The sequence below is a fragment of the Stegodyphus dumicola genome, chromosome 7 (assembly GCF_044657685.1).
Source record: "Stegodyphus dumicola isolate Sdum_Otavi_A_Nest chromosome 7, ASM4465768v1".
NCBI lineage: Eukaryota > Metazoa > Arthropoda > Arachnida > Araneae > Eresidae > Stegodyphus > Stegodyphus dumicola.
This window is the reverse complement of record NC_140774.1, coordinates 198,656,461-199,182,848: the sequence shown is the minus strand read 5'-3', so window position 1 is coordinate 199,182,848 and position 526,388 is coordinate 198,656,461. Positions and strand designations below refer to the sequence as shown.

Here is a 526,388-nt window from a genome sequence, read left to right as displayed (position 1 = left end):
GCAATTAATATTTGTAGCCCTATATATTTTAAGGTTGATTATGCACATAATTAAGCTAGGTTTAAAATTAATTTCACATAATGATTATAAGTCTTGTTATCTGCTAAAGTCAAATATATCTGTGAGAAAACTGTTACAAATTTATAGAAGTTACTGTTAAAAATATATATATATATATATATTAAAGCACTATTTGTAAAAGGTTCTCCTGTATTTCAAGATAATTACTATATTTATACTCAGACTAATATTTTAAGTAAAGGGAGTAATTTAGGTTATGAAAAAGACAGCATAAATATAACATTTATTTGAAAATATTAGGACCTCTTAATAAAATACTTTTTTGAAGAAGGGAGATTTCAAAAATGCATTTTAAAGGGAAAAACGGGCATAGAAGATAAATACTATCAAATCGCTGCTATATAATGTTATCCTAACATATTTTTTATAGTTGTTTATGATAGTTTAGCTACATGCTGAAAATTACAGAAAAATAATTTTATAAATACCTCAAAATATATTAAGTGGAATTTGTTTTTATCTTGACCTTTCAAGCAGGTTTGATATATAATAATAATGAATAATTAGCTAGAATAAATGGCTTGATATGTTAGTAAAACATTTGAGGAGAAGAAAAAAACTTTAAAAAAATTAATTAAATTCTTTAAATTGAAGCAATTAAATATCTTCACTTTTTTCGAATCAATAAAACCGAAGAAAATATTTCATGTCGGATTTTGCTATGAGTGTTTAAATTTATACAAGAAAAAGAGCATAAAATTTTAAAATGCCCATGTGTTGTTTTTTCTCCCTGTCAGCAGACCGAAGCAAAATGTTACAGCTAACGTCAGTTACAAACGCGCGGCGAAATAGGGGATCAAGGTATTACGGCGCTGATCACTACGAGAAAAAATATAGATCCTCTTTTCAACAGCGCAGAAAATGATTAATGAAATGAATGTAGTTCTGAAAATGATGCAGAAGCATAACACTTCAGAATTTATTTCTATTTAAGAGCTAAAATTATCTAAAACATGAAGGGATTAAAAAATTGCATAAGCCATGCATTTATAGCTTTCGGCTATTCTTCGCGTTCCATGTCCAAAGCGTACGAAAAAGAGTTCTCTGTTAATAAACGATATATACCTATATACAGACATAGATCTGTAACTTTATTTCTATTCATCGAACGATGTGTTTATATACTAAGATTAGCATTGTAATAAAGTTCCGATGCAGAAAAATAAAATATGATAATGCTGCAAAATTTTAGCATATTCGGAATAGCAGCTATACGCTTCGCATTGAATGTTTCGAAATATTGTTAGAAAATATATTCAGAAATCATATTACAGCAGAAACTTATTTATTTCCTTTCTTAACATGTTTAGATAATAAAAAAATATCATATTCTCCTCTTTGAAACTGCCGAGAAATTTCACTAATATTTCAATATTTTTGCATCTCAACATAGTTTATCAAACCATGTGGAAAATCATTTAATGAAAATTTTACTCTATTAATAAAATTCGAAACATCCAGAAAGAAGGAAAAAAAAAAAAAAGTCTTGGGCGTAGCCTTAACTCGTGTACGTTTAGAGAAGTGTGGAAATGCGCCAAACGAGCCTTTAAATGCTTGCTGTATCTTCACAGTTGTTTGCGCATGCGTGACTACCTTTACCACTTTTCGAAGCAGTATTGAAATAAATTTGTTCTAAAAGACATTTACTGAACGCAAATTAGTGAAATAGCACAATCGATAAAAAATATAACAAAATTAATGTAGCATTTTATGAGCTATAATGCACCATGTATATAACACGGATGAACCATATAATTGTTCAAAATCGACATGTAATGCACTCTAGATTCGTTGTAAACTAATCTCCCTTCTATCTTATTTTTATTGCATGGTTGGTTTGAAGTGCCTTGCGAAAGTTTTAAGCAAAACAAATAAGAATATAAAAGAAATTTAGTCATGCCAATATCTAAATTTAAAAGTTACAATGTAATACATAATTTAGGCGATTTTTCGCCAAATAAGGTAACCCGTATTTTCTTTTTGTCCGAAAGCTCACTTCTCCGTTTCTGCGAGCTCTCTATTTTCCCGATGCCTCCTGACGCATTGCGTTCTGATGCTTTATCAGTTGCGTATCGGTTTTAAGCGGTTTCTAAGGTTGTTTTCTGTTTATGATACATAAATATATAATAGAAGCCTAATAATTTCATGTAAAGCATTCCATATACTACTTCAGTTTCTACTGATGATGAGTTTTAAACGAGAAATAACGGAACTCATTTTCAATAATTCTAAGTGCTCTTAGCAGTTTTGCATTTCTCTTATATAAAATAGATATCAAAATGAATTGGATATCTTTTTTCACTTGCCAATAATTAATTATAGATATGATAGTAATTATTTTTCGGATGCAAAAATATGCGCTTTTATTATACATATATCTACAGAATTTAAACATTTCATTCTTATTCTGCAAGTAAATTTCATTTGTAACAATACAGCAATGATATGAGAAATCTAAGAAATATTTTTTATATATATAAAAATTCAAAACTTCATTATTAAAAAAAAATTCTGGAAGTTTTCAGATTTTGCATTACGCCCAAAGGGACTTTTTTTAACGTTTTGTGTGTTACCTTTATTTATTAAATATCATGTTCTTTGCACTTAAACCATAAAATTCAATTCAACAGCAATATCGCAAAATAATTTTTAAATGAGCATATCGTTAGAATTTCCGATACACTGTCTCGTGCGCCAAAACGAAATTAATCGCCCTTCTGGGCTAACGCCCTTTGAGCTAAAAATTATTTTATTGTATTTGATAGTATTCCCAGACCGAGTTAAGGATGCATTTTGATGTATAACACAGGAGATATTATCGTCTCTTGTACATCTACCCGCAATCATTTATAAGAAATGAGATAGTTTTAAGAAAGAATAAACATTTTATTAATCATTAATTAAATGAAATTTCGTCTGCAATCATCTCTTAAAACATCTCATAATTTTTGGAATTCTTAAGGAATTAATTTTGTAGTTATTCACTGTCTCAATTAGAAAAAAAAAAAAAAAGACACAGTTATAATTTATAACAAAATTAATTTTTAATTTCAAATGCACTAAATTAATAATTAAAGACCAACATAGATATTTACAAATGAAATGAATCACTCTTTTCAAATATTTTTACGTGAATTTCCTACAAAATTTACTACCATGAAAAAAATGCGGTTAGATTTTGCCGAGATTCCAAACTTCAAATAATTTTTTAGCCCAGAAGATCTATTAATTTCAAAACGACATTTTGCATCAATTCACTTTTCAAACTGTTGCCACCGAATATTATCGCCATGTATTATTTAAAGAAACTAAATAATGAAGAATCTGCATGAATACATGAATGTTTCTTGCATTGTGAAAAATAAGCGGTACCTAGAGCCATCCAATTGTAAATAACGTAGTCCTCCAACCAAACATGGGCACTTGGTAGCCCGAATTTTGAATTTCGAATTTCTTTTACTAATATTTAAAATTTTGTAAAACTTTAACGAATTTTTTATTAACAAGCTCAACGATGTCGAAGCGAGGAATAGCAACACTACATGGAAAAAAAGAACATTTTTATTTCCAGCGCATGAGACTGTGTATCGGAAATTCTAAAGACATGCTCATTTTAAAATTATTTTGCGATACTGCTGTTGAATTGAATTTTATGGTTTAAGTGCGAAGAACATGATATTTAATAAATAAAGGTAACACACAAAACGTTAAAAAAAAGTTTAACAGTAATATAAAATATTAAAGCTTTCAGATTTCTTTTAAACATATATTTTAACAAAGTCTAACAAAGTATTTAACAAAATATTAACAAAGTCTTTAAAAGTATTTGTCTAAATAAATAATTTAATTAATTTGATAATGCGATAAATTTTTTCATCGCTTCAACACACGAGACGCAGCCTAGAGAGGCGAAGAACAAACGATCTCCTTCCCCAGTAGTTTAAATTTAATCTGTGGGCGGGTAGACTACTATACATTTCTTATTCTATTTTTGTGATCAGCATGAAGACAAAAATACCTAAAATTAGAGAATTTATTTGAAGAGTTTTATTCTGCGCAATTTTCAATTGCAATTTTATTACTAAATGTGTTCTTGGAATCCTAAATACGGCTTTTCGCACTTTTCATAAAACCGGAACAGCCCAGCAGTGGAAGTCGCTGAACACTGGTAGTGTGTCCGAGGTTCAAATCCTGGCGAACGGGATAACTGCATGGGCGTTTTCGTCGTATCCCCCATGTGTAACGTGTATACAAGCCAGTTTCCTTAAAAATTCCACCACGAAGGCATTTCTCGCTTTAGACAGATAGCCCTTCTTTGCTCTGCCATAATTAAATAAACCAAACCTAAATTTGAACAAACAAACTGGATTTTTGGACGCTTCAGAATGTAAAATATCATTTCGTGCCATTTTTTTGCATAAAACTGTATATACTCTGATAAGCTGTAATTTTCAGCATGATTGATAAGTTTGTTGCAGTCAGCATTTACGGTAGGCATTTGCAGTTTGATTTTATGAACTCGTAAGATAGCGGAAAAAAAGTATTCGAAAATGCGAGTAGCACTATAAAATGTTAATTTATACTGAATTTGATTCAGACATTCATTAATTGTTATACTATTTGTTGAAGATTCCGAAAACAATATTAACTTTTATGTGCTTTCTTAATTACACTTCAGCCAATTTCCGTAGAGATCTCATAGAGCTAATTCCCTGCTTTCTGGCAATTTCAGTCTCGGACAAGAAAAAAAAAAAAAAAAAAGCAACCACTTGTTCTCAAAATATGTTTCTTACCAATTACAAACATAATGTGATTTTATTTATTTTTATTTATTTAGTGACATTATAGAGCATATTTGTGAAATTAAAATCTACCAGGCCCACCAGCGGCCGAGCGGTAAAGTCGATGAACACTGGTAGTTCGGTCCGAGGTTCGGCATCCAGCGAACGGGCTGCCTGCATGCGCGTTTTCGTGGTTTTCCTCATGTGTAACGTGTATACGAGTCAGTTTCCCTTAGAAAGTCCTCCACGAAGGCATCCCTCCCCTCAGGCAAATAGTCCTAGTGTGGTTTGCCATAATTAAATAAACCAAACCAAACCAAAATCTACCAGAAGACGAAAGGTTGATTTGTGATTTCAGAGTCGTAGCTAAGGTTCTTTGCGCCCAGGGACAAATAGAGAACTTGCGCCCATTTCTGTGGGCTAAGGTTTGGTTGGTTCCTATGGTTTATATAATTACTGCATTGCATCGAGGTCTATCTGCCTAAGGGAAGGAATGCCTTCGTGGAATACTTTCTAAGAGAAACTGGCTCGTACACACGTTACACATAGAGAAAACCACGAAAACGCCCATGCAACCAGCCCGTTCACGGGATTCGGGCCTTGGATTGAACTACTAGTGTTCACTACTACTACCGCTCGGCCGGTGGTGGGCTGTGGGTCATGAATGGAAGACATTTCATTATAAATTTTGTAACATCAATTTGGCGAGTTCTGGATGCTGCGCCCGGGGACAGATATCCCCTTGCCTTACCCTAGCCATGCCACTGGTTGGTTTGGTTTATTTAACTATGGCAAAGCCTAAAGGGGGGAATGCTTTCGTAGAGGACTTTCTAAAGAACGCTTTACACACGGGGAAAACCCCGAACACATTCATGCAGCTAGCCCGTTCTTCGGGATTCGAACCCCCGGGAGCGAAACAGCAAACGGCACATTGAGTTGATCAATGTTAACGAATTTCGCATCCTGCGCATGCTCAGTGGTTTACCGTTGGCGTGGGAAGAAATACTGGCGACTAAGGGGGGGGGTAAAAACAACCCTACACCACAAGCCTGCGCGTCATGTAGGTCTTAGCAACTGTTTACAATGAGAAACATTCCGATGGTCACGTGACTGATGTATACCTTTTATAAACAAACAATGCAAATGACCTCAGAGATCCCGTGACTCATGTACAGCGAATGCAAACAAGCAAGGCCATTCTTCCTCTTCTCTTGCGGAATGTATCTCATTGCAATACTACCGATATTTGTTTGTGCTTAATGCATTTGCTTCTGTTTTATTTCATTTTGGTTTATTTTGTTCATAAACCTTATGTTTAATATCGGTTATTTATAATAATTTCCTTGACTTTAATTCAGGAATTTAAACTGGATTTATTCTTTAATTTGTTGAAATATATACGAATGGAACGTACGGTAAATACGCAATTGCTTTTATTCCTGAGAAGTATAATCAATAAAGATTCAGCTAATAAATCTCGTAATGTTTCCAATTTTGTAATCATTCTTAAAAAAAAAAAAAAAAAAAAAAAAAAAAAAAAAAAAAAAATTGCGTAATTAGCAACCAATATTTACACTCTAAGTAATGAAGCAACTTAAGTTTTAAAATCCCGAACTGTTTACGCCCAGATAACAGAATATCAACCACACACCGTATTTATCTTCTTTTAAAATTGTACCAAAGTCGTAATTGCACCAAATTCTCTTCTGGGCATGCGCAGTATGAAAAATTCATTTAACATTGATCAACTGAATGTGCAGTTTGCCATTACGCAACCCGGGACCGAAATACTGGTGTTCAGCGACTTTACCGCTCAGCTGCTGTAGGAGATAAAAGGATTAACGCACATTTTAGGAACGTTTTATCACAAATAAACAATTTTAAAGTTCGGATCACTTTGCCGCACAGATGTCAATACATTCTATGCTTATTGGAAGGTCTGCTAAAGTAATCAGTTTTCAGAAGAAAAACAGTTTCTTTCTTCCAACGTTCGGTAACTGTAAACCGTGTGACCAACTTCAACCGTAGCGACAAAGGCTTCTCTCCTTTCCTTATAAATTTGAAATTTTCCCAAACGAAAGTCTCGAAAATGTCATTGTTCATTCAATTCTAAGAAATTTCGTGTCTTCTCGTCTGAGTGTTTGGTGTTTAAAGTGAAGCGATGAAAACGAGAAAGAAGTTCAGCTCGTAAGCATGTGTAATTTCAAGAATAGAACAAGAATGTGCAACTTTAATTCATAAATTGGGCTCGAGATTATCATTGGCTCAGTGGGGCTCTTTTCGGGATCAACACAATGGTTTGCAAAAATGAGCAATTCGTAAATTAGATTTCTTGTAAAAATACGAGTCAAATGTCAAATGTATAAGGTAGTTTGGGTTTATTTATTGATGAAGCTGTCAAGCATAAATACAATTTAAAAATTCCATGGCATAGTTCCTAAACTGAAAGCTTTCAGATTTTATATTAAAGAAGCGTTTTTTTTTAACGTTTTGCATGTTACCTTTTTTTATTAAATATCAAGTTATTCGCACTTAAACTATAAAATTCAGTTCAACTGCAGTATCACAAAATAATTTAAAAAGAGCATATCTTTAGAATTTCCGATACACAGTCTCGTGCGCTGGAGAATTTTTTTTTTTTTTTCTTCTTTCTTTGTGCATTGTTGCCATTGCTCGCTTTGAAATCATTGAGTTTGTTAACCAAAAATTCGCTAAAGTTTTACAAAATATGAAATAGATTCAAAAGTTGGGCTTCCAGATTCAAACAAATTCCAAACAAATTCAAAAGTTGGGCTTCCAGATTCCTATATTCGAATGGAGGACTACGTTATTCAAAATTGGATGTCTCTAGGTACCGTTGTTTTTTCACAGTGCGAGAAACATACATACATACATTCATGCAGATTGTTCATCATTTAATTTCTTTAAATATAATGCGGGGCTCTAATATTTGGTGGCAACACTTTGAAAAGTGCAACGCCACAAAATGCCAAGACGAAATTAATAGCTCATCTGGGCTTACGCTCTTTGGGCTAAAAAGAATTTAAAGCCTTTCTGTGTTGATTACTTTATTGCATATTGTAAACTGAGTTAAATAAAAACTTTTGAGTTCTTCGTCTACTTTTGTATCAGACAGCATCCTAGTGTGCAGCCAAAGGCCACTGTTGGCTCGGGAAGCTATAATATGGAATTGACGAAAGAAAAAGAATAACTGTAATTAAAAACGGAATTTTATGCATAAAAAAATAAACGTCTGACTGATTATCTCCCAGCTTCATCCACCAGTCGGAGAATCTGTTACTTTAAAATAGGTACTTCATGGTCATAGAAAACCTCCCTTGATTTACGATCGTAACGTGTGTCGACATCACCCCACAGAGGATTAGCGGAATCGAAATTTTTTCCGAAGCAGTCGTTACCTGGGTTATGAGGCATGGTTAGGAGAATAAATGTCTTTGAAGCCTAGTAAAAATAATTCACGCATTTAGAGTTCTCAAATTAATATTGAGTGACATATATATGTTACCGTGAAAGACCGAAACTGGAGAATGTCGACTTTCACCGGAAAACGTCAACATTCACCAAATACATCGGTGAAAGATCGAATATTGCATTACATTCTTGTATATTCGAACCCTCTCCGGTGTATGTCGACAATCACAGATATGCTCTGGTGTAGGTCGAAAAGAGAGGAGTATAAAGTGTCATAATAGTTTAAGTTGTTGCAATAAATAAAATTTGAATCACATAATTTAGTAAGTTTTCTATTACTATCATTTTATTTTCTCATTTAGAACGTACTGTATAATTAAGAAAGTTTTAAACTTCTGTTATTTTCCTTTCTCATTTTGAATGTATTGTGTGTTTTAAGTTCTTATATTCTTAAGTTCTTATTTTTAAGTCTCAAGTGCGTTTTTTCGCGACTGAATTACGGAGAAGAAAATATAATATTCTTATATGTTCAACATTCACCATTAGTGCATGGTAAATGTCGACATTTACCGATGTAAGTCAGAAATAAGAGAATTTGGAAAATATTTCGGACGTACACCAAGCAACTATGTGAATGTTGACATTCACCGGTGAAAGTCGACATTCTCCAGATTTCTGTGTTTCACCGTAACATATATGCACAACTATTCACGCTGCCAAACGAAAATGAGAAAATTCATAATAAAAATCCTTTGCCAGATTCTCAAGACTAATTGAAATTCTTAAAATTATTTAGTTAACACATAACGCAAAAAAGGGTGAAACTGCATTTTTAATTTGTGCTTTAAACTTTCACTTCTATGGTTGGAAACTATAATTTCCGGCTCGTCGTCTCCCAAAAAACTGGGAAACCTCCACTTCCATTAAACATATCAAGAAAAGAAAATTTGTTTTTGATAGCTAACAGCGTGGCCTTCATAAATGTGAAATAAAACAAAAATTGAGATTTTTCGGCAAAATCGGCCTTTTAAAGCAGGTCTGTTGGTTACCTTCGAGTTTTAGAGGGAATCGAATTGAAATAAGAAGTTAAAATTTGATTAAGAATTTGGATTTGATTATCCGCCATTTTTTTTTTTTTTTCCTACGCAATATTTTTAATTCTACGCTTCCTTTTATTTTACACGATCATTCATGTAAGTTTTATTTTCCTAGGAACATTTACATATTCACGAGACTCTTAATAATATGTTTAAGGCAACCGACCTCGTTCAAAAGACAAGGATCAGGCAAAGGATTTTTATTATGAATTCTCTCATTTTCGTTTGGCAACGTGAATAGTTGTGTATATATGTCATTCAGTGTTAATCTGAGAACTTTAAATGCGATTTTTGATAAATATTTTTTTTTTTATGACTTATGTTCACAGCAACCATGTTAACTCTAAAAGTTCCTTATAGAATCACTTGAAATTTTGCACACAGATATTCAATATTAGTATGCATGCTTTAGACTAAGAGTTAAAAAATTAGCTTGACAGAATTTAAATTATGTAACATATTCTTCAATAGTGCATGCATTCTTTAAATATTTTTGTGTATTGACTAACATATTTCGACATACATTACTAGTGAATCATTTTCCAATTATTCTACGTCATTGTATGCTTATGGTTAATATGCATAAAATAAAGTCAAAAATATGTTTTTATCATCATTATTTTTTGTGAGTGGCTGACGTTTTTGTTAATTTCTATGTAAAATTTTCAGTTTTTTGCATAAACTTAACAAAATAAATAATTTTTTTATCATTTTTGTAGTTATTATATTTAACCAGTTCACCGTTTGCCCCGAGAGAAATACGTTCACAGAAAAGGCATCGTCATCCGTTAGCGTCGGCAGACTCTCGTCGGGGTGAAATTTGGTCTGAACCGTAACCCCCGAGACACATACGACGCAGCGACGTTTTTCCAATCCCCACAGAATGAGTCGAAAATCAAAAGGGGTGATTGAGGGGTTACTTATCTCTTCTCAGCGGTGTTGCATTAGGATCACAGCGGGGCTGTTTCAGAAAAGTAAAGGATGGGGACACTTTCTTCGACTAGCTACCCCCTCAACATATCTTATGGGATCCACAACAGCTTTCTCCTTTTCTATTAACGGACAAAGGGATTTGAATGCTATCCTTTCAATTCTTAACGATTCAATTCTTCTCTTTTGTTACAGGCCATCAAGAAAATAATAAAACAAAATTCAAGGATATTTCAAATACTAGCTAATGCCCTTATTTTTACGTTATATAAAGCTTTTTCTTGACAATTAAAAATTACATTTACATTGCAATAGATTTGGGGTTAGGTGCAGGAAATGGAAGTGGGGTGGGTGCAAAGGGAAAAATATCTGCTCTAAGGATTACACCAGTCTTTGTGTTTTATGTTGCTCCTTAGGGGGTCGTTATTCACCATCCTTCAGTGTGACAGGTACGCTGTTCAATCTGATTTGAACAGAACTTCTAAATAGGCTTTCACAGGTGGTGAAAGGGGGAAAGAAATATTCTGAACCCAGTTTTAGACACAAAAAGTTTACTATAGCAACAGGGCTAGTATATTTCAAATAGGGACGAACCAAGGGTTGCTTTATTGTTATTTTGTTTTTGGCGACTGTTGGCTTAAGGGAAGTTTATCATTCGTCTTCTCGGCTTCATTCCAGCTGCACGCATCTTTTCTTAAGCCTTATATTATTACTATTAGCTACTTTTATTCTCATTGTTATATCTTTTGTGCTAGCATTTGCTCAAATTCGCTTCTATTTAGCTTGATTTTCGTAGTGCTTTGTTAATCGCCAATTTTTTAAAATGCCCTTCCAGTTTAAGAAAGGTCAACCTTTAAAGTCTCAGTCACGTCAAATCGTGTATAATGTCGCAGAATTTTACGCTTCTGAAGCTTCGGCGAACTCTTTAGTAGTTCCTCTTCCTTAAGTTTTGAAGAGCAAAGTATCAACAATGGGTGAAAATAAACTTCTGAATACACTTGGAAAGAAATGTAAAAGCCCTGCTAATCATAAGTGTGAAATTGACGATTTTGACAAATGCGTTCTACGGCAGACAATACAAGACTTTTACATCAAAGAAAAGAAAGTGCCATCTGTGCGGAAATTACTGCCTGTCTTGAGGCAAAAAATAGACTTCCCGTGGCAAAAAGACTCTTTGTGCAAAGTTTTGTGTTCAATGAATTTTCGTTGGAATGCGTAGGAAAAAAAAAAAAAAATTCTTATCGAAAGACCTCACATTGTATTTTGGAGGAACAATTATTTACGCGAAATGAGAAAACTCAGAGCAAGTGAACGCCACATCGTTTACATCGATGAAACATGGATTGACAGCAATTTAGTTTTTAAGAAATGTTGGCAACATGATACGGTTTTGGGCGCACAGCCAGTTTCCCTTAGCAAGCCCTCCATGAAGGCATCCCTCCTCTTAGGCATTTAGCCCTGGGGGCTTTCCGTAATCATATAAACCAACCCAAACCACTGGTAATTAAGGAAAAAGCAGTTTTGATTTTAATTCACCTTCGCTTCCTTCCGCCATTAAATTAACCAGCTTTTGGTTTAGTTTAAAGGTATGGGAGAAGAAGAAATGTTCGCAAAAAGTATTTATTGAGAGCATGGGTATGTAAAAAAACGCTTTTACTTTCAAGATGATTCCATATACATTTAATGATGAAATTTATAGTCATTATTAAAGCACAAGCAATAAATTAACAGAAAATTTTGAAATAAAAACATAGCAGAACGTCATTTAAAGATAGAAGAAATTGCTTTGAATGTTCACGGTAGATCAGTTAGAGGGGAGAACTATAAAAATTAAATTTATTTTATATTTATGAAGTGCGTCTATACTATATTACAGAGAATGGTGCAATCAAGTAGATTTCTAAGATGTCATCTATGATTTTGCAAGCAAACAAATAAACAAAAAAGAAGCAAAATAATAGCATGATTTTTTTAAATGTCAAAATTAAAATTTTTCTTCAAAAATAAACACGGATTTTTAAATTTATTTCCCTACAAGTTTATTTTTACTCATTGTACATCTAGAGGGATGGCAAATTCAGCGACTTGTACCTCACACCGCAAAATCAAAGACCGTTTCTTGATTGCAAAAGCTTTATCTACGCCATCGAATTTTCATTTTCGGAAACTGGATGTCGGGGTCGACGCAAAAGGTCAATGATAATTTTACTTGAAACTAAAACAAAATGTGAATATCGCCAAATCATCTTTAAATGCGCCAAGGTGGCAAACTCAGAAGTAAGTCTTCAAGACACCCCTATGAAAAATGGGTTAGGGCTCGTTTCTACGGCAACAGACAACTGCAGACAAACTGGCGAGAGCTGTTCTTACCATAGACAGACAGTACCTTTGGATGCGAAAAATGGCACGAAATGTTTACGATTTTCCTAACGGCGAACTGGTTAAGCGCGAGTGCAGTCCAATAAAAAAAAAAACAAATTCAGGAATATAACAAACATTTTGAAAAAAAAAGCTTTGAACGAGGTCGTAACCTGGTAGACAGATAAATAGGATAGCATATATGTCATAATATTCATTTTTTGATATTTCCTTACGTTCACCTGAAACATACATTGTTCAATATTTGATAGTACACTCATGTCCATAAATTAAGGATAATGCAAAATCAGGCAAAGGAAGAGCTAGAAGCAAAACAAATTTGACTTATTTGTAAAGCTTATTTATTAAACAAAAGATAAAGAGCAAAAAAAGATGCTATATGTTTGATATTATTAAAAAAATTAGCGATTTTTTTCTCCCTGGAGCAAATTACGAAAAAAAAAACCTATTTACAAAAAACCAATATTACATGGTTGGTATGATTGTTAATACAGTGTATGTCTCCCAGACGATGCAATATAGTCCGTACAACACCTAGGCATGCCGAGTATCAAATTATCGATCTGATCTTGGATATTACACCACTCAAAAAGCAATGCTCGCCGAAGTTCCGGTAGACATGTAGGAGTAAGTTGACGGGCTGCAACTCGTCGGCCAAGCATATCCCACACGTGCTCTACTGGTTTCAAGTCCGGTGAGAATGCTGGCCAGTCCATACGGGTGATATCCTCCGATTGAAGGCATTCGCTTACGATGTTTGCACGGTGAGGACATGCGTTGTCATCCAAAAACACAAATTGTGCGCCCCGAAACAAACGTACATGTTGTTCCAGAATGACGTCCCGATGGATTTGGCTTGTCATGGTTCCAATTTGAACATGCAGGTCAGTTCTGGAACCCAGAATAATTCCACCCCAAACGAGCACTCCTGCACCACCGTAACGGTGTCGTTCAATGATGTTTTCTTGGCGGTAACGGGTACCTGGAGCTCTCCACATGAAAGTCCGGCGAGAATCAGACTGCAAGCTAAACCTGGACTCGTGGGAAAACATCACACAAGCCCACTGCTGCGGTGTCCACAATGCATGCTCTCTACTCCATGATAACCGCAGGCGACAGTGAGTTGCTGTAAGTGGAACGCATCTGGCAGGTCTACGAGCATATAGACCAATCTGCCCTAAGCGTCTGTACACGATCTGCCTTGAAATTGTCGTACCAGTGGCTGAAGAGAGCTGACGAGACAGGTCTGAGGCTGTGCTCCGCCTGTTTCTTTTGGCAGTAACTGCCAAATACCGGTCCTCATTCGGCGTTGTAACTCTGGGGCGACCTGTGCTGTAACGTCTACTCACATTACCATCATCTTCGAATCGTTGCCAAAGCCTGGAGATGACACTCTGACCAATTCCAAGTTCCTCTGATACTTCCAGTTGGGTACGCCCACATTCCAGACGGCCGATAATTCTACCACGTAAAAAATCATCCAAATGCGTCCTTTGTGTCATAACTATTCGGTTATTGCACTGAAATGCTTATAAAGCGCCTGCGAACAATTTTACTTCTTTGCCTGTATTCCTTATATATCACTCTCTTACACTCTCGTCATTGTGACGTACCATCGGTGTCATCTGGTTACTTCCTGAAATTTGCATATGATTCTTGAAGATGTGTGTAGTGATTTTACAGGTGATATATTTATTTTAGGGTTCGATTTCCGCGTGACTCCGAATTATCCTTAATTTATGGACATGAGTATACATTAGATGCCTAAAATTCGTAATAGTCATATAAAAGTAAACTTAACCTAGACATGATTCAATCAGAATTCTTCCATAAGGATCATAAGGATTATATGTTCTAAAGTAAAGTAGAACGGCTATAACATAGGCAACTACTAAGAAGAAATTATTAGAAATTCCCTCTCTAAGCGTAGCAAAAGCGGTTTCATTATTTAGAAAAGATAGCTACGTGTAGAGATTCATAAATTTGAGCCCAATGTCGTCTGTAATTTGAGGAAATAGTTTCAAGACACTGGATCCTTATCAACAATACCTGAACAAGATCGACTAAAATTTACAACAACGAATGACGATCGTTATTTGGCACTTAAAGTGCGGCGACACAGGACTGCTACAGCTTCACAGATCTCACATGAGCTGCGTACTGCCACGAGTTTCACAGTCTGCAGTTTCCCGAAGGCTTCAAGAGGTATGGCTGTTTTCCAGAAGATCGCTGTTTGCGTTCCAGTCATTGCAGCACACAAGAAAGCACTGTGCAGACAACATGTGCCTTGAACCAGCCTTCAGTGCAGGACCATGCTTTTTACAGACGAGTGAAGATTTAGCCTGGACACTGGTTCTCAGCGCACTTTTGTCTGGAGAAATCCTGGAAAAGGGTACCATCCCTCCCTCATCAGGGAAAAGGATCATTACGGTGGTGGAGGTGTAATGGTTTGGGCAGGCACTATGTTGGACGGCCACACACCCCTGCATATGTTTGACAAAGGCTCCCTAATTGCTGTGATGTACACAGTTTGATGTAGAAATGTCAGTTCAAGATGCTTATGGTGCAGGAAAATATTAAAATGATATTTTTTTATAAATTATTAGTGTTTAAATGGTTTTTTTCGTTTTTCTCAAAATGTGTTTTTCTTAACTTTCGGTACATTTTCTTGAAAAACTATTCGACCTGGAAGGTTCCAATTTTCCATAGTTGTTTATCATTACTATTTCTTTGAAACTATGCAGGATATAAAATTTAAGAGCGTTAGTATTGATGTTGAAAGCTGTAAAAGAAACAGTTGCAGATAACAGTGGAAATGCTGACATTCCAGCTGCATTTGATGGTACCTGGCAGAAGAGGGGTCATTCTTCACTGAATGGTGTTGTGTGTGCCACCTCTGTTTTTAATGGAAAAATTATGGATGTAGAGTGCCTAACGAAGTATTGTCCATTATGAAGAAACAAGCAGCATGCATCCCATGAATATGTGAAGAACTTTGAAGGGTACAGCGGAGGTATGGAAGTTGATGGCGTTTTGAAAATCTTTCAATGTTCAGAATCTAAACGTAGGGTGCGTTTACAGATAGGAGATCTTAGAGTCGAATGCTCAACTTTTCAGGAGCGCAATTGGTTTAGCTGATCAAGCAATCTTAGCTGATCGACGATTGCTTGGAAAATGACAATTCTTACCGCATGGATTGTCCAGCAAGATCTAATGACCTTAATCCTATACAGCGTGTCTGGGACGCTCTTCAGAAGGCAGCTTCATCTTGTCATCATCCTCCGAGAACCTTCCAGGAGTTGAAAACTTCTTTGCTGCAGGAGTGGAATCGACTGCCACATGGACTCCTGAATTGCCTCCTGTCGAGTGTGCCGTCAAGCTGCGCTACCTGTCTGTCTGTTCATTAAAATCTGTCCAATAGGTTTCTGAAATTAGATATACTCAGAAGGCGGGAGAAATGCCTTATAAATTCAAGCCACAGAATTTAACAACTCAACCTGTCTGGCATCCAGCTATGAAAAGAAAAAAATAATCCCAATCTTATTCATCCAGCGTTTCGCTTCAGAAAAATAAAATTCTCCATGTCTGACGAAAATTCAAGTAGTTCATCTCCAGCGGCATACACTGATGGATCAAAAATTGCAGGAAAAGTTGGTTCTTTACGCAAAGTCTCTTAACTTTGCGTAGAGTGTAGTTTACTTATTTCTCCACTGAACATCAGCGACGATTACAAAATAGATATGCTCGACAGGGTTTTCAAATAAACAAATTCGTCACCAGTTCCTCTCTCGCTATTAAAAAAAAGAAACGAAAAAAAGAAAGAAGGAAAGGAGAAAAAACAGGAAAAAATGACTGATATACCCCCGTCTTCATAAAGTTTCGGTTTCTAACCAAAACGCAGTAGGAAAAGATAACTGGTGGAATTTGAGTCCAGTTTTCATGATAATTTTTTAAACTGCATTTTATTTGCTTATTTATGACTCAATAGATTAGTTCAGTTAAGGTGTTTTGGAAAACAACTATTTCATAATCTGTATTTCCAATATTAAGGAGATTACATTGCAATTTTAAAAAATTTCGTGAAACTATCATCAAATGGCACCAGTAATCTTTTCCTACTGCTTTATACTTCGAAATACCTCGAAGTTACTTTCATGCTTACAATTTTGTAGTTTGGCATTAAAGCAAGAAGAGAATTTATGTCGGAAACTAATGGTGAGGAAGGTAAAAGATTCTTAATCACTAAAATAGCCGGTTTGGGAGTCAGATTTTATGGTAAATTTGTTGAGATTTTCTAGAATGGCTATTTCAATCGGAAAATACTAATATTATTATGGAAATAACCTTTCCATTTGATGATATCTGAAGAGGACATTTTAAAATAGACTGCTGAACCAACTTTTCCTTCAATTTTTGATCCATCAGTGTAGGCAGCTGGAGATGAACTACTTGAATTTTTGTCAGACATGGAGAATTTTATTTTGCTGAAGCGAAACGCTGGATGAATAAGATTGGGATTATTTTTTCTTTTCATCGCTGGATGCTAGAGAGGTTTGGTTGTTAAATTCTGTGGCTTGAGTTTATAAGGTATTTCTCTCGCCTTCTGAGTATGCCTTCGTAGAGTAGTGGTCAGCACTGTAGGCGCGTATTCCAAAGGTCCGTGGTTCGATTCCCGGTGAAGGCGTTGCTCATTTCACATCTCCTGCTCCAAAATAATACCTAATTTTTCTACAGTGGCGCCCGAACTAAAAGGGTGGTGGATGATGATTCTCCACACCCAGGATTTGGCGATTGAGACCCCTAAAAATCCCAGTCGCCCTTTAAAAGGGGGAGTATGTAAGGTATTTCTGCCGCCTTCTTAGCATGCCTTCGTAGTGTAGTGGTCAGCACGCTTGGCGCGTATTCCAGAGGTCCGTTGTTCGATTCCCGGAGAAGGCGTCGCTCATTTCACATCTCCTGTTTCCAAAACCTACCTAATAGCTCTACAAGTTGTAGAGATATTAGGTTATTTTGATGCCCTCGCAGGGACTTCAACCTGGGACCTCTCGAATACGCGCCGAGTGTGCTGCTATTACACCACGAAGACATGCAGAAAGAAGGGAGAAAATACCATATACACTCCCCCTTTTAAAGGGCGACTGGAGATTAGGGAACCCAATTGCCAAATCTTGATGGTGAAGAATCATCATCCACCACCTTTTAGTTTTGGCGCCACTATAGAGTCATTAGCATTTTTGAAGTAGGAAACACGAGAAATGAGCAGTACTTCGAGACTCGAACCTGAGACCTCTCGAATACGAGCAGAGTGTGCTACCGTTATACCACGAACACATGCAGGAAGAAAAGAGAAAACACTTAAAGACTTTCATATAGGTGCTTTCCTTTTCTGCACTGACTGATAGTAGATAAGTACCAACTAAAGTATCAAGAGCTATATATGAAGTTGTGGAATACGCTCAAATAATGCAAAGAGTAAAAAGCCTTTGAACTGAATTTAAACATTTAATCTCCCTCACTGTCATTGTGTCCAAATTCCGACTCCGTAATTTACCATTTTTAATACTACTATTTTTAGAAGAACCCTTGTTACTTGTGGATTTAAGCAGCAGTTATATCCATGCGTACGTCGTAAAAAGTATTGATGTTTTGTAAATGAGAAATTCGGGAGAAGTTTGCCTATTGTTAACCCAAGGTACTTGACTGTAATCACAGACTTCATCTTTTGAGTACCAATTTTTAGAGCTAAGGCTTTGGTTACGTTTTGTCTGGTTTATCGACTACTAAGACTTACTTAAACAAGACAAGATTTACTATGTAGTGTAATGTAATATACGAATGTACTGCAACCCTCCTAGCCAACAATAATCGACCTCATGGTTGACGCAGCACACCCAACACAGACAAACAAAAATACAATTAAAAGATTAAAACAGAAATATAATTAAAAACATCAAACTAAAATTTCCAGTATCGTTCTACTGCTGATTTATAAAAGTTCATCAAATCCTTTGAGAATCTAAACTCTTTATTGCGGCAGTAGAATTCCTTTATGCTTCGTGTTCTTCCCTAGCATTTTGCCTGGTAGTTCGGTCCGAGGTTCGAATCCCGCGAACGGGCTGGCTGCATGGGCGTTTTCGTGGTTTTCTCCATGTGTAACGTGTATATGAGCCAGTTTCCCTTAAAAAGTCCTCCACGAAGGCATCCCTTTCCTTAGGAAGATAGCCCTAGTGTGCTTTGCCATAATTAAATACACCAACACCAACACCTAGCATTTTGCAATAATACGCAGTCTTCAACGAAATGTTGTGCATTGCCTTCAACACTACAAAAAACTACAAAGACTATTATTTTGGAAAATAAATCTTATCAGGTACGCCGGGAAACGCCAGTGTCCAGTAGTTATTTGTTTGTAATCAAAACTACATATCATTCTCATATTTTTAGAAACTTTCAACAAATAATCTTTCCTTTTTCCCAGAATGTTCCATTTCTCTTTCCAGCAATCATAACAGAAATCCTTGATTTTACCAAGAACAATTCTTTTTGATGCTTGAATATCGAACGCATTCCCGGCATGACCCATAGCAGCCTCTTCGGCCAGCATGTCGGCCCTCTCATTGCCTGTAACACCAGTATGGGCTTTCACCCAGTTCATTTTCTCTTCATGTATTTTCTCACCTTTTACAAAGAGATCTTGTCTATATGAGACCAAAATATTGCTGTTACGAACATCTGCTTGTGCTTCGAAATCAGATAATTAAGTCTGTACATATTGTTACGTTATTTTCTTCCTTCACGTTCGTACGGGGTTCGTAGATTTGGACTGCACAACGACGATACTGGATGAAGTATCGAAACACACTTTATTTATCAATATTAATCAGGACAGCTCCAAAACAGTTTTACAGTCGTCGAAGATCTACTATAAACACGCTGGAACAATCAGCGACACAGCCTTCACACTGTCAGGCAATAACGGTGGAGACGGCTTCCTGCAAAGCACCAGAGTACAGCTTCCGACTCCGTTTGGTCGTTCTCGGAACTCCACGTACTCTCGAGACTCTCCACGCGATGCACTCGACGATACACAAGAGTATAGCTCTCGACTCAGCACAGTCTAAGACAAAACTCGACGATGCACTAAACGACTCTCTCGATGCACTCGACGACCACCTCGGCGCTAGACTTCGAGACACTCGCTCAATGACTGACTATCAGCTCGCTAGACGAGGCACATACACTGAGACACACTCTACGATGAAGCACACGCTGACTGACTGCGGACCAGCAGGGTTTATATAGCTTTCGGTCTGTGCTCGAGAACATTCTGGCAGAGTCTTAGCTAGGGTTTTCAACTCCCAGGGACGACTGAAGTTTTCGCGCCCCCTACTGCTTGCCAAGGATGGAAAACATTTAATTCTAAAATGTCGTAACATCAGTTTGGCGCCCCTTGGATTCTGCGCCTGGGAACAGATGCCCCCCTTGTCCCCCTCTAGCTACGCCCCTGCATTCTGGGCTAAACCAGTAAGAATTCGTTCCAAAAGGTTCTCTATCCATCCATGGCTTATCGCTAATTTTGTCGCCGAATGGACGATTTCTCGCCAAATGTGGCAGCCATGCCTTCCCTTGCCAACTTATGGCAACCCTAAAACTGCTTTGCGGGAAAGCCATCTTACCGCGCCTCTACATTTCGTAACAATATATTAATACATATTTTTACATTGAGACTTTCATCAATCCATTTAAGAGCAAATACGATAGCAGCCAATTCGGCTTGAAAAACCGAATTGTGTAAGGTTCAGGTCTAATTTTGCCATAGCCTGTTTCAGTACCAAACAAGTAAACCGCATATATTACAGCAATGCCATTGTCATAACCCGAACCGTCATTAAATATGTCCAATTCTCTTACACAAACATTTGTTCTCTGATATTCCACTGTTCTCAGTGCAGGATGTCATGCTTTTCGTAATGATATGTGCATGGATTAATGCAGAAAAACATGTACTATATGCAGCAAAACTTCCGTAAGTAATAAAACAACATTTTGTGAACGTAAATGACTTACTATTCGAGATTTGTAGCTTTTGAATTTTGCAAAGTTCGTTGTGCTTCATTACAGTTACCCTGTAATTTGTCTCCAGTACGCCCACTTGTAATAAATGCAATCGTCTGCAAAAGCGGCAATTTATGAGCGGTTTAGCCATGAATAAGCAATGATGTTGTTAAAACTGATATTTCAGAGATCTGCACTCATACAGGACCCCTTGAGACACCCTCTGAATCGGTTGCGCACAATTTCGAAGATTGTTGTAAAGAATCATACGTTTTCTGTTTATGAAATAATCTGGAATAATTAGAAACTAATTTTGAGGGCACTTAAAGGAGCGCAAAGATTGTAAAACTGTTGGCCACCAAAAAGAATCAAAAGCTGATTTGAAGCAAAGACATATTCTTACAGAATGAAGTAGGTTGGTTGCCTTTATTGTTTTGGACTTGCTGAAGAGCTGAACTAATTCCATGACCTGTAGAAAGCAAGCTTTGAAATTCAAACTGGTAATTACCTACTAAACAGGGCCGCCGCGTGGGGGTGGCAAAACTGTTCACCGCCCAAGGGCGCCTGGGCCAGCGGTGTGCCAAAATTTATTCTTATCCAAGAAATAAAACACAATGCTGGATTTTTCCTCATAGATATGGGTACAATTTCACAATACCACGCAGCAGTTACATTTTAAACTACTAAAACATCAAATAAAACGCGATCCAGACCTCAGAGAAAGCTAATCCGATCTCACTGCTATAATCACTGCTATAATGAAGTCGCTATAATCAACAGAACAGTTATGTTAACAACTGAACTGAGATATTTCTCTCCGGCGTTTTAAAACTTTTTAATCGTGCACCAGAATGTTCTGGTAATTTCCGTTTTCTCGAGATTTCTGTGAAACAAAAGATTAGAATTACGGTCACAGCTAACACAGTACTCAATTACATTTATTCAGTTTAAATATAAATTACCAGGCATCTATTTATTAAATGCGCGTGCTCCAGTATTTTTACTTTTTCCGTGTAGCTTCTCCTAAAACTCGTCATTACACGCTACATTACACGGGCAAATAAAACGATTTTAATTACAATTCTACTAACACTTGCTAACTAAATACAAAATCCGAAACAATATATTCTTTATTCGCTCCAGATTTAGGTGTCATGTATTATTGTGTTGTCTTATTCATCTGTATTCGATAGCTCTTATAAATTGCTGAGGTATTTACTTACTTCTGCAAGCCTCATGACGTATCTGGTGGAACAAGTGAGATTTTGCATTTCCTTTCTTAAATAACAATAATAATGGTTATAAAAAGGTAAAAGTAGTTGTGTCAGGAGGAGTGCGTCCAAGAGCAGGCAGATAAACCGCGAGCTCAGCGGCAACAGGAAAAAAAGCCTTAACAAACTCTCTGATGCGAAGTTACAATCTAAATCCTTTCACACTTTTTCTTTTTTATTTTTTTAATAGTACGTTCTTGTTTTGAGTGTTGTATTATTTTACTTAGCTAAATAAACTTGTCTACAAATTAAATTGTTTCAAAACATAGTTAAAATATTAACTGTCAGTTTTTATTAATTATAACACATTTTATTCTGCTTTCCTGCAATTTTAATTGTAGTCGCGATAACCGTCAATGGACTAAACCACGAGTTTGTTTCGGTAAATCTTCAATTCCTGTAGCTGCTTTTATATTACCAGTTATAATACAGATGCCAAACATTTTTGTTTCGAAAACAGCAGTCAACCTAGCAGGCCATTTTGTTGTTCCAAGGCGAAAATATTTCAAACACGTGACAACAGTTGCAACTAGAAGTCACTCTCATAAATTTCAAGTTGAAAAATATTGAATATAATAAAAATAACCTTAAGAACCCTCTTCTCCTCTTCTCCATATATTTATCATTTAAACGTTACAATATTATTTTTACAACTGCAAAATTACTATTTACAATTACGGAATGGCGAGCGGCACGTGGCAAAATGGCTGGTCTCGAATGGCACACAGGCCAGGAAGCAAAATCATTCTGTCCGCGAATATATCTTTCGTCCTACTGCTCAATCCTGATGCTCCTCCTCATGCTGCTCCTCCTTGTTGCTCCTCCTCGTCCTCCTCCTCCTCTTTTAGCTGCTCATCCTCTTGCTGCTCCTCCTGCTGCCCCTCTTCTTGCTGCTCCTCCTGCTGCCCCTCTTCTTGCTGCTCCTCCTATTGCTCCTCCTTCTGCTGCTCCTCTTGCTTCTGCTCCTCATTTAGCTGCTCCTCCTCTTGCTGCTTCTCATAGCGCTGTTCCTCCTCCTGCCCCTCCTCGCACTGCTCCTCCTACTGCTCCTCTTCATGCTGCTCCTCCTCATGCTGCTCCTCCTCATGCTGCTCCTCCTCATGCTGCTCCTCCTCTTGCTGCTCCTTCTCCTGCTGCTGCTCCTCGTGCTTCTTCTCTTCATGCTGCTCCTCGTGCTTCTTCTCTTCATGCTGCTCCTCACAGCGCTGCTTCTTCTGCTGCCCCTCCTCGCGCTGCTCCTCCTGCTGCCCTCCACCTGCTGCTCCTCCTCCTCGCACTGCTCTTATTGCTGCTGCTCCTATTTTAGCTGCTTCCTCCACGTGCTGCTCTTCTTCATGCTGCTCCTGCTCTTGCTGCTCCTCCTCCTACGAGGAGCAGCAGAAAGAGGAGCAGCTGGAGGAGGAGCAGCATGAGGAGGAGCAACAAGAGGAGGAGCAGCAGGAAGAGGAGCAGGAATAGGAGGAGCAGCAGGAGAAGGAGCAGCAAGAAGAAGGGCAGCAGGAGGAGGAGCAGAAGAAGGAGGAGCAGGAGGTTAAGCAGCAGGGTGAAACATATAGTCGTGGGCAGAATAATTTAGCTTCTGAGCCTCCGTGCCATTAGAGGACCTGCCATTTTGCCAAATAAACTTGTCTACAAATATTATGTTTTACAATTATGATTTACAATTAATTACAATTATGATTTACAATTAACATTATGATTTATGTTGCATCTGCCTTTGGTGAAGAGGGTTCTTAAGGTTATTTTTATTATATTGAGTATTTTTTAACTTTAAATTTATGAGAGAATAATTCTTTGGCAATTGATATCACGTGTTTGAAATATTTCGCCTTGGAACAACAAAATGGCCTGCTAGGTTGACTGCTGTTTTCGAAACAAAAATGTTCGGCATCTATATCATAACTGGTAATATAAAAGCAGCTACAGGAATTGAAGATTTACCGAAACAAACTCGTGGTTTAGTCCATTGACGGTTATCGCGACTGCAATTAAAATTGCAGGAAAGCAGAATAAAATGTGTTATAATTAATAAAAACTGACGGTTAATATTTTAACTATGTTTTAAAACAATTTAATTTGTAGACAAGTTTATATAGCTAAGTAAAATAATACAGCACTCAAAACAAGAACGTACTATTAAAAAAATAAAAAAGAAAAAGTGTGAAAGGATTTAGATTGTAACTTCGCATCAGAGAGTTTGTTAAGCTTTTTTTCTGATGCCGCTGAGCTCGCGGTTTACCTGCCTGCTCTTGGACGCACTCCTCCTGACACAACTACTTTTACCTTTTTATAACCATTATTATTGTTATTTAAGAAAGGAAATGCAAAATCTTACTTGTTCCACCAGATACGTCATGAGGCTTGCAGAAGTAAGTAAATACCTCAGCAATTTATAAGAGCTATCGAGTACAGATGAATAAGACAACACAATAATACATGACACCTAAATCTGGAGCGAATAAAGAATATATTGTTTCGGATTTTGTATTTAGTTAGCAAGTGTTAGTAGAATTGTAATTAAAATCGTTTTATTTGCCCGTGTAATGTAGCGTGTAATGACGAGTTTTAGGAGAAGCTACACGGAAAAAGTAAAAATACTGGAGCACGCGCATTTAATAAATAGATGCCTGGTAATTTATATTTAAACTGAATAAATGTAATTGAGTACTGTGTTAGCTGTGACGGTAATTGTACCCTTTTGCTTTCCAGAAATCTCAAGAAAACGAAAATTACCAGAACCTTCTCGTCTATATATATAAAGAAGAAAAATGTGTGTTCGATTGTCGTCTAATAACTCAGTCAGTACTGTAGCTATCGTCACCAAACTTTCAATAATTCTTTTCTGGGTTCTGGAAAAAATCGACGTCAACTTTTTCCAAAAACAAATAGCTAAAATCAGAGATATTGATTAAATACTCGGAAAAAGGATAATTTTCGCCTTTGTTTTACCGAGCGACATTAAATACAATATTCCCGATTCCGAAAATTACCGGGAAGCCATTTCGACTACACCTGTCTTCGTACGACTTTAATCAGCCGAAATATTAATTAAAATCTCTGAAAGCTATAATATTCACATTCACTTTTCCGAGTGGCAACAGTCTCGCGCGTTGGCAATAAAAATGCTTTATTTTGAGAAGTGTTGCCACTGCTCGCTTTCAAATCGTGGAGTTTGTTAATCAAAAATTTACAAGTTTTATAAAATGTCTCAATATATAAAAATTTGAATGTCTGTTTGTGTGTTTGTTTGTTCGTCTTATTGATTTATAGCCAATTATGATAAATATTTTGTCACATTTAATCAACTAAAATTGAATCTAGATGAAATATTGGATGGAACTTCAGCTTTTACGACCATTTGATTAGAAAGACGAAAATCATTAAAAACTGCGTGCAATTGTTGCTGATATAATGAAAGAAAGAATTAATTTATTTTTCTTATCGAAATTTTTTATGTGGGTGCCATATCGTATCAGACTGAAAAATGTATGTTCTTTTTTTCTTTTTGTTGCATTCCGAATAATAAATATGTTTACTCACCCCGTTCGTGTCTTTTCTTTCTTGACTTTTGTGTTGTCACCACCGCGCCAGGAAAGCGTTTCCCGACCATGCATTACTATGTGATTTCCCATCGTCCAAGAAGTATTCTATCTCTCCTGAAAGTTTGTTACAGCTGTATTGATACACCCTGTACATATATATATATATATATAGAGAGAGAGAGAGTATATAATGATGAAAATTTAAAATTGGTCTGTTCCAGCAAAAGACAACTGAAGCTTATGATTTTTCTGGTGATCATTTTTCTGAAACAAGTAGTCATACGTATTCTTGGATCTATTTTATCTTTTGCGTAATTTATTGAATAAAACATAATAAAGCCATAGACAAGCGTATAAATGGTGTCAAAATTATATAATTACAGTTAATGCTATAATACTATAATAAAGCTCAAATACTATAATAAAGCTAAAACGATGTATGAAAGAAATTAAGCAAACAAAACAGAAAAGAAACAGTTTTTTACAGACGATTGAGTATTTCTCATTCAATTAATTCAGTTCTCACTTCGCGACAAGGCAAAAATACATAAAAATTCAAAATATCTGCATTAAAAATTACGAAGTAAATCTTAAACACTTATTTCCTCGAAAAAATTCCAGAAAGGATTAAGCATGATTTAATTCGCAATAATAATTGAAGGCGTTATCTTTGTTCTTGTAAAGCTTAGATTGGCAACAAATCTACTACTATACTGTTTCAAATGTAAACAAATATGTCCGTAATGTTATTTAAAACTTAACCGCACTTAAACAGCTTTTAAATTGTTGATGATAATTGTACAAATATTGCTTCCAGAATTACGAAAGCATAAAAACCTTAACCGGAAGATAAAAACAACATAATTCAATCATTTTAAAGCAAAAATTGTACCATTTACAAACATATAAGAGTAAAGAAACTGAGATCACTGAGCCAGGTAACAGATTGGATATATATATAAATATATTTATATACGTTTGGTGCGGCCGAATGCAACCAAAATACGAGGTGCACATCTACATGTTATAGCAATCCTATATGCAAAATTTCAACGTTCTGAGGTACTTGTTTTTGAGTTATGCGAGATACATACGTACGCACGTACGTACATACGTTCGTACAGACGCCACGAAAAATTCTCTTCATAATTAATTTTAAAGCAGTTTTATAATTTTTTTGGAGGAAAAGAGTCTTTTATTCTGTCCTTACGTACAGATATCACGCAAAAACATCGTTAAATTGCATTCGATAGCGGTCAAAATGGATATTTTCGTTGAAATATGTTGCCTGAAACTTTTTGCGATTACAATACTTTCTTTTTACTTCGTAAAAGGAAGTAAAAAGGGGAGAGGCAGTAGATGACACTTAACCAGAAACAGAAGCAAGCATGAGAAAAGTGAAGATTACGATATTGATGTTAAATTAAGAATGGTGTAACTCGTTAATTTCTCAACACATGGTCATAATATCTCTGCTTTTAATACTGATTTAGACTTTAGTTACAGTTTCATTTTTTTCCAAGTAAATGAAAGATTTTACTTCCTTCTACGAAGTAAAGGAAATATTGTAACCACGAAAAATTCTGTGTATGATATTTCAATGAAAACATCCATTTTCACCGCTAGCGAATGCAATTTGAGGATATTTTGGCGTGACGTCTGTACGTAAGGACAAAATAAAGGATTGTTTTTCTCAAAACGAATTAATAAAATTTAAAATGGATTTAAAATGGATTCAGAAAAGATTTTTTCGTCACATCTGTACGTAAGTACATATGTATCTCACATAACTCAAAAACGAGTACCCTCAAAAGGTTGAAATTTTGTGTATAGGACTGCTATTACATGTAGATGTGCAGTTCCCCTTTTAGTTGCAATCTGCCACACCAAAAGTATATATATATATATATGTAATAATAAAATTCCATAGTCAAGAATGCACTTAAAATTCTAATTGTATGTTCTTTTAATTTTTAATGGCGACGTTCTCTTATTTGAAAGTACGTGGAATTAAATCCATAGCCCCGTAGTCAAGTTGTTTTCCCCGCCTTTTCTACAAGTACAGTTATAGAATGTTCTGGAAATATTTAAAGCGAACTGGAATGGCTGACGTCATTTCTTGGAAGCTCCGCCTTTCCAGAGGCTATAAAAGGACTCGCAAAGGAATATCGGGGTCTTTTCTTTAATGTAACGATGCAGTAAACTTCATACAAAAAGTTATTAGTAGTTTTTTTTATTTACTCCAGATATCTGATTTTGTAACTGCTATTTTTCCTGACCAATAATAAATGGATCCTGTTTTTTTTTTTTTAAACTTATCGTCTGATATTGAGCTTCGACTACACCTATGATTCTTCACCAATCTATTTATTCCGGACAAAAGCTGGTACATCACACACACACACATATATATATGTATATACCCACTCTATTACTCGTATTTACTCGTATTGTGTATTTTTGCTTTTAAAATTGATTGAATTATGTTGTTAGTTTTTTCCGGTTAAGGTTTTTATGCCTTTAGTTAATTTGCATGCAATAGTTGTAAAATTATCAACAATTTAAGAGTTGTTTAAGTGCGGCTAAACCTATTTTTTTTCCCGTAGCAGCCATATTTGTTCATATTTGAAACTGAGCAGAATAGTGAATGAAGTCAATTTCTTCACCTTCAGTGTCTTTTCGCCGAGGGAGACGAAAAGGAAACTTTCAGTTTTGCCCATCGAAAAATCTGCCTTCTTGCCTACTGGCGGAACTGCTTGTTTTGGGGTAGAAGCTCTAAATTTTAATTGTAAAAATTGTTTTTTTGAATTGTTTTAATGGTGTTTTTTTTTCCTATATTTTTCAATTTTTAATGAAGATATTTTGAGGTGTTATGTATTTTTGCCTTGCCGCGAAGTGAGAACTGAATTAATTGAATATATTTCTGAATATTTTAAATTTAATCTTACTTAAATAAAAGTTGTTAATTATACGCTTGCAATTTTGCATGTTTTATATTTTCTGAGCAATAAAATGAGATTTTATTTTTATTTTAATTTTATTTTACTTTTGTTTTCGTTTCTGAGGGTCGTTTTCGTTTGTGTGAAACAAAATTTGATTGCCGATATGAACAATAAAAGCATGTTCCGTGTGGATTTCGCGCTACCACACGGAACTAAGGTACTTAAAAATCTCAGAATTTGTAACATGTAACAACAGGAATTGGTAATGTTTTGTATTGGCATGTATTTATTCTTTACGTGCTGAGAAGTCGTTGTTTAGTTTGCTTCTTTTTTCGGGGGGGGGCATGACATATGTACGTGCGGACAGAATAAAAGACTATTATACAGAATAATATTATTCAAAACGGATTGTAAAATGGATTCAGAAATGATTTTTTCGTGATGTCTGTACTTACGTTTGTATCTCACATAACTCAAGTACGCGTGTAGAGTCATTAGGTTTTATTGGAAGCAGAAAAGATGAAAAATATGCAACCGCCTTCGCCGGGAATCGAACCACGGACCTCTGGAATACGGGCCCGGCGTGCTACCGTTACACCCCGAAGGCACGCTAGGGAAGTGGGAGAAACACCTTAAATACTTCCCTTTTTAAAGGGCGACTAGGGTTTTAGGAGACCTAGTCGCCAAATCCTGGGTGCGGAGAATCATTATCCACAACCCTTTTAGTTGGGGCGCCACTTGTAGAGTCATTAGGTTAATTGGAAGCAGAAAAGATGAAAAATATGCAACCGCCTTCGCCGGGAATCGAATCACGGACCTCTGGAATACCGGCCCAGCGTGCTACCGTTACACCACGAAGGCACGCTAGGAAAGTGGGAGAAATACCTTACATACTCCCCTTTTTAAAGGGCGACTAGGGTTTTAGGGGACCTAGTTGCCAAATCCTGGGTGCGGAGAATCATCATCCACAACCCTTTCAGTTCGGGCGCCACTGCAGAGACATTAGGTTTTATTGGAAGCAGAAAAGATGAAAAATATGCAACCGCCTTCGCCGGGAATCCAATTACGGACCTCTGGAATACCGGCAAGTGGGAAAAATACCTTATAGGAGTAGAAGGTTAAAATTTTGCATATGGGACTACTATAACATTCAGTTGTGCATCTCCCTTTTTCCCTGCAATCGGCCGCACCAAACACACACACATATATATATATATATATATAATAATTTATTTACTAAAGTAATATTGATTATATGATCTCCTAATAGTATTTTTAAAAATAAACTGAATTTTAATCATGAAAAATAGAAATGGAAACTTTTAAAATGAAAATTAATAAACAAACTAAGTAATTATCGTCACTGATCGGAAACTAGTTGACTTTTCAAGGGGAAGTTTTTTTTTTTCGCACTCTGAATAATAAATATGTTTTCTCTTACTGTTTGTGTCCTTTCTTTCTTGAGTTTTGTCTTGCCACTACCACCCGAGGAAAGTGTTTCCCGCCATGCATTCCTATGTGATTGATTTCCCATCGTCCAGGTGTACTCTGTCTCTCCTGAAAGTTGTCACCGTCCCTGTATGCGCCCTGTATATCAGTTACAAGAACATTCTGCAAGAAGGCGCATTTCAGGTAGATGATATGCGTATTGTATGGCAGTATCTATTGCGTGAATAGAGCGATACAGAGCACGGACTTGTTCGACTGCTAACAAAATAGTTTTTCGAAGTTATAAGTATGTTATACAATTAGCTAAATGGATTATAATCTTCACGTTGCTGTACAAATATCGAGGAAAGATGACGTAAAATTACTCAGTAGACGACATGGTTCAACGTACACTGACAAATAGAGTTATTTAGCCGGTCGGGCCAAACAAAATTCTTTACAGCAGTCATCAAAAAACATACCATCGAACAGAGTTAGGCAAATTGTTACTGCTCTTGAAGTGGTGCAATGGAATACGAGGCAGAACTATAACTTGTTAGAATTCGTATGTCGAATTCCCGAAGGCGAGTATGATGGAAGCGACAATTTGCTACCGGCATTTAAAAAAAGTGGGTCAAAGAAACCTGTATCCTGTCCGAACACACAGTTGTAAGGAAAAGAAAAAAAATCATTCGGATGGATTCGAGAGCCGTCAAAATGAATATTTTAGTTGAAATATGATACCCGAATGTTTACGAGATTACAATACTTTTACTTCGTACAAGGAAGAAAAAATACATACTGCACATAGATTAGATTTGTTTATAACAATTTACTTTAACACATTTAAACCTTCGAGTTCGCTAATTCCATTCTGTTGCACAGCTTTGTGTGTATGTTATGTATAAGTAACTTTTATTTCCTATCACAATTCCTGCAATTTACTCGACCTTGCAGGAATTGTGATAGACACTAGACCTTAAGGATGCCTTACTTCAAAATATAAGCTTATATGTCAATTTAATTTAATTTAATATTAAAGTAAAGTATTCCTAGAAAACTTCTTCTAAATGTATTACAAAATACTGTTAATGCATTACAAAAATAACGTAATGTATTACAAAAATAATGTAATGTATTACAAAATACTGTAAATGCATTACAAAAATAATGTAATGTATTACAATTTTAATGAATGAAAATGAATTAATGAATTATAAAATGAATAATAAAATGAAATTATAAAATGAATTATAAAATGAAATTATAAAATGAATTATAAAATGAAATTATAAAATGAATTATAAAATGAAATGTATTATGTACAAAATGAATAATATGTAAATGCACAAAATGAAATATATTACCTGAAAATGTATTACAAAATACATTTTCACGGTCTAACATTTGTAGAGTTTTACTTAATTTGGTAAAGTTATAAGGTATTTCTCCCGCCTTCCTAGCATGCCTTCGTCGTGTGGTGGTCTGCAAGCTGGGCGCGTATTCCAGAGGTCCCATCGAAGGCGTTGTATATTTTCCACCTTTACTGCTTCCAAAATACCTAACGCCTCTACAGTGGCGCCCGAACTAAAAGAGTGTTGGATGATGATTCTCCACACCCAGGATTTGGCGATTGGGTGCCCTAAAACCCCAGTCGGCTTTTAAAAGGAGGAGTATATAAGGTATTTCTCCCGCCTTCTTGGAATGCCTTCGTGGTGTGGTGGTGTGCACGCTGGGAGCGTATTCCAGAGGTCCGCGGTTCGATTCCCGGCGAAGGCGTTGAATTTTTTTCATCTTGCCTGCTTTCAAAAAATACCTAATGTCTTTACAAAGCTAATTAGTCCAAACCTTAGCAGACGTAAAATGAATTATCTATATGTCTGAAGTAACTACAATGACTTGAAAAGGTTTAAACAAACCTTTTTAATTTAAACAGAAATTAGAACATAAGCGCACGTTCTTGTGCTAATTGAATCAGCACAACGTGCGGGATGCAACTAAAATATAAAGCGTATATTAGTTGTCAAAGAATTTTAAATTTAAATCTAAACTGGCTCAGAACTCTAACTGGCGTATTAAATTTTAAATGTCGGCAGCAATAACGTGAAAACGAATAATTAAAACATATTGGCAGGTTCGGATTTAGACTTGATAAGGCCCTAAGCTTATCGGCAGGGCCGGATTTAGACTTGATAAGGCCCTAAGCTATTTGAAATATGGGGCCTTTTTAAAATTGAAGATATTATATGTCAGCGCCAAATATGATTTTCGAATATCTAGAGGGATTTTGGGGGGAACCCTCCCCCCAAGAAAGCGAAGGCCCTAAGCTATAGCTTGTGTAGCTTATACGTAAATCCGGCACAGCGTAACGGAGCTGGCAGGAACAGGCAGAAACAAGCTCTATCTTGTGATCCAAAAACCTCAAATACTCTCTCCCTCATTTACATTCTGGTGAGGAAACGGAAAGGAGAAGTTATAGAAAAGACCAAAATTATAAAATAACTGCTTAATTTAAATAATAAATCTTATACATTTACTAAACTTTCCAATTTCACATACGCAATACATAAATTTCGAACAATAAGTACCCCGCATTATTTTTTACTGTTTACAGCCTTCTCTACATTAAGAAAACTCATGATCTGCGGCCAGGTTATTCGTAGGATTAAGTACACACATGCACAGGACCGCGCCAAAGCCAGTGCAGCGGGTACAGCCAATACCTCCTTACAGAAGACATCAATTTAAAAGTTGTTTTTAAGCGCGGCTAAGCCTAATTTTTTACTATAGCAGCCATGTTTGTTTACATTTGATACTTAGCAGAATAGTGGATTAGTTGCCAATCTAGAGAAACTAAGCTTCGCATCAACAAAGATAACGTTTTCTTTTATTACTGCGAATTAAATCATGCTTAATCCATTCTGAAATTATCATTTAAGTTATTAAATTATCTTGTATATTGACTGAGCATAGCGTCCACAACAAATTATGTCAGTTTGTACGCTTTCAGTATCGTTCCGCCGAGTGAGACCAAAAGTAAACTTTCAGTTTTGTGCACCGAAAAATCTGCCTTCTTGCCCGCTGGACGAATCGCTTGTTTTTGCAGAGAAACTCTTAATTTTAATTGTAAAAATTGTTTTAATATATGTTTTATATTTTTCAATTTTTAATAAAGGTATTTTGAGGTTTTGTGTATTTTTGCCTTGTCGAGAAGTGAGAACTGAATAAATTGAATGAGAAATTTATCTCTAATGAAATTCGAGGAAAGAAGTTTAAACGAAATGCAGGAAAAAATGCGTATAGTTTAATATTCCGTTCAAGGAAGTCATGTGGTGTACACATCAGATTTTTTTTTTCTAGTAACTTAGAGATAGTAAGTTCTCCTTTCCATCAGTTTTTTAATCAATACCCTTTCCTAGATCAGTGTGATAAAACAAGTCGTCCATATTTTACTAGCACCAGCTTACCATTAAAAAAGTGGCACATTATAATCAACCTGTTTGTCGTACATCTGCAAAATTCTTAAAATGAACTGCTTTCTGTAATGACATATCAAGCTACTGACAACGCGCCAGGCTGAGGGTCGTATTTGCATTCGAGGGCATGAAAGCAATTCATTCTAAATTTCCGACATTTGTGTGTGCACTGTCAATCAAGAGAAGTAGCTTTCACTGTTTGGCCCGAAAGCTGTTTACTTCTCGTTCGTGGCTCATCTTCAAACAGTCCGAACATCACCCATGCTTAACTAATAGCTTTATTGGACACACGGCAAATCTTTCATGATTTTATATTCTTGCTTTCGAAATTTTCCACTCACCAAAATTCTACGAAATTCAGTTCTGTAGTACACGAAAAGAAATTGTGACTCGCTCCCCCCCCCCAGTGCATCTTTTGTCTAAATTTCAAAGTTCGGTTTCTTTTCTTAGGGGGAAAAAAAAAAAAAAACCGACCAGCTTTGTCGGTGTTGAAAACGCCTTTTTTGTTTATTTGTTTATAGTGGCTAATAACATCATCCTAAATATTTTCTCCATTTTTAGATATTAAATTTCGAACCATTTTCTGAGTTACTAAAAGTACTCTGAAGAAATTTTGCTCCCTTTTTCGAACGTATCCGCCCCGCCATTTGAGCACTCAAAGGCAGTTTTTCTAAAGTATACGTTGTAGGAACTACTTGCTTCTGTACGTGTAGTAAGTGCGTGTAGGAACTGCACAGAAGAAGGGTTAAAAGTACCCTTTATTAAACTGTTTCAAATTCACAATGCCTCGATGCTAACACACTACGCCTCACTCGGTCGGTAGCTGAAATAACAAGAACTAAACTAAAAATTCGAAGATATTAACAAGTACTAGAAACTAAGTTACAGGGCTCAGATAATCGTGTTTCTTAAACCCGCGTCGAAAACTAGTGGCAGCAAAGTAAATGCTGTTATGTCACGTTGTAGAGACATTAGGTATATTTTTGGAAGCAGGAAAGATGAAAAATAGCAAGCGCCTTCGGCGGGAATCGAACCAGGGACCTCTGGAATACCGGCCCAGCGTGCAGAAGGCACGCTAGGAAAAAGGGAGTGTAAACCTTATAACGTAAACCAGCAATAACTGCGGAAAATAGAAGCTCACGCTACAGAGGTGACGACAATTGCCAAAACGCTCTAACTTTCCTTCTAAAACTCGGTATTTAAACTTTTTCTCGTCGAGGTAGAATTTGCATTCCTTCACGTGCGCTACCCAATCTAAATACACTCATGTTCATAAATTAAGGATAATTCGGAGTCACGCGGAAATCGAACTCTAAAATAAATATATCACCTGTAAAATCACTACACACATCTTCAAGAATCATATGCAAAGTTCAGGAAATAACCAGATGACACCGATGGTACGTCACAAAGACGAGAGTGTAAGAGAGTGATATATAAGGAATACAGGCAAAGAAGTCAAATTATTCGCAGGCGCTTTATCAGCATTTCAGTGCAATAACCGAATAGTTATGATACAAAGGACGCCTTTGGATGATATTTTACGTGGTAGAATTATCGGCCATCTGGAATGTGTCGCCTGCGGTTAGCCTGGAGTAGAGAGCATGCATTGTGGACACCGCAACAGTGGGCTTGTGTGATCTTTTCCGACGAGTCCAGGTTTAGCTTGCAGTCTGATTCTCGCCGGACTTTCATATGGAGAGTGCAGGTACCCGTTACCACCAAGAAAACATCACTGAACGACATCGTTACGGTGGAAGTGCTCGTTTGGGGTGGAATGATTCTGGGTTCCAGAACTCATCTGCTTGTTCAAATTGAAACCATGACAAGCCAAATATATCGGGACGTCATTCTGGAATAATATGTAAGTTAATAATATGTGGATGACAACGCCCGTCCTCATCGTGCAAACATCGTAAGCGAATGCCTTCAATCGGAGGATATCACCCGTATGATGTGTGTGTGATTATGGTAAAGCCTCGAGGGCTATCTGCCTAAGGGGGGATGCCTTCATGGAGGACTTTCTAAGGGAAACTGGCTCGTATACACGTTACACATGGGGAAAACCACGAAAACGCCCATGCAGCCAGCCCGTTCGCGGGATTCGAACCTCGGATCGAACTACCAGTGTTCAGCGACTTTACCGCTCGGCCGCTGGTGGGCCCCTTCACCCGTATGGACTGGCCAGCATTCTCACCGGACTTGAATCCAGTGGAGCACGTGTGGGATATGCTTGACCGACAAGTTGCAGCCCTTCAACCTCCTCCTACATGTCTACCGGAACTTCGGAGAGGTGTGCGTGCATGTGATTATGGCAAAGCCTCGAGGGCTATCTGCCTAAGAGGAGGGATGCCTTCGTGGAGGACTTTCTAAGGGAAACTGGCTCGTATACACGTTACACATGGGGAAAACCACGAAAACGCCCATGCAGCCAGCCCGTTCGCGGGATTCGAACCTCGGACCGAACTACCAGTGTTCAGCGACTTTACCGCTCGGCCGCTGGTGGGCGGAACTTCGGAGAGCATTGCTTTTTGAGTGGTGTGATATCCCCCAAGATCAGATCGATAATTTGATACTCAGCATGCCTAGGCGTTGTACAGACTGTATTGCATCGTCTGGGAGACATACAATGTATTAACAATCATTCCAACCATGTAATATTGGTTTTTTGTAAATAGTTTTTTTTTTTTTTTTTTTTTTTTGTAATTTGCTCCAGGGAGACAAAATCGCTAATTTTTTTAATAATATCAAACATATACCATCTTTTTTTGCTCTTTACCTTTTGTTTAATAAATAAGCTTTAGAAATAAGTTAAATTTGTTTTGCTTCTAACTCTTCCTTTGCCTGATTTTGCATTAACCTTAATTTATGGACATGAGTGTATTTTGGCATTGACAACTAGCGGAATGGAGGCTTATAGGAAAGAATGTAAAATTAAATAAAATAGGTTATTAAAAATATTTCGATTTTTTTTTCACATGACAGCAACTACAGATTTGGATAAACTATATTCTCGAAAGATACCGACTTGGCTACATCTTTATTTTTCGAATAATGCTCGTTTTTTTTTTTTTTTTTTTTTTTTTTTTTTTTTTTAATCACAACATTTTACGATTACAATAATATGCTATGTAGAAAATTTTATTTTCATCGATACAGAGTGAAGCGAGTTAGATCAAAGAAAAAGTGATGTTACGCTCTCTAGAAAAGTTGTTAAAGGAAAATATTTTCGTCACTAATCTCTCTTATTTAGTGCTCAATGAGAAGCATGCATCATCATCGAGATATGTATGTGTAACCGCAAAGGAAAGGTACTGCAGAGTCCTTAAGTTTTTTTTTTTTTTTTTTTTTTTTTTTTTTTTTTTTTAAACCAAAGGAGGCAATTTGCCTAGCAGGGCTATTAATTTCGTTTTGGCATTTTGCGGAGTTTCACTATAAACGGCGAATCTGTTTTCAAACTGTTGCCACAAAATATTATCGCCCTGCATTATATTTAAGAAATTAAATAATGAAGAATATGCATAAATGTTTCTATGTTTCTCGCACTGTGATAAAACAACGGTATCTAGAGCCATCCAATTATGAATGATGTAATCCTGCTGCGATTTGAAATTTTGAAGTTATTTTATTATCGTTTCATATTTTGTAAAAGTTTAACGAATTTTTGTTTAACAAACTCAAGGATTTCAAAGCGAGCCATGGCAACGCTGTACAGAAAAAAAAAAAAAAAAAAAATTATCTTCAGCGCGCTAGACTGTGTATCGGAAATTCTAAAGACACGCTAAATTTAAAATTATTTTGCGATATTGCTGTTGAACTGAATTTTACGGTTTAAGTGCGAAAAACATGATATTTAATAAATAAAGGTAACACACAAAATGTTGAAAAAACGTCCCTTTCGACTTAATTTAAAATCTGAAACCTTTCAGATTTTCTTTTGTTGTTAAAATTTGTATTTTTTGCGTATAAAATATGGTAGCTTGCCAAAAGATATTTCCTCCGGCTGTTTATTAATATTAGCCGTAACCTGTTTGTTATTCTTCAATGCACGAGTATGATAAAGAACAAATTTTATACAAAATTTGCTCTATTTTCTTTCTTTCTTTCTTTTTAATGAGCAACGGCCTTGCCGGTACTCGAACCTTGACCTCTCGAATGCACGCTTAGTGTGGTAACCATTATCCCACGAAGGCATACAGTAACAGCGACTGGGGATTAGAGGACCCAATCACCAAATCCTGCTGTTGAAGAATCATCATTGAGTACCTTTTAGTTCGGGCGCCACTGTAGAGATATCAGGTTATTTTGAAGCAGGAGACATGAAACATGTGCAATGCAGTGACCGGGACTCGAACCTGAACCTCTCGAATACGCGCCGAGTGTGCTAACCTTTACACCACGAAGGCATGCAGAAACGAGGGAGAAAATTATTCTTAAAAAGAATATTCTTATCTTGCAAAAGACCTAAAGAATACTAAAGAATACCTTGCATTCAGAAACTAGAACTCGTAAAACAGTTTTAAATACTGGAACAAAATAAACTGATAATAAAAAACTGTCCTTTCCCAAGAAGCGAACTGGTATATCTGTAGCGCCAGATTCATAAACAATCCACTCTTTCTTTCTTCTTTCTCAAGGCCCACCAGCGGCCGAGCGGTAAAGTCGTTGAACACTGGTAGTTCGGTCCGAGATTCGAATCTCGCGAACGGGCTGGCTGCATGGGTGTTTTCGTGGTTTTCCCCATGTGTAACGTGTATACGAGCCAGTTTCCCTTAGAAAGTCCTCTACGAAGGCATCTCTCCCCTTAGGCAGATAGCCCTAGTGTGCTTTGCCATAATTAAATACACCATCACACCACTTTCTTCTTTCTCTGATTGACGAAAATTTCAAAATTTCTATCCTAGCATCAGCCTTGAACAGAGTTTTACAGTTGAATTAAGGAACTTGTAAGAACTTGTCAAGTTCTTTGGCCGAATAGTCTCTTCGGACATACACTAAGGAAGACTTATTGTACGTACTGATTTTCCAAGAACCGTGTGGTCCATCTGTCTCGCATGACCTTTATTTAGAACGCAGAGGAATGTGGAGAAGATAAAAGAATAGTTACATAAATGTGTTTTTCTCTTTTCTAACAGCTTAAAATGGATGATTTTAATAGTTAGTAAATTTTACAGTTAAAACTTGTAGAAATTCTTTTTTAAAAAAAAATATGAAAAATGCAAAATCTTTTGTACAATGTTTTCATTTTACAACAGTTTTGATACAATACATTTCGTTACATCCAAATTTCATACCTTTGACGATTTATTGCAGCTGCATAAAATAACGTTAAACATTGGGTCATATAAAAAGTCTCCGCAGTTTTTTGCCACTAGATGGTGTTTCTGCCTATATATCCGGCAACACTCACCCGATTGTCTCAAACGAACATGTTCTTAAAAGTTGACATTCAGCTTCCATTATTTGTGAAGGTAGTTTTCTAATTCGTTGGACATGTAAAAAGTTATATGGGTTTGAAAATGAGTGAAATATCTGAAGAAATACGCTATGTGATGCTGTTTTACAATAAAAAATGTAAAAACGCTGCAAAAACATGCCGAAAAATTTATGAAGTGTACAGTAAGAATGTTGTGAGTGAACGATGGACCTAGGAGTGGTTTGCTCGATTAGCAAGATTGGCACGCAAGCTGTCAGGAAATAGCGGAGGCACTAAGCATTAACTACAATACAGTTTGAAATCATTTGAAAAGTGCAGGCTACAAAAAGAAGGCTACAAATTGTCCATTATGAGCCGCTGCAACTTGGTGAAACCATCAATTCGGTGTTGTGCACAACTCGACCACTTGAACGAAGCAATCCAGCAATTGTGTGGGGGGGGGCACCAGAAAGAGAGTTGTGCTCCGTCATGACAATGCGCGGACACATACACCTTTGATATACACATACAACTTTGATGACTCGGAATAAATTGGCGGAACTTTGTTGGGAAGTTTTGATGCCTCCACCATATATATAGCTTGGACCACAAGTTGACGGAACTTTGTTGGGAAGTTTTGATACCTCCGCCATATATAGCTTGGACCACAAATTGACGGAACATTGTTGGGAAGTTTTGATGCCTCCACCTTATAGCCCGGACCACAAATTGACGGAACTTTGTTGGGAAATTTTGATGCCTCCACCTTATAGCCCGGACCACAAATTGACGGAACTTTGTTGGGAAGTTTTGATGCCTCCACCTTATAGCCCGGACCATAAATTGACGGAACTTTGTTGGGAAGTTTTGATACCTCCATCATATATAGCCCGGACCTTGCACTGTCTGGCTATCATTAGTTTCGGTCTCAGCAAAACTCTCTTGACCGTAAAAAATTGGCCGACAGAAAAGCCGCTGAAAATCACTTGGCCAAGTTTTTCGACGATAAACCACAGAAGTTCTATACCGATGGAATTTTGAAGCTACCCAAAAAATGGCAAAAAGTCATAGATAATAGTAGTCAATATGGACTTGATTAAATTTAATTTTCAATGAAGAAAATGTTTGTTAAAAATGTACCAAAAAGCTAAGGAGACTTTTTATATAAGAAAACTGGTCGGGGACAAAAAAAAAACGCTATTATATCCAGAGGTTCGTTATAACTGGGTTAGTTATAGCTGGGTTCGAAATGAATACGGAAAAAAAATCTAATCTAGTAAGTGTTGCGAAATCAACAAAAACCTAAAAAAATTGTTGGAATATATTCATGGCAGAATTGTAAGACTTAAAAATTCTCTGCGTGATAAAACGACTTCAAGAGGTTCGATGTCGAAAATCAAATAACTCAAATCATTGCTGTCTAAAGATGAAATCGTAACAGTAAAAAGCAAAAAACAAAGTGGACGTAATACAAGTCGAAATCTGCAGAAAATGAGAAAGAAATCCTAGCTAGTTAGAAGTGCAACCAACGAGGATATGTCAGAAAAAGTTTTATGTCGCCGCATAAATTTTCGATTTCCAAAACGTATATCAGTCTGTCATATTTACAGAGAGTGTTCACACATTTTTGTAACAATTTTGCAAAGATTTATATATATAAATAAACCTTAGAATTTTATTTTCTAGTATGATCAGTCTGATAGCCCTTTTGTTGAACTATCATATTACATCTCGAATTCCAAGATAAAAGTCCTTTTCTTAAAACATCGAGGTTAATTTTATTCCACTCCTCCTTTACAATCTTCCAGAGTCCATCCAATGTTTTGGGATGCTACCTATAAAGAGCTTGTTTTAAAAATCCACCTTCATTCGGATCAGCTTCTCTGGATCTGAAGTACAAACGGGCCTCAGGGGACTTGATGGGATATATTTATAGGGAGAAGCTTCTAATCCGGTTTCATTTCGCTCCCCCCCCAATTAAATAGAGCAGTAGGTTTAGAGGTATGGCTTGGGGCCTTATCCTGATGGAACTTACCGCAGAGAAGATTGTTTGGGTAAAGAGATGGAATTTAGTCTTTAAAAATAGGTGTTAAAACATATTTCTGATAGTAATCGGAATTAATTTTGACATTTTTTTTCTACTTTCCTTATTTTTAGTTTTCCGTTATACGAGAATCCAGTAATAACTATAAAACCTTTAGAAGAAACTTTCCTATGTTCGCTGAATCAACATATTAAGTGTTTTACTCATCTTTTTCTATTGCAGTCATATAAATATACCCAAGCCTCATCCATTGTAAATATATATTTTCATTTTTCACCTGCCAAATAATTTTCATACAGCAATCTACACATAGTCTTATGCCAAGAAATATGTTTCGGCGATAGGCGATGAAGATCATGTTTTTTAGTTTTGATTAGCTTTAAATCATATTTTATAATTTTGCTCAAAGTTCCTACGGAGAGATAAAAAATTTTTGCAATAGCTGTTTGGGGGGGGGGCGTTGGATTTTCCTTTAAAACATTGAATGCGACTTTAGATTTAATAACAGCTGTACATACAGTGTCTCAAAAAAGTGATGGGACACTTGTGCTTTACAAAAGGAAACTGCAATAAAATAAATTTAAAAAACATGTAAAATTTTTTGTGGGTGTGTTTCATACTTAAATTTAGTAACAATTATTACATAACATACATTTTCTCAAAATAATAAAATATTAATTTAATAAAAATACAATTGTTTAGAACGGAGCAGAAAATGGCTCACTTAGTGATGGGACACTACGTACTATGCAACAAAAATCGTCTGAAGTAAGCAATAAAAATATCTTTTGGGGTATTTATTTTTACTCAAAAGCAATTGCCAATAATTTATAAAATCGTCTGCAGTATTTCTCTCCAGTTTGTTTTGGAATTTTTGTGTTTTTTAGCTCTGTGCAGCCATGAATGCTAAACGAAAAGAAACTTTGCCTGGAATTCGAAAATTAGTTATTAATTTGCATATTGAACGTGGAAAATCTATTAGAGAAACTACTGAAACAGTTAACTTCAGTCATTCAACAGTTTTCAATATCATTAAACGATATAAAAAGAATCATATGATTCAGGATAAAAGAGACCTGGCCGACCATCAAAGCTATCCAATGGAATAAAGCGAATTATCGTTCGAAATATTAAAAAAAAAAAAAAAATCCAAGAATGAGTGCTCCTAAAGTTGCTGCTGATTTACAAGCATTATATGGAGTAATTGTTAATTCTGAGACTATTAGAAGAGTAACTCGATCTACTGGATATCACGGTAGAGCAACCAGGAAAAAATTCTTCGTAAGTGAAAAGAATAGAAAACTCAGACTGGCTTTCACAAAATCCAACATAAATAAGAATTCTGATTACTGGAATGAAGTTATATTTGCTGATGAGAGTAAATTTAATATATTTGGTTCTGACGGTAGAATCTTGGTGTGGAGAAAACCCAGGGAAGAATTTCGCAAACAGAACTTGGTGCCAACAGTAAAACATGGTGGAGGAGGAGTTATGGTATGGGGGTGTATGTCGTCCGCTGGAGTTGGTAATCTTGTTTTTATTGACAGTATAATAGATCAGTACAAGTATATTGACATTTTAAATCAAAATTTGAAATCTTCAGCACGAAAATTGAACCTTCATAACGATTTTAAATTCTACCAGGACAATGACACCAAGCACAGTGCTTTGAACGTTAGACTCTGGCTGCTGTATAACTGTCCTGAAATAATAAAAACACCCCCACAATCTCCACAATTAAATCCCATAGAGAATATTTGGCAAGAATTGGAATCAAGAATTCGCAAACACACCATTTCTTCAAAACAATTAAAATCGGTGCTTCAAGAAGAATGGAGTAAAATCACTCCAGAAATCACAAAAAAATTAGTCGAATCCATCCCAAGAAGATTAAATCATGTTTTAAAAGTAAAAGGAAATCCAACAAAATATTAAAACCTTTTAAAAAGTAAAATTTTTGGATAAATATTTGATGGAAAAGTAAGTGTCCCATCACTTAAGTGAGCCATTTTCTGCTCCGTTCTAAACAATTGTATTTTTATTAAATTAATATTTTAATATTTTGAGAAAATGTATGTTATGTAATAATTGTTACTAAATTTAAGTATGAAACACACCCACAAAAAATTTTACATGTTTTTTAAATTTATTTTATTGCAGTTTCCTTTTGTAAAGCACAAGTGTCCCATCACTTTTTTGAGACACTGTACCTTTGTTAAATGTGCATTTTTTGTCTTTTTCCCATTCAGATGTAAACTTTGACGTTTCTTTCCTTTGATATTAATTATATCATTTATTTTACGTGTAGCAATATTAAAACCATTCTTTTCATATATGTTTTACTAATCAAATAAGAGTATTTCTCTTCGTACAGAGCAAACACATAGCCTTCCATGCATTCTTTATTTTTCTGCGACATTTTAAAGACAAGAATATTTTTAATTCTGCAGACGATAATTAAACTATATTCCAATTTGATGCCGGTCATGTTTGTATTTTAAAATCGATATTTAAATACATGGAGAAAATCAAAGTCGTTACAAAAATATGTAAACACCTTCTGTGTATTGATATAATATAGGTAAAAAACTTTCTGTTGATGTAATGTATGAGATGATTGTATAAAAGCGATTTAACTTTATATATTGTTTTGCGACTGCACGGCTAAAGTCTTTCATATGCAACTGAAAAGAACTAAAGCATTTCAAAGATGGAAATAACTACAGTAGTCACAGAATTTAAATGAAGACAGACATGAAAGGTCAGAAAATTCTTTTGACAATATTTCCTTTTGCAAGTTTTCGAACCAACGCTAGAGGCAATACTTCGTTTCCAAATAAAGATATTCAGATGGAATGAACCAAATATCTAATTGATAACAGGAAAGTGAAACCGGTTTCATAATGCACACTGAAATATGATGCAGTTCAAAAATCGGCTTGCAGAGGAATATTTTCAAGATTTCTTCAGGAAGTGAAGTGCTATTTCAGCATGTACGAGGCAGAATATTAAAAAGGAATATCTTATCTTAAATAGCATATCAGGAAAAGTCTTAGAGTGGAATGGAGTATTGGAGACACCTAAGGCATTAAGCAGAAAACCATAAAATCTATGAATACAATTTGCTTGAAATATTGTGAAAGTGGTCATTGCAAATAATTTCGATTCTCTGAAAAGGACGGGAGAGAAAGTAAGCAAAATAACAATTATCTCTACAGAGAAGAGCCTCTTCCGATTATAAATGCCCTTTAATATCTGGGAATTATTTTAGACGAGTGATTTTCAACCTTTTCGAAGCCGCCCCCCTAAGGAGCGAAAAATTTTTCAACGCCCCCGTGGTGAAAATCCTGTAATTTGGATATAGGAAAGGGGGTTCCTGAATTATAAAAGGCAAAAATTCTAAGTTTTACAAATTCCTGATTCATAAGAATACATTTTAATGAATTCGCACAATTTCCTTAATTCAAGTTCTAAATTCAAGTTTTCCATATGTTGCTAATATCGCAAACCAAGATCCTAAGGTTTTACAACCATATAAAATATCTAGAACTATTCATTATAATGCTGTGCTTACTAAATTACATGCACTTTTAAATATATAATTCATTCTATGTAACGAAAGTCAATAGCTCTTGTTCAGATTGAATTGAAATATGACAGCTACGAATTCGAATCGCAATGAAGATATACCCATCCCAAGTAGAATTACAAATGAATTCTTTCGTAGTTTCTTGTATGTTCACAAATTTTATAGATTTAGAACTTTAATACTGCAAAATCTGTGAATGTCAATGACGCTTCACAAATCGCATTTTATAATTTAAGTTTATCTTATGCATGGTATTCCTCCCAAGTTTTGATTTTACCTCAAGTTATGATTCATTCCCCAACTTTTGTACCACCTTGCCATATTTTATGTGACATTAAGTGTAGTCGCAAGTTCTCATTTTATTTAGAATGTTTCATCTAAATACAGGTCTTTTGCGATGTTCTACTCGCTCTCATGCTGCGTGAAACTCTATTTGATCTTAAGCGTAGCAAGTATCTATGTCGCCTACTTATCAGTTGGCTCCAGCAGCACTTCTCCCAGCGAATTCTCCTAGCCAGTGCGACGGCTGGCCTCTCACCATTTTCACTTCGTGTTTAACCCTTACAAAACCGAATCCTTCGCTAACCTGTATGCTTAAAATACCGAAACGCTCTTCCCGTCCGTTTCCTCCCCTCCCCGTCCACTTACACACAAACAGGTGTTAAAATCTCAAAATACATCCTTTCTACTTCCTCACAAAGAAGCTTCCATCAGCATTTTAGGATAAGCTGGCTGCAATAAGCTGATACAATGTATTTGGGAAACTGCACCTGGTACTGAATACCTTAATGGAAGGGAAGAAAATAAAACCGCTATCTCGGCAGTTTCGGGCGGTTGTGGTCGTTTGAATGAAAGGCCGACTTGGGCGTTTTGGCCTTCAAAGGGTTTCAAAGAACACAGACTGTTTTAGCATGGAAAATGTTTTTCATGTTTTTCATGCTGCGCATATGCGCCTATTTCTTAATTAACGTCATCGGCCTTTGAGCCATACCATTGGTAGGTTGAAACTCTTAGTGGCTGCAAGCCTAACCACTCACAAAGGATTCACGATCATGATCTTTAGAGAGGAATGTTACAGTGTCAAATTTACGCACTGAGACTCATTTCTGAATCTTATCGCAACAGTTAGGATGTTAAAGAAGACTTCGAAGATTTGCATATCACTGAACAAATATAAAAGAAGCTTTCAAAAGTAAAACTAATCTTGTACTCGTTAATTTGGCAAGCGTAAATTGACGTGGGTACGAAAGAACAGAGAAATTTGAGACTCCCTTTCATATGAACAACATATTGATGTTACACTACCCTAAATTTCATATCTTAAATGCGAAAGCGAAGGTGGAAAGGGATTGCAGCTGAAGTTCCTTTCTCTCGGTTCAGAAGAACCAAATAAGCTGACGTTCAAAAATTATTAAATTTCTTTGAAAGATAGGAAAATGGTTTTATTGCAGCAATGTTTACACTGGTATTGAAAACGTATACAAAAATGCACAGTACGTGTCCCTAAAAAGGAATCAGAAACAAGAATGGAAAAACAAGAATCTTTTATAATGTGATATAGCTGGAATGCTATAAAAAAGAATTTCACTAAACAAGTAGGAACTGTCGATAACGTTAGTGGTAGGAAATCATCACGTGCTCATACTTAATGTTGTTTCAATTAATGAATAGAAACCTATCCACAGTTCGGTCCTAAGTAAACATGAAAGTGGTTGAAGTTCGCTACGTAAACACCATGAAGTTAAACTTCACATTCATTTCTAAAGGGTCGTCCACACTTGTCTTCTAAACTAACGGAAACAACTGTCATAGCCGAACCATCTTCCAAAATCAGTTTTTCCCGATAGCCCAGTGAGTTGAAATAAATGAAATGCACGTATAGCGGAGCTAATCGACACAAGGGGACACCATTTAAAAAATCTGATGTGTACACCACATGACTTCCTTGTACGGAATATTAAATTATACGCACTTTTTTCTTGCATTTCATTTAAACTTATTGGATTGAATTAAATTGACTTCGCCGACAGCGCATAAACCACAACAGAATAAATGCATTCTTTAAAATTCACTCTAGTATTTGTTTACCATAGCGACACTCTGGAGCTAGATTCACTTAACAGTATTATATTTCGTTCCTATTATAACTCATAATGCAAAAAAATTATATCATTTAAAGAATAGAATTATCTAAACGTTGCCACATGTTCTACTCAAATACTATAATAAAGCTAGAATGATGTATAAAAGAAATTAAGCAAATAAACAAAAAAGAAACAGTTTTTCACAGACGATTGAGTATTTCTTATTCAATTAATTCAGTTCTCACTTCGAGAGAAGGCAAAAATACAAAAAACTCAAAATATCTATATTAAAAATTGCGAAGTAAATCTTAAACACTTATTTCCTCGAAAAAATTCCAGAAAGGATTAAGCATGATTTAATTGGCAACAATAAATGAAGGCGTTATCTTGTTGTTTTAAGTTTCTCTAGATTGACAACAAATCCACTAGTCTGCTGTTTCAAATGTAAACAATCAATGGCCGCCATCAAAAAAAATCTTAGCGGCACTTAAACAACTTTAAAATTGTTTATAATTCTAAAAATATTCCATACAGATTTACTAAAGGCATAAAAACCTTAACCGGAAGATAAAAACAACATAATTCAATCATTTTTAAAGCAAAAAATGTACAATTTACAAACATGTAAGAGTAAAGAAATTGAGATCACTCGGATAACAGAGAAGATATATATATAAATATATTTATATACGTTTGGTGCGGCCGATTGCAACCAAAATACGAGGTGCACATCTACATGTAATAGCAGTTCTATATACAAAATTTCAACGTTCTGAGGCTACTCGTTTTTGAGTTATGTGAGATACGTACGTACATACGTTCGTAGAGACGCCACGAAAAATCCTTTTCAGAATTAATTTTAAAGCAGTTTTATAATTTTTTTGGAGGAAACGAGTCTTTTATTCTGTCCTTACGTACAGATATCACGCAAAAACATCGTTAAATTGCATTCGATAGCGGTCAAAATGGATATTTTCGTTGAAATATGCTGCCTGAAACTTTTCGCGATTACGATACTTCCTTTTTACTTCGTACAAGGAAGTAATAATATCTTTTACAACAGTTTGAACATATCAAGTTGCTGTATGAGAAACTATCTTTTTCTTTTGAAATGCATAAATAACTTATATCTGAAGTCGTGCGAGTATGGTAATTTAAATTTAGCGGTGTGTTCAAATTTAGAATAGTAGTATGAGATAAGGAGATACGACGCCCCCCCCTGACTTCTTCCAAACTGATGTTAACGTATTTCTGCAATCTTTAGTATATCAGTGAAGAATTCATTTGCTTATATTTCTTCCTGTAACATAATCATACACTTAAAGTCTTAAGAATTTTTAGAACAATTATTACTATTATTAGTCCAAGGGCGCAATTTTCCCAGAAGGGCTATTATTTTCGTTTTGGCATTTTGCGTTGACTCACTAAGAAAAGACAATAGTTTTTTTTTTTGGGGGGGGGGAACAAGAGACATGAAAAATGAGCAATCCCCTCGCCGGGACTCGAACCCCGGACCTCTCGAATACGTGTCGAGCGTACTGACGAAGGCGGAGGAAATACCTTATAACTATAAATGTCAGTTCACTTTTCAATTTGTTGCCACCAAATATTACAGCCCTGCATTATATTCAAAGAAATTACATAATGAAGAACCTGCATGAATGTATGTATGTTTCTCGCACTGTGAAAAAAAACGACAGTATTCAGAGACATCAAATTTTGAATAACGTAATCTTCCATTCGAATATGGGCATCTGGAAGACCAAATTTGGAATTTGTTTAATTATCTATTTCATATTTTGTCAAACATAAAGAATTTTTGATTAATAAACTCAACGATTTCAGAGCGAGCAAAGGCACCAGTGTGCGGGGGGGGGATTTTTATCTCAAACACGCGAGACTGTGTATCGGAAATTCTTAAGATATGCTCTTTTAAATATTTTGCGATATTGCTGTTGGATTGGATTTTATGGTTTAAGTGCGAAGAACATTATATTTAAGAAGTAAAGGTAACACACAAAACGTTAAAAAACGTCCCTTTGGGCGTAATGTAAAATCTGAAAGCTTTCAGATTTTTTTTAACTGTTTGTTATTTTTGATTTTACAACTCTTTCATAAAATATAAAGCTTTATTTAGTTTGTTATAATATATTTAAGCGTGTAATCATAAGAACGAACGTTAACTGAAACAATTTAGGGTGAAATTCGGTTTAACGAACTTTTTTTAACACCTGAAAGAAGGTCTCATTATTTTCACTGTGCGATTTTTCTTATCCTTTCAAAATACTAGAATCTGTTACCACTTCACTTATCTTGCAGTTTTAATTAATAGACTCGACTCTATAAAAGCAATGTATGCCGCGACTGAAAATAAAACACTTTTATCTTCCATGCGCCAGCCTGTTGCCATTCTGTTAAGCCTAAGATTCTTTTTAAAATTTAATCTAGAAGGTTACTGAGTAATAAATTAAGCGATTTAAAAGCAATATGCACAGTTCTTACGAATAATTTTTCCTTTTTAACGTGATTGATTTAAATATGGATGTATTAAAATCATGAGATGTCTAATTAGAAATATTCAGTATTTTTATGAAATGACACCAGCTGATCTCGTTGAAATTATTATACACATTTTATTTTTTATGATAACTATTTTAAGCGGCTTGCCGCACCAAAATATCTATGGCAACCTTTAACACTCCATCGGAAACTCTAAAGATATGCTGTTTTTAAATATTTAGCATATACTCCTTTTAAAATTTCCGTGATTTTGCTACTGAATTGTATGTGGCGTAAGTGCGACGAAAACGATGCTTGATAATGGGGAGGGGGGGGGGGGTTAAAACAGACGATCGGAAAAAGAATTACAGCCGATGTCTTACATCTCTTTTTAAAATGAGATGAATCTTTTTGAAACTTACCAATGTTAATGACATTAGAAAAAATTCAGGCCGCGCACCATCCAGTGTAAACAGAAATGTCTATTCTTTCTGTTTAGATTTTACTTTGGATGCCATTTTCGACATTTGCATCCTATATAAACTATGCCAGATTTCTAATATAAATATTAAACATTTTTGCATAAATTTCTAGAAAGAAATAAAAGTAATTTCCTTATTGAAGAAATTTTTAACAATCATTTTATTTTTCTTCTCGTTGCAAATATCTCTACGCGTTAACAATTACAATTAAAATATATCCAGAAATAAATTAATTGTATTATTTTACCATATTTAAAGGCAACATATTAATTACAAACTGGTTTTCAGTTTCTTACATTTTGCTGTTTTGTTTTTTGAGTAAAACTTCCTGATATTAAAAAGTCGTTTACGAGCTGAAAGGTTATTTTAGATACTCATTGAGGTGAGGAAGAATGAACTGTTTAGTTAGTGCAATGTAACATTTTTTGAATGCAGCAGTTTAGTAATTCACTGGACAAAAACTCTTTTTACTACACAAATACTATGATTTTGATTAAAAACTCAAAAAGAAACTAACCTAACAGGAAACTTTGGAAAATAATTTTAGCTTGTTCTTAAAAATTTGGACATATTAAAAATAGATAAATTAATAAATGAAGGAAAAAAATCTGAAAGCTTTCAGATTTTACATTACGCCCAAAGGGACACTTTTTTTTAACATTTTGCGTGTTAGCTTTATTTATAAACTATCATGTTCTTCACACTTAAACCATAAAATTAATTTCAACAGCAATATCGCAAAATAGTTTTAAAATGAGCATATCTTTAGAATTTCCGATATACAGTCTCACGCACTGCAGATAATAATGTTGTTTCTTCCATACAGTGTTGCCATTCCTGGCTTTGAAATCGCTGAGTTTGTTAATCAAAATTAATTTAATTGCCTGAAAAAATATGAAATGGATAATGAAACAAATTCCAAATTAGGGCTTTCATATGCTCCTATGCGGTGGAGGATTACGTTATTTGGAATTTGATTGCTCTAGGTTCCGTCGTTTTATCACAATGCGAGAAATATACATACATTTATGCAGATTCTTCTTTATTTAATTTCTTTAAATATGATACAGGTCTGTAATATTTGGTGGCAACAGTTTGAAAAGTGAATCGACGCAAAATGCCAAAAACGAAATGAATAGGCCTTGTGGGCTAAAAAACTGGATAGCCCTTGCAACTTTTGTTTTCCCAATAGTGGATTCTTTCCGTGAGTGGTAGGTAAACTGTAATTAGAAGTTTTCAGATCAGAATTTCTTTTCCTGGTATGATTTCTACGATGTTCTCAAATTAATAATATTACAATGATAAATGACATAAACTACGCTTAAGAACTTGAGTTTCAAATTACAATCTTTAAGATCTTTATTATATTTTTTTGCGTATATTCGAAAAAAAGGGGAAGGGCAGCGAGTGTACTTTTATTTATTTAATTTAGAACCTCAAATTAAGATCTCATTCTCTACCATTTTAGTTTCCTACTCTGCTATTTTTCATTATTTTGTTTTTCCACTTGATTACAAATGATCGAGGATTATTCATGTCATGTTTCCCAACTACAAAGCGAGGATAATCCAAATAATGTGCTAAGATATCAAAAACCAAAAATCCAGTGCCGAAATCTGAGCAAACATTAACTTTTCACTAGACAATATTATATATGCAAAAAGTAAGGCTGAAGTTTTGCAGTATTGCTTTTTGCTAAATAATGCAATATGCTTGCGATAGATGGCACCACAATTGCTCAAAACTTTGACAATTATGAGGATGTAAACGAGTTTTTAATGTTTAATAACAAATAATGTAAATTCGCATTAAGGATACTTAAAGTGATATCGTTGTCAATAAATAATTAATTTTAGTTAATTTTTAGAAATTTAAGTAAGTATACCAACAATAAAACGTAAAACTTTGCGAAAGGAATACCAAAAAAAGTGCTATTAAACATTTTCTGGAAACCGTAAGCCACAGAAATGAAGTGAAAGTTTTAGTTACGAAATTGCCGTCGAAACACTCTGAAGTTTCAATAACCGAATATTTTTTAAAATGAAAATTACCGATTTTTCAGTTACTGTTTATAAAAAGATATAGGATAGAAAATAATATTAAAAAAAAAAAGGAAAGAAAGCTCAACGGAACATCAAGTATGTTTATTTTACTCCTTTTTCAAACACTTTTAATTTAAAATAATATTTCTTATGTGGTTGTTAACGCACCTGCAAGTAATATTTTGTTACAAAATTCTCTAAAAGACAAAAGCAAAACTCTGTTTTTTTAGCTCACAGAAAATATGTAGTCAATACTAGAACAAATACGAATAACAAGCACTTTTTACATATTCATTATACATTACATATTAGCAGTTATAATAAATAATCATAAAAGCAATTAATTACGATATAACAATAACAGCTTAAATTTTCACTATAGTTTGCTCCGGGCATTCCCATTCAGAGATTCGAAACCTAAATTGTGTTTTGTTTCATTACGTCTGCTGTTAATAATCGCAGTAGCAAAGATCCTTTTCGTTAGTATAAGTAAATCATACAAAAATATGAAACTGGTAATATCTAAAGAAGTGTTCAGAAAAAATGTTTCAGCTAAAGTAGAAGAAGAATCGAAAAATAGCAAAAATTAGTACTTAAAATCAGGAGCTAACATTTTGTGTGTTACCTTTATTTATTAAATATCATGCTCTTCGCACTTAAACCATAAAATTCAATTCAACAGCGATATTGTAAAACAATTTTAAAATGAGCATATCTTTAGAATTTCCGATACACAGTCTCGCGCGCTGCAGATAATAATGTTTTTTTTTTTCGTATAGTGTTTCCATTCCTCGCTTTGAAATCTCTGAGCTTATTAATAAAAAATTCTTTAATGTCGGACAAAATATGAAATGGATAATACAGTAAAAAGTCCGTAATCCGGACTCGTTGGGATTTCGGCGATTCCGGATTACGGGTTTTTCAGAATTAGAGATCATCAATTTAAATCTGGTAAGATGGCATGCAGAAATTATACAATTAAAAAGTATGAAACCGTAATTTATGAAATAAAGAGCAATTATGATCTAAAGGGTATCAAATTTTCCCTTCCCCCCCAAAAAAAAGCTTAATATTTATTTGTTTACTTGTTGAATCCAATTATCCGAACATTTCTTTCAACGCGCGCATGCGTAAAGCATACATTACGCATAGCCGAAATTAGAAAATTGCAACCAGAAAACTATTTGATGTGTATTAGTAATATTTATAATGACGAGGAAATTGATTTAAATCATATCAAAGACGGAGTAGATCAAGATGAAATACTACACTTAGTAAGGAATTATAAGCTGAAATAAAATAAAAACATCTGCCCTGAAGATGAGGACAGATCAACTTCCAGTTCATTGCGCAAGGCGACGTCGCCCCCCCCCCCGCAGAGCAGCATGAAATTGATAAACAGATTTCGGAATGGTTAGAGAAACAAATCATTAAGCCAAGCTCTTCGGATTACGCAAGTAATATCGCGCTAAGTAGGAAAAAAATGCGGTTCATTTAGACTATGTCTGGACTTAAACGACACTTAAAACCTGGTGAATCCCTTTCCGAATATTTAATTGCCATGCGTGAAATAGCCAGTCGCGGTTCTGTTGAGATTCATAAATTCTTGATTATGTAATTAATGGGATACCCGATCAGAGTAGTAACAAAATTATTTTGTATGGGTGTAAAACTATTTCTGAATTCAAAGAGAAATTTAAAGTTTATGAGAAAGTCTGCGTTCCAGATACGAAGAATAAGGGTTATTCAAGCACTAACACACAAAATAAAGCACGTGCTATATCTAATAAGAGTAAAGAACCAAGGTGTTATAACTGTGGAAGTATAGGGCGCGTAATGTATGTGCATTCTTTTACGCACATGCGTAAAGCATACAAAAAAGGTTGTGGCTTTAGGGTCGTCCGGATTATAGATCATTCCGGATAATGGACGTCCGGATTACAGACTTTGTACTGTAAAATAAATTCCAAATTAGGGCTTCCAGATTCACATGACTTTTTCTGGAATGAATAGACATCACATGACCTCTGATGTCATCACATATCCAGTCTCCGCAGGTTCCGTAAGTCAGGAATTATAATTCGATTCTTGGTTACTTTACTATGTAAATTAGTTTTGATGAGAATCTTAAAAACATATTGCTAATTTTCTACTATTTTAATTCTATTTCTTCTTTTAATTAATTTTCAGTTAATTTAGCTTTTATTTTTTAATTAATTTGTTCATAGCTTTTGTCAGGGGCTTCCTCACCCTCAAATTGTTAACGCTGTTCAGCTATTACCGAGTTTTAACGAAAGTTTCCAGCCACAGCAAATATCGTCAGCACAAACAGTTCGCGTTGACGTATTTAATCATATTTTGTCAAAAGAATTTTGACATTTAAAAGAAAGAGACTTGCTTTAAGACACTAAGTTGTGAAATTTTTTTGTAAAAAAATGTCGTTATCATTAAGTACAAAGTGTCATAAAATGGAACTATCACGCAACTAGATTAGAACTAGTATTTACTTCCAGTTCTGTTTCCAAACGTCAGCTACAGAATGTCACCAGATCTTGTGTACAGCTTTAGGTACGTAGTAGAATTCCAATTATCCAAATCAATTGGGACTGAACCCTATTTGGATAATAAAAAAATCGGATATTTGGATTTTTTTCCAAAGAAAAGGTCTACACACACTTTAATTAATTACTGTATGTACGGTATGCTGAAAATGGAAGAAAAAAACTATTTTTAAAGAAAAAGTTTCAATTAACTAAAATGAAAAGTCAACACTTTTACGTACATGTTATATAGCGTACTGTACAGTACTTACAAGTGCTGAAAGTCATTGCTTGCTGAACATCTCAGTCAGAGTAAGCTATTTGACTTTTTTCATCCGTTTTCGAGCAGCCAAGTCACACGTCCTCTTGACAATGAGAAGTAGTATAGGGTCACACTTGGACCGACACTCCATCCACTTCAGCACAGTTTCGAGGCAGGCAAACAAACGCTTCACTAGTTGATGCTCCCGTGTCTGCTTCAACTTCGATATTAAGGTCATCTTCTTCCTTGACACTTTTAATAAGCTCATCATTTAGAATTTGAAATCCAGGGTCTGACGAATCACACACCATCCATTCTGTTGTATCCTCAGCACTAACTTTTGGACATCCAAGCATTTCCAAAAGAATGTTTCTTAATTCCTCAAGTGACACGTCTTCCTCATCTTCTCTCTTCCCTTTCCTTTTTCTCCAATTCCTTCTCTTCTTCAGTTGATCCTGAAAAATTCTGAAAGCAATTCGGATAGTGTATGATATGACACTGTGAAGGTTTGGTACCAAAAGTTCAAAACCAAAGACTATGACAATCAAGGCCGGCCTACTGATTTTGATGAGGCCCGCATGCGAGAAGTTGTGGAAAAGTATCAGTATGCAACAACTCGAGAGGTTGCTACCAAAATGTTTGCAGAAAATCATATATTTGAGTGGTGATTACTACCAGCACTAAAGGGTACTGACTGCTTTCATTTTTTTTTCCCCCTAAAAGTTATAAAATACTACAAATTTGTGGCAGGTGTGTTACAGAGGCTAAAAAGTTTAAGCACCATTAAATATAAAATACTATTATGACAAACTATGAAATATTTTATGTGTGTAAAAAGTTAATAGAAAACTCATGTACATCACCAACAGTTTCCTTTCTTCTGAATGACAAATCCTAATGCTGTATTGCACAACATTAATACATTAATTTGCAAAACAACTGTAACCAATGGCTTGAAATAATCTGTTGTATTAAATCAAAAACTTGGATTTTATTAACAAAATTCTCATAACTTTTCTAAGTGGAATTAATACTTTAAAATTTCTAAGTGGATTTAATACTATAAAATAATTGATTAAGCTTATAATTAATGTAATTATACAATAAATGCAAGAATGGTTCATTTTATAATGATCATTCATTATTCAACATTATTTACTCCATATTTAGAGAACAATGATGAGAAAATATCAGAAGCACTTTATGTACTAAAAAAAATTATAAATAACTGAAATGTTTCAGATTTTAAAGGCTGCCCCACGAGGCTCTTTTAAAGCTTAACATGATTCAGCAGTTGAGATTATCAGCAGAGATAGCACAGATGGGATAGTGAAATATTTTACAGGATACTACATGGATATATATTTAGACTAACATGGGAATACACATTTAAACTAACATGGGAATGTTATATATGTTCTGCATATTTGAAAAGTGAAAAAATATATAACTTAATTCTACAAAAATATTTAATATTTTTAAGGACATATTAAATGAATATTTATTTAAATAATTCAAATTAAAATGTAAAAGATAATATTAAGAGCTGCATTTATTGCTTTTAAATAATTTAATTTGTTACACAATTAAATGCTAGGACAGATTTAAATCTGAAAGATAAATATCTTGCATTCTGACAACTGGCAACAGACTTGAATGAAAAGCGAAACAATGCCCTTACAGTGGACAACATTTAATGTGAATCAAAGCAAACTTGTAACTTAAGATTAATAACCCTTCTGAACTCTTAGTTTCTGAGAGTAAAGCATCTTTTGACAACATTTAATGTCAGTCGGAGCAAAATTGTACCTCACAACTAATAAAATTTTTGAACACTGGTTTCTGACAATAAAGCATGTTTTTGACAGCATTTAATGTGAATCAAAGCAAAATTTCACCTCAAGATTAACAACCCTTCCGAACTCTAGTTTCTGATAGTAAACTATATTTTTGACAAAATTTAATGTGAATCAGAGCAAAATTGTACCTCAAGACTCCAAACTATAGTTTCTGACAGTAAAGCATTTTGTTTGACAACATTTAACATGAATCAAAGCAAAATTGCACCTCAAGGCTAATAACCCTTCTGAACTCTAGTTTCTGACAGTAAAGTATTTTCTTAGCTAATAATAAGTATTTTATAAAAGATTTAAAATTTTGCCTCTCCACATTACATTATTATGGAATTTCTTTTTGTTTTGTTTTAGAATGCTGTAATTTATGTCAGAAATTAAATTACATATATATTAAAAAGTTCAAAATAGCATACTTCATTTATTAACAAATCAAAACATGAAAACTAATTTGGATTAAACCTGGTTAAACATTAACAGTTGTACGAATGTCGAGTCAAAATAAATATAAACATGTCTCTCCCGCAAGGAAATGCATATCTCAAAATTTATAACTAGTTATCCATTTGCTTTATTTTGAATGAATTTTCTGTGTACATTCAAATATGAAGTCTGCTGTCTACAAACTATGAATTTCGTAACTTTTTAATGTTTTATAGTAAAAGGTTTATTGGTTGGTAGGAAAACTGATGGGAAAATACGCCTGATTCAATTTCAAAGATGTTCTGAACACAAGAAGTAGAATGTAGTTTCTATAGAACATAAGAAGACAAGATATTTTCCTAGATGGCTTTCAAGTAATTTTGATGCATAAGCTGTTGGGAGAAAGGGAGACGACATTTGGTATTTTTTTTTGATGCATTAAAACGTATTGTTGCAGGAATAAGACACAGGTAATTACAATGGTTTGATGAGGGTTGTTTGAAGCGTTTGGCACATAAATCTATATCAGTGAGCTTGGTATCAAGTGCATAATTTCTTAAATCTGCAGATCAGCAATTACACCAATTGAGTTTTCATACAAAAAAGATACGTGGTTACTGCACACACTATTACAGAGAGCAACAGGGATGGGATGACCGAGATGCAAAACATATTGAAAAAAACTGAAAAACTTTTAAAATTTAAAGATTGAAGATTAAGTATAATTATTTAAAACCCTAACACATACTTCATTACACATATATATAAACTATATGTCTTTTGCTTCAATAAAAGGCATTACTGTGCATTTAAAAATGTAAAAAACAACAACTGTCTATTTAATTATAAAGGTTTTCAGTATTCGTACTGACATGAAATTCTAGAAAACTATTTTTATACATGGAAATAAGATTCCCTCCCAAAATTTAAATAGTTGTATATGAAAACAGAGAAACCTGAAATAAAATTTGTGAGCATTACCATTCTGGCTACTGCTGCAATGAATGCTGTTATTTGCTTTAAATGGGGCATGTATTCTCTTCCCTGATATATTCATTTTTTTTTTTTTTTTCATTCTCTAGTGTTTTTCAATTAGTTAGCAAAAACATTTTTTCTTATCAAAATTTTGTATATAAGATATGGAAAAAGTATCATAAACTATAAGTTTTGTATTTGGAAATAAGTGACACTTTGCAAAATAAGTAAATTAAGAATCTGAAAGGTAGAACCTAAGAATTCAAAATCTGATGAAAAAGATTTCAATCCAAAATAAGAACTAAAAAGATGATCAAATAATGGTAAAATGTTAGGACAAATTTAATATGAGCCAGAAATGTTTTAACACTTTAAGTGGCAAGGCATTACATATACAGCCTAGAATATTTTTTGTGATATCTGTAAGAACGTATATATACGTGCATATTAAAATATGTCAAAGAAAAAGGCAATATATCAAAAGTACACAAATCCAGGTATGAAATACCAGCAGAGTTTTTACATTATAATACAAAAAAATGATTTGTTCTCATAGTAGCTTGGGGAAAATTGCGCTTTCTTAGCGAAAACCTTGGCCGCTCAGATTCGTTAATTCTTAAAAATATATGATTTCTAAGCATCAAAACTGTTTTCTTAATTATTTTCAAAATGCTGTTTTTCAACTTTTGGTATATTTTGTGAAAACATTTTGATCTGTACACACATGTAATTTTATTATAGCATAAAATCTGTGTTTGTGATCCAGTAAATTTACTTGTTTATTCTTCAGTATATATAATACTTTTTATACATCGTGAATTAGGATTTAGAAATACATAAATTAATAATGAAGTTAGCTTATAATTTAAAACATTTTTTTTAGTGGTAATAATAAAAAGTAAAGTAGCTTCACTAAATTAAGGAATGTATTTTCTGTACTCTGGCATAATTTCAAAGGAAGGATTTTGACAGATTTTTGAGAAATGCATACCTATGTAGGTACATGCTTAAAAATTCTGCTCGGGGAAAAAATATTCATATTTACAGTGATACTATAAAATATTTGTAAGTGAAAAGTATTTATTTCATTGTAAAATGTGTATAATGATCTTTTTAAATTGTATAAAAATTTCATAATGACAGATGCATATTTAAAGATATAGTCATTTAAAAAACAGCCCAAATTTACATTTTTTCACTGTCTCTTACGATCCTTAAAGATTTGGTAGTTTTAACTGGATACCAATGATGGAAAGAACAGCTTTCTTCATGGTCTCTCAAAAGAAATATAAAATTAAGATTATTTTCAGTAGTAATGCTTATAGAATATCTTCCTATGAAAATTGTACAGCACTTGCCCACACTTCACATGTCCAGCTGAAAAGATCATAAAGAATTATTCTATAACAAGCTCCTGCTGCACAGGAGGGAAGGCTATAATTTACATCATTTAAAGTGGGCAGACTTCATCTAGTATAATCACACAAAAGTCTCAGTCTGATCAACATAAATAGGAAACATGTTCATCTAAGCAACAATCAGCCATTATGTGGCCATCTGATTCATCAGATTTTGTACACCATGGAGTTCGTGTTTTCTAATATTGAATGTGCATAATTTGTTTTGGCTAGTTCAGTAGGCTTTTAAGAAATTCATCACAACAAAGCATTGAAGGATTACTCAAGTTCATTCATAAAGAAATTTATAAGGGGAATCTGGCTAACATTTATGTTGCACATGACTGCTTCAGATGTAAGGAAAAAAATTATAGCATATTTATTCCACTGCTCTAAGTCAGACTGAGGATGCAACCACCTGCGTTTTGAACTTTCCCTCATATGAGCTCTCACAAGCTAATTTCCTTTTCGGATAACATTCATTGATGAAAAGGAACGGAAGCTCCCATTCACAAAGTTATTTGCAAAAGTCTAAGAATTCTATTTAAAAAGATATTTACCAATTTCATACAAATCATGGAATGCTGCAATCTAAAGCAATGAAACTTATATTTCACTAGATAAAACAACACGCTTTATTAGCATTCTGTAAGTTTCATGTTAATTATTTCTACTACGTTTTTTATAAACTTAATAAAAATACTTTGCAAAAAATATTTCTTCAAGTTCAATGAAATTATATTCACTATTACTATTATAATGTATAGAATGGCCAATGCCAAGAGACTCACAAAAAATAATCTGGGATCATTGACTTAAAAGACGTGTAACCAACTGACCAAAGACATGTAATAAAATGATTAAATGGCTATATTCCGTAAAAAGAAATATAAATAGTATTCTGTTATAAATATTTCAGAAAAAAAAAACTTAGCTATTGCATTATGTTATATATCAATATTGTTAACTGACGTTATGTTACTTATGTTTCCAAAAGCAATTTAAGTTTAATTCTGTATTATTAATTATATGTAGAAAAACTTTTTACTTTAAAGAGACTAAATTTCCATATATGTTAAACAATGTATTGATGCACAGGATAAATGAATGTTACATTCTGTCAATATAATCAAAAATATTTTATAAAATACATGAATTGCAAATAAATCTCCATAAGAATACAATATTTTATTTTCCAATTGATTTTTACAACTCATAAAAAAATTATAAAAAAAGAACAATAACAGCTGAAAGTTTAAGATGCTATATTGAAAAATTTCCTTGTATAACTCAGCAGAAAATTTGATAGCTTTTGCAAAAAAAAAAGAAATATAAATATAAAATTATATTTCTTTTTAAATAAAGAAACATAAATTTTATTACTATTGCAATATTTTTTTTAATTTTTTTATTTTACTAATTTTTTTATGGGAAAAACACAGTATAATTATAATAAAATGAAAAGAGTTTAATGTTAATGTATTTCAATTTGACATTTTCAAGTGCTTCATTTGATAGCACAATAAAAGTGAAAATTAATATTTCATCTTTATATACAAAACTGTTGAAACCTGATACTGTAGGTGATGGCATGCATATATGTAGATAAATGTCTGTTCAATTAACTTTAAGAAACAATACATTGACTGAGTATAGAAAGAATCTTCATGCAAGCCTACTTTCAGCACCATTGTTTTGCAAACAAACACATCCAAAATATTTGGTAAAGAACTATCTTAAAAAAAAAAAAAAAAAAAAAAAAAAAGACATAACCATTTGAACAATTTCTTATCATTAGCACTTTAGTTTCAAGCCTCATGAAATAAGACTAACAAACTGAAAATGTAGAGAAAACTAAGTTACATAATTAGTTTTCACACTGTATAAGCAAACCAACTGAAATATTGGTTGTTTATGAAAGAAATATTCTATCCATTTGTTCAAGTTAAGTTTTATTGTCATTATAATGTTACACAAAGTCATTTTATATCATAAAAATCAGTTTACCTCAGATATCAGTTTGTATATACAAAACATAAAGCATAAAATTATTTAAACCATATTCTTTCCATTTCTGCTAATGTTATATCAACTTAATATACAAAATTATCATGATAGGCTAAGCAGTTAAGAAAAGAAGTATTCATATCGAAAACAGAATGATTGTAAGGAACTTGTAAGAAACAATCTGATTCCATTGAATTCTCTCTCACTACGAAACTACTTCATGATAATAAATAACATTGTTTACATATTTAGAGTAGAAGCATGGTTTAAACTTTGACCATCATACAGCAGTAAACAAGTCTGTAATTTTAAAATTTAAGATACCTTCATCTTAAATATAACAAAGTACAAATATATTTAAAGTCTATATAATCTCACTGTATTGCACTGAAAAATACAGCTGAACAACATCTCAAACTTACACACATGAAATCATATAACCACATTAACACAAACACTAATGTACCAAGTGCAATATACAAGTGCAGTGTAGAATTGAGTTCAGTACCAAAAATAATATATTTTAATAATTCATATTTTTAAAAATCCTTTCACTATTAAAAATTAAAATTGAATATAACCTAATATTTTTAATGAATAAATCATAATTTAATAATGCATAATATTGAAAATAACATACTGAAATTAGCAGATATGACTTTTTGACTTGTGCATGTCTTAATATTATGGCCATTTTAGAATTCTTTTATAGATACACATTCACAAGTATGGTGGCCAAAAAGAAACCACTCAGGAGGAAAGGAAGATTTTACACAAAAAATTCTTATAATAATAATAATTAAAAAAGAATTTCTTTTGGCAATAGAGGAAAGAAAAAAGTAAGAGTTCTAGAGTAAATAAGCTATCTGAATGTCTTTTAAAAACAAAATATTACCTTTAAAGTCATTTTAAACATATAATTCTGGATTTTTTTAAAAAACTTTTTGCATTCCTGGCAAAAGATTCTGTAATCATTATTAAAAGAAAAAAGTCAAATACTGACACATGTATAAAAGAACTATTACCAACTATTTATTAATTAATATGTTTTATTAAATAAGTAAGTAATTGTACATGACATATTTAAAATCTAAATTAGTCTTACTTTTTAATTGCATTAATTCAGTTTTTAAACTAATGGGTACGAAATGCTTAACATAAAAATTTAATGCCTGAAAGCAGCTTATTTACAATTCTATTATATTGAAAATTATTCCTAACATTTAAGCAATATTTCTATCGATTTAAAATTCATCATCAGAAAAAATTTGTTAATTTTCAACATCTTTACAATCTAATAATAATAATAATAATAATAATAATAATAAAAAAAAAAAAAGGGGGGGGGGGAGAGAGAGAGAGAGAAACCTGTTAACATTTTCTCATAACATAATTGGATTGCTTTATTTCTTTATATTGAATAATTTTGGAAAATTAAGAATGGCACTGAACTCTCTAGAAACATTTACAATGGAGCCAATGAAATATTTCAAAACTGAGAAAGTCTACAAAAGTCTACAAGTCCAGTACATAATTATCAAGCCTATAAACTTTTTATACAGGTCTGGAGAGATTTACAAAGATTTTCAAGGTTTGTGGAAGTGGCAGCTGCTGTATCTTCTGCTTCATAAAATAGGTGTATGTAAATGTATCACTATTTTCATTAGAATCTTCTTTATTTTTCACTGAAAAGCAATCTTTTCCTGAATCACTATCAAGATCATCAAATTCATCACTGTCTGCATCACTGAAGGCAACCCGTTTAAATATTACTGCTGTATTTTTGTAGTTTGCAAATTTTCGATCTTCACCCCCATTAGTTCGCGGATCTAAAGCACCATCATCGTCGTCATTTTCTTCGGCACTTCGTTTTAGATATGCCGAATTTCTAGTCATACTTTCCACTGAACTTTGTGAGCTTGATGGATTGGATGATGCTCCATATTTCTCACTGTCTGTGGGACCCTCCTCGAGAAAAGAGTCATCACTTATGTTATCAATTCCACTGTCACCATTGCCTGGTTGGCTTAGTTTTCTCTTGCCATTTTTTGGAGTACTGTTCTCACACTGATCCTTTTTATCATCATCTTCAGTTGTGATTTGAGATTCAGGGTCTTCACTGTCAATTGTAACTTCCATCTTTTGCACAGATTGTCCAGACCTTGGATTATTAATGTTTAACACAATTTTTGTATCTGGAGAAATTCTAGTGTAACCATGTCGTCTACTGCTGGTGTCTGCTTGACTATCCCGTCCACTGTCACTAGCTTCTGCTTGGCTATCTCGTCGATTTTCTACATCTGAGTGACTGCCTCGTCTGCTGTCATCAGCATCAGACTGACTACCTCTTCTACTATCAAAATTTTGTCTTCGCCGATCCTCAAAAATGGGTATCACAATCCTTTTCATTCGTCTTCTGCCTCTCTTGCGTTTAGGATGATGAGGTTTCTTTCGTTCTTTCAAAGAAGGATTTTCGATTTCCACATTTCTTCGTAAAAGTATTCTCACAGTTGAGCGGCAAAGCTCTTGCAAACTTAATGGACACATTTCAGCTAACAGAATATAATTCAAGACAGAAAGTTAATAAAATTAATTGTTAAAAGGTAAAAAATACTGCAAAAATATATGGAAAAATTACTTTTTCTTTTCCTTCCTCATTTAATTTTATGAACTTCAGTTAAAAAAACAAATCAAGTTTTAACTGCACAACAAAGCACGGAAAATGAAACTTTTATTCCTGCAATTTGAAATACTGTATACTCCTGAATATGAGCTAAGCATCTGATTTATTTTTCCTCAAAAATTTACCCAAAATTAAAAACCCTTACATATACCAAAATGGGAGGAGGGAACTTGTAATATTCAAACATGTCGGCATGAGGATAAAAATGTTGCCAAGCAGGTAAAATGAGTGGAATATTTTCGAATCAGATCACTTTAAAATAAAATGCCAGACATCAATAACGATTGTTCAAACTCTGGTAACCCTATATGAAGCTAGCTCGTTTATTGTCTTGTATACAATCTGTGGTGTCTCTGCTGTAAAGTCTTATTTTCAGTGCAAATTTGTGTTTTGTCTGAAAAATGAGCGAGAAGACAAATTCTTACTAGGCGAATTTCAAAATACAGATGATTGTGTTTGCTAAAAATTCTAACAACATTGTATCTGTTCGGCATTTCTACGTAAGTGAAAAAGTAAGTTTCAGAATAGAATGGATGCAAATTTTGCCAATAGATCATTCATTTTAGCAATGATGCAACAAATCAGCATTTAGAAACAATTTTAAAAACACAACTAATTTTCATAAAACGATTACCTCTTTTCACTTTTTTCATAAATTTAAAAAATACGAGCAAAAGAAATAAAAAAAGCATGATATTTAGCAATTTATCACTCCTGCTTAGTTAATGGAAAAAATACCTACATTTCTGCAAGATTAATGGAAATACATATGTCATCCCCATAATTCAGTTTCAGAAAATTTCCCAAAGTTCTTGGCTTATACACAGAAATATACAGTACTTTTATACTTAATTTTTATTTTAAGACATTTTATCAACAAACTATTTTTTATCAAAGAATTTTGAGAACAGGATTTCACAGAGTGCTAAAATTAAACTAAATAAAGAGTGTGAAATTTTAAGAGTGCTAATCAGTGACATTTAATTTACTTTTTCTATTGTGTTAGTTTTTAAAGTTCAACAAATCTCACAGAAAATTTGTATAGTAGAAAACAATATGTGAATCTAATCATTTAGCAATATATTGATTTTCAGAAGAAAGTAAAGATGAATTACACATCTGTGTGCACCTCAAATTTAATAATTATTAAAAAAAAATTTTTTTTAGACCAAACAGAGATCTCCGAGTTTCATCTGTATATAGCATTTCTACAAGACTGTGTACTATTCTAAGTTAGAATTCTGGATAATTCTAATGTATTCATTACATCTGTTAGTTGCTGATGCAACTTAATACTTTGGTAGAATGTTATAATGCAGATAAATTAATACAGATGCAAGTATAGGTACTAATTTTAGAGGAATTTTTTCCACATTTTTAGTGACATTTTTCTTTCTTACAGAGAAGAGTGCATATGTTGTTTTAATTTTCCTTTAGATTATGAAGACTTTACTGTTACACCAAAATGAGCAGGAACTGTGCAATAAGATTTAATGACAATTAATTTATACACATAAAGACATGTACATTCTGGATATCAAGTAAGTTTTTTAATGGAAATTAATACCTTTACCTTTTAAAACAAGACACCATGCACTACAGAAATACTTATTCATCACTTAATTTTTATACACTTAAATTTTTACATCAGAATATACAAATAAATACTTCTTTGGTTTTAGTGCCATTAAAATATAGACTGAAATTTTTATTTATTACAAACTAATGTTAAGTATAAAATGCTTATAAAAAACATAAACCTAAGCAAAGTTTTAACTTTATGACCTTTCACTGTAGAATTTTAAAGTGATTTCTGACAGAGATGCAGAAATGAATTTCTAAAATTTCAAGAAATGACATTTAAAAGATTTAGTCTAAAGAAGGTAGAGGATTAGACACTGAAATTCAATGTACTGAAATAACTGAAACATGCACTGCTGGCTTAATCAAAAAGCATCTTTCATATGTTTATTCTGTTTACTATTCTAAGGCAACTAAAAGATGATTTAATGCAACAAAAAGTAACTAACCAAAAACTTAGGTAAAATATGATTTCCCTCTTACTTCCAAAATTGTTTCAACTGGCAAGTGATCAAATTAAACATTTTTGGTAATTTTGTTTTCAAAACAATGGGTGGTTCTTGGGACCCATAAAAATTATAAAAGTATTGTTTCTCATGACTCTTAAGCATTGTAAACTAGAAAAGGAATGATCCTTTTTTTAAATTTTTCTCAAGGTTAGACCTTCTAATGATGTAAGATTTGTGTTTTGCTTTAATTTCAGACTTTATCATTTGGGGCAAATTCAATTTTATACAACATTTTTGCTAATCCGTTGAAATTACGTCGAAACTGAGATAGATATTGTCCCAGGTTTATATCAAAATTTGAAAACTGTTTCAGAGAAAAGAAATCATAATTTTCATTAATGAGAACTGTCTAAACTGTCTGAAATTGCAATTTTTTTAACACTATCTACTTGTATAACAAACTGCATAAAACAATTATTACAGAAAAGGAAAAATTTGCAACGATTTGTAATGATCTTGCTGGTGTAATTTGTTGGATCCAGTTAGCAATTAATAATAAGAGAAATGAAGAACCATATTATTGCTTTTAAACCAGTTTGTTATTACCACTTCTTCACATTTCTTTAATAATTTCATTAATCAGAAAATTTTGTTTTCTGTTTGCAATATTCGAACATCTTGAAATTTGCAACTACCATAAGAAGGCTTAGTTAGCACCCACTACACATTACTGGTGCCCAAAGACATGTTGTTCCATTAAATTTTGCCTAGCTTCTATCACATACTGCCAGAATTAAGCCTGAATTATAACTGCATTTATTTCACACATTTATTATACTTATGCCTTTCTCTGCCCAAGCCAGCTTAAGACTTATTTTATAAGGTATTTCTCCTACCCTCTTAGCGTGCCTTAGTAGGGTAGTGGTCTGCATGCTGGGCGTGTATTTCAGAGGTCCATGGTTTGATTCCCGGTGAAGGCGTTGCTCATTTTTCATCTTGCTTGCTTCCAAAAAATACCTAATGTCTCTACAGTGGCGTGCCAAAACTAAAAAGGGTGGTGGATGATTCTCCACACCCAGGATTTGGTGATTGGGTTCCCTAATCCCCAGTCGCCCTTTAAAAGGAGGAGTATATAAGGTATTTCTCCCGCCTTTCTAGCATGCCTTCGTGGTGTGGTGGTCTGCACACTGCATGTATATTCCAGAGGGCCGTGGTTTGATTCCCGGCGAAGGCATTGCTCATTTTTCATGACTTCTGCTTCCAAAAGACACTTATGTCTCTAGAATTTCACTCCTAAATAAATAAATTTCCACATATACTTGAGGCCGGTGGTAGACATTTTGTGGCCCTGTCATATCTCTACAGTCTGAAATTATGTTGTCAAGCATCTTGCGAATTTCTAAACTGCATTTATTTCACACATTTATTATACTTATGCCTTTCTCTGCCCAAGCCAGCTTAAGACTTATTTTATAAGGTATTTCTCCTACCCTCTTAGCGTGCCTTCGAGGGTAGTGGTCTGCATGCTGGGCGTGTATTTCAGAGGTCCGTGGTTTGATTCCCGGTGAAGGCGTTGCTCATTTTTCATCTTGCCTGCTTCCAAAAAATACCTAATGTCTCTACAGTGGCGTGCCAAAACTAAAAAGGGTGGTGGATGATGATTCTCCACACCCAGGATTTGGTGATTGGGTTCCCTAATCCCCAGTCGCCCTTTAAAAGGAGGAGTATATAAGGTATTTCTCCCGCCTTTCTAGCATGCCTTCGTGGTGTGGTGGTATGCACACTGCATGTATATTCCAGAGGGCTGTGGTTCGATTTCCGGCGAAGGCATTGCTCATTTTTCATGACTTCTGCTTCCAAAAAACACCTAATGTCTCTAGAATTTCACTCCTAAATAAATAAATTTCCACATATACTTGAGGCCAGTGGCAGACATTTTGTTTCCCTGTCATATCTCTACAGTCTGAAATTATGTTGCCAAGCATCTTCCTAATTTCTAAACATTTTCCCACCACCAAATTTTGCCTCCCAGTGTCTTCCCTAAATTATAAATATCCATTCCATTGCTCGGTTCTCTAAATTTTACAAATTTTGCCTTCCTTAAATTCCGCTGCACGATATGATTGCACCAGCTTTGGCATTGCTCCCGGGCTTATCTGTATAACAAATCAGTTATTCTCAATTCAGACAACACTAAATGTAATCTTCTGGCCTAAATCTTTCACCCCCCCCCCATATATAGAGGAATTTCAGTTAAATTTCTCCTAATCAACACACTCGACACTTCACAGCAGAGTTACCTGAAGTCTGTAATTCTCCCAATACATAATATCAGCATAATAGTTTACCATGCTCTTTGATATTCAATTACTAATACTAAAAAAGTGCTTATACATTGCAGCGTAAGTTTTAGCTGTAGTGCATTGATAATCATGCAGTGATGAAAGCAAAAAAACAATATATCATGATTTGCCAGGTTGCAGTCAAAGTAAAATTAAGAATCATGACTGCCCGGGTGTTTTATTATGGAAAAATATGAAAAGTGCAAGCAGAAAACACGAAAACGAATTTCTTAAAAAAAAAAGGGGGGGGGTTGTTAGTAATCCAGAGGTTCAGATATTAGATCATTCTGCATGTCGAATGTTGATTTTGGGACTTTGTACTGTAATAAAAAAACTTGATGGTACTTTCTGATTATTCACATCCCCATCCCAAAAGTTGCAAACTGGTTGCCACTAAATTTTCGCCAAGCAAATGCACAGAAGGCAGCAGCCATTTTCAAAATCACAGTGCACCTAGAATACCATAGAAGAGTGGTTAATGAAAAAAATTTAAAAAGCAAGAAACTTTGGAACTAAAGCACTTATGTTTAAGAAATATTTCTCTTTTGATAATTTTTCTTTCTCTTTGTTGCTCTCTATGTACATAGCAATCAGTTTTCAGTTTAAAAAAAAAAAAAAAAAATCTGAGAACTCCGCACAAACTTGGCACTGAACAACTCTGGCATTGTGCACTGGCAAAAACAGACATGTTACGCACATTCCTGAGTTGCCACACATACACATTTTGGAGAGAATTTTACCAACATACTGCTTTGCAACATTATTATTATTATTATTATTATATATTTGGTTGGAAGATATTGGATAATCAGAGAGAACCTTTTGATAGTATTCTATTAAACAAGGAAAATATAATTATGTACTTTATCAAAAGTACAGAAGATAGTTTGAAATTGTTCCCAAATTGATAAAATTTGCATAAATTTAATTGGATTTTAATAAATATTAAAATAAATGTAAGAAAACTTACGGAGTTTTACAGACGTAAGAGCTTCGTTGGGTTTCGGTAAAACAAGTGAGGCAAAAGAAACAGGAAGGAGATTTTTTACTTCATAACTAGTTTCACCAGTTCTGGTTACTTGCAATAACTATAATGATAATTACAAAATTTTAAAAAAAATATGTAAGCAAAGAAGTTATTTAAAAATATTTTAATGACAAAAGAAATGGTTAAAAAACTATGTGGTACGCCATCTGCTACTGACATGATGATGATTAAAAATATTTTTCAAGAAGATACCACAGGTTTATGAAGGGCAGCACCTATTTTGCTATTCCATCATTAAAATAAGGAATTCACAACCACATTTTTTACAAGAGTAGCTCCTTCAGTTATCACTTAGATACATTATGTATTAAAAAAAATCTAACTTAGAAACAAATTAGTTTTAAATATTTTTTCACAAGGCTACTTTTCTAAATAATTTTTAATTTTACATTAGCATATTTTTTTTCCATTAAATGAAATGAGTTGGTTAATAATTTTCAATCAGAATATTCACAAAAGAGAAAATTTAGAATAATTTTATAAAAAAAATTCAGAGTTTAGAATCATGAAGACAGGTATCTCTGAGGGTGGCTGCTTGATACTTTTACAGAGAAGCAGAGTAACACACATTTAGGAAGAAAAATATATTCCCATGATGAAAATCCTCGTACATTTTCAAAGGTGGCTAGTTTTTTTTTTTTTTTTTTTTTTTTTTTTTTAAGAATGCAAATAATCCACCAATTCACTCTTAAGAGTTATTTTGTAAATTTACATCAAATATTATCAAATTCTAAACTTAAATTTCTTGCAAACGACAAACATAAGTAGTTTTCCCAAAATACTGTTGTAAGATTGACAATGGAATTTAATAATCTTTTTTATGGATTTTAGCAACGGTTGCTGTCTAGGGTTAATATACAAAAAAATAAACAACTTGGAATATGCTATATATGTTAACAATACATCCTACATGATAACCACTTTAAGCTTAATGTTCTTTCCATAATTATCAGATTAGGATTCCCCTTCATGAGAATGATTTTCTCGGTTGGTTCTGGCCTTTAGTTCCAGAGAAAATTCATTTTTCAAATACATTTTTTGTAATTTAGTTTTAGGACAGCTAGTAATAAGAAATATACACAGATAGGTCTTCTTTTGTGGTGTTGAATCAATAGTTCAATTAAAATTGGTGTTGTTGTATGTTGAATTGATGTGTGTTGAAATCCTATGGTGATTTCATAAAATGAACCCAATATCAGGTAGTTAAAAACAGCCAGATACATTCACCAGTCTAAAAATACATTACTTTGATTTAATTAAATTTATACCATATTTTTACAATTAAAATTAATCCTTTTATATAAACATTTTACATTTAATTTACATCTTTTACATTCTTAATATAAAATAATGAATAGTAATCTAGATATTGTTTATATTTGTACTTGAAAATAAACGGCAGCTTATACAGCATCAGTGAGCTGGTATATTATATTTCAAGATCAAGAACAGCAGTGGTACTAATGGTAAAAAAGGATCTGTTGAAATTTATCCAGACATGAGGATCATTTGGCAATGTGTAAAGAGGGTAATTAAAAGGTTGTATCAGGGTAATTAGAAGATACTGTTGTTTAGGGATATCTGGCTGACTTATTGAAAAAGGAATCATCAAAAAATCATTTTTCTTTTATTAACAATGTGACACTACCAGGCTAAGGTTTTATTGAATTTACCACTAAAATGTCTTTCAATTATTACACTTTTCAATTAGAACATTAGCATGCAGAAAGAAATTTTTATTAATATTTCTCAATTCCTCTGGTTCATCTTAAACCTCTTACATTTTACTCTGCTTCCTTAGATATATGGTTACTTTTTCACTCAAGAAATTAAATATTTTTCATATTATTATTTTTTACTACATTTTTCTCATTTGGGCTTAATTTCTAAACCACTGTATGTCTAAGACTAGGACAGTTTATTTATGCAAGTAGTTTGATAAAATATTACTAGAACAAATACACTTAATTATATAATTTCATTTCTGGTAATGCATTTTATTATTTCTGTTCTTGCATATCCACTGTACATATTATTAGAAAATGAACAACTTAATTTTTTTAGCTACTTTAAGAACATTTTTTGGTTAGAGTAGATTTAAGGGTGCCCCTTGGATTATCGCTAAGTTGTTTTATTTATTGCCAAGTTGTTGTTTCATTTATGGTAACCTGAGTAGTTGAATGCTATAGAAACTCTATTATGACATAATTATTGGTTGCATGATTGCAGTGAATTTGAATGATGGGAAAAGGTTTGGAAAGGCTTGTTTGTTTGTTGGATTTTGAATAAGAAGTATGTTGTTATTGTGTGGTTTACACAGTAAAATGGCTGAATGTGGTAGGATTAATTTGAAGTTTCTGTATGATTTAGAATGAAAGGGAAAAATACATTAACTGACTGGTGTGTAAATGAAGGTTAACTTAGTAGCTAATATAAGTGTCCTGGTTGTAGGAAGGAAATGCATACGGTCAAACGTTGGAGGATACGGGCACTACAAAGGATATTTTTTTTACTCTTATTTTTGTGAGTTTATGTGGGGATGCCAGTATACAGATTCTAGTTCAGATAATTTTAGGAAGTTTTTAGATGCTGTTAATTAATTTTGTTTGACTTGCTAATTCGTAAATAAGGTAAGTGGATATTTCCTTTGTGTAGTGCAAAGATGAATTTCCTTTTTTATGTTATTTCATTGTTTGATTTAAAATGTAGTTTATTGAGATTATATATTTTTCTGTTGGCTGGTCCTTTGACTTTTTAAGTGAATATAGTTCGATGTGTACATGGACAAAGTCAAGGGAGAGCGCAATGCCTAGTTTGTGCAATTCTCTGATGTTTTTTGAAAGTGAAAATAGGTTGATGTGTACATGTATACTGAGTTTGTGCAATTCTTTGACTTGTTATTTTGGATTTATGTAGCGGCGATTTTTGCACAAAGTAACAAGTCAATGAATTGTACAAACTCTGTGTCCCTGTACCACCAATTATCACAGAGGGGCACCCGTAAATATATTTTTACCTATTTTTTTTGTTAAATACTAAACTGTGCTTAATGACATAAATACAGTGAAAACAAAATAAGGAAATTAAAATAAAATTTTTCTTACATGATCCTTCAAAGGCATGACTAAAATTCCACCAATGCGAACTAAATTTTTCATATAGTTTTCATGCTCCAATGGGCAAGAAGCTCCACAGTAGACTCTATCATACTGTTGTACAGAACTGTCTAGTAGTAAACAGTTTCCTACAACAAAACTTGGAGCACAAAACTCATATTTATCCAGAGCTGGGGATGAGTTTTGAAATTCTTCTAGTTTATTTCTGGCATAAATCACAACATCTCGATGCAATTCCACCCCATGATTGACACCGTATGTCCCTAAAATTAAAATTAATATTTTTTTAAAGGGAAGAAAGCAAGCATATGGGAAAATATTATTTAATATACAAGAACTTGATAACATGACTTTTTCAAAAGCTTTGTAGTAAAGTTTTATAAACTAGTTTAAAGTGACATATTAAAAAAATAAATAAACAAAGCAATTTTCTGCAACTAAGAAATGTAATAGCAAATATTACAATAATAGTAAGGAAAGAGTTGTAAAGACATTAGATATCTTTTAAGCAAGAGATGTTTAAAATGTGCAATGCCTCACTCAAACCTCTCAAATACATGCCGAGTGTGCTCACTACACCCTAAGCCATGCCAAGAAGGCGAGAGAAATACCTTATACCCCTCCTTTTAAAGGGTGACTGGGGACCCAATCGGCAAATCTTGGTGGTGGAGAATCATCATCCACCACCTTTTTCAATTCAAGCGCAACTGTAGAGACATCAGGCATTTTTTGAAGCAGGAGATATGAAAAATGAGCAATGCCCTTGCCAGGACTTGAACCTTGGACATCTCGAATACGTACCGAGTGTGCTGACCACTACACCACGAAGGCATGCTAAGAGGGCGGAAGAAATACCTTATACACTAATTGCTAAGTTTGGTTTAATTTATTGTCTCAGCAATTTCGGCAGAGGATTTAAAGTTCTTCATTGAATGGGACAGGAGTTCAAAATATAGGTAGATTGATGGAACAAGTCTCCAAATCTTAGAAAGCCGAAGAGAAGGAAAAATCAGCAAGGTAAAATCTCAGTCGAAGAGATATTTAAGATACCAGTTTTAAACAAGCATTACATTATTATGTCCTCAGTTTTTTCTTTAAAGAATAAAAATAAATAGAGAAAATGCCTGATTTCCTTTGTCTAAAACTTATCTTAGGCACCCCCAAAATTTCATACACATTTTTTAACAGCAACTCTCCTGGTACATATGAAGCAAACAGAAACAAAATCATAGAATTAAATGAGATGAAAATTTCAAAAGTGTACAGAAATTTTATTAAAATATTTAGATTATCACACCAGATAATTCACACCTGTTTGTGTTTCAAATTAGTTCATATTTGTTAAAAAATTTTTGATACTTCTACAAAAATAAAACTACCCATTCCTAGAGCAAAAATTCTAAATTATACGAAATATAAAGTAAAAAAAAAAAAAGCTACTTATTTTTTTCCCTCATTAACAAAATTATCCAAATATGAAGCTCAATTTCAAGGGCAAAATGAAAAGTTACAGATGGAAATTAAGAACAAATACTAAATGAAAAAGTAAACCTTATTTCAAAACATCATGAACAATTTATATATCATTTAATATCTCAAAAAGACAAATATTTCAGAAAATTAAGTTATTAGGGAAAAATGAGGGAAAGGTCTCGAGAAAATGTAGAATTATGCAGGTTTTCATTGTAAGAGGATAAAACTATATTAATTGATTTATTATTAGCATTATTTTATTTTAAGTTTTGTTTACTCTCCCTTAAAATTTAAAAACCAAATTTTTCAACATCTTAAAATACTTCTAAATGCATTCCATTTTAAAAATATGCAATATTAAATTATACTGTTCTGTTCTTGACAGAAAAAAAAAAAGCTTCTCTATTTTTATTGATATTTCTGATCAACAAAAAAAGATGTGCAGTTATGATATAAATATGTAGCTATTTTTAATAAATCCAAAGTTACAATTTTTTTTTTTTTTTTTTTTTAAATGAAACGTTAGCACGGAAGACAGACATTTGAACTGCAAAAGAATTTTCTTTAAAAGATATTTACTAGATATACTGGCATTTTGAAACAGCAACTTAAAGATGTTAAGGTATTTTCTGATTATCTCTAAGTCGGCAATTCATTGATGATTTTTAGATAATCAAAGGTTAATGATGGCAAAAAATATTTTTTATAATTTTTTTGCTCGTAGGTATTATTCTATTCATAAATACAAATAAAAAGAATTTTATAAGAAACAAATTTAAAGAGGAAAAGAAAAATTTGTACACCTATATTTAAACTTTTACAGTCAATGGATAATATTCAGCAAAATGACAGTTAAATATAAAGTTGTGTATATATATACCATGTGCATTATACATGTTTGTGCAGGTTGACAATTCTTAAGTGCTAACTCAAAAATATACCAAAAACATGGCAATTCTGCCAAATATTGAAACCACACACGTGAAAAAGCTACAGGAAATAAGTTAATTCACAAAATTTATCAGTCTGATTAGACCGAGACAATCTAGGACATATTTAATATCCTTAAGTTATTTCTCATTTGAAGACATTTTGGAAGGCGAAGGGAGATAAAGTAACATTTTCATATATTTTAATAGAAGGATCAAAATACAGCAAAATCTCTTGTAACAGGCACCCTAACTGGAATACTAATTAACTGGAAATATTAAAATAACACCTTTGAGGATCTAAATTTAAATTCCATATTTATGTCCATAAGATAAAAATACAGTGGGCTAACAATCTGGCAACACTCTCATATGTAAAGCTACATCTTATATCCATGTAACCCCACAATATGACTTTCTTTCCCACATATATCATAATGTGCAAACTTTGATTTCCATGTTTTTCAAGCATGATTCACAAATGTAAGATGTCATGTTTAATTGTTTCTTGCCTGGGAAGATGTTAAGAACATTACGTCACTGTTGGCATAACATGTAGCCCGTGATCATGTTTATAGATAAGAAGTCGAGTGAAAAAGATTCTCTTTCTTTTAAAACACATCTAGTCGCCATAGCTGATTTTAAGATTCAGTTATACGTTTGGAGTGTTAATAAAGAAAAGGTGCAGGCTTGAGTAGATATACACAGTTCTATTCCCAACACACTTCCTCCAGATGACTATGAAATAATCGAACAAATACTGGGGAAAGAAGAAACATGAGGAGGACGAGAGCGAGGATGAAGATGACATGCAGCACATGGAAGGATTGCAGACACTTATAAGATTTGCTGAACAATATTATAACACATGATATTATGAAACTTGTATACATAGTGAATTTTTAAAACTACAGAGACGAGCAGACAGACATTCAAAGTCATATGTCATCAGGATAAGAAATTCTTAATTTTCATGTGATAATAAATATGGCAATTTTAAAATATTGTTTAATTTTTTTATTTTTAGAAAAGTAAGATCGCAGGGCTTCTTTAATTAACCAGTCATTATTACCTAGACCTTTTAAGTCACTTCTTCCTTCCATTTCCATGCCAGAATACAAATTAGCTTGTGTATTTAAGATGAGGTTTTTTAGATTATAAGACAGAGTTCTGCCTCTCGAGGCAATGTTGCTTAGGTTATTGCTAGCTCAGATAAGATTTGTAGTCTTCGGCCATGCATTATAATTACTGATATTAGAATATCTACATCAGTTAGATTTAAAGCCAACTTCATGTTAAATTGATTTATGTAGCCTTCAGCTACTAGTTTACTTGAATTTCAATTTTTACATTCGACTTGAAGTTCCTTTAAGTTATCATAAGTGCTGCTTGAAGCTTGTAAGCACCAAGTGTGCTTTCTGGTCTTCCTTATTTTAAATAAAGAGTCTTCTACCCCCTTCTCAAAACTCAGTTGTTACTTAGTGATAATTTGCAGTCAGTCTGTCTAAAGTTTGGTTACAGTTTGTGATGGCCAAGAGAAGTACAAAACTTTATAAATGATTAATATACATACTTGTTTTAATCAAAAATAATAAGTATAATTTTTCATATTATTTATTTAATTGTGGGTCAGAGACTGAAAAACATGACCAAGGGACTTTGCAAGCTTCAGTTTTTACAGATGGCATTACAAAATATGAACTGTAAATTCTAGAAATATATAAACATTTATCCAGAAAAATCTTTTATCCAGAATCAACAAGGTGCCGTTAGTGCTAGTTCCGAGAGATTCTTTTCTTTTACTATGAAATACAAAATTCTTATATTAATACACTTGCCTGCTTATAAATCACAATTTATATAAATAGATGGTGAAAAGTGAATCAAATTAATTAATTTGAGGCTAAGAAATTAAAAATAATGCAAAAGCTTTTTTGATAAACAGAATTTGCCAATAATAAATAAGAAGACAAAAAAATTAACATCGTTTTCTCTATAAATCTCCTTTTAATTTTAATAAATGGAAAACAGTTCTTTTACACTTGTATTATGTGAAGAATATGTAACTTTCATAATGATACTATCTTTAAAAAAAAATCAACTGTGACACCAAACTGGGATGTGATTTATAATAACTATAATAAACTGGGATGTGATTTATAAGCAGGCAAGTTAGTGGTAGCGATGCTGACTGCCATATCAAATGGCCCACATTTAGAAGGCATGGATGTTTCTAATTGTATAGTGTCTGTGTGGCATGGAGGCACTTTAAATATGCAGGGAGCCAAACGTCCTCTCAAGAAGTTAGTGTTAGGGGTGACAGACCCTCAGGCTCATCTCTCCCATGGGGCGCTCTCCTTCAAAATTGGGGGGGGGGGGGGCAGAACCGAGATGTATGGTGCTCAAGGCTCTTGCCAACAACAGGTACAATCTTGACCCATTGCCACAATGAATTTTGTGGGCTTGCTCTGACGTCAGAGACCTGATTTGATGTTACTGTCGATCAGGTGGGATAAGTAAAAAAAAAAAATTAGTTGCATTTATACATATATTGATTTTTTCTTACAAGTTTTTTATATGTTTGCTGCAGTGCACACTTTTCCTATGATTACTAGTTTCATTCTAGGATATGTGTATATTCCAATTTCCTATTTGTTCAAGATTTCTATTCAATTTCTTTTAGATGTATTAAAAAAGCTCTACAATGGCCTAATATAATGTAACAGCATTACATTCAATTATATAGTCTTGAATATAACTTGAAATATGAAAATAAATTAATGTGTAAAACAAACAAAAATAACACATCACCTAGCAAAAGTCCTGCCATTGTACTGAGATATCCAGTACCACTACCAAGGTTCAAAAAAGACATTCCAGGACCAAGTTTTAAGGATTCCATAACCTCAGAATAAATACAAGGTGCTGAAAGATGAATATGACCATGTTTCCAAGCCATATCTCTATAGGCATTTTCCTTGCAACCTTCCAGATAATAGTTGGCACGATCAACTTCACGGAATATTTTCTCCACTATGGGAGACTTTATATATTCCGCTTCAGCTAACTTATCAATAAGCTCATCATTGTCTTCACCTGCACTCACAGCTCCCCCCATTTCTACCGGATACCACGGAAGAGCTGAAATATAGGTCATATATTTTAATAACAGAAGGTCTCAAAATCATATGAAAATCATAAAAAGACTGAATTTTATTGCACTTGCTTTCAAACATGGGGGGAAAAAATAAAATAAAAAATACAAATAAAGAAGTTCAAAAAATATTTATGTTTTCTGTATCATAATAATTCAATACATTACAAATAAGCAATTTTATATATAAAAACAGCAAGTATGTCATATCTTATATAGAAAATAGAAACATTCTGAATAAGGTATAAAAAATTCACTGGAACTGTATTAAAATTTTTATGTCTAAAACAAGATAGTCAAAGGTAAAAGAGTTACTCATTTCTTCTAAATTAATACCATACCAATTTGAATCTAGGGCACACTTTTTATTCAAAATTTTCTGATAGAAAAATAAGGTGTGACATAAATTAAAAATTAATAATTTGACTTTTTTCTGCCAATCTTCCACTTTCCAATTTGAATAGATTTTATACTAAACATTAAAGCATAGAATTCAATTTTTTTTTTTTTTTTTTTTTTTTTTGTTTCTCTATTTTAAGCCATGTTTGTTATGAAATAAACGTAATCAAAATATTCTTTGCAATAAAACAATTTATTCCAAAAGTGTTAATTAGTAATTCGCATAATAATTTCGACACTCAAAAGTTTGGCTGAGAATTTTGAAAGACAGATGTTTCTTGTCATTTTTTGTTTAAAAATACATCATTAAGAATTATCATCTGCCTTTCTAAAACACTACTTGTTTTATCTCCCACCTTCTTAGCATGCTTTCATGGTGTGGTGGTCTGCACGCTGGGCCTGTATTCCAGAGGTCCGAGTTTCGATTCTCAGTGAAGGCATTTTCTAATTTTTCATCTTGCCTGCCCCCCCCCCCAAAATCCAGTATGTCTCTACAGTAGCACCCAAACTAAAAGGGTGGGAGATGATGATTTCTCCCCACCCAGGATTTGGCGACTGGGTGCCCTAAAAACCCCAGTCGCCCTTTAAAAGGGGGAGTATATAAGGTATTTCTCTCACCTCCTTAGCGTGTTGTGGTGATCTGCACGCTGGGCCGGTATTCCAGAGATCCGTGGTTCAATTCCCAGCGAAGGCATTTGCTAATTTTTCATCTTGCCGGCGTCCAAAAAAAAAAAAAAAAAAAAAAAAAAAATCCTGATATCTCTACAGTTTAGCAAAATATATTAAAAGTTCCACATCTGAAGTCAACAAGGCAATACAAATTACTGACAAGTTCTCTTCGAAATTTAACTATTTGTGTTTTTAAAGATGATACGAGAAATAAAAAAATCCTTGATGCAAAGCATTCAACTGTCACTGATATACCAAAATCATGAAAATTGCAGGGAAATATGGACTACACTCCAAGCTAACATAAAGAAATTGGGAGATTTATCCTATAAAAAATCAAACAAAACCCAAAAATTAGTGATGTAAAACTTGTGGCAAATGTAAAAGAATAGCTTGCAATAAAGTTAGCCAAGAAACTGTTAGAAGAAAATTCTTCCTCAACAAGGAAATGAAAACATGGCTGGCATTTAAAAAATCTATGGTAAACAAAATTTATTATACTGAAATAATGTTACATTTCTAGATGAGTCAAAATTTAATACCTGCAGGGCCTTTAATGAGGAACTGACATGAGGGAAAAAGCCAATGAAAAATTGAATCTGATTATGACAAAGGACAGATGATTTGGGTATGTTTTGCTGCCTCTGGGATGGGAAATTTACTTTTTATAGAAAATAATATGAATCAGTTTAAATACATAAATATTCTTAATGAAAAGCTGACAGCATTTTCAAGAAAATTTGGAATAGAAAATACATTCAAGTTCTATTAGGATAACAATCCTAACAATTCGCTTGAAGTTATTATGCAACTGTTCTGAACTTATCAAATTTCCTCTATAGTCTTCACACTCAAATCCTATCAAACATAAATTGGAGTGAGTTGGAGAAAAGAATTTAAGTAAACATGATATTTATTCAAAAGCTATATTAAAAACAATTCTTATTCAGGATAAAACATTCTTTCTTGAAAAAATTAATTAAATTTATGCGAAGAAGTGCATGAAGATCATAACTTTAGCAAATGAATTGTTAGATGTTTCACTATTTTCAAGTCTTTATTAAAAATAAATTGCTTGTTTAAAGCTTCACAATACTTATGTGGGTTCATTTTCAGAACATTCTGAATAAACTTTTTTTTAAACAAAAAATTTTTTGAATAACTTTTTTAAAAACAACTAAGTTTTAAAAAAGGTTATCAATAGCGTTGGATGTTTAGCAGAAACTATGTTTCAATGTTTAGCAGAAAAATCTATGCAAATTGGAAAGTAGAAAATTGGCAGGAAAAAAAAATCATTAAATTAATTCATTTTGAATTTACACCATACCCTAATTTTCTATCTTAAAAATTTGAATAAAAAATGTACATCAGTTTTAAATTAGTATGGGATTAATTTAGAAGAAATGAGTAACTCTTTTTACCTTTGACCATCTTGTTTTAGACATAAAAATTTTAATACAGTTATATTGAAATTTTATTTTCTACATACAATATGAAATTAGGAATGTAAACTAGCTCACAAATGATTATATTTTAAGTAATTTTTAAAGCTTTATGAATATGATTATTCTTTCTTTGACTCTCTTAATTTAAGTGAACTGAATTATGTTACAATGTATATTCTTGGTGTTTTAAAAAAAGGTGATCTATAGTATATATGGGGGAGGGGGGATTCATTTTGCTAATATTTGTAAATGATATCTGCAAATAAACTGAATAACATGTGTCTGAAAACAAAGGTGATCCACTGTATTATAAAATCATTTCATTAATTATTTTTTCAGTTTTCCAATTTTAAAATTTTACAGGACTTAAGTCGAGGGCAATTATTTTTCATTATTTTATTTATTATTTATATTTTTTCCAATTCTAAAATTCTATTTTAGCTTAAATTGAAAGTAATATGTTACAGTACAAATTCCGAAATCCGGACTGGTCGGGAATTCAGCGATTCCGGATAATAGATCATCAATTTAAATCTGGTAAGATGGCATGCAGAAATTATACCATTAAAAATATGAAATAAAGAACAATTATGATCTAAAGGGTATCAAAATTTACAAAAAAAACTTTATTTGTTTACTTTATTAAACATTTCTTTCAGTGTAAGTTGTTTAAGATGCTTCCACAAAAATTCAAAAAGTTCCTTTTTTTTTTTTTTTTTCCCCCCTTGTGTCACATAGAGTGGTATTTCCAATACTATACTCCTCGCATAATTTTGAGACGGATATGTCTTTTCCATTTTTTTGCAGCAATTTCATTCTTGGTTTAATGGACATCGAAACATGGTTTCGCTTTGTAGATCCTTTGGCAACTCTTTTCGACATAATCGAAAGTTCAAGTTAGTTTTTATAAAATTGCCGTAATAATAACAGTCTGCAAAAAATAATAAGCTGGATCAAATTAGAAGATCACGGAGCAGCGTAGTCTGCTACATTAATTGAAATGACTTGTAATCAGTAAAGATAATTTTAGCCTAGCTTAATATAAGGTGACCAGATTTTAACATTGGCAATGCGGGACACCATTGACCAGGGAGAGGGTGATTAAACATTTGGTCTATACAGAGCAACACAAATTTTCATAGAATGAAAAACAGTATTGTAATATATTTTTAAAGTTTCAACAAAAGTACAGTTTACAAATAAATTAAAAGAAATTATATATAGTATTATTTTATTCTTTGGCATATTTCTTGTTTGAGTGAATTTTGTTTAGTAGATTGCTGCTGCTGTTTGAAAGGTCATGACATTTTTCACAAGAATTTGTTAAATTATATTTCACACATAAAATGGCTTTCAAAGTCTCATCACTTAATTGTGATTTTTCTGATGTCTGCACTTTATTTACCGTAGAAAAAAAATGCTGTTACAGCATTAGTTCCTGCGGTATTCCATAGTTTTGAGTGCATTATTGTATGGAACAGGGTTTGTTTCAAAATGATGAAATATTTCTAACTATTTTTTCTCTATTGTGATTTTTGCTGATGTCCAAGATTTAACCTTTTCCTTATCAATATATTTTTTAATAATGATGTCTAATTAAAAAGATCATTTTCAGAAATATTACTATATGGGAAAATTTGAGTAATACGATCGAATGATTTTTGCACATCTGGTCACCTTAGCTTAATAGCATCCATTATACATTATTGGCGACGAAAGCCAAGTTGATTCGCTAAATTTTGTCTTGCTCCTATTGCGTACTGAATTAAGCCTGAACTGTATTAGTTTAGTTATTTACTATAACTATGTTTATTTCTTGCACATACTTCAAACTAAACTGAGTCCTGAATAAATATATTCTCACATATACTTTATCTAGGGCCGGCGCTTAATACGCCTGGTGCAGTTCCTACAGGTCCTAAATTCTGCTACAAAGTGCTTTCCTATATTTTAAATTTTCACTGTGCCTAAACTTTGGATCCCAGTGCTTTCCCTAAATCATAAAAAATTATCATCCCTTAATTTTGCCGCTCGGTGCTTCCCCAAATTCCAAAAATTTCATCTTCCCTAAAATCTGTCATCCGGTGCAGACATATTCTGCCGCCGCTTCTGGGTTTATGGTGAATTACATATCAGTTATTCTTAATTAAAATAACATTAAACGTAATCTTTTGGCCTATGAGTTTCATTACCAAATTCTATTTTTAGCGTATGAAAAGAAATTTTTGTTGAATTTTTCCTGGTCAAAATTTCTTAGAGCATTTAAAAATCTAAAATCATCGTCATGCATAATGTTAGCATAAAAGATTACCATACTCTTGTTATTCAATTACTAATATAAAAAAACAGTTTGGACATCACAGCATGAGTTATTACTGAAGCTGTCACATATTGATAAACATGCAGTGATGAAAGCAAAATATAATAAATAATGACTCGGCAGGTCGGCATAAGGGATATAAAATAGGTGAATGTTTCGGTTTGAGATGTATGCCAAGTAGATACTCAGCTACAGAATTATTAATCTCACAAATTTATACTTACATGATTGTTTTTCCACAACGAGGTATTTTATTTAATGCCTAAGTGAAATTAAGAATCGGAATTTTTAAGTGAAAATCTCCACGTTTTATTATGGAAGGAAAAATCAAATGTGCATGCGTAAAGCATTAATAATAATTAAAAAAAAAAAAAAAAAAAAAGTTTGTGGCTTTGAGGTCCAGATTTTAGATCATTTTGGTTAATGGACGTCTGGATTTTGGACTTTGTACAGTATATATTTGTTTTTTATGCTTTATAACGATGAAGATCTCGTTCCAAAAGAGGGCTTTAATTCACCAGGAGCCTAGCTTTTGAGGCGATACTTAATCTTACATAAGATTAAGCTCTAGTATTTTATTGTATTACTGAACATTGTATATTGCAACATTTCTTATATTTACTGATTTAGTCATCTTTTTCAGCAATTAGCAAAACTGATATTGATAACAGGTATTAAATGTACATCTAACTATACCTTACTTTAAACAAAAAAATATGAGGGGAAAACTTTAGCATATGGAAAAGATGTCTGAAATGAAATACAGTACATCTGGGAAAAGAAACACTTATGAGCTGAATCATTTGGTATAAAAAGCTTTATATGGAATAGAAACCAAACCAAAGTGGCAATTTTATCTGAGCAGATGCTGCTTAAAATATTCCTAATAAAATTATAGTAAACCTTCTTATCCGTCCTTGACACCACATCTTAAATTTCATTCATTTTATTATTTTACTTATTTTGTATACTGTAATTTAATATATTATTTACTTAACTAAAATTAATTAATTATTCATTTATCTTTTTAAATTATATTTAACTGCACATTATTTACAGTTTTGTTTGTTTGTTTGCTTAGTGTATTCGAACACATATTATGCATGTACTCATACACACATATAATATGCACATATGTGAGCTAGCTGTTGTTACACGTATACTAAAAAATGCCAGAACATGGCAATTTTATTGAAAGTTGAAACTGAGGCTGTCGATCATGAGAAAGTACCTAATATAAAATGAATATATAATGTACCTTAGGAAAAATTATGGCAAATCCTGAAATTACTCTTTCTTTTAAGTATTACTTTAAAAATATTCAGCACTTTTTAAGCAAAAATACACAGAAGAAATCAACTTATAACATTACAGATATTTTCATCTTTTATTTAAATATACAATACCATGAACAATATTTATTATTTAACACATTACTGACCCTTTCTTCCCCACCCAAATTGCCAAGCATTTGCTGATTAGGCATTTAGTAGAACAGCTGAATCTGCTAATCGCGTTAATAAGAACATTGTTCAAAGTGCACCACAGAGGTAACATACGACTACTGCACTTAAGGATTGGCAGAGACAACCACTAGTCATACGACAGTCATGAATGCTTTCTTCAATATTAGTACAGTAGCCAGACCACCATACAGAAGAGAAAAACTATTAACCCCTTCTAACATTTCACTGATGCATTAATAAATAATGAAATGCAATGTGTCGTTTCTGGTATAAATTAATTCCTAGTACAAATTTAGCTTTGCAGAATGGCCAGTAAAGTGTTACGGATTTATTTTTAAAAAATTTACAAATACAAAACGAGAAATTTACCAAGTATTTTTGTTTGGCCCTGTTATTACAACTAAAACTGCTTTAACAGTATACAAATATATGAAAAAATTTATATCTGAAAGAAAAACAGACAATTATATAATAATATGCATATTAAAATCTATATTTTTAATATTTACTTATCTCAAATGATATTCATTTTAAAGTTAAAGAAAACATGCTGTGTATTATAACCTTTATAAGCAATTGTTATTACAATTATTCAAAACACACGCAGCAAATAGAAGCACAACATAAAATATAGTTTCCACAACATATATAAACACAGAGCTGTATAAATATTAACTACATATATACTTTATTAAGCTAAAATAGGACAGATAAAGGACAACTTTTAATAAAAAAAAATACTGACTTTTTTTTTTTTTTTTTTTAATGGCAAAATAGTGCCATGTAACTTCTACTCTATGTTCTAATACCTACAGAGAAACCCACTCTTTCAATAACAGCTTCTAGACTTAGCTCCAAAGCCTGACTTTTAATTGCGTTTATTTTTTAATTGTGTGGCATTTTGTGTGAATTATATGGGAATCCCTGTCAGGGAAAGTTCATAAAATCCTAAAATAATAATTAAATACGATTCTGTAAAAATTACATTATGCTATATCATTAACTCTTAAGTCCATTTTGCTACTGTAAAAGTTATGCTATCCCAGATCATCCCACTTTTAAGTTAATTTTCCTATTCTTCACCCCCTCTTCCTCTGAAGTGTATCATTCGAAAATTAATCTCCATCATAATAATGTTAATATCATAGGTGACGATGCCTCATGTAGTTATATTATTTACAAATTTTTAGTATAAAACTTAAATTCTACAGTATCTAAACCAAAACTTTGAAATAAGATGTAAGGTAACAATAATAAGATGATACTACGTCCAACTGGCTGAGAATTAAAGTAACTTCAGCATTTTTAATCTATTTTTTATGATTGTCTCTAAATAACCTAGTTCATACTGAATTTATTTTAATATAGAGAGAACTGAGAACTTATGTGTGTTTGCCTCTTAAAACAGTTATAATGCTAAGTGCAGATATACATAGTGGACAAATATAGATCCCAGTTTGCACTTTCTCTTCTGAACTACAATTTCTTTAATTATCTTTATGTTAATTTGTATCACTGAAAAATGTTAGCCTTTTGCTCTTTTTAAATGATGATATTCCAGAATAAAAATATTCTCTAAAAATTTATCTGATCCAACATCATTTAGATGTGGTAGACAGAGCTTAAATTGTGCCAGAGCCTAGTTCTGGTACTTCTCAGTTTTTCAACATTTATTATAATTTCAGCCACAGCACAACAGAGCCAAAAATAAAAGGGCTTTGGCACTTCTTTTATATAATTACAATTTTAGCAGATAAATTTTGTTTTAATAGTAAAACATGCCTTAAAATCAATTCTAACTTCAGAATGCAGGCCTGTCTTTCCCTTGCACTCAAGACTTGCACAGGTTGAGACTTTTAAGAAAAGAAAAGCCCTAATCAAATGTCAAAGGCTTATTCTTCTAGATGTGCAATGAATTCATGACAGTGGGCATATTTTGCATTCCTCAAAGTACTAAAAGTGATATCGGACAACTGCTGCCAATTGTACAGAGAAGTCTTGTGCTTATTCTCACGTTGCTACCAAATTGTATTAAGGGAAAATATCTGCTTCATAGCTAGAATTATATCGACAGGGCATCGACAGCAGAAAGTCCTGAACTCTTCCTTTTTTATTTTCAAAGCTACACTTTTCTGCTAAAATTTCCTTCCATATCTTCATACTGTTTCTAAGATTCTCACTATTCTCCTTGGTGAAGATTTAATTTTTTTTTCCCCCTTGATATGCTAAAAAAAAAAAAAAAAAAAAAAAAAAAAAAAGTGTACCTATCATCCCTTGGAATAGTACATTATACGTATAACCAGGGCTTAAACTCAGATGAAGATCGGCGGAGTTGCTTCTTACCTTCTAAGTGGAATCATAATTCCAGCCGATGCCCCAAAGAAGACAAGGCATTTCTCTTAATTAAAATTTAATTATTTTAATTTTTAGCTATTTTATTTATTTATTTTTTTCTTTCATTCCTCACAGTCTTCCATAGGGCTCCGGCACTTCTAATTTTAGAAATTAAGCCCTGGTGGAAGATATGTCCAAGGTTCAACAAAATACAAATATGCTGCTTTTAATTTTAAATAATATATCTAGATCTGAACACAATGATAACATTACACTATTTTTTCAGAAAATACTTCGATTTTGATTGCACAATTATTTTATCAATAAGTACCAACTGCAATAAAAAAAAGATGAGGTGAAAATCATCCTGAAAAATCCTACATGAGGTGAAGATCTTGAAAAATCATCAATACTGTGAAAATTAATAAACATCTTTAAAAACGTTTCTTCACTAGACCTTCATCCTCCAGCATTTTGCTCACATAAGGTCTCTAAGAACGTCCTTTACTGGCATGCTGTGTTTTCAAGAATGGAAAAACATTTATTCTAGAAGCTGATACTGATTGATCCAAGAAATTGGTTGAACCTATGCCAACATAAACTAAAAGGGAAAGCACTAAGGATACATTTTAATAATAAATAAAGATAGATTCAGATAAATAATTAAAAAATACTATAAAAGGAAAATGAAATAGCATGAGAAAAAAAAAAGTTCATTTAATCTGAAAAAGTAACAAGATGAAAGATTCAGGTGTTTTAAAAATTACCACACAGTCATGATTAGAAAGTTGCCCATAAATCAAAAGAGCTTACTTTTGAGAAAAGCTAGTTTTAACAACAGAAGTATATTCCTATGAACTTTGCTCAATGGAAATAACAGGACGCTTTATAGCTTATGGCCACATATGTTATGATTAATAGAGATGGAAATTATTTTTTTTAAATATTGTTCTTTAATGTAATAAACATGCATTAATAAATAAAAAATATATTTCTTCATTATGAATATTTCATCCTCCACTTAAATTTTGCTTTAAAAAAAAAGCAAGGAGTTGAATACGTCAGAAGTTTTAATTTGATTTCAAAATTTCTCACTGATTGATGATTTTGTGGCCAATGTACTTTTTACTGTGAGGCACAGTTAGAGATACATCAGTTCTGACTTTCTGATACTTTCTTATTACAGAGGCCCTCAAGACTGAATTGCTGATCAACCGAGATATCTTGCTGAAATCTCACCACGTGTTCTTATAACTCGCTACGTGTTGCATCTTGGTTAATTAGTAATTAAATTCTGGGGGCTGCTATAATAAAGAAGTACTATTTTTTTAATTATTAAAAAATGAGAAAATGAATAAGCAATTTTGTTCAATATTTATTTTGCAAAAATATTTATTTTTGAATCTCTCGTTTAAAAGATGAAAAAATGAAATTTAAAAAGCTTTCTATAACTAATTGCTACAAACTAGTTTCATCATTCTGAATACAGATTAAATATCTCATGATTTTAATAAAGCAGTAGCAGTATATGTTTAAAATGAGATGCAATGTAAAACTGGACATGTAAAATAAATCAAATCACTACTACTATATACAACTACTGCATATTTTGAAAATTTTTTATACAGTTTTATGACTTTTTTGCTTTTATATTTTTTATAAACACTTCAATACATATTTATTGAGAAAACATTCAACATATCTTATGTATGGCAGTATTACAATATTCAGCGACATACAATGTGAAAATTAAAACATAGCATGCTGCAAAATGACATGATTTTTTAAATATTAAAATAAAAGTTAATTACTTTTATAGATAAATTTTTTACAATTTATAAACTAGTCTTCAAATATGGAATAAGATTCAAACAATTTTTATAGAAGTTCATAATCAAAAGGAAATTTTAAAGCTTTTGAAAATCCTGATATTTTTAATACTGACAACAATAATTTTAATGCCAACTCCCTGAAAATGAAGGTATTTATTAAATGCATCAATGGTTTCTAAATACTGAAAATAATGAAATCATTAAGCAAGAATAGGAAGTTATACTTTCAATCAATGAAAATTACATTAGAAAATAAAATCACATTAAAAAAACACTTTAAATATGTCATAATTTACATACCAAACTGTTTGTTCAATTATTTCATTTATACACAACCAACTACTTTTTGAAATTTTTTAGAGCTTTCATTAAATGATTCAACCTAAAAAAAAATATTAATATATGACTGTAATGTGAAAGCAATAAAAATTACATAAGTAAATAAAATATTCGGTTTCATTTTTTTACTACATGAAATAAGCATTTTCACACTATCCTGAATAAAACTGCTTATACATAAAACAGAGCTTGCTGCAAAATTAAAACTATCATACAAACTTGGCATTAAAGAGTCCAGATTAAGTTTTAACATAAAAGCGCCTTAGATTTAAAGCATCATATATAACAGCAGATAATTTTTCTTAAGTCCAACTAAGAACAAATACAAGCAATAACATTACAAAAAGGTATCGATATGCGAGAAAGATCAGCATACTTACAGTATGCTATAACTGCAGTAACAGAATTGTAAAACGTTCTAAATGTATAAGCATTCAGAATTATACAAATGTTATAACAACATTATGCGAAAAATACCATTTTAAAAGAAAGACTAAAAATTTCTTAGCAAAAATAATGTAATAAATAAAAATTACTTTCCTCGTAGAACGCTTCCTTAATTATAATTTAGAATAATACAAATGTTAACTTTTTAATGAAAACGTTTCAAGTGCTGATATAAATATGTATACAATAATCATCACATTATTAATATTCAAAATATCAAGAGACTGATACAGGTTGTGAGCGTCTTTTCCGCATATTTTGTATCACTTGGTGAAAAGAAATGATGAAAGCTAGATTCCGATAATTACGCATACACTGGTTTGAAGAAGGTAAAACAAAATCCGAAGTACATAAATCAACATTTAATCAGACAACAAAAACTCGACAGTAAGCAACCTAAATTTTCACCTAATGCGTTCTACGGGATGTTGACGTTCACACATCTGTGTATATACAAAAACTACCAAAACAAAAGTAAAACAAAGACAAAGAAAGGGAATTTAACATAAAATTACAGACAGAAAGACTTACACTCATATGAATCTTCAAATCAAATTGATTATCAACATGAAAAGAATATCAAAACAGTTAAACAAAAAATATTGAGGATACGAAAATATATAAAGCGATATTTATAAATTCGTTGCTCTGTTGCTGTCCGAACCTCGAGCTAGCCTTGCTTGTAAACTGCGTTTGACGTCACACAAAAATATTGCAAGGATTCATGGGTAGCGAAACAGCTGACGAGTAGCAATGTAACGGTGTAGGGTTTTTAAAGCACTTTAAGTATCTGAACAGCCGGATGGAGTTGGAAAGGCTCGATAGAGATGCAAGCGGCAGCAATGGAAAGGGAAGAAGTGAAGCGATCAATTTTTGATTTCGCGAGTGTTTAGAAATAATTATTTTCATCAAAACAAGAACTGAAGCTATCAATTTTTGATCTCGCGAGTGTTTAGAAATAATTATTTTCATCAAAACAAAAACTTATGCGATTAGAACTAAACAGAAATTAATTCTATTTTTATATATCAGTAGTTTTGTGCTCCCATTGCCTTTCCCTTCGATAAACAGGTAGATAATTTACTAAAACTAGAAGGTTGCCTACTGTAAGAAAAACACTTTCTCGAATGTCTTTTAAAGAATACTGGCTCATGTTCGAGAAATTAATGAAGAAAACCATAGAAGTGTACACTTAACAACATATTCGATCAGAAATTGAACTCGATATGAAATGCTGATGTTGAAAGTTTTAAGCTCTCATAATCTGTTTTAAAGCATGGCTTGTTCTTTTTATATTACGTATTGCATGGAAAATTTTAAGTATTAAAAAAAATCTAAAAGCTTTTAGATTTTACATTACACCTAAAAGGCAATTTTTTTAGCGTTTTCTGGGTTACTTTTATTTATTAAATATCATGTTCTTCGCACTTAAACCATAAAATTCAGTTCAACCACTGTTTTATTTCGAATATACGAATTTTCACAACATTTTTGTTTTTATTATTTTGTTTCAATTTCTGTAATTTTTGTTTATTTTACTTTTTAACTACTTTAGAAATTTCTGTACAGAGATACAAAGACCATGCAAGTAAAAATCATGTAACTTATTCACTTAATCGTAATAAATTATTAATAAGCTATTTCAAAACATAAAAATTTCTCTAAAATTTCTTTTTCCTTCTTCCTGTAACTAAAAATTTGTGAAAAATAGACATTCAGAATAGTAGTGCGTAGTAAAAGACAGCGCATATTAATCTTTCAAAAAATTTTAAATTCTGAAAACTTTTTTTGAATTAAAAAAAAATGTGTTGGAAGTGTACGCAAATAGGAAGGACTAATGTGATAAATCAAAAACCTGTTTTTTTTTTTTAATATATTCATAAAAGTTTTTGTAGTTAAAGCAATTTTTAGCCCAGAAGGTCTATTAATTTCGTTTTGACATTCTGCGTTGAAAACTAAAAATGTCGGTTCACTTTTCAAACTGTTGCCACCAAATATTACAGCTCTGTATTATATTTAAAGAAATTAAATAATGAAGAATCTGCATAAATGTATGTAAGCTTCTCGCATTGTGATAAAACGACGGTACTTAGAGCCATCCAATTTTGAGTAAGGTACGTTTCCACCCGAAACTGTGTATCAGAAATTCCAAAGATATACTCATTTTAAATTTATTTTGCGATACTGTGGTTGAACTGAATTTTATGGTTTAAGTGCGAAGAACATGATATTTAATAAATAAAAGTAACCCAGAAAACGCTAAAAAAATTGCCTTTTAGGTGTAATGTAAAATCTAAAAGCTTTTAGATTTTTTTTAATACTTAAAATTTTCCATGCAATACGTAATATAAAAAGAACAAGCCATGCTTTAAATTTGAAAACTAAGACTATATAAACATGAGCAGTGTCAGTAGTTATGTCAACGAGAAAATTTTTAAAATGTTCCCTCCTTTCCGCATGCCTTCGCGGTGGTAACTGGAGGCATGCTCGACGCTAGTAGGAAGTCCGCAGTTCGAATCCCCGCCAGGGCAGTGAATAATTTTCACATTTCCTGCATCGATATAACTTAATGACTCATTATCCCCATTTTCCCATCTTCATAACATAATATTTTTCAGTAAATATAGCTCATCTTTCATTTTATATTTTACAACGAGTACATACAAGTCTTGTCAAACACAAGATCATTTCTTAAAAGCAAAACAGAAAAAGAATTAAAAATAAATAAATAAAAAGAAAATTCTGAAAGGTTTCAGATTTTGAATTAAGTCCAGAGGGATTTTTTTTTTTTTTTTTTTTTTTTTTTTTTTTTAACATTTTGTGCGTTACCTTTATTTATTAAATCTCATGTTCTTCGCACTTAAACCATAAAATTCAGTTCAACAGCAATATCGCAAAATAATTCTTAAGTGAGCCTATCTTTAGAATTTCCGATACACATTCTCGCTGGCTGGAGATAAAAATGTTTTTTCTGTACAACGTTGCCATGGCTCGCTTTGAAATTCTTGAGTTAGTTAATCAAAAATTCGTTAAAGTTTTACAAAATAGGAAATAGATAATAAAACCAATTCTAAATTTCAAAATTGGGCTTCCAGATGCCCATATTCGCAGTAGGATTACGTCATTCAAAACTGGATGGCTCTAGGTACCGTTGTTTCATCACAATGCGAGAAACGTACATACATTTATGCAGATTCTTCATTATTTAATTTTTTCAAATGCTATATAGAGCAATAATATTTAGTGGCAACAGTTTGAAAAGTGAAACGGACATTCAAGGTGATTCGACGCAAAATCCCAAAACGAAAACAATAGTCCCTCAGGGACAAAGCCCCTTTGGACCTCTGTCGATTTTATAAGTAAATAAAGAGTGATGTGTGGTTATCTAAGTAAAGAGCCATGTGGTTCTTTCAAAATTCTGCTGGAATAATTTGTACAAGTTTTGCATGATGTTCTCAACTTTCAAGGTCGACGGGAAAATACGTAGGTACTCAAAAGTATTCAGGCATCAAAGCTCTTATTTCCCACTTGCTTCTCAATGGATCCTTATTTTCCTTTGGTAATGCTCCCCCGCTTCTCAATATCCACCGGTGAACAGTAATGCCCACGTTGGGATAATAATGATAATACATAATAATAATACATATATTTAATTTTTTTAAATAAAATTTCCCTTTTAAAATATATCATCAACTAGAAAAACAGTATTAGAGTGATAAGATTATAAATGTGGTCATGCAGAAAAAAATGGATCTTCCAATAGGTGACTAGGTAAACTAATTGACTTAATACATCATATTTATTTGCATCTTTGATTTAATGTTAATTTAAATTAATACCATACTATGTGCTCGAGTATAAATCGGTCTATAAATCCTAAAAATGGATCATAAAATCAGGCCTGAATTTATACATGTGTTCAAAAATGCGACTTTTTTTTAGTCCAAAGGGATTTGAATCCCGAAGGACTATTAGTTTCGTTTTGGCATTTTGCGTCGGACGGATAAATGTCGGTTCACTTTTCAAACTGTTGCCATAAAATGTTAGAGTCCTGCATTATATTTGAAGAAACTAAATAATGAAAATCTGCGTAAATGTATGTATATTTCTCACATTGTCATAAAATAACGGTACATAGAGTCATCGAATTTTGAATAACGTAATCCTCCAACGAATATGAGCATGTGGAAGACCCAATTTGAAATTTGAAATTTGTTTTATGATCGATTTCCTATTTTTTAAAACTTTGACGAATTTTTGATTAACAAACTCAAGGATTTCAAAGCGAGCAATGGCTACGTTGTGCAGAAAAAACATTTTTATCTCCAGCGCGTGAGTCTCTGTATCGGAAATTCTAAAGATATGCTCGTTTTAAAACTATTTTGCGATATTGCTGTTGCACTGGATCTTATGGTTTAAGTGCGAGGAACATGATATTTAATAAAGAAAGGTAACACACAAAATGTTAAAAAACGCCCCTTTGAACGTAATTTAAAATCTGAAACATTTCAGATTTTTTTTTTTTTTTTTTTTTTTTTTTTTTATGATTTTAAACTTTAGTACCTTATTAATGTAGGTAATTCTTATTCTAATTACTGTAATTTTATAAAAACAAAATGTTAGATTAAAGCGAATGATATATTTATCATATTTATGTTTTAAAAAATTATGAAATAACAACAAAAACAAAAGGGAAAAAAAACTTACGAAATATAAACTAAAAACTTACAAAATATAACCTTAAAAAAAAAAAAAAAAAAAAAAAAAAAAAAAAAAAAAATCTGTTCGCTCCCTTGCTCCCTAATCGAATGGTTAGCGTGATATCCCGCTAATCACCATTAATTTTTCAAGTCACTGTTAACGTTTAATATTACTTCAAAGTCTTTCTTTCTTCTCCTTAACCCTCTCAGCGTACGGCCGGAAAATTCCGCATAGAAGGCTGCCTTCTATATTCATTATACATGAAAATTTCTGCTAGTTTTTAATGTATCTGATTTCGGTTTGGATGTATATTGAAAGAAAGGAATCAAGGTACAAAATGAGAGAGTCATTCCTTAATAAAAATCAAGAAAATACCACTTATTCATGACATTTTGAGGAACTTTGAAATTTCAGGGCTAAACCCTTAACGCTCAGAGGGTTAAACCTGCTGAAGTCATATTGACTTCCTCTTTAATTATTTTTCTTATAAGGTAGTTTCTCACTCCTTTCTGCATGTTTTCGTGGTGTAACGATAGCACACTCGGCGCGTATTCGAAAGGTCCGGCGAGAGCATTGCCTATTTTTCACGTCTCGCTCATCCAAAAAACCCTAATTATTCTAAAGTGGTGCCCGAACTAAAAAGGGTGGTGAATGATGATTCTTCAGCATCAAGATTTGATGACTGGTTCCCCGTCGCCCTTTAATAAAATTAGTATTACTCTTAGAAATTTAATAACAAAAATACGCTAGTATAATTTTAATTTGATTTAACACTTAACTATTGGCGATAGATAAGCAACTGCAATACACAAATATGTATCCTGAAGCTAATTAGTTGTCTCCCCGCTGTTATTTCAGCAAAATATTCCAAGTCCATCATCCGTGTCAGATTTTAGATTCTTTTGCTTGATGACACGTGTTATCATAACCTGGGAATCACGAAAACAACGCAGTGTAGCTCTATCTTCAACGGAGGCGGAATATGTTAAATTTTCTCATGATTTTTATGTAGCTTGGCTTAACCCCTTAACTGCCGCGAGTGTATATATATGCCTTCCTCAGCCGATAGTAGATAGAAAATGACAGTTCTGCATCAGGTGGATCAGTGGATCAGGGGGCGTGGTCAATGACATCACAGAGGGCGGGGCCAAAGGCAACGTCATCACACTAGGAGGCGTGGTTTCGAGTGGAGTTGAGTTGTTCGTAGACTACTGATTGAGTTGTAGACCTCCTGCTTTTCATTTAAAGTTAGTTTTTTTTTAATTTGGCAACGGAGTCATGGCGTCCTCTAGGGATGAAAAATGAAAATAATCTATTTAGGAATTGCTCATGGCGTCCTCTATGGACGAAAAAAGAAAATAATTTATTTTAGAAATTTCTATTTTTAAAAAAAAAAATACTCTATTATTCAAAATATAGAATTGAACTCTGAAACAAAATATCTCACCAGCTGAGTAGTTTGAAGATTTTAACCACTAAGCTGACGGGATACATTCAGATTTAGGTAAACAAGCCTATATAAGAAAATGGAATTTGAATCGACTCATCAATTTATTCTGATACTTTTATCCTTTCTAGTTTTTCATGAAACTTTAACTTATTTCTCAGGTTTTCTGTTTCATAATAACATATTCATGTACTGTCATATTTTTTAATACTTAACGTTTCTAATTTATTTGTAATATTTTATTTAATTTCCACATACTATTTTTTTCATACCTTTCATAAATTTCAGAATACCTGATTTTTAACTTATACGTTATATTTCACAAACGTTCCCGCACGTGCTGTTTATTTGTTACATTACTTAATTTTAGATGCAATTTCACACTTTTTTTAACGTTATAATGTTCAATATATTCTGAATTTTAACTTCATTTACTTTTTTAAACCATTCTAGTATTCTATACACACTTTAACTTAGTGGTATGAAATTGTATTTAAAAAGAAACGTTTATTTTTCATGATCTTAGTTCTTTTACTAAATTTTCTACAGAATTTCTAATTTCTTTCACGTGTTTAACAATATCTTCCTTACATTACCGAATATTTTTTTAAAAAAAACTTAAGTCTATAACTGTTAATTGCTTTTCTTACGTTCATGATTTCCCTTCTGTGTTTATATTTCTTAATTCTAGCTTAACTTATTTATTTTAATGTTTTTATTTCTGTCTCATCACTCGTAATTCCAACATTTTATCCCTTTTTATTCATTTTAACGATATGGATTGTTTTCATTTACTCCATAATCAAATATTTCCTTACAATTTTTATAATACTTGTTTTATTCCTCGATCATAATAGATCATCTACAGGTTTTACTCAGAAATTTCCATTCACAACTTTACAGTTTAATACCATTTATATCTAAATGTATTTCTTTCTCATATAGTTTTATGGTCTTCAAAGTTTCTAACATCATATTTAGTTTTAAATCCCGATTACCTTTAAGTGTGTTGATAATTTTCATTTCTAATTTTACAACCACGTTCAGTGTTTCATCCACACATACCAAAATATTTCTTACATTTTCTGATATTTAGTCTATGTCATATTTCAGTACTTCAAATGAATTTACACTGCTCACACTATTATTTTTTCATGTTTTAGAGACACTAACTATACTAATTTTACTATTTTTCCTGCACTAATTGCATCTATGTCAGCACTCATGATAAACTAGCAATTGTTTTGCATCACATGCATAAAGAAATTCTTAAAACCAACTTTTTCAATATCGTACTCAAATTACTGTTTTCCAGATAGGAATTACCAGTATTCTTTGGTTTTACTCTGTTACATCTTTTTAAATTTTAACATCTTACTTTTAATTCTAACATACATCTTTTGAACAGTTTTTTCTTTTAATGATAGCCTTACCTTATTTGTTCAAATTAATTCTTTCATTCACCTTCTTTACTACCTTTCAGTACCTTCATAATTCACTATGCAAACGCAATGTCTTTCACTGACATTCTGTTTAATAATACCACAAGTTTCCTTAATTGACAAAAAGCGAATTATTTCTCATTTCAAAATAGAACTACTATATTTTTGCACAAACATTACCTTTATCCATTCAAGCCACCCCTTAACCTGTAACTGATGTAGCGATAGGAAAGGAGATTCTTATCATATGCTCTTTCGACATTTGAGGTTTCTAGAACTTCTTTGACAAGTATATCAATACCATCAGAAAATATACTTAACACGTTTACCCAGTTTAAAGGCAACATACATAAGAATGGTTTTAGTTAAATTTATAACACAAATAAACGCATTTTGTGCTAAATAGGCATAAACATTTAGATTCAGAGTATTTCTTTTTAATCCGATGTAAGACTTGAATTTCATTCATGATACGGATTGTATCTTGATTTTCTTTTTGTTTACCTTACACTAATAGAAAATTTTGATTTTACAAGTTCAGCTTTTAATGAAATAGAAATAGAAACTACGATACACCTGCTGATTTTAAGAAAAGGAACTTTGATATATTTCTGGAAATGTAAATGCTTTTAGAGTTTTCTTTCAATAACGTTGATTTTCATTACTTTACTAACTTCAATAATTCTCTTATTAGCTAATATGAATGAAAGAAGATTGTCAAAAATGTGACACAGTATAATTCTTACGAACATATGTACCTTTACCAGCATACAGATATTACTGATTGAAATGAAGAAAGATACAGATATTTTACTCCAATCTACATTAAATTAAAAAAAAAAAAATATTGAAACTTTCATACATTCCAAAGAATAAACGAAAACTCAATAGATATTGTCATGTTTGTATATATGAGATAAAAGTTTTATGAATGGTATTTAAAGTAATGCTTAGAACTTCATAAAAGCGAACATTCACTATGTTAATACACATATCATCAGTTATTTACATTAATCAATGTAATATTAATCATTACATGTACTATATGCATATATATTTAAAGTTTAATTGTCTTACAATTGAATAATTAACTATTGAGAGAAAGAGGTTCATATCTTACACTATTTAATTCACATGGAACAAATTTTTCCATCAACCACATTGAACCAAGTTTATTAAATTCGCCAAAGCTCTTTTATTTCTGCATTTTCACACTCACGACACATTTTAAATGTAACTATTGATTACCATTTCAAACACCGATATCATAACTCAGTGTAAAACTACATCATAACTCATTTTTTCCCTACTAACTACAATTTTATATATTCAAGAAGTACATCTAAGACATGATCATTTTCTATGTTCTAGCAAATCGATTCAATTGCGAACATACTATTAAGACTTGCGATTTTAGAAGACTTGCATGTATTAACGATGTCAACGTTTCTTCGTTTTTGTAAGATTCGTATCAAACCATGTCGCATTCGAATGTGGTGTAAGAGATCACTTTTTCTTGTAAACAATGGATGCAATTTATAAGAAGAGAAGTATCATGCTGTTTCAAAACATCATCATCAGCATATTTCTGTTTCTTTTGACACCAGCAAAATTAAAAAAAAAAAAAAAAAAAAGTTCGTGAGATTTTCTTCAAATTCTGTTTTACTTGAAAAAAATGTCCGAACATTCAATACGATGTAAAGATTCATATTGTTTTAAATTCTTATGCTCACTAAATATTTTTTATCACGATTTACTCTTAAAAGTAACTTTATAAGTTTTCATATCCTTTTTACATGAAAAGAACTTGTGATTATTCACTACAAAATTCTAAGACGAGAAGCTTCGCGACTTTTCAAACTACAAATTTAAATTTCTTAGGACATACACTACATCTGATGTTTCTTTCATGAGACTTCAAATATCTCTTCAGATTACTCGTATTCAAGAAACCTTACAAATATATCACATAAGTTCAGCGAATAATCGCTTCATAAACTCTTAAATTTTCAACACGAGTGAATCACTTGAAGCATATACTGCACTGTAAACATACAATACTTAAAAATTTTTTTATAAAAAATAAAGATACATTCATTTCACCAAGAAGCTTTTCTATTTAAATACATTTATTTATTTCCAAAGAACAAGTTTCTGTATTATACATAAAAAGTGAAGGAAGATCCTTGATAAGCGCTGTAGACTTCACGTTATCATGATAACGTGCAGCACTCATCAAGGGTCTTCCTTCACTTCTGTATGTATTGTCAAACTTGGAATAGCAACAACAACCTTAAGATAATACATTCTTTCGCGTATGATTATCAGAGTTTTAGAAATTTTCCATTACTCTATTATGATAAGTGGATGATGCTTTTAAGATTCTCCTTATGCATATATGTAATATCGAGGTTCAGAATAACAACATTAGGACACTATAACTCTTTCCCACTATCCTATCATGATTATTTTTACACATATGACGCCGGAAAGACTGGCTTCACAAACAAGGCATGACAAGAATGTATTACGATAAGTGTTGATGAAATCATTTCGTTAATGTATGTTTTAGATAATTTTTGCTATTTAAGAATGCTACGTATTTCTATATCATTCAGAATTGTCGTTAGATTCAAAAGCGAATATGAGGAATATATGTGATACAGAGTTAAATGTGGAATTATACGAAGAATTTTATTCACGAAATGAAGCTGATATTTTGCTAGATGAACTATCAAATTATGATTTTAAAAATATTAGTTTTGAAATTAATGGGACTCAGTATGTTCCACGAAGAAAAGTACTCGGTTTTGGTGATGAAGGACTTAGTTACGAATTCTCTGGAACGAGCATTTGTGCAGAACCATGGACTCAAACTCTTCTAAATGTAAAAGATTATGTTGAAACGATAACTGGAAAAAAATATAATTTTGCTTTATTGAACTATTATCCTGACGGAGTGGCGAAAATTTCAACGCATAAAGACAATGAAACTTGTCTCGAACCTGAAAGTGATATACCTATCATCAGTTTAGGTGCAAAACGTCAAATGGTATTTACCAGGCGAAATTTCACATCTCGAAGCGTGGACTTAACTCATGGAACTCTCCTTGTAATGAGACACCCAACGAATCAATTTTGGATGCACGGAATACCCTCTCAACCTGACGTTAAAGATCCTAGAATTAGTATCACATTCCGAAACATAAAAATTTCGAAAATTAAAAAACGACGCTTGGAAGATAATGAGGATGAACTTCCAGAGGATGACTGGTTTGCCCACTATATGAAGTCTGTTTCTGAAAATATCTTCATGCCGAATAATCGAGAACAGAAAAAAGAAAGTTCGAAGTTGATTGCACAGTGGACTCTTGGTTGGGGATATTTTGTGTCCATAAATCAGTTTGAAAACAGAATGAACATTCATCTACGTGAATGTGTGGAACAAAATAAAATATTATACCCTACTACACGCGGTGTTGTTATAACTCCTGCAACATGGCAAGAATTTTCCTCAAAAATATATGAATTTAATCTTGTCTATATGAGTGCCAGCATCATTTGCAATAATGAGTTGGTAGTTTTCAACAAAGAAGGTGAGTGTATTTTTCAACAAGTTTTTAAACAAGATGAAAATTCTTTTAAACTAAAACCTACATACCTAAAAGTAAACTGTGATATTTTAAAAAAAATTGAAAGAAATTATTCCTGATGTATCTAATACTTTATATAAAAGTATTTTTGAAATTATTTTACCGTTGCAAATCAAATGTAAAAACAATTGTTCGGATATGGTAAGTGATGATGATGAACTTTTTAAAGAACTCATAAACTCTATCAAAACTGAATTAAATTCAGTGATAAAAAAGCTATATAAATGCGAAGGTTGCATTGTAAATCATCCTTCACAAACAAGACATGATTGCATTATAATAAGTGTTGAGGACAGAATTAAATATATTGGTGAAGATATATTTTTATGTATTAATTTTAAAAATATAAGAGATTCTTTAAGGCAGAAAAAAATGTTTCATTTATTTTGTAATAGGTTTTTTGAATCGAAATGTTATGAAGATTATAAAAATGCACTAATATAAGTACAGCTATTCTATTTAAATTTCTGTCTTTGGTTGATGTTATGAGTATTTTTTTTTCATTATGTTTTTTTTTAATAGAAATATATTGAAATTTTAGTTTTAATTTTAAAGCAAACATGTATATCAAATATCAGTAAATGGATATTGTTGTTAATTTGATATTAACTAATGAAAGAAAATTCTAAGTATATTTTATGTATAATACAGAAACTTGTTCTTTGGAAATAAATAAATGTATTTAAATAGAAAAGCTTCTTGGTGAAATGAATGTATCTTTATTTTTTATAAAAATTTTTTTAAGTATTGTATGTTTACAGTGCAGTATATGCTTCAAGTGATTCACTCGTGTTGAAAATTTAAGAGTTTATGAAGCGATTATTCGCTGAACTTATGTGATATATTTGTAAGGTTTCTTGAATACGAGTAATCTGAAGAGATATTTGAAGTCTCATGAAAGAAACATCAGATGTAGTGTATGTCCTAAGAAATTTAAATTTGTAGTTTGAAAAGTCGCGAAGCTTCTCGTCTTAGAATTTTGTAGTGAATAATCACAAGTTCTTTTCATGTAAAAAGGATATGAAAACTTATAAAGTTACTTTTAAGAGTAAATCGTGATAAAAAATATTTAGTGAGCATAAGAATTTAAAACAATATGAATCTTTACATCGTATTGAATGTTCGGACATTTTTTTCAAGTAAAACAGAATTTGAAGAAAATCTCACGAACTTTTTTTTTTTTTTTTTTAATTTTGCTGGTGTCAAAAGAAACAGAAATATGCTGATGATGATGTTTTGAAACAGCATGATACTTCTCTTCTTATAAATTGCATCCATTGTTTACAAGAAAAAGTGATCTCTTACACCACATTCGAATGCGACATGGTTTGATACGAATCTTACAAAAACGAAGAAACGTTGACATCGTTAATACATGCAAGTCTTCTAAAATCGCAAGTCTTAATAGTATGTTCGCAATTGAATCGATTTGCTAGAACATAGAAAATGATCATGTCTTAGATGTACTTCTTGAATATATAAAATTGTAGTTAGTAGGGAAAAAATGAGTTATGATGTAGTTTTACACTGAGTTATGATATCGGTGTTTGAAATGGTAATCAATAGTTACATTTAAAATGTGTCGTGAGTGTGAAAATGCAGAAATAAAAGAGCTTTGGCGAATTTAATAAACTTGGTTCAATGTGGTTGATGGAAAAATTTGTTCCATGTGAATTAAATAGTGTAAGATATGAACCTCTTTCTCTCAATAGTTAATTATTCAATTGTAAGACAATTAAACTTTAAATATATATGCATATAGTACATGTAATGATTAATATTACATTGATTAATGTAAATAACTGATGATATGTGTATTAACATAGTGAATGTTCGCTTTTATGAAGTTCTAAGCATTACTTTAAATACCATTCATAAAACTTTTATCTCATATATACAAACATGACAATATCTATTGAGTTTTCGTTTATTCTTTGGAATGTATGAAAGTTTCAATATTTTTTTTTTTTAATTTAATGTAGATTGGAGTAAAATATCTGTATCTTTCTTCATTTCAATCAGTAATATCTGTATGCTGGTAAAGGTACATATGTTCGTAAGAATTATACTGTGTCACATTTTTGACAATCTTCTTTCATTCATATTAGCTAATAAGAGAATTATTGAAGTTAGTAAAGTAATGAAAATCAACGTTATTGAAAGAAAACTCTAAAAGCATTTACATTTCCAGAAATATATCAAAGTTCCTTTTCTTAAAATCAGCAGGTGTATCGTAGTTTCTATTTCTATTTCATTAAAAGCTGAACTTGTAAAATCAAAATTTTCTATTAGTGTAAGGTAAACAAAAAGAAAATCAAGATACAATCCGTATCATGAATGAAATTCAAGTCTTACATCGGATTAAAAAGAAATACTCTGAATCTAAATGTTTATGCCTATTTAGCACAAAATGCGTTTATTTGTGTTATAAATTTAACTAAAACCATTCTTATGTATGTTGCCTTTAAACTGGGTAAACGTGTTAAGTATATTTTCTGATGGTATTGATATACTTGTCAAAGAAGTTCTAGAAACCTCAAATGTCGAAAGAGCATATGATAAGAATCTCCTTTCCTATCGCTACATCAGTTACAGGTTAAGGGGTGGCTTGAATGGATAAAGGTAATGTTTGTGCAAAAATATAGTAGTTCTATTTTGAAATGAGAAATAATTCGCTTTTTGTCAATTAAGGAAACTTGTGGTATTATTAAACAGAATGTCAGTGAAAGACATTGCGTTTGCATAGTGAATTATGAAGGTACTGAAAGGTAGTAAAGAAGGTGAATGAAAGAATTAATTTGAACAAATAAGGTAAGGCTATCATTAAAAGAAAAAACTGTTCAAAAGATGTATGTTAGAATTAAAAGTAAGATGTTAAAATTTAAAAAGATGTAACAGAGTAAAACCAAAGAATACTGGTAATTCCTATCTGGAAAACAGTAATTTGAGTACGATATTGAAAAAGTTGGTTTTAAGAATTTCTTTATGCATGTGATGCAAAACAATTGCTAGTTTATCATGAGTGCTGACATAGATGCAATTAGTGCAGGAAAAATAGTAAAATTAGTATAGTTAGTGTCTCTAAAACATGAAAAAATAATAGTGTGAGCAGTGTAAATTCATTTGAAGTACTGAAATATGACATAGACTAAATATCAGAAAATGTAAGAAATATTTTGGTATGTGTGGATGAAACACTGAACGTGGTTGTAAAATTAGAAATGAAAATTATCAACACACTTAAAGGTAATCGGGATTTAAAACTAAATATGATGTTAGAAACTTTGAAGACCATAAAACTATATGAGAAAGAAATACATTTAGATATAAATGGTATTAAACTGTAAAGTTGTGAATGGAAATTTCTGAGTAAAACCTGTAGATGATCTATTATGATCGAGGAATAAAACAAGTATAAAAATTGTAAGGAAATATTTGATTATGGAGTAAATGAAAACAATCCATATCGTTAAAATGAATAAAAAGGGATAAAATGTTGGAATTACGAGTGATGAGACAGAAATAAAAACATTATAATAAATAAGTTAAGCTAGAATTAAGAAATATAAACACAGAAGGGAAATCATGAACGTAAGAAAAGCAATTAACAGTTATAGACTTAAGTTTTTTTTTAAAAAATATTCGGTAATGTAAGGAAGATATTGTTAAACACGTGAAAGAAATTAGAAATTCTGTAGAAAATTTAGTAAAAGAACTAAGATCATGAAAAATAAACGTTTCTTTTTAAATACAATTTCATACCACTAAGTTAAAGTGTGTATAGAATACTAGAATGGTTTAAAAAAGTAAATGAAGTTAAAATTCAGAATATATTGAACATTATAACGTTAAAAAAAGTGTGAAATTGCATCTAAAATTAAGTAATGTAACAAATAAACAGCACGTGCGGGAACGTTTGTGAAATATAACGTATAAGTTAAAAATCAGGTATTCTGAAATTTATGAAAGGTATGAAAAAAATAGTATGTGGAAATTAAATAAAATATTACAAATAAATTAGAAACGTTAAGTATTAAAAAATATGACAGTAAATGAATATGTTATTATGAAACAGAAAACCTGAGAAATAAGTTAAAGTTTCATGAAAAACTAGAAAGGATAAAAGTATCAGAATAAATTGATGAGTCGATTCAAATTCCATTTTCTTATATAGGCTTGTTTACCTAAATCTGAATGTATCCCGTCAGCTTAGTGGTTAAAATCTTCAAACTACTCAGCTGGTGAGATATTTTGTTTCAGAGTTCAATTCTATATTTTGAATAATAGAGTATTTTTTTTTTTTTAAAATAGAAATTTCTAAAATAAATTATTTTCTTTTTTCGTCCATAGAGGACGCCATGAGCAATTCCTAAATAGATTATTTTCATTTTTCATCCCTAGAGGACGCCATGACTCCGTTGCCAAATTAAAAAAAACTAACTTTAAATGAAAAGCAGGAGGTCTACAACTCAATCAGTAGTCTACGAACAACTCAACTCCACTCGAAACCACGCCTCCTAGTGTGATGACGTTGCCTTTGGCCCCGCCCTCTGTGATGTCATTGACCACGCCCCCTGATCCACTGATGCAGAACTGTCATTTTCTATCTACTGCCGATGCGTTAACTGCCATAGGCGTATATATACACCCTTCCATTCTCCATCTGAACAAATATGTAATCTGATCAGTATTCCAAGTCCAGGATAATTTACATCAATATTTACTCTCCTTAATTTCATTTTTATCATAATTAAGGTTCCTTTTTCACATAAAATTGCACATTCTAATGTGCTGAATACAGTTAAAATATATATGATTATCACCTTGGTAAAACAGCGTCTCGGAGTTCAAGATGTAGGAAAACGCAAGGAAATGCGATGGTATAAGACAAAGCATTGCTTAAGATGTGTTGGCAAAAAAAAATTTTTTTTGGGGGGGGGGAACCCAAATTATGAAAAACAAATGAATAAAATTTTAAGGGAAGTACATACGGTATTTTTCCCTAATTTCTGCGTGCCTTCGTGGTGTAACGGTAGCACACTCGGCGCGTAATCGAGAGGTATCCTTAATGACTATTATGATTTTCTAAGACCTGCTCACTGTTTTTTACGATGTGGAGGTAGAGGTTATTAGACCCTAGGTACTCCGAAATACTTAATCCTTGGATTCTTGGTTATTTATCATAAATGTACCTTATCTTTTAAAACAAATGGAGTGTAAACTTGTCAAAAAAAACCTTGAAAAAAATTTATTTGAGAAATCAAACAAAAAACAGTTTTACTCTAGGAAACAAACGAAAAATAAAACTTTATCCTAAATTTTATCATATTTAACCATCTTCCTCTGTCGTTGAAACCTCATCCTCGTTATTTATCATTTCGTTGATGGAGATTTTAATCGTTCGGTAGAAGTTTGTTAGACATCTTAAATTTCGTAAATGAAGCTTCGACTTATACGCGGAAACCCTGTAGAGACGCTAGGGTACTTCGAAGCAGGAGACAGAAAAATGAGACTTAACCTCGCCGAGACTTAAACCTCGGACCTCTCGAATACGCGCCGAGCGTGCTACGAAGGGAGAAATACCTTACATACTCCCCCTTTTAAAGGGCGATTGGGGATTAGGGGTCCCAATCGCCAAATCCTGGTGGTGGAGAATCATCAGCATCCACCAACGTTTTCTAGTTCAGGCGCCACTGTAGAGACACTAGGTTTATTTTAAAGCAGGAGAAGTGAAAAATGAGCAATGTCCTCCACGGGAATCGAACCTCGTTCCTCTCCAATACGCGCCGAGTGTGCTGATCATTATACCACGAAGGCATGCTGAGAAGGCGTTAGAAAAACCTTATAACATGTACATTTGCATGTACAACATTAATAACATACAAAAAAAAGGAAATCTGAAAGCTTTCAGTCTAAATTCCGGCCAAAGAAGTGGTTTTTTTTCTAATATTTGTGTGTTACCTTTATTTATTAAGTATCATGTTCTTCGCATCTAAACCATAAAATCAATTCAACAGCAATATCGCAAAATATTCAAAACAAAATATCTTTAGAGTTTCCGATACACTGGAGATAAAAGTTTTTTTTTTTTTTTTTTTTTTTTTTTTTTCCCGTACAGTGTTGCCAATGCTCGCTTTGAAATCATTGACTTTCAGAATCAAAAACTCATAAATGCTTTACAAAATATGAAATACTTAAACAACTATACCGTTATTTTTTTTCGCAGAGGGAGAAACATTCATGCTGATTCTTCATTATTTAATTTCTTTAAATATAATACAGCGCTCTAGTGTTTGGTGGCAACAATTTGAAAAGTGTCTCGATATTTATAGTGAATGAATGCAAAATGCCAAAACAAAATTAAAATAATTCTTCTGTGCTAACGGTCTTTGGGTTAAAAAATAATTAAAAAAAAAAAAAAAAAAAAAAACTCTTAAAAAGAAAATTTGAAAGGATTCAAATTAACGTCACTCCAGAGGATATGTTAAAAGTTATTTATGATCTTGTTCGTTGGTGTGGTTTACTAAGATTACGGCAAAACCTACTAGGGTTATTTGCCTGAGGGAAAGTATGCCTTCGTGGAGGACTTCCTAAAAAAACTGGCTGGTATACACGTTATACATGGGCGAAAATTACGAAAACGCCTATGCAGCCAGCCCATTCGCCTGGAATCGAGTGCAAGTCGGAACTACCAGTGTTCAGCGATTTTACCGCTCGGTCGCTGGTGGGCCATATGCTCTCGTTGATTTCGTCGTTTATCTATCTGCTCTTAGACTTATTCCAGCCGATACATCTTTTTTTTTGTTTTTATTATTAAGTATCACTTTCTTCGCACGAACGCCACATAAAATTCAACGGCAAAATCACAAAATGTTTAAAAACAGCATAGCCCTAAAATTCCCAATACAGAATTGAATATTGCCACACACTTTGTAGTCCAAAAGGGCTGTTATTTTCAAACCTCACATTTGCCTCTAATCACTTTTGTTGCCTGTTTCACTTTCTAATAACTATCCGCTAGTGCGACCGGCCAAGTAAAATTATTATTAGAAATATATATAACATATATATGAATAAACCCAGCTAGGGGAATTTCGTTGGTCCAATTGGCAATTAAAAGAAATCAAGAACTTCTTTCCCCCCCTTTCTTATAAGATACTTTCTCTTTCCTTTCTACATGCCTTCGTGGTATAAAGGTAGGACACTCGACGCGTACTTTGAGAGGCACAGGTTCGAGTCCCGGGGGAGGACACACTTTTAAATCGCTTAGTTTATTAATAACATTAGTTTTAAATCGCTTAGTTTATTAGTAACAGGAAAATTAAATGTAGAATAAAATTCAAATATTTTATTCTTCGCTGAATGGCAACAAACTGGTGCGCGGAACTTAACAATATTTTAAGTCAATTTCGGATTGGAATGTTGCAGTCACCAGGATGCCTGTGCACGAGGCACTATCCTTGTTGAATACTTTGTTTTTACGAATTATATCAGTTCAAAGAATGTCCGCCACGGTAAGTCCCCCCCCCCCAAAAAAAAAACATTAGTTTTATTGAGTTTACATTTTGAGAGTAGACATAAAAAAAATAATAATAAATAAAATAAAATAAATCTGAAATGTTTCAGATTTTAAATTACGTCCAAAGGGGCGTTCTTTTTTTAACGTTTTGTGTGTTACCTTTATTTATTAAATATCATGTTCTACGTACTCAAACTATAAAATTCAATTCAGTAGCAATGTCGCAAATTAATTCTCAAATGAGCATATCTTTAGAATTTCCGACGCGCTAGAGATAAAAAGGTTTGTTTTCCCCCGCAGAGTGTTCCCATTGCTCGCTTTAAAATCGTTGAATTTGTTACTCAAAAATTCGTTAATATTTTACAAAATATGAAATCGATAATAAATTAAATTCCAAATTTCAAATTTGGGATTTCAGATGCCCTTATTCGCAGTAGGATTACGTCATTCAAAACTGGATGGCTCTAGATACCGTTGTTTTATCACAATGCGAGAAATCGACGTACATTTATGCAGATTTTTCATTATTTAATTTCTTCAAATATAATGCAGACTCTAACATTTTATGGCAACAGTTTGAAAAGTGAACCGACATTTATGAGTCCGACGCAAAATGCCAAAACGAAACTAATAGTCCTTCGGGATTCAAATCCCTTTGGACTAAAAAATAAATAAATAAATAAATAAAAATAAAAATAAAAAAAAAAAAGTTTCGTATCAACTCCTGCACTAGATTTATGGATTCGGATTTTCATATACTTCCATTTCCCCGACAGAAGAGGAAGTAAATGAATATTGAGAAACGGAAATTGCTTTTGTACTTCCTCATTAAACAGCCGCGAAAAGTCATTTCGCAAATTAATGCCGTTGGAACACGTTTTGAAACATAGGATTGATGGAGAAAATCAAGCATTTTAGCTCTGTAATCAAAACGCAGTGTAGCATAAATAAGATTTCTATATTTTGTTTTATTAAGTTCGTAATTTTTTCCCCCATTCCTATTCCTGCAGGCTCCCTTCTAACTGCCCCAATTGGGATTCAGTTTCGTAAATCGAAGTTAACAGTAAAATAATTTTTGAGGTAACCGTATGAGATATTTTATCCTTTCCTGCCAGCATGCCTTCGTGGTGTAATGGTGAGCAATCTTGGCGCGTATTCGAGAGATCCAGGTTCCAGTTCAGGGGAAGGTATTGCACATTTGTCACGTCTCCAGCATCAAAATAACGTAATGACTTTATACAACCCCTGCAGTAGATTTACGCGTCATAAACTTGAACTTATACATAAAACTTTTTAAATGGGGGGGTTATCATTATAAAGAATACTATATTCTCCGTGCGTGCTCTCATGCTGTACGCCCGATGCTTAATTATGCTCATACGCCCAATTAAGTAGCGATTAAGTTGTCCAGATGATACTGGAACCACCGTGTTTGGCATGGTGGTACGGAAACTGGTTATCATACCGTTTAAAATCCCGGAGATGTAATAGCATATCCGTGTTAGATGTATAGAATCCGTGTTATACGATATAAATAGATGTATAGAATCCGTGTTAATAATAGGTTGACTTCGAAGCAGGAGAGATGACAAATGAACAATGCTTCTCCGGGACTGGAACCACGCACCTCTCGAATAAGCGTCGAGTGTGCTGGCCATTACACCACGAAAGGAAGAAAGAGGGCTAAGAAGGAGGGAGAAATACCTTATACGGAAAGGACAATCTACTAGGGTAAAGAATTCTCTACCGCATACCGTATCTAGACTCGAACGCCATGACTATTTACACTCGGATAACAGAACATTTATTCTATACTGTATGTTTCTACTTTGAAAAGTGAATCAACGAAGAAAGTGAAACGACGCAAAATGGCAAAACGAAATTAATAGCCCTGCTGGGCTAACGCCCTTAGGGCTAATAATAAGTTGAGTTTCTTAATCAAAAACTCATAAATGCTTTACAAAGTACGAAATGGAGAATGAAACAAATCCAAATTTGGGCTTCCATATGCCCATATTCGGGTGGAAACGTACATTATTCAAAATGCTGCAGTCACCAGGGTTGCACGAAGCACTATCCTTGTTGAATACTTTGTTTTTACCAATAATATCAGTTCGAAGAATGTCCCCCACGGTAAGTCCCCCCCCCAAAAAAAAATTAGTAGTTTTACTGAGTTTACACTGTGAGAGTAGACATTAAAAAAAAATCTGAAATTTTTCAGATTTTAAATTACGTTTAAATGCGCGTTTTTTTAACGTTTTGCGTGTTACTTTTATTTATTAAATATCATGTTCTTTGCACTTAAACCATAAAATTTAGTTCAACCACAGTATCGCTAAATAATTTTAAAATGAGCATATCTTTAGAATTTCCGATTTAAACAAATTAAATTTAAATTTTAACAAACACGTATAAAAGTAAAAAAGCCAAAAATAAAAAAAGCAAATTTAAAGCTCCCCCCCCGGAAAAAAAAATGTGTAAACATATAAAAGATTTAATTCTCGAACTAATCTACAATATCATTTAAATTCAGAAGCATAAGCAAATCAAGTGCAAAAACAATATATGAAAATAAATTCACTAATTTAGCAAATTAAAATAATCCAAACAATTTTTTTAAAAAATGCATAAGTGAATGACTGTAGAGCAGGCAGGAGACAGACTTATCAAGGGGAAGTTGCCTCCAAACCTAACACTCCAATCATTCAATTCGTGTTTCGTCATTCAAATGCAGGCAAGGGTAAAAGTCAAAACCAAAGGTAAAAAGAAATACCAATAAAAAAAAGAGGTACCCTTAGAAATTAGCATTTAAGAATTAAAGTTTTAAAAGGAAAATACTAATGAAATCTTTTGAGAAACAAGCAAGTAAAGTCAAGTATTATTAAATTAAACTTAAAAAAAAATAATAATAATTTTTTAGTTCGACGCGCTGTAGATAAAAAAAAAAAAAAAATTTTTTTTTTTTTTTTTTCCTTTACTTGCTTTAAAATTGTTGAGTTTGTTACTCAAAAATTCGTTAAAGCTATACAAAATATGAAATTGATAATAAAACAAATTCCAAATTTCAAATTTGGGATTTCAGATGCCCATATTCGCAGTAGGATTATGTCATTCAAAAAAGGATGGCTCTCGGTACTGTTGTTTTATCACAATGCGAGAAACATACATACATTTATGCAGATTCTTCATTATTTAATTTCTTTAAATATAACACAGAGCGATAATACTTGTTGGCAACAATTTAAAATGATTCAGACTTTTAAATTTTTCGACGCAAAATGCCAAAACGAAATTAATAGCCCTTCTGGGTTAACTCCCTTTGGGCTAACAATAAGTATAATCATAACATTCACAAAATAAGAACAAAAACGGAGCATTTCTGTCAAGAATGTGCCATTTTTATAACTAAATGTTTTGTGTACTAGTGGCCATTAAACTGGCATTTAATGCTCAATATTTATTTTATTTGTTTCCAGCTCACATTTTCTTGAGGATAAATTTTTGGCAACAAAATTTCTTCAGTGACATAACCTCTTAGCCGAGAATTCAGTAATATTTAGAGATTGCTGGAAAACATAAATCGACGCAGCTTTTGGAAGAAGCTATGCTCATAGAACTATAAACCACAAATATAATTTTATTAATCCATATCAAAAACATGTGTTCAGAATATCGTGGACACGAACTGAGCGAAATATCGTATTAATAACGAATGAAGACTTTGCAAGGTAATATTCGGACGCATTATTTATAAATTACGGCAAGTCACACAAGTGCTATCTGGATAAGGGAAGGAACGCCTTCGGGGAGGGCTTTTCTAAGGGAAACTGGCTTGCATACACGTTACACATGGGAAAAACCACGGAAACGCCCATTCAGCCACTCCGTTCCTTGGGATTTGAATCCCGATACGAATTACCAGTGCTCGGCGACTTTACCGCTCGGCCGCTGGTGGGTCGAAAGAAGACTTTTTTCTACTTGAAGGAAGAAAATTCTTTCAATGTACTTATGGTGGTAATAGCATTGTATTTCTGTCGGAAATAATCATTTCATGAAATTATTTTGCAATACTTCATTCTTTGTGTACACTGCGCAAAAAAAAGGGGGAAGGCAGTTCAGTACATCCCGTTCTACTGGGCCAACTGACGAAATTTAAACTGCATTTTCCATGTCTCGAAAGCGCGACTTATGATATATATATATTAGATATATATATAGCATTTTTCTAACACAATTGCTTCAAAAAATAAAGAAATATAATAATAATAATTTTTAGTATTATTTAAGTATAATTTATTATTGTTATAGATAATGTCTAGTTTCTTTTTAATTTATATGCATAATTCGTGTCGTGGAAGTTTCTGTAGGCAAGCGTTTCTAAACTACTTTCGTTTTCTAAAATTTGGTTTCCTACTCTTACGTATTACTAGAAAGCCCGGCGGTCATACGAAAGGACCACTGTTCTAGATATTATAAATTGTAATTTAAAATGATTTGTGCAAAGGTGTCTGCTAATTCAAACTGAAATACCGAGAGCAGGCGGCGAGGACGCCCCTTTGCATATTGTCCCAAGGGCTTTCCTCCTTCTACTTGCTTAATTACTTAAAGTAGAGTGCAATAAAGGAAACCACTGGCGGTACTCTTAAGAGCCACCGCTAGCCCAATAAATAAAGGTGATTTAAATAATAAAATGCTAATTCGCATGTCAAAGATCTCTTTGTACACAACATTCTTGTGTAGATATTTCCATCATTTTTTAGCTCGCCTTGCAGAGGACCATCCATTATTTTTAATTTTACGTGTGTTCTTTCACGAACTCTTGAACAGGCAACATAAAGTTGACCGTGTCCAAATGCAGGCTCAGGTAAAAAAATGCCAACACGCTTCAGCGTTTGGCCCTGAGACTTATTGATGGTCTCAGGGCCGTGACAACTTCCCCCCATTGGCTAATACAGTTATGCAAGCAACCAATAAACTATCGGCGACAAACAGATACTTAAGCCGCATATATATATATATGGGTTGAAGTAACATCATCTCCGAAACGGCTTAGCGAAGCACACCGCAGGTCCGTGGCACGCCATTTTGACCTTTCGCGTCTTCTTGGGACTTTGATTAGCCGAAATATTAATTAAAAACTAATGTTCCCCTATGTTTTCTCTACATTTTCCACTTTCTTTCTTGGGTTTTTCCCTTTTAGAGGGATTTGGCTACGTGCCAAATTCTTTTTTCTCGAATATCTACGGAATGCCGTAGAGTTGAAATTCGAGAAGCGTATCCTCGAATTCCAAAAAATTCTCCGAATCCATCGATACCGTTCTCATCTTCGAACGACTTTAATCGGCCGAGATATTAATTAAAAACTGCGGAAACGTTAACTTGCGCGCTCATTTTTTCGAGTGGCAACAATAAACTATCGGCGACACACACTTTAGCCGCTTATATATATATAAAGATTTTTCTCTGGTCTTTTAACTAATAATTTCTCAAAATTCCATTTGTTTAAATTTCTTTTTAGTAATTCACCACATTTGGTATTACTTTTTGGTTTTGACTTTTTTACCCTTGCCTACATGGATGACGAAACACGAACTGAATAATTGAAGAGTTAGGTTTGGAGGCAACTTCCCCTTGATAAGTCTGTCTCCTGCCTGCTCAATAATCATTCACTTATGCATTTTTATAAATAAATATTTTAGGATTAAATAAATTTTGGAATTTTATATTTATTAATGGATTTTGATACTTGCACTTGATTTACATATGCTCTCAGAATTTAAATTATATTATAGATTAGTTCGCAACAATAATTAGTCATTTATTTGTTTGCATTAAATTTCATTTAAATTTATTAGCTTTAATTTGCTTTTTACGAATAGAGAATGTTTATTAAATTATTCTAACATAGGTATTTTGAAAAATCGGACTTTTTCTGAAATAACATGCCAATTGTTTTCCATGTTTAGATTGTACGAGTTAAATTATGCCAAACTGCCAAGTTTTGTAAAAATCGCAGAAGTCGTTTTTACAATATTAGCTCTCAAAATGTTAGCTCCTCCATGTTAATTAAATTTGATATATATTTATTAATATATAATTTTTATTAAACTTACTTGATTCATTCTTCTAGAATTCGAAATTAAGCTTAATCCAAACATAATTCGCACATTTTTTATGATTTATTTTTAAAATTTGTATTTTTAAATAATTTTTACAAATTTTTCGAAAAACTTTTTGTTTTATAACCTATAAAAGTTTTAACATCGTCTTTAAGTAGATGTATTTCTAGACACACCTGCAAAATATTAGAGTTTTTTTATTCAAAATTTTCTAAGATATATAAGAATTTACATATTGGCGCATTTTGAAATTTGAAATTTGAAATTCCCCACTCCATTTATTAGAAAAATGCTATATATAAATCTAATACATATCCGAAGTCGCGCTTTCGAGATATGCAAAACGCAATTTTAATTTCGTCAATTTGCCCGGTAGAACGGGAGATATCGAATTGTCCTTTTTCTTTTCGCAGTGTACAGTCACATGCAACAGGAAAAAATGGGGTATGAACAGTTTCCCCACTCCATTTTATCTTCGTAACGCATTATTTCTCATGGACCTTATAAGAGATAGACTAACCCAGTGGGCGGGGCACGCGTCACCGACATGTCGGCAAGAAAGAGTAGGGACGATCTGGTTTACTTTAACACTGAAACCTATAGCGTTTGTATCACGTAACTCTTTTTAATTATTAAATGTGCTACGTTGTAAAGTGATGAGATTATGAAAGCCACAGTTTTTTCCAAATAGGATTTAATATATCTTATTAAAGCACTTTTTACTGCATTTCGGGCATTTTTTTCACACGTAATTCTTGTACAAAACTTCTTTACTTTGGTTAAACGGTAAAAACTCAAAGCACGAAATTTATGAACTTAATTTTGCGTACAAATAAAGTAAAATTAAATAGATTGATAGTACGCGATGCTTTGAAATAAATAAGGTAAACTTAATCAAGATCTGATAAATTTGTTTTTTTTTTAATTTAATTAACATTTCCAGGCAGTGATTTACCAAACTATAATAACATTACAAAACGATCATATTTATTTTATTATACGATCATTATATTATTAACAATAAAGTGGATTAGTTATTTTAATAATTCATAAAATTCGGAGCATAAAATTTTCTGAGTGTACTGAAGGGGGAAAAAAATAAAATAAAATCTAAAAGCACTCAGATTTTATATTACGCCCAAAAGGAACCTTTTTTAAAAGTTTTGTGTGTTACCTATATTTATTGAATATCATGTTCTTCGCCCGTAAACCACATACATTTGAAAACAGCATATCTTTAGAATTTCTGCACTGGAGATAAAACTGTTATATTCCGTACAGTGCTGGCTCTGAAGTCGTTGAGTGTGTTAATCAAAAATTCGTTAAAGTTTTACAAATGAAATAGATTGAAATAGATTAAAATAAATAATTCAATTAATATGAAATAGATTAAAATAAATTCGAAATTCGGCCGTCCAGATGCCCATGTTAGAATGGAGGATTACATTATTCAAAATTTGATGGCTCTAGATACTGTCGTTTTTGTCACAGTGCAAGAAACATACATGTATTCATGCAGATTCTTCATTATTTAATTTCTTTACAAATAATACAGGGCGATAATATTTGGCAACAACAGTTTGCAAGGAGACACGGACACTTATAGTAAAACAGCGCAAAATGCTGCTTCGAAACTAACAGCCTTTCCAGGAGACCGCCGCTTTGGGCTAATAAATTAAATTAACAGTAAATAAAAAAAATGTTATGCAGAACTAAAAATAAATTTTAAAAAATAATTACTATAAAATACAAGCAAAATTAATTATTACGGTTAAATACAATTTTAATATTAGAATTAAATGTATAAAAATTTTTAAGGAGTCAAAAGTGTTTATCACTGTGATGTATTATGAAATATAATTGAAATACAATTCCTTTATAGAAATTGTGCTATAATACTCATCTATAATTTTAAAAAAGCAGCACAATTTAGAATTTTAAACAAAACTTTCAAAAATTCGTTTTTAAATATTTTAGTGCTTTTTACTTATTTACACCAATAAAAAGCATAAAAATTGCAAGAGAAAATTGTTTGTTTGAAATTTTCTATTAGTTCAGATTAAAAATATTATTTTCAAAAAGAAGTAGTTACAAATTTCCTTACAGCATAGGAAAAGCTAAAAAAATATCCAGACCTGAAAGCAAGCAATAGCTTTATAATTATTTGGAACGCTATAATTATGCTCGATAAATATGCTAAATTTTTAAAAATCAATCTCAGTTTCAAAAATAAAAATATGGAGAAATTCTAATTTGTGAAATGAGGCGCTACAACCAGCTTTTTCTTGACAATTATATACGCTGCAATAGCCAACCAATGTTAAATTTCTGCAAGTCGTCCCTACTCCTCCGGATGTGATCAAGGTGACAGCCGGCAACGCCTCAGACGAGGGAGAAAACCCGTTTGGGTTAGTCTATTTCTTATAAGGTCCATGTTATTTCTTTATTCATACTGCATAGAAGCAAGTTTTTAAGCAAATTCGAATTTCCTAAGCTACTGTGTTATGCTTAATTTTCATGTTTCGTTTCTGGAAAACAGTAGGAGCCGGAATAACCGATAAATACCATAAAATGTTGTTAAAAATTTCAATATATTTAAAACTTTTAATTTTAAAAAAGTGCTAGTTGGGATGCTTTTATATTACACCAGTTTCTCTTTTCTTTACTGCGATGTCTCCTACAATCACTCCAGCATTGAAAAAGCTTTTATAAATGAAAAGAAAATGATCAAGCTCGCCTCTGATTATCGGCGAAAAGGGGGGGGGGGTCGAAATTCTCGCAGACTTTCAAGCTCATTGTTTTATATGTTCAAATATTTTTAAAATTTGTTTTCTAGATTTGAGCAAAATCTCATAATATCATAGCCTATTTACTTCTGAATACCGAGCATAAAATTTAATCGTAAAAAGAATATAAATAATACCATTTAGAATAAATGTGTATGTATGTGTGTATTTAATTACGGCAAAGCACACTAGGGCTATCTGCCTAAGGGGAGGGATGCCTTTCGTGGAGGACTTTCTAAGGGAAACTGGCTCGTATACACGTTACACATGGGGGAAACCACGAAAACACCCATGCAGCCAGCCCGTTCGCGGGATTCGAACCTCGGACCGAACTACCAGTGTTCAGCGACTTTACCGCTCGGCCGCTGGTGGGCATTTAGAATAAATGAAAGACTGCTTTTATACGGTGGATAGGGACCGCATAAAAGAAAACGCGGAAAAAAAAATCGCAAAAAACTTCACGAGTAGTTATAAAAAGTAGTTTTCGCAACACAATTAAAAACTATTTTTCTTTACGCGGTGAATAGGAACCGCATAAAAAACGTCTCGCGTAGAAAATAACTTAAAACCTTACGAAATAACCAGGAATTGCTTTTTTAAACGAAATCACGAGGCTCGGCAGCTACTTGGAATCTCACCAAACCTTTTAGAATCTGATTTAGAAAATACACATGCGAACATTTTTAAATATTTTATTTGCATATGTACCTATTTTACACATACGAAATTTTTCAAAATGTATAACCATTATCCTTCGTAAATCTTGTGGTAAACTGGTTCAAAATTGCTTTCGTCACTTGAAGATGGATATATAAAATTTTACAGTTGAAAACGTTGAGAACTAATTTTTTTTTTGATATATTAACTAATCACAAAGAAACGTTTTATTTAATTTTGTAATACTTTGTAAAGTTAGTGTATTTAGGCTTGTATGTAGTTACATTACGATGCAAACTGCAATTCTAAAAAGTTATAATAGATTATAGAAATTTAGCCTTCGTGGAGGGCTTTCTAAGACAAACTGGCTCGTATACACGTTACACACGGGGAAAACTACGAAAACATCCATGCAGCCAGCCCGTTCGCGGGATTCGAACTTCGGACAGAACTACCAGTGTTCAGCGACTTTACCGATACGCAGTCGTATGGACCTCCGACCTAAGGTTCTACACCAATCAGAGTTATATGTCCATGCGATGGAAAAGAATCTACAATCCACCGCCAGCGGCATTCACTGTATCAATGATAGTAATATTACAACGCTAAATTGACAGTGTCATCTATACAATAATTGTTACATAATAATCCGTATGAAAATACATATACGATCAATTAATAATTACATTGTCATGGATAGGATCTATGTTGTGGAGAGTGGAACTTATATATTAACCAGTTTTTAATCCTATGTCTTCTTCAATACATCATAACTTCATGTTCTTATCAGTTACACACCTAATGATGTGTGTCCGTATTATTTTTGCAGTTATCCGCAGAGTAAGCCAGTCACATCAGTTCAGGCAATTGATAGTTCCATAGCCCAAAGTATATGATGTTGTGTAGGCTATTCTATGTTCACTTTTGTTAAATTCATCGTTCAAGTAAATACTACTTGTCCACTTTGATACATCATAACTTCGTGTCCTAAACAGTTAGCACACCTCATTATGTGCGTCCATAGCAATCTGCACACTGTGTCGCAATTATCCACAAGACAAACATGAAATTGCAATTGGGAATTTCATTGTAATATGTACACTATTTTACTATTATCCACAGAAGCAAATGTTTTGTAAATAATGACATGGCTCCCAGATGATAAAAAAAAAGGAAACTAATTCTTAAATTTTTCAATACAATTCTAAATTGTGCAAAACTACAGATTTGTTAAACAGTTCCAGTCAATAGCGCTCAGTTCCAGTCAACAGTTTCCAGTCAGCGACTTTACCGCTCGGCCGCTGGTGGGCTGTAAATAAAAAGAATATGTAAAGAAGTATGTATGAAGAAGTATATATAAAGAGGGAAAAACCACGGCCATGTTCCCGGCATTCGAATCTCGGACCGAACTACCAGTGCTCAGTGACTTTACCGCCTTTTCTTTGTCAGGAATGATAAAAAAGGGAAGGAGGCCTTTCAAAACCAGGAATTCTGTGTTCTTAATCAGTACCATGATCGAGGAAATGAATAAGTCTCCGACAGAGTCCGTATTAGCGACAGAGATCCTGGTCGCATCAAAAAGTATAAAAACGACATAATAAAACATTATTTTCATTTTTTTTTTTTTTTTTTTTCGGTGTGCGCGTGTGTGTGTGTGTGGATGCATGGGTCTAAAATCTATAATCATGCATCATAATGTGTCACCTGACTTATCTCAGATCTCCAACTAAGATATCAGACGAATGCAGTGGCCATAAAATTCCTCGGAATTTGAAGTCCTTTTTAGCAGATGTTGAATGCACAACAAAGAAAAATTCTTCTTATTAGCCTGAAGGCCATTTCAGAACTGAAATTTCTCTATTTTAGTAATGGGACCTTTAGTCCACAGAACTGTACGGGAAATATCTCAAAATGCAAGAAAAACGCTTTTACCTACTGCCTAACAGCGTTCTATACCACCTCAAAAGGGCCATTTTAGCACAGAAGCTCAATTACAAAATTTGCTTATTTCGTCGGTGCCCTCTACCATATATTTAGATTTTCGCCAAATATTTTTTAATCAGCATAAAACGAAACAATTTCTTCTTTGCTCCAGTTTGAATTCAAAGATACTGTTTAATTTTTACAATTATATTACAATATACAAGCCAATACAAGCAATTCGGCCAGAGGGCACGAAGACAAAATTTTCGATGCACAAATCTGATAGTTTACTTTTCACCCCATTGGGCAAAAAGACACTGAAGTTAACGCTACAATTGAAACTCTTAAAGTAGAATAGTGAATTAAATCAGTTGGTTGGCACCAATTGACTTAATTCACTGTTCTGCTAAGAGTTTCGAATGTAAACAAATGAAGACCTCGTTAGGCTTTAAACAGTCGATAATTCTACAACACGCAGATTAACTATGGGTATAAAAACCTTAACCGGAACATCAGAAAAACATAATTCAACCACTTTTAAAGCAAAAAATGCACAATTTAACAACATATAAGAATAAAAACTTGAGCTCACGGAGCCGAGTAACAGAGTGGTTATGTATATAAGATATAATAAAATACGATGGCTGCGCTAAAAGATGATTGGTGACCTTAAAATTGACTGTTCTAAATTTGATGTTCTCCCCTCAAGTTCATCCATTCTCCCAAATTCGAGATCTTTCCGTATTACATAATGCTGCTTGAAAAAGTGAACTAAAACTTAAAATTAACCAATCGCAGCTTAGCTATATAAATGCACCTAAATAGTATGAATACTGCTTCGCGAGCAATTATGTCATTCCTTTTCCTAGCTTCTGCCATGGAAACATGCCCGGCTATAGTTTCCTGTCTAAGATGCTTACGTCGTACTTTTAAAACTCGCGTACATAAAAATTATCGTATTTAATTATGAGTGGATAAATACTTTGTCTACCAGAATTATCTGATGTGAATTATCATGGAATAAAATTATGCTTCGAAACGGCCACGTCTGGAAGTTTTTGGTTTATGCATCCATATTTCTAACTACGCATTAAAATATCACCTTTATATACGTTTGGTGCGGCCGACTGCAACGAAAAAAAAAAAGGTGCACAAATATATGTCACAGCGGTCCTATATACATTTATTCTACGGCTATTCGTTTTTGAATTATGCGAGATGAATACATACGTACATAAGTACAAATATCATGGAAAAAAAAATCTCTTCTAAATCCATTTTACAATCCGTTTTGGAAGAAAGAGTACGTACAGATGTCATGCAAAAAATTCATTTAAATGGATAGGAGAGGGTCAAAATGTATATTTTCGTTGAAATATGATACCCAAAATTTTTCGCGATTGCACTACTTCGTACAAGAAAGTAAAAAGATAATCAAAAGTAATACAAAACATTTTTAAAAGGTCTAAAAAATAATATAAATATCTAAACAGTAACATAAATTTATAAAATAACATAAATATAAATAATATACAAAACATATTTTAAAAAAATATTTTTATCATATATATATAATATATTTCACTGTATAAATTTATATCTAGTAAGTGTGCAACATATATTAAATTTAGCATGAGAACACTTATGCATTCCAAAAGTTTTTTTTAAATGTACGAATGCATAAATACGTAAGGTTAAAAAAAAAATCGGAAACCTAAAATTATAACTTAAATTAGCAATAGCCTCGTAATTCCACATTTTAATTTGTGTACCTCTCCTTTCTTATCTAAATTATTTAGAATAATCTTCCTGGGCTGAGACTTTCCGTTTCATGCTTTTTTATGTAATCCTCCTGCAGTGCGGATCGCTCTTATCCAATCGCAGCTGAAAATTTAAACAAAGGATTGCAAAGTGTATAAATACCACTGTTGCTGTTTACGCAGACATTTTTCCCTACTTCACTTGTTCCTTGTCAACGTGCATCTCTTGCGTCTGCAATTTATCGCCATTGTCTGACATCTCAATTCGTTTGAATTACGAAACAATAAACTTTGTTGAATCAACGTCACCCTACGCTAAAGTTTTTTTCTCCGCTATGCCATCTTACATTTCCCCGTCGCTCTTTGCTAATTTCAAGATATTTATAGAACATTTATTGATCTGTGAATTTATGCATTTCAATTATGCCTATCAAGGCTTGATCTTTTACGAAAATAAATCTATGCTGAATCAACAAGTTCTTCTTTTCCGTTATATTATTTATATTATTCACTATTTTGACCATTTGAAGTACAATCCGGGGGGGGGGATAAAGACAGTTCTATATCTCCCGCTCTACTGGGCCGATTGACGAAATTCAACTCGCGTTTTTCATGTCTCGAAAGCGCGACTTAGGATATGTATTAGATTTATATATAGCGTCGTTCTAATATAGGTATTTTGACACAAAATTTGACATTTCTGAAATAACATACCAATTTTTTTCCATATTTCGATTCTAGGTCTCAAATCACGCCAAACTACCAAGTTTTGTAAAAAAAATCACGCGAGTCGTTTTAAAAAATTAGTTCTCAAAATTTTAGCTTCTCATTGTTAATTGAGTTTTGTATATATTTATTAATCTCTCTCTTTTTTTTTTATTAAACTGATTTGATTCTTCATTTCACATTTCGAAATTTAGGTTCAATCCAAATAAAATTCACCCATTTTTTATGATTTACTTTTAAAATTTGTATTTTAAAATAATTTTTATAAATTTTTCAAAAATATTTTTGAATTATAATCTATAAAATTTTTACTATCACCTTAAAGAAGACTATTTCTAAGCATACCTGCAAAAAATTACAGTTTTTTATGCAAAATTTACAAAGATATACTTGAATTTATATATTGGTGTGTTTTGAAATTCGGCATATTTGTTGAAAGCGATAAAACATCAAATGTGGTTTAGACACTTTTCTAAAATTATTTGGAAGTAGAAAGGATGTGTCTTTTTTTTCCGCTCATGCACAATGTAAAAAGGTAGGAACGAGGTGCCTTTTTACTTGCTTGTACGAAGTAAAAAGGAAGTATTGTAATCGCGAAAAGTTTCAGGCAGCATATTTCAACGAAAATATCCCATTTTGACCTCTTTAAAATGCAATTTAACGATGTATTTCCGTGATATCTGTATGTAAGGACAGAATAAAACACTCTTTTCCTCCAAAAAAATTATAAAACTGCTTTAAAATGAATTCTGAAGAGAATTTTTCGTGGCGTCTGTACGAACGTATGTAAGTACATACGTGCGTACGTACGTATCTCGCATAACTCAAAAACGAATAGCCTCCGAACGTTGAAATTTTGTATATAGGACTGCTATAACATGTAGATGTGTACCTTGTATTTTGGTTGCAATCGGCCGCACCAAACGTATATAAATATATTTATATATATATCCATTCTGTTGTCCGCCTCAGTGATCTCAGTTTCTTTACTCTTATATGTTTGTAAATTGTACATTTTCTGCTTTAAAAACGATTGAATTATGTTGTTCTTATCTTCCGGTTAAGGTTTTTATGCCTTTAGTAAATCTGTATGCAATATTTTTTAAAATTATCAACAATTTTAAAATTGTTTAAGTACCGCTTAGCCTAATAATGTTTTTGATGGCGGCCATTGCTCTTATTTACATTTGAAACAGCAGGATAGCGGATTTGCTGCCAATCTAGAGAAACTTAGCTTCACAACAACAAAGATACCGCCTTCATTTATTATTTAAATCATGCTTAATCCTTTCTGGAATTTTTTCGAGGAAATAAGCGTTTAAGATAAACTTCGTAAATTTAATACAGATATTTTGAGTTTTTATGTATTTTTGCTTTGTCGCGAAGTGAAAACTGAATTCATTGAATGAGAAATACTCAATCGTCTGTGAAAAACTCTTTCTTTTTTGTTATGTTTGTTTAATTTCTTTTATACACAGTTCTAGCTTTATTATAGTATTTGAATAGAACATGTGGCAACGATTAGATAATTCTTTAAATGATATAAATTTTGTTCATTCTGAGTTATAATATGAACGAAATATAATACTGTTAAGTAAACCTGGCGCCAGAGTGTCGCTATGGCAAACAAAGTGAATTTTAAAGAATGCATTTATTCTATTGTGGTTTATGCGCTGTCGGCGAAGTAGGTTTAATTCAATCTAATAAGTTTAAATGAAATGCAAGAAAAAATGAGTATAATTTAATATTCCGTACAAGGAAGTCATGTGGTGTACACATCAGATTTTTTTTTTTTTTTTTTTTCGTCTTTTGCATAATGGAAGGGAAAGGAAAATCGGTTTCCACATATTAAGAAGATCGCCAAGTGAATTATTCTTGGCGAAAACTGAAAAAAATTGTATCAAGATAAATTTTTGAATTTCTCTGTAAATTACGAACCGAATTTTTCAAAATTTAATATGTAGGCATAATTTGAGTCGCAGAATCGAAATATGGAACACAATTGATATGTTATTTCAGAAAAAGTCCGATTTTGTGTCAAAATACCTATGTTAGAACAATGCTATATATAAATCTAATATATATCCTAAGTCGCGCTTTCGAGACACGAAAAACGCAATTTGAATTTTGTCAATCGGCCCTGTAGAACGGAAGATATAGAACTGTCCCTCCTTTCAATATTTGCACAGTGTACATTAATTGTTATTGTTGTTGTCGTGGCAAGGAGCGCAAGTTTACTCCTGCCGTTGGCAACAGCGTTGAGCGAACGACTTCATATTTGAGCACCTTACACATGACAGTGCGATTTAGCTCTGTTCCGCCCCCAGTTTTGATGGAGGGCATGCTGGGGGGGACAAGTCCGAGGGTCTTCCACCTCTCTTCCGCTACCCCCAACCTCTCGAGAGGACTTTCGGCTCGCCACATAATTAGAGTGCCCCCCCCATGCCGCACGGACGCTATACATTTACAAACATCCATGATTCTTCGGGATTCGAACCCGGGCCCTTCGGCACGGCAGTCAACTACGCTAACTACTAATACCGGTTGTGTGGCAAGTTCATTAATTACATCATTTTAAACCATTTAGGCATTTCCAAGTTTTTAATGTATGCATATAAATGTTTATTTATTATTTCCGTGAAAGAATTTCTAAACCCGCAAAGACCAAAAAAGCACTATAGTACAGCTATGTGCTATATTAAAAAACTTTAAATCTATTTTTTCCTTCCAAATGTCGAACAACATTTACTAGTTTTTCCGGTTGCAACGAAGTCTTTCTATAGGAATGATACTAATAAAAAAAAAATCATTAAAGAAATATTTAGCTGATCAGAGTGGTTGTTGATAAGAGGTAATGTTAAGATGTAAAAGTAGGTTTTCTTAGACAATTTTCCCATTATTTGAGATATCTTTATTAAAAATATATTTTCGAGTAGTTTAGAAAAATGCTAAAAAAATTTACCAAGTCATAAAATGTTTGTAAAACTCCTCATTTTAAGAAATATTACCTCGGGCCTATAGTGACATTTTAATCAATCGCAAACAATGTAGAGTGAAAAAAGCTTCAAAACTACTGCACTGTAAGAAAAGGACTTAAACATTTGAACAATGGAAAAAGTGCTGGCAACGATGTGTTGCGGAACTTCTTCGGAGGGGAGAAGTGGCCAAACCTAAATTAAGATTTTTTTTTTTCATTTAATGTGACTAGCTACAAAACTTTTAATCCCATGTCCTATAGATATATCGATGGAATATGCGTTTGTGTATGTATAATGATTTCGTTATTATAAATGACCTTCTGAGTAATATAATTCAAAGGCTTATCACAAAATAAAAAGGGAATAGTAACAGAAGTGAAACCAAAAATTATTCGAAACAACTTTAAAAATAATAATAATAATAATAATAATAAATCTGAAAGTTTTCAGATTTTAATTTACGTCCAAAGGGGCGCTTTTTTTAACGTTTTGTGTGTTACTTTTATTTATTAAATATGATGTTCTTGGCACTTAAACCAGTTCAAAAATAGTAATGTTGCAAAATAATTTTAAAATGAGCCCATCTTTAGAATTTTTGATACACAGTTCCGCGCGCTAAAGATAAAAAGTTTTTTTTTTTTTTTTTTTTTTTTTTTCCGTAGACTGTTGCCATTGCTCGCTTTTAAATCGCTACGTTTGTTACTCAGAAATTCGTTAAAGTTTTGCAAAATAATTTTAAAATGAGCCCATCTTTAGAATTTTTGATACACAGTTCCGCGCGCTAAAGATAATTTTTTTTTTTTTTTTTTTTTTTTTTTTTTTTTTTTTTTCCCGTAGACTGTTGCCATTGCTCGCTTTTAAGTCGTTACGTTTGTTACTCAGAAATTCGTTAAAGTTTTGCAAAATATGAAGTCAATAATAAAACAAATTCCAAATTTCAAATTTGGTCTTCCACAGTCGTAGGAGGATTACGTTATTCAAAATTCGATGGCTCTATGTTCCGTTGTTTTATCACAATGCAAGAAATATACGTACATTTATGCAGATTTTTCATCATTTAATTTCTTCAAATATAATGCAGCACTCTAACATTTGGTGGCAACAGTCTGAAAAGTGATTCGCCGTTTATAAAGATTCAACGCAAAATCGGAAACGAAAACAATAGTCCTTCAGGGAGAAAGCCCCTTTGGACTAAAGAAAATCAACAAATCACAATCACATCTCTATTAGATCTACATAGTAAGCTTTTTATCAACGCAGCGAAGGACAAACATCACTTTTTGCTACCTTGCTCGAAGTAAAGGAAGTGTTGTAATAGCGAAAAATTTCGGGTATCACATTTCAAAGAAAATATCCATTTCAACGGCTTTCGAATCAATTTGAACGATGTTTTGGCGTGATATCCGCACATACGGACAGAATATATATGACTTTTTTTTTCCCAAAACGGATTGTAAAATGGATTAAAATGCATTCAGAAGAGATTTTTTTCGTGACGTCTGTATGACATACATACATAAGTATGCATATCTCATATAATTCAAAAACAAGTAGCAGCAGAGCATTGAAACTTCCTATATTGAACGGCTATAACATCTAGTTGTGCACCTCCCTTTTACGTTGCAATTGTCCACTTTAAACGTATATATATATACTATTACGAAATGTACAGGCGCAGTAAGATGGCTTTCCCGCAAAGCAGTTTTAGAGTTGCATAAAATGGCATGGTAAGGCAGGGTTGCCAGGTTTGGCGAGAAATCGCCCATTCGGCGACAAAATTGGCAATATACCATGGACGGATGGAGAACCTTCTGGAACGATTTCTTACCGGTTTAGCCCAGAATGTTCTCGAATACAAGCCGAAAGCTATATAAGCCCTGCTGGTCCGCAGTCAGTTAGTGTGTTTCGATACTTTATAAAGTAGTGGCGTCGTTATTCACTCCAAATCCCCACGAACCCCGTACAAACGTGAAGGATGAAAATAACGTAACAGCTGGTGTTAGAAAAGAAAAGCGCAACAACTGGTGTCAGAAGAAAAAAATGCAATAATACATTTCCACCTGTTACACGGCTCGGTAAACTCTATGTTTTTATTCTTATATGTTGGTAACGTTTGCAATTTTTGCTTTAGAGGTGATTGAATTATGTGGTTCTTATGTTCCGGTTAAAGATTTTATGCCTTTAGTTAATCTGCATGCAATAATTGTAGAATTATCGACAATTTAAAAGTTTAAGTGGTGCAAGGAAAAGAGGCGCTATTTGAAGTTCCTAGTAGAATACTTAATTAAGTCTGTTGGTGCACCAACTTCAGTGTCTTTTTGCTTAGAGGGACCAAAAGTTAAATTTACATGTTGTGCACCGAAATGGTGTCTTTCTGCCCGCCGGCCAAATTGCTTGTTTTGGCGTAGAAACTAATTTTAATTGTAAATTATTTGTTAACTGTTTTAGCTCTATTTGTTGCTGCTACGTTTTTCTATATTTTGCAGTTTTTAATGAAGACCTTTTGAGTTTTTATGCAGTTTTGCCTTGCCACGAAGTGAGAACGGAATTGATAGTATAAGAAATCTATCTCTAATGTAATTCGATAAAATAAGTTTGAATGAAGTGCAGCAAAAAATATGTATAATTAAATAGGCGGTACAAAGAAGTCATGTGATGTCCATATCAAATTTTGCTTTCATGTTCTGTGTACATACAGTGCAGTTTCCTTCAAAGAACCTAATATTTTTATTGTTCAGAAAAATTAAAACAGAAAATAACTGGCCAATGATTTCCGCTTAAACATGACGTGCATTTCCGAAAATCGCTAAAGGAAGTAACAGATATTATTGAGAACTGTAACTGGTAAATAAATGCGTCTAATTATTATTGGTAATCTAACTATTGGTAATTAACGCAGGTGGAAAAGAATCCTAAAACTAAATCTGATGTGTATACCGCATTACCTTTTTTTTTTTGTACGGTTTGTTAAATTATATGCATTTTTTGCAGCGCTTCATTTAAATTTATTTCTTCGAATTATTAACCGATCTCTCGAGGAAAGTTGAAAATTACATGAAAACTAGCAAATTTTGAAATTAAATATCACAGTCAGTTTTCTCGTACAGAATTTAAACTTCTATAATTTTATTTCTTCAAAAGAGTATAAAACTTTCTTTAATAAAAGAAGCGGCAGATCGCATTAAAAGTTATATTTTGTCATTTGTCGAAAATTATTATTATTATTATTTTTAATTTGAAACTGCAAAAGCATGATTATTTTCGTCATTTAAAACACGTCTGTAAATGGAAATAGTGTATGACTACAATCAACCATTGCAATAATAAAGGCCCATACTACACTCAAGTCCATAAATTAAGGATAATGGAAAATCAGGCAAAGGAAGAGTTAGAAGCAAAACAAATTTTACTTACAAATTTAAAGATTATTTATTAAACAAATAGTAAAGAGCAAAAAAGGATGCTATATATTTGATATTATTTAAAAAATGAGCTCCCTGGAGCAAATTACAAAAACATCTATTTACAAAAAACCAATATTACATGGTTAGTATGATTGTTAATACAGTGTATGTCTCCCAGACGATGCAATACAGTCCGTACAACACCTAGGCATGCTGAGTATCAAATTATCGATCTGATCTTGGGGGATATTACACCACTCAAAAAGCAATGCTCTCCGAAGTTCCGGTAGACATGTAGAAGAAGGTTGACGGGCTGCAACTCGTCGGGAAAGCATATCCCACACGTGCTCTACTGGATTCAAGTCCGGTGAGAATGCTGGCCAGTCCATACGGGTGATATCCTCCGATTGAAGGCATTCGCTTACGATGTTTGCACGGTGAGGACGGGCGTTGTCATCCATAAACACAAATTGTGCGCCCATGGCGCCCCGAAACAAACCTACATGTTGTTCCAGAATGACGTCGAGATAGGTTTGGCTTGTCATGGTTCCAATTTGAACATGCAGGTCAGTTCTGGAACCCAGAATAATTCCACCCCAAACGAGCACTCCTGCACCACCGTAACGGTGTCGTTCAATGATGTTTTCTTGGTGGAAACGGGTACCTGGAGCTCTCCATGTGAACGTCCGGCAAAAATCAGACTGCAAGCTAAACCTGGACTCGTCGGAAAACATCACACAAGCCCACTGTTGCGGTGTCCACAATGCATGCTCTCTACTCCAGGCTAACCGCAGGCGACAGTGAGTTGCAGTAAGTGGAACGCATCTGACAGGTCTACGAGCATATAAACCAATCTGCCCTAAGCGTCTGTACACGGTCTGCCTTTTGTCGTACCAGTGGCTGAAGAGAGCTGACGAGACAGTCTGAGGCTGTGCTCCGCCTGTTTCTTTTGGCAGTAACTGCCAAATACTGGTCCTCATTCGGCGTTGTAACTCTGGGGCGACCTGTGCTGTAACATCTACTCACATTACCATCATCTTGGAATCGTTGCTAAAGCCTGGAGATGACATTCTGGGCAATTCCAAGTTCGTCTGATACTTCCAGTTGGGTACGCCCACCTTCCAGACGGCCGATAATTCTACCACGTAAAAAATCATCCAAATGCGTCCTTTGTGTCATAACTGTTCGGTTATTGCACTGAAATGCTTATAAAGCGCCTGCGAACAATTTTCTTCTATGCCTGTATTCCTTATATATCACTCTCTTACACTCTCGCCATTGTGACGTACCATCGGTGTCATCTGGTTACTTCCTGAAATTTGCATATGATTCTTGAAGATGTGTGTAGTGATTTTAAAGGTGATATATTTATTTTAGAGTTCGATTTCCGCGTGACTCCGAATTATCCTTAATTTATGGACATGAGTGTATTATGATACTTCTAATTGCAATAAAAAAGGCAGATGCACAACTAGTTGCCATATATTTCAACATTCGACGGTTAATTGTTTCTGAGTTATACGCGATACCTACTTATATATATACATACGTACGGGGAAAAAAATCCCTTTTGAATCCATTTTAAATCGATTTTGCAATCCGTTTTGGGGAAAAAGTCCTTTATTCTGTCCGTACGTATAGACGTTACGCATAAAAATCGTTTAATTGTATCTGGAAATGGTGAAAATGGTATTTCCTTTAAAATGTGATACCCGAAATATTTCGAGATTACAATACATCCTTTACTTTATAAAAGGAAGTAAAATATGACAAGTTCGGAACAAAAGAGTTAAAAACAATTGATTCAGTTTTTATATTACTTGTACACAACAGAAAGGGGGAAAAGTAGAAAATTACATTTTTTATTTTGCTTTTCTTTTTCTTCTTTTTTTTAATAAACTATAAAAAGTACATTTACGTACGGAAAGGCATATTTACGTAATGTAGAGAATTTTAATATTTTAAAGAACTGATTTTACCAGTATATTAGTAATCAAAACTAATTACCAGCAGATCATATACATGCAAAAGAAGGTTGCTTTAAAGAGTAAACAGCCTTTCTTTTCAGATAATGCGAAATTTTATTTTTAACTGGAAAACTAGCAGCAGAACTGAAAAATAAGATTGACTGATGCATTTTTTAAAAAAGTGTTTTGGCATCACTCACATTACTTAATTCCAGACCAGAAATGACAGCGAGTAGTCACTGAACTCAATATTATTGCTGTGAGGGATTTTTCTGCTATTTTTGAAAATCTAAATGCTCGTAACTTTTTTAGTTGAATTACTAGATTTGTCTTGCCAAATAAAACCCGAAGTATCGTTTAATTAGCAACGAAAATCGTTTTAAGAACACGCATTGGCAAACTATTTAATTCAAACACATGATGGTGTAAATACATGTTAGAAAGTGAAGCAGTAATTTTAATTAGTTCTGAATTAATTTAAAGGATTTTTAAAGTGTTTTCTATCTCTAGCTGGAGGTACAGAATCGGTTTTTAAACGCGGCAGTTAGATGGTTTAATATATTAGAATTCACATCTTTATTTTCGTAAGACATACTGCCGTATATAAAGTTTTAGGGCTAATATTTTTAACAAATTCCAGCAAATCTAGCAGACGATAATTGAAAGCATTTAATACTATGACATCTTAACATGTTCATGAGTAAATTGTTTTATTATCTATTTAAAACTTTGTAAAACTTTAACGAATTTTTGATTAACAAACTCCACGATTTCAAAGCGAGCAATGGCAACACTGTACGGGAAAAAAAGAATAAAAAAAAAAAAAATAAATAAAAAAAAAACCCAGCGCGCGAGTCTGTACATCGGAATTTCTAAAGATATGCTCTTTTAAAATTATTTTGAGATATTGCTGTTGAGCTGAATTTTATGGAAGTGCGAAGAACATGATTAATAAATAAAAGTATAAAATTCGTCCTTCTTAGCATGCCTTCGCGGTGTAGTGGTCAGCACGCTCAGCGCATTTTCGAGAGGTCCGAAGGTCGAGTCCTGGCGAGAGTATTGCTCATTTTTCATGTCTCCTACTTCGAAATAACCTAATATCTCTACAGGGGCGCCCAAGGTGAAAAAGGTTGTGAATGATTATTCTTCACCACCAGGATTTAGCGATTGGGTTCCCTAATCCCCAGTCGCCTTTTAAAAGGGGAAGTATGTAAGGTATTTCTCCCGCCTTCTTAGCATGCCTTCGTGGTGTAATGGTCAGCACGCTAGGCGCATATTCGAGAGGTCCGTGGTTCGAGTCCTGGTGAGAGTATTGCTCATTTTTCCTCTCTCCTACTTCGAAATAACCTAATATATCTACAATATTGTACAAAAAAATTAATATAATAGATTTAAAAATAAAATTAAGTATATTATATTACATATATATATATATATTTTTTATTTTAATCCAATTTCAATTTTAATCCAATTTCACATATAATTTTACTAAAATTATTTACATATGTACAAAATTTGTAACAATAGTTTCCAGTTTTGCGCATTATTTGTAGTTGACCCCTTTAGATACCTAGTAAAGTTAAGTCTGAGAAAATGACATTTTAACCTATAGTGAAAAAGAAGAAATGGGGAAAGAAAAGTTTCAGAACTACTGTTTAGTATAAAACATTATAAAATCTGAATTCTGTTTAGGATATTACATGCAAATAAGAAAAATAATACAATAATCATGTGTTTTATTTCTGCAACAAAATTTTCTAAAAGAAGAGGTCGCAGAATCCCTACACAAAAATATTGACTTTTTTACAGCACGCATCTTGAATTTATCAACTAAGTATTTTCTACATTGGCACATTTTTTTTTTTCAAAAGAAAAACGAGCGACGAAAGATAATAACATGCATCTGAGTAAGGAGTATCTTATTTTTTAGCCTTCTCTCCCTGGCCATTTTTATTTTTTCTTTATTATCCACTCAAAGGAGTAGTCATACACATTATTGCTTTATCTAGGAAACGTCGACAACAGTTATATTTAGACGACGTTGACGACATACCGAAATTGCTCTGTTTTCAAAACAACACTCTTTTTTTTCGCTCCCGGCTATATCGAAGCCCTTCTTTGTATCACAATATTATAACAATATTTTCCATGTCATAGCATGGCATAACAGCAGTGCATGTAGTACTAATCAAATTTGCTTCGATTACAATAGAAACAAAAAATCTAAAAGCTTTCAGATTTTATATTACGCCTCAAAGGAGCTTTTTTTAACGTTTTTTGCATTACCTTTATTTATTAAATACCATGTGCTTCGCACTTAAAACCAAAAAATTCAATTTAGCAACATTGCAAAATAATTTAAAAAGAGCATATCTTTAGAATTTGCGATACGCAGTCTCCTGGCGCGCTGCAGAATTTTTTTTAGTACAAAGAAACTTTGTTCCTGAAGGACAATTGTTTTCCGTTTTGCGATTTTGCGTTGAATCACTATAAATGTCCGCTTCACTTTTCAAACTGTTGCCACCCAATGTTAGAGTCCTGCATTATATTTGAAGAAATTAAATAATAAAAAATCTGCATAAATGTATGTCTATTTCTCGCATTGTGATAAAACAACGGTACGTAGAGCCATCGAATTTTGAATGACATAATCTTCCTACGAATAGGGCCATGTAGAAGACCAAATTTGAAATTTGTTTCATGATCGATTTCATATTTTGTAAAACTTTAACGAATTTTTGATTAACAAATTCAAGGTTTTCAAAGCGAGAAATGGCAACACTCTACGGGGGGGGGAACCTTTTTATCTCTAGCGCGCGGAACTGTGTATCGGAAATTCTAAAGATATGCTCATTTTAAAATTATTTTGCGACATTGCTATTAAACTGAATTTATGGCTTAAGTGGAAAGAACATGATATTTAATAAATAAAAGTAACACACAAAACGTTAATAGACGTAATTTAAAATCTGAAACCTTTCAGACTCCCCCCCCCGTATAGTGCTGCCATTGCTCGCTTTGAAATCGTCGAGTTTGTTAATCAAAAACTCATAAATGCTTTACAAAGTATGAAACAGATAATAAAACGAATTTGGGCTACCAGATGCGCATATTCGGGTGTAAATGTACGTTATTCAAAATTGGATGGCTCTAGGTACCGTTGTTTTATCACAATGCGAGAAGCATACATACATTTATGCAGATTCTTCGTTATTTAATTTCTTTAAATATAACACAGGGCGATAATATTTTCAGGCAACAATTTGAAAAGTGAAATGCCGTTTATAGTGAAACGTCGCAAAAAATGCCAAAACGAAATTAATAGCCCTCCTGGGCTAACGCCATCTGTTCTAAAAAGAAAATATAACATTAATATACAAATTTTGAAGTTCAATTTTTGAATGTTGTTAATTTTGCAGTAAAATCATTCTCAAATAAAGTATTTTCTGTATTTGTGACTAATCAAACGCTGGAAACGCCTTTAGATAACAGATCCATGAAATGAATTGCTACTTCCTTGAAATTTGTATGAAACTCACCACTACGTTACATAACTGGCAGCTGTTCCAGATGAGCTCAACACATTGCTTTTCGTCGTAGTTTTGAAGATGGATGAATCTCTTGCGAGAAAACCGTTATTAGAATCTGGCGAGTGTACGAAAGTGCCTAGGAAATCGTTCCAAAAGACATCAAAACAAAATATAAAGAATTGTGACAATTATACTGTTATTTGTTGAACAGGAGGCAAGCACCATTTGACAGCTGTTAAAATCTTTAAAGTTTTTGAATAGAACTTGAAGTACCCGATGTCAGTTAAGTTAGATTGAAAGTAATGTACGAGTATCTAAACAACGAAGAGAACGATACCTGCTGTAATCCTTCCCTAATAACGATGCAAAAAATACGAGTCATAGTCATACATTTTGCAGTCTTGTGCGATGCGGAACACATATAAAAATTTCGAGTGAAAAATAAACTAATTCGCTCTCATTATATCAGCAACAATAGCACGTAATTTTTTATGATTTTCGTCTTTCTAATCAAATGGTTGTAAAAGCTCGAGTTCCATAAAATATTTCACTTATATATTTCAATTTTAGCCGATTAAATTGGGCAAAAAAGTTATCATAATTGGTCAGAAATCTATAACGCGAACAAATAAACAAACATTCTTTTTTACATACATATATATATATATATATATATATATATATAAATTTTTTAAAACTTACAAATTTTTGATTAACAAACTCTACGATTTGAAAGCGAGCAGCAGGAATATGTACTTTTCGAAAGAAAGCATTTTGATCTCCAACTCGCGAGACTGTTGCCACTCAGAAAAATGAGTGCGAAAAATGAACATTTTCAGAGTTTTTAATTAATATCTCGGCTTATTAAAAGTCGTACGAAGTTGGGAACAGTCGAAATGGCTTCTGACGAATTTTTGGAATCGGCTATAATGTATTTAATGTTTGGCAATGCTATTTTTATTTCGTTGCAAAACTTAGAAATTTTATATTAACAAACTACGATTTGAAAGCCAGCAGTGGCGACACTTCACGCAATAAAGCAGATTTTTATCTCCAGCATGCGAGACTGTTGCCACTCGGAAAAATGAGGGCGAAAATTAACGTTTTCAGAGTTTTTAATTAATATCTCTGATTTTAGCTTTTTTTTGGAGGGGGGAAGTGGATGTTGAACTTTTGCAGGACCCAGTAAAGAACTTTAGAAAATTTGGTGACGATATATATATATATATATATACAGTGGTGGCCAAAATTGTGGACACTTGGAAATTTTTAGGTTTTTGAACTTTGTATGCTTATAGAAAATGTTACGTTTCGCAAAATGCAAACTTGTATATATCATTTTAAAGAGAATTTATTACTGAATTCAATACAAAACACAAAATTCAATTATTTGCAATACAAAAAAAAGTTATATGTAATTTAATATAAATAAAAAACACAGTTATGAAGTCGTTTGTAATGTCTAGCTTTCCTGGCCAATCACTGTTCTTGTTCTGAGAACCAATCAAATGTTAGTAACTGCCAGTAGAAGCTGACATCATGTTTACACTTGAAACAATTCATTATTTTTCTTTGTTCTGCAGAAAGAGGACCTGTTTCTTATACACTGTAATTACAAGTAGGAATTTTTGTAAAAATTTTTATATTTAGTCAAGAAGCAATGACATCAAATAAAAGAGTAGATTGGACACCTAGAAAGAGATGTAATATTATTGTGTTACGAAAAAGTGGTCTTTGCTATGCTGAAATTGAAAGACAGGTGGGTGGTTCAGTGACTACATCTGGAGTCCGAAAGTTTTGTTTACGATATCAGGAGACAAATTCAATAAAAAACAAAGAAGGAAAAGGCCGAAAAAGGTGCACCACATCTATTGATGACAGAAGAATAAAAAAACTATGTCTCCAAGATAGAAAAATGTCATCAGCGGCCATCAGAAGTGATCTGAATGATGCTGGTGTTTCTGTCAGTCCAAGAACAATCAGGAGAAGATTAACAGATGTTGGACTGAGAGGTAGAATTCCACGAAAAAAGCCTTATATTTTCAGCAACGAAAAAAAAAAAAAAAAAAAAAAAAGACTACAGTGGGCAAAGGAACACATTAATTGGACAGATGATCAGTGGTCACAAGTTACATGGAATGATGAAACTAACATATCGTTATTCGGTAGTGATGGGCGAAAATATGTAAGACGTAGAATAGGAGAAGAGCTACATCCTGACTGCATTCAAGCAACTATGAAGAACCCAGTTAGTGTTATGGTCATGCATGTCAGCAGATGGTATTGGTCGCCTTCATGTCATCGATGGGACACTGAATGCCAGAAAATACATTGACACTATTCTAGAACAAAAACTTCTACCTTGCATCAGAGATCTCTTTCCCAGCAATGCTTCGTTTATTTTTCAGCAGAATTCTGCTCCTTGCCACACAGCCAAAATATCGAAAGAATGGTTTCGTACAAAGAGCATTAAATTGTTGTCAATGCCAGGAAACAGTCCTGACCTCAATCCTATCGAAAATTTGTGGCACCGTTTGAAAACTCTTGTCCGAATGAGGAGCCCATCAAAGAAAAGGGAACTAATTGAGGCTATAATTGTTTCCTGGCATCATGTAATAACAAAAGAAGAGCTTAAAACTCTTGTCAGCTCAATGAAACGTCGATGTGAAGCTGTAATCAAAAATAAAGGGTACCCTACTAAGTACTGATAACTCACTGCAATCATCACTATCTAATGTATATCGATAACTATTATCGTTTAACTTTTTTTGTATTGCAAATAATTGAATTTTGTGTTTTGTATTGAATTGAGTAATAAATTCTCTTTAAAATAATATATACAAGTTTGCATTTTGTGAAACGTAACGTTTTCTATAAGCATACAAAGTTCAATAACATAAAAATTTCCAAAAGTGTCCACAATTTTGGCCACCACTGTATATATATATTATAATTGTTTCAAAAGAATAAATTGAATTTAAATAATTCTTTGCGCCATTGCTGCAAGGAATTTTAAAATTTATATATATTATAAGGTATTTCTACCGTCTTCTTAGCAAGCCTTCGTGGTGTAGCGGTCAGCACGCTCGACGCGTATTCGAGAGTTCCGTGGTTCGAGTTCCGACGATGGCATTGCTTATTTTTCATGTCTCCTGCTTGTTTGGCGGAACAGGTAATTAAAGTGACCATATGTCTCCTAGATAATCTGCATAACATTTCTAGTTCAGCATGAGAAATGACGGTTCGCAAAATAAACTAGAAATAACATTCTGCATACGAAAATGTTACGCAAATTTATCTATTATAGCTTTATTGTTTTTTATGTGTAAATCTGTTTTTTCTCCACTTTAAAACACATTTGTCAGTTTAAATTTAGCTGGCAATTCTTTTTCATCCACGATTAAATAAAGCCATTATTAACTCATTGGCAATTCCTTTTCATCCACAGTACAAAGACAAAATTTGGATGTCTTGTCACTCGAATTCTTTAGCTATCTAATCTAAGTCTCTAAAAATGTAAAAGGAAAAGATAAAATAAAATATAAAAGTTTTCGAATGCAGTAAAGAGGAGATTAAAACAAAGAAGATTAATATTTGCGTATGGTAATACGAGGGTTAGAATTTTAATAGGATCACCTATTGATTTAAAGTTTCACAGAAGTATTTCTGTCTGTTTTGCACTTCGCTTTTGTAAAAGACATACTTCTGTGAAATTTGATCTGTTCTTCTGTGTTGTCACACTAAAGTGCGCTATCCCATTCCAGCAAAGTGGAAGAAGTAATGTAGCTGCAGAACTTTTTATACTCGTTCAAAGGGAGCGTCCTGCTACTTGAAGAATCCCTGAATGGTTCCAAAATGAACGCCACAAACTGGTTCTTTCATCTTCGAAAAAAGACTAAGTATCAACTCATAGTAACAAGGGTTTAAAGTTCAGGAGATCTGTGGGTAAATTTTCAACCCCATTGAGAGAAAAAATCAACAAGAAATTGAGCTAAGCGCACTCAAATATTATCCTGCAAAAATGGTGCGAAGATTCTGCAAAATGTATCACTACTTCTTTCACAACGCTGGTCACGGGTTAAATTCTAAAAATATTCAACAATATTGTATATTGATAGTCTGTTCTTGTAGTATAGTATCCAATAGTACAATTCTAATACAGTCGTGCAAGAGAATCTCCATAAACATTTCCACAGCAGCGCTTCTAATGCACAACGCATTTTTGTTGCAGCCAGAACTTAAATTGCGCCAGAGCCTACGAGACTTCTCAGTTTTTGATGCCGCCGGTGGTGGCAGAACTTAAATTGTGCCAAAGCCTACCGGACTTCTCAGTTTTTGATGTCGCCGGTGGTGGCAGAACTCAAATTGCGCCAAAGCCTACCGGACTTCTCAGTTTTTGATGTCGCCGGGGGTGGCAGAACTCAAATTGCGCCAAAGCCTACCGGACTTCTCAGTTTTTGATGTCGCCGGGGGTGGCAGAACTTAAATTGCGCCAGAGCCAACCGGACTTCTCAGTTTTTGATGCCGCCGGTGGTGGCAGAACTTAAATTGCGCCAGAGCTTACCGGACTTCTCAGTTTTTGATGTCGCCGATGGTGGCAGAATTTCAAATGCGCCAGAGCCTACAGACTTCTCAGTTTTGATGCCGCCGGCGGTGGCAGTACTTGTAATGCTCACTGGAGTTACGATTTCCATCACGACTCGAGGCATGATGGCAGAATGTTGTTGGTTTTCTAGTTAGTATGTGGGCTAATACCTACTTACTTAGGGTAAATATTAAGTGGCCCCCTCACTTCTACATAACAAACATAATTCTAACCTAAGTGCGCCGAAGCCTTAAGGGTACCGATGCTTCTTTTATGTAAATGAACCCCAATTTCAGTAGAAAATTTTAATTTTATAACAAATAACCCTTAAAAATCAATTCTAACTTCTGAATGCATGCCTATCCTTTGCTGAGAAACAAACCCTTTGACGGAGTTTAAGACTTTTAAGGAAAGAAAATATCCCCACCTACATATCTAAGGATTATTCTGCAGGAATTGCAACAAATTTATGAGAACGGGTAAAGTTTCTGTTTTCGAAAGTACTAAACGTGATCACCGTAGTCTTGCACATACAACCCTAGTAACTCCATAAGGCAAGATAGGCCTTTTGCAACGATGTAAACATAGGAGAAGAAAATTGTATAGAGCATTACGTTTCTTACGTTGGTATAGGGTCCGATCCAGGGCAAGTTATTTTCCTCGTCACATTCTGCTTAACAGCTAGAATTTTATCAGCAGGGGATCATGCTCAGACAGTGTTGAACTCTTCTCTCTTTCTTTTCGAAATTAACCTCTCCCTTAAAATTTCCTTCCATAGCGTTTTTAATATACTCTCTATTTTCATTAGCGATGCTTCAACACTTTTACTTTTTTTCCATTGGTATGTTGGAAACAGAAGAGTCTTTCCTATCATCCCTTGTTTCTATAATCTGTATGTATGCCATATTGTCTGTTTCTATCATCCCTTGATAGTGCATTATACAATGTATTCCAGGTTAAAATCCCGCCAGTGGCAACATAAGTTATTTCTTAGTTTTTGACTGAAATTGTAACTCCCGTTGCAGCAAATAAGACAAGTTCCGATATTTTTTTTTATTATTTAACTATTTATCATTAATGTAATTAGCAATTTATTAAATTTTTATTTACATTTTACTGAATTTAAACTTTAATTTAAATATTTTAATTATTAGTTATTATCCCGGCTATTAATTTCGTTTTGGCATTTTGAGGCGAAAACTTTAAATGTCCGTTTCACTTTGCTGCCAACAAATATTATTGCCCCGTGTTATATTTAAAGAAATTAAATACCGAAGAATCTGCATAAATATATGCATGTTTCTCGCATTGTGATAAAAAAAACGGTTCCTAGAGCCATCCAATTTTGAATAACGTAATCTTCCACCGAATATGGGCATCTGGAAGCCCTAAATTGGAATTTGTTTTATTACCGATTTCATATTTTGTAAATTTTTGATTAACAAACTCAACGATGTCGGAGCGAGGAATGGCAACACTACACGGATAAAAAGAACATTTTTATCTCCAGCGCATGAGACTGTGTATCAGAAATTCTAGAGATACGCTCATTTTAAAATTATGTTGCGATATTGCTGTTGAATAAATAAAGGTGACAGTCGAAATCTTATCCCGCCTAATAATATGGCATCAGAAAGTTTTTGTGCTTATAGCATTCCCTACAGTATGCTTAAACAGCTTCTTATCGCAGCCATTTCTGCATGTGCAACAATTCCATTCATCACATTTCGAGAATATCGTGGCATCACAAATTCATACGGCCAATTCATGTGTTCTTGTCGCAGCACATGCACATTTAATTGGAGGTTCATCATTGTGAGGTAGATTAGATATCGAATTAACGTATGGTTTAAATGAGAAACGCTAATTCCATTTCATGGCGTATATATAACAGTGTTGCCACTGCTAAAGTTCCAAATAATGTAAAATTTACATGCTGATTTTTAATTCACTTAATTTTATATTAACAGACGAATGCAAGCTTTACTAGCCAGAAAATTAATCTGAACCCTGTTTAAAATTAAAAGTTTATTTATTTTAGGGCCCTTTTTTTCCCTTTATTATATTTAGTCGAAACTGATAAAGCAAAAGCCTATAAGTTATTTCTCCCACCTTCTTAGCGTGCCTTCGTGGTGTAGTGGTCTGCACGCTGGACGCGTATTCCATAGGTCCGTGGTTCGATTCCCGACAAAGGCGTTGCTCATTTTTCATCTTTCCGTCTTCTCAAAAAGATTTTAATATTTCTACAAGCCAAATACTACTATTAAAAATTTTCGATTAGTTTTGCAATTGATATCCTTTTAAGAAGAACATATTTTATTGTACTTATAAGCTTAGATGAATTTTTTTTCACTTTTTCTTAATTTAGCTGCATGAAACATTTTCCTTAACCAGAAAGAAAATTATTACAATACATTGATAGTGTAGTGGAACATAATTTAATGTTCCTATATAATTATTAAGATTTCCTAAGTGGCAACATGATGTAATGTTTTGAATAGTTATTAAGATTCGCCGTGTGGCAACAACGAGTCGAGCTAAAAACGTCGTTACTTGGAGTGTTCCTTGATAAGCGTTGCGTAAGCTTTATTTCTGAAAGGTTTGTTATATTTTATGTAAAAAATAAGTAACATGTTGTAAACAAGAATGGAAACTGTAAAAATAAATATGCTGTTTCTTTTAAGAGCAAAATAAGCATTTATTTCCCTTATGAAATGCTCTGGCTGATCAGTTTCGATTTCGCTTATTCATCAAATCCACAATAGTAATGCACAGAAGAGCAGTATATCATTATTTCACTCGCTTACTAAAACTGCTTACTGTAAATTATATGAAACTTTTACACATTGTAGAGTCTTTAGGTTATTTGGAAGCAGAAGACGTGAAAAATGAGAAATACCCTCGCCGGTACTCGAACCTGGATCTCTCGAATACGCGCCGAGTGTGCTACCGTCACACCACGAAGGCATGCAGAGAGAAGGGAGAAATATCTTATATACTGCCCCTTTTGAAGGCTGACTGGAGATTAGGGGACCCAATCGATAAATCCTGGTGGTGAAGAATCATCATCCACCACCCTGCCACTGTACAGACATTAGGTTATTATTTTTTTCCCCAATGGCAGGCCTACGTCGGCATCAGCCACTTTTAAGGCCAGATGTGGTGGTCTCTTTATTATGCAGACACCTAATAGGTGCGCCACCTTTGCCTCCTATGAAGGGACAGACAATTACATCCATGCCCTCTCCGGGATCTGAACCCGGGCCCTTCGGTATCGCAGGTAGGCTTCCCTAACCACTATACCGTCTGGGTGGCGTCATTAGGTTATTTGGAAGCATGAGACATGAAAAATGAGCAATGCCCTCGCCGGGACTCGAACCTGGACCTCTCGATACGTGCCGAGTGTGCTACCGTTACACTACGAAAGCACGCAGAAAGGAAGGAGAAATACCTTATAATATTAAAAAATAATTGCAAGAATGGGATCATCGTTTAAGATAGAGCTTTAACTTATTTGACTGAAATCAGAATGAAGCTATTGTACAGGAAGATTGTTTTAGCCGTTATTTCTGCAGTTGGTGAACATTATAAAATGTGTCAATCATTCTCGAATTTAGCAAAAAAATAATCGCTTTTCTCATAACAAGTGACTGGACAGCTACTTAACAGCAAATCACTTCTGAATTTAACAAAAGTTCGACAAGTAGTCTATGTCTCAAACTATCATCTATCGCGTAGCAAGATAAAGCAATCAGCATGTATAAACTGTATAACTTCTGTCGACTGCGACACATCCATAACTGCGAATGCAACGGAAGTTGTGCACACGCATATACAGAACATTAGAAGCATTCCGTCCGAGTCCAGGAATCATGTTTTAGATTTATCACGCAACAGGAGTAAGTGTGTGGTTAGCGTAAACAACGAAGTTATACTCTGGTTTCAAGGCGAACTAATGCAGAAAGGTTCAAAAGGTGGTAAAATAGTTATTCCTTTCTTGTATATACTGCAAAATCATACAGAACATCAAACGCTCAGCTCTTTCACCTAATTGCAAGAAAAGAAACAGAACTTCAAAATGGCCGATTTATGTAGTAAATTGTGAGTATCTGATATCACGATTTCTTTATTGCTTTTCCTCCGGTTTCTGATGAAGTCAGACAAAGTCCAAAACACCGTTGACTCTAAGAAAGTAGAGCACAAAGAGGGGATTGGAGTAAATATCCTCCTTGGAGAGGCCCAAGCAGTTTAATATGTGCGCCGCAGATGCCTGATGTTCTCGGCAATTGGTGCATGCGGCAAAGATTTTCATGCCGTCTTTGAAAGACAGGCTCATAATATGACCGCTGGCAATACGTGAAAGCGCAGTTCGGGTGTACCTGTCATACTCAAGGGTTAGAGTCCAACCAGGCTCTGGCCTTTGAACTCCCTCCCTTACCTATCTGGAATTATAATCTCTGAAAGCATCACAATTTATGGTGAAGTGGTTGATGCCCCCACCCATCTCTGGTACCTGGGCAGCAAGCCTATTTCTTTACAACCGACCTACCAAGTACAACATCAAGACCTGTGCTGGGGAAAAAAAAATCAAAATATCAAATTTCTACATACCAGTTATGTACACAGATAGTTCGAAACTCGTTAGTGAAATAAGTAGTTCCATTGTACTATACGACTACAATGTAGTAGTCCACAAATGGAAATATGGTAATTTTCCGTTTCGGAAAATTTGGTGCAAATCTCGCCAAGCAGACTTTGTTGGCGACAACATACAGTATACACATAAAAAATGTTAACAAATGTTAGTTCTAAGAATTTTTTATTTTGAATGTATAAACATTTTAATATGCTTTATAATTCTGTAAAAAGCCAATAAATAACGACAATAAATTTGTAAAAAGACATTAATTTAAGAATTTGCTATGCTATCATGGTTCAATATCCTGATTCACCGGTTCGTATCACGTGACCCCAAGTGATCTCACGTAAACTACGCTACAAAAATGTAATTCTCTCAGTAATTATCTACATTAATTTCAAGTTAAATCTTAATTTTGATTACAAGTTTAAATGCAAGAATTACTTCAATTCGTACGAACAGCTTACTGAGAAATTATGTAAAACCGTAGTGCTTCACTTCGCTAGTGCATTCTCATTAGAATTGATAAATTTAACCCTTGATTTTGCCTTTTCTATATTTTCACCTGAGCGGTGTGATTGCATTCTAATTCACTTAATTACCGCGAATGGTCTTAGGGCATAAAATTTAATTATCTTTGTAAATATTCTATGTAATTGTATGCCAGTATTGAAAGAAACAATCAGTCTGGTAAGAAATGGCTGCGACTTGTTTTGAAAATGAGGTGTAAAAGGTTACCAGAGAAGATATTCCGTTTGGCATCAGTTGTACCATTATTGGCGACTATATCGTCTGCGCCGGCAAAACGGAAAAGTACCGAAAATACTAACTTCGCTTCCCTTCAGGGGATCATCGCCCTGATGAGACGGTGTCACCATCCTGAAAATCCAGTGATATTTTTTACTCTTTACCCTCGTCTTTGCTATAATTTCCCCTTCCCTTCTTCTTGATTTCTTTTAAAGAGGATGGCCTTCACTGTGAGTTACCATGTTGAGAAAATTGCTTACATGTCTGCCATGCGTGGTGACCCGTAAGGCTGATGACAGTAGGTTCCTAGCAATTGAGAAGCGACGTATTGTCTCCAACACGCTACTTTAGCCTCTGCTTCAGGCCAAACGGTAGGCACTTAGCTATTCTCGCTATATCAATCGGCTGGTCACTTAACATTGAGTGACCTTATATCAGGGGTTTGCGGATAAATCTTTTTCTGCTTTTGTGAAAGCTGACTGTGGGGCTTCAGATTGTGTAATAGATCCAGTTAACCCTAGCACCAGGCATTGTTTATATGAAACAAAAGTGAATTCATCCAACCATAGTTACTATTCTAAAAGTCTCAACCCTTTTCAGCTTCAACATACAGTAGCTCCATAGAAAAAATACAAAACAAAAAAGAAATAAAGGATACACATACTGAAAGAAGAAAAAATTAAATCTGTAAAATCTCCCAGAACACAACGCACAGCCAAAGCACTTTTAATAGCGTGAGTCAAGATCTAGATTCTTAGATGAACGTGAAACTGTAGCGGCTTTTTTTAAAAAATCCTTTATCGAAATCTTTCTAAAAATGTGTAAAGACCCAAATATTTGTGCGTAAAATAATTAAATTTCGAATACATTTGTGGCCAAAACACATATTTTCTACAAAACACTATTTCTTCAATTTATGAATATAAGCTTGTTACTTCCTTGTACGAAGTAAAAAGGAAGTATTGTAATCGCGAAAAGTTTCAGGCAGCATATTTCAACGAAAATATCCATTTTGACCGCTATCGAATGTAATTTAACGATGTTTTTGCGTGATATCTGTACGTAAGCACAGATCGTTTCCTCCAAAAAAAATTATAAAACTGCTTTAAAATCAATTCTGAAAAGAATTTTTCGTGGCGTCTGTACGAACGTACATATCTCGCATAACTCAAAAACGAGTAGCTTCAGAACATAGAAATTTTGTATATAGGACTTCTATAACATGTAGATGTGCACCTCGTATTTTGGTTGCAATCGGCCGCAACAAACATATCCACTCTATTACCCGGCTCAGTGATCTCAGTTTTTGTAAATAGTACATTTTTTGCTTTAAAAATGATTGAATTATGTTGTTTTTATCTTCCGGTTAAAGATTTTATGCCTTTAGTAAATCTGTGTGCAATATTTTTAGAATGATCAGCAATTTAAAAGTTGTTTAACTGCCGCTAAGCCTGTTTTTAATGGCGGCCATTGATGTTTACATTTGAAACAGGAGACTAGTGGATTTGTTGCCAATCTAGAGAAACTTAGCTTCGCAACAACAAAGATAACGCATTCATTTATTATTGCCAATTAAATCATGCTTAATCCTTTCTTGAATTTTTTCGAGGAAAAGCGTTTCAGATTTACTTCGCAATTTTTAATACAGATATTTTGAGTTTTTATGTATTTTTGCCTTGTCGCGATGAGAACTGAATTAATTGAATGAGAAATACTCAATCGTCTGTGAAAAACTGTTTCTTTTTTTTGTTTTGTTTGCTTAATTTCTTTTATACATAGTTCTAGCTTTATTATAGTATTTGAATAGAACATGTGGCAACGACTAGATAATTCTTTAAATGATATACATTTTGTGCATTCTGAATTATAATATGAACGAAATATAATACTATTAAATGAACCTAGCGCCAGAGTGTCGCTATGGTAAACAAATAGGGTGAATTTTAAAGAATGCATTTATTCTGTTGTGGTTTATGCGGTGTCGGCGAAGTAGATTTAATTCAATCCAATAAGTTTAAATGAAATGCATGAAAAAATGAGTATAATTTAATATTCCGTACAAGGAAGTCCTGTGGTGTACACATCAGATTTTTTTTTTAATGTAATATCATGAAAATACCAAATTAATATTTTTCATGATTATTTACTTCTATTTTTTTGAAAAATCTACCTAAATTTTTGTTTGCTGCTCGTATCAATAAGTAATACTTTCTCATTAAAGAATTGAAAAACCGTTTATTATTATTAGATTATCAAACAACCAGAACCATAATTTTCTGCTATCCATGTTATTAAATGGCTTTGAAATGTTCAATGAATGGAGTAGATATCTATTTTTATTTGAGAGGGAACGAAGTAATAGATAAACTGGCAACGACCTTGCGCAACATCCACCGCAGACGATTGCGAGAGGAATGATAAGATTTTGCTATTTCGCTGCAGATACATTGGCAACTTATCAACAAACATTGGCGAACTCCCTTGCCCTCTCCCAACGCAGGAGTTTACATTGCGCAAAGAGAATTAGTCCTCCATTTTACGTTTATGTTTTTCAAGGAAAGGAGTTGATTGAACCACGGCTATGGTTAATGTGCTTCGTGCTTTACCAGTTGGAAAATAGACATTGCCATCAAAATTTTTCTTTGTAATGCGAGAAGTTTCTTTACACTGCGCAATTTTTTAAATTTTGTTTTATGGAAATCTCAGCTGTTGATGTCAAAGAGGGGTAAAAAAAAAAAACAAAAAAATAATTTAAAAGAAAAAAAATCTGAAAGCTTTCACATTTTATACTACGCTCAAAAGAGCGCTTTTTTTTTTTTTTTTTTTTTTTTTACGTTTTGTGTGTTACCTCTATTGATTAATTGTTACGTTCTTCGCAATTAAAACACATGAAATTCAATTCAACAGCAATATTACAAACTATTTAAAAACAGCGTATCTTTAGAATTTCCAATACAGTCTCAAGCGCTGGAGATAATTCCCCCCCCCCCCCATACAGTGTTGCCATTGCTCGCTTTGAAATCGTTGAGTTTGTTAATCAAAAATTCGTTAAAATTTTACTAAATTTGAAATAGATAATAAAACAAATTCGAAATTCAAAATTCGGGCTTCCAAGTGCCCACGTTCGGTTGCAGGATTATGTTATTTAACATTGGACGGATCTAGGTACTGTTGTTTCTTCACAATGCGAAAAACATTCGTGCAAATTCTTCATTATTTAGTTTCTTTAAATATGATACAGGACGATAATATTTGGTGGCAACAGTTTGAAAATTGAATGCCGTTTTGGAATTAATAGCCTCTCTGGGCTAAAAATAGTTTGTATATTAAAAGTCTATATATTTAGGAGTTTAGATTTACAAGTAAATAACAATCATGGCAACTATCTGAAGCTTTTAATAAGATTCCAGAAATAGTTAAAAATTGTTAAATGAAATAAACATTATAAAGAATAAGTTTTTATTAAATTTTTTTTAAATATTTCTTTCATTACCAAATTCTTAGGCAAAACTACAACGCCAATGAAAATTTTTATTTTCCCATATTAAAACAACTTAAACAAACAAACTAAAAACAAAATGCATTAGAAGTATCTTATTTTTGAATAAGATTTCGTGTGATTCTTATGCTAATAATGCTGAAGAAAAATTGTGCTTTATAGTTTTATAGAAGTTTTTTTAATATGGGAAAATAAAAATTTTCATTGGCGTTGTAGTTTTGCCTAAGAATTCGTAATGAAAGAAATATTTAAAAAAAAATTTAATAAAAACTTATTCTTTATAATGGTTATTTCATTTAACAATTTTTAACTATTTCTGGAATCTTATTAAAAGCTTCAGATAGTTGCCATGATTGTTATATATATATATTTACTAAATAATATTGATTAATTGATTATATTATCTCCTACTATCTAATTAGTGTGTGTGCGTACGTGAAATAGGAACTGAGATCTGTCTATTGTAAAAGTCATATGTAAAAGTGCAGCTGAAAAATTTGAGTTAGTGATGATTTCATGTAAATAAAAAATCTGATGTGTACACCACATGACTTTCTTGTACGGAATATTAAATTATACTCATTTTTTCATGCACTTCATTTAAACTTATTGGATTGAATTAAATCTACTTCGCCGACACCGCATAAACCACAACAGAATAAATGCATTCTTTAAAATTCACTCTATTTGTTTACCATAGCGACACTCTGGCGCTAGGTTCATTTAATAGTATTATATTTCGTTCATATTATAATTCAGAATGCACAAAATTGATATCATTTAAAGAATTATCTAATCGCTGCCACATGTTCTATTCAAATACTATAATAAAGCTAGAACGATGTATAAAAGAAATTAAACAAACATAACAAAAAAGAAAGAGTTTTTCACAGACGATTGAGTATTTCTCATTCAATTACTTCAGTTCTCACTTCGCGACAAAGCAAAAATACATAAAAACTCAAAATATCTGTATTAAAAATTACGAAATTAATCTTAAACACTTATTTCCTCGAAAAAATTCCGGAAAGGATTAAGCATGATTTAATTCGCAATAATAAATGAAGGCGTTATCTTTGTCGTTGCGAAGCTAAGTTTCTCTAGATTGGCAACAAATCCACTGTCCTGCTGTTTCAAATGTAAACAAGCAATGGCCGCCATAAAAAAAATATTAGGCTTAGCGGCACTTAAACAACTTTAAAATTGTTGATCATTCTAAAAATATTGCATACAAATTTACTAAAGGCATAAAAACCTTAACCGGATGATAAGAACAACATAAGTCAATCATTTTTAAAGCAAAAAATGTACAATTTATGAACATATAAGAGTAAAGAAACTGAGATCACTAAGCCGGGTAACACAGTGGATATATATATAAATATATTTATATACGATTGGTGCGGCCGATTGCAACCAAAATACGAGGTGCACATCTGCATGTTATAGCAGTCCTATATACAAAATTTCAACGTTCTGAGGCTACTCGTTTTTGAGTTATGCGAGATACGTACGTACATATGTTCGTACAGACGCCACGAAAAATTCTCTTCAGAATTCATTTTAAAGCAGTTTTATAATTTTTTTGGAGGAAAAGAGTATTTTATTCTTTCCTTACGTACAGATATCACGCAAAAACATCGTTAAATTGCATTCGATAGAGGTCAAAATGGATATTTTCGTTGAAATATGTTGCCTGAAACTTTTCGCGATTACAGTACTTCCTTTTTACTTCGTACAAGGAAGTAATAAGTAATAAACACAGTAAAATCTTAAACGAATGTTCTAAGCTAGATACGATTACGAAACATCGGAATTACTAAACATCGATTTTTAATTATAGTGTTAACGTTCACAGAAGTAATGATCGGTAAAATCCTAGTATACGGTGCAGCCTTGGCGCGATTTTGAAAATTATCACCAACACCAAAAATTATCCAAAGAACGTCTAAATATACTATGTGTGTATATACATAGTATATACACTATACTATATATCTTGAATGATCCGTTGACTACATTGTATATGTATCGTTTTTACTGCTCATCATAAAGTCGCCAAAAGTAGCCAAATGCCGTGTGCACCGGATGCTAGGATTAAACCGTAATGATCTGATATATTATAAATCATACCAATTGAATGTATTATAAACTCGGCTCTTAATGTATTAAGACAATCAGCCTAGCGCAATTTGACGATTTTTTCCCTAAAAAACATGGATATATCAATCAATACATGTTAGATTTTGTTTCTTTGCTCTGGTCGCAATTTCGTGGAGATTGCTATAAGAATAGATTCAAAAGTTTTATTCTCTGTAGAGATTTTGTTGGAACATACTGCATATTGCTACAGAAATTTTACCGCAATTTGTATAACAGGCAAATTCTACTACTGCATATTGTAAAATTCACGAATTATGGAATAGGAATCACGATAAAAAACGTCATCATTTGTTTATAAAACCGTTGAAACCGGAGTATAAGAAAAAGAACACACGAGAAAATGGAGAATTGCTTGTTAAAACTGAAGAACTAGTATTATGGGCATGGTCTCAAACTTGCCAGCCGAATGGACGACCTGAAAGCAGCTGATGGAATGCAATATTTTTTAACAAAATTAAACTAAATTTCTAATAACTAAATAAATTTGAATTAAATTTTCAAATTTCACTTACTATGTATGTATTAAAATGAACAAAATTAATATAATAATAATGCAAAGGGAAAAATTCAAATTTATAGCATTCATTTTGTACTTGTAAGAAAATACTTATTATAAATTTCGGTACTTACGTATTGCCGTTGACCGTGAAAGTTGGTGAAGATTTTACTGAAGTTGTGTCAATCGTTCCCGCGGAATTGTGATGGTACAGATACCCCTTTATTTTAATAAACAACAACTATTCAAACGGCTTCGTTTTTGCGTTTCCCAAAATCAGTTTCCACTATTTTGTTAGGTCTGCCAATGTTATCAAACGCTCTGTGTAGAACACTGCGAGTACAAACTTCCCGCAGGTAACTGTTCCAGTCTATGACTGCTTTGTCGAATTTTGAAATCAATCCACTGCTTGTTATTCTGTAGAAGTTTTTTTTTTTCCCCCAAAATGGAACAAAAAATAAAGCAATAACAGTTAAATTATATCCTCGTTTACAAACAAAAAGCAAACTTGGCTCATCAAGAAACATCTGGGGTTACATCAAACGAAAGTGCAGATGCAATGAGGGTTTTAAGTCACGTTGGCGATTAATCGCCCCGTTTGGCGAGTTTCGCGATCGACCGAATAATATGTAAGCGTCGAAATGTCTGTTGGCTACACTTTATAATTCCAATATACTAACAGCTATTAAAGTTTAGGACAAACATTTACTTCAAATAATTCTAATATGTTGAATTAACCACTAAATAACTTACTTTTGGCACACACACACACACACCACAAAAAAAAAAAAAAAAAAAAAAAAAAAAAAAAAAATACGGAAGCTTTCTAAGTGGGACGAAAGTTTTTGTTGTTGTTGTTGCATGATGAAGCCTTATTCAAAAAATGCCATGGGCGAAGATGACAGGTTCGATCTCTTAAACAAGACGTCTAATTTTTTAACAATTCAGTAAGGATGGCTGGTCCATCAAAAATGTGTCCAGGTGTCAATTCTGTGTCCGGGGAGTTGTCACAGTTTCTGTTGTTTTCCCTATCCTCTTTGTCAATTTTCAATCCTCTGTGATGGCCAGTTCTAAGCCTGACTATCGTATTAATTATAAGTCGATCTCTATTGATGTTATAGAGCTGGTACTTAATTGGAATTGAATGTTCCTTCAATCTGTATTTGACCATGGCATCTGAGTCCGAGAGGATAATATTTAGCCTATTGCTGAGATTTTGAAACTCTTTTGCCAGTTGATCTGCGTTCTCATTACCTGTGATATTGACATGCGCTAGCAACCATTGAAGTATGCAGACCTTATCTAACTTTTGAATCTCGTTGGTAATCAGGGAGCTTCCATCTAGGACTGCCAGTAGTCGCCTTTGAGTCACAGAAGAGTGGCACAAGTCCTTTCGCTTGCTCAAGAACGGGAAGGAATATATATCAGTTCTTCCACTATTGAAAAGAATTCACAAGTAAAGTTAGAGACTATGGATATATTGCCAATTTCGTATTGATAAGTAGTATCGCCTGGCGTGGTCAGGAACTTCCATTAGTGATTGTCTCATCAGAACTTTCTAACACCAAAATAATATTTTATAAAAAAATGTGATAATTAATAGTATGTTAAGACGATTTTTTCAGGATAATAATTATTGACAGAAAGCTTAAATTTCTACTTAAAAAAAAAAAAAAAAAAAAAAAAAAAAGGTTTAAAAAAATTAGTTAGGCAACAACGTCTAAATTTCAAATAATATGTGGAGCTATGATATAGACCAGTGTTTTGCGAACCTCATTTTGAATCACGAAAATTTATAGTAGGACTGCAAGATGGAAATATGTCCCTCCCCGTACAGTGTTGCCATTGCTCGCTTTGAAATCGTTGAGTTTCTTAATCAAACACTCATAAATGCTTTACAAAACATTAAAATGATAATAAAACAAATTCCAAATTTGGGCTTCCAGATGCCCATATTCGGGTGGAGAAGTACGTTATTCAAAATTGATTGGTTCTAGGTTTGGTTGGCTGTTTTATCACATTGCAAGAAACATACATACATTTATGAGATTCTTCATTATTTAATTTCTTTAAATATAATACAGGACGATAATATTTCGTGGCAGCAATTTGAAAAGTGAAACACCCCAAAATGCCAAAACAAAATTAATACTCCTTCTGAGCTAAAAAACAATTGAGAGAAATTAGTTCTGTATTTTTTTTAATGAGTAAAGCAGTTTTCCTTACATGTTTTTTGTTAATTTACAGTAATTTAATAATGTTATTTAATTTTTCGATGCAGAAAAGAATCTTTTGTTTATAATTGAATATAGAGAATGGATCAGTTTATTGATTTCTCGAATCAAATTTATACTATTACTTTTTGGTAATTTACTCTCTTTCTCGGTAATACTGATTTTAGCTTGAAATTCGATTATTTCGTGGTTGTTCTTTTTTTGTTTGTTATTGTTGCTGTTGAAGAATTCAATGATCGGGGTGATGATTATTATATAGCAGATTCTGAAAATTCCTAAGCTTTCCTGAAAATATCTGCATTCTGCTAAGAGCATTTCCAAGATTTCGTGGAATCCCCCTTTCTATCGATCATCTTCTTCAATTTTTAACTACAGGTATCATACCCCTTATAACATGGTTTCTCTTTTATGAGATTAAAAAAAATATATAGCAAGACAACACGGTCCGAGCACAACTGGAGAACGTCCACATGACAAACACCTGGCAAAAGAAATCCAGTCTTTAGAAGGGGATATGATCACACCTGACTGCGATGCAAAAATTACCACTTCTGGTCACGCTGAGGACAAAGTTGTCAAGAAGCTGTTGAAGCATCATGACCCTTCTTCTTGTAGTGCCAATTTCAGCCGCAAAATCGTTGCTGGTAGCTGGTCACATTCTGCCAAGCATCTCCCGAGAAGGTCCCACACTTGTTGTACGGGATTTAGGTCTGGGGACCTTGCAGGTCAATCCATACCTTGAATATCTTCATGGTCCAAGATCTGTGTGATAGCTACTATACAATGAGATGCAGCATTGTCATCCATAAAGTGGAAGCCCAGACCTCTTTAGGAGATGTGAGGTCCGTACAGTGCCAAGCATAGTACCACCTCAAATGAGAACTCTGGCACCTCCAAAACGGTCCTTTTCGATGACGTTGTGGAGGTGAATTTGTATTCCTTTTTCTCTCCAGATGTATATACCTTCAGAATCGTTAGTCAGATTAAATTGGCTTTCATCTGTAAAAACCATGCCCGTTGTATACAATTCCTGTGTTCTGGCACCATAGAAACAGGCATCTCCAATGACACCAGACTGGTCGTTGTGCATACAGACCACATCTGCGCAGCCTACTGGCCACAGAAAAACATGATGTTGGATATTCGTTAGTCTGTTGCATGTGCCTTGTGATATCTCCTACTGTCTCATCTTGCCAGTAGGACAATATACCGGTCCTCCTCCACTTTCACTGTTGACACCGCCCAGACCGTATTGTGGTTAGAGGAGCCGACTGCAATACCGAAGGGCCCGGGTTCGAGTCCCAGAGAAGAAAATTGTCTATCCCCTCATAGAAGGTAATGGCGGCCGCCTATTAGATGCCTCCACAATAAAATGGCTACCACTTCTTGCCTTAGGAATGGCTAGTGCTGAAAAAAAGGTAAATGCCTGCTATTCGGGAAAAAAAAAAAAAAAAAAAACCCACTTTCATTGTTACTTGTGAATGACTACTTCTGAAAGCTTGAGCAGCTCTCCAGGTTCATGAAATGATGCTGTGAATGATCCTGAACTCCTCTGCTACACTTGTCACTCTTCAACCTTTTTCCAGCTTTCCAATTACATGGCCATGGGCCAGTCATCCAGATGATGTCTCCTGGATTGCCTGTTGGCCATATCACACATTAGTAGCAAATCCGCATCATTGAAATCACCGTGAATAGTTTTCATGGAATTGCTGGGTGTACACTGTCCATGTGCGACACCTTTTCTAGCATTTCTCACCCTCTACCTGCAACACCACAGCTAAACTATAAAATTAATTAGAAACCAGAGCTAAAATATAAAGGTGTTAAAATTAAATATGTTTAAAAACCTTAAATATCTTGTGTTTCCTTTTTAATTATAAACTGAATTTTGAGCACCATTTCAATTCTATTTATAAAAGAATAATCTCCCTTTTGTTGTCCTATAAAAGAAATTTCTCAGCTAAGTCATTACCATTGAAAAACAACATTATTAGATTAATGTATAAAGCAGTTATTGCCATTATATTGTATGGTGTTGGAGCTTGGGGTTCCAAATCCAAGGGCCTGCAGCAAATCAGAAATTAGATACAATACAATGATCCTGGCTGCCACTTCTGACTAGATGTTTTAAAACAGTCTCAACGGAAGCATCCTGCATTAAGAAAAGCAATGGAATTGATATATTTACAGATGGTTTAAGTTTTTAAATGTAATTGGTGCATCATATGTGGTTTATTTATTTGCATGTTACAGACTACAGCAAAATTACACTTGAATCTTACAGTTCAGTTTATCAACCCAAAGTGGTTGCTTTCACATTCACACTTAAATGGATTAATAAAAACCTGACTATAAAAACATATATTAATATATATCACCCTTTTTTTGGTTTAGAATCACAGGAAGATGCTGATAATACTAATATTTTGATTTCAGGTATGAAAGAAGTCCTTGTAGAAGTTAAAAAACCACATGAATTGGAAATGAACTGGCCATATTGGTATAGGCCAATGAGAGGGCTGGTCTGCTGGCCAAAGAAGCTGTTATGAGTAATGCCAGGAATGCATTTGATATTCAGGCATAAAAAAAATCGTTTTTAGTAAAATTAAAGGATATTTTATTATGATTGCTGAAAACAGCAATGGAACATTTTGGGAAAAAAAGGAAGGTTATTTGTTGAACTTGAAAAAGTTTCTAAAAAAATGAGAATGATATGTAATATTCATTACGATCAAATAATTACTGGGTACAGGTGCTTCCCGGCATATCTGAAGAGACTTAATTTGCAAAATAATAACCTTTGTAAAGCTGAAGGTGATGCACAGTATTTTGTCAAAGACTGCATAACTTTGTGGTATGTTAGGGAAAAGCATGGCAACATAAAAAAAAAATTTAAAACAAAAAAATCTATTTCTGCAAAAAAATATTTAAATTTGGAAAGGAGCTGATGAGTTCTATAACTGGTAATAGAACAGTTGTAGAGACATTAGGTATTTTTTAGAAGCAGGCAAGATGAAAAATGAGCAACCTCTCAAATATGAGCCCAGCGTGTAGACCACCACACCACGCAGGCGGGTGTATACCGCCTTCGTGGTGAGGTGGTGTTACACCTTATATACTTCCCCTTTTAAAGGGCAACTGGGGTTTTTAGGAGACCCAATTGCCAAATCCTGGGTGTGGAGATTCATGATCCACCACCTTTTTAATTCAAGCACCACTGTAGAGACATTAGGTATTTTTTTGGAAGCAGGCAGGATGAAAAATGAGCAACCGCCTTCACTGGGAAATGAACATTGGACCTCTAGAATATGCGCCCAGCATGCAGACCACCACAACATGAAGGCATGCCAAGAAGGCGGGAGAAATACCTTATACAGTACTGGAAATTTTAATTTGATGTTTTTAATTGGACTTAAATATCCAATTATGATAATTTCTCCACCTCATCCTTAATTTGCATTTGCCAGTTTTACAACAGAATGGTGAAGTTAAAACAAGACGGGGAAAGAGGAAAAATGTGATACTCGCACCACATACCAGTGAAACATGCTGTGCACGAAATGAGGTACTGCAAAGCTACTTACTAAGTGCTTAATCTGCATTAAGAGGTCGGTTAATAAGTAATTTAAGATGATTTGAGGTTGATTTTTTTCTCTCATATACCATTCTGATAGTCTTTTGAGATTCATTATCATTTTTATTTATAATTTTGTTACATTTGGTATGCCAAAAGAATTTAACACAAGTAATGTGTATAAGTTTTTAAAGTCTAAATTTACATTATTGATATTCTTATGAAGTTTCATTACTTTAGAATTGTAATTTGGAAATTGTAAAAAATTCAATAAAAGTACAAATGTCTTCCATTTTTAATTAATGGAAGAAATATTATGAGGTGGTGTTACACCTTATATACTTCCCCTTTTAAAGGGCAACTGGGGTTTTTAGGAGACCCAATTGCCAAATCCTGGGTGTGGAGATTCATGATCCACCACCTTTTTAATTCAAGCACCACTGTAGAGACATTAGGTATTTTTTTGGAAGCAGGCAGGATGAAAAATGAGCAACCGCCCTCACTGGGAAATGAACATTGGACCTCTAGAATATGCGCCCAGCATGCAGACCACCACAACATGAAGGCATGCCAAGAAGGCGGGAGAAATACCTTATACAGTACTGGGAATTTTAATTTGATGTTTTTAATTGGACTTAAATATCCAATTATGATAATTTCTCCACCTCATCCTTAATTTGCATTTGCCAGTTTTACAACAGAATGGTGAAGTTAAAACAAGACAGGGAAAGAGGAAAAATGTGATACTCGCACCACATACCAGTGAAACATGCTGTGCACGAAATGAGATACTGCAAAGCTACTTACTAAGTGCTTAATCTGCATTAAGAGGTCGGTTAATAAGTAATTTAAGATGATTTGAGGTTGATTTTTTTCTCTCATATACCATTCTGATAGTCTTTTGAGATTTATTATCATTTTTATTTATAATTTTGTTACATTTGGTATGCCAAAAGAATTTAACACAAGTAACGTGTATAAGTTTTTAAAGTCTAAATTTACATTATTGATATTCTTATGAAGTTTCATTACTTTAGAATTGTAATTTGGAAATTGTAAAAAATTCAATAAAAGTACAAATGTCTTCCATTTTTAATTAATGGAAGAAATATTATGAGGTGAATACATGTTAATAATGAAGCCTGATCAGTGAATAAGATCTTTTTTTGGGGGGGGGGGGGCGGAGAGAATTATCGCTCAATATTTTTTACAATAATCCAGATAGAAATGCTCATCATATAATCTCTTAACATTAGAAACTTTTTCCAAATGATATTTTATGTTTAGTTATATACAAATGCAAACATTTCACTCTTCAATTTGCATATCCCCTTGAATATGACTCTCGACCTTGCCGTATGAAAAACTTTTTAAGTTCTTTAAACTTTTAACTTTTAAGTAACTTTAAGTTTTGCATACAACTTCAAAAAACTTATTTACAGTTCAAATTTTATTTTAGTTTTATATTTGTTTGGCTAATTGTATTACTTTTTAATTTTTTTATTATTTTATATTGGTGAAAATTCAAATAGGCAAAACAAGCTTTCATTTATCAATGCACTTTTAAATACAGTCAAAATAAAATTAATAATTAACATGCATATAAAACAGTGGATAATCTTATTAATATATCATTTAAAGATTTAAAGCAAAATTAAATATTAAAATTGATCCATCTAATTTTGTTAAGTCTACATAAAATGTGTTAAAAATCTCTATAATGGATTACGATAAAACAGATCAAATATCACCCGAAAAAATGAATTTACACGTAATTAAATTTCATTAAGAGAAAAAAAAAAAAAAAAAAAGGAACTCTGAGAATTAACTATAAAAAATTCTTTTAAAGCTACATTTGAAAAATATATCTAAATTCAGATAAATTAAAAATTAGTAGTCTCCTGGTTTTAATAGACGAGTGATAGTTCTGTCTTATATAAACTTACACTTGGAAATTCAAGATTTTCTAACTTACCTGAACTTCTAATTCAGAGTTTCTCAACCTTTTTGCCCCATGCACCCTTTTCACCATTACCAGAAGATCATTCTCCCCCTCTTTCCAAAACTTTTAATATATACATTTGATTTTTTATCATGTTTTATAAATTAAACAATAAAAAAAGGAGAAAATGTAGATAAATACCAAAACTTGAATAAACATTGTTTTTATATTTATGAACTAAAACTAAATACTTAACAGCTAAATAAAAGATGACCGCATTAACTCTGCAACCCCCCGAGGAGAGAATTACCTCCTGGTTGAGAACCCCTGTTCTAACTTAACAGTTCACCATGAGTGAAATACAAGAAAACTTTTATAAATTATTTTAATTATGAAATTATCTACATGAACTTAAAATAAATAATTACAATGAGTATGATTAATAAGTTTCTGATACTAGATTACCACTAACAAATTTATAAATTTTCCCTTTGGTAAAAGGGACCTGAGGTGTATCTAAGAGTTCTTTTGTCACAGGCAGGAAACTTGAGTTAAATATGGTTAGCATTTTGTTGTATTCATTAGGTGAAACATTTTTAAGATTTTGAATGTATGCATTAAACATTTCATCCAAAACTTTTCTCCAGGACATCAAAAGTTCTGCTTCCTTTTCTGAGCATAAAAAATTTAATTTGTTGTAGTTTTCAACAGAAATAATCACATTGTTGGAATCTAATGCCTCCTCTGGTGTTACCTGCAAGAAAGTTTACTGAAGTTTGTAACTGAAAATACTAGATGAAAATACAATTATATAACAAACCAAATGCAGAACTTGTTAAATAAAGGATGATTATATAACTTTTTCTAATATAAAATATAAGAAATTCAAAAGTACTATAAATAGAAACTAAGGTATAACCTAAATTAAAATTTATTTAATCAACAAGTAACTAAATAAACTCCATTCATTACAATAAGTTCTGGGGTACTTCTCAGTACAGTAAGTTTTTCTTGAATGTGGAGTTATGTCACTAATGCATTATGCATAGGTTAATTTTCTATTGAGAAATAGGTTAGGATAATTTTGATTAAGAAAGTAGGTATAATAAAACAAATCTCAATACTGTTGTAATAAAAAGACCACCCCCCAAAAAAAATTACAAATATTTTATTTTAAAGCTTAAAGAAAAAAATCTGAAAAGGTTCAGATTTTAACAATCACCCAAAAGGGCTGTTCTAAAGTTTAACTCTTTCGCATTGAGAGAGGGCAAAATCTCAATTCCCCAAACATCGAAAACGCCCGTATCTAAGAATTTCTCCTGGAATACTTTTCCTCCCCCCATGACAAGTTGAATACTACAGCACTAACAATAACTTTACTTAAGTAAAGCGAGAACTTCTTTCTTCGACGCTTTGACACTGTGTGAAGTTCCCCCTTGGGACAGGATTGCAACTTTGGGCATCAAAAGCTAAACACTGACAGTAAACAAAGGAAAGGAAGGAACAAAGGAAACAAGGAAGCTACTTTTAGTAGCTTCAAAAGAATGATTGACATGTGATTTAACAACACCTGAAAGCAAGTAACGTGATGGGGGAAAGCACTGGGTAGGAAATTATTCAGGCGTTTCGGGCATCCAGCCGATGTCTGAATGCTCGGGCGCTTGGGGTGACTTTGATGCGAAAGAGTTAATGTGGTTTATCAATAGAGATTATCAATTGAGATGGTTCAGGTGGAATAGCAAAACATTTTATAGGATGTTAGATGAATATATATTTAGGGGAATGTTATATACATTTAGAAGAATGTTATATATTATATAACATGGGAACATTATACATCTGCATATTTACAAAAGTGGAGAAAATATGAAAGTAATATTGAATTGAATTAAAACAAAACAAACTATTTTGTGCTAATTTAAGAACATTTTGATTTACCTGAAGCAATATTAACACAATTTAATGTCAACAAAATACAATTCGGTACAATGCACTCAATGTTAATCAATGTTAAAAAAATTAACTATGTAAAAAATAGATGTTTACATTCCAAACTTAGTCAAAAACTCAGCGATTTAAAAGCAATTCATTGCCACTGATGAAACCCAGCAATTTAAAAGCAATTCATTGCCACTGATGAAACTCAGCAATTTAAAAGCAATTCATTGCCACTGATTAAACACAGCAATTTAAAAGCAATTCACTGCCACTGATCAAAGTACAAGATATTTTTTAGTCAAATTTAATCAGGCAAAGAGCTCTTTGTAATTGTAAAAAATATGTTTGAGTTCAAAATGCAGTAAGTATTACGCAACCTCATAAATGTACTAATTATTATACAAAATCAGAAGTTCTACCTGATTAACACACCATCAGTGCTACCATCACAACTGATTAGCAAACTAAACAGTTAAAAAGCAGTAAACACATCTCTATTATTTTTATTGCTTAGCTAGACCTGTTAAATTATACATTGCACTAATTAGATTTATTAAAACCATTATTATTACAAATGAGCAATTTACCCAGAAGGACTATTAACTTCGTTTTGGCATTTTGCATTGATTCACAGGGGGGAAATGTAGAAAAATACCAAAACTTGAATAAACATTGTTTTTATATTTATGAACTAAAACTAAATACTTAACAGCTAAATGCACCGCATTCCCTCTGCACCTCTCTCTGTTGTTCCACTTTTAAAATTGTTGCCACCAAATATTAACGCCCTCAATTATATTTAAAGAAATTAAAAAATGAAGAATCTGCATAAATGTATGTATGTTTCTCGCATTGGGATAAACCAAAGGTACCTAGAGCCATCCAATTTTGAATAACGTAATCCTTCACCGAATATGGGCATCTGGAAGGCCAAAGTTGGAATTTGTTTTATTATCGATTTCATATTTTGTAAAACTTTAATGAATTTTTGATTAACGAACTCAAGGATTTCAAAGCGAGCAATGGCAACATGGTACAGAAAAACATTTTTATCTCCAGCATGTGAAACTGTGTATCGAATCTTCTAAAGATGTGTTCATTTAAAAATTATTTTGCAATATTGCTGTTGAACTGAATTTTATGGTTTAAGTCCAAAGAACATGATATTGAAAAAATAAAGTTAACACAAAATGTTAAAAAAATGTCCCTTTAAAATCTGGAACCTTTCAGATTTTTTTAAATATTTTTTTTAATGATGATTACTTTGGGTGGCTGGCCAAACAACTGTCTAGTATAATACTTGAAAAAGCATCACATATACAAAAAATCTCTAAAATGATTTTTGGATTAATAAAAATAAATAACAGGCATATTTCTATCAACGATGTCCCTAGAGCCAGCAGACTTCCTTTCAACTTGAAACCTAACAGTTCTGAAGCATATTTCAACAGATATTATCTCACATTATTTAATTCAGGTTGTAAAAACAGAGCTTATTGTCCTTTCCCATACCATATATTTAAATGCACTGAAATAATTTTAAAAATGCAACATAATCAGCCAGCAGTTCGCATACATGAAGTCATACAAATCAGCCCAAAATACCCTGACATGAACTGCTGATGGTTAAGATTATAAGAGTTTACTAATACACAGCTGAATTTCATTTTTTTCAGTCCAAAGGGGCAACTTGCCCTGCATGGTTATTAATTTCGTTTTGGCACTTTGCATCGAAAACTTTAAAAGGCTGTATCATTTTTCAAATTGTTGCCACCATATATTATTGCCCTGTCTTATATTTAAAGAAATTAAATAATGAAGAATTTGCATAAATGTATGTATATTTCTCGCACTGTGATAAAACAACGGTACCTAGAGCCATGAAAATTTGAATAACATAATCTTCCATAGAATATGGCCATGTGGAAGCCCTAATTTGAATTTAAAATTTGTTTTATTATTGATTTCATATTTTGTAACACTTCAATGAATTTTTGATTAACAACTCAACGATTTCAAAGCGAGCACTGTATGAAGAAAACATTTTTATCTCCAGTGCGCAAGACTCTGTATCAGAAATTCTAAAGATATGCTCATTTGAGAATTAATTTGTGATATTGCTATTGAATTGAATTTTATAGTTTGAGTACGTAGAACATGATATTTAATAAATAAAGGTAACACACAAACATTAAAAAAAAAAACCTTTGGACATAATTTAAAATATAAAACCTTTCAGATTCCCCCCCCTCTTGTAGTTGCTGTTTTTAACAATATCACTTCTCTGTTCACAGGGTTCTTCTTCTTCACTTTTCTTCACAAAGGCCAACAAAGCCCATGACATTCAACATGGCAAGGAGTCAAATGCACTTGTCTTTAGCAAGAAAGAGCCTTGAGCACCAAACTGGTGATAGTATGACTTTGCTCGGTTCTGCCCCTCAATTTTCAAGGAAAGCACCCTAAGGGGAGGGACATGTCTCAGGGTCTGCCACCTCTCTTCCCCTATCACCAGTCTCTCGAAAGCACTTTCGGCTTACCACATATTTAGAATGCTCCCATGCTGCACAGACACTAAAGATTTACATACATTCATGCCTTCTCTGGGCCTTTCAGTATGGCAGTCTGAGTCACTAATCATTATCACAGCTGGCTGGCTTTTTTTGTCATTATAGCTTTTATTCTTTGAACAGTCTTTTCTATAGGTTCTAGTAAAATTGATGCAATGATTTATTTCTCATTTTTCTGCAGCATGTCACACACCTGGCAAGTGGTGATGATCGAGAATGTCTGATGTAAACCGATACTCCAACAAATCCCAAGCATTCAATGACTGGATCTAAAAACACAGTGACTTTAGTGACTAAACTGACTTAAGTGCCACAGTGTGGACAGACATTATTGCATTGTTGTTTAAAATGCAATAATTTGCTTTTCAAACTTTTTGTTTGACTTCATAGATCTAGGTATTAAAACTAAATATATAATTCGAAAAAGGAAAAAACAATCTTAGATTAAACCACCTTTATACACCTTTATATGCACCTAGATCATACGCTGTGACTTAAGGCACCACAGAATATTTTCCCATTGATTTACAAGAGTCAAGGAATGATATATGTACCACTGCTAATACCATCAGGATTGAAAGGTGTTCTCTACTGCTTAGCAGCACTCAGGCCTAGAACTAGTTTTTTTGCTGGCAGATACAAACTATATGATTCCAAAATTCTGCAGCCTGGTTCTAAAAATTCTTTCACCTGTACATTTTGCCATAACTATATCAACTGCACCAGCTCTGGCCTTGGTAGCAATACAGCTGAGGAAAACAACAGCAAGTCATTTCCCAGTAAACAGTACTACCACTAGCCTCTGTGTCTAAAGATGAAATAGAAATTGTTTATACAACTCTCTGGCACAGTGGCATAGCTAGAGGTGAGCCATGGGGCAGTCCAGAGCCTGATTAAGGCAAGGGCACATGAGGCAGTTATCCCGGGACCCCAAATTGAATAAAGTTTATTTTACGTTTCCTTCTTTAATGTACTTTTTTTACACAAAATATCAGTACAGTATAAAATTTGTCAGTTTTATGTTAGCTTCTTCATTAATCTATCGTATGAACACAAAAAAATCTATATTTCGTAAATCCATGGCTTCAGATGAAGGGTAAAATTCAGCTAAATTTTCAGCTTCAGATGAAATCAGATGAAGGGCGGAATTCAGCTAAATTTTCGCAATTACGATGGAGAAATTTGGCCAATCAAAAGCCTGTATCGTGAAATGCTATATGTTTACAAAAATACGGGCTTCTGATTGGTTTAACTGAACCACAGTATTTGAGAAAATTTAACTGAATTCCGAATTCAGAAAAGTAACTCACTGAGTGATTGCACTTGAGATCTTTTATATTCTGTTCAAACAATTTTTTTTCCTCATTGTAACAGCAAAGCAGTTCTATGAGGATTACACAAAGAGGAATTTCAAGCAATTAGGTTACACTTTAATACACTGCTTACACATTTCAGTTCCTTTCAACGAGTTCACTTTTCCCAAATTTTTTTCCACCACAGAAAGTTTTAAAGCTCCTAACATAGATTAGTTTTCAATGAATGCAGGCTTTTTAAGAGCTCTCTTTAACTCTGGGAGTAGAATAAAGTTGCTAAAGTAATGTAAGTGCCCTGTTATTCCTCCCTCCCAAAGCTATCAGATAATAGTTTCTTCAGAAATATGGTCAATGGTTTTAAAAAATGATCTTTAGTAATAACATGTTTTACTTTTCCCATATTTTCTTCATTTCTGCTCATCAGAAGATCTCAATCATCATGCTCATCAGAAGATCAGAGTCATAGCAGTCTTCATTTTGTATGCTGTAATATTTTAATGCAGAAAAACCACTCGTGCATTTATGAATCATTAAAATCATCATCTTTAAAAAAATTGGGGAAGCAACAAGGATGCTGAAGGTTTCCTTATAAGAAAACAAAAGTAACCCGTTTGTTGAGGATATCACAAAAATCACAGGATGCCCTAAGGAAAAACATACACAAATCAGCAACCAGGATGCACTGCTTTATGTACTCAGACTGATACCACAAAGCACATATGTGCAGGAAATCCTATGTTAACTTGTAATTACAAAATGCTTATCTGCAGTGCAGTCATTTTGAATATTTTGAAGTACCTACACATGTAAAGTTAATACATTTGGATTTTCACTTTATAGCTCTTGTCATCTCAGTCTTTAGATCTGATATGGTTGAATTCATTTAGACTTTTGTTTACTAAGCACATACAATACTTAAGATGAAATAAATAAAAATAGTCTATTGAAAATACAAAATATTAAAAAAAATTACTAACCAACAGCATTTTTTCACACACAATGCAAGAATTTACACATAACTCAATTCTCACACATGAGATGAAACATAATACTTACAACAGAAATATTAAATAGATGATGATTGATATTGCTGAAAGGTCTAGTTCATAATTAAGTTTTAAAAATAGTGGGCTTAAAGTGATTTATGATCATAAAATTACCATGCTGTATATAAGCTTTTGCCTGTTAAAAAGTAAGAGGCACAGCCCTGGCACAGATGAAACTGTTGAAGTCATCATCAATCTGCGAGCATCTGATTTTAAGGCAGAGAAATAAATAAGCCATGGTGAGGGAAGTTCATATTCATTTGAAGCTACAGATTCTTTTTGAATATAACCACGCTGGCCTTTCCTTAAAAAAAAAAAAAAAAAAAAAAGAGGACTTATTTTTTAATAACAACTTACAGAACAAGTATACGGCAACAACGACACACAGTACTTTTAGCTCTCTTACATTATAAACTTTAAACTATTTTCTTTATTCATAAAAATATTATAAGCAAAATATCCTTGAAGATTAGACATCAGAAATGAATAAAAGTGTACATGCTACTTTAGTATACAGAAAAATTCCAATAATCTGCAGTTGCTTAATCTGTGAATGCTCATAATCAGCATACAATTTTGAATGTTTGAAAGTAAACAAACAAAATTTTGATTTTCAGAAAATTCAGAAAGAAAAATTTAAAGGCAGTTTTTTCCTTACATGTATCTGAAAATAAACTTTTATACAAAAATATATTATATTTACAACACATTTAGATTGAAAAAGTGAATTTGTTTTATTGCTGAAAGTTTTCTGTGCTTACATAGCACTTTTTTAATAATAAACACAGATTACAGATATCAGCAAATTTTTTTTCTTTAAATAAATTTCTACTTTTGGATGCATATTCTGCTGTCTCTTAATATTATTTCTGAATTTACATGGCTAATTTTAAAATTAGGTTGCACATGTGAAGGATTTATTTGTCCACAACTCTTCAAGCACTGCATTTAAACTTAAATGTACCACCTAGCTGGATTGTTCACATTCAACACAATAAATAAGAAGGGTTTATATCATGGGATAAATTCTTGAAAAAACGTACTTTTAAAGGTTGTTGTGTCATTAAAAACAGAAAATATAGATAAGTTTTTTTAAAAAAAATTTTAATTATAGCAAAGCACTTGAGGGCTATCTGCCCGAGGGAAGGGATGCCTTCATGGAGGATGTTTTAAGGAAAACCAGATCATATACATATCACACTTGGGAAAAACCACGAAAAAGGCCAGACAGCTAGTCCATTTGCTGAGATTCAAAACCCAAGACCAAATGACCAGCATTCAGCAATTTTACTGCTCGGCTGCTGGTGAGCACTCAAGGAAAGGGGGGGGGGATTTCCTTTTAAACCTTTCCCGATTTCCATGGGGATTAATTTTTGCCGTCTATTTAACTGTGCAACCCGCTCTTTCCACGTTCAAAGTTTCCTTTTGGCTTGCCCGTGATGTTTAATTGTTTATTTAGATGTGGGCTAACAGATGGCGTTAGCTGTCCCCATTTCTGCCAAATATACAAGAATATATAATGTAGCATTTTGCGCATGCTTTTCAGAGATCAAAGATGTTTGGCAGGAAGCGTTTTGCGAGTGATATAACCTATGTTCCTGATGATATTTCCAACACTGATAGTAGTTTTGACTCTGATTTCAAGTATATTGAAGACAGTTATAGCGAAACTGATGAGAATTTCTCGGATTCCTTGGCAAATAGTAATGAATCTGAAAATTCAGTTTCTATTGAAAATGTTCGACAGTGGCGCAAAATTGATATGTAAAATATTACATTATGCAAATATTTTCAGTAGTATATATGTTTTACCTTTGTATTTTATAAAATAAATCATAATTTAACCAATATTAATTTTCAAAATTTTCCTTTTGTATCATTATTCTTCAATTTCAGTATTTTGACAAACTTTTTCTATGATCTAATTCTATATCGAGGAAAAAAAAACTGTTTTACAAAAAACTTTTGTATATTTTAACTTTAAAGTATATGTAGATTTGAAATATGTAATAAAAAAATATGCAATTTTTGAACCTAATTTGATAAAAAAAAGTATGCAGTTAGAGGGTTAATAATAAAAAAACTTCTGTTTTTGACACTTTTATGGCATTTGCATTATTAATTCAGTTTTACATGCATGGAATGTGATGGCAGAATTTATAGAAATCATTAACTAATTCAGCTTTGTTAACCATGTATTTGTATTTTTTTTCCTCTCATTTATAGCATAAAAACTTCTCTTAAGTACAACATGAAAATTACATTTAAGTAATTTTTTTTTTTTACTTCACAACAATTTTTCTTACATGAAGTTCTTCAATGTATTTTTATTTCCTCAAAAGATTTCCACTACTTTCCACCTTATACAGACATTATTTCCTTTTCACATAATTATGCATATAAGATTATAATAGTTTTATATTCAATAAATCTTGATTAAATAAAAACTTAAGATAAAATTGTGTTTCAGTTAATTCTTTAAGTGAAAAGAATGTAGATTAAACATAAAGTTAGAAAAGAAAAGTGTAAAGAGAACAAAGAAAGACAAGGCACTTAATCCACAAAAGCTCTAGTTCTGAGATGTGTGGAATATCAAAATTCTATTGTATCCACCCTCCTAATAACAAATCCAATTCTAATCCAAATTCTATTCTTCACTCTTAAAATTTTAATATGTGTATCTATACTTTTATTTATTCAGCGCTCTCACTGTTCAATTGTTACAACTAAATCACTTCAAAAACTGCATACTTTTAACATCATATTTGAAATCTAAATATCGATTCACAATTTTTATGCAAATATATGAAATTTAGCGGACTATCAGCCTCATTTGTTGAATGATCTGTGATTTAAAGTCCAAATACTGCATAAAATTCATTACTAATGGTTAAACTTTGAAACAGCATGATACACTTTTAATAGAGGTAATAAATGCATGCCTGCAGGAAGAAATTTTGCTACATTTATATTGCCTATGAAAATTCCAGGATAAGCAGTCACAGGGATAAAACTCTGCACATTTCATCAAAAAAAGAGAAAAATTCAACAACAAAAAAAAAAAAAAAAAAAAAAAAAAAAAAATTAATTACATTAAAATTTTAAAAATCAAATATTTATGTACACAATTATTTAAATATGACAACTTGTTGCATAAGAGACTATATTTTTAATTTTTTCATTACACTATAAATTAACTACCAATTACAATTTTACATTCAGAATTAAAATGCTTTATTTTGTTATTATTTCAGTACTTTGCATTTCATATTAATTAACTACAGATGAAGCAAGTTCTAGGTTTTAGGAAAACTTTCAAGTCAAAGCAACAACTTGATGGAATTCATCATCAAGTCATTCAACAACTTTCAAGCCAATTTGATATGATGCTTCAAACATCTGACAGAATTTTAATTCAAAATTTACATTTTATAATGCAGCTCCTTTCTGCATTCTGGTAATGCAAATTATGACTAGAGTTTTACATTTAAAACTTTGAATTTAACTTTACTTACAAAAGAGAATAAGTAATGGTATCTCTCTTAAATTTCCCATGAGCTATTTCCCCTTGACTGATTTTCATCACATTAGGAAAAAATGCAGCAGAAAGAGCAGCTAGAATACTTCGAATATGGCTACTATTAGAATTGCATTTATGTAATGGATCACGATATGCTTCTTGCTTGTCTAAAATGCCAGCCGAATAAAGGTCTTCAGAAAACAAACCTTTTAAATCTGCAATTAAAAAAAAAAAAAAAAAAAAAAAAACATATAATTTGAATTTTTATGGCTTTATTTATAGCTGAAATTTTTCACATAAAAATATTTAGAGATATTAAAAACATTTAGACTAAAATATTCATATTTTAGACTTTTATTTTATCTAAAAATATTTAGATATTAAATATTCTTTTACGTAAAAGTATTTAGAGACATGAACTAATAATGACTTAATAACAAAATTACAAAAAAACATATCAATAAAAACTACTTTTATTAATACTATTATTTGTAAATAATTAATTTAATTAAGGATTACTTGTAAGTAATTATTCATAACTCTCAATATGTTAAGGGCATTGATTTTTTTTTTTTTTTTTTTTTGCTGTTATTTCCATGAAGAAATGTAAAACAAACATGAACTTTACACAAAAGGTAGAACATGCAAATTATTAGCATTTCACAACATTACAACCTGCATCTTTCTTTGTCAGGAACTAAATGATTAACAATTACATTAATAATATATGCACTTTGAAAATCTATGGCAATTGATAGGTAAGCTAGGTTCATTTTTGCATTGCATTTGGCACAAACCTCTACTTCTTGTTTCAACAATAATAAAGTTGTTACCCATTAAAAAAAATATCCACTTATACAAAACTGAAAATGAGCATAATTATATCGAACATTAAAACAAAAAACCTACCTCTAATGAAAGCCAAATTATTTTCATCTAATAAATTGTTTGCTGTATAATCAGAGGCATCAGACTTTTCCTTCAGTTCAATCCAAGTATCAATGATTTTGCTGAGTGCTAAATGGTCACTATATAAGAAGTTATCATGTGCTTGCTTCATCTGAAATAACAAATATTAAAATTTTTTAAAAAGAGTTCCTCTCCCCAAAATTTTACATTTTAATAAAGTAATTTACATACTAATAAAAAATAAATAATTAATTTTTAAATTCAAAAAGTCCAGCAGTACATTATAACTACAAATCTATAAAATAATTTTTACAGCATCAACTGACTATATATGCTCATATACAGGTTGCTTTTAAATATATAACATGATTCGGCATGCACTACGGTCGTGGCATTTTGCTATATATTGTATACATTCTAAATAATATTCCACATTAAAGAAGTTTCTTAACAACCATTTATTTACATATGAGATACATAAATTACACATGAGTTACATAAATATGAGATAAAAATTTCTAACCTCAGAAATCCAGTGTTATTAAACACTAGATTTACTTTAAATATTAGTCAGAATTTCAACAACACCAGTTCTTGAAACAAACACCTAACCATCAGCTTTAATCCATTTTATATCCACCCACCATTAGCCAAGTAGTAAAGTAGCTGAATTTGGTAATTCAAATGAGACTGCATTGGGTGTTTTCATGGCTTTCCCCGTGTGTAACGTAAATACGAGCCAGTTCTCCTTAGAAATGAAGGCATCCTTCCCCTTTGACAAACAGCTCTCATATACTTTGCAATAATAAAATAAAACAAACCATTTTATACACAGAAATTTCTTAGATGTTCCAAGATTTAAGAGCTACTAAATAAAGCAACAGTCTAGTTGATTATTACAAAAACTTACTTCTACCAAGGTTCACAATTAGAATAAGCTAGATTTCTAGAATAAGCTTTACAATAACAGAAGTTGGAATGAGATTTCCCAGTAAATACACAATAGAAAAAATCATAAAATTAAATATTCCTCATTTTGAGAACAGTATTAGCTGTGAAATTATCAAATTTGTTCTGTCCATCAATGAGTCTCTGATGAGGCCATTCCATAATTCTCACAAATAAAGGAAAATTACTGTACAAAATCCAAGATTAGGACTCTTCAGAACTTCAGCAAATTTGGATTTCAGAATTTTCCAGATTTTAGATCATCAGTTTAAATCTAGTAAGATGACATATAGAAACTGAAAAATTAAAAATATGAAGCTCTATATTTATTTTGTTTGCTTTACTAAACATTTCTTTCAATGTAAGTTGGTAAAGCTGCTGCTTTTTTTTTTTTTTTTTTTTTTTGTTCCCTTTCTTTTTTTTCTGTTTGTACTAGCATTTTCTCTTTAATTATATAGAGAGACATAACTTCTTGTTTAGTTATAAAAATTCTATTGTTCAAATCCTGCAATTACTGTATAGAGAATTCTCACTAAATTGACAATCAACATTTTTTCATTCTCAGCAAATTCTCACCAACTTACGTTCTTCACTATCAGCAGCGATATTTTCTGGATTTAAAATGATACTACACATTTTGCTGCCCATTAGTTGATTGAGGTCCTGTACCGCAGTCATCACAAAGAAAAACTTCTATTATATTATTTTCATTCATTTCCATTTCTCCACAAATTTCCTTAATTGGAAAATGTTGCTTTTTTTATATTCATGAACCTTTTAATCTGAGACTATCGTCATAAAGTTTAGCTAGCATCTGCTATACACTATTGGGAATGTATCATGAGATTGGGGACAAAACGAATGCTGTTCTGCTAAATTTTGTTTCACTTCTATTGCACGCCAAAAAAGCTAAACCTGAATTTTATTAGTTTTATTATTCATTATACTTACATCTATTTCCTGCATTTGCTTATGGCTTATGTACTGTATAAATAAATTCCCACCTATATTTAAGGTTTAAATGCACTATAAATCAGTTATTCTTAATTCAAACATTGCTGAATTTAATCTTTCGGCATATGAATGTTACTTCACAAAATCTATTTTTTGTGCATGGAAGGAAATTTCTGTTAAATTTCTTCTCGACAACACACTTAACACTTTGCAGAGCAGCTGGGTGAACTCAGTAATCGTCACCAAACGTAAAGTCAACATAAAAGATTACCCTGATATTTGGTAACTAATATTTAAATATCTGATATTAAAAAAAATATTTCAGACATTGTACCATGAGCCATTTCTCAAGCTGCCATGAGTTGATAGCCATATGGTGATGAAAGTAACAAATAAAAAGAAATTATTATTATTTTTAAAGGGTTCAAAATTGAATTATTGTCAAAATGGCTCCTTTACAGTTTAATATGGTTTATCAGTAGATTGTTGATAAAGATGACTCAGTCGAATAGCAAAACATTTTATTTAATGTTAAATAAATATACATTTAAACTAACAATGAGAACTTTATATATCTGTAGATTTAAAAAGTGAAAAAATACATAAATCTACAAAAATATTTAATGCTCTTATTTATATGTATCAAAAATGCATTTTATATAGATCAATCAGGTTAAAAAGTAAAAAATAATATTTTTAAGAAATGCATCTATTGCTTTTAAGTAGTTTAGTTTTTTAGTTAACATCAAACAGATTATATATGAAAGTATACCTTACGTTTTTCCGAATGGCCACTGACTTGAATGAAAAGTGAAACAACACATTAAAGTGAAACAATATAAAATCATGTATTGAGACTAATACTCTTTTCAGGTTAATAAAAAATTATTCACTAATTTGGAGTGAATTTGTGTTGTTTAGTGGAAATTGTTTAAACTAAATAATTTTTAGTGGAAAATCAATTGAAATTTTTTAGATATAAATTTAGCAAATTAATAAAAAGAACCTGTCTTCCACTTCACCTTGAGATTATGTCACCCATAATTAGTTTGTAAATCTGCTTAAAGGGGGTATAAAAAGGGCAGTACATATTTAGTAACATAGATAAACTAGTCAAGCTAAGTTTGACTAGTTTGAATATGCACTGCCCCCTTTAGGCAGATTTACAAACTAATTGTGGGTAAAATAACTTTAAGGTAATGGACTTGACATAAAGTGGAAGAAAAATTATTTTTATTGATTTGCTAAATTTATAACTAAAAAATTTCAATTGATTTTCTTATATTTTAAACTGCAGAAATATATTTATAGTCATCTTTATGCAATGCATAGCTCAAATTATGACTTTTCTTTCTTTTCTTCTTGGGCAGCATATGTACGCAAAATTTGAAAATTGGCCATTTGCGATTTGAAATTATATATTAATTACACAGTATTTCATTAGCAGAGGGGGGAAAATCTAGTTTTAATTCAGGTTATGGAAAGATCAGTTATTTTTAGATCAGTTATAATAAAACATTCCTTTCAGTATTTAAATTATACTTAAATTTTAACATCTTACTTCTTTCATAACACCTGGATCTTTTAACGTATTCATAAACGGCTCTCTTCCAAATGTCAGTGTTGCAGAAATATTTAAAACTGGATTCAAGCACCTAAAAATGGAATGTTAAAATTTCACATGGAATCTGAATAGTTTCAACTAAATAAAGAGCAGAGCATGCAATAAGTTTCAGAAGAAATAAATGTACAGCATTAATTGCAAAACACAAAATCTCTTAGTTTCGCAGTAATTTTTCATAGCTTGGGTAAGGGGATAGAATTGAGGGGAGGGGGAATTAAAAAAAATATGAAAGCTTTTCATGTTAACATTTTGTGTGTTACCTATATTTATTAAATATTGTGTTCCTCACACTTAAAACACATTAAACTCATTTCAACAGCAATATCACAAAATATTTAAAAACAGCATATCTTTAGAATTTCCGATTAACAGTCTCATGCCTGGAGGTAAAAATGATTTTTCTCTACCCAGTTCCCATTGCTCGCTTTGAAATCATCGAATTTGTGAATAAAAAATTCATTAAAGTTTTACAAAATTTTAAATAGATAATAAAACAAATTCAAAATTCAGGCTTCCAAGTGCCCATGTACAGTTGGAGGTCTACGTTATTCAAACTTTGATGGCTCTAAGTACCATTGTTTCTTCACAATACAAAGAAACATTCATGCACATTCTTCATTATTTAGTTTCTTTAAATCTAATACATGGCGATAATGTTTGGTGGCAGCAGTTTGAAAAGTGAACTGACACAAAATGATGTTTTGAAATTAATAGCCTTTCTGGGCTAATGTTCTTTGGAGGCGGAATTTAAAAAAATCACATTATAATGAAACACTGCAATTATCATAGTGCACTGTAACTGTGATAAAACAAGATGTGTGCTTTAAAAAAATCTTTTATGTATTGATATAATTACAAAAACACAAGAGAAAGACACACAATTCATTTAACTTATTCAGAACATTTTATAATTTTAACAGCAAATATTGTATCAAACTTCTAACTTGTGTATCCATAATGACATAGGGAACAAATTTATGAGGGAATAAAACAGCTAGTTCAAAACGTTACCATCGGAGAAATGCAGAGCACAGTGAAAAAGGAATAGAATCAGTTAAATTTGTATAAAAATAAGCACCATAACTGTCTTGAAGCTACAAAGAAAGTTTGTGCACTGCATTAGCATATAGAGAAAAATAAACAAATTCTTTATATATAATCAATATTTTAACAATTCAAAATCATTTATTAGTGATCTGTTGAAAAGTTGAGTGTCTTTCTAGTGTTTTCATAATGTTCAAATCAGCTAAATAATGTTAAATCAGCTTTTCAATGAGTCCCACTAGTATAATTTCACAGGTTCAGCTAATAATGAATAATAATATAAAAGGAAAACTGCATTTATGACTTTTAAATTACTTAGTTTGTTTATCAGTAACAGACAGAATTAATTTTAAAGAGAAATCAAATCATTATGCTTTGCCTAATAACAACAAATTGGCTGTGGGAGATAAAAATATAATATTATAATTCCAGCAGTGGCTATATATTTCTTTTAAACCACTAGTTTGTTAATGAAATTCATAAGACAAATACCTTACATTTTGTCAAGTGTCAAAATATTTCTTTTAAATCCCCAAGTTTTTCAGATTAAATATGAAACATCTTGTGTGGCAACACACTGAATTTATTAGTCAAATATTCATTGAATTTGCACGAACCGTGAAATAAATAAATAAAGCAAATTCAAAATTACCACTTCAAGGTATACATGTTCGGTGGAGGATCATGCATGTTCAAAATTTGGTGAATCTAAATGCCATCATTTTTCCCCAGTGCAAGGAACATATGAATTCTTCATTATTTAATAACAGATGGAACAGCTCACCACACTGCACTGATATTACAGTAGTATTTCAAAACCTCTTCACTGGAGAAAGGGACTATTTTTCTCCTCAGATTATTCCATGGGTTCCGGGCTGTGAAGATAATAGAAAGCCAATTCCTAACATCATAGTATTTCTTATCTGATAGCCTGACTGAATACAAGAGGAATATTCTTCAAGATGTGTTATATTCTGTCATTGAATGCATAATATACTATATGGGAATGGAATTCCACAAAAGGTTGCTGCATCAAGAAGTATCTACTATTTCATCAACAGGTAATTAGTTAATGTTTATGAATTGCATAAGAATTTTTCTCATGTAATTAACCAAAATTTCCTACCCTTAGGGGTCTTATAATACAGTCAAAAGTCGTTAATTCGGGCACCCATAATCCGGAATGATCTATAATCCAGACCTCAAAGATACAAACTTTCTGCGCATGCATCGCCTTGACGCATGCGCATAAGACCTTTACGGCTGCGAATATGCGTGTGTGCGTGCGCAAAATACGTTTACGAATGCGCATTTAATGAATACAGGACGGTATAAGCTAAGCTAAAATTATTTAATTCAGTTTATTGTGTTGTTCCTTAATCTTCGAATTGGATTCGGCTTATTATTTTTTGCAAACTGTTAGAGCAATTTTATAAAAGTAAGCTTGAACTTTCGATTATGTCAAATAGAATTTCTGATATATATTTACTAATATGTAAAGGATCTACAAAGCGAAAGTATGTTTCGAAGTCTATTAAACAAAAAGTGGAATTGCTGCAAAAAAATGGATAAAGGCATATCCTTTGTTTATCTAAACTTTAATGTTTGTTTGTCTAAACTTTGTTTATCTTTAACGCTGCGATGGTGCGCAATGAATTGGAAGTTGATCTATCAGCACTATCCTTATCATCAGGGCAGATGTTTTTATTTTATTTGGCTTATAATTCCGTACTAAATGTAGTATTTCATCTCGATGTACTCCTTTGATATGATTTAAATCAAATTCCTCATCATTATAATTCGCTTCCTATAGCAAAGAAAGTGAGAGGTTATTGAAAACGAAAAAATTTCGATTGACAAATTAGTCAGTATTCTCAACACAGCAATTATAGGACTTGAACAGCGGAACTTTGTAACTGAACAAGAAATTATGTCTGTTTATAGAATTAAAGAGAATGTATTATCACATAAAAAACGAAGCAACTTAAACAACTTACATTGGAAGAAATGTTTAATAAAGTAAACAAATAAATATTAAGCTTTTTTTTTGTTTTGTTTTGTAAATTTTGATACCCTTTAGATCATAATTGTTCTTTATTTCATAAATAACCATTTCATATTTTTAATTTTATAATTTCTGCATGCCGTCTTACCAGATTAACTGATATAAATTACCAGATTAACTGATGATCTATAATCCGGAAAAATCGATAATTCGGAATCGTCAAAGTCCCGACGAGTCCGGATTAACAACTTTTGACTGTACATAAAAAAGGTCTTTAATTATGGCCAATTCTTATTCAGTTCTCTGTGAATTTTAATGCCATTTCTTTTCATGCAACCCTATACATTTCCTTACTTCTGACATTTCGAATATTTTTTTTTTTTTAAATTGTAATACAAATTGTTAACCCAGTGTCTAATTCATGTTCATTCTATTTGTGACATTTAGATAATTCTAAAGATCGCTCTCAGTAAGAACACTTATTTCATAGTAATCCTGTACATTACTTTTTTTTTCCTGACCTTCCCCCCCCCCCAGTTTGCTCAGAATAATGGGAAACAATTACTGGCCATTCCATTATCAAAAACCAAGACTTTTTGTGTGATATAAAATGCTTAAAGAAAGCAGAAAGTGCATCAAAGATGAAGCACATTCTTTTTGACCATCTGTGACATATAGTGGGAAACACATCAATAAAGTCAGAGATTACATGCTTATTGACCACTGTTAATCAATTACAAATATTATAAAATAAGTTCCTATTTGGATTCTGTCATGCAATTTTGAAAAAAACATTTCGCTCGTAACATGCTGCACAAGTTGTTCCAAAAAAGCTGAATTTTTTCCAAAAGCAAAAACGCTTCAGATGGCCAAAGAAAACCACTTTCTCAAAGCAAATCCTCTTTAAAGTCCATTACTGTCAGCGGAAAAACATACAGTGGATGGACAAAAATATGGAAACACCTTGTGAAATGCATGTTTGAAAAGAAAGATTGATTTTAATGAAATATGTAGGTCCCGACGGAATTGAATTTTAATGAAATATGTAGGTGGCACTGGTGTTTTTGACTACTGACACCATCTATACAACTTCGTAAATGTGCTAAACAGTTCAGTTGTTGTCGGAGTACTGTTACGTGAGGTTGTCATTGCATTATGTCAGAGTTAACAGACTTCGAACGTGGGCAAATTGTTGGAGCACGTATGGTAGGTGCTTCCGTAAGCAAGGTAGCCGAGGTGTTTAGTGTTTCAAGAGGTACTGTATCGAAGATTTATTCCGCATATTTGAAAAGCAGAAATACATTATCTGCTAAATCACAGCACGGACGAAAGTGTGTCCTGAGTGATCGTGACAGACGATCATTAAGGGCAATTGTGACGAAAAATAAGAAGACCACAGTTGCAAAAGTTACTGCTGAAATGAATGTTGTGTTACCGAACCCTGTGAGTACCAAAACAATTAGAAGGGAGCTTCATAAATAGGGAATTGTTGGCCGTGCTGCAATTGAGAAGCCACTCATCAGTGATGCTAATGCCCGTAACAGGAAAAGGTGGTGTTTAAGTCATAAAGCCTGGACTATAGAGCAGTGGAAGCGAGTAATATGGTCTGACGAGTCTTCTTTCACATTGTTTCCCACTTCTGGCCGAGTTTACGTCTAGAGAACGCCATCTCAAGCCTATAATAAAGACTGCTTGTTGCCAAGAGTGAAACATGGCGGGGGTTCTCTTATGGTTTGGGAAGCCATATCGTGGTTCTCTGCTAGCTCCATGATAACTGTGTCAGGGCACATGACTGCCAAGACTTATGTGAACATTTTGGCCAATCAAGTTCATCCCATGGTACAAACTTTGTTCCCCGATGGTGATGGTGTCTTCCAAGACGACAAAGCCCCTGTTCACACAGCTCACATTGTCCAGGACTGGTTTTCTGAGCACGAGGATGAGTTGTCCCATCTCCCCTGGCCACCACAGTCACCAGACCTGAATATTATCGAACCTTTGTGGTCTACATTGGAACGGAAAGTGCGTTCTCGTTATCCACCAACCAACATCATTATCTGAACTTGCCACCGTTTTGCAGAAAGAATGGTACAATATTCCCTTGGCAAACATACAGGAACTGTATTTATCCATTCTGAGAAGACTGCAAGCTGTTTTGGATGCCAACGGGTTTCCTACACCATATTAAGCAAAGAAACATGTTTTTTAAAGGTGTTTCCATATTTTTGTCCAACCCCTGTAGATCTGTCCTTTTACTGGAGAAACAGCTTAACAATCAAGTAAACGATATATGAAAAGCTGAGCAAGACCAAAAATAACACGTCACAGTTGATTAAAAATTGAAGGTAACGTTAACTGTTTTCTCAAGTTAAAGTTAGGGCATTATGCATGATGAATTTCTACCAACTGGCCAAACTGTTCATAAACACTATTATGTGAATGTTCTACAATATCCGAGTGAAGGCTTTCATAGAAAACAACTTGATTTATGATGAGAAAACTCGTGAATTTTTCACTACAACAATAATACACTTGCATTCTTGCTGTTTTTTGTAAAAAATTCTATGGTTCCACAGAGTTCGTATTCACCTGATGTAGCGCAGTGTTACATTTTTTCATGATTAAAATACAAGGTGGTTCATAATTCAAGCAAAGGTTGCAATACACAATATTTTCCACGAGAATAAGATTAATGTGCATGTTTCTTGTGATCGCCATAGTAGAAGCATGGAGAAAATGTTCTAATTACCATTTTCCTATTATTTTGCAGACTGCATGAAGTAGACATTACAAGAAATTCAAGATGAAAAAATTTACAGTTGCACAAAGAATGAAAATTATTGAACTATATTTTGAAACCCAGAGGTCAGTTTCTTAACACAGGTAGCATATCACTGCCAGTTTTATGTCACGGATGCACCTTTTGAATTAATAATTAGTCATTTGACTGGATGTTTCAGAGATTGGTAGCTGATTTGCACTGATCAAGCAAACCTGTTTATCAAGAACACATGTAGCAACTGAATGGGTTCAGAGGAGTGTCGAAGGAGTACCTGAGGTTTTCACGAGAAGGGCTGGCCGCATTGAGATCGAGTTGAATGACACTGCACCATATTTTAAAAAATGATTTGCATCTGTCTGCTTAAAAAGTGCGACTGGCACAATAACTGAAACAGACAGATAATAGGCAATGCTCATATTTGTTTTACAGATTCAGAAGTTGTTTTATGAGAATGCAGATTTTCTTGAAAATTTAATTATGATAAATTATTAATTATTCCTCCATAGGTAAACAAAATTATGGGTTTGGAGGTGGCGAGAACCTACACAATTTATGGTCCACCATGTAAATAGATAGTTATGGTCCATCATATATATAAATATATTAATTTCTCTCATAGGAATTCTCTCTGGAAAGTTGTCTGAAAAGAAAATGGAAGAGAAATTTATAGAATGAAAATATAAAATTAACCATGTATATAGGTATATTAATTTACCTCATAGGAATTATATTTTCTGAAAAGAAATTTATGGAATGAAAATATTAAAAAAATTAGCAAAATTTAATTTATGGAAAGAAATATAAAAATTTATGGAAAAAAATAACTGTAAAAATTCAATAAGAATATTCAAATGGAAAATATTTTGTCAAATTATACGAATTTTCAAATGTAATATTAATACCGGGTGGCCATAATTAAACTGACAGTGCTCACAGTGTTCTGTAGCGCGATCTATTTGCGAGAATGATGCCACATTTTGTAGGAAGATTAAACAAGACGGCAGATGAAGGATTCCGCGGAGAAACAAAGTCACCGCTAGGGGAATATTTGGCGCTGTGTAATAGAAAATAGAGTGTTAACAAATGCAAATCAATACAGAAATTACCTTTTATTTTGCATTCAAATGAGGTTCAATGTGGCTGCCGTTGTTGTGGACCACATATTGCATTAGCAGAAAGTAACATGTCTGCAGGAATCTCCTGTACAGTCCGTGATATGTTATCCTTCAACGTAGCCAGGTCCTGGACCACTCCTTGATAGACCTTGGACTTAAGGTAACCCCATAGCCAGAAGTCACATGGGGTAATATCAGGCGACCGAGGTGGCCATGCAGTTGGAACGTAGGGGCTCATGACTCTTTCTGTTGTGAATTTCTGTCGTAGCATCTGTTGCACCCGTACAGCAACGTGTGGAGTGCATGAAAATGATTTACCCCCAGGCATTGTCTCTGCTGAAGTGCCGGAATGACAAAGCTGTTCAAAATGTGGCGATATTTCTCTCCAGTAACAGAACAGGTTTCCGGTCCTGTTGGGGTAATGTTCTCTTAGAGGAATGGACCTACGATAAATCAAGCTGTGAACCCACACCAAACAGTTACCTTTGGTGAATGTAAGGGAATTGCTGTGACTGCATGTGGTGGTTTGTCATCCCAAATTCTGCAGTTCTGGGTATTCACAGTTCCATTCAGGTAAAAGTGGGCCTCGTCTCCCCATAAGATTTTCCATGGCTAAGCATCATCCACCTCCATTCTGGCAAGAAAGGTGAGAGCAAAAGTCATTCGCTTATCATGGTTGGGGTACAGTAACTCCTATACACAGCTGATCTTGTACGGATAGAAGTTGATAATCTTTCGTAAGATTTTCCATACCGTACTGTAAGGCATATCCATATTTTGAGCTACTCCACGAGCGCTAGAGGTGGCAGCAATATTGTCTGGTCCTCTGTCGGCAATCTCCATGGCAACTGCTTTGATTGTATCCTGTGGTACAGGTTTTCGTCCTCTGCCTGACTGAACCTTCAGAGAACCTGTTTTCTCAAACATCACAACCATTGCTTTTAGCCCATTAACTGACACAGGACCGTTACCTTTACGCATTTTTTTGTGCGTTCTAAAAGCACGAAGAGCGGCTGACACGTTGCACTGGCCGAGGTGAAAGAATTTGACCAGTAACGCACGCTCGTCTAAAGAAGGAGACATTGCACATAAACTTTCAATCTGATTGATTCGAAACGTAACACATTGCCTTTTAAAACCCAAGCAGCTGGCACTGTGCGAATGGATATAACGTGAAATTTGAATAAAGAACTTCTTCTTCTTCTCAGCGTACGTGATATTGCAGATCACGAGACTTTATCAGTGTTTATGTAGATTTTACGCTTTTTTAAAAGTGTTGCCATATTGCACTTGAACTAAATCAGAAAATGTGCATAATAAAAGGTAATTTTATTCCGTATTAATTTGCATTTGTTAACTCTCTATTTTCTATTACACAACGCCAAATATTCCCCTAGCGGTGACTTTTGGAACTAATTTGTTTTTTTGCAGAATCCTTTGTCCCCCGTCTTGTTTAATCTTCCTACAAAATGTGGCGTCATTCTCGCAGATAGATCGCGCTACAGAACACTGTGAACACTGTCAGTTTAATTATGGCCACCCGGTACATTTAAAATTTTGCAAATGATTAAACAATCAATAATATGTAAAAATACACTAATAATTACCCTAAAAATGCTGCATAAATAAGAGCAACAGATAGACGAGGATGAGTTCCAAAATTTACAACAATTTTTCCCAAGTCAGTCAGAATTTCTTCTTCATTCAAAATTCCTAATTCCTGAAGCTCATTCACACCATTCTGAATTGCAGTAGTAGTGGGAGGTTGCAAAGCACATGATAACACATCTTCAGCTTTTTCATTTGAGAAATACAGCTGAATTATAAAAAAAGGGGGTAAAAATGTTAAGCATTACATTAAAAAAAAATGGATGAAGATATTTTTTGAAGAAAATTTTGAAATTCTTTACTCAAGTAATTCCTTTATTTTGCTATAAGGAAGCTAACAAATTGGATAATTTTGTATTGTTTGTTTTTTAAAACTGGCTACTAGTTTACAATAAGTGTTAAAAAAATTAAAGATTGAACAAATTTATGGTACCAGTTCTTTTAAACTTCACAATATGAAATAGCATTAAACGAGATCAAACAAATTGTTCAAGCATTTTGTTATTAAAATTCATTAAATATTTTTGTATAACAATACAAAATAAAAACTTATTTCTTACAAATAGTGAAACACAACAAATGAATATATAGAAATAAATAAAATTTTAAGTCACCATTTATATTTTAGATCATTCAGAATCTTCTCCATTTCCAATTTTCTGTTTTTTTTATCAAGAAGGTATCTAATGTCATTAGCGCTCCATAAGAAGTTGTCTATCAGAACAAAGCATCCATGACACCCCTTCTTGCCTTTGAACTCCTTTCAAAATCTGCATCAGTTTCAAATTTTTCAATAAATAATTCAGAATTGCAACTTTTAATATTTTTGTGCTCTTGATTCGCTAATTCCTTGAGCTTATCATTAGAAAGAATTTCTGCCTGTTTCTTGCAAAATTTCTTTAAGATCTTCCACTAAACCTGTGTTTCGCTAATTCCATTATTTTGTTCATATCACCAAAAGAATCTCTAGTGTCATCATCTTGTTTAATTCTGTTTAAATTTTTTTACACTTTCAAAAATTTTTCTGTTACTTTATTCGAAGAGAGATATCAGAAATACTAAAACAATCCATGCATCTAGCAAAACTGTCAAACAATCTTGAAACTCAACACATAAATGCCTCGGACATAAATACGCAAATAATACAAAATATATAGCCAACGATTCAGAAGAACAGGTTTAAAATACGCAAAAAATCCAAGTCCCCAAATTAATTTTAGATATAATGCTCAGATGCTGTATCAATTTAAACTTATATGATGGTACTGCAGGCATTAGCAGATGATACCAGAACCGATGTTCTTCTGAAAACAATACAACTGAGTAAGTTAAAAAAAACTGCATCAAGATGATAGTACCAATGAGTTACTCTGCATGAAAATCAGAGTGCACAATCACACAATGCCATTAACAATGATTCCAAAGCTCCAGATGACTAGAAAATTTATCTGTAGAAGAGGCCAGGCTACTGCTGCTTATCAGGGTTTTTATGCTGGGGTAATTTTGAGGCTCATGCCAATCAAAATTAGAGAAGTGCTTAAAATTATCATCAAACCTTCCTTTCAATCTTCCAAACATCTGCATGACAATTCTGAGAACAGCAACAATGCAGAAACCAATAAAGATGGCAAACATTATGAACCCCCCCCCCATTCAAGCTCCACTTGACATAGTAGACAGGTCATTTCCAGAAGCTCAGGGCTGGCACCAGACCCAGTGCAACTGGTGCAGGGCAGAGAGAATTTAAGGATGGAAGAACGTTTTTAAAAAAAGAAGTAAAAAAGTTAGATTTCCCAATTTTCGTAATTTTTTTTTTTTAATTTAGAAACATAATAAAATGAATTATTTTCGTATTCAAAGCATTTTTTTGTAATTGGAAGTATATACCTACAACCAATGGGTGTAAAAATAAAAGCTGCACATGGACTTTTATGGACACATTCTATATTTTTTAAAAATCTGACATTGTCAAAACATGAACACTTTTGCCCTTTGAATTACTTCTGTAATTGGAAGTATATGACTACAACCAACGATTGCAGAAATAAAAGTCAGGTAAGGACTTTTAAGCCAAATAAGGAGGTGAATATATATATATATGTAAATGTGTGTGTAATATATATATACACTCACACGTTTAGTACTGCCAATTGCAATAAAAAAGGGAGGTGCACAACTAGACGCTATATCAGTCCCATATACAAAATTTTAATGTTCTACGGCTACTTATTATGCGTGATACATACATACGAATACCCTTTTGAATCTATTTTTCAATATGATACCTGAAATTTTTTGTGATTACAATACTTCCTTTACTTTGGAAGTACAAATATTAATAAATAGAAAAACAAAATAAATAAATAAACAGCAGCAGATGCATAGTTATATATGTTTTAAAGTTATACTCTATTCACAAAAATTTTAGAATTTAACAACTGGCATTAAATAAAAAGTAATTAATACACATTAAAAAGCTTTATTCATCAGGCACATATATATCCATAAAACATGGAATTTAGTATCCATGTTGCACCAAAAATAATCTGAAACTTACCTTACACTTTAGAATGACATTTTCAAGAGGTACCCTCAAAAGTTCAGGAATTGGGTATTCAGCCATATCATGGAATTCTTTGAGTTCGTACAAATGGTAGCAAATACCAGACTTGACCCTACCAGCTCGCCCTCTTCGTTGACGCACGTTGGCTTTTGTTATCCACTCCGTTGCTAAAGATGCAATACCTTTTTCACCATCAAATGACGTGCTCTTATGAAGGCCACTATCGACCACATACACAACATCATCAACTGTTATTGAGGTTTCAGCTATATTTGTGGAAAGAATGACTTTTCTAACTCCTTCTGGAGGCTTTTCAAAAATAATCCTTTGTTCACTATGTGGAAGCCTTGAATGAGCAGAACAGATCATTAATTTTGATGAGTCTGGATTAGATTCTAGAAGTTTTCCATGCACAGTTGTTATATCATTCCAACCAGCAAGAAAACATAATATAGCACCAGGCTTCTGAGTAACATTAATATGATTTATAACTTTAACCACAAGATCAGAATCAAGAACTGGGTCTTTTCTATTCAGGTTACTAATATCTGGAATAATAGACTGCAGATCTTCTAAAAAATAATCCTTCACGGGGAAAACATTCCCAGGCACACGAACAGTTGGACAGTTATTAAAATACTGAGAAAAAGCACAGGTATTAAAAGTAGCACTCATCAATATAATCTTAATATGCTTGTTATTTTCTATTAGTTTTTTCAGCAAAATTAGCAAAAAATCTATTTGTATGTTTCTTTCGTGAACTTCATCTACAATAACATGGCTTATACCTTCAAGATTAAGGTTAGAACTTAACTTGCGAAGAAGCATTCCGGTAGAGCAAAACAAGACAGCACCTCGATTTTTCGGCAAGTTCTTGTTCAAGCGAACGTGATAGCCGATGGATTCACCGACCTATGGAAAAAATTAAAAATTGAATCCTATTAAAATCAAACTCAGCTGTTGCTTAAATACAGAACTAACTATTAGACAAACAAAAAAAAAAGTATGGGCACTAATTCAATGTTCGATTTTAATTCAACGATATTTGCACCAAAATTCCACTGGCAGACAACAATACACCATTTAGAGATGAACTGAAAATATGAAGTGTATAATGTAAAAATTCAAAGTTTTCAACTTAAAAGTCCTTTGTGCCAAGAAAATGGATCATGCAAAATATGAAAAAGTGAATCATTTCACATTAATGTTTGGTCATCTTTAGAATTCAGTTAGATCGCATAGAAGGTCACATTAACATTTTAGTAAGTTTGCATTTTTCAACTATCGTTTCAAACAGGTTTTCAGTTTCTAGCTGTTTAAAGCTCAGATTTAACCTTTTTATTTATAGAAATCTCGAAGTACAGTTTTTCATTTTCTTGATATGAAAAGTTTAGTTTAGCATAATCGGGGATCTCCCAATTTTTTAGTTTGTTTAAATAACTATTAGTTCTGCTCTTTATTTATATTTGATTATGAATTTCGGATAAGCATATATTGATTTTAGACCAATTTTTTTTTTAAATTTCACTGTACATAATGTAAAGTTCTATGGGTTTTTTAATTTTCATTTTGACACTATGTAATGTTTTATTCTTTTTTCCAAGTGTTTCAAAAATGTGTAGGGAAAATTCTGGTGCGTTTGCAATTTGAGTTTTTGGTTTCACATAAATTTTACAGTCTTTGATAAAAATTTGATGAAATCTTTTTACGGTTTTTGATTTCAAATTGACCAGGAGAACAAAACGTATTTTCGAAACATAATAATCGACTTTTATGAAGTTTTAATTCAATTTCTCCTGATGAGTTCTGAATTGGAGTTTGAATAAAAGGAGATTAATTTTTGTTTGTATAATTTTGTATATTTTCCCTTTTGCATTTTTATTTTTTGAGATTGTTCTACTATGAATTCTCTCTTTAATTAAACCTCTTATACACAGTTGCAACTATTATATTATAGAGAGATTGCCTTGCTTTTATTCCAATTTACTAATTAATTTAGATATTTTAAGTTTATATATATATATACATGTATTCAAAGGGGCAATAATACTGGCAATATTATTATAATGCTGTAGTAAAATTAAACACAATTTATCCAGCAACTTGAAACCTATTATGAACACAACAGCTTCATGCTTTGCACATCTTTTCCCAAATAATATCACATCTGGCATTATATTTAGGACGACAAAGTTTTAAGGCTATGTTAATGATAATAGATATTGTTCCCTAGATGTTACCTAATGTGGTGATTTATGACTTCTGCATTCAAATTTGAATTATAATATCGATAGTCCATTAAACTTTCTATGAAGCTTATTAATGCTGAATCATCCATCAAGCATTAAACTATTAATTGTTACAAGTGTAATATCAGAAATATTCTATTTCACATGGCGATTTTCTCAGTACTAGACCTAAAAAAATGCCAATATTTTGAAGACTATTTATTAAATTTTAAACATGCATACACAAATCATACCTTGCATCATTAGAAACATGTTCATATTACAAGAGGTGCTGTAAATGCTCAATACCCAGGCATAGCTGAATGCGATACTTAACGTTTGCAAAAGTGGCCTGAAAGACATTACTTATCACTGCAATTTCACTTCGAATGTTGTTGTATGATGTATGACTTGTTAGCATAAGCTTTTAAAACTTCCTCCATGGGGAGTTGGGGAAACCTGATGGGCTGAGTCAAGAAAGTTGTTGGCCGTAAGTCTTTCAAAGCAATCCAGCAATCAAAAGAGCATTTGGTTTTACTTGCCTTGATGACATCAGGACACTTCTCTTTTCCCAATATCCCACTATCTTTTAAAACACAAATTTCATACATAGGTGTTTCATAAACTGCTAAATATTAGCATTTTCTAGTATCTAATATTGAAAGAATCCCACTATTTAATCATTACTATTACTGCATGACAGCATGTATATGAAATTTTCATTACAAAGAAGCTTAAAAACTGCATTCATATTTATACACTTCTAAATTTTTAAAAATAAATAAATAAATGTTAAATTACTCAATTTTTAATAATTAATCAACCAAATGCAATGATGAACTGTTAATTATATACATACTGAAAAGAAAGGGATATTAAAAACAACACAAATATACAATTTTTAATCACCGAGATATTAAAATACTGTATTATTGTTATATATATTTAAAATGTTTTGCAGAAAAATGATAAAAATAAATCAATTTTTAATATAATTAATCAATCCATTATAATTATACACTATTGATTAAATTACATACACATATATATAAAAGAAAAGGGAGACAAAAAAGAAAAATAGTTTATGTAAAAGAGTGTTGACTTGAAGAAGTTTGCAAAATCATTACTTTATATAACTAAAAGTCTGAGATCAATATTATTTAATAAAGCTTTTTCAAGCATATTGCATACATTTTGAAAACACAAAATCAATTAAAAACAAATATTTAAATAATAATTCTTTTAAGACATAGAATTATTTTACCTTTTCACCTCTTTCTGCAGCTACCCTTTCTGCAACAGATATAGCAGATATTCGTCTAGGCTGTGTAACGACAATATTGCAAAGTGCCCCTTTCATATGACTAATATAATCATCAAGAATAAACTGAGGCACTTGAGTAGTCTTTCCACAACCCGTGTCTCCAGATAAAATCACTACTTGATTTTCTTCTAGAGTTCTTAAAATCTCCTCCCTAAATTCAAGTAATACCAAAAATTAATAAATGTAGCACACATATTTTATGCAGAAAGTCTATAAATTTTACATTTTGACCATCAAAAATCAATAATAACAATAAAAATGCTATTTATAAAATTTCTGCTATATACTTGCTTCCTAGAAGAACAGAAGTTTTGATGATCAAGGCTTAGGGTTACTAACAAAGGGTTACTCAAAAATAACTATAATTATTTCTAAGCAACTGTATTATACTTATTTTTGCATATGTTAGTCCCCTTCAATGTATTCTGTAACAGCATCAACACCTTTTCCGCCATGTTTTGCCGACTGCTGAAAAAATGAAAATAGGTCTGGATCTTTTGACACAGAATATTATTCAAGACTAGCAATGTATTCCCTTACACCTCATCCATATCTTGATCAATTTTTAAAATTTTTGAATTGGGTTTTGTGAACTTTCTTTACCAGTGGGGAAAAAAGTCATAATGAAGAAGATTTTATGAGTAGCAAGAGTGAGATACAAGTACCATGTTCCCCCCCCCCCAAGAATTGTTGGACAGAGAGGATTTCTTTAGAAATCTGTCAATAAACTCACACTCCCTCAATGTTTTTTTAAATTTTGCTCATTAAAGTTGTTATAGTCAGAATGCTAATCAGAAAAAAGTTGGTTGTTATAGCCAGAAAAAAGCTAAGCTGACCAGCTAATAATGCCTTAGATAACGTTATTTGAGAATTTGAAAGAAAGAAAAATTTTTATTTGCTCTGTCGGAATGTATTTGGTCAAATATTCTTCTAATTGTAAAAATCTCATGGCTTCATATGAGAAAACTCTTTGGAAAATCAGGCATCATGGTAATGTTTTGTTTGAGCTTGACTGAATAAGACATTTTTTCTTTGAATCCAACATGGGTCTATCTATAAAAATAAACAAAATTAAAAAACATGTGACCACCACAATGTCGTCATATTAAATAAATAAATTTATCATAGCCAAAATAGTAAGAATATGTAACAAAAATACTTTTAATCCAATGGTGGGCCACCTTAGAATTTAACAATGGCCACTCCTAAGTCCAGAACTAGTGGCCATTTTATTGTGGAGGCACCTAATAGGTAGCCACCACTGCCTCCTACGAAGGGACGGACAGTTACAACCATGCCTCTTCTGGAATTTGAACCAGGGTTCCTCAGTACCACAGTAAGCTCCCTTAACTACTATACCATCACTGCAGCAAGTTTTAAAAATATGAAAAATTATTAAGCTGTACCTAAAAGATATAGAATTAAAAGTTGTTCTATTTCTTTTTTTCAAATAATTTCTCAGTTGCAAAATATACATAAAAATGACATCACTTAACTGCCACTTTTAGTTGATATTTTTAATCCAAAGGGGCAATTTGCTGAGATGGACTATTATTTTCATTTTGGCATTTGGCGTTGATTCATGATAAGCGTCGTTTCACTTTTCAAACTGTTCTCACCCAATATTATCACCCTGTATTAAAGAAAATACATAATGAAGAATCTGCATGAATGTTTATATGTTTCTCGCATAGTGATAAAACAACAGTACCTAGAACCATCAAAATTTGAATAACGTAATTTTCCATAGAATATGGGCATGTGGAAGCCCTAATTTGAAATTTGTTTTAATATCTATTTCATATTTTGTAACACTTAAACGAATTTTTGATTAACAAACTAAACAATTTCAAAGCAAGGAATGGCTACATTGTACGGGAGGAGGGAAAAAAAATTGTCTCCAGTGTGCAAGACTCTGTATCAGAAATTCTAAAGATATGCTCATTTTAAAATTACTTTGCGATATTGCTGTTGAACTGAATTTTATAGTTGAAGTGCAAAGAATATGATAATTAATAAATAAAGGTAACACACAATATGTTAAAAAAATGCCCCTTTGGACTTAATTTAAAATCTGAAACCTTTCAGATCCCCCCTTTTTTTTGTGTAGTTTTTTTACTTGGCCCTGTATAAAAGTCATCCACACAGAATATTCTTGCATATACAAGCCAGTAATGCTAAGCCTTTTTGATCATGATATATCTCATGGTAATCTATTTTGAGAATACATATAGTGCTAGAATGATTTTTTCATGGCTCATTCCATAAAGAGAAACCATGAACTTTTCTTTGTATTATTATTAAAGTTAGCTTATCATGTCATTTGATTGGAGTTTGCGTGTACCGTCTTCCAGAGGTCATTTTCCACAGTAATTAAAAATCCATCATTTTCTTTCAGGTCGGATTTCATATGATTTATGTTTATTACAGAAATGTTGGTCCAATCAGCAGTAAAAGGAACAATTTTATTTCTGGATTTATTACGAAAATTCTCCAGCATTTTGACAAAAACATTCACAATGGAGCAGAACTCCATAGTGGTTTTTCCAGCCTCATGAGGTTTTGAAATCACTCACATATGTCAAAGATAAAGTAGAAATCATAAGAACTGCTTTCTTCTCCTCTCAGTCAGTGAATGAACAAATGCTTTAACTGCTTTTCTCATTGAGAGTAGGGTGAAATCTGTATTGCTGGAATTAGCAGTTTTGCTAATAATGCCAAAGATGGGGATTTTTTCAAATTGGCCATCAAATGATTGACATGATATTTTGTAATAAAAAGTTGGATGCAACGTTTCACACATTTTTTTTTATTCTGTTCTCTTGCTCAACAATATTTATATTTCACAGCGTAATTTTTACCATATGGCATATTGAAATGATAGAAGTATATTTTACACTGAACACATAGACTTTCTACTATATCCAGTGTTCTCAACTTAGGTTGACTGGTAGTATAGACACGTCAAAGTGCACAGACCCTTCGCAACAGAATTAGGGCTGTTTTGGAAGATCTTGTGGAAAGCATATAAGAAAGTGTTGCCTGCTCCATTCAGTCAGTCATTTATAATTTTAGTGCTCAGTGCTTCATATAAATAAACAGTGATATAAATGAGTTCATGTAGTATAGTTGGTGTTATATTACTTCTTGTTTGTTTGCATTTGATATGTGATTTTTGCTCTTGCATTGTTGATGATGGACTGATTTTTGCACAATAATAAATGGAAAAGTGCAAATGGAAAAAAGTATGTCTTCAAATGCAAAGTATGTCATGATTGTGAAGAAATAAATATCGTAAATAGGATGAAGGTTATTTAGAGTTTGGTTTTAAGTCAACAGAAATGAATGGTGAAGAGAGACAACATGTTTAGTGCATGAATGTTTTGGCAGTGGCGTGTACGCTTCCAAGTAAATTGAAGCCCCATTTAGAGGATAATCACCACAGCATGGTTGGGGAGCCTCGAGGATGTTTTTGCCAAAAAGTTAAAAGAACTGAAAGAAGGAAAAATGCATTTTAATACCAAACAATGCTTTGTTAGCATCTTACAGAACTTCAAATTGTAATAAGCTTCATACCATCGCAAAAGAACTTATTCTATTGGCTGCTGTATATATGATGAGCATCATGGTTGGTAAGTCTGATGGGAAGTTTCTTTTAAAAGTGCCCTCATACAGTAACACAATTAGTTATGAGAATCCAATATGTGGTGGAGACTATCAACGATAAATTGAAAAAAAAAAAAATTTAAGGAGTAGAATTTGGATTGCAGCTAGATGAGGCAATGGATAATAATAAGGATGCTCATTTGATATGCTATGTACAATTTACAGATGGTATTTATGTTAAAAAGGACCTTTATTTTCTAAAAATATCACTCCAGAAGTGGAAGATTCTTCATACATTCATATCTGAAAATAATTTGAATTAGCCTCTATATGTTGCTCTGTAGCTCACTTCTATATCTGGCTGTTACAGAGGATTACAGGCACTTATTCGAAGCATATCAACAAAAGCACTGTGGACCCACTGCATTATTCATAGAGAAGCACTTGCTTCAAAACATCTGAGACCCGCACTAAATCAGGTGTTAGAATATGTGGTGAACGTGGAAAATTTTATAAAATCTCATCCACTGAAAGCAAAGTTAAAAAAAAATAATTGTGTGAGGACATGGAAGTCAAACACTCGTCTTTTTTCTACTATAACATACATGATGGCTCTTTTGTGGCAATGCTTTATCACATACCTTTGAACTGCAGCAAGAAATCTGTATTTTCTTAAAGAAGAAGGACAGAATGATGCAAAATATTTTACCGATGCTGACTTTTTAATAAAACCAGCCTATTTAAGCAACATTTTTAAAAAGCTCTCTCTCTGCAGGAAAAAAACATTCACCTTTTGAAACCAATGGAAAAAATATCAACTTTTATATATACAAGTAAAACTGGCACTATACAGAAGAAAATCTAATGAAGATGCAGACAAAGATTGTTTTTTTAATATTGCAGCTATTTTTGACATTGAATGAACTTTATCGAGATATTAAACAAGGGAAGATATTAAACAAGAAGGGCACTTATTACAGCTAATTATTCGGTTTGAGAAACACATTCAAAATGAAAATTTTGAAAGTTTTGCATGGATTCGAGATCCATTTAAGCTTCTGCAGAAGAAGAGAATCTTGTGACAACAGTTTGAAAGCAAACTTGGCAGTATGGAATTGACAGAATTTTCAGTTTCGATAAAAGATGAATGTGATGAGGCCCAGCTGATTTTAATTCCATTTTTGATGTCGTATTTGAGTGAAGTTGTTTTCTTTGGGCAATCTCAGTAATAAAACGCTAGTAGAGAAAATCAGCATGGAAAAGGATATGATGGGGGGCTCATCCATACCATTATTTATTTAATTTTAATAAAGTAGGGCAAAAATATTAAATAATGAAGACACCAGAGTTTTATTTATTTTTATCTCTTATTTACAATTAGTCACTCTTTTACTTAGGATATAGCGCAATGTAAAATTTTTAATTGAAAAAAATGTGGTATGACTTGATATACACTAAAACTTTTAAATCAGCTGCAGGGCTGCTAGTGTCCAAGTACATAAAATATTGAATATTTGTTTGCCCTGTAAATGTATACTTCACCCATCTATGAGATAAGAATAAATGTAGATGTACACTGTGAAAATAAATAAATAAATAAAAATAAAATAAATTAAAAAGGGGGACAGTTCTGTATCTTCCATTGTACTGGGCTGATTGATGAAATTCAAATTACCTTTTTCATGGCTCGAAAGCGCGACTTATGACATTTATATATAACATTATTCTAACATACGTATTTTGACACAAAATCGGATGTTTTCTGAAATAACATATAAATTTTTTTCCATATTTTGATTCTACGACTCAAATTATGCCTAGAAATTAAATTTTGTAAGTTTTGGTGAGAAACTTAAAAATTTACCTCGGCTTTTTTTTCCCCCCTCAGTTTGCACCACACTTGGTGGAATTCTTAATTTATATTTTATATTAATTTACTTACTTTTCTTATTCTTCATTCATGCACAAGAGGAAAAAAGGTCCATCGTTCATTCTTTCAAATAATTTTAACAAAGTGCATAAACCACATTTTCGTTATTATCACTTATAATTAATACGACAAATTTCAGAATGTGCCAAAATGCAAATTCACATATATCTTAGGAAATTTTCAATAAAAAAACTCTAATTTTCTGCAGATATCTGCTTAGAAATACATCTACTTTAAGATGAAGTTAAAAATTTTATTAGTTATAATACAAAACGTTTCTTGAAAAATTTATAAAAAATATTTAAAAATACAAATTAAAAAAATAAATCATAAAAAATGGGTGAATTTTATTTGGAATGAACCTAAATTTTGAAATATGAAAGGAAGAATCAAGTAAGTTTAATATAGAAAAAGAGATTAATAAATATATACCAAACTCAATTAACGTTGAGGAGCTACAATTTTGAGAGCTAATTTTTTAAAAACTACTTGTGCGATTTTTACAGAACTTGCCAGTTTGGCTTAATTTGAATCATAGAATCATATGGAAAAAAATTGGCATGTCATTTCATAAAAAGTCTGATTTTGTGTCAAAATAGCTATATTAGAGCAATGCTATATAAAAATCATTTATTTATAAAAGCATTGCTCTGTCACACTTTCGAGTCACACTTTCGAGACATGAAAAACGCAATTTGAATTTCGTCAATCGGCCCAGTATAACGGGAGATATAGAACTGCCTCCTTTTTTTCTTTTTTTTTTGCACAGTGTACATTTTGCTCACCTATGAGAGAAGACCAACTACAATGTAAGGCAAAGCAATATTTTTTAAAAGTTTTAACTCTCTGAGGATTACAGGTTTTGCCCTGAAATTTCGAAGTTCCTCGGAATGTCATGAATAAGTGCTATTTTTCTGATTATAATTAAAAAATGACTCTCTCACTTTGTACTTTGATTGCTTTTCTTTCAATATACATTTTCAGTTCACAATATTTTCAAATCATAACAAATTTATCAGAACATAGCACCAACATAAGCCAACAAATACCTGTATTCCTGATTTTCTTCGGCATAGCAAAATGTTTTACTGACAGTTATGCAATATAACCACAAAACTTGCAAAATTTTAAATAATATGAAATACAAAACTTAAATTCAAAACAATTTTTAAAAAAATCTATCCACAGAAACAAAAAATATTTGATTTAAAATACAGACCTTTTTTCGCTAATAGGTAAAGAAGATCTAACTTTTTTAATTTCTAACAGTTCAGGTTCACTGTTTTCTCCAAACCGAACTCTTTTTTCAAACATTTCACGGCTGCATAAGATAATTTCAGTATTAGATGGTGCATTGTATATATTTTCAGTTATTATATCATACACTTCATCTTGCTTTTCTTCAACTATTAATTCTTTAATGGTTTCACTGTTTTCAAACAGAAGATTCGTTTTCTCTTTCTGTTTGCAAAGAAAATACATATAAGTATGAACAAAAATTATATGCAAATAAAATGTAACAACTATAATTATTTGTGAAATTATAATATCTTAAAATTATACAGCAAAACATTCTGAGAAATATTAACCATACTATTTTTTACATTATAACTGTAAAGTGATTATATAGGTTTCAATACATTACATAAAAAATACTGAATAAATAAAATATGACACATTTAGCTTCATAATAATATAAAAATTGAATAATAATATTAATTGCATTCTAATGTTGAGTTCTAGGTGAAATTACACTTTTTTAAAGAGAAAAACCTACACATATTTGAATGAGAACACATTTTAGATTCATAATGAAGAAAGCACTCTTCCGATTTGAATGATGATATATTTCAAATATATTAAATAACAGAATATATTTTAAAACTATATCAGCTTATTATTAAATATTCAGATAATGGTGACTGAAGCTCTTTCGGCACAAAGGTTTCACAGCATCAGATTTTATATAAGAAAATTAAAGGTTCATGTCCCACTCACTCCATTTTCCGAAAGCGCGTATTTAAATTGATGTTATTTTCAATTTCATTAAAGCCATGCAATGTTTATATGATATAGCCTGAATTGTGATTTTAGATGTGTTTTTATGGGAGCAAGGAACATGACTCATTTTGTTCACGAACAATCTTGTTTCTACGAAAGTCGTTCCATGATTTGGAGTCAAATCATTAAAAATGGGCACAAATGACTGCATATCTTTGATGAAGGTCTAGCGAGGGCATAGATATGAAATGAGAGATCTCGGAACCCTACCTAAAGCTGTTTAGGAATGCTACCGGATCTGATTTTCTACTACAAGATAACAATGTTTGTCTGTATCTAATATATCTGGGGTAAGAATACTAAGAAACAGAATATCACTTGAAAGAATTGGCCAGCAAATTAACCACACTTGAACCCAACTGAGCATGTGTAGGTAGGTTACCTTATGTCACTAAATTGTAGCATGCCAGATGTTTCTCCATATCCTCCAGGATCTGAAAAGTGCACTTTCAGAAGACTGGCATGCAGTTTCACAAAATTTGATCAGCAGTTTGGTAAATTCTATGAAATCAAGATGTGAGGTTTCTATTTCTGTTAGAGATGAAAATGTCCCACACTAAACAAAGATTTGTTGAAAATGTAGGCAAGATCCCTTTTTCTATTATTCCTTTGATTTTGATAAATAGTGTATTTCAAAGATATATTTTGGTTAATTACAAATTTAAGCACATTGGTTATTTCAACACAATAGCCGTAATATATATCCTCCATAACTTATCTCATACCGTTCTTAAAGCTAAGGCCAAGAGTGATTTCAATGTTTCACATTTAGTGGGCAATAAATATGTATAAATTCCAGAATTAAAAAAAAATAATAATAATTTACTACTACTAAAGGCACTGACTTTGCTCTGCAGTATTTTCTTTATGCACAACTTGCCACCAAGAAAGTGAGATTTTGCCAAAATTAATTTAAAATTTAATGGTGCTTTTATCGATAACTTATTTTGAAAGAAATATAAAATAATGTGATAAATAATTATTGGCAGCTCTGAGTAAACAATAAAATTTTAGTCAACTTAACTAAATTTTACTCATACTCTGTGAAACTACACTAGAAAATAATAAAAACATAGCCTTTTGCAATATTTTTCAAGCTTTTAAAAAGATATTAAGCAAGCAGAAATTAATATTCAAATCTGCAAATACTTTAAAGCTCCTTTTTTTTTTTTTTTTCTTTTACATACCATATATTGTTAAGTACAAGCTGAGACTTTTCAGCAGTTCATTTCTTAAGTTTGGAGGTCGGCTTATATAAATTCAAAATGCTTTACAAATTCAATTACAAAAATATTACATGTTAAATAACCAAAAAATCTTTACTTTATTTAATATTTATGCTCGTTAATAAAATTTCTTGAGTACCCAACTTGAAACTTTCTACCAATTTCAGAAAGACTTTCTCAGCAAGAGACAATTCAAGATGACTGTCATCGTTCTCTATTTCACTGCAGACACTATCATCTCCTCGTAACCTTCCTCCTCTGTTATGTTTATAGTATTCCTCAGCAAAAGTAATAATTGTAAACTTAAACTTAATAGGACATGCAGCCCCCTTTTGCCTCATCACCTTTCACTATATAGAAGATATGAGTTGTGTTTAACTTGTAAAAGAGTGGAATATTTTACTTGCACTTTTGGTGATAATGTATATTCCGGCATATAATTCACACTTTTAATACAAAAAATAAGATAAAAATCTACAGGTGTGGTGTTATGTGCTGAATATAAAAATGACAGATTTAATAATAAAAATTAGATTTCTACATGTACCTACATACTGTTTATTTAAAAGAAATGACATACCTTATGAACTTAAATGTTTTCATTATCGGATAATATAAATGTTCGTCATATTTTTCGATATTATTCGTCATATTTCAGCATTTGATAATATATCTTCTCCACTGTAGCTCTGATGCATAAATAAATAATCCTCTTTTGTTCTATCTAGACTTAGATATACTACATTTTTTAAATGACTTTTGAATTATGACAGTTTTAATTTCATTCCATGCTTTTATTATCCACTCAGAAACTATAGGTTGAACTAATGGCGTTATTCTGCCTAGAACGACTGATACGCACTTTCATTAATTTCTTCGCATTATCCATTAGATGGGATCTGAGCATGCCCGAAATAAAAGACTTCCAGAATTGAGTCAACAGGATTTTTTGGCTAACATTTCTTATCCACAATTTTATACTGTTTTTATCTATCCACCCTTTCCTATGAGCATGAATAAAAACATCACTTGGGAAATTACATTTCGGCATCATCTTTTTTTTTTTTTTTTAAATAACAATCGGTTTAAAATTTTGTACATTCTGCCAAGCAGGAAAGCACTATGGTGAGCTAAGATTTTTTGTGACCTGTTGTTTTTATGTGAACCTTTTTTGTTCCTTCCACATCTTGTTTTATTTTCTATGATATCAAACATTACTCGAGTTTCATCCATATTTCCATTATGCGACAGTAAATAATTTTTTGCCTTCATAGGTCAATAACATAATTCTGGAAACCTATGATTTGTTGCCCAAAGCTTTCGAAAACCTTCGCAAAACTTTTATTTTTTCCTGATAGAACTAAATTATTCTATGCCATAAATCAACAACACCAACTCAAAGTTGCTTTAAAGTTTTCACTTTCATTTGTATTCCTTTTTTGTCCACTAAAAAAAAAAAGTTTTTTCTTGTTACAATTAATCCATTCTGGTGATATTCTAGGACCCAGTTTGCAACACTAGTAGATTTCCTAGAAGAATCTAGGATAGGCTATTTCCTTATGCCTTTATGCAAAGTACATTTATTATTTGGCATGCTGTGATTTCATTTTCTTCCACTCATGGAGCTTTCCAACCAACACCAAGCATCTTTATGCAACACGATTTTAATTTTCTTTCCCAAACTGAATGACTTTGCATTTGGAACTAGCACTGTGTTTGTTTCATTTGGCCGGAACAAAAAAACAACACCAGATTAACTGTATTTCTATAAAGCAAATGCGATTTTCCAAAGTTATTGATCTTGTCTTCAAAATCATAACTTTAAATGACTACTGAGAAAATATCACACTTTTAATTCCACAAAATCATTTGGGTAGGATGGAAATGCATTCTTACCTCAAACTGTGCCTCTTTTTTCTCAAAAATCCTAGAATAACATTCTTGCGCCCATTTGCATTCAAAACAATCTCTTTGCAAAATTATTTACTTCACTCACACATATATTGTTCCCCATATCGCTTGTCAATTCAATATACTATTGTTCAATTGGTTTGTTTCATTTCATAATGGCAAAGCACTCGAGGACTATCTACTTTAAGGAAAAAATGCCCTCCTCAAGCACTTTCAAAGGGAAACTGGTTCATATACACATTACACATGGGAAAAACATGAAAATACCTATGTAGCCAGCCCGTTCACTGGAATTTGAACCCCAAACTGAACTGCCAGCACTAAGTGACTTTATCGCTCAGCCACTGATAAGCTCATATCATTGTTCAAAAGCCTGAGAAAAATATTAGAATGAACGATTTAAAAAGATAAAAGCCTCACACGTGTATCTTTCAGGTTTCTTCATAAAGAAAAGATGCACGTTATATTGAAAATATACTTAAAAATTTTAACCTTCCAGCACGTGCGCTTGGCAATTTTACATAAGGACGCGCGCGTCGTATTTTTTATGACAGCCGTTATTTTACCGTTTTGGGCACGAAAAATGGCAGAAATGAGTGAATATTGATAATAAATTTAAGAAATAAAATACAGTCAAAAGTCATTAATTCGGACACCCATAATCCTGACCTCAAAGCTACAAACTTTCTGTGCATGCATCGTGTTTACACATGCACGTAAGATCTTTACGGCTGCGAATATGCAAGTGTGCATGCGCATAATACATTTACGCATGCGCGTTTAATGTATAACGGATGGTATACGCTAAAATTATCTATTTCAGTTAATGTTGCAGATTGCGTTGTTCCTTAATCTGCGAATTGGATCCGGCTTATTAATTTTTGCAGACTGTTAGAGCAATTTTATAAAAGTAAGCTTGAACTTTCGATTATGTCAAATAGAATTTCCGATGCTGGAGCTCCCAAAGGATCTACAAAGTGAAAGTATGTTTCGATGTCCATCAAACAAAAAGTGGAATTGCTGCAAAAAATGGATAAAGGCATATCCTTTGTTTTTCTAACCATTCCAAAATCTGTTTATCAATTTCACTCTGCTCTGAAGTGGCACGCAATGAATTGGAAGTCGATCTGTCAGCACTATCCTTATCTTCAGGGCAGATGTTTTTATTTTATTTGGCTTATAATTCCTTACTAAATGTAGTATTTCATCTCGATGTACTCCATCTTTGATATGATTTAAATCAACTTCCTCGTCATTATAATTTGCTTCCGATAGTGAAGAAAGTGACACAGAGGTTATTGAAAATGAAATTTCGATTGACAAATTAGTCGGCATTCTCGACACAGTAATTATAGGACTTAAACAACGGAACTTTGTAACTGAACAAGAAATTATGTCTGTTTATAGAATTAAAGAGAAAGTATTATCACATAAAACGAAGGAACTTAAACAACTTACATTGAAAGATATGTTTAATAAAGTAAACAAATAAATATTAAGTTTTTTTTTTTGTAAATTTTGATACCCTTTAGATCATAATTGTTCTTTACTTCATAAATTACGGTTTCATATTTTTAATTTTATAATTTCTGCATGCCATCTTACCAGACTTGAACTGATGATCTATAATCCGAAATCGCCGAAGTCCCGACGAGTCCGGATTAACGACTTTTGACTGTATTAATCTTATTATTTCAAAATACAAATAATATCACATTCAAATATAAGTAAAAGTTCTTATGTTAGTGAGATAGAAATGCAATGCGAAGCTGATGTTGTCGTAAATTTTGCACATACGTGAGTGCTGGAAGGTTGAAATGTAGTTTGAAATTATAGGTGCATGTCATATATGAGTGCATGTTATAAGCTGAAATATACATTATATGCATCTAAAATTTGTAGGATGATCTTAAATTTGGTTTAGTACATTGACTTTCAATTTTGGTTGAATTATTTCCACAAAATTTTATCTGTCTTTTATATGGTACTTAACAGCATTTATTTTCCTGCACTTTATAGATTAAATTAAAATCTCAAATAAAATAATATAAAATTGTAAATACAACAATAATTGAAACTACAATGAAATTATTGGTAATATTCACCTCAATGTCACATAAAACTGAAGACATTTTATCTTGCAGTGTTTCAGGAATGTAGACCGAGCATGGGGCAGATTTTACTTTTTCCAATTTAGAGACATCTGTTTTAGAATAAACAACTAATTGTTTCTTTTTATTTATAATTCCTTTTTCATGAAGCCAATGTAATGCTTTAGTTGCAGCTATACTTTCAGCATCTCTTAATCGAGCAGCACAACCTTCAAATGTTTTTGATTCTGGATAAGTAAGCTGTAATTCAGATTTCCAGTAATCTTCTTTGCCAAAAATGCCTAAAAAAATTTTTAACTAAATGTTACATATTTCATTAATAGTTAAAGACAACATTTTATTTTAACATGAATATTATTTTCAGATGGTTCACTCTATAAAATATGCATGAACAATATCCTAAACCTTTTAAATGTGCTCTTTCCCAAAACAGTGAACATGTATTGCTTGAGAACCTAATTAATGCTTTCAGGAACTGCTTAAAAACTGCAAATCAAGAAATATTCAATTTTGTTTCGAAAGTAAGACATATGCAGATTTTAATCATCTTATTATCAATCAATCATCATTATTAATCCTCATTATTAGAGAGCATTTTTCTCAAAATAGGACTAACATAAAGAGATTAATTACAATTAAGTGTTACAATCAGTTCCAATCGCATCTACTATATAACTGTTAAAAAGCAATGCAAAGCTGTTGAAATAAATTACAATTGTAAAAAAAGGTTTATTGAATTGTGTTAATAAAAATACACTAAATGAAACCAAAATTAGATATTTTTTCCTACACAGTGAAAAAAAATTAGGGTGAAAACAGAACTGAGTATATTTCCTCTACATATTAAATTCATAGTCAGTTACAGCTATTATAAACACATGAAAATCTGTATCAGTTAAAAATTTTCATTTCAGCATTTGACATTTAAGTAACAAAAGAAATGTCAATAAAGATGGTCCATTTTAGTTTTAAAAGAATGAGATTTTAAAGAACAAATAATTAACATATTAATATAATGAGCTAATGCGAATACATTCAGTAAAATTATTTTCCCTGAAAATGTCTTCTATTAAACAAAAATGTCATTTGAATTCCTAGATTTTCATATGAATTACAAAAATCATAAAAGCATATTACACACACACACATCCCCCCCCCAAAAACTGTGTACAGTAGAAAATCTATACGGTATAGAATAAAAATGAAACAAAAATATAATTTAGAAATATTATGGCATATTATAATGGATACTGATATATAATAATACTTTTTTTATAATATTTTACCATAATAATATTATAATATTTTTTATTATCTTTTATTTCTGCATTAGACAGAAAATTGAGAGAAATATTAATACATACCTACATACATAATAATACATAAAAAGCAATTTATAGCTTTTTTTTTAACACAGATGCTACATTAACAGAGTAAAGTGTTTTCACGATAAATGTGTCAAACGAAAGTTTAATAACAACATTCAAGCTATAGAGTTTCTCCTTTTTTATCCTGTTAAATGTAATGTCGAGGAACCTAGTGAACTGCTAAGCAAATAATCGCTTAAGTCTTTAGGACATCAACATAAACTCCAGAAGGGTTAATTACCATTTATTCACTCCAAAATATTATTAAGAGCCGGCCCCTTTCTCAGGGCAATACAGCAAAGCGTCCATTCTGGCTTAAACTCAAAATGCAAGAAATAAGAACTAACTGATGACAAACCAAAGAAATTTAGCCATAGCCTAACACAATTATAAACTAGTTGGCTCGTAATATTAACTTAGCTGGTAAACTATCAAAGGGCATGCAATACAGCCGAGCGTGATAACAGCTTAGAGAGACGTACCCAAAGGAAAAATGCGCCCTATTCAGGAATCCTAATTCTCTCTGGCAAAGTCAATTGAACTTGACTCAAATACTATTCGCCTTCTCATTTGCATTTAATACGACTCTAAAAACTCATTTTGGTAGAGGGCTGTAAGCTGAAATAAGGAAAAATAGGAAAGCAGACTTAAATTAAAATAACTGTTATAAAATTAAAATAGATCTTAATAAGTAATAGAGATGTTCCTTAAATGTTTGATGATTAGTTGTAAGTTACATATATAAATATTATTTAATTAACAATAATTTCATTATATTTGCAAAAGAAAAAATGCAACACATTGAAACACATGATTTTAAAAAAAGTTTGGAAAACATTACAACTGAATCTCTCCTCTGAAAGGAACATACTTTCTTAAAATTCATGAAAGTTTCTTTTTATTCTAAAACTGGTTTCACATCTACTACTTACTCTTAACAGTGATCAAATGAAACATTTCTAGGAATTTTTGATTTTATGATAACTGATTGTTGACTTAAGTGAAAACCAGTTCTTTGGGGAAAACCTACGAAGGATAAAGCTTCAAGTGAGATATCTTCATTTCAACTACAAAATGTCCCTCATAGATACCTTCACTAATAATTTCACTGGGACCATCAGTTCCAGTGAAACTATATCAGTTATCCAGTGGTAGGAGGAAGAGAAGCCCTTTCTCGGAAAAGTTCCTCTTATCATTGCACTTCATTTAGATGTGATAACACATAACAATTACTAATTTTAAATAACAGTTCTAATTATTAAAAAAATTATAACTTAAAAATTATTTCAAATTGTTATACACTTCTAAAAGTGGATAAAATCCAAAATAATCAGAACAATTCTAAACAGGAATGATCAATGAATTTGCCAATTTAGTGACCACAACACTTGTCTGCAGAAATTGAAAAGTAACAGGTTTGATTTAAAGCAGCAAACCTTCACATATGCTTCAAATAGAAACTGGTTCATACTATAATACACAGCTTGGTGAACAGAGCTGATATTTCAATAACACTGCTTTCTAAACCCAGACCAAAAGGGTTAAATGAACTGAAAGCAATTTTTAAGAAGTTTGATCTGCACATAATTAATAAACTATATTTTGCAATATTGAAAAAAAAAAAAAATAATGATAACTGTAATAAATCAGTGATAATAAGTTACACAATAGTTCATTAGAGTTGTTGTATTTTATTATGGCCAAGCACACTAGGGCTATCTGCCTAAGGGGAGGGATGCCTTCGTGGAGGACTTTCTAAGGGAAACTGGCTCGTATACACGTTACACATGGGGAAAACCACGAAAACACCCATGCAGCCAGCTCGTTCACGGGATTCGAACCTCAGACCGAACTACCAGTGTTCAGCAACTCTACCGCTCGGCCGCTGGTGGGCTAGTTCATTAGAGAGACAACACAACTTAAGTACAGTTCTTCTCTAGATGCAATGTAAAATAGGAAGGATCATATTAGACAACTAATACAGATACACACATGAAAAAGATCATATTCAAATCTAACAAAAATGTAATATCAATAGAACTAAAATTTATGACAAATGTGTGACACAAAATTATTAACAGTTGCAAATGTATGCAATTTACATCATGATTATAATTTCAAAGAATTTTTGAAAACTGGAAAAAGTCCCACACTGAAGTATGAATCAATGGAAGACTTTTCATTTCTTAACTTCATTAGAAGGTGAAAATATTTTAACCTATTCTGGTGATCTGTATTTATCACACATTTGAATCAGTGCTTTCAAAGATCATCATTTTAGTTTCAAAGATATTTAAGCCTTCATTTAATTTTGAAATTATGATATTCTGTATGCTTAGACTCAAGTTCTTCAAGAATACTTTAGTTCCAAAATTCCAGGAGGCAGTCGAGCACAAATTTCTCATCATGGGAATTTATGAGCTATATAGCATATCCAGCATCTATTTTAAAATTATTTTCATAACAACAACTTATCAATTAAAAGAAATTGAGATTTTCATCATTCCCTACAAATCTTTATCTGACACACACACACACAAAATTCTACAATCTAGGCTAGATAATACAAATTGAAGCACCTCACACATTACTGTTTTCATGGGGGGGGGATCATATAAGAGGGAAATTAAAAAGGCTTAAATATTTGGAGCCTCAATTAAGAAAATAACCAAAAATCTGAGATACCACAAACAAGGTGAAACACTGAATTTTTATGTTGATATTTTTTGGGGTGCAGAACGGATTAACTGGATTTCCATTATTTTCAATGGGGGAAGTTTGTTTCTAGGTATGAGAAATTATGTACAAGTTCAATGCTGGAACGAATTAAACTTGCATCTTGAGGTTCCACTGTATTATACTATTCATTATTATTTCATAGATTAACCAAATAATGAAAAGGAAACTATTTCTTATTCTCAAAGTGCACCTTCCGCAGCGACAGAAACAACCTATACTCGAATTGCCACCAAAGATAACTCTGCACTACAAGCAAAGATCCCCATTAATGACAATGAAAACTGGAACTTTCTTTCTTGCATTGTTGAAATGATTCTATTTCTTATTATTATTAGCTGAATCGGCAAAAAGAAATTTTTAACTCTCGCTTAATACATACAGTTACTTAACAATATATATATGGATTTACTTACATTCATAAAAAGGAGAAAACTTTTAAAATAATAATAGTAATGCGAATTTAGAAAATGTTATTACAACGGAATTATAAATATCTATATTAAATTCATGACATCCTCATAACTACTAATTAAATTAGCATTCACACTCATTCTCACTTCTCATGTTTAAATTTTTATTATAAATAGAAGCCAATAAAAGCCTTCATAACAATTTTGTACACTTCCTCTTAAAAGTTTAATTAATTTTACTTGTAAATCAAAAAACTATAAATATTTTCATCCACTTTAATCTTTGAGCAGCCTAAGAACAGAAACAATGAAACATAATTTTAAATTCAATAGTTAGTTACACATTAATCTATAAAATAGATAGCTTGTAATACCTTTTTTTTACTAGCTTTACTAGTTTTTCCTTTTCTACTTTTATTGGCTTTACTGCTTTTTAATAGTTAATTAAAAGCATCATCTATTTTAGTAATTAATTTTAAACCATGTTATATTTTTTAAAATTGCATTCCTTATAAATCACAATCTAAATTCTTCAGAAATTTCTATGAACAGAAGCATTTTATTAATTAATTTAATTCTCTTGTGACTGCTATCAAAAGCTCAATGTGGTAGAATAATAAAAGTTCACCAAAAATAAATAATACCTTGATAAATTATTGAATGCACCAAGCCATTTTATTTTGTACATTAAATTTAAATATCAAAGTTAATGAAATGAAGAAAATCTCCCTCTCTCTCATTCTGAAACATAACTTTAAAAATATAACTTAAAAAAGTAAAATTGTATGATGCATTAGCCATCTACCATCACTCTACCATCACTTTTAGTACAGTGTCATTGAAAAACACACAGATCTAATTTTAAAAAATTTTATTTAGAAAAATATTTGAGACATGAAATATGAAGAGAAAACAAGAAAGTTAAATTTTTTTTATCATACAATTACTAAACTTCAATATCATTTCCACTGATTTCCTTCTGGATATCAAAACAATATTTTGCTTTCCATCCACATTCCATCATGACTAGTGTGACTGTAGCAATAACAATAAATGCATTTAGCAAAAACTATTTTGAGTAGTTGTAATAGAATTTAACTCTATACGACACACAATATATATCACGTTTTTATTGCATTTATTTTCATACAAACTGACTCGTTAAAGATGGCAATATGTGGCAATATTCTTGTTAAAGATCACTTTTCTACTAGGAATACTGACAACAAAGATGAGAAAATTAACAAAAGTTATTACTGAATTTACTACTAATACTCAATTTACTGAAAACTGTATTGAACAGAAAAAGAATATTAAAAAAAAAAGTTAAGTGAAAATTGCCACCATGCACAGTTTCTAATAGTGCTGTATGAATAAAAATTTAATTATATTTCACTCCCATATCTTTAGCTGTTAAAATCAGTAATAAAAGAAAGTTGCTTAATGTAAAACTTAAATGACAGATGCACAATTGAATGATTACTGTATTTCCTTAAAATATCAACATAGTTTTTCTAACTTGAAAAATACAGAATAACACAAACATGCATATAAAAATCTAACAGTTACCTTTAATGTTAACTGTTTTGTATTTTGGTATAAATTCTTGTTTGCCATAGCGTGTCCAGATTCTCTGATAAATATTCCCTAATTCTCCTTTGGAATACCTAATGTCAATATCTCCAAAAGTCCTAATATTTTTTGGTAACAGAAGCTGGTTATTTTGGTCTATAATGCCATATTCCTACAAAATATATACATATATGTATGTATGTGAGTGCAAACTCTTAATAATCAAATTATCATATGACAGTTAATTATATGAACACACACAATGTATGTTAAAAAAAGTAACATTAGGAATCCAGATATTTCAGTATAAACATTATACAAAGTCATTCACTCAGACTTTAAACAAATTGTGTTATAATTTTGAAAGGAGTAAACATTTCAAGCTGAAATTTCCATGCAAAGTACCATACTTCTTTATAACTAAATCAATATTATAAAAGGTGCAGAAAAGTCTGTCATTAGCATCCAAAGAGAAATTATCTTGTTGCCACATATTTTCAAGTATACACTCCAGCATTTTGGTACATTAGTTTTCTGCAGAAAGTAATTTTAGCTACTGAATAGTCTTAGCTTATTGCTAAATACAGAACCTTTCAAAAAATTCCAAAAAAATAATTGGGTTCAGTAGAATCTGGTTACTTCAGAAAACTCATCACTAAGCAACTTCAAATATTGGCCATGCTGGCAACGTAAGAAGTTGCACCACATTGCTAGAATAACCCATTCTACAGTTTAAATACCATCTAGTCAGATCAAGAACTTCAGAGAGATAATGATATATGCTAGGGCATCCAGAAAGCTCTACATTTTTTTTTTATAACAAGTACAAATTAGGTGGCATGAAAACATAAGCAAAGTTCATTGAATCATACAAGCATCCTTTTATTCTATGGCTTTTGGCATCTCCTAAGCAGCTGAAAAATTTCTTTTTTAATATAAGCCAATGTAAGTCAATATAAGTTAATATAAGTCATTAGAATTATTCATAAAGAAGTTATCGTGGTGCTGTTTGACAGTCTCTGAAGAAATGAACTCCAGCCTATTCAAAGAATTTCGAACTGATTTGAACAGGTGAAATTCCAAAAGGACAAGGTCCAGGGAATATGGTAAGTGACACAAAACATCTCAGCCCAAATTGAATTTGTCTGGCATTCATTGAAATGTTGGGCCAAAGACAACACCTCAAAGATTGGTCAGTTCTGGCTGCTATGCTTTGATTTCTGCATTTAAAACTGCAGTTTGGGAACATAATTTTTCTGAATTTATTGTCCGATTTAATGGCAACAATTCATTCTATACAGTTCTTTTTTAATTCCACCATATATAAACCATTACTTTTTTGAGTTGCAGCTCCCCTCTCCATGTGACTAAAGGATGTTCTTTTTGGCTCATCACATGATCTTTTTCTTGTAACATTATAGTGTGGCATCCACTTTTGCATAGTACAGTATTTCCAGTAATCAGCTATTTAAATATATAAAAAAAAAAAGAGCTTTATTCTTTTTCAGCAAAGGATCACATGCCAAAATTTCAGCAAGTATATTCTCATCAGTTAAAGTATGGGGACACACTAGTCATACCAGCTTATGTATCCGATCTTCTTCAAGTGATCATGTGCTGTTCTTTATAGAACATTTACTCTGTCTGATAATTCCTGAACTGCATAGCTTAGATTTTCAGCAATTAAGTCCTTTGTTTGCAGAAGATATTTGCCCATCACAAAGCTGAAATTTCCACTCTTAAACATCTCAAACCATCTTCGAACTGTGTCATCAGAAAAAGAACTTTTTCCATACACAGAAAACATTTTATGAGAAGTTAGACTAACATTCTCTTCCTTAGTAAAAGAGCTTAATATGACAAAAATGAACTTAATGTAATCTGCATTCTTAGCACCGCACTGAAACAAAATATATGTCACAATATATGCTAGCATTATGCAACTTGAGCAGAAAAAACAGTATTTAAACATCCACTTTGATCTAGGTCACTTTATTTCATGAGTAACAAAATAATTAGAAGAAAATGCGCTTCATTTTGAAAAACCACAGAACCTTTTGGGTGACCCATTATTTCTGCACTGAAAACCTGTTCAAAGAAAATAAAACTGATTATCCAATTCCTGAAATGTTACACCACATGCCAATCTTTATAAATGCATGTTTTCCTTGTGAATGATACAGGGCCTCTCACTTGTTCATAACTTTATATTCTATGACTTCACACTGCATGAAAGGTGGAACCATCCATGAATAATATAGAATCTATTACACATGTATTTTGACTGGTAAATTCCTTAAACACTTACAGTAAAACATTAATTTCAACATGTTAGCCATAATAATTCATGAACAATAAAACACAATTTCGTTTCAGAGGTCTAAACACAATTTAGACCAGAGTTTTCGGGTGAACTATTAAGATTAAAAAATATATTGAAATGGTTCATCAGCTAATTCTGGATACAGAAAAGCAAGTGTTTTGTTTTGGAAGAGGAAATGGCCCATTTTCAAACTTTGCTTACAAATGCTGTCCCAGAAGAAAAGAAAGAAAATTCAAGATAAATTAATATTCAAAGTTTAATTTGAGCAATGCAATGCATAAAATGATTATAAATATATTTCTATACTTTAAAATATAACAAAATCAAATGAAAATTTTTAGATAAAAATTTAGCAAACCACTTCATGTCAGGTCGGATTATTTTACCCTCAATTAGTTTGTAAATCTGCCTAAAGGGGGGCAGGCAGTACATATTGAAAATAGTCAAACTTAGATTGACTAATTTATCTATATTACTGAATATGTACTGCCCCTTTTAGACAGATTTGCAAACTAATTTTGGGCAAAATAATCTCAAGGTAATGGACTTGACATGAAGTGGAAGACAAATTATTTTTTTCTATTGATTTGTTAAAGAAAAAACTTCTGTAATTAATTTTTATCATGAACATAACAGTCCATATTTAAAATAATTAAACTTCTTTACTTAAAAAAATAAATTAGGTTACAAAACAAAGAGGTTGAATAACACGAAACTTGAAAGGAACAGGCATTCTTTGCCTATGATCACACATTTTAAGATTTATATCTAAAAAATTTCGATTGATTTATTTATATTTTGAATTATAGAAATTTATTTAAAGTCATTTTTATACAATGCATTGTTTAAATTAAACTTTAATTTACCTCAATTTTTTTTTTTTTTTCTTTTCTTCTGAGACAGGATATGCAAGCAAAATTTTAAAATAGGCAAATTGTAATTAAATTCAACGTACCTCCTCCTGACAATCTTATTTCGAAGTTGATTGGATTCCTCTTCTTTCTTGCTCCTTTCTGGTTTTTCTTGTAATGGTTTATTTTAATTTTTACATTTTAAAACAAATCTAATTCTACATTTACAGGATTTAAGGATTTAGGAGTTCATTTGAATTTCAATTTTTGGTCTTTGTAAAAAATTGGTTCTAAATTTCTTTTACATAATTATTGATCAGTTTTCAGCAGCATAACGTGCAAAACTTGGAAGGATATTAAATTTTCCTGTGAAAGTTTGCTTTGAAGAAACAAAGCATCCTCTCTATTCTATCCATTGCTTCACAACTATTTTCATTAGAATCTAAGCTGGTTTTCGTTGAATGGCAGTCTTCCTTCACATAATATAACTATCACAACAAAATTTATGGCAAAGAAAAATGTAATTACTTTTAACAATTTCTCTCTTTCAACATATTTAGCACCTGCAAACAATTTAAAACCTCGCTATAAAGGTGACCATTTCAGAAAAATGTAATGAAGAAATTAGAGGATATTCCAACAGGTGATTTCTATAAAGGCTTTATGAATACGTTAAGCCCAGGGAAGAAGGAAGGAACGTAAATGGAATACTGATAATTTTCTCAGCACTTACGTATTATATCATCGATCAAGTTGAAAGTTGGTTACCTTCAAGCCATGAAATTTGACAGATTCTGCCAAAGTTGCACCAACCATTCCTGCAAAAATCTGAAAGAACTGATGCATCTTTATTTGATAAACTATCAGTATTCAACTGGCTTCCTTTTACTCTTCATAAAAAGGCTTTCAGCAATTTCAACTATTTTGTTAGACCCTCAATTTTGATGGAAGTTCTGTTCAATTTTACTGGACTTGTACGAGTAAAAATTTCCTGAAAGTAACTGTTCCAATCTATTACTCTATTGTCAATCATATTCAGCTGACAATATGGTTATCTTATATTATAAGATATATGTATTAATAATTGCATTAATATGCAATTTTTTGGAGGTAGGATCCCATAACTTTAATCTGCAGCTTGCTGTTCTGCAGAAGGAAGCTTCAAATTTATACATTTTTTTTTTTTCCCCAAAATAAAAGAAACAATAAAGCAATAACAGTTTATTTATCCACAGCTGGCGCTATACTGAGCTGATCTGCAACAGTTGCATGGTCAACGGGATAATACATAAATACCTTTTTCTCAAATCTTTTTTTTTTTTTATTTGAACTTTGTAAACAGATTGTATATTTCGATGAACTGTAATTTAGCATCAATTTTTGCAAAATAATGTTCAGTATTTTTCTGTAATTAACATTATAAATTCAAAAAGACAGGGAAAAAGCAAAACATAAAGTTTGAAACTAATAAAGAAACTGCATTAACATGGACTCAACATACTTAGGGACCTTAATCTTAAAAGTGGTACATTCACAAATATTGAACTTAAAAAAAAAAAAAAAAAAAAAAAAAAAATAATTAAGTTTTAATATTTTAAGCAATTTATACATATTACTGAGTAAGGTCATATGAAAACTGTGCACCATCCTTTTACAAGAAAATAAGCAATGATATAATTTACAGAAAAGAAAGGTAAAATCCTAGTATACGGTGCAGCCTTGGCGCGACTTTGAAAATTATCGCCAACACCAAAAATGATCCAAAGAATGTCTATATATATATATATTCTATACACTATATACTATGTGTGTATACATAGTATATATACTATATACATAGTATATACTATGTTTAGCTATATATTTTCTTTGAATGACCCGTTAACTACTCATCGTATATGTCCCGTTTTTACTGCTCATCATAAAGTCGCCAAAAAAAGCCCAATCCAGTGTGCACCGGATGCTAGGATTAAGCCAAAAGAAACATTACAAACAAACAAGAAAAAGCATACCTCAAGATGAAAGCAAAAGTATCAATCTTAAACGTAAATTTATCCAGGTAGCAGCTTTGAGAAATACAAAGTTTGAAGCTTTAATAGATGCAACTACTTATTTACAACTGATACAAATGAGATAACCCTCTGAAACATTTTTTTGTTTTGTTTTTCATTATAATCTTCAGCACTGTATACAACCTACTTCCAGCAATGTAGCAATATACCTGCAACAGTACATGCTCTGTTTATGGTTAGAAGTTCTCTGATACAATGCAGAAAAAAATGCTAGAAAGTATGCCTTTATCTCAGAACTAAATCACAGTAGCAGGGCACCAGTCAAAAAGCTATGTAGATAGAGAACACTTTTAAGCCATCAGGAGCACACAACAAATGAAAGCTACTCAATGCATGCTCAAGCATAACCTGCAAAATGAGAAGAGGATTCTACAGAAAATATTGTCTCTTCTTTCTCAATGCTGGTCAAACATTATGTCCCCAAAACAATAGTAATGCTATGCACTGTCCGTCTACCTTTGGGATGTGGTATGTATTACGATAACGCCATCTCAATCATATGTGACTTAATCATACTCAATTGTCAATATCACACTCAGTTGTCATAATCTTTCTCACACTGCACTAGTTTTTACAAATTTAAGATTTTTGTTCCGAATTGAAATGATGCTATTTGTTGATTAGCATTTCAGTTTTCAAAGTCTTGTTCTTCCTTTCACCAATACTGGGCTATTAAGAACATTGTGCCGCTTTAGACTATTCTTCTTGAAACAGTGCAAATGCATAATACTGGGAGAAGAGTCCATTGATTACAAAATAGTTTAAGTATTAAACTAATGTGCAGCGTAACCAGTAAGCACTGGTTTCATTTCATGTCATATATAAAGCAGCATTGTCAATATCAAAGTTCCAACCCATGGAAATTATTATAGCCTTGATACAAAGAATGAAAAGGCTTAGGCACCAAAAGAGATTAACAAATCCTATTTCTTTAAAACTCGGGAATCTTTAAAAGAGCTTTTCGATCTTTCTGCTTAGCCATTAGTCTAGTTACACTAAATAAAAAAGAATCTTGCAAATTAGCATTTTACTTAGTAAATAAATTATTATATATATATACAAAACAAAAGCTAGCAGTTTAGCACCAGCAGTTAGCACAAAACTCATTTCCCTTTATATTTAGGAATTTTAAATATATGAAAAGATCATTAAAATGAAATTAGAATAAAAATTATTAATTACTTTCAATTTTTGACATGCATTCAGGTAAGCAATAGTTTCAGCTTCTGACTTTTTGCTAGATAAGCCTTCTGCTTCAAATCGTTCTGGCCAAGTCATAGCTAGTTTTATTTGCCACATCATTTTGTTATTTACCCCTAAAAGAAAAAAAAAAAAAAAAAAAAAAAAAAAAAAAAATCATTATTTCCTCATGCAATAAATTGAAAGTTCTGTACCGCTATTGGAAATTCAATATCATTACAGAGGATAAAGGCTATCAAACTGAAAATAATGTGCCATATAGCAGCACATAAGGTATGTCATTAAAAAAAAACAGGATGCAAAAGGACTAAACCTGAGTTTTTAAAATGTATACATTTATGTGTGTATGCGTCTACGCCTTCTGAAACATCTTATGGAAGGGGAGAATGTAGTAAAATTTTAAAAATATTTATTAATATGAATTTCAGTGAAAACTAATACATTAAAATAATTACTAATATTGGGTCATATTAAAAAGTCTTCACTTTTTTTTTGCCACTAGATGGTGTTGATGCCTATATATCCCATAACACTCGCCCAATTGTCTCAAATGAACATGTGCTTAAGAGGTGACATTCAGCTTCTATTGTTTTAATTTCATTGCTTGTGTAAAACGTTACATGGATTTGAAAATGAGTGAAATATCTGAAGAAATATGTTATGTGATGCTTTTTCTACGATAAAAAAGATAAAAATGCTGAAAAAACATGGCAAAAAATTTGTGAAGTATACGGTGAGTGAAAAAAGGACCCAGGAGTGGTTTCTTCGATTCCACCCCAGAAATTTTGATGTCAAAAATGCACCTCGCTCTGGTCGGCCAGTCATTGGAAAAGTTGATGAAATTTTGTAACTGGTGGAGCAAGACCAGCATGCAAACTGTCGGGAAATAGCAGAGGTACCAAACATCAATCAAATGACAGTTTGCAATCATTTGAAAAGAGCAGGCTACAGAAAGAAGCTCGATGTTTGGATACCACATGAACTAGCAAAGAAATTTGATAGACCGAATTACCATCAGTGAAATGCTGCTGAAACGCAATAAAATTGAACCGTTTTTGAAGCAAATCATTACAGGCGATGAAAAATTATTGAAATATGAGAATATCAAATGCAAGTGACCATGGTCAAAGGCCAGTGACCTTCCACAAATGACATCAACGCCTGGACTGTTGCCAAATAAAGTTATGCTGAGTGTTTGGTGGAAGTGGAAAGGAATTGTTTACAATGAGCTGGCCTAACCATCAATTCGGCTCTGTACTGTGCACAACTCGACTGTTTGAACGAAGCAATCCAGAAAGAGTGACCAGAATTGGCCAACAGAAAGGGAGTTGTGTTCCGTCATGACAACACGCAGCCACATACATCTTTGATGACTCAGAACAAATTGACGGAATGACTCAGAACAAATTGATGCACCAATGGATCATTAGTACTAACCTTAAAGTGACTGGTTTTCTCCTTTGTCAGTAAAGCAGATATACAAAATAGAAATATGCCTGTTTTTCTGGGATATGGGATGGCAGAGCTTGTGAAAAGCACTAGGTGCAGTCGGAATGGCCAAGATCTGGACCTGAAACCTGGTGATCCAAACATTCTACATAACCTACTTGTTTACAAAATGAATATTATATTTCCACTTCTGCATCTGGTCTGCAACTGGGTCTTATGAAGCAATTTGCTTAAGCTTTACCAATTGAAAGAGACTGTTTCAAGTATCTCATTTCTGCATTTCCTAGCCTATCATTTGAAATGATAAAGGCCAGTGTGTTTGATGATCCACAGATTAGGCAGCTCCTTAAAGATGAACAGTTTATTGGAACAATGAGAGAACTTCAAAAGAGTGCCTGGTTGGCATTCAAAAACATTGTAAAAGATTTTCCTGAAAATTTTGCACAGAATCACAGATGTCCTGCAACTTCTGGATAGCTTCAAAATGCTTGGTTGCAACATGAGCACCAAATTGCATTTTAGCCATCTTGATAGCTTCCCAAAAAATCTTGGTGCAGTCAGTGATGAGCAGTGAGTGATTCCACCAAGATCTGAAGGTCATGAAGGTACAGTACCAAGGTTGATGGGATGTACATTGGGGAGGAAAAAAAAAGAGAGAGAGAGGACAATTCTATATCTCCCATTCTACTGGGCCGACTGAGGAATTTGCTAAGACATATGAGAATTTACATTTTGGCGTATTTATTAAAAGCGATAATAAAAAAAATCTGGCGTATGCACTGTGGTAAAATTATTATTTGAAAGTATGAACAATGACCTTTTTTCCCCGCTCATGCACAAAGAAGAAAGGCAAAGGGAAATAGGTTGCTATAAATTAAGAAGTTCGCCAAGTGAATTATTCTTGGCGCAACCTGAAAAAAATTTGCCAAGATAAAGTTCTAAATTTCTCACTGAAAATTACAAAATTTAATTTCTAGGCATAATTTGAGTCGTAGAATCGAAATATAGAAAAAATTGGCATGTCATTTTCAGAAAAAGTCCGATTTTGTGTCAAAATACCTATATTAGAGCAATGCTATATATAAATCTAATACATATCGTAAGTCACGCTTTCGAGACATGAAAAACGTAATTTGAATTTCGTCAATAGGCCTAGTAGAACTGGAGATAAAAAACTGCTCCCTTTCTTTTGTGCAGTGTACATATGATGACCGACTATTGTTGGAGCATCAAGCGAGAATGCCCCCAGATTAAACACTTGATAAGAAGCCAAAGCAAATTACCTTAGTATGTATGTTTACCATTTGGGAAAACAAAAAACTTTACTATTTGTGTGAACAAAATTTAACTTCAGGAACTATATATAACCTTTGTATGAATAAAACTATTCTTTGTGAATAGTATATTTGGTAGTTTACTTTTTATTTTCCTTTATATGCATATTTTATATGACTTTTGAAACAAAGAAAGGGAATCTGATAGCTTAAAAAGCTGATATGATAAACAAAAACTGAAGTTATCTTTGGATTCAGAGGCCAAAAGTTAGACAGAAATAAATGACAAATCTAAAACAATGAAACTGTTATGAACCACTGTAGTAAAAAGTACAAGCATAAGAAAAATTTGCTCTATGCAAATCGTTACATTAAACTTCCCCACAGAAACCAAACAGTCTTATAAAAACTTAAAATATGAGCTAAAAAAAGTCTTAGAATCAAAATTCGGCGTGTCCTAGAATTTAGCATGTTATTGTGTCTTAATATGAGCTAGGGTTAACTATTATTTGTAGAATTTTGATTTCACTTGCTTTTGAGAAGTGTAATTTAAATTAAATAATAGTTTTGCACTTTCTGATTATCTGCACCTTTGGCTTCAACATTCAGAACTGGTGTGTTTGGCATATTTTCAAGTATATGTGTAGTGACAGCCAATGCATACAAACACATAGCACACACTATTACAGTATTGTTTCAGTATATGTGAATTTATAGTGCGTACTGTTGGTGAAGAACAGTCACCAGCTATAAAAATGTACATATCAATCATGTAGTTTTCATAAAATGCTTTTTTTCATTAATTTCTGTACACAGAACAGTACCCTATGAACTGTAAAAGTAGCCTTTTTTTTTTTTTTTTTTTTTTTTTTTTTTTTTTTTTTTTACCAAGTCAACAAAGTTGGCAGTCAGAGGAGTGGTGTTAACCAGAAAGCACCTTGTTACCTTGAAAATAGTTTTAATAAATATAGTGAAAGCTTTGCGAGAGAAAAAGGTTTAACTTAAATTTTATGTAATAAAACATTATCAACACATGTTACTATTATACATATTTGGCCAAATACCTACAACATGCTTATCAATATATCATATATTACCCAGAACCTGAACAAAATAAAACATCCTTAAAAACATTAAAAAAAATAATGACAACCTTAAACACTGGTTTGTTAAAATATATAATTTAATATTAAATTAACAGATTATATTAATTGATAATATTAATTGAACTGTACGATTTCAATTATACCAAATAAAAAAATAAATTGAGGAAGGAAGCATTCAAATTTCTTGTATCTGAGAAGTAGACTGTTAAAAAACGAAAGAGATTCAAAAACATGAACCTGTGCTTTTTTCGGCACATCAGTCTTCAAATTTAATCTCTGTTAAATGTATTAGATGACAATTTGAAAAAGATCAGTTTTATTAACACCTAACAGTAGTTTCAAAAGAAATAATGCAACAGTTGTAATTTCAGTAATATCTGGATCATCAACACCACCTCACGGAGACCTTGAAAGCCACACTAGTTCAAAAACAAAGGGTACAAAAAGAGTACAATCTTCAGGACAAGCTGTACTTTCCTGAAACTGATTCTCGAAATCTACAACCAGTAGTGGATGTTTCTAACTACTTTATGTCATGGTAACTGTCAATTGAAATTTTAACTGCTATTAAAATATATTTCGTCAAATTATGTTCAGAATATGAATTCTGAACTTATATACTTCATTAATTAAATTGCATTTGTACTACTAAGCACATAGATGTATTTTTAAAAACTATATTCTTAAACTTGCTTCTCACAAACTGGAGATTTCAAATTTTGTTTTATTAAAAAAATTTTCACATTATATTAATTTTTCTCCTTATTATTTGAAGGATTTGATAAATTCAAAAAATTTTCAGGGTTATGATTTGAGAAAATTTAGAATGTCACCTATCTGATGAGGAGGTACATGGTTTTGAACCATAGGCACTTCATAACTTATAATCATTGGCATTGGCATATCTCTAACCATAAATATTATTGAAAACTAACATCCATATACTTAAAAAAAAAAAAAAAAAAAAAAAAAAAAAAACTTTTCCTTGTTTAACAGAACTCTACAAAACTGAAAATTTAATGCTGGTATTTTCATAAATTTAATTATTTTGAAAATTACATGAAGCAAAAATGTGCTAGTGCTTTTTAATACATTCTGAAATTTACATGCATTTGCATCAGAATTGTTACAGATATCCTTAAAGATTTTCAAAATAATTTGCATATTTTTTATACCAAATTCATTCTTTATTCATATTAACATAGAATTTGATTTTCAGTGTCAAAATCTTGTCATCTAGGTAACTAGAAGCTACATATATGTATATATATATATATATATATATATATAATGTTGTATGAACTTAATTAAACTTAGGAGATAATATAATCAATTAATCAATACTATTTAGGAAATAAATTATATATATATATATATATATATATATAAGTTTTGGTACTTTCTGCATTTGGTACAACAATATTTGCTTATCTAATTCAGAAGTCAAACAACAAAAATCAGCGTTATATTCACAAAATTTGTGAATATAACGCTGATTTTTGTTGTTTGACTTCTGAATTAGTATTTGTTCGGCGTGTTATTGTGTCTTAATTTGCTTATCTGTTAATAACAATAAGTAGAGCAAAATATTTAAAAAAATGTTTAAGTTCTTGAACAGTAATACAGCATACACCAAACAGAAATAACTGTAACACTGTATCATTAATTATTATCAAAACTGATGCATATTTAATAAGCATGAAAATAATAATTTGTTTCCTTTCCAAAAGTTTTTTTCCCAATGCCATGTGAGCAAAATATTTTCCTTTCCTTAAAGTTTCACTTTTAGGATGACACATTCTTGTAACTTCTACACTTCAAGCTAAACAGTAAGGGTAATAAATACAATTATAGTTTAACTATGCTGGTTCAAACATGGGCATAAACATGCATGCAGCATTCAGGCTGATTTATTGATGGAATAGGGTTGATGGACCATGAATCATTTAGTACGGATTTTTTTCTTTCTTATTTTTCCCCCGTTAATTTTCACTACATTCAAAGAACACTGATTTAAGGAGACAGAAAATTACTTGTAAGTAATCTAACATATTACCTTGATCATCATTTGAAATTAATTGTTTGACTACATTGTATTTAATTTTGTGCATTTATATATTTATTTATATATTGATAAAAATAAGAATGTCTTCAAAGCTTAATTTTGCTGCATAAACATAATTTTATGGCAAAATGTAATAAATAACTATTACAGTATAATAATTATTATAATTATTTAATTATTATATAAGTATAATTTTCATTAAAATGACTTCTAATATAATAATTATTATAACTTATAATAATTTTACTATAATAAGTAATTGTTATAATACTACTGTAATTAGTAATTGTTTTATATCTAATCTTTGAACTAAAATTTCTGTACATTAATACATACTGGAAAAAAAACTCTTAATAATTAGTTATAATAATTGTATAAAAATCTAAATGACTTGTAATATAATTATTATAACTTATAATAATTTTACAATAAGTAATTGTTATAATACTACTTTAATCAATAATTGTTTTATATCAAATCTTCAAACTAAAATATCTGTACATTAATATGTACTAAAAAAAGAAATTTCTTAATAATTAGTAATAATAATTATATAATACAAAATTATTATTATAGTTATTTAATTCATTATAATAATTATAATAAATCATTATTATATTTCTTTTTAATTTTTTGAGCTAAAACGTGTATGATACATAGCGAAGTGGGGGGGGGGAACAAATTTCTATTAGGAAAAAGAATAAAAATAATGCTTGCATAAAAGATCACAATATTGGCAATGTCATATTCAATCAGCTATGATCAGAGACCCAGCTCAAATGGGGTTAACATTTTTTTCAACTAAAAAAAGGATATTTCTTCTAAAAACATATAATCCCATTACTTTTAGGGATCTTAGTTGCAACATTTTTGGTTTCCAGTGGTGTACATCAATGTGAATCTTCACATTTATTTCTGTGAATATGAAATATAGGTATGAAAAGTAACTGAGGACAGGATCAATGAGACTTTGCCTCCTTTGACTGTAAATTCTTTCTTTACGGACCACAGGGAACTCTAATGTGAGCTCTTCACCTCTGTGGCATGTAATTAACACCCCTTCTGGATGATCACCAAACTGCCAGTCAAGGTTGTGTCTGGGTTGTTGAACTATATTTTTGATGACGATAATGTGTCCATAAGATGTAAAATTTTACAACTGACTAATTACGAGGCATTATAAACTTAATTTATACAATAGTATACAGTAACTTTTACTGCAAAACAACACTCAGTAGTACACATAAAATTACTGTAAAGATCAGTAGCTTACTTGGTACTTTCTAATTACTTGCACCCAATTTCAACATGCAGTAGGACTGTCATATTTTTGGCATATTTTCATGTATACACATATTAATAGTCAATCAACATGTCTTTAAGTATGTGGATTTATGCTTTACATTTAACAATCATTTTCCTAAACAACAAACACCAACTACAAAAATGTAAATATTGCCTATATTTTCCAGACTTTTAATTTCTCTTGGTTAGAGTTGACTTTCGGGTACCCCTTGTATTATCGCGAAGATTTTGTTTCCTTTATGGTAACCTGAGTACTTAAATGTTATGGAAACCCTATTATGATGTAATCGTTTGCATTATTCCGGAAAATTTTGAATCATGGGATGTTTTGTAAGGGCTTTTATGGTGTGTGCTGTTAAGAAGTACATTGCTTGTTTCATTGTTTAGATGGTAGAATGGCTGAATGTAGTGAGATTAATTTGAAGTATCTGTATGATTTGGAACGAAAAGGAAAAAGTGCATTAATTGGTTGGTGTGTAAATGAAGGTTTACTTAGTAGCCATTTTCCGTACAGTATGGAACTACATATGATATTTTTGACTCTTATTTTTGTGAATTTATGCGGTAACACCGATATACGGATTCGAGTTCAGATTTTAGGAAGTTTTTGGATGCTGGTAAGGAATTTTGTGAGCCACAGACTGAAGACGAAAGAATTTCTAAATAAGGTAATCAATCAACATTTATACATCCCTCCTGCGACCCGTGACGCAACTGGGAGAATCGACCTACTGTGAACCCCCATATCAGGCAGGGGGAGGTCGTGGCAGGTAGGCCACAAAACGAATTCGACTCTATGGGCTGGAGTCGTGGGGCACAAATCCAAAACTTAGCCCAACTTTTACGAAGACCATTTAGGAGTTTTAAACTAATCCTTAATGTCTGAGGAGCCGGATCCCACACCGTATCTTCCCCAGACTGAATAACTCCAAAAATCCTCCGCTTACTGGGCTGGGCCCGAGGGGTCACCACTCCCTGTTCTCGGCTTTTCGACGGAGGCGTGACCTGAAAACCTGATGGACTTGACCGGTCGTTAAATGCTCCCGCCAGTACTACACGGACAGCGCGCCCCATCAGGACATTACCTAGCAAACTCGGTGCCGTCCCACACCGTGGTGCCGTCCAACACCAAGCTACAGAACCATCTGGTATACGTCTTATGCCTTTCTCCCGGGGTCCAGCCATACAAATGACCCAACCCCGGGCTCTGGAACCACCAGGCTCGTGATTTTATACCCCCGTGGCCGAGACTGCCTAGGTACAGATCCTAGCCAGTAGCTTTGCAGAGTTCTCTACGTCGACCCCCGGGGGGATAAATAAGGTAAGTGGATATTTGCTTTGTGCAGTACTTATACGCGTAACAGGTTTTCCCTTTTTTATGTTATTTTATTGTTTGGTTTAAAATGTAGTTTATTGAGATTATGAATTTTTTGTCTGCCTCTACAGTACAATTGGGTGCTCCTTTGACTTTTTAAGTGAAAGTATATCGATGTGTATGTGGACAAACTCAAGCGAGCACACAATGCCATTTTTGTGCAATTCTGGGATTTTTTTGAAGTGAAAATAGGTCGATGTGTACATGGATAAAGGGAAGGGAGTGCGCAATGCCATTTTTGTGCAATTCTGGGATATTTTTTTAAGTAAAAATAGGTCGATGTGTAAATGGATACCGAGTTTGTGCAATTCTTTGTCTTGTTATTTTGGCTTTGGCTAGTGGCGATTTTTGCACTAAAAATTGCCGCTACACAAGTCAAAGAATTGCACAAACTCGGAATCCATGTACCACCAAAAATCGCCAAGGGGTACCCTTAAATATACTTTTACCAATTTCTTGTGGTTTTTTTTTTTTTTTTTTTTTTTTTTAATGAAGCATATGTAAGATAAAAAAATATGTACATGTAATCGAAACTCTAACTTTAATTTGCAATACTTTTCTAATTCTCTATTTTAATTTGAATATTAGTTATTCATCTTAAAAATAGTATCTACTCCTAATAAATCACTCTAAACTGCATCATTTTAAAACTAAGGCATGCTATATGATTCTTACATAACACTAATGATAAGGGTTATTGCATTCAGCTTAGCGAATAATATATTTAGAGAATTATTAATTAGCCAATCAAAATACCAATGAAATCGAAAGTAACTAGTTTTAATGTCAAACACAGCACACTTGCTTCTCTTGCTAGCTAGATCTGCTAGTGCTGGCTGCTCCAAATACATTTCAAAATTATAAATGATACTGATGTAGTTCTTCAAGAACAAGTGTTTACTGCACCCATTACAAAACTGTAACTCATCATAAAATTGTGATTTTCAAGAATAAAATATGTTTAATCAGACATGATGGCATGCATCTGAATCTTCTCTTCCAGATTATTGCAAATACATTTTTAATTTTATTGATAAACAAAACAATAACCAGGCAACTTAAAAGATTGCTACAGAAACATTTCCTGACTGTTCACAAAGTGGCCAATGACATGGTGACATTTAATGATGCAGATTATCAGAGAAATCCCTCATGTGTTTTTAACTCGAGAAGATATTAACACTTTTCAATAACGAGGCACTAACTCTGCAGTGGATAAAAACCACTAAGTGAAAACAAAGCATTCTCAGTTATGTCAAAAAATTACCTCGTGATATTTGCTCTACAGTTACAGATGGTTTAAGAGCTGGATTCTGTTGAATTATATATGCTTCATTAATAATTTTCCACAGAAGTTTTTTAGGGTCTGGGTATTCTTCCAACAATTTTTTTAGACCTATTAAGAAAAAAAAAGAGTAACAGATAAACTAAAATAATAAGAATGACAGACAAACTAAAATAATAAGTAAAGTCCAGCACAGTACAATTGAAATAACACTATATTTTACAAGAAATTAGTGCTGTAAAAAAATATTTTAAAATCACAGAAAATAAAATTACATACAAAAACAATCTCCAACATCTATACTATTAATATTGTTGCGTGCGTACGGGTTCGTTATGAAATGAATGCACAAGTCCGATGAAAAATGAACAAAAATTTATTATTATCACAACAAAAATGCTTAAATTTTCTCAAATTATCATGCAGTATTACAATATCTCACAGTAGTTTTCTTTTAACTACTCAAATGTCAATAGAACGTAATTCAAAACAGCTAAAGAACGCTAATCCGCGAATTCGCTACAATCAACAACAGTAGTTTTCTAAACAACAACAAACTAAGCAACTACAAACTGAGATGTTTTCCTCCTTTTATAAGATTTTAAAATCACGCGCTAGAATTTTCCAGTACTTTCTCGAAATCAAAAAGAGATATTTATTTATTTAATGCACGCGCTCTTGTATGTTAAATTTTCCGGCTTAGCTTTCTTTTAATATTCGTCATGCGCTGCACTGCTCGAGAAATAAAACCATTTAATTTATAACTGAACTAACATTAGCTTTTTAAATACCAAATTCGTAACACTGCCCCCTTCCCAAGGACTGCACGTCCCGGGCAGTACAATCCCTGGACAGGAAGCTAAACTTACAACTGTGGCATAATTGCAACTGAGGCATAAACATTACATTACAATATCAAACAACATAAACAATAAATGCAATAACTAACTTAAACAAATCAAATGCTATCAAATACTAAATACAAAACAAATACTAAATACAAATAAAATACTAAATGCAAATCAAATACTAAATACAAATCAAATCAAATACACATTTAAAAACAAAAAGGACCATGGTCTGATACTATTTACAATTATTTACATTACGTACTATGGCCATAGTAATGAGCTAACCTGTCGTAAGAGTTCGAAGACTCACGGATCCGAACCACGGCGTCATTCGTGTTCAGTACTGTATATGGACCATCCGAAGGTGACTGTAATTTAGGACTCAGTCCTTTTCGTTGAATCGGGTTCCACAACCATACCTTGTCTCCTTTGTTGGATCTATGTCTAGTAGCTCTTGTGTCGCATCTGGTCTTCATTTTCTCCGTCGCCAAGTTGACTCGCTTTCGTGCAGAACGGTGCATCCCCTCAAACCGGGCCTGGGCATCTTGGATGTGTTCCTCAGGCGATGAAGGCGCATCCGTAGGGCGACTAAACAGGCGGTCACAAGGCAGACGAAGGTCTCGACCGAAGAGCTTCTGGGATGGAGAATAGCTGGTAGTCTTGAGTTTCTTTTCGACCCTGGTATGATTTCGGCAGCTTCCCAAGCTCGATCTTTCGGACAAGGCGTCGACATTTCCAGGCGAGGATCCCTTTTGAGGATGGATAGTCATGCCATCAGATGCTGAAAGCAGCTTATTGTTTTTGAAATCTAAGGAAAAATTGTATTTCCTTAAAAAGTCCAATCCGAGTATGCATGGATCTGTAATATCCGCCACATATGCCGTGTGATGGTAGGCGGCACTTCCAAACGTGATGTTTACGTTTAACTTCCCAGTTATGTTGATCTTGTCACCAGACGCAGTCTGAAGGGTAACACAGGATGGCGTCCAAATAAGTTTATCTTTAAACTGTTCAGCTAAATCTTTCCTAATGATGGTAACATTAGCTCCTGTGTCAATGATCATATTGCAATGAACTCCATCGATATTCCCATTGATGGACAGTCCGTTATTGTTGCCACTCACTATAGAGATCTTAAGCGCTTTAAAACAGGGTTTTTCATTATCTGGCAACCTCCGTTCCTTGATATGGTCATTAATTTCTTTCCTGCGTCGTTGCTCAGAAATTGTCTCAATTTTCGTACCCTGGGGTGTTCTGCAATTCTTTCGTACGTGGCCTTCAGCTCCACAGTTCCAGCACTTTGGTTTCTTGTCAGTCCTTTTCGTTCCCGTGGCATTTAATTGTCTGTTTAAATCGTATGCCTTATTTTCCGTGCTCTGGGGAGTTCTGCAGTTCCTTCGTAGGTGGCCTTCAACACCGCAATTCCAGCACTTTAGGGTCGGTTTTGTTTCACCACTATTCCGTCTTAAGCATTCACTGGTCTTGTCAACTCATCCGTTTCATTATCCGTGCCCTGGGGTGTTCTGCAATGCCGTTGTAGGTGACCTTCAGAACCACATCTCCAACATCTTACAGCCACTTTGTTCTCACTGCTACTCCGTATCAAATCTTCGACTTGTCTGGCTAAATCATCTAAACGAGCCATCAGTTGATCCACTGGCTCATGGACTCGCACAGCTCTAACTGGGTAGCGGTCTCGACGAGTGGCTTGCTGGGCTGCCTCAAATTTCATGGCGTACACTAGAGCACTTTTAAATCTTTTACATCCACCATTCGTAGAGCTTTCTGTATTTCAGTATCTCGGATGCCGTCGATAAAGTATTGCAAAGACAGAATTTCCCTCGTTTCTCTCGGGCACTCCGTAAAGGCGAGGTGGGACAGCCTTTCAACATCCGCGGCGAGCTCCTGAAGTGTTTCGGTAGGCTTCTGTTGACGAGATTTTAATTGGAGCCTGCTGTAGTCTTTTAAACACTTCTCCCCAAAGCGCAACTCCAAGGCGCCGGACAGAGCTTTGAAATCTAACCTTTTGTTTTCGGGAAGAGTCTGAAGGATATCCGCTGCGTCGGCTCTTAGAGAAGCGGCGAGATGACAGGCCTTAGCTTGGGAATCCCATCCATTCGCATCCGCCACGATAGAAAATTGTGTCTTATACACCTGCCAGGAGGTCTTCCCATCATATGTGGATAGCTTCAGAGGTGGACGAGCAGGCATTGGTAAGAATTTAAAATCATCACTCCTGCTCCCTGCCGACACTACGAATTTCTTTAAAGTATCCATTTCTTTGGCAACTGCAGAAACTCTCTCATCAATTTGTTCTTTTACAGAAGAAACTCTTTCTTCTATTTCTTCTTTCACCGAAGAAACTCTTTCTTCAATATGTCCAACTTTATTTTCAACTGTGTCAATTCTGCCTTCCATAGCTTCAAATTTATTTTCTATTATGCAAGTAATTTCTCTTTTCATTTCTTCTTGACCAGCTTGAACGGCTTTCATTTCGTCCTTAACGGATTCCTGGCCCAATTTCATTTCTTCCTTAACGGATTCCTGGCCCAATTTCATTTCTTCCTTAAATGATGCTTGGCCAGCTTCCATCTTTTCTTGGAATGCAGCAAAAGCACTAATGAGCTGTCTCAATTGTTCTTCCATCGCTCTTGTTATTGGCATTCAAATCCCACTTCTGACACCAAAAATTGTTGCGTGCGTACGGGTTCGTTATGAAATGAATGCACAAGTCCGATGAAAAATGAACAAAAATTTATTATTATCACAACAAAAATGCTTAAATTTTCTCAAATTATCATGCAGTATTACAATATCTCACAGTAGTTTTCTTTTAACTACTCAAATGTCAATAGAACGTAATTCAAAACAGCTAAAGAACGCTAATCCGCGAATTCGCTACAATCAACAACAGTAGTTTTCTAAACAACAACAAACTAAGCAACTACAAACTGAGATGTTTTCCTCCTTTTATAAGATTTTAAAATCACGCGCTAGAATTTTCCAGTACTTTCTCGAAATCAAAAAGAGATATTTATTTATTTAATGCACGCGCTCTTGTATGTTCAATTTTCCGGCTTAGCTTTCTTTTAATATTCGTCACGCGCTGCACTGCTCGAGAAATAAAACCATTTAATTTATAACTGAACTAACATTAGCTTTTTAAATACCAAATTCGTAACAATATAATATAAAAAGTGATTTATTAGAATATATACACATTCCTAACTGACATCCAATTTTCAATGATTAATTAAATTTTGCATAATAAAAAGCCACAATAATCTTTATTAAAAATTAAATGCACGTGCTGAATTTATTTTAACAATTATTAGCTGAATTATTCAACATGTGCAAACTGGTATTTGACAGAACTAAAGTACTAACATGATCAGATGTTTTCAAATTAAAAATTTGTTTTAACTGTGGCTGATATTTGAAAGAAAAAATCACTCTAAACTGCATCATTATCAAGTAAGATTTTTGGACCAGTGAAGCATAATTAACTGTAGAGAATATTATATAACCATTAAATCTATAGGAAATATAATGAACCTGATATTATTAGACGGCTAGACCATATTTATAGACATGATGATGCATTTCCTACTAAAAAGAAAACCTTCCCAAAAATAGAGGGGAAATAACAAAAAGGAAGACCACACACCAGATGAATGGATAGTGTGGAAAAGAATTTGAAACTGATAAGGTTAAACCAATGGGAAGCAGTGGCGGCAGATAGGGTCAGATGGAGAAAACTTGGAGAGGCAGCCCTGGCCTGTAGCAGGCTGTAAAGCTCAAGAAAAAGAAGAAATTTTTATCAAAATAAAAAAAGAGACTAAGTGTAGCTTGAAAAAAGAGTGGAGTTGGCAACAACTGTTTTAATGACTTTATCCTACACACCTCCCTCTACCCATGTGGCCAGTTTCGACTTAACTGATCACCCCAGTTGGTAGCAATGTGTGATTTAGTGAACATGTGCAACTGTGTTCTGCCAGAAAAAAATTTCTAATGTAAAAACTGAACAGCGAATCAACATCAAGTCTCTTGTGAAACTTAAAAAAATCCCCCACGGAAACATTTCAGATGTTAACTGAGGCTTATGGAGATGAAACTTTGCCTCGTGCACATGTGTTTGGATGGCATAAGTGGTTTTCAGGAGGAAGGGACAAAACATGCATGACAAAATCAAAATTCGAGGCAATGTTAATTGTCTTCTTCGACATTAATGGAACTGTAATGATTGAGTGGGTTTCCAGTGGTCAGATTGTTAATCAAAACTACGACACTGAAGTACTAAAAAGACTTTGTTAAAAAAATTGGGGAAAAAAGGCCGCAGTTATGGAGTGATAAATGGCTGTTGCACCAGGACAATGCACCCGCTCTCATGGCCCTATTTGTCAAGCAATTTCTGACCAGCAAAAACATTACTGTGATAGGGCATCCTCCTTATTATTCACCTGATTTGGCTTTGTGTGACTTTTTTTTTTTTATTTCCTAAAGTTAAATTTTGCTTTAAGAGAAGCCATTTTACCTCAGTTGAAGAGGTTCAGAAAAAAATGGAGAATCTCCTGAAGGGCCATTCAAAAACCTCGTTCCAGAACTGTTACCAGCAATTGCAGTACTGAATGCAGGAGTGTGTGAATGCTGAAGGGAACTACTATGAAGGTGATAATGTCACGGAGAACTGATTCTGTAAATACAATGATTTATTGGACCAGTCTTGCTTTTTTTTTTGTGTCACACCTCGTATATTCTTCATCAGATGCATGTTTTCTAGCATAATCTAGTGTTCCCAGCTTAAGTTGATAACTAGTACTGCCATGTATATCTATGTGCATATACACTGTAATAATAGATGAGCAGTCACGCTCCTGATTTTAGTAGTTTGTGTATGTAGTTGCACAAGGTATCATAAAGAGCGATATTAAGCAATTAAAAGGGCCAAATATCGCTTCTGTGCCAGGTTTTGCTGACCTCTGGAATATAACAACTGACATTTAGGGTTTCATCTACTTCAAACTAACCCCTTACTTTCAAGGCACATTATCTCCTTCTCCTAGCATGACTCAGGTCTACATTTTTTTTAAACCTTTATTTTGATTTTCTTTCTGACATCTGTAATGCAGCGATAGATTTCTGTATGAAACAAGTTATTTTTATATATTAACACATTTCTTTTTTTAAAATGTTGTCAAGAATTTTTTTCAGGATGGTTTTAGTTTGCATATGCATTGGTTACTTTACTTAACCTGTTCCGTCAAACTAAGTTAATGGCACTACAGGGCTAGGAAGTCATCCTAGTCATTGCTAGCAATCTGACGGTTAGGCCGCCTTTCTACATTTTACATTAATCTGTAATTTCTTGGATATAATTATTTTCATTCACTTGCTACATTATCTCTAAGATGCCCTTGTTGCAGTAATAGTCCGTGAACAGTCTATTCACAGGATATGTGATGTAGCCGGAAGGAAAGAACTGCTGTCGAAGGTGCTCTGTCAGAGGGCAGGAGAGCAGGTAATGAAGTGCGTCCGCGTCTTCCCTGCGAAAACCGCAAGAACAGTTGACGTCCCGCCTGAGGAATCGTCTGTAATATGCTGGGAATTTCCCGTGGTTGGTACAGGCTTGGAGGAAGAGTCGGTTGCATTTGAGCCTCTTGAGAGAAGGTATTGGGAAGATGTTGTAAGTAAATCTTGTCTCTTCTTCCTGCCATCGTGATGACCATGTCTCTTGAAATGCTGTCTTGAGGAGCCTTTTTGCAACTTCTGCAGAAAGCGGAACTTCCTTGTCAATTTCTGGTTTGAGAGCTGCAGTCTTAGCTAGTTCATCTGCTCGTTTGTTGCCTTTCTGCCCGGTGTGTCCTTTTATCCAGTTGATCTTTAAAGGTATGGAAGAGCCTAACGTCAAGAAGATCAGAAGTGCTGCCGTGTGCGGATGTTTTGGAGGAAAGAAATTCAGCGCATTCAGAACACTCATGCTATCTGTGAAGAATGAAGTGTGAGCTGCTGGTTGCATACCTAACCATAGTGCTGCTTCTTTGAGTGCTAGGGACTCGGCTTGGAAGACTGAAACATGATTGCTTAGACGGAATAGTGCTCGATAAATTTCTTCATTGTTCGAAAAGACCATGAACGCTGCCCCTACTCGTCTTTTGAACCATCAGAAAAAATCTCTCTTTGTTGTCCTGAGGGTGGCAGTTTGCACCAGTAAAGGATGGGTAGATCTCTTGGGTGTAAGTCAGGGGGACCTTGAAAGCTTTCTATGCTGACATAGGATAGATGTAAATCTTCTTTAGTGTGAAGGTCCTCTTTGTAATGTAGAAGTCGATAGATTGATCTTTCTAATTCTGCTTTTAGGTCGAGTGGGAGCGTGCCAGCTAAAACCTGAAGTGCTGCGGTTGACGTGGTGCTATACGCACTGGTGATTTTTAACAGGATTACTCGCTGTATTTGACGTAGTTTTTGACATATTCTTGCTGTGCCATTCATCCAGACTGGGCAGCTGTAGAGGATCATGCGTTCAATTGCATTAAGGTATAGATGTTTTAACAGGCACCCCTTTTGGCTCCACTTGTTTGTGATTATCTGCATTAGCTAAACAAATTTTGCAATTAAATATGAAATAGTATTTTCATCAAAAATACTAATTTCCTTTTGTTGCTCAACTTTCGAATATTAGCGTATATTGGTGATATTACATACAGAGTTAACTCTAATAAGCTGAAGCAGAAGAAAATTTCAAGAAACAAAAATTCATATTAGCAAGAAGAGTTGCCATCAAATTTTAAAATGATCCATAATTTTAATACCATTTATCAAAATTTTGAATCTAGGCCTAGAGGACAGGTAAAATTTTGTAAAAATTGCACTTACCGTTTCTATTCTGTGGGTGTTCTATGATGTGGATAACTGTGCCGCCAGATATCTTAAAAGTGCGACTAAACATTGCAGTGAAGCACGGAAATGAGTAGAAGCTTATGTATATCATAATTGTTCTTTATTTCATAAATTACGATTTATATTTTTAATTGTATAATTTCTGCATGCCATCTTACCAGATTTAAATTGATGATCTATTCCCCGGAAAAACCCTTAATCCGGAATGTCCGGATTACAGATTTTGTACTGTATATATACATATTTTTTTTTATTTTGGATTTAAATTTGCTTTTTTACTTTATATGTGTTTGTTAAAATATAAATTTAACATATATATATATTAAAATACAGCTAAATACTGAATATTGAGTTTCAATGAACTTGGATTACTTGATTTGGTCCAATCAATAGCCAAGTGGTTAAGTTCACTGAATACTGGGAGTTTCCAACTCCAGGCAAACAGGCTCACTGCACGGTTGGTTTTTGAGGTTTTCCCGATATATAACAGAAATTCAGATCAGCTTTCCTTACTAAGACCCCCTCAAAGGCACCCTACCCCTTAGTCAGATCATCGTTGTGGTGTGTTTTGCCATATTCTAATATGGTAAAATGTATTAGTACCATTTGCTTATAAGGAAGGATACTTTCATGAAGAGCTATTCCAGGGAAATTGGCCCTGATTTAACATCAGACATGAAGAAAAACTTAAGAGCCCCATACAGATAGCATGCTCAATCACAGGTAACAGTCCAGAGAATAACCATCCTCTTTTAGGAAGGACAGCCCTTCTTTTTTCAATTCTGTCCTCCCCTGAAAAGTGTTCTCCAATATGTTCTTTATTAAGATTTGATATTTAAAGATTAATCTGTAAATCACTGCATTTGAACTTTGCATGTGATGTGACGTATTTGTATTTGACAGGATGATTTGTCAAGACTCTGTACAGGGAGGTGAGACACAATTACATGATGTATGCCTTCTGCACAGGAGACCTCGAGAGAGTGTACCACCACAAGTGGCTTTGTACCAAAACTTTGTCTTACTGAAACATGACATAGCACATGTACATGCAGCAGATTCAATTCTTTCTGAGTAAGTATTCAATCATGCTCACGTAAGCTCATTTCATTTATTCATTACCTACTTAAGAATTCCGAAACATATATAATTTTACTTACAAGTACATCCAACTCTTTTTTTACATGATTTTTAAATAACACGGTTCACCAATAACTACAAATACACTTTTTTACATGAATTTTTTGTTCTAGCATGAATCTCCCCTCCCCCCAATTTTATGTATTCTAATTTTGTAATTTTGACACAATGATCAGAAGTCAATTGATTTGTGCTCACCCTTGTTAGTGACCTAGTCTACTATATCAAAATATTTGTAATGTTAAAAACGAAAGCTTCGCAAATGAAGGAGTGACTCCGCCACTCCAAAGGAGGACATCAACCCAGCTTTATGCACATGTGCGAAATAACTGTCAAGCAGGTGACGAAGTTCGAAGGTGAAGTTTATCAAGTTCAAACTTCTTTCACGATTTCCCCCCTCATCAAATTGACATAAAATAAATTACTAATCAAACTGTGATATAGATCAATCAACAGCAAGTGAAAGTAAAACTCCAAATTGCTCATCTCTTCACAAGTACGCTTCAATCCGAGTTCAAATTATCACAAAAACTTTGCCAAACAACGAATCATATTTGTTCTTTGACAAAGAACATACAGGTTGAGAGGAGATAGATAAGATAGAGGTTCTACGGCTTCATGGATTGTTTACTTTGTATTCCAGTGGTTACAGGGAATACCCGAATTTTATTATCCCTTTTTCCTTTATCTCATTGTGATTCAACTTGAACATAGCATTTCATTATTCAGTGTTAAAGTGTTCAGTTTGTAGGATGCAATAATTAATTTCAATAAAGTTCTAAAAGTTGATGTTCAAAGTTTTTTTTGGTTGATCTTTACATTATGGTAACTTGGCGTTTTTTTGGCGAAAATTTGGCGACCAACTCTCCTACAGCAACCCTCTATTTTTTTTTCCCCGCCGCCATTTTGTCTTCACGAAGTAAAGACATGTTTCTTTTCTTTTTATCTACTGAACACTTCTTCCAACAATCTAGTAGCCGAATTACACTTATGCTACAAATTTTATCAAACAAAACTGCTTAATCATGACAAATATTCACTGCAAAATTGGGAAAAAGTGCACAATACCATACTCCTTACGCGTTTTTCAAAATAACACATACACATAAACCATGTACACGGCGACTTATTTTTACTTAAAAAAACATCCCAGAATTGCACAAAAATGGCATTGCGCACACTCTTCACTATATCCATGTACACTGCTTTTTTCTCATAAATTAGAAAAATTTCACGAAAATACATGACAATTTTCTCAATCTTTAAACCTGGTAAAAAGAACATATATGAAATTACCTGATCGCGAAAAAGTATTTACCCTTTACAAATATGAACATTTCCACATATAAAATAAATAAAATATCCAAAAACTTTTACCTTTAAATCATCTATTACATTATACACGTCACCAACGAATTCATACCGCAAGCATTACAAATACTTAATATCAAATATTTAAATTATTTCCATGCACGTTTATTTCAACTTAAACGTATACCAAATTCCTACAAACATAAAATTCACAAAATAACTATCATTTCATTAAAATATAATTAAATTCAAAAACACTACTTAAAATATAAATGAGCACATACATTAAATTAATAAAAATTACCTTACAATCCTAATTACTTTAAACTAAATCATTGCTAATAACAATTTTCCCAATAATACAAAATTCCTTTCCACCTTACATTTAGAACAATGCATAAAAATAATATCCTCAAATAATTAAAAATACTAACTTACCTAATCTTCTTCAGAATCTTGATTACGTGTCCGATAAACTTTTCTTTAGTTACGGCCATGGGATCCAAAAATTCTCGAACACTGTTTCACACAACACAGAATAAACCAAATACAAAATTTCCAGATTTGTTCCCGATTTCCCCCCTTTTCCGATTCAAGAACCGTAATGCGTCCATTAATATCACATGACATATCCCATGATCTCTCATTTCCCTCACACAAAATAATGCGTAATCGGAACTGAGTACTGCTCACATTATTACCAAAGTCCCAGGTAGTAACCTTTATCGCCTCCAAAATGTCGCCAAACTACCAGTTACCATATTGTAAAGATCAACCTTTTTTTTTTTTTTTTTAAATTCGACAGGATCAAATAGTGGCACAGAACTGTTGGCAGTGGCAAAATCTATGAAAAGAACGATGTAGTTGCTTTGCAAAGCAGTATTTATACCGAGTAGATGCATAAGTATACCTAAGATGCTTCAACTTCATGGATTGTTTACTTTGTATTCTGGTGGTTACTGGGAATACCCAAATTTCATTACAGTACAAAGTCTGTAATCCGGACGTCCATAATCCGGAATGATCTATAATCTGGACCTCATGGCTACAAACTTTATGTGCATAAGCTACGCTAAAATTATTTAAGGCATTTCAGTTAATGTTGCAGATTGTGCTGTTCTTTAATCTTCTAATTGGATGTGGCTTATTACTTTTTGCAGACTGTTAGAACAATTTTAGGTTAATCTTTGGATTATGGTAACTTGGCAATTTTTTGGTGAAAATTTGGCGACCAACCCTGCTATAGTAACCTGCTAGTTTTTGTTTGGACGCCATTTTGTTTTCACGAAATAAAGGCATGTTTTTTTTTTCTTTTTTTACTCAACATTTTTTTCCAACAATCTGCTAGCCGAATTACGCTTATGCTAGAACTTTTATGGAACAAAAGTACTTAATCATGACGAAGATTAGGTGCGAAATTGGGAGAAAGTGCAGAATCGCAAACTGCTTGCCGCGTTTTTAAGAATTGCACATACACGGTATCCATGTGCACGTCGACCTACTTTCACATAAAAAAATCCCAGAATTGCACAAAAATGGCATTGCGCACACTCTTGACTTTATCCATGTACACTGCTAAAGTCCTAGCTAGTAACCTTTATCGCCTTACCAAAATGTCGCCAAACTACCTGTTACCATATTCCAAAGATTAGCCCAATTTTATAAAAATTAAGCTTGAGCTGCCAAAGGATCTACAAAGCTAAAGCATGTTTGATGTCCATTAAACAAAAAGGGGAATTGCTGCAAAAAATGGATAAAGGCCAATCCGTCTCAAAATTATGTGAGAAGTATGGCATTGGAAAGTCCACTATACAGTCAAAAGTCGTTAATCCGGACTCGTCGGGACTTCGGCGATTCCGGGTTATCGATTTTTCCGGATTATAGATCATTAGTTTAAATCTGGTAAAATGGCATGCAGAAATTATAAAATTAAAAATATGAAACCGTAATTTACGAAATAAAGAATAATTATGATCTAAAGAGTATCAAAATTTACAAAAAAAAAAAAGCTTAATATTTATTTGTTTACTTTATTAAACATTTCTTTCAATGTAAGTTGTTTAAGTTGCTTCGTTTTTTATGTAATAATACATTCTCTTTAATTCTATAAACAGACATAATTTCTTGTTCAGTTAATAAGTTCCGCTGTTCAAGTCCTATAATTGCTGTGTCGAGAATACCAACTAATTTGTCAATCAAAATTTTTTCGTTTTCAATAACCTTTGTCACTTTCTTCGCTGTCGGAAGCGAATTACAATGACGAGGCATTTGATTTAAATCATATCAAAGACGGAGTACATTGAGATGAAATACTACATTGAGTAAGCAATTATAAGCCAAATAAAATAAAACATCTGCCCTTAAGATAAGGATAGTGCTGACAGATCAACTTCCAATTCATTGCAGGCCGCTGCGGCGTTAAAGATAAACAAAGTTTAGATAAACAAACGTTAAAGTGTAGATAAACAAACGTTAAAGTTTAAATAAGCAAAGGATATGCCTTTATCCATTTTTGGCAGCAATTCCACTTTTTGTTTAATGGATTCCGAAAGATACTTTCGCTTTGTATATCCTTTACATATTAGTAAATATATATCGGCAATTCTATTTGACATAATCGAAAGTTCAAGCTTACTTTTATAAAATTGCTCTAACAGTCTGCAAAAAATAATAATCCGGATCCAATTCGAAGATTAAGGAACAAAGCAATCTGCAACATTAACTGAAATAGATAATTAGATAATTTTAGCTTAGCTTATCCCGTCCGTTATACATTAAATGCGCATTCGTAAACGTATTTTGCGCACGCGCACACGCAAATTCGCAGCGGTAAAGGTCTTACGTGCAAGCGTCAACGCGACGCATGCACAGAAAGTTTGTAGCTTTGAGGTCCGGATTATGGGTGTCCGAATTAACGACTTTTGACTGTATATGACACAAGAAAAAGGAACTTTTTGTGGAAGCATCTTAAACAACTTACATTGAAAGAAATGTTTAATAAAGTAAACAAATAAATATTAAGCTTTTTTTTTTTTTTTTGAAAATTTTGATATCCTTTAGATATTTGTTCTTTATTTCATAAATTATGATTTATATTTTTAATTGTATAGTTTCTGCATGCCATCTTACCAGATTTAAATTCATGATCTATAATTCGGAAAAACCCCTAATCCGGAATCGCTGAAGTCCCGATTACGGACTTTGTACTGTATCACTTTTTCCTTTATCGCATTGTTTTTAACTTGAACATAGCATTTCATTATTCAGTGTTAAAGTGTTCAGTTCATAGAATGCAATAATTAATTTCAATAAAGTTCTAAAAGTTGATGTTCAAAGTTTTTTTTTTAATTCGACAGAAACGTATAGAGGCACAGAACTGTTGGCAATGGCAAAACCTATGAAAAGAATGATGTAGTTGGTTTGCAAAGGAGTATTTATACCGAGTAGATGCATAAGTATACCTAAGATACTATTGGTTAATTTTAGGTTGTTATGTAACATGGAAAGGTCTCGAATTTGGGAGAACAGATGAATTTAGGGGAGAGAACACCAAATTTAGAGTAGTGAATTTTGAGGTCCCCAATCAGTTCTTAAAACAGCCATCGTATTTTATTATATGTATACATATTTATTCAGTACTCATTTAAATATTAATTATTAGAAACATAAGCATAATTACTATATAAAATGTTATAATTTTTTGTATTATGCACTTATCATACCATTGTGTATTCTGTATTACTGTAGCAATTAATATATTTTTTCTTTCTGATATTTCATTTCTTCGATTTACGTGTGCCCTCCTTTACATTGTAAGAAAGAAGTCACATTGATAATAAGTTCAAGGTCGAACTTCTGATGTTTCTCGTATTTAGCTACATGGTTACTATTCAACAGCAGCATCTATGCTTAGCTGATTTATTAGGTAAGATACGGTTCATTTATATGAAAGTATTATTTGTATTACAAGCAGGCCTGGATTAAGACGGACTTAAGATTTGACTTTGACGGACTAAGAATACACAATGGTAAGAACTCTTAAGATTTTGGTGCCCTCAGCCCCCCATACATTTACACCTACTCCTCCCCCTTCTTTTGGTCTTGGTTTAACAGCACAAGGGACCTCTTTAACTGCACCATTCTGTGGTAAAACCGGCAATGGAAGTTTTTCATGGTGCCCGCTTTTCTTCATACCCTAAGCACGTGCTTATTTTCCTTAATGTTAATTCAACCTCTGACTTGAGGTCTCGTCGATATATATATATCGGTTCTTCAGTTTACGTGATTCGAACAGTGCATTTTAAAACTGAAATAATATTATTTATTCAAGAAATGACATAAAAACTTATATTAAAAAATTTACCATTTTCTCCATTATTTTCAAGTGGCAGTAAAGTGGAAAACGAACGAGTCGAAAAAGCAGCAGTGGTTGAACAATTAGGAAAATAATAACATTTTAAAATCTTTGCATATGTACAATAACGCTGTTTTGGATAAGTACGAAGTAAATTACGTAAAGTCAAAATTGGATGTAATTTCTTCATTTTCACTGGTACCTTTGACGAAAGATATTTATAAAGGATATGAAATTTAAGAAGATGATGCTATCACCTTACAACAAAAGACACACATGTTCAAACCAAAACAAATCGACATTGCTGCCAGATTTAGAATTAGTCTATGGATAATTTACGAATAAAAAGTCTCCTGAAAGAAAGAAAATTTGAGGCAGTTACCTTTCAAGAAACTAATATCTTCAATATGAAAAGGAAACAATTGACTGAGGGTCAGACTATTCATGAACATTCTTCTGCAGCGCATCATTTAAGATCCATCCAAATCTAAATGATTGAATAAGGTAATTGAATCATAGCAAAGCTATAATATAGCTAGCTACCTGTAATGTGGGAAAACATCCCACAGACTATTACTCATTGAAAAATTCCAATCAAACTTCTCAATTTTGAACCTATGGATATGATAACAGCTTTCTGCAGTTTTTCGCTTTTCGAGCAGAAAGCTTTAACGGGTGCAAAACAAGACATCCGTTTACGTGTAAACAATAGTGCTTGTCTACTGTTAACCTTTTAAAAAAGCCTTTCTCAGGGCTGAAAAGTACTATTGGTAATATTTTATACGTGTATTTGCTTTATTTTGGTACTGATTTTCTCTTGAATGTGCTGTCATAAGCATGTGATTAGTATATATGTGCATTTTAGAATCGAATTCATAAAACTGATCAAAACCCAATTAAAGTGTATTAAATTGTAAAGGAATGGTGAAATCCTAGTATACGGTGCAGCCTTGGCGCGACTTTGAAAATTATCGCGAACACCAAAAATGATCCAAAGAACGTCTATATATATATACTATACACACATAGTATATGTATATACACACATAGTATATATACTATATACATAGTATATACTATGTTTAACTGTATATTGTCTTTGAATGACCCGTTAACTACTCATCGTATATGTCCCGTTTTTACTGCTCATCATAAAGTCGCCAAAAGTAGCCAAATCCCGTGTGCACCGGATAATAGGATTAAACCGAAAAGTTTATCCAAAATTTAGGTATGTGCAAAAGAAATAATTATTAAAAATTAATACATCATTCAATTCACAAATTAATACTAAGTTCTGTTTGTAATCTAATTTTCAATAAAATTAAAGCACATGTAATGAGAAATTAAATCACATGGAGCATTCTGAAAAACGATAATTTTTTTTATTTTTGTTTATTTTAAGAAAAAGTTAAAACTGATATTACCCCCTCCCACCCCCAAAAAAAAAAAATTGGCTAATCTTTGGAATATGGTAACAGGCAGTTTGGCGACATTTTGGTGAGGCGATAAAGTTTATTAGCTAGGACTTTAGCAGTGTACATGGATAAAGTCAAGAGTGTGCGCAATGCCATTTTTGTGCAATTCTGGGATGTTTTTTTAAGTGAAAATAGGTCGATGTGTACATGGATACCGTGTATGTGCAATTCTTAAAAACGCGGCAAGCAGTTTGCGATTCTGCACTTTCTCCCAATTTCGCACCTAATCTTCGTCATGATTAAGCACTTTTGTTCCATAAAAGTTCTAGCATAAGCATAATTCGGCTAGCAGATTGTTGAAAAAAAAATGCCTTTACTTTGTGTAAACAAAATGGCGTCCAAACAAACTAGCAGGTTGCTGTAGCAGGGTTGGTCGCCAAATTTTCGCCAGAAAAATCCCCAAGTTACCATAATCCAAAGATTAACCAAAAAAATTTTTTTTTCAATATTTGATATACATATGACAAAATATACAGCCATACTTTATGACAATAATTTTAAAAAAGAGTATTTGAATGTCCACTGTCTTTTCAAACTGGAGTTCACATCCTCCAAAGGTATCATGCAGTTGTACTACAACAAGATCCCTTACTGCTGAATAACTTCCAATTTCAGTTCTGGTGCCAAAACCTGGTCAGGGCCATTCCGAAGCACTTGGCAATGGTCCCGCAAACATAGGGGCCTCATGCTAATCCATTTATATTTAATTTTTATGAGTGGGTTCTGTTAGGAGCTCCAAACACTGGTTTGTCCAGGGACTATAATGCAGTATAGACAGCAGTGATCTTTAGGGATGGCAAAAAAATTAGAATTTAGAAAAGCACTGAGCAGGTTCAGATTCAGGTGGAAATGTAGTGGGACACCCAATGTTTACTATAAGTAATGTAGGTATAGTCCCACTACACTTCGGTTTATTTTTAAAGTAATATTCAATATAGTACATAGTATAATATAACACACAGTATAATATAACATAAGAGTATAAATAGTATGTCGATATTTTAATTGATATATCTATTAGATATAATTATAGTAGTTATAATAGCTATAATAATAGTAGGCTAACAGTCATAATTTATAACAGTTCTTAATAGTTCCTTGAGATAAAGTTTATTATATGAATTTGTATCCGCTTCCTCTTCTTTTTCCCTTTTTTACTATATCATTATTATTGCAAGGGTTTGTTTTTAAGATAATTAGATAATAAAAGTTTTAGATGAATTGCAGCTTCAAAAATGAATTTTGACATTAATTACATTAGTGCTCACATAAATTTTTGCCTATTGAAGATAGATATTTGATCTATCTAAGTGTGATTAAGCACTGAGCAGCAAAATTTTGGAATTTGGAAGCAATAAAATATTTAGAATTTAGGGAGGCACTGGATAGCAGATTTTGGACCTGCATAACTCGAGGGTGGTGGCAAAATGCCTAATGCTAACCCTATGCACTATCCAATGTAATATTACTAGTGTGCAAATTGATTGGGGCAAAGCGATATTTAGATAATTTATATACATACCTTCATACACTGAGATAATAATCAAATTGACAAGAACTATGTCTGCCTCCTCTAGCAGAAATGACCTTTACAACACACTTAAGCATTGACTCTATTAGTCTAGTGCAGCATCATCAACCCTTAGAAATTCACGAACCACTACATATATAATTTCATATTTGGAAGAGCACTAATATGAATTAAAGAAACCCTTAAATCAAATCTTAAAAACAACATATTAATACACAAAAACAATATTCAACTTTCCAATACATGTAATTCTAATTTTTGTTTGTTAATATAATTTTCGAAACATTTGGCGTTCAGCAGCATGCCTTTATGGAAATTCAGGCTATGCTCCTGATTATGAGTAACAATTAAAACAATATTAATATCACACTGATACACATATTTTGTTCACATTGAAAAATACAAATATCTTACCTTCTTGTACAGAAAGCTTCACATTTTCCTATCACTGAAAAGGAACTTCATGAAAAGCAAGAACAAACCAGCAAACGCAAAGCAATATCAACAAACTAAAAGTGTTATGCCACCAATTTTTAATTATTGTAAACATAATAATCATTGCTTACTCAGCAATGTTGCATCCATCAACAATTAGACAAAACAAAAACGGAAACTTCCAGTGATGCAATTATAAACAAGAATGCAGATGGTTCTCATAAAAAATCTGTCAAGCTGCCTATTGACACAAAGAAAAACTGTGTTATTAACGACTACAATAGCATATGTTTGTAATTCAAAAGAAAAGAGCAGTTCATGCTATTATTGATAATAGCAGCATATCCATGTATGCCAACTCTCACTTTCAAATGTCAAAATTTCAAAAAAGTAGCTAAATTCAGAAGGAATTTTGCTAAAAGTAGTAGCTAAAATCAAAAAAGTATAGCCATAATAGGTTTTGTTACTCATCAATTTTTAAACTGCATCTTCATAAAAATATTAAAAAAATCCCAATTTTTCTACCGACCATCAAAACGTTTTCACAGACCGCTGGTATACTGTATATATTTTTTACTTCTTTATCATGGAACCACACTTTTATAGCATTCTTAATCATGCACTCTTTTGTCGTACAATTCATTTTGATAAGATATCCCTTGAGAATTTGTCGCAAGTTTTCGATTAGATTTAAATCTGGTGAATTTCCATGTCAATCTAGCACAATTTTATTGTTCGACATGAACCTTCTGATAAATTTTGAATTGTGGCATCGAGCCAAGTCATGTTGAAATGTCTCCACAAAAGTACTGAAGAATGGCACAATTTTACATTTCAAAATTTCTATATACTTCGATGAATTCTTCATACCATGAATTAGATTTCCCGTGATATCTGTGGTGAAAAAACATTAAGGCATTTGTTTTTGAATGACCTTATTCTAATTTATGGTCTAAAATTTGTATTTTTTGGCCCACAATAATAATTTTTGCTTCATTTCATGTATGAAAAGTTGTTTTTTAACTTACTTTCTCGCCTTCTGTGACTAGCAGTGGGAAGTTTACACCATAGATTAATATGAAAATATCAATACCAAGAGACTTCTTTGAGGGCTTTGCAGACTTTTGTTAGATTAATGCTATTTCAGAATAGAAATTTGCTGACTTTTGTTAGATTAATTGCTATTTAAAAATAGAAATCAATCAAATTTTGAAGTTGCTTTCCTTTTGTGTTTGACTTTCTTTTTTAGAGAAAATGATCCAGTTTCACTGTGCCTCCTCAGAAGAAACACTTGATTTTTCAACAGCAGCCACAGAAGCAATATTTTGTACAGTCATTTGAGAATGTTAAGAGTGACAATCTTTGCTTTTTATCTACGAGTTATACTTAATTTTAGTGCACTAAAATGAACGAATGCAAAGCGTATTTCAAACATGCGAAAGTAACTTTGCCTGTCGACAGAAACAAACTTAAGGTATCATAATTCTCTCTTATTGTCTGAACCACCTCTAAGTAGTTGAGAGCAGACATCCAGACAATGTTAGGGACTGCTTTGAGGGACCTACTGGCAACCAAATTAAAATTCCGTGACAAGAAATCGCTTTGTCCCAATTAAGCTCCGCACCCCGTTTTTTAGACTCCTAATCCTATTGCTTCTTCTCAAATATCTAAAAGAATCACCTTATATTATATGCCTAATAGATAATAGTATACACCAAGAAAGTGCAAATCCAGCATTCCTCTTGACATGGTTATGGGATGGCTGCTATTAGGCCATTGAGGTGGTAAGTACTTTAAGTGCAAGTTTGAATTTTGGAGAAGGTGCGGATACTTGTAAGTGTATAGTGTATCTTGCAGCATGAAGATACTTAAAATTTGTCAATCCCAAAGTCTTTCTAGAGGGTACTGGCAGAGAAAGAGGGATTGGAAACTTTGGTCCATCTTCATCAATACTGGGACACAGCTTCCTCTTTCTCAAGGAGCATAGTCGTCCTTTATAGATAGACGACTAACTGAGTCATAGATTCTGTCCTTTCAGACAAGTAAATGATTATCAAAATGTCTGGTCATTGGGAAAAAAGTGTAAATCCATGTTTACAGGAAACCTTGCCATCCTAAAAAATGTTTGGAAATTGATTGTGGTTTGAAAGGAAACCATAATGATTAGTGTGCAAAATCTCTTTTGGATTCCATAATCATCTAATTAACTGCCTTATTAATTATATTTTTTGAGTAATGTAGATGATAGATAAGCGAAATAGCATATGGCAGCATTTATCCAACTTTTTTCAAGTGGAGAACACTTTTATAAATTGCAACATTCTGTAGACCATTTTACTCTAGCTCCCTTTGAAAGCAATTTTAGTATATATTGCTACCAGAAGATGTATATTTTTAAAATACAATAAATTAAAACTCATTTAATTTTACTTTAGTATTAATCAAATTAAAAGAGAAGTTTTATTTGTTTTTAATAATTCAAGGCTATTAGAGTTATTAGTATTCCTATTAACTAAAAATGAAATAACTATTTGTATTCACTTTAATGAGTTGGCTGAGCCTACCGATTCTTTCACAGTTGTTCAGTGTTTGTATGTATGCAAGTTTAAACTTAATATCAGCACATCTCAAATCGATTTCCAGTGGCGTAGCTAGCGTGGGGCAAGGGAAGGACAACTGTCCCCAGGCGCAGCATCCAGGGGGCACCAAATTGATAGTAGTACGAAATTTTAGAATAAAGTGTTTTCCATTCATGGCATACAGAAAGGGGCGCAAAATCTCCAGTTGTCCACGGCACTGAAAACCCTAGCTACGACTCTGTCGATACTTTTTTTTTTATTTGATGCAGTGGTAAAATCCCCTTTTTGCACAGATATGTGGAAGCAAACTTAGTTGTAATTTTAAAACATGTTTGTACACTGTTTCTACTAGTAATGAAGTCCAACAATTAATATCTTTTGCTTGGAGTTTCATTTTACCATTTCATCCTCGGAGTTTCTGAAACCACTTAAAAGACATGTTGGTTTTCCAGTCTTATAAATAGACAGAATCAAAGAAAGTTTTCACAAGTTCAGAATCTTTCCTTATGATATTTAAATTTTAAAAAGCAATATTATGGAGATTCTGTCTTTTCTTGCAACTGTACAGCTGGTTTTTGTTGAAACTACAGCTTCTTTATACTAAACCCATCACTTTTGATTTACCACTAATTCATAAATGATGGAGGAATATATGTGTACTAGACCATAAAAATTTCCGGTCTTCAATCATAATTTATCATTAACTGATGATTCTCTGAAACCAGCAAGAGTCCTTGGTACACTTAGTCTTTCTTTTTTTTAATGTACTTTTTAGGCGAAGTATTGAGTCCAAATTAATCTTTTCTTTGCATGTTATTCCAAAAATTTCTTGAGTAATTTTTAGCCCAAAAAGGCAATTTGCCCTGAAGGACTATTATTTTTGTTTTGACATTTTGTGTTGGTTCACTATAAATGTCCGATTCACTTTTCAAATTGCTGCCTCCAAATATTATCACCCTGTATTATATTTAAAGAAATTAAATAATGAAGAATCTGCATAAATATATATGCATTGTGATAAAACAACGGTACATAGAGCCATCCAGTTTTGAATAATGTACATTTCCACCCGAATAAAGGCATCTGGAAGCTCGAATTTGTAAACGATTTAAAAGCGAGCAATGGCAACACTCTACCCCCTTTCTTTTTTATCTCCAGCATGTGGGACTGGGTATCAGAAATTCTAAAGATATGCTCATTTTAAAATTATTTTGTGATATTGTTGTTGAACTGAATTTTATGGTTTAAGTGCGAAGAACATGATATTTAATAAATAAAGGTAACATGCAAAACGTTAAAAAAAATCCCCATTGGATATAATTTAAAATCTGAAACCTTTAAGATTTTATTTATTTATTAAGATCTACCATATCGGATTCCTTTCCTCATTTATATTAATGTTAAATTGACTTGACAATATGCTATAATTCATGCCACAAACCAAGCATTGGCTTTTTGTTAGGACAATAAGAAGTCTTATGATGTTCAGTTCAGAATTCTTTACTGTATGAAGTAAATAGATACAAGAATTCACTTGTAAACAAGTTTATTTTCATAAATTACATAAAATGACAAACATATGTACAAAACCTTCAGATGACCAAAAAGAAAACAAAATAACTACCATCGAGAAGCATGTGAATATGGAATAGAACTAAAAAATTAAGCTTCATAATTAAATTTTTAGAAAATTATAACTCTGAAATCAACTGTATCATTTTATAAAAAATTAAGATGGCATATCTGATCTGTTTTAATTTCAAAATTCTTCTTAAATACAACAGTTAGATGCTAATACACTTAATATATTATGAGCATTTATGTAACAACAGAAAGTGTAACAAATGTTTCACATTATGAAAGGAAATAATTTTCAACTAATAATTAGCTTTACAAACACTCACAAACATAATTTCTCATCAGATAGAAAACATACAATGTTCACACACTTCACATTTTACCTTAAAAATATCTACAATTGATTTTACAGTTTTATTTTCTTGTAACCATGATCCTTAATGCTGTCTATCACCAAAATTTTATTAATTTGTACAAATCCTTCAATTTAAAAATTTTTTTCATTGCACATGCATCAATGCTTAACAGAAAATTATCTCTCTGTTAGTAAATTTTTAAAAAATTCACTCACGTCACCACGGTTCAGACTGTATTTTTTATCTTTATAATAAAACTGATTGTTAACAGACATAAAACGACCCAGTATTCAAGGGAGAATACTAATTACATAAATTCTGGAATCTAATAAAGATCTCCTTTCTAGAGCATACATCAAATTACAGGTAAAGAACACCTAATTTTATATTGAAAAAGACCAATTTGCGTGTGTGAACAAGGTAGGAAAAATACCAGTAAAAAATGTGCTAAAATGAGCTAATTTAAAAAATATACATATTTAACAGTAAACACTAGTATAATAAATACTGAAGGTAAATCCAAAACAAATATTTCCAAATATTACAGTAGTGATAAAAATATTTCATATGAGCAATATATCAACTTTTTTTCGTATTAGGGAAGGACAAAATGCAACTAAAGTATGAATTACTTGAAGACGACCTGATTTATGATATTAACAGTCTAATGAAAGTCCATTTCACTCAATTCCAACTTGAAGATGCCAACAAGATGCATCATTTTAAGCCTGGGGACTGCCTATACATGCACATTTAAAATAACTTGCAAAGACAAACATACTTTAAAACGATTTCAGATTACTTAACGAAAAAAACATTACTGTCCAAAAATAATCCTCTAATGCTTCATTATCTCAGAAAAATATTAAATTTTACACACAAAACTGGTTAAATTTTATATGCATGTGAATATTTATGAACGAGTCATTAGAAAAGATATGTTATTTTATGGATTTCACCGATATTCATCCAACCAAGAGTAATACTTTGAGAATAGCTGATAACTTAAAACAAGAAGAGTACGAGAAATAAGAAAAAAGTAAAACTAAGAGTATTCTATTTCTTAAATTTTAATCAGAAAGGGACAGACAAAAAAGTAAAATACATCTTTGGGAAAAAAATATATATTAAAATGAAAATATAAACTAAACTGAAGCACACAGAACTATGAAGTGAACATATGAAAGCATATATACATTTTATTTTTATTAAATTAAAAGTATTTCCATTATAATTTTCCTAACAATATTTTCAATAGTAATAAAAATTAATTTTATTTATTAAATACAAATATTTCTCAATAATACACTTTACATGACCTTTTTAAAGTTAGAAATTTTTTAATAGGCCTTCCTCTACACCAACATTTTAATCCATCTTTTTTTATTTTTGTTGCCACATGCTTACTCTGCACACTTAGAGGCATTCTTCCCTCTTTCTATTATATCACATTAAGTCAAAAAAAGGAAAAAACGCTTTGCACTGTTTTGCTTACTCACTCAATTAAATTTTCCTTTTTCTAAATTTGTCTAATTTTAAAAACATGCAGTGTAATCATGACTTTTCATTCAAAGTGATGTAAATTTCAAGTCAAATAAATAACATAATAAATAAATACAACAAATTAAAAAGCATAATTAAAAAAGGTCAACCTTGAAATTAGAGGATTATTATTATTTCAAATTTCTAATTGCTTGATTATTTATATTAAATACTAAATTGTAATAAATGATATGTTTACGGAATATTGTGGAGTAATAAAGATTTTAAAATTCCCTACTTCAATACAGCATAATTTATGTGTCAAAATACTTATAGAGAAATTTTCTTAATGTCACTCGTGACAATTATTCCTAAAACGATAAAACATAATTTATAATTGCACATAAAAGTGTTGATGCTCAAAATCTAGTAACATCTAAAATTAGAAGCCCACAAACCTATTAATTGCAGTACATATGCATCAATAAAAAAACAAAATTTCACCTAACAGAAATTGAAAGCATATGCGAGGCAGAAATAGTACTTTTTTAGAGAAGTTTTTTTTTATATAATATTAGCCCTTAATTATTTCCAAACTTTTAAGATTTAGAATAACTCCAGAAGTTATATTAAGCAAGGAAATCAGAAAAGTAGAAATAATTTGTAATTAATGATAGCATAATCAACACAAATTGCAATTAATAACTCCATACATACTGTATATTCTTCCCTGCATATTTTCTTTCTCTGTGTCCCAGTCTATTCTATATATTACCAATCTATACTGAAGAAAACTAAATTATTTTTTTCATGTATAAAAGAAATTCCAGACTTTCATGGTTGACCATAATTCTTACTGATTATCTCCTGGGTTATATCACATTTATTATAAACAAGAAGATTTTGCATAATATTTACATTCCTGCATTATCTTTGGAATTATGAATATTATTTAAAAAATAAATTGCATTCAAAGCAAATTTATACCATTCATCAAAAGAAGTAACTGACATTTAACATATATTATCTACATTCAAATGCTGATTATTAAGAAGTCATTTAGTGTCCACTGAAAAATTACCTGAATATTAAATCAGCAGCAACATAATAACATTCAGATCATGGACATGTAAACAAATTAATTGAGCTATTATTTTTAAGTCCAATTTTTTTCCCTACTTGGATTCCAATTTTTTTATTTTTGAAGTTAATCTAAATAACAGATAAAACCAAGGTATATGAATTTGAAATTTAATAATTTACATAAAATTCAGTTTTAGAACAATATTGCCTTTATAAAAGAACTACACATTTCAAAATAGAACAGCATCAAATCCTGGGGAAAAAAAAAAAAAAAAAAAAAAAAAAAAAAAAACATGTCTTTTCTATGAAATTAATGTCAATCCAAATTAAAATTTTACACGTTTTTCAATCAAGCTGTAATTTATAAACAACTATTTAGATTCTAAAGAAAGCTATTACATACTTTTATTCTTAAAATTGATTTTAAAAATAACAGCACAATTTTTTAGTCTTTTCTAGCAAGCAATTTTTTATAGATTTATTCATTCCATTACACTAACATTTACACTTGAGGACTAAAATTCAAGAATCAAAATTTATCATTAAAAAAAAAAAGACATTTTATAATGATAATGGTACAACAACAAAAATGACTTTTGAATGAATTCAAAATTCAACACAAAGATGACTACAGAAATACAGTGAAACCTCTCACAGAAACCAGTATTTCAGAAAACATTATCAGCAGCCATATTCTCCAAGGCAACTCCATCGAATGGAACCATATACCTAAGAAGAGAGTGGTCTTCTTATGGAAGTTTAACTGTATTTCATCGTTCAAAATTTCACAGTAAGTTCCATTTTTTATTTCTGAAACAAAAACCAACGGAAAACAAATATACCCTTACAAGACCATTCGAGGCAACCTCCCACATTCACACAATAAATTAAACACTGCACACGATAGATACATTACTGGAATCTGAAAAAAAAGGCAAAATGCTATTCAGAGTACCACAACTGAAAGCCAATAAGAATTTTAAATGCCTTCATATCTTAAAAACAATGCAAGAAAAAGGCATAAAATAACAATAAATATATAAAAAATGAAAGTTATCTTTATACAAAATCAGATCTATAAAAATACAGCTAGCAACAAACTAATTTAATAACTAAATTTATAGAACTTATTTTGATTCCAATTTTGCCCCCCTTACATAATTTTCACCAGTATTAAATCACATTAAATTACTACCAGAAAGTCAAGAATTGAGTTTTCAAAATCAAATATGAAAAATTCAGATGAAGTTTTATCCTTCGAGGACATTAAAAAAAAAAAAAAGTAGTCTGCAAAAGACATTTCCTAGTTTCTTTTTACCAACAACAAAAGAAATGTCACACATGTTTTTTTTTTTTTTTTTTGGAATGTACACATTTCGTGAGTATATGTATGCAACTTTTTATGATGCACAATTTCAAATCTGAAGCTCAATACACTCTTCGACATTGCCAAATGCTATACATTTTGATATATGGGAAAAAACTTTTAAAGCCCTATGTGCAATATGTATCAGAATATGCAATGTGTTGCTCCGATATGGGCTTTTTTTCCTCTGCAGTCCTTCTCATCATGAAATTATTTCATGTCATTTGCATACTTTTTGCAATGACATGCAACAAGAATTACGCCAATAATTGGTACATAGCTTCTATTACACCCATGAAGCATTTTCTACAGTCAGGCCTTTTTGTTTTAAGAGTAGGCGTAAGAAGTCCATTATCAACAGTAAACATTTCTGAATGCAAATAAATGTCTTTCACCTGTAAAGTAGAGAAGAAAAAAAAAACTAATATATTACACATGTGGTTCTCAGACAGTATAATAACTGAAAAAATTATTCAGAATAATAATTATATACAGAATAATAATTATATTACTCAGAACAATAAGCAATACAAGCTTAAAAAACAGTGTAATAAGTTCAAACAAATAAACTACAAAGTTGTAGGAATCTGGATTTACCACATGAGCATAATTCAGATATTTGTTGCTAGATATAATCAAGTAAATTAACCCTTTGGGTACATTTGACGTCTGAGACACATCATTCACTTTTTTCTCCCTAGGAACAGATGACGTGTCCAAGACGTCAAAAACCAAATATTAAACTCTTGGGTACATTTGACGTCTGAGAGACGTCATTCACTTGTTTTCCCTAGGAGCGGATGATTCACATACTTAGCACGAAACATTCAAATGCTGATTTGATAAACACAGGCAAAAGGAGAAAAAATGAAAGTGGCAATAGCGAAAATATTATAAAACCGGCATCTGTGCTTGAGCATAATAAAGGCATGGGAGGCGTTGATAAACAAGACCAATTGCTAGCGTGCTTCTCAGTTATGACAAAATTTGTAAAGGGTTATAAGAAATTATTTTTTATCTAATAGATATGGCCTTTTATAATGCTCATGTTTTATATTCTAAAATCAACTGCACAACCAAGGCAGGCATTACTTCCTTTCGTTTAGCTATTGACGAAGAATTGCTGAAGCAATTGTCATTGCCAAATTATAAACGTCGTGGACGCCCATCAAGTAGCAATACACCATTTCGTTTGGCAGCGAAAAATTGGGCACACTTTTCCGAGAATATTCCGTCAACCAAGTCCAAGCAACACCCTGGAAAAAGGTGCCGTGTTTGTTATAAGCGTAATATTAGGAAAGAGACTATGTGGCAGTGCAAACAATGCAAAGTAACACTGTATTTACTTACTTGCTTTGAAAAATATCACACTCTGCATAATTATTAGTAATTGGTTTTTTGTTATAGCTTCAATTTATTTCATTAGTTTGTTGTCATTAATTTATTTTTGTTTTGCAATTGTAATTACTTGAAGATATCTTAATACTACATATGTCACCAATATTTTAGAAATAAATAAATTCTTACGTAAAATGTACTGCTTTTACATTCTACTCCAAGCAACCAAAAATTATATCCGTTCCACATGCAAAGATTTTCTCAAATAAATCTGTAACCAGGGGGTTAAGACTTCCAAAATGTAGAATTTATAACTTTTCAGCCCCCCCCCCAAAAAAAACATGATGCAAGAAAATTTGGCATTTTCTGCTCAAATCTCTAATAATTTCAAGAATTAGCAGGTACCTATATATATATATAGGTAATATAGTGCAAAGATGGGGGGAAAAGGGGCAATGAAATTCGATACATACATTTTCAAGACAATAAACCTTGAAGCTGATTTTCTCAGAACTTGATTTAGAGGGTTTATTTATTTATTTAAAGTTGAATTGTTTTGTCTTTATGAATTTTTAACATCTTTATTTAATTATTTAACTAATCACAGTATTAGTTAAATAATTAAATTAAGATGTTAAACTTATTATGCATTTATTATAAAGAAAAAAAAAAAGGTTTAAAAGATTTTGCAGTAAAATCCTAGTATACAGTAAAGGCATTGGCACGATTTTGAAAATTGTCGTCAAGACCAAATTGACCCGCTTACTGCTCATCATAATGTCGCCAAATCCCATGTGTACCGTACATGGAGGTTATTCTAACCAAAGAACGTCAATGTGAAAAAGAAAAGGTTCCATAGATGTAATGTTGTTACGCCGCTAAAAAGCGGAGGGAAAATTTGCCAAGGCATTTGGCGACGGAACCTGGCAGCCAGAATTTCCCTCTCCGCGATGTGTACAGGAAATTGAGAAACACGTGTTAAGAAGAAACATTATTTAACAAAAAAGAAAACTACAAAAAACCTGTTTTTAAATTATAGCAAAAAATCCAAGAAGAAACATTTTGTCAAAGAATGTTTCTTCTTGGATTTTTCGTAATAACTTAAAAACGGATTTTCGTAGTTTTTTTTTTAACTCAGTTGATCCATGAATCAATTTAATTGAGCCAAAAATATTTTCTTTTCCTTTAAAGTTTAAAGAAATTTTAAACGATATTTATTTTTTGAACTCTAGATAACGTTCAAACTTCGACACCGGTTTCGAGCATTGGCAACAGATATTTCGTGTATGCACAGCTGTTTTCCTCTATGTTGGAACAGAGCCACGTCTGTTGCAGAGAGGTTTACCTTCTTTACAATACATATTCTTTGATTCTAACCTCCATAGTACCATATATTAGGATTAAACCCATTTTGTTTTATACGAGAATAAGTACTTTCTTTAGTTCAACATGAGATTCTCGAGGTTACTGGAAACTTGCTTTACTTTTCTAAAAGACAATCAAATTGGAGCTGCGAAAATTAGCTCTATGCCAGCTGTCCGAATGATGCTCACGCATTACACAATTCGCCAAAAAAGTGATCTCTTCCAACATTGGCTCAAAATTCGCTTTTTTTGGCGGGATTGTTGTATGAAATTCCAACTTTCTCAGATTTTGACTAAAATATTTAAATTCCCTGACTTCTCCCTTGAATTTTTTCGTCAATTTTCGAATTCTCTGACTTTTTCCGGTTTTCCACGTAGCGTGGCAACTCTGATGTGGGTTATTCCTCTTTCATGTACTTTTTTCCTACTCTGTTATGGCAAGAGAATATATTAACAGTGATTTTTAAATGTTATTTTAATGAAAATGCTTATAAAGTTCAAACACACTGGTTTTCATTATTTATATTACTCTATAGTGATGTTTCTCCAACACTCTTTTTTAGAATCGGTTTTCTTTTTCCCCATGTGAAGAGCATGTGCATTTCTATATAATTCAAACCCTCTAGTGAAATATTACAAATTACAATACTTAACTATTTTTAAAGCTTATATATAGAGAGAGATAACCATATATGCATACACATGTAAGTTTGTAAATATTTTTAAGTATGCGAAAAGTCTATGACAGTTGACTATGATCAGTCTGACATCATGAATGCCTAGAGAAAGAATACATTAATGTTAAAAGGAATAAATTAGTACCTGTTCAAAAGATTTAAGGCCAGCCTTTTTTCCTAGCCTAGTTATGTCATCTAAAATCATTTGCTTGACATCCTAAAAACAAACATAAAATGTATGATAATTTAAACAAAAGCATTCTTAAATAATAATTGATATGAAATAATACCCATACACAAACTATATGGTGAATCATATCCACCAACTTTTGTAGATATTTCATAATATACATGAAAAAATGTTTAGTTTAATGCATGGAAAATTAATTTTTTACTAATTTTGAAATTTTTTTAATAGACCAAAATTGTAACAGCTTCAGAGATATCCTCAAATCTGGATTTTAAATAAGTTCTCCATGTACACTTTGGGTTACTGTTTAAATGTGTTCTTTTTATTGCAGTGTTAGATCTGGTATATTTATCATGTTTTTAGTAATTTATCATCTAGTATTTTTCAAAGTACTTGGGTTACAAAAATTTTGATTCAATGATTTGCAAATTTCACACCTTTTTTCATTTAACATAAAATTGTTATAATAATATCATCATCATAAAAATAACATATTGATGTTACATAATTTTAGAGAAATAAATATTCAATAAATAAAAATTCTTATTTTTTATTTCTTGGGTTTTAAAACGAGAATTAAGGAAATAAATTTATGTTTGGTAATTTTTTGCAAAATGTAATCAAATTCTGATGCATGAAATTTGATTCATCATATTCTGATGCATGAAAAAACGTGTGAAGGTTCATGCACCAGAATAATCATATTCTGATGCATGAAATTTTATTGCAAAATTTAATCAAATTCTGATGCATGAAATATGTTGATGCAAAATTTCTGAATTTTAATTTAAAGCTAAAAAGGCTAAAGTAAGTAAACACATTAAAATAAATCTAATATGTTTAACATCCTTCTTCTTTTGGGTATATATATGCCTCTTCTTCTCTCAAAAATTTCAGATATGAGTCAGTTTTTGGTTTTAAGCTTTCTTTATTTATTTGAAGGTTTTCAAAATCTTCTGAATTTTACTCTCTTAGAGTTGGCAAGAATGGTGAATATTCTGAATGAGTAAAATTAATTAAAGGTATTTCAATTGCATATTCAAGAATTCTAATTTCATTTTTTACAATACAAGTTTAAACCCGCACTTTGAAAACACTAACTTCTGCACACTTTCGATCTTTCTTATCCCTCATTTAATATTTAGTTCAATTATTCAAGTGAACTATATATTACATAAGATCATCAAATAAGAAATAGTATTAAGAATTTTGAGGGCAAAATAAGTCAAAATTTCCTTCTTTCAGAAAATGAATAATTTTCTTACTTTTTTTTAAATATGGCATCAAAGAAAAGTTAATATATATTATAAAACATTCAAAAATTTAAGCACTGCATATTATTTTTAAAATTATGTAAGCTACAATAATGAGAGTATGCAAAGTACACAAGAGTAATGTAAGCTACAATAATTTAATCCTAATTTCAATTCAGAATATCACTGAGAAATAATGTTATGAATTTTATAACATATCATTATGTCTTCAAGATATATGAAACTTTTCTGGAAAAGTAAGATCACTAGGATCACTATCATCTTCTGAACTGGAAAAGTAAGATCACTATTAAATGAGTAAAAGTTTGTTTAATAATGAGTAAATGGCTATCTCGCTAAACTGAAGAGCTATCGTCAAGCTGGCAATGGTTTGTGACTAACTTCTGTGGCCAAATTTGGCAAGAAATTAGCAAACCTGGCAACCATTTGGTGAAATTTTGTCCAGTCACTCTATAACTGTAATTGATCCTTATATACAACTGTAACCATGTCCAACCCTCATATGCAACTTTAACTGCATATGCCTTCCAGAAATTTTAAAAAAATGGAAGGTACTGGAAATTCTTTGGTGGCCAGGGGGGACTATTCTGATAGTTCCCAGGAGAAGACTGGCCCCTCCATTATTATTTTAGATAATAATGGAAAGGGGCCAGTCTTCCCCTGGAAAGGCTCAGGTGCGAAGCACATTAAATCAGGCTCCTGGGCTACAAGCCACATCCTGCGTATAGCATCGCATGGAATGGCATAACTTGGCAATGGATCTGAAACCAGTGGCCAGGGAAAGACTATGTGAGAATATTCTTACATAGTTTCTCCCTGGCCACTGGACTCAGACTGAAGAGAGCATTAGTTCTTAGTTTTTAGTTCAGACTTGTGTGTGTGTATTTTAATTATGACAAAGCACACTAGGGCTATCTGCCTAAGGGGAGGGATGCCTTCGTGGAGGACTTTTTAAGGGAAACTGGCTCGTATACACGTTACACATGGGGAAAACCACGAAAACACCCATGCAGCCAGCCCGTTCGCGGGATTCGAACCTCGGACCAAACTACCAGTGTTCAGCGAATTTACCGCTCGGCCGCTGGTGGGCAGTTCAGACTTGACTTCCGAATACTGAGAGATCTTCGTGGGGGCTTCCCTCTTTAGATGCGCTTTTCATTGCATTGTTTTTAATGTTCGCAGTAGTTTGAAGTGGTAACTACTGATTGTGCTCTGTCATACTACAGAATGGTGCACGAGTACTTTTGTGGCAAGCTTCAGAACTGTAAAGTGTTTCTTTTGGTAAAACAAATTTTATCATGCTATTATCAAGTCAATGTGCATTCAATCCATTACTAACACATATGCACATATTATTTTGAAATTAATTAATTAAGCATAAAAAATTATGAACATTATATGATTGCATCACTTTCACTGAAGTGACTAGGCTACAAAAAATATTAAATAACTAAGAATAAAATTACCTTATGTTTACAAATTTCATCCCAAGTACCTCCAATTCCTTTTTCTTTACACCAAGATAAAACAACTTCTCTGTCAGGAACAATAATTGCAACCAAACAGCTCTAGACAAAAAAATCAAAAATTAAATGTAATTATAGACTTATCACTACACAATTTATCAATTACAACAAGTTTAACTATATTCTTTTAGTTACTTCTTACTTTAGTTTCTTCTCTAAGCCTCTTAAATTTTATATTCTACAAAAGTACCCAAAGTGTACTGTATTATTTTCTTATATTATAGTTTACACAATAACGATCTTACTTATTTATTTATTTATTTTGTTCTTAATCCTAATGTACATTAATCAGATTTTTTTTTTAATACTGCTGTCTGATTCAGGTCTAGTTTAATTTAGCAATTCTTGGAATACTCTCTCTGCTAGAAACAAGTCTGAATAAATGCCTTTGTTCTAAAAACCACCATTACTGTCGTAATGGTAGACCTCACAGATCCGAAGTAATATTTGCCACAATATAGCCAAAGCACGAAATGACGTGCAAGCCAAAAGTTGGGAGAGTAAAGAATGAATAAATATTAGAATTAAAAGCATCTTTCACTCTGAAAAGCTGTCAACTCTATTTTTTGAATGGAAGATAAAAGTGAAACAACATTTACTTTCAGTTCATCTCACAGGTATATCAGAGTTAGACAATTATTTACATATTTAGGGATTTAGCCAGGTGATTCTAAATTGGGCTTATACACAGGTTTCAATTTGAGTAAAATCTGATCTCTTGGATCATACATGGATCAATTTACATTCAGAAACAAACTTTAGAAAAATACTTTTTAATTTTATGCAATATTCATGACCTGTTACAACTGTCAGAATTATTGCTACCTCACAGCTTATCAAACTAGACCAACTTTTTGAAAACAATTATTTACAGGAACAAAATAGAATTTGTCAAAAATTCCATAACTAAAATGCAGAAACAATGAAGGAACTTTATTCCACGATTTCAAAAGTACTTCTCCCCACTATATTTCAAAAAACATTATTAAAAAAAAAAAAAGTCGAGCACAAGTAGGGGATTGCTTAGCAGCTTATTATGTGCTCAGACTTGGTGCACATGGCAAAGATTTTCGTACCCTCCTTGAAAGAGAGGCTCATAATATGACCACTGGCAATAAGTGAGAGTGCAGTTCAGGAGCACCTGTCACACTCATTACTATTAAAAATACACACTCAAGGGTTAGAGTCCAACCACGCTTGCTGCTCAGGTAGGTGGGGGGGGGGGCACCAACTACTCCACCATGATATGTGATGTTTTCAGAGAATATAATGTCGGAAGAGGAGGGAGTGAAAAGGCACAGCCCTTCTTCGCTGGTTTGCTCCAGCAACATACTGGTGGATATTTAACATACACTTACATAAAAGTCACCGACTTATAATATAAAATATTTTTCTAAACATCCTCAGAAATAAACATTATTTTTAATATCATAATATTTAAAAAAAAATCAAAGAATTTCTAGAGCTGAAACAAATAAACTTCTAAACATCCCACACTTCTTACTTGGAACTAATAATTATGCTTTTGCATATTTGTAGATAACTACAATCGAAGCTGCTGCACTTTTCGGCTCCTAGATGATCCATCCAATTATTACCTCATATAAATTAAGCACAATTCAATTCAAAGTGAAATACATCTTTGTTGATTCTTAGCTTTGAGAGTAACTTGGCCTCTAGGCAGCCACCAATACTGCCTATGCTTGTATCACAGCCTGGATAACTACCCAAAATTCCAGTAAGATAAACAAGCATTATGTAATGAGAAAGTTCCTGTTTAACTCGACTATCTGCTGGGATCTAAAACCAGGTCAAATTATCAGTATTCATCGATTTTACTGCTCAGGTACTAGCAGAACTTTAAATAGAGAGAATGTACAGAATCATTTGTTACTCCTTAAAACTAAAATACATACAAAAACGATTCCACCATAACTATTTAAGGAAGCAATACTTAGAAATTAGGCAAAATTTATGTTTAACAATTTAAATGGTTTTAATTTAATAACAATGCCTTAGTAGAATACATATACCTCATTGCTATTGTAAAACAGTGTTCTAATGCCAAAAACTTTAAAAATAAAAATTTCTGGAATAGTCTTACCTGTAAGCTTTCACCGTGAACAAATATTTGCGATACATATGTACTAGACAAGTAAATATTTTCTATTTTCTCTGGAGCAATATACTCTCCTTGCGCAAGTTTGAAAATATGCTTCTTCCTGTCCACAATTTTCAGGGTTCCATTCTATTAAAAATACACACATTTAAAATGTAGAGAAAGTATTAAAAACTTCAACACAAATTTAAAAAGATTACTCAATCGGGAAATTCCCTAAAAAAAGTCATAATGCTATATTAATTAAGAATCCAAAGCCTCTGTAAGGAAATAATAATAAACAGAGAGGTTGCAGACAAAATAAAAAAATTACCATAATTTCTGGAAGAAATGCCGCGGCATTTACGTGTTTAAAACTTAAATTTTCAGCGGGTGCTGCATGTAGGTGCACTATAAATATTTCCTATGATGGTCATTGCACATAGTTTGGATGGCCTTGTCATTGTACATAGACTGGTGCTGTTTCCACACAAAAGACCACTCAGTTGCTTTTTGCGAACGTTATTTTGTTTACATTCTTTCCCTTGAACGGACCTACATGCCTTATTCACCCTAAACAGGATCTCAGAACAATAACATTCTTCCCCCTTTCAAATCAGCATTCTCATCATTTTGAGTAGTCTCTCCCTTCTGCCATTCAATGAATCTTTCAGGACCCATCCTCTCCCCACCCCTGCCTTTTCTGCAATTTTTTTCTAAGGCGGACACGACTCCACCTGCCTCGCAATAAGGAACTGATGACGTATTTCCCCTTCAGCATCAATCGATTTTTCTTGGCATTCTGCCAGACAGAGATCCCATCAGTTTGGGCACAAGTACTTTTTGGATAGTTTTTAAGTAAGAAGGGAGTGGAAAATTTTTTTAAATGGCACCTAAACGGCACAGAAGCTATACTGCTGGTTTTAAGCTTAATGTAATTTCATGTGCTGAACAAATTGGAAATAGAGCAGCAGCTCAAGAGTTTGTATTCGACGTTGGAGAACTGAAAAAGAACTTCTTAAAAATATGCCACAACAGAAATGAGCCAAAAGAAGTGGTACTGTAAGGTGGCCGAATCTAGAGGATGACTTTGCAAACTGGATAAAGGAGCAAAGAGGAAAGGGAATGGCAATTTCGACTGTAAAAATTCACTTACAAGCAAAATTTATAGCAAAACAAATGAACATAAATGATTTCAAAGGAGGGCCTTGCTGGTGCAGCAGATTTATGAAAAGAAAAAACATTTCTGTGCGTACTAGAACAACAGTCGGGCAACAATTACCAATGGACTGGCAGGATAAAAAGGCATCTTTTCTAAATGTGAACCATTAAACAATTAAAATATGTGACAGATATTACTGACAAAAAAAAAAACTTCTTTGGTCACAGATAATAAATATGGATGAAACGCCGTTAGCTTTCTCCTGCAAACAGAACTGTTGATGAAACTGGTGCAAAAATTGTATCTGTGCTTAAGCTGTGGCATGAAAGAACGTCATTTACATGTGTGTTAGCTTGTGCCGCAAACAGTGACTAGCTAAAGCCGATGATCATTTTTAAACAAAAGACTATTCTGAAGGGAGATTTTTCTGATTATTTGTGCTAATTATTTGTGCAAATGAGAATGGCAGGATGTGCAAAACAATCATGCACGAGTGGCTACAAAAAGTTTGGCAGTGTAGTAAGATATCTTTTTTCCACCCAAAAGGGTTATTGAGAATGGATTCCATGCGTGCTCGTTTACTTGAGTCAGTGAAAACCAGATGTCTAAAAATGTCTACGACCGTAGCAATAATTCCTGGTGGTTTGACAAAAATCTTACAACCATTAGATTTGTCAGGTAATAAATCCTTCAAAGCTGAAGTCCGAAAACGGTGGGAGTGTTGGATGAGTAAAGGATTGCATACGTATACCAAAAGCGGTAAAATGCGTAGAGCATGTTATGAAGAAGTTGCAAAGTGGGTAGGAAGTGCGTGGAAATCGGTAAAAACATCGTCAATAATAGCAGGGTTCAAAGAAGCTGAAATTATATCCTTAGATAAAGAGACTGTAAACCAAGAGGATGAATGTGATAATCTGGAAGACTTGGACTTAGATCAGGATTTACTAAATCTTTTTAATTCAGATAGTGAACAATTGGATTTTGATGGCTTCATATGATGTATGGTTTGCTGTAATTCCTTTTGTAAGTAAAAATTTCTTTTGTCATCCAAATTTAATATTTCATTGTTGTAACATTTTTTATAATATAGTCAGAGTATTACAAATATGGACTTCTTTAGTGGGTAAATTAAGTATATACGTGAACATAAATATATTTTCAACATTTCGTACCTTTAATTTATTTTTGAGTTACGGTTTCATTTTATGCATTTTCCTTAACTGATATGTCATATATCAGGACTTAGGTTGAGATTTTGCATCTATACGGCCCACAGCGATGTCACGCGCAATTTAATCTATTGTGGCGTTTACGCTGATACGGCCTTTCTTCCGGAAATTACGGTAAATGGTTTTTATATGAACTAAAATGAACCAAAATATCATCAGATAATCTGATAATTTGCTATATTAATTTAAAAATTTTTAATATACAGTACAGCATCTAACAATATAAGTGCTCGAATAAGAATTAGCTAAAATGTAAAAAATTCCTTCTAATAATTTTGAATCTTTAATTTCTAAAATTTTCATTACACATTTTTCTTAAGAATTTTTTTACTATTTATGCAAAGTTAAAAAATTTAATAGAGCAGAATTTTAATAATTTATGTTTTCTTAAGTTGCGAAGGTGCATAATGCCGGCTCAAATTTGAATGTAAATGAATAAAATTTTGATTTTCAGAAAATCCAACTTGATAAATTTAACAGCACTTCTCTCTTTATATGCAAGTACATTTTTAAAAAGTACAATATATTTATAACATATTTTGACTTGAAAAAAATTTTGACTTTGAAAAATTATTTTATTATTGGAGTCATTTAAATACTTTCTGTGCCAGTATCAGCGATCTCTTTGTAGTAAATACAAATTGTGAATCTCTAATTTTTTTTCTTTATGAATTAAGCTTAACTTACACTTAAAAATGGGAGGAACGTTTACAAAATTCTCAAAGGATTCAATAACTATATTTGGATACAGATGTATTCATTTTTATTTAGCTGTGTTGAACACACAGATTCCAGAAGCAAATTTTAGTTTCAAATGAAATATTTCCTTCCATAGGTTTTATTAATACATGTTATTTTATTTTATAATTTGTTTTAAAGATTTAGATCTCCACTTTTAAGCTCTGTATTCAATAATAGTTAAACGATTACACAGAATGACAGAAGAAAATGTTTTACAATATAAGATCAGAAATATGAAGAAGAGTTTAAAAGCTAATTTTCTACAGGTTTCCATAATGCAATTTTTATTACTTACAAATGCATTTATTCAGGGTACAGTTTGTTATTTTGTTTATTGATAAACATGTCTGTGCTTAGTAAATATACAAGTCTGGGCTACCAAGAATAAGCATTACACACACTTACAGTATAATAATTATATGCAAAAATTAAATTTAGTGAGAAAAATTTTGATCAGATTTAAAAACATGAAATTCATAGGTAGTTAGTAATGTTAATATTCCACAAGCATAAATTTTACTTCTGAAAGGCACTCAACAAAAATGTTCAATGAAACACTGGAAGCTCCAAATTTTACACAAAGAAATAAATAAAAATTTGAATTCAAATGCTGTTATTAGACATGTACATCATAAATAAACAACCAAATGAAATGCATTAGTCTTTTTTTTTTTTTTTTTAAATAATACATTACTGAACTCTACATCACATTTTGGAAATTCTTTAAATACTAGATAAAAAAACTTCATATATGATTAATGCAAAGAAACATACTGGGAGCCACATTCCAATGTCTCCTGTGTGCAACCATCCATCGGCATCAACAGTTTCGGCAGTTTTTTCAGGATCTTGAAAATAACCTTTAAAAACATTCAGACCCTTTATGCAAACCTGAAAAATAGCAAACCATCAAATGTCACTTTCCCAGCAAGTAAAAAGAAATAGGTTGGTAACAAATTTTTCTAACTACTTCATACAAGTATGATATTTTTTAAAACACCTTGAAATGCTATGATAGGTTAAACTTTGTATTACACACACTGAATCAAACACACAGCAGATGAAAAATGACAATATAATCTCAATATATATCAGGCAAATGACAGTAAATGTCAGAAAGAAATAAACCTCACCTCTCCTTGACCATCTTTAGAAAAGTACTCCATCTCAGGAACATCAACTAATTTGATATGGCAACATGGAATAGGTGGGCCTACTTGACCTATTTAAATGACATATTATGGATTAAGAGAAAAAATAATTTTTTAATTTATAACCAATGAAATGAATAACATCCAACATAAAAAAAGAAAGAAAACAATACTGATATTCATGACTAAAAAGTTCATAGCACACGGGAGGGGGGGGGATCTTTTCTACTATTATTCTGATCATCAATAATGATTAGTTCTAGCTGTATTTGGTTAATGATTACATTCTGAATAATCCAATTCATAAATTAATTCCTCTGAGTTACTCTCTATCTTAAGTGAAGCTTCTTGATATTCAAACATTCTAGCTAAAACTGATACAAATTGAAACTTTACATCAACATCATTAACACATGCTCCAAATAAAGATAAAAAGTACCATCAGTTAACAACATTTAAACAAGAAACATCTTTTACAAATTTGATTCTTATTGGACAACAATACCCTACTTTTCAGCTGGAAGCCAAACTATGTACATCTTTTACAAATTTGATTCTTATTGGACAACAATACCCTACTTTTCAGCTGGAAGCCAAACTATGTCCAGAGTTTTTCTATTATGGCATACTGAAGATTTAAACCTCCCCTAGTTGCTTCGCCCCTTTTTTGAAAAAAAGCAGTCAAGAATAATCCTTTATTTATAAGATCATCGCGAATATTTTTTTATTTGAAAACAAATATGTAAGCTTGATTTTTCTAGAGCAAAGGTTTAGCAGTCTTGATAAGTTTATGAAAATATTTATTATGTGTCCGAACAGCTCACGTGAATATATATTTTAGAAGCACAAATTTCATCTAAGTATTACTCATCAATGAGCATTAAAGGATGTTAACTTACATGTGCTCATCAAATAAAAATGCCGAAAAATTTTACCAACAGAATAGTTTATAAAACAAACTATAAATGTAACATTATGGAAGGGTAATGAACTTTTGAATAATATTTTGAACAAATAATGTGTTTATTGCTTCCCCTCCCAGAATTGTTGTTTATATTTTTTCAATATTACATTTCAAAATTTGAATCTGCAACCTGTCAGTTGTCAGTTCCAAATGCTTTTTCTTCATGCAATGTTTTTTTCTAGAAAGTGGTGGGTTTTTTGGAAATTTCACAACCAGATCCTTAAAGCTATTTTCGGTATAATTATTATTTTAAAATACGCACATTCTCTGTTCCCCCCCCCAAAAAAATAATAATAGTAAATTAAATTATATGCAGCATGAATATTACAGTTTAAGGCTAGTTAATCAGTAAAACATAAATATCACCTCCTTTACATATCGGACAAAGAACACAATATTCATCATAACAAAAATTTTCATCCCACATTTAAATTAAACATTTTTTTAAAGGAATCAGTACTTTGAAGAACACCATAAATATATTTGAAGAATAAAGAAGGACTTTAGAATAAGAAGATTTTCAATTTTTCATTACTGTAAAATTTGGACTACTGCACATTATTACTTACCCACAGAATAGTCTCCTTGGATATTTAGTGTGCAAGGAGCAACACATTCAGTCTGACCATATCCTTCTACAACCTACATTATAAATGTAAAAATTACTAACAAGGAAGACTTCATATTGATAAAATAAGAAATAACATTTTATACTTTCACATTCAATACCACATAATTACACAAATATAACATAATAACTTTTTTAACATATAGTTGCATATTCTAAATTTGAAAATAAGTCAGTGCAATAAAATTTTAATACTAAAATCTGATGTTGACATCATACTTCCTTCTATGGATTATTAAACTATACACACTTTTTGTTGCAACTATAAACTGATATTAAATATTCTTAATATTTATTGCAAGACTAACTACATATATAAAATGTTACAATACATGTAGTTAAATTTTACTATTTGTTGAATTTTCTTTTTAAATTTCATAGCTAAAACATGAATATTTTCTTCATTTAAAACACTTACATAACTGGAAGTACATGACTAATGATTGCAAAAGTAAGAAAGACCAGGTAAATGGATATATATATATATATATATATATATATATACACACACACAAAGGAGGTGCAGAAGAAGTCATGCAAAAAATAGTCCAAATGGATTCAGGAATGGTCAAAATGAATGTTTCCATTGAAAAACAATAACCAAAATTTTTCACAATTACAATACTTCCTTTACTTTGTACGAAGAAATAAAAACATAAAATTCAGACTTTTTTTTTAAAAATAATTGCAGTCTTTACTTAAGTACCGATTTCATTACCACCTGTTCACAATAGACCAAAGTCACAACACCATGCATTTCTGTTCGAGCAAAGATTAATTTCATGTTTTATGAATTTAGGATAGCTTAGCTCCTAAATTCATATAAATGAATTTGAATGCCATTTTGCTTTTTATGAGGATAAATAAAACCCATAATTCATTTATTTATTACTTGAAGCATTTAAGACAGTACTACACATCACTAGACATGGTTTCTGAAACATTTTCAATAACTATATTCCATTATGCTCAACATATTCACTTTAAAACAAAAATATACTTACAAGAAGGGTCAATTAAGTGCTTAAGAGAATAGATACACATAATTCAAAGGGTAAAATAAAAGTATTTTGAACAGAACATTATGCAATAACATCTATATACGCGGTATTCAAATCATCATTACAAAGTGCCATGTTATTAATGGAAAATCATGGTTCTAGAGTTTTAGTTTAACAGGTTCTAGAGTTTAAGTTTAATAAACTACTGTTTGCTAATTTTCAATTTAACAATTTCAATAATTTAGCAAATTATACTGTCATATCTATGCATTCTATTAAAAATAATTAATTCAAAAGTTTTATGCTTGCCCTCTTGAAAATCCTACATTCCCCTCCATTTAAAATGAATAAAATACAAAGCAGTACTTACCACACAACCCATAGCACAACGTATGAATGTAAGGACATTGCCAGCCAAAGGTGCAGAACCACAAACAAGTAATCTAATTCTTCCTCCCATTCCTTCACGGACAGGCTTAAATACAAGGCGGTCCCAAAGACTGTTATTTCTTATAACAAACCTATAGAATAAAAAAAAACATATATTTTCCAAATTGCCAAATTAGACAGGCTGTTTCAATGAAAGATCTTGCTTTTTAATTATAACTTTGCTGCAGTGTGCAAAAACTGGAATGTCTCAAATAGCAAACCAAATAACTGATGTGGCTTCAAACAACTATTCTCATGCTACCAAATCAGTTCCTGATTGGGAAGGGGAGATATCAAATAGAATGAGGGTTTTTTTTTTTTTTTTTTTCTTTTTTTAAATCAAAAGACTGGTTTACCAGTTTAATTACTAACATATACAGGGAATTACTACAAATGTTTACGATATTAAACCATTTACCACTCGATATAGCTACACCTTTTTTTAATTAACTCCACATATGACCTATGGTGGAACAAAGAAATGCTTAAATTTATAGAGAATACTGAATGTAGAAAATCAGCATCTGATGAAACTACCATGCATTACAAAAAAGCTCTAACTCGTCCTGGTATTAATCAAACAGATTTTGAACATGTACCTAAGGAATAATATTTCACATTGCTACTAGCCAAGCCAGGTATCGGACTTTGGGATGAATGGGCATGTCATGGAAGAAGGGATATTTGACATGCTGAGAAGTCTTAAAACGTTTCTAACTAAGAATCGATGGGCGCCGTACTGTTGAAATACACATCCAATAATTCAATGAATGAAGGATGATTTCAGTTTCAGTAACCTTCTTAATGTAGTGTCACTGGTGAAAGTACCTTCAGTTCTCAGAACCCATCATACTAACGACACCTCAAACGAATACACTCGGTGACCATCCAGTACAATAATGCCCTCTGAGAGATGGTGTTCATTCCTTTAACATGTAATGTGTACAACTGTTGGCTGCACACAAACTGAAGAAGGATTCAGTAAAAACAAGATATCTGTTCCAAGTATGCATGCCAGTATTGTGTTGACAAGCCCATTGTACCTGAGGGCATCAAGAGAGATGACGGGCGTAAAGGAATGCATTTACACAATCCATGGCAGAGCAGATCCTAGCAAACTGTTAAAGCTGCAAGACATACTTGCAGCAGTTCTTCATTATGGTACCAAATGTCAAAATGAAGCAGCACAATTTATTACAGTCATGTGGACGAAGTGTCAGTCATCCCATGCTTATGTAATATCTCATGGTCCACTACTATATTTGTTATTTATCTGAGCCCACTTCTTCCATACATGCATCACTTGATGAGGCATTATGCCTTGTGCAAGGTGTGATTTCAGGATATGAAAATCTCCCCCCCCCTTGCAGGTCAATTATTCTTTCCCATTGAAATTGTGTAATTTGCCTATCTATACAGAGGCCTTCTCACAATTTCTCATGAATTGTTACAAGTGACTTCTCTTGAAACACTTGGCACACACTTGGAACAAAACACTAGTTTTAATGCTCCACTACAACCCTTCATTTATATGGCTAACATGGCAGTTCAGACAAAGCTGCCGAGTTCATGCATGTGTTATCAGACCAATCATTTGCATGGCATACCCTGCTTTGCATTTCCCCCAAGTTTCAGTTTATTTATATGATTCCATTATGGTGTTACAGTTTTCACACACATGAATATATAACTGTACACAAGAAAACTGACACAGACTTGCTAAAGCAATATCAGGAAACGTGATAAAATACAGGAAGTACGCATTTCCAGAATGAATATGGACATCTTCAACTTTGTTGTAAAAATAAATTACCCTCTACACAAATTCTACTAATTCTAGATTCTGGGGTTAGGATGAAAGAATGGCATATTTTAAAAAGTGATACATCCAACTAAAGCATTCATCTGTATATATAAAGAAAAAAGTATGTTTGTCCTCTAACTCAGTTACTACTATAGCTACTGTCACCAAACTTTCTACAATTCTTTTCTGGGTTCTGAAAAAAGTCGACAACCACTTTTTTTCAATAAAAAATAGCTCAAATCAGAGATATTAAAAACACGGAAAAAACTATAATTTTCATCCTCATTTTTCCAAGTGACAACACTCTCGCAAGTTGGAGATGAAAATCTACTTTTATTTCAAAAGTTATTGCCACTGATCGCCTTCAAATCCTAGAGTTTATTAAATAAGAAATTTCTAAGTTTTACAATGAAATAAAAATAGCATCACCAAAGATTAAATACATTATTCCCATTTCCAAAAATTTATGGGAAGCCATTTTGACTATTTCCATTTTTGTACGACTTTAATCAGCCAAGATATTAATTAAAAACTCTGTAAATGTTAATTTTTGCACTCATTTTTCAGAAAGGCAATCGCGTTATTGATTTCTGATTAACCACTTGCGCTACGATTAAACTTCATGGTTGCGGTGCCGTGCGCTACAATAAAACAAGCGATAAAGTGTCTCATTTACGGCACTCCGCGTCTGCGTGTGTGTGATTATGGCAAAGCCTCGAGGGGCCATCTGCCTAAGGGGTGGGATGCCTAGGTGGAGGACTTTCTAAGGGAAACTGGCTTGTATACACATTACACATGGGGAAAACCATGAAAACGCCCATGCAGCCAACCCATTCGCAGGATTCAAACCTCAGACCGAACTACCAGTGTTCAGCGACTTTACCGCTCGGGGGCCCGTGTCTGTGAGTGCAATCCAGAGCTGTAACTCGAGAAATAAACAATTTCGTTGTTAGGCAACGTGTGCACCCCATTATTTTCATTTCTGCACGCGGTTTGAGACAAAAGCATCTCGACGTGTGTGGCACGTCTTTTTAGCACAAGTGGTTAACTATGATAAATTTTTTGCCACATTTAACCGACTAAAATTGTATATAGATGAAATATTAGAAGAAACTTGAGCTTTTATGATCATTTGATTAGAAAGATGAAAATCGTTAAAAACTGCAAGCCATTGTTGCTGATATAATAAGAGAGAATAAGCTTATCTTTCTAGCGAAACTTTTTATGTGGGTTCCATATCGCATCAGAGTGAAAAATAAATGACTATGAATCTTACTTTTTTGCACCGCTATTAGAGAAGGATTACAGCGGTATTGTTCTCTCTGTTGTTAGATGCATTACTCTGAATCTAACTTAACTGCCATCAGGTACTTCCGCTAGTATTAATTGTACTCTAAATTCTCTTTTAATTTCAAATCTTTGTTAGCACAATCAATTCAATTTCACAGTTTTGAAACTGTTTCACTACTTTATTAAAATGAATCACAATTAAAATATGTAACTAGTAACATAATAATATACCTCTGGAGTTCTGACTGCTTCATTCGGAGTGCTAATTGAAACAGAAGTTTCTTTAATTTGCTACTGCTCACAGTTGCTTGAACCTACAAGTAAATAAAAGTATGATTAAGTACACTTGTTACTAATATAAAGTAACACACACGCATTGCATTTAAAAATTCAATTATTTTTCGTTATGGTGCCAGTTGCAACTGCATGCCAATTATGATAGGCAATTTTATTTAATTGATAGTCAGTTTATTTAATCGCACAAGTAGCTACGTGATGATGTCAATGGAAATAAATGAGAAGAATGAATATCGATCTAGCAATTTTCCACTCAGATTTTCAGCCAATTTTTTTTTACTGAAGGGCTGACTGAAGTTTTCTGCCTTTTGAAGCTGAACAGTCACAAGCAAATTCTTTCGAGACAAAGGTACAATCCATTTCGAAATACTACTTGAAAATTACAAAATGTAACTTTTACTATTACTGAAACACACAAATGAGACTGCAGTGAACCACAAAATGAAAGACTTACAAAGCAGGCACTGGTTTGAAAGTTCGTGCATTTTTTTACGACAATTCATCTATTCAGCGCTGGTGGCAACAACTTTCATTTGGAAGAATTATCGCCAATGCGACTAGGAATGAATGGATGCACAACTGTCGCCTGGAGTAATTAATATTCATGCTTGTTTAAAAATGTCTGTTTTTGTATTTATTTTGGATTTAATGATAGCAATCAGCATTAATGATATATAGTTAAGATTGCATTTTATATTTCTAATTGGATTTTGCACCAACATCTTAACCATATATGCAACACATGATGGCCCCAAAATCAAAAAGTACCAAATATTGTATATGCAAACACATCCACAAGTTACAGAAAGCACAAATTAAATTAATAAATATGAAATAGCATGAATTCCATATCACCAAGTAATATAATATAAAAATGTATATTTACTTTATCATATATCCTATTCAATAGCCGAGGAACGGCAGGCGTAATTGTAGGTTTCAAAGCTTTCATATCATCCATAAGTAGCCTAATATCACCACGATAAAATCCTAAACGTCCACCATTTATGTAAACTGTTACCTGTAATATTAAAATTAAAGTGATTAAAAACTTTTAAAATAATTATGAATAAGCAGTCAATGACATGATAATCTTGATGCACACAAAATTTAATTTTGCTAGTTTAATAATCTGATGCTATTATAAGCTTGATTACAAATTTGCAATTTCATTTTGAGATGAGGTGATAATTCTCATAAGAATTCATTTTGATCAGTTAAGCTTATATTCTATCTACACAATCACATTTTTTAGTTAATTTAAGATGAGGCTTTAATCAAAACAGCTTTCCACACCACTCGTTAGGGTACATTTCACAATCTGTTTTTTTACTACCAGCTAAATTCTTTTTTACTCATAACCAACCATAGGTGAAGCCAAAGTAAATGAGGCAGAGAACTGCATGTAAAAACATAATTTGCAGGAAACAAAATTAACCATGAAGACTTTTACTAAAAAAGTATTTAAGTTTAAAATTTTCATCCTTTAACAGTATGTTTGCTACACGCACACATACAAATAATATAAAGAAATACTCTAACCATTTTATGCAAAAGCTTTAATCTAAAAGAAACAATGCAATTTAATTTTAAAGTGCTAAAAATATAATTAGAATATTCAGTGATAAATTCATCTGTATCATTATTACCATACTAATCTTAACACATTATAAATAGTTAAAATTTTTTAATTTACTTTTTGGTTTTATGAAAGTCAAATATTATGACTATCAAATAAATCAATGTAATTTAGATTTTGCCAACTGTCTCTCATTTTATAATTAATTACATATTTACTGGATTAGTTTTCATATTTAAATCATTTTAATTATTAGTATTTGCATGAAAAATAGGCCATAATACAATCCTCCTCTAAAATGACAACCAGAACTTTGACCTCTAAATTACCTACAAGATTCCAATTCACATGCATTCAAATGCATATACGATCCTTTGTTTATTCTCACATTCTTCCTTCAAATATCATGCTTTTTGCACTTATACTCTACAAAATTCAACAACAACAACAATATTAAATAAATATATATATATCCTTAGAATTCCCAATACAGCTTTAGACGTTTTTATATTTACTATACTATTTCTTTAAAAACTAGCAGCTCACATGGCCAGCCCCTTAAAATAGTTAGGATAAAAAAGTAAAGTATATAATGATTTTAATGAGTCCAGCTAAAATAATTTCATAAAAATGTTTAATATTTCTGATCACTTTCAGACTAAATTAATAAGCATGATACTCAACAGCATTCAACAATTTGTTCAAGAATGTAAGTAAAGATACAGACACTGACAAATGCTATTTACAAAAACAAACATAAAATTTAAGCCTAACAGAAAACTTAATACAAGGAGTAAAAGCCAATTTTTTAATTAATTGTAAAACCACAGTATAACTAAAATTGACTGCTACTCATTGCTTTGGGAGGGAAATTGTTTTAAAAATCTATGGCTAAATAAAACATTTTGCATCCTTTATTAATGAATTATGTGAAACTGCAAAAGTTTTGTAAAAATAATGTTTACATAACTATATGTGGCAAACAGATTCACACGTTGAGCGCCACATCATCCATAGTTTTTTTATTAATGAATTATGTGAAACTGCAAAAGTTTTGTAAAAATAACATTTACATAAATATATGTGGCAAACAGATCCACACGTTAAGCGCCACATCAGCCATCTATGGCTGACACTAGACTTTCCGTTTAGACCGCGTCCACCGCCGCTGGCTGTTACAGAAAATTTATTTAAAATTTACTTAATCCTGTAATGAATGGAGATAACCATTCATTACAGGACTAATGGATTTCATTGAAACACAAATACGTAATGTGTTGAATGAATGCCTATAGGAATCTCGCTCCAAACGTACACCCTCTTCTACTGTGATAAGAATCACTGGCCCTACAATACCAGTGCTTTAAAGCGGCGCATGTGGCCTGAACGAGATTGCCTAAGAAATACATGTGGTGCTCAACGTGTTAAATATATTCTTCAATGCATAATTCAATCCCAGAAAGAGCTTACCTCACAAAGCCTTTCCAGCATATGTGCAAGAGGTAAAAATGACATCATCGTATCATCTTTGTTAGGTGCATATTCACCCTGCAAAAATATTTGTTTTAAAAAATACATTTGTTTAGACAGAAAAACACAGTCTATAAAAATATAAATTGAAAATGCATTATCTTTAAAAAACTATTAAGAAATATACAAGTTTTACTTACTAATTGCAATATAACAGCAGAAGCATCAATAATTATATTAGCATGTGTTAACATAACACCTTTGGGATCTCCAGTTGTACCACTTGTATAACATACTGTTGCAATATCTGATGGATTTGGTGGCTATAACATAAATATAATCAGTGTAATAATATATAACCAGTAACTCCAAAAAATGTCATTACAATAAACATAAATTTTGCCGAACTCGGAAGTCAGGCACTGTTTAAAACATGCACTACAAGTGAAATTGTATGCTACTTTGACAATTTTAATCCATACAAATTACCACTACTTTGCTGTCATAGTTTCACAACATTGGCATTATTGCCTAATGTACTAAAGAGATTTAGGGATGTGTTACTCATCTGAGTAAAAGTAGGTGGGCACTGGAAAACCAGCTGCCAATAAGAGCATGTTAGAAAAATTTGCCTGCCTAATGTTTTTGAAATAAATATTTGACATTTCGCTTGATTATGCAAATATTAGACATGCAGGTTCAGCTCCAGCACTTTCGGCATCACATATAAATTAAACATATTAAATTAAAAGCTAAATATACCTTTATTTATATGCGATTTAGTGGAAAAATTAAGATGATGCTCTTCAAAAATCAGCACCATGAGCAGCCTATACCTACAGCTGGACCTGCAGTCATGCATCTTTAGAAGAATCATACTAACACAAGTTCATTTTTCTTTTCTAAGGAAAATAAATTACAGGGTAGCAATCTAATATTCTAAAAACATGACCGCAAATGTGATAAGTAGATTGCTTTTTGAATATATACATAATTCCTACAAATCAGCACATGATTATTCAAATAAATGCTTTGTGAAGTCTAATCATTATCGCATTTTCCTACTAACTGAATGATGAGTGATGAATTTTAATTAAAAACTTTATGCAAATGCAATAAATACCCAAAAATCTACCAGCATCTTCAGTCAGTACCTACAAATTACATTCATAAGGCAGATAAAAATCTGCCAGCATCTTCAGTCAGTACCTACAAATTACATTCAGATGGCAGATAGCACAGTGCAGTGAATTAAAAATGCTTGTGAAATTTTGCTTTACGTGAATGTTTTAAGCACATCCTCTATAATATAACTTAACAGCTAAAGAGATTCCAAATAGTTCATAACTAAAAACATCAAAACATTTATAAATACAGATGAAATTTTTAAAAAATTAAATAAATAAAAAATAGTTCAAAATGGAAAAAATTAAAAATAATAATCAAAACTAAAATATACGTTAAATTGCTTAAGACAGGAGATGACCATTTAATGAAAAAAATTACAGTTTTTATAGTATTATTAATAGAAAATAACTTACAACAATGTCAACAGGCTTTTGTTTCCCAAGATCCTGCAATAAAAGATATTACATTTAAGAACTGAGAAAACTGAATACATTCATTTATTCTATTTTAATTATTAGTAATTAAAAAATGCAGGAATATTTGCAAAGTAAACTTAATTACACAGAATTCTATATAAAATGAACCCCCCCCCCAAAAAATCCACATTTTAATATTTCAGAAAACCATTTAAAAAATAAAACATTTTAGTAAGTTGTCACAGAAAAACATTTGTGGGGGGGGCATTACACTCATTCAAAGATATTTAAAAAAACTATGGACATATTAATCACTTTTTTAAATAGCAGTTTTTTAATTTAAAGATACACTTTCACATCTTTGGAAAACATACTTCGATTTCTTGGAAATAGTGCAAATTAACATTTTTGTCTTTTGCTGTTTGTTTCACATCTTCAGAAACATCATTCATCACAATAATATGTGTTAGGCCTGGTGTTTGTTCTCTCTGTTCCAGGAGGGATTGTACCTTTTCTTCTTTATCACAGACAACTATTTTTATTTCAGCTAAGGAAAATAATAATTGAACATTACACAAATGTTTCAATACAGCAACTAAAAACAATAATTTTACTTTATTTAGAATTTTTTATACTTTTGACATTAAAACACCCCCGAAAACAGCATAGTGGAATTATACAATTCCCTTCTTTAAAATACTAATAAGTGTTCTGCTTAACTCAGAGTAAACTTAAATCTATGCTTTGGCCATTTTTTATGAATTATTTAAAAAAAAACTTAAAAGTTTTATTATTTCTTCACAAAATGGAAAACACTGGAAAACTTGCAATAGGAAGTTGTGTTTTTGAAAAAATTTAAAGAATGCTCAGCAAGGAACATAAAGAGATTTTGTCAGTACTTTAAAATTTTTGATTTGATATTATGAGAAGGACAATTAACTATTTTTCTGCATCACCATGGGAATCAAGATATGGTTGTCTTGCATGCGAACTGAAATGCAATGCACACCACCTTTGAAGAGAGTGAAATCCAAACAATTTTATACCACAAGATTATGCCACCATGTTCTGGACAGATGTGGTGCTCTGTTGACGGAATTGATGTTGCAAAGAGAAACAATTATTGCTGCCACATCCTGTTTGGCTTCTTTTTTTTTTCCCCCCCCTTTTTCTCGCAAAAGCCAGAATAAATGTCAAAGTATGATTTCGACTGAAATTTAGTTGTTTTATGACAATGTGAGGTCTCATACTGACCTGCTTAAATGTAACCTTTAGTCAAATTTTTGGCTAGCAGCAACTGGATCATATTGCCATACAATCCAGTTCAGCCAAAGAAAGTCTGCCACCTATCTTACAACTGAAAGATACCTTGCTTGCAAGTGTTTCCAAGCTAACAAAGTGAAATAATAATGCTTCAGGAATAGTTATCCTCAGGCAACACACTTATACATTAAAAAAAAAAAAAAAAACTTTTGCTAACAAATGTGGAAACACAGCTAAACGTATGCAGCATCTGATAAAAAATACAGAACCCTAAATGATTAGCAATTATTTTAAAATGGTCCTTAAAAATTAGCCCTTCCACAATATATATATAATGAAAACTAACTTTACAATAGCAAATTCAATTACTATATAAGATGATGAATCAGACTATGCATAGGAAGATAATTATTTCAAAAATTTCTGTAGCTATTTTCAACAATTTTATGAAAGTGCAAGACAAACCTTCTTTAATCCCAAAATAGCACTTTGCACTTAGTGAACAAATTAAATCACAGCTAAATGAGAAAATGTCTTTAAAGGGATATTTTGCAACTTTAAATTTGTTTTTAAGAGTGAAAAATATTCAATTTCTTTTCAGGAACATACCTTGATTTACAATGAAAGAGCAGGCATTTGGTCCAAGTGTATCATACAGAGGAACTATCACAGCAGATTGATTATAGCAGGCCTGTTCTGTTAAGATCCACTAAAACACACATTTAATAATAAAGTCATTAAGATTTTTTTTACAAGCAAAAATGTTATTTAAAAAGTTTACTTTACAAAACTGAAAAATATCCAGCAATTTCACATTTTCATCCACTAAATGTTTACAATAAAAAAGAAGGACATTTAATTAATTTGCACCTTAAAAAGGCATTCGGTAACAAAATGATTATCTTACCTCAACAGAATTTTGAGCATAAATACCAATAAAAGAAGACTGGCCAGGTTTCATGCCAATATGAATTAAACCAGAGGCTAAATTGTTTGCCCTCTCAATCACCTACAAAGAAACAAAAAGTTAATAAATAAGCAGACACATAGAAAACAACCACAATTTCTACAGGCATATATACAGACAGTAAGGGAATGCCTATACATGATTAGGGTAGGTTTGAATTCCTGCCATGACCTGAAGATATCTTACGTACAGTTCTTATTAAATTTGAAATGCATGAAACATGTGAAAATAACCTTGTTCAAACTCTGAGACAATAGTTCATAAATGCACTCATATAGACTTTAAATTGCGATACTAAGTTCCAGAATTATTAAATTATAAATAATGTCTTAATTTTTATCTCACCAACGTTAATGGCATTTAGTAGAGGGACCAGAAAGTAATGTCATTTCTGTGCATGTCGACAACAACATGCTAAGGGCAGAAGTGGAAGCAAATCCATGTCAAACTTAACCAACCTTGGTCGACCGTCCAAGAACATTTAAAGCAGAATGGAAAAATAAGTAAAGCAGGTTTTTGAGTCCCCCATAATCTGTCCGAAGAGAACAAAGCCAACCGATCCATCACATGCAACATATTGCTTCAACGGCACCATACAGAACCATTTTTTGATCATTTGATTACTGGAGACGAAAAATGGGTACTATGATGCAAAACGCAAAAGGCAGTTTTAATAGGGGTTACAAAGGGTTTACATTCCAAAAAGGCGCTTCTGTGTGTTTGGTGGAGTATTCGCAAAATTGTTCATTTATATTGCTGAAACCTGGACAAACTGTTAATGCAGATCTTTATTGTGAACAATTGGATCGAGTGAACCAATCTTTAATTGAAAAATATGCTGTGATTGTCAATAGAAAAGGCATCATTCTGCAACACAACAATGCAAGACCGCAGTGTGCAAGACAGACACTGGAAAAAATGATTGAATTGGGATGGGAGGTGCTGCATCACACACCATACTCACCCGATATCGCACACTCGGATTTCCATTTATTCTGATCCCTACAACATTTTCTTAGTGCCAAAAAATTTGAAAATTGTAATGATGTCCAAAATGCCATCTTGAGATATTTTACTCAAAAACCACTTGGTTTATATCAGTCCAGGGACTGAAAATCTGCACACTAGATGGCAAAAGGTTATTGATAACGACGGTGATTACATTATTGATTAAAAATAAAAACTTGTTAAAAATTTATTCGTTTGAATTTAATGTAAGAAAGTGACATTACTTTCTGGTCCCCTATTATAATAAATGGATACATAATTGCAATTATGTTATCTGAAAGAAACCAGCTTTATTATTAACTTTTAATTCTCCTTTTCTTCTATGGCTAATATAATGAAAAGGCTTACAAATTCACTCACTTATAAAATTTAGGAAAGAGGATTCAACATATTTTATATATTTTCTTTACTCTCAACAAGAAATGCTAACTTATTTTAGCTTTCATAAATGAAATAGATTGAGCTAGCACAATATTAAGAAAGTATAAGTAAACTAGTATAAAATTACAGCAACGGGGGATTCAAAAATAAAAATTCAATATAACGATTTCTTTTATTTCATTAAAAAATGGATTGAACTAGCATAAAATACAAGAAAAATAATATAAAATTACAGCAGGGGGGATATGAATAAAAATTCAATATAACCATTCCTTTTATTTCATAAAATTATACAATTTTATAAAGCTTACAAATATTGAAGAGAAAAAATAACAAATTACCTCTCTGTATGTTATCCAAGAATATTCTGGTTTCGAACCTCTGAAACCTAAACATGGTCCATTTCCTAAACAAAATTATAAAAGTAACTTTTAATTTGTCATACAGCTGGCAACTTCATCCAGAATTTTTTAGCAAATAACCAATTAAAAAAATTCTTGCTTATTATACACTGGTTATAAATTATGGAAAAATCATAAAAATAGCGATAACTCCCTCAAAAATAAGCCAAACCGTGTAAAATTTGAATATGTTGCCAAGTAAGAGTAGCTGAGTAAAACTGCAATATGCAAATTAGTGGCGCTGCACTCAGAATATGTCATCTGCGAGGAGCATAAAAGTCTTTGAGAGCAAGCCCACATATTTCACTGTGATAGTGACATCAGAAATCTGAGATAGCCTATTCGCAACAATGACCTCCAGGCATCATTTGCCTGCAGAACTACGATGGAGAGCCATTTGGAGACTAGAGGCAGGATAAAGTCAAATAGAACTGGCCAGGTGGCTAAATGTGAGTCTTTCTGTGGTTCATAGACTTTGGAGGCGATTTCAAACCACAGATCGGCCTCTAGGAGGTTCATCCAAGGACGGCCAACTGCTACGACTAGCGCCGATGACCGATATTTGACATTATGTGCACGCAGGAATAGAACCACTACTCCGACTCTTCTTAGATCCTCCCTTGCCACTGGAAGGTTCATGTCAACATCAACTGTGTGCAGAAGGCTTCACGAAGGTGGTCTGTATGCAAGGCGACCAGCCATTTGTGTGCCGCTCACATCACGCCATAGGAGGGACCGTTTTTAGAGGGGACGACAACATGTCCACTGGACGCCTGATCAATGGAGGGCGGTTCTCTTTACGGATGAGTCCAGGTTTAGTCTAGAACGCGATAGTAGACGTTATTTAATATGGAGAGAACCTAGAACCTGTTTTCATCCATCAAACATCCGTGAAAGAGATGCATACGGAAGGGGCACTGTCTGTGTTTGGGGTGGCATCTCTTTGGGTGGACGCACAGACCTCCATGTCTTTCCAAGGGCAACCGTGAATACTCAGATTTATAGAGATGACATCCTTGATGTTTATGTGCGCCCATATGCCGGGGCAATAGCTGATGCTTTCCAGTTACAGGACGACAACGCAAGAGCTCGCATCGTACATGATTATCTTCAACAGGAAACAATTATGCGCATGGAGTGGCCAGCTCGATTCACAGACTTGAATCCTATTGAGCACATTTGGAGTGCTTTAGGGAGATGTCTAGCTGCTCTCAATCTGCCCCCTCAGACCCTTGTCACGCTTGCAACTGCTTTGCAAGAGCAATGGCTCTCGCTTCTTATGGAAGTGATAGACCACATAATTGAAAGCATCACACATTGCTGTATGTGCTGTATTGCTTCTAGAGGTGATCATATTCCATATTGAAGGTACTTTTCCTATAGCAAACTGACACCTTCGATTTGTTCATTTTATACATGTGCTAATTTCTATACTACCATATTTGTCTGGTAATTTCTTTTTATGTTATTTGGTACCTTACTATGTGTTGTATATTGTGGGTACGTTTCGTTAAAGTCTACATGTAACTTTTTCAGTAATCGTGATTTTTGTGATTTTTCCTTAATTTATGATAACTAGTGTATTTGCTATAAAAAATTTAATCTTTACTCCTTTATTGAAATTTTCAGTATTTGTAGAACTTACAAGAATTGCTACTTTCGATAAAAAGGATTTAAAAAATTTTCTTAATTTTTATTATTAAAACAGCAAATCGTAATTTCTCATTAAAAGTGTTTGATCATATAGTTCTTTATAATTCAGGTCAAATTTAAATAATGATTAACAGAGTATTATATAATTGTCAAAGACATATTTATTTATATTCTCAGAAATGTTGGTAATTTTTAAAGTTGGCTGCCATAAGTGATCTCACTATATTTCTTCTTAAAATTAAAACTGTCATCAGCATGAAAGGGTGGATAACATTTATCAATTACGATCATAATTGATGCTAAAAATTGTAATGAAAAATTACTACTGTTCTAACAAGGCTAAAAAAAATTAATGCATAATTTTCAAAGAAAAATGCAATTTGCATTGGTTACAATTCTTACTACATATACTCTTAATTTTTTTATATAATAATTTGCTATTAATTTGTTAATTATTCATAATAGTAAATATCAATTGCAGTTCTGCTCGAATAAGAAATCCAAATTTTCTTCTCATAACTATGTTTTGCTGACCTAATGTTAATTTATTTGAAATTAAAATTAATACCAATAAACCTAGATTCTACTTTTCTACTTTTTTCTTTTATAATTTTCAGGACAAAAACATATATCAAAATCTCACATTACCACCATGATTAATTTAAAACATTTTTTGGTACTTTTCCGTTTTGCCGGCGCAAGCGATAAAGTCGCCAATAATGGTACAACCGATGCCAAACGGAATATTCTCGCTGGTAACCTTTTACGCCTCATTTTCAAAACAAGTCGCAGCTTTTTCTTATCAGATTGATTGTTTTTTTCAATACTGGCATATAATTACATAGAATTTTTATCAGATAGTTCAGTTTCATATCTAATGCCTTTTTCGGTAATTAAGACAATTAGGATGCAATCACAGCGCTTACCTGAAGCTGAAAATATAGAAGAAAAGGTAAAGTCAAGGGTTAAATTCATCCATTCTAATGAGAATGCATTAGCGAAGTAAAGCACTACAGTTTTGCATAATTTCTGAGTAAGCTATTCGTACGAATTGAAATATTTCTTGCATTTAAACATGTGTTCCAAATTAAGATTTAACTTGAAATTAATGTAGATAATTACTGAGAGCATAAGATTTTTGTAGAGTAGCTTACGTGAGATGAGATCGCTTGGGGTCACGTGATATGAACCGGCGAATCAGGATGTTGAACCAGGAAAGCATAGTAAATTCTTAATGTCTTTTTAAAAATTTATTGTCTTTATTTATTGGCTTTTTATAAAATTTTAAGCGATATTAAGATGTTTATGCCTTCTTTTTTTAAAAGAATTCTTAGAACTAACATTTTTTTAAATATTTTTTATGTGTATACTCTATGTTGTCTCTATGTAGTCTGCTTGGCGAGATTTGCGCCGGCGAAACGGAAGAGTACCCATTTTTTTTCTTTTAATTCTATGTAAATTGTAATTATTCCAATTACTTCACTTCTATGTGAATTGTTATCTACCACAATTACTTCTATGTAACAAATTGTATTAAATACCCACACATAATTTTCAATCTATAATTTACTGAATGAATAACTAGCAAAGAAAGTGCTGAAAGGATACGCACAATAATAATCAGAAATACTGCCTTACCAGATATTCTGCAACCCCTTTCCATCATTTCTAGCAATGTCTTAGCATCATCATAAAGAAAGCTTGTCATTCCACCAGGAGGGGCAAGTCTCGATTGCCGTGCACCACCAGTGTCCTAATCGTAAAGATCAATTTAAGACCATAGTATATTTTTGAATAAATTATTGTTGAATATAAATAAAAGGATCCTTACTGTTTGACATGTAGTTAATGATATGAAATTTTGATTATTTCTGTAAGAATCTTTGTAGACAGGTAGCACTGTTTTAATTTTATAAAATGAGTTTGGTGATAGCAGTATCCTGGATATTTATCTCTTACAACACCAAGATGCTTTTGTGCACCCCCTTTACCTCGACCAGATGTTTCCAGCAGTTTGCTACAGATCAGAGAGGTATTGAGTACTGCCAAATACTCACTTTTCTATTGCACTGGCATTCCACTATATGTAGATAATTTTTTCTAGTCACCTCAGAAAAAGCCTTAGGGATTCTGAGAAAATTAAAGAATTCCTGATTGATCGTACAGGAATGAATAAAAGACGAGGCATTTTATCCATCTAAGTCATTAGCGAGCAAAGGGAGGCAGAGTAAAGTTGACAAGATGGCAATAGAATCAATGCATAAAAATATATTTAGAAAGCATCTAAATTGATGTAAGATAACCCTTCATTTATGTTCACCTTACTGTCCACTTAATAGAATATGTATGATAAGAAATTATAACATAAACTACAAAGAGATGAAATTTAAAACCAGTAAAAATTCCTTAATCTCCCACTAAAGAATCCCCTCCAAAAAAACAGAAGTACATAAAAATACATATAAAAGAAATACAATTAAAATCTGATTCAAGGTTATCAAGATGAGTTAGATCAGATTCAATTAAATCCCACTTCCTAGGAACCACTGTTTCCCAAAATTAGCTGATGAACCATTCTAAATTATTTAATTACAATAGTTCACTCAAAAATTCTTAAACTTTTTATTGGGAGATTTAGGGATTTTACTGGTTATAAATTCATTTCTTTCATTATGTATAAATTTCATTCTTTATTCATTTGTGATTTGGGTTCTAAATGTCTTACTTTCTGTCTGTCTCTCCTCTCTCTGTATATATATATATATTATTAGAAAAATGTTTTTATATTTCATCTCCAAGGAATATAAATTTAACTAATGCAATGGATTATTGGAATTGAGTCAGTATTTTAAGTATAAATAATTTAGGTTTATATTGTAGTAAAAATATTTTAGTAAGCTGTATAGAAATATTATTTTAAACTGGATAACTTCTAAAAATTAAAATGTAAAATTTAAAGTACTAAAAAGATAGCCATTGTTATTAACCGTAAATATATATATTACTTAATCTAAAATCATAAAAAAGACATGAGAACTTAAGAAAGGGTGTATATTTCTTAAATTAAAGATTAATTCAAATAAAAATAAACCACCATCTCTCACAGCTTCAAGAATACATATTAACACTTTACTGACTGATCGCCTATTAATCGTTTTTTTTATCACCAACGCCTACTGACTGACAACCTATTAATTGGCTTTTTATCGCCAATGCCTACTGACCAATGGCCTATTAATCGTTTTTTTTTTTCTGCAGGCTACCTAAAACTAGCCTATCAATCGGTAGCCATGGTGATAAACAATTGCCATTTGCTATATCATCTGCATTTTATTATTAGTATTGAGGTACATTGCTCACTTGCGTTAAGTGCGTTGCTTCATAAACTCCCACATTTTCACACCGTTTTTAAAAATTTACTGTTCACTATGAGCGAGAAAAATGATACTGGAGAGTTTTATTTAGACAAATTATCAGATTGACCTGACAGTTATTCAGAACAGGGAGAATCTGCGGCTGAGCGGCCAGAAGGACATGGGTATGCTGTTGAACTGCTAGCAGTCAGTAAAGTGTTAACAATTTGAAAAACATAAAATTTACTTAAACTGTTGAAAACTGCCCAACATACATAATTTAAGGACTACTTCATCCCAACTATCATACTTTTCTTTATCAAAGTTTTTCCCATTAATCGCATCACATTCGAGGGGGGGGAACTCGAATGCTTTTAAGCCACAAGAAATCCCGAAAACAACAGAAATACATAAAAATACATATAAAAGGAACAGAATTAAAATCTGATTCAACATTATCAAGAGGAGGTAGATAAGATTCAATTGAATCCCACTTCCTAGGAAATACACTGCATTTCTGTTAATCAAAAAATAGCTGATGTAACATTCTAGATTATCTAATTATAATAGTTCATCTGAAAAATCTTACTTATTTTTAATTGGGAGATTCAATGATTTTACTGGTTTTAAATTTCATTTCTTTCATTATGTATTTATTACATATAAATTTCATTCTTTATTCATTTGTGATTTTGGTTCTAAATGTCTTACTTTTTGTTTCTATATATTACATTATTGAAGTCATAAAGAAGATATAAGAGCTTAAGAAAAGGCATATATTTGTTAAATTAAAGAGTAATTCACATGAAAATGTAACAAACCATTAACTCTCATGGCATTAAGAATACATATTAACAATATGAAAAAAATAAATAAAAATTACTTCAGCTGTTAAAAACTGTCCAACACCCATAATTCAAGCACCAATTCATCCCAACTATCAGATTTCTTTATTATTATCAAAGTTTTTCCATTACTAGATGTTTTCTTTGTTCAGCATATTATTCATTCTTATCAAAATATAGAGCTATATACTTAACATTTTATTTAAATTAGAAATTATTTTAAATAAAATATTTTCCTGTTCCTATTATATAAATTCCTCTATGCAACTGAATTATTTGTTAAATTTCTAATTGTAATGACTTACAGGAACTTCAGCCGACTGGTTCTCGATGTCCACTGGAGGTGCTATTGGAGTTGGTGAGCAAGCCATGTAAAGTGCAGCAGCTGCAGCGGCTCCTGTTAATGCTGCAATTCCAACCGTACCTCCTACGTAGTGAAGGTAGTCATCCATTGGAGTTTCTAATGAAAAAGAAGATGATCAAATTACAAACTGAGCAACCACATACTTTTCCTCTAAATTAAATCTAACAAATCATACAAAATGACAAAAACAGTTAAAACTTTGCCTGCTGTGTCATATTTTATATACACAAAATAAGAATTGTTTAACCTAAAAAGAAAATCCATTGACAAAGTGAAGAAAAATTCTCTTAGTCAACAAATTATAAGTTCTGAGATTACATAGAAAATATTTTTAATAATACATATGAAAAAATTATTCAGCTTTTGATGCATTTAGCATTTTTGAGGCTAAGTAATTGATCCCATTTTTATGACTTTTTCATTATTCATATGTATACATTAATTTAATAACATATAATTCAATAATGTATTAATTTTTCCTTTGTAAATCTTATTTAAATTTTTAACATTATATATATATATTTGTGGGGCCTAAATCTGAAGATGAATTAAGAGCAAGCGGTGCTCAAAGGGTTTGGAACCTTTAAGGAGACATATGACATCAAAATTTTCAACTTTTGGCTAAAAAAATAAAGTAGACAGATAATTCCAGAAATAGATAATTTATACATGTTTTGAAATTTTAAAAGATCAAAATCTTTTATTAAAAAGTGTAAACAAGCACTGGCATGCCCACCAGTTTAAAAGGGGCAGATGTCTATGTGGCTACAATAAAGCCATATCAGCTGGTAAAAAATTATATCCATAACAATTCTTTGTCAGAGTTTATTTTGTGAACTGTTAAGTGTGTTTAGAAGTCTCTCTGGGAAGGGGGAGGGAACTGCTGTTTAAAGTGCTTTTATGGAAGAACTTAAAACCAAATGAAAGTTTTAATAATTGTGTCTGGCCATGCATAACCAAAAATTATTTTTGTGAGTATCATCACATTAAAATTAGGTTTGTTAGATACTGTAATATGTTTTAGTGATGGTATAAAAAGCCACAGCAAAGTAATGGAACTATTAGGAATAAACCAGGATTTTATAAGGTTTTTGCAAAAAATAGATTGTGATAGAATTAATGAGGCCTATCTCACTTATCAAAAGCTTTCTATAATGGCCAGAATGGATAATAAATTAATAAAACAAAAACAACTTGATGTAGAAATGTCAATTCAAGATGATTATTGTGCAAGAAAATATTTAAATGATTTTTTTTAATAAATTATTAGTGTTTAATTTTTTTCCAAGTTTTTCTCAAAACATTTCTTTAAAACTCTTCAAACTGGAAGGCTTAAATTTTCCACAGTTGTTTATCTTATACTTTTCTTTGGAGCTAGATGGGATATAAAATTTACAACTGTTAGTACTGGATATATTAAAATTTTAATACTACTTTTTTTGAAATTTTCAAAATATTTTACTATTTTTAATAGTTTCTTTTAAAGTGAAATGTAAAATACTGCTTATTATTCTTAAATGGAAGTTTGGTGCAGTATTTTTTTAAAGAAAAGTGTACCAAATTAGCACACTGTCACACAAGATTCATCAGAGTTAAGTGAAACTAAAAAATGCTTTTTAAAAACATTAGTTATTTAATTTATATTTTAGTCTTTTACACAATCTATAATCTTTGTATTTTAAATGAAAAAAGAATCCAGGGTATAAGTTTATTTTGAGAAAAATTATACCCTAACAACTTTTGCCTTGAAATAGTTGCATTTTACCAGGCAAGATGTCACAGGTCATTTTACCAAAAATTTCTGCATAGTACTTATGTGTTTTCCCGTCGACCATTTCCTCGCTAAATAAAGCTTGTCGCCAAGCAGCGCGATTTAACGCCAATAATGGAGGAGCGCTATGTTATAATACACTCATAATATCATCGCTTTGCTTTTCCGAAACCCTAATCCTCAACCAGCTAGTTCACTTTTTAAGTCACAAGAGGATAAAAGCTACCCGCTATTTTTTTCTGTTTTTCGCTTGTATTTGGAGGGAGGAGGCAGAATGATTACGTTTCGTATCTACCTTCTAGTGGGGCAGCAGTGGAATATTTTCAAAGTAACCGGGTGGGCCTGGTTATTATCGTGGCAATCATGCGATATCACTTAATCGAATTTAAACGAATTATGCGACGCCGATTTCTCAAAGAAAATAGCTATTAAGGGTTCTTACCGCCGAAATCGCTTTATTGAATTTGTTTGGTAGATACTTGTAAGTTTTTATATGCTATAATTCGTATTTATAGGCTATAATTTGTATTTATAGATTAACTCAATTAAATGCGATCTACGATTATCTAACTATATAAATAGCGATCAGTTTCTTTTCAAATTTTCGTCAGAATAGCTGGCGTGAGTTTGCCAACACTTCCGCCAATTTTTTATGTCGACGGGAAAAGCACCATTAACTAATATTTGCAAATACATATATTGGTTAAACATTACTATTCAGAATATTGCTACTTGTTAGTCTTGACAAAACTAAGCTAGTAGCTAAGAAACATCTATAATGCATAGCCATATTTAAGAGAATAATTCTTGAAAATTCCGAATTCAAGCGCTCATTAAATACCGAAATAAACAGAGAAAACAATTTCTGCAATTTCATTTAATATACCATAGGTATAACCCTTAAGTTGATCAGGGGTATTTGGTTATATATTTACAGATGAATACACACATATCTAAATTAGCAATTTTATCGCGGCGAATTTCTAAGCTTAATTTATGATAGTGACTTTTACCATATTACATAAAATTTAGCGGACAGATAATAAATAAAAAATTTAGGTGCTGCCTCTTTTTTTTTAGTCCAAAGGGATTTGAATCCCGAAGGACTATTAGTTTCGTTTTGGCATTTTGCGTCGGACTCATAAATGTCGGTTCACTTTTCAAACTGTTGCCACAAAATGTTAGAGTCCTGCATTATATTTGAAGAAATTAAATAATGAAAAATCTGCATAAATGTATGTATATTTCTCGTATTGTGGTAAAACAACGGTACATAGAGTCATCGAATTTTGAATAACGTAATCCTCCAACGAATATGAGCATGTGGAAAACCAAATTTGAAATTTGAAATTTGTTTTATGATCCATTTCCTATTTTTTAAAACTTTGACGAATTTTTGATTAACAAACTCAAGGATTTCAAAGCGAGCAATGGCAACGTTGTGCAGAAAAAACATTTTTATCTCCAGCGCGTGAGTCTCTGTATCGGAAATTCTAAAGATATGCTCGTTTTAAAACTATTTTGCGATATTGCTGTTGCACTGGATCTTATGGTTTAAGTGCGAGGAACATGATATTTAATAAAGAAAGGTAACACACAAAATGTTAAAAACGCCCCTTTGGACGTAATTTAAAATCTGAAACATTTCAGATTTTTTTTTTTTTTAACCCAAAGGAGCGTTATCCTAGAAGGGCTATTAGTCCTGAAACTGCATTTTGCGTCGGTTCACTATAAACACCGTATAACTTTTAATTTGTTGACGACGTATTACTTTTTTATTTGTTGCCACCAAGTATTATCACCCTTGTATTATATTTAAAAAATTAAATAATGAAGAATATGCATGTATAGTTCTCGGATTGTGAAAAAACGACAGTACCTAAAGCCATTCAATTTTGAATAACGTAGTCCATTCGAATATGGGCACCTGGAAGCCCGAATTTTGAATTTCTTTTATTATCTATTTCATATTTGGTAAAACTTTAACGAATTTTGATCAACAAATTTAACGGTTTCAAAGCGAATACTGTACGGGAAAGGGGGAATTTAATCCACAAAGCTCAAGACTGACTGTCTTTCGGAAAGTCTAAAAATATTCTGTTTTTGAATATTTTGTGATATTGCTTGTTGAATTGAATTTTATGTCGTTTAAACAAAAAGAACATAGAATTTAATAAATAAAGGTAACACACAAAACGATATAAACAAAATCGGCACGCTCAGAATATAATGAATGTATTAAAACATCTCATGCTTAAATTGTAACTTAATCTAATACAACGACACCGAATAAGATTTCAGAATATAAATTGGTTCATAAATGTTAAGTTTCAATGTTTCAGTTCAAAAAGATATATTTATTTAGCTAAATACTAGCTACTTTTATTACTGCTTGGTTTCTACTAGACTGCAAAAGTGGAACGTTTCGCGAATTTAAGCTATTTAACCCCGACATCTTCGCTTCCCCGCTGCGATAAAATTAAAGCTCGAGTTATATAAGAGAATAAAATATAATTTTACGTTGTTTATTACTACATTTGTAGCAGCGCCATCTACGTATAATATTATCTTTTTAGTTGCGAAGTTTAGTTTCTCTAGATTGGCAACAAGAAAATATATAAACAAAAAGGAGTTCGCTTTGATGTTGTATACCTAATGTCTTCTTTTATTACGGTGAATTAAATTATGCTTAATCCATTCTGAAATTATCATTTAAGTTATTAAATTCCACGTATTACTCAGCATAGAGTTCATAATATATTCCTATCTTCCCAATTGATTAACACAAGAGTCTTGACTATGTTAAACTTCGCTAATTTGTCAGCTAGCTCGCAAAATATCAAGATAGAACGCTCTCGGCTAAAATTTTCTGAGCCTAAAATATGCACAAAATTATTAAATCCGTATATTATAAGACAGAACAATTAGTCATTTTCCCAATGACGTTAAAATACTTTAATTCCATTTTCTAAATCAAATATGAGAACTTAAGAAATTAGCTACAGCTGCATTGTTCACTTTTTAGCCGCAAAGTAAGACAAAGACGAAAGAGTTAATAACATTAGTAATTTCATCGCAGATGCCGTTGTCAATGAAAATAAACAACTTTAATGAACTGATATTATTTTACAAGTAATGTAACATCAGAAGACTTCACGCGTGAAAAAAGACATTCACATCCCAAACAGAAAATTTCCGAATGCATTTCCGGTAATTAGCATTATTATGACATTATTTATTATGGCAAACAAATTGATGAAAGTTCTAAGATTTTAACTACTGAATCCAGTTTTACATTATTTTCCGTACCACTTAAGACGAACGTGAGTAATGCCCCAAAAATCTACAAATGTAGCTAATTAATTTACACTAAGTGATTTCATTAGAATTAGACAAATAACAAAAATATATACTGCGGTAGATGCTAAATACGCACTGTAAATACAACTTCTCTAAGTAAATACTTATATAATAGTCATCAGTAAAAAAAAAAATACTTTAGTCAATATTTCTTATCGAATTCCGGTATTCTAATGCGGATGGGCCATTTTCATTTCTTTATGCCCTCTGGAATAAGAAAGAAGTGCGTCGTATACATAATATGCCGGGAATAAAAAAAAGTCCGACTTTTATTAATAGCGGGGGATTAGATAAAGAAGCATCAGCCAACCCAAAAATATCCTTGGAATACCAGCTCGAGTGTTTGTTATCAGGTATGTAGGAGGTTGGTAAGGAACAATGGCTGATCTACTTGGAAGACGAGTGAAATTTCAATAAACAGAGCAATAGAGATTAAACAAATTCAGAGCACCACAAAAATACACACTAGCGAATGCCAAACACAGGAAATATAAAAGCAGTATCACAAACTATTAAAAACTAAAGCTATCTGAGAAAAGTATGAAAAGTAGGCAAATACTTAATAAGACAAGTAACGTTAAGCAGAAAATAATGCTGTTATAATAAAAGTAATACAAAATACAACAGCCTATATATCTACGAAAAAAGTTCCACAAAGAAAACGGCATAAATTCTTTATTCAAAAACCACGTCAATTTACACTGTTTTAAATGTGTCCTTTATTTATAATTCAGGATAAATACGTAACTTTAGTCATACATAACTTTAGTCAGATCTTAGAACATGTTTTTATTCTGATGTTGCCATTCCGGAAAAGCATAACTCTGTTTCCTTAATTTATAATTCACGATCTTTACACTTTATATGCAAGATCTTAAAGACACGCGATATCAGTTGAAATCAGTGCTCTCAAAATGGCGGCCCCCGAATGCATTTCCGGTAATTAGCATTATTATGACATTATTTATTATGGCAAACAAACTGATGAAAGTTCTAAGATTTTAAAGACTAAATCCAGTTTTACATTATTTTCCGTACCACTTAAGATGAACGTGAGTAATGGCCCAAAAATCTACTAATGTAGCTAATTAATTTACACTAATTCAAATCGTATTCTTCTTATATTACACTAATTTAATCTTATTTTTTCGTACTTACCAAAAGATAAAATACTAATAGCTTTGTTTGAGAATACATTACAGTGTAAACAATTCTTTCCCCCCCCCAGCTAAAAATCAGCAAGTCTTTAAAAAAAGGAGGGGCAAGGGGGAAGGGAAGGATGATCGATAAGCATTTAAGACGTGATATAGTTTTTGGTAATTTTCCTCCCGAGGTCATAAACCTTACTAAAATCGAAAAGGTATAGATGCATTTTTTTTTGGCATGCGTCAAACAAAAATTGGTACTTTTCTGTTATCAGGATCGGATTCAGAAATGTATGCATGAATGTATAGATGTGTGTGTTCATGTATGCATGTATTATGCACATACATACACACGGCCACACATACATACGTTTCTGGATCCAATCCCGACACAATACCGAAAAAAATTACTATACCGAACAATACCGAAAAAATTTAATAAATAAAAGAAAGAACAGGCTCTCATTATTTATTCTTGAGTTTTGTCTCACTTGAAATGTTTTCGTAATTTATTTTATTTTTATTTTAAAGTAAGTTTATTTAATGGTTAATTTAACATATTTGTATTGATTGAAATAAATGTCAGAGCGAAAATTTAATATTTGGTTCCAAATGTGTTTGATTACGAAGTGTAACGAACGGAAATTTCTTAGAAATAAAATTTCAATCAGAAAATTAATATAATTTGGAATGGTTCCTTTCGCGTTATTATTATTACCACCACTTATGTGTAGATATCAGCAAATAAAATTTTTAATTTAATTACAAAATTTGTTTTGTCAAAAAACTTTTCGGCTTCTCAGCCATTGTGCATTCCGCATGAAATATCCGTTTGAGACTACTGAATTAAACGGTGCAATGACAACGATAAACTTTCAGACTAAAAAATTAATAAATTTATAATAAAGGAACGATGAAGTGTCCAACAGAGTTACATTTAGAAAGCTCTCCCTTCGATTTGAGTTGGAATCGAAATACTTTGAAATTGCTTCAACTTTAAGTCAATACAAATGCCAAAAATGCTCCCTTTTTTAATTATTTAAAACCCATTATCGACTTTCACCAGTTCGACAAGTAGTGAAAAAGAAATGGAAAAGTATTACTCACCGGTTCACACATGCTAAAAAGACGCGGAAATTCGAAAACGTATTACGTTAAATAATAACTTTGAACAGTAGAAATTTCTATACTGTACTCAACAGGATCTAAAACATGAATACCCTTTGCTGCCACAGGTTGCATGACTACTCCATTTACCTATTCAACACAGTTTTCCCTCTAGAACGTGTTTTTCTTTCAAGTCAAGGCCTACGCGGTTGCTTATTAAAATCACGCCACTTTTGTTGACAAAGGAATATCAGTAAAAAATTTTCAAAGAATAAAGGTTGAGCCATCCGTGTGTGAAAGCAAACAGCAGTTGGAGTGGCTATTTTATCCTCCAGGAAACGTTGGATGAATTACGAAACCGTACCTGTCGATTGATAGATTCTACCTTACAGACAGGGTAAAGCGCAGTTACAATCATTTTCTCAGTAATTCTCTGGTTTTAAAATTAAAATGTGTGTTATGAAAGGGAAAACCGTAAAAGATTTTGAAACATATATTATTTTCCTTAACATCACAATTTCTCGAGGAAAATAAAATGGAAATAAGCAAATAATGAAATACAGCAAACACTGAATTCCATCGGAGTTTAGGGCACCAGCAGACCGCAGAGTTTCAAAGCCATGCATAATTTTTGGCTTCCCCGAAGACTTTACTATTACGTCTGCTGATTATGATCAGAAGCCTTAGTGATACTGGCAACAACAGATTAACAGATATTTTGCATGTTATATATATTGCAGGAAATGAAAGGGGGGCAGACACCTTTGCTAAAACGGCGGCACTTTGGGATGGGACTGTTAATTTTGATATCCAAGTTTTTTTTTAAAAAAAAGACCATTGCTGAAATGGAAAACTGAATTTATACAGAATGAAATTTTTGCTGGGAGTCGTCTAATAAGGAAAAAAAAAAGAGTTAATGAAAAATATAAAGTTAAATAAGAACGTGAATATTATAAATAATGGTTATATAAATCAGGTACTGACTAATCGTGGGCATTTTCCGGCTTATTTTAATCGGTTCCATCTATAGAATAACGATAAATTCTTAATATGTGATAAGTTTGGGGACACCAGGCGAGAAAACAGAAGGGGGAATTTAACACGTTTATATTTATATTCAAATACATCCTAATTACAAGAAAAAAGATGTTCGATTTTACTTTATATTATTTAACGCAATTTTGCCAGCATAAAGGTTTTTTTTTACCAGTACATTTTCTTCCACCAAATTAATATTCATTTTACGCAGAAAGGTGTCTATTACGACAGACATTACATTTACTGAATTTCCATTACATACGAAATACAGGACACATACATTAATTAACATTTCAACAATCTAAAACGTCATAAGAACGTTATGTAAATGATTTGCATTTATTATCTGCTAGCGTTATCCAGATGGGACGAAAGGTTAGAGAAATCTCTCGCAAAAGTAAGGTATCTTACTAGCGACAGACTCTTAAATACTAAAGATATATTAAGAGTATCTAGTGGTAAAGTGAAAACACGGCACACGTTTGGACAGAATATTACAAATAGACTAATGGTATTCAAACTTTATGGCAGTGCAACCCCATGATTTAAATTCAAACATGTTTTGATTCTAACAATACTCAAATTTTTAGGACTTTTATCCATCTCGCGACCCCACTATAAATGTTCTCGACTCCAAATGGTGAGGCATAATTTGAATATCACTGATATAGACGATGAATAAGCGTTCATTTGATATACACCCCCCCCCCCAAAAATGCACTTCTATACCTCCCGTTCTACTGAACCGATTGTCGAAATTTAACTTGCGTTTTCCATGTCTCAAAAGCGCGATTCAGGATATATATTAGATTTATATATAGCATTGTCTAACGTAGGTATTTTGACACAAAATCGGATTTTTTTCTGAAATAACATACCAGTTTTTTTTTCCATATTTCGATTCACTCAAATTATGACTAGATATTAAATTTTGTAATTTTTGGTGAGAAATTTATGGAGAAAGTAAAAAATTTATTTTGGCGCATTTTTTTCAGTTTGCGAACTTTTTAATTTATAGCAACCTACTTTCCTTTCCATTTTTTTTTTTTTTTTTTTTTTCATTGTACAAGAGCGGAAAAAAGGTCATCATTCGTACTTTCAAATAATTTTAACAAAGTGCGTAAACCACATTTGGCGTTATTATTGCTTATAACAAATATGCTAAATTTCAAAACGCGACAATATGTAATATAGCGTATATCTTAGACAATTTTGATTAAAAAACTAACTTTTTGCAGTACATCTACTTTAAGATGATGGTAAAAATTTTTTAGGTTATAATTCGAAATTTCTTTCGAAAAATTTAAAAAAATTATTTGAAAATACAAATTTAAAAAAATTAATCATAAAAATTGGGCGGATTTTATTTGGATTTCAAAATGTGAAAGGAAAAATCAAATAAGTTTAATAAAAAAGTGATATTAATAAATATATACCAAATTCAATTAATACTGTGCAGCTTTTTGAGAGCTAATTTTTAAGAACTATTCGCGCGATCTTTATAAAATTTGGCACTTTGACATAATTTCAGTCGTTAAATCAAAATATGGAAAAAAATATGGTATAAGGTTATATATATAAACCTAATATATATCCTGTGTCCCCCTTTTTTTATGCAAGGTGTACTTTCCTACCGACCCACAAATTTTGCTTCGATATTAGAAATACTTTACAGCACACATTTCTACAAGGAGTTTTCAGAACAGAACATATGCGAAAATAAAAGGTAAGGCTACAGGTTTAGACTTCAATTTTCCTGGGAATATACTATAAATCAATACTTCTTGCAACAAAAACTGGAGGAGAGAGGGGAAGGGGAAAACGGCATGTCTCCTTAGAGGAATGGCATCTGCGTCACCAAAACCTACGCAGGAAATGTGTTTGGCTTCGAAGAGGATTCATTTTTTCACATTTCGCGCATACACTGCATCTACATCTAGAATTATTCTGGCGCCATTACACTGAACGCATTCCCTCAAACGTGAAAATTGTAAATCGTATCCCTCGGCTAGGAAAATAATCATCTTTCGTTATAAAACAAATTAGGCTTCCATTATTCAACGAACTCTGACAACCCACTGCGTCACGCGGCTGCAGCTGTTTGGCTTCCATAGAAGTGCCAGTTGACAGCATTTGATCGGAAACTCAATTCTTCTTTCTACAAAATGTCAAGAAATGCAAAGATTTCGCTATTGCTTTTCTATAGCTGTTGAATCAACATGCATATATATATAAAGAAGAAAGTTTGTGTGTTTATCCTCTAATAACTCAGTCACTACTATAGCTATCGTCACCAAACTCTCTACGATTCTTTTCTGGGTCCTGGAAAAGGTCGACGTCCACTTTTTTCCAAAGAAAAGTAGCTAAAATCAGAGATAGTAATTAAAAACGATCATTTCCGCCCTCACTTTTTTGAGTGGCAACAGTCTCGCAGGCTGGAGATGAAAATCTGCTTTATTTCGAACGTTGTTGCCACTGCTCGCTTTCAAATCCTAGAGTTTGTTAATAAAAAAATTTATCAGTTTTACGACGAAATAAAAATAGAATTGCCAAACATTAAATACATTATTCCCGATGAGAAAAATTCGTGGGAAGCCATTTCACTACTCCCAACTTTGTACGACTTTAATCAGCCGAAATATTAATTAAAAACTGTGAAAACATTAATCATTTTTCCGAGTGGCAACAGTGTCGCGCGTTGGAGATAAAAATGCTTTATTTCGAAAAGTCTTGCTACTGCTCGCTTTCAAATCGTAGTTTGTTAATCCACAATTTGTAAGTTTTACAAAATTTATACATATAAAGAAGGTGTGTTTGTTTGTTGGCGTTATTGATTTCTGATCAATTATGATCCATTTTTTGCCACATTTAATCGACTAAAATTAAATATAGGTCGAAATTGCAAAATGTCGCTTACTTTGCGTCGTTCAAAAATATGAAATGACTGCATTATATAATTCTAATTTACAGCAGATAATTTCGTCGAGGGGTTTTAAGTCGAATTGGCTTGTACCCACGATTATACACGGGGAAAACCATGAAATCTGACGTGCAAGCCAACCCGTTCGCGGGATCTGAGGCCGGATCGAGCTACAGGTAACCAAGAATTTTACTGCTTGACCGCTGGTGGGCCCATTGTAACCCAAAGAATTATATTAAAAGCAGTGAAAATTAACATAAATTAGGTCGGCTTAGTTACAACATGTTCAATGCGGCGAAATTTACTCGGATTAAAACAAAAAGGCCTCTATTTCTCTCACATAACTTTTTGAAGAACTTTATACCAACAGAATGAAACACGAAACAGTTATTGAGCTTTATCTAAATGGAGATTCGCAGAACGAAAAAAAACTCTCTCTCTCAATATATATATTGTTACGAAATGTATAGGCGCGGTAAGATGGCTTCTCCGCAAAGCAGTTTTAGGGTTGCCATAAAATAGCAAGGAATGCAGGGTTACTACATTGGGCGATATTTGGCGACATACCATGGACGGTTGGAGAACCTTCTGGAACGAATTCTTACCGGTTTAGCACAGAATGTTCTCCAACCAAAAGCTACATAAACCCTGCTGGTCGCAGTCAGTCAGTGTGTGTGTGCCTCGTCTAAAGTGCGAGTTAGTATCGAGTGTGTCTTTCATCTAGTTAGTCCGTGCGGAGACAATCGAGTTGACAGCCGGGCAGCGAGTGCCGAGTGGACCGAAAGAGTCAGTGTATCGCGATTAGTGCATCGTTGAGTGAGCGTGTTAAGCTCCGGGAACGACTGAACCGAAGAATCGGGAGCTGTGCTCGTGTGTCGTCAAGTGCATCGCGAGTTGTAGCGTGGAGAGTCTTGAGAGTAGTGGAGTTCCGAGACGACCAAACAGAGTCGGGAGCTGTACTCCGGAAAGCAAAGTCGGGTGCTTTGCAGGAAGCTGCTTCCACCGTTATTGCCTGACAGTGTGAAGGCTGTGGTCGCTGATTGTTCCAGCGTGTCTATAGTAGATCTTCGAGGACGGTAAAAGTGTTTTGGAGCTGTCCTGATTAATATTGATAAATAAAGTGTGTTTCGATACTTCATCCAATGTCGTCTTTATTCACTCCAAATCTACAAACTCCGTACGAACGTGAAGGAAGAAAATAACGTAACAACTGGTGTCAGAAGAAAGAAAATATATATATATAGATAGATAAATTTTGTAAGGTTTAAGTTTTTAACAATTTAGTTAAAGCTACTTTCCTTACAAGTTCATATCAGGATGTGTTTTAAGAATCGCGGATAATGCAAATGAAGGAAGAGCGGTACTTAAGTCGAAGTTCCACCGACTTCGTGAGAGAGCCAGAGATTCTGACTAGCGCGCGTTTGCCTTGTGGCTACACTCTTTCTAAGCTATTACTACGCTCGGTTGTATTTCAGGCCCTTGACAGCTTTGCCAGGCTAAGTAATATTTAAGGACCAACAACTTAGAATTTAGATAGCTTCGACTATATCATTTTAGTTAAGTTTGATTTCTTATTATTTGAGTTTAAGGCCCAAGTGGAGGCTTTGTTGTACGCTCTGAGAAAGGGGCCAACTCTCAAATTCTTATTTTGAGAAATGAAGGATAATTAACCCTTCTTGAGTTTACGTCTCTGTTCCTAAACTCAAGCGATTATTCCCTTACCAGCTCACGAGGTTCCTACACAGTTAGCTGTTAGATAAAGGTTGGAACGCCACAACAGAGTCGTAGCTAGGGTTTTCAGCGCCCAGGGACAACTGAAGATTTCGCGCCCCCTACTGCTTGCCAAGGATGGAAAACATTTAATTCTAAAATGTCGTAACATCAGTTTGGCGCCCCTTGGATTCTGCACCCGGGCAGAGATGCCCCCCTTGCCCCCCTCTAGCTACGGCCCTGCGCCACAACTTCATAAACTTACTCAAACTGTCACTTCAATTTTCGCTGAGTAATACGCTCTCAACATCATTACAACATTTTTTTATGTATCCATGATAAAACTAATGATTATGTTGCCTGGAAACCAACTCAATAATTACTCAAAATTTCCGAAAATTAAAACAGGAACATTGTTTCTGTGATGTAATAATTCTAGAACTTACTACTAAGTTTTTAAGCTGAAAAAGGCAGTTTACACAAATTCAAACGTCCATGTTTATTTATTCCACAGTTTAGTCCACAGAATAATCGGAAACCATAAAAAGTATGAATGGGAAAATAGTTGAGCTTGAAATGCATTCTGGTAAACAGAAAACGAAAAAAATAAATACCTAAAAATAATCATAACATCATTTGCGAAGACCCGAAACCTGAATAACACATTTCATACAAAACGTAAAATAATCTTTCCTTTGAATCTATAAAACATGATAAAATTGCTCGAAAGAGCGAATGAAGAGTCTAATGTTTTGGTTTTAGTTATATGGTCTCACAAAAGTTATCTGATTATATAATGATCAAAAGAGATGAATCCTTTAAAAGTATGCGTCACCGGAATGTACACATACAACAATATTTTCTCTTTTATTTTATTCTTATATAGCACTGCTAATTTCCAATTTTCAACCCTTTTTTTTTTTTTTTTAAATTGAAATTCACCTTTTTATTCCTATTTCTTTCTCTGACATCAATGAAATATTCTCCAACTCTGATAGTTATTAGAAGCAGACCGATATTCTTTGCAATATTTTTGATAAAGTGACATATGATAAAATATCAAACAATAATTTTATTTCTTCTAAATACAGAATCTAATCATGATTTAGAATTTCACAGGACTTCCAGCATCCACCGCACTCTATTTGGAGGTCACTCCTCTAATAATGTACTTTCATAGCCCTTAATAAGAGAAAGCGGAGAAAGGAGAACTTCTGCTCTTGCTCCCGCCTTCACGCTCGAAGCACGTGATGATCAAACTGCTTGTGCCTCTACGTGTCACAAACAACAAACAGCTGACACAATTTTCACCACATCGAACACTTCCACCATGCTCGGCGGACAGAGTATACAATTTCAGAAAATTCGACCGCAAAAAATAAACAAATTACAACAAAAAGTAGGGTTACGTAGAATAAGAAAATGCTCTGCTCTTCAGTCTTCCAACATTTAGTTACGTTTACGTATTGTTGCGTAATCAAGACAATATTTTCACTTGTTTATTTTGAAATAAGAATTTTATTAATCCTACTTTTTTAATTAGTACTGTTTATTTTTCGAAGTGTTTTTGTTTAATTATTGTGTAAAGTATTGCCTCATGACTTTTGTAACTATATTATCTTTTGTTGTATGGCAGCAAAAGTTCTTCCGTAATTCTTCGATATACTTTTTTTTTTGGTGAAATGGTTTTTGGTTTTTTTATATTTCTTTCTTGGCAATAGTGAATCTGTAATGCTTTGAAGTTAAAACACCGTTTTTGATTCTTTAGATGAAACAGGTTGTTTCAGGACGTTCTTTCTTTAAAAATATATAAAATAAATGTTTTGTTTTTGAATTCGTATTATACAAACGCTATTTTGTTCCAACCTAAACATATACAAGTTATTTGCATACCTTTAATGCCATGTAAACGGAAACGCTCACGTAATAAATGTATTACTTTTAATAATTACAGAACTGTAAAATATTTTCCTTTACGAATATTTACGTCTTAGAAGAACATGAACATGTCTTTCCAATGACAGCGTACGCCCGTCTGAAATTCAGCCAGCTGGCTTAATTAATCGAATCTGCATTTTCTTCTAGCGTCAAGGTCAGGACATACTTCCCCGTTTTATTTATAGAATTTCTTGGCAAAACTAGATGGTTCCATACGTAAACAACAGAGAATACCTGATTCAATAACATCGAAAATGGAAGTTCACAATTTTTTTAAACAGTGCAATAAACGTGAATAAAACAAGTTCGGGGGAGAGACTATTCAGTTATCAAAAAGCTGCATTCACTGGATTTCAGCAATGTTAAACTGAATATCAATTATCAAAACAGATATAATGAAGACAAAAGAGATATTTCTAGTTCGAAAAATGTTTTACTGGAAACCCAGTTATTTAGTTATTCATAGTCATGTACGTACGCCAATACAGATGCCACTTGCAAAATTAAATAGAAACTATTTTAGCAAGGTGACCCTCGTCCTCCGCTGCGTTCTGCCTGCAATTCATTACAAAAGATATGCGACAGCATGCTAACTCTTTTCTTTGTAATTCTTACCAGTGATGTGTTTACACCCGTATCTTATCAGTGAGGCGCAGTAGATGTATTTCCATTCTAAATTACTGGACACTTACTAGACTAATAGTACACCATAGTGAAAATTTTAAAATTTTCGAACGATTAACGATACGTTTTAAAATCTTTAAAAAAACTTTCAGATTTTATATTACGTCCAAAAGGGGCGTTTTTTCAACGGTTTCTGTGTTACCTTTATTAATTAAATACCATGTTCTTCGCACTACCGGGAAATTCAATTATACAGCAATATCACAAAATATTTAAAAAGAGCATAAGCGTTAGAATTTCCGATATATAGTCTCGCGCGCTGGAGATAAAAATATTTTTTAGTCCAAAGGGGCTTTGTGCCTGAGGGACTATTATTTTCCTTTTGCGATTTTGCCTCGAATTATTCTGAATGTCCCGTTTCACTTTTCAAGCTGTTGCCACCAAATATTATCGCCCCGTATTATATTTGAAGAACTTAAATACTGAAAAATCTGCACAAACGTATGATGTTTCTTGCATTGTGATAAAACAACAGTACCTACAGCCATCTAATTTTGAATCACGCAATTCTACTGAGAATGTGGGCATCTGGAATTTGATTTATTATCGATTTCATATTTTGTAAAACTTTAACGAATTTTTTTATTCACAAACTCAAGGATTTCAAAGCGAGCCACGGAAACGCTGTATATTCATAAAATAAATAAATAAATAAATAAATAAAATAAAAAATAAAAAAAACTAGCGCGCGAATTCTAAAGATAGGCTCATTTTTAAAATTATTTTGCGGTTTTGCTCTCTTGAACTGAATTTTATGGTTAAGTGTGAAGAACATGATATTTAATAAATAAAGGTAACACACAAAATGCTAAAGAAACGACCCTTTGGACGTAATTTAAAATCTGAAACCTTTCAGATTTTTTTCCCCCTTTTTCGTATAGTGTTGCCATTGCTCGCTTCGAAATCGTTGAGTTTCTTAATCAAAAACTCATAAATGCTTTACAAAATATAAAATAGATAATAAACCAAATTCCAAATTTGGGTTTCCAGATGCCCATGTTCGAGTACAAGACTACGTTATTCAAAATCTGATGCCTCTAGGTACCGCTGTTTTTTCACAGTTCGAGAACCAAACATACATTCATGCAGATTCTTCATTATTTAATGTCTTTAAATATCACGCAGGGTTTTAATATTTGGTGGCAACAATTTGAAAAGTGAACCGCCGTTTTATACTGGATGACGCAAAATGCCAAAACAAAATCAATAGCCCTTTTGGGTAAATTGCCCCTTTGGGCTAAATCCAACGTAATTAACTATGAAGGAAAATACTTTATCCCGACTTCGTCTCATGTTACTCTTCAAAACAAACAACAGCCAATTTGAAGAAAAACAGGTGCAATTTCAGGTGCAGACAACACGCTGTACACCTGCTTAATCTGAATTTACCGTGATAAGTGCGTATCTCATTGGGAAACTCGCATTAAACAAATGTATACTCAATCTTCATAACAACCAACTGGACTGTGGCCTGTATTTTAATCATACATAGGGACAAATCTACAATCTCAACTTTTTTACAGCGATTTCATGTAAATCTCACAAAAGTATTAAAAGTGTGATAAAAAAACTGGATTCGTCAAATGGGATGGATACTTGTAAAGCATAAACAAAAGTAGTATTTTAATGTTCTAATGTTACTGTAACGGCCCTTATTTTCGCGAAGATGAATATATCGGTGATTTCGCGAGGTGAAAATTTCGCGAATTTAATATGAACAGAACCGAAAGTTGAAAAATTTCAAAAGTACCTACGTAAAGTTGAAAAATTCCAAAAGTACATCTTTTGCATAAAACATTTTAAGAAATTTCTTGTACCTTATTACGACAAGCAGAGAGAGCTTCTCGGGCTAGTTCCAGAACAATCTGGTGTAACATTCATTGTTCGACGTTTTTAAGGCACACCAAGATCCTCTTTTTCTGACTGAACTAGAGAAGTTTCCAGTTTTTGTGCCCGCTTCCTGCACAGGAGAGCTCCAACCTTTGGACTTAACTGTAAATGGCGAGTTCAAGCGTTTGCTCAAGAATGAATTTATTGAGTGGTATTCTAATCAGCTTCAATTTCTAGAGGAAAAAGAATTTGTGGACTTGCGAATATTACGACTAAAACCGATTCACGCTTCTTGGCTTGTGCGCGTATTGAAAAGTATTGAAGCCAAACATGAGATAATTTTGAATGGCTTCCAAGAAGCTGGTATAAATAGTTTCTAAGTGAATGAGCCGCCTTCTATTAATTTTATTGTTTTATATTCGACAAATATAGTTGTATATTATTCAAAAAATAGTTATAAGAAAGAAAGTTGTCAAGAAAAAGCTTGTAACTGTGCAGTGCAATAAATCATTAAACTTTGGGTAAGTGAAAAATTTCTGATTTTATATTATTATTTGAGGCGGAAAAAAAAAAAAAAAAGTATTTTGCGAGGCTTAAATTTTCGCGATTACGACGGGCTCGCGAAAATAAGAGCCTTTGCAGTACATATTTTGTACAGATTATAACACTATTTTATTGCTAGAATATATGTTTTCCCCTATAAGATGAGTTATTTTGATCCCAAACGGAAAAAAAGAAAAAGCGCTCTTTTATATGCAATGAATGCTACGCTTGAATATGTTTAAAGTGTATTCGAATAACAATATCGTCATAGGAATCGCCTAACTTCTAAAATTAGAAGTAGACTAGCCTCATGGAAATTCACTATAGACGGTGAACAAAAAAATATATAAAATAACAATTAATTTTAATCCCCCCTTTAAACTTTGCGTGTTACCTTCATTTATTAAATATCATGTTCTTTGTAGTTAAACCATAAAATTCATTTCAACAGCAATGTTACAAAATAATTAAAAAAGAGCATATCTTTAGAATTTCCAATACACAGTCTCGCGCGCTGGGGCTTTTTTTTTTTTTTTTTTTTTTTCTCCCGTACAGTGTGACTATTCGTCGCTTTGAAATCGTTGAGTTTGTTAATCAAAAACTCGTTAAAGTTTTGCGAAACATAAAATAGACAATAGGACAAATTCGAAATTCAAAGTTCCGAGTGTCTATGTTCGATTGGAGGACTAATTTATTCAAAATTGGATGGCTGGCCCTAGGTACCGTTTTTCTTCACAATGCGAGAAATATTCGTGCAGATTCGTCATTATTTAATTTCTTTAAATATAATACAGGGCTCTAATATTTGGTGGAAACAATTTGAAAAATGAAACGCCATCTATAGTGAAACGCCACAAAATGCCAAAACTAAATTAATAAAAATTTTTGGGCTTTAAAAAAAAGTTTTTAAAAATCGCAAAATAATTTTAAAATGAGCGTATTTTTAGAATTTCCGATACACGGTTCCGTGCGCTGGAGGTAAAAATGTTTTTTTCTGCACAACGTTCCTATCGCTCGCTTTGAAATCCTTGAGTTTGTTAATAAAATATTCGTTAAAGTTTTACAAAATATGAAATCGATAATAAAACAATTCCAAATTTCAAATTAGGGCTTCCAGATGCCCATTATTCGCAGTAGGATGACGTCATTCAAAATTGGATGGCTCTAGGTACCGTTGTTTTATCACAATGCAACAAACATACTTACTTTTATGCAGATTCTTCATTATCTTCAAATATAATACAGGGCGATAGTGTTTGGTGGCAACGATTTGAAAAGTGATACAGCCTTTTAAAGTTTTCAACGTAAAATTGCAAAACGAAAACAATAGTCCTTCAGGGACAATGTGCCTTTGGATTAAAAAAACAAGTTGAAGAAATCTGCTTTTACTTTCTCACAACCGCAATAATTAAGAGTTGTTTATTTCTTTTGATTTTTAAAAACTTACGAATGTGAGCAACAAGGAAGTAAACCAGAAACATCATTACCCATTCTCTTTCAGGTTCCATTTACATAAACGGTCATAAATGAATAAACCTAATGTATTTATTTATTACTGTATTTTTAATTCTCAGGGCGAAATGGCGAAGTACGGTGCTAAAGGGGTATTTTGCCGGGAGAAACAAATGAGCCTTTTTCTAAACAAATTTATTTCACTAGTGGCATCGATTTGTAACAGTTCGATGCGGAAGTAACATACTTCATGCAAATCGAATAGATGACCGAACCCATTTGTTTAATATTTAATGTCTCAAAGGCGAGTAACCGAAGGCATCTAACCAAAACAGAACCGTCTGAAATGCTGCATACGCAATTGACAATAATATGTCAAAAAATGGAATAAATTTAGAATATATTTATGTCCATCAAAAATATGCAAAAGATTTAGATGCAGTAGATGCTATAGTAAATAACTATGGTTAGTTTTAATGCTTTTAAATAGATAGCGGTATGCAAACGATAGATTTCAGGTATGCAAGCGGGTTGCAATGTCTATTTAAATCAGCTCAAGCCGTATAATCGAAAAACGAATAAAATAGTTAAGTGTTTGGTATTCATTTAGAAATGTTTAGAAGACTCTGCGCACGAGCCAATCTGGACCTGTTACGAGCTGGTAGTCATGTGGCGATGAAAAATAAAAATGACAAAAACTGTTCTTTATATGGTTTCTGAAATTATGATAAATTTACCAATAATAGTATAATTTTTACACAAAATATTTAACTGAAAGCTCAAAATAAATGTAGGCACTCTTTAAGCACGTCATTTTTTTAGCCCTAGCCCAGAAGGACTTAATTTCGTTTCGGCATTTTGTGACGTTTTATTTTTCAAATTGTAGCCACCAAATCTGATCGCCTTGTATTATATTTAAACAAATTAAATAATGAAGAATCTGCATAAATATATGTATGTTTTTCGCACTGTGATAAAACAGCGGTACCTAGCGGCATCGAATTTTGAATGACGTACGTTTCCACCTGAATATGGACATCTGGAAGCCCTAACTTGGAATATGGAATTTGTTTTATTATCTATTTCATATTTTGTAAAGAATTCATGTGTTTGTGATTAAGAAACTCAAGATTTGAAAGCGAGCATTGGAACACTTTACGGAAAAAAATATTTTTATCTCCAGTGCGCATGACTGTGTATCGGAAATTCAAAAAATACGCTCTTCTTAAATTATTTTGCGATATTGCTGTTGAATTGAATTTTACGGTTTAAGAGCGAACATCATGATATTTAATAAATAAAGGTAACACACAAAACGGGAAAAAAAAAAAAAAAAAAAAAAAAGGCCCCTCTGGGAGTAATATAAATTTTGAAAAACTTTCAGATTTTTCTTCATTTTAATTCTTATTTATTATATAGTATAAAATTAGAAAAGTTTGAAAAACCCTGTAGTAAAATAATAGATATATATGTTAGCTACTTATGTGTTCTGTCTACAATAGTGCGCCAACAATATGTATACAATACTGCGGCAGACATTATAGATTTTAACGCAGAAGACGTGTTCTTCAGAGTGCTGATTCACTGTAAATGAAGATTAAAAATATTTTGGGGGGTGGGGAGGGGAGAACCGTTTCAAAAAACTTAAACAAGATAATGCCACTCTCTTAACCCTTTAACTGTCAAGTTATTTTGATGATTTGCGTACACAAATTGTCAAATTTTTTTATTGCAAAAACCAAATGTTTAGTACAAAATAAAATATACTTAAGTAGTTAAAAACTGATATTTTGACATACATGGGTAAAATTTTTAAAGTTTTGTAGCCACTGCATATTTTCTTTGAGGCGGCTGTCACTCAACATGGCAGTTGCAAAGTTCGCTTCCAGTGGAGCATTATTTTCTAAAAATGAAAAAAATTAACTATTTTCTAAAACATAAATAAATATAAGTGAATACCTATTAGTAGTCCAGTAATTCAGTCTTGTGTGGTACAACTGGAAACACTTTTCCAAGCACAAACCAACTCCACAATCACTACACCAGAATCGTGATTCCTTCCTTATCTTTTCCTCATTTTTATCCTTTTTCGAACAACACACTTTGCACTGTCTTGTAGGCTCACGTTTCGCAGCTATAGGAGGAAAATGGGATATAAAATGTCGTTCAGTAAGACGGGCAGGGTTATCTATTGTAGGTGGTCTGCCAACATTCTTTTGTCCAGAAGCTGCATCATCATATTTATGTAAAAGCTCTTCTACAACTTGGATTCGAAATTCTAAAAATGTAATACGTTTCCCAACTACATTTTTATAGAGCAAATATGAGTTCCAGAGTACCTTGTCTAGTAAATGTAAAAATATCTTTTTATAATATTTTTTCTGACGTTTTCGGATTGTTGGATGAAAGGATATTTCCTGATCACAGCGATCTACACCACCCATAGTTAGACCGTAATTAGAAACAATCTTCGGCTTGAGTATATCGCCATTTTTTATTTTTGAGGCTGACCATGGAAGTATCATAAATACTGCTCATCAAACACACATCCTTCATCTTCGGTTGAAGAATCTAAATCATCTATATAACGTTTCAAAGAACTGGACGCTATTTTACAACAAAAAGATCCCATGCACCTTGAACCAAATAACCTCTAACCTTTGAAATCTTCAGTAAAGTGCTGTCATGTATTGAACTGAGCGCACATTAACTTTTCCCGAAATACAGTCGGGTTTGACAAAGAGATGAAGCCGAAATAAACGTCTCCCGATATATTCGGGTATAACAATACGATGCACTCAAAAAAAAAAAAAAAAAATTAGCTTGAGTAATACTCGGGCGTGACATTTTCGAACACCAGTAATCTCGGGCATGACAGTTAAAAGGTTAAAGACATTTTGTGGCTTTATCAGGTTTACTTGTCTAAATTTTTTTTGTGTTTTGTAGTCATACTGCACAATCGCACACAATTTAGTACTTCGCTTGAATGTTGTAAATTTGTTTTGCTTGGGATGTTGCTTATTTTTTAGTTCATACATATATACATTGAATTATTATGTGTGGAATTTAGAGATGTATTCATTGGTGAGCGTATGACACTTGAATCTGACTGAGAATAAGAATTGGCTGAATGACTTTTAGTGGACAAGCTTGCTGACTTAAAAAGAAAAGACCTTTTGATAAATAACAGATAAAGAACATACAGCAGTCGAAAGTACCTTGAAGTTGTAGCAATTTCAAATTAAGAACAACAACTTAATTAATTCGGAAATATGTCTGGACAAACTCATGTAAACAGAGAAGTAGATGCCGCGTTATTTCCATTTTATCAGATGGCTTTGAAAACAGGTTTTAAGATTTCGGAAAACGCCGACTGCATTTCACTTTAATAGTTAAACTCGGTTCCCAAAAGATTTTGAACTTGCCTCTTGCAATTAGATATGAAATATAAAGAAACATTATTTTAATGACTTCTAAGAATGATATGCAGCTGCGGAAAATTTTTTGGCACTTCAAGAACATTCCCTGTTCACGGGGGAACACGAGCGTGAAGGGGGAACGTGAAGGGCGAAAAAGAGAGTGAAGGGAACTAAGCATGAAGAGGGAAATTCGTGTACGAATCTCCCCTAAGCGTGAAGTACATAATTAAATTAAATAAATAAATAAGAATAAAAAATTTGGGCGAAAAACATCCTTTTTTTCACTGCTACTTCGCTTATGAAAACCCACCATTGAATGAGAGCTAAAAGTCGTTGTACACTGGTAAGTCACACACGAGTGAACTGCCTGGCTGCACGGGAGTTTTTGTGGTCACTGGTGAAGCAGTTTCCTTCGCTAACTTGTACGCTTAAAATGTCCGTCCATTACCCATCCCTTCTGTTTTCCTTCCCTCAACGTCCATTAACGCACAAAGAGGTGTGAAGATTTCAAATGACGTCCATTCTATTTCCTAACAAAGAAGCTGCATACCTTTGAGAGGGAAGAAAACAACATCGCTATCTCGGCCATTTCGGCTGGCGTCGTTTGAATGAAAGGCTGTCTTGGGCGTTTTGGCCCTCAAAGGGTTAAGCCCTGCTAATATTCAAACAAGTTTAGTATTAAAAACAAATGGTATTAATTGCATTTTTAATTAAAAGCAATTGTGTCCGATACAACAATACCATAAATACTGCAGTAGTTAATCAAGTTAAATTCTGTGCACATAAATTTAATGTCATGGTGAGCTGCTTAATTACTTGCAGTTTTAACCAAGAGATGATCGTGCAGTAAAGAAAACGAAGCAGGCGACGATTCAAAACAGAAGCATTTTTTATCACATTTGAATGAATTCTAAACTCAAAATCATATTAATAAACACTAAAATTATTTCCTTATTCTAGAAAATATGTTGATTTATTTCATTTGATTTCCTCGAAATTTACTTTATTCGGTTCAAAATGTTGTATGTTGGCAGCAAATCTATTTTACAAGGATATGGCATTCATTTGTGTGTTTTAGCGATTTAATGACTTGAAAAATTTATTCACTATCTGCCTAAGGAAAGGGATGCCTTCGTGGAGCATTTTCTAAGGAAAACTGGCTCGTATACACGTTACGCATGGGGAAAATCACGAAAACGCCCATGCAGCCAGACCGTTTGCGGGATTCGAACCTCGGACCGAACTACCAATGTTCAGCGACTTTACCGCTAGGCCCCTGGGGGCCTAAAAAAATTAAGGAGTCTCTTTTCTGAGAGATAAACAAGTTTCCCAATACTTGAATTCCTGTATGTGGATATACTAATTTTAAAAATATTATGTGCATAAAATATATGCTAGCATAATAATTATAAGACATATCTTGAATTATCTATTCTTGTGCATCCTTGTAAAAGCGGTAATGATATACATGAGCAATGTTCCAGACTAGCTTTTTGTTCCAAAACACCCATTTTTCCATTTCTTAAAAAAAAAAAAAAAAGTTATATCTGTCCACACAGCTTTCCTTTTAATATAATGAATCTTAAATTATTCACGATTTTATTAATTCTTAGATAATCACTACTTTATTAATGCAAAGCATTCTCCACACAGTATGCAATAAATTAAAATTTGTTTAACTGCATTAATTTCATCTAAAATCATCCGCTTATGCGATCGGAAAAAAAGTGTAAAGTGAAATGAAAGCAACCAAAATGGTTTGGATAAACTGATAAAAAGAGTGCGCCTTACAACAATCGAACGAAAAATTTCCACCGGAACCAGCTATTTCATAAAATCACGCCACTATTTCAACGGATATATCGTACGTTCGAGGGAATCATTATCACGTGACGCATCAGCCCATGCATCAAGAGACAGCAATTCTGTTTACGTGTGTGCTTGGGCTACATGCCAAAATGAGTTGCACCTTTGATAACAACTGGAGGACTTCAGGTAGACACGACTTCCCAGCGGATTGGCTGTGAAGAAACACACGTTGCTTTCGTTGTCGATTAATCATTGGTTTGGGAGAAACACACCCATTGACGCAAGTTTCAAAACCCTCTAACAATAGGATTTCTTAAACCCAATGCAACTATTTATTGCTTCCTTTCTATAGGAAGCGGGAGAGTTTAAAAAAAAAAGTGATGTGGCAATTGACTTTACAACTCATTTTCAAGTACAATAGCACTGAATACCACATTACGCTAATTCAGAGATGCGTAACATTTTATCAACATAACACATACCGATCGCAAAATTTTACAACTGTTTCTTGTGCATAGTAACATTTGCATTCTTTATACATAAACAATGGGATTACTTACTAGTGGTAATTATTAAATTTTACAGTAATAGACTCTATGTAGTTTTCTTTCTCATTCTATTCAAACCATAGCCTATTTTTAACGAAAATGCGTTTTTTTTTTTTTATTATTATTATTATTTTACTTTTTAAAAAAAATATGTTTTCACATTTAGAAAAGAATGGCACTGTGGGAAAAAAAGGTTCCTATATGGAAGCCCAAATTTGGAATTTAATATCTATTTCCTATTTTGTCAAACATTAAAGAATTTTTTATTAAGAAACTCAAGATTTCAAAGTCAGCAATGGCAACACTGTACGGAAGGGATATCTCCAGCGCGCGAGACTGTGTATGGAAATTTTAAAGATATGCTCTATTAAATATTTTGCGATATTGCTGTTGAATTGAATTTTATGGTTTAAGCGCGAGCAGCATGACATTTAATAAGGTAACACACAAAACGTTAAAAAACGCCTCTTTGGGCATAAGATTTCAGATTTTATTATTATTTTGATAATAAAATTCAACTTCCATCTGACATTTATTTCAATAACATGAAGGCTAGAAGTCCGTCAGGGAAAAAAATAATTCTTTTTCATTTTATCTATTTCCTATTTTGTCAAACATTAAAGAATTTTTATTAAGAAACTCAAGATTTCAAAGTCAGCAATGGCAACACTGTACGGGGGGGGGATATCTCCATCTTTTTTCATTGGCAAAAAGAATAATTCTTTCAACTTAATTAAATTTTTATTTGAAATACCTCAAGCACTTTTTTTTACTGAAATTCATCCCAAAACAAGGCTGAATTCTGCTGTTTACGAAATCCTGCATCGCTTGCATTTAAGAATGCAGAAATGTGAACAAACGCTACAGCTGATTTGTATGAATTTCAGATTTTTAAATGTACAATAACCTCCAAACCGTGAATACTAATTATATGGTTGACTTCCCTTTCGCATTTTAAACACTTACGCGACCTACAAGAAAACACCTGACAGGAAAGGAATTTATTTAAAGGCTGAGTATTTGAATTAGCAAGCGTATGGAAGCTTAGAAATAAAATTTCACATGCATCCATTCATTAGGTTTCATTTTAAAAGACACTTTCTTAAAAGTGTGTTAAATCATAGAATCTACCTTCGCAGCAAAAGGTGTGTGTTACAAATTTACAAATGAGCCCATTGCATGTTTCAAAACGGAAATGTGGAATTTTCACTGCCTAGATAATTTCATCTTTTCCTTGGAATTCCACTGAGCTTGAGCTCCTCCCGAAAGCTGGTACGATTCCCACATAGAATTTTCTTTTAAATTAATGGAATAGTAATATATTCGAAAGACATTATTTTGATTGATATTAAGACAGATTCGTACGACAAAACAATTATTTTCTTATACCAATACAGAATATTCTATATTTAACTGATAAATCTGTCAAAAACACGGAAGGAAAGTAATTGATTATACACTTTTTGAGAGGGCGTGGCACTGCGGAAGTTTTTCTTAAATATTACGTTTATGGAATGATTGCCATACAAACGACCATCCAACTGATCTGAAACTAATTTCGGACACAACTATCTGAGTTTTATACATTTGGCTGACGGTAGGGCGATTACTCTAGAATGGATTACAATGGCTATATTTATTCAGTTATATTGTGAATTTTTTAGGTTAAACCTAAAAAATAAGAACTCAAAGAGGTAAATTTACAAATGGAATCAACATGACCATGCTGTTTTTATTGTTCAGCTGACACTGGAACTTTCCAACTAACGAAGGAATGGTCAGCTATAGATTATCTGACCAGAATATAAAGGGACAATGAAACTGTTCTAAATACTATCTGAAAGCGCTTAATTTATGAAAACTACCCTTAAAGGGAGAGAAAGACTTTATATGCAAAGGTGCAGGGACAGCTTGAATGTTTTTATGTGCCGTGTTATTCTTTTTAGTTTACTAACTTAATTTTCTTTTCTTTTTGTTAAGCTGCTAAACTGATTTTGTTTTTATTTGGATACGGCCGGCTCGCCGGCTCGTGTCATTTGTTGTTGGAAGGGTTGCGCCTGCTTTTCTTCATGAGGTTCAACAAACCAGGCGGAAGGGTTGTGCCCGTATAAAACTAAACAAAACAAATACTATCTTATTCTTAGCAGATGCTGTAAACAGCTGAGTATAGAACGTAGAAATATTCGTATTTTTTTGCAATTTTTAAGTAATTGTATTCATACCGTTCGATGTGGGTCAAAAATAAAACATAGTCCCATTTGAAGCATTCCTCAAATACCGATATCCAGTTTTCAAAAAGAATGATAGTTTGGGAAAGAGGGAAAAACAACTTGATTCCATTTATATGAGCAGCTTAGTATTTCCAGTAAACTAAGTAATGGCCTATTTCCTTCAAAACAATGAAAGTGATCATTCTTATTTTTACTATGCTAACAATGTTTACTTTAATATTCTTAACAAGTACTTAAAATAGCTTCGCAAAAGCTATCTGAGATTTCGAAATGTTTCTTCCATCAACGCATTAAATGCATAACAAAACTCAGATGATGGATACGGAAAGGTGGATTTGGGGGGGGGGGATCAGTAACAAAGTTAAACAAAGACTTGCGCTGAAACGCGACATAAAAAGAGTTCCTGGTGCATTTTTTTTTTTTTTTTTTTTTTTTTTTTTTTTAAATAACGAAAAAGGATGGAACGCAATCCAACTTGCGAAATAACAGCGAAACAATACGCGTCTGCCGATCTAACGATGTCAGACTGTTTGGTCAGGAAGTTCAATTTTTTTAATGCGATGACTAGACTTGCCTCATCCAGACGCTTGCGTTAAACGGTAAATCTAATTCATTTTTCTGAGTTAACGAAAACTCGTAAAAATAGCTGTGCAATAACCACAACATAATAACAATTATAATTACATACAAAATTTGATTAATGCATTTATTAAATCAAACTGAGAACCGGAAGATAAAAATAAGAACTCTTAACACTATCGACATTAATAACACATCAAAAATCGCTTTCAATTCTAAAATGATAAACGATTTTCTTTAAACTCAACATTTTATAGTTAAAAATGTACGAATATTTTGATTTTATTAGGCAGCATTTATTTAAAACGAAATACCACACGTAATAAATAGTACAGGTTGTAAACAAAACGTAATATTCGAACTGTAACTTAGCTTTTAAAAACTGGCAATAACTTATTATATTTATTCTTTTTTGAATTAAGTAGCAATATTCTACACCAGTGATTCTCAACTACTGTGCAGCGGCACTTTTGTGTGCCGCCAAATTTTAGAAATGTATAAAGTAAAAATTATAATGGGTTTAATCCTAGTATACGGTACACATGAGAATTGGAGAAATTCGGTTTTTAAGACATTAATAAGCTCGCCAATTGTGGTATCCAAGCCGATTTTGGTGCCGAAGACTTCTGCTTTTGAATTAACTTTGGACGAAGAGAAATTTCGCTATTAATCGAGATTTAATTTTAAAATATTCGGAAGAATCAATCAATTCATTTTGGATTAACATTAGATGCGATTATCCCATGATGGCCAAAAAAGTTTTTAAAATATTATTACAGTTTCCTATATCTTATTTGTGTGAATTCAGATGTTCTGTATTAACCCAACATAAAAACGAAAAAGAAGATCGAGACTGTTAAATGTAGAAGACGATATGAGAGTAGCATTGCCATTTTTACGATCCAACCCCCCAAAAAAACTTCAAATTTCTTATTAAAAGTATTCTTAAATGAACTAACTGCTGTTTTTGTAGTGCATATTACTTTATTTTACATTCAAAATTATTATCATAAACTATTTTACACAATGTATTATAGGTAAGTAAACAACTTTTAAACTTATCTTTCTTTGTGTGCCGCCAAATTTTGAAATCGTTAAAAGTGTGCCGCGACAAAAAAAGGGTTGAGAATCATTGTTCTACACATTCGGATTAAACGAACTTATTTCCAAGAATTTTAAAACGGTAAAAACTGCTTATAAAAAATGGCCACATAACATGCATATAAAAGTGAAATGAAACATAAAACATTTAATTTTTTTAACAAATATACTTTACCAAATTTCACAAGCTGGGCCATGCTTTCGTCAATTCAGCAGAGAATGAAAAATCGTCTGTTGTAGTTAACAGAAAACAGCACAGTGGGGGAAAAAAAAACTGCAAGAAAACAATAACGCTCCGGAAAAATGTCAACTGCTACTATTTGCGGCAGCACGTTTCAGTTTAAAATTAGATCTGAAGAGAGAACACTCCAGCTTCCATACGGAAGTTTAATTGATCAGACTCGACTTTAGAACGATGGTGAGATTCTGAGGTTAAGGTTTTGCGATAAAAACTGGCCTATCTTCTCAGCGCTGCAACATTCGATTAATAGCGATCTTTGTCCGCCGGAAATCTAAACAATGATTAGACAACTATTTTGAGAGAATGCTCTCACGTTTTTCGGAAGGAGGGGCAGATTTCTACCCCCAGAATCTTAAGATATTTAAAGTTGAATTGCTTGGCCACGTGGATAATCACCGGTTGCCAAGTCATTTCTTATTTCTATCAAAGAATAAAATAAAATAATTGTTATTCAAAACCAATACAGGACACTGATATCTAAAGAACCGTAATGTCACACAAAAAAAAAAAAAAAAAAAATCTGAAAGCTTTCAGATTTTACATTACGCCCAAAGGGGATTTTTTTTTTTTTTTTTTTTTTTTTTTTTTTTTTTTTTTTTTACTGGCTTACCTTTATTTATTAAATATCATGTTCTTCGCACTTAAACCATAAAATTCATTTCCACAGCAATATCCAAAAATAATTTTAAAAAGAGCATATCTTTTAGAATTCCCGATACAGTCTCGTGCGCTAGAGATTCTCCCCCCCCCCGGTACAGTGTTGCTATTGCTTGGTTTGAAATCGTAGAGTTTGTTAATCAAAAATTCGTTCAAGTTTTACAAAATATGAAATAGATAATAAAACAAATTCAAAATTTGGGCTTTCAGATGCCCATATTCGGGTGGAAACGTACACCGCGCAAAAAAAGGGCGGAGGAACAGTTCTCCCGATCTACTGGCCCTTCTCCAAGTAGCTGTTCCGCTTCTGTCCGCTGTCCACCGCTGATTAAATGTACATCGGCGAGCTCCAACTTCGTGTAGCAATGCATACCGCTTGAAATCCGCACGGGGAATGACAATTTACGCTTTTACCTAGCAGCAGCGCTCTGTACCACCTCAACACTTCATTACGACACACATTATACTGAAAATTAGCTCATTTTGGTCCCCTGAGATAAACTGATAAAAAGTTACTATATTTTGTAGCCATCTTTCCTAAAAAACTAAGATTAAGACTAAACTACTAATTTTCGTTAAAAATAAGGAATATTTGAGTTTTAGATCAGAGCTCTCCCCCCCCCCTCCAAATCACTGTACCGAAGCGAGGGAGTGCTCTGTTAAAATTCTTATAATTAATTTAAATAACCGAAATATCTCATTCAAATTTCAGTTTCATATGCCTTCAAAATAACAAACCTTGCAAGGAATAAATTATTTACTTTGATCATAATGATTTGTTTAAAAATTTGATATCAGGGAGATTACTGTAAAACTTCAGAACGTTATTTGAAAGCATATACCGAAAAAAATGAATTCCTTTTAAAACAAGTGCGATTATTATTAAAGTTATGAAGCACTAATTTAGATCAATTTTCTTACACCATACAGGTCTATGGCGTGGCAACTGTCTCGCAGGCTGGAAATAAAAATCTGCTTTATTTCGAGAAGTGTTGCCACTGGTAGCTTTCAAACCGTAGTTTGTTAATAAAAAATTTCTAAGTTTTACAACGAAATAAAAATACGAGGGCTATCCAGAAAGTAGATTACGTTTTGGAATAAAAAAATAAACAAAGTATAGGAAACAAATTTTATTATATACAGATGAAAGCCACACTCAAATACTACTTTTCTACATAGTCACCATACAAATTAAGGCATTTATCGTAGCGATGTACGAGCTTGGAAATTCCTTCGTCGAAAAATTCGGCCGCCTACGCCTTCAACCACTTCGTTACCTCTTCTTGCCTTCCATCTTGCACAAAACTTGTGGTAACCAAGCTTTTCGCTGATGATTTCGTGCAACAAACTTCGCGAAATTTGTGGAAAACTCAAAGAAAGTTCCGTTATTGTGAAATTTCGATTTTCACGGACTTTAGCATCGACTTTTTCGAGAAGTTCGGCGGTCACTATGCTGGGTCTCCCACTTCGATCTTCGTCGTGAACATTGGTTCGGCCATTTTGAAATCTTATGACCCACTGACGCACTCCACCTTCAGTGATAATGTTGTCCCCATACACTTCACGAAGCTGCCGATAGATTTCTATCGGTTTACAGTTTTTTGCAGTCAGAAACCTTATTACTGAGCGCACCTCGCGGGATTTTCAATTAACGCAGACATTTCAAACCGTCACAGTATCTGAACGGAGCACAGCACGAACCTCTCACTAGCACGGCTAGATGCAGACTGAGCTGCGCAACGCTCTGACCCCAAGATGGCCGCGCTAGCCCCGCCCCTAGCGGACACAGACGGAAACGTAATCTACTTCCTGGATGGCCCTCGTAGCATTGCCAAACATTAAACACTGTTGCTACCTTCTAGGACTTTAATCAGCCAACACTCATTTTTCCGAATGGCAACAGTCTCACGAGCTGGAAATAAAAATGCTTTATTTCGAAAAGCGTTGCTACGGTTCGCTTTCAAATCTTAAGAGTTTGTTAATCAAACATTTGTAACTTTTATAAAATCCATATATATAAAGAAGAACGTTTGTTTTTTTTGCGGGGGAGGGGGCTTGTTCGCGTTATTGATTTCTGATCAATTACGATCAATTTTTAGCCGCATTTAATACACTAAATTTTTTGCATCGTTATTAGAGAAGGATTACCGCGGCATCGTTCTCTCTGTTGTTAAATGCATTACTCTCAATCTATTTTAACTGGCATCGGATACTTCCGCTACTACTAAATAAACCTAATATTAAAAATCTGTTACGCCATACTATAGCCTGAGTCATACCATAGCCATCAGGTGAATAATCATGACCTGGTTTAAACCACACAGCTTAGAAGTTCAGCGCAATTCTTAACTACACTATGGTTGCTTGTTCAGCTTTCACAGATTCCACCAGATCTCTAAATCCAATTTCGTTAATAACAGGATAAGAAATTATACTTTCTCTAACAATACTGACCTGACTGCGAGACCAACTGTTCCATAACTGTTTTGAAATTTTTCAATTCCGCATACAATATACTCATGAAATAATTTGAAAAATAAGAACAAAACCAGCTTTATGATATGCGCAAGATCAATACACACCTAATTTTACATGATAACGGTATCATGGGTTCAGGAAAGAAATCTAACCTCTTTTACCCCGCTTGTTTTCAAACTGCCAAACATAATCCTACTTAATTAGAATTTCCATTCCTAATAAAAACACTACACATATGATTAATTTTTTTGAAGTAATCTGATTTTGGTAATGTACATTTTAAACACCGAAACCACCAAAAATAAAAATTTCACACACCTACATAACTTTGTTCTATTGAACTATCAAAAAACCAATAAAAATTCCATTTTTTATTATAACTTTTCCTTAAGCTGCTAGTTTAAGTACATAAGCAATGTGAATTTGTTGTTATGGCTAATCGCACTTTTCTGACCTAATCAAAACAAATCCACGAATTTTATCGTGGGCAAGGAATCGCCTGCTATCGGCATCATATAGATCAGCGGCGGGTGGCTTCAAAGCAATTTTACACGGCCCGCAAATACATGAATTAGCATTATTGTTGCAAGAATTTAAAGAAAGATTTCAGATTTAATTGATTTTAAGTCCATTTTTACGTGCATTCTCATTAAAAACGCCCCAGAAATCTACAAATGGAGCTAATTCATTTACATCGGATTTGATTAACTTTTTCTCGTATTTGTCAAAAGATAAATGCCATCAGTTACGAATTTTTGCCACAAGAACAAGCGCTTTATTTGAAAATACATTTATATGTGAATAGTTGAGTTTAAAATAAACAAGTCTAAATTGCTTAATTATGAATGAAAACAACCAATTTGAAATAAAGCATAACAGAAGAAATACAAGTATACATTTAATAACACATTTGATAATTAAAGAACAGAAAAATACACGACTTGTACTAACCTGAACACATCGGAACCTGCCTAACAGTTCTTCGTACATTTCCGTAAAGAAACACAGTAATTAGCTATAAAAAATCAAAAACTGTACTGAGTTTGAGTTTTTTTTTTTTTTTTTTGGGGGGGGGGCAATTTATTACAAACAGCATAACTCCTGGAAACTTCGAAACGAAAGGAAATTTCCATCTATTCAGACATCAATAACCTTGGAATTGACGCCCCTGAATGACGTAGCCATTTGCCTTAACCAGTTTTTGGAAAAATTAGTATTCTTCTATCATTACTGATATGGAAAAACCTTTATGTCTTTCGCAGACAGAAATGAACAAGCAACAATTTTACTGAAAGCTTATAACATTAACCAGTCCCTCATTTATCTTTCTTAGAAATTAGAAATTGTAGTAAACTGTAAGAAAAATTGCCAACATATTCGAACATCAAATGGCGAAAGAAATTATACAAAAGAAAAAAAAGAAAGAAAGCTGTCATATTTTATATTACGCCCAAAGGGGCATATTTTAACGTTTCGTATGTTACATTTATTTATGAAATATCACATTCTTCGCATTTAAATTGTAAATTCAGTTCAACAATATGGCTAAACATTTAAAAGAGCATATCTTCAGAATTTCCGATACACTGTCTTGCGCGCGCTGAAGATAATTTTTTTTTTTTTTTTTCCTTCCCGCTCGCTTTGAAATCGTAGAATTTGTTAATTAAAACTTCATTAAAGTTTTACAAAATATGAAATAGATAATAAAACAAATTCCACATTCCAAATTTGGGCTTCCAGATGCCCATATTCGAGTGGAAGTCAAAATTTGATGTCTCTAGGTACCGTTGTTTTTTCACAATTCGTGAGGCATAATACATATTGTTCATTATTTAATTTCTTAATAATAATAACTAATGCACGACTCTAAAGTCGGGTAGCCACAATTTGAAAAGTGAAACGCCGCAAAATGCCAAAATGAAATTTTATATTACGCCCTTTGGGCTAATAATAATACAGATTAACGCCTCCAAGACTAAATTTGTGCAAAACTGCAAGGAAAAGCATGATCGATGAGCTGAAACTGATATTTTTAATAATGTGAAACTGTTCACACACACAGACATGAAACAAAACTGAAAAGAACAATAATTATGGCGTTTATGCGAGAAAGAGAATATATCGAAATTATGCAACTTCGTAATTCCTGAACCTAACGAATGTCCAAGCACAATCTATTAAATGGCTGAAATACGAGAATTCAAAGGTAAACGATCACGTGACTGCTCTGCCGTACGTTAAAATGGCTTACTCACCAAATCATGCAAGCTGACATAGAAGGTAATACGAAATTTTGCTGCCAAAGAAACAAAATATGACAGGAACAAAAATCTCGCGAAATAGAAAATTTTAGATGGAAACGTTTCAAACGTGTTTTTCGTGTATATACTGCCATTTCAAAGAGTATTCTTCTAAACTAATATCTAATCATTAACGAGAAAAATATCGTACTTCACGTTATGTTTATTTCATGTTATGTTTATCAAAGCAAAAAAGTAATTTTGAATCTGTCCAGATGATCAGACTAATTGGATTCCAAAGAAACAACTTAAGGACTGGTAAGTGTCAAACTGCAATTCAAGAGCATATAAATAGAGCAATCAGGAAGAGAAGCAATCAGAATCGAATGCAATTTTCACCGAGTAATAGCTACAGCAGGATAAAGTATTCGTTTTTTACGACTGTATCATATAGCGCAAAATAAGACTTTTTAAAAATAATCTATAAAGCTGCAGAATAATTCTTTCCTTTTTTTTTATGGATATTCTATATCAGCGGCCCCCAACCTTCTGACTAGCGGGTACCATCTAAATATAAATTGAAAAACTTTAATACCACCAATACATTTTACATTGACTATCTTTCAACTTCTCAATAGAAATACAAAAAAAAAAAAAAAAAAAACATTGTATTTTGCCATTTGTGTAAAACGTAGATGGTTTTTGAAACGTAAAAAGAAACCCAAACGTAAGATTCTTGAGGTGCTTGGCCGTATATTGGCAACACCTGGCCTCATAATTTCCAATAACGGTCAACACTTCAATGCACCTTCGAGGGATATTTGAGATTGTTTCAGTTCTCTGATAATCCTTACAGTCAACAAATCTTCATAAAAACACATCGCAAAAATCCAGCTAATATGGATACTAATACGCTGACACAAATCATCAATCGTTACTACACTCTTTTCCTCAGGGATTACATAAGGATGCCCAAGGGTGCCTTGGCCCCTCCCGAAATGTGACTTTTTAAAGTTCCATCAACAATGAAAGAATGGCCGCTTTTTACAGCTTTCCTTCCCTTCTTAACTGAAAAAAATTCAAAATTCGGTTATTTTTAAAAACATCGAATAAAAAGAAATTAGAATTATTATCCATTTCTAATAATTCGTTCGGAATATCTAAATCTTCCACCCAAGCAGCTTCCTAAACTCCCCTCTAACCCTTTCTTCGTTCAAGATGGTACGAAAGTGTATAGTGGATTAATAAGTCAAAAAAAAAAAAGACTTAACCGCAAAGTTTTTCACTTCCTCAATGTAAATTTGAGAGAGTAAAATATTTTTTTTTCTACAAATACTTATTTTAATAAAGAATATGCTGTGTTAGATCGACATGAATGAAACTTTTATTCTAAAAAAGGCTGGCTATCTGTGGTCTTGAGCGCGCTTTTGCACTTTTTAGCTCCTTCACTCATACAAACCTACATAATAAACTGAATCTTCCTAACTTCCACAACGAATTGGATATTGATAATCTTTATAAAGGGTTCATAATTTCCCCCCTTTTAGTTTCACTCATATATAAAACATCCACACGTGTTAAAACAAGAAGTGGAAGTAGCATCTAATATCATAATGAATTCGCAAATAAAATGAAACTAAAAATTTCGAGGAGATTATAAAAGACACTTTCAGGACTGGCGCTAGGCTTTTCGTAGCCGAGAGCAAACTCTGCAGTTTTTAAATTCTTCCCCCAGCGAGAATGCATGGAGGTAAGAAAGTTCCTACTTAACTTCCTACTTCCATGCGAGAATGTGGCTGTTGCTCTTCTTCACAAAGAAACAGCCCAACTCTTCTGACATCCCCCGAGAACAATGTGAAAGGAGGAGGCGTACACTCAAAGAATATGTATAGAGAAGGAAAGTTCTCGAAGACATAATGTAAACCACCTTCACTCGCCTCAGGCGACTTTCGAATTGAAGCCGATATGCTATGAAGTAAACGTGCAGGGTGCTCAAGAAATTCATTCGCGAATTTCTAAGATTAGAAGCGACAGAGCAATATGGGAAAGGCCATTGGGAAAGATGGAAAAAATAAAATAATAAAAAAAATCTCAAAGGTTTTAGATTTTAACTCTTTGGCATCGAGAGGGCAAAATCTCTTTTCCGCAAACATCGAAAACGCCCGTGTTTAAGAATTTTTCCTGGAATGCTTTTCCTTCCCCCATTCAAACTGATTACTACCAGCGTTAACAATAACCTACTAAAGTAAAGTAAGTAAAGCGAGAACTTCTTTCTTGGACGCTTTCACCCTGCGTGAAGTTGCCCTTGGGACAGGATTGCAACTTAGGGCTTCAAAAGCTAAACAGTGACAGTAAACAAAGGAAAGAGAAGGTGCATTAAAATAATAGAATACTTTTAGTAGCTTCAAAAGAATGATTGACATGTCAATTAACAAACAACACCTGAAAGCAATGAGCATGGAGGATGGAGGTAGGAAAGTACCTCCATGCTCCTTACTTCCTACCTCCATGGCAATGAGTAATGCAGTAACGTGATGGGGGAAAAGCACTAGGTAGGAAATTATTCAGGAGTTTCTCGGGCGTCCAGCCGATGTTTGAGAATGCTCGGGCATTTGGGCAGTGGTTTGGCGCGACTTCGATGCGAAAGAGTTAAATTAAGTCCAAAGGGACTTTTTTTTAACGTTTTGTGCGTTACCTTTCTTTATTAACTTTATTAAATGTAATGTTCTTCGCACTTAAACCATAAAATTCAGTTCAACAGCAATATTGCAAAATAATTTTTAAATGAGCATAGCTTTAGAATTTCCGATACACAGTCTCGCGAGATGGAGATAAAAATGTTGTTCCTCCCCCGTACAGTTGTAATGTTCCAACCTCGAATTTACAGCCAACCAGTTGAGGGGGGGGGGGGCTGCGCTCACTACTTATACAGGTTTTTACTCAACATAGCATAGCCGAAGTCTGCAAATTAATAAATTTTATCGCATAGGTATTCAGAGCATTATGTGGCCATTATAGTGTCTCAAAATACTGTTTGCCTTATCTGAACTTTTACGTTTTAATGTTCCAACCTAGAATTTACAGCTTAATGTGTGAACCTTGGAAACTGGGTAAGCGAATAATTGCTTCAGGTTTTTGCTTCAGGAGACAAAAACTCAAGAAGGGTTGATTACCCGTTATTGCTCAAAATAAAGTTCACAGTCGGTCCTTTCTCAGAAGGTACAGAAAAGCCTCTACTTGGGCTTGCTCTCAAGAATACTAAGAAATAAAACTATACATATAGCCGAAGCTATCAAAATTCGGCTCATCTTTAGAATATGGTAACAGGTAGTTTGGCGACATTTTGGTAAGGCTTGACTTTAGCAGTGTACATGAATATAGTCAAGAGTGTGCGCAATGCCATTTTTGTGCAATTCTGGGATGTTTTTTGGAGTGAAAATAGGTCGACGTGTACATGGATGATACCGTGTGTGTGCAATTCGTAAAAACGCGGCGAGCAGCGGGCGTCTGCACTTTGTCCAATTTCGCACCTAATCTTCGTCATGATTAAGCACTTTTGTTCCATAAAAGTTCTAGCATAAGCGTAATTCGGCTAGCAAATTGTTGGAAAAAAATGTTGAGTAAAAAAAAACATGCCTTTACTTCGTCAAAACAAAATGGCGTCCAAACAAAAACTAGCAGGTTGCTGTAGCAGGGTTGGTCGTCAAATTTTCGCCAACTTACCATAATCCAAAGATTAACCAAAATTCTACAGAAGTTGGCCCCTTAACGCTAACTAAACGGCGAAGCCATTGAGGCCCTGAAATACGGCAGAGCGTAGAAATAGCTTAGAGAGAAGTCTAGCCAAAAAGGGAACGCGCAGTCAATGGAACTTTGACTTTAAATACTTGGTCTTGCATTTAACCGCGATTCTGAAAACACATTCTGGTCGGAAATTGTAAGCTGAAATTAAGAACGATAGGAAAGTGACTTTAACTAAAAATAACTGTTAGCAACTTAGGATAAACTTTACACAGTGTTGCCATTGCTCGCTTTGAAATCGTTTAGTTTGTTAATCAAAAATTCGCTGAAGTGTTACAAAACATGAAATCGATAATAAAACAAATTTCAAATTCAAATTAGGGCTTCTACATGCCCATATTCTATGGAAGATTACGTTATTCAAATTTTGATAGCTCTAGGTACCGTTGTTTTATCACAGTACGAGAAACATACACATATTTGTGCACATTCTTTATTATTTAATTACTTTAAATATAATACAATGCGATAATATTTGCGGCACCAATTTGAAAAGCGAAACAACGCTCATCGTGAATGGACGCAAAATGCCAAAATGAAATCAGTAGTCCTTCAGGGCAAATTGTCCCTTTGGACTAATAATTAAAATTAATAAATTATTAATTTAATATTAAATCATTAAAATTCAATAAAAATGTAAAAACAAATAAAAATTTCTTTATTAAATTAGAGATAAATAATTAAATAATGAAACTGCGGAAACGTTAATTTCCGTGCTCATTTTTTCCGAGTGGCAACAATAAACTAGCGGCGACATACACTTTAGCCGGTTATACATATGATGTAATAATTTGTTTAACTTAAAAGCTGTTTAGGATTCTAACAACAGCGATTTTGATTATGAATTTGTTTTATAAAATTCTAACCTGTTGCACTACAAAAATATAGAATTTAAGAAAATTGCTAAAAGAGATCTGCCAAAATTCATTTTCTAGAAGATTTGAAAAGTTTGAAACTTGATGGCTAAATGTAAATATAAAATTATGTATGTTAAAATGTTTGTAATTAGGCACATAGGTCAGATTAAGTTTTTATTAAATAGAGTAACGCATGCAAGGGCTATCAGCCTAAAGAGAGAGATGCCATCGTGGAGGAATTTTGAAGAAAAACTGACCTTTGAGTGGGTATTAAAAATAATCCTTATAATTTTCATTCAAATTATATTCATATATATTTTTTATGTAAAACTTTCGGGTGTATGCTAAATTAGTGTAAATTACTTTACACGAAAAATATAGTGAATGCATAGAAATTAAAGATTTGCACATGCCAGAAATGATAAATAGGAAATATGTATGGGTATTTATGCATGTGCTTGCAAAAAGCATGTATCTGCCTTTAACAAAATACTTAAATATTCATTAAATTATTTATAAATGTATTTGAAATGAAGAATTAAACAACTGTGAAAGTACTGTGAAGAAATCTAATGATTAAATTTATCTAATTTATAATAATTATAAATGTTATCTAAATATATAATAACCTTAATATTGAATTGTAAACATAAATTGAAATCCTGTTGACAAATACGTTATAAAACTATTTAAGCAAGAATTGTTCGTATTGGAAAGCAATCTGTTTTGTAAAGCAAATGCTATGAGATGCGCACTTAAGAACGTAATAAAGAGTTTTGGAATATGTATTGTTGAAATGAAGGGTAAAAAAAAAAAAAAAAAAAAATCTGATAAGTATAATTAAAAAAATTATTCACTTTACATTTTATAATAACTCAGTTACAAGTTTTAAATAATACTTAAAAAAAAAAAAAAAAAAAAAAAAAAAAAAAAAAAATTATTTTATTCCCTTTCAGAAATGTTCAGAGAAAGTCAAATACTATTTAATTCCTAATAATTCTCTAATTTAAAATGAACCGAATAGAGCATTAATTATAAATTGACTTACATTTTTCGATTTAAAAGAAGCCAAAAAATCATGTCATATTTAAGAAAGTATTTTAGGAAGAAGCTCTATAAATAGAAAAGAAATAATGCATAATTTTAATATTAATAATACAATAAACTTTGATCTTAATTTTTGTACCTTAACCGAATAAAATCGAATTACGTTAATTTTTTTTTCTAATGTAATTAACGAAAACTTGTGAAAATATTTCATTAAAATTAAACCATTCTGAGAAAACTGTCCTGTGAAAAGTATAGCATTTAATTCCGTTCAGAATGAAATATTGTTTAAAAATATGTTGTTTTCACATACTTAGGACTCTGAAGTGTTGTAGAAAAAGAAAATATATACATTTATATGTATATTTGCGACGTAATTACAAAATATTTACATTTACACCCGAACGCGTCAAATCCCACAGAACTCAATGGTAAATGACCCAATGTTTTGGTCACCACGTAGGGATCGCCGGTGCTTCAGAGCAGGGTACGGAGAAACTTGTTTAGGGCGACTCCATCTTACTTCCTACCTCCATGACACAATTGTAGGGGTTAAATGTGGCATGTTAGCCCCCAAAAATCACCCGTTGCTTCATGTTTTCCAAAATCCTAGAATCCAAGAACTGATTTGTCATTCGGGAGTCAGGCCTTCTTCCCTTTGTGTGGTGTGATAAGATCACACAAAGAGAAAGCTCACTTAAAAATACGGGAAATGGAAGTGCACTTAAGGTCCATCTCTTAGTGTAATCACAAAAACTGCTGATTTGAAAGCAGGCTTTTATTCTTATCGTCTTTGTTAATTTGAGATGAAAGACTAGGGAACGCAAGAGAAATTTAGGGTTAGGTTAGAAATAGGTTTCTTTGAAATAAATTTCACAGTTGGTGAAATGAGAGAAAATATTTCTAAGGTCCGTTTTAGTTGATAACTAGAATTTATCCAAAAGTTGAAAATGAGCCCCTAGGAGACCAAAGGGGTTGAAAATCGAAACACGAGCTTTGAGGTGTATAAAATAATAAAGTTGTTTAACGGCGTTTCTTCCTGAACAAAAAGATATATTACAACCTATATTTACAAAAGATAAAAAAAGGGGGTCCTAGTTGTCCTCGATAACCTAAAGTGTGTGCATGGGGAAGGGCGATTCTTGGTATCATAGCATGAACCATGGTTTTTTTTACACATTATCTAAAGCATAAAATATGACTTCAAAAATGCAATATACTTTCTCATCTGAGACCTACTGTTTCATTTTTGTTCCTTTTTTTTTTTTTTCCCCGGCTGTCATATCTTTTTGTAACGTTATACTAGTTCAGTTGAAGATACGATTTACACATGCAGTGTCATATTTACTAATTTTTTTTTATAAAATAATATCGAATTTAAATCAAGTTCAAAAGCTTTTTACTCATATCTTACATAAGTATGTTCAGCCGGGTTTCAACATCAAAGTGCATAAAAACAAATTTTATTTTTAAAATTTAAGTTTTGTCTTCAGACTTACATAACTTACATTTAACAATCTCTACAGATGCACATCAAAAGTACGCAAAATTAATTTTAAAAACAAAAATTAACAATTGGCAACTACCTGGAAAAAAATGTCTTAGAAGGGCGCCGGTATAAAATATATACCGGCTTTCAAAATTTAGGATTTCGCTCTAGATTTTTTTTTTTTTAGTCCAAAGGGGCTTTGTCCCTGAAGGACTATTGTTTTCGTTTTGCGATTTTGCGTCGGACTCATAAACGTCGGTTCACTTTTCAAACTGTTGCCACAAAATGTTAGAGTCCTGCATTATATTTGAAGAAATTAAATAATGAAAAATCTGCATAAATGATTGTCTATTTCTCGCATTGTGATAAAACAATGGTACATAGAGCCATCGAATTTTGAATGACGAAATCCTACTGCGAATATGGGCATCTGAAATCCCAAATTTGGAATTTGTTTTATTATAGATTTTATATTTTGTAAAACTTTAACGAATTTTTGATTTACAAACTCAATGCTTTAAAAGCGAGAAATGGCAACGTTATATAGAAAAAAAATACTTTTATCTCCAGCTCGCGAGACTGAGTATATCGGAAATTCTAAAGATATGCTTAATTTAACATTATTTTGCGATATTGCTCTTGAACTGAATTTTATGGTTTAAGTGCAAAGAACATGATATTTAATAAACAAAGGTAACACTCAAAACGTTAAAAAAACGCCCCTTTGGACGTAATTTAAAATCTGAAAAATTTCTTTTTTCTTTTCTTTTTTCTTTCTTTCTTTTTTTTTTTTTTTTTTTTTTTTTTTTTTTTTTTGTCTCAATTTTGTGTCCTTAGGGTCCATAAGTTAATAGTTCATGAAAAATTTTACCACAATTTAAATTATTTTATATACTGCTCCTCAAAAGGTTAAAGTCCCGCATGAAACCACAAATATATTCTAAACTGAAAACTTTGTTTAAAACTTAAACAAGCAAAATTATACAAGATCTTACCAAGATTTTACGTGTGAAAGATGGGCATGAAGAACAGGAGCCTGTGTGGTCTGCTCTCGAAAACTATAGTTTCTTTTTAAACATAGGTCAATTTATGGGGATTATTTAGGAGGGGGACGCAATTTATAGACTACGGGTAGTCAAAAGTTACACGAAAATTTCTATAAAACGATCGCCTCTAGCTCTTCCTTCGTTCAAGAATCAATCATATAAGCTAAACTCAAAGGTGCAACAGCCCTAGTGGACCACTGCAGTGCCCTTTTTCTGCTTTCTTGACGTTTGGGCCTCGGAGTGCATCAGCATACGCCCTGGAGAAGTGTCTTGAACCCCGGACCTATGGTGCAGCTGCGCGACGCGCTAGCCACTTCGCAACCGGGCGGTTAGAATCAATCACATGCCGTTATGAAATGAACTTTTTAACCATTCTCATTGCATTTCATTAAACTGTATCAGCAAATGGCGAGGAAGTTATTTATTGCAATTCTGCACGAGCCCTATAGAAGGAAACACTTCAATATAAGTTCATTTCAGGAGCATAAGGATTGTAAAGTTTTATACCTTCTTATTTTTGATCAGTTTTAACTATCTGTGTATTGCAACACGTATTGTCAGTTACAGAGTCCAAAATTGAAAATAAAAACATATAATAATAGCAACATTATATTCAACTACAATTATGAAACCTCGGGGGGGAGGTCAAACAAAAAGAGAGCATCAAGCTTACTTGAGAAAAGTTACAGAATATTTCGAAACCAACCGATGTCTTATTACGATAAGTGGTCGGACCACGGTCAAAGATCGTGAAGCCAAAGTCGAGGTCAGATCAGTCAACTCTGGCCTAGATTAAGATTATTTTTAGCAAATAATCTGAATAGACTGTAAATTATCTCATTGAAAAGAAAGACTATAAACCCATCATTATGATAACCTTTGTTTCTTCCTTACACAGGCACACAACACGAGGGAAACATTACCATTTCTAGCGATCATTTCTTGAGATACCGCCCAGTTTCAATCGCAGTGAGTGATGACCACGTAGTTACCAAATTCTAATAAATTTTAATAGCTATCGTCTTCAAATTCATGAATGATGGATGTTTTATAACATATCTTGGATGGATTGCTATCAGTAGATCACTTTTTACAACATATCTGTATGAAGACATGCCTTCGTAAAAGTCTTACGATGAATCTGTATCGGACTTGCGTTACAATGAAGGAAAAAACGGAAATACTGAACAAAGCTCGGAAGTCAAGAATTGAACCCTTAAGCGGAAGTACCAATATTCAATGCTTGCGGCATTTACGGGAGCACTACTACTTCAACCTTTCTTCAATCATTGAGATGCAATAATTCTTTAATACAAATAAATTCTTAAAACATTTCATCGCTTATAATTAATACTTTATTTGGATATATAAAATTTTCGTACACTTGGTGGTGAGTTGTACAAGACGCTAAATTTACCATTGAACTAACTAAATACAATAACAGAACACGGAACGATTTCACGTATAGATACACTGAACTAAATGGTTGGAATTACCGATAAGTCGTACATTTTTACTTCCTTGTGCGAAATAAAAAGGAAGTATTGTAATATCGAAAAGCTTCAGGCAGCATATTTCAAAGAAAATATCCATTTTGACCGCTTTCGAATGCAATTTAACGATGTTTTTGCGTGATATCTGTACGTAAGGACAGAATAAAAGACTCTTCTCCTCCAAAAAAACTAAAAAACTGCTTTAAAATGAATTCTGATGAGAATTTTTCGTGGCGCCTGTACGAACGTATCTCGCATAACTCAAAAACGAGTAGCCTCAGAACGTTGAAATTTTGTATATAAGACTACTATAACATGTAGACGTGCACCTCGTATTTTGGTTTCAATCGGCCGCGCCAAACGTATATAAATATATTTATAAATATATCCACTCTGTTACCCGGCTCAGTGATCTGTTTCTTTACTCTCATATGTTTGTAAATTGTACATTTTTTGCTTTAAAAATGATTGAATTATGTTGTTTTTATCTTCCGGTTAAGGTTAGTAACCGGCCTTTAGTAAATCTGTGTGCAATATTTTTAGAATTATCAACAATTTTAAAGTTGTTTAAAAGCCGCTAAGCCTTTGTTTTGACGGCGGCCATTGATTGTTTACATTTGAAACAGCAGACTAATGGATTTGTTGCCAATCTAAAGAAACTTAGCTTCGCAACAACAAAGATAACGCCTTCATTTATTATTTAAATCATGCTTAATCCTTTCTCGAATTTTTTCGAGGAAATAAGTGTTTAAGATTTACTTCGTAATTTTTAATACAGATATTTTGAGTTTTTATGTATTTTTGCCTTGTCGCGAAGTGAAAACTGAATTAATTGAATGAGAAATACTCAATCGTCTGTGAAAAACTGTTTCTTTTTTTGATTTTGTTTGCTTAATTTCTTCTATACATAGTTCTAGCTTTATTATAGTATTTGAATAGAACATCTGGCAACGATTAGATAATTCTTTAAATGATATAAATTTTGTGCATTCTGAGTTATAATATGAAGAGCTCCAGTCAACTAAAATGCTGTTGATCACTACTAATACATGGCGCCACACAAGCACCTCATTTGTTCAAAGTTTACTTATTCTACGGACGGCGGCACAGGAGCCTCCGTCGCTAGTAATCTCTGCGTTCTAGCACAGCATGTTATAAGTACTTCCATATTATTGGATACAACTTACTCGATTCTTCAAGCATTTAAAAGTATCATATATTGGTAAAGACCGTTAATAGTCGATTGCCTCTTACTAAGTGATAAGACATAGACATAGTTATAATATGAACGAAATATAATACTGTTAAGTAAACCTAGCGCCAGAGAGTCGCTATGGTAAACAAAGTGAATTTTAAAGAATGCATTTATTCTATTGTGGTTTACGCGCTGTCGGCGAAGTAGGTTTAATTCAATCTAATAAGTTTAAATGAAATGCATGAAAAAATGCGTATAGTTTAATAGCTTTATTATAGTATTTGAATAGAACATGTGGCAACGATTAGATAATTCTTTAAATGATATACATTTTGCGCATTCTGAGTTATAATATTGTAGGGTTTATATTTATTTTAACTAACATTTATTTTAAGCTATCTTTCCCGTCAAGCCTTTACTTTCCGCTAGAATTGCCAATGCCAGAGTATGTAAATTGTAGTAGAACACGCAGTATATTCAAATTTTAGCAGAAGTAAGTTGAGTTTAAATAGAAGGGAAACGAGATTGTATGTGTGCTTCTTGAATCGCGAACGTGAAGGTTGCTAGGTAGAAATTTAAGAACCGCGCGTTTCGGCCTGTGTGCCTATCTCGGCAGTTCGTTGAATCTTTCAACTGCTTAATCAGTAAGTTTGCTGAATCTCAGCTGTAGTTTAGAACGCGGTTAAGTTAGTTACGATTTCAGCCTCGTAGGTAGTGATCTAGTTGTTTATTCATCCTGTCATTAATTTTTAGTTTCACAGTTCTGTTTTTGTTATACCGCCGGGTCGGCGTATTTTGTTAACGTCAAGTGAACGCAGCTGTTATTTCTAAAGTGGAATAAAAAGGGATTTAAACCCTTCTTACGAGTTTGTGTAATTTACAGTTCATAGCAGTCACTACCATAGTTGCTGACAAGTTGGGGCCACGCAACAGTACAATATGAACGAAATATAATACTGTTAAGTAAACCTAGTGCCAGAATGTCGCTATGGTAAACAAAGTGAATTTTAAAGAATGCATTTATTCTATTGTGGTTTATGCGCTGTCGGCGAAGTAGGTTTAATTCAATCTAATAAGTTTAAATGAAATGCAAGAAAAAAATGCGTATAATTTAATATTCCGTATAAGGAAGTCATGTGGTGTACACATCAGATTTTTTCTTACCCGGGATGAAGCTAACAGACGGAAAAATTAAGTACTGTACATCCAGAGAGAGACATAGGCAGTCTTACAACTAAACAAAAATATATTTTGCTTTAACTTTTTAATCACAATCTCCTAGGGCGCCTAAATGTAGAAAAAGGCTACTTTAGAATTTAGTAAAGCTACTTTAGAAATTATTAGATACCATTTGAACAACTCATAAAAAAAGAAGAAAAATTATAATTCGTACTTGCAAAATTACTTTAACTGACATCAGATCAGAATCTATAACAGAAAAAATTTCATTTGACGATTTTGGTGGCTAATTCGTTATAAATATCATACTGAAAAATTGAGCCTTTATCGATCTCCCCTTTTAATAAGTCTTTCGTGTATTTCGAAACATTTTATCAACAAACCATTGTCTGTTTAATTATATTTTTTATATCCTTTCGAACTACATACTTTTATGTATGTTGTAGTACATAATTATCTAAATTAATACGAAAATTACAATCGGATTAAAATAAATCTTATTACTGATCACGTATATTCCCATTTACTGCGTGTTAGAAATAACTCGCTTATTATTTTTGTTTTCCAGGAATTTATTATCCAACGAACATTGCAGATTAGTTCCAAAAAATTCTAATCTTATTACTATTTTTTATTTATTTTAATTAAGACATATTTTCAAATATGACCATCGAAATACATAGCCTAAAATCACCAAGAACACACGGTATGCTGAAGTTTACCCCAAGCTTGTGGAAAATTCCAGCTGAATTCTACACCATTTTCCTTTCATAGCAGATAACTGGCCATGCATTCTGAGTCAATATAGCAATCTCAATATACCAGCTCGGTATTATTTCGTTTTGAGGCCCGTAAAAAAATTGCAGCGAAAATGCATGCACAAAAGCGCCAAATTTAGCAAACGCGCCCATTTAAACAGCGCGCCAAATTTAGCGTACGCGCTGATTTCATATAGCGTAAGTTTATATAGTTCTATATTTCTCAAGACGCCATTGAAATACTAGTTTAATTTTTAAATCCTTTTTTGATATCCTAAGGATTTAACAATTTGGGAATTGCCCATACGAAAAGTCGGCAATAGAATTTTGGGTAAAGTATAGAATCACCCACTGCTTGACGCGTTTTTAAGAATTGCACATATTCGGTATTCATGTGCACATCGACCTATTTTCACTTTAAAAAAAAAAATTCCAGAATTGCACAAAAATGGCACTGCGCACACCCTTGACTTTATCTATGTACACATCGACCTATTTTCACTTAAAAAGTAAAAGAAAATTTACCAAGAATATTTTCAAAGAAAAGGCATCATTCATTATAGAAAATTACGTTTGAACAACCAACGAGATGAAATTATGCTTTAGCGATAAGTCGGTAGCGAAATAGCGATGCATGCATCCATTCAGTTATGTTTAGCAATTTTTATACAAATTATAATAATGATCTGAAATAGTTATTGACTCTTAGGCTTACATTCAGTCATGTTTAGCCTTTTTCATATAAATTATAATAATAAGTATTATATGAAATTAACCTTTCATCTAAATTAATCTTAGATAGTTATTTACTATTATACTTCCTTTCTTGCCGCAATTATTTTTCGCAGCATTGGCATCAACAATAGTTTGGCGATTTTTTTACGGCCCTCGAATCCGAATAGTATCAACAGTTCTAATTCATTTCACAAGCGTTCAATGGGTTAAAAATTAAAATGCGGAGCTCGGTCAAATTTTTCTTTGACTGTCGCATCGACCTTTACAGTCAGGCAACAGACTAGGCAGAAAACAAGCTCTATAGATTTTAAAGGTAAATTCCACCTCTCAGAAACAAAAAATTGTTTGCGTAAATTGCTCACACGGTAATATTTTTTTTTTAAGTTAAAAAAAAATAATAACAACAGATTTTTAAAAAGCATGATAATAAATAAACAGAATTTCATAATTTCTTGGTAGAGTATGTGTTTGTCATGATTTAAAATTCCTTTAAAAAAGGGGGGTAGATAATCAAACTGTATTCAGTGTTACCCTCCAAAGATTGGCCATGTATTAAGACTGTAAATCCCACAAATCTTTGCCAGTATTTACTATAAAGTTTTAAATTTAATTAATGATATTAAGAACATGTCAAGAACAAGCACAAACTGAAGCGAATAGATCAATCACAGTAAACTACGTGACGTCATTTTCCACACAGAGCAAAATGCTATCGCGGGCGGCCATGTTAGGCTTAACAGATAGCATAGTTTTTAATGGATAAGCTTGAAACGTTGCTTGCTTTACTTTTTCACGTGCGATATGAGGAACTTCAAACACTGTTGTGTCAATAACTTATTTTGTTCAAATACGAATTTTCGTTAAAACGTCAGAACTGCCAGATATATTCCTGATGATTATCACTACTCACGACTTCAGCCACTGTGCGAGTAATTCAGACTCGATTTTCTTGCTTATGTTGACTAGAGACCGCGAGCTAGAATTTTATAAATGTATAGCCTTTGAGATCCCACATTATGCGGGAAATTCAGAGTTTTATACCTCACATATTAAACTAAGTTATGATTACAAATCCGTAGAGATCAATCACATTTTTCTTACAAAGAGAAAAACTTCAATTTCTTTAATCATCCTACACTGAAGTTGTACTACTTAATTAAGAGTTTTGTATGAGAATACAACTAATTTTTGAGGCATTTTCTCATTTTTCTTAAGTCTATTTATTACCGACGGGAAAATGTACAGTTTGACCAACAGTTCACGTAGTTACTGGAAAACCGGCCGGTATAGTGACTAGCGTCACTGACTGCCGTGCCGAAGGGCCCGGTTCGAATCCCGGAGAAGGCATGGATGTTTGTAAATGTATAGTGTGAGTGCGGCATGGCGGCACTCTAAAATATGCGGCGAGCGGAAACTCCTTTCGAGAGGTTGCTGGTAGGGAAAGAGGGATGGGAGACCCTCGGACCCGTCCCCCCCCCGGCTGCTCTCCAAAATTGGGGCCGGAACTGAGGCAAATCGCACTGTCACCTGTTAAGTGCTGTTGCCAACCAAAAAGAAATTGGTGTGTTTAAGTGTTAAAAAAATTGTCAAATATCAAAAGAAACCATTATCACGTTCTAAAGTGAAAAATACAAACAAGTCGATATTAGTTAAAATTTTGGTAAAAGGAGACCTGAAAGAAACAAATTGGTCATAAAAATAGTTAAATGGAAGTTCGTCCAGAAACCGGATATTTCTATCCAATGAGCAAAAACTGAAGGTATCAAAATCAATAATTCATCGAATTAAGGAAGATCTATACTTGAAATCTCAAGAGACAGCTTTATTTAATTTTTTTTTTTAATTCGAGAGTAAATTTAGTTGTTATTTTTAAACGTAAAACTACAACCATTTCAACATAATTTCGAATGTTATTCTGTTAAACAAGTTCTCATTTTCTAACTAAACGCTCATCTTTTTCAATATTTAACCAAATAACACGAACGGGTCTCTATGCGGCCACCAGACGCTGGTTTTCTGGTGTTTCCAGAGATTAAAAAACAACTTTTAATGATTTCGTTATGGCACTACATGAAGATGCATCAAACCTGCAGGTGCCTAAGAATCTTTCTTGGATGGGGAATTCCATTCATTATTCGAACGCAAAATTGCAAAGAAATTCAACTAAATGATAAATCTAAAAGAGAATTAAAACAAAACAAAAAAATCAAAAATCTTTTTAATACTTTGTTTATTATCCACTAAGGAAATTATACTGCACTGCATTTTGATAAGCCGACACACACCAGTCAGCAAAGGTTTAAAAAAAATTGACAGGAAATTGGCATTATGCCATATCAGGGAGGTGGCGCCTTCCTCAGATTGTTAGACGTCAACCTCTTCAGCCGACTTGGTCTACTTCCGAAGATAAAACGTGTTAAAATTTGCAAGCGTGCAGAGACGATAGGCGACTTCATGTTCCATGCAACACCTTAGGATGAAGCCGATATTCTTCAGTAGCTTTTAAGCGAGGGTGTATCCTGAATTGTCAAAGAACATGCAGCTTAAGACCAAATTAAAAATATATATTGATTGGCTTCATAAAAAAATTATTTGGAAATTGTTTGTATTATTTGCATATTAACTTTGTTGAATATTGGCATGGCTTATAGAATAATGAATTACACATGATAAAACTTCAAAATTCGCCTGTTTTTGAGGCCTGAAGCGGAAATACAGTTTTAAAATTAGTTAAGACCATTAAACAATTTATATCGTAGTCACATTAAATTTTGCTTAATTTATGAAGACTGCATTATAGTGTATGTCCAGATATAAACAATTTGCCAATTCAGCTCTCAAATTGTCTTAATATCTTCCGCCTTTAAAAAATGTCAAACCATTGAGGTAAACACTACCTACACAATGCTCTGAATGCTGCTGCTGTTCATCATGGCTGTAGATAGAATTTACTAGGCATGCGCAGAAAGTTTGTCGCTTTGAAATCGGGATTATAGATCATTTCGGATTATGGACGTCCGGATGAAAGACTTTGTACTGTACTAAAATATTTCACAAATTCTTGGTTGGTCTAAATGCTGCATTAGTTTTTAAAAGGCTACTTTATATTTTCCTTTCAGTGCAAGCAAATTTCGATATTTATCGGCTAACTGATGGATATACAGTTTCAGGGAAAGAGTAAAGGAGAAACATTATCATTTACTAAAACTGTCAGTCAGTAAAATTAAAAATAAAAGATGGAATAAAAAAAAAAAGCTGCTTCACAAACAGTAAAATTAAGGAAAAGCACATTTTGCAATACTAGCTGAGCTTAAATCCTATGAAATCTTTCTTCCTTCTTTCCTGCTATGTTAAAGAAGAGAATTAGTATGTGCAACATTCCTCTCCGAACATGAGTCTAAGATAAGCTCAAAAAAAAATTTTTCCCCCTCCTGAAGGAATGTACAAGCCATCATAATAAGTAGGTTGATTTAATACTGTCCAGGATAGTGATTAGTGACATTTTGGCTGCCATACTGACAGGCCTGAATTTAAATCCCGGAGAAAGAATGGATATTTGTAAGAGTATAGTGTCTGTGCAGCATGGAGGCACTCAAAACACTGGTGAGCTGACAATGGCTAAGAAAGAAGGGTAAAAGACTCTTGGACCAGTCCCTGGGGTGCTCTCCACCACTATACCCGTTTTTAAGTTTAAAAAAAAAAAAAAAAATCTTAGTTAATTGTGAGAAAAAATATTTACAGCACATTTATTCTATTTTCCTACATGCAGCGACAAAAAAATTCTATGTGAAATTGCATATAATAAATCACCCCAGTTATTGAATATCCCTCAGTAAATCTGTAATTCTTAGTAAAAGACTGAGAATTGAAGCTCCATAACATTTAAATTAGATTGCAGATTCACAAATTTTGAGTAAGCAAGTGTTCATTTCTCTCTCATTAAAGTAAGTTTAAAATATTTTCATAAAGAAAACAATTTTGGAAGTATTATCCATTTAAACCAGTGAATGGCAAAATATGAACTTTCTACAAGTATGATACTGTTATGCAATTTTTTTTTTTTTTTAATTAAGGAAGTACCATTAATACAAATAATCCAAGTTGTGCATAATCTATTACAGTACAAAGTCCGTAATCCGGACGTCCATTATCCAGAATGATCCACAATCCGGACCTCAAACGCCACAAACTTTTTTTTTTTTGGTATGCTTTATGGATGCGCGTAAAGAATGCTCTACGTATGCGCGTGTTGAAAGAAATGTTTAATAAAGTAAACAAATAAATATTAAGCTTTTTTTTTGTAAAATTTGATACTCTTTTGATCATAAAATCTCTTTATTTCATAAATTAAGGTTTCATGTTTTTAATTGTATAATTTCTGCATGCCATCTTACCAGATTTAAATTGATGATCTATAATCGGGAAAAACCCCTAATCCGGAATCACCGAAGTCCCGACGAGTCCGGATTACGGACCTGGTACTGTACTAACTATTCATTGTATGATTCTAATGTAATAGGCATAAATACTTATTATAAATTTTATGTTCTATGGTTAATTTCATTTTGTAAAGTTCTTATATATTTTCATTCTGAGAATATGAAAAGAAAGTCTTTACTTATTAAAGTATGTTTAAATGGAATGAATAAAACTGATAATTAGTGTACAATTTATTGTGTAGATCAATGATGTACAACTAATGCCATACAGGTGATTGATAACCTGCAGTCCTACCTTTTGGTGACCACCACCCACAATCACTGTATTACTATGCGATAAAAGCTTTAAACCTAATGTAAAAAACAGTCACAAAAAGTGCAGAGCTCTATAAGCAGTGGATTAAGATTAGCATTTCTCCTTTAATACAACCATGTTCATTGCTGGCATAGCTACATAAATGATGAATCATCCATCAGGCTGCGTAGTTTATTGTGGTCAGTCATCCGTTTAGTCAAAATAAGTTGATTAAAGTTCATAATAGCAACTTCCCAACTGTGCTGTTTTTAACAAGTTTTAAAATAACACTTCAGTGTGCTTGTCCACATGTACCAGGGTCACTGAAGAGACAGAAAATCTACAACTTCCAACAACAAATGGGAGGAAAAGCTGTTATATACAAACACTGGCAAGAAGTAAATTTGTTTATTATGCAGTGCTACAGCAGCAATGCCAAAGCAATCAAATATTGAACATTATCATAAAAACGTAGCGGTACCACCAGCAATTGAATACTGAACGTTTTAATAATAAATATTCATTGAGGTCTTTTTACTTTTTGTGACTGTTTATTACATAGATGTAAAGTTCAATTAATGAAATCTTCTCTAAAATCTCAACAAAGCAGTCTTTCTACCTTGAAAAATGAGGTAAAGAATCACACAAAAGATCAAATGGGACCACTGTGATAAAAAAGATGTGCTTCAGCTACCAAACATGGCACAATGAATGGACGATATGACGAACGATATCCAAGTACAAATGAGATCTAATTTGATAGCATGTGCATACATTTCACTGTAGTTTAATGAATCCACTGATGTTACCGATCACCGCAACTTCTGATGTTCACGAGAATGGCATTTCCTTACTGCTCTGTGATTAGAAGCATTGTTGACCATGTTGATTTAGACAAAATACACTTGAGGACTAGACGGTACTTTTCCGTTTTGCCGGCGCAAACGATAAAGTCGCCAATAATGGTACAACTGATGCCAAATGGAATATTCTCGCTGGTAACCTTTTGCGCCTCATTTCCAAAAAAAGTCACAGCCATTTTTTTAATCACATTTATTGTTTCTTTCAATACTGGCATACAATTACATATAATTTTTACTAGATAGTTCAATTTTATGCCCTTAAGGCCATTCGCGGTAATTAAGTTGATTAGGATGCAATCGCACCGCTCACCCGAAGGCGAAAATATAGAAAAGGCAAAGTCAAGGGTTAAATTCATCAATTCTAATGAGAAAGCACTAGCGAAGTAAAGCACTGCGGTTTCACATAATTTCTAAGTAAGCTACTCATATGAACTGAAATAATTCTTGTATTTAAACTTGTATTGCATAAGATTTAATTTAAGATTTAACTTGAAATTAATATAATTAGATTTTTGTAGCGTAATTTAAGTGAGATAAGATCACTTGCGGTCACGTGATATAAACCCGCGAATCAGGATGTTGAGCCATGAAAGCATAGTAAATTCTTAATGTTTTTTTACAAATTGTCTTTATTTATTGGCTTTTTACAAAATTTTAAACCATATTAAAATGTTTATGCCTTCAAAATAAAATATTCTTAAAACTAACATTTGTTAACATTTTTTATGTGTATACTGCATGCTGTCGCCAGCAAAGTCTGCTTGGCGAGATTTGCGCCGGCGAAACGGAAAAGTACCAACATATATAATGCAATTATAAACTATACAGTCAAAAGTCGTTAATTCGGACACCCATAACTCGGAATGATCTATAATCCGGACATCAAAACTAAAAACTTTCTGCGCATGCGCCACGTTGCCACATGCGCAGAGGCGTTCACGCGTGCGCGTAAGACCTTTTACGACTGCGCATATGAGTGTGCGCAAGTGCAGAATACGTTTTCGCATGCGCATTTTATGTATAATGGACGTATAAGCTAAAATTATCTAATTATCTATTTCAGTTAATGTTGATGATTGCGTTGTTCCTTAATTTTCGAATTGCATCCGGCTTATTATTTTTTGCAGACTGTAAGAGCAATTTTATAAAAGTAAGCTTAAACTTTCGATTATATCAAATAGAATTTCTGATATATATTTGTTAATATGCAAAGGATCTAAAGCGAAAGTATGTTTTGAAATCCGAAATCTGTTTATCAATTTTACGCTGCTCGGCGGCGGGCGCCTAATGAATTGGAAGTTGATTTGTCAGCACTATCCTTATCTTCAGCGCAGATGTTTTTATTTTATTTGGCTTATAATTCCTTACCAAATGTAGTATTTCATCTTGATATGCTCCGTCTTTGATATGATTTAAAACAAGTTCCTCGTCATTATAATTCGCTTCCGATAGCGAAGAAAAGTGACAGAGGTTATTGAAAACAAAAAAATTTCGATTGACAAATTAATCGGTGTTCTTGACACAGCAATTATAGGACTTGAACGGCGGAACTTTGTAACTGAACAAGAAATTATGTCTGTTTAATAGAATTAAAGAGAAAGTATTATCACATGAAACGAAGCAAAACTTAAACAACTTTACATTGAAAGAAATGTTTAATAAAGTAAACAAATAAATATTAGGCTTTTTCTTTTTGCAAATTTTGATACCCTTTAGATCATAATTGTTCTTTATTTCATAAATTACGGTTTCATATTTTTAATTTTGGAATTTCTGCATGCCATCTTACAAGAGCCACGTGAGTATAGTTTGGTTGAATTATGGCAAAGCACACTAGAGTTATCTGTCTAAGGGGATGGATGCCTTTATGGAGGACTTTCTAAGGGAAATTGGCTCATATACACATTACGAACCATGAAAGTGACCATGGAGCCAGTCCATTTGTAGGATTCCAGCCCTGGACCGAACTACCAGTGTTCAGCGACTTTACCACTCAGCCACTGGTGGGCACCCACGCAAGCATAGCAATCACGTACGTTATATTCTCCCTGCTATCTACACTTGTGTCCAAAATGATCTTTACATGCACAAATTCTCAGATTTCTCAAAAACTGTAAACTGCAATTTTATGTGGAATGGTACATAATAGCAATATATATAAATATCAAAATAATAATTAAGACCAGAGCGTAATATATAAAACTGGAGGACAAAGCAATAAAAAAAATTCTTCTAAAAGGCAAGCTCACAATACAAATAATAAGTGCTCTCATTCTATGAGATAATGCTTATTTAGATAAAGTTTAAATGTTTGTAAACCTCTAAAAACTTAAAAGTTATTTTAATAGATGAGAGTTACTCTCTACATTCTTACTATCTATAAAAATGCAACTTTTTTTAAAAAATTAATATCTTAAAAAACCTACTTTCTATAGATTCAACAATATTGAGAAAACAGAGCATAGTTAATGACCAAGTGCATTCCCTATTATATCGTCAGCAATTTATTCTGCTATAAATCGTTTATCAAAAACTAATGCGTGTACCGTATATTAGGATTAAACAAAAAGTAAGAAATTTTCAAGAATTCATTCAAATTTACTTCAAGGAATTTCTTCAGTAATTTTAAATGAATATGCACATACAAGTACCTTATATAAAATACACAACTTCTGAAGAGTTCTGCATATCACATTTTCAGCATTAAATAAAAGAAGGAAATCCACTGTTTAATTAATACTGCATATCAAATAATTTCTTCCTTCCTAACATGGAACATATTCTTATACGTTGATATTATTTTCACATTTGTTAGCTATTCAGTTTAAAATATTCATAACTGAAAACCATATTTCAGCATACAAACGATGGATTTTGAAATGTTTGTACGCTTCCCATTTTTTACCCCCTCCCACATCAGTTTGAATTTTTACTTCGCTAAGACTGAATATCAAATGGATAACAATGAGCAGTTCTAAATACACAAGCAATACACCACCACAATTCACTACTACTCATACGATCGCTAAACACATTACGTGTGCCGGCAAATCTCATTAGCACATGCATTAATATAGGTATAATCTTTTAACATTATTGTTTTTTGCCGGTATGAAAGGCCACAAATTACGATCATGTTCATGAATGGCGCAAATACTGATAGAAAGAGGGGCTGCATTTTTGTTATTAAAAAAAAAAACACATGGGCGAATTTAAAATGCCGGATGATATCAACATACATTGTTTACAAGTATTATCTATATCAAAACATAACTTACTCAACATAGATAATTTATCAAGCTAATAGGATAACAATCACGAAGATAAACGCAGCTTGCTTGGATACGTACAGTTCGTATCTCAATTATCAATATGATTTCTCAGCGAGATAATTTAACCGGGAAACTTCGCCAAGAGGTGAGTATACACAAGAATACTGTTCAACTGGTTCAGATAATGCGTTTCTTTGAGAGGATTGGCTTAAAATAATACGCTCAACGTACAAACCAATCAAAGTGTGTCACGAGAAGGGTGTGATCCAACCAGATGGTTGAATTCATCGTATGATCACTGACGTAATTCTTGTTGTTGTTGCCACACACGTCCAAAAGCAAGAATATTGACTATTTAAAAAAAGAAAAGAAAAGAAAAGAAAAAGCACTGCGCTCTTCCATTAAAAATTATTTAAAAGTGTTTTGCATTTGTTTGTAAAATTTTTAAAATCTTTCATTAAATATTCACACATATTTTATTAAATATTTTCAAGCAATAGCTTGAAAATACCGGCAATTTTAACTCTTGTTTTTCCTCTCATTGTCAGTCTACACCTTTAATTACTCTTAAAATTCAATAGAACGCTTTCTATCGCCTTCTCTAATTAAAGAAAAGGTCATGGTGTTACATAATGCAAGATGACTATCGAATGACAACTGCAATTTTCATCAAATTTCATTTTACTCTATAATTTAGGTTTTACAGGTATATGCTTGATTAACAGCTGTCAATTGCATCAAGTGTTGGTTACGCCTGTAAACGCAGTAGTTAATTTAATCGTAATGACAGAGACTATGCATAAAAAATACCAACAACTGTCCCTTCTTACATCTTAGTTCTTTAACACTTTTGTTACGCACATCACCATCGGAACTAAGTTTCCTCACAGCTATCAGTGACACTGAAAGGATAAAAAGAAGCTTTATTTCTTCTATTTATAGTCGCTTTTGCTTCTTGCAGTCATTCAAAAACTCCACAATGCCGGATTTTTCAGAAGATGTCATGAATATCACATTTCTGAGCCACTGATAGATTCTTCATTCTCCCATTAAGGACACATACTCGACCAGCCGAGCAATTTTTGCTAGTGTGTTACGAAGCTTGTTTCGAGATGCTATCATATTCAGCATTTATATGAACTACGTCTCGCAATCAACACATACTACACAAGCATATTATGCTCCCGATGTCGGAATCCTATCATAGCGCAAGAATTTTACTCCAGTTACTACTACGTCATAAAAATGCATCTGTTCAGCTTTGCTTTTACAATGAAATTTGCTATTAATGTTGATATTATTAAAGTTTCCTTTAGCGAGGAAAATTAAGGATAATAATCCAAATTTTTCTCAGTTTGATAAATAAATTCCGTATTCAGTTACTACCTAGGTGAAGGCTTACATTTGATTAGCACGCTACATTTAAAAGCTGCAAATTAATAGCTGCTGAAAGACGACTCATCTTAATTGCTCGGAATTCTTTTCTTTCTGCTCATAACAAGCTGCTCGTTTGTAAGACAGTTATGCAAATTATACTTAATTATGTCTATTATATTTCTAAGTTTAAATGCACTCTTGAAAATCTGCAAATTCTATTAAATATTACACTTTGGTGAGTTTTTGCTGTTAGATGGAATGATAAATTTCGTGAGGATTAATATATCGCACATAAGAAAAAATAATCGGACAAAATCTCGAAAACATTCTATGGAAAAAATAGCACTCATGAGAACGTTACGATTTGGGCAAGATAATGAGTATAGTTAACAGGGGTTTCACCAGATTACTAGGTACGTAATCTACTACACTATCACGTAATCTACTACACTATCACAGATTACTAGGCACGTAGGTGTAATCACCAGATTACTAGGCACGGAGATATCGAAATTGATCATAAAATGTATAATTATTCCCAGGTCCAGGAGCGACTATAATGGTTTTGTATCAAACACATATCCAATAGGCCGATGCTATTCGCACCACCGGTGCGATTAGCCGCTTAAGCTATTCGCACCAACATTAACCACGCATGCGCACTGAGTTGTCAAAGGGCGGGTTTCTACTTTGGCGTAGTTTATCATTTTTTAAGCGTTGGCGACTTTCAAAAGATTAGAAAGGAAAATTTTTATATATATCCTTTTCTTATAAAATGAAGGAACACATTTCCTTTTATTAAAGTATATATAAAAAAGGGCAGATTTTTACGTTCGCAATGTTTATCCTTTTCCTGAACGGTTTGAATAGTTTCAATGACCGATTTGAAGGGGGGGCAAAATCGTGTTGACATTTTTTGTACATCTTAGAATACATTTAGTTTTAAAGATGTGTTTTGCGCAATCAAGTCTTTAATTCATTCCTCTTTGAAAAACTTCGTCCGATAAAAAATACTAAAAATTATACAGAGGATTTCTGTGTAGAAAATTTAGACATGAAATAAGTTAAAAGTGATTACATGAACTATTAAATGGATTATTCTGTATGCCTGCTTTTTTTTTATGGAAATACTCGGCAGTTTCAGGACACAAAAAGAGCTTCAAAGAACTTTGAAATATTAGTACAAACACATTAATCGATTAAATTGAAATAAATAATGGGATGTAATTTAAAAGACAGAAATAATTTAATGTAAGAGATTTAGATTTAAAAATTTGCACATACAAATGATTTATCAGACTTTGTAAGGTTTTATTTCATTAATAACTTTGATTTTGAAATATGGCATTTGAACCTATAAACCTGTGTGGATACTGAAAAAGTGATGAATGTATAAAAATATTATAATTTTCAGTTCTTATTGAATAATAATAGTTTGTTTGCATAAAAGTTTAAGTTTGCATAAAAATTCCTCTGTTAAATAAAAGAATTTAGGTAATTTCTGTAGCCTTTTTGTCAATACACTAAAGATTTTTTAACTAATTACTCGTCCTCTCTTGCAATTAGAACCATCATTAAATTCCTATTTTATCTAATCATTTCCTGAACATTATCATGTGTATACATTGACCTCGTCTTTGTAATTGATAATTATTACTTGCAAATTATTCTCTTGCTGGTGAACTATTAACAACCCTTTCTATTGCTGAGTTAGGGTTAACAACCTTCGCTCTCACTACCGCCTGTCTTACAGAAATCGGCGTAAAATGCTGGTACCTGGACTGCTTGTGCGCCTGCGCGAACGTAGGTGGTGTGAATAGCCTGTTAGCTATTCGCACCGTCGGTGCGATTATCCACTGCGTATCCAATATGTAAGGCTAGTAAAATATCACTAAAGAAAACTATCATTAAAATTTTTTGGCCGTAACCACAAACGTTAAAGTCTTTGATTTCTTGTCACTGACTGCCAGACCTGGAATAAGGTTTTCACAATTACGCAAAATCTGGAGAGGGTGACATATTTTAGTGAATTCTTAGATCTCAAGCCTTTTTCTTTACAAAATCTAAAATCTTTTACTTGCTCTGCTTCGGCTAGCAATATGAACAGTGTATATAAAAAGGACTATCTTCATCGTGAGTAAAGTAAATAAAAAGTTCCTTTTTAGTTCTGAAGAAACTGTCCGACAGTTCTTGGGGAAGAACGACATACTACTTGAGCTTCTGTCACACAGCTTCCCAGATCGTTTGCTCAAAGCGACGTTTTCGTTTTTATTTCCGGGGATATAAAAAGCTCTCAAAAATCAATTTAGTAATGTGGCTGAGGTGCCCTAAAAATAAAATAAATAATAATTAAAAAAATGAATAAATGACTGTATCAAGAGTTCCAGAGCTAAGTCCATGTTTTCAGCAGAATGTTGGGGGAAAAGGTATCGAATCCAATAAATCGAGAAAAAGGTATCGTTTGGGAAAAAGGTATCGAATAAATTGAAAAGAGGACTAAAATATGTGAACTCAAAATATAATAGGGCTGCTTAAAAATAATTTCGATTATTTTGGGGTATTCACTCTTATAATTCTAGAGGTTTCCTAGGTGACTCCAACCGTAATTGTTGCCTGTTTGTTAAGAAATCAGTTTAGAAAGAGTATGCATTTCATGGAGAAGTATTTACTGTACATGATCAAGCGTAACTGCCATCCAATAACAATAACCAAAATAGTTATAACAGCAACGAAAAGGGCGAAAGAGTACTAGATAGTAGTTTTGGAAGAGAAGAGGAAAAGAACAGTATTTTATATAATTTCTAAATTAAATCAGAGCATCTAGAACATAACCAAAACACTTCTGAGAGCAATGCATAAAATGGAAGAAATACAAGAATTGAATACCTATTTATAGTCGAAAATATTTAGTTGAAGAATACAGCTAAGCTTTTCAAATATAAAGAAAATAAAAATATAATATAAGATAAAAGTATTGTGATTAAAGACATGTCACTAAAATTTAAGTGAAGCTTTTTCTCATCTGTAACTTATCTTTTTCATTCGTTTGTAAGGATTCTAATTTTTACTAACGTTTATTTTATTTTAAAACTGTACTATCACTTCTTATTTTCTACTTCCGGCCAGAATTAAATGCTTTAACTTGTTTATGCAAATTGTCTTGCTAACGCCCAAGTATTTAAGTTGTGGCTTTTTGCCAAGAGTGAGAGAGAAAGGAGGAGTTTTAGGAAGCAAGCCGCTTACCACTGCAGTTTTACGAGTTTGCACTCAGTTGCTGTTTGCCTTTAAGGCCAGAGGTTTAGCCCTCTTGATATTTGAAAATGTAGTGTAGTTTCAGCAGCTCTGCGTACTAAATACGTACCCTTTTAAATAAAGGCCAGTCTTAGTGCTAGGCATTTGTATACTAATTCAAAGTTAGCTTTTAGTTAGAGTTTTAGTTAATAGTTTTATATTCTTACGTTCAGACCACAAGTGGTTGGTCTCTGTATCCCGAAGTTACTTATAAAAGTATAGAAAACTTATAAAATTACTTATAAAAGATTACTTATAAAAGTATAGAAAATAAAGGGTTTCGTATACCCTTCCTGCTTGTGTCGTCTGTTACACACAAATCTGGAACATAGCTTGAGTAAGCTCCCTGTTCCTATTCAGGACACATCATGTTTCCAAAGCAAATCAAGAGAAACACAAGTCGTGACACATTGAAAGAAACTTGATATGTATTTCTAGCTCAAATGGGCGTTAGCCAGAAGGACTAGCCTCGAAACGGCATTTTGTGTCGAATCATTTTAAATGTCCGAATCACTTTTGTTGCCACCAAATATTACGCCCTATATTATATTTAAAGAAACTAAATAATGAAGAAAAATGTACGTATGTTTCTCGCATTGTGGAAAAAACAACAGTACCTAGTAACAGTAGCCATCAAATTTTGAGTAATGTAGTCTCCATACAAAGCGAGCAATGTACGGGGAAAAAATTATCTCCAGCGCACGAGACTGTCTATCGGAAATTCTAAAGATATGCTGTTTTAAAATATTTTTAACCAAAAGAGACATTAGACCAAATGCTCTTGAAAGTGTATGAATGTGTAAATGAAATAAAAACGCTTCTTTGGCTGTAATATAAAATCTGAAAGCTTTCTGACTTTTTAAAAACTCTTTTATTATTATTTTATTTATTTATTTCACTTTTTTTGGATGATGTGACGATGGAACTAATATACCCCGGCGAACAGTTAACCGAACACTATTTATGAGACTAGCAAATAATAGTTACTTCATGTATTTTTACTTTTAGCAAATGAAAAACACAAATCCACTTCTATTGGACGTTTACGTAAAAAATATAGCTTTTTCTTTCTCTTCTTAGCTAATCGCACTTCTCTGAAAATTAGATTATTTAAGTGGTGCGTATTACGTTGAAGTCACTATGAAAATCTTCAAATGGTTTCGAAGATATACTTCATAAACAGACAAACTTAACAAACACTGACAAACTTTACAAACTTAGAGAATACCAGAGCCTGGTACTTTATTCTTCATTGAACTTACGCTTTCGTTTTAGCTTGGTTTGTAATAAAATGTGATTGTTAACAGCGAACGCGTATCTATAATCATACATTATGAGAAAATGTCTCTGTTGTTTACTTGTTTTATTTAGCTTGATTTATTTGTTTGTTTGGGTCAAATCTTGAAATTAATTTGTCTCTCTTTTAGAGTCGATTTCTCGCAAATTATAATGTATACGCATTGGTGATGATAATGCAATACTTTACAAGAACCTTTTCAGATCTCAGTACAAACTTTTTCCCCTGAAATTTAACGCTCAACGGTTCTAAAATAGCCTTGTTTCACGATCCAACAGTCCATCACAGAATTTCACTCTTTACACTGTTGATTCTAGCAAATAAAGTTCCTTCAGTAATGTAATTTACCAGTGTTAACAAATGTAATTTGAAATATTGGGCATCCGTAGAAAAATTCCCATTAGGTGGCAAAGATTAAAGACAAATAATTACATCAATAACCTTTTATTTAATTATTTAATTCTGCGTTCAAAGCGATTATAGAATACAGTACTGCATTAATAGAAAAACATATTCTATACACATACTGTGCATTGTATTAATAGAAAAAAGAATTTTTTTATTCGAATCGCGGAACAAACTCCCATTCTCTCCATGATCCTGGAATTTCGCTTCTGAAATACGGTAACCCTAAAAATACATCTGTTCTTGATCTTTCTTTATTTTATATTACATATTTTTTTTTTTTTTTTTTAAGAAATAAGAATACAGCTGGTTAAATACGAAATGTGTTTCATACATTGTAGAAAGAATCCCATCTGCTTATTATGTTTGATGATAATGATATATCAAATGCCATATATTCGAAGAATTGTGTGGCTATAAAGTTTAATTCAAAAAATGCCAAAGTGAAAGTTTTATCTTTAAGATTAAGTCCTAAATGTATTAAAAATTTTAGCTACTATGTTGGTACAATCAGCTCTTTTAAAGTCTGCTACATTATATGCACTTTATGTCTGTATTACATGATTTTCATTCATGATTTTATCAGCTAAATATGATATTCATGATAAATTAAATATGTTTAGGCAGTTTACGAAATTAAACGTGAAATAAAATACAGTCAGTCTGAAATGCGTATCTTTCAGTTAATGCAAAATAAAGCGTCATTGTCCCAAATAAGCGAAACATCCAAAAAATCGTTGTTGCCATAAAGTAAAAAAGCGAAACCACCACACATTACGTCATCCAACATGGCGGCATCTGCGTCATATCAGGGTGTCACGTGATCAAAAAATGGCGGCACATGTTATGTATTCTTCCAGGTGCGGATCATTCATGTTGTTTGACCCCAAACTGCTATTTTCTAATAGTACGTTATTGATGAGAAGAAAAATGTCAGCTGTTGAAGCTAACGAATATCGTATGCTTCTATTTTTGAAACACTTTTAGCGATAATAAAAATTTAAACTTATTATATGGAAAATAGTTGATGGACAATAAGACACCCTATACATCATGAAAAGCTTAAAGATATACAATATAAAGCATACCACATTGTTTCACACGGGCACACTGCTTATACTGAAAGTTTCTATTAGGATAATGTAATTAGGACGTTTTTGAATATATCTTGCACCCCAATTAAATATTACCCTAAATTTGTGCTTCCAAATTAAAGCTGCCATTCATGGAAAAAAAATTAACTCTGGCAGAAAAATATTCCACGTTATCTAGGTTTTAAAATGCCTAGAATAGAAACGTAGGCAATAAAATAGCATTTGTAAGATAATGAAACTGCAACCATAGCAACATTTTTGATAAGAACTTGAACTGTCTTGGATTAACACAATGATAAGAGGTCATCATACAACTTTTTACTCATGATACACTATTTTTTAGATTAAATAATGCTTATTCAGCCTGATATTATTCTCCGATGATACATCTCGTACGATTTTTAGTGTAACTGCCTTTATCAACACTTTTTAAATATTTTATACCCTGACACATCTGTCATACGAGTAACACGAGAGATCTTGTGACTTATCCAAAGAGTAACCTTTTTTGAAGAACGTCACATTGTGCGTCAATTATTGTTTCAAAAAAAGATAACTGATAAATTAATTCTCTTGTTTTAGATTTTGATTAATAAACTTAAAGCGGAAGAATTCATTTACCTACTAAAAAATATTTTTAACAACCATTATACATTTAGATGCACAGTGTGTCCACAAAGTCTTAGGACTAGTTCGTACAAAATCGAAAGCTGAAAGAAACATCATTCTTACTTCTCAGCCTTCAGCCTTCAATATACAATTCTTGTAAGTCTCTACAACGTTTGGCATATTTATGCAGGTGTTTCGTTCCATTATAGAATTCACTTTTGCAACACTGTTTATTGTATTCCTCTTTTTGAATATTGTTTCGTTACCGTTTTCAGAACGTCTTTCGAATTATTAAAATAAGGACCTCTGCGGTAAAAATCCACTTTACGAAGAGGAAGTAGTCTAGTAACGTAATCTTCCACAGAATATGGGCATTTGGGAAGCCCTAATTTGGAATTTGAAATTTGTTTTATTATCGATTTCATATTTTGTAACACTTTAACGAATTTTTGATTATAATAAACTCAACGATTTGAAAGCGAGCAATGGCAACACTCTACAGAAGGGGGGAATAAATAAATAATAATTAAAAAAAACTGAAAGATTTCAGGTTTTAAATTACGTCTAAAGGGGCGTTTTCTTAACATTTTGTCTGTTACCTTATTAAATATCACATTCTTCGCACTTAAACCATAAAATTCAGATCAAGAGCCATATCGCAAAATAGTTTTAAACTGAGCACATCTTCAGCATTTCCGATACAGAGTCTCGCGCGCTGGAGATAAAAAGGTTTTTTTTTTTCCTCTACAACGTTCCATGGCTCGCTTTGAAATCCTTGAGTTTGTTAATCAAAATTCGTTAAAGTTTTATAAAATCTGTAATCAATAATAAAACAAACTTCAAATTTCAAATTTGGTCTTCCAGATGCCCACATTCGCAGTAGGATTACGTCAGTCAAAATTCTATGGCTCTATGTACCATTGTTTTACCACAATGCGAGAAACATACATACATTTAAGCAGAATTTTCATTATTTAATTTCTTCAAGTATAATGCAGGACTCGAACATTTGGTGCGAACAGTTTGAAAAGTGAAACGGACTTTTATAGTGAACCAACGCGAAATCGCAAAACGAAAACAATAGTCCTTCAGGGACAAAGCCCCTTTGGACTAATTATCTCCAGCGCGCGAGGCTGTGTATCACAAATTCTAAGGATATGCTCTTTTTAAATTATTTTGCGATATTGTTGTTGAATTGAATTTTATGGTTTAGGTGCGAAGAACATGATATTGATGCGTGCGTACGGGTTCGTTATGAAATGAATGCACAAGTCCGAGGAAAAATGAACAAAAATTTATTATTATCACAACAAAAATGCTTAAATTTTTTTCAAATTATCATGCAGTATTACAATATCTCACAGTAGTTATCTTTTAACTACTCAAATGTCCAATAGAACGTAATTAAAAACAGCTAAAGAACGCTAATCCGCGAATTCGCTACAATCAACAAGAGCAGTTTTCTAAACAACAACAAACTAAGCAACTACTACAAACTGAGATGTTTTCCTCCTTTTATAAGATTTTAAAATCACGTGCTAGAATTTTCCAGTAATTTCTCGAAATCAAAAAGAGATATTTATTTATTTAATGCACGCGCTCTTGTATTTTCAACTTTCCGGCTTAGCCTTCCTTCAATATTCGTCACGCGCTGCACTGCGCGAGAAATAAAACCATTTAATTTATAATTGAACTAACATTAGCTTTTTAAATACCAAATTCGTAACAATATTTAATAAATAAAGGTACTACACAAAACGTTAAAGAAACGCCCCTTTGGGTGTAATATCAAATCTGAAAGCTTTCAGGTTGTTTTCTTTTATATTGCTTTCTTTTCTTTTTTTCATCGCTCCTACCCTTACAACATTTCATTTGAGACATGCAAACTAAAAAGCAAAAACTAACGAAAAAAATTTGAAGCGATTACTGTCCAGAATGCACAAATATACGACCATTAAACAGAAGCGAAAGATTTAGTGTTTTCTAAACTCTAATTAGCATTATCATAGTGTTCTATTTATTTTCAGGAAGAAGCAATAGGTTATCGAAGTACAATTTACACTATATTTTATCCTACAATCAGCTACGGAAGTTTAGTTCCCGGAAAGGAATTCTTGTCAAAGATATGGTCGGTTAAAGTAAAAAGCCAGGCCGTATAAGACAGACGTTCGTTCTGTTCTCTGTTTTAGATTAGGTGTGAATAAAATACAACTCAAATTTTTCTTGGGGAAAAAACTCAAGCGGATATACTTTCGTTATATCACTTTATTTATTATCCAGTATGAAATGAAATACCTACAGGAATACTGGAGGGGGAATTGGGTTTTCATATACAGTTCGGTCCATATCGATATTGCCGGACTATCGCTTAGAATATGCTATATTTCCGGCTCCTGACACATATGCCCGAAGTGGCGCCTGACATGAAAGTGTCCGAATCGATGAAAGAGATGTCTAAGATGGTAAAAGAAGGGGGTGACCAATTGTCATAAGGCAGAAAAAAAAAAAAAAAAAAAAAAAAAAAATCCAAGCTAAAGCTGCAGACCAGCAGAGGCAAGTGTTGGTGTGAAGCATATCATGGCAGTTGGAGTGGTGAACAGATAAACTTAAAAATGTAAATACAATTACAAAATACTCAGTACAATTGGAAAAATATACAAGAAAAATAAAATGAAAAGCATGTACGCTATATACAAGCTGCAGCAACTACGTAGGGAAGTTGGAGTCGCAAATGTGGGCCGCAGATTGCCTGATATTTTTCTCAGTGAGTATTAGATAATCAAAAACTTTAAAGTTTTCCATATGAGGATAGTTTAATGCCTTATTAAAGAAGTTTTCATTCGTTTTGTGAAGGAAGGTCTTGACAGTTTCGATTTTGAAGACGCGGTGAAGCATGTCATTAGAAACATAAAAGTGTAATATGTCTAGGAAACTTATCTTGCATTATTCATTCAAATCCTTCTTTGAAATCGCCGCCCCGGCAAGGAAGGCATGTGTAAAAATTGGACGGACTAAAGCTGTATAAAGTGCCTTTTACGCAGTAAGTCAAGTTTGGAGAATTTTCCTAACAGCGGCATGAGGTTTTTCATTACTACAATAGATTTTCTCCTGACATTTTTAATGTGCTCCGTCCAGGTGAATTTGTGATTCAAGATAACTCCAAGATAGTTTGCTTGTTTCACAATAGGAATTTCCATGTTTAAGAGCGTGAGTTTGACATCGATCGGTATTCTGGGAGTTCTTTTGCTGAAAGTAAGAAGATTTGACTTTGAAGCATTGATGGGGATCCTCCATCCATTTCGTACATCAGTGTTCTATGTGCGGTATCATATCCTGTAGTCTGTTGGCAGCTATGACTGGGCTCAATGACTTCAAAGCAATAGCCGTGTCGTCGGCGTAACAACCAATTTTAATACCTGTCAAAGGCGTAGAAAAATCAGCAACATAAAGTAGATAGAGTATAGACCCAAGGATGGCTACTCCCTCATTAAATGTTTTTTTTTTATCAGAGGTGTCCTGACCAATGTCCACAAAAAACTTTTTACTTTTAATAAAAGAATAAATCAGGAGGGTCATTTCTCTGCTGAAATTTTTGCAAATGAGTTTAAAAATAAGCTCCTCATGCCAGACGCGGTCGAATGCTTTCGCCACGGCTAGCATGGGTAAGGCAACTTTCTCATTGTTATGAGTTGCAGAGCCAGTAAATTCTGTGAATCGAACTAGTTGCTTTTTTTTTTTTTTCCCATATAAAGCAAGGTTTTTAAAAATAAAAATGTGAGTGTTTTCCGAAGTTAGATTTATAAAAATATAAGTCTTAGTTTTGAGATATTACGATATTTATTCTCATCCCCTCCTCCCAAAAAAGAGTATTCTATTTTTTTACCATTATTTGAGAGGTTTTATACTGAACTTTTTATTATGTATTGTTTACTAGTTCAACTGCACATATTCTTTATAAACAGTGATTCAAATGATTTTCGCATTTAAGTATTTGAAAACTGGGTATAAAATATGTTCTTTAAAATATGTGAAGTTGATCTTAACGATTTTCCTCCATCTCTTTATTTTTAATTTGCCGTTATATGAGAAACCAGCAACAATCATAAATCCCTTTGTAAAACGTTATTTAGATTCTTTGAACTATGTTTTAAGATTTTTTTATCCACCTTGATGATAATAAATGGATCTCTTTTTATTTACAGTCATTTAAATACAGCGAAGATACATCAACTGTGACATTTTTCCCATTTTTGTCCGGATAATTGTTTCGCATAACGAATTCTGTAGCGCGTTCTGTGATATGTCGTGGAGAAAGATGATACACATTTTGTTATTTCGCCTTTTTAAGTTTCAAATCAGCATTAACCACTTTGTTTACAGTTTAAATGGGCATACCTGTCGTAGCTTTAGATATAGAAAAACCATGGCTTTTATGGCGTTTTTTAATAACTAGATATGAATAATTTTCTTCGGAAAGAGCACAGACATAGACTTCCATCCATTGATTCTTTAAAAGCGCCATTTTTCATGAAAACAAAACCGTAAAGTAGCAGACGATAATTTACACTTTCAAATAGTATATAGTTGAAGAAAAATGTTCCAAGTAGATGATTTTTTTATAGCAACGTAAAATCGTCTAAAAAATGTGCAAATAGCTTCTGTATAATATTTTATTTACATAACATATTTTATTAGTTACATCACGCAGCAAAAAGACGAATTAAACGTCATTTTAAACAAATGTATATATTATAAATATTGTTCTACGATGACATATTTTTTCAGGTTTATTTAAAAACTTTTTACATGTTTTTCAATGAAACATTTTAACTCATTTTTCTCTTTGTTGGCAATCTTTTGCCGATTCATGTATTAAAATACAGTTTTTATACGTCGGCAGTTAGATAGACTCAAGCATTAGAACAGCTGAGATAATTCTTATTGTAAATCTAAACTTTTATTGATTTTCAAGGAAGTAGTTTAAATGTAAAGGCAATTATGTCACCATCTCCAAAATTGTACTGAAAATAATGGTTCAACTAAGTATGAGTTATTCGAATGGACAAAGCCCACTTCGCAACTTTTGTTGCATTGTATTTCAAACAGGTTGTAATACTAGTTCTTAGCAATAGGATTTTGCTGCATAAAAATATGATAAAATTTATTGTAGTGAAACTTACTTCATACTGATATCTTTATATATATAAGCGGCTAAAGTGTGTGTCGCCGATAGTTTATTGTTGCCACTCGGAAAAATGAGCTCGGAAATTAACGTTTCCGCAGTTTTTAATTAATATCTCGGCCGATTAAAGTCTTACGAAGAGGAGAATGGTATCTATGGATTCGGAGAATTTTTTGAATCCGAGGATATGCGTCTCGAATTTCAACTCGGCGCCGTTCCGTAGATATTGGAGAAAAAAGAATTTGTCATGTAGCCAAATCCCTCTAATAGGAAAAATCCAAGAAAGAAAGTGGAAAATGTAGGGAAAACGTGGGGGAAAATTAGTTTTTAATTAATATCCCGGCTAATTAAAGTCCCAAGAAGACGCGAATGGTCAAAATGGCGTGCCACTGACCTGCAGAATCCAATGGTGTGCTTCGCTAAGCCCGGGAGCCAGCCGTTGCGGAGGAGAAGATGTTACTTCATCCCATATAGTATATATGCGGCTTAAGTGTCTGTTTGTCGCCGATAGTTTATTGGTTGCTTGCGTAACTGTACTAGCCAATGGGGTGAAGTTGCTACGGCACAGGGTTGCCGTTTCAATTGAGACGTAGACAATTTCCTGTAAAACTTGCCTTTGCTATGACCATCCATAAGTCTCAAAGACAAACGCTTAAGCGTTTTGACATTTTTTTACCTGAGCCTGCATTTGAACACGGTCAACTTTATGTTGCCTGTTCAAGAGTTCGTGAAAGAACGGACGTAAAATTAAAAATAATGGACGGCAAGGCGAGCTTAAAAATGATGGAAAGATCTACACAAGAAATGTTGTGTACAAAGAGATCTTTGACATGTGAATTAACATTTCATTATTTAAATCACCTTTATTGATTCATTTAGCGGTGGCTCGTAAGAAATGTACTGCCAGTGGTTTCCTTCATTGCACTCTACTTTAAGCAATTAAGCAAGTAGAAGGGGAAACCCCCGTGGGGCAGTAAGCAAAGGGGTGTCCTCGCCGCCTGCCCTGGGTAATTCAGTTTAAATTAGCAGACATCTTTGCACAAATCATTTTAATTACAATTTATAATATCTAGAACAGCGGTCATTTCGTATGACCGCCGGGCGTTCTAGTTTCAATATATTCAAACTGACTCCATAATGATATTTTATATACAAGAGTACATGCATTTAATTCCAGATGATAGTTTTAAGTAAACTGCATTTTAAATTGTCACAGCACACGCAAGAATACTTTTGGTTAAACGTTTCTTACGAATTATTGAGTAACTATCACTTTCCATGGAAAAATCTGCGAAACAGGCATAAAAAATTTCACAAATACAAATAACCTTAGTTACATGCCTCACGAACTCAAATCAACAAAATTCTTGAATTATCAGTTTTATTCTGTATGTGAACTCTGAAACACGTGTAGCTGAACGAAGAATATACCGCGTAAACGCAGAGAAACTCTTCTTTTCCTTTTAGAAAATTTCTGTTTAAAAAACATTTAATCCCTCAAAAATATTCATTGATTGATGACGCATTCAAGGTCAATACAGCAATTACTTTCCTTTAGAAAATAAATGCATAGTCATTTTCTTTAAAGAAATGAAGATGCACAGGACTGTTTTATTTAGGGGAAAGATGAAGAAAAAACGTTTCAAAAGTATGATAATAATACAGACCGTTGGATAAAAGTTACATGATGGAACTTCCTAACTGTAAAACGCCTCTGCTGAAATGAGATCAGATTTTAAATTTTATCTCAAAACATCTTTCTCTGCAACTCTATTCAATCGCATTAAAAAATCTGGAAGATTTCAGATTTCAACGGTTGCCCAAAAGGCTTTGTTTATGTTTTTTACGCTATCCCTGAGCTTGTAGTCTACGGCTGTTACATTAACTCTTTTTTTGTTTTGTTTTATTAACTTTGATTTAAGGGTAATAGCTTTGTTTTTACTTTTTAAGAAGCAGGGACATATAATGTAAATAAATGGTTTCAAAGAGATTGGAAAATCGAAGTACATTCTGCAGTAATTATTTAGGATTCTAATAACGTTTGAAAACAGTCAAATCAAAATCTATTAATAATTAACTGAACAACGTTTGAAATTAACTAACAAAAGTTTGGAGCTCAGAAACTGTGATCATTCTGTGTCTAATCCTCGGATTTCTGGTAATGATTCATTGCAGTTTTCACATCTTTTATATTGTTTATAATGCATTGTTTTCTTAAGTATTTTATTACCTCATCGTTCTTTGGTTATGCATGTTTATCGACCAGGATTAACTTTGCTCATATATTGTTATTTTGTTAATTGTGTTTTGTTGTCAAGAAATTTATTAATTACGTGGTTGTTGCATGGCAGGGTGCTTTAAAATCAAAGAAAACTCAAACTTCTTTTTCCATATATTCTTTGACCAAATTACGATATCGTACAGGAAGAATTGTCGAAATATGCGTCAACTCCGTTTGCATTGCGACCTAAATTACACTGTTCTGTAGAAATCATTTCATACATCTTTTACATAGTGAGTATGCTATTGCCATCTAAAAGCCAAATCAAATTATTGCAAGTTTTTACTTCCTTGTACGAAGTAAAAAGGAAGTACTGTAATAGCGAAAAGTTTCAGGCAGCATATTTCAACGAAAATATCCATTTTGACCGCTATCGAATGCAAATTAACGATGTTTTTGTGTGATATCTCTACGTAAGGACAGAATAAAAAACTCGTTTCCTCCAAAAAAATTATAAAACTGCTTTAAAACGAATTCTGAAGAGAATTTTTCGTGGCGTCTGTACGAACATATGTACGTACGTGCGTACGTAGGTATCTCGCATAACTCAAAAACGAGTAACCTCAGAACGTTGAAATTTTGTATATAGGACTGCTATAAGATGTAAATGTGCACCTCGTATTTTGGTTGCAATCGGCCGCACCAAACGTATATAAATATATTTATATATGTGTGTGTGTGTGATTATGGCAAAGCCTCGAGGGCTATCTGCCTAAGGGGAGGGATGCATTCGTGGAGGACTTTCTAAGGGAAACTGGCTCGTATACACGTTACACATGGGGAAAATATATTTATATATATATCCACTCTGTTACACGGCTCAGTGATCTCAGTTTCTTTACTCTTATATGTTTGTAAATTGTACATTTTTTTTCTTTAAAATGATTGAATTATGCTGTTTTTATCGTCCGGTTAAGGTTTTTATGCCTTTAGTAAATCTGTATGCAATATTTTTTGAATTATCAACAATTTTAAAGCTGTTTAAGTGCCGCTAAGCCTTTTTTTTATGGCGGCCATTGATTGTTTACATTTGAAACAACAGACTAGTGGATTTGTTGCCAATCTAAAGAAACTTAGCTTCGCAACAACAAAGATAACGCCTTCATTTATTATTGCCAATTAAATCATGCTTAATCCTTTCTGGAATATTTTCGAGGAAATAAGTGTTTAAGATTTACTTCGTAATTTTTAATATAGATATTTGAATTTTTATGTATTTTTTGCCTTCTCGCGAAGTGAGAACTGAATTAATTGAAAGAGAAATATTCAGTCGTCTGTGAAAAACTGTTTCTTTTTTGTTTTGTTTGCTTAATTTCTTTTATACATCATTCTAGTTTTATTATAGTATTTGAATAGAACATGTGGCAACGATTAGATATTTATATTCTTTAAATGATATACATTTTGTGCATTATGAGTTATAATATGAACGAAATATATTACTGTTAAGTGAATCTAGAGCCAGAGTGTCGCTATGGTAAACAAATACTAGAGTGAATTTTAAAGAATGCATTTATTCTATAGTGGTTTATGCGCTGTCGGCGAAGTAGATTTAATTCAATCCAATAAGTTTAAATGAAATGCAATAAAAAATGCGTATAATTTAATATTCCGTACAAGGAAGTCATGTGGTGTACACATCAGATTTTTTACATATGTGATCTGATTATTTTCATTAAATTTCGAGCGGAAGTGTATTTTTACTAAGGAAGTATTGTAATCACGAAAGATTCCTGGCACCATATTCAACGAAAATATCCATTTTGACCGCTAGCGAATGAAATTTAACGATGTTTTTGCGTGACTTCTGTAAGTAAGCGCAGAATAAATAACTCTTTTTCCCGAAACGAATTATAAAACTGATTTAAAATGGATTCAGAAGATAATTTGTCGTGGCGTCTGTACGCACGTACGTATGTATGTATCTCTCATAAATCAAAAACGAGTAGCCTTAGAACATTGAAATTTTGCATATAGGACTGCTATAACATGTAGATGTGCACCTCGGATTTTGGTTGCAATCCGCCGCACCAAAAGTATATAAATATATGTAGATATATATATCCACTGTTACTCGGCTTTTTTATTCTTATATGTTCGTAAATTGTGCATTTTTTCCTTTAAAAATGATTGAATGATGTTGTTCTTATCTTCCAGTTTATGCCTTTAATTAATATGAATGCAATAGTTGTAGAATTATTAACAATTGAAAAGTTGTTTTAAGTGCGGCTAAGCCTAATTTTTTTTTATCATAGCAGCCATATTCGTTTACATTTGAAACATAGCAGCTTAGTGAATTAAGTCTTTTTGCACCTTCAGTGTCTTTTTGCCTAGTGGAACGGTAGGAAACTTTTAGTTTTGTGCACCGAAAAATCTGCCTTCTGGTCCGCTCGCCGAATTGCTTGTTTTTGCGTAAAAACTGTAATATTAATGGTAAATTTTTTTTTTATTGTTTTAACTTTATTTGGTGTTTTATGTTTTTCTAAATTTTCAATGGAAATATTTTGGTTTTTTTATGTATTTTTGCCTTGCCGCGAAGTGAGAACTGAAATAATTGAATGAGAAATGTATCGGTAATGAAATTCGAGAAAATCAGTTTAAACGAAATGCAGGAAAAAATGCGTATAATATTCCGTACAAGGAAAGTTATTTTTCAAGTTTTAAAGTCTCATTGATGTAATAAATACCTCCAATCTTTTATTTTACATTAGGACTAACTTTTTAAAAATTCTAATAATTTTTCAAGTTTCCTTTTCTACATCATTGTATTTTTTCTGTCATAAATACTGTTTCAAATGTGTTGAATGCTAACCTGCTACTAGAAACTGGTTATATGTGTGGTACTAGTTAGAGTTTCATATAAAAAATTCACCAAAAGTTTGCATTTGCAAAAAAACACAAATGCTACTTTTTCCCTTCGAGACTTGTGTATCGCGCAATTCTAGATCTCTCTCTGTTAAATTTGATTCTGACTGGTACACATCAGTTAAAGTAATCAATAATATAATTAATATTTTCTAAAGTATTATTAAAACTGTATTTGATCCAGGTCGCTTTTAAAACATTAAAATTAGAACTAAAAATATTTATTATAACTATATCGTATACATCAAAATGGCAAGTTTAATTTTTAATCTTAGTAACTTCATGTAATATAATATAATCTGTAGGAAACTGTTTAATTCAGCATCTGCAAACCTTTTTTGATTGTATACCCCTAAGACAAAAATAATTAGAAGATATACCTCTTATATTATAATACAGTAGAATATTATGTAGTTTAATGTAATATAGTATAATATTACATAGTTTAATATAATATAGTATAATGTAATATAATACAGTATAATATTATACAGTATTATATAACACAATATAATTTTAATAATATATATAACATAATTTTATACAGTATAATGTAATACCGTATATATATAATACAGTATAATATAACACAATATAATGTTATATAATATAATATACTATACTATTTGAGAGTTATAATATGATATAATACAATATAATATAATACCGTATGTATATAATACAGTATAATATAACACAATATAATATTATATAACATAATATAGTACAATATTATAGTGTATAATATGATATAATACAATATAATATAATATAATACAGTATAATGTAATACAATATAATAGAATATTGTATAGTATAATATAATAAAATATAATATTATAGAAATAATATAATATTATATTTTATTATATTATGTTATATTATATAGCATAATGTAATATAATATTATATAGAATAATGTTATACAGTGTAATATATTATATTATATAGTATAATATAACATAATATAAGATAATATGATACAGTATAACATATATATGTGTGAATGGTAAAAAATCGAATTTTTATTACTTACTTATTTAAAAAAATATGCATACATTTAAATTAAATTATAAATTTATATTGTGTGTTCAAATTTAATGTGATCAGTGGGACTGTATTTGCATGGTAATATCGAGAAACTCTGATTCGATGCCTGTGCACTTCAAAGATCTCGTCCCTCAACTTTTAGAGGTATCTTTCTTCCAAAGGCAGAGTGCTCTGCTTCAATCAAGTCTTGTCTGTATGTTCTGCACTTAAGTCTTTAAAGATGATTTATGATATTGAGCTCCCAGATGCTACTTATACCAGTCAGAAAAGAGCAATCAGGAACCTCACACTCACGTGATAAACGATCATACGTTCACGAGTGATCGTGAGCCTACATCTTTGGTCTACCTCTATGATTCACTTTGCGTATTCCAGTTTGGAGACTAATGGCTGAAGTTAATATGCAAGTCTATCAGCAGGCATGTATGGTGAGCTTTCTATTCTTTGTATATGATAAAGACGATTTCTCGTTTGAACCACTATTAGCTTGACACGGATGCGAGCAATTAGAATGTCGGTGTTGTTTTCGCCGAAGAAATAAACGGATAAGAACGTGTCGTAGCATGCTGGAACAAATGGTCTATCTACAACGGAGAGGAACTACTACAGTATAACTCCAATTATTCGAACTCCGACTACCCGAATCGCTTTTAGAATTTCAGAATCAACTGAATAAGAGAAGGAAGAATAGAAAAAGGAAAAAGAAGTTCAAGAAAAGGAAAGGGAAGAGACAGGAGGAGATGAGGATGACGTGTCCCTTTAGGAATTAAAAACATTCTTTTGAAAATTCCTGGATGTTCAGAAGTTATTGCTGAGGATACAGTAGCATAGATGGTGTGTGATTCGTCAGACCCTGGGTTTTAAATTCTGAATGATGCAGAACTTATTGAAAGTGTTGAACTTATTAAAAGTGTTGAACTTATTGAAAGTGTTGAACTTATTGAAAGAAGGTGACCTTAATGTTGAAGTTGAAGCAGACATGGAACCATCAGCTAGTGAAGCGTTTGTCGATCTTAAAACTGAGTTGAAGTGTATGGAGCGTCAGCCCGTGTGAGACCACGTGCAACTTCTCCTTGTCAAGCGGACGCGTAACTTGGCTGTTCGAAAAAACGGATGTAGACAGTCAAACAACTTACTTTGACCGAGATGTTCAGCGAGCAGTGACTTTCAGCACTTCTAAGTACTGTATAGTACGCTGTGTAATATGCACGTAAAAGTGTTTTGATTTTAATTAATTAAAACCTCCTCTTCTTAATAGTTTTTTCTCCCATTTTTAAACATACAATGCATACAGTTATCAGGACTTGTATTTCTCTTGATTTGCTTTGGAAACATGAATGGTCCTGAATAGGAACAGGGAGCTTACTCAAGTATGTTCAGGAAGGTGTGAAATAGACAACACAAGCAGGAAGGGTATACGAAACCCTTTATTTTCTATCTTTTACAGGTATTTCCGAAACTTCGGAATATAGAGACCAACCACTCGTGGTTTGAGCGTAAGAATATAAAACTACTAACTAAAACTCTAACTAAAATCTAACTTTGAATTAGTATACAAATGCCTAGCACTAACATTGGCCTTTATTTAATGAAAGGTACGTATGTAGTACGCCGAGCTGCTTAAACTACAATACGTTCGCAAATATCAAGAGGGCTAAACCTCTGGCCTTAAAGGCAAACAGCAACTGAGTGCAAACTCGTAAAACTGCAGTGGCAAGCGGCTTGCTTCCTAAAACTCCTCCTTTCTCTCTCACTCTTGGCAAAAAGCCACAACTTAAATACTTGGGCGTTAGCAAGACAATTTGCATAAACAAGTTAAAGCACTCAATTCTGGCCGGAACTAGAAAACAGGAAGTGATAGTACAGTTTTAAAATAAAACAAACGTTAGTAAAACTTAGGATCCTTACACAGTAACTAGTTAAAGTGTATGTAGATCCTTTCTTCAGGAAAAATCCCGGATAACTGGAGTTCTACTGTGCTGTATCACCAGGAAAGAGTTGCTCGTCATAGTTAAATCCGTAGAACACTTCCACCATTACCTCTACGGCAGAAAATTTCTCCTCCGCAGAGATCATGCGTCGTTGACCTGGTTCTTAAATTTCACGAATCCTGAAGACCAGATAGCCGGATGGGAACAGAGACTGTAGAAATATGACATCACTATCTGTCATCATCGGAAAGGATCTGCGTACGGAACTGCCGACGTCCTGTCTAAAAGACCCTGCCCAGAAAGCTACCGATATTATATCAAGGTCGAAGCGAAATTCTAGCTGGTTAATTTGGTCGTATGTCAAGTTACAAATTCAACACTGTCTGGCCCAGACCTGTGGAATGACGAAAGAGTCAGAAAAGACGAGTTGCAATACCAAAATAAACCCAAAATTGACCTAATGGAGTCCTCGAATAGGAAACCTACCTGGTAGGACATTTCGATCTATAATCCTATGACAAAATAATCTATGGGATACCTGGAACTCATTCCCTATTCGAAACGGCGTCTTAAGGGGACTCATACACCTTAAAACCCATAAGATGTTCGAATAGGTGCCTGTTGCAAGAATTGGGATAACTTATTTATTTTAAAAGCAATTACTACCAACTTTTTACAGCTGACTACATAATATAGCTGCTTTCTGAAATAGTCATCAGAAAGTTTGTGTTGCCACAAATATTTTTATAATTTAATCCCCTTCGTGACAACATTTTTCGTCATGTTTCCAACTTGCGTGCACAGTTTAAAACATTCCGTTTCATAATTTATTTCCATATTTAATATATAGATTTATAACATTTAGAAACGACTGTGAACCTAAAATTCAAAAAATTTCATGTTAAATTTTTATTTTATTTTGTGTTAAGTTTATAAAATGTATTTTATTAAAAATTGTTTTAATGTTTTCGTCCATAAAATTCTTCAATATTAAAATATTCATTAGATTGTTGGTTCAGTTAGAAAGTAGTGCCCATATAAAGAATTCCGTCCAATTTCAAATATGTACCATTAGCCATTTTTAAAATATCATGCGCGCAAGGTGGAAACATGGCGAAATATTTTGTCACAAAGAGGATTAAATTACAAAAATATTTGTGGCAACACAAACTTTCTGGTTACTATTTTCCAAAGCAGCTATATTATGTAGTCAGATGTAAAAAGTTGGAAGTAATTGCTTTTAAAATAAATAAAATATCCCAATTCTTGCAACAGTCACATATTCGAAGATCATAAGGGGTTTAAGGTGTATGAGTCCCCTTAAACAGGAAATTCAAATCGGATGACGAACAGCCAGTCCGGATCCTGGATTCCGAACGTTCTTTATGAACTACATAGCGGTCCAACAGGAGGCTACTTTAGAATAATGAAGACCCTGCGTAGAGTTTCACAGCGCTTCTACTGGAGTAATGCAAGGGGTAACGTGTAAAAAATGATACCAATCTTGCGATGCATGTGCGGGCCGCAAAGGACGGAAGAAATTCAGCTATTGTTTTGTTAAGAATACAGTTCAAGTCTATTTCAGATTAAGAGTTGTAAAAAACTTCTACAAAACAAACAGCCTCAAGTATATTTCTATTTCTATTGTTTAAATTCATTATATCTTAATAGCTTAATTATTGTACACCGTTTTAGCTTTCTTCGGAACAAAATTATGATTATGTTAAAACTACAGTAACATTTGAAACTAATTACAAAATTAATCATTGCTGTTACTTAACGCCTATATGGTTGCTTGAACTCTGACATCATGTGTATGCAGATATGATTAAATGAACTTTTCGCGCATTCTGATACATACGTTAAAATTTAAAATAATGATTAATGTAATTTAAATTAAAGTGCCAGAAAAAAATGCAAATGCTTAAAACACAAATAATTATGGTTTTACATTATAATAATGTTGATTTTTTTTTTAATATATAATTTTCTTTTTTCATACTCTGAGGAAAAAAGAACAACTAGTGTAGAATCTGAAGTGAGGAGAAAAGGCAAGGAGAGAAATATTAGGAAATCTGAATTCATAATTTTTTAAAATCTTTTTAAAATATGTATAACATCCATAAAAGCAGCGAATGGAAAATATTATCAAGCTGGTATTTTCTTCAGTATTCGTACAAGTTTCGAAAAATAACTTGTGAAAAATACAATGCAACGCCGACAACATCTTCATTCTTTTTGTTTCGTATAATTTTCGTTAAAATAATTTGGAAAACATGCCATACTGTTTTATCTCCATACACGAGCGTAGCCAGGGCCTGAGCCAGGCGGGTGCAAACGACTAAAGATTCAGAAATTAAATTGGTTATGATAAACTGTGTTGTTGTAGAGACATAAGGATATTTTTGAAGTAGGAGTACATGAAAAATGAGCAATGCCATCTCCGGGACTCGAACTTGGACCTCTCGAATACGCGCCAAGTGTGGTAACCGTTACACCACGAAAGCATGCTGGAAGGACAACTTTTAGTTCGGGCGCCACTGTAGAGGCAGTAGGTTATTTTTGAAGCAGGAGTACATGAAAAATGAGCAATGCCCCACCGGGACTCGAACCTGTACCTCTCGAATACGCGCCGAGTGTGCTAACTGTTACATCACGAAGGCATGCAGGAGGGAGAAAATATAAAGTCAAGAAAAGACTGTCAGTCAAGGAGTCTTTGAATTCTTGCACTGAAAAAATTCAGGAGAATAATAAGAAAGATATTCAATTTTTCGGTAGCTTTTGCTGTTAATATCTGAGCAGGGGAAAAAAGAGCCCTACATTGCACCCTGCTGACTACGCCCATAATCTCCCACATTATAGGCATATTTTTGGAGGCGTGCTGGATGGGATAACGCAGGCTAGAAATACCATGGGGGGGGGAATTTACTCGTGCGTGCGAAAGTTGACAAGAATGGGTGAGAAAGCATCTTACAGTCTTAAGTGTCCTCAACCGCACTGTGTAGGGAAAAAAAAAAAAAAAAATCAATTGTTAAAATTTAGCTTGATTTCGTATCATAACGAAGGATTAAATCATAAAAGAAATTAATCCCACAGGTACCTAGCTACAATTTATATACGTCATTCTGATTAAAAATACATATACAGAAAAACATCTAATAGTAAGGTACAAAAATACATCTAATAGTTAAGATAATGTATCCAAGGGATCTATGGATCTATAACTACACAGTAAACTATTCCGGAGATTTAAGAGTCTGTATGAAAAGAAAGAACTAGGGCATGAATTGAGGCGTCTATTGTTAACGCACTGGAAACCTCACAACTAAACAAAGAAAACATTTCTACAATTTCCTTATGCTGTAAAGAAGTAAGAAACATCACACTATTTGAGCAGTCACTGGAAAAACAAAAGTAGGATAAGTCATTTATTGTAAATTTTATTCCACATGTGAAGCACAGTGATTCTTCAGACAACGGAACTTAAAAATATAACTGATATCGTATTGAATGTATTTGTGATTTAAAAAAAAAAAAATTATTTGTATGTACAAATGTGGTAAAACATCAGACCTAAAGTTACCAAATTTTACGCTGTGTTTCTTGATTTCTGCTGATGTCTTTGTATTTGAACTGTAATTTTAAGCTAAGTTTTTGTACATGGCAGCTATCTGAGGCATGAAGAATTTTCTACAGTCTGGCCTCTTCGTCTTCAGGGTTGGTGTCAGCAAGCCATTATCGATCGTAAAAAGCTCAGGATGGAGATATAAGTCTTTGACCTAGTTAAGAAATTAAAAAGAAAAAGTGTGAAAAATAATTATATCTTACATATAAAAAATAATCATACGTAAATATATTGTAATGCTTCTTTGGCGATATGAAGCAACTCCAATGATGGAACACAGCAATAACTTTTATTTAACACTCCAAAATGGCGACATACAAACAAGAAGATAAAACATATTCTAACATTTAAAAATAATTTACATTCTTCGTGCGAGAGTCGCACGTGGCACTCGAGTCTGGTTTCAAATATTGCCATTCACAAATACCTTAATGTTCATCTAATTAAATTATTTAAACTACAAGATTTTAATAATATGTAAAGCTGTTACAACCTCTCCCCCAACGGAGAGACTTTTACCGAAGGGTAAAGTTCTGTAAAATTCGAAAGTTTATAAGCTCGGCTTGCTCAAATGCTTAAAAAGAAAAGATAACTTCTCTCATAAATTTCCAAATTTTCAGGCCGAAAATTTTAAGTTTTAAACAAATATTTTTACACCACATTTAAATAGGAAGAAAATGGACAGTGTTCAAATTAGTCTTCTTTTTTTTTTCTTGACGGCGCCTAGATCTCTTCCATGGTGGACCAGTTCCTCGGCTATAATTCACGGCAAAGCCTTTCCTCAGTTCATCTGTGCCTTTCGGATAATATTCATTTGTCATTTGCTTTCGAAAATTGTTTTTTTCGTCTATTAGTAGCGGCTTTTCGTCTATTAGTAGCGGCTTTCCTTATATTTCCTCAAAATAGCTCAAAAATGAAATATTTAAATTATATGAAGTTCATTCTCTCTACCACATTAATTATGATTAAAATAAGAATAATAACATGGAGCAATATATATATATCTACCGTATGGACAACTAAAATGAATATTAAATATAATATCAAATACGGTAATAAAATAAGACAATTTATTATTAACAGGAAGTAATAATCTAGTATCACTAATATTACATTCAGTGATGAACTAATAAAATAAAACAATTCAATATTAACAGAAAGTAATAATCTGGTATCGCTAATATTATGTTCAGTGATGAACTAATGAAATAAAAATACGCACGATTATTCGATCTCGCCGGTGCCTCCAAAAATAATTAAGACTGTAATGCTTCTTTGGCGATATGAAGCAACTCCAATGATGGAACACAGCAATAACTTTTATTTAACACTCCAAAATGGCGACATACAAACAAGAAGATAAAACATATTCTAACATTTAAAAATAATTTACATTCTTCGTGCGAGAGTCGCACGTTGCACTCGAGTCTGGTTTCAAATATTGCCATTCACAAATACCTTAATGTTCATCGAATTAAATTATTTAAACTACAAGATTTTAATAATATGTAAAGCTGTTACAACATGGACACATCCTTGTCTGTGGACTGCTTTAAAGATTATTTGTTACGTAGTTATTCAAATAGGTGGCAAGCATTAATTTGCAACCAATCAATAAGAAAATGGTAAAATAAAGAAAATAGTAGTAAGTTACTATTATCACTTAATCTTCATTGAGTCCTATAACGTTTTTTAAAAATTCTGATTATTTGAAACAGACTTAAAAAATAAGAAACAATGTTTGTTCTCTTTGCCTGTTTGGTATTTTCTTTCCGTCAGATTGATTCGTTTTCATATTCTTTTTCGTTAAAGAGGTTTTAAATGCGATATTAATTAAAAGCTAAATAATAAAAGAAAGCTTAGAGCTATTCACATAACATTTGTATATATTTTGTAATTTTAGATTAAAAAATTAAAAAAAAAAAAAAAAAAAAAAAATCTGAAATGTTTCAGATTTTAAATTACGTCCAAAGGGGCGTTTTTTAACATTTTGTGTGTTACCTTTCTTTATTAAATATCATGTTCCTCGCACTTAAACCATAAGATCCAGTGCAACAGCAATATCGCAAAATAGTTTTAAAACGAGCATATCTTTAGAATTTCCGATACAGAAACTCACGCGCTGGAGATAAAAATGTTTTTTCTGCACAACGTTGCCATTGCTCGCTTTGAAATCCTTGAGTTTGTTAATCAAAAATTCGTCAAAGTTTTAAAAAATAGGAAATCGATCATAAAACAAATTTCAAATTTCAAATTTGGTCTTCCACATGCTCATATTCGTTGGAGGATTACGTTATTCAGAATTCGATGACTCTATGTACCGTTGTTTTATCACAATACGAGAAATATACATACATTTATGCAGATTTTTCATTATTTAATTTCTTCAAATATAATGCAGGACTCTAACATTTTGTGGCAACAGTTTGAAAAGTGAACCGACATTTATCCGTCCGACGCAAAATGCCAAAACGAAACTAATAGTCCTTCGGGATTCAAATCCCTTTGGACTAATAATAAAAGAAAGCTTAGAGCTATTCACATAACATTTGTATATATTTTGTAATTTTAGATTAAAAAATAAATGATTGCATAAGATTAGGTAACCGGTATTGAAGGATTTAAAAAAAAAAAAAAAAAAATTACACCTAAATCATCCGCTGCCCTCATTCTGTGTCATCATGGCTATTGTGAGCGTGTGTGTCATCATGGCTTCGGTGATGAAAACGCTTTCATCACACAAAAACATCGATCATTGCGGCCTACTTGAGTAACGCACTACATCTTTGAAATCTTACAAGTTTGTTTTCAAATGTTAGTTTCTGATTTGTTTTTCATTCTGGAAGGCCAAAGTCCGAGCTCTTTTCACACATTCAAATTAGCTGTTTCTCGACTTTCCATTTCCTCACTGATTGTTTTCTCATCGAAACCTTGATATTTCGTTCAGTTTGTTTTCTCTATTCTCGGTGGCTGAGCGCTTGCGTCTTTTTCCCGGCCTGTCCCCACCATGACAATGATCTTGGTATCAGTCGATTGTGTTAAGATACTGTTTTTAACACTTTAACCAGAAGAACGATTTCATTTGCCTCTTTCCGTATGCGAATCCAAACATGCAGTTTGTATATTATAACTACGATAAATAAACCAAAACACATTCAGATTTTTGGTATTTGCGTACTTAGTAATGTAGACTTAAGAATAAAGTGTTCATTCATCTACCAAATATACGCAGCTCTACAAGCATTCTCACATACGTAATAGAGTTTTGATAATATAGGTTTGGTTGGTTTATGTGATTACGGCAAAGCTTCAAAGTGCTATCTGCCTAATTTTCATCAGCAGAGGGTTTTAAAAACTTTTGTCATTGATACTTTAAAATAAGTTACCGTGCAATCCAACTATGAAGTTCTGAAGATGAAAGCCAGTGCTACATTTCTAAAAACGTAAATTTTCCTAATTGAGTACATAAAGCATTCAATTTTAGGATTTATTTTTTTATAATTTATTTATTTATTTATTTATTTATTTTTTTTTTTTTTTTTTGTGGGAAAATGTTGTTTGTCTATTATACCAACGGCCACTGGGTCTATGTGAGAGGAAAGTTGTTTTCATTGAGTTTTAAGTAAAACTAGCTCGTAATAACATTACACAAGAAACCGCAAAAACGCCCATTACACCAGAAAGCCTAGGATTTGTTTGGTTTATGTAATTACGGCAAAACCTGGAGGGTTATCTGACTAAGGGAAGGGATGCCGTTGTGGAGGACTTTCTAAGGAAAGCTGGCTCGTATGCACGTTACACATGGGGAAAACCACGAAAGCGGCCATGCAGCCAGCCCGTTCGTGGGGTTCGAACTTCAGATCGAACTACCAGTGTTCAGCGACAGTATCGCTCGGCCACTGAAGAGCCTTTGGTAATATAGAAAGATTTATAATAAACTCAAACAAGTGTAAAATTTCTGTAATTAGACTTATGATATTCCTTTCCAAATTTTGTGCAAGTTATTTCTTTTCACTCTGCAGTAGATCCCGAAATGCATCACTGTTTCTAATACCCGACACATGACAATATTTGTCAACCGTACTGATTTAAACATAATTTCCATTTAATTTTGTTTTTAAATTAGATTTTGACTGGAAATTACATGACTGATTATCTCTTCTTCTCATGTCTGTTTCAGTTCTAAAGGTAAGCAACACTTACACAGTCTCCATTTTCTAACGCTTAAAAAAACGGCTTCGACTGGGAATAGAACTCAAGAGCTCTCACTCTATCGATAAATGCTACAACTATTATCACAGTTTTTGAAGAATTTGAGTTTGGAATCTCTTGTTTCTTTTTAGCCATTTTGTTTCCTTTTCATTATTTCCTATGAGTTTCCGATTTTTAACAAAGTAATTCATATTTATTATACACCCTTTAGAATTCTATGAAAGTTTTCTCTTAGTGTAAATGACACTTTCTCACGTGTTAAATACATATGAAACTTTTTAAATCGGGAAATAAATTAAGATTTAAAATATATTAATCACATGCAGCAATTTTCTGCTATTAACGGGAAAAAATGTTTAATGCTTATAAAATTTACCTATGGGTCGCAAATCGAAATTTTGGGGTTGCGAAAATTCGATTCGATAGTTGAATTTAAAGAAACTGCATTCATAAGACTTTTAAAGAACTAGATTAATTGACATTAATAAGATTAGAGTTTTATAGACATTATATTAATTGATATTAATTAGATTAATTACCTGTTATATAAAGTGCATAAGGAATTTATATATAAAGCTATCTAGCGATTTAAACCTAAATTTTGAGTTTTCACAAAAATCCTTCATGAATTCTAGATGAATTAGAACTAAATTTCTCACTATTTCTGAAATGCCATTAAATTCAGCACTTTAAATTCTCTCATTCAGCACCTCATATTTTTTTATGAAGCTACTTTTTCAGCTTAACGCTAATTAAAATCAGTCATTCAACGTTGAAACATGTTGAAGATGCTTTATGTCCAGCAGTGTCAAATATCGCACCAGCATTTAATTTGTTACGCAGCGGAAAACAAGCTCATTTGTCTCATCAGAATTTTCTTTAATTTTTGTTTGCTTAAAATAAACTACTTCTAAATAAACCTAAAACTATTTCTTTTTATATGTATATTGTTTACCAAAGATGTGAACCGTTTACGTGAGGATATTTTGTAGAGACATTAGGTGTTTTTTTGGAAGCAGGATAATTGAAAAATTAGCAACCGCCTTCGCCGGGAATCGAAACACAGACCTCTGGAATACCGGCCCAGCGTGCAGAACCACTACACCACGAAGGCACGCTAGGAAAGTGGGTGAAATACCTTATATTTTTATATCTTTATTACTTATTAGTTTATTCCAATTAACAACCGTTAGAATACTTTTTTGGAAAGAGGATGAAACGAGAAAGATTCCTTCAGAGAGATTACTGATGAAGGGGAATACTAAATAGCAGCAGATGAATCGGCACGACTTTGAAAGCAGGATGAAGTGGGAAAGGACGATTTGGAAAACCATGGCTATGTATAAAGCAGCCACTTTAGCGCCGGGAGGGGGGGGGGGATCGCGGGTGCAAAAGTAAAAAGTGAAATTTCTATATGTCATCAAGGAAAATGAAGTTTTAGAGCAACTTTCATGAAACAAGCATACTAATCAGAAAAGAAACTAGTTTATAAGCATTATAGTTCTTAATTTAGATATCCTTTATACATACTAGTCAAATTATGCTAATATAATCACTGTCGTTATATAAGAACAAGATTTGGGGTTAAATGTACGGTGTTTTGATGTGTATTTCCCATAAGCTAACACTATAATGTAAATGAGGTTGAGTTTAAATAGCGAATGAATTTGCGTGTTACAAAGAGAACTATGGCCAATCGCAAAAAAGTTATTTAACTCCCTGAGACGTTCGCCTGTGTACCAAATCTGGAATTTAGTGAGTAATTTTGTATTTGTTAGCTCGTAAGGTAGAAGCAGGGGCAGCGGGAGCGGAATCAAGAAAGTTACTTGTTGTGTTGTACACTTTGCACACACACACACACAAAAAAGTACAGTTCCGTATCTCCCGTTCCACTCGACAGATTGACGAAATTTAACTTTCGTTTTCCATGTCTCGAAAGCGCGAATTCGGATATATATTAGATTTATATATAGCGTTCGAACATAAGTACTTTGACACAAAATAGGACTTTTTCTGAAATAACATACCCATTTTTTTCCAGATTTCGATTCTTCGGTGAACAGGTGTTCAAATGACGCCAAACTGCCAAGTTTTGTAAAAATCGCAAGAGTAGTTTTTAAAAAATTACCTCTCAAAATTTGAGCTCTAATTGAATTTGGTATATCTTTATTAATATATCTTTTTTATTGACTTATCAATCGAACTTATTTGATTCCTTCTTCCAGAATTCGAAATATACGTTCATTCCAAATAAAATTCGCCCATTTTTTGTCATGTGTTTTTAAAATTTGTATTTTTAAATATTTTTTATAAATTTTTCGAAAAAAAATTTTGAATTATAACCTATAAAATTTTTACCATCATCTTAACGTAGATGTATTTTTAAGCGTACTTGCAAAAAATTAAGAGTTTTTTATTTAAAATTTCCTAAGATATACGTGAATTTACATATTGGCGCGTTTTGAAATTTGACATATTTATTTGTTATAAGCGACAATAACGGCGAATGTGGTTTAAAATTATTAAAGGAGTATGAAAGATGACATTTTTTCCGCTCGCGCACAATGATAAAAAGGAAAGGAAAATAGGTTGCTATAAATTAAGAAGCTAGCCGAGTGAATTATTCTTGGCGCAAACTGAAAAAAAAAATGCGCCAAGATAAATTTTTAAATTACCCCAAAAATTTCTCACCAAAAATTACAAAACTTAATACCTAGGCATACTTTGAGTTGTGGAATCGAAGTATGGAAAAATATTGGTATGTTATTTCTGAAATACCTATATTAGAACAATGCTATATATATATCTGTTACGGTGAAACACCGAAATCTGGAGAATGTCGACTTTCACCGGTGAATGTCAACATTCACATAGTCGCTTGGTGTATGTCCGAAATATTTTCCAAATACTCTTATTTCTGACTTACACCGGTGAATATCGCCATTCACCATATACTAATGGTGAATGTTGAACATATAAGAATATTATATTTTCTTCTCCGTAATTCATTAGCGAGAAAACGCACTTGAGACTCAGAATAAGAACTTCAAACACACAGTACATTCAAAATGAGAAAGGAAAATAATAGAAGTTATAAACTTACCAAATTATGTGATTGAAATCTTATTTATTGCAACAACTTAAACTATTATGACACTTTGAATCGCACAAGAGGCCCTTGCTTTTACAACTGCATTTATTTGTGGAACGCTTCCTTTTGGAATGGCAGCGTGTACATATACTCCTCTCTTTTGGACCTACCCCAGAGCATATCTGTGATTGTCGACATACACCGGTGAGGGTCCGAATGTACAAGAATGTAATGTAAAGAAATATTCGATCTTTCACCGACGTATTTGGTGAATGTTGACATTCTCCGGTGAACGCCGACATTCTCCAATTTCGGTCTTTCACGGAATATTCTAAGTCACACTTTCGAGACATGAAAAACGCAAGTTTAATTCCGTCAATAGGCCCAGCAGAACGGGAGATATTGAAGTGTTCTTTTTTTCTTTTTTACGCAGTGTATATATTTAAATTTTTGAATTTTCCCTTAATTAGTGATGGCTAGATTTTATTAAATCTTAGTCTTACTGTCAAGAAGCAGTTTTTCATAAATATTTTAATCAAGTTTTACTCCTTGTCCGTGTTCTTGAAATTTAATTCGGTGTAAAGACGAGAAGCACAGTAAGGCTGTTTAATGAGCAAAATTAATTTTTAATTTTACAAATAGTACTTTTGTAAACTACCAAACGAGCCTTTTCCTAAGTTTACAAATAGTACATTTGTAAACTTAGGAAAAGGCTCGTTTGGTACTGAAAGTGTTTGCAGATACTGACAGACGATGAGAACTGATTTTATGTAACTTTGGTAAATGACCTCTTCTCTAGTATTCTGAAAATAAAGCCAAACTGAACGTAATTCAAATTTTTGGATTGGATTTCGGAAAGGAATTAGTTTATAATTTATTTTTGTTGTAAAATATATTAGATGGAAGTATTAAAGTTATTTAGGTATGAAAAATAATATAACAGAAAATCAAAAATGAGTAGGAAACAAAACTTGAAATTCGCGTAAAAATTTAACAATTGTGAAATTTAGAAAATGATTGGAATAACCTTAGACAGTACACTAAAATGTGCTGAAATGTTCCAGAACTTTGAGCCGCGATAAAATGATTACCTTAGTCATAAACAAGGCCCAGATTTTGATGACATAACGCGCTTTTTTGCAGTTTTGAGTATTTTCTGTTTGAAAGCATTTAAAAAATTTTTAGAGCACTTTTGAGGCATTTTAGGAAAGTTTTCGAGCAGTTCGGAGCATTTTGAGGCATATTCTATTAATTAACTGAAATACATACATATATATATATAAAACTTCTATACTGCCAACGGAATATACAGGGTGTCTCAAAAGGTCGTTGCCAAACTAACGTGGCCTGTCACACCATGACAAACAAAGATTTACATTGGAACCTGTGTCCGAAAATGCAAACTGCTGCTAGAGAGCATTGTTCGCAAGTGTAGAAGGGAAGAAAGAAAGGATGTCGAAAGACATTTATTAAAGAACATGTTCAAATCATAGAAGATGTTCAAAATTCCTTTCATTCGCCAAACTGCAAGCTCCACAACGTCGACGTATGGATTCACGGACCCGCTTCCGCGATCCTGGCAACGAGATCCATGTCCGATGTTACAGTTAACTCGCCCACCATACAATTCATGTACCCAAAGCCATAAATCCAGGGGAATCAGGTCGGAAGATCCGCCTCTGCCAATCCAGCGATCCAGATGTGCCCTGTTGAGATAATCCAGATATGGTAATCCATATATGTCCTATAGAGGTATTCTCACATGGTGGTGTTAAAATGTGAAGGCGCTCCACAATGCTGAAATCATATGTTTTGGCATATAGCTGCTGGAACGTCAACCATCAGGTCCCACAATACCCTTTCCACAAAAATGTGACACAAAATATCCATAAAGTTTTGAGTTAGAAAACCAATTAATCCTTCTTCTGCAGGCCAACCAGCGGCCGAGCGATAGCGTCCCTGAACTCTGGTAGTTCGGTCCGAGATTTGCATCCCGCAAACGGGCTGGCTGCATGGGCGTTTTCGAGTTTTCCCCATGTGTATACGAGCCAGTTTTCCATAGAAAGTCCTCCACGAAGGCGTCCCTCCCCTTAGGCAGATAGTCCTCGAGGCTTTGCCGTTATTACAAAAACCAAACCATCCTTCTTCTTCAGCGTTCTTGCCTGATATAATCAAACTTCCCACGCTCTCATAAGCCTGCGAAAACTGCCCTCTAGCGGTCGCCGTTCGCATTTTCGGACACAAATTATTATGTAAATCTTGTCTCTCATGGTATGACAGACCAGTATGTTAAGTTCGTCAACGACCTTTTGAAGACACCAGGTATTTCATTTTCCAAAATATCAAGAAGCCCTTAATAATTTAGTGCAATTGTAGTATATTTGTATAGGGTGCGGCAGAGTTCATAGTAGGATATTAAAAGCACACCATAAGGCAGTAAATGTAATTTATTTATTACCTCTTATTTCAATTAATAGTTAAAGGTATGCCATTTGCTAATGTGTAAGTCATTGTCCATTGCATGGATTACTTTTTAAATATGATGCCCCTTCTGCACAACACAATCATCTAGGCGGCGTTGGAAGCTTGCGTAACGGCGTAACGTATTCCCTGGGACACTCGGCGTAACGTATTCCCTGGGACATTGCCGACGGCAGTTCCGATGCGATCCTTCAACTCAGGAATCAACAACAACTTGAACAACGTGTTCGGAAAACTTCTTGCTTCAGGTGGCTCCAAAGTCGGCACATGAAAGATCAGGTGAGCGAGGCGGCCAGGCAATGTCACCAAAACGGGAAATTACTCTACCTGGAAATGTCTGTCGCAATGGTCTGTCCATATGGAACTTTTCCATGACATCCCAAGTTGAAATGTTGCCGAAATAGACGCTGGGTAGCAATAGCAGAGTAGTTATTCTTGAAATAACTTTCAACAGCAAAGGCACGATGCTGTGCACTCCAACGATCCATACCACTGTCCCACTCGAAATGGCAGCTCATTAGTACACGAATGCGGCACGAGCTGGCGCGACATTCATGCAGTACGTCATTGTGCTACGCAAGTCAAATTACGCTATGAACGCTGCTGCACTCTATATAAGGATGCATGCTGAAGAAAAACGGCAGTTCAAGATGTAAGGTTTATCCTAAGTTTTTAACAGTTATTTTTAAACTGCTTTCCTATCCATCCTAATTTCAGCTTACAATTTCCTATCAGAATGTGCTTTTAGGAAAGCGTTTAATGCAAATGAGTAAGAGTAGTATTTAAGTCGAAGTTCTACTGACTTCGAGAGAGAGTCACAGAGTTTCTGACTAGCGCGCGTTTGCCTTTTGGCCACATCTCTCTAAGCTATTTCTACGCTCGGCTGTATTACAGGCCCTTGATAGCTTCGCTAGCTAATTCCGTATTTAGGCGCCAACTAGTTAGATTTGTGGTAGCTTCAGCTATACCTATTTAGTTAAGCATTAGTTAAGTTATTATTTACACTTTTGAGTTTGAGCCCAAGTGGATGCTTAGCTGTACGCCTGAGAAAGGGGCCGACTGTTATTCTTTACTTTGAGAAATCAAATGTAATAACCCTTCTTGAGCTTTATGTTTCTGTTACTGAACTTGAGCGATTATTCGAGTAGCTGTGCACTAGGTTCCTCCACACTTAAGTTATTAGATAAAAGGGAGGAACGTCACAAAGTGTATGTGCATTTAACAATTATCATAACTTAATCATTAGTCAGTTACGTTAATTTAATCACTGGCCAATGTTTGTCAATTGTGTCACTTTTTATAAATTATTTTTTACGTTGATCAGACTTTTTTATATTTTAAGAGCATTTTTTCCCCATTTGAAGTGCATTTTCCGGCCATTTTTAGTGGATTTTTAGATCGGTTACAGCCGAAAACATCGCGGACGAAAACGTCGCGGAGAAAACAACGCAAGGCGAAAACGTCGTGCTACAAAACATCGTGGGAGAAAACATCGCAGTCCTAAAACATCGTGGTACAAAACATCGTCGTCGAAAATAAAGCGGTTCAAAAACTTTGCAGTTTAAAAACATCGTCGTCGAAAATATCGTGGTAAAAAATAAAGTATCTACAAATCGTCGCATGACGATAACATCGCAGATATGCTTTTTTCAGACATGCTTTTCGGAGACATTCTTTAATAACTGTAAATGGATATTCCCATAATGATTTGTGAGCGCAAGATGGAAAGAAGGATAATTTTTACTTTCATATTTTTTATTAACTAATAAATTTTTGCTGAGAAAATAAGAAGGAAACTTAAGCATAGAAAATTAATGCAACTTATAGCACTTAATGGAATTTTAAACCGACATAGTTAACTAACAAAGGCCATTAATAAATAATTTTTGTAATGCTTTTACTGGTAATTTTTCATGAAAAGTATAAGCTATAAGTTGCATTTAATTATTGATGCTTAAATTTCCTCCTTACTTTTTCAGCAAAAATTTATTAGTTATTTAAAAATAGTGAAAGTAAAAATTATGATTCTTTACATCTTGCGCTCACAAATCATTATGGGAATATCCATTTCCAATTATTAAAACCCGAAAAAAGAATGTCTGCGATGTTATCGTCATGCGATCATTTGTAGATACTTTATTTTTTACCACGATATTTTCGACGACGATGTTTTTAAACTGCGAAGTTTTTGAACCGCTTTATTTTCGACGACGATGTTTTGTACCACGATGTTTTAGAACTGCGATGTTTTCTCTTTGCGATGTTTTCTCCCACGATGTCTTGTAGCACGACGTTTTCTCCTTGCGTTGTTTTCTCCGCGACGTTTTCGTCCGCGATGTTTTTGCCGCGATGTTATCGGCGGACACCTTTTAGATCATCAAACTCCGGGTTATGATTCGTTTCGGCAACAATTCCTTAAAGTGCGCTAATAATGATAAAATAATGCTATTATGAGAAATTTACTTGCTTAAAATATGATAATACACAATACAAGACATATATTTAATCATTACCTGCTCAAAAGATTTCAGCCCTGCTTTCTTGCCCAGATCAGTTATTTCTGTCAAAATCATCTTTTTAACAGCCTGTAATATAAGATATGTCAAGAAAACGTAAAAGAAATAATATAAAAATTGCAAAACTAGCAGCCAATTATTTAACTTTTTTCCCTCGAATTAGTAATACTTTTACAATAAAGTTAAATAACTGTTCATTAAGCGTTAACCCAGAAGGGCTATAAATTTCGTTTTGGCATTTTGTGGCATTTTACTATAAAAAGGGTTTCACTTTTCAAATTCCCATCAAATATTATTGCCCTATATTATATTTAAAGAAATGAAATAATGAAAAATCTGCCTAAACGTGGGCATGATTCTCGCATTGCGATAAAACAGCGGTATCTAGAGCCATCCAGTTTTGATTAACGTACGTCTTCATCCGAATATGGACATCTGCTGGAAGTTCAAATTTGGAATTTCGAATTCGTTTTATTATCTATTTCATATTTCGTAGAGCATTTATGAATTTTTGATTAAGAAACTCAACGATTTCAAAGCGAGCAACGGCAACACTGTACGAAAAAAAAAAAAAAAAAAAAAAAAAAAAAAATTATTTCCAGCGCGCGAGACTGTGTATCGGAAGTTCTTAAGATACAGTCTTTTAAAATTATTTTGCGATATTGCTGTTGAATTGAATTCTATGGTTAACGTGCGAAGAACATGATAGTTAATAATTAAAGGTAACACACACACACACACAAAAAAAAAAAAGGGGGGGGAGTCCCTTTTGGTGTAATACATAATCTGAAAGCCTTCAGAATTTTTTTCTTTCAGAATTTTTTTATTTTTCTACCACATTTTTCCTGTTTAATAAGTTTCCTCATGTTAAAAGAAATTTCAGAATATTTCTACATATATGCTACTTTGCTTGTAAATGAAATTAGAGGACCCTAGGTTTGTATGAATGAGCCTGAGGCTTCGAATTACACTTTTGAGAATTCTAAGACAAGGATTTTCAGCTCCTCAAAATGGATTTTATTTTTATTCTTAAAAATATAATTATACATTTCATGTATGCGAAAGCAACATGTTTGTAGAGACATTAGGAAATTTTGGGAAGCAGGCAAGATGAAAAATCAGCAATCGCCTTCGCCAGGAATCGAACCACGGACCTCTGACATACCGGCTCAGTGTGCAGAGCCACTACACCACTAAGGTACTCTAGGAAGACGGGAGAAATACCTTATATGATAACAAAGTAGCTCCTCAAACATTTACCTTAAATAACTTCTTCTAAGTGCATTTACAAGAAGGATTTGGTGGAATTTGTACCGCATTGCCCTAATATGTTTTTGGCCTCAATTTCATATTTAAAAAGAACATATTTTAAGTATAGATTGTTATTTATTAGCTTTATTCAATATTAATCTTCGTAATTGGTTTAGCATGGTATTGAGTCCCAGAAAGCAATAAAAGAATCTAGTTTTGGAACAAAGGCTGGATTTTCATTGCTAAGTGTTTGAAAATTTCCTACGGCTCAATACGAGTTTGAGTCTGTACACATTATTTATCAGTGGCATAAATAATTTTCCAGGAAGCTAATTACTAAAGGAAAATTTGAAACAATCAAAATAATCAAAAAGAGCAATTTCTTTTTGCAAAATACAAATAAATTGTCCTCTCAGAAATTCATTCTCTTTGATTAATGCATAATTTTCTTCATTTAAAATAAGTATATATTTTCCTCCAAGCTTTTTTTTTTATTATACCTTGTGTATAAAAGGGCATTATTTTTTCTTCAAAAATATCCTTATATTATTTCTTCTGAGCTGAGATGTTTGAACGCTACATAACGGAAAAACAATTCCAATGCGATATATTTTTATAGCTTAAGTAGCTTGATTAATAATATTAGAATCTGAGAATACTTTTTTTAGTTATTCATTAAATTTTAGGAAGATTGCCGTAAACTAAAGCTCTATTTCATTTTTAGTGAATAGTCGCAATGTGTATTTTAATTTTGTAACACCTAATTTTAGTTTTGAAACCCTTTCCTTTCAATTCTTCTTTCCCACTTACAACTCCCTACCAAAACGAGTTTTTAGAATCACGTTGAACGTAAATGAGTTAGACGTACTTAAGGAAGTTCAACTTGTAGATATATTAGGTTATTTTGAAGCAGGAGTACATGAAAAATGAGCAATGCCCTTGCCGGGACTCGAACCTGGACCTCTCGAATACGCGCCGAGTGTGCTAACCATTACACCACGAAGGCATGCCTGAGAGGGAGAAATACCTTATATACTTACCTAAGGAACCCAACCGCCAGATCTTGGTGGTGAAGAATTATCATCCACCACCTTTTTTAGTTCGGGCGCAACTGTAGAGACATTAGTACTTTTGGTAGCAGGAGTCAGGAAAAATGAGAATGCCCTCGCCGGGATTCGAATCTGCACCTCTCGAATACGCGCCGAGAGTGCTACCATTACACCATGAAGGCATGCCTGAAGGAGGGAGAAATACCTTATATACTTACCTAAGGGACCCAACCGCCAGATCTTGGTGGTGAAGTATCATCATCCACCATCTTTTTTATTTCGGGCGCAACTGTAGAGACATTAGGATTTTTGGTAGCAGAAGTCAGGGAAAATGAGAATGCCCTCGCCGGGATTCGAACCTGGACCTCTCGAATACGCGCCGAGTGTGCTAACCATTACAACGCAAAGGCATGCTAGAAGGAGGGAGAACTACCTTATAAACTTACTTCGAGATGGAGTGCTTAGGAGTCCTTAGTACCGTCTTTTTCCGAAAATAAGACACTGTCTTACTTTCTTTTTTGGTCCAAAATACGCGCTAGGGCTTATTTTAGGGGGAGGGCAAATAAAAGTATATTTATATATTTTTATTTAATATTTATTTTACACAGAATACAGAAATTTAAATTTATTCAATTACAGTCATGTCATCTTCTGGAACATCGTCATAAATAAAATTCTTTTTTCTGATTTTCTTCCAAATCCATTTCCTGTTGAATCATTGGTCCGAATCTCTCATGTCTTGCGATATAGCTATCGTTAAATGAACACTTCTTGTCTAAGTAGCCTGTTCGTAGTGCATTGGAAACATCACTATTTTGTCCCATGAATTTTTTACCCACCAATCATCCCTTTTGATTTTCGACTCATTCTGTGGCGATTGGAGAAAGGTCGCTGGGTCGTATGTGTCTCGGGGGTTACGGTTCAGCCCAAATTTCACCCAGACGAGAGTCTGTCGACGCTAACGGATGACGATGCCTTTCCTATGAACGTATCTCTCGGGGCAAACGGTGAACTGGTTAAGATAAATTGCAAGAATTAATTTGAAACGAACTGTAGAGGTAAACAATTAATTTCTCGGAATATTTTGTTTCAAACATTTCTCTGAAATACGAGCATTAGGAAAGCTGAACATATTATTACTTAATAAATCAACAGCATTTTTTAACGAATCCTTTTTGTCACATTATTTTAACTAAGCCTTATTTTCGGAGGATGTCTTATTTTCAGAAAAAGACGGTAGCGCGTGCTTGCCTTCTGGCTACTTCGTTCTTGAATCTATTACGCTCGGCCGGCCGTATTGTACGTGCCTGTTGAGATGTGACTGTACGTGCTGTCACCGGCTGTTGTACGTGACTGTACGTGCTGTCACCGGCTAGGTTACTTTAAGGGTCAACTACGTTAAGCATTTCTCTCTAGCTTCGGTTAAGTCTGTTTAGTTTAGAATTAGATTAGTTTCTTATTTTCTTATCCTGATTTAAAAGCTCGAGTGGAGGCTTTCATGGTTTGGTTTGGTTTATTAGATTACGGCAAAGCACTCGAAGGCTATCTGCCATAAGGGAGGGATGCCTTCGTGGAGGACTTTCTAAGGGAAACTGGCTCGTATACACGTTACACATGGGGAAAACCACGAAAACACCCATGTAGCCAGCCCGTTCGCGGGATTCGAACCTCGGACCGAACTACCAGTGTTCAGCGACGGAGGCTTTCATGTAAGCTCGAGAAGAGGGCCATCTGTTATTATGTCTTTGAATGAATAAAAGGGTAGTTTAACTCTTCTCGAATAAACGTTGTAAATACTTAAACTCAGCGAAAATTCGCTGCTTAGTTCACTAGGTTCCTCGGCATTTTATCATACACAAATTAACGAGGACATTACTCTGTTTAATGAATTTTCCCATTTCTGAGGCACACGGAGTGTGAAAAATATACAGTCAAAGGTAAATTAACTGTCAGCGAATTAACTGGCTTATGGATTAACAAGGCCATATCTAAAAACAAAAAAATAATTTGCTTATTACGGAACGATAGGAAAAGTACCGTCACAAATGACCAACGTAAAATAAGACTGTTTGCTTAAAATATAAAAAAAGAAGAAAACTGCATACAGGATCACAGTGTTTAAAAGCAGTTATTATCCACAACACCTACGTAATTAATTTCCACGTAAGCAATGGAAATATATCAACGTTACATAAATAAAAAATTCTAACGTGAACACCACATGACTTCCTTTTACGACCTATTAAATATTCTTACATTCGTGCGGGTTCGTGGATTTCCATTGGTTGATGACAACACTCGACGAGGAATCAAAGCACAATTTATTAAACCAGTATCACTCAGGACAGTTCCAAAATCCCGTTTACAATCGTCGAAAAACTACGACGAACGCGTTGAAACAATCAGCAGTACAGCTTTCCGGCTATCAGGCTATAACGGTGAAGACAGCTTCACGGCAAAGCACTACAGTACAACTCCCGACTCTGTTCGGTCGCTCTCGACACTTAACGTACTCGCGAGACTCTCCATGCTGCAACTCGTGATGCAGTCAAAGATAGCCTCAACGATGCTCCAACTCGCGACACACTCGACACTAGACTGACGATCAACTCGATAGACTCGTCGTAAAGGCAGGGTTTATATAGCTTTTGGCCTGCTTTCGAGAACATTCTGGGCCAAACCGGTAAGAATTTATTCTAGAATGTTCTCCATCCATCTCTATGGCATATCGCCAGTTACGTATGTTGCTAAATAAGCAATTTCGCGCCAAATATGGCAACCCTTAACTCGCCTTGCGGGGAAGCTACCTTACCCCGGCTGGGCATTTCGTAACAATATTCTTTTTAGAACAACAATAAACTGATATTAAATATTGTAAGACTAACTATAATTTTATATGTAGTTAGATTACATTATTTTTTGAAAATACAATTTTTTAAAGTTTCACATTTTCAAAAAACGAATATTTTCTTCATTTAAACACTTCTATAATTGGAAATATCTGACTTCTACCAACAATTGCGAAATAAAAGCGCTTATAAGGACTTTTAATCCAGATAAAAGGGTGGGTATATATACGTCTGGTATTGTCAATTGCAATAAAAAAAGGAGGTACAAAACTAGATGTTATAGCAGTCCCATATACAAAATTTCAACGTTCTGTGACTAATCGTTTTTGAGTTATGCGAGATACATACATATGTACGTGCGTATGTGCATACAGACGCCATGAAAAAAATCTCTTCTGAATCGATTTTAAATCCTTTTTGGGACCCGTTTTGGGAAAAAGAGTTCTTTATTCTGCTCTTACGTACAGATGTCACGCAAAAAAAGTCTTTAAATTGCATTCGATAGCGGTCAAAATGGATATTTTCGGTGAAATATGATATCCGGAACTTTTCGTGATTACATTACTTCCTCTACTTCGTACAAGAAAGTAAAAAATGAGCTCACCGAGCCGAGCAACAGAGGTATGTATATATATATATATATATATATATATATATATATATATATGTAATAATAAAATCCCATAGTCAAGAATACACTTAAAATTCTAACTGTATGTTCTTTTCATTTTTTAATGGCGACGGTCTCTTATTTGAGAGTACGTGGAATTAAATCCACAGCCCCATAGTCAAGTTGTTTTTCCCGCCTTTTCTACACTTACAGTTATAGAATGTTCTGGAGATATTTAAAGCAAACTGAAATGGCTGACGTCATTTCTTGGAAGCTCCGCCTTTCCAGAGTCTATAAAAGGACTCGCAAAGGAATATCGGGGTCTTTTTCTTTAATGTAACGATGCAGTAAACTTCATACAAAAAGTTATTAGTAATTCTTTTTTATTTACTCCGGAAATATGATTTTGTAACTGCTATTACTCCTGACCAACAATAAATGGATCCTGTTTTTTAAACTTATCGTCTGATAATTTAAGCTACGACCACATCTATGATTCTTCACCAATCTATTTATTCCGGACAAAAGCTGGTACATCACATATATATATAATTTTGGTGCGGCCTATTGCAACCAAAAAGGGAGCTGCACAACTACATGCTATAGCAGTCCTATATACAAAATTCAACGTTGTAAGGATACTCGTTTTTGAGTTATGAGAGATACATATGTACGCACGTACAAATGTCACGAAAGTCCATCGTAAATCCATTGTAGAATTCGCTTTAGGGGGGGGGGAATCTTGCTTTATTCTGTGCGTACATACAGATGTCACGCAGATAACATTTTAACACTGTAGTGAACCTAAAGGACCGCATCGGAGCTGCTGTCACTAATACTTCAGACGGTATATCATAATTAGCGATAACATCTTCTGCGGCTGCTGAAAAGAATACGCATGAAGCGAGACCGTCATTTGAGACAAAGACTTAGTATATGTATTAGACTTATATATAACATTTAGATATTTTGACACAAAATCGGAATTGTTCTAAATAACATACCAATGTTTTCCCATATTTCGATTCTACGACTAAAATTACGTCAAATAACAAGTTTTATCAAAATCGTGTGAGTAGTTTTTAAAAAATCTGATGTGTACACCACATGACTTCCTTGTACGGAATATTAAATTATACGCATTTCTTCTTGCATTTTATTTAAACTTATTAGATTGAATTAAACCTACTTCGCCGACAGCGCATAAACCACAATAGAATAAATGCATTCTTTAAAATTCACTTTGTTTACCATAGCGACACTCTGGCGCTAGGTTTACTTAACAGTATTATATTTCGTTCATATTATAACTCAGAATGCACAAAATGTATATCATTTAAAGAATTATCTAATCGTTGCCACATGTTCTATTCAAATACTATAATAAAGCTAGAACTATGTATAAAAGAAATTAAGCAAACAAAACAAAAAAGAAACAGTTTTTCACAGACAACTGAGTATTTCTCATTCAATTAATTCAGTTCTTACTTCGCGAGAACGCAAAAATACATAAAAACTCAAAATATCTATATTAAAAATTACGAAGTAAATCTCAAACGCTAATTTCCTCGAAAAAATTCCAGAAAGAATTAAGCATGATTTAATTGGCAATAATAAATGAATGGGTTATCTTTGTTGTTGCGAAGCTAAGTTTCTTTAGGTTGGCAACAAATCCACTAGTCTCCTGTTTCATATGTAAACATCAATGGCCGCCATGAAAAACAGGCTTAGCGGCAATTAAGCAACTTTAAAATTGCTGATAATTCTAAAAATATTGCACACAGATTTACTAAAGGCATAGAATCCTTGACCGGAAGATAAAAACAACATAATTCAATCATTTTTAAAGCAAAAAATGTACAATTTACAAACATATAAGAGTAAAGAAACTGAGATTACTGAGCCGGGTAACAGAGTGGATATATATATAAATATATTTATATATGTTTGGTGCGGCCGATTGCAACCAAAATGCGAGGTGCACATCTACATGTTATAGCAGTCCTATTTACAAAATTTCAACATTCTGAGGCTACTCTTTTTTGAGTTATGCGAGATACGTACGTAGATACGTTCGTACAGACGCCACGAAAAATTCTCTTCAGAATTAATTTTAAAGCAGTTTTATAATTTTTTTGAAGGAAAAGAGTATTTTATTTTGTCCTTACGTACAGATATCACGCAAAAACATCGTTAAATTGCATTCGATAGCGGTCAAAATGGATATTTTCGCTGAAATATGCTGCCTGAAACTTTTCGCGATTACAATACTTCCTTTTTACTTCGTACAAGGAAGTAAAAATTAGCTCTCAAAATTTTAGCTCCTCAATGTTAATTGAGTTTGGTATATATTTATTAATCTCCTTTTTTATTAAACGTATTTGATTCTTCCCTTCACATTCCGAAATTTAGGTTCATTCCAAATAAAATTCACCCATTTTAATGACTTATTTTTAAAATTTGTATTTTTAAATAATTTTTATAAATTTTTCCAAAAATGTTTCAATTACGAGCTATAAAATTTTTACCATCATCTTAAAGTAAACGTATTTTTAAGCACACCTGCAAAAAATTACAGTTTTGCAAAAAATTACAGTTGCAAAAAAATACAGTTCCGAAGATATACGTGAATTTATATATTGGCGCGTTCTGAAATATGGCATATTTGTTGTAAGCGATAAAACATCAAATGTGTTTTAGACACTTTGCTACAATTATTTGGAAGTAGAAACGGAGTGACTTTTTTCCCGTTCATGCACAATGTAAAAAGGTAGGAACGAGGTGCCTTTTTTTCCGCTCCACCATTATGGAAGGGAAAGAAAATTGGTTGCCACATATTAAGTAGTTCGCCACGTGAATTATTCTATTATTGGCTAAATCTAACAAAATTATGCCAAGATAAATTTTTGAATTTCTCCGTAAATTTCGCACCAAATTTTACAAAATTCAATTTCTAGGCATAATTTCAGTCGTAGAATCGAAATATGGTATTTTATTTCAGAAAAGTCTGACTTTTTGTGTAAAAATAGCTATATTAGAACAATGCTATATATAAATCTAATATATATCCTAAGTCGCACTTTCGAGACATGAAAAATGCAAGTTGAATTTCGGCAGACGGCCCAACAGAACGGGAATTATACTGGTAGAAGTGACATCCCCCCCCCCCTGCAGTGTACTTTACTGAATGTTTTAGCTTGGTTTGTGAAAGCTACGTGTTATTCATGTTGCAAATGCAATAAGTATATACATCTTTCAAAAAGCGATTAAATTATGAAGATATTATGCGTAGGCAAAACGTTCTACATTACATTCCGAACTAACGTTATCACAACGTGCCGCTGCAAAGTGTCCTTGAACGTATTGTAAATTTGTACATTTTGGAACATGCCAGTTGTTAACGGTAGAAAAATAACAGCTGTTAAGGCAAGACAAAGATCTATAAGTAGTCTAAGGAGGAGAGGGGGAAAAGATATAAGGTAAATTTTTGCTTAACATGCAAAGAATACAGCAAATCAGCAAAATCCCTCGCAGAGCAAAATCTAACTTGGTAATCACCAGATGAGATCCTCAGTAAGAAAGCAACCATATTACTCACAACTCTGAATTCTCTAATTGACTGTAGGCTCTGAGGCAATCGTATATTCCTAGATTTCCTAAAGAGGAGAGACAGGCAGTTTCTTGAAAGATTAGAGAAAAATTATTCTTAGGGCTACGAAAATTTACAGATATCACAACGAATTAAAAATCACCATATCTCATTAATTTAGTGAAAAAAATTGCCGCCCAGAACCAATAGGAGGATTCCTCTGCATCTTCTATTCTTGAGATGTCTTCGCAATTATAAAGCCCTCCAACGAAGCATTAAAAGATAAACAACACTTATAAATGAAATAATTAGAAGCGCAATAATAAACATTTTCTACCACTAAATAAATATAAAATCATCATAATATATACTTTAATTAAATATATAAACGAGCATTAAAAACTGCGTAGAATTTTACTCTGCAAAACAACTTCATGAAACGCCCTAACTCGGTGCAAATAAAAACGCCCTAAATGGGTTCAGAGAAAAACGCCCCACCTGGGTGCAAATAAAAATGCCCTAACAGGGTGCGAATAAAAGCGATAAACTGCGCATAAAAACCCGCGCAGAATTTTACTCTGAAAAACAATTTAATAAAACGCCTTAACTGGGCTCAGAGAAAAACGCACAAACTTGGTCAAAAAAAAAAAAAAAAAAAAAAAACCGATAAATTGCGCATTAAAATCTGCGCATAATTTTAATCTGAAAAACAACTTCATAAAACGCCCTAACCGGGATCAGAGAGAAACGCCCCAACTGCGTGCGAATAAAAACGATAAACTGCGCATAACTTTACTCCGCAAAACAATTTCATAAAACGCACTAACTGGGTGCAGAAAAAACGATAAACTGCGCATAATTTTACTCTGGGAAAAAAAAAAAAACAACTTCATAAAACGCCCTAACTGGGTGCAAATAAAAACGATAAACTGCGCATTAAAATCTGCGCATAACTTTACTCTACAAAACAATTTTATAAAACGCCCTAACTGGGATCAAATAAAAACGCCCTGACTGGGTGCAGAAAAAACGATAAACTGCGCATAATTTTACTCTGCAAAAATATTTTATAAAACGCCCTAACTAGGAGCAAATAAAAATGATAAACTGCGCATAACTTTACTCTGAAAAACAACTTCATATATCGCCTTAACGGGCTTCAGAGAAAAACGGCCCAACTGGGTGAAAATATAAATGATAGACTGCGCATTAAAATCTGCGCACAACTTTAATCTGCAAAACAACTTCATTAAATGCCCTAACTGGTTGCAAATGAAAACACCGCAACTCGGGGCAAATAAAAACGATAAACTGCGCATAACTTTACTCTGCAAAACAACTTCATAAAATGCCCTAACTGAGTTCAGAGAAAAACGCCCCAAATGGGTGCAAATAAAAACGATAAACTGCGCATTAAAATCTGCGCATAACTTTACTCTGCAAAACAACTTTATATATCGCTTTAACTGGATTCAGAGAAAAATGCCCGAACTGGGTGCAAATAAAAATGATAAACTGCGCATTAAAATCTGCGCATAACTTTAATCTGCAAAACAATTTCATAAAACGCCCTAACTGGGGCAAATAAAAACTATAAACTGCGCGTTAAATGTGCGCATAACTTTAATCTGCCAAACAACTTTTTATGTCGCTTTAACTGGGTGCAAATAAAAATGATAAACTGCGCATTAAAATCCGCGCATAACTTTACTCTGCAAAACAACTTCATATATCGCCTTAACTGGGTTCAGAGAAAAACGCGCCAACTGGGTGCAAATAAAAATGATAAACTGCGCATAACTTTAATCCGCAAAACAATTTTATAAAACGCCCTAACTGGGTGCAAATAAAAAGAATAAACTGGGCATTATAATCTGCGCATAATTTTACTCACCGAAACAGCTTTATAAAACGCCCTAACTCGGTGCAAATAAAAACGCCCCAACTGGGTGCCAAAGAAACGATATACTACGCATTATAATTACGCATAATTTTACTCTTCAAAACAATTTCATAATATGCCCTAATTGGGTGCAAATATAAACGCCCCAACTGGTTGCAAATAAAAACAATAAACTGCGCATTAAAATCTGCGCATAACTTTAATCTGCAAAACAACTTTTTATAAAAACACTCTAACTGGGTGCATATAAAAACGCCCCAACTGGGTGCAAATAAAAACGATATTCTGCGCGTTATAATCTGCGCATAATTTTACACTTCAAAATAATTTCAAAAAATGCCCTAACTGGGTGCAAATAAAAACGCCCACACTGGGTGCAAATCAAAACAATATACTGCGCATTATAATCTGCGCATAATTTTAATCTGCAAAACAATATTATAAAACGCTCTAATTGGATGCAAATAAAAACGCCACAACTGGGTGCGACTAAAAAAGATAAACTGCGCATTAAAATCTGCGCATAACTTTAATCTGCAAAACAACTTTTTATATCGCCTTAAATGGGTGCAAAGAAAACGCCTTAAGTGAGTGCAAATAAAAAAGATAAACTGAGCATTAAAAAGATAAATCTGCGCAGAATTTTAATCTGCAAAACAACCTCATGAAACGCCCTAACTGGGTGCAAATAAAAATGCCCTAACTAAGTGCGAATAAAAGCGATAAACTGTGCATTAAAACCCGCGCAGAATTTTACTCTGAAAAACTACTTCATAAAACGCCCTAACTGGGATCAGAGAGAAACGCCCCAACTGCGTGCGAATAAAAACGATAAACTGCGCATAACTTTACACTGCAAAACAATTTCATAAAACGCACTGACTGGATGCAGAAAAAACGATAAACTGCGCATAATTTTACTCTGGGAAAAAAAAAAAAAAAACTTCATAAAACGCCCTAACTGGGTGCAAATAAAAACGATAAACTGCGCATTAAAATCTGCGCATAACTTTACTCTACAAAACAATTTCATAAAACGCCCTAACTGGGATCAAATAAAAACGCCCTGACTGGGTGCAGAAAAAACGATAAACTGCGCATAATTTTACTCTGCAAAAATATTTTATAAAACGCCCTAACTGGGAGCAAATAAAAACGCCGCAACTAGGTGCAAATAAAAACGCCGCAACTGGGTGCAACTAAAAAAATAAACTGCGCATGAAAATTTGCGCATAACTTTAACCTGCAAAACGACTTTTTATATCGCCTTAAATGGGTGCAAATAAAAACGCCCTAACTGGAAGCAAATAAAAAGGATATACTGCGCATTATAATATGCGCATAATTTTAATCTGCAAAACAATTTCATAAAACGTCCTAACTGGGTGCAAATAAAAACGCCGCAAATGGGTGCAAAATAAAAACGCCGCAAATGGGTGCAAAATAAAAACGCCGCAACTGGGTGTGAATAAAAACGCCCCAACTGGGTGCAACTAAAAATAAAAAACTGCGCATTATGATATGCGCATCATTTTTTTCTTCAAAACAATTTCATAAAATGTCCTAACCGGGTGCAAATAAAAAGGCCACAACTGGGTGCAAATAAAAACTATAAAGTGCGCTATAAAATCTGCGCATAACTTTAATATGCAAAACAACTTTTTATATCGCCTCAACTGGGTGCAAATAAAAACGCCCCAACTGGGGGCAAATAAAAACAATATACTGCGCATTGTAATCTGCGCATACTTTAATTTGCAAAATAATTTCATAAAACGCCCTAACTGGGTGCAAATAAAAACGCCCCAACTGGGTGCAACTAAAAACAATAAACTGCGCATTGTAATCTGCGCATAACTTTAATCCGCAAAATAATTTCTTCAAACGCAGTAACTGGGTGCAAATAAAAACGATAAACTGCGCATTAAAATCTGCGCAAAACTTTAATCTGCAAAACAACTTTTTATATCGCCTTAACTGGGGGCAAATAAAAATGATACACTCCGCATTATAATCTGCGCATAATTCTAATGTGCAAAACAATTTCATAAAACGCCCTAACTGGGTGCAAATAAAAATGCTCCAACTGGGTGCAACTAAAAACGATAAACTGCGCATTAAAATCTGCGCATAACTTTAATCTGCAAAACAACTTTTTATATCGCCTTAACTGGGTGCAAATAAAAATGATATACTGCGTATTATAATTTGCGCATAATTCTAATGTGCAAAACAATTTCATAAAACGCCCTAACTGGGTGCAAATAAAAACGCCCCAACTGGGTGCAAATAAAAACGATAAACTGCGCATTAAAATCTGCGCATAACTTTACTCTACAAAACAATTTCATAAAACGCCCTAACTGGGATCAAATAAAAACGCCCTGACTGGGTGCAGAAAAAACGATAAACTGCGCAAAATTTTACTCTGCAAAAATATTTTATAAAACGCCCTAACTGGGAGCAAAAAAAAAACGCCGCAACTAGGTGCAAATAAAAACGCCGCAACTGGGTTCAACTAAAAAAATAAACTGCGCATGAAAATTTGCGCATAACTTTAATCTGCAAAACAACTTTTTATATCGCCTTAAATGGGTGCAAATAAAAACGCCCTAACTGGAAGCAAATAAAAAGGATATACTGCGCATTATAATCTGCGCATAATTTTAATCTGCAAAACAATTTCATAAAACGTCCTAACTGGGTGCAAATAAAAACGCCGCAAATGGGTGCAAAATAAAAACGCCGCAAATGGGTGCAAAATAAAAACGCCGCAACTGGGTGTAAATAAAAACGCCCCAACTGGGTGCAACTAAAAATAAAAAACTGCGCATTATGATATGCGCATCATTTTTTTCTTCAAAACAATTTCATAAAATGTCCTAACCGGGTGCAAATAAAAAGGCCACAACTGGGTGCAAATAAAAACTATAAAGTGCGCTATAAAATCTGCGCATAACTTTAATATGCAAAACAACTTTTTATATCGCCTCAACTGGGTGCAAATAAAAACGCCCCAACTGGGTGCAACTAAAAACGATAAACTGCGCATTGTAATCTGCGCATAACTTTAATCCGCAAAATAATTTCTTCAAACGCAGTAACTGGGTGCAAATAAAAACGATAAACTGCGCATTAAAATCTGCGCAAAACTTTAATCTGCAAAACAACTTTTTATATCGCCTTAACTGGGGGCAAATAAAAATGATACACTGCGCATTATAATCTGCGCATAATTCTAATGTGCAAAACAATTTCATAAAACGCCCTAACTGGGTGCAACTAAAAACGATAAACTGCGCATTAAAATCTGCGCATAACTTTAATCTGCAAAACAACTTTTTATATCGCCTTAACTGGGTGCAAATAAAAATGATATACTGCGTATTATAATTTGCGCATAATTCTAATGTGCAAAACAATTTCATAAAACGCCCTAACTGGGTGCAAATAAAAACGCCCCAACTGGGTGCAAATAAAAACGCCCCAACTGGGTGCAACTAAAAACGATAAACTGCGTATTGTAATCTGCGCATAACTTTAACCCGCAAAATAATTTCATAAAACGCTCTAACTGGGTGCAAATAAAAACGCTCTAACTGAGTGAAAAAAAAAAAAAAAAAAAAAAAAAATGCCCCAACTGGGTGCAAATAAAAACTATATACTGCGCATTAAAATCTGCGCATAACTTTAATCTGCAAAACTTTCTATTTCGCCTTAACTGAGTGGATATTAAAATCATATACTGGGCATTATAATCTGCGCATAATTTTAATCTGCAAAACAATTTCATAAAACGCCCTAACTGGGTTCAAATAAAACAGCCTAAACTGGGTGCAAATAAAAACGATATACTGCGCATTGTAATCTGCGCATAACTTTAATCCGCAAAATAATTTCATAAAACGCCCTAAATGTGTGCAAATAAAAACGGCCCAAATGGGTGCAACTAAAAACGATAAACTGCGCATTGTAATCTGCGCATAACTTTAATCCGCAAAATAATTTCATAAAACGCTTTAACTGGGTGCAAATAAAAACGCCCCTACTGGGTGCAAATAAAAACGATATAGTGCGCATTACTTTAATCTGCAAAACAACTTTCTATATCGCCTTAACTGGGTGCAAATTAAAATGATATACTGCGCATTATAATCTGCACATAATTTTAATCTGCAAAACAATTTCATAAAACGCCCTAACTGGGTGCAAATATAAACGCCCCAACTGGGTGCAACTAAAAACAATAAACTGCGCATTATAATCTGTGCATAATTTTTTTCTTCAAAACAATTTCATAGAATGTCCTAACTGGGTGCAAATAAAAACGCCCCAACTGGATGCAAAAAATAACGATAAACTGCGCATAACTTTAATCTGCAAAACAACTTATTATATCGCCTTAACTGGGTGCAAATAAAAACACCCCAACTGGGTGCAAATAAAAACGATATACTGCGCATTATGATCTGAGCATAATTTTAATCCGCAAAATAATTTTATAAAACGCCCTAACTGGATGGAACTAAAAACGATAAATGCGCATTATAATATGCGCATAATTTTTCTCTTCAAAACACCTTTTTATTTCGCCTTAACTGGGTGCAAATAAAAACGCCCTAACTGGGTGCAAATAAAAACGATTTACTTCGCATTATAATCTGCGCATAACTTTAATCCGCAAAATAATTTCGTAAGACGCCCTAACTGGGTGCAAATAAAAACGCCCCAACTGGGTGCAACTAAAAACAATAAACTGCGCATTATAATCTGTGCATAAATTTTTTCTTCAAAACAATTTCATAAAATGTCCTAACTGGGTGCAAATAAAAACGCCCCAACTGGGTGCAAATAAAAACGATAAACTGCGCATAACTTTAATCTGCAAAACAACTTATTATATCGCCTTAACTGGGTGCAAATAAAAACCTCCCAACTGGGTGCAAATAAAAACGAAATACTGCGCATTATGATCTGCGCATAACTTTAATCCGCAAAATAATTTCATAAAACCCCCTAACTGGGTGGAAATAAAAACGATAAAATGCGAATTATAATGTGCGCATAATTTTTCTTTTCAAAACACCTTTTTATATCGCCTTAACTGGGTGCAAATAAAAACGCCCTAACTGTGAGAAAATAAAACGCCCTAACTGGGTGCAAATAAAAACGATAAACAGCGCATTAAAATCTGCGCATAATTTTACTCTGCAAAACAGCTTCATAAAACACCCTAACTGAGCAACAATTTCGTAAAATGCCCTAATTGGGTGCAAATAAAAACGCCCCAACTCTTTGCAAATAAAAACGATAAACTGCGCATTAAAATCTGCGCATAACTTTACTCTGCAAAACAACTTCATATATCGCCTTAACTGGGTTCAGAGAAAAACGCACCGACTGGGTGCAAATAAAAATCATAAACTGCGCATTAAAATCTGCGCATAACTTTAATCTGCAAAACAATTTCATAAAACACCCTAACTGGGTGCAAATAAAAACGCCCTAACTGTGTGCAAATAGAAAGGATGAACTTCGCATTAAAATTTGCGCAGTACTTTACTCTGCAAAAAACACTTCTTTAAAAGCCCTAACTCGGTTCAGAAAAAAACGCCCCAACTGGATGCAAATAAAAGTGATAAACTGCGCATTAAAATCTGGGCATAACTTTAATCTGCAAAACAATTTAATAAAACACCCTAACTTGGTGCAGATAAAAACACCCCAACTGGGTGCAACTAAAAACGATAAACTGCGCATTATAATCTGCGCATAATTTTACTCTGCAAAACAGCTTCATAAAACGCCCTTACTGAGTGTAAATAAAAAACGCCCTAACTGGGTGCAACTAAAAACGATAAACTGCGCGATATAATCTTCGCATAACTTTAATCTGCAAAACAATTTCATAAAAGACCCTAACTGTGTGCAAATAAAAACGATGAACTGCGCATGACTTTACTCTGCAAAAAAACTTCTTTAAAAGCCCTAACTGGGTTCAGAGAAAAACGCCCCAACTGTATGCAAATAAAAGTGAGAAACTCGGCATTAAAATCTGCGCATAACTTTAATCTGCAAAACAATTTCATAAAACGCCCTGACTGGGAGCAAATAAAAACGCCCTAACTGGGTGCAAATAAAAACGATAAACTGCGCATTAAAATCTGCTCATAACTTTACTCTGCAGAACAACTTCATATGTCGCTCAAACTGGGTGCAAATAAAAAACACCGGAACTGGGTGCAAATAAAAACTATAAACTGCGCATTAAAATCTGCGCATTAAAATCTGCGCATAATTTTACACTGCAAAACAACTTCATAAAACGCCCTAACTGGGTCCAAATAAAATCACCCCAACTGGGTGAAAATAAAGACGTTAAACTGCGCATTATTTTACTCTGCGAAACAACTTCATAAAACGCCCTGACTGGTTTCAGGAAAAAAACGCCCCAACTGGGTGCAAATAAAAACGATAAACTTCGCAGTAAAACCTTCGCATAATTTTACTGTGCAAAACAACTTCATATATCGCTTTAACTGGGTTCAGAGAAAAACGCCCCAACTGGGTGCAAATAGAAACGCCCTAACTGGGTGCAAATAAAAACGATATACTGCGAATTATAATCTGCACATAATTTTACTCTGCAAAACAACTTCATAAAAAGCTCTAACTGTGTTCAGAGAAAAACGCCCCAACTGGGGGCAAATAAAAACGATAAACTGCGCATTAAAACCTGCATTAAACCATAATTAAACCATAAAAACGTTTTATGGTTTAAACATGCATTAAACCATAAGTTTACTGTTCAAAACACCTTCATAAAACGCTCTAACTGGGTGCAAATAAAAACGATAAACTGCGAATTAAAACCTGGACATAATTTTACTCTGCGAAACAACTTCATAAAACGCTCTAACTGAGTGCAAATAAAAAACGCCCCAACTTGGTGCAAATAAAAACGATAAACTGCGCATTATAATCTGCGCATAATTTTACTCTGCAAAACAACTTCATAAAACGCCCTAACTGAGTGCAAATAAAATTCTGTGGTACAGAACCATTTATGCAAACATTCTGTGGTACGGAAGCCTCTGTGGAGTAGTAACAATTTCAATGTGTATTGCTCGATATTCGGCGCATGTAAATATCACTATCCATGCTTTCTTCTAGCCTCGGAGTATAAAGGTCCAGCCAAATCGACACCCGTAATCTGGAAAACTGCAGAGTCTGTTACTCTCTCCTCTGGTATGGGGTTTACGAGAAAATTGGTTACTTTAAATCGCCTACAGCGACCACAGTTTTTTTATTACATGACGAACTGTACGCCGGCATTTGAGAATCCAAAATTGTTTTCTCAGAATTGCCATTAAGGCTTGAATACCTGCATGGGCATTTTTCTCATGTTTTTCCTTGATTAACAGGTTGGTAATAACATGGTTGGGAGGAAGAATTATCAGAAATCGAAAATTTCTACTGTCTTTACCTACCTAAGCACTCAGAAAAGGCCACAGAGATAATTCACACCAAAGTTCCCAAGATGAGAACGCCGAAATGTGCTATGCATCAACTACTTCTGACTATAACAGCTGACGCTGTCTGTCAAACACTCTCACAAGCCACGAATATGGATACTATCAACTTTAAGCCATTATTTAAACTCAAAGACAGAAAGAATACAATAAAATGGATCGTGGAGTGCTCTCCTACTAGATCCCAAAAATGCATGTCCCTCCGCTCCGTACACTTCGGCTCGCACACCAGCAGCATTTCGGAGTTTATAGGTGCCCATAGATATTTTAATTGTCCGGCCTTCAGCCATCGGTGTAAAGACTGCACATACCACCCTCATTGTGTCTACTGTGGGGGAAAACATGGAGAAAGTGAATGTCGCGCAGATTCTCCAACATGCATCAACTGTGAAATAAATAACAAACACTACAGTTCCCACTACGAATGCGACCATCCTGCATATAACAGTTCCTGTTCCTCTTACAGAGAAGAAGTAAATAGAATTCGTAATCGCACACAATATCATGAGTAACTCCACTATGAATCCGACTTCTACATCAACCCATCTACAAACGGCACTGATATGTCAATCAACGAACAACGACAGCATTAAGGTACTTCAGATTAACCTGCAACACTCCAAAACTACTACCGACAGCCTCGTTCAGTACATCTCAGAACTTACCATGACATCATCCTGGCGCAAGAATCATAATGTCACCAAGGATCTTTACGAAACCTGCCGACAACATGGAATGTAATTTCGCACGAAGTTACGGACTCATCTCTAGCACCAAGAGCTGCCATCTACATCATCAACAAGCGTGGTCACCAATAGTCATCAAGAAGTACAGAGATATTATCACTATTTCAATTTCAGCATCAAACTCAGATCTCTACTTTACCAGCGCTTACGCGTCACCAAGTGAGGATCTAGAGACTACATTTCACGATCTCCACCATATACTTCAAAGACACCCACACCAACATTTGGATTTCTGGAGATTTTAAGGCCCACAGTAATTTATGGGGTTATCCCCGTAACAACACCAGAGGCATGCAGATGGAAGATTTCTTCAACGCTCATAACCGCTTACTACACAATACCCCAGAAGGACCCGCCAACCTTTGTCACAATCAACGGAAAAGGGTGGCCAGACCTAACACTCTCTTCCCATCACTTAATCAACAGGATTAACAATCGTCGTATTTGCGAAGATGAGTCCATCTCAGACCATCAAATAATTACTTTTGATATCGTATTCGAGGTTCCGCACACTCAAACGCTACGTTATCGCATCAACCGAAATGCAGAAAAGAAATTTGCTAAAGCTCTGAACTCCAAATCACATATCATTCTCCGTGAAATTCAAAGCATCAACTCCAAAGATGAAGTTAATGCATATGCTACAACTCTTACCAAGCATATCCAAGAAATCAGACATACGTCCCTTAAAGTCAAAACAGTCAACCACAACACGAAGCCCAACTGTTGGACCAAGGAACTACGAGCAGAGCGCCAAAAAACCAAAGCTCTAAGACGAAAAATGAAAAGGAGAACGACCGACGAGGAACACAAAGCAGCATGGCCGACTTTAACAAGCAACGTGCAATCTACAAAAAGAAACTAACTGAAGCAAAACTAAAATCCTGGACTACCTACTGTACGAAAAATCAAACTACCTATGGAGCTCTTTACAAAATGACCACTTCCAAGATTTATAAACCAACTCAAATCCACGCAACAACCAATACATAACAAAGTAATGGCACGGACCTCACGAGCACCACCATCAACGGTATCCTGGACGCTTCTCTTACAAAAGTGGACGCACAGTATATGTAAGATAAATGTTTCAGATATTCTACGTGATATCAACAGCGCCATTAATTATTCACTTGAGTTTTCATCAACACAATCTTAACGGGCATTATTTGTTTCATAAGAGCATAACCACAAAAGTATCTATATAGCCTTGTATACACGTTACACATGAGGGAAAACCACGAAAACGCCCATGTAGCCAGCTCGTTAGCGGGATTCGAAACTCGGACCGAATTACCAGCGTTCAGCGACGTTACCGCTCGGCCGCTGGTGGGCCTTACTTAACTTTTGGAAGTGAGTGTAATAGTATTTGCAATAACTTTTTTAGATATGCTGGAGTTTCGATTTATAAGTTTATTAGTAGAAAAATTAAAATCTTTTCTTTTATCGAAAAGTTTAATTTCTGTTAGATTATGAATACTCAGAACAAGATAAACTATTTCTGTTTGGTTTTTATTTGTCTCAGTTTTAGACATTTTGGATAGATGTTGCTGTTTTCGATGAGATTTAAATTGTTAAAAGTAATAATGCCATCAATATATCTATAAGTATGCTCAAATTTACTGAAATCGTTATGAGAAAAGCTCTTGAGAAATTTGAATTATTTAGAAAATAGAAATAAGTTACAAATATGAGTGGAATATGAACTTCTCACTGGAATTCCTTGTGTTTCCTTTCGTGTGTGTCTATATACTATATACATACATATACGTACCCACCCCCTTACCTGGCCAAATAATTAAATCTAACTTTTAATGCGATATCCCGATTCCTATATTTATATCTGTGAAAGTTATGTACTTATTATGAAAAAAAAATTAGAAGTTTTACACCCTTGCCACAAAAACTAATTTATTTAATTTCAAAATTTGCAGTTTTTGATGTCATTTTGGACTTGCTTCGAGAGATCGGTTAATTCAGTAAGAATAAGTCAATAATGCAATTTAAGTTGAAGTGAAGGAAAAAAAAAAAAAAAGAAAAAAAAAGAAAAATTCTAATTTAGTAGGCCGTATAAAAGAAGTCAAGTGCTAATCAAATCAGATTTTTTAATTTTAAGTTGCTACAGCATTTTTCTAAAGCTTATTTTATGTACTTAAATAATCTTCCGTATTTTGTAATTAGGAATTTTAGTTGATATCACATTTGATTTCATAGAAAGTTATTAAGATATTTGGTACTTATTTTTTGCCTGCATTCTTGTAATAAATTATTATGATATGTAAGAAAGATCTAGGGCTGATATAAAGGACACATTGCGCCCCTAACTGCTTCTTCTCAATAATTCTTTTTCATGAATAAAAAAAAGGTTCGAGGAACACGTTCAAAAAGCTTTCCGTGAGTGATAAGAGTAGCTAGAAATGTAATTCAGAAGGTGCTCTTTGAAACCCGTGAACAAAGTGCAATTCGTTTTTCCAAATAACTATGCCAAATTCTTATCTAGTTGCCTGATGCGTACGTGACATTACGAACGGTTGCTCTGTTACTCTTGCCAAAATCCGAGCTGTTTGCTTAATTACTGCATCATCTAAGCTTTCCTATTTTTCCATAATCTGTTTACAGAGGCAGATAAATATTTAAGGAATCTGGTTTTACCTCTTTTAATTTCATTTTTAGATAAAAATAAATTTGCATATATATAAGAATAAATTGAATTTAAATAAATTGAATTTAAATACAAATTTACATAATTAATTTTAATTAATTTTCTAAAATGCATTGGTTTCTGAATTAATTTTTCTGAAAAATTAATTTTTAAAAAATTTAATTTTTTAAAAAAGTTTAATTTAATACTTGACTTTACATTGCTATTTCTCAAAAGCCTTCATTGGTATTTTAATTTTAGAACTTTATTTTTTAATTGCTAATTTCTAAAGGTACCACTTTATTGATATTTCTTTTTGGACATTCTTCACTCTTTACTTTTGGTTTTGACTTTTACCCTTGCCTGCATGAATGACGAAACACGAATTGAATGATTGGAGAGTTAGGTTTGGAGGCAACTTCCCCTTGATAAGTCTGTCTCCTGCCTACTCAACAGTCATTCACTTATGCATTTATAAATTTTTTTTAGATTAATTTTAATTTGCTAAATTGGTGAATTTATTTTCATGGTTTGGTTTTGCACTTGATTTACTTATGCTATCTGAATTTAAATGATATTGTAGATTAGTTCGAAAATTAAATCTTTTATATGTTTGCACATTTTTTAATTTTAACTTTAAATTTGCTTTTTTACGTATATACATGTTTGCTAAAATTTAAATTTGTTTAAATTTAAATTTGCATATATACATAGCTTCAATATTTTTACTGAAAAATGATATAACAAAATAACATATTACATCATTTGGTACCTTTTAATGATAAGACCGTTTAATACAGTTGAAATAATAATCAATTAGAAAAATTGTGTACATACTTGCGCAACATAAAATTCCAATTTTAATTTGTAAAAAGCTCTTGAATCTTTTTTTTTTAATTCGGTTTTTCCCTTTTCCATACTAAAAATTTTAACAACTTATAATAGAAAAGGCGAAGAAGGACAAAATATGTATGCCGTGGACGCAGTCAGCTGATTGATATTTAAAGATTGTGAGCCTAGTGTGCTGACCATTACACTACGAAGGCATGCTGAAAGGAAGGAAAAATACCTTATATACTCCCCCCCTTTTAAAGGGCGACTGGGGATTAAAAGACCCAATCGCGAAATCCTGGTGGTAGAGAATCATCATTATCCGCCTTTTTCAGTTCGAGCGCCACTGTAGAGACATTTGGTTATTCCAAAGCAGGAGACATAAAATATGCGCAGTGCCTTCGCCGGGACTGGAACCTCTCAATTTTCGAATACGCACCGTATGTGCTGAAAGGAGGCATGCCGAAAGGAGAGAAGAAAATACCTTATAAGTCTTTGTTTTCAAGTCGAAAATGGCAATGATTTGTTATGCAATTTAAAATGAATTCTAAGGTTTAAGACTTTTATTTCATAAAACAGATAAGATATTAATTTATATATATTTAAAACTGTGAATTTAAAAATTACAATAATAATTTATTTTACAAATGCCAAACATTAGCTCTTAAGCCGTTAGTTCATGGAGTACTTTTTAATAATGTCCTCATAATTATTTAAATGCTCAAAAATCATAGGCTGTGGAGTCGCACAAAGCACAGCTTGGGGTTTTTGATGGCACAGTCTCGCAAGCAGGTCATGTCCGTTCAGATGTCTAATTAGAGCTACTTGTCTTTCTAAGGAAACTGGGAATCTTTCAATTTTTTTATAGGGATAGGGAATGACACACATTTACGAAGACACTGGATTTTAAGACACCAGACACGGACATTTAAAGTTTTCAACGCAAAATGCCAAAACGAAATTAATAGCATTTCGGGGCTAAAAAGAAAAAAAAAAAAAAAACCCTGAAAGCATTGAGATTTTATATTACGCCCAAAAGGATTTTTTTTTTTGTAACGTTTTTTGCCTTACTTTTATTTATTAAATATCATGTTATTCGCACTTAAAACACATAAAATTCAATTCAACAGTAATATCACAAAATACTTAAAAGCAACAAAACAGCACATCTTTAGAATTTCCGATACACAGTCTCGCAACCCTGGAGATAAAACTTTTTTTTTTTTTTTTTTCGTACAATGTTGCCATTGCTCACTTTGAAATCGTTGAGTTTGTTAAGGAAAAATTCGTTAAAGATTTATTAAATTTTAAAAAGATAACGAATCAAATTCGGAATTCAAAGTTCGGGCCTCCATGTGCCCTTGTTCGGTCGGGGGGACTACGTTATTCAAAACTGGATGGCTCTAGGTGCCCTTGTTTCTTCACAATGCGAGAAACATTCCTGTAAATTCTTCATTATTTAGTTTCTTTAAATATAATACAGGTTCGATAATATTTGGTGGCAACAACTGGAAAAGTGAATCGACGCAAAATGCCGTTTGGAAATTAATAGCACTTCTGGGCTAATGCCCGTCAGGTTAATAAATAAAAATAAACATAAAAATGATGTATGAATATCCACAACTGCCTGTTATTAGAGTAAATAATCACCAGAAACTGCATGAGCATCAATATACGTCCACATCTCCAAGTATGTATGTTTATAGGGATAGGGAATGACACACATTTACGAAGACACTGGATCTTAAGACACCAGACACGGACATTTAAAGTTTTCAACGCAAAATGCCAAAACGAAATTAATAGCATTTCGGGGCTAAAAAGAAAAAAAAAAAAAATCTATGTATGCATGTATGTTTGTCCAAATATGTATCTATGTATGCATGTATGTTTGTAAACATATGTGAATGGTTGTAGGCAAGTTCTTGAGATAACTGAAACTTAGTGCAGGGAAACATCTTTAAAAATCACACACATGAACTAATATTCTTGAGTATACGCCTCTCGTAATGTTTACATAAACAAACGTATCACTAACAACAGCAGGGGGAGGGGAAAAGTGTGAATAATATTAATATAAGGGTTAGACATGTTTAGTTCAATGATTTTCTTACTTTATTTTATTAAAATTTTTAATGAGCTGTCGTTTCGAGAATGCACTAGGGTAATACTTGGAAGGAAAAAAACGTATCATTTACGTAATGAAACGCTTACCTTGTTTTCACAGATTTCACTCCATGAACCTTCAATTTCGTTTATTTTGCACCAGTTCTGTACTACCTTCTGATCTGGTACGACGATAGCAACTAAGCAGGACTGCACATCACATAAAAAAAAAAAAAAAAAAAAAAAAAAAGGTTTTTGAATGTAAAAATGCTTTTTTTTTTATTTTTTATTTTTTATTTAAAGCGCTACTATTATTTTAATACTCGTTAGTTATTCAAATTAATAATGCAGGATTAATCTAAAAGAAATAGATACTTTCGAAGTTTTACAGAAACGAGAATTTCGATAGCATAACTGAGAGCATAGCAAGAGTACATTAACTTCAAAGAAATTAATTAAATTCATAGAAAATTTTGAATACTGATGAATCAGATCAGTTTTTAGAGAAATATAAGAATATTTTGAGATACAGGTTACTTTACCTTTAGGCTTTCTCCGTGAACAAAAATCTGAGCCACGTATTGACTTGTAAGATATATATTTTCAATTTTTTCTGGTGCTATATATTCTCCCTGAGCAAGCTTGAAAATGTGCTTCTTCCTATCCACGATTCGCAAAGCTCCATTCTAGAAAGAAAAAACATAAAACTTAACTCCAAATGAATAATAATGCGCAGACTATTCCCAAGTTAACTTGCTAACTGAGAAAAGATAGGAAAATTGCTTTCACATCTCATCAGCGTGAAACAAAACTGTCTACGGAAGATACTGTTACGTGTGTATGGATTCGTAATGGGTTGAATGCAGACAGAATCGATGATAGCTTTATGAAATTTATTCTTCCAAAAACAATAAAAAGACATTTTACAGTTCTCAAAAATACTCGTACAGCTCTTCTCAGTACGATAGAGTACAATTAGTGGTTACCACTTCAAACTACTAAGGATGTTGAGTACAGAGCATTGCAAAATGCATCTAAAAGCGAAGCTGGCCCCGCGGGCCTTGGAGGTAACAGCAGTTGTAGAGAAACTTTTAAAGTCTGCCACCTCAGATTGCAGCCTCGGGGTGGTAGCATGGATAGCGTACATTTATCCTCTTCGGAAAGGATGACTGGCGACCCACCTCTTGCCTGGATATGGGAGCCTCTCAGTTGGGACCAGTCCGTGTAGTGTCTAATTGACGGAGCAAGTTAAACAAATATTATTTGTTTAACGTGTCTTACCCCATACGCCGAAAAATTTCTAGTACCTTCAATTTGTGGAAATTGCTGAAAGGCATGCACAGTTACAATACGTACATAGGGCCGGATACAGTTATATAAATGTAATAATAAAATTCCATAGTCAAAAATACACTTAAAATTCGAACTGTATGTTCTTTTCATTTTTAATGGCGATGGTCTCTTATTTGAAAGTACGTGGAATTAAACCCACAGCTCCGTAGTCAAGTTGTTTTTCCCGCCTCTTCTACACGTACAGTTATAGAATGTTCTGGAGATATTTAAAGCGAACAGGAATGGTTGACGAGGCTGAGGTCATTTCTTGGAAGCTCCACCTTTCCAGAGGCTATAAAAGGACTCGCAAAGGAATATCGGGATCTTTCCTTTAATGTAACGATGCAGTAAACTTCATACAAAAAGTTATTAGTGGTTCTTTTTTATTTACTCCGGAGATATGATTTTTGTAACTGCTATTTCTCATGAATAATAATAAATGGATCCTGTTTTTTAAACTTATCGTCTGATACTTTGAGCTTCAACTACGTCTATGATTCTTCACCAATCTATTTATTCGGAACAAAAGCTGGTACATCACACACACACACACACATATATATATGTTACCGTGAAAGACCGAAATTGGAGAATGCCGACATTCACCGGAGAATATCAACATTCACCAAATACGTTGGTGAAAGACCGAATATTTCACTACATTCTTGTATATTCGGACCCTCACCGGTGTATGTCGACAATCACAGATATGCTCTGGTGAAAGTCGAAAAGGGATGTCATAAAGTGCCATAATAGTTTAAGTTGTTGCAATAAATAAGATTTGAATCACCTAATTTAGTAAGTTTTTTATTACTGTTATTTTATTTTCTCATTTAGAACGTACTGTATAATTAAGAAAGTTTTTAACTTCTATTATTTTCCTTTCTCATTTTGAATGTATTGTATGTTTTAGGTTCTCATGTTCTTAAGTTCATATTTCAAGTCTCAAGTGCGTTTATTCGCGACTGAATGACGGAGAAGAAAATATAATATTGTTATATGTTCAACATTCACCATTAGTACAGGGTGAATGTCGACATTGACCGGTGTAAGTCAGAAATAAGAGTATTTGAAAATATTTCGGACATACACCAAGAGACTATGTGAATGTTGACATTCATCAGTGAAAGTCGGCATTCTCCAGATTTCGGTGTTTCACCGTAACATATTTATACATGTATTCAAAATTCGTAAAAAAAAAAAAAAAAAAAAAAAAAAAAAAAGAAAAGAAAAGAAAAGAAAAGAAAAAGAAAAATTTATGGAATGAGGAAAGTGATAGGCTCTATAGTGGCGCCCGAAACACTAAGGAGACATGAAAAATGTGCAACGCCCTCACTGGAACTCGAACCCGGATCTCTCGAATACGCGCTGAGTGTGCAACCGTTACACGACGAAGGCATGCAGAAAGGAGGGAGAAATATCTTACAATGTGTATTGGTAGCGTTACTATCTCTTGCTTGTCAAAATCCGGGAAAGGTAAACAAGTTTCCGGGAGAAGAAAAGAGGTTTTTTTCGCATTTTTTGAGCTGCAGGAGCAAACACACTCTCGCAAATACTTCTACATTTTGTTCTACATCTGGAAATAAAGCGCTATAACAATTTGTTTGTACAATTAGGGCTGTAATTTCAATTGCTGATATATTGTCTTGTTCTTCTGAAGATTTCATCTGAAAAAGTTCGAAACCGATTGCGATGAATCCCTATTCAATATTAACGACTGGTGTTTCTTGCTTAAATGCTCTAACATCCTCGTACTTAATATTAACCGTTTTCTGACAAATTTTACATTTTCCGTTAAAGGGGTCTCTCTTCATTAATCAAATCGAGTTAACCACTTGTCTTGAAACGAAAGATATTTATTCTCACAGCGTTAATATCAATATTTAAAAATTTTCCTTAACTTATTATTCATGCGATATAATAACTTCCAGTTTTCCTTATAAATTACACTTGAGTCCCTTGAACAATAGCATGCACTTAAATATAATTCTCGTCCGTTCGAAGACTTTCTTATCTTTATGTGTATTGGGCATTATTATCTTTTGTATTGGGAAATTAATTGAGTTTTACAGTAAGAACTAAAAGAAATTTACCGATTTTATTTTTAAATACCCTAAAAATCAGGAAATTTTTTAGAAGTGCAAACAGCATTTTTGCAGTATTTAAAATACGGACATCAGATCTTTTTTCTTTATCTATGAAACAGTAGTGCTATTTTCATTAAATTATTTAAAAGTATATATATCACATAGCTACTAAAAGGTGCAGCATATTAAACATTTCAATGATTTGAGTTTTTATGTAAAACTATAATAGTGTGAACTACTGAAAACGATAATCCAATGTTTAAATCTAAATGTGAGCAAACAATAATGAAACTCTAGAATGTTTAATAGCAAAAGAAAAATAATCTTGTTTGTTAATTTTAAACATTACATATCACGAATGCCGATTTCTTCTTGTATTTCTTGTATTTTCTGTATTATTATGCTTATATGCATTCTGCTTCATGTTAATGGTCAAATTTTACTCAAATACAAGCGACGAAAGTTGATCATCCAAAATAAATTCTGAGAAGTTAGGCATAAGGCTGAAATATGTTTTTGAATGGTAATCAAAATTCAGACTAGTTTTCTTCTTCGGCCGATATTTCAGAATTATGTCCTATTATGTATGTGTTAATGACTTATTTATTTTAATGTTGATTTGTCGTTAAAATAAGAAGTCAACCAGCGTCAAAATGGACAAGGTCACTGAAGGTTAACGACGGAAGTTCCTTTCTGATTCGATTTCGGCGGCCAAACGGAATGACCGCTTGAAACTTTCATGATCAAAGATTACTGAATCGGACGTTTTATTGCTATTATTACCTAAAATTTTCGTAAAAAATATGTTTATAAGGAATATCTTACTTCCATCCACGCTCCAATATCTCCAGTATGAAGCCATCCATCTTTATCAATGGTTTCAGCTGTTTTAACGGGATCTTTCAAATATCCTTTGAAAATGTTTAGTCCTCTTACGCACACCTATGAAGAATTAATGATGGAAAATGTGAATTAAAGAACACAGTTTTAACACAATTCTAAAAGGTAAAATAGTAAACTTAATAGAGATGTTTCTAATTTCTCACTCATAGGTTTGCTTTGATATAAAATAAAGTTTTTATATATTAGGTAAAACAATACACACCATATATTAAATTAGAAGGCAGTTTAAGAATCGCGTTGTAATTTATACAGTTAGTCAATAAAGTCTGCGTACATCAAGAAAAGTAATATCAAATCCAAATTTTAAGGTGCGAAAAGGGTAGTTTCTTAAAGTTTTATTTTTTGAATATTTAGTTTCAATAAGGGAATTTGAAATTATTTAACTGTAATATTTTCATATCTAATAATTTATGCACACTAATTTTTAAAAGATAAGTGGCCAGAAATCAAAGCCAATAAAGTTTGCGTACAACGCGAAGGAGGCGAGTGATTTCTTATCTAACTTTTAAGCTTCAAACTTGAGAATGCAAAGAAGGTTACACTTTCAAGGTCATTGACTTCCGAAGCAAATTTCACGTTGATTGGAAGTTGCTATTTCTATTTTCTTTGACGAAAATGACAACCAATTCAGAAACAGAAATTCCTTTAGTTACGAGACAACTAATTATCAAATTGATAGATGAAGGTAAAACTCTTCGTTATATTGGTAAAACCATTGGAAAACCATTTTCTAGTGTGCAAAGAGTTATTCAAAACTATCTTGACACTGGTAGTCTTGCTGTAAAACCAAGATGTGAGAGACCGAAGAAGCTAACGCAGAGAGCAGAAAGAAAAATTCTTTTACGAACTAAACAAAATCCTAAACTTTCTGCTGCAAGCATTGTAAAAGACATTTTTTTAACTAGCAACAAGGAAATTTCTCCTGAAACTGTACGAAAAGTGCTGCGAAAGTCCGATTATCATGGACGCAAACCTAGGTTTAAACCATACATTTCCGAGACAAATAGAAAGAAAAGAATTGCTTTTGCCCAAACATATTTAAACTCTTCGCAGGACTTCTGGAACAGATGAAAGTAAATTTACAATATTTAAAGTTAATGGCCACCCTATTGTATGGAGAAAACCAGGAACAGAACTGAATCTGAGAAATTTAAATCCAACTGTCAAACATGGAGTTGGCGGTGTGATGGTATGGGGATGTATGTCGTCGAAAGGAGTTGGAAATTTTCACATTATTGATAAAGTCATGGATAAGTATGTTTATCTGGATATTCTGAAGAAAAATCTACGAGACAGTGCCCGAAATTTAAACCTTTCTAATACCTTTATTTTCCAACAAGACAACGACCCGAAACATACAGCTAAAATTGTGAAGGAATATCTCCTCTATCACACTCCAAGACAGTTGCGTACTCCTCCACAGTCACCAGACCTCAATCCAATCGAACATTTGTGGACAAAATTGGAGAAACGAATTCGAAAACACAATATTACGTCGCGAAATAAGCTAATTAGTAAATTGCAGGAAGAATGGGCGAAATTTACGTCGGATGACACTGAAAAACTAGTTCAGTCAATGCCCAGACGTCTGCATGCTGTTTTGAAGAATAAAGGATATCCTACAAAGTATTGAAGTAATGTAAAAAACTTATATTTTGCTTTTTTTTTAAAGTGTACGCAGACTTATTGGAGGGAATTTCTGAGTTTTTTTGACAAAATATATTTTTGAAAAAAATGTAAAAAGTATTACACTGATATCATTTGCTTTTTATTTAAGCTTACAATTTTAGCTAATAGAAGAAAAAAAATTGCAATGATTAAAATACATTTTTCTATGCTTTAAGTGTTTTTTTAATTTAAAATTTAGTCTGCACGCAGACTTTTGTGACTAACTGTATACAGTGGCTCCCAAAAGTGTTCGTACACTTTTAATTTTCATTGAAATACGACTCTATCCATTAATTAAAAATAAACTTTCCGAATGAGATTTTAATAATAAGATCTATAACATATTCGTAACAAAATTACATGAAATATTTTTTAAATATAGCGAAACTTTATCTTTAAGAAATTAATAATAAAAAAAATGACAAACATTTTATCTCACAAAAGTCTTCGTACACTAATTTTTTTTGGATAAAATCAAAATTAGAATTATCGTTTGCCGCTTTTTTTAATTTTTGCATTGTGGTGGCATTTAAAAAGTCGTTTGCTTTAATTTTTTATTGTTTACTTCATAATATTCTATTTATTATTGAAAACTGGGTCGCAGTCGTAAAGAAATTACAAACAGCATTTGAAAATTGATAATTTTTCACCATAGTAGTGGGAAATCAATTCTAAATATCGCTAAATTAGTTAATTTATCCCATTCTATAGTGCAGTATGTGATAAAACGCTTTAAAGAAGTGTGTGTGTGATTATGGCAAAGCCTCGAGGGCTATCTGCCTAAGAGGAGGGATGCCTTCGTGGAGGACTTTCTAAAAGAAAATGGCTCGTATACACGTTACACATGAGAAAAACCATGAAAACGCCCATGCAGCCAGCCCGTTCGCGGGATTCGAACCTCGGACCGAATTACCAGTGTTCAGCGATTTTACCGCTCGGCCGCTGGTGGGCTCCGCTTTAAAGAAGAAAATCGGGTTGAAAACAAGGTAAAAAAAGATTTTCGAGAAAGTTAACTAAACGTAATGAGAGGTTTATTATTAGAAAATTTATGAAAAACCCACGTTTGAGTGCTGTAAAAGTTTCTGCAGAATTTAATGCAAAGTCTTCTACTTCAATTTCACCTGAAACTGTTCAACGAGTTCTCAAAGATGCTGGATTACATGGGCGTTCTGCCCGTAAAAAAAATTTTTGTTAGTGAGAAAAACAGAAAGCTTAGGCTTTCATTCGCAAAATCAATGATAAATACACCCGAAACGTACTGGAATAATGTGCTATTTGCTGACGAAAGCAAATTTAACATTTTTGGTTCCTATGGTCGAATAATTGTATGGAGAATAAAAAATGAGGAACTTCATTATAAGAACTTAGTTTGGAACAGTTAAGCATGGCGGTGGTGTTCTTGTGTGGGGGTGCATGGCAGCATCAGGACTAGGTAATTTGCTATTTATTGATGGCATAATGAATCATTCTCTTTATTTAAATATTTTAAGAGGCAATTTAAAATTATCAGCCCAAAATTTGGATATTGGAAACAACTTTATTTATGGCTTTCAACGTTCGCCTGTGGTGTCTCTATAATTGTCCACAAGTTTTGAAAATACCACCTCAGTCGCCAGATTTAAATCCCATAGAATACATCTGGAAAGAACTGGAGGTCAGAGTACGAAAACACGACATCAAAACGAGAAGCGAAGTCAAAACATTCATGATGGAAGAATGGATGAACATTGATACAGAAATTACAAAAAAAACTAGCAAAATCTATTCCCAGACGTTTAAATGCTGTTTGTGGATGCTAAAGGATATCCTACTAAATATTAATTTAACGAAAAATGAAAATATTTACTAATATGTCAAGATTTTTTTTGAAGTGTATGAAGACTTTTGCGAGATAGAATGTTTGCCATTTTTGGATTATTAATTTCTTAAAAATAAAGTTTCGCTATATTTAAAAAATATTTCATGTAATTTTGTTACGAATTGATTATAGATCTTGTAGGGTTTATATTTATTTTAACTAACATTTATTTTAAGTTTAAACTATCTTTCCTGTCAAGCCTTACTTTCCCCTGGAATTGCCAATGCCAGAGTATGTAAATTTTAGTAGAACGCGCAAGGATTCAAATTGTCAGCGGAAGTATCTGAGTTAAATAGAAGGGAAACGAGTTCGAAAGTGTGCTTTCTTGCTTCACGAGCGTGGAGGTGGCTAGTTAGGAATTGAAGAACCACGCGTTTCGACCAACGACTTCATATAACAGTATACTATCTCGTTGGTTTCGACCTGTGTGCTTGCATCGGCAGATTGTTAATCTTTCAACGTAATATTCAGAAGTTTGCTGAATTATCAGCGGTATTTTAGAACGCGGTGAGGTTAGTTACGTTTAGAGAGCCTCGTAGTTAGTCACTTGTTACTATTCTTTTTTTAGTTTCTTATTTTTATTTTACCGCCGGGTCGGCGTAGTTTGTGAGCGTCAAGAGCACGCATTTGTAATTTCTAAAGTTGAATAAAAAGGGATTTAGACCTTTCTCAAAACTTTGTCTACTTTCCAGTTCTCAGCAGTCACCACTATTGTTGCGTGCAGGTTGGAAGGGCGCAACATTACAATCTTATTATTAAAATCTCATTCAGAAAGTTTACTTTTAATTAATAGATAGAGCCCTATTTCAATAAAAATCATAAGTGTACGAACACTTTTGGGAGCCACTGTACTCCTCTGTTCAAAATCTTCCCAGATAAGTCGTGTCACATGTATTAAACTTGTAATACTTTGACAGTTGAAATTGGCTAACAGATAGGGTGAGAATATTCTATATTTATGGAATTTATGAAGTGACATCAATCGGCAAGGTCATGTTGTAGAGCCATAAGGTTACTTTAAGCAGAAGACGTGAAAAATGAGCAATGCCCTCGCCGGGACTCGAACCTGGACCTCTCGAATACGCGTTGAGTGTGCTACCGTTACACCACGAAGGCATGCAGAAAGAAGGAAAAAATACCTTATGGGTATTTTATGCGACTGGGGATAAGGGCACATTACATCACGTATATATGAATGGACAATTGTGTGTTAATATCAAGTCATGCGTGCCTTATCATCAACTGTATGCTACTATGAGTCTCATAATTTTTATGTGCACCATATTAATGTTTATTTTCTTCATGTGTCTGCATCATTTAATCGTCTGCATCGTTTATATGTGTACTATTTGTCATCGAGTATATGTTCTGCATATATGTGTGTACTGCATCGTACAGTGTGAACTATTAGCACCATTACGTCAAGTACTCTTGTCACTATGGTGTAACACGTATCTTTGTATGCTCACATGTGTACTATTGCCTGTTATGTGAATTACTAACTTTATTGCATCATGTACTATTACCATTATATTGCATCCTGTATATCATTGTATCATGTACCTTAGTCCTTACTTGCATCTTGTATATCTACGCGTTTTCTTGTGCGTACTATTATTATCATGGCTTCATGAACTACTGTCATAACATTGCTTCACGTATATATGCGTGCCTTATTGAGTGTCCTCTCAGTATCACACGCGCTGTTTAAATAATTACGTGCTATTATGCGTCTCATAACATCATCAAGTGTTTCGTTTTTATGTGTCCACATTATTTAATTGTCTGCATCGCGTTTATCTATGTGTGTTCGGTGTTTATTTAGTTACGTGTATTTTAGTGTATCTTAGTGTACCTTCTTGTCTTTTTAGTGCTTTATGTGTTTCTTCGTGTTTTTCTTTATCTGTTTCCATTTATGTTTTATGTTTATGTCTTATTTTGTTCTACCTCTGTAACCATAACCTTCAGTTGTCTCACGTTCTTACAATGTACTACATGTAGTCTAGCCCTTGTATGGCCATGTTAACTTTTAAGATCCTAATAAACTCCCGGGGCGGCCTCATGGGGCTCCAGGGAGTTTTTGCCTCTACACAGTGGAGGACGCGGGGTATATGCCTGTTTACCTATGTTAGACACCAGGCGCCCCCGTCCTCCGTCACCTGTCACCTGCCAAATCCTGGGGGAGAAGGATTATCATCCACCACTCGGGCACCACTATACCTTACATTAGGTTACTTTAAGCAGGAGACATGAAAGATCAGCAATTCCCTTGCCGGGACTCGAACCTGGACCTCTCGAATACACGTCGAGTGCGCTACCGTTACAACCACGAAGGCACGCTGAAAGGAGGAAGAAAATCACGGAATTAAGATGTCTTTCCATCATTCGACGCGATGTCATATTTTGAGTGAAAGACATCTGAATACAGACGTTAGGGTCTCTGTAATCAGAACCATATGCTTATCATGGCTTAACTACTTTGTTTTCAAGTTTCTCATCGTTTGATCTTGCTGTTCTCTTTTATCCGAACAGTTCTACGGAAGAAAATTCAAACTATTCCAGACGTGACTGTCAATCTGTGACAGATTCCAGAAAAGATGTTCTGTTAATGCTTCCAAGAATGTCAGGAGTAATATTAGAACAGATGTGTGTGCTAGTGCATGTTGAATGGGAGGTATTTAGGCAATATTTTTGAAATTTCAATTAAAACTGCCCGCAAGAATTTTCTGTGAACGTTTCGGAACACAGGAGTGAAATCTGATGCTAAACACTTGATATGAAAAATAAAGACCATTGATTATGTTAATTCTAAAACTAACAGATAAAATTAAATAAGCGTCAAAGATTTTAAAGCAATATGATATCAAAATTTAGTGAAACATGAAAAATAATTTTTTAAATAAAACAGAGATTTCAGTAATTTAGGAAAACTGCATTAATTACTGTGTAGAGTCATTAGGTTATTTTAAATGCTGGAGACGTTAAAATGAGCAATTTCCTCGCTGGGACTCGAACCCTGACCTCTCGAATATGCGCCGAGTAGGCTACCGTTACACTACGAAGGCATGCAGAAAAGAGGGAGACCTTGTAGGATTTCCCACTGTGTAATTCTAAAACAGTTATATTACAGTTAAAAGTAAAGAATCTTAAGAACTAGTAAGCGAATAATCGCTTGAGTTCGTGAGACAGTGAATAAACTTGGAAAGGGTTAAAAGACCCTTTATTATTCCAATAAGATTTAACAGAACTCCGTCTTGGAGTTGTACAATAAAGCCGACACTTGGGCTTGAACTTAAGAGAATAAGAATCAACTAATCTAATCTAAAGAGATATAGCCGAAGCTATTGAAATTCTAACACAGTTGGCCCCTTAACGCTAACTGACTGCGAAGCTATCAAAGGCCTAAAGTACGGCTGAGCTTAATAATAGCTTACGTAAAAGTAGCCTAAAAAGGCGGACGCGTGCAGCCAGAATATCTCGTATCTCTCTTACTAAGACAGTAGAACATCGCGGTTAAATACTGCTCTTCCTCATTAGCATTCAGACGGGATTCTAAAACAACGTTCTGGCCGGAAGTGGTATGTTGAAATTAAGAAGCGATAGGAAAGGAAGTTTAACTCAAAATTTAACTGTTCATAAAACTAACATAATCCTTACAACCTTACATGCTGTCTCTTTTAAAGGGCGAACTGGAGAACACAATCACCAAATTCTGGGGTGAGGAATCATCATCCCCATTTTTTATTTTTATTTTTGTTCGGGCTTCTGTAGAGTCAGCAGTAGTAGGATTTTTGAAGTAGGAAGTACAGGAAAAATGTGCAATGCCCTCGCCGGAACTCGAACCTGAGCCTCTCGAATACGTGCCGAGTGTGCTAACCGTTACACCACGAAGGCATGCTGGAAAGAGGGAGAAAACACCTTATAGCGGAATGTAAATATTTCTAAAAATGCTCGATAAATTACATAATAATGGTTATTTATAACCATTATATATATATGGTAACCATTTATCATACCATATATATAATGGTCATAAATATAAATAAAATAATAACCTAAAAATGCTGGATAATAAGCTTAGTGTACATATACAAATATACTGTATATACGCCTTCAATAAGAATGGCATGCTTTTAAAATGAAATCTATGTCAGATACAACCAAACTTTTTATATCATTTTGAAGTACAATTTAGGACGTTATGTTTTGAACGAAAGCTCATTTTAATGTCCACCTCGAGCAGCCCAGACGTTATAGAGGTTACCGGAGCCTGACTGTGATACTGAAGGGCCCGAGTTCGAATCCTGGAGAAAGCATGGATGTAAATTTGTCCATCCCTTCATAGAATGTAATGGTGGCCGCCTATTAGGTGTCTGCACAATAAAATGGCCATCACTCCAAGCCTTAAGAGTGAGCAATGTCGTTATAGGCAAGTGCCCGCCGTTGGGCGGAGGAAGAAAATGTCGAAATGAATGTTACTCAGCATTCGGTGTTTCTTCTTAATTGCTTCAAGTGTTCGTCGTTTTGCATAGACCAGGGATTCCCAACCTCTATGTCCCTAAGAGACGTTTTAGAATATATGTTGGACGGCGGGCACCCTTTACTTTTTCAAGGTGAATTTATAGTTGGATAGAGTTAATATTAAGAATACATGTACGTAAAAAAAGATCTCGGTCGCACTTCGCTTTGTGCTGGTATCTTCAGTGGAAGCAATTTTTATCTCGTTAAAAATGAGAAAATGTTCAATAGAATTTTATTGAAAACTAAAAAATTTTTAATTGTGATCACACAGCGGCCGGCGCCATGGTACTGGCGGGCACAGGGTTGGAAACCCCTGGAATAGACCATTGATTTCAATGATTTCAAAATAACCCCAGTAAGAATAATCTAAAGGAGTTAAATTCCAACTTTGGAAGGCCAACTAACAGCTGAATTTCGTGAAATTATTCTTTCATCAAACGTTTTTAGCGATATGTCAATAAAGCGTCAGCAGTGTGACATGTGGCACCGTCTTATCAGAACCATATGTCCTCCAAACTTGCAGACAAAGAAATTTGTTATCATCAATCAGTACCGCTCACCAGTAACTGTAACTGCATCTCCTCCTTCATTTTGGAAAATTCAATTCGTGAACAGTAAAATTCGTTTAAAATGTTTCAACGATTCGACTAGTAGCAAGCACAGAGAGGCGATTATATAGACCAGGGTTTCTTAAACATTTTTCAGTCTCGACTCCTTTTTATCATTGAGATTTTTTCGCGATCCTCAGGACCCCATAATATTTACAAGAATTTTGTGGAACCCCATAAGTATTGCGCAAATCCGACACACGCGTGAGTGAAACTGTCGCAGTTTAGGTCATTAACTTTAATTTCTAATTTTAAGACATGGAATAATGTGAAAATTTTAAATAAATAACAGACGAAATGACAGCGTCACTTTCAAAGCAAGGAAAATGAACGTTTATATTATAAAGTGTGCGTGATTTTGGCAAAGCCTCGAGGGCTATCTGCCTAAGAGGAGGGATGCCTTCGTGGAGGACTTTCTAAGGGAAACTGGCTCGTATACACGTTACACATGGGGAAAACCACGAAAACGCTCATGCAGCCAGCCCGTTCGCGGGATTCGAACCTCGGACCGAACTACCAGTGTTCAGCGATTTTACCGCTCGGCCGCTGGTGGGCCTATATTATAAAGAGAATGCGTCGAAATGTTTTTGTATTTTTCTTTGTCTGTATTGTTTTATCTTTATCTATTTTCAGATACATTGCGTAAAAATATTTGGTTATTGTAAAATTATTATAATAAGTTAAAGAAATATCAAAACTGCTAAACGTTTTGGCGGCTGCAGGTCACGCGAGCATATTTCACAAGTGCACATCTGTGTAGCCACCGAGGGACTGGTTTCTAGGATGGACCAATGGGCATCCAGTAATATTTCTGTCATGTCATATGACCTTTCGCGTGGTTTAAGATTTAAGCAAGATGGTTGAAAATATTGTGCCACGCAATTTTCTGTACAAAATAATTGAAGCACCGTCGATTGCTTCTGAAACTTTTCATTAAGAAGTTAAATCAATTAGAGGAAATTATGAAGATTTCGTGGTTGAAATAAATACAAACACATGTAGGATACTTCGCAAAATATCGATGTGAAATATTACTTAATAATATGTGGTAAATAAGTTGAAGAAAGAAATATGTGATAAACATCTGAGCCCAAATGCAATCTTGCATCAACTATGCGTATGAGAAAAATATTTACACTAATATGTAAATAGAAGTCAGCACTTCTTATTGCAGTCTATATGAAAAAGATTTTCTATAATAATAACCAATGCAGAATTTTATTCAAAGTGAACTTACTAATTTGCATTCGTATACATTTAGTGTGTTAAATTTCACATTTAATAACTGCTCACTCTTAAATGTACTGTCTACACAAGAAATACTCATCAAACAGAGTGAATTTATGGTATTCACAACGAATATATTCAATTTACTCACGTATTAACTTTTAATGTTAACAATGGATATAATCAGATCATAACGCAATATTACTCTGAATCTTACACTTTAAAAAGCAAAAGAATGCAAGTACTGAAATAAGAAACACTAGATTCATTGTAACACTTCCAGTCCTTCTCAGCAGAATTTTAAAAAAAATGTACACTTGAATTCTCTTAATCCACAGGTGTTAGTCAATGCATAATATTCGAGGCTAATTGTAGCTTGAGTCATTTTCTCCATGTAAAGAGCGATAATATGCCGTAAACGCCAATCCAAATTTTAATGCGTGATAAAAATCGCGAAAGTCAGCGATTGATTAAACTCATAAAACGAAAGTACCACGAGATTTTCTACTGTTACGTCATACATTTATAACTGCGAAGCAAATACAAATTAAAACGTAAACAACATACGCTCACAGACTTGGAAGATTTAGCGTCACAAGAGCAATAGAAGCTCATTGGTCCATTTTCGAAACCCCTCCCTCAGTGGCTACGCTGATGTGTAGTTGTGAAATATGCATCCCGCGACCCCCAAGGAGTCGCGACCCACAGTTTAGCAAAACCCTGATGTAGACCATAGTTTTCGCTAAGCTCACGTTGATGATTGGCAAAAAAAATGTTTTTTTCTCATAAAAAGTTTTGATAATTATTATACGTTCTTAAAGCGTGCATTTAGATATGAAGTGTTGTCTGAACATACTAAATACAAATAAAAATTAGTGACAGTGATTACATTTTAAACACCGTTGCCATTTCGTTTTAAAATGACATTCTCACTGGAATAGTTCCTTTCTAATTCTTCCTAGAGTACTTCGCTATGAAATGATGTTAACGCAGAGAAGATCAAAAGCATAATTATCATTTGTTGGCTCAAAAAAGATCCCAGCTCAACTCAATTCACAAAAGAATTAAATCACAATTTTATACCTGCTGGCTAGAAAACAACATTTTTTAACACTATAAAGGTTAATTTACGAAATCTTTTGTAGTAAATTTTCATTTGTTCAGATCTTAATGGAATCACATTAATGCAAAATGTGAAATTTACAAGTGTTGAATTCTGGGATATCATGAAGCTCCTTCTCCCTGCAGAATTCCAAAGAACATCCTTCAGTGAATGAAGTGAAAACTGATTGGCAAATGTCCGTCGCATTCAAATGTTAGGAAGTGCTGCTCCAATTTTCAACTTGGAAATTTTGGGGCAGAAGGCACAGATCTGGCAAGCCTTCAACTAAGACAACTTCAAAAATTGGGGATCGAGCTCATGGCCTGTTTCTGGCAAGTCGTCAGAAGTACTGCCGGGACATTAGAGATATCTAAAAAACGCATTAGGTTTTACATTCATGAGTAATTAAATGAGCTGTCAGCCAAATGTGTGCCGCCGAAATGTTTCAATGCCAACGAGGGAAAAACTAAAGCGAAGCGATGCTGCCAAGTTGTTCTGTTAGCATTTTTAGTTATGTGTTGACAATAAATTTTTTGGATTATGAAACGTAGTTACACCTTTATGATTCGCAGACCAAACAATATATGTTATGGCTATCCCCGGACCTTCAATGGCCGAGAAAATTTAAGATCCGAAAGTAGTAGAAAGTGAATGGTCATTTCTTTCTTGGTAGAGGCAGATAGCCCTTAAAGGCAGATAGCCCTAGTGTGCTTTGCCATAATTAAATACACCACACAACCACACCTTTCTTGGTAGAGGAAAAAGGAATAAAGAAGGTGTTTTTACCCCTGTTATGTATTGACAATAAATTTTTGTAATTTGACGCAGTGATGAAACGTAGTTAGTTACACCGTTATGATCCTTAAAATAAACAATATATGCAGTGGCGATACTTCAATGGCCGAGAAAGTTTAAGGTGCAAAAGTAGCAGAAAATGATGGCCATTCCCCCCCTGTTAGAAGAAGATTGAATAAACGAGGTATTTTTACCACTGTCTGCCATTAGAAAAGTCAAGCACTTGATGTAAAATGTTGCTGCTATCTTTACATGAATTAACGGAGAACGTTGTAAGAAAACCAATGAGGTTAGCTACATAAAAATTCTCTTCCTTTTTCAGGACCATAAGTCTGGAAAACAGTGAAATGCTTTAAAGCAGCTGCTATGTATTGACAATAATTTTTTGTAATTTTACGCGGTGATGAAACGTAGTTAGTTACACCGTTATGATCCTCAAACCAAACAATATATGCAGTGGCGATACTTCAATGGCCGAGAAAATTTAAGGTGCAAAAGTAGCAGAAAATGATGGCCATTCTTTTTCATGGTAGAAGAAGATTGAATAAATGAGGTATTTTTACCACTGTCTGCTATTAGAAAAGTCAAGCACTTGATGTAAAATGTTGCTGCTATCTTTACATGAATTAACGGAGAACGTTGTAAGAAAACCAATGAGGTTAGCTACCGAAAAATTCTCTTCCTTTTTCAGGACCATAAGTCTGGCAAACAGTGGAATACTTTAAAGCAGCTGGTCCATCCACCCAATAAAATTTTAGCTGTATCAAACTCTCTTCTTTTCCAGATCTCGAAAAATCCAATGATTCCAGGTGATAGGAGAAGATATTTTTATTTCAAAAGGCAAACGGCGGAACAACCTCCTTCCCTCTGGAGCGGTCAAAAGAAATTTAAGAATCCTTCCTTCCAGCCCGCCTTCGTGGTGTAACTGGAAGCATACTCGACGAGCATTCGAGAGGTCCAGGTTCGAGTCTTGGCGAGGGCACTGCACATTTTTCACATCTCCTGCTTCAAAATAACCTAATAACTCTACAATGTGTGTGCTGTGCATTAAAACGAATATGTTGAATAGCATGTAAGTTTCAAGATTTTATTTTGTCTCTTGAGTTAATAACTTTACGTTTGTCCATATTGTAATAATCCAAAAAATTTTTATCAGAATATTATGATCAGCATCGGAAATGCATATAACTTTAAGTATATCTACATGTATAAAGGATCTGAATATATAGGATGTTAATAAAGAAAGCTAACCATTTTGTATAATATTCCCTTACACAAAAGCAAAACGAAATCACTTTACACAGTCAATGGATTGTTTAAAATAGGGGTCTTCAACCTTTCACGCCCGAGGGCCACATCGGTAAATTCACAGAGATACACGGGCTTGGATACTTGTAAAAAAATAGTGTAGTCAGAAAATTTATATAAAAAAGGGAGATTTGTCTTGACTACAATTCATTCTAAGCGAAGAGATAGTGTTACAGATTTGTATAAACATATGTTACCGTGAAAGACCGAAATTGGAGAATGTCGACTTTCACCGGAGAATATGAACATTCACCAAATACGTCGGTGAAAGACCGAATATTTCACTACATTCTTGTATATTCGGACCCTCACCGGTGTATGTCGACAATCACAGATATGCTCTGGTGAAAGTCGAAAAGAGAGGTCATAAAAGTGCCATAATAGTTTAAGTTGTTGCAATAAATAAGATTTGAATCACATAATTTAGAAAGTTTTTTATTACTCTTATTTTATTCTCTCATTTAGAACGTACTGTATAATTAAGTAAGTTTTTAACTTCTATTATTTTCCTTTCTCATTTTGAATGTATTGTGTGTTTTAGGTTCTCATGTTCTTAAGTTCTTATTTCAAGTGTCAAGTGCGTTTATTCGCGACTGAATGACGGAGAAGAAAATATAATATTGTTATATGTTCAACATTCACCATTAGTACAGGGTGAATGTCGACATTGACCGGTGTAAGTCAGAAATAAGAGTATTTGGAAAATATTTCGGAAATGCACCAAGAGACTATGTGAATGTTGACATTGACTGGTGAAAGTCGACATTCTCCAGATTTCGGTGTTTCAGCGTAACATATACACACAGGTTCCAAAAAGTCAGCTGGAAATCGAATTAAAATGTTTTAAAACTTTTTCTAACTATGAAAAAAAAAAGTATAAAGATGATTGTACAGAACGATGTTACAAAATGCATTTGCAATAAAAAAAAGAAAAACACTTACATTACTGGCAGGATATTGTACGAGTAGTTACTTTAGTTTTTAATGTGAAATTTGACATTGTTTTTGCTTGATTAAAGCTTCAATATCCGGTTAAATCTGTGTTGTTGCAATTCGTAAAGTTTCCTCCAAATGTTTGTCTGTCAGCCATGTTCTTGGTTTTGATTTTAGGATTTTCATTTTACAAAAAAGCTGTTCACATATGCAGGTACTGCCAAATATACGTAGAAAGCATGAAGAATGCATGTTTACGAATTCCTGAATACACTTGCCTTCGGTCACATACTTCGAATAAAAATCAATTAATATAGGATTTTTAAGAAACTTGCATTTTAATGCACAGTCACACTGTAACTCTATAAATTCTTATTGGAGTTGGAACAATATTACATAATATAAATTACATAAAAAGTGAAATTTTTGAAAAATTCGTCATTTTCAGAAAATGTTATCTCAAATTTCAGACACGTCAGTAAAATGTTGTAAATATCAAGAATAAGAGGCAAAAAAGAAAAGTTTTTTTTTTTTTTTTTTTTTTTTTTTATAAAAAGCTTACAAGGCGATTTTTCTTGAAATCAAAATTTCTTTAAATTCTTAAAATTCAAATGTGGGGCCACCAATATACCTTCACCGGGCCACGGGTTGAAGAGACCTACAGGGGTTGGACAAAAATATGGAAACATCGTTAAAAAAACATGTTTCTTTGCTTAATATGGTGTAGGAAACCCGTTGGCATCCAAAACAGCTTGCAGTCTTCTCGGAATGGGTAAATACAGTTCCTGTATGTTTGCCAAGGGAATATTATACCATTCTTCCTGCAAAACGGTGGCAAGTTCAGATAACGATGTTGGCGGTGGACAACGATAACGCACTTTCCGTTCCAATGTAGACCACAAAGTTTCGATAATATTCAGGTCTGGTGACTGTGGTGGCCAGGGGAGATGGGAGAACTCATCCTCGTGCTCCGAAAACCAGTCCTGGACAATGTGAGCTGTGTGAACAGGGGCTTTGTCGTCTTGGAAGACACCATCACCACCGGGGAACAAAATTTGTACCATGGGAGGAACTTGATCGGCCAAAATGTTCACATAAGTCTTGGCAGTCATGTGCCCTGACACAGTTATCATGGGGCTAGCAGAGAACCACGATATGGCTGCCCAAACCATAACAGAACCCCCGCCATGTTTCACTCTTCGCAACAAGAAGTCTGTATTATAGGCTTGAGAAGGCGTTCTCCAAACGTAAACTCGGCCAGAAGTGGGAAACAATGTGAAAGAAGACTCGTCAGACCATATTACTCGCTTCCACTGCTCTATAGTCCAGGCTTTATGACTTAAACACCACCTTTTCCTGTTACGGGCATTAGCATCACTGATGAGTGGCTTCTCGATTGCAGCACGGCCAGCAATTCCCTGTTTATGAAGCTCCCTTCTAATTGTTTTGGTACTCACAGGGTTCGGTAACACAACATTCATTTCAGCAGTAACTTTTGCAGCTGTGGTCTTCTTTTTTTTCGTCACAATTGCCCTTAATGATCGTCTGTCACGATCACTCAGGACACACTTTCGTCCGCGCTGTGATTTAGCAGATGATGTTTTTCCGCTCTTCAAATATGCGGAATAAATCTTCGATACAGTACCTCTTGAAACACTAAAGACCTCGGCTACCTCGCTTATGGAAGCACCTACCATACGTGCTCCAACAATTTGCCCACGTTCGAAGTCTGTTAACTCTGACATAATGCAATGACAACCTCACATAACAGTACTCCGACAACAACTGAACTGTTTAGCACATTTACGAAGTTGTATAGGTGGCGTCAGTAGTCAAAAACGCCAGCGCCACCTACATATTTCATTAAAATTAATCTTTCTTTTCAAACATGCATTTCACAAGGTGTTTCCATATTTTTGTCCATCCACGGTAGTTTAAAATAGCTACTTGAAAGTAAAAGTTATCTCCCTGTTCCTCCCCCCCCCTCGCTCCAAGTATTAGTGATGTTACTTTTGTGATGTATTAGTGATATTTCATTGTATTCTAAAGGATAAATGTACAGTTCGTTTAACGAATTAACAAAGAATATTTACAGTAGAAGCGCGATTTTTTTCTCATAAATTTTCTGCTTAAAGTGTGAAAGTATAAGTTATGTGGTACGTATTTATAGCAAGGTATTATCTGAAATGAGGGCTTCCTGAATTGTATCCTAAATAATTTCTAAACATCATGCATAACTTTGGCTAATCTCAAATAAACTGCATCTGTTTTTGCATATCGTTTAAATCGCAAACGTGAAACGAAGAAGTTTGTTTATGTTGGTTTTACTACTTGACGCCTACGTTTATTCCGCAAAATAGGCAACGAAATATACCAAACAAACGAGCATAATTTATTTATGTTTGCTGTTCCGTTATGTTATGCTTCAAAAAAAAAAGTTTCTTTCGTTTCAGTTACACTTATATGAAACTCAATCTCAATTTATATAAGAGGTTATGCTCCGGTAAGTAACTGGCAGATAACAGGTAGATAGATCTAATAAACTATTTCACAGGGTTAATTTTTTATACCAGGTGAAATATAAGAGGATATGTTTGATAAAAAGCATACTTCTCCTTGTCCGTTAACTGCGAAGTATTCCATTTCTGGGACATCAATAAGCTTAATGTGGCAGCATGGAAGAGGTGGGCCCACATGTCCTAAAAAAGAAGATTAAGATTAAATTATTTATAACTAAAATTCACAAAGGATATTTTAAAGATAACAGAAGTTATAATCCATAGGTTTTCCCCAAAGACCTTCTCCCATTTAAATTCACTATAACTTGCAATGAGCAGAAATATTTCGATGAAATAAAGCTTGTACTACGTTAATTTTTATGTAGCAATTCTGAGCGCTGAGAGAATCTTATTAATGCCAATTATTATGTGATTCAAAGGTGATAGTGATTCAAAGATCGATTCAGGAGATGATGCAGCGTTTGCTGTGGTATGCAGAGATGAAATCAGAGAGTTCATTTGGGACGAAAGTTTATCAGCATATATATATACATAAGGTAAAAAGAATAAAAGAATATTCTTAATGCTTTCGCTAAAAAGTGGCTTTGATACTGTGGTTCCGGTGAAAACATTTTTTTTAACATAAGTCAAATAAAGTGCAATGAAAAGTGTAAAAACAAAATAAACAAAATTATCACTAGAATATTTACAAATAAAAAGCGTATTAAAAACTCAAATCTAATTGGAAGTAACATGTTGATTAAATTAAGGCAAGCTTTAAACAATTGAATAAAAATACGATTGTGATATAAGACTTAAGCAAAAATACAAAAAAGCGGTAAATGGAAAATTAGCCCAATTCGAATCTCATTATTGACTCTTCAGGGGAAATACATAATGATTTTCGAATACAGCTAATTCCATATCGCGTTTCGTCAAAGCAGACAATTGAAACTGTACACGAAACTTTTTGAATATTAACTGAAAAATAACTTAGACAAAACCTTTAGTCTCAATTCTCTGTTTCAATATATGTATATATAAATCTGAATGTAAAAATTATCAAGAAGTTGCATGAAAAGTTTCTAAAGATAGGAAGTATGTAACACACAACTTACATTACTAATGTTACACCTGCATTATTATTGTATTAGTCAATTTATATAATTTCTGTAACCTTAAAACTGTTTCAATTAATGCCGCTGATCGCCGGGCCACTCCCGTGGCTTGGTGCAGCAGATTGCAGATGATTTCATCAGTTGAGCATAACAGCTTGAATAGTCCGCAGCTAGGTGCAGCTACTCTCCTCATGGTAAATAAATAAATAAAGATACTAAGTGTCGAAGAACGTATATAAATACTATATTTATAATATATATATCCACTCTGTTACTCGGCACAGTGATCTCAGTTTCTTTACTCTTATGTGTTTGTAAATGTTGTTCTTATCTTCCGGTTAAAGTTTTTATGCCTTTCGTAATTCTGGAAGCAATATTTGTACAATTATCAACAATTTAAAAGCTGTTTACGTGCGGTTAAGTTTTAAATAACATGGCGGACATATTTGTTTACATTTAAAACAGCAGAATTGTAGATTTGTTGCCAATCTAGAGAGACTAAGCTTTGCAACAACAAAAATAACGCGTTCATTTATTATTGCGAATTAAATCATGCTTAATCCTTTCTGGAATTTTTTCGAGGAAATAAGTGTTTAAGATTTACTTCGTAATTTTTAATACAGATATTTTGAGTTTTTATGTATTTTTGCCTTGTGAGAACTGAATTAATTGAATGAGAAATACTAAATCGTCTGTGAAAAACTGTATCTTTTCTGTTTTGTTTGCATAATTTCTTTCATACATCGTTCTAGCTTTATTATAGTATTTGAATAGAACATGTGGCAACGATCAGATAATTCTTCAAATGATATAAATTTTGTGCATTCAGAGTGTCGTTATAGTAAACAAATATAGCGAATTTTAAAGAGTGCATTTATTCTATTGTGGTTTATGCGCTGTCGACGAAGTAGATTTTATTCAATCCAATCAATTTAAATGAAATTCAAGAAAAAAATGCATATAATTTAATATTCCGTACAAGGAAGTCATGTGGTGTACACATCAGAATTTTTAATTTAGAGTATTCCACACATAAATATAAAATAATAAAACAAAAGGAAATTCAAACTAAACAAGTGCCATAAAATTATAAATATCATTCGATATTATAGAAAAAATGTCAGTTTTTAAATATAACCGACACCGCATAAATTCTATCAAATATGACTCTAAATGGTGACGTTAGCCCACTAGCGGCCGAGCGGTAAATTCGCTGAACACTGGTAGTTCGTAATTCAGAAGTCAAACAACAAAAATCAGCGTTAATTTACAAAACTTTCACAGGACTAGTTTCGATGGTTTTACCGAACCATCATCATCAGCTGCAAAACCGCAAAATGCGGTTTGCAGCTGGACATGATGGTCCAGCTGCAAACCGCATTTTGCGGTTTTGCAGCTGATGATGATGGTTCGGTAAAACCATCGAAACTAGTCCTGTGAAAGTTTTGTAAATTAACGCTGATTTTTGTTGTTTGACTTCTGAATTAGTATTTATTCGGCGTGTTATTGTGTCTTAACTGGTAGTTCGGCCCGAGGTTCGAATCCCGCGAACGGGCTGGCTGCATGGGCGTTTTCGTGGTTTCCCCCATGTGTAACGTGTATACGAGCCATTTTCCCTTAGAAAGTCGTCCACGAAGGCATCCCTCCCTTTAGGTAGATAGCCCTCGAGGTTTTGTCATAATCACACACTAAATGGTGGCGAGCAGTGCCCCGCTGTAATTTTATTTCTTCGTTTAGCACTGCTCCATAATCGCTCCGCAGTTTGGATACGGCATCCGGTTTCGGGGTCTATAAAATTATAACTGTGATTCACAGTGGAAATTTCAGAATTTCTTAATTCCCCTTTTTATAGCCTTTCTAGCAGTTTGAAAATATTACGCTGCCATCCGCAATGTTTCCTAGATGGCAGTCATCAATGTTGTAGCACAACGATCGGGAAACACAGACCAAAAAACATTATTTGCTTTCCAGCACAAACACTCTCCCGAATACCATTGTTCCGGAAGAACATATCCAATGTTGTCTTTTCTTTTTGTGAAAAGACTTCCGTTCTTACGATTTTGTTGTTTCCGCCGATTTTATTTCTTTTAGGAGACTAGAGATTATTTCTACATAACTCACTCAAGTAGTTATTCGAACTATTCGAATCCACTATCATATTATGGCTGATTTTTAAATGAAGTTAGCAAAATTCAATCGACGTCAATTCCTGACATCAGAGGTAAATAAAACAAACAGCACTGAGAAAAGAAAGACGCAAGTGTTCAAACCATATTTTGGTTCTCAATGCTTTTTACTTCCTTGTACGAGGTACAAAGGAAGTATCGTAATCGCGAAAAGATTCACGCATCATATTTCAACGCAAATATCAATTTCACAGTTACCGAATGCAATTTAACGATGTTTTTTGCGTGACATCTGTACGTAAGGACAGGATAAAGGACTCTTTTCCCCCCAAAAAAATTGTAAAACTAATTTAAAATGAATTCTGAAAAGAATTTTTCGTGGCGTCTGTGCGTACGTATGTACGTATCTCGCATAACTCAAAAACGAGTAGCCTCAGAACGTTGAAATTTTGTATATAGGACTGCTATAACATGTAGATGTGCACCTCGTATTTTGGTTGCAATCGGCCGCACCAAAAGTATATAAATATATGTCTATATATATCCACTCTTTTTCCCGGCTCGGTGATCTCAGTTTCTATGTTCTTATATGTTTGTAAATTGTACATTTTTTGCTTTAAAAATGATGGTATTATGTTGTTTTTATCTTCCGGTTAAGGTTTTTATGCCTTTAGTAAATCTGTAGGCAATATTTTTAGAATTATCAACAATTCAAAAATTGTTTAAGTGCCACTAAGCCTAATAATTTTTTCCATGGCAGCCATTGCTTGTTTACATTTGAAACAGCAGAATAGTAGATTTGTTGCCAATCTAGAGAAAGTAAGCTTCGCAATAACAAAGATAACGCCTTCTTTTATTAAGCGAACTAAAAATCATGCTTAATCCATTCTGGAATTTATTCGAGGAAATAAGTGTTTAAGATTTACTTCATAATTTTCAATCCAGACATCAGACAACTTTTAAAGTATTTTTGCCTTATCGCGAAGTGAGAACTGAATTAATTGAATGAGAAATACTGAATCGTTTGTGAAAAACTTTCTTTTTTTGTTGTTCTTTGCTTAATTTCTTTCACACAACGTTTTAGATTTATTATAGAATTTGAGTAGAACATGTGGCAATGATTCGATAATTAAGATAATATAAACTTTGTGCATTCTGAGTTAAAAAATGAATGAAATATAACGCTGTTAAGTGAACCTAGGACCAGAGTATCGCTATGGTGAACAAATATAGTGAATTTTAAGTAGTGCATTTATTCTATTGTGGTTTATGCGCTATCGACGAAGTAGATTTAATTCAATCCAATAAGTTTAAATGAAATGCAAGAAAAAATTGGGTATAATTTAATATTCCGTACAAGGAAGTCATGTGGTGCACACATCAGATTTTTTTTTTTTTTTTTTTACAGCAAGAACGCACGTAACGACGCCATATAGGAGTTTTGTTTGAGTCAAAAGGTAACTTCATCGGATGATTTTGAGAAAACAAGTCAATTGCTATGAATTATCCTTTGTCCTGAAGGAATTTTTATGGTAGCCTCTTCGTCATTATGTAATTTCAAAATTGCATCGTACTAAAAAAAAATAGCGAAATATGGAAAAAAACAAAATACCGTATGATGATATTTCAAACGAAAACTGGAAATCTCGAGCCATGATATTTGGCATGTTGTAGCATTTTTTTCTTCTAATTTTTTCTTCATTTTTAACTGACGCCGCTTTAACGGAATAGTACTAACGTATAAGCGATGAAAATGCACAACCATCACGAATCAGCTGTTTTTCCACTGTATATATATATATATATATATATATATAATGAGCGTAACTCTGTTCTAGAATAATCTGAACTTACAAAACATGAAACAAGTCTACTTCCTTCTCGACGCTTGGGTCTTTTTTTCGGCTTGTTCTTGTGAAATAATAACTACGAGGGAGGTATTTCCCAAGAGCATTCAAGGAAAATTGTCAATGAAAAGTCAAAAGGCGTATGATTGATTCCAGTCCATGAATTCTAGGAATCTATTCAGTAATTGTATTGGCTCTAACAGCACTGCTTTGTGGCCTGCGGATATTACTTCCAAAAATGAACATGCAGAACCGAAACGTGATACTAGATACATATTCAACACGACTTCAAACTTGATATCTCTAATGGCATAATTTTTCGGTAGTGATAGTCACAGAACTGCTTTTACCTGTACAGAGTCTAATTGTTTAATGGATTTAATTCGTATGGGTTGTTCGAAGAGCGATAATTCATAAACTAATACACATTTTCCAAGTCGATTAATGAAATCGATAGTACCATAATCATTTCTCTGCATTAAAAGAGCTAAATATTTTTTCTCTAAATCCCCTGAGATATATATTCTAAAATAACACGAAAAACTTCATAGAATAGTTATGATTCTGTTTAATTAATATTCGCTTCCTTCATAGAAAACACTGTACTCCTGATGCAATCATGAGGTTATATTGTAGAAACATTAGGTTAATTGGAAGCAGGAAAGATGAAAAATGAGCAACCGCCTTCACCGGGAATCGAACCGCGGACATCTGGAATACGCTCCCCGCGTGCAGACCACACCACGAAGGCATCTTAAGGGAGGCGGGAAAAATACCATACAATATAACAAACTTTTCTTTTATTATATTTAATTTTCCTGCTCTCGCAATGCATGATATATGTCAAGTTTTCAGTTAACTTCTAAGGTATTTCTCCCTTCTCCTTAACATGCCTTCGTGGTGTAATGGTCAGCACGCTCGACGCGTATTCGAGAGATCCGTGGTTCGAATCCCGCCGAAGGCACTGCTCATTTTCCCTCTCCCCTGCTTTCAAAAAGTACCTAATGTGTCTACAGTGGCGCCCGAATTAAAAAAAAAGGTGGTGGATGATGATTTTCCACCACCCGGGTTTGGCGACTAACCCAGTCGTCCTTTAAAAGGGGAAGTATATAAGTTATTTTCCCCCACATTATTAGCGTGCCTTCGTGCGGTAGTGGTCAGTATGCTCGGCGCGTATTCGAGAGGTCCGTAGTTCGAGTTCCGGCGAGGGCATTGCTGATTTTTCTTATCTTGGAAATAACCTATTGTCTCTACAAACTCATTAAAAAAAACCCAAAGAAATAGAATACATTTAAGAAAACAACATATAAACTGAAAGCGGCATTTTTGACTTTTTCGTTCTCTGGATATATTAATTTATTTTTCATCAAGAGATTCGAAACTTTGTATTAGCCTCTAAAATTAAACATGCTAACTTCAATGAAAGGTTATCTGTCATTAAAACTATCTTTATCCTTCTGCTACACTTTTTCTGTCCTAACTTTAATGTGTGTGTGATTACGGCAAAGCCTCAAGGGCTATCTGCCTAAGAGGAGGGATGCCTTCGTGGAGGACTTTATAAGGGAATCTGGCTCGTATACACGTTACACATGGGGAAAACCACGAAAACTCCCATGCAGCCAGCCCGTTCGCAGGATTTGAACCTCGGACTGAGCTAGCAGTGTAAAGCGACTTTACCGCTCGGCCGCTGGTGGGCCCTAACTTTAATGACAAAGACTCTGTCTTCCTTCATCACTCGAAATGTATCTCTTCACTTAAATTCTAATGTTCTGTGCTTAAGAAGCTATTTTGAATAGCTTCAAACTCCTTCTCCCACTCTGCACCGTCATAATCGAGAGAAAAATATCACAGTTAAAAATGCTAGGGGTGAAAATTATTTTGTTTGTTTGTGAAGATTATCATCAATCAGTACAAGTATTTCTAGTTGCCTGAAAATGAGTTAGCATTAGTAACTGTATAGGTAAGTTAAAATGCTGAGGCTTACCTACACTGTAATCTCCAACTAAAGTCATAGTGCAAGGAGCAACGCATTCTGTTTGACCATATCCTTCGAGAATCTGAAAATAAACCAAAGCTTTATCTTCTTATACGCATATATAAGTCATTTTTAGTTTTATCATTTATTTACAAGCTCTGACGTAACTAAAATTCTAAAAATAATCAAATTTGTTTTGTTTGCTTCTGGAAAAAAGTACATTATATCAAGGAATTTTGCTATTACATACATACGGAATGACGATTTCAGAAGAAGCACAGTTAGGATTGTCGAAACAAGAAAATTTGCATGCATATTAAAACTAATTTCTCGAATAAAATTATCAACTTAAAATTGTTTTTATACTAGTTTCCGTTAAGGAAGAAAATATTCAAATAAAAACGGTGACATTAAATTCGATGAATCGTAACCAGCCAAGCGATACCTTTGATATTATTGTAAATAAATGAAAATATTTGTTTTTTTTTATTTCAGCGTATTTTGTTTTCTGTTCACTTTTAGAATGTTACGAATTATTAGTCCAAAGGGACAATTTCCCCAGAAGAACTATTAATTTTGTTTTGGCATTTTGCGTTGATTCACTACATTTTGCGTCGTTTCACTATTCAAATTGTTGCCATCAAATATTATCGCTGTGTATTATATTTAAAGAAATTAAATTATGAAGAATCTGCATAAATGTATATATGTTTCTCGCATTGGCATAAAACAACGGTACCTAGAGCCATCCAATTTTGAATAACGTAATCCTCTTGCGAATATGGACATATGGAAGTCCAAATTTGAAATTTGGAAATTTGTTTTACTATTGATTTCATATTTTGTAAAGCTTTAACGAATTTTTAATTAATAAACTCAATTTCAAAGCGAGCAATGGCAACGTTGTACAGAAAAACATTTTTATCTCCAGCGCGCGAGACAGTGTATCGGAAATTCTAAAGATAGGCTCATTTTAAAATTATTTTGTGATATTGCTGTTGAACTGAATTTTATGGTTTAAGTGAGTAAGTGAGAAGAACATGATATTTAATAAATAAAGGTAACACACAAACGCCCCTTTGGACGCAATTTGAAATCTGAAACCTTTCAGATTTTAAGACACAATAACACGCCGAATAAATACTAATTCAGAAGTCAAACAACAAAAATCAGCGTTATAGTTACAAAATTTTCACAGGACTAGTTTCGATGGTTTTACCGAACCACCATCTTCAGCTGCAAAACCGCAAATGAACAAGATAGGAAATAATGATTAGATAAGATAAGAAATTATGTTTTAGTTCTGGTTTCTACAACAGATGGCGCCACTTACTTATTCTTGGCCAGGCTTTCTTATCTTATCTAATCATTATTTCCTATCTTGTTCATTTGCGGTTTTGCAGCTGAAGATGGTGGTTCGGTAAAACCATCGAAACTAGTCCTGTGAAAATTTTGTAAATATAACGCTGATTTTTGTTGTTTGACTTCTGAATTAGTACTTTCAGATTTTGTTTTAATATGTATATATTTTTTTCTTCCTTTCTCTTTGTTTGTATGACAATTTTAGAATGTATTTTTGTAAAATAGAATTTGTGGCCTCGTGTTTTATTTGCAAGTGTTTATTGCATATATTTTGCAATTTTGAATCTATTAACGTTTAAGTTGGGGAAGAAATTCATTTAAAAACCGAGATACTACAAGCAGAAAACCTTACGGCAAAATTTCGCAACATATTTTTTGGCAACTTAGTGACTTTTTGGAAGCTTTAGGAAAATATGTTTTTGAAACGTAAGAGCAGTTCCCCCCACCCCCGGAACTTACAGAAGACTGGGAAAACGCTCTCTATACGGCTGCTTTTGAGCAGTGAAAAATAGTTCAGTTCAGTTCAGAATCAGTTGAATAATTAGTTCAGAAATCTACGGTTGGTTCTTTAGAGTTTATTCTACGAGTGATACCGGTAATCTGCGTTGTTGCTCTGGGTTAAGGTTAACAATAATTTACCATGTTTCTATTTTCTCTCAGAACTGTTTAAAGCAGTTACTTTACTGTGAGTTATTATTTGTTTTAATAAAGCGTAAATTTCTTTCTGCTTATTTGGTAGAGGTATTAAAGAGATCTATACGAGTCGTAGCACGCAATAATATATTATTAAAACTTTTAGCGAAACAGATCAACATAGTTCTGAATAATTTTAAGCAATGTTATTTATAAACACCAGTGTTGTAAAAGCATTTTGTTGTGCCTCTCACATACATCGAGAATAAGTCTGGCAACAACTGTAGTAAAAAATTGTGCATCGCTTGAATGGCAACAGCGGATGAGATTCCATACTTTTTGTTTTTAAATGCAGTCAGTTCTTCTTGTGATACTATTGCGTATTATTTATAAATATCAGTATCGTATTTCTAATGCCTAAGCATAAAAAGAAGCGAAAAAATGATAATATTATTTGTACTGACGACAAATGTAAACATTTAAGATAAATAAGTTTTCTTAGCATCATAATACAATTTTCAAATATTTTGAAATTATTAAATTTAAAGCGTATTAACATTTAAAAATTTAAACGAGTGGTCCTAAAAATTTTCATTATGACTGCTAGAATAACAGAAGAAAATATTTGGTCGTTTTTAAACCAATTTTGTTTTTAATTTAATTTAAAAAAAATGGAATCTCAGAAGGGAAAATTCTATTTAGTTTTACATCAGAGCAGTAGTATTCTATTAAATAATATATAAAAGAGTTCTTGTTTTGTTTTGTTTTGTTTTCAGTTCATTCAGTTTCATTCTCTAATTCCTGCGAAACACAAAATCCGTATTATTATCTACAGTTTATTTTCGCCCAATTTAATTTTTTGAGTTAAACTGCTATTTGCGAATCTGCGTGAGTTATTTTTTCTTTTGAATAAAATTTTAGTTTAATTTTGTAAATTTTAGTTTGTATTCTCACGACAAAAAATAATTCGCATTTCAAGCTCAAGATTAAATAAAATTGTTGCATTCCTTTAAGCAAAACTTTATTTTCTTTAACATTCCTTTTTGCCATTTTTTCATGGCTTGACGTTTTGTTTGATTCTTGTTAAAGTGCAATCGATTTAAACGACGCAGTACTTAATTATAATTCTTTCATGCAACGTTTCCCCACCAAGGGAAAAAAAAAAGTTAATTTGCCACTATGTTCTTATGATAAGATTTCTTTTTTTTAAAAAAATAGATAAACATACATCTTTGAAATCAAGTTACTCAAGCACATATTGCGTTTATTCTTTCAAAGATGTTTTGAAATACTTTAAAAAGGAAGAAAAGCTCACTGCGATGTGTATAAAAAAGCAGCTTAATAAAAGTCAGCCAAAATTATTAAGGCTGCTTAAAAATTAGCATTTATTAAGAGAAAAAGATAAATATTTTAGTAGCATAGAAGCGCTTCTTAAAGTTGAACTAAGTAAACTTAAAAGACACCTAAGAAATCTAATACCTGCGATCATGGAAGATTTCTAATCCCTTATCTATAAGTTCATCCTTTAGAATTATATTCTTGTTAAACTTTTAAAGCGTCTTTGTGGTTTCTAAGGAGGAAATTTATTAAAAAAGTTCTATGATGTATTTTCATATAATGATAAATATTTACTCTTCAGTATGCATGATACGTGAAGTAAGAAGGAAAGTAAATTTAAAATTCAAAATTCTTTAATGAGAAAGTAGTATTCCATACATGTGTTTCCTTGCTCTTTATAAATAAAATTAATTTCCACTTAAGACACAGAACCGAGATATTTAGATGGGCTGTTATTGACTGGCCGTGGCTATTAGATTGGCAGTGGCTGAGCGGTAAAGTCGCTGAACATTAGTAGTTCGGTGTAATATTCGAATCTCGAGAACGGGCTGTCTACATGGGCCCCCACCCCGGGGAATGAATCAGGCGAATGCCTGGGAAGTACTGGTTAGGATCTGTACCTAGGCAGTCTTAACCACGGGAGTATATAATTTGACTTCACAGGACTAGAGCCCGAGTATTGTACTCAGGTTGGTTCAGGCTTGGCAGGAACTGTACTGTCGTGTCTGTTCCTTCGGCTGTGGTGGAGCTTGTAGCGTTGCGCGCCTCCAACTTGCACGCAACCAAGAGGTGACTGTTGAAACTGGATAAAAGACAGTTAAGGGTTTAAGTCCCTTTTTATTCAACGTAATAAATTACAAGTGCGTGCTCTTGACGCTCACAAACTACGCCAACTCGGCGGTCAAATAAAAATAATAACCTGAAAAGAAACTAAAGACAAGACTCTAACTACGAGGCTCTCTAAAAGTAACTAACCTCACCGCGTTTTACAATACCGCTGCTAATTCAGCAAACTTGAAGCTCACGTTGAACGATTAACAATACTTCCAGGCAAGCACACAGGCCGAAACGCGGGGTTCTTCAATTTCTGGCTAACTACCTCCGCGCTCGTGAAGTAAGAACAGCACACCTCGAACTCGTTTCCTTTCTATTTAACTCAGAATACTTCCGCTGATAATTTGAATCCTTGCGCGTTCTACTAAAATTTATATACTCTGGCATTGGCAGTTCCAGGGAAAAGTAAGGCTTGACAGGAAAGGTAGTTTAAACTTAAAATAAATGTTAGTTAAAATAAATATAAACCCTACAAGCTATATAGTGCATTTGTCGACTGAGTTCCCGGGGGTTTGACCCCATTCAGTTCTTGTGGCGGGGACTGACAAAGCGGACAGAGCACCTTTCTACAGTGTGGTTTTGCCGATGGAGTGGTGCCCGGAGGCAAGGTGACAGAGTATCAACTAGCAACGTTTTAGTTCTGCCCAATGATTAGTAAAAGCCGGACGGGGACTGCGGGGGTTGCGACTGCGCGGGCGAGGTCCCGCGCAGTCGCAACCCCCGCAAGGGCGTTGGATTTTCAACTCTGAATGGGTCCCGTATAATGAGGACCTGGGACGGAGGTCCCTCGCCTGGTGTGTCTGTCTACATGGGTGTTTTTGTGGATGGTTTTTTCCCATGAGCCAGTTTCCCTTAAAAAGTTTCCTCCATCCTTCCCCTTAGATAGCAGTCATCAAATAAACTAAAAACCGATATCATTCAGATTAAATAAGAAGAAGCTCGAAAAACACACATGCTTTTGTACGCATTCGCATCTTTCAACTTAGTATCAGAAGATTAATATAAAATAACTTAACATTCCGTAAGTTGATAATAATCAAACTAGAAAAAATAATAACGTATTTTTTTTTTTTTTATTATTTCTTTTTTGGAATAAGAACAGAATGCAAAAAAATATCAGGTTTTAACGGAAATTTCCTGCCACCGCAAATATCGTCGGGGCAAACATTTCGCGTTGGCGTATTTCATCAAAACGATTTTTGGCATTTGAAAGAAAGAGACTTGCTTTAGAACACTGTGTTGTGAAATTTGTAAAAAAAAAAATATCGTTATCATTAAGTACAAGGTGTCTGAAATCGAACTATCACGCTACCAGATTATAATCATCATTTACTTCCAATTCTGTTGCGAAAGGTCAGCTACAATATGCCACCAAATCGTGTGTATAGCTTTAGGTACTGATGTTTTATCATATAACACTGCGAAGGTTTGGTACCGAAAGTTCAGAAACAAGGACTATGACATTCAAGAAGCAGAGCGCTCTGGCCCGGCCTATTGATGTTGATGATGGCCGAGTGGGAGAACTTTTGGAAGATCAGTATGCAACTAGTCGAGAGCTTGCTAAGGAGTTAGACGTTTGCGCCATGTTCATTAGTCGCGCTGTGCATCTTATAAACTTAAAGTACAAGTTCAGTCGCTGGGTGCCGCATGAGCTGACAAGTACGGACGTATTGGGACCTGCACCAATCTGCTCGAAGACCAAAGCAAGTACAAAATTCTGAACCAGATCGTCACTTATGATGACAACTAGATTTACTTCAACAACACAGGCCGAAAAAGGGGTTGGTTTGCACACGGCGAGCCCGTCGGCAGCGTCGCAAAGAGCAATTTGATTAATAAAAAGGTTATGCTTTGTATCTGGTTTCATTGCCGTGGTATTATCCATAAGGAATGACAACTAGATTTACTTCAACAACACAGGCCGAAAAAGGGGTTGGTCTGCACACGGCGAGCCCGTCGGCAGCGTCGCAAAGAGCAATTTGACTAATAAAAAGGTTATGCTTTGTATCTGGTTTGATTGCCGTGGTATTATCCATAAGGAGTATCTGGGAAAAGGTAAAAACCTCGACAGTAAGGTATACAGCGAGATGCTACTCCGTGTTGACCCTGCTAGAAAGGAAAAACGTCGAACCGAGTTACGGTGCAAAAAGATAATGTTCCATTAAGATAATGCAAGACGACATGTGTCTGCATTCATTGGCTGGACTCTGTACGTACTCGAATGGGATCCTGGACATCGCTCCTTCGGATTTCTACCTTTTCTCGTACCTACAGCTACATCATGCTGGTTCTATTTTCCATTCTGAACAGGACGTCTAAAATGAGTTTGATCTATTTTTGGACTCACGGCCACCAAGTTTCTGGGCCAAAGGCTTTGAAAAACTACCAAAACATTGGCAGAAAATCACAGATTTGGGAGGTGGGTGATTATTACCCGCAACTAAAGGTACTGCTTTCATGTATTTTTTCCCTAACATTATTAAGAACGCTTTTTGGTGGAAAAATTTCGTTACAACCAGATAGGTAACACTGAATGTGCATGTAACTATTCACCGCATAAAAAAATATCTTTTAATTGTGTTGCGAAAACTTTTTTAATAGCTACTCGTGAAGTTTTGTGCGTTTTTTTATGTGGTCCCTATCCCCCGCCAAAAACAGGTTTGAGTATACAGTTATACATAGACTGGATCAAAATATCGTCAAGTTTGGAGACTTTTGGCAACAAAAATTAGTTGTGAAAGCCGCCGCCAGCTTGGCGATATCTTGCCAATTTAGCGAGATCATTTACCTTAATGTTTCTTGCTCCTGTTTCCCGCAGAGCTTCGTCTCTTTTAATTTACATTATACATAAAATACTTCAGTTTCACATATAAATTCACTATAATTATGTACATATATACAAAATTCCCAGCAATACATACACAAAGATTCTTCACTATTTAATAAGAGAGATAATTGTAGTTGTTGTTTTAAGCCCCCGTTGCCACATTTATTAATTAAATTTGTATTTCGGAGAGTTAAATCTTACCGTGCAACCAAGAGCGCAGCGGAGAAAAGTCAACACATTACTGGCTAGGGGAGCAGATCCGGTCACCAACAATCGCACTCGTCCACCCATATTTTCTTGAACTGGCTTGAAAACAAATCGATCCCAGACACTTCTATTTGTCACTATATGCCTAAAATGATGGTTCATAATACAGTAAATGGACATAATCTTGCACTGTTAATAAAATACAGTGTTTTGGGAAATACTTCAGAAAAATTCATAAATGTATTTTTAAAATTAACCAACGCAATTTAATAGTTCAAGGAATTTAAAGTTTATATATCAGACACTATAATATAACTGTAAATTTACGCTCAAAAATATAGGATGAGAATTTTAGAACATAACAATTCGCATTTTGAAGTGTTAATCATGGTTTGAGAAAAAAAATCTATTCTTTAAAAATTTAGAGATGTTTTAGTGAGTTTCTTACTGAATTAAAAAATTAGTTTCAGAGAGTGTTTGATAGCGAATAAAACAAATTTGATATGGACACCATATGACTTCCTTATTTGGCCTATTAAATTATACACATTTTTTTGCTGCATTTCATTTAAACTTGTTTCCTCGAATTTCATTATGGATAGATTTCTCATTCAATTGATTCAGTTCTCAATTCGCGGCAGAGCAAAAAATACGCAAAATGTCAAAACATTTTCATTAAAAATTGCAAAATACGGAAAAACAAAAAACACTAAAAATAGTTAAAACATTAAAAAAAAAAAAAAAAAAAAAAAAAAAAAAAAAAAAAATTACAAATAAAATTAGAATTTCTACGCAAAAACAGGCAATACGGCTAATCTATATTTTTTTGGTGCACAAAACGGAAAGCTTACTTTGGGTCCCATTCGGCAAAAAGACACTGAAAGCGCAGAAACTGACTTAATTCACTATTCTGCTAAGTTTCAAATGTTAAATAAATGGCGCGATTCGTTAGGCTTAACTTTTAAATTGTTGATAATTCTAGAATTATTGTATGCAGATTAACAAAAAGCAGAGAGAGAAAAAAAAAAAAAAAAAAAAAAAAACTTAACCTAAAAAAATCACACAATTCAATCACTTTTAAAGCAAAAAATGCACAATTTAACACCATATAAGAATAAAATTCAAGACAGGTATAAGATAGTGGGAATATAGTATATCTGATTGGTATGTAGGAGGTTCTGGTTCTAGTCCTGTGAAGTCAAATTATATACCCCCGTGGTAGAGACTGCCTAGATACAGATCCTAACCAGTACTTCTCAGGTGTTCGCCTAAGTCAACCCCCGCGGGGGGGTTGGAATCTTACAACTGTATTTAAAGAAAACAGCTCCTGGGTCCTGAGAAATATACGTTCACGTAACATCGTATTTGACTCGCATATTTTCCTCCTTTTTTTCCCCGCTAATTTTATCATACGAAAATCGAAAGAGGAAATTTATGAAAATAATGTAATTTCCATGAGCCATGGCCAACATCTTGAATTTAGTTACACGTTCGGAGAAGATTTGTAGCCATGAAGAGGAAGAGGTGCATGTTTGCGTGAATGTAGACAATTCTTTACGTATTATGCTATAATTAAGAAATGTCTTTCTTGCATAATTTATTTAAATTTTATTTTCGTATGACGTGACTGAATGATTGGAATAAAATTAATAAATAGTTTTTTCTGCATGCTTGACTAAACTTTTATTTACATAATGTTGCTTTCTACGGATTCGTGGATTTGGAATAATTGATGAAGAATGAAAGCGCAATTCATTTGCCAATAAGTACTATTACACAGAACAGTTCCATAAACACGTTACAGCCATCGAAAAACTGCGACAAACTGCCTGAAACAATCAGCAACACAGCCTTCAGGCTATCAGGCTAAAAGGGTGAAGACAGCATCACGACAAAGCACTAAAGTACAACTCCTGACTCGGTCGATCGCTCTCGAGCTAATCTCCGAACTCAAGACACCACTCTCGGGTACAGGCAGGGTATATATAGCTTTAACCTTCAAGAATATTCTCGGGAAAATCGCTAACAATGCGTTCTAGAATGCTCTCGGTTTGTTTATGGCATATCGCCAATTTTGTCGCCAAATGGGCTATTTCGCGCGCCAAATCTAGCAACCCTGCCTTTTCTTGCCACTTTCTTTCATCTCTGACCCCGCTTTGCGGGGAAGCTATCTTCGCAGCTGGGCATTTCGCAACAATATTATATGATACCCATGGAATCAATAAATTCATTTATAAAATTTTTTGTTCTTGTCTTTCTTTAGTAAATTTGGAACTATTAAAATAACCTAAAGAAACGTCCTCTTATATTAGATTCATGCCTTTTATTAATAGGTTAGTTAGTCTAATCTTACAATAGCATTTTTTTAAATTTAATTATTGCAATTATAAAATTTAACATTGCGGTTTAATATAAAGCTACAATTAAATAGTAATAAATTTAGTAATGCGAAATATTGAGAATGTGCATTTAATACGTCATATTTATTAGCTATTAATTTGTGGCTATTAATTTCGTTTTGGCATTTTGAGTCGATTCGCTTTTCAAATTGTTGCCACCAAATATTACAGCCCTGCATTATAATTAAAGAAAGTAAATAATAAAGAATCTACATGAATGTATATACATTTCTTCCTCTGTGAAAAAACACCGGTACCTAGAGCCATCGAACTTTGAATAACGTAGTCCTTCATTCGATTATGGGCATCTGGAAGCCCAAATTTGGAATATGCTTTATTATCTATTTCATATTTTGACAAACATTAAAGAAATTTTGAATAACAAGCTAAACGATTTCAAAGCGAGCAATGGCAACACTGCTACGTACGAAAAAAAATTATCTCCAGCACGCAAGACTTATGCATCGGAAATTCTAAAGATACGCTCTTTTAAATACTTTGCGATGTTGCTGTTGAATTGAATTTTATGGTTTAAGTGCGAAGAACATGATATTTAATAAGTCAAAACTCAAAACGTTAAAAAACAACCTTTTGGGCGTAATATAAAATTTGAAAGCTTTCGGGTTTTTTCTAATAGTTTTTTTTCCCTCTCCAAATTTTTATCAAATACAATTTAATTTTTAAACAGAAATATATTCGGTTTAAAATAAATCAGCATAAATAACAATGTGCCTTCTATAACCAGTCATGACGTAACAGATAAAGATCAATAATGCTTTTACTGTAAAAACTACATTCTTTAAACAATCAACATCCATACAAGATATGATCAACTCTCATGTGATTCGCGTTCATATTACGCAACTAATCATTATTCACGTGATCTGAATACAACGTCAATGAAATACCCACATTTCAAGCCGTATGGTCTAGTGACGTAATAGTACATCGTCATAGGTTAATATCTAATCTTTTCTGAAACTCATGTGGTCTAAAACTCACGGAAATTAAAATAATATGTTATTCTCCATTTTAGACCACAGACACTTGAGTCAAAATGTTTGAGTAACATTCTTCAAACGCAGCTCCCAATTTTTGCAATCGCACAATGCAAAGGGGCGGGTAAGAAGAATGCAGGGCCCCAATGAGAAAAGGGACATATGCTATGCTTCGGGCCTCCAAATTTTTACATAATGTTTTAAAATGTGTTGAAAGTTTTAAATGACTTTTTTTCAGCTCTGGGTTTTAGAAATACGAAATCAAAAGCAGGAAAATAAAAAGTGTTTAACTTTTTATAAGCTTTTATTTGGCTCACTTTTGATGTTATGGTCAAAAGTTTGTCATCAATTTTTAACCCTCTGAGTGCAATGACCGGCTACAAGAGTTTTTTGTCACTTTCATTAATAATATAAATGCCATCTTGATGAATGTAAGTTTATGAAAATAGAGATCAAAATAGGTAAATATATATATATTTAGCTAATGAAGGTTCTTTAAATGTAGGTACAGAATTCATGACAGATCCAAAAACCCGAGTCTCCCAGAGGGTTTTAAACTACTTTCTGATAAGCTATTGAGTTTAAATTTTGTATGCATACTGTTTGCGGATGGCAATGCAGTGTAGTAACATTTCTTTCAAAATTAAGTAATTTGGTTTGGAATTTTTCTAATTTGACGCTGGAACGGTTTCTCGAACACATATTAAAAATCCCAGAATTCTACGCTTTGCACCATCTGATAGAGCAGAAAAAAAAAAAAATCTTTTAAAAGAAAATTATTCGAAATTTTTAACATAGTTTCTGATTGAATTTTCGAAAATCTCTCCACTTTTCCTATTATTTTCCTATTTATTCTAACATTTAAAAATTTCAACATCTAAAAATATATCTGCTATAAAGTTTTGAAATTTTCACAGCTTATAAAACAAACCTTCGCCCTCTTTTTTGACAAGAATAATAGAGACGATTAGGCGATTTTTCTTTGTTAAAAAACAAATAAATAAATAAAATAAAAAGTCTGAAAGATTTTAATTCCAAAGAGGCGTTTTTGAACGTTTTGTGTGTTACCATTATTTATTCAATATCATGTTTCACGTACTCAAGCCATAAAATTCAGTTCAACAACAATATCGCAAAATAATTTTAAAATGAGCACATCTTTAGAATTTCCGATGCACAATCTCGCGCGCTGGACATAATATCCCCCCCGGTACAATGATGCCATTGCTCGCTTTGAAATCGTTTAGTTTGTTAATTAAAAATTCGTTAAAGTGTTACAAAATATGAAATCGATAATAAAACAAATTTCGAATTCAAATTAGGGCTTCTACATGCCCATATTCTATGGAAGATTACGTTATTCAAATTTTGATGGCTCTAGGTACCGTTGTTTTTCACAATGCGAGAAACATACATACATTCATGCAGATTCTTCATTATTTAATTTTTTTAAATATAAGACAGGGCGATAACATTTGGTGGCAACAATTTGAACAGGGAAACAACGCTTATCGTGAATCGACGCAAAATGCCAAAACGAATTTAATAGTCCTTCTGGGCAAATTGCTCCTTTGGACTCAAAGGGAAAAAAAAAAGCGCTAGAAGACTATAGCGAAAGGGTGGGGTGCGGTTCTTCCTTTGGCATCTCGTGATTAGTTTAGTTTCGAAGTTACGACATCATTATACGTCACGGTTTCGGTTCGTTTTGTTTGCTTGTGCACAATTTTTTTTTTTTTTTTTTTTTTTTTTTTTTTAAGATATTGATTTTCTTTATTTATTTAGTTCCCTCACCTTGCTAGAAAGATCTGCAATCAAATTAAGCTTCCTATTAAATCCTTCTGCCGTTTTATAAATGTTATTTTGTTTCCTCTCTCTTATTATAAAGCAGATTTTTATATTCTTTACATAAACAGATATAAACATTAATTAGCAATTTTAAATACTTTTTAAGATAACAATACAGTGGAATGAAGCCATTTTTTCAAAATTCGATACAGAGTTTTTTTCTTTTTTAAGTTTAATATTAAAAATTTTTTTCGCCCATATCTACGTTAAACAAATTAACTAAAAATCTCAGAATTTCACTAATTGCACCATCAGATAGAGCGGAAAAATCTTTCAAATGAAGTTTATAGGCGATTTTAACTCAATTGTGCAATTTTTGGCGAAATCCCTGTATTTCACCCATGGAGGTAGGAAGTAAGAAGGAGTCGCCCTAAACAAGTTTCTCCGTACCCTGCTCTGAAGCACCGGCGATCCCTACGTGGTGACCAAAACATTGGGTCATTTACCATTGAGTTCTATGGGATTTGACGCTTTCGGGTGTAAATATTTTGTAATTACGTCGCAAATATACATATAAATGTATATATTTTCTTTTTCTACAACACTTCAGAGTCCTAAGTATGTGAAAACAACATATTTTTAAACAACATTTCATTCTGAACGGAATTAAATGCTATACTTTTCACAGGACAGTTTTCTCAGAATGGTTTAATTTGAATGAAATATTTTCACAAGTTTTCGTTAATTACATTAGAAAAAAAAATTAAGGTAATTCGGTTTTATTCGGTTAAGGTACAAAAATTAAGATCAAAGTTTATTGTATTATTAATATTAAAATTATGCATTATTTCTTTTCTATTTATAGAGCTTCTTCCTAAAATACTTTCTTAAATATGACATGATTTTTTGGCTTCTTTTAAATCGAAAAATGTAAGTCAATTTATAATTAATGCTCTATTCGGTTCATTTTAAATTAGAGAATTATTAGGAATTAAATAGTATTTGACTTTCTCTGAACATTTCTAAAAGGGAATAAAATAATTTTTTTTTTTTTTTTTTTTTTTTTTTAAGTATTATTTAAAACTTGTAACTGAGTTATTATAAAATGTAAAGTGAATAATTTTTTTAATTATACTTATCAGATTTTTTTTTTTTTTTTTTTTTTTTTTTTTTTTTTTTTTTTACCCTTCATTTCAACAATACATATTCCAAAACTCTTTATTACGTTCTTAAGTGCGCATCTCATAGCATTTGCCTTACAATACCTTTTAACAGATTGCTTTCCAATACGAACAATTCTTGCTTAAATAGTTTTAGAACGTATTTGTCAACAGGATTTCAATTTATGTTTACAATTCAATATTAAGGTTATTATATATTTAGATAACATTTATAATCATTATAAATTAGATACATTTAATCATTAGATTTCTTCACAGTACTTTCACAGTTGTTTATAAGTGAATAAATTCTTCATTTCAAATACATTTATAAATAATTTAATGAATATTTAAGTATTTTGTCAAAGGCAGATACATGCTTTTTGCAAGCACATGCATAAATACCCATACATATTTCCTATTTATCATTTCCGGCATGTGCAAATCTTTAATTTCTGTGCATTCACTATATTTTTCGTGTAAAGTAATTTACACTAATTTAGCATAGACCCGAAAGTTTTACATAAAAAATATATATGAATATAATTTGAGTGAAAATTATAAGTATTATTTTTAATACCCACTCAAAGGTCAGTTTTTCTTCAAAATTCCTCCACAATGGCATCTCTCTCTTTAGGCAGATAGCCCTTGCATGCGTTACTCTATTTAATAAAATCTTAATCTGACCTATGTGCCTAATTACAAATATTTTAACATACATAATTTTATATTTATATTTAGCCATCAAGTTTCAAATTTTTTAAATCTTCTAGAAAATAAATTTTGGCAGATCTCTTTTAGCAATTTTCTTAAAATCTATATTTTTGTAGTGCAACAGCTTAGAATTTTATAAAACAAATTCATAATCAAAATCGCTGTTGTTAGTTATCGAAAAATAACCAAGATGTGATTTTTGCGTAAATGTCAGTAAACTATACAAATTGCTATTATCCATTACACTATGAATGTTTCTTTCATGCGAGAGTGTCCCTTTTTCGATTTCTATGGAACTGTCGTGTGTCGAAATACTATCAGAATCTTGTCAAGCGAGCTTCTGAATGGAAACAAACAACACCCCGTCTGGTGACCCAAGCTTCAAAGCAGTGCTTCACTTCTAGCGCGGAATGGCCCCTCCTCCCTTTCTTACCTCCATGATTTCACCATTATAGATGTTGGAACAATTAATGAATTCAAAACTCTTTATCAAAAGCTTACAAATTTTCTGATTCATTTTAATTACACAAATTTCTCTGAGTTTAATAACGTAAAGATTCTTTGGGCACGTTTTTCTAATTTTTCTTAATTTTGAATTAAAAGCTATTTTTATTTTTATAAGGTATTTCTCCCGCCTTCATAGCGTGCCTTCGTGGTGTAGTGGTTCTGCACACTGGGCCGGTATTCCAGAGGTCCGCCGTTGGATTCCCGGCGAAGGCGATTGCTCATTTTTCATCTTGCCTGCTTTCAAAAAAATCCTAATGTCTCTACATATTTATTGCACTAATGAAAGAAGCACTATTTTTCTTACATACTGTATTTATAAGGAATTACAGCATTCTCCCGTGCGTGCAGTCATAGTGTAATTGGTCCCACGTCCATCTAGCTAGGTGTAAATAGTTGCACACTATCTGGATCAGGGAAAGGCAAACGTTTTAGGTCGCAGGCCAAAACTCAAAAAAAAAAAAAAAAAAAAAAAAAAAAAAAAGTTTGGAGGGCCAAGATAAATTTTTCTAAAATTTTAAAAACAATATAAAAGTATTACAATTTAAATATGTTAATGAGATGAATGAAATTGCAATTTCATTTTTAAAAGTTGCTTATATTGAGGTTTGAAGTGAGATGTACTGATTTTAGGGAACGAAGCTAAATGCTCATCTGCCACTCTACTTCTGAAATAATTCTTTCTAAAGTTCACAGTTGAAAACACTTGTTCACATATATGAGATGAAACAAACATAGCACTGATATTCTGGGCGTGAGCTATTAAATTTAGGAAACTAACATTCGATACTGATTTGTAAAACCTAACTTTGGCATACTTAGAAACAACTGCTTGAGATGACTGTTAGATTGCAATTAAAGCTGCAGATCTAAGCTCAATGTTTCACAATTTACATCTAAAGGCATTGTAAAAATATTTAATTCTGTTTGAATGGCGCTGAAATCTTGAAACCTGCTTTCGAACTCAAAAGGCAGTTTTTTTCTCAAGCCATCTTCATAATTCTTTAGCTTCATTTGCTGAGGGTCTTGAATTTAACCTCGGGAAATGAGACACGTCGTTCTTAATTAGCTGCCGAGAAAACAGATCGTTAGTTGAAAAGCTTTGAGATGGGCCCAGATATCGTCGATGAATTGATTTTTCCCCTGCATCTTGACATTCAAGTTGCTCATATGACAAAGACGATCTGTGAAAAATGCCAAGTCCGAAAGCCATTCTCTATTCTTTTAACAGTTCGCACTCCGCAGAACTCTGTTTCTCATGGAAGAACGACAAAATTTCGTCTTTCAGCTGCCAAACTCGGTCGAAAACACACCTCCACTAGCCACCTTACTTTCATGTAATACAGTACGCCTGAGTATTATTCGGATTGCACGGACTGAAGAAAATCTCGAAATTGCTTGTGAGTAACCCCCACGAGATCGAACAGTATTTACAAGCTTCACGACTACATCAAGCACAGGTTTCATATTCAATTGCAGATTTAAACAGAGCATCTTGATGTATAACACAATCTAGAAAAACAAAATTTCTCGAGATAATTTTGGTTAAGAATTCAAAAAATTCAGTTTTTTTTTATCTGTCATATTTGGTGCTCCATGGGTCGTAATATTACATATATTTGTTATAGGCACTTTCAAAGTTAAAAGCCCTTCCAAAAATTCACAAAAAAATATCACATCCCGTTGTAGTTCCCTTTAAAAACACGCACGCCAGTTCCACGGTAGTTTCAAAGTTCTCATCAACACCTCTTATAAATAATACTAATTGAGAAGTATCATTTATATCAGTGCTTTCATAGATAGCTACGGAGCAAAATTTAAACTGGCCAATTTTTGACTCTAATTGTGATGTCAAATTTTTATCGATATCTTCGATTCTAGGAGTTAACCATTTTTCGAGGTAAGCTTACAGTCTCAAAATAATTTTTCTTGTTTGGACAGAAAACATCACAAACTTGGAGCATGCATTGTTTAACGAACTCTCCATCGCTGAGAGCTTTATTAATTTTAGCAATATTGTATGCTACAATATAACTTGCATTTGTAGCTGCTGCTTCTTGGATACTATTTACCTTCTTGAAAAAATTTTGTCGGCCTGATAATTTTTTACAAAGACTTTCTGCATTTTTTCCCTTCCATATTTGGACATTGCTTCGTAACTGGAATTCTAATGCTTAGATGTGAAATGGTGAGAAATGTTATATTCTTTGAAGACTGCTACAGCTTCATTGCAGATGAAACACATTTATTTATATTTCACAGCTGTAAAACATATTTCCAGGTCCATTTATCATTAAAACCCCGGCACCTGAATTCAACTTTACGTTGTTTAGTGGCCATTTTGGGGTTGAAATATTTTACGAATAACCCAAACAAGCACTAGCTACTCTATATCTTTTAATAACTTTACCGCTATTCACAATGATGTTATATATCCGCAATCTTTCCTGACGCAATTAATAATATTAGAACTCGCGTCAAAAGAAAAGGCCGCTGGCTAGAGCTTAAAATGCGCAGTCTGCCCACTTGTGAGATTTAATTCACTTATATTGGATTTCCACATGTCTGCTCCCCGAGAAAGAGATAACGCTTGTTGCTGCCAATCTACAGCTATAACTAACAAAGAACTTTCGCTTTTAACACTTTACCGATTGAAAGATATCTATGCTTGCTATTTACGATGATTTATGTTTTGTAGAACAAAAATAGAGAAAGTAAAAAGATCACCAGTTCTCTGGGAAAAAAAAAAAAAAAAAAAAAATTTAAAAAAATTAAAAAAATTTAAAAAGAAAAAAATAATATTTAAAGAAAGTAGAAAAGGAGATGGATATATAATATATAAATATATATTTCTTTTAATTTGCTACGGACCGTCCAATTAAAACTCTATCCGCGGCGCGGATAGAGGCTTCCGACGGGCCGTAGTTTGCCCATCACTGATCTGGAAGACACGTGGTTCGAATTCCCGCAAAAGCATAGTCGAACTTTTAATTTTCTAGCTCTAAGTGTTTAAGAAGTTTTGAAAGTCTCCCTCCCCCCACACAAAAAAGGGGGGAGATAACTTGCCACCACTTGAATTTGTTCTACTGGATCTCGTGGCTCTCCCTAATTGCCCTTTAAGAACATTAAGCCACTGTCGCACTCTCCCGTAAGCCATCGTGTTGTAACTGGTAGAACGTTTATCTGCGATTGGAAAGACCATAATTCGAAATCGAAGAAGGCAAGTTGATTTCTACGCTTCGAAGAGGAAATGTAAATGTCTGCACATTTATGTTTATATATATATTTGTACATTTATAATCACTTTGTTGCCTTTTTTAGATCATCATTTAATCGATTGGATTGTTAAATATCCCAAATAATTGACTTCTGCAATCTTCGTGGTGTAATAGTTAGCACACTCGGCGCGTATTCGAGAGATCCAGGTTCAAGTCCGGGCGAGGGCATTGCTCATGTCTGACGTTTCCAGCATCAAAATAAATAATATGTTTAAAGTTGCGCCCGAACTAAAAGGTGGTGGATGATGATTCTTCACCACCAGGATGTGGCGATTGGGTTCCTTAATCCCCAGTCGCTCTTTAAAAGGGGGATTTTTCTCCCTCCTTTCTGCATGCTTTCTTGGTGTAATGGTTAGCACACTCGGCATGTATTCGAGAAGCCCAGGTTTGAGTCTCGGCTAGGGCGTTGGTCATTTTTCATATCTCCTGCTTCAAAAATCCTAATGTCTCTACAAGCTGCTAAATTCAAAGACAAAATTTTACTCAAGGAATTCACAAACAATAACAACATTCAAAAGATTTAACCTTTTCGTACAAGCTCAAGCATATTTTTTCTTATTGTGTTAAATAATGTTACGAAATGCCCAGTCGCGGTAAGATAGATAGCTTCACCGCAAAGCAGATTTGGGGATGCCAGAAAATGGCAAGGGAAGGCAGGGTTATCACATTTGGCGACAAAATTGACGATATGCCACAGACGGATGGAGAACCTTCTTCTGGATTTACTGGTTTAACCCGGAATGTTCTCAAACACACACACACACACACACACACACACAAAAAAAAAAAAAAAATCCTGCTCGTACGCTGAGAGTCAGTCAGTGCGGAGTCCATCGAGTGGACAGTCAGTCAGTGAGTGAGTGTCTCGAAGTCTAGTGCCGAGTTGCTCGTCGGGTACATCGAGAGATTCTCTTAGTGTATCACGAGTTAGTGCAGTGTCGAGTTTTATCTTAGAATGTGTTGAGCTCCGAGAACGACCGAACCGAGTCGGGAGCTGTACTCTAGTGTATCGTCGAGTGCATCGCGAGTTGTAGCGTGGAGAGTCTCAAGAGTACGTAGAGTTCCGAGAACGACCGAGCAGAGTCGGGAGCTGTACTCTGGTGCTTTGCCGTGAAGTTGTCTTTACCGTTATAGCCTGAAGGCTGTGTTGCTGATTGTTTCAGCTTGTTTATAGCAATTCTTCGACGACTGTAAACGTGCTTTTGGAGCTGTTTAATACTGGTTATCAAATTGTGTTTCGATACTTCATCAAGTGTCGTCGTTATTCTCTCCAAATCCACGAACCCCGTACGTAACGAAGAAAAATACGCAACAATAAGCTTTACGGAATTTTAATCTATTGTGGAGAAATAGTTGCCTGGTTTTTATTACTTAAATAGCTTCAATAGTCGAAAAACTGATCTCTATAGTCCACATGAAAAGCTTGTGGAGAAAAATTCTCATTTGCATATTACAGGCGAAGAAAACTGCACAGCAGCTAGCAACTAGACTACTTATATTGAATTATCAACAGTCAATAGTTTCCTTTACTAAGCTAAAGATACATTACATCAGATGCCCCTTTAATTAATCTTAACACAAGGTTTTGTCCTTGAAGAAAGAGAATAATTTGGTTACTTCAGTGCATTGGCCGCAGTATGAAATGATATTTTTTCCTTTAAAATAACTCTCGTCTTAAAATGCCCAGTCTAACATTTAAAATATATTGCTGTTACTAATCTTATTGATCTGAATATCAGTCAGATAATGCCAAGGAATATTATAATGGTTAAGAGGCAAGATGTTGCATTTGGCTTTGACTTTTACATCTTACCAAAAATAGGTTAGAATAGACATTCTTGATCAACATCCTTGATCTTACAGATTACAGTATTAATCTGACAAGTTCAGTTCTAGTTTTGAAAAAGAACACACCTGGTGACAGATCTAAGTGTTTACTGCCTGTCTTCTTCTACCACCTACTTCTCCAGATGGCTTTTGTCTTAAGAGTATTTTAAACGCTCTTATGCCGCGAAGACATTATACACTTACAGACATCCTTGCCTTCTCTGGGATTTGAAATTGGACCAAGTCGTACGGTGCGAAGTCTAGACTGTAAAGCGCAAGCGTTAAAAAAAAAAGATACACAGTCTCGCGCGGTGGAGATAATTTTTTTTTTTTCCGTACAATGTTGCCATTGTTCGCTTTGAAATCGTTGAGTTTGTTAATAAAAAATTCTTTAATGTCTGACAAAATATGAATTAGATAATAAAACAAATTCCAAAATAGGGCTTCCAGATGCACATATTCGAGTGAAGCACCGCGTTATTTAAAGTTGGATGACTCTAGGTACCGTTGTTTGATCACAGTGCGAGAAGCATACATACACTTATGCAGATTCTTCATTTTTTAATTTCTTTAAATATAATACAGGACTCTAACATTTGGTGGCAACAATTTGAAAAAGAAACCCCGTTTATAGTGAACCAACGCAAAATGCCAAAATGAAATTAATAGCCCTTCTGGGCAAATTTCTCCTTTGGGCCTGATAAATAAACTGAAGCTTTATTGTGTTGTAAAATCCAATCTCTCGTGTCCAAATCTGCCCTTGTCTGATAGCACTAGGACCTACACACTTTCAAGATTCACATTTGTGCGAACAGTGAAGAAAGCCCTTTCTCTTTCACTGTCGTCGACCAATTATCGGCCATCTTTGGAACTACGAACCCATTCATACACATGTGCCTTTGATAAGCAATGTTCACTATATGCACCTCACAATTTGTTAAAAATGTCAGGCGGTGTTTCGCCCGATTTAACGGAAAACTTAATAGCCATTCTCTGTTCGATTTTTGCATTAGGCCATTTTCCTGGCAAGCGTTGTAGAGAGGTACTATAGTTCTCACGAATTTCTAATTCCGCTTCTCTAAAAATGCTGTCATTTGGTAGGCATATATTTATTATTATTATTAACGTGTTTCGCCCTAAGACACTTCACGGAAGGGAGGGGTGTCTTCTTGGAAGACTTTCTAAGAGAAACTGGTTCGTATTAACACGTTACACATAGGGAAAAGCACGAAAACGCCCATGCAGCTAGCCCGTTCGCGGTATTCGGACGTCGAACCGAAGTACCGGTGTTCAAGGATTTTTACCGCTCGATCGCTGGTGAGCCGGTAGATACTGCGATAGGACAGGAATATACTGCGATGCTCCTATTTTTTCTAAAGTAGATGCTGGTCATGTAGTATGACATTTATATGCTGCCCTTCTCATATTACATTTTTTAAAGACTGTATAAAGCTTCGAAAATGTCTCAGAAGATATGTAATGGCAACTAAAACGCGAAATTGAATATGCAGTGAAATTAGATCGTTGTATATAGTAGGATGCGAAAATTGCATTATAAGTGAGAAGAAGTTTTGAAGATTGTTTTGTTTCTAATGCCATACTTCAGGGAGGAAAATAATTTAACTGTTTTACCTGCTACGAGAAATAGAACAGTTTCCCCTTAAAAATAATGTAAAATGATAGAACTTAAATTACTTTAAATGCACTTCTAGATAAGAGATTTAAAGTTTAAAGAAACATATATTGATTATGACCTTATTAACTTTTGCAAAACTAGATTTTTAAATTCCCATTTTTTGCTTAATAAACAATTAGGCAACTTGTGAAAAACATATTTACATTATCTATATTCTATACATTGTTACCGGTAAAGTATGTAACGGCAGCATTCTATAGAATGACTATGCATTGTATTTAATACCGGAGGTTTTTTAGGCAAAGTATGAAATGTGAGAATTATTACATACTTTCCCTAGGCATTGTGTATAATACCTAGACATTCTATAGAATGACAAATGCTGTTTGGGTAAAGTATGAAAAACATGTTATAAGACTATTATTTAAAATATTTTCATTCCTCAAAAATACAAATGTTATTTTGAAAAATTAATGAAAGAATGCAGTTAAAATACAGGGTGTTTATAAAGTCCCGGACCCATTTTGATGTTTAATAACTCATAAAATAATGAAGATATAATAAACAAGCGTATGACATTTATTGATAGAATAACTTATACATTTTCCTTTTCAGGTTTGAATATCTTTACTTTTGTAAATATCGTCTGCGCGCGTGGTTAATTTCAGATAATTTCATATTCCAGTCTAAATATCTGTACTTTTCTAAATATCGTCTGCTTATTAATTGCATTTTTATTATTATTTTTTTAATTATTTTATTTTATTTTATTTTATTTTATTTTTTTTTTTTTTTTGGCAACTATTGCAATGTTATGTTTACTTTTGATGTGTTTGTTTTAGTACTTTTGTATGTGATGTTTTATTCCAGAATTTATGCCAGAATTACAACTGCAATAGCCTCTGTGGATGCCGACATGCTTGCCGGTACCTGGCGTGAAATTGAATATCGACTTGATATTCTCCGTGCGACGAAGGGGGCACACGTGGAAGTTCGTTGACAAGGATCATGAAACTTTTTGAGTCTTAACCATTTATGTTATTAATTTTAATTTATCTTTATTATTTTATGAGTTATTAAACATCAAAATGGGTCCGTAACTTTATAAACACCCTGCATTATTCAAAATATGTAAAAAAAAAAAAAAAAAAAAAAAAGAAAAAAAAAAAAAAAGAAAATGAGATGATCTTGATACACCAGTTTGTACTTTCTGTCTGGCTCAGACTGGGAATTAATAAGATCTACCTGTCAATGGAAATCAAATTCAGAAACAGTCCTAAGTTTCATCACCAGTGCACTTTTTAATACCATTTTGTTTTTTAGACGAATACAATTAGTACCATTCAATATCATTATGTATAATGTTGTTCTATTTGGTTGAAAATTCTTTCGACATTCTGTCACGTCGTCCGTGTACAGTACTCAAATGAGTTTTCATGAAATACGAAAAATAACCCAGCGTCTGTGACGTAATACTGGATAGTACTGATGTTTCCTTTTAACAGGGTAAATGAATGTACTTTTATTTTCCACAAACATCATATCCTAGTGATTCAGCAGCCAGTAGTAGTCTTGGGTTCCTTTTAAGCAGTTATTTTGCCTTTTTTACGTCATTTACTAACTTCTGTAAGTAGTTTCGGTTCTTCGAAACGAATCGGAAATGTATTTCATACTTTTCCATTAGTTTGTCATTTGGTATTATATAGAATGCCTAGATGAATCGTTTCATACACTGCCGGGTAGTTTTAGGCATTATATGCAATGCCTAAACCTAGCATTATATGCAATGCTTAGGCATTACATGCATTGCCTAAGCATTCTATAGAATGCTGGATTTCAAACTTTGCCGGTAATATATATATATATTATAGTCAGACTAAAACTAATACGTTCTTATGTAAAGGCGTGTTTTTTAACACAATTGAACTAATTCGGAAATCTTGGGCGACATTTTCTAGATAAAAGAATTAGGTATTTAATTAGGTATTTGATTAGCTGATTAGAGTTTTAGTAAGTCGAGTAAAAACTACGAATACTTCAAATATACCATCAATTAATACTAAATCGATTTAAAATCTTTTGTTGCTCATTCGCGGAATGAACTTGACTTGAAAATACATTTACTCGTAGCAGCATAATAAGCAAAAAAAAATTGAACACACGAAAACGTGATCTTTTCTTCTCCCCCTCTCTTTAAAGGAAAATTCTCGAAGGTATTTAATTAGGTATTTGATTAGCTGATTAGAGTTTTAGTAAGTCGAGTAAAAACTACGAATACTTCAAATATACCATCAATTAATACTAAATCGATTTAAAATCTTTTGTTGCTCATTCGCGGAATGAACTTGACTTGAAAATACATTTACTCGTAGCAGCATAATAAGCAAAAAAAAAAAAAAAAAAATTGAACACACGAAAACGTGATCTTTTCTTCTCCCCCTCTCTTTAAAGGAAAATTCTCGAAGGTTTTTTTTTCTCAACCCACAAACCAGTTTAGGTTCAAAAAACTACCCTGTTAAAAGAATGCGTCGTGAGTTTCAAAAACAAATTCCCTCTATCTACTGCGCTTTATCATATTTCTGACTGCAATTTGGTCTGAATCGATTTTGAAATCGATTTCGTTTTAAAATTCTGATTTACTTGCAAGCAGAAGTTTGTAATTATTGATGATACTTGCTAGGAGCTCAGACTGATCTTATACGGACAGCATGGTTTGTAAAAGTAATGCAGTAATTTTTATTAATCCCATATTAGATAATTTTTTTGCAATATCCGCGGGTTATAAGAATTTTGAGCATAGGGTAGAATAGAAGAATATTCATTTTTAGGGCAAAGGCCGCTGGCCCAGACGGGCTACTAGTTTCAAAATGGCATTTTGAGTTTATTCACTTTTCAAACTGTTGCCACCAAATATTATCGCCATGTATTATATTTAAAGAAACTAAATAATGAAGAATCTGCACGAATGCATGAGTTTCTCGCATTGTAAAGTAACGGCGCTACCTAGAGCCATCGAATTCTGAATAACGTAGGCCTCCCACCGAACATGGGAACATGGGCACTTGGAAGCCCGAATTTTGAATTTGTTTTATTGTCTATTTAAAAATTTTGTAAACCTTGAACGAATTTTTGGTTAATAAACTCAACGATTTCAAAGCAAGCAATGGCAACATTGTGCGAAAAAGCACATTCTTATCTCCAGCGGTGAGACTGTGTATCGGGAATTCTAAAGATATGCTGTTTAAAATATTTTGTGTTATTGCTAAAGAACTGAATTTTATGTGTTTTAAGTGCGAAGAACATGATATTTAATCAATAAAGGTAACATGCAAAACGTTAAAAAATCACCGTTTTGGGCGTATTTCATTTTGAAATGCATAAATAATAACTGCAGATCACCAAAATGATCGCTGTTGGATGGGCTTTATTTCTTGCGTCTGGAACCTTTCTAACATGTAATGTTCATAAAGTGAAAAGTTATAACTAAAACTTTATTAGATGCATTGTATGTACAGGTCCTATATACCCATTTCCAGTGCAGAAAATATATATCTTTTAAATTAAAAAAAAAAAAAAAAAAGTTTAAAGCTCTCGTACGGGTTATTAGTCTCGAAACACGATTATGCGTTGTTTCACTTTTTATTCGAACCTGTTGCCATTCGGAAAAATAATTCCACGCGGGCCATGTCTGCTGGTAATCTCTACTGATAAACCATGTTAACCTTAAAAAGAGCCTTTCTGTGAGATCGTTAAAATCTGAACGCTTTCAGAATTTTTTGTTTTTTAAATGTTTGTTTGAATAAAATACCTTTCTAATTCTGACTGCTTACTGGCCAGCGCCATGTCCATGATCCATTTCTTGAGTCGGCTTCCATTGACGCTGTTTTGTATCTAAATAATAAACAAAAAGAAATTTCCGTTAGAATCTGTTGATGGTATTAAATTAAGAAAAATACGTTGTCTAACATCAAGACATGCATTATACACCGCTTGCATTTGCAAAACAATTTACTATTATTGCTGACTCCATAGGGTTCCTCACTATTATCCTATACTGTTAGCTAGTTATAGAGAAAAAATAGGCTGATTCAAGGACAGCTGTATTGCTAGGCATGATTAAGGCCAACAGTTGTACAAGAAACAGAGTTGCGAGAAAATCCTTCCGGATTTCCAAGTTTGAAGCTTTATGACGATATTGCAGAAGATAACATGATTGTATTTGAAAAAATATATAATTTTATACATGAAAAAATATATAATTTAAATTTAGGCTCTTGCATAGGTGAATAAATATTGGTTGTTGTAAATGGGTAAATGTCAATTTTGTGAGCAGATAAATATTAATTATTGTACAGGAATAAATAAGACCTGAAATAAATATACCTGAAAATAACCCTTAATCCATCTGTTGGAGTAAAAATTAATATGAGACTCTATCTTATTTTCTAGGAAATAAGACAAATAGGTATCCGTGAGACAGGGTTTATTTATAGAATGAAATTATATGTCTCAAAAGGCTAAAATATAATACAGTACAGTCCCGCAAACTTGACAAAATGTGGACTGAGAGACTCGAGTTTTACGGAATAAGGGGTGGGTTATTCAGAACTCTTAACATTAATATAACTCTTGATATGTGTGATATTATTTTTATAATGTTTTAACTAAAAAGCTCTAGAAATCGAATATTATGATGCTAGAGACAAATAATTTATGAATTAAAAAAATATACTCTTGCCCATTCATCTGTGGGTGGTGGTATCGCTTTTCCATCAGTCAAACCTGCCAACACTAGCATAAATCCAGGCTCTCCTTGAAATTCATCATAAAATTTTAGGTCTTTCTTTTGTAAAATGAGTCTCTGAATTGGGTCTTCCCTGTTCCCTTGGCTGCTTGAACCACAAATAAAGCACCTCGCTCACTTTTTCGTATTTACCACCTTTCAGTACCTTCTCTTTCCTTTAAACCAGGGTTTCATAAACCGTGAGTCGCGACCCCCAAGGGTGCTCTTTTAAGTGCACTTTTTATAGTATTTATATGCGATGCGTACTTCCCTATACTAAGTTTTTCTAACAATAAATTTAGGTTCATATTATATGTATACAAAAGGGAAGAATTAGAAAGGAACTATTCCAGTTAAAATATCATTTTAAAACGAAATGGCAACGGTGTTTAAAATGTAATCACTGTCACTAATTTTTATTTGTATTTAGTATGCTCAGACAACACTTCATATCTAAATGCACTCTTCAAGAACGTATAATAATTATCGAAACTTTTTATGAGAAAAGAAAAACATTCTTTTGCGAATCATCAATGTGAGCTTAGCGAAAACTATGGTCTACATCAGGGTTTCTTAAACTGTGGGTCGCGACCCCTTGGGGGTCACGGTACCTGCAGCAGGGGATTGCCAAAAATTTTAGCAGTTTTGATATTTCTTTAATTTATTATAATAATTTTACACAATGTATCTGAATGGCCAAATATTTTAACACAATGTATCTGAAAATAGATGAAGATAAGACAATACAGACAAAGGAAAAGACGAAAACGTTTCGATGCATTCTTTTTATGATATAAACGTTCATTTTCCTTGCTTTGCACGTGACGCTGTCATTTCGTCTGTTACTTATTTAAAATTTTCACATTGTTCTATGTCTTAAAATTAGAAATTAAAGTTAATGACCTAAAACTGCAATAGTATATATTACAGTACAAGGGACAAAATTGTCAGTTTCACTCACGCGTGTGTCGGATTTGCACAATGCTTATGGCGTTCCACAAAATTTTTGTAAATATTATGAGGTCCTGGGGGTCACGAGAAATCTCAGTAATAAAAAGGGCTCGCCAGTAAAAAAGTTTAATAAAACCCTGCTTAAACTCCCTATCCGTACATGTTCTTTTCACACACCAAGGCTCGATTTCGAACCACTTCTTTTTCTACATTATCAAAGTAGTTCGCTCAACGCTTAGATGCATGGTAATTTTGTTTAGACTTTCCTTTTTGTCCAGTGATCTAGTTCCATTTCCATTGTCACGTTAGTTTGTTTTCTTTTCCCTTCGAACGACATTTTCACTTCACAGAATATCAAAAATTCCTCAAAATATGTAACACCTAAATGTGAACTGAGGAACCCGCAATGAGCTGGTATTAGTTTGCAATAATACGCAGTTACAAAACTTCAGACAAGTCTCGTAACGTTTCGCAACAATAGAAAGGAATGTGAGCCAGGAAATCTTTAAACAGAGCCGGACACACTCAAATCTTTGAACAAAGCAGGAAAGACATACGCATAAATAATAATTATTCTATATGTACTGCGTGTAATATTTGCTCTGTTTCGCCTTAGAGATAACTTAAAAATTTTCCTAAAAAGTTGTCGAGTTTGCGGGATTCTGCTGTACCGGAGGATTAACTGTAGAAAGATACTGTATAATCTACTACATAAATAAGCTCTTGCAATGGCCTGAAATCTGTTGGACCAAATACGTAAAAAATCTGATGTGTATACCACATGACTTCCTTGTACGGAATATTAAATTATACGCATTTTTTCTTGCATGTCATTTAAACTTATTGGATTGAATTAAATCTACTTCGACAGCGCATAAACCACAATAGAATAAATGCGTTCTTTAAAATTCACTCTAGTATTTGTTTACCATAGCGACACTCTGGCGCTAGATTCACTTAACGGTATTATATTTCGTTCATATTATAACTCATAATGCAAAAAATTTATATCATTTAAAGAATAGAATTATCTAATCGTTGCCACATGTTCTATTCAAATACTATAATAAAGCTAGAATGATGTATAAAAGAAATTAAGAAAACAAAACAAAAAAGAAACAGTTTTTCACAGACGACTGAGTATTTCTCATGCAATTAATTCAGTTCTCACTTCGCGAGAAGGTAAAAATACATAAAAACTCAAAATATCTGTATTAAAATTAACGAAGTAAATTTTAATATAGATATTTATAAATTTTAATATAGATATTCCAGAAAGGAATAAGCATGATTTAATTGGCAATAATAAATGAATGCGTTATCTTTGTTGTTGCGAAGCTAAGTTTCTTTAGATTGGCAACAAATCCATTAGTCTGCTGTTTCAAATGTAAACAATCAATGGCCGCCGTCAAAACAAAGGCTTAGCGGCACTTAAACAACTTTAAAATTGTTGATAATTCTAAAAATATTGCACACAGATTTACTAAAGGCCGGTTACTAACCTTAACCGGAAGATAAAAACAACATAATTCAATCATTTTTAAAGCAAAAAATGTACAATTTACAAACATATGAGAGTAAAGAAACTGAGATCACTGAGCCGGGTAACAGAGTGAATATATATATATTAATATATTTATATACGTTTGGCGCGGCCGATTGAAACCAAAATACGAGGTGCACATCTACATGCTATAGTAGTCTTATATACAAAATTTCAACGTTCTGAGGCTACTCGTTTTTGAGTTATGCGAGATACGTACGTACGCACGTACGTACATATATTCGTACAGACGCCACGAAAAATTCTCTTCAGAATTCATTTTAAAGCAGTTTTTTAGTTTTTTTGGAGGAAAAGAGTCTTTTATTCTGTCCTTACGTACAGATATCACGCAAAAGCATCGTTAAATTGCATTCGATAGCGGTCAAAATGGATATTTTCGTTGAAATATGCTGCCTGAAACTTTTCGCGATTACAATACTTCCTTTTTACTTCGTACAAGGAAGTAAAAATGGTTAAAATGAAAGGAACATGCGACAAGACGATTACATCCCGAAAAATGGTATCTTGCAGAAGATTTAATTGCTATTTTACCAAAACCATTTTACCTGATCATAAATCCTGTTTAAAAGTCTTGGGACAGCAGGTATGAAAGTTGGCCTTAACGTTTTGATATCATCTGTCAGAAGTTTGATATTTCCTTGTGAAAATCCAACACTTCCTCCAGTCATGTACACAGTCACCTGAAAGGGAATCAAATCAACGTCTTATATTTCCTCTAAAAACAAACATTCATTTTTATCATACAAAAGAATTTCCTCCGAGTGCAAGAGAATGACTATTCATGTACAGCCAGAAAATTATTTTCCTGTTCGGGTAATCAATATTTTCCTGCTCGGTCTTTTCGATCTTTTTATAAAACGATAAGGAGTTCCGGCTGTGTAATTTGAATTACTTACAATTCAAGCAATGAAACGAAAAGTTTAAGTAAAAACAAATTAATGTCTTGCATAACAAAATAACGTTATCAACTTAAAAATACGATCCTTCTCTTATTATTAGGGGTAAAGCACGGGACAATACAGCTTAGCATTGAATAAAAAGGTGGCATATTACTCGGGATGACTTTTAAAACCCAACAAAAGAGTTATCCGATGTATACACCACTTGACTTCCTTGTACAGAATATTAAATTATACTCATTTTTCCTTGCATTTAATTTAAACTTATTTCCTCAAATTTCATTCTAGTTATATTTCCTATTCAATTGGTTGAGTTCTCGTTTCGCGACAAGGCAAAAAACATAAAACCTCAAAATTCCTTTGTTAAAAATTGAAAAATATAAAACACCAAATACAGTTACAACAATTAAAACATTTTTACAACTAAAATTAGAGTTTCTACGCAAAAACAAGCAATTCGGCCAGCCAGCAAGAAGGCAGATTTTGGTGCACAAAACTGAAAGTTTCCTTTTTTCCCCACTCGGCAAAAAGACACGGAAGGTGCAGAAACTCATTTAATTCACTGTTTTGCTAAGTTTCAAATGTAAACAAATATGCCTGCTATGGTAAAAAAATTAGTTTCAGCCGAACTTAAACAACTTTTAAATTGTTGATAATTCTACAACTATTGCATGCAGATTAACTAAAGGCATAAAACCTTAACCAGAAGATAAGAACAACATAATTCAATCATTTTTAAAGCAAAAAATGCGCAATTTACCAACATACATGAATTAAAAAAACTGAGCTCACGGAGCCGAGTAACAGGTTGAGTATATATATATATGTAAGATAAAAAATGTATGAATCAGAATTATAATATAACTATAAACATAAATTCTTCCTCTCTATTCTAAAATCGTAATAACTTATCTTCATTGCGTCATTCAAATTAATCATGCGATCTTACGTAACCGTTAATACCAGATGCCTCTTGACAACCAATCACCGAATTGTAAACCAAAACTTTTCTCTTCGCGTGCTTCCATCTTTCATAACTACGCACTTTAGCTTTTGCTCTCTACTGTGCTAAGATGTAATTTCGCTGGCTTGCTTTCTATCCCAACAATATCAAAAATCTAAATCTTCTGTGGAAAGGCACGACTAGAGTGCCAAGTGATTGTGGCCACAAATATCAATTGGAAATAAAAATGGAATTAAAACTGCCTCGACTGCCAAGTTCTTTAAATACTACGCAATCAAAATTCTTCTTCAATATGGGTCTAATCACGCATCTACAGTGTTCCGTTATTTCCTTGTGCATTTATTATGACATATATATATATATATAGCAGTGCTATATACAAAATTTCAACGTTCTGAGTTACGTTAGTTCTGAGGATACTCTTTTTTGAGTTATGCGAGATACCTACATACATACGTACAGACGTCACGAAAAAAATCTCTTCTGAATCCATTTTTAAATCATTTTTGAAACTCGTTTGGGAAAACGAGTCCTTTATTTCTGTCCTTACGTACAGATGTCTCGCAGAAACATCGTTTAATTGCATTCGATAGCGGTTAAAATGGATATTTTCGTTGAAACATGACATCTGAAAATTTTCGCGATTTCAATACTTCGTACTTGGAAGTAACAATTTTTTAAGTCGCTTAAGTTTGGAATTCGGAATTTAATCTGGGAAAAGGACGCATTTCATTTTGCTTAACATATCCTTACGCATTTTGTATATATGTAAATAAGTGTAGTCGCACTGTATGTAAATCTTAGTATCTCTTGTATAATGCAGCATAAAATATCTCAAGACAGCAAAGCTCAGCCAGAAAAATAAGATTACCGGCGCATATCTATTTAACACTAAGGTAAATTACGCCAAGCTGCTGATTTTTTTTTTTTTTTTTTTTTTTTTTGACTCATTTTTATCATCAAATTTGGTGGAAAATCGCTTAAGTCGCCACGATTGGCGACATTTTGGTCCGATTTCTCGTATATTTGTCACTAGTTCGATTCGTATGTAACATTAACTATATGTATGCCTTCCAGCAGTTTCGAAAAACTGAAGGTATTTAAAATTTCTCTGTGGCTGGAGGAAAACTATATAAGGCAGAAGAAATCATCAGTTCTGTTTTTCGTTCAGTTCGGAGTGCTGAAGGATCTCCGCATGAGCTTCGCTGTTTAGATGCGCTGTGCATTGCATTGTGTTTAATGTTTTCAATAGTCAATAGTTTGAAGTAGTAACTATTGATTGGGCTCTGTCGTACTGAGAAGAGCTGTACAAGTACGTTTGTGAAACGTTTCAGAATGTAAAGCGTTTCTTTTGAAAAATTAAATTTTATCAAGCTATCATCGGTTCTGTGTACATTCAATCCATACGAACTCGTATGCACGTAACAGAATTATTTTTCGTTTATTTTCAAATACCGTAGCCGAAAATAGTTTTTTTTACTACTGGTGTTTGGTCGTTGGTTTACATACAAGTTCAAATTATCAGAACCAGATGGCATTACACGTTAGATAATTAAAAAAACTGTTTTTTCTTCATTTCAGTATACATTATTCAGAATTCTTAATACTGATACTCAACTTGGAACTCTCTGGAAAACTCGAAACTCTGTATTTGATTGAGAGAAATCCAGGTGAGTGTTCACCCCTTCTCAATTAAGATCGTAGTCTTCCGCCATACAGGTAACAAGAATATCAATAAACCAAGAAGGTTATATTCTTCCCAACACTCGAGTTTAATGACGTCACTTGATTTATGAAAGAGAGAAAAAAGAAAACACAAAGGGAGTAGAGAATAATTGTTTTGGAGCAGACTATGTGTCAATGATGTCACACGCTCAAAGATTTATAGTCGAGAAGAACAAAGCTTCTAGTATAATAATCTTGGGCAAGATTGTCTTCCGTTTCGCTCATAGCACTGCTCAACAAAAGTGATAGCTTTTTTCGACAGCCTCATCCGCGAAGATCAGCGCAAACACGCATGCGCCATTCGGACCGAATTACAGTGAAATGTCGAGGTATGAGTTTAATTCGTTTCAGCATTGAGCTCGTATAGCATATTTCTCATATATAGAAACAAACTTTCCTACTGAAAATAATGGAAATACAGTTAATCCGTTCCGCACCCCCAAAAATATCAACATAAGAATCAGTTTTTCTAATAAATAACAGTGTAACCATAATATAACCGTAGTTAACGTTTGTGATAGCTTCCGATAAATCATAGCTTCTGAAATCGACCTTTTAACTACTTCTCGTTAATCCACACCAAGTGCTTTTCATCATCTTCTAGTAGTTTGGGAGGGTGCTTGGAAGTAACCGTAACTCCTCTGGCTATTGATGCAGCCAAAGGAGTCTTTTAATTTCTTCAAAGCCAAAGGACTTTCTTAATTTCTTCCTACTCCTTCAGGACACTGCAAACCGTCGATGCCGAAAGGCCGCAAGTCTTCGCCAATTACTTACACGACGCTTGTTTATCTATGATTTCTTTCTTAATTTCAACGGCCATGCCTACCTTATTTTACTTTGCAGCACTATCTGAGACAACAATCTTCTTGGGAGGCATCGTGAAATAATTATTTTCACATTAAATGTAATAAACGATTGACTCACAAGCGCACAAACACATAGATCAAGAACACCGAGTGATCTGACGAGCGGATTCCCCAAGTCGAGCAGGTTAGACAAATGGCGCCACGCATACTAATAGCCTGGCTCGTTGCTCGAGTCAATGCTCGTATTTAGAGACAAATGTTTCGCTCATACTTTCCTCGTGTCTCGAATTTCTCGTGTATAGAGGTGCTCGTATGTCGAGGTTCCACTGTATTCTCAAAATAGGAACTTTCCCTCGAGCATATAAATTTTCTCGAGCATATAACAGTTTCAGGTGAAACTGAAGTAGAAAACTTTTCAGCAAATTTTGTAGAAATCTTTACAGCACTCAAACGCGGATTTTTTCATATATTTCCTAACTATAAATCTCTAATCACGTTGAATCACATCGAGTCCTATTTGACGGATAACCTCTTCTTACTTTATTTTGTATCCGATTTTCTCATTGAAAGCATTTTACCATACGCTGCACCACAACACTGACCTACTGAGCAACTTCCGACCTATGTTAGCCTAAAGGCAACAAACGGAATATGTTACTCAGAGGTAAAACCATCTACTATCTACTGGCCACAACCTTAGGTCGGGGTCAAAACAGATCAGTCGGGCACTAAAATGCCAAAGTCAAATTTGAAAGTTTGCATTTGTACAACATACAGAGTTATTTGGATATATTGCATACATTGAAGAAATACAGAATGAAATAAATGTACTAATTTACTGATATCCCGAATCAATTTGCAATACTTATGATGAAAAATGATCAATTTCTGAATGCCGGTCGTTGTTTCCTTACGACTAGGAGCTATTTTTAAATAAAGTATAACGAAGTAAGCAAGCAAGGAATAAGGCCAAATGAATTTTTAAGCATCACTAACTCGGAAACATAAAAAAAAAAAAAAAATGTGGTAGACGATAATTTTATTTATGAAGTTTTACGAAACATGTTTCGCTCTACGACGTGTGTCACTCTGTGACGTGTTTTCTCTACCTACTTACATTTTAAAAAAAGAAAACAAATCAATATTAAAAAAAAAAGAAAAGTTTAGTTTTATTCAAAATCACACGGAGATGATATGAAAAATGCTGGGCTCTATTTTCGAATTCAGTTCAGGGTTACAGCCCTATAAATTATTAAAGTGTACGATCACTTTTGCGAACCACTGTATATGCAGTTGATTCAACAATATATTTTTACACATTTCCTTCATGTATGAAACGCAAATTCTTAACTCAGGTTACACGTGAAGAAATCTTTTTTTTATTGCAAAGCCACTTGATTATACATCATCTTGTCCCCATGCATCAAAGATGCACGAGATTGGAGCATGGAAAAACAATATCCACGAAAATAACATTACGAAAAGACAAAATAGTAATTAACCTCATTACAATAAGAATAATAGCATCGAAACTGGAAAACTGAATAACATATGACTACATTTTAAAAATTTAGTCGCTGAATATCAACTGCATCAGCTCTCTAGCTCGCCAGTATTGACTGTATAGGTTTTCTTCCTTCAACGAGGAACATTTTAGCAAATGATCTCTGCACATCTCAAAATTCGAGTTGCACAAAGTGCATAAAGGACGATCATATATCAATACGGTGCAGATGTTTAGCGAGACAATCATGTCCGGTTCCCAAACGAAACGACGCAACTGCGATGGATATGGGAGAGTCCGAGATATTATAAATCGAATCCCTGCACTTCTTGTTCTAAATTTCTTCAAGTAATTGAACGCCAAAATTTTTACTCATAGCATTTTTTACTATTACATTTTTCATGTAAATGAATACCCCACTATTATTTAATCGCAAAACTTCAATTCCCATTTTCTTGGTTCCTTTCAGTTTCTAGTTTATCATCCTATTCATTGCCAGTTATTCCAATATGAGCCGGGATCCACTGTAAGACCTTTTGAAGCTAGAGAAATTAAATTCTCTAACCAGTTCTAGAGATATTAGATATTTTTTGGAAGCAGGAGAGGTGAAAAATGAGCAAAGCCTTCGCCGGGAATCGAACCACGGACCTCTGGAATACGCGTCCAGCCTGCTGACCACTACACTACGAAGGCATACTAAGAAGGCGGGATAAATACCTTATAAGTTGTTCTGGAAGATTCAATAATTTTTGTTTCCGCGACATTATATGTAGAAACCGCTTGAATTTCTGAAATGGACTCTGAGAAAATAATATTTTTGAGTAGGATTATTCTAACAATAATTTTTTCAGTTGCGACTACCTGCAGTTACCTGCAGTTCTCCATCGAAGTTGGCCACAAATGAGCCAAGAGAAGAATAGAATGCTAAAAGCGAACATGAAGAAAACTAACAATTGGCCTGGGTTTAAAACTAGGCAGCGGTCGTAACCACTCGGCCACAGATAGTGGTCTTTTTCAAAAGTTTTTCGAACTAAATAAATTCTCATGACTGTTTTCTATTTAAGGAGATTAAATTTGAAATATGTTGTGCAGTCGAAGAAAATCTTGTATGTGACATCTTTTAATGGAAGTTACCCCCCTCTCCAATGGCAGATTGTGAACAATTACAATTGTAACCCAGTCCATTAATCTATACAAGGCCGGATGTGGTGGTCTCTTTATTATGGAGGCACCTAATAGGTGGGCCACCATCGCCTTTCCTATGAAGGGGACGGACAGTTACAACCATGCCTTCTCCGGGATTCGAACCCATCGCAGTCAGTTTCCCTGACCACCATACCGACTGGGCGGCTCTTTTAATGGAAGTTCCTGCCATCATCTCGATGTTAAACAATTTAATACCCAACAATAAGTTTGTAATATTGCGCGCTTCCAACCTGCACGCAACAATAGTGGTGACTGCTAAGAACTGGAAAGTAGACAAAGTCTTGAGAAGGGTTTAAATCCCTTTTTATTCAACTTAATTACAAATGCGTGCTCTTGACGCTCACAAACTACGCCAACCCGGCGGTAAAATAAAAATAAGAAACTAAGAAAAGAATAGTAACAAGTGAATAACTACGAGGCTCTCTAAACGTAACTAACCTCACCGCGTTCTAAAATACCGCTGATAATTCAGCAAACTTCTGAATATTACGTTGAAAGATAAACAACCTGCCGAGGCAAGCACATAGGCCGAAACGCGTGGTTCTTCAATTTCTAACTAACCACCTCCACGCTCGTGAAGCAAGAAAATATTAGGTTTTGCAGGGTTCATAACTCCTTGCCTAAGATGAAACGTCGAGGAACCTAGTGAACTATGTAACGACTTATCTCTGAGTTCACACAACTAAGACGTAGACTCAAGAAGAGTTAAAACACCATTTTATTTACTCAAATAAGTAATAACAGACGGTTCCTTTTCGGGCTTACAGGAAAGATTCTACTCGGACTTTAGCTCAGAATAAGAAAATAAGAAACTAAACTATAATTAACTAAACAAGACTTAGTCGAAGCTAGACACAATTATCTAACGCAGTTGGCTTTTAAACTAGCCGGCGAATGTCAATAGGCCCGTATAATACGGCCGAGTGTAACACCTTCAAGAGTAACTTAGCCAGAAGACAAACATGCACCACTAAGGATTCCTAGCTCTTTCTATTGAAGTAAGCTGACTTTCCTTAAGCACTTATAACTCATTTATATCAACTCGATTCTAAAAACTCATTCTGGTAGAGAGTTGTAAGTGGAAACAAGAATTGAAAGGAAAGGATTTTAAAATTAAAATAACTGTTATAAAATTAAAATGCACCTTACAGGTTATCTACCTAAAATTAGAATTTTAGGTTTTAGGTTGATCGAACGTGAACGAAAGCAGACAAGACTTTCATTCTAAAGAAAAGAAAGTTTAAAGTAACGAACGAGTAACTCTTCAAAAATTTATTTCATGTCAGAACGAGTTCAGCAGACTGAAATAAACTCCTGTACAATGAAAGCGAATGCAATATTTATAAGCATTTATAATTAATGTGAGAAATGACACATGCCACCAGATCGAGGAACGAAATTAAATATTCTTCAAGGACGATTTATACTGTAGTGATTCAGTGTTGTTTAGTGAATAGAAAATGCTAGACGGCTTGATGACGTGCGAACAAAAAACGCTCTGATAACAGCCAGGAAACTAATAAACACCATCTCATTTGCCCTTTTTTGTATCTTGTCATTCGAAATAACATGATGATATATGAAATGAGAACGCGTCAGTTAAATAAGAAGAAAATACTATCCAGGGGCTTGCGAAAAAACAAAACGTGTACCAATGTCGCTTTTTTGTGTGTGTGCATGTATCGCTTATTTATTTCCAAGTAGCCGTTCTTCTTTTCAGTGTTTCTTTTACGTTGTCTGAATTATGTTTTGCAAAACAAAAATAATACATTTCTTATGGCCATCATCTTCCTTAAAACGGTGACCTGGTTGCTTGGTGTTGTGTCTTTAGAAAAGTCAAATGGATCCATGCGTGGAAATCAGAGCTTTCGCCAATTCCACAATCGTTTCGCTATAAAGCTCTCCTTAGAAAAAGGAAATTCCCCCAAGCTTTGCAGAGCTGCAAGTATTGCCGGACAGGTGAAGATGTGTTCCGGAGAAAACTCCGTTTCGGGACAGTTTCCACAAGTCCTATATGATTTGGTACCATCTTCGTTCCTCTAAAATGGCAGGTTCTCATTCTAGTAATGGTCTTTGTAATTTCTCTGTTTGCATCAATGTCACATATCTGATAGCCTTTCTTAATAGATTTTCTTTGAGTCTACATCTGGCAATGGCATTAGCACCTTCAAGAGTGACGGAGATTGAGTTGTTGAGATTTCTTCCTTTTTATTCAGAATAAATGCCCCATAAATGTTTATAGGTTTCCAGGGTGGCGGATAGGGGAATGCCTCCTTCGGTTGCTAGAAGGGAAATGAAATACGAGGGCATTTCGAAAAGTAAAGATACAATGACTCGCATTCCCTTAAAAAAAAAAAAAAAAAAAAAAGTCAGTTACATCTCATAAACTGGATTATTTATCATTTTTCGACATAATCACCCCCGTTATCCAAACATTTGTTAAGTCGGTGCACAAGCTTTTGTATCCCACAGTCGGAAGGTTGCCGCCTGTTGGAACACAGCGAGCACACAATTTCCTGTACCCTAACTTGACAGTCACAACTTCATAAAGAGTTGTCATTGACACTTCCGGTATGATCTGATGCAATTCTTTCAATTTGAGACGTCTATTCGCACGAATTGCTTCCTCTGTTCTCTGAAAAAGGGCATCAGAGATCATAGATGGCCGACCTGTTCTTTGTTCGTCATGAACATCAGTCATACCTTCAGAGAAATGACGACACCATTTCGTTACATTTTGTCGTTTCATAATGTTCCCATAAACAGAAACAATTTCTTTGTGAATATCCGCTGGTCGCTGACCTTTTGCATGAAGAAAACGTATGACGGAGCGTGCTTCGCATTTGGCGGGATTCTGAATCGACGCAGCCATTTTAAACACGACCTACTCCAACCAGAATCAACGTTGAAATGCCAAACGACCTCGAGGAGAAAGCTAACGGTTCAAGGTTAACACCTATGTTGCCAACTTGCTCACCAAAACTTTTCTTTTCCTCTGACGTACGGTGTATCTTTACTTTTAGAAATGCCCTCGTACCTTCCGCGGACCAACAGGCGGAAGCCCAACCTCTTGAGGCAGTGGCAACCATTTTTTCATGAGAGGACGTGGCGACCTCTGACATTAATTAGTATTTCTGAGAACGCAGTAAATGTCGGTATTCAACAGTGTTTTTCTTAGACACTACTACCACAAAAGACAAAACTTCTCTGTTACCACAGTTAGTTATCTTCAAGATGGTCAGGATTATTTACAATTATAACAAAGTAGCCGAGGACGATTTGCCTAAGGAAAGGGTTGCCTTCGAGAGGGCTTTCTGAATGGAAATAACTCGGATTTTAAGTTGCACATGGAGAAAGTCACGAAAAGCTTCCTTCCATATAGTCAGCCTATTCGCAGCAATTCGAATAGATATCAAACAGCCAATGTTCAGCGATTTACCGCTAGGCTGCTGGCGAACGTATAGTATGTATATTTTAATGTTTTTATATAATTATTACTAAGCGGCAACAAGATTTAATGTTTCTGCATAGTTATTAAGATTCGCTCTGTGGCAACAACGAGTTCAAAAAGTTGTTACTTTGAGTGTTCCGTGATAATCGTTGCGTAAGCATTATTCCTTAAAAAGCTTGATATACTATTTTTTATGTTAACAATAAGTAATATGTAACAAATAAGCGTGAAAGTTCTATAAAAATAAATATGCTTTTTTTAAAGACTAAAATAAGCGTGTATTTAAACTATGGGAAACGCTCTGGATGGTTTGTTTCGATTTTGAGTTTTCGTCAATACCTACGGAGTTCGAATCCCTGGGAGAGCACTACAAATTTTCACGTTCCAGCATCGACATAAACTAATGACACTACAAGTGGAACCCGAACTAAAAAGGTGGGGAAAATAATTCATCAGGCCCCTAATTCCCAGTCGGCGGCAGGACCGTATAGGCAGGGTTTATATAGCTTTTGGCCTACCTTCGAAGGCGTCCTGGACCAAACCGGTAAGAATTCGTTTCAGAATTTTTTCCATCCGCCTATGACGTATCCCCAAATGAACGATTTCTCGCCAAATATGGCAACCCTGCCTTCCTTTGCCATTTTCTGGTAACCCTAAACATGCTTTGCGGTGAAGGTAACTTACAGCGGCTGGGCATTTCGTAACGATATCAATATAAAATTAAATGCATTTTTAAAATAAAAAGTATACTGGTATATGCTAAAAAATTGCTTTCGAAGGAGACCACTGGCTATATATTTACCGGCTCCGCGAACTAAGGAAGAAGCACTACCAGGCCTAAAACTATTGAAGCCGCTGTATTAGGGTTAAAGTGATCATTAGGCGAAAAGAGCCCCATGAGAGCTTCACAGAAACATTCATTACACCCCCGCCTCGTCCCACACTCACGGGCGACGGATTAAAAATTTAAAATGGCTGTGCAGGTCAACCGGGATCACCATTCCCAGCAAACTGAGACCATCATGAGGTGCCGCTGCTATAAGCCTGGAATTTTTACTGGTCGTTGGAGTGTCCCCGCCAGTACTGCGCGGGCAGTCCACCAGGCTGAAAGTTTGACATGGAATACCTGTAATGTTCTTTTCACTGATCTTCTTGATTTCAGCCTAAGCCAAGTCAGATATAATTAAGACACAATAACTTATTCTTGTCCAGGCTTTCTTATCTTATCTAATCAGTATTTCCTACCTTGTTCATTTGCGGTTTTGCAGCTGAGGATAGTGGTTCGGTAAAACCATCGAAACTAGTCCTGTGAAAATTTTGGAAATATAACGCTGATTTTTGTTGTTTGACTTCTGAACAAGTCAGATATATTAATATTTTATTGTGGTCAACAAGGGATAGGTTAAGCTGAAACTTTGAGCATGTTATACATGAGAGTAAGAGTCTGACCAGTTCTATTATGTTTCAATTTTGATTATAACACTTCAAAATTCTCTTTCAAAGGCTCCTAGAAACAATTTATCTGCGGGATTTTCTAGGGTTCGATGATAATTTAAGTGTCTCCACGCTTCAGAAATGTTTTAAATTTACAAACAACTTCGAGATTCGAACCTGAACCCAGTAATATGGCAGGGACACCACTTACCTCTATATCGATCAGGGTGGCCTACACACATTTTCTAAAATATTCAATTAATTTGACATAAATCCATATATATATATATATATATACTTAATAAGCTAAGTTGTAAGTACAATACAAAAAGACCAATTTAGTCCAAAAAAATTTTTTTGCGCAATATGCTGCAAAATTAAGGAAATGAGAAGAGAAATTGTAGTTAGTTCGCCAAAAAGTTACCAGGAGCTGTGGCTCCAAGAAAAAGTTCAACACAGTAAAAAAAAAAAAAAAAAAAAAAAAAAAAAAAACAATGACATTGAAGGGTGAAAAATTAGGCTACACGCGAAATAAAATATAAAATATAAAACACAGTAAAATATTAATCGTTGGATACAAGTTAACGGCAAAAAATACAGTAAAATACCTATCGATGTGACAAGTTAAAACATATAAAAAAAAAAACAGTCGATGGAACAAGTTAAAACAAATAGAACAAATAAATGCATATAAATATTATAAAAATTATAAAGCGGAAAATGGTAAATTAGCTCAATTCGAGGTTCAACCTGGCTTTTCAAGAGAAATTTCTGGTTAAACGTCTAACCAAGCTAACTCCATTACGCGTTTCGCCGAAACAGACAATTGAAACTTTTGCGTTACGAAATTTTGAATTAATTAGATAAATTGTCCTAAAAATTTTTTTTAGTCTCAATTCTCTGTTCCAATTTCCCGATGCGTCCGCACAATATATATATATATATATAGATAGATAGATAGATAAAGAAAGTATGTGTGTTTGTTCGCTAATAAATCAGTCACTACTATAGTTATCGTCACCAAACTTTCAACAGTTCTTTTCTGGGTCCTGGAAAAAGTCCACTCCCCCCCCATAAAACGTTAAAATCAGAGATGTTAATTAAAAACGCTTAAATTTTATCCCTCATTTTTCCGAGCGGCAACAGTCTCGCAGGCTGTAGATAAAAATCTCCTTTATTTCGAGAAGTGTTGCCACTGCTCTCTTTCAAATCCTAGAGTTTGTTAATAAAAAATTTCCAAGTTTTGCAAGGAAATAAAAATAGCATTGCCAAACATTTAATACATTATTCCCGGTCCCAAAAATTCATGGGAAGCCATTTCGACTGTTCGCATCTTCGTACGACTTTAATCAGCAGAGATATTAATTAAAAAACTCCGAAAACACTCATTTTCGCACTTCTTTTTCCGAGTGGCAACAGTCTCCCGCGTTGGAGATAAAAATGCTTTCTTTCGAGAAGTGTTGCTACTGCTCGCTTTCAAATCGTAGAGTTTGTTAATCAAAAATTTGTAAGTTATACTGTAAGGATTATGTTAATTTTATTAACAGTTAAATTTTAAGTCAAAGTTCCTTTCCTGTCAAATTCTTAACTTCAACTTACTACTTCCGGCCAGAACGTAGTTTTGGAATTTGCTGAATATTTAATGAGAAGGAGCGGTATTTAAACCACGAAGTTACTTACCGAGTCAGAGAGAGAATCAGAGTTTTTGAACTACGCGCCTCTGCCTTTTTGGCCGCTCTCTCTCTCTCTCAAAGCTGTTTTTACGTACTCGGGCCCTTGCTAAGCTTCGTAGTCAAATAAGTTATGGGGCCAACTCTAATTGAACCTTGATAGCTTTGGCTATACTTATTTAGTTAATCTTAGTTTTAGTTTAATTCTTAGTCTTTTAAGTTCAAGTCCAAAGTACTTGTACACCAGGCGGAGTTTTGTTAAATCTTATCGAAATAATAAAGGGTTAGTTACCCTTCTCTTTTGTTGTTTCCTGTCAATCGAACTCTAGTGATTATTCGCTCATCAGTTCTTAGGTTCCTCACTTCCAACATTAACTTAGAATTCCAAAGTGAGGTACCTTACAATACAAAATCTATCTATCTATATATATATATAGAGAGAGAAAAATGCCTGTTTGTGTTTTTGTTTGTTTGTTCGCTTTTTGATTTCTGATGAATTAGGTTAAATTTTTTTGCCACATTTAATCGACTAAAATTGAATACAGATGAAATATTGGATGGAACTTGAGCTTTCACGACCATTTGATAAGAAAGACGAAAATCATTAAGAACTGCGTGCCATTGTTGCTGATGTAATGAGAGAGAATTAGTTTATTTTTCTGTCGAAATTTTTATGTCTGTTCCATATCGCATCAGACTGAAAAATGTATGACTATGAATCGTATTCGCTCTCTGTTGTTAAATATATTACTTTCAATCTAACTTAACTGGCTCTGGGTACTTCTGCTAGTCTTAAATATTTAATAAATGAAATTTAAAATAAAATTCGTTTCAGTGTCCTTTGTACTTGTGAGAAATGTTTTATTTACGTTATATTGAAATCTCCGCTTTTTTGTATTAAAATTTATCTCTTATTGAAATTATCTCATATGTGGATAGAATAAAATATATATTCATTGTACTCGAACATGTCTCTGTAAGAAATTATTCCATCTGTCCGTGACTACTCTCAAAGAGAGGATGTTTAGCCCACCCGGCTAGCAAATTGGAATATCCATGGCTCGAACACCGTCAAGGCCACAGTTGACTTTTAATGCTTCTTGTTCCGCAAAACTAGTACACACAGTGGTGCTCGAATTAAAAATGGGATGGACGATAACTCGTCATCGCCGTGTGGATTTGGTTAACTGGGTCTTGTACCTCTCCCCAGTCGTCTTTTTAAAGTGAAGAAAACTGTATGGAAAATCTGTGGTTTTGCATACTGGCAAAGGTAAACATGAATTCTTCTTTCTCTTGCTCAAAATATTAATACTAATAATCATAGCAACAATAACGATGATAATAATAATAATGGTATATACATGTGTGATGGAATAATATATGTGTATGCACTGGTACCACACGATTACCTTCATATTCTAAGTTTCAGAAAAATTCAGAAGAATAACTCTCTATAAATCTTATGTATCTTACATGTCAAACAAACGTAACGACAAAAAGAAATAAAAGTTAAATACATATCCATAATTTTTGAATTCTCTAAAGGCACATTAAATTTCTGTAAAAAAAGATTCTCTGCTTCCTTATTAATATTCAAGATTACAAAAGTTCTTTACTACAAAACATTTCTAAGACTGGATTTGAATAGAGTTTTATTATCATACACATATGATTTCCCTAACATTAATTTCTAAATTATCTTTGCTGCTCATATGATATAAGATATTGCTTCATATAATGCACGATTTACATTGTGTGACCAAGATTTGATTCGAGTTTTATTTTCTTACGCATTTGATTTTAAGATTAATCCTAAGATTGCCGCATGGGATACAGGATTTGCATTGTGTAACCAATTCCTTCTCCATAATTAACAGACAATGGGAGTATCAATATAAGTCATCAGCGACATCTTATAAAATAAAAATGAATATATATTTACCTGAACGACTCTTTCAAGCATGTGGGCGAGAGGTAAATAGGAAATCATACAATCTGAAGACTTTGGACCATTGATGCCCTGTAAAATTACAACATGCATCGTAAATAAAATGCTTTTTTTCCTAAAAATATCACATTATAATAATCAAGGAGAATGTCATTCATTTTCTACAAGATGCTCCGATAATGCAAGCAAATGATATTAAATGCTATTTATTTAATAGCCTTTCATGAAAATGGTGGCCACACAGAAGCACATCAGACAGGTCATGCTTTATGAGTATGAAAAGGTTGTAAGGTATATTTTAATTTTATAACCGTTATTTTAATTTTAAAGTGCTTTCCTATCAATTCTTGTTTCCATTTACATTTTCCTACCAGAATGACGTTTAAGCATAGCACTGAATGCAAATGAGTTAGAAGTAGTATTTAAGGAAGAGAGAGCGGTAGGAATCCTGACTAGAGTGTGTTTGCCTTCGGGCTAAATCTATTTTAAAGCTGTTACAATCAGCCGCATATTACGTGCCTCTTGATATTCGCCGGCTAGTTTCAATTAAGGGCCAACTACGTTAGATAATTGCGTTAGCTTCGAGTAAGTCTCTTATTTAGTTCTAATTTAGTTCTTATTTCTTATTCTGAGTTTAAGCCCGAGTGGAGGCTTTGTTGTAAGACCGAGAAAAGGGCCAGCTGTTCATCTTATTTTGAGTGAAATAAAGGGCATTTTAACCCTTCTCGAGTCTACGCTTTAGTTGTTTGAACTCAGCGATAAGTGGCTAACAAGTTCATTAAGTTCCTAAACTTTCATTTTAGTATAAGAAGAGTAAGGAACTGCACAAGGCAATAGATTACGGCTATTTTTATAGCTTTAGTTGCTCTATTGAATACTACTGAATACTCGAAGGGCCAACAATGCTTCTGTTAAATTCCGACAAGGAAACCTTAGCTTGAGAGATGCCAGCCGTTATGGGCGCTCTTTCTTTTCTCATAATAATGCGTTGGAAACTGCAGTTCAAAGAAAATCGCATGATGTTGTTGAAGAATTGCCAGATTCACCACGAGGATTTGGATTGGAAGTTCACCACGAGGATTTGGCGATTGAGTTCCTTCCATTCCGATCGTCTTTCAAGTCGAGGAGAGTGTAATGTATTTCCTCTCCCCTTACCAAGTGGCTTCGTCATGTAATTTGAAAACACGTCTGGCTAGCAATCTGAAGGTCCGGAGTTCGGTGAGGGTATTGCATATTGTTACGAAATGTACAGGCGCGGTGAGATAGCTTCCCCGCAAAGCAATTTTAGGGTTGTCATAAAATAGCGAAGAAGGCAAGCTTGCCACATTTGGCGAGAAATCGCCCATTTGGCTATATTTGGCGACAAAATCGGCGATATGCCATGGACGGATGGAGAACCTTCTGGAACGAATTCTTACCCGTTTAGCCCAGAATGTTCTCGAACACTAGCCAAGAGCTATATAAACCCTGTTGGTCCGCAGTCAGTCAGAGAGTGCCTCGTCGAGAGGGCGAGTGTGTGTGTGCCTCGCACAGAGTGCGAGTTAATTAGTATCGAGTGTGTGTTTCGTCTAGCAAGTCAGTCCGTGCGGAGTCGATCGAGTTGACAGCCGGGCAGCGAGTGGCGAGTAGGTCGTCGAGTGCACCGAAGGAATCTCTTAGTGCATCGCGGTTAGTGCATCGTCGAGAGAGCGTGTTGAGCTCCGGGAACGACTGAACCGAAGAGTCGGGAGCTGTGCTCTACGTATCGTCGAGTGCATCGCGAGTTGTAGCGTGGAGAGTCTCGAGAGTACGTGGAGTTCCGAGAACGACCGAGCAGAGCGGGGAGCTGTACTCTAGTGCTTTGCCGTGAAGCTGTCTCCACCGTGATAGCCTAATAACCTGGAGGCTGGGTCGCTGATTGTTCCAGCGTGTTTACTGTAGATCTTCGACGACTGTAAAAAGTGATTTTGAAGCTATCTGACAATACTGGAAAATAAAGTGTGTTTCCATACTTCATCAAGTGTCGTCGTTATTCACTCCAAATCTACGAACCCCGTACGAACGTGAAGGAAGAAAATAACGTAACAATATTTTCACGTCTCCTGCTATAAGATAAAGTGCCTAATAGTCTCTACAGTCACTAAGCTTATCATGTGGGTTCCAAATGCACTTACTGGCACAAGTCGAAGAGAACGCGTGAAAATGTGTTCTGCTCTTCATCCAAGTGAAAAACGTTCTGTTATTTGAACTATCTAGTGAGTGGTGATAAAAAGTGATTTGTGGTTGGAAGCTAACAAAATCTACAAAAAGAAAAGAATCTAATTATAAATTTTTTCAATGAAGATAATTCGGAAAGTGCCGACCAGACGCGAGAGTGGTTAGTGATTCTGACTGCCGTACCGAAGGGCTCGGGTTCGAATGCCGGAGAAGACACGGATTAAATTGTCAGCCTTTTCATAGGGGACAACGGCGGCCCACCTGTTATGTGCTTCCGATCTTAGTAGTAGCCAATGCCTATAAACAGGCTAGAGCCTGCCATCGGAAAAAAAAAAAAAAAAAAAGTCGGCAAAGCGTTGATGATAGAGAAACCCCATATTATTCGTTTCCCCATCTGAATATGAAACCTATAGGCGCTGTCATAAAAAACTCACGAGAGACACAAAGCCTGAATATGTCACACATGTACTCATAGTAAAAGAAATTCCAATGAAAACTCTTAGACAAATAACAAAAACCGTCGGAGAAGAGATTAAGCTTCTTCTTATATTTCTCGCTGAGATTGAACGCTACGAAAAAGGCAAGTTATAGCTTATGCAACTTAATGAACTTATCTGTTTATGTAGAACCTTTTAAAACCCCCCCGGGAACCTATTCATCGCCATAACTGTTAGTTTTATATGGATAGTAATTTCCATTGTCATCATAAGACCCTCTGTTTTAAGTGCGCTCAAAATTGCATTAATTATATTTATAAAAAAGAGAAAAATTTTCCTGGAAGAGTATAACTGTTTAACTGAAGTGCATAACTGTAACGTAACGTAATTTAACTAACGTTTGTAACTAGTAACGTAACTTATGCATTAAAGCTAAATAAAGAAATTAACTAAAAATTAATAAAGGAAAATAAATTAAAATTGATGCACGTGGTTCAAAAGATCGTAGCCGGAAAAAAAAATTGAAGAAAATATTATCCTTGGGAAAATAATAATAATAAATAAAATAAATAAAAACTATTTTGCATGACATCATTAGACCCATCTACGTCATTTTCGGGTAGCTCGAAGATGGCGACGCCATATCCTGCTGTAACGTGTCGGTGGCGGCACATGAATAGTGCGGATCCCTTGTTCTCATGGACCTTATAAGAAAGGTAAGTCTTATAAGGTCCATGATTGTTCTCTTCTTTCGTCATCTCTTGTTCTGTTACGCATTGACTTCTTCCGGGGCGGGTCCTTTTGACACACGAGGACCATGGGTTACGGCTTAGCATAATTAAAATGGCGCCGCCCAGCTGCTATAGTTGTTAGTGAATCTGACTGCCTTAATAATAGGCCGGGGTTTGAATCCCGGAGAAGGCATGGCTGTAACTGTCTGCCTCTTCATAGGAGGCAACATTGGCCACCTATTATTTCATCCATAATAAAATGGCCACCACTTCCGGCCCTTGTAGTGGCGCAAGACTATTAAACAAAGCACACGGCCATTAAAAGAATAAAAAAAAAAAAAAAAAAAAAAGCACTTTCAAGGTGACTTAGTGAATAGTAACCATGGAGGTAAGAGGAGGTACTTCCTACCTCTATGATAGTAACTAATTACACTGGTTATCATAAATTAAGGAAAAATCACAAAAATAGCGATAATTCCCTCAAAAATAAGCCAAACCGTGTAAATTTTGAATATGTTGCCAAGTAAGAGCAGCTGAGTAAAACTGCAATATGCAAATTAGTGGCGCTGCACTTGGAATGCGTCATCTGCGAGGAGCATAAAAGTCTTTGAGAGCAAGCCCACATATTTCACTGTGATAGTGACATCAGAATTCTGAGATAGCCAATTCGCAACAATGACCTCCAGGCATCATTTGCCTGCAGAACTACGATGGAGAGCCATTGGGAGACTAGAGGCAGGATAAAGTCAAACAGAACTGGCCAGGTGGCTAAATGTGAGTCTTTCTGTGGTTCATAGACTTTGGAGGCGATTTCAAACCACAGATCAGCCTCTAGGAGGTTCAGCCAAGGACGGCCAACTGCTACGACGAGTGCTGATGACCGATATTTGACATTATGTGCACGCAGGAATAGAACCGCTACTCCGACTCTTCTTAGATCCTCCCTTGCTGCAGCCACCGGAAGGTTGGTGTCAACGTCAACCATGCGTAGAAGGCTTCACGAAGGTGGTCTGTAGGCTAGACGACCAGCCATTTGCGTGCCGCTCACGTCATGCCATAGAAGGGACTGTTTGCAGTAAGCACGACAACGTGTCCACCGGAAGCTTGATCAGTGGAGGGCTGTTCTCTTTACGGATGAGTCCAGGTTTAGTCTAGAAAGCGATAGTAGGCGTTATTTGATATAGAGAGAACCTGGAACCTGTTATCATCCGTCAAACATCCGTTAAAGAGATGCATACGGAAGAGGCAGTGTCTGTGTTTGGGGTGGCATCTCTTTGGGTGGACGCACAGACCTCCCTGTCTTTCCAACGGAAACCGTGAATGCTCCGGTTTATAGAGATGACATCCTTGATGCTTACGCGCGCCCATGTGCCGGGGCAATAGGTGATGCTTTCCTGTTACAGGACGATAACTCAAGACCACACAGGGCTCGCATCGTAGATAATTATCTTCAACAGGAAACAATTATGCGCATGGAGTGGCCAGCTCGATACCTGGACTTGAATCCTATCGAGCACGTTTGAGATGATTTAGAGAGACGTCTAGCTGCTCTCAATATGCCCCGTCAGACCCTTGCCGCGCTTGCAACGGCTTTGCAAGAGCAATGGCTCTCGCTTCCTATGGAACTGATAGACCGCATAATTGAAAGCATCAAGCATCACCGTATGTGCTCTATTGCTTCTAGAAGCGACCATATTCCCTATTGAAGGTACTTTTCCTATAGCAAACTGACACCTTCGATTTGTTCATTTGATTCATGTGCTAATTTCTACACTACCATAATTGTCTGGTAATTTATTTTTATATTATTTGATACCTTACTATATGTTGTATACTGTGGGTAAGTTTTATGAAATTCTACATGTAACGTTTTCAGTAATCGTGATTTTTGTGATTTTTCCTTAATTTATGATAACCAGTGTAATTGGAATCTCGTGTTTTTTGGAATGAAAGAAAAAAACTTACCATTTGTAAAATAACAGCACTGCTGCATGATATTATATTACCATGAGTAAGTAAAACGCCTTTTGGGTCGCCAGTAGTTCCACTGGTATAACAGACTGTTGCTACATCCGGTGGGGTCGGAGGCTAAAACAAACCAAAGAAAGTTACTTTAAATTTTAAAGCACTTAAAATAGAGCCAATGTATTTTTAACCAAATTTTCCATTCATTTGAAATTTATTACAAAACTGCTGAATTTCCAAAACAATTTTTAATAGAAAACATGCGACATTCAGCTTTATAGCTGTTGGCAACCGCCGTTGATTCCCCGTTGATGAAGAATAAAATGACGTCTTCCACACACATGACAAACATTTATTTAAAATACGAAGACCTTGAACAGCAGAGTAGAAACATGATATTACACAGCGCTTAGCACTTTTCGCTTACATGCAATACTCACCATTGACTTTGGCTAACTACATATCAACTGAGTATAAATATTACGCAGCAGAGAACTTGCTTATCACGCGCATGCGCTAGGGGAATCAACGGCGGTAACCAACATAGCCCCTTTCGATGTTGATTCTCCTATTCCTGAAAAATAAAACAAAATACATATTAAACAGTATTCAATCCTACAATTGTACAACAGTTTTGATGTTTAACAGGAGTCAGGGGTTTGATTAACACATCAGCTCCCATTTCACTGGTAGGTATGTACTTCACATTTAATTCACCGAGTTCATACACTTCACGCACAAAATGATGGCGAATGTCTATGTGCTTTGTACGGGAGTGAAACACAGAGTTCTTCGTAATTTTCTGAGCTCCTTGATTGTCGCAGTATATTGTTGTTGGGTGTTCCATGTTGTAGCCCAGCTCCTTCAGGAAACGACGTAGGTAGACGGTTTCTTTGGCGGCCTCAGACAGAGCCATATATTCCGCCTCCGTTGAAGATAGAGCTACATTGCGTTGTTTTCGTGATTCCCAGTTATGGCTGAACCACTTAATATATATACAAAACCGGTGTAGGATTTTCTATCATCGACATTTGATGCCCAATCTGCATCCACAAAGGCGATGAGTGGTTTTCCTGTTTTCGTATAAATTAGTCCTTGATCTTGTGTTCCCTTTAGATATCGAAGTATTCTTTTCGCAGCATGCCAATGTTCTTTTCCCGGATTGTTGTTAAATTGACTTAAAAAATTCACGGCGTATGTGATATCTGGCCTAGTAGCTACTGAAAGGTACATTAGTGATCCGATCAGATTTCTAAATGGAACATTTTTCATGTCAGCGATTTCGTTTTCGTTTTTAGGACTCATCTCTTTTGATAATTTTTTGCTGTTATCTATAGGTGAAGACACGGATTTAGCATTTTGCATATTATACCGATTTAAAATATCATCAACGTATTTCTTTTGAGCAATTTTAATTGAATTCTCATTTTGGTGAAATTCTATGCCCAAGCAATAATGTAACTTCCCCAAGTCTTTCATTTTGAAAGCTAAACTATTGCGAATTGTTTCATACGTTTGCTTAGAATCGGTAAAAACGATAAGATCGTCTAGATAAACGATTATAATAGTTTCACTGTTAGGCGTCTTTTTAATATAAACACAATTATCTGAATTAAGAGATTTAAATTTCATAGATTTCAATTTTTCATCCAACTTTTTGTACCACTGACGTCCTGACTGTTTAAGACCGTATAATGGTCTCTTTAAAAGACACACTTTATCTGAATTAGTTTCATCGCAAAAACCTTCGGGAATTTCCATGTAGATTTCTTCATCTAAATTTCCATTTACATAGGCCATTACAAAATCTAATTGGTAACCTTTGAGATTGTGTTCTACTGCGTAGGCTAAAACTGTTCTTATGGAACTTAATCTAGCAACAGGGAAAAAGTTTTCAGTGAAATCGAGACCAGGGATTTGAGCGCACCCTTTAGCAACTAGCCTAGCTTTGTATTTTTCGATAGTGCCGTCGGGATTATATTTTAATTTAAGAACCCATTTGCTACCAATAACTTTCTTGTTTTCAGGTCTGCTGTCCAACGTCTTCGTAGTTTAAATAAATGTTTGTCATGTGTGTGGAAGACGTCATTTTATTCTTCAATAGCTTTCCGCCATTTAAAGATTCTTCACGTCTCCCAGTTGTGTCTTTCCTTTTAAACATAAGTCTGTGTATTTTCTTCGTTGCCTGAATTTCTTTCTGCCTTTTTACGACTAATTTTAGTTAGTTTTATTTTTTTAGAAAAATTAATCTACGTGGCATTTAATTAATAAACGATGAAAAATCATTATACGGTCAACAATTTGTGCATGATTTTCATGGATTTTATAAATGAATGCAGAAACCTTTCAGCTTCAGAGGAAAGGTTATGTCTTTACCGGTAAGTTTTCATTTGAAATTAAACATAGTCGAACAACCCCATTAAGGGATACTGCATTTTAGCGGGCACATCTTATTAACGGGCAGTTCCTTAATTCCTAGATCATGGAAGTAAGAAATAAGTATACTCCTATTTAGCGGATATTCCCTGAAAATAGAAAAAAAAATATTTGTCTTTTGAAGTTAAAGGAAGGTTCCACTGAATTCTCGTTTTACTAGAAAATTGATAACAAAGAGTAATTATTGAACCTTCGGCTGAAGAAAACAGAAAGGCAGATTCCGGCTTCCATCTCTAAACTGTAGGTACTACACATTTTCATTAATCATTGCTCACTCAACAAATCATTGCAGAATTTCAATCTTTACCACTGTCGAAAAGATAAAAAAATAGTGTTTCGAACAAAGATTTTTTTAAAAAATCTGGTGGTTTTCTAAAACTTTATAATGATTTAACTATTCTACAGTTTTTATCAATGAATTTTTTTCAATCAAATCATATAACTCTTTATTGTTAACATGGTAAACCCATGACTTTAAAGGATGACGAGATCCGATTTATAAATCAAACAGAAATTTAGATAAACTGTAACGTTTCAAGAGATTGGAAAGAATAATTTTTCTGAGTTGAGAGAATAATTATCTTTCTTTATCGCTTTTCTGTGTTCTACGGTCTTAGCATAAAATACAATACATAATATACTTTTTTTTAATCACATATGATTTTAATCAAATGCGCTAGAAGTAAAAAATAATGTTTTAGCGATCATAATATTCAATTAGAAACAAAGTCCAACATTAAGAATCAACGTAAATATTTTAAAAATTTCTGCAAAAAAATTTACGCTGATTCTTAATGTTGAACTTTGTATTTGATTGTTATTCAGAGTGATATTTAAACTAAACTAAATCATAATATTCTTGATCAAATGTAACTAAAACTTACATTATTGGGGCTCGCATACAACGAATAAGGTACTAACAGAATTCCATCGAACAATAAAATAGATGGTATAGAAATGATATATATTAAAGTGACTAAATGTTTCTGTGAAAATATCATTCATTTAAAATCAGACATTTTTAGCACCTTCAATGTTAATCACATATGATCAAGAATATCATTTTTTTACTTTTTAATACGTTTCACTTAAATCGCGAAAAAATATTTTTATATGCAGGGCGTCTCGTAAATGTTGCGACGAACTTCTGGGGGCGGTAGGGCACATCCCAAGGATTAAGAATTGCATAGGAATCCATGCCCGGAAATGTCAGGGGTAGGTGGTAGCAGAGGTAGAAGATGGGAAAAGAAACAAGAGCGATTAATTCGAAACATTTATTGGACATGAATACAAATGGTGTACGACAGCTTGAAGATTTGAATAGATGCTCGATGTTTGCACCATCAGACGCCAAACATGCCTGACACCGACGGATCATTGATTGCCAGACATGTTCAAACACATCTGGAGTTTCTTTGATTGTAGCAGCTGCGCAGACGAGTCTTGCCACGAGATCCATTTCAGACGCAACAGGATCGTGATACAAGACACTTTTGATGGCTCCCCACAAAAAAAAAAAAAAAAAAAAAATCAAGGCTTGATAAATCCGGCGAGCTCAGGGGCCAGGGAACCGATCAACTATGCCCAATCCATGGATGCGGAAATGATCTGTTCAAATGGCTACGAACATCCAATCCAAAATGAGCAGGCGCCCCATCATGTTGGAAGCACATGTTGACAAGCTCTCCGTTCGCATAGCTTTCCATGCTCTTCGTATGATGCCTGCCGCTCGAACGAGGCAATCCTCACTTTCCACTAGCACTCTCCTGTACAACACCCTCTGGCGGCGTACAATGACGTTTCTGGGCCAGGGGTTCCTATGCAGTTCTTAATCCTTATGATGTGCTCTACCTTCGCCATAAGTTTGTCGCAACATTTACGGGACACCCTGTATTTTATTACGAAGATTAAGTCTGAGCAAATAGTTGATAGTTAATTATGTTAATTTTAGACTCAAGAATAATTTTAAAAAGCAAAAAACAAATATAACTTACTACAGCTTCACATGGATGTACTTTTCCTGCTTCCTACAAGACAAGAATTACTTTAATTACTCTTAGTAATATTAGTGTTTCGAATAACAGCATATTTTATAATATCGCACACGTATCGTTGCTGAAGAGTTTTACATTGTTTGTTACAATCAACAAAAGGGGAAGAAAATGCTTACTTCTACATCCTTAAAGAAAAGTAGTTGTACTCCCAATGTTTGTGCGCGAACTTTCAAAGGATCTGATATACTGTTAACGACGATAATTTGTTTCAGTTTAGGTGTATTAGACATTTCGTTCAAAATACTTTTTACTTTGCTCTCGTTGTCGCAGATGACTGTCTTGATTTCGGCTGAAATGACACAATGATTACAAAAAATTTAAATACAGTTCTTGTTTAATAATCTCGGTACTTTCTGAGTATCAGTACCTTTTTGTAAAGACGTAATTTTTTGGTTTCTGACATAAAAAAGGTTATACCTGACTGTTATTAAGTACTGTAGCAGAAGTTATTATTAAAATCCTTTTATTTATCTAGTTATTTAAATCCAATAAATTAGATGCTATGTTTACTAAACATTACATTTCATCAAGAATGGTCATATTAATTTATGCAACTGATATTTGGAACTATATTTTAAAATAAATTATCAAGTATTAATAGTGGGAAAACTTGTATGAAGGCCACAGCTAAATAATACCCACCGACTGCAAAATTAAGAAGTGGCCATATAGATTTTTGTGCACTTATACACAAAAATCTATTTACCACCTTGGTACAGTTTGACGAATTTTACAAAAAGAAAGCAATGATTGTTGCAAAAATCATTAATTGCATACACATTTTATGTTTCAACCATGTATTTATCTCAAAAAACAATCAACACATTTACTTACAAGCAATCGTGGCGATTGCTTTTTAAAAAGATTCAAAGTGTTGTTCCTTTAGTGATTTTGGGACAATGTACTGCATTCTTTTAGAAATTTTACCTCAGGAAATTGAGCTTAAGACAAAAAGCAAGCACGATTTGTCCATAAAAACCGATGGAAATTATTATTATTTATTATGGCCGCATAGACGGGAAAGTGAGTAGTGTCTCTGACTATGTACCGAAGAATTCAAGTTCGAATCCCGAATAAGACATGAATGTAAATTGTTTGTCCCTTCATAGGCCTCTCAGAGGTTGTGCAGGAGAATTCCTGGGAGGTACCGGCTAGGATCTGTACTTAAGCAGTTTCAACCACGGGGGTACATAATTAGCCTTCACAGTACAAGAACCCCGTTCATTCGGCGGATGGTTCAGGCTCGGCAGGGACCGTACTAGTACCGTCTTGTCTGCCCCTTGTCGCACCATTGTTAGATATTGTGGCTGTTCTTGAGAGTTCGGTCCCCTTCGGTTCTGTTTGGGAAACCAACATTTCAGACGGTATTCCATCTTACATTCAGACGATTACACTTGTGACTGCCGGGGTAACGTCCGGTAGCATTCATGTCGTGGCCTAGCGGGGACCGCGGGGGCTGCGCCCTCTGGAATGGTCTCCGCCGTATGGATGCTGATTCCTGAAAGGCCAATTCGCTATGTGCAGGAGTCCGTCTCTGGTAGTCTGTCCTTTCATAGGAGGTAACGGTGCCCGTTTATTATGTGACTCCATTGTAAAATGACACTGCTTCTGGCCTTAGTAATCCCCAAAACATATAATGTATATATTACGTACTCTACCATTTGGTACGGCGGCGGATGGAACGGAGCGAATTTCACTGACTTTAATCACTTATTCCAGTTTTTGGACTTCGTTTCCTGACTATGACGTCACAATTTTATTTGTAAATATGCATATAACTTTGATTACTATTAGTATTGCTATATTTATTTGTAACTGTACATGTATTTATCCGTGAGTTTGATTGTATTGATTGTATTCTTATGTTGTACAGTCACAAACGAAAGAAATACCTTGCGGTTCTCTCTTGTTACCTCTTATTGCCTCTCTCCTACGAAAACCGTGCCCAAGGAAACATCATAGTCATGCTCCCCAGAGCTCCTCTTCAAATGAGCTAGACAACGTCGTGCCAAATGTACGATATTCCAGCATATCAGAAGAACTTGGAACTTGGGAGGGAGCGAAGCCCCATGGAGGACTTTTTAAAAGAAACTAGCTCATATCCTCACAGCGTTTTCGTTGAAAAATCGTGAAAACGCCCATGCAGCTAACCCGTTCCCCGCGACTCTAACTCCCGGACCAAACTACCTGTATTCGGTGGCTTTCACTGCTTGACCGCTAATGAGCCTAGTCGATGGAACTTGGAATAAACAAAAAGAACGCAAATGCAAGCACTGGTTGTTAAAAACAGAATTGTTATGCAATGTTTGCCAGAGTTTGGTGCATTTTTAAAAGTTGGCGATTTCTACGAAAGTGTTGGGATAATACATAACTACCGATTTCTTTCCTCATAAAATTTCTTGTTTCTTATAAAATGTTTCCTTGTGTTATTTTTATTATTATTATTTACGAAAAGAATAGTACCTATGAGCATTAAAGATATCTTATGAGCGTTAAGGATAGAAAATAACGATTTTCCGTGGGTGTGCGGATAATCAGAAAGTATGATAATTTCTTACCTAATAAGAATTACAGTAACACCTGAAATCAGATAATACTGTTTCATATTTCCAAAACTAGAATTTTATATGCCGGTAAAATTGAAATAGTGTCAAAATACAGAAGGTACAGCTCAAAATACAATAATACAAAATACACACAATTTTGTAACGATTTTGCATAAACAAACCTTAGAATTTTATTTTCTAATATGTTCAGTTTGATAGCACTTTTGTTGAACTATCATATTACACCTTGAATTTCAAGATAAAAGTCATTTTTTTAAAACGTCAAGGTTGATTTTATTCCACTCCTCCTTCATAATCCTCCAGAGTCCATCCAATGTTCTGGGATGCCGCTTATAAAGAACTTGTTTTAAAAGTACAATTGCACAATAATCTATAGGAGACACATCGGGGACTTGGATGGGATGCATTTAAAGCGAGTAGATTCATTTCCGGTTTCATTTCACATTTTTGCAAAAAACATACCAGTAGATTTAGAGGTATGGATTGAAGTCTTATTCTGAAGGAATATAACGCAGTGAAGATCGTTTGGATAAACAGGTGGAATTTCTTCTTTAAACATAGATGCCAAAACATATTTCTGATAATAATTCGAATTGATTTTGATATTTTTTTCTACTTTTTTATTTTAAATTTTCCGTTATAAGAGAATCCAATAATAACCATGAAACCTTTAGAAAAACTTTTCTTGTTTTCTTTAAACCGACATATCAAGTCTTTTCCTCCTCTTTTTCGGTAGTAAGTCGATCTTTTTGTATTTCAATGAAATATATATATCCAAGCCTCATCAACTGTAGCTATATATTTATATTTTACACCTGCCAAATAATTTTCATATCGCAATCTGCATCTAGTCTTATCCCGAGAAACATGTTCGGCGTTAGCCGATGAACATCATGTTTTTTTGTTTTGATTAGCTTTAAATCAGATTTTATAATTTTGTTCACAATTCCTACAGAGGTATTTAAAGATTTTGCAATAGCTCTTTGGGGTGGGGCGAACTGGATTTTTGCTTTAAATCATGAGATACGACTCATGAAGAAAATCGAAATCGTTACAAAAATGTGTAAACACCCTCTGTATACTTTTCTAAAATTTCCATGTTCTTCTATTCATAAAGTTTTAAGTTCAAAACAGAATGCAGAAACATTCGCCAAAGCTTTAAAATTGAAATTCTTTTTAAACTGAGGTTTCATTTTATTCGATTGTAAAAAAATAATTTTAAAAACTTTCAACAGTTTTTAATTTAAAAAGAAAAGAAAAATGTTTCTATGTTTTTAATTTTTCTATACTTTTTTAATTATTTAGATTTTTAGTGGCAAACTTTCCGTTGAGTTGTTACACTAAAAGATTTTAGTTTGTAATTTTTTAATTCTTTATTAATTACTGTAATATTCATTTCTGTAGATATTAATGGACAGAATAACATTCCTATTGATGAACAAATTCATATGCAAACTCTGGCTTACCTTGGTTAATTATGAAAGAACATGCATGTGGACCGAGTGTGTCATACAATGGAACAATTATAGCTGATAATCGGTAACTAGAATGTTCTGTGATTACCCACTGTAAGAAAAATACGCATACTTTAATAAAATCGTCTGAATTTTCTCAGCTTTCAAAATGTCATTAATAATTTCGTTAACCATTTTAGATGTTAAACAAAAATAAATTTAAAAAAAAAACTAGACAACATTATATTTGTAAATTTAATATAGAGCTGGGAAAAAAATTTTTTTTTACCTCAATGCTGTTCTGAGAATATATTCCTATGAAAGTTTCTTGTCCAGGTTTTGTTCCATAATGTACAAGACCAGATGAGAAATTTTTTATTCTTTCCAACACCTAGAATATAAATTAATGATTACCAACAATAAATATTTCAACATTAGTAGGTTAGTAAATTTTAGTCACCAATATTAAAGTACTTCTGTATATTATATTCACGACATCAAAATTCCTGGTTTAGAATTCACATAAATATTTTAAATTACCGATTAATTATTCTCCTCTGAAAACTCGACATTTTAGTGATTCCATTAATTCCTCCTAATAAACTACTAAAGAAATTCTCATTCAACACTTTGCAGTATTTAGTTTTGCAATATTTTCTATTCTATTTCCAAAAACCTAAGCATAAAATAATTAGTTTTAGTTAATAATTGAAAGATTTTTATTATATTAAATGCTTAATTTATTACACTTTTATTACATTACATTAGTGAAAAATTACTACAATTGGTTTCATAAAAATTTTCTAATGGGAAGTAATGTAATTAACATTTTCAAAGCTTTACTACACCTAAAACCTCATGCTCAGTTTTCCATTAAGAATTTTTTTTTTTTTTTTTTTTTTTTCTTTTTTTTTCCCCAAATTTCACAGACAAAAAAATTCTAAATTGCAAAAATAAATAAATAAAAATAGATTAGGAAATGAATTCAGATTTTCAATGTCTTTTTATTGCCTGATTGGTTAATTAATTACAACAAAGCACATGATAAACGGTCTTTCGAAGGTAAAGAGTGTCTCCTTCAAGGAATTCCTAAAGACTGCTTGTTTTTGTTATATTTTATTAACTAGGGAAACTATAGACACTTCACGCAGTCAACCCTTCCAGCTACCGGAAAAGAAATTCGCTTGTTTATTTAATTATGGCTAAGCAGTCTTGGCTATTTATTCAAGGGAAGGGATGGCTTCGTGGAGCACTTTCTAAAGGAAACTGTCCTGCATGCACGTTATATATGGGGGAAAACAATAAAATGCAAGTTATTAAATGCAGCCAGCCCGTTTGCCGGGATCTGAACCCAGGACTGAACGACCGGTGTTCAGCGACTTTACCTCTCATCCGTTGGTATGTCCAGGAGGGAGGGAAAAAATCCGAAAGGACCCGAAAGCGTTACGTGGCTTTAATTGTCCGGTTTTAGTGATCTTGTTTCCTGCTTGATAAAAATAACAAAATTAATGTCAAGACTTTACTCTACAGCTTTAAGATAGCGTAATGCGCGTGAATGAATATAAAATATTTCACTATAGGATTTCATTGCCAATATTTTGTCATGAAATATATCATAAAAAGTATATTTATTTTATTGGGCTTTGAAAAATATATACTGTTTGGAAGCGAAATGATGTTATGAATAAAACCTTTTAGGCTTTATGATTATTAATATATCATAAAGATTTTTAGCTGATAAAAATATTTAACTTGAAAAATAATATTAACTCATCGTTATTTGTTACGATTTTAGAGGAACGCAAAAGCAAGTAAAATTAAGACTCTAACGATTTATATAAAACTAATTCCAAAGTGCAATAATTAAATGCATCTCAAAGCTCATTATTTATCCTGATTTGTTGGCAGATTTCAGGCAAGAAATTTAATGCAGACCTTTCCAACTAACTTCTTGCATAGCAACACTTACAGATGAGATAATTTTTAACCCATTGTTTTAACGCACATGTAACTTTTTCGTTACAAATATGATAATTTTTACTTCCTTGTACATTCTTTATTAATTTAGTAAAAACTGCTTATTTTTTCGTGCAAAAATAAAAATCCACTGTCGTTATAACGCCTTTGCCTGCAAAGAATATTTATTGCAACGAGCAGTGCAAAAAGTTCCAAACTGATGAGAGTACATTATATATTATTGATTATTAAATAGATTTTCATTATAAAAGGACTTCACAAAATCGCACAGGCCCTCGCTGCATTTACATCTGTAAAATTTTTCGTCGTTGCCGCACAAGGAGGATTAGGGTGTGCAGGTTATTTTAAGTTTCTAACAGTCAGAGCCAGATTTAGACTCGATAAGACCCTAAGCTATTTGAAATATGGGCTCCTTTATCAGTCTGTTATAATATATTTTAATACTACTTATACTATATTTTAATTTTTTAGCCCTCCCCCCCCCCAAGAAAGGGGAGGCCCTAAGCTATAGCTTGTGTAGCTTATACGTAAATCCGGCCCTGCTAACAGTTATTTTAATTTTTATACGTACTTTACTGTCTATTCTCGTTTCTCACTTACTATTCCTGATGAAAATAAGTTTTTAGTATCGCGTTGCATGCAAATGAGGTAGAAAGAGTATTGAAAGGAAGGTTTCGCTTGCTTCAGCAGAAGAGCTTAGGAGTCCTTACTGGCACGAGTCAGGCTACTTCATTGCTTAAAGATAACTACGCTCGACCGTACTGTACGCGCCTGCGATTATTCGCCGGTTAATTTAAATAAGTAATTAGATAATTTTGTACAGCTTCGGCTAAGTTCACTTTAGTTCAGCATTAGATTAGTTTCTTATTTTCTTATCTTGAGTTAAAGCGCAAGTGGAGGCTTTTCTGTAAGCCCAAGAAAGGAGCCATCTGCGGCCTTAGTTAGAGATAATAAAGGGTGAGTTTAACCATTCTCTGGACTTTTCATTTATACACTTGGACTCAGCGATATGCCGCTACATAGCTCAACAATGTTTCTACTGAGTTAAGCATACAAAATAGTTAGAAAGTAGACAAAGTAGTTAGAAGCATTCAACGGGACTTTTAGCAAATTATAAGATTCGACCATCTTCCTCAGCAATCGTTATCATGGCAACGAGGCAAGCAGAAGTGAAGAAAACGACCAGGAAGTGTCTATTCTAAAGTAACCTACCACAGATAAAGAATTTCTAAAAGTACTTTGCTATAGTTACAGCCTCCTTTAAGATGCTAGGAGTCGGTATTATAAGTATACACTGTAATTTTAAGATTTCTATTTCTTAGATAATTCTGTTCTTTACTGCGCAGCACGAATGAATGCTAGATCACACTTTAAAGTTAGTGATGCAATCATTGGAAAAATGGTAATTTATGATAAACTTCAATACCTGATTGTAAGTGATGAACTCGTACTCAGCATCACTAGAAGGTCTCCATCCTAAGCAAGGACCGTTACCTGAAATGCAGCATAATCAAAATAATGCCTGAATAGTAAAAGAAACAGAATTCATATACATAGAACGCTGACTATCAAAAATTAACTCTACTTATTTAATTAAAATAAAACCATGTGTTATATCAGTAAGATTTGTTTAGTATTGAATTAAATACCAAAGAGTTCGAAATAACAATAGAACAATAGAACTTCCTAATATCAGAAGAGTTTGTGATTTTATTCATAACATTACAAGAAACAAAAGTATTTAAATTGATTGCTATTTCATACTTCACGTTATAGAATGGAGACTAATATATTTTAAATTAATCCTTCTTAAAACCAATAAATCGGTACACGGACACGATAATAGCATTTGAAGGCAGGAAGTAGTTGTCAGGTTTTTTTTTTTTTTTTTTTTTTTTAATGAACTAACAGCTGACCAGTTTTCTTCAAATAATCAATAGGAGCATTCCTAATGCTGATCGAGAGTTTTGTAATTCTGATCTCGAATTACTCAATACTTAACACTTTTAGGAGAAATGAGGAGATATAGTATTATATCTAGCATTTAATAAATTTTAACAAACATGCATATACGTAAAAAGCAAATTTAAAGTTAAAATAATTAAAAAATGTGCAAACATATAAAAGATTTAATTTTCCAACTAATCTACAATATCATTTAAATTCAGATAGCATAAGTAAATCAAGTGCAAAACCAAACCATGAAAATAAATTCACCAATTTAGCAAATTAAAATTAATCTAAAATTTTTTTTTTTTAAATGTATGACTGTTGAGCAGGCAGGAGACAGACTTATCAAGGGGAAGTTGCCTCCAAACCTAACTCTACAATCATTCAATTCGGGTTTCGTCATTCATGCAGGCAAGGGTAAAAGTCAAAACCAAAAGTAAATACATAGTCAAGAATATCCAAAAAGAAATACCAATAAAGTGGTACCTTGAGAAATTAGCAATTAAAATAAAGGTCTAAAAGGAAAATACCAATAATGAAGTATTTTGAGAATTAAGCAATGTAAAGTCTAGTATTAAATTAATTTTTTTTTAAATTTTTACAGTGTAAAGACATTAGGTTATTTTGAGGCCAGAGAGATGAAAAATTAGCAACCGCCTTCGCCGGGAATCGAACCACGGACCTCTGGAATACCGGCCCAGCGTGCAGAACCATTACACCACGAAGACACGCTAGGAAAGTGGGAGAAATACCTTATAACAGAAAAAAAATTATCATGATACTATGTCACCATAATCTTTAGTAAAAGTTATTAACACATTTTAACATACAACCATCTCAACAATCTTCTAAACTGCTCAATGTCCATCTCAGAGCAGTTTAGGACAATTTAGTTTCAAATGTTTAATTATATGCATTAAAATGTCATACAAATTTAGCATACAAATAATTTAACATGAAAATGTAATTGCTTTTTTAAACGTTATCTGCCTAAAATAGTAATTATATATGTCTATATATGTAATAAATTCTGCAGCTACCTGATAATTCTTTACGGCCTATGTAGAATGATAGACTTGCCCATATTCATAGATTCAACACATACTTTTACTTCCTAATAACTAATTCTTTACGACACATATTGTTCTTTACAGATCATCAGTATGAATGTGATAAGCACCGCTAAAACTGATCACATCTCGAGACAAATGAACGACACAGCCACGTGCAAGAAGAGCGAGAAGAAAGATCGTAAGCTAGTGTGCATTTCAGCAGAGATATTTATAGAAATGTCTTCTTTGTTTAAAGTTTGAACGATGACCAAAAAGTATCCGCAATGCTACTCTTACATAATGGCATAATGCGAATTAATTTTTAAATGAAGAACTTAAGATTTATATATTAGTAGTTTTAAGACAGGAAGGATATGTTACCAAATTCAAAAAATTGTTAAATTAAAGCTTCGTTCATATTATATATCTTATATATGTATATATTAAATTTCATAAAATATTAAATATTTTATGAAATTACACTAGCTGGACTCATTAACGTTGTTATATATATATATATATGATGTATCAGCTTTTGTCCAGAATAAATAGATCGTTGAAGAAATATAGATGTAGTCATAGCTTAAATTATCAGACGATAAGTTTAAAAAACAGGATCCATTTATTATTATTCAGGAGAAATAGCAGTTACAAAAATTCATATCTCCGGAGTAAATAAAAAAGAATTACTAATAACTTTTTGTATGAAGTTTACTGCGTTGTTACATTAAAGAAAAAGCCTCCGATATTCTTTTGCGAGTCATTTTATAGCCTCTGGAAAAGCGGAGCTTCCAATAAATGACATCAGCCTCGTCAGCCAATCCAGTTCGCTTTAAATATTTCCAGAACATTCTATAACTGTACGTGTAGAAAAGGCGGGAAAAACAACTTGACTACGGGGCTGTGGATTTAATTCCACGTACTTTCAAATAAGAGACCGTCGCCATTAAAAAATGGAAAGAACAAACAGTTAGAATTTTAAATGTATTCTTGACTATGAAATTTTATTATTACAAATATATATATAACAGTTTTAATGAGTCCAGCTAATTATCCAGTGTAATTTCATAAAATATTTAATATTTCAAATTAGTTGCTCTACCGAATGGCAACACCCTCAGATATGGAAGATAAAAGTATTTTATTTTAGACAGTGATAACACATAGTTTTTAAATAATCAATTTGTTCATTAAAATCGAAAAATATTACATTTTGCTGAATGGCAACGGACTGATGTCCTGGAGATTAAAATGCTTTATTTCGAACACTATTGTTACTGCTGCCCCTTTTAAACCGGTGAGGTTGTTAAACAAAAACTCCTTAAATTCGTACAAAATATAAAATAAATAAAAAACAAATTCAAAATGCAGACTTCAAGTCCCACATGTTCGGATGGAAGATTATGTGTGTTCAAAGTCTGGTGCCTCTACGTGCCGCCATTTTTTTAGAATGCTAGGAACATACATACATATCCTGCATTATTTAATAATTTAAAAATAAAACTAATTCCGTACGAATATAGGTAATAATTACTCAGTGAAGACTTTTGCGACTGTGTACTCTCATAATTTTTTATTTAATGAAGCAAAAAAGTATAGGATTAAAAACAAGACCGAGAAATCTGTGCATATGAAAAAGTTTAAATGGTACTCGGGGTTTATTTCTCGAAATGACAGTAGACTTTGCATTCTCCAGTTATCCAGGTTTCTGATAGCGCAATTTCCTAGGATTTTCTTCCGCAATGACACAAAAGTAACCTTACTGGAGAAATATTAGAGACAAAATTTTATGATAATTCTCCGAAAACTAAAGAGAAATAAATATTTGTGATGTCGCCAGTGTTTTAACACCTGGCCGGTGGCCCAGACTATTACTAGAGGTAGCTGATTACTCTTTTGAATGCTTCGAAAGAGGAAGTACTTTTTCTCAACTAACCAGTTGTAATCTCTTTTAAAAAATATCTAAAACGAAGAAGAGTATGTGACAGCAGAAAGCGACTGTGTCGTGTTCAAGACGATATCCTAGTTCAGAGTGACTTAGTTTCGATTTCATCATTTGATTGGCTAATTATGATATCTCTAAAGTTGTTACTGGCTATTGAGTTTCAGTTCAAAAGACCGTCTACATCTTATGTAAAAAATCATATGACATGTATCAGTTTGGAAATGAAGCAGTTTAGAGAAGTTTATTACAAGCAGTTACTATTTTTAGAACAGAGAGGGTAAAATATCCAAATTAAAATGAAGAGGTAATAAGCTATTTCAAATTAGAGTTAGAATTTTGTTTTAGATATTTTTTTTTTTATTCTTACATACTTACATCTCTCTCTATATATATACATATAGGCTTACCAGATGTCCCGCTTTGACAGGGGAGATCCCGATTTAATGATAAGGTTTCTGCATGTCGGTCAATTTGTCATTTTGTCCCGGTTATTTGATAAAATTTTTAAAACTGCCGAATATAAAAGTAAAAATAGTACAGCCTTGGGTAAAAGCGGATTTTTGGCGATTTGCCAATTAAAACATCCCTTCTGTCACACTCATTCTCGTCGATCTAAATATTTTGTATCTAGGTCTATGCACTTTTAATGTTGTCTAGATGTTTTCCTCAAAAATTATAGTATAGGGCTTAATGAATATAGATGTTTTATTCTTTTGTCCAAATATTTTTTACAAGAATTTCCTGGCAAATTTCCAGCCCGCTGAAACACTAAGTGCCTCTTGGCCACGGTAAATTTAAATCAGCGACCTTACACAACACTGGTGTGCAAAAATTAAGGACGAGACGGTTTTTTTCAATATAACTTTGTAAAAAAGCTTTCCAAATCAACACATTTAATACCGTAAGATCCCCAATACGTAAGGACATGAGTAATGTAAGCAACACTTACTAAAAGAGAAACCAGAGGGATAAAAAGAAGCTTTATTGAAAAAGTAGCATGGAGCGCAATGCGACTGAAGGCCGAAACATCCCTGTGATGGGTGTCCAGCAAGAAACATCCGGTCTTTAATAAGGGATATGATCTCCCCTAACTGCTAGGCAGGTTTCACAGCGTGTGCCCATGCTGAGAATGAGGGTGTCAATGAGTTGTTGAGGCATTGCTGCCCATTCGTCTTGCAGCGCCAATCGAAGCTCCGTAATCGTTACTGGCGGTAAGGTAAGAGCTGCCAAGCGTCTGCCTAGAAAATCCCATACATGCTCGATGGGATTGAGATCCGGAGTCGAGCCGGCCAATCCATACGTTCAATATCCTCACTCTCTAAGAGCTGTTCGGCAGCTACTGTGCGATGACATGGTGCATTGTCGTCCATGAAAAATTTGTCTCTAAAAGGACGCACATATGGAAGAAGAATCTCGTTACAATAACGGGTCCCGTTGACTGAACCTGCGTCGAAGATGTGAAGGTCTGTACGACTACCAAGCATGATGCCTCCCCAAACGAGAACACCGCCACCTCCATACCTGTCCCTTTCAATGATGTTCGAGGGATGATGGCGGCTTCCCCGCTCTCTCCAGATGAGTATGCGATGAGAATCGCTACTCAGACTGAATCTGCTCTCATCTGTAAAGAGTACTCGTCCCCATTCATTATCTCTCCAATTCCGGTGCTCCCGGCACCACAGAGAACGCCTTCTCCGATGGGCAGGCGTTAGAGGTACACACCGTACAGGGCGTCGTGCAAACAGACCACCACCGTGCAGTCTTCTGGCCACGGTAAAACGCGATATCGGTCGTCGAGTCGCCTGTGTCGTGTGTCTAGCAATTTCTCCCGCTGTCTGCCGCCTGTTTCTTCTGGCCTGTAAGGCAATATACCGGTCATCTGCGGGTGTGGTTCCTCGTTGACGACCACTACTAAACCCCCGGATAGCTGTTCCTTTAGTTTGAAATTGTCTCCAAAGTCGTGAAACGATGCTGTGAGCAATTCCGAACTCTGCAGCCACACTTGTCACACTGCGGCCTTCCTCCAACTTCCCAATGATTCGAACTCGGGTAAAAACATCCAGATGTCGTCTAACAGATTCATTATTCGCCATTTCTCGCTGAGGCAGCAACTCGGTGTGATTTTAACTGCTATACGGCGTGCAATCTCTTTGCCAGAAATACTGATCTTACACCGACAACATGCTTTATACTACTCAGACACTCCCCCATTACGTCTACCTGCATATCTGCACATGTGCTACCGTACATCACCTTATTTAATCTCCTGATTGGTCTTTCTGTCCGCTCTGCCTCTTCGTTCAGCTGATATGCTAATTTTTCGACTTCGTCCTTATTTTTTCACACCAGTGTATTGTAAGGTCGCTGATTTAAATTCACCTGTGTGTAGTAACGTAAGTGTGCGTGTACTTTCATTATATTATCGATTCGTCGTTTTCGAAATGTACACATAATGTATTTAAGCGTTTATATTTGCTTGTATTTAATATATTACTGTGCTAATGCAATTAGACCTATTTCTTTCTAACATTTATAACGTTAAGTATTTTAAGCCTTTCTTGGAAACTATATCAGTTCAACATAGCATCAGATATTGTCTGGTCTGTCATCCTGAGACTGCGATGTGGTAGGTATTTAGAATTGCACTATACTAGGATGACACTCCGAATCCGTGCGGCGTTCTTCGGAAAACTCGATTATAGGAGTTTCTGAAATAAAAATATTTCTGCAGTTTCCAGCTAACGTTTAGCCCACCGGCTCTGGAAATTATGAATTCGAGGACCCTTTTCATATGATTTCCCACGGATCCCTAATCATTCATTTGAATGGTACTCTTGTACCATATTTTATATTTAAATTAAGAAACCAATCGCTGCCCTATTGGCATGATAGGCGTGGCAATAAATTGGATCGGATTCGAATTCCGGAGAAGGCAAATACGTTTGTAAATCTATGGGGACTTTGCGACAAGGGAGAACTTAAAATACTGTCGAAAGATCATTAGACTAAGGGTAGGAAATTCTTAGATCCGTCCTGTATGTGACCACTATCAAAATTTAAGCAGAATTTGGTAAACTTCTTCTTCCACTAAAAATATTGTTTAATGTTTCTGCCAACAACAGGCGCAATCTTTACCCTCTTGGCCATGGTAAATTCGTGGACCTGATCGAGACTACATTCAGATTAGAGATGAACGTTCCGCTCATGAACTGAATCAAAGAACCAGTTCACTTTACTGAGCGCGAGAACGGGGGTAAAACGGATAAGCAGTTCCTTTAGAGTTTATTCACCGAGAACTCTTGCTCAAAGTGTATCAGGACAGTTCGATTCCGATTTTATGTAAGAAAAGGAATATTTCTTCTCCTATGTTAAAAGCGAGTTTAATTTTTATCGAGCCCCGGCGTTTGAGACACATTTTGATTCTATAATTTTATTATTATTTCCGTGCATAAAGGAAGTTTCAGCAAAACTAGAGTCAAAAGAAAGCGATTCAACTCAGTTGATTTCCCGATCGTTCGATTCTTTCTGCTTTTTGCTCCGTCCTCGCAGTCTGCTCTTGATTCAGTCCCCGTTTTCGATCTTATTCATTAAGGTTATTGTTAATGAATGGAAAGGCATAAAAATAATGGACTAAGTTTAAGGAGCAAATGGTCATGATCCGATCCCAAAAAAGAGCGATTTTGTCTACTTCGAGTTCAGATCGCGAGAAGTAGTCCCAACAATACAAGAAATTTTACAAATTTAAGTTTTAAAACTGTCTTCCAGATCCTCGACCTCCGTTGATCATTGCTGAAGAATTACTAGTAGGCAGATCAACACATTCTATCGAATCATCGTTACTTCTTTCAAAAACTAAAGACTATGTAGAGGTACTAGTTTATTTTTAAGAGCGTTATTTGCATGAGATCAAGGTAACATCCATTTAATACACGAAACCAGAACTTACAAAACAACACTGTAGCTAAAGAGAATTGTTATATCAAGAAGAAGAGTACCTGAAACTCTGGCTCCTCTGTGCATGAGCTGATACATTGTCCTTGCGTCGTCAAAACAGTACTCGAGGAATTTCCCATCTGGATAAAACCGAGAAGATCTCGCGCCATCAGGACCCTGTAATGGAATAGGGTCAAATTTACAAAATATGCCTTTCGTGGATGTCAGGTAGTAGATATCTCGTTTAATTAAGCATCTGAAAAGTTTCCTCCAAAATTAAAGTTGTAATTATTTGAAAAAATGCCATGAGATTTACATGTTTTTAATATCAGTTATGCTTTATTACAAATTTTGTATTTGGGCTTGGGAGAAAGAAAAGATAATTAGATCTCTGAAGAAAGTAATATATAAAGTAATTTTTTTAATCAGCGTTTTAGAAAGAGGATTTATTGAATTAATTTAGCGACTGCCTTGCTCTGCTGTTGTAATTTGCTGAAGAGCCAAATCTGAAATCACTTACGTCTAAGTCATTAAGTTATTGATATCAAATTTTAGGAAATTTAATAAATTATAATACTTGACTGAATTTCTGTACATCTTTCAATTTGCAATAAACTTAACGAAGAAAATATTTAAAGCATTTGCATGCCTTCTTACGCATATACACTGCTGGCCATTAAAACTGGAACACCAGGTAGGAATGATCTGACGAACGGTAAAATCACTTAAAAGGAAGAAGTTTGTATTTCAGTGCATTTAGACGACGCGGGAGACAGAAATGACATCTAAAGCACAGCATAAAAGGAAAGTTTTATAGTGGATTTCTCATTTGGAAAGCACTTTGTAAGGTCGGAGTGTTTTCAGAATATCGTGTTATGCTCCTTATAAGAAGAAGAAATGCTCACCAGCAAGTAACAGAATTCGATAGAGGCAGGATCGTTACCTGTCGAGAGTCTGGACTATCGTTTCGTGATATCACCCGTCGCACTTGACAACATCCAACCACTGTCATGTGAATATAGAATCAATGTGTTGCTGAGGGTCATATTGAACGGCATGTAGGATGTCAACGTCCTCCCATGACTGATTCCGGAGAGGACAGACATATTGTGAGGTCAGCCAATTGTACAGCCACATCATGGACCATTAGTCAGGAAATGGGCATAGTGTTGTGGTTTCAATGGTCAGCAGTTGTATAAATACGTATAATATATAAATACATATTAATGTTTTAAAAAAAGGTTTTTTAATTAATTTTTGAACGCGGAATATTAATATAGGAGCTTTCAAAACCAATAATAAAGGTAACTGAAACAAAAAAGTAAAGCCATAATAAAATTATCAATTATTTTTGACCGTCTTTGATTATTAAAAAAAGCGCATAGCTCAAGAAAATCTTTATTACTAAAAATATTTTTGATTATTAGAGCACTAATTTAGAAATTTTATAAAAAAAATCGAAGTGAAATAATTCATTATCAGCATGAATGAGATGAACGACGGAAAGAATCAGTACACCTACTTACAGTGTGATACAGGGAATGATAAATTTTATCATCTACAACATAAATCTAAAATTATCTAAAGAATACACCCATTCGTATTTTAATACATATTATTCATGTTAATTTTCAATGGCATTTAGAATTATTTCGCTTTGATTTTTTATAAAAATTTCTAAATTAGTGTTTTATTAATCAAAAATATTTTTAGCAATAAACAAGATTTTCTTGAGCTATGCGCATTTTTAATAATCAAAAACGGTCAAAAATAATTTATAATTTTATTATGGCTTTACTTTCTATTTTCAATTACCTTTATTATTGGTTTTGAAAGCTCCTATATTGTTACCCTAATGTTACTTCAAAGTAACATCAAGGTAACAATATAGTTACCTCTACCCAGGGCTCTACCCAGGGCTGTGGACTACCGTTAAAGTCATTTTAATTGCCTTCCCTTCCTCCTCCCTTGTCGAGCAAGGAATCAGTGCTGTGGCTGACTTAATTACAAAAAATCTGATGTGCACACCACATGACTTCCTTGTACGGAATATTAAATTATACGCATTTTTTCTTGCATTTCATTTAAACTTATTGGATTGAATTAAACCTACATCGCCGACAGCGCATAATCCACAATAGAATAAATGCATTCTTTAAAATTCACTCTAGTATTTGTTTACAATAGCGACACTCTGGCGCTAGATTCACTTAACAGTATTATATTTCGTTCATATTATAACTCATAATGCACAAAATTTATATTCTGTAGCAATCTTGCTTTGAGCAAGAAGAAAGGAGGTGAGGACTTTGGCGAACGCCGTTTCCTCCAGTCCGTGAGGAAAATTTATATCATTTAAAGAATAGAATTATCTAATCATTGCCACATGTTCTATTCAAATACTATAATAAAGCTAGAACGATGTATAGAAGAAATTAAGCAAACAAAACAAAAAAGAAACAGTTTTCACAGACGATTGAGTATTTCTCATTCAATTAATTCAGTTCTCACTTCGCGAGAAGGCAAAAATACATAAAAACTCAAAATATCTATATTAAAAATTACGAAGTAAATCTTAAACCCTTATTTCCTGGAAAAAATTCCAGAAAGAATTAAGCATGATTTAATTGGCAATAATAAATGAAGGCATTATCTTTGTTGTTGTGAAGCTAAGTTTCTCTAGATTGGCAACAAATACAGATTTACGAAAGGCATAAAAACCTTAACCGGAAGATAAAGACAACATAATTATTTTTAAAGCAAAAAATGTACAATTTACGAACATATAAGAGTAAAGAAACTGAGATCACTGAGCGTGGCAGAGTGGATATATATATAAATATATTTATATACGTTTGCTGCGGCCGATCGCAACCAAAATACGAGGTGCACATCTACATGTTATAGCAGTCCTATATACAAAATTTCAACGTTCTGAGGCTACTCGTTTTTGTACAGACGTACGTACATACGTTCGTACAGACGCCACGAAAAATTCTCTTCAAAATTAATTTTAAAGCAGTTTTATAATTTTTTTGGAGGAAACGAGTCTTTTATCCTGTCCTTACGTACAGATATCACGCAAAAACATCGTTAAATTGCATTCGATAGCGGTCAAAACGGATATTTTCGTTGAAATATGCTGCGTGAAACTTTTCGCGATTACAATACTTCCTTTTTACTTCGTACAAGGAAGTAAAAAGAAAAGTCGACATCAAATTGTGGAAAGAGGGGACTTGCGCCTTCAAGTCTCTAAAAATATTGAACCGAACTTTTCAGAGACTGGCTGTGAACCATTTAGCACGGTTACAGCCGAAAACATCGCGGCAAAAACATCGCAGACGAAAACGTCGCGGAGAAAACAACGCAAGGCGAAAACGTCGTGCTACAAAACATCGTGGGAGAAAACATCGCAGATCTAAAACATCGTGGTACAAAACATTGTCGTCGAAAATAAAGCGCTTCAAAAACTTCGCAGTTTAAAAACATCGTCGTCGAAAATATCGTGGTAAAAAATAAAGTATCTACAAATTATCGCATGACGATAACATCGCAAACATGCTTTTTTCAGGCTTTAATAACTATACATGGATATTCCCGTAATGATTTGTGAGCACAAGATGGAAAGAAGGATAATTTTTACTGTCATATTTTTTATTAATCAATAAATTTTTGCTGAGAAAATAAAAAAGAAACTTAAGCATAGAAAATTAATGCAACTTATAGCATTGAATAGAATTTTAAACCGACATAGTTAACTAACAAAGGCCATTAATAAATCATTTTTTGTAAAGTTTTCACTGGTAATTTTTCATGAAAAGTATAATCTATAAGTTGCATTTAGTTTTCTATGCTTAAGTTTCCGTCTTACTTTTTCAGCAAAAATTTATTAGTTAATAAAAAAAATGTGAAAGTAAAAATTATCCTTCTTTACATCTTGCGCTCACAAATCATTATGGGAATATCCATTTACAATTATTAAAACCTGAAAATAGCATATCTGCGATGTTATCGTCATGCGATGATTTGTACATACTTTATTTTTTACCACGATATTTTCGACGACGATGTTTTTAAACTGCGAAGTTTTTGAACTGCTTTATTTTCGACGACGATATTTTGTACCGCGATGTTTTAGAACTGCGATGTTTTCTCTTTGCGATGTTTTCTCCCACGATGTTTTGTAGCACGCCGTTTTCGCATTGCGTTGTTTTCTCCGCGACGTTTTCGTCCGCGATGTTTTTGCCGCGATGTTATCGGCGGACACCATTTAGCACACACATCCCACTGATCACACTTCATTATTTCATTGATATTACTCTTCTCTAGTGTATTTTTTTAATTATTTAGTTCAGGATAAAAAATTTTTAAACACAAAACATCGCTTAAGCAATTGTTTCTGGCATTAGTCATTTCAGTTTTAACAAAATGAATGTAATTATCTCCCATGGAAAACTATCGATTAAAACCAAACAAATTTGGTGTGTAAGCCTACTGAAAAAAACTATTTAGAATGTTTCCCTTTTATAATTCAGGAACTCTCTTTACCTAAACCTAAATTAGAGAGTTTTCACGAAGAGGGCGTTGAAAAATATTTCCTCCTTAGGAGGGCGGCAGCTTCAAAAAGGTTTAGAATCACTAGTTCAAATTTTGTAATTTTTATCCTTTGATACTTTATTAAGTCACAATATACTGATTCAGAAGTCAAACAACAAAAATCAGAGTCATATTTTTCAAATTTTCACAGGACTAGTTTCGATGGTTTTACTGAACCACCATTCTCAGCTGCGCTTTTGCAACTGTGGATGGTGGTTCGGTAAAACCATCGAAATTAGTCCTGTGAAAATTTGAAAATATAACGCTACTGTCACAAATCAGCTTTATAACAGCAATACGAATACTGTCACAAATCAGCTGTATAACACTATACTGTCACAAATCAGCTGTATAACAGCAATACGAATATGCGCGCTAGGTCTAAAAGACACAATCCGATCAAAATCAAGACTCCGAATTAAAGCCCCGGCGAAAAAACTGCGGAAACATCTAAAAGTCGACTAAGACACGACTACACTGGACTTCAACAACTTATATAAAATAGGCGTGGTTTGAGAAAGGCCTGTTTAATCGAGCCCATTGGACCCAGTGCGCGCCCTCGCGGACTAATTTAGTAATAAACTTAGTTGAAATTCTAGATCGCTCGCGAATGCGACTTGTACAACCTTGTAAATTTACCTCTGGCTTTGTTGAAATGACCAATGGCTTTGATGAGCTTACCTCTTTGGAGTTTTTTCACGTAAAGATTCTAGGAATAGGATTGCTCGTACACCCCCATCAGTGATCCTGCAGCCATTGAAGCTACGTATCTTCAGCGCTGTCTTGAAGAAAACTTTTAGAAGCATTTAACGAATCATGAGTCAACAGATCCATTGATGGTTTGATGTGTGAAGAATGTCTCAAGCTCACGTATCGATTTTTAATTCTTCTTTTATTAAGAATAAATGTTTATTGCAAATATTCATGCAGTTCACGCAGGATTAAATTTGATCTAAGTTTTAACTCATCCAGTATTGCTCTCATACAAGAACAAAAGAAAAATCGAACTCACCGGCAACTCTTTGGATTGCTTGTTTATGTCAACGGTTGGAGTAAGAGGTGGAGGCAAAGTCGACATGTATAGAGATGTGGCTACTGCCGTGGCTCCAGACAAAGCAGCTGCTCCCATGACGCTCCCTATATACTGAAGATAATCCTCCATTTTGGTGTCGTTTTCTTAGGCACAAATTCCTCTACTCAACTGCAATAGAATAAATACTAGTTTTGAAATGTACGTAAAGATGCGATGAAAAGAGATTACTGTTATGGATTTTATAATTAAATGAAATCTGTTACTTGGCATTTGTTTTTCAACTGCATTGCAGTTCAACTTGTAGAGTTCCTCACTTTGTAATTCTAAGTTAATGTTGGAAGTGAAGAACCTTAAGAACTGATAAGCGAATAATCACTTAAGTTCGCGTGACAAGAAACAGCAAGATAGAAAGGTAACTAACCCTTTATTATTGCAATAAGATTAAACAAAACTCCGCCTGGGAGTGTACAAACAAAGTCGACACTTGGGCTTGAACTTAAGAGACTAAGAATTAAACTAAAACTAAGATTAATTAAAGAAATATAGCCGAAGCTATCAAGATTCAAATCGAGTTAGCCCCTTAACTTATTTGACTACGAAGCTTAGCAAGAGCCTGAGTACGGCCGAGCGTAATAACAGCTTTGAGAGAGAGAGTGGCCAAAAAGGCAGACACGCGTAAATCAGAAAATCTGATTCTCTCCCACTCTGTAAATAACTTCGTGGTTTAAATACCTCTCCTCCTCATTAAATATTCAGCAAGATTCCAAGACTACGTTCTGGCCGGAAGTAGTAAGGTGAAGTTAATTTGACAGGAAAGGAAATTTAACTTAAAATTTAACTGTTAATAAAATTAACATAATCCTTACAAACTGAATGTTAGATACTTAATCGATGCTCATTACAACGACCACTCATTACAGCGATGTTTCCATTACAACGACCCATGCAAAATGTTCCCTGCTGACGAAAGTACATTAACTCGCTGTAACGTCCTTGTAAGGAAGATTTTAATTTTATAACAATTATTTTACTTTCCTTTCAATTTTTGTTTCCACTTACAACTCCCTACCAGAATGAGTTTTTAGAATCTCGTTGAGTGTAAATGAGTTAGAAGTAGTATTTATTAGAAATCCAACTAACTTCGATAGAGAATGCTAGGAGTCCTTAGTGGCGCGTGTTTACCTTCTGGCTAGTTCATTATTGAAGCTCGGCCGCTTTACACGTGCTAATTGATAGTTGCCGGTTAATTTGATTTAAAGGCCAACTACGTTAGATAATTGTGTCTAGCTTCGGCTAAGTCTAGTTTAGTTCATAGTCCAGTTAGTAGATTAGTTTCTTATTTTCTTATTCTGAATTAAAGCCCGAGTAGAGGCTTTCCTGCATACCCGAGAAAGATCCGACTGTTATTGTTATTTGAGTGAATTAAAAGAGTAATTTAGCACTTCTTCAGTCTACTTCTTAGTAGTTGTGAACTCAGCGAGAAGTCGCTACATGGTTCGCTAGGTTCCTCGACGTTTTATCATAAACAAAGGGCGAGGAACCCTATATCCTCTTTCTTTAAGGCTTGAGGGGTCGTCGAAATGAGCTTAATTTATGGGAAGATTTCTAATGAGCAGATGCAAATTATGGAAGGATATATTTCCTCTTTTATAATAAAAATATACTTGAGCATTATTACCCATATAGTTTAAAAAAGACAGACGGAAAAAAGGGGGTTAGACTTCAAAAAAACTGCTGGTCTGAAAACTCCAAATTATGTTCTCATATTCTTCAGATTATGTTATTATTACTAACTTCTCGGAAAATTTACCGTTAAGCTTTAAAAAAATTAAACAAATTTCTAAATCGTAAAAATTCTGAAATTGTTCAATGGTAGGTAAAATAAGTTGTTCTCATATTACATTCTTGTAAATTAATGCTGCGTGGAGACTTGGGTACTTATTTCATAAAGAAGAGACTAAATTATTAAAAATTTGGCATTACAATTTATTTCACAGGATCGCTTGAACACATGTCAACAGGAGAAATTCTCCATACTCAGTGATTCGGCATCAAGTCTGGCGGCTATCGCAAGTCAAAACAGCCGGAGTCCTTTGGTATACAGAATTCAGAAACAGCTTCTGACAATGCCTATTTCGCAAAGACCCACTTTAAAATGAGTTCTCGCTCACACAGGGATTCAAGGCAAGGAAGCCGCTGACCTACTGGCCAAGCAGGCAGCCAACTGCACGAATATATTAGTAGAAAGACCAACTAAACTTCCTTGGTCTCATATTAAGCGAACAACTTTGACAAGTCTGCAATAAAATTGGCAAAGTAGATGGACAGAGGCAGAGGTAGGACGAAAGACATTTCGCTTACTGCCAAAAGTTAACATGGAAATAAAGACCCAGTGTGCTAGCCTAACACAGTTCTTGACAGGTCATGGACCATTCCCAGTATACCTAAACAGATTCAGACTTAGGGATACTCCTTTCTGCGAATGCGGAGAGGAAGGCGATACGGACCATTATTACTTCCATTGTTTACATACAAGAAACTGGCACTTGAAGAAACCAGCGGACTGTGCCTGGACAATGTGGACGAATAACACACTCAAAAACAGAATAGCCCTTGATAAAATAGAGAAAATCTCAAGGCACTGCCTAAGCAGAAACAACCGTGGATAATATTATAATGTTCAGAACTTAAAGCAGATAACCAGAATAACGCTTAGTGCCTTGCAGTTATCAATATGTAAAAACTGTTATTAGTATATAATATTCAACCTTGTTACTCTGGAGTCTTCTCCGCCGTGATGGTATATAATTCCGTTTGGTTCATGTTCGTGGTCGGAAGCCATCATAGCGGTGCACTCACTCACTCACTGTGTTTAAAAAGTAAATAAACGAAAGGAAAAGGAGACAAAATGCTCATTAAATTAAAATCTGCAGATTTATTCCTAAAACTGTTTTTCATAGTTTTACTTACTTTAATTTTTATTTATATATTTATTTTTTCTTATTTTACTTAGCGTATAGCATAATGGCAAATGAAATACCTAGCCACACGAAATAAATAAAGGGTGATTCTTGTAGAACGGACCTATTTCATCGAGCTGTAGTTTTGTTAAAAAATGTTCGATTTTAGTGTGGTTTGTGGCAAAAGATTCAGGAAGGATGAAAATTTAGTGGACCGTCCTGTATTTTTATGTGCAACGCCGAAGAAATAAGAAATAACGAAAACAGCGACATTCCACCAAATTTCATACAAAAGGGACTGCATACTATAGAAGTCAGAACAGTTTGACATTTCACCAATAGATGTAACCTCCGTCAAAACAAACCTACGTCAAAACAAAGTAAGAATTTGATCAGGAAGTGCCTTTGGGGGCCGTATTATTTCCAATGGTTTGTGGCCTTCGCGGTCACATAGCTATCGCCCCCAGATTTTTTCTTATAGAGTTTTCTGAAGGGTCGTGTCTGTCGCAATAAACCACGGGCACTGGTCGAATTAAAGACCAACATTTTTAGGGAAATTGCAAACATCACTACTGACACGTGGGAGCCAACATGGTGGGGCGAGTTCGGTTATGCCTACGCCTGGAGGGTGGTCATTTTCAGCACCTACTGTAGGCTAAGTGATTATAAACCTTTATAACCTTTACAAACCTTTACTAGTCACGTTTGGTATGCCAAATGGCAATCAGGGTTTTTAAAAACGTTTTATAGGCGCAAGCCACCACATCTTGTATAGCATCTCGCGGTTTTCGTTATTTCTTATTTTTTTTTGGCGTTGCACATCCAAAAAAGGGATGTACCACTAAACGTTCCTTCTTCCTGAATATTTTGCCGCAAACTGCATTAAAATTGAATACATTTTAACAAAACTATAGCCCGGTGAAATACGTCAGTTCTAAAAGAAACACCGTGTAGATCAGTGTTGCCCAACCTTTGGCCTATCGCGAGCACATTTCCAAAACATCAACATTTTTAGTTAACATATTTCCAATCTTCTGTGATACATCTGAAATATTAATTTCGGCAAATGGGTTTGAGATGAATAATAATATTGGTTGAACTTTATGGAAATCAGAGAAGCGGAGTTCAAAATTATTTTTCAGTGCGTTTAGGTTTTCCGAGAATTTCTCTGTTTCAATTGCCTTGTGGTTATTAATATGGCTTGATAAATTCTGAAAATATGTGAAATTATTTTCTTTCATCTGATTTATCCACAAATTTAACTTTATCTGAAAAGCAGTTACAGTCCCACTCAATTGAAAAAAGGTTTTTTTTTTTCTTTTCCCTGGATAATCTTCGTTCAGTTTGTTCAGTTTAGCTGTTATATCCGTGAGAAAATACAGATCGAATAACAATTATTATCAATTATTATCATCTAATGCTTTATAACTTTCATTTTCGGATTCGAAAAACTGCTTTATTGGCGAAAGCAGTTCTACCAATCGTTAAAGTACTTTTTCCCTGCTGAGCCATCTAAACATCGGAATGAACCAATAAGATTCCATGTTCGCTATCAAGTTCTTCAGTCAGCAATCAATTATTTTATAATGTCTTGCAAGATATCTCTTATAACTATAAATGCTAACCATATTTTAACAATTAAGAAATATAAATGAATGTTTATTTTTAAAATATTTTTTGTTCATAGTACCTAATCGGGCTGGCAAGCACATACAAAACGATCAGCGAGCACAAGGTTGGGCACCGCTGCTGTAGATAATGGGGCTGAAAACTTAACTTCGAAGTACTCAGTAATTTATGAAATACGCATTACATGTTGTTACATTCAAATCTCTAAGCACACATTTAAAACTTTTTCATATTTTTACAGCCGTGCAAACAGAAAATAGGCATTAAAATATCTTGTTACCATGAATATATCTAAGTCAATGCTATCTCAATAGAACTGCAGTCAACTCTCGATTAGCCAAAGCCAGATAAACCAGGTTACGAATTAAAAGGGAAACGGAAATGCTTGGAGTAATGGCAGAGATAGCAAGACGATGTCATAAACACTTAAGAATTGTTTTTATCTAAAACAGTGCTTAATTTACTAATTATACATAACCTACGATATATAAGAATTGTTAAATCTAAAACTAAATTACTAAATCTAAATTAAATTCAATGTATAATATTAATTTTCTATTCCTCATTGATTCCTATTGAAATACAAGAGTGATATAAACAATAACATTGCTCTTTCTGTTTTATTCTTCCTGATTTAATTCATAAAACCAAACAAACGTATTCTTGAAATTAAATTGCTTACAATTACAGATAAATTCTTAATAATATTTTTCTGTCAATTATTATATGAGTCATTCCCCATTCCTGTGTGCCCCCTTCTTTTAACTGCTATCGAATTTACGGTGGTTCCCTCCCGAATTTAACGTGGTTTTATAGGATTTATCTCTCCTTGTCCACATAAACTGACCTAGATTCTATTAATGAACCTTGCCACTTCTCGCACAGGCGTGAAATAATACCAGCACAGAAAAAGTGGGAAAATAACCCTTTATTATTTTAAACTGTGAACAGAAAAAAGCACGTACTTCGTGCTTTACAATAACACCGACAACTTACGGTGGAAACTAAGAATTTGTAACACAGATCAATTCAAGTCTCAAAAGAATAGTGCTGGATTAGTACTTTTAAGTTAGGGCTATCTAGGTTGACTCGACAAATCTAACAGGCGTGATAATTATTCAAAATAGCCATCGTAACATCAAGATCAGAAACGAAACGTGCGCTGGCTAGCGAAACATGCTCTGAATAAACTCCAAGATTCACCCGTTTAAATACTCACTTCACTTAGCTTTAAATTTACATCCTGGCGAGGAAATGCGAGGGGAAGTTGAGGAGTTCAAGAAAGATGACAAAATTTGAATAATACGTTAGTTCAGCGGTTCTCAATCTTTTGACTAACGCGAACCATCTAAACAAAAATTGAGAAACTTTAGTACCACCGCTACATTTTAAAATGATTATTTTTCAGTTTCTCAATAGAAATACTTAAAAAACATATTTTGTCATTTGCATACTTTGTTGGCTATTTATATTAAATATATACACATAAAAATATTAGTTTAAAACTTCGTTACCATTGTAATTATAAAAATAAGTTATAACACTTTAAATCTAAAATTTACTGTGAAATTTGGATCTATTTAAGATAGATCCATTTCTTTATGTCTGATCATATTTCATTTAGCTTTTACCGTAATTAGGATCCACTTTTAATTTTGTTCTGCACTTTTTTTTTTAATATGACATGGGAGAAAATCTTTGTTCACCCAAATAGACTGTAAAGACAGGGAATAAAAATTTAATAGCATTATTTGAAATGTTTTTAAATTCATTTGTCAGTTAAGCCTAAAGTTAACAAGTGTGTTGTTTTTAAATCTTCAGTCAGAGTTCGATGACAGAATCAGTTAGAGATCTATCAATTGTCCTTTTTCTTCACGAGATTTTTGAACTTAAAAATTTTAAATACTTTTTGTTTCTTTAGGTACCACCTATTTTCCTCTTGCGTACCACCAGTGGTACGCGTACCACCGGTTGAGAATCGCTGCGTTAGTTGAACTAAAGGAAACCCTACACTTTATTCAAATTAGCTATTAATATTATCAGAATAGGAAACTGATATTCGACAATGATTAATGGCGGAAATTATGCAGAAGAATATTTAAAAACTCTAAGCATTCATTTCCTATTGTTTATTTGAAAAACTCAAAACAGTACTTTAAATTTAACGTAACTTAAATCTATATTCGGTTTTAAAATTTCTAGTTCTAAAATCGAAACATACCTTATCAGGGATAGGCTCTACTATATAGAGAAACAAAATTCTACGGATTTCCTTATACGATTGCTCCTTTTCAATCCAGATCTTTAGTGTAGGCCCTCCAACTTGAGTAATTTTATGCCTGTTATTCTAAATGTGCTTTACGAATCTAATTTTAGAACTACTTCAATACTTTGTTGAGATATTAATATCGGCAATGAACTTCGGACTGCTTTTTATCTCTGAAAGTTATTTGTTTTTAGAAGACATACAACAATTTTCCTTCTCATTCTCTCTGTCACCAATTGCAATGATGATATTTGAACTCCCGTTTCAAAGGTTAACCGTAAAGAAAAGATTATTGTAGTTTGAACGTCGTCTGATTTCGCTTATCAATACTCTTATTTTTTCCCTCTCAGTGCGATAGGAAGATTATGCATACACAACCTTTACAAGGGGTCTACCGTTCACGTTTTCGAGTACAATTGGATTTCTTTTTGTTATGTGTTCCATTCAGGAAACGCAAATTTTTTTTATTCATTTTCATTATCGCTTGCTGTATTAGGACATATTCTGAGCCAAGGACGTTGCAATAATTCGGTCATAATCTAAGCTTAATAATATGTTTAAGGTTTGAGTTATGGAATTATTATGCTATTTATAAATGTTACAATATGAATAATAATCTTTAAGTTCAATTTTTGTTGACTAGAGCTTAATTCAGTATCTTTGTAGATTAATTAAAACTTTTGTGATAGATTACATGAAACTGTTTTTAGTTAATTAATGTGTATTCTTAATTCAAGTAACACAATGTTGCTCTCACTACGAATGTCATAATCATCAACAAAATCTTTTTTGAGATATTATTAGTAATAAACAAATTATTCAGTCAATGCCCACTTATAGCGAAGGAAACAAGAAAGAAAAGAAAAAAGAAAGAAAGCAAAAAAAGAAGAGTGAGAAAATAGGTCCCCATTTGTGCAATCCAATCTTTGTACTATCAATACGATCTATATTACTGAATAAAGAATTCCTCAGTTGTCATAGATTTATTTATAACTGGGTTGTTCGCTGAATTCAAGCCTGATTATATATAGCAAAATAAAAAGCTGGAAGGGAATAAATAGGAGACAATTGCAATAGAAAGGGGGCACAAAATGCACAAGTAATTTCTGGGGGGAAAAAAAGGAAAATATTTTTCAATAATAGAAAAAAATGTTTTAAATGCATTAAGATATACAGAGTTTAATTTAGATTAGTTTTTGTGAGCGTGCTTTTTTTTTTTTTTTTTTTTTTTTTTTTTTTTAAGTGTGAATGTTAAATTACCTCGAAATGAGAGCTTTTTATTTTAACATCTATTACATTTCTTTAAATGATTTAAGTTAATTTAATGGTATTTTTATTATTTTAAATCTTTTAATGAGATCAATTTATTTTACTGTTCTAAAACCCTATAACAAATTATTTTAGTTTTCGCAGAACTGTCTTAACGACAAACACACACTGGCCAATGAAACAGAAACCTTTGAGATTTTCATTTGTGTAACAGTCCTTTTCACGATGAATGAAGTAAAATGGGAAAAACGATAAATCTTTCACCACTGAAAAAGGGCTTATTGTTGGTGCCCGTTTAGCAAGGGTTCTGATTCTGAAGACAGCAAATCTCACTGGGTTCTCAAAGGCCGCCATATCAAAGGTTTTCAAAAGTTAGAATCAGAACCTACAGTCCTTCTCTAGAAGACGTAACTGCGGTTTCGAGCACAGTTTTCCAAGAGGGTGATCGGCGAATTTCCGAAGAATTCTACGGCAGAACATGGACTCTTCTATGCTTCAATTGACAGAGATCGTCAACCAAGGATCTTCCAAACAGATTTCAGCTCGAACCATGCGCAGAGAATTGCAGAGGATAGGAATGCATAGTCGGTTGCCTGTGAGTAAACTACTCATTTCTGCCTGACATGCAAGAATTCGTTTGTAATGGTGTCGGAAAAGAAGGCACTGGACATATGAAGACTAGAAACGGGTAATGTGGTCGGATGAATCAGACTACACCTTATTTTGCGCCAATGGAAGACGTAGAATTCTTCGAGAACTCCATAAAACCAGGAATCCATTTTGTCTTACTCGCACTGTGCAAAGGTCTGGTGGGAGTATCATGATATAGGCCTAGAAGTGGTGCCTTGGTGTTCCTCGAGGGTAAACAAACAGCCATGATATATCTACATATACTGGCAGATCAAATGTACCCTGCAATGTTGCATTTTTACCTTCATGGCGAGGGATACTTCATGGACGATAATGCAACTATACATCCTGTCAGAAGTGTTTCCAACACCTTTCCTGGCCATCGCATATCCCGGATCTTAACTCCATAGAAAATGTCTGATATATGGTGGAAACACGCCTCCGACAGTACTCACCTCTTCCATCTAATTTACAAAATCTAAAAAGCTGCATAGCCGATGCATGGTATTCTCTGGACGTAAATGCACTCCAAAAGTATGTAGACTCGATGCCCAAACGAATCAGAGCAGTTACGTGTAAAAGGTGGTCCAATAAAATATTGATCTCGGGTTTCTAATTTATTGGCCAGTATGTGTATATATGATTTACTTTGAACACTGGATAATTTTCAACAAAGTTCAGTAATCCTTCTAAATAAATCAATGGAATATGTATACCACCAACGGTTCCAAAAAATTTTGATCTTCTGTAGAAATGATCGACTTGGAGATGTAATTCAATTCACTCGGAAATACGTGTTGCATTCAGAGGTGGTTATATTAGGGAGGAGGTCACCACGAGAAGGTCTACAGGAGATTAAGAAATAAAAATTCTAATCACATCAGACTGTACAAAGTGTACATTAAAAAACAACAACACAGAAATCTCTCGCAGTTTGTGCAGTTTAGTGTAAGTGCTGAATAGTCAGTGTTGTAGAGTGCTGAATAACCTAACTTTGTTTCAAGCCGGTATTCTGAAATCCGAACTGATATGAGAGGAACCATTATATAAAGCAAAAAAGAAATTCCATGCATTTTTGTAAGATGAAAATTAAAATCAAATGCTTATTTTTGCATTAAATTAATATAAAATAATAACTGAATTTATATTATTTATCCCGTATCTAATTGCTGGAAGACAAGAACAACATTTTCAAGCAAAAAATGCACAATTTACCAACATATACGAATAAATAAACTGACATCGTTAAATTGCGTTCGATAGCGGACAAAATGGATATTTTCGTTGAAATATGATACCCAAAAATTTTTGCGATTAGAAAACTTCCTTTACTACGTACAAGGAAGTAATAATAAAGTTTACTGATTCTCTCAAATGACACTGAAAAAATTTAGCATAACTCTATGAAATAATTAGGCTAAGTTTGAAGTAATAAGGAAAATACGTAGATGCAGTGAATTTCTAAGACAATGATTCATTATTCGATATAGTTTTTGTACTCTACTGAGATGATGCTTAACAGTGGAGTTTGCTTAGTCACTTTCAGTGATGGTCGTCTTTAGGGGGGGGGAAGAAAAAAACTGAAAAAATTCATAACGCTGCTTTTCCAGATGAAATTCAAATTGATTAGAACAAAGCAGAAAAAAATAGAATTTTTACAAAAAGGGAATTTTTTAGAATTTTAAATTTTTATATAAGCAAATACAGATAAAAGTTTGTTTTAGCAACTATAATAGATACAAAAGGGACTAATTACCTTGAATATTTATGGTTTCAGCGTTTTGTGAATCGTAAACTTTCTGCATGGGAGTCGAAACCACTTGTGACGAAACAGATTGTGAAATTATCACAAGTGAACCTTGAACGATTTTTAACGCCCATTGTATCCCTTTTTTCTGCAGAAGGTCTTACGAGGCCGATTATCTTATTGAAAGTTTGATACAGATAAAAAGAAATTCTGCTATCTCTCAACACGTGGACTCTTTCACTTAAAATTTTTAATTCATTTTTTATAAAAAATTGCTACAAATTAACATTTTGACGCTTTCCTTTTTAGTTTGAGTTAAATTTGCTATCAAAAATCCCCAATAGAACTTTTCTATGTAATAAATTTATGATAAAGATGTATAGTTTTTAACTAAGGTACCCTGTTCACTGGTCTCTATAACTTGATTCAAGATTGCTATTAGATAAAGAGTAACGATGAGTTATCGTTATCATCAGGAATAAAAATTTAGCAATGCAAATATCAGTGGCAAAACTAAGAGAGTTACATTGGCCAAACTAAGAGAGCCTTAAAATTTCGCGTTAAGGAACATGAGGCATATGTTAGAAAAAAGGAAACACAGAAGTCTTCTGTTGCTCAACATTGTTGGTTCGAAAATCACACTTTCAATTTTTCTGCTGCCAAAATTTTTCAAAAAACATCTTCCATTAGAGAACTGGATTTTCTAGAGGCATTTCACATTCATAAAAATCTTTCTGTTCTAGTTAACGATCCTAATTCCAATCCAAATTTGCCTTCGGCCTTTAAAGAAATTATGTTTTAGTTCTGGTTTTACCAACAGATCGCGCCACTTGCTTATTCTTGTCCAGGCTTTCTTATCTTATCTAATCATTATTTCCTATCTTGTTCATTTGCGGTTTTGCAGCTGAGGATGGTGGTTCGGTAAAACCATCGAAACTAGTCCTGTGAAAATTTTGTAAATATAACGCTGATTTTTGTTGTTTGACTTCTGAATTAGTATTTATTCGGCGTGTTATTGTGTCTTAAATATCAGTTCATAAGGTTTAATTAGCTAACTAGTTCGTTTTATCTTGCATATAATTTGAAATGTTCGTTATGTGATAACTGCAAGGGTAGGATAAGTGAAAATAAAAGGGGTACAGTCTATATAACAACAAAAAGAGTCCTTAGAGTGGTAGATTCTATGCTTTTTGTGAGTATAAATTATAGACCCTACTGAAGACAAAGTAGCGAATTCTCGCTATGTCTTTGAAGAACAGATACTGCATAAGAAGGTTTAAATAACATTTTTATCTGAACTAACGTAACAAGATGCACTTACACGGTGCTCACAATACACCACCACTTGTGGCTAAATAATTTGAACAAAAAATAAAAATGTAAAATCGCAATCAATTAGGATGGCTAAACGACTGGCTCAATTATTTATCTATTTATCTTCTTATTTATCTAAACCGCTAAATCGGTTGCACACAGCAAAGCCGAGTCTAGAATATCAGGTACAATCTGAAGAGGATGGAAAACACCAACTAAAGAGGTGTTTCAGGTACGCTGCATAAACTCGGAACTAACTCCGCTACTGCTCCTCACGAACTCTTCCTCTGTGTTCACTAACGTTCATTACTAATGGGCACCTGGGCGAAGCCCTATCCCAATATAGCAATAATATTCTTTTTTTTTTCGAACGTCGAAAATAGCGTAGAGAATGTTCGTAAAGCAATTATGGTAGTGAAGTAAGATGAAGCAATTATGGCAGTATGTCGGTATTGTAAAAGGATGAACTGAGGTATTGTTCTGAGAAATGGCATAGATGAAGAAGTTGAGTTTGCGACGAAGAACCGGACATTGATGATCTTTCGTAGAGTTAGTGGTAATGCAGGCAGTAGAGGCTAGAGTTCGAAGCGGAATTCAAGTGAGCTGGTTCAGTAGCTACAGTGAAGGTATGAGCAGGGATGATTGCGATCGGCTGCGGAGGTGTTACCCTTTTCGGTGCAGTGTGATCTACAGTGTGCTAGAGGAAGGGGCTAGGCTCTTTTCCGTTCCATACTAATTTAGAAGGATGGCCAAAATGAGTGGGAGCAGGGGGCATACAAGAAAAAATAAGTCAGGCTTGCTATAGATTTAATTAATGATTAACTATTAGAAGTAATTTGATATTATTTGATTACTGGTGTTGAAACCACACGAATTCTTGAAACGGCAACTTAAATACTGCTTCTGAGCACACTTAGATTTTGCAAACATTTGCATTTTAGATAATTTGAAAGCAGAAGTAATGAGAAATGAGCAACGCCTTCCCCGGGAATCGAACCGCAGACCTCTGGAATACGCGCCCAGCGTGCAGATCCCTACACCATGAAGGCACGCTAAGAAAGCGGGAGAAATACCTTATACATCATTAAAATTTACATTCCAGCAGGAAACTGAAATTAGGAAGGAAATCAGGAAGCAAAGTCAAACTAAAAAGAATTGGTTAGAATAAAATAGGGTTTTGACAGAAATTTCGCACAGTATTAGCAACAATTTACCCCGTAATAAGATGCTAACAGTAATTAAACTGTCGAACAGTAATGAAACTGTTGAACTAATAGTAATGAAACTGTTGAACTAAGTAATGAAACTGTCGACTCGACAGCGTCTTGCCAGATGTTCTAAGCGATAGCCAGGTAGTCTTCAGTACCAGGATGGTCTGGTGGTGTTGACTAATCGGTGATGGAACATTACACATAGAGCAGAAACCAAAGACAATGAAACACTGCAGGGTCGAACAGGCAAGCAGTAGAGCATCAAAAGGGCAAGGAATACTTTGTTTACGGCTGCTGCCGCTTAAATTGTAAAGCTTCATGTTGTCATTTTTCTGAGCCGCGGCAATTAAGAAATGCCAATTTCGAGCAGCAAGAAAAATAATGATGATCGATGTGGAGTTTACTTTATGTTTTTCAGAAACTGAACACCATCGTCGTCTTCAGCTGAAGTTAAATGAAATAAGTTTTTCAAATTATAAGCAAGATTGTTATTAGATTGTCGATGTCCAACACAGTGAAATGGGGAAAATAGACTTATACCATGACCTTGTAGAAGTACTGATTTTACTTTACTAAATTTCTTCCTCTGCGGATTTGTGAAAAATGAGATTTAAAATGAAAGAATTAATGATCTTGTCAATCTTAAAGAGAGAGTCACAAAAGCAACTGCAAGCTTTACACCAGATATCCTTGCCAGAGTATGAGTAGAAACTGGAATATCTGTATAACGTCTATTAATGGTATCATTTAATTGTACACATTTCAAAACTTATCAATACTGCTCGCGATTTCGTTCACTGACTGTCTGACTGATATAAAAGCACTTTCAACTCACTTAACATTATATGTGCTTCTCAAAGATTCATTAAATTCTGTGGTCAATTCTCAGCAGTTCTGTATCTATGTATATACTAGAAAGGATTATTAAATATTCATACATTGATAAAAAATTTAATTAAGGGATGTATTTAATGAATTTTGATGTTTATATCCTCTGATAGAACTATTCTAAGAGTAATTTTTAAAAATTTTTAATGAATGGCTTTAAGTTTTATTTGTTTATTGTTTTTTGGATGAATTATAACTATTCCTATTGTTTAAAATTTTTTAGGACAATTCATCTAATTAAGTAAAAATTTCGTAACGCAAAAGTTTCAATTGTCTGTTTCGGCGAAACGCCTAATGGAGTTAGCTTGGTTCGACGTTTAACCAGAAATTTTCCTTGAAAAGCCAGGTTGGACCTCGAATTGAGAAAATTTACCATTTCCCACTTTATAATTTTTATATGTTTTTATTTGTTTTAACTTCTTCCATCGATTAGTTTTTTATATGTTTTAACTTTTCACTTATCACATCGATAGGTATTTTACTGTATTTTTTGCCATTAACTTGTTTCCAACGATTAGTATTTTACTGTGTTTTATATTTTACATTTTATTTAGCCTAATTTTTCACCCTTCAATGTCATTTTTTATTTTTATTTATTTATCTTTTTTTTTTTTTTTTTTTTTTTTTTTTTTTTTTTTTGAAAACTGTGTTGAACTTTTTCTTGGAGCCACAGCTCCTGGTAACTTTTTGGCGAGCTAACTACAATTTCTCTTCTCCTATTCCTATTGTTTGGTTTACAGATAGATCGGTTACAGATAGTTTGGCATACAGACAGATTAGAACTACTCTCTTGCTTTCTACGGTCGAAAACTTAGACTAAAAGTCCTTTAGTTTAAGTTTAACGCTAGCATATATACATACAGGTTGTTTTTGTACCTTCAATGCAAGCATGACCATTAAACAGTTTTTGTACTAATAAAATATACTACAATGACTCAAAAATGTACTGACCATAAGAAACTTTCAGACATTGAGTAATAAAAATTCAACCTTTGTTCTAAAAGTAAATATTTTCCATTGCTTTCTGTGTCTATATTCTGAATCTGTTAGGAGGAATAATATTAAATACACTAATGGATTATGAATACACTAATTACACTAATGGGTAAATGAAATATGCTTAACATATTCCATTTACCCATTAGTGTAATTAGTGTATTCGTAATCCATTAATGATAATGAATGTGAATTATTGTTAGATGTGAAATTATTGTTAAAAATGTATTGGGGCATTGCGGAACAAATGTTATGTACAATTCGAGCAAGCTTTTCCTGTAAATTAAGAAAGTTTTCAAACCTGGAAAATTTAGGTTTAGGAGTTATTTACTAACACTGGTCGGAGAAATTGACGTTTCTTTTGATGCAAGCAAACATACAACTTTTCATTGGAATCGTGGAAAAATTGAGAAGGAAATAGTTGAACTATTGAATTTAAAATAAAATCCACTGTTCAATTTAATTCTGAAATACTATGAAACAAATTTGCTAGAAAACAAACCGTGAACAAGGTATCTATAAAGATTCTGAAGAAAAGAAGACCATTAGAAATAGAATGATTTATAATCCTAAAAACCTGTGAAGTCAGAACTGACTTTAAAGGCTGACTGAATATTTAACAAATCTAGTAATGCAGAAACTGTTAGAAATATCTTAAGAAAGTATAGCCAAATACCTAAAAATTCCTTTTTTAGATCTCTAAGATCTTAATTTCTTTCTGCATTGAACTCATCAGTAAAACAATACTGGATTTCCTTATATTATGTCCAGTCCTTATGTTCTCTGCACTGTTGCAAATGGTGACATTAATGAATAAGAGATTAAAGGAAGGCAGTTTACTGACCATAAAACAAAATTTCACCTTTACGAAATCAGCTAACTAATCTCAGAAAAGCGAATCCAAAGGCATGATTATAATTCACTGAAACGTCTATTGAGAAGTCTCCAGAATTTTGGGGATCCCACTATATTTGCAAGTAAAAGTAAAATTTAATATTTTGAGAGTGATTGAAAGCAAATATGTGGGGAAAACCCATTACTGAACTTCAAATGAAGAAACTTACTCCTTCAGTAAAATGCGGTGGGTAGCTATGTGGTCTTGGGTTATATGAGTGCTTGCGGAGTTAAAATTCTACATCTTGTAGATGGTAAAATTGATAATTTTACACACTTGAATAATTGAAATACAACTGCAGAGACATTAAGATTTTTTTATGCTGGAGAAGCGAAAAATGAGCAATGCCCTAGCCGGGACTCGAACCTGGACCTCTCGATTACCTGCCCAATGTGCTGACCATTACACCAAGAAGGCATGCTAAGAAGTCTGGAGAAATACCTTATACAGAATACAAAAAATGGGCATATTGTCGCATTAAAACTTTATCAAGACGATTACCCGAAGCATAATGCTCATATTTACAAGCTATGAGCTTTATCTACCAATCCCCATTAATAAAAATGCTGGTATTTAGTCCAGACTTTAGTCATATTGAGAATATTGGTGTCATTTATAAAAAAGGATTTCATTTATAAATTTATAAAAAAGGATTTCAATAGAGATGCAGTTGAACGAAAACTCACTATAAAATGAGAAAAAATAAAAGAAGCAAATCCATTTAAAAATTTTATGAAATCCATGTTTAGAAGACTCGGTGAATTCATGAAAGGGAATAGTGACCCAACATTATTACAGCAATTTTTATAGAATATTTTTAAATATGTTCGTAGTCCCAATATGTGTTTAACCACAAATTTCTCATTTCTACATGAAAAGTGTAATTTAATATTAATTTAACTTTATTTTTAATTCTTAAGGTTTCTCAATTCCGTTCGTCTCTAACATATGGCGTCTCTAACATTCTTTTAAACAAAATTTCTCAAAAGAAACTTACATTTTCTTTTTAAAGAGAGCAATTAGATATCGAATTATATTTCTGTAAGTCTTAATAAATGTAGCGATATGAAACAAACAGGCAATTAGATTGTAATGAATTTTGAAAAATCTGGGTAATATTTTGCATTTTTAAATTAATGTATCATGTGAGTTCAGTATTAAAATTAACAGCTATGTTCCAATTCCTTTAGTAAAAAATATATAAAGTCTACTGAGATAAAAGTTTTGAAAAAATTATAAATTTGTATATAAAAAAGAACAAAATATTGGATTTTAATATCAGTTATATGACATGCTATTTAAGAAAGAAAACGGCATGTGGTAGAGATCATTCGATATTTCGCACGACGAATCAGAAAAATTCAATTGCATCCTCGCTGAGATTCGAACCATGGATTTTCTAGTTGCTATAGTCCCTTCAAAGCCTCCCTCCTTTCGGCTTCTTTTGTTACCGTGGTAGCAACAGTTTTGGAAGATGGTCGAGTCTTCTAATTACCTAAAACCCCCTAACCCTCTCTATGCGGTGTTGATAGCACACGTTACGATCGTAAATGAGGGTTTCATAAGACCTTTGAAAGGCCTATTTTAAAATGATAGGTTACAGCTAGGCGTCAAAGCTACAGAGGATGCTCGGATGCTCTCTGTTCTAATAACTAACGTAAAGTTTCAATATTAGTTGAGAACAGAATACGTGTGCTTTGAGAGAAAGTTCCTTTTTACTTACCTGTACAAAGTAAAAAGGAAGTATTGTAATCGCGAAAAATTTCGGGTATCATATACCAACGAAAATATCCATTTTGACCGTTGTCGAATGCAATTTAATGATTTTTTGCGTGACATCTGTACGTCAGAACAGAATTAAAAACCCTTTACCCCCTCCCCCCCCCAAAAAAAAAGCCCACCAGCGGCCGAGCGGTAAAGTCGCTGAACACTGGTAGTTCGGTCCGAGGTTCGAATCCTGCGAACGGGCTGGCTGCATGGGCGTTTTCGTGGTTTTCCCCATGTGTAATGTGTATATGAGCCAGTTTCCCTTAGAAAGTCCTCCACGAAGGCATCCCTCCCCTTAGGCAGATAGCCCTCGTGTGCTTTGCCGTAATTAAATACACACACACACACACACAATATGCAAGCCAATGCTCTCGCTAGTTCCTACGTGCTTTATCTCCTAACTTATCAACCTTTCCACAATGCACCTATGAGGATTTACTTGATCTGGTAAAAGTTAAATAGTCCCAAACCCCTGACAGACGTGGAGCAAATTATCGCTATATCTGAAAGTGACTACAATATCAGACAAAGGTTTAAATAAGCCTCTTATTTAAAAAGAACTTACAACATGTTAACAAAATCAATGATAACAAAATCAATTACAGCTCACGGTGATATAATTAAACAAGAATTTGGTGATATAATTAAACAAGAATTTGGTGATATAATTAAACAAGAATAGTCAAATTAAAAATGTGGTCTAGTGGTAAAAGATAATGAAATTTAATTTTAATTTAATCTGGCTCACTAAATCTATCATATGAGGGAAAAGAAATGAAAAATTATAGTAAAGTCTAAACCAGTTATCGTTAATGAGGCCCGGTGGCGCAGTGGCTAGCGCATCGTGCAGGAGTCCGGGGTTCCAACAACCCCAGACAGGTCCGGGTTCCAACCCCAGGCTGGGCAAGGTTGACTCAGCCTTTCATCCGTTGATCTCCCTCTCCTGGGTCGATAAAATGAGTATCAAGTTTGCTTGGGGGCTAAACACTATAGGTTTTGGGCTTCCCTGTTCCGAGAACTAGCTCACTACAGGTCGACTCTGCCTTCGGGCACGTCGTGGAGGTTCAACCTCCACTATTACCCTCCAGCAGAGCCGCGCACCACCTGGATACGTCACCAGGCAGCACCGGTCGTCAATTGCTCCTGCCAGTCGCTCGGGCGAGCCCGTCGCGGCGGGACATTACCCAGCGACCCCGGGGGAAATCCCCACGGGTTACTAGCACCACGCCGCGCTAGGACGTGCCAGACTCCGAGGCCGGCCAATAAGTGACCTTTCCCAGAGCCTTCAGAACCACCAAGTTCATAAATTTTATACCCCCGTGGCCGAGACTGCCTAGGTACAGATCCTAGCCAGTAGCTTCGCAGAGTTCTCTACGTCGACCCCCGGGGGGGAGGGGGGCTAAACACTGGGGGTCCTGCTACAAGCTGACCACTTTTTCAGGGCATATGCTTACGCACACCGGGGCCCACGGTTAAGAAAGCAGATTTCGGGACACTGCAGGCCTTAGCAATTTCAAAGCGAGCAATGGCAAAAAAACACTTTCATCTCTAGCGCGCGAGACTATGTATCGGAAATTCTAAAAATATGCTTTTTTAAAATTATATGATATTGCTGTTGAATTGAATTTTATGGTTTAAGTGCGAAAAACATGATATTTAATAAATAAAGGTAATACGCAAAACGTTAAAAAAATGGCCCTTTGGAAGTAATATAAAATCTGAAAGCTTTCAGATTCTTTTTTTTTTTTTTTTTTTTTTTTTTTTTTTTGTGTGTGTGTGTGTGTGTGTGTGTGTGTGTGTAATTTTAATACGTTTTAAAACTGGTTTCTAAGTGAGGACTTTCTAAGGAAAACTGGCTCGTATACACGTTACACATGGGGAAAGCCACGAAAACGCCGTCCAGCTCGTTCGCGTGATTCGAATCTCGAACCAAACTACCTGCGTTCAGCGACTCTACCGCTCGGCGGCTGGTGGGCTTGTTAGCAGAATTATACTGTATTATTATTGTATTATGCTATAAAGTAACAATGCTATAAGACTGAGGGTTTGTTCATGGAATAGTACTTTTGTAACCTATTATAGTATTAAAAAATCATTGTTCCTTTGCAAACTTAAAAAAAATAAATAAATAAATAAATAAAAATACTGTTCATAGCATTCTCATTTTTATATTGTAAAAGAGATATTGATTATTATTAGTTTTCTATTTAAAATATGTCGAAACGCTGATTTGATAAGGACTTGAACTGCAGGAGACCTACACTGATTATTTTTACTTCAGTACTTCCATTGTGAAAATATTACTATCTTTTAATTATTTTCACAGAACAAAATCTTTTGAGAAGGAAGAATATTTAAACTGAGCAGTTCTTATATACAAAATTAAAATAACAGCAATGTAATATTGAAAAAACGGTATTAGTAATTGTGTGACAAAAATTGCAAAACGAATTAATCACACATACAGGATAGATTAGTTTAATTTTGGTTATATATTTTATATTGAAAAAATATTTTCTTTCATGTTAATTATAGAATAAATTATTTAAAATAAAGCATTTTGATGCGTGTGTGATAATTGAATGCAGCAGCAATCGGCCATACTGTAATAGCGAATGAATTTTATTTCTTTTCCTGAAAGAAATAATTTTCATAGAAAAAGAAAATAAAAAAAGGGAAGAAATATTAAGAAAGAAATATTTTCTTTCTAATTTCTTATTTAAAGAAATATTTTTCGAATAGTAACTGTAAAATAAATTGCGGGAAAACAGTTTTAATGTAAACATGGGAAAAAAAAAAGAAAAAAACTTAGTTTGCTATTAGATTGTAATGCAAATTAATCATATTATAAATTTAAATAATTAAAATTGTTTATTTCTGAAAGGATTTGAAGTAAGCTTAATTCATTTACTCTTATCTATTTACCATTGCTTTCATGGTATCCCATATCACTCTTTATTTCTTACATCTAAATTCCTGCGTTAACTTTCCCATTAAAAAACGAGATTTTCTTTCACATAACACAGCAGCATATTCTACTGCGTGTTGGTCATAATACTGTTTTGTGCAATTTTTTTTTCGAACTACAAATGCAGCGTGTGAGTTAGTGAAATAATGGGAGAATATTCTTAGAACTTCAGCCAGCGCGCGCTATAAATTTCGTCACTCGTCTGTACTGCGATTGGTCTAAAGCCCCTTGAAGCCTTGTCCCCTTCCAGTAAAGTTAAATGGACCCACCCGCCCTCCAACTGAGGACCACAGAATGGCTTTCTCCGATAAGTTGTGATGGCTGTCCATACCGGTTCTTTTGAGTCAATATTGTTCGCTCAAGTTGTAGACAGATCCAGTGATCATAGAATAGGCGTCCTGGACTGGGCATGCTGCAACAGCAGACAACAACATTCTTCCCTGGCCACCCCATTCGCCGGATTTAACACCATTTGATTTCTTTCTTTGGGGATTTGTTAAAGACCGAGTTTATGTACCGCCAATGCCTGTGTCCCTTGAGAAAGTTTATGATTAGATAAAGCATACACTGCACACCGTCATGGCGGACATGCTACTCTGAGTATGAGATAAATTTGATTACCGTGTAGATGTGTCTCGTGTGACAAAACATGCACATATTGAAAGACTGTGATTAATTCATCAAAAACTTGGACACTTGCCGCTGCTTATACTGTAAGATTTGTCCATATAAAATAATACACCGATTTATTATTAAAACTGCTCGATGCATTTGCGAACAACCTGTATAATCTTTAACCCTGCCGTCTAAATGTAATTTATTT

At 33.4% G+C, this 526,388-nt stretch overlaps 4 protein-coding genes and 1 non-coding gene across 11 annotated transcripts; 1 reads left to right on the top strand and 4 right to left on the bottom strand.

The window, feature by feature from the left end:
- Positions 1–60,955: 60,955 nt before the first annotated feature.
- On the bottom strand, positions 60,956–150,072 carry LOC118179869 (protein-L-isoaspartate O-methyltransferase domain-containing protein 1-like). Of its 4 annotated transcripts, XM_035349033.2 has the most exons (7): positions 89,585–89,766; positions 88,568–88,649; positions 84,471–84,546; positions 77,460–77,789; positions 72,235–72,509; positions 69,053–69,170; positions 60,956–63,579 (listed from the first exon to the last, which is right to left on the bottom strand). In XM_035349033.2, the coding sequence occupies exons 4-7, from the start codon at positions 77,764–77,766 to the stop codon at positions 62,582–62,584; spliced, it is 1,698 nt and encodes a 565-aa protein (XP_035204924.1). In that variant the 5' UTR covers positions 77,767–77,789; positions 84,471–84,546; positions 88,568–88,649; positions 89,585–89,766; the 3' UTR covers positions 60,956–62,581. The 4 variants fall into 4 exon arrangements, with proteins under 4 accessions (XP_035204924.1, XP_085677345.1, XP_035204923.1 ...); XM_085821219.1 differs by lacking the exons at positions 84,471–84,546; positions 89,585–89,766 and adding an exon at positions 149,929–150,072; XM_035349032.2 differs by lacking the exon at positions 84,471–84,546.
- A 7,843-nt stretch (positions 150,073–157,915) lies between these two features.
- Positions 157,916–237,126, bottom strand: LOC118197133 (ATP-dependent RNA helicase DHX30-like). Its single transcript, XM_035368634.2, has 14 exons — positions 236,836–237,126; positions 222,256–222,384; positions 212,397–212,530; positions 205,966–206,140; positions 199,875–200,161; positions 193,791–194,032; positions 186,976–187,186; positions 183,478–184,395; positions 180,920–181,128; positions 172,304–172,397; positions 168,841–168,991; positions 167,927–168,146; positions 164,526–164,715; positions 157,916–158,301 (listed from the first exon to the last, which is right to left on the bottom strand). Exons 1-14 carry the CDS (start codon positions 237,014–237,016, stop codon positions 157,987–157,989), a joined length of 3,456 nt encoding a protein of 1,151 aa, XP_035224525.1. The 5' UTR covers positions 237,017–237,126; the 3' UTR covers positions 157,916–157,986.
- Positions 237,127–244,375: 7,249 nt separating this feature from the next.
- LOC118197132 (long-chain-fatty-acid--CoA ligase 6-like) lies at positions 244,376–340,179 on the bottom strand. Of its 3 annotated transcripts, none has more exons than XM_085821218.1 (20): positions 339,979–340,179; positions 282,644–282,798; positions 279,779–279,893; positions 276,428–276,492; positions 274,638–274,739; positions 274,340–274,439; positions 272,842–273,014; positions 272,465–272,497; positions 271,124–271,246; positions 270,924–271,001; positions 268,761–268,895; positions 267,809–267,891; positions 264,425–264,575; positions 262,995–263,067; positions 261,444–261,532; positions 261,085–261,201; positions 257,185–257,328; positions 255,021–255,122; positions 252,236–252,307; positions 244,376–249,106 (listed from the first exon to the last, which is right to left on the bottom strand). In XM_085821218.1, the coding sequence occupies exons 1-20, from the start codon at positions 339,983–339,985 to the stop codon at positions 248,969–248,971; spliced, it is 2,055 nt and encodes a 684-aa protein (XP_085677344.1). In that variant the 5' UTR covers positions 339,986–340,179; the 3' UTR covers positions 244,376–248,968. The 3 variants fall into 3 exon arrangements, with proteins under 3 accessions (XP_085677344.1, XP_085677343.1, XP_035224523.1); XM_085821217.1 differs by lacking the exon at positions 339,979–340,179 and adding an exon at positions 312,063–312,294; XM_035368632.2 differs by lacking the exon at positions 339,979–340,179 and adding an exon at positions 290,086–290,240.
- A 24,589-nt stretch (positions 340,180–364,768) lies between these two features.
- Positions 364,769–515,674, bottom strand: LOC118191734 (long-chain-fatty-acid--CoA ligase 1-like). Of its 2 annotated transcripts, none has more exons than XM_085821215.1 (20): positions 515,536–515,674; positions 505,005–505,193; positions 499,459–499,573; positions 491,943–492,010; positions 488,829–488,930; positions 488,552–488,651; positions 484,635–484,807; positions 484,459–484,491; positions 480,029–480,151; positions 474,694–474,771; positions 459,638–459,772; positions 455,603–455,685; positions 437,488–437,638; positions 430,302–430,374; positions 423,339–423,427; positions 406,631–406,747; positions 402,929–403,072; positions 402,495–402,596; positions 377,277–377,348; positions 364,769–365,133 (listed from the first exon to the last, which is right to left on the bottom strand). In XM_085821215.1, the coding sequence occupies exons 2-20, from the start codon at positions 505,152–505,154 to the stop codon at positions 364,996–364,998; spliced, it is 2,046 nt and encodes a 681-aa protein (XP_085677341.1). In that variant the 5' UTR covers positions 505,155–505,193; positions 515,536–515,674; the 3' UTR covers positions 364,769–364,995. The 2 variants fall into 2 exon arrangements, with proteins under 2 accessions (XP_085677341.1, XP_085677342.1); XM_085821216.1 differs by lacking the exon at positions 515,536–515,674 and adding an exon at positions 511,836–511,991.
- TRNAA-AGC (transfer RNA alanine (anticodon AGC)) lies at positions 419,398–419,469 on the top strand. Its single transcript has one exon. It is a non-coding gene; the product is annotated as a tRNA-Ala (tRNA).
- Positions 515,675–526,388: the final 10,714 nt, after the last annotated feature.

Coding starts and splice junctions, on each gene's coding strand:
- LOC118179869 (XM_085821219.1), bottom strand. CDS start 77,766: ATGGGGGGAGCTGTGAGTGCAGGTGAAGACAATGATGAGCTTATTGAT. Junction 72,510..77,459: donor AATGGCAGGACTTTTGCTAG/GTGATGTGTTAT, acceptor TTTTAATTTTAG/GGACATACGGTGTCAATCAT. Junction 69,171..72,234: donor TCATGCCTTTGAAGGATCAT/GTAAGAAAAATT, acceptor TTATCATTATAG/TTATTGCAAGTAACCAGAAC.
- LOC118197133 (XM_035368634.2), bottom strand. CDS start 237,016: ATGAAGAAATTACATCCAATTTTGACTTTACGTAATTTACTTCGTACT. Junction 212,531..222,255: donor TGTAGAGCAAATATCACGAG/GTAATTTTTTGA, acceptor TTTTTCTTTTAG/GGGTAAATAACAAAATGATG. Junction 168,147..168,840: donor TAATTTGGCTTTCATTAGAG/GTAGGTTTTTTG, acceptor TTTTAATTGCAG/ATTTAAAAGGTTTGTTTTCT.
- LOC118197132 (XM_085821217.1), bottom strand. CDS start 312,084: ATGGCCCAGCTTGTGAAATTTG. Junction 268,896..270,923: donor TGCTGGAAAGGCTTTGTGAG/GTAAGCTCTTTC, acceptor TTAATATTACAG/GTAACAGTTTACATAAATGG. Junction 261,533..262,994: donor CCAAGGAGACTATTCTGTGG/GTAAGTAATAAT, acceptor TCATTTAAATAG/GTCAAGTAGGCCCACCTATT.
- LOC118191734 (XM_085821215.1), bottom strand. CDS start 505,154: ATGGAGGATTATCTTCAGTATATAGGGAGCGTCATGGGAGCAGCTGCT. Junction 488,652..488,828: donor ATTCTCAGAACAGCATTGAG/GTAAAAAAAAAT, acceptor TTTTTCTTACAG/TGGGTAATCACAGAACATTC. Junction 423,428..430,301: donor AGTTGGAGATTACAGTGTAG/GTAAGCCTCAGC, acceptor CTTCTTTTTTAG/GACATGTGGGCCCACCTCTT.